The following is a 576,716-nucleotide window of genomic DNA, read 5'->3' on the forward strand; positions in this document are numbered from 1 at the left end:
CTGATTTTTCTATGATAAAAATACCAAAAACAAAGGCCAAAGTGTATAGATATTTAGAATTTATTTTTTAATGATGATAGAAACACTGGTAGACTTCCAACTTGCTTTAAAATTGTAACTATATCAATAAAACAACTGATCTCTATATAGTGACATTTCATTTTAATCACAGAAAAACACAGATTTTGGGTATTTTCATGACAGAATTTGGGTTTTTTTAATAAGAGAATTTGCAATTTTTAAACAGGGAACACCAGGATCTCTGCTGGTGAGGCAAGTGCTGGGACCCAGGCAGAGGAGCCTGCCCAGGGCCAGCATGGGGGGACCCAGCTGGAGGGCAAATGAGGTAGCTGACCTCCTGACCATTTGGGGTCAGGAGGAGATGGTTGACAGTTCAAAGTGGGCCACCACAACAAGCACATCTTTTAGGCAATAGGTGTCCAGATGGTAGAGCAGAGGCATCAGAAGTCAGGACAGCAATGCCACTTGAAGGTCAACTGTGCAGCCATGACCCACTGGCAGCTGGCCCAGAGGTGCAGGTGGCTCTGCTGCAGTGCCTGTACCACAGCCCAGATGGCCATGTGGCCCCTGTCTGGGTCTGACAAGGGTAAAGCCATGGGGCTGCATTTCCAAGGGGGGGGCAGCAGGTCACAGCCAGGAAGCAGCCCTCACTGCCAGACTGCTGCAGTGGTTAGAGGGTGCAGGGACCACCCTAAGTTAGGGCTGCTTCAGCAGCCCAGCTGGCACAAGGGGCTAGTGTCCCCAGAAACAAACTGGTTTGGCCTCAGAAGCTCCTAAGGGCAAGTTGCCCTAACCTGCTCACCAGGACAGCTTTTTATACTGCTGGAAGCAGCACAGGGGGTGGCCCCAGTTTCTAGCTCCCCCTGGCTGCAGATCTGGGAAGAGCTGGGCAGGGTTATTTTGCCCCATGTGACACAACTTGCCCCACATATGGCTAGCCCATTCCTGCTGGGCACGGGCTAGCTGGCTGCTGCTGCCAGCATTCGGGGCTATACGTGGGGGGGGTGACAGGCATGTGGCAGCCCCCACCTCTAACCCTTACTAGAAACTGCACACACACAACCCTCCCACCCACAAACCCCATACAGCCACCCACAAACCCCACCCTCCCAACACAGGTCCTGGCCCCAGCCTTCAGCTGCCCCCGGCTGCAGGTCCAGGAGGAGCTAGGCAGGGTCAGTTTGCCCCAAGTGGCACAACTTGCCCCACACCAAAGTGCATGTGCAGGCACATGTGCTGAGACAGAAATCTGGCAGAAATTTGTGCTGCTGCTATTTGAGCTGCTGCAAGCGCATGTGCTGGCATGTGTGGACATGCCCAGAGAGACTATAGAGATATAATGCTGAGGAACTACTGAGTTAGTCCAGTTAATCTGAACTCAGGGAGAAGGCAGGGAAGGGTAACACCTTAAGCACTAACTAATTTAGAGAACTGTTTTTTGAAGAACTGGTGAGAAAGCAGAATTAGTCCCTCCATGATCCTTTCAACCATAATTTTACAATCTGATAAAATTTATTCAAGGGAAAAATAGAAAAATCCATGTTCTTTAATAACCAAAATTTCAGTGGATTTAATTCTTGGGAATGCTTAAATAGTCTGCAGCACATTACAGCAAAAAAAATCTTAGCTGGAGCAAAGAGACAGATTTCTGTGTCCATTGAGGAATATAGGTATAGAATTCAATTCTATTTTTTCACTTTGACTGCCAGTTTTATGGCACTTCATTTAAACCTGAATCTCCAAAGAATCAATTCAAATTAGTTTTATGATTTTCCCTAAAGAATCGTCTTTAAAATAAATTGAATTAGAACATTCGAATTAGTAAATGAACATAAAATTCATGTTATCTTATCTTAAAAAAGCCCTTTTTTAAAATCAGAAGACAAATAAAGTGCAGGTACAATTATATGTGATATATCTAAAAATAGTTTGTCCCTGCTGGTAATTTATTATTGGACAAACCACACTTTGTGTCGTTATAATGTCTATGGTCTTTATTTCCTGCTACCAGGAATAGTACTTATATAGAAGACTGTGTGCTCTGATGGAGAGTTCTAAGTCCTATTTTATTAAAGTATTGTTGTTGGCATCAAGTCTTACTGATATTGATGTTGATATTGTTGTTCAGGAAGAATATGTTCTGCCTTGTTTTACATACTGTTGCTGTTAGGAATGTTATTTGTATTACTGGAAGTGAGAATAGTTTGTACAATATTGAGTCTTCATTAATCTTTGGTAATCATATTAACATAAAGTGTTTCCTGACTAAGCAGAATAGTAAAGAACTGCATTAGAGAAGACCCAAGCTTGCGAGATTGTTGGTGTAAAGAAACATTCAGTAACTAAGATCATAGGATGCTGCAAGGACAAACAAATATTAATAGCCTTGTATTTAGACCCCCTACATCAGTGTTGGTATGGATGTAAGTACCCTTATATTTTAATATATGACTCAGAATTTTCCAGGGGATTGAACATGGGACTGAGTCACAGCTCTTGAGTTCTATTCCCTGCTCTGGCACTGATGTACTATGGGACCTTGGCAAGTCATTTAAATTCCCCATTGAGCTTTGGATAAAAAGTGCTATGAAGCACAACAATTGTTGTATAAACTATACACATTATCTTTATTATTTTTAGTTTTATTGATTAGATGTGTATGCCACCATTCCCCAAAAGGCTTAGGGCAGCTTGCAATAAAAGGCAAAAATTATAAAAAAAACCAATTCACTACTTAAATATTGTTGCCTATAAAGTAGAAAGTTGAAACTGGAGATTGGGATATTTTTTGTTCCATCATGCCTTGAACTTTCTCAGATACCCCCAGTAAGGTGCTTAAAGGAAAAGACTTTAAGGAAAGGATAGTACTTTTCAAGGGATTCCTAGGGAGTTAGAGTAATATAAACAGCAAGCCTGGGTCCTTGCACTCACCCCTTGTGAACCTAGCTGCAAATCAACTCATATTAACTCACTCCTATTTTCTTCCTGGTGATGAGGACATGTACCTCTGTGACAGAAAGCAGGCAGATTGCAATTTTTAAGTATTTGAATCAAATATACAGTGGAAAATTATTTGAAGCTGTGGCTCTGTATCCTGAACTCACGCTATTAAGTTCAGGCATTTATTATACTTGTTTACATTTTTGTATTTTTTTCATTTGCAGTAAATGAAATCAGTATTTTTGTTAATCCTTATTTACTTGTAAAAGACTTTTGGAACAAAAAAAGGAAAATTATTCTTTTAAATTGTGTTAGAAGTCTATGGATAGAAGATGGAATAGTACCACATTTTTTCTCTACCTTGCCAATAAAAGAATCAATCCTCTGTTGATTGAATCTTTGAGCAGTACTTGCACTCAGGTACACAACCAGCCCACCTGGGATTTATATGACTCTTATTAGGATTAATTGCAAAATCCTGCTCTTAATAGGGGGTCACCTGCTATCCTTTGCATATTTATGACAGAACGCATTCTCAAACATGATACCAGGTCTAGGTATTCTGGATGTGTTGATGATAACATGGCAGCTTCAGCTCTGCAGCTGAGAAAATGTTATGACTAAGAATATTAAACTGTTATTTTTTTCAGAAAGAAAGTGTGACATTCTTTCAGGTAAAATGGAGAAACTGTCGAAATACCCAGTGTCACACAATGTCAGGTAATATATAAAGCATTCTCTAGCTAGCGGGGAATATTAACCTTCTGGACTGTCTTTGTGACATGAAAACTGAAAGAATCGAGGCATCTATATAGTAAGGCATTTTAACATATTCTATCTCATATCAGCATGGAGCATATCACACTTCCAATGCAACTTTCTTTTATGCCTCTTTTAATATAAGAAAACCATGGCTCAAAAATTAATGCTACCATTCTTACATTTTCCACTTCTTACTGTAAGCAAATGCTGTATTAAGGAGTGGAAGGCTCCTCATTTGTATCTGACAACCTTGATTAATGGTATTTCTGGCTTCTACTTGGAAAATTGTCTTGCTAATTACCATACGAGCAATGACACACTCAAGATGCACAACAGAGAACACACTGCAGGAGTGCAAAAAATGCTTTCGATTTTTCTACTGATATTGTCAGAAAAGTCTTCATTCAGGACACCTTGTTATTCACTTAATTATTCATTTTGTTTATTTACAGTAGAGATATTACACATAATATGGTGCAAATCCCTAGAATCCTCAAACACCAGATGCTGGTTTCTATCTGCAATCCCAAAAGGCAAAACTCAGGCATCATCATGAGAATTAACAAAAAAAGCCCAATTAAATTGCTTGCCAGCATGTTAATTTCCCAAAGATAAAACTAGCAAATTAATAATGAGCTTCTAGTCACCTCCCTTATCACTTTGCACACATTCGAAATGACTGTAATCTATATTTAAAAGGGACACTACCAGGTAGATAAATGGAAAAGTAATTAATAAGAAACATCCCCAAATATACACACATACCCTAGAGAATTTTTATGAAACACCAGTTTTCTCATCTCAGACATGGGCCAGAGTGAAGAATGATTAAGGTTAAAGATCAACCTGATCATATCCTCTGGATAAAATGATAGTATATTAGTAAAGATGTTAGAGATAAGAATTTTTCAGTTAAAAACATGCCTGACAAAGTGTCCAGTTACAACTGTATATGAATGTTACCCAATTATTCTTGTCTTTGTATTGGGCTAAAGTAGGAAAAGTCAAATTAAAAGACTTTAGCTGATCTTTGACAGAAAATTTCTACTCCATTGTGGCATGTAGAGCATTTCAGGGAGGTCTGACAGAAATGTAATTGCTCTGTGTTATCCTTTGTAAAGTGTCAGCTCTGTTACAAAAATACATGGCTCTTGGGATTTCTTTCACTGTTATTGCACTAGTCTCATATTTTTGAGGGGTAACATTGATCCCACCCTCATGGGTGTCAATAGGAAGTGGGCTGAACCAGTTTTACAGTTTTGCTACAAGTGGTTTACATTTTACTTTTGCAAATCCATGTTCAAAGAAAAGTTTATCTTTGTTCAAGTTTAAAACAACAGGATAGCTTCCTGAAAACCTAATATGGTTTTTTTTTGTTTTGTTTTTTTCAGTTTTTGCTCAGTCTGGCATGGAGAATGAATTTATTATCAAACATACATTTTTACAAAGGTTTTCAGAATATGTTCATTTTCATATGTTTCTTACAAAAACTAAAGGTAAATGACATTAAGTAAGAATTTGATTGACGTATCTATGATTTTGATAGGGCCAAATAGCTTTTAAAATTATTATTAAGCAAAGCATCTTATATTTCATCTAGACTGCACTTGAGCAAGTAGGTACAAATATGGCATGGTCCAGTGGAGAAGAGATCCTACAAATAACCCTAGAGCAGGGAGGAGAGCCTGCTCATGCTGCAGCATTTCCTGGTCTAACCCTGCTTGGAATCTCCCAGAAACAGAGATGCAGGGCAGATGGAAGTGTCTTGCCGGCCTGTTTCCAGCAGGAGTGTGGAGCAGCTGGACTGGGAAAAGCTGTGGCACAAGTCGGCTTTCTTGTAAGACAACCTGTCCAGGTAGTAGGATAAGGCTCTAGAGTCCTTGCCGAGACCATAATTAACACCATCAGTCTGTGGATGATTTCTTGTTCCACAGTAATATCATGTTCAAGTCAGGTTTTTAAGTTTTATTGCTTAAGAATAGCTACTCTGAGCTCAGTGATTTAATACTGAGGGAGGTTAAAAAGTCCTGCCACTGGCTTTTGTGTCTTTCTGGAATTGATGATAGATCAGTGTCCATTCATTAATGAAACATAAATAATACAGCATGCAAAACCACAAACTTGTAAATGTTAAGATAATTCTGGCAAGGCATAATGTGTAAAAGCTAACATTGTATATAGTTAGCTTTAGTAAGCAGTAACAGTGTGACACTTTAAAGTATGGTGACTGTAAAAATGGCTTTGTGTAGTTTCATGTATGTCAATGAATTTTAATGAACTGTACTTAGTTTCCAAGTATACTGAAACTGGAAAAAATCAAAAGTCCAATTGCCTTGTTAGTCACTGTCATCCCCAAAAGGAAGCATGAGTCTCCCCATCAGAGAATCAAGCTCCAGTCTCACACATGACAGACAGGGATACTGCCTATTATGCTAACAAGGAGTTGCCTAATGTTAAAGGAAAGAGAGAAAGAGAGTTTCCAAGTAAAAGATATTTTTGCAAACTAAAGCTGGGCACTGACACACAAGATATAGTATTTTTTTATGCAGTATACATGTAAGAAATAAAGGTTTTGTAGACAAAAACATTATCCACCTCCGTTCAATCCCATTGTTTTTAGATTATAGAAGGGTCATTCAAAAGTGCATAAAGAGTTTAGTGTAGAGAAACCCAAGCTAGCTTTAAAGCTAGTTCAAAAACTGGAAGATGTGTAGCCACATCTCCTTCATTGCACAGTAAATGAGCCTACACAGAGTTTAGCATTACCATAGTTAGACTGACTCCGATAGCTGAGCTAGCTCTTTAAAAGCTAGCTTGGATAGTTCTACATTACATTGTATTTCACAATGTAGACTTATCCCAAGCAATTTAGCAACATAAAGCTTTGCAAAAGTCCATGGGACTAGTACTGATGAATCATACAGACACTTTTGAAAAATCTCACCTTTCCCCTCATATAAGTCCTAGGTGTCACTGCTTGATTTGCACTAGATAGAACTGATTAAAAATTTGTAAAATCAATTAGCATTACTACTGCCCAGAGACCCCCATCTATGATTATGTTCTCCTCATGCTAGGCACTGTACAAAACATAGTAAGAGACTCCCTGTTCTGAACAGTAGAGAGTTAAAGAGATAAACTAAGAGATGATAGTCTAAGAGAACTATTATCAAGAGAGATACAGGGTTGAAGGGAAAACAGTGAAGACAAGAAGGTGAACGGACTTGTTTGAAGTCACCTAGCAGGTCAATGGCAGATCTAGAAACAGAATTAGATTCTCTTGATATACAGTGCTCTTTCTAATAAATCATGCTTCCTCACACAATAATCAAAAAACAGAAGAGGAAAACAAGCTTATTTTTGTCATTAAAGGAAACAACTATGACTGAATATAGGAAGAAAATGTGATAAACAGGAAGATTCCATTTTATCACAACCCCTTTTGGAAGATAACCACACTTTAATTGGATGATGCATGTCCCACAGTTCCTCAAGCACATCCCTAAAGTTATTTTCCAATTCAATTCCAGTGAAATTCTCTCATCTATAGTTTCCTACTTTATTTCTTATCCTTTTCACGCCTGTTATACAAAGAATAGAATCTTTATTAAGTTTTGATAAGATCCTTTGTTATGTTTTCACCAGTACCATTAACATCTGATAAACTGTTTAAGAGCTTATCTTTAGGACATAACACTATCAGCACAAGTTTCAATTTTGTCTATTTTTTAATTAGTCAAAAGTTAATTTATCTCTATATCAGATTGATTCCTAGTTCAAAACCAGCCAATGACTTCCCTGATGAAAAGTTAAAGTTGTAGGAAAAGGAAACAGGTAAGACTATGAAGACATTCCTCTAACCCTAACTATGAAGACATTCATACAAACCTATGAAGATGTAGTTCATGGCATTGCCTTGTCATTGGGCATGTCTACATGTGCAATTAATTTGAAATACTGTACAGTAAGCCTATTGAGCAGCACATCCACACGTTCTTTCTTGGGAGCAGATTTGCTTTGCACCACCCTGCTCTGCCCCTCTGCAGCACCTGGGGGTGCAGGTGGGGGTCTAGGCTCACCTTGAGTGCTAGCCCAGGAGCTGGCAAGAAGCATGGGGCCAGGAGACAGCTGTCTCTTGGCACCATACATATTGGAAGGGCATCTGATGTGCAGGGGGTAGAAGAGCTGCTGCTGCAGAGCACTCCCATCCCATGCACATGGGGACAAGCTCTGCACCCAGTGGGGCATCCCTGCAGTAGGCCAGGACCTGTCTCCATCTGGGGCAAGTCCCAGCCAGCTCTGGGATGCACCCTTTCCCCACAGCCATTTCCCCAGTTGGGTGATTGGGGTATGGGGCTGAGAAGAGTCCCCTCCCCTGGAGATCCTTCTGAGCCCCCTGTCCTGATTGGGTGATAGGGCAAGGGATGAGAAGAATCCTCTCCACAACAGCTGTGCCCTGATTGGGTGATTGAGACATGGGGTTGGGAAAGTGCTTTGTGGGAAAGGGAGGTCCCAGTCCTCTGCCCTGAGCTGCCTGTGAGGCACCTAGCTGTAAGCCCCCAGCTGGATGGCGAATCCCTGCTCAGCTGGGGTTGCTAGGGAGCTAGCCCATCGGTGGGGCAGCAAGCAGTGAGCAACTTGGGAGTGGACTGCTAACTGCCCCCTGGTGTATCAGGGCAGGGGGTTTGGACAGGTCCCTCCCCCTCAGCTATTTCCAAACCCTATGCCTCACCTGATCAGGACATGGGGCTGGGAAAGAGTTGTGGGGCTGGAACTGGGCTGTGGGGGAAGTCTGCATGTGCAGTCTGGAGTTGGCTGAAGCCTATATGTATAGACAGTGATGCTTACTGCACAGTAAATTGGTCTACTGCTCAGTTAAGGGTCTCGTGTAGATGTGCCCATTGACCTAGCGATCCCATTTCTCAGATCAGAGGAGAGATTACTCTTCAATCTCTTCAAATTGCCAGCATTCTGCTGAGACATCAGAAGTGCCAGTTATGCCAGCTGTGATGCTTGTTCATAAAGCCTTTATTTCTTACATTGACTTCCACTCAGTGCTTAATGTCCAAATAATTTTGGTAAATTGCTTGAACAGGGTAAGTTTTAAATGTATGTCTTGTTTTTGTTTTTGTTTTGTGCTCCTTAGAATACAAGCTTTTTCAGGCAGAGATAATCTCTTTTGTTACACCTCTGCACAGCACCAAGCACAATATAGTCCTGGGCTCCCAGGCATTACTACAAATACAAGTAAGTAATAACTAATAATAGACTGCATGCTTATGGGTTACACACATAAAATACTCTACATCCCCAATCTTCATTTGGATTAAAAACACTGTGTAAACATGAGTTCTATTTTTTTATCCATGTTATTGCCATTTTACACCACTCCAGCAGTGCAAGTATTCCTTTAAAAGAGCATAAATAACAATTAGGTTAATTTTAAAATTCCTTTACAGTGGCAGAGAGAAGTAAAATGAACATAAATAAGAACTGGAGCTCATGTATTCACACAAGAATAATACATGTCTTAGTCAATAAAGAATCCAAGCATGGTATTGTACTTAATGCCAATCAACATGATTTTGTAGAAAATAAGTCTTGTGAAATAAACTTGATACCAGTCTCTCAGGAAATTATAAGTTTAATAGATAAAGGTAACTCTGATATAACATACTTAGACTTCTCTAGTGCATTTGACTTTGTACGACACAATATTCTGATTTAACAGCTATGAGATAAAAATCAATGTAGCATATATTAAAAAGATTAAAAGCTGTCTAAATGACAGATCTCAAAATGTAATTTTTAATGGAGAATCTTCACTGAATGTATGCATTTCTTACAGGGTCTTGTAAAGATCGGTCTATTTAATAATTGTATTAGTTATTGGAGATAAATATGATCAATGCTTAAAAAGTTGTAGATGACACAAAGATTGATGGAACAGTAAATAATGCAGAAAACAGGTCATTTTTACAAAATAATTTGGATTGCTTCATTAAGCTTGGTAGAAGCAAACAACATGCATCATGCCTTTTAAAATAGCGAAATACAAGGTTGCTTGTGTATGAGAAAAAGAATATAGGCCATGGGGAATACAGCATGAAGAATATAGAAATACAGGATGGGGAACATGTCTTGAAAAATAGTGACTCAAGACAGAATTGAAGGCTAGGTACAGGCATTCAAAAAGCCCAAGGTGAAAGGATCTAAGTGATGTGGTTTTCTGTAAGCGGTGCAGTTTAGATCAGTAGCTAACAGAACACACATTTGCATACATATGTGAATTGAAAGAATTCTCTCTCTCTCTTCCTGATCTGTTTGGATATATCACACAGCTGTAGCTTACTCTTTTTTTTTACTTTAATTGCAAACATAATATTATAATCAGGGCAATGATTTAACTACAGTTTCTAACTGGCTTGTGTCAAGGGTACCTAATAAGTTTTGGTATTAAAGCACTGATTTTTTTTTTAACTATGATGACTCACTCCTCTTAAGCCCAGTTTATCTCTAATAAATTTAGGTGATTTGCTAAGTTTAGAAATCTGCAGCTGTTCTCATGGATTGCTGTGAACAGAGACAATCTCTCTGGAGTAATTTGCTTCTGATCATAATGCATCCAAATTATGGCAGTGCATACAGATTCAGATTGCCTTGTTGGATCAAGTATATGAACCTTTGGTCACTTCAGAGTCCTATGAGATAGACAAAATCTATTGAGTGCATGTCTGAGAGTCTTAGAATTCTGCCTTTGGTAGACCTTAACATTTAGGGTCAGATTTAAGTTATTTAGATGCTTATGCTACAGATAGATGCCAAAGAAAATGTAGGAACCTAACTTCCTTTGGAATTAGGTGCCTTGGCATTTTCAGAAATCCCATTCACCTCTCTGAGTAGGCACCTAAATACTTTTAAACATATGCCCTTTAATTGACACATCTGCTCTCTTTTGCATGTTAATAATATCATGCTTTTATGATAGCATTTTTACCACTCTTATTTAGCACTCTCAGATCATGATCACTAATAAGGAACAATTTTTCCTAGTTGTTGTTTCAGTTCCTGAGTTAAGTGCACTTGAACCCCACAGTAGTAACCTCAAAAGTATCTCTCTTAGATCTCACATTTCTTGGAGGGGGAGGAGGAATTGCACAATTCTCTCTTTTCAGGCTGGTCTTTGGTTTGCAGTTCCTTGCAATACACTGTGATTGCTTCTGTAAATCCAACTTCAGTAAACTCTTGCAGTCTTGTTTTCTCAGGAGCAATGAGAGAATTATTCAGTGACTTGTTACTTAGCTAGATGTCTTAAAATAGTTTATGTATGTGTCTTGTTTACTGGGTGGTCACTTAACTTCCTCATAGGGTCCCTGGCATTTCAGGCCCTCCTGCATGGCCAGTTTCTTGTGGTCAGTCTTATACCTGCAGGTTCTGGGATGGTTCTGCTGTTTGTGTGGTAAGACCTATCATTTTCATAGTTTCAAGTTCCTTCTCTTTTTACATCTTTTGAACGAAGTTAGAGCAGTTGCTATGCTGCTTGTCCAGTGGCATGGATGAGTTATTTATTACCTGCATCATTCAATACTGGGGATTTGCATTAGTTATCCCAAAGGCTGTTAGCACCTATAGCAGTGGTTCTCAATCTTTTTAGACTCAAAGCTCCCTTTGGAAAATGCCAGCTCATCATTTTCACTTGTTTTTGAAGTGCAGAAAAATAATCAAGTTAATTTGTTGCATACAGCTGAGACCACAACAGGTTCCAGAATAGTTTTGACACTCTGGATTCCTATTTGAAATATCTGGCTGCATCCAGACACGAGTTAACATTTGGGTCTCTGGAGACAACTAGCGGTGGCACACCTTGTGCCATTGCTAGTTGTCCTTGAGGAATGCCTATGCCACATGTGCTCTGGCATGTGGCAAGTTACCCCAAGTGGGGTTGGCCCCAGCAGCCTTACTGGGATGCTGGGCATCCCCAGGGCTGCAGCAGCAGCGATTCTGCCATGCAGAGCCTGTCTCATGCACTGCCGCTTGCCTGCTGCTGCGTGTGCTGCTCCATTTTTTTTCCCTGCAAGTTTTTTTGACCATATCCAGGGGTCAAATAACCCTCTGAACTTTTCCCTTGTAGCACAGAGAACAGTGGAACATGTGGTATGTGCAGCACCGTATATCACACAGCCGCATTCATCTGGTCATGGCCTCTGGGTTTATTTTGTAGATCACATGCAGGTATTTACACACCTAAGAGGACTAATATTGGATGACATTGCATGGCACCCTTAAAGAGATTTCCTAGACCCTAAAAGCTGTAGGATGCAAGTGGTAGAGGAACAGATGGAAAAAACCCTGATTGTCCCCTGTTCACTCTCTCTTTCAGCACCTACACCCAGTCACTGTGTGACACAGGATACTGAAGAAGATGTACCTACGTTAACTGAGTAAACAGCAGTTTTTATGTTGTTATATTCTCAAGTCTTCAGCTGACCAATAAAAATATCACAAAAAAGCCTTTTCCTCATACAATTCCTGGACCACCATGGCTACAATGCTTCAGTGCTACTATAATAATCATTGAATATTCCATGATTCCCTAGGATGTGTCACATTTGACTCTTCCAAGAAAGATTAGTCACTGAAGAATTATTTTCTTCTTTATTTAATTAAAATAGATGTTGTGTAATTAGTTAATAGTACAGATTTTCTGTAGAGCACCTCAGGTATATCAATACCTGAACTCAGCATAAAAAGCCTACTTTTTAGGTGGTTTCTTTATACAAGTTACTTCACCAGACATTGTCTTTTATGTTCTCAAAACTTCTCTTTTTAGTTAGCAAAATCAATGTTAAAATAAGCAAAATGTTCACCAACATATTAATACTATTTGCATTAGAACAAGTTTGTCAAAATTGTGGACCGGGATAAAGAGCTTAAGTACTACACTATCATGTTAATTGCACCTTTTTCTTAATTTCAATGAGAATTTGAGGGATCCAGTATGGGATTTTTAGAGAAGCCTGAAATTCAAGACCACTTTTTTATAAATACTTACTTCTGTCTCTGATTGACTTTTATATACTAGGCTGATACAGCACCTGAGCAGATATCCTTCATTGTACAGTATATCCACTGAAGAAGCCACAGAAACTACCCAAGACAAAGTCTTTCCTCAGATGAAGAAACAGCTGGACCACATATTAGTCTGGAATCATAACATAAAACAGGGTTTATGGAGTCACAGCATCAGGGCTGTGACAGGCAGTCCAGCCTGGGCTAATTGCTCAGTTGACAACACTTGCCTGGGGCTCTAAGTGGCAGCCCTACCCCACTTAATGATCCAGCTGGCCACTGTTAGGGCTTCCTGATTGGCTGCTGGGAGCCTCCCCAGTTACTTCCACCTGTGGCAGCAGATAGCAAGCCAGCCAACAGTTTTGAAGGTCTGCTCCAGTAAGAGTTTTTGATTCTCTGATTTTTGACTTTGTTTTTTGGGGGGCTTGTTTGCTCGTTTGTTTTTGGATACTCCCCTTGGATCCAGTAACTTGGTCTCTCATTCTTGGTTCAGCCTAATTTCAGCTCTGTCTCCTGGATCACCCTGACTTTGGCACCAGCTTCTGGCTCCTGAACCCTGGCTGGGCTTGTGATTTGGACTGCCCCTGGATTTCCCTTTGGGTCTGATAACTTGGTCACTGATTTCTGATCCTTGACTTAGCCTGTGTTTTGGCTCCTGCCCTTTCCCATTAGGCAAGACTGCTCATGGCCCAGTCCTTACAGCTTGGCTTCAGTTTTCCCCAGAATGTAACTGCTGAAGAGCAGCCTCATTCCCCATGATGGGGTGCCTCAACCACTGGGCCTTTCCCTAGAGGCTGTAATGGCTGCCTGCTGAGTTTGTTTTAGCAAAACACTGAAGTATTAGCAGAGATGAAAACCCCTCAGCAAGGGAGGGAAACCCTGAAGGCCCAGATTGCTGCCCATCATTCCTGCTTAGCACCTGCCTTTCAGACTGCCTGTGAGCCAGAGGCACCTCTGTGTGAACCCTTTGATGGTAGCCCTGGGAAGTTTGTGGGGTTTCTACACCAGTGCTACTGCTTGTTTACTCCATGCCCCTCAGATCTACCTCTCTGTCAAGGTGACAGTGGCTGTGATAATCAGTCTCCTTTCTCCTTTGAATTGGGCTTGACCTTTGCTGGAGAGGTTAAGTTTCCTCCTAGACAACTTGTTTAATTCCCTCTGGACCAGGCCATCGGCAATAACCCTGAAAGTGTTGAGGTGAAGCCTGTAGTCCATTCCAGCCTTGTCCCTGAGGCACCAGAGGCCTGTTCTGACTCTGGCTCCAGCTCCATTCTTGCTGCCTCTGCTTGGTTCAGTTCTGGCTCCAGTTCCTCTTCTGTTCTTGATGCTCACTTAGACTCGGGCTCTAGCTCCAGGGCTTGCTCAGTTCCCATAGCTCCTGACTCTGGCTCCAGTTCTGTCCCTGATGCCTCCAAATTCAGCTCTGGATATATCCTCAATTTGCTTCTAGAGTGTCTGATAACCACTTCAGCTTTAGTATCTGCCCTTTTCCCAGCTCCTGCTTCAGCCCTGGCTCCCTTGCCAGTTTTGGCCTTGATCCTGACTCCCACTCTACATTTTACCAGTTCTATAGCAAATGATAGAAGCCCCAGAGAGCAAAAGAAAAACTCTTCTGCCAAAATAACCATATAACGTTTATATCAGGTAGTTAATGGCAGCATTTGATATATTAAGAATGCTGCTTGACATATAACCAGCCCCGTAAGCCCTCACCCAGAAAAGCTAAAACCATCCAAAATGAGCAGCCATGCTGTCAGGCCAAGGTCCCAAGTTTGAGGCTATGGCCTGCCAGCAGGCTGTTTTCAACCCAGCCCACCCTACTGCTGCTGGAGCTGGAGCTACTACCCAGGTGCCCATGACCTGGCATGACATCTCCATGCCTCTTTCAGTTAACTTTGAGTACTTGGTGTGAGGAATGGGGGGTGTTGTTCCTGGGTGAGCAAGGAAGAAGGATTCTCAGGACACAGGCTTTCCTTGAAAAAAGAAATAAGTTGCTAAAAGGACAACACTAATGTCCCAGGACAGTCCTGGATTTTGGAGGCTGGTCCCAGCCAGCTGGTGAAAATTAAAAAAAGTGTTCTGGGTGTCAGGCATGAGGCAGGGAGACAGTGTAGCACGAGCTGTGAAACAGGAAGCCCTAGTAAACAGCAAAATTGCCCTAAAATAGTTTAACTTGAATAGTGGAATGATCTTGAAAAAGGGGAGATGACTGTTAACACCTGTAAAGTAAAGAACAATGGGTTGGTAATGGGCCATTGACGCCGTTAAGTGCCTGAATAGTAATATCAGAGCAGTACTACACCATCCTATCCCTGCTTGTGCCTGCAACAGCACCACTGACTTGAGGGTAGGAGGGCAGCATGTCCCAGATATCACATTGTCCCATATGGTCACCCTATATTCACTATTTGCAGTGGTAAAAGGGTGTGTTCAGCACTTCAAATATAATGCCTATCCACAGCTGTGGATTACTGAGTAAAGCTCTATGAATCTGGAAATCAAACTTGTGCTACAAACTTCTATGGGAAATTCTACCCCTAATATCCAAGTTCATGTATATTTATGGTGTTTTCTTGAGTTTTGCTAAAAGGATTGTGAATGGGATGTCTGCACAAATAAAGTTCTTTATGACAGTACTTTCTCTTTTTCAGTGCCAAAAGAAATTGAGAACTTTCTTCTCTCTGGAATGCCTGAGCATTTCTTAAAGGGGAAAAATGCATCAAGATCTTGGCCTCTACTATAATCTTGAACAGATATGGTATAACACTTAGGTACTGCAAACACCACCAAATATTTAAATGTATAGTAATATTCAGACTTACAAGAAAGATTGAGCAAAACAGAGCCAACAGTTTCTTAAGTATTAATACTTTTTGCAGAGGAATACTTCCTAAATATCAAACATTGTCCCAAGTTAATAGAAAATTATTAATAATATTATATATACTTTGTGTTCACAAAAGGTATTGGGACTAGCCATCATGAAGAATTATTAGGTGCAGATAGAGGTGACAATTTTCACCTGATCTGGCCACAGAAAGCAGTTTATAGCTGTGACCAAACACAAGTGCACGGCTGCAAGCAGCTTAAAAAATGTCTGATTGGGTGAAAATCTGACCCCTCATTACATGAACTATCAGATAAAGATGTTTCAAAATGTAGTATCTTCTGTAACTTGTGTCTGCAAAGCTCCCAGCCTGTTTGTTTTCAGAATGGGAAGGGGGAAAGGGAGCAGAGGGAGTCCACTCTGGGGGGGTTTCAGCCCCCCAGGGGGTGGGGTGAGCGTACTGGAGCTCCAAAGGGAGAGGGAGGGACTCCAATTCAACCACTCCACCCTCCAGCACAGTTTGGGGAGCCCCGAGAACAAGCTTGCTCCACTGCCTTTTCCCCTTCCCATTCTGAAAACAGGAAGCACTGGCAGACAGCCTGGCTATTGCTATGGGAACCTGGCTGCAGGCTCCCGGCCCCAGCTACATCCCCCCTCCCCTGGAATCAAAAGTGAACTTCTGTTAGGTCTGGGGTAATGTTGTAACTCATTCTGAGGTATAGCTGGGAGCTGCACTTCTGTCTGCACCCAAAATCTATCTCCAAACCAGGTACACACAAACAGTGACACTATAAACATTCATGTGTTGTTGTGTTAATGTGCCAAGGCTTGGAGGGATTGTCTACATGGGAAGATCATAGGAAAGTAGGGCTGGGATTTCATGAGATCATCTAGTCCAACTGCCTGCTTAAGGAGGATCATCCCTGACTAAACCATCCCAGCCAAGTCTAACTGACACAGGATGAATCAACCTTTTGCACCTCTGTAGAGACTGTCAATGTTATTGTTAGTTAGCACCTAAAATATGGTTTATTTACATATGTACTGGAAATGGAATCTCCCATTTCATTTTAATTAGGCTGTTGAATAATGATCTTATGATAACAATGTCTGGTCACTACCTGCCTGGGATGACTTATAAACGGTGAACTAAAACTGAAAGGCTCTATATCTCATTATCTTTCCCATGAGCCAGTCAATCTCTGGAGATATTTTATGAATATTTTCAGGTGAGTTCTTAAAAAATGAAACCTTCTATGTTCTCCAAGCCATCATTTTCTAGATCTTTTTATTTTCCTAAAGCTGCCACAAGAAGTTTCTTCTTGTGCCAGATACTATGTGCAGTTCTGTTCAAGTGGTTTGTCATTGGTAACACTATATAAAAAAACCCCTAAAATAACCTAACAACAGAAAAAACCCATCTGTCTATGTGTTATTCCATCACTTTACAACCACAGTTCAAATAGTAGAGGAAAAGCTAATGTGACCTTCAAATTTAACCCTAGTTCTCTTTCACTGTGAGTGGGTAAACAATGTAATTTGAGTGATGAAACTTCTTTAGTTAATGGATTGCATGAATCACACAAAGACACGTTTGGTTACTGTATATAAAATATCTATTTGCATATACTCAGACAAAGCACTGTCAGAAATGAATGATGTATATAAATTAAGCCAAGCCTAGTCATCTCTGTGCTTCCTGCAGATGTTATAAATGAAAGGAGGTATTTCCTTTAACCTTAAGCTATGAAACATCTGGAGACCTGTCTCCTATCCCAGTGTGGAACTGGCATCTACTCTCATCTTGCAGTTGAATCTTATACTTATTTACAGTAGTACCTCTGGGCACCTCTGTACATGCAGATGCCATGGGAAGGGTTTACTCTAGAGTAATTTAGAATCATTACTCTACACAGGCAGGCACCTATACATGTAGGGGAGCAGGAGCAAATGTGTTGCTCATGGCAGCAGTCTGCTCCCACCCTCACAGGCCCTGGGTGCTATACTAGGGGCTGCCAGGGAGCATGGGGCCAGCTGGCAGCTGTGTCTTGGCACAGCCTGGGACATAGCTCCCTACCTATGGGAGCTGTCTGCTGGGAGATTCTTATTTCCCAGGCTGGGCTCCAAGGTCATGGACCTGAGGCCTGGAGATAAGAATCTCTCAGCCCCTGTTTCGTGGTTGTGGAGCAGGGGCTGGGAGCTCCCTGTTGCTAGGGCAGGGAGACCTTGTCCCCACTTGAGATCTGGTGGTGAAACCAGCCCCAGCAGCAGGCTGCGGGCAGGGAGCAATTTCCTGTCCTCTGCTGCCCAGCTGACCGGGAACACATTTGCTCCCAGTTGGCTGTCTACATGTGCCGTACTGCACAGTAATTACTCCCAAATAAGTTTGCTACTTGCATTTACAGGTAGCGTATTTACTCAGGATTAGAGCAAATTACTGTGCAGTAAGTGTTTGCGTGTGTAGATGGTAAAATTTACAGCGCAGTAACTAGCTCTAATCTCCTTGTAAAGCATCTCGTGTAGATGCACCCACTGTGTTCTAGGTACTTCCCTAACACTCAGGAAGAGAAGTCTGATCTCCAAATAGTTAACTATCTAAAAGCTGACATGTAGGCAGAGATTGGGGCAACAAAATAGACTTCATAACTTAGCTACAACATCCAGAATCAAATTTCCTAATATCTGTAAGGAAGGTAACATGAAAACAGTGGAAGCTAAATTGTCATATAAAGAATAAGATGCAAAGGATTTATGATAGCCCTTGTGTAGCTTGGATGGCCATGTCTGAAGCTAAAAGAACTGGGAATCTCATAAAATGCGCCTCCATCATTATCTACTGGCTAGGAGAATGTGTATGAGCACATGCCTGTGGAAGCCAGGACATACTTTATCTTATGTTTTAGCCCATCATGTTTTAGGAAATGCACCTATCTTGCCAAAGTGTTCACTGAAATCAACTGAAGATTTGGATAAGTAACTTTTTTGGCAAGCCATATTCAGGCCTTATGAACACATTTTAGAAATTTCTTTTAATCTCAAAAAGAATTGATTCAATTTGAAAAATGTTTAAGTGGGTTTTTTTTAATGCTTATTAAATAATACATATTCAATTCCTATTTTTTAAACTGTGATGCTTTGGAATGTAATCATGTTTAACTGACCAATGAACAATCTTGCACAGAAAAAAAATGTGTGATATTATATTAAAAAGGCAATGTGTTTATATGCAAAACATGTAAACTGACCATTTAAAATAGAATTGTCCAATTTCTGAGTGACTAGGAGCTGCACCTCAAGCAGGCTGTGGCCCCTGTTGGGCTGCATGCTGCGTGGGCAGCACAGGCTTCCCCTTGACCTCTGTGTGGGCTCCAGGCTCCCAAATCCCCTGTGGACTTCCCTGTCCTACCCCAGGGGTAGGGGCAGGAAGCAGAAGCTGGAGGAGGGAGGAATAACCCAGAGACCCAGACAGCAGGAGCAGTGGGAAGAGTTGAACCTGGGTTTAAAAAGAACTGGTTTTATCATCTGTAGTTTTTACTTGTTAGTCTTAGGCAAAATCTTTATAAAGGAGTATAAGACATTTGGGTCTGTTAGTGAAATACTGTTGAAAAAGCTAAGAAATCAAATACAAAGTGACTTGAAACAAAAATCTCTGTCTTTTCATCTATAGATCCAAAAAGAAAAGGTACATAATTCAAGTTGCCAAGGAGAATAAGTTGAGGAACAAGTTAGATTCCAAATACTGTAAATATTCCACACATATGCATATATGTAAATTACAGTAATACATCCTACTTGTCAAAAGAAGAGCTTCAAAGGCAGTTCTTCAAAGTTGCCATTTATAGTCAGATTTTTTTAAAATGCTCATGGAACAAATGAAGTTCCACTGATTTTTTTAAACTGTCTTGAGATCTGAAGTTTTTGCTTTGTCTTTTCACCAGAAAATAGACTAGGCAAAGTGCAGAGGTGATACTTCATCTTGTCCATAGTTCATTGCAGATTCAAACTCTTTGAAGCTGACATGACCATCAGAATCTTGATCAACTTCCCTGCAAGAGAAAATATATTCATTATCCAACTCATAAAAGGTATTACATTAAACAGAAATTATATTTTGTATTATAAAAACTTCCCAATAATCTTCTAGAAAAACTCAATAGTCCAAGTGTAATCCCATGAGAAATCCATACCAATCTAATAATAAAACCCAAAAACCTCCAAACAAACCCAAACCCAAAAGCCTTTGCATTCTATAGTACATTTCATACAAGGATCTCAAAAATTATTTTGGATCTTTGAATTTCAAAAAGAACTTTTGAAAAAGACAAGTATAATTATCCTCATTTAACAAAAGAGAAAGCTGAATTACAGAAAGGTGAGATTGCTCAGGATTGGTGAAAAGACCTGGAAACAGAATCCAGTCTCCACCCTTTCAGTCCTGTGGTCTACTCAGTAGTCCCCATTGCCTCATATTATTGTGACATAGTATGCTGCTGATCCACCATTGTCCTTACTGCACTGCAAGTGTCTATCTAATTAAACTTCTCTAATTATCCCTATATATTGAGATCTCTGTCTAGATAGATAGACAGACACATATATATATACAGGCATACCTCATTTTATTGCGCTTTGCTTTATTGTGCTTCGCAGATATTGCGGTTTTTTTACAAATTGAAGGTTTGTGGCAACCCTGCATTGAGCAAGTCTATCGGCGCCATTTTTCCAACAGTATTTGCTCACTTCGTGTCTCTGTGTCACATTTTGGTAATTCTCGCAATGTTTTAAACTTTTTCATTATTATTATATTTGTTATGGTGATCTTTTGAAAGAAGTTCTACTGTGGGTAAAATGCTATCAAACAGCATTGCATGCTACGGAGAAATCTTTCGTGAAAGGAAGAGTCAATCGATGCGGCAAACTTCATTGTTGTCTTATTTTAAGAAATTGCCACAGCCACCCCAACCTTCAGCAACCACCACCCTGATCAGTCAGCAGCCATCAACATCGAGGCAAGACCGTCCACCAGCAAAAAGATTACAACTCGCTGAAGGCTCAGATGATGGTTAGCATTTTTTAGCAATAAAGTATTTTTTAATTAAGGTATGTACATTGTTTTTTTAGACATAATGCTATTGCACTCTTAATAGACTACAGTATAGTGTAAACACAACTTTTATATGCACTGGGAAACCAAAAAATTTGTGTGACTCGCTTTATTGCGATATTCGCTTTATTGCAGTGGTCTGGAACTGAACCCGCAATATCTCCGAGGTATGCCTGTATATCACTGGCAGTTTTTACTAGAAGAGAATGTTAATTAACAAAAGGTCCACTCCTGTTTTTACATAATACTTCAGATAAATCAAAACAGGAGATATGGATGAACATACATTTTAACCACTTAAAAAGAAGAAGGGAAGCTGAGATTTGGCTGAATGTGGTAGCTGTTATAGTTTAACTGGGCAGGTCTACACATGACGCTACTGTGCAGTAGTTACTGTGCATGTATTTAGTACTTATATAATCAAATACTAAATAACTGCAATACCAGAGTTACTGTGCAGTAGCACCAGCAAACGCCTTTTTAGTGATGCTACTGCGCAGTTACCATCTCGTGTAGGTAGACATGTCCACTGTTATGTCTGCATGATCCTATGATGTTACAAGTTAGTTAAACTGTTCTACCTTTGACCCTGAATGAAACAGGTGAACATTGGAGCAGCTTGCTACACTTCTTTCCTTACCAAATTATGAGGAAGTAAAAGATGTACTGTAACAGCTCCTGTACAATTTGGTACCCATACTATGGTTATACTGTATCTGTCTATACCCAGGATCTAGGTGAGCTGAAAGAGAGAGGTTGGTACATACAACAATCTTTCTTAACACTCTTACAGCCAATATTAAACAGTACTAAACTTGTCCTTGGTGGTTAACTGTCATAATCATTTGGTGGTTTCAAAGGCTTTGCAAAATTTGATTTGTAGTTTCACACTATACATTTATAACTTTTCCACATACTTAGAAAGAAAAACTGCCAAATGTAAATTTACAGAACAGTGTCTTAGTCTGATCATATTCCAGTTTGCACTGAAGGGTGCAAACTTATTCCAATTTATCTCAGTGAAGTTAACAAGTAAATTACCACATTCACTAATATAGCACATGTACCTTTCTCCCCAAAATCAGTCCTTCAAAATTGGGTGGTTGTGTCTTAAAAGGGTGGGGAGGACCTGATTTTCTTTGCTGGAAGAGAGGAATGGAGGAGTAGAAGCATGGAGAAGCTGTGTTGCAAAAGGGCTGCTGCTCTTCTCTCAACCATGAAGTAGCAGGGTAAAGTTCAGTTCTACCCTTTCACAGCCATTACTGAATTGCTAGTAGCTTTTGGCTAAGCACCCAAAAACCACTGCCAAATTGTGAAAGGGTTAACACTGGACTCTGCCCCTGCTGCTTGCTGGCTAAGAAGCAGCAGCAGCAACTTTACATCACAATCTCTCTACAAAAGAGCCAGCATTAGGCCATACACTAGAAAAATCTCTCTTCCCCCACAATATTCTGCCTCCTAAAACAAGAGGAGTGAGGTATATGAGAAGATACAGTATTAAATAACAGTAGTGTAAATGAAATCAGTCAACATGGTTTTAGAGAAAATATGTCCTGTCAAACCTGATATCATTTTTTAAAATTGCTTACAAGTTTGGTTAACACAATGACTTGTGTAAAGCAAATGACTTAGTCCTGCATGACATTCCAATTTAAAAAATATTAGCAGTATACAAAAGTCAATCTAGTAGATATTTAATGGAATAAAGATTGGTTAACTGTTAGATCTAGCATCCTGAAGGGGAAATTTTGTGGGTAGTGCATGACTGATTCCAGGTCCAATGTGTTTAATATATTGGGAAGAAAATATAAAATCACTGTTGGTAAAATATTGCAGATAAAACAAATAATTGACAGAATAATAGGGATCATGGCAGATCACTTACACAGGCTGATCTGGATCATTTTGAACCTAATGTGAATACAAAGTCTCGGAATAAGGACTATAGATCACCCTTATAATATGGTAAACATAGCTTATAATATGGAAAATAGATATACATTTTAAAATTTAGTGTTTAATGGATACACATTTTACAATTCAGGATATACATTTTAGAATTAAGTATTGATGAACCTGGGGAGGAAAAACCAGCAGCATACCTACAGGCTGGGGAACTCCCTTCTCATCAGTGCAGAGGCAGAAAAGGATCTTCGAGTCATCAGTGATGCCATGATGAACATGGGCTGGCAGTGTGGGGATGCAGTCAGGGAAGGCCAACCGTACCTTGCTATGCATCCACAGATGCATCTCAGGCAGGTCCAAGGTGGTGATCCTCCCCCTGTATGCGGCACTGGTCAGGCCGCAGCTGGAGTACTGCGTCCAGGTCTGGGCACTGCACTTCAAGAGGGATGTCGACAACTTGGAGAGGGTCCAGAGGAGGGCCACTCGCATGATCGGGGGCAGCAGGGCAGGCCCTATGAGGAGAGGCTACGGGACCGGAACCTGTTCAGCCTCCACAAGAGAAGGCTCAGGGGGGATCTAGTGGCCTGTTACAAACTAGTCAGAGGGGACCTGCAGGCACTGGGAGGGTCCCTGTTCCCCTGAGCACTACCAGGAGTGACTAGAAATAATGGTCACAAGCTGGCAGAGGATAGATACGGACTAGACATCACGAGGCGCTACTTCACTGTCAGGGCAGCTAGGATCTGGAACCAACTTCCAAGAGAAGTGGTGCTGGGTCCTACCCTGGGGGTCTTTAAGAGGAAGACACCTTGCTGGGGTTGTTTGACCCCAGTACTCTTTCCTGCCATGGCAGGGGGGTCAGACTTGATGATCTGCTCAGGTCCCGTCTGACCCTACTAACTATGAAACTACGAAATTTAAAATCCGGTCTGCTGAAATCTGTGAGAGTCTTAACATTGAAATCAGCAGGTCATAGATTTAATTTAAATAGCAACAGCAGTTCTCAGTGCAATCAGGTGGTTAGATGCATACCTTCTATCATTTATGTCTTTTGGTAGCTGTTTTTCAGAAATTTAGTCTAAGCTCTTTATAGTACACAGTCAACATTTTGAAAACTACTGAAAGAGAGTCTGTTGAATCAAGAATTACTTTCCAAAAAAATTTTGGCAGAGATTAGAGATGACAATTAACAAGCAAGTTAGGTAGTTATTAGAAGCAGTAATTTTAAGAAAGATTATCATTTCAGTGGGTTAAATATTCATTTTCATATATTTGAAGCAAAGAAAATACCTTTAAAAAAAAAGGAAAATATTATGGTGTATTGATCTAAAATAACTGCATTATCTTAGAAGACCCTATTCATTTAATTTTATGTAGTAAAATATATGTAGATATGTCATGATAGCCAAGGTAAACTTGCCAATATAGTAATATTCATCACAAATTACCGACTGTGGAATATAAATTACCCTCTCATTAAATTAGGTAAATGAAGACTCCTGAAGCCACCTGAGGATATTTTCTTAAGGAACTGGATTAGATAAATGGTACTTTTCTTTCAAAAGGATTTTTTAAAAACTGTAATCTCAATACGTGTAATTGAATAATCTGCAAGAGTAATGTTTAACCTAAATTAACTCTTAAATTAACTCTTAAAATTTCCTGTTAAGTTCACTGAAATAAAGTTCCTATTAAAAGTTATCCATATGCTGAATAAATATTTTTAGTTTTTTATTCTATAAATATTATTCGGTTGTATTAATGAGACACTATATTTTCTTTCCTTCTGTCACCCTTCTGTCAAAATATTCTATATATATAGCCAAATCCTGAACATCTCGCTCAGGCATCCCACTAACATGTGAGTGCAGAATTTGATCTACAGAACAACACTGTTTTCTCTTTTTGTGTTGCAAAGAAACTATGTGTAATTGTTACCTGAAAAATGAACACTAAGTCTGAAAGCACACTGTTTTTTATTTGGTGATCAAGTCAAAATTATTCATTACACCCATCCAAAAGTGCAAAGGAATTGGTTAAATGTTTTTGATGGTGTTCCTTAACTCATGGGTTTTTTCCACTTAATTCAGTGGCTGAATTAAGTGGTGACTTGGAAAGCTGAGTGATCATTCATATCTAAAACAAAGGGTGTTTCTAAGCTCTATTCACAATCTTTGCAAGCAGTTGAGAAGCAGGACAATTTTGCTCATGATGGACTATGTGCTGCTATGGTTAGACTGGTACTGATAACTTGCACTAGCTAGTTTGAAGTTAGCTTGGATATGTCTATAATGGTAGACATGCTTTGTGATTATTGGGGACCCAGGTTTTCTGTTTCACACAGAAAAATGGAGAAAAACACAGTTTTCCCCATTTCATATAATCATAGAAGTAGGGTCAGAAGGGACCTTGTAGATCTTCAAGTCCGACCCCCTGCCTGGGCAGGAGAAAAAACTGGGCTCAAATGATCCCAGCTAGGTAGGCATCAAGCCTCCTCTTAAAGACCCCCAGGGTAGGAGCCAGCACCACTTCCCTTGGAAGTTGGTTCCAGATCCTAGCCACCCTAACTGTGAAGTAGTTCTTGCGGATGTCTAATCTAAACCTACTCTCCAACAACTTGTGGCCGTTATTCCTTGTTATGCCAGGGGGCGTTAGGGGAAACAAACTCTCTCCCAAACCCTTCTGGTCCCCCCTAGTGAGTTTATAGACGGTCACCAGGTCCCCCCTCAGCCTTCGCTTGTGCAGGCTGAACAGGTTCAGGTCCTGCAGTCTCTCATTGCAGGGTCTGCCCTGTTGTCCTTGGATCATGCGGATGGCCCTCCTCTGGACCCTCTCAATGTTGCCCACATCCCTCCTGAAGTGGGGCACACAAAACTGGACACAGTACTCCAGCTGTGGCTTGACCAGTGTTGGAGAGAGGGGGAGTATCACCTCCCTGGCTCTACTTGAGATGCACCTGGGAATGCACGACAAGGTCCGGTTAGCCCTGCCAACCATGACCTCGCATTGTCGGCCCATGTTCATCTCGGAGTCAATAATGACTCCAAGATCCCTTTCTGCCTCCGTGCTCTCAAGAAGGGAGTTTCCCATCTTATAAGTGTGCTGCAGGTTACTACTACCCAAGTGCAGCACTCTGTACTTGTCAGTATTGAAATGCATCCTGTTTTTATTAGCCCACTCCTGTAACCTATCCAGGTCTTGCTGAAATCTTTCCCTCCCTACTAGCGTGCTCACCTCACCCCAAATTTTGGTATCATCAGCAAATTTAAACAGGTTGCTTTTCACCCCATCGTCCAAATCGCTGATAAAGAAATTGAACGGCACGGGCCCAAGTGAAACATGGATTTCTTATTTTAACAGAGAAACCTGGAAATTTTGCACTTTTCCAAAGACCTCTCTGCAGGCTGGAAGTGTTCCAGTCTGCAAGGGGCTGGGGGTGGGGAGGGTGATCTGGCAGGGGGCACCATGTGCACATATGTTACATGGCTGCTAGGCAGCATGGAGAGCAGCTCCTGCAGGTAAGTCTGGTGGGGGGCAGGGAAATTGAGGCCCCCATTGGGAGCAACTGAGTTTGGGGCTGGGGATACTGCCCAGCCAGAAAGTGAAGGGGACGTGGGGCCTGGGGCTGGAATATGCTGCTGCAGGACCCCTGAGTGGGATGGGGCTGCAGATGGCTCATTGAGGGGGCAAGGGATGGGGCTGGCTCCTTGCCACTAAGTGCACTCCCATGAGGGTGGGAGGACCCATGCCCCCCAGATCTGTGCATGGGGTGGGGGCAGGCTATGGGGCCTTTGCAGGACTGGGTCACACCCATTGGGCTGTGGAAGCCCTGGGGTAAAGCAGCACAGTGGAGATCCTGAGCCTACACCCACCCCCTGCACAGATTTGCGGGGTGTGGGTCCCCCCTGCTCCCTGGGAGTGTGTGCAGCAGCAGGCAGCTGGCCCACCCCACTGCATGAGCCCCCAGCAGGCAGGCAGCAGGGCCGGGGAGCTGAGTTCCACTCCAGTGCAGCAACTGCTGTGGGTGGGGAGTGAGGGGCACCAGCAGGGTTGAGGGGCTGTGGCTTGAGACTGAGAGGCCTGGAACTGCATTCTGTGAGCTAAGGGAACACAGGGAGCTCTGATTTTTCATGATAAAAAACCCCAAATCAAATACCAAAATGTACAGGTATTTAGAATGTATTTTATTATAGTGATCGAGGCACTAGTAGGCTTCCAAACTGATTTCAAATTGCAAACATATCAAGAAAGCATTGTGTTCAACTGATACCTATATATATAGTGGCTTTTCATTTTAATCACAGATTTTGGGGGTTTTATAAGAGAATTTGCAATTTTTTTATCAAAGAATTTGTGATTTTTTTTTTAAATCAGGGAAAACCAGGATCCCTGGTGAGTATTTAATTGAAGGCATGTGTTGTATTCCTTTGAAAAAGGAAATTTTCATTGCATAGACAAATCTCTTATGGGAAAATGGCAGATATACCATATAAATCAAACTTATGAGGAGAAATAAAACATGAGAGAAGCAGTGAATGAAAATCAAAGTTTTATGGTTCCTTCTCAGTGAATTACACATTGATTAGTGTTCACTGTGGTGAATGCTGTGTTAGCAAAATTCGATATTTCTTTAAAACCAACAGAATGTTCATTTGGATTTCTATTTTTCATATTTCTTAATTTTTACATTTTGTTATATGCCATTTTGAAACAGTACAGAGCATGTGCGCCGCCACAAAACTAGGTCAGTTGTGACTGACAAGCCAAGGGTCGCACAGGGGGCACATACTGGGCATGCTGTGGAATCTTCCATAGGCTTTGTCTGCTTGTCTGCACATGATCCAACCCAACTCCTGTGTTACCAGCATACATTCAAAATGTGGTCCGGACGTGCCCCCTTGCTGGTAACACAGGAGTTTGAGATTCGGGTTTAATGTTTGTCTTAAAATTTTGAAAAATGCAACTTATTACAACAACGATTACAAGGATAATACAGGCGTAGTAGAATGTGAAAACCGTATTTTCCAAGTAGTTTAGTTTGGCAGTCAGTTTGGTCAATTGTCCAAACAAAGCAATTATAACAACCGTATACAGAGTCTTTCAATTTCCGGCTGACATCTTCTCAGATTTTAGTGGCGCCGCAAATGATGCTCTCGCCGGTCCTGCTGGTTTATCAGTGGGATTGGCTCGTACGCTTCCCCTTTATCGATGGCTTGCTTCTGGAAAAGAAAAGAAAACTGGACAGAATACGTTCTAAAACACAACTACATATATGACGAATTCTAGGGTCTACTGGATGGAATTCTGCACTTTTGAATTTCGATCATTGCGTAAGGATTTGGATCACACTCAGAGTGAGTGGTTCGTGTCGTTCGCTGTTACAATCACACTTAGTTTCGGGTAGCTTATTTGTTCATTTGTGTTACTGTCTCGGTTCTTTCCGTCATCATTAACTTTAACTCTTTTTACATCTCCTTAGTTAAAATGGTTATGGATTTGTCAGGCATCATTGTTCGTTCGTTTCGGTTTGCTTCGGTTTGGTTTGTGCCATTTTGGCTTGCTTCATTTTGGATCGTTTCGTTTTGATTCAGTTCGCTTTCGCTCATTTCGTCTTGGTTCGGTTCGTTACGGTTCGGTTCGTTCGAGTTCGATACGTTCGAGTTCGGTTTGTTACGGTTCGTTTCATTTCGGTTCGTTCAAGTTCAATACGTTCGAGTTTGGATCGTTATGGTTCAGTTTGTTCGGGTTCGGTTCGTTCGAGTTTGATTCGATGTTAGCATGTGATATACTGTCGGCTGTTGCACCGACGCCAATGGCCGTCACTCGTTGTCTTGGCCTTATGCTATTCTTGTCAAAGCCCAGGGCCTTCGCAAGTGTCCATTGTCTTTCGTCCCCTAACTGCCTCAATCTTGCTTTTGATAAGCCAGATTTTTTCAGCAGAAATCCAAACATCGCCCTCTTCCACAGGTGTTCACTGTGGAGGCGAGTAGTTGGTTCGGAATGACTGATTCCATTTCTTTGTTGGCAGTGAATTTCGGATCGATTGCAATTGGTATTGAATTGGTGGTTCCTGATCTACCCATCGAGAATGGGTGGAAGAATTCTCGATCAGGCGTTGTTTAGGTGCAGGTTCAGGTTCGTTGCTTGTCGTTGGTACGTCTGTATTTTTTCTTATGTTTGTCGACTCATCGGTATTTTTTCTTATGTCTGTACTTGCCAATTCCAGAGGGGATTGTTGCTGTTGTTCAGTCTTATTTTTTCTCGTTGGTACGTTTACTTCGTTTTCCATTGGTACATTCATGCTGGCCCTCGTCACGGTTGCATTGCCTCTCATGGCTGCGTTTGCTTCAGTTTTGTTTTTATGGTTGCTTTTTGTCTGTATGTCCTCCAGGTGGCGCTGGTCCACGTACGGCGGTGACGTGGATTCGGTGGGTGTTGCTGTTGCGGGGGGCGGGCCCCAGGCAGGCAGAACATCAGGTGACACTGCGGCGGGAGGCAGGCTTGGAGTGGGCGGAGCTGGCGGTGACGTCAGAGTGGCCCTCGGCGTGCTGTCCTTTTCGGTGCCACCATCTTGCAATGGCGGCGCGGTCAAATTTTCGGCTGCAGCTCTGGCAGTGGTTTTGAGCTGGACTTCTAAGTCTGAGTTCTCTCTCAGCAGTACAACATATTCGCGAAAAAGGACGTTCAGCATTTTGCCCTTTTTCCATTTGAGCCCCGTCCACTTTGCCTTTCTCCCGTCCCGTTCGAGATTTTCTCGGAGCTGGATTAGCAGCTCGTGCCCCCTTGATCCGGCCGTGAGGCTCAGGCAGTTAAACTGATCTGGAGGGGTATTCTTGCCTCCCTCCCTCATATATTTTATGCACCGGGCAAACTCCTGGGTCAGGCTAGAGTTTGCCGCACTCGAGGGTTTCACGCGGGCCAGAGATACGGACCCGATCTCTTCCCTTGGGCGACAGACGGCCTGGGGGGTCCCACATAATGCAACCGAGGGTTCCAGGACTAAGCTGGATGGCCCATTCCTTCCCGCTTGTCCTGCGGAGGGACAGGTACCCGTTGATCACTTTTCCGGCCAGATTGGTGGCCTGGTGGAAAATAATGCGATCCCATAAGTCGTCCGGATCGTTAGTTGGATGGACTTCGCTGTGCCATGGGCAGCTTTGAAGCAACTCAGACTCCATGCCTCCCATGGATCCCGTTCATGACGCCATGTTGGGGAACAGCGGCCCCAAGGTCACGGTGGGCCGAGGGTTTCGGTATGGAACAGATGGGATTAGCAGCGAGGAGTCTGAGCGATACGCGGACTCGTGTGGTTTCAAAGGATGGATTTTATTTTACTTACGCTTCTGGAGTGTAGGCAGAGAAGCTTGCTTCAGTTACAGTTAGATAACAAATGACAAAGGGGTCTGTTGGCCCACGGGGTTCTCAAGCTGAGCCCTTGCTTCCTAGCCGAAGCTAGGTGCGGCTGCCCAACTTGATAGTCCCAGGGCTGGTCAACAGCTTGTGAATGGGAGAACAAACAATGAAACTGTAACGAGAGTCCAACGTGGACGAAACGGGTGGTCGATGAAATGCCGAGGTCGATGTGGAGCGATGCCGGGGTTGGTGCCGGAGCGAGGTAACGATGTCACGGTCGGTGGTCAATGTAGGGTCGGGTCAATCGGGCTCGTGGTCGTTGGTTGATGAGAGAAATCGGTTCGGTAGCCAGAAGATCAATACGGAATAATCAGATCGAAGACGAAGAGGAATTGATCGTCAAAACCGCAGTTTCTGCTCTCAGCTTGGATCTCTCCCAGCGAGACAGTCCCTGCCAAGGCAGCCTCTGTTCGCCGGTCGAGCGGGTCTCCCCCCTGAGGAGCAGTCCCTGCGATAGCAGCCTCTGCTCTCAGGTTCGGACAGGAGACCAGTGGGCTTAAAGCCCTCTTAAAAAGCAGTCCCTGCAGCCACAGCCTCTGCTTTCAGGACGAATCTTTTTCTGTCAGCACCGCTGTCAGAACCCAAAAACTCTCTCTCACTCTCTCTTTCGCTAAGTCCCCTTGGGAGGGGCCCCCAAGCCTTTTATGACAACCGGGTAGCCAATCAGGTTGTCTTCTCTAAAGAAATTTCTAGTCCAATTACGTCATGCAGTCTGTACACTGAGCATGTGTCTGGTCAGATTACTTCATCTGCTGAGAAGAACTGAGCATGTGTGCTGCCACAAAACTAGATCAGTTGTGACTGACAAGCCAAGGGTCACACAGGGGGCACATGCTGGGCACGCTGTGGAATCTTCCTTAGGCCTTGTCTGTGCATGATCAAACCCAACTCCTGTGTTACCAGCATACATTCAAAATTTGGTCTGGACAGATAGGTAATGCATTATGAAATACAAGACATTAGCCAAGTGGAGAAATCATTTATTTCCATGAGAAAAAAGCTTGCAATCCTTCCTTGGTTTGCATGGATTGTTACTATTTTTCTTCTTTCTTGCATTCTTAAGGACTGTACCACATGCTAACTCTTCCTCCTGAGTTAGCTGGGGCTCAAGATGATAGTTGGCACATTTACACAAGTCGCTTTACTGCACATTAGATTAATCTAATGCATGGTAAAGTGTCACGGTCTACACATGTACAGTAATTACTGTGCAGTAGCTTCATTTAAATTGCCGTTTACTAGTATCCACAGATACAGGTACTAAGAAATGGCGCTTTAAACTAATGCACCGAAGCACATGTGTAGATGATGACCAGGAGCAAATTTCTGGCTGATCTAGCCAAGTTCATTCTAGGCTCTTTCACAGCCTGTAAATTGCTCCCAGCCAGCCAGACAGCAGGGGGGCCACTTCTGCCTGGCTAAGCTTTGAGCTTCAGGGGGTGGGGGGAGCTGTTCCCAGCTCCAGGGGCAGCTCATAGCTGTACTGAGCTCAGGATCGCAGCCCAGCTCAGTGGCACTGCCGTGGGGCAACGCCTCATGCCTGAGCTGCAGCACCGTCCTGATCTCTCCTCTCACTTTGCTTCCAGGTGGTGGAGGAGCCTGGGATGAACTTGCTAGATAAGTCCATCATCAAGAAAGGTAAGGAGTTGTTTGCCCACTTCATGGCTTTGAGCCCTGCTTTGGTCTCTGGGGCCGGCTCTCAGCAAGCACTGTCCTCTGCGTGTCCCCCAACCGGGCCTGGTGCTTCCACCTCCCCCTGGCACCGGGCAGGAGCTGGGGCACAGGCTATGGATCCCAGCTCATTGCTGCCCACCCTTTGGCTGAGTGCCTTGGGAGACAGAGCAACCTGGGGTGCTGAGGAAGGCACTCACTGACAGCTGGTCCTGGAGACTGGAACAAAGTCCAATGCTGCCGAGTGGGCAGATGCCTGCATAATGTTCTTGATGACAGACTGATCCAGCAAGGTCATCCCAGGCTCCTCCACCTCCTACAAGCAAGCAAGGGGAAAGAGGGTGCTGCTGCTGCTGGAGCATGGGACATTGCCCCAAGCCAGCACTGCTGAGCTGGGTTGTGATCCCAAGCTCTGCTCCTGTCAGGCTCAGTTTGCTCCTGATCTGGGCGCACTTATCCAGGAACAGTTTAATGTGCCTGAATTTACTGCACAGTAAATTCAGGTACATTAATTGTACGTGTAGATGTACCCAGCAAGAGCTATATGAAGTGCTCTTACTAGGTTTACAAGAGCTGCATATGTTGCTGTGCCTGTTTCCGCTCTACTGTCCATTCCCACACCGCCTTTGCCCAAACAATTGATCTCGCGTGCCTGGGTCCCAAGTGCAGACCCCAGAGGATACCTCGGTTGTCTTCCAGGAGACCCCCTAACCCTTCTGCCACGACTTTGAATGACTCTTCAGTGGATGGGGTCCCCTTTGGAGGTGCCTCCGGGGTCATCATGTGTCTCAGCATGCAGTCACAGGGCTCCAAACTCCCCTACACCCCGGCCACGTGCCACCCTTGCGAGACGGGCCTCCAGGTCTAGTTTGCGGTCAGCCCCCACAGGTATCTTCTCTGGTCTCCATGTCACCTCACAATGGCAGTCACCCTGGACCCCTGGTTGGACTCAGGTGGGTGGGCCTGGAGACGTACAGCTTTCAAGCCTGTCTTCTCCAGGGCCTTTAGCGCCTGCCCCCAGTGGGTTCCTGTGCTGCCTCTCTTTCTCCTCTCTTCCATGAGGTCCTGATCACTCTCGTCTGGTGCTGAGGACTTCACCCACCTACCCTCACTGAAGGAGATGGAAATGAACGGACCCTAAAAGAGGATCACTACCACTGCCTGGACTCTAAACCCCTCTTCCCTGAAACACCCTGTGTGACACCAAAATGAACAAACCCACCACTGTGGCTACTGGTGAGGTGAAGCCACAAGGAAACAAAGAGGGGAAGGACCCCAAAGAAAACGGGGAGCACTGCGGGCTCCATACCCTCTTAGCTCCCTCACTGCCCTAAGCCTTGGGCACCCTACGGGTCAGGGATCCATGCCTTTGTCCCAGCCGGGGTCCCCTTCTTTCCCTCTATGGTCCCATTGCCTGTAGTTAGGCTTGTCCGCCGGTTCTCCCTGGGGTCATCACGGGCTCCTCCGTCGGCTCCTCTGGGTCTTGATGGGCTTCTCTGGCTTGGGGTTCCCTGCTGCTCCTGTCGCTGCCATTGCAGCTACCACAGCCGGCTTTCCTGCTGGCTTCCTTGCCAGCCTCTTCAGTCCCCGCTGATCCTTGGCTCGGGGATCTCTCGCTGCTTCTGCTGCAGCAGCCACCACTGCTCCTGCCTGGCATCCTCAGCCCCCCGCTGGTCTCCCCCAGGTCAGGGATTCCCTGCCATTTCCATAGCTGCTGCTTTCACAGCTCCCTTTAATCTCTGCTAGGTGACGTCTCCCCATAACGTCACCTGGCCCCAGCTGTATATGGGTGTGGCTTACAAACCGCATGGGCGGTTTCCCGCCCAGAGCTTCCTCATTCCTCCTGGCCCCTGGAACATGTAAGTCATTATTTTCTTTCTTTTCCTTGGTTGGGGTTTTGCCTCTGGGCGAGGCTCCCCCTCTTCCCGATCCTGTGCCCCTGGCACAGTTGCCTTTTCTGCTATTTGGATTCAAGTGGCTTAGGACATATTGGCCACATCTACACAAGATGCTGACTGCGCATGAGCTCATAACCATTGCGTGGGATGAAGCATGACACCACGAGCTACTGCACAGTAGTAATGAGCTACTGAGCAGTCAGCATCACCAAAAAGCCATTTGGGTAGGCTACTGTGTAGTAACACGTGTGCTACTCAGCATCTAGTGTAAATGCAGCCACTGAGAATATTAATGGATTTCCCATCACATTGAATAGATGATAGGAAATGCAACATCTGAAGGCGTTTCTTTCATGAGTCTCCAAACAAATATGACAACTTAATTATGATGAGATGTAGGGATCCACTCAGCAGCTTGTGCCTGTAGCTCCTGTGATACATACATCTACCTCATTATATGTTTCTAAATTGAAAACAACGTATAAAATGTTTATAAACCAGTGGTCAGCAGGTTGTTGCATGTGAATGGATAATTCAGATGCTCTTTTTACAAGAATTCCTGAGGACAAATCTTTTATATTTGAGCTGTTGGCACTGTTAGGATCAAAGAACCTCTGTCTCGCCACGGCTCTTTCTGGCCTGCTGTGATAGTTCAAAGGCCATTCCTTGATCAATGAATTTCTGTTACTATGTTCTTCAAGGAAGCCACCCCCAAGAATCCCATTGGATGCCACCCCTGTCCACCGTGTTTTCCAAGGAAGTCAACCCTCCATAACCCCACTTCCTTCTTTACTCCTAACAGCCCTCTCCATTCATTGCTCTTATTACTTGCTTCTCCAGCAAACCTAGAGTAGTATCTAAGACATACAGTTTGCAGGAGGGCTGTGCGAAACAGCACTGTTTCGTTTTGACTTCTGTTTCACCATTTCAATGGGACAGTGTTTCATTTCAAGTTTCATTTCGAAAGTGCTGTTCCGTTTCATTTTGTCAAAACTGTTTCACTGTTGTTTCGCTGTTTCACCCAATGGGGAAGCATGAAACTGCCTATAACTTTGTCATTTTGGGGCAGATTTGGACGAAAACTGCAGGCGTGGTAGCCCCTGCTGAGGCCATGAAATCTGCCTGCTTTCAAGGAGATAGGTACATGGGTTTCTGGGAAAGTGCACCTCAAGCTGCTGACAAGCAAAACTCATGACATATGACTGTGTGTGTGTGACTGTGTGTGTTTAAAGCATGCCCTCGCTGAGTCTGGGGCTTCTAAATGACATGGTAGTGTGCCCCAATGAGATCTCCTCCTCCCATACAGCATCAGTCTGGTCCACCACTTTAAATAACAACAGGTAAAATAATAACTTAGTGAGGAGCAGCACAGTAGCACCAGCAGCATTTCAGGCAGCCAAACTGTGACAGAGCCTTTCTTTCCTCTCCTGCAGGAGCTTCTTCTCCAGCGTGTGTGTTAAGGCATGCCTTCACTGTGTCCTTCTCCCCTCTTCCCCCTCACTCTCCTTACTTTCTTTTTCCCTGCAGGCAAGCCCAGCTTCAAAACTTAAAATGTTTTGAAATTTTCAAAACAATTCAACTATACTCATTTCATTTCAAGGCTGTTTCAAAGCCCTTCATTTTGTTTCAATTTCATTGTTTTGAGCTTTAAACAAGTTGAAACAGCTTTGAAATGAAACAGTCAGCAAAATTTCACAAGCCCTAGTTTGCAGCCCTATCCACAGAGACTTTTTCCAACCACTTGATCTCCAATAAGCAGCTCTGGCAACTTCTTTTTCCTTCCTTAGGCACAAACTCCAGATTCACTTTCCAAGGGAGCCATGTCTCCCATTAAAATTTCATCCCTGATCATAGTCATCCCGTAGTTGAAATTTTCCAAATTATGCTTCTATATTATGTAAATTTAACTTAACAAATACATTATTTCACCCAAGCCTTCCCTGATCATTATATTTTACTTCTGCATTTTGTCTCTATTTAAATCGTAATCACTTCGGACTACGAACTGTCTTATTCTACGAGGACAACAAAAATGGTGAGGGGGCTGGGAGACATGACTTGTGAGGAGAGGCTGAGGGAACAGGGCTTATATAGTCTAGAGAAGAGAAGACTAAGAGGGGATTTAATAGTAGCCTTCAACTACCTGAAGGGGGGGGAGTTGAAAGAGGATGGAGCTAGGCTGGCAGTGGCAGATGACAGAACAAGAAGCAGTGATCTCAAGTTGCAGCAAGTGGGGTTTAGGTTAGATATTAGGAAGAATTTTCTCACTAGGAGGGTAGTAAAACACTGGAATAACTTACCTAGACAGGTGGTGGAATCTCCATCCTTGGAGGATTTCAAGACAAAGCTTTGGCTAGGATGATCTAGTTGGGGATGGTCCTGCTATGAGCAGGCAGTTGGACTAGATGACCTCCTGAGATCCCTTCCAATCCTAATCTTCTATGATTATATTATTCTATGACCTATCCTTCTAAAAACTACTCCACTGCACATTTAAAAAATATTACGAATAATACAAGATAACTTGTCCATTTATATCTGTTAAAAATATCCATTATACCCTGATCACAAGTCTCATAAATGAATAACTGCTCCAATAGACTATCCTTATGTGATAGGAAAATCACAAGAATTTAAACTGGGTTAAAAAAATCCAACTGCTATTTTCATATGCAAAGTATCTAAATAAAATGCCTCTTTGTGGAATATAGTGTTTTAAAAAATATTTCTTTTTATCATGCCATATATAATTCCAGAGTGAAACTACAATTTATAATTTTAGCATAGCAAAAACCATACTGAAGGTATATATAGGCTCAGGTGTTTACAATTCAAGTTGATAGCTTAAGTCCCATACCAGAAGTGTTTGGACACATTTAAATGACAAACACACTAACTGACAGTTATTATTCAGAAAGAGTATAGCAACAGCAAGGGACTAGGGAATTGACCCTTATGTATATAACCTCACTAGGTACATGAAGAGTAAAATTCTGGATGCCAGCCACAGACTTAAATTTTAAAAGCTTTTTTCATTCTATTTAATTTTTGATCCTATCAGAGGAATAATTCCAAACAGAGTCAAGACTTCCATAGCATTAGAACCAAAGCTGTCATACTGACTGAACAGTAAGAGTAAAAATTACACTCCATGCAAGGAGACCCCACTGGGGATGAAATGACCCACCAATTGAAGATTCAAGAATGACAGCTTCTCCAGTAAGCTGCCTTCTCTTCTGATTAACCAGCAGTTCTTTCTATTTCTAGGGCTTGCTTCTTTGTTGATGGGATTTCCGCAGGGCTCCACAGCAGTTTTGTTAGTAATACATACATTAATTTAACTTCCTTAAGGATATAAGTGTTAACAAAAGGCAGTCTGAAACTAAGTAAACACAGAAGAATCGTAAGGATTATTGTATTTTTGTTAGCTAAAATAGAACTTGTGTTATTGGATTACAAGTAGTTAAAAGTTCTAGTTTGAAAGAGTAAGGTCTCAAGGAGGCATTTAAATTGTTAGATCATTGTGTTATTGACATATAAACATACTTACCCTAAAATAGTGTTGAGTGCTTTCCAGTCTGTTAAATGATTTTTTAAAAGTAGCGATCACTTAAACACTAAATATGAACTTAGGAGAGGATCACGCAAATAGTATATCTTATGCTTAAGGAAATAAGATTTTCATAATTAATCTGAAATACTTCAATACCTTCTTACTATCCACCCCCACATTTTTAGCCAGTTTAGTTTACACTCCTTTCTCTAAGCACGGACAAGCCTTTGCATCTGAGATACAAAAAGTTGCAGTTGTGGCTACTTGTGTGGGAGGATGAAAACTGACAGCCCATGTTCTGATGGGCAATAAATTACTCTCACATGCCTTAGACCAGTGGTTTACAACCTGGGGTTGTAACAGACTATGCATGCTACAGGTTTTTCCTCCCAAGGTGGAGAACCTTGCATTTTTCAGTGTTAAACACCATCAGGTTCTCATCCGCTCATTTCATGAGTCTGTCCAGATCCTTCTGGATCACCCTCCTATCCTCAGGTGTGGATGCTTCACCCCAGAGTTTGGTGTCATCAGTGAACTTGGCCAGTCTGCTTCTGAAACCAATGTCTACATCACTGATGAAGATGTTAAACAGTATAGGCCCTAGGACAGAGCCCTGTGGGACCCCACTGGTCACAGGGCACCAAGACGATTTGCTCCCATTGACCACCACCCTCTGGGTCCTACCGCGGAGCCAGTTCCCCAGCCAGCAGATTGTGGTGATGTCAAGGCCACAGTTAGCCAGTTTAGCCAAGAGGTGATCGTGGGATACCAGATCAAAGTCTTTTTTAAGGTCGAGGTATACAACGTTGATCTCTTCCCCCTTGTCCAGGTGATATGTCACCTGGTCATAAAAAGAAATAAGGTTGGTCAAGCAAGACCTACCCACAGCAAGCCCATGCTGGGTATCCCTCAGACAGCTAGTCTGTTAAGGATGGCCTCCTTGATAATCTTTTCCAAGACCTTCTCCAGGATCGAGGTCAGGCTGATGGGCCTGTAGTTTGCCGGATCTACTTTCCTCTCTTTCTTGAAGATAGGCACGACATTGGCCCTCTTCCAATGATCGGGCACTTCACCAGAGTGCCAAGAGCTCTCGAAGATCCATGCCAGGGGCTGAGCTATGATGCTTGCCAGCTCCCTGAGTACCCTTGGGTGTAACCCATCAGGGCTGGCTGACTTGAAGGTATCCAGTCTGTCAAGGTGTTCCTTCACGAGGTCAGCTTCGATGGAGGGCAAGGAATTTCCCTCACCCGAGCCTCCCATGGAATTGGTGAAAAACTGACGGAAAGTACCCATTTAGCAAATTTGCTTTTTCCTGGGCTTCAGTTGTCAGTTGTCCCATCTGATTCAGCAGGGGTCCAATGTTGCCCTTGCTTTTCCTCCGGCTCCCCACATATTTAAAACAGGACTTTTTATTTTCCTTGATATTTGTAGCTAGCTGGAGTTCTATCATAGCCTTTGCTTTCCTGATTTGCTCTCTGCAAGTACTGAAGGAGTAGTATTGGTGTTTCAACAGTGGTGTACATCTTGCTGGGTCATAAGTGAAATAAATGTTCTAGCGCAGGGGTGCTATGCTCAACCCCCAGCCTGTGGGACAAATCTGACCCATGGAGCCATGCCATCTAGTCTGAGGGGATCCCCATAGATTGGGAAACGTGGCAGTGGGTAGTGGTAGAAGCTCCACATGGCTGGATCTAGCCCTGCCTGGGTCATTGCTGTGCAGCAATATCAGGACTGGACCCACCCCCTGCCCACCTGGACCAGGCTACTTTCGATCCTCATCCTTTCCCCTGCCCCTGGATCAGGCCAGGCTGCCCACGGCCTTCCCATGCATCCAGATCAGGATTAACCCATTTCCCACCATACATCAAGATTAGGATTGGGCTGCTCCCTGCCTATAACCCTCCTCTTCCCTCCCCCACCCCTGCTCAGATCAGGGCTGATCAGTTAATGCGGTTAATGTGCATTAAGTGTCACTTAAAAACTGTGAGCATTTATACACAGAGTTTTCTGTCCCACAATGCACCAGATATCCGCTGCTTCAGAGTAGACTTGATTAATCGAGTCTGCTCCACACGCAAGCTGAGGTGAACTGTGTTGCACCATGTGCAGTTGTATAAGCAGTGAAATGTGCATCAGCACATAGAAAATGGTGGCAGTGCTCTTTTGAACTAAAGCACCTCCAATGTGTTTTAGTTCAAAAGTGTACCACTGCCATTTTCAGTACTGACATGCACTTCACCATTTGTACAACTGTAAGCATTGCAGCACCTAGTGCTGCGGTGCTTACATGTGTAAAAATGTCCCATACTCTTTAGTTAACGCGCATTAAGACAGGCTACTGCACATTTTTCTAGTACCTCACAATGGAGGTACTATATTTAATGCGCATTAACTAAAGTGCATTAATACACATGTAGATGCACCCAGAAAATAATCTAGATTTAGTAGAGAGGGTGGCCAGCATGTGCTGAGTCACTCTGAACTGTGGCCCCACTGGTGGGTGCCAGGGCAACTCATCAGAAGCTGGCAAGTTGGCCGGGTCCCTTTCTTTGTGCCAAGTTGCTCCAGCACCTGTTGCTTGAGCAGCAGCTCAGAGCAGCTCAGCATGTACTGGCCAGAAAACCCACACTGCAGGGATGGTGCCTGTCCAGTGCTTGTTGGGTCAGGTCAAGCTGTGTACAAGGAGCCTAGGAAATTCATCTTGAGTTGCCTCAGCACCCACTGCCTACGAAGCTGCTGAAAGCAACTTGATCATCTGCCTGTTAGGCACCCAGCATGCTCTGGTAGGAGGCTAGCCAGGCACACAGAAGGGAACGACCCCACAGGGGCCAGCCAGCATACAGGGAGGAGGGACCTCAGCCAGAACACAGCAGAGAGGAACTCTGTAACAGCTGGCCAGCACTTAGGAAGAAGGAACCATCAGGGGCCAGCCAGGCACCTTGCATGCTGCAGGGAGGAACCTGACTGTAGTTAAAAGGGACCCAGCATGCAGCAAGGGACCCAACACATGGTGAGGATCCAGGCGGCAGTAGGGAGGCACACAGCATGTGGTGGTGAGGGTACTGGCAGTAGCGACAAGGAACCCAGAACATGCATGTTACATGCTGGAACCCGCATCAAGGGACCCAGAAGCTGTGATGAGGAACCCAGCATGAACATGCCAGTGATGGATCTAGCACACAGCATAGCTCCAGGCAATGGTGGCGAGGGAACCAGTATACAATGAGACACCCAACAGTTGTGAGGCAACTAGTAGCTAGGCACCCAGCAGAGAGGCAAGTGGTGGGGAAGCACTGGGCAAAGTAGTAGAAAAATCAGATTATAGGGCCTGATCACCACTGACTGGCCAAAATTTAAAACCATAGAAACCCTTGGTAACTTCTGCAGGGTCAGCAGTGTCTGGGAAACCCCATGACAGATCATGTAGAAAAAAGAAATAGTGGTACTGGGCCAGACAGGTAATGCCGATGAGACTCCAGTCTATTTTGACATGCCAAAATATGCAAAATTCATAATTATGAGTAATTCAGTAATTAAAAGTTACAAATTACAGTGATGTTAGCAGGATTGGCAGATGGGAGAAAATTGTGTGATCTTGAAAAGCAAAACTCTGCCAAAAGAAAAGCTGCCACCAGGAATAGTGGTTAGGTACCAGGAACAAGGATAGATGTCAGGTAAACTGATGAATGACTGGTCAGATATTGTGTGGAAATGGAGACCTGGGGCACTGCTAAAAAAAAAAAAGAGTAATATTAGTGTTAGATTCATTCAGAGGTCATTTAATACCAGTTGTAAAAGCAAAAATTCAACTCCAAGTACTGCATGTCATAGTGAGTAACTCCTCTAAGAATCATTTGTGGTGTCACTACTAAGACTGGCTCTTGGCAGGGAAACACGCACTTATACCTGGTGGGAAGATTAAGAAGCCAACCATAGCACTGTTTTGCCAATGGATTCTGGCTTCCTAGGGCAAGACATATTCAGAATCCATTATTAAAGGCTTCAAAAAGTGTTGTTACTTAGGTTGTAAATAAACTTTGCATTTGTTTGAAGAGAAAGCCTTTTGTCTTAGGATCCTACATGTATCCCTCTGAAGCATGCCGGATAAAATGTGCATTGCCAGGACATGGCTGTGTGTGCCTCTATAAAGTTACTATGCTTTTTCCAAGAACAAGCCAGCCAGGGTATGTGCTCCTCTCTTGTGGAGGAGCAACATAGCAGCTTGGAAGGGCAATGTGTATAAATGACTGTAACATACCTATTTTGATCCAGGTCACCTCCTGGGACAATTGGACTTTGTCAAATAAGACATCTATTTATAGACTCAATACACTTATGGAGAGCACTCAGGTACTATGATAATAAGGATGGTATTGGAATTTGGGTAGAAGAAAATTCACTTCCTCTTTCAAATGACTGTGTGGAGTATCAGTGAATCTTTTAAGTGAATTGCAAAGTTCCAGTGAAGTGATGCCTGATGCAGTTATCAAAGATACAAATGAAAGCAAAGAGGTTTGGGATGAAAAATACTATGCCATATTAAGGTATAGGGTAACATTTTCCAAAGCACCTAAGTCCAATTGACTTTCAGTGAGATACTCATAAGAACTTACCTAACATTTGCAAGTGTGACCTAAGCACTTTTGATATTTACCTAAAGTTACAATGCCAATATATTATGTATGTTATTTAATATAATAAAGTGCGAACTGACAATCCTGAAATACTTTATTAAGCGAAAAACAGGTATAGCAGCAATTTTTTTCCAACAATTAACCTAGTAATATGAAATAGCCTTGGTCTCTGTAAACAACTATAAAAATAAGTGCCAAAAATGCTAAATATGATTCTGGTTTTATGGTTAGCAACTGTACTGACCCCAACTCATTTTACCTAGACCAATTAACCATTATCAGACAGTAACAAGTTTCAGTAATTGGTGATCTGCTTGGACCTGGAAGTGGTGGACCTTGTAGCACTTTTCACCTGCCTGAATCATCTAGCACTCTCTTGTTATGCCTGTTTGACTACAAATGTACTGAATGAAGGAAAAACTTCGGAGTATTATTAGCATCAGTGTAAATAAAAAGAGCTTGAAATCACACCTGTATCATATCAATTTCTATTAGATAGATTTCTGCTTCAAGTGTAGTTCAAGTCTTTAAGTAAAGGAACAGTTGTAAAGAACCATAAATATATTAACTTTAATGGAAAGAATAAGCCTGTCTGAAACACTGTGGTACCTAAATGAAGATCAAGTAATTTCTATTTCAAATATATAATCACTTCAACTGAGATATCTAGTACCATCTTGAACTTGATTATGAGATAAAAGAAACGGGACAGAGATGGTAATCATTTAATCCCTTAAGAACAGCTATTCTGAAGAGCTTTTCACTTTGCACTCAATAGTCTTCTAGTATGTTATGATCCAGCTAAAAAAGCAGCAAAGTGATGAGAAAAATTATGTTTCCAATGACACAGGCTTTTCACAGTAGCAAGGCCTTCTACAAAAGAGGCAATAAAATGAACCTGGCCACTTTAACAGATGGTGTAATGAACAAGTGCGCAGATGCAGACTATTGAAAGTAACACATTCGTATCCCTTGACTTAAGGTTTAGGAAGAATTTTAACTTTCAGACATAATGTAGCAAAGACTCCACAGATTCCCAAACACATAGGTGCTGTGCATAAGTTTACAAAGGGTTAGGGAGATGGACCAGAAGAATCCACATTAGTGAGAGTTAGTGAGTTTCTCTGGACTTGTCTACATGAGAAGGATAATGCACAATAAACTGTGCTATGAATTTATACAAACTATTCTGTACTAACTCCATATGAGGATGTTTCTAGTAAGTAAAAGAACATTTGCAAAGAATCATACATCCCCCTGGGGATCTCATCTGCTGGAATTAGTGTAAAGTGTAAATCTGTGTAAACCCTTTCAGTGTTTATTAAGTGAGTGTGCATAGGGAGTTGGTGCACTAGTGTGCTTTAAATTCATACTCTAGCTTATGGTGCACTAAGTTGTGGAAGAGCTCTTTGTCTGAATACAATAAGCATTTCACAAATTGAAAATCAAACTACAAGTGTGAAGACATTTAAACTACCTCAGAAATAACAATAACTCATTTATAAGGCACTTTTGAAGTTGACACACACATTGTAAAGATAACTTCATATAATTAAATTATTTCGTACCACTGACACAAACAGTAGCTAAGGCGCAGACAAGCAAAATATACTTATTTACATAAGCAAACTTTGTCTCAGTAGCAGATAGCTTTTACTGAATTCACCTTCAATCATCTATAGTACAGCAGATTTATATTTGTCAGCTGATCCGCACTACAGATCTTACTATCTAAAGTTCACTGCAGCAACTATAACAGGTCACTTTTATTAGAACGTGGAGTAACAGAATTGCAACAGCAAACATCTTAGATGTACTGTAGCTATTGCTATAATACCAGAATTGTGGAATGTATCACTCTCTACAGTGACAGGAAGTCAAGCTTTTATCTCACAATTTGCTGCAACTAGACAAAGAGGGAACAAAATCATATTTCAAGTACTTCAGTAAAAATACTTACTTTGTAAAAATGCTTGTGATTTTTGATAAACTCAAATTTAACAGAAGAAATCAAGAAGGTGCTTGAAATATTTCCAAGAATTGTAGCAGCCTCAAAAAGTCGGACTGAACAATAAGAAGGCAATGCCACTGGAAATGCCACTTTTTATCACAATATCAGAAATGCTTATTCTGTGTCTGGTCTCAGATGAGTAAAATAAAAATCAATTTCTATAAAATACTGTTGAAAGGGAATCCCATAAACTAAACACATGTACAAAAGTTCACTGTAACACAATAACATTTTAAAGCAAGAATATTAGTGATACGACAACACAAAATGGGTCATTCAAAAGAATATAATGATTTGCTACTACAGTAGTGGAAAGGAACAAACTGACCTCCTAAAAAAACAGAAGAGCACGGCTGTAGGAAAGACTGAGATCCTTCATAATTCAGAACAGGAGAGGTAACAGCAAAGACTAGAATAACTAAGGATGTGTACCAAACTGCTCTGTGCACATTTTACAGTGCTGTAATCTGAAGCACTTTTTATATCACTATAAAGTTACAAAGCTCTTAAACATGACAGAAGTGCAGTGTTTGGTTGGGGAGGCAGGGAAGGGAGGTGGCTCTGAGCCTCTCTGCACTTTCCAGGATAGGAGGCAGAGGATGCTCCACAGCCTCCTGGGGCTGCAGGAAACTGTGGACAGTAGCAGACCAGTGGAGAAGGTGGAGCTGGGAGGAGAGGCCCAGGTGCAGCCCTTTTCCTGCTCCTGGAACCCTGGGGATCTTACCTGCTGGGATTCCCTTGGCCAAGGGTGGGAGCAGTGAAAGCCACCAGCAGGGGCACAGAAAGAGAAAGGGAGGTTGGCAGAAGTGACTTAGGAAGGTTGGGGGTGAGGGGAGAGGTGACATTCCTGCCCTGAATCTGCCCAGGCAGTGCCCAGGTCCAAGTGCTGTGCCAGCTATCGTTGCTTTGGGGCTCTGTGGTCTGTGGGTGTTTGACAAGTTCTCCCCTCCCACACATGCTGAGCTTCCATGCTTCTCTGACTCATCCAGGACCACAGAGGCCCTTCCCAATCACACTGTTCTGGAAAGGAGGAGGTCCCCAGTTGGGTAGGATGGCATGCAATCAGCACCAACAATTCCTTCCCACCTGGGCTGCATAGAGCTGAACCAACCCCCTTCCCCCCAGCGCTGCCAGCTCAGAGCCTGCCCCAGCTGCAGACTCTGCTGGGCACACACCAGCCTTCTAGGATGGCAGAAGATCTACAGGACCTGGGGGCTGGCCCCCAGCATAGATCCAGCAGCACCACCCACAAAGTGAGCCATGCTCCCAGGAGCTGGGATGTACCCTTCCCTCTCCCCCCCCCCATCCTAGCCATGCCTGGCCTGATTGCTGCCATCTCAGTCGGCTGGTGGGAATAAGGTGGGTTGCCAGCTTTTGCAGGCTTGGCTAGCACTCCCAGGCTACCCCTGGTGGTGTTGGGGAGCACTAACCAAATTGCCAGAAATTTGACCAGCATACAGAAGTTATTATAGCACTATAGGTTGCTAAAGTGCTGTAAAATACTGTGCTTCAAATTTAATACTTCATTTAACAAGGCTTATTTTAAAGTGCTGTACCCATTGTTAAAGTGCTGTACAGCTGTGAACTTCTATTAAGTCACAGCAATAAAGCGCTTTAAATGGCGAAAAAAGCAACTTCTGTATGCATCCTGGATTATGTTTCATACATGGGGAAGCAAGAAAAAAATGAAGCACTGTCTTAGAGAATTTGAAATGGACCTGTTCTCTGCACGTCCCTGCCATGGGAGTTGATCACAGCTCTGCCCTGGACCCCAGCCCTGCACTTTCACCACTGCAATCCTGGACCCAGGCCCCACCTACCTGTCCTGCTCCCAGACGCCGCTCCCTGCTTGCCTGCAGTCCTGTCCCATCCATCCAGTTGAGCGTGCCCTGCCCTCTCTATGGAAACCCATCCACTCCATCCAATGCCCCCAGCAATGGGTGCAGGGCAGATGGACCTAGGCCAGACAGAATCATTTGCCTTCTTCCTCCTCCCCCTCCCCCTGCCATGCTGGACAGGTCAGTACCCCCCTCCAACCATCCCAGCCTGCAACAGATTTTTGCAAAAAAAATTCTTTCAGGGCAAGCTTTCTTTAATTGCAAAAAAAAAGAATTTTTTTGGGTGCAAAAATCTTAGTATAATGAAAGATATCACCTCTACCATGAGCCCTGATTGCTTTTTCCTCTAGACCAATACAGCTACAGCCTGGATACCTGCTACATGAAGACTGAAAACTCTATCACAAAGCCATAGGAGGTGAGGAGGACTGAATGGTGGTTGATCTCAGCTTTTATATTCTCAGTACAGGGACACGATGGCACTCAGGATGTATGCACATTGAAGCCAACAACCCATACAAACCCACTTATAAAATGACTTAAGTTTCATTTTTCAAAATAGTTTCTTTTTCCCTCCACTACTTCTGTTGAGATACTGTTCCAGGACATTACTTCTAATTTCTAGTGCAAATTTAGTTCTTGTGCCAACTTGTCTTTTAGCTCACATAGTTCTCACTTCCTAGTGTTTATTTCCTGATCTATTTATTAACAGCAGCTCCTCTCAGACTTTCTTTAGTTCCTCTAGGTTCCTCTCATAGACTCTCCATTCACCTGATAATCCTCCTAGTACTCTCTACACCTGTTCTAGTTTGACCCCATCTTTCTCAATTGTAAGCAAGGTACCAGACTTGTACACAAAATTTCATATAAGTTGTCCATGGGTCCACCCGTAAGGGCGCGAATCAAGCACCCGTGGGTCGTCGTGGGGTCCTGCCCCCCCTTACGTACTCTGGAGTGACTCCCGCTCCCAGTCTGCTCCCGCCAAGTCTGCCTGCCATGACTTTGATGGTATTGGTTCAGTGATTTTCCTTGGCGGGTGCACGTCCAAAAACGGGTCTCCTGTCCAGTCCAGTCTGGGGTCTTCGAGGGCTCCTGCCTCCCCTACACCTTCGCCCGAGCCTCCACACGGTGAGTCCCAATGGTGCTCGGTGAGGGTCGGGGTCTTTTTTCTCCCAAAAAGGAAGTCCTTTTAGCGACCCCCGGGTCGCTCGGTAAGTCCCGGCAGGGTCCCCTATGTATAGCCGGGGCCCGCCGTTCCTGCCAGGGGTCCGTCTCCCAACAGTCCTCCCTGGGTCAGCCTGCCGCCGCCGCCTCTGGCCATGGGCCGCTCCGGCCGGGGCTGTGGTGGGGGAGCTTCCCCACTCCCAGCCCCCACCACCTGATCAGTGGCCCCGAGGGCCCTCCGTCAGCTTTCCTGAAGTTGAGGACTTCTGTTTTGCTGACTGACTTGGCAGCTTTACGGTGGATAGTTAAGGTGATCAGCTCGTGGTTGCTGTCACCAAGCTTCCCTTTGATCATTAGGTCACTGATTAAGTCATCCCCCATTACCAGAACCAGGGCGAGCAGTGCTTTACCTCTTGTTGGCCCGTAGACTTCTTCCATCAGACAGAGCTCATCCACACATGGGAGAAACCTTTGTGACCACTCGGATTTGGCTGAGTGCTCTTCCCACAAGAAGTCTGGGTAGTTGTAGTCTCCCATGACAACCACATACCGGGAGTATGCAGCCTCAGCCAATTCCCTGATGAACTCCTGGTCAAGCTCTTGATCCTGGGTAGGAGGTCTGTAGTAGACTCCCACCACTGTGTCCCCTATGCCGTGTTCCCCATGGATTTTAACCCAGAGGGTCTCCAGTCATCTACCTGGGTGCCAATGTCAGCTTTCCGGGCCACGTTAGCTTTCCTTGACATAGAGAGCTACACCCCCACCCTTTTGGGCCACCCGATTTCTCCTGTACAGGGTATACCTGTGGCCCAGTCATGGGTGGAGTCCCACCAGGTCTCCGTTATCCCTATGACATAGTAATTATTTGTGCTAAGCAGGAGGACAGGTTCCTCCTGTTTATTCCCCAAGCTCCTGGAATTTGTGTACAGGCATGCAAGTGTCCCTTTGGGGATCCTTGCCTTGCCTACAGCTTCCTCCAAGGCTGGGGCAGTGGTGGGCTCCCTTAAGTGTCTTGGCCTGCTGGCTTTGCAAGGCTTGCTCAGCTGGCCAGGAGTGGCAGTGGTCCCCCCACCCCCCGGTGGGTTTAGTTTAAAGCCCAGTGGAGCAGGTCAGCCAGTCTGGCTGAGAAGAGCCTTCTTCTCAGCAGAGAGAGGTGGAGGCTGTCCCTTCCCAGCAGCTCACTGCCTCTCTCACCAAAGAGCGCACTGTGGTCATGGAAGCCAAAGCCTTCCCCATGACACCAGCGCTGCAGTCTTTGGTTCACTACCTCAATCCTCCTCTCTCTCCTCAGCCTGTAGCCTAGATATGCCTGTCTAAGAGAAATATCAAGTCATTGTACACTGGGCAGAAGGTTTAAAATGCTCATGTGGCTTCGTTCCACTGTAGAGATGTACAGAGAGTTTAAAAGGAGATCTGACCCAATGGACTCTTCTTTTTTTTTCCTTCTTTTTCTCCCTTTTCTTCTGTCATACAAAATGGAGGAGGCTTCATGGCAAAAACAGTGTCTATGGAACTAGCTACTCAAAAGATTACAAGGTAATGTTCACCCACAATGAGACTCACATTGGCAGATAGTCAAAGATGGTGGTGTATTTTCACAAATCATTTGGGTATCTCTGAAATCTTTTTCAGCATTGATTTTATAATGTAACACCAGAGATTTTACATGCAGACATATACATTAAAATTATGGAATATGAAAATTAATAAAGAAAAGTGTGTTGCTGATATGCATGTGGTGTGTTCTTTTATTAATGAGATTCTAATTTCTAACCTCAACAAAACCAGTACTAAAAGTTGTTAATAAGAAATAATTCAATCCTAAATAATAAGGGAAAAAAATATAAAACAGATTAGAAACCTGTTATTTATAATCTGTATTATTTCAGGAAAAGCAACATTACTGGCATAATAAATAATATTTTTTGAAGAAAAATGTATTTTTAAAGGAAAAGAGCATAACTCCAGAATGAACATAAGGTATAATTGCAGGCAGCTGATCAGCAATGGAACTGTACCTGTGCAGATGGACTCTGAACGGGGGATCCCAGTAACTTGATAAATATTGTTTCCTTATTTGTCAGCATGAGTCTTTTCCTCTATGGTTATAAAACACTGAACTCCAAAAAAACCTGATATATTAAAAGGCCCCATAATTTTAATTTTGAAACTTAATCTGGTAAAATCAGCAGCACTGTGGCAGTATTTAATATTAATCACTTGCTGCAAGAAATGTAATAATGTCTCAAAAAAAATAATGATCATGACTTATTGCATCACACATCAGACTTGTACAATTTTGACTGACACGATGTAGAATACTGAAGGTTTGTGTCAGAACTAGATTTTCAAATATCTGAATAACAATAAAGATTATAACAAATGAGTTAAATATGCCATGGCTGGAAAAAAAACCAACATTATGCATATGAAAGAAATCATATTGTAGGGAATATATTTTAGTCGTAATGGAAATAAAGAGAGTCCTGGTTAAAGTCAGGCATTGGGCCACATGTTTCCATTCTCTTGTGCAACACAGAAACAGTAGGACTGTAGTGCTGCTGAGTAGAGATTGAGAAAGTGAAAGGAAGCTGCAGTCCACTATGTACCTGCCCATAACTCTTCTGAGACCAAAACCATGCGATACATGAGCTACTAAAAATGTGGGTGAGAATGTTCCATGTTCTGAAAATAAGGTTGTGTAGTACTAGTTCTAGTACTAGTAGAACTAGTACTACTCCGCCATGCGGACTTTGTTGATTCAATGCTGAAGGAGACTTCCAGGTCTGTAATGGAAAGACTGCCAGAGGTAGCGCTAGAGGACATGAAGTCCCAGGAAAGTGGAAACTGGAAGCTTCTGACCTCAGGCAGCAACCAGAAATCTTTATCTCAACCTGCAATGATTTGCCTGGAGAACAGATATGGGGTCCTACCAACAGAGGAGGAAGAGCACATACTGTTAGTGGAAGAGGCCAAGCCAGGCCTACCCAAAGTTGGGAGGATTGAGACCACTGTTACCAAGAGGAAGTGACTGGGCCATGGTGGTTGCCATCACTGGGTGGTAGTGGCTGGAGACTCCAGAAGTTTCCAGATCATAGGACCTGGTTTGCATCGTGGATGGACTTCAACCACCCTCACATCTGCTGGGAGGGCAATACAGCAGTGCACAGGTAATCCAAGAAGTTTTTTGGAGGGTGTTGGGGACAATTTCTTGGTGCAAGTGTTGAAGAGGCCAACTAGGGACCACGCTCTTCTTCACAAGCAGGGAAGAACTGGTGGCAAAAGTAAAAGTGAATGGCAAATTGGCTAGCAGTGACCTCATGATGACTGAGTTCAGAATCCTGAGGGAAGGAAGGAAGAAGAGCAGCAGATAAGGACCCTGGACTTCAGAAAAGCAGATGTTAACTTACTCAGAGAACTGATGGGGAGGATCCCCTGGGAGATTAGTCTGAGGGGGAAAGGAGCCCAGGAGAGCTGGCTGTACTTTAAAGAAACTATACTGAAGGCACAGGAATGAACCATCACAGGAAGAAGACCAGCTTGGCTTAGCAGATAACTCTTCCATGAGCTAAATCACAAAAAGGAAATTTATAAGAAGTGGAAACCTGGACAAATACCTAGGGAGTAGTCTAAAAGTATTCCTCAAGCATGCAAGGATGATACCAGGAAGGACAAAGCACAACTGGAGTTGCAACTAGCAAGAGACAGTAACAAGAAAGGTTTCTATAAGTATGTCAGCAACAAGAGGAAGATCAGGTAAAGTGTGGATCCCTTACTGAATGGGGGGAGGCAACCTAGTGAAAAATGATTCAGAAAAGACTGAAATACTCAATGCCTTTTTTTACCTCTTTCTTCACAGGCATGGTCAGCTCCCAGACTACTGCACCTGGCAGCACAGTTTGTGGATGTGGTGAGCAGCCAACAGTGGTGAAAGAACAAGTTAGGGACTGTTTAGAAAAGCTTGACATGTATAAGGCCATGGGACTAGAAGTGATGCAACCAAGAGTGTAGAGGGAGTTGGCCAATGTAACCGCAGAGCCGCTGGTCATAATCCTTGAAAATCTGTGGCAATCAGGGGAGGTCCTAGATGAGTGGAAAAGGGCAAATATAGTGCCTATATTTAAGAATGAGGAGGAGGACCTAGAGGAACTACAGACCTGTCAGCCTCACCACAGTTTCTGAAAAAATCAGGTTCTCAAGGAATCCATTTCTAAGCACTTGAAGGAGAAGAAGGTGATTAGGAAGAGTCAGCATGGGTTCAGAATGGGCAAGTCATGCCTGACCAAACTGATTGCCTTCTATGATGAGATGACTGCTCTGTGGATACAGGAAGAGCAGCGGATGTGATATACCTTGACTTTAGCAAAGCTTTATAAAACTCCCACAACATTTTGCAAGCAAGCGAAGAAAAATGGGTTGGATAAATAGATTGTAAGGTGGGTAGAAAACTGGCTGGTTCATTGGGCTCAAAGGGCAGTATCAATGGCTCAGTGTCTAGATAGCATCAAATGAAGTTCCCCACAGGTTCATCCTGGGACCAATTTTGTTCAATATCTTCAATAACAATCTGGAAGATGGGCTGGAGTGCATCCTTAGCAAGTCTGCAGATTACACCAAGCTGTGGGGAGTAGTAGATACACTGGATGGTAGAGCCAGGATTCAGAGAGGCCTAGACAAATTGGAAGACTGGACTAAAAGAAATATCATGGGGCATGTCCAGATGTGTGTGGATGCTTGGTTTCCCAGGGACAACTAGCAGCAGTGCACCTTGTACTGCAGCTACTTGTACCTGGGGAACACCCGTGCCACATGTGCTTTAGCATGCAGCAAGTTATCCCGGGGGCAGTAGAGGAGGCAGAGGCCATCACTGTGCTGGCCTCAGAAGCCCTACCTGGGATCCTGGGGACTTCCCAGGGCTGCAGCTGTGGTGATCTTGCTGGGTGGAGCCTGGCTGGCAGATGCAGCATGGCTCCGGATGGTTCAGCTCCGTTTTTCAGCAGTGCATGATGCCCAAGCATGCGCTGCTCTGGGGTTTTTTTCCGCAGGTTTTTCCCTGGATATTTTGACCCTCTGCAGAAAAGGACCTAGGGATTGTAATTGAGAATAAGATTAATATAAGCCAACAGTGTGCCCTTGTTGTGAAGAAGGCTAATGGCATAGTGGGCTGCATTAGTAGGAGCACTGCCAGCAGACTGAGGGAAGTGATTATTCCCCTCTATTCAGCTGTAAGGCTGTAAGGCCACAGCTAGTACTGTGCCCAGGGCAACAAAAACTGTTAGGGGGTTGGGGCACATGACTTACGAGGACAGCCTGAGAGAACTGGTCTTATTTAGCCCGGAGAAGAGAAGACTGAGGCAGATTTAATCACAGCCTTCAACTACCAGAAGGGGGGTTAGAAAGAGGATGGGGCTAAACTGTTCTCAGCAATGGTCTCAAGTTGCAGCAAGGGAAGTTTAGGTTGGATATTAGGAAAAAAACATTCTCACTAGGAGGGTAGTAAAATACTGGAACAGGTTACCCAGACAGGTTGTGAAATCTCCATCTGTCTAGACAAAGCCTTGGCTGGGATGATATAGTTGGTGGTCCTGCTTTGAGCAGGGGTTTGGACCTCCAGAGGTCCCTTCAATCCCAGTTTTCTATGATGCAATAATTCTAGTTCTGGGTTAAATTCAGAGAATAGAAGCATGTCTGCAAGTAGTTAAAATGCCATGATCTCTTCTTCCAAGCTTCTGTTCTTTGCATCCCTGAGCTGTTGTTAAAAAGACAAAAACAAAACAAAACAAAAGCAATTAGACAGCTTTGCTGTTTTACACCTATGTTCCATAAGAGCTTAAGGGTTTCAATTTCTCAGGAGAATTTAATTCACAAAGTACTTAAAGTCCTTTCTGCTATGAGCTGTAGTAACTTCCTTTCTGATATTTTATTGAATAATGAAAGAAAAAAGTACTTGGTAAATAGGAAGCTAGCCAAGTGGTGAAAACTAGAATATAGCCGCCCTGAGGTTGGCACTAATTGGCTATAATAGCTCCATAGATTATTACCTCATGTGAACTGGAAGGGGCACTATCTCCATCCTCCAGAGAGGTGTCAGATTGCCATCAAAAATGAAACTTAATGTCAGAGTTAGTGCTCTTTTTCCATTGTGTGTTTTAGAGGAAAGAGAGCACATCATCTACTGCACAACAGCTTTCTCCCATAGCTACCCAGATTACTGAAACAACTTGTACCATCCTACTTATTTCAATGCTTGACTTATTCTTGAGAGGCTGTCAATTATTGTTAGAAAATGGGACAACACTGTGGTGCAACTAGGCAACCTTTAACGATTGGGTAGAAACAAAATTAATTTTGTGTATAACCTACATCAAACCTGAATCCTGGTCTAAAAAAAATAACTGCATAAAATTATTAATCTACCAAGTTCCAATCATATATGCTTTTCAAAGGGTTATATCAGTCATAGAGAGATGATCTCTTTGCAAAACACCAAACCCAGTGTTTGTCACCTAGTCTCTACAAAAACTAGAATTTAATAGCAACACATTAATATGGTTAATATCAATACAGGAGTAATAGACATGATTCAGTTGTGTGAATTCCTGCTCTGGCATTAGCATGACCTTATGGGGTTTTTTTTTAACTGCATGTGGCTTAAGTGCCATTATGTTGGCTGTTGTAGTAACTCTCTTACTAGAATGTGTTCCCTAATCATAAGACAATATTTGTTAAAAGAAATAATGGAAAGACAGAAGCTGGCCATGTAAGGAATATACTTTTGGTGGTTGCTTCTTCAAGTTAGGAGACTTTCTTCAACAATTATTCAACCAACCTTTGAACCAACAATAGGTACAAGAAAATATGGCAGGGGGAGCGGAACTATTTTAGAGGAACTATCATGTGCAAAACCTTCATTATATAGTAGGGCTGCCTGTATATATTGCATTTTATGTATATGCAAACAACTTTTTAGCCATTACAAAAACAAAAAAGCAAACCATTTTCAAGCATTATTATCTGTCCTTGCATCCTTCTGTGATACTGACATATTATACAGCAAATTCAGGATCAGGTTTTGCTTTTTGAAAAAAAACTCATGTCATATGCTTCTGTGGCTTGTAACCTGAAAATTCTAGTAATTTTATAGAAAGTTATATGGCTCATATAGTGTCAAAGAATTTTAATACAAATCTACAGTGAAATAGAGTATCCTTTTTCCGTGATAATAAATAATCCCTTCCTTCTAAAATCTAGATAGAAGCCAACCATCTTTCTCATATGCTCTTATGCATATTTATAAAAACAAAAGTGATTCCATACTGAAGATAAAGAAACTTCTTTAAGGTCAGAAAACTTTTTAAAGGGTATATAGCCTTGGAACATAATGTGCAAAACTAAAGTATAGCCTACGCCATTTGGGAAGAAAAACCAAGATAAATTACTATAGGAATGTGACAGTAAGTTAGCTCTGCTCTGAGCAGAATAAACAATCAGTACATAAATATCTTGAACTCATATTGACAAAATAAACATGCTTCAGTGGATGCATAAGCTTACAAGGGCTATGTACTGTAAGAGGTCCTGCTGCATCATATTCCCCTAAACATATTTTTAGAGGTTTATAGTGGCAGACTTCTGAGGCACAGTGGCAGAGCAGTACAGGCATCTTGCTTTGGCTCCAGAGGCATGAACTGAAGCCTCAGTAGGCTCATTCTGAAGGCTGTGACCACTGGACTCACTTGTAGATGGGTCCCTGGTCATTCGGGCAGGGGAACCAAAGGTGACCAGACATGAGACTACATCATCTCTTGTGTGCCACTTGTTATAGAATCTGGCATGCCTTAGCCTCAATGGGCCAATACACTCAGGTGGACCTTTGACTTATATTTTGCTTCAGATGGTTCCCCTTATTTTCCTGGTGCACTCAGATAGTAATAGAGTCATAGTATTGTCTGCTGGGTATGGATTTTTTCAGTAGATCTTTCCAGCTATATCCACCCATTTTGATGACTAGATTGAAAGATATGTATTCATTCAGGTAGTTCAGTTTTGTATTAATTTTTTGAAGGTAACATTCACTTTTGCTGAAAAACGAAAATATGACCAGTTTGTGCTCAGGAAAAAAATCAGCAGATTTGGTTTTTTTTAAACTTCTTACTTTCATAACAGATTCTATTTTGTGCTTTGATTTTTCAGAAACCTTTATGTATTTAGCTGTTGACAGGATTTCCTTGTAAGGACTTCTGTCAAAAGTGGTCAGCATTTAACCCAACATAGCTTTGTGTGTGTGTCACTTTATCACCATCTTGTGATACTATTAAACTCATTCAGAAAAAAATCTTAACCCTATAGGTACTGGAAACAGAATGACTAGTGAAGTATTTCTAGTTGACGTGAAAAATAATTATTCCTCAGCTAACCCATCAGTACTGAAGCATCAAGGGAAAATTCCTATTTGTAGTATTTGAATTACTACATTCTAATGATATGAGAGGCTAGGATTTCTTAGAGTGGTATCTTTTATTTGTCCTACTGTATAGTTGGGATACAGTTAGACAAGCTTTCGACTGCAAGACATTCATCATGGCTACAACGCTATCTATCTACACCATCACTTACACTATCTAAATGATCACACTGTAGTTTTACCTGGACATGGTATGCTTTATGTTTTTGTCTTCAATTGTTAAGTAGCATTGTTAGATACTGTTTACAGTCATCATATGTTAATCCATAGGTAGCTTCATTTTAGTAGTGAGTGAATTTGCATATCATATTATAAATGCAATTGTTAAGACATTTTGGAAGTCTTTAAGATGAAAGATGTTCCAGAAATGTAAGTCCTCCTAAAGTGCCACTATATTTTGCTCTTTAAATTAATATTTTTGTATCAGTACGTAGTAGGTCAAGGGAAGTGATTATTCCCTTCTATTCAGCACTGATGAGGCCACATCCGGAGTACTGTCTTCAGTTTTGGGCACCCCACTACAGAAAGGATTCACAAACCCTGCCAACTATAGACCAGTCATTCTGACTTTGGTTCTGGGAAAGATCTTTGAAAACATTGTCAAGAAGGCCATCAACCACAAGCTCGCATCTGGTGGGGTACTGAGAAGCAACCAGCATGGCTTTGTAAAGGGGAAGTCATGCCTGGTATCCTTTTATGACAAGGTAACTAATCACCTGGATATGGGACAGGAGGTTGACGTCATCTACCTAGATTTCAGCAAGGCCTTTGATACTGTTTCCCATGAAATCCTCTCAGTTAAGTTGGAGAGTACTGGCCTAGATCAACCTACAGTAAGGTTGGTTGGGAACTGGCTTAGTGGCCCATCCCAATGAGTCATAACTGATGAGATGGCCTCATCTTGGAAGGCTGTCCCCAGTGGTGTATTCCAGGGGTCAGTGCTTGGGCTCATGCTCTTTAACATTTTTATTAATGACCTGGATAAGGGAGTGAAAAGCGCATTGATTAAGCTTGTGGATGATACCAAGCTGCCGGGGAAAGTGGGCACATGAAAGGACAGGTCAAGGATTCAGGAAGACCTTGACAGGTTGGTTCTTTGGTCTGAGCAAAACCGTATGAGGGTCAACAGGGACAAATGCTGGGTCCTTCATCTGGGTAGAAAGAACCCTCACCATATCGATACAATGGGTGGTGGTCCACTGGCTGGCACTGCATCCAAAAGGGACCTAGAGGTGTCAATTGACCCCCCTGGATTTTGAAAACTTCCAAGGATGGAGCTTCCACTACCCCCCCGGGTAACCTGTTCCACTGTTTTACTACCCTCCTAGTGAGAAAATTCTTCCTAATATCTAACCTAAACTTCCCTTGCTGCAACTTGAGACCATTACTCCTTGCTCTGTCATCCGCCACCACTGAGAACAGTCTAGCTCCACCCTCTTTCAAACCCGCCTTCAGGTAGTTGAAGGCTGCTATTAAATCCCCTCCCAGTCTTCTCTTCTCTAGAAAAGAATAAATAACCCCAGTTCCCTCAGTCTTTTCTCATAAGCCATGTCCCCCAGCCCTCTCAACATTTTTGCTGCCCTCTTCTAGACTCTTTCCAATTTTCCACATTCATTTGATACATCCAGAGAGAGACGTATTGAAGAGGTGAACTGAAGACTCTGGTGATGGTGCTAGCGAGGGTTTCAACTTCCTTGACCACTGCATGCACTCCAGAGAAAGAGGTCTTCTAGGAAGGGATGGTATCCACCTCATGCTGAAGGGGAAAGCTCTTTTCTCTGCTGGGAGATGGCTCAAATGTCTGTACGCAAATGCCAGGAGCATGTGGAAAAAACAGCAGGGACTGACCCTCCTGCTTTCCAGCAGGGACTACAATATCATAGGGATAACAGAGACCTGGTGGGACTCTACCCATGATTGGACTGTAGCTATAGAGGGCTATACCCTACATAGGAAGGATTGCATAGGGAAAAAGGATGGATGTGTAGCTGTATATGTAAATGAGCAGTACACCTCCTTGGAAGCCAAATTTGGTACTAAGGAAGGGTGACTTAAGACCCTCTGGGTCAAGATATGGGGGACATGGCAAAATGTACCTATCTGTAGGAATATATTACAGAGCTCCAAATCAAGATGAGGAGCTAGATGCGCAATTTTCTAGACAACTGAAGGAGGCTGCAAGAGCATGGTTATGGTTGTCATGGGCGACTTTAACTACCCAGACATCTAGGAAGAACAGTCGGCCAGATCTGACCAGTCGCATAGGTCTCTGACCTGTATTGACAAGCTCTAACTAGCTCAGGAAGTATATGGGCTGACCAAAGGAAATGAGCTCCTAGATTTAGTTTTGGTCAAGGGGGACGACCTGGTGACTGACCTGACAATAGAGGGTAACCTGTGACCATGACACTGTCACTTTCACCGTCTATTGTAGGGCTGGAAAATTTGTCAGTAAAGTACAAATTCTTGACTTTAAAAAGAGCTGAGTTCAAAAAGCTAAGGACTTTAGTGAGTAACGCCCTATGAGTTCATGGACTGCAGGGAAAGAGTGTGGATGAAGAGGGATCATTCCTCAAGGACACAATCCTCAGTGCACAGAAGTTATCCATACCTGTACACAAAAAAGTATCACAGGGCCAGGAGGCCATCTTGGCACAATAAGGAAGTCATAGATCTTTTGAAAAAGAAAAGGGAGGCTTACCAATGATAGAAGCTAGGAACAGACCCCAAGGAGAACTACATAAAATTGGCCCACACCTGTAGGGGGCAGATTAGCATGCACATGCGGTTTATAGCACTGCAAATCTTTCTGCGACACTGCAAACTGTATGCCCGGCACATTAAAACATGCACCATGCTGCACATTTGCAGTGCAGGGGAAAAGTTTGCTACTGGGAAATCCCAGTGGCAAAAAAATAAATGTCATGAAAAAAAGCAACACACACTACAGGAGCATACCGGCAGACACAGAAGCTCAGTCCTCCAGAGACATGCTCTGTCAGCTGGCCAAAGCATCACCCCTCTTTTAGTTCTGCTCTAGGAACTCTAGCATGCCGGGAGAAGAAGGGGAAGGACAGTTTCCTTGAAGTGGGGCATTTTGCCCTGCACCAAAGTGCACATGCAGGGGCGTAAGCGGTGGCAAAAAGTAGAGACACATATTTGTGCCACTACTATTTTTGCTCCTTAAAGCACACGCTCCTGCATGTGGGGACACACCCCATGGTTTTTCTTTTTGTTTTGGGATAACAGCAACCATGTCTTTCTAGGTAGCAAGTGAGAAGAAACTCAGAATACTCGTTTGGAAAATTCAGACTTAAAATGATGAAAAAAGGACTATTAATAATTACACTGTTTTATATGTAATTATTGCATTATAGAAAAAATAAAATCATCCTAGAAGAGATTTTAAAAGGGTAAGCTTTAGGTCACCTGATTTTCAGTTAGAAGCTTCTGAGATAAATGTCCATAAGATTGATTCTTGTCTTTTTGCTCCTCTTCAGCAACTGGATTCTATTATTTTATAATCTGCTGAAGAATAAATGTCACATAAGGGTAGCAGAGCTGGGTGACACAGATTGCTTCCAAAGCTGCACTGGTAAGAACAGATGGAACCATATAAACTTTTCTTTAACATACAAAATTGTGAGGATATACTTAAAAAAACTCCCAACAACACAGCAGCTTTTAATATTTATTATATAAAAACTATGCCAGTTAGCTAGACTACAAAATTGATAATATAATAGTATATTAATATACACTTCAGTCATCTGCCTAAATTATTATTAAACCTGCACAGATCATTACTTATGATTGAATACAGAACTGCCAAATAGAAGCAGAAGTACAGGTATGTATCCAAAAATACAGGCAGATACATTTTGGCAGTTTAAGAAAGAAATCCTTGTGGGTAGTTATTACTTTATATTCTGATTTATAAAAATCATTGGATTTAAGGGAAACTCTAATTATTAAATATATTATACTTTATATGATCTATTGTTCTAAGAACAGCCAGTTCATGTCTTTTTATTTTTGCTCACTATAAAAAGCTTTGTGTGAAAGCACTGAAAGTAAATATTTTTCTTTTATCAATATAAAATGACAACTTTTTTCAAGATGCATAATGCCAGTATGTGTTGTGCCTCACAAAGGAGACACAGAAATATTTAATGTTCTTATAGAAGAATGCCATTTACTTATGTGGAGACGAAGTCTATGGGTTCTAGACTCCCACTACGGGGAAGTGCATGTTTTTAATTTTGACAGCAGAGGGCCTAGAAATTTGTGCTTGCTTCCTCATGAATGGAAACTTGGACCCATAGCTATCCTATGTCATTTGCACTGTTTAATTCATTAAATAAAAAAATCAGAGACAGAGGGGGAATTTACACTGTGAAAGGCAAAGCACTTACATTTCTCTATTCATTATTATAGTTAAATTTCTTTTCAAGAATTGGTTCTGCGGATCCTCATTATGAGATGTACTGGTAAGAAGTAACAGCAACCACAGGAAAACAGGATGAGGCAAAATCTTGAAGACTGCAAAACTGTTCCATATAATTTCTTGTGGACACTTTCATGTTTCCAGACCTGACACATTCCTTCAGAAACTATGGAAGCTGTTTTAGAACTTATGAACAGCTGTTCTTTAAATAAAACCTACCACCTTTGTAATAGGATTGAAAATACAGCCTAATCTATTTGGATAGCCTCTAAGAGGAATCAATTTTTCCTTTAACATTATCTTTGAAGTAGGGGCCTCCTGAACTTGAGGTGGTGGCCAGCTGATTTCGTGAGGAGATCCCAAGGGGTAGCTGCCATTTTTGTGGGGTGAGCATGGCATCCTCTCCATGTCTCTGATTGGCTGAGGGGCCCTAGTAGTCCCACCCCTCCGTGCAGATTTGATGGCCCTTGCTGCAATTTGAGACCATTGCTCCTTGTACCGTCACTCAGCTGATCAAATCCATCAGCTTGTTGTATGTGTGGTGGATCACAGCCAGCCAGCCTTCAAATCATGTCAGGAGCTCCATGAACTGGCATTTTTAGCCACAAACATCACTAGATCTTGAATGTTGCCTTGTCCTAAGAGATTGCAAAGCTTAAGCATGTACCATGTGCTAGGTGTGATTTCCAGTGCTTGAAAGAAGATACCTGGCTATCCACACTGGGGAACTGAGTGCACCAGATGTCACTTACTAAGGACAGAATGTATGCATTGCAGGTGACATGAACAGCACTAGGCAGCATTCCTTGGAGCACATCAGAGAAAGCACTGCACATGTACATAGTATTGTCAGACAGGAATGCTGAGATCTTGTTAAAGTCTATGCCATAGCTGACAATTACCTTCATGATGGCTTGAAACACAGTAGAAAAACTGACAGATGTGAGGTGGGCTGGCTCAGTTTGAAATACAGGCAGGTCCCTAGCTCCCCGGTACAAATAAAATGTGCTGCACATAAGTCCTGAGGGTTGGTGGCTTCATCAGTCACAATGGAGGAGTCATATTCTGTCAAGGCAGCCTTTGTGGACTATACATGCGAAGCAATCATTGCAGGGAGATACTCTTGGCGAAGCTGTTGGCACATGGAAAACTAGCAGCATCTGGCATGTTTTGGTTCAGGTAGTCCCTTAACTTTGCGTGATAGAGTATCTCCAGCAGGATGTTTGCTGCCACAAAAGCCTCCATGAGGAAAAATGTCACCTTTTGCCTTGCCAAGCTCCTTTCTATGGTCCTTTTAAACAGGGAGGACATGATCGCTTGTTTCTTGCTCTGACCTTCAGCCTCTGCAACAGCCTTCTACCTCATGTGTGCCTTGGACTCTAATTGTCGATCTATGCTAATTTTCCTTGAGACATCCAGTTACATTGCAGGAGGTACAGAAAAGTCTGCCTCCATCTGTGTGCAAGGTCCCTGCTAGATACTATCTTACACAGTCCGGGACTGAAACATATTTGGCTGTCTTAGAGGATTTCTTCTTAGTGGGCAAACTGAAACATCCTTCTTAGGCAGCAGCATGCTGTAGCAGCATCCCTGTGGGCACTTTAAAAGCTGGTGCCAAAACCGTTGCACTTCCCTGGACTGGCTCCTGGACTGAGCTTACATCACCGCTTAGCCTCTGATTTTCTCCCTCTCCTCCCACTCTCCCCCTCCATGCTTCAGGACTCCAGGGGTTCCTGCCTTTTTCTGTTCTTGCAGCTTTTTTTTCCCCTTCAGCAAGCCAGCAAGCCCGCTTAAAGTGCAGAGTCCATGTTTTTTTTGAGAAGCCTGCCCAAAATCATAGTTTCTGTGAAAATCATATGACTGTGATTTTGGTAGGTCCCTACTTACAAGCTTCAAAGAGTGCAGGGAAAGGACAAAAAACCCAAACAGACAGAGGAATTGCCATACCAAATCAAAAAAATGGTCTGTCACACCTAATACCAACTCTGACAGCCTTCTCTTGCAGATGCTTTATAGCAGTGGTTTTCAAACTTCCTACAATTATGGAACCCTTTCTTTCATAATACTTTTTCTGCTGAGGGACTCCTACCCCTATCCTAAAGACTGACACTGAGCTGGCAACCCAGCCCAGGAATGACAGCACAGCACCCCCAGGCCCACTGGACCATTAGTCCCAAACTCTCCGCGGAACTCCTGATGACCTATCACGAAACTCCAGGGTTGAAAACCACTGCTTTATAGAAAGTGGCAAGAAATCCCATAATGGTAAGTTATGGAATAATTTGTCTGTAGAAGTTTTTTTCTAATGCCCATCAGTTTGTGGTTTCCTGACACCCGAAAGCATAATTTGCATTCCCTAAGCTTTAAAAATGTATTTAATGTAATTTTGGATACTCTTACTGTTCACATACATTTTTAATTCTGTCTTGAATCTTACTGGACTTTCAGATTTACTGTTATCTCCAGACAATGAATTTCACAAGTTATGTTTTATGTAAGAGGAGCAATCCTAGTTCTACTTTTCAATTATACTGCATGGCCTCTTTGTTCTTATGTTATGAAAAAGGGAAATACATACTCTTTTTTCTCCCTCTCAATCATATCATTTATTCATCTCCTTTCCAAATTAAATGAATCTTTACAATTTCTTCTACCATGGAAGTCTGTCTTCATCTCTAATCACTTTTGTTCATCACTGGAATTTTTTGACTTCTGGATCTGGCTCTTTTGAGATAGAGTGACTACAGAACACCCCAAAGGGAGGCAATATTATTGGTTTATAGAGGCAATATAAAGATTTCAAAACTGATTTTTCCCTTTTTTACCTGTACATCTCTTCTTCTAATTTACACATAAATTGCATTTTTGGAATTATATTCTTTTTTAGAATTATGTTTTCCTCAATGACAGGAAATACTTTAGCTATGACCATATACAACTTTTTACTTCAGGCTACCGGACTGCAGATAAAACTATGCAATGATAAAAACAAAACAAAGACAGATGAAGGTAGGCAGTTAAGTAACATCTATTGGCGTGTTCCTGGTATAACGAACAAATTCTTTATAATAAAGTATGTAGGTGCTCTGAACACCAGCTGTTAAGATCTTTTTCTCAACAGAAATCATGTACAATTGAAAATGTACTGTATATCACTGAACAGAAATTGTGTCCTTTTACCTAAAAAAACTCAGTTACTCACTTAATAACCAATTCTGCAGTCCTTCTGGAGTCAGGATGGTAAGATGAGAAAGATGGCTAATTATATGCTGGTGTGGTCTAGAACTAGATTGCAATCTCAGGAGACCTATGCTTAATTCTTGGTCCTGCCATTAACTTCATATTTAATCCTGGGCAGGTCACTTAATTTACTCTTGGCATCAGTTTCCCATTCCCGTACTTCTCTACTTGCATAAGTTTTATGAGGGTATGAAGCACTCAGATAGTGGTTGGAGAGACACAAAAATATCTAAATAAACATTTCAATCATGTTCATCAACAAAGTAACCTACATAGGTTCTTAGAACACTCTAACAATATCCTACTGCAGCATTTCCCAAATTTTGGGTCGCAGCCCCAAATGGGGTCACAACATCAGTAGATGGGGTCATGATAAACATGCCCCCTGAGATTTCTGTGCCCACAGAGGAGTCCAGGGCTGCCGCTGGGCTGGATCAGCTCTGGGCAGGAGCTGCTGCTGCAGCCCAGCAGGTAGGACCCATTGTGGGAGGGAGTGCCTCACCACCATGGCTACTAAGGTGAGGCATGGCAGTGGCAGTGGTGCAGAGTTGTGCCCATGCTGCTGCTCAGGGAGCAGGGGCACCTCAGCTTGGCAGCCATGGTGGTGTAGTGTGGCATGGCACTCCATCCCTCCCGTGCTGGGTCCTGCCCACTGGGACATGGAGCCCTCAGGGGGAGGGTAGCAGGTGGGGAGCCCCGAGCCTGTAGTGGGCAGCCAAGGGCTCTGCTCTGGCAGTGCTGTGGGCCTTGGCCCTGGGGCATCAGGGTGGGCAGGGAGTTGCAAAGGGGAGGGAGTGAGGGGCATCAGCAGGGCTAGGGGCCTCTGAGTGGGGAGTGAGGGGTACCTGAGGTTGTGGGGGGCTTCAGGTTGGGAGTGAAGAGTCATGCAGAAGAAATGGGGTCATAAATGGGGTCACACTGAGGACAAGTTTAGGAAGCACTGTCCTACTGTCTCCAAGAAATGAGTAAAATCTTAATTGGCCAGAGGTCCGATTTTCCTCCCTAAATCCACTTATTTATAAGAAGGGGTTAAAGTTTGCAGCTAAGGTTTGTTTCGTACTCCTCTTTGACGTCTTTACTTCTTTACTCTTCTCTTCTTTTCTGCTTTTTTTTTAACTGCAACTGCAGAAAAGCTAAGGTGAAGATGAGAGTTTCACATTTTTTTCTGATGAAACTAAGACTAAGGTCATCCCTGTCTCCTCTGGTTACGATTTCCAAAGCCTTTCCCCTTTTAATGAAGAAGCCCAGTGTCTTCAGTTTCATCAACCTTGAGGCATACAGATGTGGAGGAAAATCATCAGTAAAATCAGAAAAGCATTGTCTTCAATATTCTGGGCCAATTCCATAAAAGATCTTTAAAGTGAACATCGCAACACTGAATTTGATTTTACATATCAGTTAAATCAGTGCTAGATGTAGAATATCAAAGCGATGAGCTCTCAGAAACTGCTGCTCTTGAGAGAGTTTGCTCCACAGTGAACTAAGAAGCATTTGTAAAATATTGGAAAGCTGGTATCTACATATAACAAGTTTCAATATTTTTTTAGGTCAGGAAACCAGGATATGCTGTGGTATAGCCATGTGTAATAACAGAATATTCTTCTATCTATTGGTACATGAAAAAAGTTGTGTGCTTTGTTTTGTTGCCACCAGCTATTTTGGGTAAATATGTTTCACCCAGCAACAGATAGGAGTCCAAGGGAACCCCTAGGTTGTCTAGCAGATAGTCTGAAAGAAGACCTCTTTGAATGGACAGCAAAGTAATACAATGTCAGCGTCAACCAAGCCATGGACAGTAATTTAAGTTACTATATGCAGGCTGGGGTCACACCACGTATCTGTTGCAGTCCAAATCATCAGGCTGAGGGTTGAGGTGGGACTGTGGTCAAGGCAGATGACAGGTCAGAGCCAGGAAATCCAGATAGTGCAGGGGCAGGGCTGGAGTCAAGCAGGGGCAAGATAGAGGTCAAAGAAGTACATACAGTAGTGATAGTAATGGGACACATCCCATAGGAATAGGAGGAGTTTTATAGTCCCCCTGTCAGGGACCTGCGGTTCCCATATGTAATTGACCGTGCTGTTCACCAGTGCATCTGGTTCATACGGGTTTTTCAGGTGTCACCGTTGCTTGAGGAAAAGACAACTTGCTATCAAGTCAGATTCCAGAGGTCCTCAGGGGGTCCTTCCTGCCATGTCTTTGCTGTAATAAATGTATTTAGTAGGGAGGAAGATGTATGTTCTGTCCCTCTAGGTCCCCCTCCTTAAATACTCTTGTCAGTATTCCTGTTTTGGGGCTCCACCTCCCCTACATCCCATCTAACGCCAATCAATGATGTTGGATCCCAGTCTTCTGGGTTTGGTCATGGTATTGGTACATGTGTCTTGGCCTTCTGAATCAGTATAAACATATATGGATGTCAGTTCACTTCACTCTGCTTAGGCCACAGTGGGACTGGCCTAGCCTCTTCCTATCCCCGGGTTACCTTGTCTCCCAGAGCTGGTTCCACTTTCTTTGGCCTGTAGTCACCATGGTGTAGACAGCTGTCTCTCCTTCTCTCCACAGGTCCCTGGTGGGTCCAATCCAGGCGGGAGATGTTAGGAGTCCACAGCTCTGCTTCAGGTGAGTACTATAGCTCTTCTGGGCTTGAATTATCTCCAAAAGCTCCTTCCTGGGGCTGCTACCACTTTCCCTCTGTGAGGCTTGACTCTGCTCTTGGCCGCTTGTTGCCAGCTGGGGAACCTACTTCTGGTTCCCCCTGCCTTTTGTCTGGTAGGGTTTTTATTCCCTTTCCAATGGGCCAGCTGGCAAATCGGTGCTGGCATGCAGCCATAAAACATGTCCATGCTGGCAGAGGAGCTGGTCCCAGCTTCTCCCAGGTCAGCTGTTTTTTTTTGTTTCTGGCATGGTGTTCTTTCTGGCCGCAGCTCCGCACCCACTGCTCCTTCAGTTTGGCGCAGCTTCGCACTGGCTCTGCTTGACTTACCCCCAGGTAAGTTCTCTCCTGGAGTTCTATTTTTGTCACACCATAGGTTCCTGCTGTTCACTTGAATCCTCCTCAGTGTCCTCACGGGAGGAAACAGGCTTGGCTGGGGCTGGTATCTGACCAGCTCCCTGGTGGTGTTGCAGATTTGACTCTGCCTACTGGCCCAGCCACTGTGGCCACATCCAGAGGAGCACAGATGTGCATTATGTGCCACACACCACACATGCAGGCAAAATACCACACATCATGCATGCCCCATACTGCTACCTTTCAGTGGAGGCGGGGCTGACCCCAGGAGATCCCAGGGTAAAAAAAGCAAGGCAGCGCATGGGGCAGCAGCATGTGCCAACCAAAACTAGAGCCTGGCCAGCTGAAGCCATGTTCTGGCTAGGGGCCAGGCTCCCAGCTGTAGGAGTGCTGAGGCTGCAGTTCTCTAAGGCCCCCACAACCCCAGGTAAGGCTTCTGGGGCCAGCAAAGTTGCTGGACACAGCCTCCCCTACCCCACCCAGGGTAAACTGTCATGCACCAGAGCGAAGGGACTTCTCACCTAGGTTTCAAATTAAGTTTTAAAAGAGTTCTTATCTTGTTTTACCTGCAGATGGGCTGTTTAGCAGGAACGGTAGACTGTAGTTCAAGGTCAAAGAGGAAAGGGCGATAGTACACATGATAAAAATTGCCTTTTTGTGATTTAACTACGTTACAGCTTACATGTATGGGGTATTTTGGTGATTTAAATGTCTTCTTTGCAATTCAAAGTAAAACACATCCCATGTATTTTACTTTGGATTGCCACGAATTAAACTGATGCATCCATGGATCTGTCACATGAAAACAGAAATTCACTCGATGTGTAATGAGCCCTTTGTCTACCAGATGCCACTGTAATTTTTGTGTAGTGAGCCCCTTTGTCCGCCAGATGTCACTTCAAATTGCAGATAGGAGAGAAAGTGAATACCTACGATTTTTAGGTACTTAGGTATACAGTATAGTCACAATTTATGCGTATTTAACTTACGTGAATTCAGCTTTACGCGCTTGGCTGCTGGGGCTGGCCGCTGGGTGCCGGCTGGGAAATGGCACATAGTACAGTGCTGCGTGGTGCTGCCTGCACACGCCTGCATGCACCAGCATGGCTGGGGGGCTGGGTGGCTCACGCTCAGTTGGCTTCCTTGTCCAGGCCCGGCAGCAGCTGCTCGGTGCCGAGCCCAGCAATTTCAGCTATACGCGATTTCAACTATATGTGCTGACCTGGGAACATAACCCCTGCATAAGCTGCGATTGTACTGTAATGTTTTTTCAGAGACCTAGTGTTGCACGCCAAGTGTTGCGGCCCACCCAGCCCGACATGAATTAATTTTCTGCTCACCTGCACAGACAGCTGTGTTGTCCCCCTGCTCCTGGTGATGCCCTTGCCAGGGTGACAATGGCACTGCCACTTCATAATCTGTCCCTGGTTCCATACAGAAATGAAGAACCACTTGGGAGCCAAAATGGGGTGCCCTGGATTGCTTTCATTTGCCCTTTAGTCAGACAGAGTAAATGGTGCCTGCTCTCTCGTATCACTGAATGCAGCTCATAGCCTCCACACTTCATAATTTTTTTCCTTGTCCTGGCTGCCATGCCAGACACAACTGCACAAGCTCACCCCACAGTCAAACCCATGGGTCCTCCTGCAATGGCAGCAGGTAGCCCTTACTGACAATGTCACCATCACTAGGGTTGCTGTATTTCTAGTTCTAAAAAAGAGGTGCCCTGGCCTTGCCCATTCCATTGCCCCTCACTGCCACTGCCACAGCCCCCCAAGTCCTGCTGCTACCCCTCACTCCCAACCTGGGGAGCCCTGGCCCTGCCAGTGCCCCTCACTCCCAACCCTCAATACCCAGCCCCCTGTGCTATGCTGGCACCAACTGGGGATTTACTGGTTTTTTCAGTTTTACAAGTTTAACAATCCTCTCTAATGGTGGAAACACCTGCTGATTTGGCAATGATGAGAACAAAGCCAGGAAGCCTGGTTTGATTACCTCCTAATGGCCCACATTGAAAGGAAAGAAAGTAGAAAAGTTTTTTTACATAATTGACTGTTACTGATATATTAAGCATAATTTACATAAATTACCAAACGTCACAGCGTTTACAAGGTAACTGTGATCAACAAGCAATACTTTTCAACTTTTAAAACCTCAAGCAATAATTAACAAGTTTTATTACAACTTTACAATCAATAACCACAGGCACTGAATGTTTAAAATGATGAACAAGCAATAATCAATAATCACATTTCTGAGCTGAACTGTCCTTCTCTCTCTCATTCTTGTGAATGTCTCCTGCGGCATTGCCCAGATGACACTTGGCCACAGATACAATATGTCTGTCTTGCAATCTCCCGCAAGCACACCCTGCAGGTGCTGATGGTGCTGACAATCCTATCTGTCCGGACATCATTAACATGCTTCCTATTTGGACAGTGGTGGCAGCATAACAAACACTGCTGAAAATCAAGGAATGTGGGAAACTGAGCCTTTGTTGAGAGCTCTGTGCTCAGCAAATCAGGTGAGCGGATAAGAAGCAGTGGGAAAAATGACTCAGAAGGGCTTGGCTGCCTGTCTAAGTTGTTGGACTGCAGGCCCTGAGCGAATGCAAACAATTGCCCAGGAGACCCTCCCTGCTGTATGTTGCCCTGCACCTCCCTGAATTGCCTAACTTGCCAAGTCTTTAAAGGAGTGTCTGATGCCAAAGCAATCTCCCTTCACCACACAGCTCAGCCTAATCACAGGTGTCAGTTGAGTTAAAAGTTCCCCAGGGCTTCACATACCAGTTGAGGATGCTGTCCCTGGTCTCTCCTCTTTGGCAACTCTTCAAAGGCCAGTACTAGTGAACTGCCGTTGTCTTCTTCACTTGAGGCAGCAGGACCCATGGCTGGCAAGGTCTCAAAAGAGGAGAACGGCCTGGAGACTTCTGATCGTCTCACTGCTTGGTGTTCAAATACCTCCATTAGTGGTTGGAGATACCAATAATGCAGCATGTTATACACAGGGGTCCTAGTTGAGCTCTTTCATTCATTCATAGATTGTAAGGCTGAAAGGGCCCTTGGAAGATCATAGGGTCCAGCCCCCCGTGCCAAGCAGGAAAGATAACTGGAGGTCAGGTGACCCCAGCAAGGTGACTGTCTAGTCTTCTCTTGAAGATTTCCTCTACCTCTGGAGGGAGCCAATACCAGCCTGGACTCCCTGACTGTGAAGACGTTTTTCCTAATGTTGAGCCTGAATTTATCTTCCAGGAGTTTGTGGTCATTACTCCTGTTTTCCCCTCGGATGCCTTGGTGAACAGTTGTTCACCACACCCTTGATGTATTCCAAGAGTGTAGCAGTAAGCTGCTTCCAGGTCCCCTGTCAGTCTTCTTTTCCTCAGGCTGAAGAGTCCCAGATCCCTCAGCCTTGGTTTTACTTCAATTGAAGCATGCCAGAGTATTATTTGCCCTACTGGCTACAACACTACACTACTGGCTCATATTCATACTGTGGTCTATTATTACCCCCAGGTCCCTTTCATTCATGGTGCTAGTCAGTTTGGTGCTGCCAAGCCTATAGGTGTGATGGGAGTTGCTCGTCCCGAGGTGGAGCACTTTACAGTTCTCAACATTCAACTTCATTAATGATGTAGACAGTGCTATCAGAAATGGACTGGCCAATTTTGCCAATGACACCAAACTTTGGGGTAAAGTGTCCACACCTGAGGACAGGAGGGTGATCCAGGCTGACCTAGATAGGCTCAGAAAAGGGGCAGATGAAAACCTAATGGCGTTCAACACTGAAAAATGCAAGGAACTCCACCTTGGGGGAAAAAAAACCAAAGCATGCTTGTAAGCTCGGCAGTACTACACTTGCTAGCACCATGGCCGAAAGGGACTTGGGGGTCATGATTGACCACAAGATGAATATGAGCCACCATTGCAATGGTGTGGCTGGTAAAGCGAGCAAAACTCTGGCTTGCATGCATAGATGCTTCTCAAGCAAATCTCAGGATTTCATCCTCCCACTGTACTTGGCCTTGGTTAGGCTGCATCTGGAGTACTACACCCAGTTCCGGGCTCCATAATTTAAAAAGGATGTGTAAAAGCTTGAGTCCAGAGGAGAGCCATGCGCATGATCAGAGGGCAGGAGAACAGGCCCTGTGATGAGAGAGGCTGAGAGCCATGAGACTCTTCAGCCTGGAAAAGCACAGGCTCGGAGGGGACCTGGTGGCTGCCTATAAGTATATAAGGGATACCCCATCAGGATCTGGGGGAATGCCTGTTCACCAGAGCTCCCCAAGGTTGACAAAGTCAAACAGTCACAAACTTTTGGCTAAACAGGGAAATCACAGTCCTCTTAAGATAGAAGAAAGAGGCTTATAAACAATGGAAGCTCAGGGCGGGCCGCAAGGAGGACCATTACATGATGGCCTGCATTTGCAGGAAACAGATAAGACAGGCTAAAGCGGCAGCTGAACTTAGATTAGCAACTGGACAGGAATCAAGGACAACAAGAAATCCTTCTTTAGATACATAGGGGACAGGAGGAAAACAAATGGGAGTGTAGGGCCATTGCCCAACAACTCAGGAGAGCTGGTTACTGGCACACAGGAGAAAGCTCAATTTCTGAATGACTACTTCGCCTCAGTTTTTCACCAGACAAAGGGGAAAACCACTCCAGGTAGAGTAGAGGAGGAACACAATAGGAATAATTGCCTTCCTATTACTGCTGTAGAATTGGTGTATGACCAATTAATAAAATTAGATGTATACAAATCAGCAAGACTGGATGATTTTCATTCAAGAGTGATCAATGGGAAGCTGGGTGACAGTGACCACGAGCTGATCACCTTCACCATCCGCCGTAAAGCTGGCAAGTCAGTCAGCAACACAGAAGTCAGAAAAGCCGACTTTGACAAGCTCAAGAGGCTAGTCAGTCAGGCCCTCAGGGACCATGACCCCAGGGAGATGGGAGCTCAAGAAGAGTGGTTGCTTCTCAAGGAAGCGATCCTCAATGCACAAGCTAAATCTATCCCAACATGGAGGAAAGGCAGCAAGAAGGCACAGCAGCCCCCCTGGCTCTCCAGGGACCTAGTGGACCTCCTGTGGCTAAAAAGGAAAGCCTACAAAGGATGGAGGATGGGATTCACCTCCAAGGAGGATTACTCCGTGCTGGTCCAGTCCTGCAGGGAGCAAACCAGGAAAGCCAAGGCTGCAACTGAACTCCAACTAGCTTCAGGCATCAAGGACAACAAAAAGTCCTTTTTCAGATATGTGGGGAGCCGGAGGAAAAGCAAGGGCAACGTTGGACCCCTGCTAAATCAGATGGGGCAACTGACAACTGACGCCCAGGAAAAAGCCAACCTATTAAATAGGTACTTTGCGTCAGTCTTTCATCAGTCCCATGGGATGCCCATGCCTGCTATGGGACAGGGAAATCTGGGTGAGGGGGATCCCCTACCCTCCATAAATGCTGACCTCGTGAAGGAACACCTTGGGAAGCTGGATACCTTCAAGTCAGCCGGCCCTGACAATCTGCACCCCAGGGTACTCAAGGAGCTGGCGAGCGTCATAGCCCAGCCCCTGGCACGGATCTTTGAAAACTCCTGGCACTCTGGTGTGGTGCCCGAAGACTGGAAGAAGGCCAATGTGGTGCCAAGCTTCAAAAAAGGGAGGAGAGTGGATCTGGCTAACTACAGGCCCATTAGCCTGACTTCTATCCTGGGGAAGATCTTAGAAAAGTTTATTAACGAGGCCATCCTTGAGGGACTGGCCCAGGCTAACATTCTAAGGGATAGCCAGCATGGGTTTGTTGCGGGTAGGTCTTGTTTGACCAATCTCATTTCCTTCTATGACCAGGTGACCTATCACCTGGACAAGGGAGAAGAGGTTGATGTCATATATCTTGACTTCAAAAAAGCTTTTGATCTGGTATCCCATGATCACCTCTTGGCCAAACTGCCCAGTTGTGGCCTTGGCTCCACCATGATCCGCTGGCTGGGAAATTGGCTCCGTGGTCAGACCCAGAGGGTTGTGATTGATGGCAGTCACTCATCGTGGTGACCTGTGACCAGTGGGGTCCCTCAAGGCTCTGTCCTGGGACCCATACTGTTCAACATCTTCATTAACGATGTGGACATTGAAGTCAGGAGTGGACTGGCCAAGTTCGCCGATGACACTAAACTTTGGGGCAAAGCATCCACGCCAGAAGATAGGCAGGTGATCCAGGCTGACCTGGACAAGCTCAGCAGATGGTCAGATGAGAACCTGATGGTGTTTAACACCAAAAAATGCAAGGTTCTCCACCTTGGGAGGAAAAACCTGCAGCACCCTTATAGGCTCGGCAGTGCTACGTTGGTTAGCACTACAGAAGAAAGAGACTTGGGGGTCATCATTGACCACAAGATGAACATGAGCCTGCAATGCGATGCTGCGGCTAGTAAAGCGACCAAAACGCTGGCTTGCATCCATAGATGCTTCTCAAGCAAATCCCGGGACGTCATTCTCCCCTTGTACTCGGCCTTGGTGAGGCCGCAGCTGGAGTACAACGTCCAGTTTTGGGCTGCATGGTTCAAAAAGGATGTGGAGAAGCTTGAGAGAGTCCAGAGGAGAGCCACGCGCATGATCAGAGGTCAGGAAAACAGATCTTACGATGACAGGCTGAGAGCCATGGGACTCTTTAGCCTGGAAAAGCGCAGGCTCAGGGGTGGTCTGATGGCCACCTATAAGTTTATCAGGGGTGACCAGCAGGATCTGGGGGAATGTTTGTTCACCAGAGCGCCCCAAGGGATGACTAGGTCGAACGGTCACAAACTCCTGCAAGACCGTTTCAGGCTGGACATAAGGAAGAATTTCTTTACTGTCCGAGCCCCCAAGTTCTGGAACAGTGTGCCAGCAGAGGTGGTTCAAGCACCTACATTGAACACCTTCAAGAGTAAATTGGATGCTTATCTTGCTGGGATCCTATGACCCCAGCTGACTTCCTGCCCTTTGGGCAGGGGGCTGGACTCGATGATCTCCCGAGGTCCGTTCCAGCCCTAATGTCTATGAAATCTATGAAATCTATGAAGGAGCTGACTGAAGTCATTGCAGAACCCCTGGTGAAACTCTTCCACAACTTGTGGTACTGTGGAGAAGTCCCTGAGGCCTCGAGGGCCAGTGTTCTGCCCATCCACAAGGAGGGCAGGAGGGAGGACTTGAGTAACTATAGGCCAGTCAGCCTAACTTCCTAGGGAAAATCCTAGAAAAGTTCATCAAGGAGTCTATCTGCGATAAGCTTGCAAAAGGTAAGATTCTGAATGACAGCCAGCTTCATTGCGGGCAGGTCTTGCCTTACCAACCTCATCTCCTTCTATGACCAGGTAACTCTCCACCTGGACATGAGAGAGCAGGTTGACACTGTATACCTAGATTTCCAAAAGGCCTTTGATCTATGATGTCCTCTCAAGAAAATTTGAAGATTGTGGGCTTAACACCGAGACAGTCAGGTGGGTGAGAAACTGGCTGCAGAATAGAACCCAGAAAGTCATAGTGAATGGATCTGTGTCATCCTGGCGAGAAGTGGGCAATGGTGTCCCGCAGGGGTCGGTACTTAGTCACTACTTTTCAACATGTTTATTAATGATCTGGATGTGGGGGTGAAGAGCTCACTGGCTAAGTCGGCAAATGACACCAAGTTATGTGGAAGCACCCCACTAGTTACAGCACACCACGATGATTTACTTCCGTGTAGTACCACACTCTGGGTCTAACCTTGGAGCCAAATCCCCAGCCATCAGACTGTGATGTAGCCAAGGCCACAGTTGGCTAATTTTTCCATGAGGAGATCATGGGACACCAGATTCAAGGCTTTTTTAAAGTCAAGATATATAATGTCCATTGTCCAGGTGATATGTCACCTGGTCATAGAAGAAGATGAGATTGGTCAGCCAAGACCTACCCGCAACAAACCCATGCTGGCTATCCCTCATAGATTTCATAGACATTAGGGCTGGAAGGGACCTCGGAAGATCATCAAGTCCAGCCCCCTGCCCAAAGGGCAGGAAGTCAGCTGGGGTCATAGGATCCCAGCAAGATAAGCATCCAATTTGCTCCTGAAAGTGTTCAATGTAGGTGCTTGAGCCACCTATGATGGCAGGCTGTTCCAGACCTTGGGGGGCTCGGACAGTAAGGAAATTCTTCCTTATGTCCAGCCTGAAATGGTCTTGTATTAGTTTATGACCATTTGACCTTGTCATCCCTTGGGGCAGTCTGGTGAACAAACATTCTCCCAGATACTGGTGGTCACCTCTGATAAACTTATAGGTGGCCATCAGATCACCGCTGAGCCTGCGCTTTTCCAGGCTAAAGAGCCCCATGGCTCTCAGCCTGTCGTCATAAGGTCTGTTTTCCTGACCTCTGATCATGTGCATGGCTCTTCTCTGGACCCTCTCAAGCTGGAGGGCTGCACCCAGAGAGCGGTAGTGGACGGGTCATTTTCGACCTGGAGGGATGTGGGCAGCGGGGTTCTGCAGGGCTCGGTCCTCAGGCTCGCACTGTTCAACATCTTCATCAGTGACTTGGATGAGGGGGTAAAGAGCACCCTGTTCAAATTTGCTGATGACACTAAGATGTGGGGGGATGTGGGCACGTTAGAAGGGAGTAATAGGCTACAATCCGACCTAGACAGGTTACAAGGGTGGGCCGATGAGAATAGGATGGGATTCAACACTGACAAGTGCAAAGTGATGCACCTGGGGAGGAACAACCGGCACCTACAGGTTGGGGAACTCCATTCTTGTCAGTACAGAGGCAGAAAAGGATCTTGGAGTCATCATTGACTCCAAGATGAACATGGGCCGGCAGTGTGGGGAGGCAGTCAGGAAGGCCAACCGCACCTTGTCATGCATCCACAGATGCATCTCAAGCAGGTCCAAGAAGGTGATCCTCCCCCTCTATGCAGCACTGGTCAGGCCACAGCTGGAGTACTGCGTCCAGTTCTGGGCGCCGCACTTCAAGAGGGATGTGGAGAACATGGAGAGGGTCCAGAGGAGGGCCACTCGCATGATCCCGGCAGCAGGGCAGGCCCTACGAGGAGAGGCTATGGGACCTGAACCTGTTCAGCCTTCACAAGAGAAGACTGAGGGGGGATCTAGTGGCCTGTTACAAACTAGTCAGGGAGGAACAGCAGGCACTGGGGAAGTCCCTGTTCCCCCGGGCACTACCAGGAGTGACCAGGAATAACGGTCACAAGCTGGCAGAGCATAGATTTAGGCTAGATATCAGGAGGCGCTACTTCACGGTCAGGGCGGCTAGAATCTGAAACCAACTTCCAAGAGAAGTGGTGCTGGCTCCTACCCTGGGGGGGTCTTCAAGAGGAGGTTAGATGTACACCTTGCTGGGGTCATTTGACCCCAATACTCTTTCCTGCCATGGCAGGGGGTCAGACTAGATGATCTACTCAGGTCCCTTCTGACCCTAGAAACTATGAAACTATGCTTCTCCACATCCTTTCTGAATTGTGGAGCCCAAAACTGTATGCACTACTCCAGCTGCGGCCTTACCAAGGCCGAGTACAAGGGGAGAATGACGTCCCGGGATTTGCTCGAGAAGCATCTATGGATGCAAGCCAGCAGTTTGGTCGCTTTACTAGCCACAGCATTGCATTGCAGGCTCATGTTCATCTTGTGTTCAATGATGACTCCCAAGTCTCTTTCTTCCATTGTGCTAGCCAGTGTAGCACTGCTGAGCCTATAAAGATGCTGCAGGTTTTTCTTCAGGATGTTGCCATCAGGCATTTTGTCAAGAATTGTCTCTGATAATTTTTTTCCAAGATCTTCCCAGGGATAGAAGTCAGGCCGATAGGCCTATAGTTCCCCAGATCTACTTTCCTTCCTTTTTTGAAGACAGGCACCACATTGGCCTTCTCCAATCTTCAGGCACTTCACCTGAGTGCCACTAGTTCTTGAAGATCCATGCTAGTGGCTGAACTATGATGCCTGTCCGCTCCCAATGACTGACAATATGCATGAATGACATATGGACTGACTGACTGAATGAATGCTGACATAAATAACCCACTATTCATAAAGTAGTTGCACTGAACATTCAAGTGAGCTAGCTCACATACTGGCTGCCACAGATGACAGTGGAACGTCAGAGGTGACAGCAGCCAGCATGTCTGCCAGGTCCATGCTGCATCTCTGTGAAGTCCAGGCACATCACGATTACCAAGGAAACCCCTGGGTCTAGGCCCCCTTACCCATTAATCCCACTCTGGCACAAAATTAATAACCACTTCTCCACTTTGAGTGCTTTCATTTGTCGTTTATACTAGCATGCAGTTTTCCTATTCCACACACAGCTGCAGGCATTGCAACCACTTTGGCCAGTGTTAACCCCCACTCCTTACTTTGACATACGTAAGACTTGAGGCTTCTGTCTGGGCCAATGCCAGGGAAGGGGCATAAGTGGTCCTGGATGCTGGGCGGGGGGGGAGAGGTTGGGCAGGGATCCCTGCTACCAGTATCTGGGTCAATGGGACACAGCATCTGGGTGACTGTGGTTTGCAAAGGTTTATTAAGTCCTTGCAGAAACCAGGAGCCAATTAAAGGGAACCATGGCATGGGGGGTCACTCTGGCCACAGACATGCGGAGGTGTGTGGCATGGCTACAGGTGACATGGTCAGCTCCACTCCTGCCCATGCCCTGCCATTTGCCTTTGGCCTCTGTGACAGCTGAAAATTAGATCTGTGTGATAAAGGTGCATGCTGAAGGCTCTATGAAGATTAGAACAAGTGTTTTTCTGTATTTGTTTAGATATTAAGCTATATGTTGTTGCTAAGAGCCTAATTAAATTTAAGATGGAGTAAGGCCTTGTATAAAGTAAGTAAATTTAGCAAAGCCTTGAAGTAGTAAGGCCCTGTGGTGTAGTTAAAATTAACCTTATCAAAGGAATGCAAGGCTTGTACTGCTCTTGGTCAGTCTAAGGACAGTTGAAGTGAAAAGAACCTGAGTGGCTGTATGTTATCAGTACTGTTCAGAAGCTATAAATTGGCTGGAATATCCAGAAATCATTCTGAAGGAAGACACAACTCTGTGAAAAGGATTAGTTAGCTGTTGGCCTGGATCAGTGGGCCTGTGGATCTCAAAAAGAGCAAGGACTGAATTCCAGGTACCTCTCAGACAGCACTGATTGGGGACACCTGACTTCGCTGAACTTTGGGGAAAGAGAAATTTGCTGTACATCGGGCATCAGAGGGGACTGCCGATAAGTTGCCAACGCGAATTATTCTTGTCTGTCATTGTTTGTCTTGTTACTATGCATAGTTGTGTTTTTGTTCAGTCAATAAACCTTTCTTACCTTTCTACCGCCGACCATACTCTCAATCCCAAACCCTCTGCAGGCGGCTGGGACAGGCTGCCAGCACTGGCCCGACTATTATAGTATGGGACAGCCCATGTGGGCAGCAGGTGTCAGAGCTGGCCCCCTCCCCCACCGTAGTAGTGCACTCCTGGCCTGCTGAAATTGGGGTGCTCCTTGGTCACAGACAATGTGGGTATGGGAACAGGTTCAGCTATCTCACTACCAGTGACCTCTCAGAATGAGGCAAGCCTAATGGAACTTGCAGGAGGTGCAATAGGTGTGCCTGGGCACATGTTAACATGTTATTATTTAGTGGTATCTTGTGCTTGTCTTATAATTGTCTTTCAGAAAACCCATGTACAGTGGACACATGATTCCAGACCCCTCCCCTGGGGACAGTATGCTGTCTAGGTGATAAATAGGTATTGAAATCTCCCACAGGGGATTTTGTACCCTGTAGGAGGAGGCCAGGAAAATGGTTTTGGGAGCATGGGGCAAAACCCATCTTTTCTTTCCCTCTGCAGAACAATAAGACATCAGAGATGATGTGATGGTGCCGTTGTGCACTGCAGTTGTTTTTCTTATTCTGTTAATTTATATTTGTTCTTTTTAATTTATTTGTTTTGTTGTTGTTTTTTAATAAAGGCTGTATTTTATTTTTTTTATTGCATTTTTAAATAAAAGGTTGTAATTTATAAAGTTCCTTCCGGATGTGGTGTGTTTTTTTTATAAGTGGATTACCAAACATGCCAGCAGTTTGTATACACTGGGCCCAGGGAAAACAGCAGCTAGGCCAACCTGGGGGTGTACCACACTGTGGCATATCCATGGATGCCGGTTAGCAAGCGGTGGGGGGGGGGGAGGCGTGACCACACCAGAACCCTGGGAATGGGTGGAGCTGCTCGTGGCAGCAGGGACTGGAGGGGCTATGGGGAATTTTGGGGTGGCTGTTGTCCCCACCAAGCCTCAGTTTCCATGGAGACCAGCTCAGATGCACTAGCAGGATGCAAAACTGCTCTGCAAAAGGTCTGGAATTCTGTGGTGGTGACAGCATGGCCTGGGGCATGGCAGGCTGCAGATTGCAGCTCTACTCCAGTTACGGACTATGTTATCACTGCCAAAAGATGCCAGGCTGCCTGCAATGCAGCTCCACACTATGCTGCATACATTGCAGCAGGGCTGGCACTAAGGGGAGGGGTTTGGGGGTAAAGGCCACCCCAAAATTGCATGTAGCTGCATGTACAGACAGCACATCTGGCCTGGTCTCCAGGGAAACTCCAGGGCTGTACTAGCACAGTGCAGCTGCTGCTGGGGTCTCCATGGAAACCATCCACAGCCACGTGGACATGGATTGCTGGGAAATGTAGTCTGGCTGCAAAGAAAAAAACATGGAGGGACAGACCCCAAACTACACCCACTCCTCCCCCCCATACTTGAAACAGGCTGGCTTTATATGGTGGTGGTTTTTGTCCATCCACTGCCACCTGTGGTGGTGATCCTTCCCCCCATTTGCCCCCCCCCGCCCACACCCCTCACATGTACACATTCCAGCAACCACCAGATACCCAAAAGGTGCAGCAGCAGGTGCAGCACATGGTAAGCTTGCCATTAAGGGGTGTACCTTGACACTTGTTAATATGTTAATATTTCAGGATAACTTGCGTGTTTCTTATATTAGCCCTTCCAGAAAACCCACACACGGTTGAGGCATCCTTACAGACCCCTCCCCCCGGCTAAGCTGCACCCTGGGTGATTTATAGGTATTCACAGATATAAAGCTTGGAGAAACCTCCCATGGGAGATTTTATAGCCTGTAAGAGAAAGGTGAAGGTGGTGGTTTTACGAGTATAGGGCAAAACACGCTTTCTTTCTTCTTCTGCAGGGCTATTAGAAGAGCTGACATTGAACAGAGTCGAAGAAACAAGATCACAGATAATAGAAAAATACAAGGATAATAGAAAATTGTGGGCTTAACTGAAAGACAGTTATGTGGGTAGGAAGCTGGCTACAGGGTAGGACCCAGATAGTTTTACTGAACAGATCTGTGTTGTCTTGGCAAGAAGTGGCCAGTGGTGTTCCTCAGGGGTTGGTGCTTGGTTTTGTGTTTTTTAACATCTTCATCAATGATTTGGATGTCGGGGTGAAGAGCTCACTGGCCATGTTCGTGGATGACACCAAGTTATGGGGAAGCATGATCACACTTGAAGATAGGCTGCAGATACAGGCAGACCTTGAGAGGCTGGCAAATTGGGTGGATCGGAACCAAATGAGGTTTAACACTGAAAAATGTAAAGTGCTCCACCTAGGGATGAACAATCACTTGCACACCTACAGGTTAGGCAATGCTAATCTGACCAGCACTACGAATGAAAGAGACCTGGGGGTAAGAATTGGCCACAGTATGAACATGAGCCAGCAGTGTGACATTGTAGACAGCAGGGCAAATAATACTCTGGTGTGCATTAATCAATGCATCAATAATCAAGGAAGTGATTCTGCCACTCTACTTGGCATTGGTGAGATCACAGATGGAGTACTGCATCCACTACTGGGCACTGCACTTCAACAGGGACGTGGAAAAGGTCAAGACAGTCCAGAGAAGGGCCCCCTGTATGTTCAGAAACTTGCACAGCAAGCCATATGAGGTAAGGCTGAGGGACCTGAGACTTTTCAGCCTGAAGAAAAGGCTGAGTGGGGACTTGATAGCAGCTTATCGCTACATCAAGGACATACATCAAGGGTTTGGTGAACAACTGTTTACCAGGGCACCTGGGGGGAAAACCAGGAGCAATGGTCACAAACTCCTGGAAGACCATTTCAGGCTCAACATTAGGAAAAACCTTTCCCAGCCAGGGTTTCCAGACTGTGGAATAAGCTCCCTCCAGAGGTGGTGCAATTGCCTACCTTGGAGATCTTCAAGAAGAGACTGGACAGTCACCTTGCTGGGGTCACTTGACCCCAGTTGTCTTTTCAGGTTGGTGCAGTGGGGCGGGACTTGATGATTTTCCCAGGTCCCTTCCAGCCTACATTCTATGAGTTCTATGACTCTATGAATAGAAATAGAAATAGAATAGAATAGTAGAGTAATAGAACAGAATAGAATAAAATGTAAAAGATAACAAATAAAATAGAAAAGTACAGGCTAGGTGGTATGAAAGTTTAATGTTATTTATGTATCGTGGCTGTTTATTTATTTACTTACCTACTTATTTGTAGTTATTTTAAAATAAGGCAAAAAGAAAATATTTTATATTTTTATGCTGTGTTTATTTTTGTACTGCTCTTCATATTTTTATACCATGTAAAAATATTTTGAAATGTAAATAAAGGTTTTAATTTATAAAGTTCCTTCTGGATGTGGTGTGTTTTTTTCACAAGGCACAGGGGGCACCCATTCCAGGGCCATGGGCGGGGGGTGACCATGCAGGCAATCATGGCTTGGCATAGGGGTCAGGAATGAGGGAATTACTGGTTTGCTTGCGCCCCCTACTGTAATTGAGTACCAAAGAGATTAGCGGGGTGGACTGTTATGTGGCTCCCACTGCTGTAATTTACCGTGAATTGTGCATAGAGCTTAATTTGAGTTAAAGACTGCCACCTGTAAACAATGACGTATTGAATTAAAACAAATCATTTCAATTTTAATAAACCTATATAATTTAGTAAGGATTAAACCCCGTCATGTGTACAAGTGTCCAAAGATTCCAAGGTGAACCCAGATTTTTATATTCCACTGCCTTGGTCAATATCAAAAAGCTTACTATATAAGATCAATTTTTAAAAAATGTTCCTAATAGGTTCTACTCTAATTAATATTCATAAGTCTACTTCCCCCCCACTCCATTTAAGCTATATCTTGTCCTAAATTAGATCTAACCTGCACAAAACCACGAAGCAACCTTTAGCCTACTTTTTTTTACCTGTCTTGTTTACAGTTTCTAAAATTATTCTCAGCCCTGGCATTCTATCAGTTGCTTGTTTCCTTTGCCTCTTCTTTGCTTACCTAAATTCTGGTCAAGTGAATGCAAGCAAATTTTATAACCTACCATATTGCTTTTAAGCAGCTTTGGGCCTACTACATTCTGAAATTGTAACAAGCTAAAACACTGGGAGGGAGAGAAGCAGTGCATATCACATTCTCTATGGACATTTCTGAAGAATTAGAACTACAGGAAAAGAAGAATTACCATAGTTTATCTGTGTATTACTGTTTCTATTTTGTTTTCACTGTTGCCAGAATGGGAGAGAATGATGGGGTCCTGTCCAACCACAGCCTGTCCATTTCCCAACCTTAAGAATCCCCAGACTATGGAGCCTCTGACTGCCACTTTGCAAGGTAGCTACCCCTCAACTGTCACCTGTGAATTAGAGGAGATTGACAATTAGAACTTCCCAAGCACACCTCAGACCTGGCTACAATAAACAACCCTATCCACTCAGCATTTCTTGAGCTCAAGACTATCAAATATGTTAAAATAAGTGGTATTTTCTGGTGATGGAAACAGTAACATTTAAGGTAATGCCAGGTTATTGCAATTTTAATTGAAGATAAAAGAAAACTAATTTTAATGAAAAACAAAGATTCTGATAATACCACATTCTGGATGCTACATCTTTTATGCTTCATTATATAGTTCCTTATATATGCTACCAAGGGAGATAAAACATAGACAGCTCTTAAGTACATTGAAAAACAGAAAAGAGCATTTGATGTATTCACCTTTTACTAGACCCAGTGAAGAGATTAATTCACCAGTTCAATGAAGAAATTACATTCTAATTCTTATTTTGTGGACATTTGACCCTAGTAATGGGAATTTGGGAGCAAAAAGCTTTGTTGACCATCATTCTCTAAAAAGTAATTCCCTTTACTGCATCTGCCCAACCTTGTCCATTGGTGTTTAGAAATTAGACTTTCAATTGTCACCGTATCAAAGTAAGTCCTGAAGTGCTTAACTGTCTTTGAATCCTGATTGGTAATTATTCAAGACAAATATCAGGCATTTCTATTAAGTGGTATTTACCTTCTATCTATCCATTTTTAGTTTATACAGGAAAGCATTACTTTTAATTTGCAGTTCCTCGTATTTTAAATATGTGACCCAATGAGGCAATAAATTTGTTCATAATGAATGGATTTTTCTATGTAGTTAAATTTTAATGACAGTGACATCACAATGTAGATATAACCTGATTAATGTGAACATGAACACTAAAACCAATTCAAACACTTTTAATGTCCCTGTGAGGGAGAGAAGGAGCCAGCGGGCTCCCCGCCCTGGCGCAATCATGCTAATCGTACGCACACAAGCCCAGAATGCTGGGCGGGAACTCACCTCTGCCAGGTGCACGAGAGAGGGAGGAGCTGAGTCGGCCAGGAACGGCCTAAAAGGGACGCCGGCGTTGGGCCGGCGCACGGCGGAACCAGAAGAGGGCAACAGAGGAGCTGACACCGGCGGGAGCATCCTTGGGCGGATGCGAGCCGTCCTGAGACGCGGCCGGACCTTCTGGGGTAAGGGTAAGCCCCAGCGGGGCTTGTGAGCCCGGGCAGCTGGCACAGGGAGGCTGTGGACTGTTTGACACCACCTGGGAGCGGCTGGGGCCCGGCTGGGCCAGTTACTGTTTAGATTGTAATAGAGGAGCAGGCACCGACTGGGAGACTGTCACTCCGGTAGTGAGGGGTTGAGCAGTCTCGGGGAGCCTGAGAGAGGGCTGAAGCATTCTTTGAGAAGTGGGGAAGGGGTCCCAACCCCGCGGCATACAGGGGAAGAGAGGAGAACAGCTGCTGAGGATTGAAGCAGTCTCCAAGCTCTGTGGAATTCCTGGCCGTACCCTTTTGTGTTGATCTTTGCTTTTCTTTTATGAACAAATGGGAGTAATATCCTGATATGTGGCCTGCCCAGATAGGTGGCCACGTCCCGTTGGAACGGGCAAGGGTGTAGGGGTGGTGGAGCCCTCATCAATGCGGGATCCCCGAGAACTTAAGGAGTCTCACCTTTGGACGGACACGCGCCGGACAAATTAAACTGAACCGGATTATCATCAAAGTTGTGGCAGGCGAGGCAGGCGCGTGCAAGCTACAGGTGAGCGACCCTTTGGCAAACGGGAAGCAGTCCCGACACGGGGAGGCAGTGGTGACCCCGGAGTTGCACCCCGCCCCCTGACAGTCCCCAAAGAAAATAATGCTTTCATATGCATAAAACACTTTTCAACTTGAGAATGACCTTACTTTGATTTGATTAGCCAGTTTCCATAGAATTCATGGATCTCTATAAGGTCAGCAGATGTGCAATCTAAACAAACCAAATCAAAACTATTTCCTGCAATGCATATCAATGCATTAGGACTGGAAAAGTACCAGTAGACTGAAAAAGGGCCAATGTAGTGCTCCTCTTTAAAAAAGCAAAAATATGGACCCAGGAAACTATGGAACTGTTAGCCTTGCCTCCATACTTGGGAAGTTACTGAAGCATATCATAAGCATAGGCAGATTAACAGCTAGGCCCGGGCCCAGGCCCAGGCCCAGGAGGCACTACCAATCAGGGGCCCTGGATCCCCATCAGCAGGGAAGTGAAAGCTGGGGTTATTAACTCGATGCCATTTTTGTCTACCTGTCTCTCAGCCAATCAGTGGCGGGGAGACGAAAATGGCACCAAGTTTAAAACCATGGCTTTAGCTTTTGCTTCCCTGTGAGCTGTAAGTGATGTCCTTCCACCAATGAAGCAGGAGGAGGTGGGGGCAGGACTGGGGCTTGGAGTGCTGCAACGTGCCTCTATGGGCAGGCGGTGGCACTGGGAGGGGTGGCTATGGGAGGCTAAGGTGAATTTGGGGGGGGCATATCTGCATGGCCACATGTGACACAGCCAGGCAGCAGCTCCCTGTGGGTAAGTCTAATAGGGGGCAGGGGCATGGAGGAGGGAATGGACATGGGGGGTGCAGACTGAGGCTACCACAGTGAGGGAGGGAGTGAGGCAGTGGCTAGAGGCCTGGAGTTAGAGGTGGCGGTTGCAGCCTCAGGGGTCTGTCCTGGGCCAGGTGGTGTTCAATATATCTATTAATTATTTGGATACCTGGACAGAGAGATTCTTGAGCAAATGTGCAGGCAACATGGAACTGGGAAGGACTGTGAACATGTTGGAGGACAGAAACGCAGTTCAGAAGGATCTTGCACGTTTAGAAAGCTGAGCTGGAGCAAACAGCATGAAGTTCAGTGCTGATAAGTGCAAGGTGCTATACCTAAGGAATAACATAATAACACAAATAAAAAATGGGTAGCACCTGGCTGGATGGCAGCACTGTGGTGAAGGATCTAGCAGTCTTGGTAAACAGCAGACTTGACATGAGTCTGCAATGTGATATAGCTGTACAAAAGGTGAATGTGGTTTTGGTATACATGAATAGAAGCATTAAGTACAAGATACAAGAGGTGATACTGCTTCTACTTGGCAATGGCTGGGCCTCATCTAGACTACTGTGTGAAGTTTTGGGGTCCACATTTTAAAAGGGACAGTGAGAAATTAGAGTGTGTCCAGAGGTAGGGAATAAAAATGATAAAGGGCTTGGAAGGCAAATCATACAAGGAAAGGAAATCATACAGGGACCCTAATCAGGCAGGTCAGCCTGGGCTAAATACCTAGGCAGCCACACCTGCCTGGGGTTTTGACTGACAGCTCTAATCCAGCTAATTAACTGGCTGGCTTCCTGACTGGCTGCTGAGAGTACAGCTACACATTTAGTCCCACCTGCGAAAACAGACTCTAGGTCAACAGTAATGACCTAGGTCTGCTATGTCCCAGGCCCTTCGAATAGATAAGTTCAGCTTGTGAAAAAGATGCTTAAGAGTAGAGGTGCAGTGATACATCAGTCCATGTCGTATCAGCACTGATAAAAGGAAAATGGACACTATTGGCTTTTTTCAGCTGATTTGGCTGATAACGTTGCCCATAAATGCCACATACATGCACACAGCCACAGCGCGCACGCAGCCAGGAGTGCAGCCCAGCAGCTTGGAGAGCAGCATCCAGTTGGTAAGACTGTGGGGGAGGGAAAGGGTGTGGGGCAGGGGCAGATTTGAAGCCCCTGTGGTGAGGGAGGGAGTGGGTCTGGGAATGCGGCAGGGGCAGGATCTGTACAGCCAGGGCAGGGTGAGGTGTGGGATGGAGCTGTGGGTTGTCTGGGGACTGTGGAGAGTGGCTCCCACTGCTGTGTGCACCCTTGGGGGAAGTATGGGGGGCCATGTATTACCCAAATCTGTGAATGGGCTGAGGGAGGGCTGCCTCTATGGGTTGGAGCCAGAGGCTGCAACAAGCTCTCCCTGGAGGCTGTGCTCAGGCTGGGCAGGGCAGCATGGGACATGCTGGGTGGCAGCAGCACTAGGAGGAGGTTCTATGGGAGGGCTACAGACACACCAAAATTTGCTGTAGCTCCCTCCCAGTGCTGCCACTGCCCGCCCCATGCTGCTTCAGCCGGCCTGGCCTGAGCACAGCTGCCTGCTCCAGCCTACGGAAAGAGCCTGGTGCAACCTCCAACTCCAGCCCACAGTGGCAGCCCGCTTTCGCCTCACACACAGATCCAGGGGGCACATGCTTCCTATGCCTCCCCCAGGGTGCACGCAGCAGTGGGAGCTGCCCTCCCCTCCCCAGATGAGCTGCAGCTCCATCCCATGCCCCGCCCTGTCCTGGCTGTGCAGCGCCCACCCCTGCCCCAGCCCTAGCCTCACTCCTTCCTTCACCACAGGGACCTTGATCGCCCCCCCCCCATGCCCCTTCCTCCCAACAGACTTACCAGCCAGATGCTGCTCTCCAAGCTGCCAGGCTGCATACTGGCAATCGAATTAGTATTGGTCCATATGGCTGGTCAATAATTTGCCATCGGTATTGGACTAAAATCTTTATCGGTGCGCTCCTACTTAAGAGGGCACTTGATAGCAGCTGTCAAATACCAGAAGGACTGCCATAAAGAAGAGGGAAAATGCCTTTTCTTTTACTGCAGGGAGTAGAATGTGGAGTAATGGCTTGAAGTGGCAGCAAAGTAGGTTTAAACAGGATGTTAGGAAAAACTTCTTCACTGTTAGAACAGTGCAGCAGTGGAACCGATTGCCTAGGGATGTTGTTCGATCTCCACCATTAGAGACATTTCAGAAGAGAATGGACAACTGTTGGTCAGGGATGATATAGAAATATCCACATTTATGCTGTACTGTGGTTATTTCCCATGCTTCTAGGATTTGCTGGTTACCATGTGGGGCCAAGAAGGAATTTTTCCCCCCCTTCTACTGTGTCAGAGTGGGGAGGCAGAGGTTTGGCCTTCCTCAGAAGCACTGGGGGTTGACTGGGACTTAAACCCACAGATTCCTGGCTAAAGGGTCTTGCCCTTTTGCTCAGGGTCAGACTGATTGTTGTGTTTGGGCTCAGGAAGGAATTTTACCTTGTTGTCAAATTGGTATGGACTGGGGTTTTTTGCCTTCCTCTGTAGCAGGGAGGATGGAGGAGTTTGTCCCTTTTCCTTGGTTCTCAACCTTATTTTTAACGACACAGGCACATCTACACATGCATCTATACTGGTTTAAATTTGCTGCACAGTAATTTACTGCACAGTAAGTGGGAACAGGCTGGTGTCTACACATGCAGGGATTAAAGCACATTAACGATGTGGACTAAAGTTAGTCCTAAATCACTCTACACACAGTTTTACTGTGCAGTAAGGTATCTACACGTGAATTACTACACAGTAACTAATTGGGTGTAAATTTGATACTTGCATGATACAGGTATCAAATTTACGCCTGAGTCGGTGTAAGTCACCATGTTTGCTGTACAGCATGGGTGTGCATGTGTAGGTGTGCACCCATACTGCGCAGTAATTTTGGTTACTGTGCAGTAAATGTGCACATGTAGACATGCTCCTCCCCCTTGTAGCAGCAGGACATTGGTCACTGTGGTTCCCCTGCTTTACCTGAGGCAGATCAGGGTGCCATGCCTTGTAGCTGTGTCAGGGTTGACTGTAGTTTCATGAATAGGCTCGACAATGGATTTGTATGAGATGGTTTGAATGAGGATGACCTTGCCTTTGGCAGGGGATTAGACTAGATGACCTTTGGAGGTCCCTTCCAATCTTACTTTTCTATAAGTCCATGAATTCTATTTTAGGAATACATTTTCAAGTTTGTTTGTATTTAAAAAGGTCCTAAAAAAGCAAAAAAAAAAATTTCTGGTTGAGAAGAATATTCCAGCATGGTCTGAATACCATGTACTTCCTGGGGGATCCTTGTTTCACTCTTGTTAATATGCTACATAGCTGCTAAGTAACAACCCGAAAGTTGTTACAAATTATAGTGGAGATGATTGGAAGGTGACATCAGAAAGCTCCATTTGCTTGGAAAATTTTGCAATAGCTTCAAGCACACAATATATCTGACTGCTGCAAGCAGCAACACAAAGCACATGGCACTTCTAATAAAGATCTAATTCTTGTAGTCCAAATGGAGTCTGTCTTATTGCACAGGGCTCTGTCCACGAAACTGCTTTATCTGTCAAATCTCCAGCACAGTGTCCTGTTCTGTTATACTCTTTCTGGCATACTTGTTCATTCCTAAATTCCTGACAAAGTATGAGTGTTACTTTATTTACAGAGCTAGTACTGTATAAATATGTCTGATCCATATGAAATGTTTGTCTTCATTATTTCAGTTGACATCACATTGGCCAAATGCTGATGTTACGGTTAGCAACCTATTTGTTAGAAAGCACATTTCCAGACAAACAGTACAACTGAAGCAATTGATGACACTTCAACAAAGATCTAAAATTTGTTTGTAAAATCACTTCAAAACAAGTGAGAAACTTCCAAAGCAGATCACTTAAGGAGATCTGAAATTCTGTTCCAAGTACATTAACACTGAAGCAATGGGAAGTGGACACTTCAGTGTTAGAGAGGCACCTTGGGAAGGGAAGCAGGGCAGAGACAGGAGCAGCGAGCAGCCAGTGTTCCTTGCTGCCCTGCTTTGCTGCCCTGGCGATGCACCCCTTGTGTGTGCCGCTGCTTGCAGTGCAGAGCTTGTAGCTTCTCTGCGCAGCAGTTATTGTATTGTGTGACTGTTGTTTGAGTTTGTCATGGTTGGCGGGGGCAGTAGAGTGAGGTGGTATGTATTCCTATTAATTACATGTAATAATGGATTTGCTTGATGCAAATTTACTTTAGGTGGAGTTTTTTGGAATGCAACCCTCACATAAGAGAGACCCAAATGTAATACGTCTGACTATTTAGATACCTTAGCTTGCTCATTTGTGAAATGTTTCCTCACCTACCTGGTACGCTACCTATGTTAGCAGCCCAATAAAAGGTTTACACTAGTAAGACTATTTTGATGTCGCCCACAGACAGCAGGGAAAATGAGCAAAGAGCTAAATATCTAATATTAAAGACTGTAAAATTCTTCTAATATAAAACTAGAATAAAAAGCAGGATGGTAAATAGCTTTGCAGTCTCTTACAATGGAATACATATTTGTTGGAACTGGATTGCTGTCACTACTATTCAGATTGCCATTCCTTGTCATTTAAGAAATGACATTAAGAGCATTATTCTCAAATATATACAGTAGTTTATAGATTATAAGAAATCTTTCTTAGCATGTGATCTTCTGAACTGCTCTGCAGAGCAGAATGAATTCAGGTTTTTTTTCCAAAGACAAGAAGAGATAATTACTGTTGTGTTGCATATGATCCACCATATGATCATGCTGATATTGCTGTTAAGTTTTGCTACGACAGCAAAAATCTAAAATTGATCTGATTGTACAGAAATATCTCGTAGATTAAGGCTAGGAGGGACCACTGTTGTTGTCTAGCTTTTTCTTCCTGCAAACCAGCCCAAAGAATTTCATTCAATGTTCTCCTGCATTAAAGAAATTTTTTTCATGTTTCGCAAGTGAATGTTGGTCAATATATTAGTCAGCCTAGATTCAGGTGAAACTGCTTTATTTTCAGCTATTTTTGAAAATAATTAGAATTGGACTTTAATTATGGGACAAGGTAGTTACATGTATCTATAGAAATACAGTAATAGTTTAGAAAGCCAGTTTTCTAAAGCACTGGCTCAAGCAATTTATTAATTGGAAAATTTTGTAACTGATTATAAGCATTGTGTTGGTACCGCGGGTGTTACGGTCTCTCCCTGGTGTTTAGTCTTGTGCTTCTTATTTTCCTGCCACACCCAATGGAAAAATAGATACATGAAGAAAGAACCCCGAGCTTGGGAGTGGTCTTCCCAGTAAGTAAGCCTTAGAGACGTGACCGGATTTTCTTCACAGGGCTTCTACCTCCCCATCACCCTGTCTTGCCTGCATCTGAGATATTCCAGGCTTTGGTGTCACTCCAGATATCACTTCATTATTTCTTCTTCTAATGGGTTGCGTGGTCATGAGAGTCCCTTTGTTCTTTTCCTGTCCTGTTTCCCCAGTCCCCAGTGGGATGGCATTCTTCTGCACTCCCTTGGGCTAGAGCTGTTCTCTTCTTAGCCCCCTGTGCAAAATGAGCATGTCAGCTGGCAGAAGACCCTTGCTGGCTGACCCTTTAAATTCTCAGGGTCCCAGCCTTTGTAGACTCCTTGCAGCTCTGGCAGCTGCCTGCTGCAGTGACTCTCTGCCATCTCCTGGGCAGGGTTGTTCTCTTTACAGCCCTCCGTACCAGTTAAGCAAGCGTTAGCTGACAGCTGACCTTTGCTGGCAGACCCTTTAAATCCTCAGGGTCACAGCCCCTGTAACCTTCTCACAACTCCAGAAGCTGCCTGCTGTGGTGTCTCTCTCCCTGGGTTCTCCCAGCAGATGGAGAGGAGGGGGCGTGCCTTCTGCCCAGCTGCTCCTTCCTCTGGCTTCTCCTGCTCTAATGTGCACAGGGGAAGCCCTCCCACAGCTCAGTGTTCCTCTTGCACCTCTCCTCTCTCCATGGCAAGTACCTGTGTCTCCAGAGTTTCTCTGCTTGCCGATCCAAACTTGCTCCTGAATCTGGTTGGCCTTTACTCTGGGGGCAATCTGTCTCCTCTCTCTGTTTCCTTTTTACCTTCTGGGTCCTCCCTCAAGAGCCAATCCGCCTTGGCCCTGCTCACACACACAGCCCTGCCATACTCCAGACAGGACTTCATTGGGAGCACCAGGGCTCCCAGTGCTTGGAGCTGTCCTACTTCTTCCCCCCACTCCAGTCTGGCCACAAGTTTTTTTTCCTTTGTTCCCACTGGTGTATCCCCTTTTCTCCCCATAACAGGCACTGAATCAGGTGCCCTGTTACACCCATATAAATAATCTAAACTCAATATTCTGTTCTTAAGGCACTTCCATACTGCCTTACACTACAAAGTTTGCTTCATAGAAATACTTCCTTGTGAAATGTAGGGCTTGCTTACATCTGAGGTGGTTTTGACAGGTCCTTATTCTGACTTGCAAACCTAAGCCAACAGGTGAAACTCATATGTCAATTGACAAGGGATGCATCAACACTAGACTAACAGAAGGCAAGCTTCTGAAAGCCAGCCAACATGGCTCTGTGGCTGGCAGGTCTTGCCTGACCAACCTCATCTCCTTTTATGACCAGGTGACATGAGCCCTGGACAAGGGAGATAACGTGGATGTCATATACCTGGATTTCAAGAAAGCCTTTGACCTAATTCTCCATGATGTCTTCATGGCTAAGCTGGGGAACTGTGACCTTGATCATCTTATGGTCCAATGGCTAAGTAACTGGCTATGAGGTCAGACCCAAGTTGACAGGAACAATCAACATGGTGCAGGGTGACCAATGGAGTCCCTCAGGACTCAGTACTTGGGCTGGTATTCTTTAACATCTTAATTAACAAACTAGAGTTGGGAGTCAGATGCGAACTGGCAAAGTTCGTGGATGACACCAAATTATGGGGGAGAATGATCACACTGCAGGACAGGCTGGAAATACAGGCCAACTTGAACATGCTCTCAAGGTGGGCTGACCAAAATCGCATAGCCTTCAATTTTGAGAAGTCTAAGGTGCTGCACCTTGGTAAGAAGAACCCTCAACACACTTACAAGCTTGGCAGTACTACGCTTGCTAGCACCATGACCAAAAGAAACTTGGGGGTCCTGACTGACCACAAAATAAATACGAGTCACCAATGCAATGCTGTGGCTGGCAAAGCAAATCAAACTCAGTCGTGCATTTACTGATGCATCACAAGCAAAGCCAGGGATGTCATCCTCCCGCTTTATTCAGCTTTGGTGAGGCTGCAGCTGGAGTACTGCATCCAGTTTTAGGCCCCCCACTTCAGGAGGGATGTGGAAAAGCTTGAGAGAGTCCAGAGTAGAGCTACTCATATGATCCAAGGCCTGGAAGGCAGGCCATACAAAAAGAGGTTGAAGGATTTGGGACTTTTCATTCTGGAAAAGAGAAGGCTCAAGGGGGATTTGGTAACAGCCTACAATTATATAAGAAGTGTACATCAGGACCTGGGAGCAAGAAGCACCGTGCAAAGTGAAGGAAAGAAAGATTAATGTTAAATGTGCAACTGGAGATGAATTTGGAGCGTATTTAAAATATATATAAATTTGCATTTGTAAAGGTAACTAACCAGAAAAGCTCTACTTTTCTGCACCATGTTTCAATGGCAAACAATACAATTACATTCTCCTTAGGGACACTTACTGGCGGACTGCACTGAAAGGGGGAGGCGGGACCGAAGCAGTGCGCCCACAGACCAAAGCGGTGCTCTCCTTAGAGGGAACATTGCCTGGGAGAACAGATGTTCACCAGAGCTCCCCAAGGGATAACAAAGTCTAACAGCCATGAACTCTAGGAAGGCCGATTTAGACTAGACATACATAAGAAAAAAGTTTTTTATGGTGTGAGTGTCCAGGGCCTGGAACAAACTCCCCCAACAGGTGGTGTAAGCACCTACTCTGGACTCTTTCAAAAAACATCTGGATATTTTTCTTGCTGGGATCACTTGATCCCAGCTGACTTCCTGCCTATGGCAGGGGGGTTGGACTCGATCTCACAAGGTCCCTTCAAGCCCCTAATATCTATGAATCTACGTGTATTGGAACAATTCATGGGGCACATGGGGCAGTGTTACTGACTGCAAGGCCACTGGCACTATGGCAGTTGGTACCTGCTCCCGTCCTCTGCAAAACAGGTTGGTGCCTGGAGCTGGAGCTCAGGTTGCATTTCTGTCCAGCTATTGTGAATCATTCAGGAATACTTCAACCTTTATGCATATTGGTTCTGATCCAATTTCTGCCAAAAATAATACATGCTGACTTCAGTTTGAGCTGGACTGGACCATATCTTAAATTTGTCTGACTGTTAGTGGCTGTATGACTTGATCATATGCCTAAGGTTTTCCATCAGCTTGGTCCCATGCACCCAAAAGGCCATAAGCTCATAGGTGAGTCTACTCATAAAAGCAGGGCTTTCTTTTTGCATGGAGTTTTCACATTTTATGCCCTATAGCAGGGGTAGGCAAATTTTTTGCCCAGAACACCAAAAAAACCCACAATGTCTACCTTGGAAGGTGCCGGAGTGCCAGCATGCCAGAAAAAAAATTTGACAGCAGGGGGGTACATGGCAGGACACATCGCATAATCATAAATGTTGCCTTCTGTCCACACAGAAAACAGAATAAATTATAAATGCTAGAAAAATTCTTAAAGCTATCAAAAAGCGATATTCCCAAAGCTATTAAAGATCTGGCACAATCACAGATGACTCTAAGAAAGAAACTACAAGTATACCCGGCTAACATATACAAAGAATATATTCCTAGAATCAGGTGGCAGAAAGTTACTAATCAAGATATTCGCGTAATAAGCATCCATCTGTATGAAACACCATATGGCAAACCAAACTGTAGTTTCACTAGACATACACTCCAACAGAAACACTAGTTGGCTGTATCATCAGATAACTAACAAGAAAAAAATTATGATAAATATCGGAGTTGCACAAGCAACGGATTTTTTTTTTATGTAAACAAGAGCAAAGCCCTGCACCAGCATGTTTTACCATAGAAAAATACACACAACTTGCAACAAAACACACAATAATGAGATCCAGATTTGAGAAAAAGAGGAAACAGTGGGCATTCAAAATGAAGATTACATAAGCAAAAAATAAATTACATTTAAAAATTTTTGTATGGCATTACTTTAAATACAAGTGACCACCTTAACCATTGCAAAAAATTGAATCTATTCTTGGCGTTTAACAATGATTTTCAAAGAACCACAAGAACAAAAATCATCATTTAAATCTATTATGAGGTAACAGAAAGTAATTAAAAAACTAATTAAGCGTTTAAATACAGCAGTCCAGTCTAGACAAATGGAAGAGGATGATGGACAAATTGGACCACCAGTTTAAGGAAATTCCTGCATTACCAAAAAAATGGCAACATTTCTTTTGACTTTTCTGATCACAACATGACTGCATAAACTTTGTTATCAGTTCATCTCTGTAAAATTTAGAGAATTTTGCTCCACCAGAAATAAGAGCTCATTGATTTTTTTTAACAATAGTTAATTCCAGCAGAACCACTTTATTGATAAGAATGTTAGAAACATTGTGAAATAATGTGTTTAGAGAGCTTTAAGCCAACACCTGATTTCAGCCATCACAAAAGTAGCTTTTTTAGGAAGGTTTTAAAATGGATTATCCTATTGTTGAAGTATATAAAAGACATTGCTTAACTTCTTAGAAATTCATGGGGAGGGGAGAAGCAATGGCAAGCAATGAAAGAAATAGATCAAGTGTGTCTTACTGTTGAAGGGCTCTTCTTGTGGAGTGGCCCTCTGCCAAAATGGAGAGAAAGCTGGATGGCTCCAATGATGTGCCTCAGAAGGGAAGAATATGTAAATTTCTCTCTTTAGGCACTGGCTCCTAGCTATTTAGAACCAGTTCAACAGCTAAGCTCCTAGATAATGGTTTTAAAATTGGAAAAACTCATAGTAAAGAAATTAAACAAAAAAACCCACGAAGAGGTGTTCTGAATTGGCAGAGGGTTGCTTCATAAGAAGACCCATTAACAGGGAAAACAGAATTGTTCTCTTCTCAATGACTGAACCTCTAATCTTGAGAGATCTGAGAAGAAAACAGCAAGAACTAGAACAGAAAGGGAAGAGAGGAAGAAACTAGGCCAAATGATTGGAAACTACACAGTAAAACATAATGAATGTTTTTTGTTCATTCAGGCTACACAGAAAGGATCCAACAGGACCCTGCATCAAAAGTGAACATTTGAAAAGACTGCATCCTTATTTTTCAGTGCCTGGTAAATGGGAACTTCTGATACGAGCTTTGCCAATTCGTTTATAAGGTGCTCTACTCTTCTCTTCCTCTACCACTGCTAAGGTCCTACAGGGTGAGCCTGGATTGCAGGAGGAGATTTTTTAAAAATAAATTGACTCTTTGGAGATTGCTGGATTATGACTTTTTTTTATCTAGGTTCTGCAGAAGCCTAGGCCATAACCAAAGAATTAGAGTATGCTTTCTAAATAGAACTGGATGACACAAGAGAACAGAAAATTTGATGAAAGTGTGATGGTTTAGACCAGAAGACTAAAAGAATTAACATGTAATTGGTATGAAATGAAACTAAACTCTTATCATATAAGGAAAGAAATGGAGACAGGGTTCCTTGAAGGAAAGAATACTTTGCCTGCAGACCTTTTATGCAGAAATAATTATCACATCTAATGTCACTGATAACACCAAGTAATTGTATATCTATAGATGAGAGTTTATTTTTTATTAAAATAAACAAACCTGATAATAACAGGGGGGGGGGAATCTTTTCCAAACTTCAGATGGTAGCCTTCATGAATGCAAATGGGCCCAAACTAAGAGCATGTCTATACAATTTACACCTCCAGGCAGTGATGGGTCAAATATACCATGCTGCTCATAACTGATGGTCCAATACATTTGAAGGTGTAGATGAAATGAGAGAAAATGCCCTTTTAGCCAGTCAAATAGAGAGCTTCAAATACAGGTAACTCAGGAACTTATAGCCAGGAAGAACTGTAGTTAGGCCAGAGAAATGCAGCAGCAAACTCTAACAGGCTGGATGCAAGTTATTATGGTTATAGTGACAGAAGATTGAAGGTTTTCAACTGAAATGATAGAAGGCAGGAGGAAATCATTACTGAGAAAACTACCTCAGTTTATTGAAACATAAAGAATTGAATCGATGACTTAGAAAATAAACTCACCCACAGGAGTGTCATGTTGATTTGAATTTCTGTAGATGTAGAGTAAGGGCAGATGAAAATAATATTAACTGATTCTGTGAATATAACACTTGTTTCAGAAACTTGGAAAGATATTGATTTACATCAATAGATGTAAATCAAATGTCAATCGAAATATACAGATTACTAGTTCAAAGGATAAACATATGCTACTTCTGTCACCTGATTTACTGTGTAATTTCTTATTTATTTTTAAATGAATCAACATAAAAGAACTTATATTCTTGTGGCCTTGCAATCAATTAAAAAATACATTACAGAAGTCATTACAGAACTAAAACAGGGCATGCACATATACAAACCCATCCCCTTCCTTCACAAAGCCAGCAGTCATTAAATTATATTAAAAACAAAACTTCCCCCTAACACAAACATACTCTCAAATTCCCCAAAACATGATCCAAAGCTCACTAAAGTTAATGAAAAGACTTCCAGGTATCTATTAAAATCCTTGAAAAATATCAGAATCTGGACTTTTGTCTTTTCTCACTTCCCCTTATATGAGTAAACACTTTTATTCAAACTGTTTACATACATTTTGTAAGGCAATTCAATGGATCCAAGAGAGACTGCTAATGGGACAAAGGCTGGAAATAGATGTCATCTTTGTGCCACCATAACGATATTAATGACGGTACAAAGCAAAAGCAAATAGACATCCATGCCCTTTGTCACATGACAAAAGGCAAATTTATGACCACAACAAAAGGCAATAATTAGTACCACTTTTTTGCTGCAGATGCCAATTTGCTTCATGGTGGGAGTGTGGGCAGCCCAGAGCTGTCTGCACTCTCCAGCCAGGGGTGATGCATAGGGGATGCATGCAGCTGCATGTGCACCTCCTAAGTGTAGCAGTGTACCCCCTACAAAAAGGCACTACAGACACCATCAGCAGTGCCTGTGGGTGATCGCTGCTCGCCACCCCACCACTGACGCTCCTGGCGGCGTCTGCAGGCATCGCTGCTAGTCACCCCACTGCCACTCTGCCGGTGGCCTCTGCAGGCGGTCTGTGATAGCCCCTGGCCACCGCTGCTGCTGGTAGCACCTGTGGGTAGTCGCCGACCCCGGTCGGCGCTTGTCACCTCCCCCCTCACCACTGACACCGCCTACAGCACCTGTGGGAGCTCCATGCTTATTGTTGTCACGCTCGCGCCGCCACTGTGCCCCTCCAGCTGCCAGGGACAAGTGACGTTCATGTCTCCAGCCACTCCAGATGGGTGCTCTAGGTGCTTGAGGGTCCTGGTCCTGTGTGCTCCAGAAATTCCTGCACAGCATTTGGCCCCTAAAGCCCTGGCGGTGCCTGTTTGGCTTTCCCTGCTTACAGAGATGTCACCCTGTGAACCTCTAGGGTACATCTCTGTAAGTAAGCAACCTGTCACCCATTGGACTGCAAGATCAACAGGCAGAACAATGGGAAAATGTGTTTTATCCAATGAAATGGATCAGCTGTGCTGAGGGACATCCTAGCACAGCTGATCTGCTTTATCCAGCAACGTCTATTTACACCCAGAGAGAGACTCCCTCTGATTTACTTACTAAAACCCAGTACAGGCTGGCTATTACTGAAAACTGTTAAAGCCTAATAGCTACATAGTGAAAGAAGTTTAGTGGTCTGGTCCCAGCACACCAATATTTCCATCATAAGAAACCAATATCTACAACTACTAATAGTCTCAGCCTAGAGGCCATGGATTGAATGTTGTTTTTATACAGACATCAACATACGTGGCACTGGGAATGGGCATTAAATTTAATTTTTTCACTCAAAGATGTCCCCTTCCATCTCAAGCTTGAAATACAAGTATTTGGCAGTGTGGGGAAAGACATAATGGTTTTTCTGTGGCTATATAAAGGGCTTCCATTTTCAAGTTATTTCAAAAACATACACTTTATGACACAAAACTTACACTTTAAGCACAAGTCTTTACGTTTGTCTTCATAAACTGCTAAACATTTAAGATAGGTAAAAAAATTTGTTTTGGAAAATCTGAGATTAAAGTTTTGTTCTGGAAGTACTCATTTTTATTCTGCTACTAAGAAACTGACACATATGCGACTGGTAGGGGGTGCATGGGGGTGCACATGCCCCTCTTGATGGGACCAGTGCCCCACCAGTGGCCGACACTGACGCTGTCGGGAAGGCTGGCACCCCCCCCCGACAGGGTTGGCGGCTTCTGCGGGTGCTCCCCCCGATTCAGGAGGCACCACTCACTCATGAACTGACATGTTCTCTTCTGACATGGAATTTCTGGATTGCCTGGGAATGAGACAAAACATAGAGAGACACACACGCATGGTCAAGTTTGGCTTAACCACGCTAATGGAAAACTGGAGTAATGCACTGGTACAAAAGCAAAACATGGTCAATTTGATACAGTCAGCTCTCTTTCTGGCTTAAGACCTTATTTCCTTGATGTGAGAAGGATTGCAAACCCCAGAATCCTCAGCTGAAATGTAAAACATACGTATAACTTCTTTCCTATAAAAACACTATACAGAATCAATGTGTGTATACAATCACACTGTATTGGCTGCAGAATAAACATACAGAATTGTATGTATTCAAAGAGAGGCAATTAGCTAGGTGTGGCACAGTCAGCATGAAGGAGGGGAAAAATGACTTGCTCGCACTCCCTTCTTTACTTGCAGCACGGCTGGGACTCACCCAGATGGCAAGACCCTTTTGGAGCTGGGAGAACTGAGGTGTGGCCACCACCCAGTCCCAGCTGTGCTGAAAAGACTCCCCAGGCTGGGAGCCAACGAAGGAAATGTGCACTGGCATGATCAGGCTTCCTGGCTTGGCCCCGGGCTGAAGCCCCACACTATTTCTGCCACCTAACAGCTGGTCGGTTAATTAGGGCTCAACCATTCCCTCAGCAGGGATCACAAGCCTCAGCTGTGCAGCGGAAGTGGCTCCTGATTGGAGCAGAGAACTAGCGGTGAGCCTCAAGAAGCCTGAGTAATTGAGGTGCAGGGGTGAGCAGATGACAAAATGAGCCGAGCACCAGGCAGGTGAAAGCACTAAGCTGCTCACCTTTTCGTTATACAGGACAAACTCCTGGGTGTTCTGGGAGCCAGACCTGGTGCCTTCAGATATGAGGCTGGTCGCAACTAAGACTTGAAATATTAATATGGAGTAAATAAGGCCATGGGTAGATGAAACGAGACGTGTGTGTGCATGACAATTTGAAGTGCGCTAAATGCTTTTGCACTGCTTTAATGTGTTGGTGTTTGCATGCCTCAGCAGCGTATTGCGCAGTAATTCCAGCCTCAGCATGAAATTTGGCAGCATAATGTGCCCTACATGACTTGGGGCACAACAAACTAATAACTCCTTGAAGGAGTTTTAGTTTGCTGTCCCTACAGCCACGGAGCGAAGCACTGGGCTCTGTGCAGCTCCAAGGCTCTGCAAGAATCAGGCTCCATCCAAGAAAAGCAGCAAGTCTGATCTTTTATTTCCACCCCCCACCGGGAGCCTGCCTAAGTTGCACAGGGGCCTGGTGCTTCCCTCTGTGGCTGCGGTGCCCCCCCGGGACTGCCCAAGCTGGGTGCTGCAGGCAGGTGCTGCCTGTGGGGTCCTGCCCCTGCCACAGAGGGAAGCACCAGCGCCCCCCCCGAAGCCCAGGCACCGCTCTGTCCACTGGCAGCTCGCCCTCCCCTCCCCACCAGAGAGGCAGGTAAGTGCAGGGTGTGTGCACGAAACGAGAGGGGTGTGTGCACTACAATTTAAAGTGGGAAAAATGCTTTTGCACCACTTTAATGGTGTTGGTGTTTGCATGCCTCGGCAGCGTATTGCACAGTAATTCCAGCCACAGTATGAAATTCGGCAGCATAATGCGCCTTAAATGACTTGGGGCACAGGAAAATAAAACTCCTCTGAGGAGTTTTAGTTTGCTGCCCCTACAGCCATGGAGTGAAGCACTGGGCTCCGTTCAGCTCCACAGTTCTTCAGGAAGCCCTGGAGGCAGCTTGACAGCAGCCCAGGAAACCAGGTTCTGCCCAAGAAAACCGGTGGGCCTCATTTCCCTCCCTTACCTGCGCCCGCCCCGGCCAAAGCCTGCCTGAACTGCAAGAGGGCCCAGTGCTTCCCTCCGCATCTGCTGTGTCCCCCAGGACTGTCCAAGCCGGGTGGTTGCAGGCAGATGCCGTCGGGAGGGGGGGCTGCCACTGCTGTGGAGGGAAGCACCAGCCCAGGGACTGTTCCACCTGCTGGCAGCTCACCCTCCCCTCCCAACCGGAGAGGCAGTTAAGTCAGAGGGGTATGTGCATGACACAGGGGCTTAATCAGCTCTAAATTGAAGCAGTGTTTTTTTAAACCCATTGCTTCAATTTAGGGCTCCCATTTCATCTACACACAATGTAAGACTTTAAATATTAATGTGGAGTGATTGCAGACCCCTCTTGAGAGTCTGTGCCATAGCGGATACTACCAGATGTATGAGATGGGAGTGTAGAGGTCAGAGGAGCTCCCATTCAGGCCTCTAAGGCCCGCCAACTGGTCCAGAAGGGCTCAGTGGTATATGGGCCTTGTGGTCTCTGTTGCTTTACATCCAAGGATTATGACAGTTGCTAGGTTGAACACCACTTCCTATAATTTTTTCATCAAAGCCATGGTAGGCAGGGGTGATGTATAGGGGGTGGTCACCGTTCGCCAGCCTGCTGCCGACACTCCCAGCGGTGTCTGCGGGCAGTCCGCAATCCCTGCTGGCTGCTGCTGCCACCTGCTGGTGGTGGCAGTGGTGAGTAGTCACTGACCTTTGGTCAGCGCTTATCACCTGCCCCTCCTGCTGCTGACACAACACCAGCAGTGTCTGTGGGAGCTCCCACTTACCGCTGCCACACTCCCGTCACCAATGCGGCTGCCAGGGCATGAGTCATTCGTGATGGCAGGTGAGACTGAGTGAAAACAGAAACAGCCTCACCTTGAGGGGGGAATGACCTAGGCCACCTAATTAAGACTCAGACTAGTCCAGGTCACCAAGGTGTTCTTAGCTTACTGCAGAAGGCAAATGGCAACTTGGTAACACCATGTTAGTCTGAAGTTTGGCAGAAGGCAAAGTAGGGGGCCACCTTATGGGCTACCTTGTTCAGAGAGGCATAAGCTTTCATAGGCTGCAGCATACTTCATCCGAGGCAGTTACATAGTTTTAAAATATTCAAATATCAAAGTGATGGATGTGTATACTTTAAAAAAATAAAAAGAAAAGATAATTTAAATAAAACTCTTATTTTGTGTTTCTAACTCAATGACTTCAACAAATAGTTATTGTTTTTGCCTGGTTTGTATTATACGTTATTAACATACCATATTTACCCAGAATGAAGATGACTTAAAGTTTAAGACAAAACTCCAATAATTAGATTCTATCCATGAAAAATGATGTTTGTTATAATTTTTCATGTGTAGAATCTGCTAATTGGAGGGTCATCTTATATTTGTCTTCCCCAACTGCTGCAATGGGGAAATCAGCAGTGGGGGGCAGGCAGTCTGCCCTCTGCCCCTTCCCGCCCATGCATCTTGCTCCCACCCTGTGCCTACATTTTTCTGCAACCTGTCCCCACCTCCCAAAAGTGCCTCCCTTGTCTACTTGGAGTCTGCTCCCCCGGTGCCTGCCACTCCCTGGCCACTTGTCCCCTCTTCTATCACTGCTTATCCTATGCAGTAGCTCCAGCTCCAGCTCTGGCCCCAGCCAGGCAGCAGTGGCAGTGGTAGCCCTAGGCCTGGGTCAAGGGCAGAGCCAGAGCCTACTGCTGGGGGTCTCCCTCATGCTCCCAACCTGCACTGCAGTTTCCATTCAGCTCGTCCCTGAAACCCTCCTCCCACCTCTCCCTCAGGCACGATCTCCTGTGCACTATATAATTTTAGTTATATACAATGACTGAAGAAGATATAGTAATTTACTTTTTTAGAATAATGTACACTTAGATTATTGTTAGAGAATGATGTGCTGGCAGGTCGTTCATATTTTAAAACTGGAGCGAGATTTTAAAACTGTCACTGTGTTCTGTTTTCAAATAATCTGTTAGCTCTTCTTTCGTAAGTACCTCCTACAGATTTCTAGCCCAAACAATATTGTCTTTGGAACTGCTGCTTGTTCAGGAGTTATCTTGTTTAGTGAAGCACCATACAAGATGATAATGGGGTGATTTGGTACTAGTAAGTTCATAAAATAGCCTCACCTAGAAGTCTAACTTTAGGTTAGTTCCATGCATGTGAAGAAAATTGTTTCTTATCCCATATTTCTGCTAGAAAGTGTTTAAAAATGTCTATAATTGTTCTAAGATAAGGCACAGGGTAAGATATTATCAAAACAATGCATGGTCACAAACTTTTACAGTTAAATTTACAAAGGAGATAGAAACTTTATTTGAAAAGAAGTCTTTAAGTTATTTTCTTCAGGGATTCTTTCCTTCTTCTTATAAAGTTGCATTTATCTACCATGTTCATTTTAATGAGCTCCACGTAGAGGTTAAAGCTCAGACCTCAAGAGCCAAAGATCAAGTTATCACAGCTTCACATAACGGATTTCTTGAATGTGTTCATATCATGGACATATTAAGCATGCTACTGTTTTAATCAAAACTGTGCAAATACTGCAGTATGAGTCAATCTCACATGTTGCTTAAAGCCTCAGTGTCCATATTTGATTAATCTTTAAATAATTACCTTACCACCTATAACCTGGCCCTATCCACAATTTAAAGAATCTTATAACTCCCTGGAGGAAATTTTGATTTATTGCTAATTGGTGCTGGTTAGGGAAAACATGGGGGGAAAAGGCTAGCTCTTTTTTCTTCCCTCTCAGTCATGATCCCCAGCTCCCTCTGCATTAACAAGTAGAAAGGAGTTGAGTGGGATCTGATCCCTGATCCCCAAATCAGGCATCCCGCCATACCCCATACCATGACACTTTTAAATGAACATGTGTTAGGGGCCTAAGGCATACATCCTACTTGTGTTTCAATTGATTACTGGCCAGTTAACCAACTTGAACAAGCCTAAGGATGGTTCTGACAACCAAAATGGACTTTATTAATAGAGATCTTAAAAAATCAGTGTCTTGACAGAAGAAAAGAAGCATAAGGATGTACGAGCCACAGATCTCTTTCCAAGTTATCTTCTACTTTTTCCCTGGGGTCACAAATCATAGCAGCAAGGCATATGAATCCTGTCTTAAAATCTGTTCCCACTGTTAGTGTTTGTGGATTTAACCTTAGTAGGAAATGCATGGAAAAAAGATTATTAGAAAGTTTGCTGAACCTCTGTAAACTACTCCACATTATTTCCTTAGTGATCCTTAGGGGCATCAGTTAAATACATGTTTATCACTCTGAGTGTGATTTTTTTATGAAAAGAAAAGGGAACCTTCATTTTTCCTTATATCTCATAGGTAAACACACCTGGCTAACAATTGCCTGGAATTTCATAGTCTGAGTGATACCACTGGTCCAATGCAATTAAAGAATCAACACTAGTCAAGGTTTAAGAGTTAATTCAGACTCTGTTTAACAGGAACCTCTGAAAGGCCTGAGCATGACTGTGCAGTGATGTGCAGATATCTGATGTGTAGACTGTGTAGATATAGCAATACATAACATTAAAATCACATAATTCATTAATTATAATATGCTTAAAACTAAAACTACACCATGAACTTCATGGATTATTTTGATTGGCAACACTCATTAGCCAGTCAAACTATAAGTAAGTTTGGCCCTATCCTGTTCAATCTAGGATCTGTATATGACCCAGAAGTCATCTTGTTACTTCTGAGTGGATACTTAATGCAAATAAACCTATGTTAGAGTTATGTGTTTCTACTAGAAAAACTGATGACACTAACACCAAAAAGAGCATGAAAAGTTTTTTTAATGTTAAATTTTTAGTGATGATAGCATCTATAAAACAGGACATTTCCTAAACTCAGTTTATGGCTCTCTTTTAATCTAGGAAAACAGAACGGCGGGGCACCAAAGCCACCATTCCGAGGGCTCATGTGCCACTATACTAATGCTAGGAGCATGAGGAACAAGCAGGAAGAACTCGCACTTCTACTTGCAGGTAATAACTTTGATTTAGTGGGGCTAACGGAAACCTGGTGGGACCCTACCCATGACTGGGTGGTACACATTGAGGGCTCCAGGTTGTATAGAAGGGACAGAGTAGGGAGGAAAGGGGGCAGGGTTGCTCTCTATGTAAAGGAGCGTTGTACATCCACCCTAATCAAAATGGGATCAGAGGAGGAAAAAGTTGAGGCATTGTGGGTTAGGATACATGGAGGTCGAAGGGAAAGGGACTTGGTGGCGGGGGTCTGCTACAGACCACCACACCAGGAGGAAAAGCTAGACCTAGAATTCTTGAAGCAGCTCTCAGAGGCTGTACAGTCTAGGGACGTGGTTGTCATGGGGGAACTAAATTAACCTGACATCTGCTGGGAGGAGCAGTCAGCCAAATCCAATTGTTCATGTAGGTTCTTAACCTGCATGCGGGACCTTCACCTAACACAGGAGGTATATGGTTCCACTCAGGGAAATACCTTACTGGACTTGGTGTTGGCTACAGGGGAGGATCTGGTAGGGGAGCTGCAGATTTGTGGTCACTTTGGGGACAGTGACCACCAATCAATCGAATTCACCATCCAGAGCAGGGTGGGTAAGATAACTAGTAGGGTGGAAGTGCTCGACTTTAGGAAGGCTAACTTCAGTGTGCTCAGGAGCGTAGTCAATGATGCACTGCAGGATAGGTGTATTGGCAAGATAAGAGTCCAGGAAGGGTGGTCATTCCTAAAGGAGGCAATCCTTCAGGCACAGAGGGAGATGATCCCAGTATGAGGGAAAAGGGGGAAAGGAGCCAAAATACTTCCTTGTAATCCAGGGGAGCCTAAGGGCAAAAAAGAAGGCATATAGGCAGTGCAAGCAGGGGGGTAGCTACCAAGGAAGAGTGTACCTACTTGGCCCGTACTTGTAGGGAGGTGGTTAGAAAGGCCAAAGCAACTATGGAGCTGAAGCTGGCAACACAAATTAAAGACAACAAAGAAGTCTTTTTTTTAGGTTTGTAGGAAATAAAAGGAAGGCACAGGGCAGCAAAGGACCCCTACTGAACAAGAAGGAGCAATTAGTGACAGAGGGGGGGGACAAGGCTGAGCTATTTAATGAGTTTTTTGCCTCAGCGTTCTTGAACAGGGGTCCAAATAAGTCTCCTAATGGGCTCTTAGACAGGCAGAGGGACACCAGCCAACTGTCGACATTGACTTGGTGCAGAGTCACTTGGATGGACCGGATGTGTTCAAGTCAGCTGGCCTGGATAAGCTTCATCTGAGAGTCAGGTCCTGGAGCACTGGAAAAGGGCCAGTGTGGTCTCTATTTTCAAGGAGATCTGAGTAATTACAGGCCAGTCAGTCTCACCTCCATCCTTGGAAAGGTCTTTGAAAAGTTTATGAAGGATCATATCTGTGGCAGTCCAGTGGGAAAAATAATGCAGCAGGGAAACCAGCATGGATTTGTAACAGGTAGATCATGCTAACCAGTCTGGTTTTGTTTTATGACAGGGTCACAAAATGCTTAGATGCAGTAGAGGTGGATGTTGTTTTCTTGGATTTTAGCAAGGCTTTCGATACAGTACCTCATCCCATTCTCATAAATAAATTAAGAGGCTGTGGTATAGATGTTTACATGGTCCAATGAGTGACAAGTTGGCTTAGTGGTCGTGCTGAGAGTGGTAGTAGACTGGTCGGTATTGCAGAAGGATGTGGGTAGTGGAATCCTGCAGGGTTCAGTCCTTGGACCTGTACTCTTCAATATCTTCATCAGTGACTTGGATGTGGGTGTGAAGTGTACTCTGTTCAAGTTTACAGATGATACTAAATTGTAGGGTGAAGTGCACACTCTGGAGGGTAAGGAATGACTGCAGGCAGACCTGGACAGGTTAGAAAAGTGTGTGGTAAACAATAGGGTGCAGTACAACAAGGACAAGTGCAGAGTGCTGCACCTAGGGTGCAAAAATATCCAGCATACGTACTGGCTGGGAAGTGACCCTCTCAGCAGCACAAAAGCGGAAAGGGATCTTGGGAGTCATAGTGGATTCCAAGTTGAACATGAGTCGTCATTCTGATGAAATCATCCGCAAAGCTAACCACACTTCATCGTACATCAGCAGATGCATAACAAATAGAACCAAGGAGGTGATACTTCCCCCCTTTATGTGGCATAGGTCAGACTGCAGTTGAAGTATTGCATGCAGTTTTGGGCGCCATACTTCAAGAAGGATGTTGATAGACTCAAGAGGGTCCAGAGGAGAGCCACTCGTATGGTTAGGGGCTTACAGGACAAGCCCTATGAGGAGCGACTAAGGAACCTGGACCTCTTCCCTCCGCAAGAGAAGGCTGAGAGGGTGATCTTGTTCACCAGGGCGCCTCTTGGGGTAACAAGGAAAAATGGTCATAAACTGACAAAGAGAAGATTTAGGCTTGATATCAGGAACAACTTCTTCATGGTAAGGGTGGCCAAAATTTGGAATGGGCTTCCAAGGGAGCTGGTGCTATCCCCTACTTTGGGGGTCTTTAAGAGGCAGCTGGCTGGGGTCATCTGACCCCAGCACTCTTTCCTGCCTAGGCAGGGGGTTGGACTCGATGTTCTGTTGAGGTCCCTTCCAACCCTAGCATCTATGAATCTATGACTCTATGAACAACGGAACAAATTCTAACTTAAAATGTAGACTTGACCAATTTGCTCAAGTTCTTAGAAATAACCATTTACAATACGTTAAAATACTCATATTGTACATCTATCTGGCTATTCCTGGAAAGCTCAGGTCTTCAAATGTATACAAAATCTTCTGGATCTTAAGAACCTATTTGACTGAGAGATTTGGATCACCAAACAGGCTCTGTTTTCAAAATCAATAGCCCCTTAAGCTAAATAACCAGAAAAAACACAGAGTAAATATTTTTTTCATTTTTGTATGTAGGTGGTATGACATGCCCAGACCCTGAAAGCAGCCAGGTATGCCTTTGAGACACAATCCTGCGTATTCTTAACACCCTTAGGTGTGCCTTCAGCCGCAAATCCGTCTGTCATCTACTGTTTGACCACTGAGAACTAGGTGAGATGAGACAAGGGCCAACTCTTTGACATGGGCCACGTCAGCCTTACCTGCCTTATCCAGGGCTTGCCAACTAACTCCTAGAAGAGGATATTTTGCCAGCAGAAAAATCACACAGATAGATCCCTACCCCGTTCTGGAGAAAAAGCCTGCCTCTATAGTCAAATACCCTGAAATCACATTTACCCTGACAATTAGTGAGTTATAAGAAATAACCAAAGACTTATAAGGACAAACATAAGAAATCAATAACATGTATTAGATACAGACAGAGATATAAGAACAAACAAACAAAAGGAAATACCAGAACAATAACCTGGTTTTTGCCCTGCATCTTGAATTCAAGAACGCAGTTTCTAGTCAGCTCATTAGCTAAGGGACCTCAGTTTTCCTATTCTCAGGAACACTAAAGACAAAAGATGTGCTCTGTTGTCAAGGCTTAAGTATGTTTTTTTGTCTGACCATTTACATATATCATCCATTGGCTTATGTGTTTAACTTCCTGTCCCACAAATAGAAGTTTCTTTCCTGATCTGAATATGACCAGGATAATATTTGCATTTTTTTAGCTATATCCCAAAGACACTGTCTCACACTTAATTTCCTCACTCGGAAATTAAGTGTGAGACAGTGTCTCGGAAGAGAGACATCCCTTCCGAGTAGTCTGAATTGCCAGGTGTTCTTAAGGGTCTCTTCTTCTAAAATGTAAATTTGTCATTGTCTGAAAGTAAACATACTCAAGACACTTGCTAATTTTCAGTGTGTGAATAGGCAAGGAATGCTTAAGTTAATCGCTGCTCCACTAAACAGTGTTAGCTAAATTATAAAGATATATCAAAATTACCTTTATATCAAATACCAAAATTCATGCAGACGTAACAACGATATGGGTAAATACAGCTTGATGCTACTTATAGAGACTATGTTTGCTGTATCAGTTAAACGAACTCAAGAAAACAGTTATGAAGTTCCATGAATATTTTAGACTATAGCTGGTTTGTGACAAGTGGGTATAAGCATAAACCTCATGTATGAGCTTCATATTATTTGGATATTTATTTGAGCTGCACATACCCCATGTCTCCTTGTGTTCCAAAGGATGCCATAAGAGCGAGAGGAGTTATGACCCTCTCTCAGTTCCCTTTCAATTCCAAATATTTTGACATAGGATCCTGAAAGGAGGGATGAAAAGTGGGTAAGAGGATCTACAATGACAATAACATCTCAGCTACACTGGCAGGCAAGCACGCTCAGTGAATATCCCACTGTACTTGATTGGCAAGCAGTGTCATCTTAGCATGATAGGCTGCATCATTTATATAAAGACTGGAGTACTGCTCTCCCAAACTTAGCCTCTGATCTAGCAGTGATGTCCAACATGTAATATGTAGGGACCTGTGGAAATCACAAAATCTAGCAATGCCTGCAAAAGTGGACAATGTTCATGAAATCAGTGAAAATAAAGAAGAAATCTTACTGAAAATAAAATGCTGGCTCCCCAGAGGGAGCCAGCAGTCCTCAAGGTATTGCAGCCCAGCCATACAGCCTACTGGGGGGAAAAAGGAGAGGGGGGACTGCTGGTACAAAGGAGGGCTCCAAAAGGCCACCCCCACTCCTCGCCACTGATTGGCTGAGAGGGATGTCTGTCATGTGACTGTGCCATGTGACCACCACTCCAATTGATGGTGAGGGTTGGGGCTATATGATGTGTACCCCTTACAGCCAATCAGCGGTGAGGAGCAGGGCCACTGCGTATGCCTCAGGCAGAGGGGTGACGGTGGCAGTACAACCAACCCACAAAAATGGTGGCTAGCTTTGCAATCTGCCCGTGAAATGGGCCAGCCACCTCCTCGAGTTAGGTAAACCACTAATAATACATGATGAACGTGTGCAAGTTGCATACAGACCCAACCCTGGCCTGCTCTGCGCCTCCTCCATACTGCCTGCCCATGCTCAGCAATGGCAGTGGCTGGGCAGAAGCTGCTGCACAGAGTCAGGGAAAAGCAGCTCCTCCCCCTCACTCCTGCCAGGCTCTTCTTGCTATAGCCACTGGGAGTCCATGCCTGGGCTGCCCTGCAGCTCCCCTCTGCCACCATCATCACTGCCTCAAGGCTACCCAGCGGGGCAGCAGTGGCATTGCAGAGGAGCTGCAGGGCATCCTGGGTGAGCTCTGGGTGGCTGCGGCAAGAAGGGCCTGGCAGAGGTGAAGGGGAGGGGCCACTTTCCCCCCTGCTCTGAGCAGCAGCTTCTGCCTGGCTGCTGCCACTGCTCAGTGTGGGCAGGCGAGTCCAGAGCAGAAATGGGGCATGCGGGTTCTGGCTGGTCTAAAGCTAGTCCCCTCCACTAGGCCAAGTCTAGAGCAGATGCACAGTAGTTCAGGGTTGGGGCTGTGCACATGGGTCCCCACCAGTACCACATGACTAGGGCCATTAGCAGTAGCTGGAAGGAGCCACCACCACCTGGGCTGCCTAGAAAAGCAATCCAGTTGTGAAGCTGCCCCAGCCTCTCTGTATGTGCAAGGGGTGGCAGGATGCACCACGGGCCAGGCGGTGCTTGGGCCAGGCAGGACTGAGACCCACTGCGGACTGGACAATGTCCATTTGTGGGCTGGATCTGGCCTGTGGGCTGTATTTTGCCCACCCCAGCATGTTGGTCTGCTCATATCAACAATCTTGTATACCTGGAGGAGTAAGCCCTTTTCTGTGTCCCCACCATGATCTCAGCTACTTCCTTTCAGCCTGGGTAAATGACAATGTGCAAGTCAAAAGCCAAAAATCAGTTCTGAGCCTGAAGCAATGGAAAAGTGGAGGCAAACAATACTGTAAATCTGTCCAATCCCAGAATTAAGAAACCTAAGCAAAGACTTCTATTATTTCTCTGAAATTAGGAATAATATTTAGAGTAAAAGCTTCTTCTCCTATTTTTCCCAAAACCTTTTCTATGGCTCCTAAATGAAACAATGAGGCCACTTCTTTTTGTAACAGGCGCTTGTGAGAAGGGTGTTTGAAGGGGCAGAAGGAAATAGGAGTAATCATAGATGATGATGTCTAACACCTACTCTTTGCTGTTGCTTCTCACAATGTCTGACAGAATTAAGTGAGCATATTATAAGTACTGATGAGAATGATATTGTGGATACCAACAAAATAAAAAGCAGTGCTGCATTAAGTTTTTCAGAGAACAAATGGTATTTAACAGTACACAATGAAATGATAGAGGAGCACTCAAAATTGTAAATAGTAGGGGTGTGTGAAGTGGGCCCTATTCAATTTGGATTCGGCCTGAATCAGGGACAGTGATTTGATTTGTTGATTTGGATCACTGTCCCCGATTTGATTTGACTGAATCCAAATCTGAAGTTTCAATGCTGATTCAGAGAATCAGTGATTAGGACATAGACACAGCTTTAAATGTTTTTTCAACATACCTTGAGGTACTAGGCGCAGCTTGCAAATGCTGCAATGCTGGGACAGATGGAGCATCCCACAGGAGTGGGGGGAGGGAGGGAAGGCCCTGCATGCTCAGTGATGAACCTGGAAGTATACCAGAAGTACTTCCAACCCATTTCTAGGTCTGACAGGAACCGTGCAGGGCCCCCTCCCCTGGCTTGACAACTGGCCACGGGGGGACCCTGGGTGTCCCCCAGACCCAGGAGCCACCAGTCACTGAGCCAGGGGGTGAGGGGGCCCCCCCCACGTGCTCCCTGGCGGATCTGGAAGTGGAACAGCAGTGCTTTTGATCCACTTCTGGGTCTGCTGCCAAGTGCACTAGGGAGTCCCCTGAGCTTCTGTGAGACACTGCAGGCGCCCCAGCATCACAGCACTCACGAGCTGCCTGCTACCTGGAAAGGTATGTAGAAAAAACATTTAAATCTGTGTCCATGCCCAAACTGCCAAATCTTTCCGAATTTCCCCGAATCAATTCAGAGGGTTCTGATTCAGTTCAGAGAGATTAAAGGGTCCAATGATTCAATTTGGATTTAGAGATATAGCCACTGAATCAGGCTGAATCTTCACTGAATTGAATTAGGGACCAAAGCTTCACACAGCCCTAGTTAATACCTTGCAGCAGTGGTCATCATTTATGTTCGTGCAAGAAATAGTTAAATAAAGTCCCCTACATCGCTCTGGCCTTTATGCACTTCCACAATATAAATATTAAACAACAATTATCAGTATTGGGAAGGCTGTTACATTAAGAAAACATGCACTTAATATTTATTTGGAAAGAAAAAGAATTTTCTACAATACCTATGATGATGTAAGAAAAATGTATTTGTAGGATTTGAGGATATGGAATATGCTTCAAGTTCAATTTGTGTCTATGTCACATACATCATCAATATTTCTCAGGAGTTTTACATTGTCTAAATCAAAATTTCAGATCTTTTGTTGTGCAACTATGGCAGAGTAATCTCAAAGACTTTCTTTAGGTCCCAATTCAGAGCAGCATTTATTAAAAAAAAATCATGAATTCCCTAATTAATTTGTACAAGCCCAGTCCACTGAAGTCAATTAAACCAAATTATGTTTGAATGCTTTGCTAAACAGGTGGCTCGTTTATTTGGAGAGTCATCTTTAAGTCTTTGGTGAATGTAAAATATAAAAAAAGCAGGAGCAAGAAAGATGAAAAGCAGCACTAAATTCAAAGCCCCTTAGTCATCCTGAAATGACAAGATATTCCTGCATAACTTTATCCGTATACCCAATTTGATCAAAAAAATTCTGGTGTTCAACTGACATTTAAACAAACTATTTTTGGCAGACTCCAGTGCAACTTTTTCTAGACGTACTATTTTGAAGCCTTTTCTGAAACATTTTAAAGGGCATGCACATTTGTAGAGCTGGCCTTTTGAAGCTTTTAAAGGCATTTGAAACATTTTAATTGTCTATTCTACCTGTACCCCATGGGTGTAGACACACATAACAACTGAACCGTTCCAAAATGCCATGGACTGGGAACTGGTTCACAACTGTCACAGGTCAACATCCCAGGTACAAAAGCCACTTTTAATGCACTGAAATGCTATGGCTCCAACACCACAGGTGGGAGTGAGTACTGATCCCAGCATGCCTTGGAGTGGGTGAGTGGGCGAGAGGAGCGCACAATTTGGGGGCTCCAGGGGATCAGTGACTTATGGCTGGAGATGTTTTCACTTTTTAGCTTTCCCTTCTCTCCTAAACATGATTTCAACAAAGTTCAGTAGCCTGCCCACCCATCTATGGGTGTGGAGTGCAACTTGTGTCACTTGCAATTAATATTGTTTGGAGCCCTCAGCTGCCTACAAGCTGGAAGGCCCTGACTTTGAACAAAGTTTTCAGACTAATTATTTTAAAATTCATGGACACAATGTTTGGTTGTATACGCATGTTCAAATGATCTGGGAGAATTCTCTCAGGTTTGTTTTCCTGGTAGAAATACTAATTCAGAGATACCTGAAGAGACATTTAAATGCCAAGCCCCTGTGCACACATCTTGGCCTGCTTTGCAGGCTTGCATTCTGCCTGGCAACAGAGGACAGTATTGCACAGGGCAGCCCTGATTGGCTGACCCAGGTTGTTTTGTAGGCTGTGTGTCCCTGCAGCACAATGAGGGGACTGCAAAGGGGCCCCCTGCCTGGCTGGAAGCAACAGAGTCCAGCCCAAGTGACATATTGTATCCCCGGACCTAGGGTGGTGGGGCTGGAAGCAAAGCATGCGGGGACGCTGAAGGATAGTGCCGCAGCTTCTCTCAGAATCTACATGTAAGAAGTTTGCTCTCCCAGGAGAAAATCTCCCAGGAGTCATTTATTTCTCCTTTTTTTCCACCAGGTTATTTTTCTCTTGGAGTGGCCACTGTTGCTCTGGAAGAAGATTCTAAATGTCTATACAATCAGGATTTTTAGTGGGAGAACAACAATTCTCCCAGGAAAAGGCGAATGCCTGTACAAGTCCTGTACAAGTTGGTGTAACACTTATGTATCTCAGAGAGGTTCTTGAACTTCGGATTTTATAACTACAACAATCCAAAGTTCCACATGGCACAGTATCATATTTCTTGCTATTGCAAGAAATAGCTAGACCCAGGCATATCAGACAAACATGGACTCCAAATGGTCAAATGAAAGAGTAGCAAATTCTTTAATTACTTGTTCATAAAGGAATTTTCTTCTTAATCTAACCTCTGTGTAGCTAGTAACTGGTTTATAATCATAAAGTATGACGTTTTACATCCTGTGTAATTTTATTTTTATTCTGTTTAAGGTAACTCCAAATATTCTCATTATTTATATAAATGTCTAAACTTCTAGAGTGCTAAGCTCTTGACCTTTGATTACATCTTGTGAAATGTGCACTACCATTAATTATCCATTGTGTAAAAAAAGAAAAGTATTTCATTTAACCATCTTAAAATTTCCTGGCATTTAAATTTGTTAAGTATTCCTTTGTTCTTGTACAATGAGAAAAAATACACAGAAGTGCCAAATTAACTGCATCTATAACAATCATAATTTTGCATTTATCTATGATGGCCATTCTGATTTGTCTGTTTACTAGTGCACCAAAATTAGCAACCCCTCAGGTTGAATTTTAATAGTTTTGTTCCCATTTCTAAAATCCTATATTTGATTTTGGATATTTTTTATTTTAGAGTAATTGAAAATGAACAGAAATATTCTTGGGGAGAGTATAACATTGTGAAGGGACTGACAGCACCTCTTCACGGGAGCTCAACAGCCCCAGCCACAAGTTACCTGAAAAGAAGATCACCACACTGTGGAGAGAACTCCCAGTGCACCCAAAGACAGCTTTATTAACTTGCCAGGTTTTCAATTAGCTGATTAAGCTGCTAAAAGCTGTGTGGAAGGAGCTGCAAGTGCCAGCAGCCTACAGGCAAGGCAAAAGCTAAGCCTGCTGCTGGAAAGTTTTCTTTCATTTTTTTTTTTTTTTTAGTTTTTTTGAAGCTGAATTCCACTGGGGACACCTGCAGCCAGGGTCAGATCAGGGTGAATATCATCCCTCCCCAAACTTAGTGAAACAACAAAGTCATGGCAGGTGAGACCCAGGAGGAACTCCAGTCTGACCAGGTGGCTAGAGCTTTCTGTCTGGTTTCGAACATCCGGTCACATGCTATGCATCCCCGGATGTTCGGGGTTGTCCGCCCGTCCGTCCCTGTGATCCTGACGAGTTGGCGTCGTTGACCCGAATCGTCTCTCCCCAATCTTTCCTGCCACGACTCTGATCTTATCTCAGTGGTGGGGTTTGACTATCAGCGTTTCTTGTGCAAGGGACCGTGGGATGACAATCTTCTGCGAGGCTCCTCCTCCCCTCTACCTTGCCCTTACATCCCACCTTGATGAATGTTGGCAGTCTTCGGCCACATCCCTCCGATAGCTGGGGCTTGGCGCCCTTTTCTTAGTGGGCTATAGGAACCTGACTACAGGCTCCCTCCTTACAGCTGACTGTCCTTGCCCTATTGCCACCGGCTGCAGCCTCTAAGGTCCTTGCCAAGCCTAGACTCGGTTTGGGTCAGTATGCTGTCCCTCTCCTCCTCCCCTTCGTTCTCTCCCAAGCCTGTGGATGCACTGTATTCTTGGTGGATCCCCTCAACGCGTCTCCCCCTATGACTCCTCCTTGGGGCTGTCTGAGCTCTTTTTGGTTCCACCTGATCCGGCGATGTGGCTCCTGCTGCCTCTCCTGACCCATTGTGGACATCTCCAGGTCTCAATGCTCTCCTGCTCTCTCCTGCTTCCATATCTTGGCTCTGCCTTCTTGCCTCCTGCCTCCATGTGGGCAGCAACCTCCTCCTTCAAGGTCTCACTCTCTTCTTCAGGGCTGCTGGCTGCAAACCCCCATGCTCCTACACTCTGAGAGGACTCTGAGAGAGCTTCCCCCTCCGGCGCATCTGCTGGTCTCTCCCCTTTCTCCTCGCCCACAGCCCTTTTTAACTCCCCCGACCAGCTCTTGCAGCTGCCGCCATCAGCTGGCCACGACTTCATAAAAACGCGGCTAACAAGCCGCTCGGGTCCTGCCGCCACTTCCAGCTTCATCACGGTTCCAGCTAAAGTTGAGAGTCTTTCTGTGTCTCTTTCTTTCTTCCCTTTCTCCACCCCATTCCTGCTCCCCAGGTTTTTCCCCTTGGTTGCTCCCTGGGACAATTACCTTCCACTGTCAAAACTGTAGTTTATCTACTATTATGCCTTCCCCCTTGCCTTCATCAGGTCCTTCTACAACTCCTCAATGTTTTCTTTAGTCTTGACTGAAGTAAATCATTGTGTGTCATTTGTAAGCACTACTACTTTACCGTTCATCTCCTATTCCAGATCAATAATATACACCGAATTTCACTGACCCTAGAATAAACCCTTGGACTATCCTGCTCAAACCTTTGTGATGATAAAAACTGACCTAACTTAACTTACTGTATTATTTACTCTCTATTCCATTGCAGAATTACTTTTCACCTCATGGCTACTTTCCTTAAATTTCCTCATTGGAGGTTATTGTCAAAGGCTTCCAGAAAGCCTTCCATGCTTAAATTGGTTAATATTTGTGGTGCATTTTGAGATGTAACCTTTCTTCAGAAATAGACCTTGGCAAGCCTATATTTTAATTTCACATCATTGCCAACATATTTGACAACAGATATCCTAAAGGATGATTTTTTTTATTTAAAACTAATTCGCAAATACAAAAATAGCAACAACATAAAAATTAAAATAAAATATACATCTCTAAAAAAACCTCAATGTTGTAAAAAAATGCAATCATTTTATGAAAAATGTTTTAAAACAGGAAGTTTGCAGTCATTTACAGTCCAGAACACTTTCATTCAGTCACTCAGTAATCCTGTGGTATTTCTTTTGGGAGAAATTTTGTCACTATGTTTATAATACAACAAAACAATTCAATATGTTTTTGTCTCCCTGCAGGAGTTGATCTGATACACATACTCATATTCCTGTTTATCACACTATAGTAGACATACATGTAAGGACTTAAATACATTTTTACTGTCATTTAGTCACCAGCTTTTAATTTAAGTTTCCCTTTGTAGCTGTTAGCTATGACTAGAGAAGGCTTGTCTCTGCATTCTTCACTTCTTCTCCCCATCCCTTCATTGCACTCTTCCGTGCAGGTAACCTTGAGGATCTAGTTTAGAGGGTACTCAGAGCTAAGAGAGAACAAAGAACACAGCAAACTCTTTTCAGGAAAAGTTTATGAATCAAGAAGTTTATGAATCAAAGTTTATGGCTTTAACTAGAGAAGCAGAGGGGATAATAGGTCATGAAAAATGAGACAAGATGGAAGAAGCAGAGGGAGAGGAACAATTAGTATTGACATTGAGGAGTTTAGTTTTAAATAATAAAATTGTTATTACTAATGTAAGGATGATTTTAAATATGATTATTAAACCAAGACATCCCTGTAACTGTACAGCACCTAAAGAGTGGAATTCAGTTCAGTCTTGCCAAATGTTTAGATTGCTATTTACATAAAATTCAAAGAAAAATGTCTATGGTTCTCTCAACAGCATCCTTAAAGTCAAGCTTTAGTTAAAACAGAGAATTTGCTTCAATGTTAATGACACTGTAACAGGGCACTGTCCCTAGGCCCTGTTACTGACTAGAGTGCTTCTTTGGACCCAGACACAACCAGGGAATGCAAGACTGATTGAATGGCAGAGATGAGCCAATGGCGTCTGGGGCAAACTTAATGGCCCATGTGCCCCGCTTGGGGTAAAGTAGGCATGTGGGATCCCGGAGCTGGCTCCCATTGGCCAAGGGAGGCCCGGCTGGAAGGTAAAGTTGGGTTGGAGCAGGGAAGCACATGAGAGCCAGAGCTCGTGTATGCTGTGCAGAGGTACGGGACTGACAAAAGGAACTGGGATGTTAAGCCAGAGCTGGAGCCGGAGCAGAGTAAGGGGAGACCGAATACCTCTACAAGAAAGGCAGCAAGGGGAACCACAGATGAGGTTAGGGAGCTACTGCCACTAGTGAGTCCAACAATCCACAGGGTCCCCTGAGAATGATGAACCAGGTTAATTGACTGAGAACCCTGGAGGCAAGTAGTCTTACTCTCAATGAGTTAAATGAGCAACAGATTCAAACGGAACTAATCAATCCATAAGACATAAAAGAATTAATTATAATAAAGGCTGAGAAGCTGATCCACAGGCTAGTCAGTCCTGGGATAAAGGTTATAGGAATTTAGAGTCAATGAATGTATCGATCAGGAAACTGGGTGGGTTGAGAAAATATAAGAAGAGTGATTGACAAGACACTGGGAAATTTGTTAGTTGATAAATAGTGTTATGTCTGGTAACTGGATGGACTATAAATATGTATGAATTAGCATGTAATGCTTGCTAATTAATAGACACAGAATAAGGACAGAGTTGAGCATGGATTAATTTATTAATTGATGAATATGGGGAAATAAAATCAATTGAATGCTGATATTTAGCCAAAGGTGAAAAAAGGAAATAAAGGCCTATTATGAAAAGACCCAGTGGTGACAAACTTATTGGGTAATAAAGATTTGGTGGATGTTGTAAACCCATAAGGAATGGGCTATTAGTGGTCGCTCCTTGCAAGCAAGAGACTAGAATAACTGGTCAATAACCAGTCACCGTATCACACTTATTATAAGGACAAGGCTGAAGGAGATCATGGACCCGTGCGTGCATGGGCAGGGAAAGGGCAGGGTGTCGGGGAGGTGAAGCCCTGTGAAAATCCTCACTGCTATCCATAACACTAAGGATAACTGGAAAATCTTGCCTCCCCTTTCCTCTTTTCTTGCATTTTTCAAACATTACGTTGTGGCCGGAGAGCATTGAGGGAGGCAACCCAAAGGGAAGGGCAATAGTGGCTTACCAGTTACCAGCAACTTTGAAACATCCACAGATATAGTGGATTAAGTTTGAGCCAATAAAACAGGGAAAAAAGTAAAAGAAAATAGCTTTGAAATGAACAGTATTCTTAAATTTTAAGCTACGACTAATGAAATCCTTATATTCCAAGACAGTGGTGCTCAACCTTTTTGGCTGGTGGGCCAAATGGGCAGTACCAAGGCCATCCATGGGCCATATCTGGCTGATGGTCCCAATCTGGCACAGGGCAGTTGTAGCAGAACCCCATGTGGCCTCACAGAGGGGGGAAGGGGGCATCCCAGCTCCAATCTGGCTCCATAGGGGGAGGGTGGGAGCATAGCTCATCTCTGCAGGGGAAAAAGGGGGTGTGGCCCAGTGCCATGCCACCCAGGAAGAGGGGTGTAGTCCAACCTCATCAAGCCATGGGGTGAGGGGAGAGGGTGTGACCGGCCTGCAACCTGCTATGTGAGGCTCGGGGTTTGGGAATTTGGCAGTGAGAAAGGGTGGCTGTATTTATTGTCATTGCTCCCCCAGTGTCAAATTTTCCTGATCCATGGGGAGCTCCACAGGTTGGATGCCTTTGGTTCTGTGAGCTGCATTTGGCCAATAGGCTGGAGGTTGAGCACTGTGGCTTTCAGTTGCCTGCAAATTTTGGAAAAATCTAGATGCTGGCTGTACAACAGGGCCAAAGAGGAAGTCCAGCATGCAATACAAGGAAAATATGAAGGCAAAGAAACAATGAATAAGTTACAAGGACTTGATGAACTATTTTGGGAAGGTGTTAAGCAAATAAGTTTCCTTTGCATAAGTTTTATCTTTTGACCATGCTTCTTCTTTCAATGGGCCTATGCAACCTGGGAGTCTTTAATAGATTAGGTCTACAGAATTTGTACATATGTTCATGGAGGCACAGTAATCAGTAAATCTACTGCTGTCAGAGACATGGTTCCATATCTTAACTGTCTACTAGGGAGGCCTTTACTGCTTCTGATCAAATACTGACTGCTAATAAGCAAAGGGACAATTCCTTAGGCCAAAAGAGCCCTTTTTAGATATTTGGCCTGAGACGCGGGGGAAAAGCTTTGAATCCACCCTGTTTTCTTTCTTGTGTGATCAACATAAATCAGCTATGGAACAACTAACTGAACATATTTATATGGCAAATTACTGTTTCCTGCAAAGGCCAGTAGCTGGGTAGCCACATAATGCCGTATTAAAATATGAAAGTGTCATTAGTTTTTGTTATAAAGTCATACTTTAGAGCTCTGTTCAATCTTCACTTAATATGTCCCTTACCTAAGCAAAGCTTTTAGCAACTTCATCTTCATAGTTGTTAGGGGCTGGAAGTGACCTTACAGATCACTGGGTCCAACCACTCTGCACTTGGGCAGGAAAGACTGCTAGAATCAGATGACCCCAGCAAGATGGGTGTCAAGACATTTTTTGAGGATTGCCAAGGTGGATGACTGTACCACCTCTGTGGGGAGCCTGTTTCAAACCCTTGGCACTTGGCTTGTAAAGGCCTTCCTTATGTTTAGCCTGAAGCAATCTTCAATCAGTTTGTGCCCATTATTTCTTGTCCTTCCCTGGGGAGCTTTGGTGAATAGATGCTCCCCCAAACACCAATGTATGCCCCTGAGATACTTATAGGCTGCCACCAAGTCTTCCGAGTCCTCTCTTCTCCAGGCTGAACAATCCCAAGTCCCTCAACCTCTCCTCATATGTCTTGGTCTCCAGGCCTCTAATCATGCATGTGGCCCTCCTTTGGATTCTCTCAAGCTTCTCCACAACCTTCTTGACGTGCAACACCCAGAACTGGACACAGTACTCCAGTTGCAGTCTCACCAAGGCCAAATACAGTGGAAAGACGACATCCTTTGCCTTGCTTGAGATGCCTCAGTGGATGCATGCCAGTGTTTGATTAGCTCTGTCAGCTATGGCATCGCATTGGTGGCTCATGTTCATTTTGCTGTCAATCATGATGACACTCAGGTCTCATTCAGTTGTGATGCTGGCAAGCATAGCACTTCTGAGCCTGTGTGTTGTGGATTTCTTAGTCCTAGATGGAGCATTTTACATTTCTCTGTACTAAACGACATTAGGTTGAGGTCTGCCAACTTCAAGAGCCTGTCCAGGTTAGCCTGCTTTACCCATCTGTCTTTCAGAATGACCATGCTCCCCCATAGTTTGGTGTCATTGACGAACTTTGCCAGATTTCTTGTAATACTTGAATCCAAATTGTTGATGAGCATACTGAAGAGCACTGGTAGGAGAACTGAACCCTGAGGGATGCCACTGGTCACCTTCCGCCATGATGACTCAGTTCCATCAATCAATACCCTTGGGTCCTACCACAGAGCCAGTTACCTTGCCACTGGACTGTAAAGTATTTGAGGCCGCATTTTCCCAACTTAACCAGGAGGACATCATGGGACACCAGGTCAAGGGCCTTTCTGAAGTCCAAGTATATGACATCAACCTCATTTCCCCCATCTAGGTGGCAAGTTACCTGATCACATAAGGAAATTAGGTTGGTTTGGCACAACCTGCCTGTAATGAAGCATGTTGACTATCCTTCAGAATACCGCTTTCAGTTAGCCTGTGTGTGATGTGTGATGGATTCTTTGATAATTTTCTCCAGGAATTTACGAGGGATTAAGGTCAAACTAACTGGGCGTTAGTTAACAGGGCAGTTGGGAAGCAAGAGTGGAGGTAGCAGGGTGCACATATGCCACACGTGTACCCACCTTACCTCAGCAGCGAAGGCAGCAGCTGCAGAGGAGACAGTGGAGGGGGCAGCAACAGCTGATTTCCCCCTAAGGTAAGTGGGGCAGAGGGTACAGCACAGCTGAGACAGATCCAGAGGGGAAGCCCACTGGACCCCTTTTAGCTCACCGACAGGGAGCTGCGCTCCTGAGCTGTGCCCGGGCAGCGTGCACTAACAGTGCGCGCAAACCGGCATGCTCTGTAAGGGCACGCTGGCGTTTGCGCCAGTGTTCGCGTAAGAAGGGCGTGAGGTAGCTGCCTGGAGTGGTACCTCCAGTGAGCCAAAGCAGCAGGTGCAGATCTTTACGCATGGTGCAGACGCGGAGCACAGCTGCCAGAGGCCCCGCCTGGGCATGGCCGCCTGCCATGGGCTCTTCTGAGGCCTTCACTCAGACGGAGCTCATGGTGGGGTTGGTGGCCCCTTGCCCCCCTGTCTGTGGGGGGGCTCTGTGGGGTCCTGGATGGGGGGGCCTGGTGGTCCCCTTGCCTGGCCCTCCTGTGCACGGCTTAGGGTCCTGGAGGAGATGAGGGAGCTCCAGGCTGAGGTGAGCAGGCTGAGGGGGATCAGGGATGCAGAGGATGAAATTGATGACTATTTCTGTTCTCTGCAGGCCCGCTTGCCCACTGTACAGCCCACACAGGAGACGCATCCAACGCAGGAGTGGCAGAAGGTGTCCAAATCCAGAGCTGCTAGGCCTAGAGTGGTGGAAGCTCCCCAGGTTCCCCTGGGGAACAGGTTCGACGCCCTGGCAGCTGTGATGGAGAAAGACAGTGAAATTGCCTCTGGCGGGGACGGTGCCACTCCCCACATGGTAAAGAATGGGCAGAGAGCGAACACCGGCAAGAAGAAACGCCGAGACTCCATCGGAGACTCCATCCTACAAAGACTGGAAGGTCCCATCTGTCAGCCTGATCCCATGACGCAGGAGGTCTGTTTCATGCCTGGGGCACGGGTTAGAGACATCACGGAGAGGATCCCGGCCTACATCAGACCTGCAGACCACTACCCCATGGTTGTCATCCATGTGGGAACGAATGACATGGCCAGGGGCAAGCCTGACTGCATTATGAAAGATTTCAAGGCTCTGGGGGACAAGCTTAAGGAGATGGGCACGCAGGTGGTATTCTCCTCTCTTCTTCCGGTGAGTAGGTGGGGACTGCGACATGAGACCTGCACTGGCGAGGTCAACCGGTGCTCATGCAGTTGGTGGTGCCAGGCAGGCCTTGGGTTCCTTGATAATGACCCATGCTTTTGGGTGGGGGACTTGCTGGGGTGGGATGGGCTTCACCTCTCTCCTAAAGGCAAGCGTATCTTCTCTTCCAGGTTGGCTGATCTCGTATGGCGAGCTTTAAACTAGCATCGCCGAGGGAGGGGGGCCACAGGAAGATGAGGAGACACCACCTGAGCAAGACAGGTGACAAATGCAAGGAGTGCCCAGGTAAGAAACAGAACAAAACAGTCTCCCAAATTGGGGGGTGGCACATGCAGCTAGGCATATAAATGCCTATATACCAATGCTCGTAGTATGGGGAATAAACGGGAGGAACTCACCCTCAGAATAGCCAGTTCAGACCCAGACATAATAGGGCTTACAGAAACTTGGTGGGATTCATCCCACGACTAGGCCGTTAGCATTAGGGGCTATAGGCTTTACAGGTGGGATAGAGAAGGAAGGAAAGGCGGGGGTGTGGTGCTCTATGTCAAGGAGCAATACACATCCTCTGCCAGCAGAATGGGGTCAGAGGGGCAAGCGGAAGTGCTCTGGGTCAAGATACAACAGGGCTGTGGGGAGAGGGATCTAACGGTGGGGGTCTATTACAGACCCCCCAACCAAGGGGAGGAGCTGGACCGGGAATTTTTGGGCCAGCTTGCAGAGGCACTTAAGGCAAGGGATGTAGTTGTCCTGGGAGATTTAAATTATCCAGACATCTGCTGGGAGGAACAGACAGCCAGGTCGGACCGTTCCAGGAGGTTCTTGGCTGAGATATAGATCCTCCACTTAATTCAGGAGGTGCACAGTCCCACCAGAGGAAATGCCCTGTTGGACCTGGTCCTGGCCATAGGAGACAACCTGGTAAGGGGCCTCCAGGTCCTTGACCACCTGGGTGATGGCAATCATCGCTTGCTGGAATTCACCATCCAGCGCAGGGTGTCAATGGCCTGCAGCAAGGCAGCAGCCTTCAACTTCAAGAGGACCAACTTCAACAAGTTGAGATTAGTGGGGGAGGTGCTGGGGTTCTCAAGAGCAGGGGAGCTCAGTGCCCAAGATGAGTGCACGTTCCTTAAGGAGACGATACTCAGGGCCCAAGGGGTGACCATCCCAACAAGAAGCAAGGGGGGCAGGAGTGCCTATAAGCCTCCCTGGTTCACCAAGGGTGTATGGGAATGCCCGATTGCCAAAAGGGGGCATACAACCGGTGGAAAGGGTGTGTTATCTCCAAGGAGGAGTGTCACGGGGTGGGGGCCTAGGAACGGCCGTGATCTCTCCAGACACCCCCTACCGTGCCAAGTCCGAGATAAAGCACCCTTGTTCTCACCCGCCACGTCTTTGATGTTAGGTATTTTATAAGGGAGGCTGCCTGTAGCAGGGCACTAAGGTGCCTGCTACTGACAAGTGGTAATATGGGCTCAGCTGCCAGTCACCAGGGCAGCACAGGTGTGGGTTGCCAAGACAACCAGTCTGGCCAGCTGACCAGAAAGGGGCAAGGCCTGGCCTATATAAACAGCCAGGCTGAGACCAGAGTCAGTTCCCCTCTGGCAGCCGAGGAAGAGGGAGCTCTGCTGGGAGCAGGCATAGCAGAGAAGCCTGATGGCCTGAGCGGCACCTGCATGAGGATACTGGGTGGAGGAAACCCTAGTAGGGATATATATGGAGGTTAGCCAGGTTGGCTTGGAATTTATGTTGGAACACAAGGGTGTGAGTTTTCTGTTTTGGTTGTTGTATAACACCGGAGGACCGGGTGAGGCTGTAGGGGTTGGAGAAGGCGTCATAGGAGCTCCCCAGTAGTGGGGGGGTTCCTGGCGCTGGAGAGGGCACTGCGTTTTGGGGTATCCCGGCCCCAGTGCGGGCAGGGGAATCGCGAGGCAAGGCCCCAGTGCAGGCAGAGGAATCACGAGGCATGGCCCAGTGGGCGGTATTGTGAGAGCAAAAGTCCTGGTGAGGGCGATCATATAAAGGCAAGCCCGGGGGGGCGATCGTGCGAGGGCCATGGCGAGGCAAGCCTAGGGGGGCGATCGTGCGAGGGCCATGGCGAGGCAGGCCCCAGTGTGGGCTGCGGGAATTGCGCGGTGAGGCAGGCCCCGGTGCGGGCGAGAGCCGTGAGGGAAGCTAGGGGCGCCTGTGAGGGCGCAGGCGGGCGACGGAGGTGAGCCTAGGGAGCCATGAGGGCACGGGTGCCTGTAGGGCCCACGCGTAACCCTGAGGCTGGAGTGCACCAAGACAACTAGGCAGAGCGTTAGCCTAAATACATCAGGGCACCGTGCCAAAGAGGAAAGAAGGCAGCCTCCTTTTAACAATCAACATCAAAGACGTGGTGGGTGAGATACAGAGGGTGCATTTGGACCCGATTTGGCACAGTAGTTAGAGGCGCTAGGGGAGTTCATGGCACCCCTAGGTTGTCCTGCCACACTGCCTTTTTGTCCCCTTGGACACGGTGCTCTGGTGTATCCTGGCCCCTGTTCTGTATTGATTGACTTGGTGCACCCCAGCCTTACGGGCTACGCGTGGCTCCTACCACCCTTGTACCACACCCCAAGCCTTGCAGATGTACCGGACGTTGTATGGTCGATCCCTTGCCGTGCCCTTACGGGCGCCCCCCGGCTTGTCTTGCAATTGCCCGTGCCCTCACAGGCTCCTTGGGCTTGTCTCACACTGGCCCAGGCCCTCATAGGCTCTCTGGCCTCTTTCACAATGGCCTGCGCCCTCACGGACACTCTCTGGCTCGCCTTAGGGCCTGCACCCACCAGGCGTTCCCTGGCTTCTCTCACGGTTGCCACACACCCTCACGGATGTTCCCTGGCCTCTATTTTCTAGCAGTTGCACGCGCTCCCCGCGTGTGCTCCTTGGCCTCTCTCGTGTTTGCCTGTGCTCTCACTGTGCCCGCTCTGGGGCCTTCTCTCGTGACCGTGCCCGCTCTGGGACCTTCTCTCGATTGGGGATCAGGTGCCGTAACCATGCCTGGCCCCGAACCCCCCTCCTTGGGTCTCAAAGCAAGTGCCTTCTGGGCTTCTCACCTGCACCCCCTCTTGGACTTCTCACACTTGGCGCTCAGGTGGCCATAGCTGTGCCTGGCCCCCAAATCCCCTCCTCAGGTCTTAAGTTCCTGTGGGGCTCAGGCAGCCTTGACCTCACCTGGCCCCCAATCCTCTGTGTCCCTTCTCAGGGCTAGGGTCAGTGCACCCCTGAATGTTGTGCCCTCTCGGGCACCGGGGTCCCCACACTACCGTGGAGCCCCTGTGAGGCCTCCTCCAACCCCTATTAGTCTCACCTGGTCCTCCGGTCTTATAAAACTACAAACGGAAAACTCAAGCCCCTGGGCTACAACATAAACTCTAAGCCATCTGACTAACCAACATTCAACTCCCTACCAGGGCTTCCTCCACCCGGTATCCTTGAACAGAAGCTGCTCAGACCATCAGGCTTCCCTACTCTGCTTACTCCAGCAGAGCTCCTTCTTCCTTGGCTGCAAGTGGGGAACTGCCTCTCTGGCCTCAGCCTGGATTGTATTTATATAGGTCAGGCCCTGCCCCCTTCCGGTCAGCTGACCAACTGTGGTTGCCCTGACAACCAACACCTGTACCTCTTTGTAGGAGCAGGGCACTGAAGTGTCCTGCGACACACCTCCCCCCTCAAGTTAAAGACTTACTAGGAGCAGGGTACTGAAGTGCCCTCCGACAAGGAGTATACCTCCTCTGCTTGGGCCTGTAGGGGGGCTGTCAGGAAAGCTAAGGTGGACATAGAGCTAGGACTTGCATCCAAAATCAAAGATAACAGAAAGTCCTTTTTCAAATATATAAGGAGGATGAAGAAAACACCAGGAAATGTGGGGCCCCCGCAAGATCCTTTGGGCAATCTGGTAGTTGTGCCAGAGGAGAATGCAGACCTCTAACCAATTCTTCACCTTCATTTTCTTGGGCAGGGACCAGGACTTCCCCACCATGATGCAAGACAGACTTGAGGGGAACACTTCCAGACCTCAGGTTGGGGAGGACCAGGTTAGAGAGCTTCTGGAGGGGCTGGATGTGTTCAAATTAGTGGGTCCAGATGCTCTCCACCTCAGTGTGTTGAGGGAGCTAGCAGGGGTTATTGCAGGGCCCTTGGCATGCCTTTATGAGCACTCATGGTGCTCGGGCCAGGTGCCAGATGATTGGAAGATAGCCAACATGGTCCCCATCTTTAAAAAAGGGAGGAGGGAGGACCAGGGCAACTATAGGCCCATCAGTCTTACCTCAATCCTAGGGAAACTCTTTGAGAAGATCATCATGGATCACATCCGTGATGGGCTGGCCTCAGAGATGATGCTCAAGGGCAACCAGCACGGTTTCATTAGGGGCAGGTCATGTCAGACGAACCTGATTGCCTTTTATGATCAGGTCACAAAAGCATTGGATGCAGGTGTCGCCGTGGATGTAGTCTTTCTGGACTTCAGCAAGGCCTTTCACACCGTCTCCCACCCCATCCTCATTAAAAAATTGGGTGACTGATGGATTGCAGATTGGCTGAAGGGTTGCACTCAGAGGGTGGTGGTGGATGGATCATATTCAACCTTGGGAGAAGTGGGCAGCGGAGTTCCCCAGGGCTCGGTCCACGCTGTTCAATTTCTTTATCAGCGACTGGACGATGGGGTGAAAAGCAATCTGTTTAAATTTGCTGATGATACCAAAATTTGGGGTGAGGTGAGCACACTAGTAGGGAGGGAAAGACTGCAGCAAGACCTGGATAGGTTACAGGGGTGGGCTAGCAAAAACAGGATGCACTTCAATACTGACAAGTGCAGGGTGTTGCACTTGGGCAGTAGTAACCAGCAGCACACTTTTAAGACGGGAAACTCCCTTCTTGAGAGCACGGAGGCAGAAAGGGATCCTAGAGTCATTACTGACTCGAAGATGAACATGGGCAGACAACACGAGGTCACAGTTGGCAGGGCTAACCAGACCTTGTCGTGCATTCACAGGTGCATCTCTAGCAGGGACAAGGAGGTGAACCTCCCCCTCTATGCAACACTGGTCAGGCCACAGCTGGAGCAGTGTGTCCAGTTCTGTGCGCCCCACTTCAGGAGGGATGTGGACAACATTGAGGGGGTCCAGAGGAGGGCCACCCGCATGATCCAGAGACAACAGGGCAGACCCTACAATGAGAGACTGTAGGACCTGAACCTCTTCAGCCTTCACAAGAGAAGGCTGAGAGGGGACCTGGTGACAGTCTATAAACTCACTTGGGGGGGACCAGAAGGGTTTGGGAGAGACTTTGTTTCCCCTAACGCCCCTGGCATAACAAGGAATAACGGCCACAAGTTGTTGGAGAGTAGGTTTAGATTAGACTTCCGCAAGAACTACTTCACAGTTGGGGCAGCTAGGATCTGGAACCAACTTCCAAGGGAAGTGGTGCTGGCTCCTACCCTGGGGGTCTTTAAGAGGAGGCTTGATGTCTACATAGCTGGGATCATTTGAGCCTTTTTTCTCCTGCCCAGGCAGGGGGTTCGACTTGAAGATCTACAAGGTCTCTTCCCACCCTACTTCTATGATTCTATTATACTATGATTCTATGATAACTGGCCTGTTATTTCTTGGGTCTTCCCTTTTCCCTTTCTTAAAGATGGGTATCACATTGGCCTGTTCCCAGTCTTCTGGGACCTCTCCCGAATGCCACAAGTCTTCAAACAACTTTGCCATTGTCCCAGGGGGACAGGCCCAGAAAAGGGGAAAGCCTTGCTCAGAGGCAAACCCCAGGCACAAAGAATAAAAAATAACAACTTAGTTGTTACAGGGACTGGGAAGAGTGGGAAAACGTGAAGCGGGGAACTGCCCATGTGATTTGTCACCTCCGCCTATATCCAGCTGAGGCTGGGTGACGTCACAGGGACATGCCACCTGGCGGAAATAAAAAGCACCCCCAAAGGCGCAGGAGGTGCGTTGAGGAGCAGAGAAGCTGCAGGAGACTGTGGCATGTGGCATGAGGCCGTGGCAGGCAGTGGCCGTGGCAGAAGCGGTGGCAGAAGTGGCCGTGGCAGAAGCAACAGTAGCAGAAGTGGCGGCTGAGGCAACGGCAGCAACTGCAGCAGCGGAAGCAGCGGCCACAGCAACCAGTGCCACAAAGAAAGCCCCGCCCGGAATAGAGGTCCACCAGGGATCAGGGGGCCGGCTGGAAGATTGACGGGGGCTGACACAGTAGGAGCTGCAAGGTGTCCCCGTGGCGGGGAGGACTGACTGGAGACCAACAGGACCACTGAGGAGGGCAGCAGTAGCCGTGCTGATATTCAGTGCAGGAGCCCTCAGTAGAAATGATGGGTGTTGCAGCACCAGGGTGAAGAAGGATGATGGAGAGAAGGGGAGAGACCCCGGTTGGGGGGGAAAGCCGGGATCTGAGCCCGGGGTGTGTAACACTAGGGGCTTTAGGGGTGAGGAGGGCGTGGGACACCTTCCTTTGGGCGTTCCCTGTCTAGTCTTTTTTTTTTTTTTTTTGCCAAGTTCCCTTGGCAGTCACGGTAGCAGCATCTTGGTTTTGGTTTTAGGCCAGGTCACTTTAGGGTGAGGGGTTTGAAGTGAAGGTGTCACTCATATTCCTCTTTAGGATTGTTCCATTGTCCACCCTAGTGAGAGTGGGTTAGCATAGCCCTTAGCACTAGGCCAAGGCAGACGTGTCCTCGTTATTAGATGCAGTCCCAACAGCAAGCGGCTAACGGCCTCAGACGTGGGCAGCACAAGGCGTCAAGGAAGACAGGCCCAAGGGCCAACAGTGACCAACTTTCCAGGTCCAGCCAGGGTCCTCACCAGCAGGAGGGGCAGCAGAGATCCAGGGAAGACATCAGCAGGGGTGGTGGCAAGAAAGGAGTAAGAGGCTCATCTTGAAGGTTGGTGCATGGCCGGGGTATGGGGAAGGTTGGAGCGCTGTGAATGCCCACTGAGATGCAGGACCACACTGGAGGTATCCTCCACTGAAATAACACTCAAAGTTGTGGCAGGCGAGTTTGGGGTCACCCTAAAGACAACCGAGGTACCCTCTGGGGCCTACACAAAGGCTCCTGGTGGGCCAGAGCAGCAGATCAGGCGAAGGCAGCATGAGAACGTACCACTGAAAGGAGGTGGGCACAGCCATCAGTCAAGTGATGACGTTGGTCTGTCCTTTAGCACCCTTGGGTGTAGTTTATCTGGTTCTGCTGACTTGCAGCTATTTAGCCACTGTAGATGTTTTCCTACAAAATCTACACCAACTATGGATCATCCTGTACCCTGTCAAGCAGGCTAACACCCTTGGACTGGTGAAATACCGATGTGAAGTAGCCATTTAGGAGTTTGGATTTGTTCTGAGTGCCAATTAACAGCTGTCCCATTTCATTTATCAGGGACCCTATGTTCCCCTTGCTCTTTTTCCAACTTCCTACATAGCTAAAGAAGGACTTTTTGTTGTCCTTGACTCTGGTTGCCAGTTTGTTTGGCCTGTCCTTTTGCTGTCCTGATCTGCTCCCTACAGGTGTGGACTGCTGCTGAAAGCTGCTCTTTGGTAGTTATTCTTGACTTTGATCCCTTGTAGGCTTTGTACTTTAATTTCAGGAAGTCTATGACTTCCCTGTTTAGCCAAGGGGGTCTCCCAGCTCTTTTGCTGCCTTTCTTGTGAAAGGAAATGGACTTCCTTTGAGCTTTTAGGATTGCTTCCTTGAGGAACGACCACTCTTCCTGAACTCCCTTCCTCACCAGACTGTGGTCCCACAAGGCCTCGCCAACTAATCTCCTGAGTTTGTGGAAATGAGCTTTCCTAAAATCAGGGATTTCTACCCTACTGGCTGACTTGTCTGACTTGTTGTGGATGGAGAAGGTGATCAGCTCATGGTCACTGTTTCCCAGTTTCCCTTCAATCCACAGGTCGCTCACTAGGTCATCTCCTTTGGCCAGAGCTAAGTCTAGGAGTGCCTTGCCCCTGGTTGGCTTGTAGACTTCCTGAGTTAGAGCTCCTCACTGCAAGTGAGGAAGCTTTGTGAGAGATCAGATCTAGCTGAGTGCTCATCCCACGAGATGTCTGGGTAGTTGAAGTCATGCATAATGAACATGCTCCTACAGCATGCAGCCTCTACCAGTTCTCTAGAGAATTCTTGGTTGAGCTGTTTCTCTTGGTTTGCAGGTCTGGAATTGATTGCTACAAATTCCCTTCCCCACGCTCTCCCCATATCTTGACCCAGAGGGTCTCAAGTTGCCTTTCTTTGTTCCCAATCTTTGCTTCAAGGGAGATGTAATATTCCTTTACATAGAGTGACTTCTCTGCCCTTCTTGCCAATATGATCTCTCCTATACAAGGTGATAGGGGGAGTCCTACAAGGTCTCTGTGATCCCTATAAGATCACAGTACTTGTTGGTTAGCATGAGGGCCTCCTGCTCGTTTCCCATGCTTCCCTCTTAAGGAGTGCTGAATCATTAATGTATGTCTAGGAATACTAGGGATTTGTAATGACAAACGATATATGTTAGAACTAAGGTAGTAATGTCAAAAAGGAATTCAAGATTTTAAGGAAGTTTTAAATGACTAACAGGAATGGTGATGCTGACATATATACAATACTAGTATACTAATCCGTACGAGCCAAGAATAGAAGAGCACATTTATAGAAGGAGATGCATAGAGACATCCATTTTCAAAAAAAAAAAAAAAAAATCACTGTCCCTTTCTGATACAAACACTTCCATTGTTGTTCAGTTGTTAATTGTAGCTGTGATCCAAGGACATAGGCAGGAAAGGTTCTCTGGGTAAATGGGGTATCTTTTATTAGACCAACTAAAAAGTTGGAAAGTTCTTTGCAAGCTTTTGGGCACAAACACTTCATTGGGCACAGGGAGTCCCCATAGGTTTCAAAGTTTTCCTATGCCTGATGAAGGATCTTTGTGCCTGAAAGCTTGCAAAGAATTTTTTTCCATCTTTTTACTTGGTCTAATAAAAGATATCGCATCTATCCAAAGAACGATTCTCATTAAAAAACTGGGGGACTGTGATGTTGACACCTACACAGTCAAATAGGTCGCTAACTGGCTGGAGGGCCGCACCCAGAGAGTGGTGGCACATTGGTCATTTTTGACCTGGAGAGACATGGGCAGTGGGGTTCCGCAGGGCTCGGTCCTCCGGCCCGCACTGTTCAATGTCTTCATTGGTGATTTGGATGAGGGGGTAAAAAGCACCCTGTTCAAATTTGCTGATGACACTAAGATGTGGGAGGATGTGGGCATGCCAGAAGGGAGGAATAGGCTGCAATTGGATCTAGACAGGTTACAGGGGTGGGTGGATGAGACTGGATTCAACACTGACAAGTGCACGGTGATGCACCTAGGGAGGAAGAACCAGCAGCATACCTACAGGCTGGGGAACTCCCTTCTTGTCAGCGCAGAGGCAGAAAAGAATCTTGGAGTCATCAGTGATGCCAAGACGAACATTGGCTGGCAGTGTGGGGATGCAGTCAGGAAAGCCAACCATACCTTCTCATGCATCTACAGATGCATCTCAAGCAGGTCCAAGAAGGTGATACTCCCCTCTATGTGGCACTGGTCAGCCCACAGCTAAAGCACTGGTGTCCAGTTCTGGAAGCTGCACTTCAGGAGGGATGTAGACAACATGGAGAGGGTCCAGAGGATGGCCACTTGCATGATCGGGGGCAGCAAGGCAGGCCCTATGAGGAGAGGCTCAGGGACCTGAACCTGCTCAGCCTCCACAAGAGAAGGCTGAGATGGGTGTCCCGGGACGCAAAGGTACTTACCGGCAACTCCCAAGCTGGGGGATGGAGGACGGGAGGCAAAACCCACGCGGCTCGTCAGCCACTTGTTTATTCAGGTGTGGCTGGCTGGTGACGCAGGTGCGGAGTGCCGGCCGGCACAAATAAAAATGGTGGTACACGCCACAGGAGGGGAAGAGAAGCTGCACCCGATGCCCTCGCCTCTTGGGCAGGCAGGAGCACCAAGGCACGAGGGGAGAAACACCCGGGATGGGTGTGAGAAGAGGCAGGGATGCCACTTGAGCAACATTGCTGGCGCGACTGTCAGGAAGATCCGGGATCGCCCCTGTGACACCCCGAAGGATACCCCAGGTGAAGTCGGCCTGAGGAGGAGAGACTACAGGGAAGCCCAGAGAGAGGTGCCTCCAGAGGATACGCTGCTGCTGGACTGTGAGGTGCCAGGGAATAGGCAAAGGCTGACTGCCTAGGCACGAAGCAGTCAGGGCTACAGTGCAACGTGAGGGGCGGCAATTAAAGGGGCAGTACGCCACAGTTTGTGTTGAGGTTTTTTGGCGTTTTATGTTAAGTTCATCTTTTCCCTGAGTTCTAGGGGAGACCGGAGGGCATTAGCCCCGTAGTACGCCTAGCTCCGGTTAAAGGGGGGGAAGCTGGCATTCCATTCGAGTAATAGTCAGAAGAGTGAGACAACAAGCAGCTTGGCACCACTGTAAGGAGGTGTGAGGCCGGGGTGTAGGGGTGGTGGAGCCCCGAGAGTGACCGCTTGGAGAACTCTGAGCCACGAGCACGCACGATGACTGACCCCAAACACTGATACCATCAAGTCATGGCAGGTGGGAATGGGGTCAAGGAGTCGGGCAGAGAACACCCGCTCAGGCGAAGGTGGGAACGCCGGTGAGGTACAACACCAATCACCCGGGGAAGAGCGGCCTGAGAACAGCTAGTCGCGTCCAGGTGGCGACAAGGGGATCTAGTGGCCTGTTACAAACTAGTCAGAAAGGACCGGCAGGCATTAGGGGAGTCCCTGTTCCCCCAAGCACTACCAGGAGTGAGTAGAAATAACGGTCACAAGCTGGCAGAAGTTAAATTCAGATTAGACATCAGAAGGCACTACTTCACTGTCAGGGCAGCTAGGATCTGGAACCAACTTCCAAGCAAGGTGGTGCTGGCTCCTCCCTTGGGGGTCTTTAAGACAGGGCTAGACAAACACCTTGCTGGAGCTGTTTGACCCCAGTGCTCTTTACTGCCATGGCAGGGGGTCGGCCTCAATGATCTGCTCAGGTCCCTTCCGACCCTACAAACTATGAAACCTTGCCTTCTATTGCTGTTAACATTTTACTTGAGATGCACTGCTATTCTGAGGGGGAACAGGCACAATTTAGAATAAACCTGCTACTACTTGAATCTGTTACAGGGGTTTTACAACTCTTACCCAGATGTCCACGACTGGACTTCCTACACCTTATGATAATACAAATAATAAGCAAGCCAACCCAAGAAATGCCATTGTCAAAGGCTGTTGAAAGTATATGATAACGTACTGGTACAGGATGGATGAATAAAGTGAAATTATGAATAATTAAGAAAACAAGGTAGAACTATTGAAAAGCAGTATTAACTACAAAATATGATTTTCCTCAACATCATATTTCTACTTAAATGTTTCTTTGAACAAAAAGATTATGAATAAATCCAAAGGTATTTCCATGCTTTTTATCAAATTTCCTAAAGTTTCTTGCATAGTATTTCACATTGATAGGTTTCAAGATTTTATTAACATAACTTATGAGTCACTATTTAAGTTATAGTGTAAACCTCCCCCCACCAACAAAAAACCAAACATGTCAACAAGTCTATTTATGTTAGTGTCCTCTGCTTAGCAGCTATCCCAGAGTGTTTTAAAACAAAATGTTAATCTATACTACCAAATATAAATATGGTAAAAATAAGATTCATGTAACGTGTCATATATAATAGCAATACTAGGCAATTCCATAGTTCTTTAAAAAGAATCTCAAGTATTTTAAAAGCATTACTGATTAGGATCATATGAAAATAGAGCTGGAAGGGAACTCACAAAGCCATTTAAGTCCAGCAACTTGTGAAACTGGTGAAAAATATCATCTCCATTTTCACAGTGTGGAAATCAAGACACAAAGCATTTTGCACCTTACTAACCACCATATGAAAAACCAGTGGCAATACCAGGAATAGAAACCACATATTCCAATTCCCATTCCTGTAATAAGATAATCCTTCATTCAGATGACTTTATCATACATGGAGTATTCAACAAATACATCATATTTTTCTTTCACAAAAAGACCAGGAAAAAGAATCAAGAATTTATTTTGACATATTTTTACCACAAATTTATCCAAAAATGCATAATCGTATTTGAACATTCAAGTACAGCACTACTTTATAGGGTGGGGATGGCCAATGTGCAGCACATGGGCCACAGGTGGTATGGGAAGCCTCTGTATGTGGCATGTGGCAGAAAAGGGAGGGGCAGGTAGCACAGTGGCAGACAGGACAGAGAGCAGAAAGCAGAGCCAAAGATCAGGCAAGGAACACAGGGCAAGAAAGAGAAACCAGAGCACCAGATCAGGCAGGGGAAAGGGATCATAACTATCCTTGGAGAGGGTGTGGGACATAATTTGTGGCATGCCTGCCAAAGAAGTCGGTCCCCAATGCTGTATGGAATTGTGCCTTTGTGAAAAGCTAGGAAGTGAAGTTTTCAAAGCAGTGGTAAGAACACTTCCTCAGTAAAAAATGAATCACAAGTAAACGCTACAGGTAAATTAGATTCCTATGCAAACACACTGGTATGATTTCAAGCACTCCCTTTCCATGTGAGTGTGATATTTAAAAAGTTATGTATATTAAACTCTATGGTTTTGTTCCACTTTTTTCTTTATGTTTTTCTTTACTATGAATGTAATCTATTTGCTTTTTGGACACTATTGTAAGTTGTTACCTATTTTTCCTACGTAATGTTATGTAAAGAAATCAAATTACAACGATTAAAAATGTTCTAAAGTTTATCTTAATGTTCTTTGAAATCTGTTTTTCCTTCTCCATCTTTTCTTTTCTCATCTTTTTTCCTAATGCTGTTATTATACTGTACCATACATATTCCTCTTTCTTTCCTTTAATTACTTTTTGTACTTACTTGTTCATCCACATTTTTACTGCTTGTTGCTAAGCAACATGCATAAGATTAGGACATACATTCATTTATCTTTGAACACTTTCTACTTCCCATTTGTGTCATTCTCCTCCATTACTATATCCCATTTGACTTCACCCAAGATTTCCACATACTTTTAAGCCCTTCTTTGCCTAGAGTAACTATACTTCTCTTCAATTGTTTCCTTTGGTCATTCTTAAATAGTCTATGGTCTTTAATAGTTGTCTCTGATGCTTTTTCATTTTATCATTTGCTTAATGCCAATGATTTGCTCGATGCAGAAAAACACACAAAACCAAAGACAATCCTTAACTTGAAAAAATACAGACTAATGGATAAAAAGTGCTATAAAATAGATGAAGAAAATGTTTAAACTCCTTTCTTTGTGGCAAAGTACAAGTACAGAATATATGAATAAGAACAGACAGAGAGAATGTTCCATGCATATACTGCTTTAGACAGATGCATGTAAGCAAAATGGGAAAAGAGAACTGATTTATTAATGAAGGCAGAGCAAAGAGCACCATGGAATGGCATCTGAGACACTGAATTCCAAATTGTAGGATGTTAAAAGTGGAGAAAGCTAAATTTGATACTACTGTTAACAGGGAGACAATACTAGGCTTCAAAGGCTAGAGACAGAAATTATACAGAAACCAGTATAAGTGATCAGATACCGGTTCAAATCTGTAACACAACAGAAGTTCAGTGCACATAAACTGCTTTAAAAATGGCCAAAACCAGTTTAAGATGAACCTGGATGAATGTAGTATCAGACTTAACTGATTTAGGTTAAATTAGTTTTATTATACTTCTGTTCCAGATCACCTCCAGACTCAAGTCCCACAGTCCCTCAATATCCCATGATGCTTTGCACCTCTCACACAAACCCCTTCCTGCAGGGTGGGTAGACTAGCCTTGGCCCAAGCTATCTGCTCCAGCAGAGCAGGGAGGCATGCAATAATGCTGCCCTTCCCCGCCTTCTCGCCTGGGGCACTGCAGGCATGTGGCTGCATTTCTGGAATAAAAAAAAATGTCTGTTCACTTCCTTATTGGTTCACTCTATGCGGCTTAGACTAACCAGTGAAGACTGAACTGATTCAGCCTTGGGCTTTTTGACTGTCTGTACTTAGCCAAAGAGTGGCATGGATGGATCAATAACTCAGACTGAAACTCAGACAGACAACTTGAATTATAAAATAGCAAAATTTGGTCCTCTCTGGGACTCTTTCAGGCTCCTGAAAGTTACAAAATGCAGCAAACTGTTTTAAGTTACTAATCACATCTTGCATGATTACACAGGCTTATTAAGTTGCCACAATATGGACATATATTCCCCCTGGAAAACTTCATTAAACATCCTATAACATTCAAATTATACATGTTCCTTTCAACATATCTTACTAATAATTCCAACCCACCAACCCCACCATATAAACAAAAACATAAAAGAAAAATAAGTACAGGCTCAGTTCATCAGTTGTACAGGCTCAGCTCATCAACTAGAGAAATCAACATAGAAAAAATGACATAGGCAGGTATTTTCTTCAAAATTCCCAACATGTTGGGAATTTGTCAAACTTAATACTGTATCAGAGCAAGTAAGGAGTACCTGCCCATGCTGACAGCTGTTGTACTGTTTATTGGCTAGGAATGTCAGTCTTAGAGAAATGACCCTCCAATGGAAGGGAGACCAGGCTCTAAAGGAGTGGTCACTAACCTGTGGATCTCAATCTACCGGTAGATCTTGGAGCCTCTTGGAGTTAGTCTGAGGCTGGAGTGGGGGCTGAGTGCCTGCGTGCATGCATGCATGTGCCCCAGACCAGCAGGTCAGTCCATGGGAGAGGAAAGGCGCAGAGGCTAGACTGAAGCCTCTGCGATGAGGGACAGTGCTGCAGAGTCAGGAGCAGGGGTAAATCGAGTGGGACCCAGCTGGATGGGACTTACCTGCTGGGGAGGCATGCCCCCAAATAATTTTTTCTCCCTCTTTCTTGATCTGTTACCCCCTTCCCTCCCGACAGACCTACCTGCTGGGTGAGGGTGGGTGGCAGCAAATGTTAGATCTTGGGTTGCTTTTCAATGCCAAAGGTGATCTCCTACTTAAAAAGGTTGAAAAGGTTGGAGACCACTGTTCTAAAGTGAGGCTCTGCTGTCAAATGAACCTAAGAACTGACAGAATTTGGGACATATGCTGAGTGGTCTCATCTAAAAGAGAGGTGTGGATTGTTGTTTCTGTTATTTTTCTATTTATTGTACTAATAAATCAAATCTCAGAAAGAGTTGAGCTTTGACACTACACAGCATACTACAATGCATCTGATCACTGGCCTGTATTTAAAAAAGCATGCTTTTTAATAAGATTAGTTTAATGTTTTAACTCTCTTTTCAATTTACAAGGCAACTTATCCAAGAAATTAAAAATGAAATAAAAGCAGAGGCAGAACAACACAGAAGTAAGCGTATAGAAGCAGGAAGCATCTACACTCCCATGTAAGGGGCCATGCCCTGCTCTGCTTCAGTTAACTTTGTCATTTCAGAGCAGATGGGTGCATACATGATCTTTTCAAAAGCACTCTAAATTACCCTGTAGTGAGCCATGAAAGAAAAAACAACTTTATCAACCAGCACTTTATATTTTATGCATTGAATAAAAAGTGTTCTGTTCCCCTTTTGCACACATAGGTCCAGTGGTACTCAGAGCAAGTCATGCTTAGGACAACATTTCTAGATATTCTGTGGCAACAGGCCAAACAAAATAAAAACCTGAATCACACTTTTGACCAAGTGGACAGAGCTAGGGTGGTGGCTTTACCTTCCTCTCTTGCTCCCCACAAATATTAGAAAAATCCAGCTTGTCATGATTTTCTCTAAACAGATTTTCTCCCCCTTTGTACATCTCTTTAAAGTGCCAGTATTAAAAAAACCTCAGAAAGAAAATTTATGACACTCACGCTCAGAATTTCTATATTTTTATTGACATTTGGTACTTAATAGCCTTGAAAGAATGCGCATTTGTTAGTAGAAATGACAACTCAATTTAAATTAGCTGAAGTTGCTGGAACCTTTAAGCAGAGCAGACAAGGGTATTTATAATGCCTTGATGGCACCTCAACCAATCTAAACCTTGCCTGCAAACTGAAACTATGCTGTCACCAATTTCCTTGACATCATTGGTTTTGGGTTTGGATTCATGTTTTTTTCTGCCAAGAAATATCACAGCTGAAGGAGAGAGAGAAAGCTTTTAAGTAAGTTTTAGAAAGCTCTGTGATTGCACATTACTCACTTACAAAGAAAAAAAAAAAGGAAAAGGTCACACCAAACTCCGGGGTAAAGCATCCACACCTGAGGACAGAAGGGTGATCCAGGCAGACCTTGAGAGGCTCAGGTACTGAGTGGATGAGAACCCTATGGTGTTTACTACTGAAAAATGCAGGGTTCTCCACCTTGGGAGGAAAAACCAGCAGCATGCCTATAGGCTCCGCAGTGCTATGCTGGTTAGCACTACGGACGAAAGGGACTTGGGGTGCCGAGGGAGGATAGGTTTAGGTTAGATATTAGGAAGAACTACTTCACTGTAAGGGTGGCCAGAGCCTGGAATAGGCTTCCCAGAGAGGTGGTGCTCTCACCATCCCTGGAAATCTTCAAGAAGAGACTGGATAGGCACCTGGCTGGGGTCTTATGACCCCTGCCATCCCCAGTGCTCCTTCCTGCTCATGGCAGGGGGTCAGACTAGATGATCTGTCTAGGTCCCTTCCAACTCATTGATTCTGTGATTAACTACAAGATGAACATGAGCCTGCAATCTGATGCTGCGGCTAGTAAAGTGAGGCCGCAGCTGGAGTACTGTGTCCAGTTTTGGGCTCTATAATTCAAAAAGGATGTGGAGAAGCTTGAGAGGGTGCAGAGGAGAGCTACATGCATGATCAGAGGCCAGGAAAACAGACCTTATGATGAGAGGCTGAGAGCCATGGGGCTCTTTGGCCTGGAAAAGCACAGGCTCAGGGGTGATTGATCTAGTGGCCACCTATAAGTTTATTGGGGTGCTCACCAGGATCTGGGGGAACGTCTGTTCACCAGAGTGCCCCAAGGGATGACAAGGTCGAACGGTCACAACTGCTCCAGGACCGTTTCAGGCTGGACATAAGGAAGAACTTATTTACTGTCTGAGCCCCCAAGGTTTGGAATAGATTGCCACCAGAGGTGGTTCAAGTGCCTACCTTGAATACCTTCAAGAGACATGTGGATATTTATCTTGCTGGGATCCTATGATCCCTGCTGACTTCCTGCCCCTGGGGCAGGGGGCTGGACTTGATGATCTTCCAAGGTCCCTTCCAGCCCTAGTGTCTATGCATCTATGAAATAGAAAAGATGCAAACTTTTACAGCTTGCTAGTATATAGAGCATTTGACAAAGTAGTACAATCCTTTCCAAGATATGTATACTCTAATTAGTAGTCCTGAAGTAATGATCAGGAAGGCAAATCTGATCCAAGTCCTAAGAAAACTGGGATTATGCATCTAATACCTATAATTCCCACAGTTTATGTCAGGGCTTCAGCATTTTTTTATTAGCATGCATGCTTTTGTTAGTAGGGTTGTTTATTGTTACTCTGCACTAGAAGGAGGATGTGTGTCCACACTGGCAAAAATTAATTTAAAGAAAAGGCTAATCATGGAAGTTTCCAGTCAGGAAATTCTATGTTTTAGTTATCCGGGTATGAAACAGAGAGAAAATGCAAAGCAAAGCAGTTGTGTTATATACACATACACAAACAGTAAATCTAATGCATGTCCACTGAAATAAGAATTTAAAATCAACACCACAAAGTGAGTAAGGACAGGAGAACAAATTAATTAATGATACGCATGTTAATTAAATGCATCAGTGACTCTTCACTTACCTTTGTCACTAGACTGACTTCAGATCAGAGTCCATCTAAGCCTCTGAGGCCTAATTTATCAGTGCTAAAAAGGTAGTTTGAAAGATTTAACAACCTTTCCATATTTGAAGTCAGCAGACAGTTCAGACACTTTGACAGCATTCTTTCAAATGCAATTTTGAAAGGTATTAACATTATATTTAAACTATTAAGAAGTTTACAAAAGTATTAGTTCCATGCAAAAGTTATGCTTACAATTAGTAAACATACAATTAAATAATGTTCATGCTGAAAAATTTCTGTCATGGCATAAATATGTATATTTACATATAAGCAGAACACATTGTAGCATATGTATTTGTATTTGCTAATTTATGTAAAGAAGTAACATTGCATTTTGGCGTTATACAATGTGTTCATATTTATACTACTTGTTGGAACAAACTGGCAGATAAAGATCGTTACAAGGAAGGAAAGAATTTGTTGCCAAGTTTGCAGTTCAGATGTTTAAGAAAAAAACAGCTCAGTATTTATTAACTGAATTGGAAGATATTGTCATTTACAACAGACAAGATGAACCAAAAGCCATCAATCTTGAAAACAAAAGTTGTTGAGCCACTTCATTTTCTGGAGAAAGCAAGTCTAAAATTACAATGTTCCAAAAGAGCAGTGTGTCTCAGTTAGGATGCAAAAGCACCCCAGGTGTGTTGAGATTCTTTCAAGGTTGCTGCAGAGTGCCACAAAATGTGCCAGTGTGAGGTATGCAAACATGATTCACAAGATAAACCCTAAGATTTCTAATAGTAATCCATAGTTTTAAAAATATTCTGACTGGTTGTGGCTTTTACAAGTTCTGTGCAACAGAATTGCTCTACTATTTTTCTGTAGTCAAAATAATTAGTGAAAACTAAGAGCTGGCATTTTCTGAGGGGAGCCTTGAATTTGAGGAGGGCTGCCTTGAGACTACAAAAGTGCAGAAGGCACAGCACCATACCTAGACTCCTGGTGGCCCTGAGCGCACTTTTAGTATTGAGGCCCCCCGTTGCCAGAGATGATGATAATAATGATAATAATAATAATAATAATAATAATAATAATAATAATAATAAAAAAATAATAATAATCAGACAATGGGAAAAAAATTGCAATTTTCGGGCCCCCTTTCTGTCCGGGCCCCAGGCAGCCACCTGGTTTGCCCATGCCTTTGTCTGGTCTCGAGTAGACATTAACACTACCAGAAATTCATAGGGTATGATGACTGACCTGTTACATGTATGGCAGCAGGTATACTAGAAATATACTAAATTTAAAACTTAAAATGACCGCATAACTCAACACTTTTTGTAAAAGGATCAATACATTTGCTTTTACTCCATGTACATAAAAGTGAGAGTTAAGTTGTTTCCCACAGTCAAAAAGAGGGAGGCTGCAACTGGAGCATGACGTTTTAGTTTAGACCCAGGAAAGACAGATAACATACTTGGAAAATACTGGTAACACTCCAAGGAAAGCTAAGGAAAGAATGAACAGCAGCAATACTTTAAAACACTTCACTGTGTCCTAATTATAAAAATTATTGGAACACACAGGGCAGATACAGACATTATACTTTTACCACTTGTCTACGCCTGTAACAGAACAGAACAGCACACGTGGGACTGATTTAAAAATGGCAGAACCCATTCTAAGATTTGCAACCCCCCCGCCCCCCAAAAAGGGTCAATGTATGTTCTGTTTGCTACCAATCCTAATCTAAACTGCACCACTTACTGAAAATGGGCTTAGATTGATTCCACCTCAGGCTTTTTGAATGCCTATACCTAAACCATATACTCTTCAGCAATACAGTACACATACTAATTAAAAATACTCTTAATTAAAACAAAATACTTAGAACCAAATGAAATAAGAACTGTGTGAACTGTAGCTATCTTTTGTACCACTACATGCTGACAATTAATTTAAGTGTTTATTATACCATGTAATGACCTGATCTGTCATGTCAAAAACAAGCTACAGGCCTTTCACCAGGTATTTCTTTTAAACAAGGCATTAATTCAATTAAGTTTTGTTAGAATGAAGCATTACAATATCTTCTTACCAATAATATTGAGAACACTAATATACTAGCCTTAGAAGGTACAATATACAGCAGAGATTCACTTTTAAGACAAAAAGAGAGGCAGAACACAAAGACTGCATATAATAAAACGAAACACTTCTGGAATTAACTTCCCAATTCCATCCAGAAAAAAAAATCATTCTTGCAGAAAAGGCTGTGACTCAGGAAATTTAGTTTCGTTTTGGTCTCTGCCACAAATTTCTTGGACAACATCAGGCAAGTCATGCAATGATTCTGTGCCTCAGTCTTCCATACGGAAAGTGGAAATATCAATAACCTCTTCTCTTTTCCTGTTTTGTCTACTTATACTGTAAATTATCTAAGACAGGGACTCTCTCTTACTATCTGGTTGAACAGTTCCTAGCTCAATGGGGCAATGGGTATTTATTTGAGTTTCTATAAGCTACACCAATTCAAATAAATAGCAACGACTCTAATGCAGTGGTGCTCCACCTTTTGGGTCCACATGCCAGTTGAGGGATGTGGGACTGGTCTGTAGGCCGGATTGGGCCACTGTGTCAACATCAGACCCCACACTACCTCCACCCAGACCATATGCATGGATCAGGCCCCATGGCCCTGAACTGCCCATGCATGCCAGAATCAGGCCCCGAGCTGCCTCTGTCCAGCTCCTGCGCACCTTATCCAGGGTGCTGGGCCACACTATCTGGCCTGTGGGGCTCCCTACAGGTCTGGAAATTTGCAAGCAAGGAAGTGGTGCCATTGCTCCCTTACTGTCAAATTTCCCTTAACTGGGACTCCAAGGAGGTACTGCAGTTCAAACAACAGTTATTTGGAGATGGAAATAAAGACAGCTAGTTGATGCCTTGTGACCAAATTGGGCAGCCAATATAGGGCCTACCATCATTTCAATTAAATCTCTGATGCCATTGCATAACAAATTGGAATAAAACCTTGGAAACTCATTCTGAGAATTACAATAATAAATCCAGTGTAAGGAAGCTATTCTACTTCAGTGTTCTGTCCCCAGAATAAAAAACTCAGGCTGTCTGTACAACTTTCAAAGGCTCTAGGAAAAGGGTATTTTGCATTGTGTTTCTTTTAAGATGGGAAAGATCATGCTTTTGACTCTGGAGGGAAATATTCTGACTTAACAGCACAGTTCTGAAAAATCTGATTAAAATAATCAGGCCCCAAGCCATGGAGACCGGCTAGGACCTGTGCAAGCAGGGTCCAAGCCCTGGGCTAAGTGCACAGACCTGGCCCTGGCCCACCCCATGTGTGGGGGTCATAGTCCCTGCAGCACCTGCTCTGAACCCACCTGCTCCAGCCATGGTAAGCAGCAGTGGCAGCTGGGCAGATGTTGCTGCTGGATGCTGGGCAAAAGTAGCACCTGAAGGCAGGCACGGTCACCTCCCCCTCACTACTGCCAGGCCCTTGTTGCTGTCCCTGGCCAGAGCCCACAATGGGGCTGCCCTGCAGCTTCTTCCCGATGCTGCCACCAGTGCCACCTCCAGGCTGTCCTGGGCCCCTGAACCTGGAAGGGAAGAGCCATAGGGCAGTCCTGGTCCAGACTCTAGGCTGCTGCAGAGACAAATGCCTGGCAGAGTGAGGGGAAGTTGGCCACCCCTGCTGCCATGTCCTACTTTTTCCTGGCACCCAGCAGCAGCTTCTGCCTGGTCACTGCCGCTCATTGTGGCCAGGGCAGGAGGGGATGGGGGTCTGCAGCACTGCAAGGACCTTGAACCCCTGTGTGGGGTAGGCATGCAGTCTAGTGTCAGGCACTGGTGGCAGCAGTGGCAGGGAAGAGCTGTAGGGCAGCCCTGGAGCAGGCTCTGGGCGGCTGCAGCAATAAGTCTCTGGCAGCCTCAAGGGGGATGAGGCAGTGCCTGCTGCTAGGTCTCACTTTTTCCTGGCACCCAGCAGCAGCTTCTGCCTAGCCATACTGCCTCCATGCTCAGGCTGCCAATGCCAAAGATGGGCAGCAGCTCCAGCCCCTCCTTGGGGTAGAAGGGCAACCTGGTGGTGGGACTGGTGGTGGTGGAAGCCCCAGCTGAGATGCACCTGCTGAAGTTGGCTTGGGTCATCTAACCCCAATGCTCTTTCTTGCCCAAGGCAGGGGTTGGACTCGATCTACTGAGGTGCCTTCTGACCCAAACATCTATGAATAAGCTGGTGCTCACATGTGCCCACTCCAGCTGGGGGCAGGGGGTGCTCACCCAGCCCACAACAGCTCCCCTGAACTGCCTATGTGGCCACGCAGGCCCCTAGTGTAAGTCTATCCTAATCATGCAGTTGTTCCAATAAAAGATATCACCCACAGAAATCCTTGCCTCTCTTGTGATCTTTGTAGTTACTTTACTTGAGGGCATGAATTAGAGGTTCCCCCTCTTACATTTCCATTACCCTTCACCAGTTAAGGGTACTCTGGAAGCCTCAGATCTGTCTTTCTCCAGCAAATGTAATTTAAGGATAAGTAGGAGAGCCTAGTGGCTGCATTTTCTTCTCCCTCCCCTCCAAGAGTAGGAAACTTGTCTATGAAGAAGTAGTGAAGGTCTAGGTCTACCTGCAGTCTCTGACAAGTGAAATTAAATGAAGCTGTGGGGCCAGAGAAGCAGAGTATTTTCTTGAATGATACTGGTTTCTCTGGATCCCTACCTGGGAGCTGATGATGTTTAACATGGTATTTCCCATTTATGTCCATTCATGGGGAAAAGCATGTTAATTTTGGGCATGTTACTAGCTTTTGATCAATGAATTGAACAAAATGTGTGTGTGCATGCATCCATGCACACATACAAAATGTATGTGATCCATTAGAGATGGTTTTCAGGAGATAACAATACAGACTATGTATATGATTAATTGCAATAATATGAAAGGCTGTAAGACAGTTGCTTAAGAAACAGGCACAACAAAGGAATAAACTACTGCAGGCAACACCAGAGCTAGAATGACATTGTACTGTGTACTATGTTTCCATAGCAACTATTCATACAAAGATGAATGTTTCATATTCACTGTGCTCTGCAATACATGTCTATAAATCTAACATGCATAAAAGGGTGTAAGATTTCTGAGATGGCGTAGTTTTCAAAACCAGGTTATTTGTCTTTAAACTGGCTAATTATAACAAAGCAACATGAAAACAATTAAGTCATCCTTAGTATAGAAAGAACCAACACCAAAAAGTATTTCCCTACCTCTACCATGTGATCTTATCAACCTAAGAATAAAACAGAAAAAAACACAGATCACAAATGGGATACTCTTTCCATTCCAAACAGTCTGATGCCTGGAGAAGGCATGAGGGGCATGTCCCCCCTCTCCCCACCGGGATTTGTGCACAGGGCAAAGGTGGACTTTCTGCTGTAGGTTTGGGGCCAGGGGCTGCACCAGCCTCTTCCCAGGGGCAGGGCTGGGCCAGGGCTGTGCTCAGGGTGGGAGGATAGGGCTGGCAGTGGCGGTATTAGGAGGGGTTCCATGTGGGGGCTACAGGGAATTTTGGGGTGGCTCTAGCCCACCCTGTAGCCCCCAACTCCCAGTGCCACTGCCACCTACTCTGCCCTACCCACAGCCCCTGCGCTCCCACTGAGAAGAGTCTGGCATAGCCTCTGGCCCCAAGCCCGCAGCAGGCAGCCCACCCTCACCAGACACCTTTCCCACGGTGTGCACAGCAGTGGGGAGCTTCCCCTCTTCTTCCTCCCATGCCCCCATGGACAAGCTGCCCATGGCTCCATCCCTCCCTCACTGTGAGGACCTTGATCTGCCCCTCCCTCCTACGCCTTCCTTCCACCCTGCCCCTTCCCCCATCACAGACTTATTGACTAGACACTGCTTTCTAAGCTGCCAAGTTGCAACCATGCACGAGACATTTATTGGTGACATTATCGGCTATGCTGACCAAAAAAAGCCGATTACTGATAGTGTCAATTTTCCTTTTATCGGTGCTGATCCAATATGGACTGATATACCAGTGCACCTCTACTAGATACTGCTACAACTTCTGTGCCGGGAATGGCTATCAGCATCATGGAATACTCGCTTTTCAACTAGGTGTCCCACGTACGTAATGAAGCATCTAATATGCATTTTGCCTAATGTATCTGAAAGGCTACTATAATATTTGCACACAATCTAAGCTTAATTAACATGATCAAATATAACTCTTGTTTTTGTAAGCCTGATGTGAACTTTACATTATTTGCCTGTAATTCAGACCATTGAAAGAAATAGGATCAGATAAAAATTAACTAAACAAAACTACGCATTATATTTGTAAAACTTTTGAATCTACTGCATCCCTCAGTTATTTTTTCAAACAGAGCATTTAGCACCACCCAATGGTGAAGTTCTACCACAAATTTAAGTAATTTGATCTATTTTTTCATTATTTCACATTCAGAAACATACCTTATGCCCAGTACTAAAATGAAGCATAGGTATCAACTGTCAATTTTCACATACGTAAGTTTGAAAAGTACTCTTTACTTCATAATCCAGTGTTTATATTCATCATACTAAAGTTTTAAAGTGTATTTTAATAGTAATAAAAATAGAAATTGAAATCTAAGCAGTTTATTTAAGGCATCAGGCATATGGAAAGTAGCACAAAATATGTAAGCATCTTTATATTAGCACTTTTGTACATGAAGAATCATGTAACTGTATGTTCAAAACCTGTATTTTTATTATCTTAGTGTGTACATTCTGTTGGTATGGTTACATACGCTTTGGAGGGTTTAAAAGTTACATCTGGATTTGAAAGTATAATTCTTAACATTAAAAATTATGGTAGTCTTTTTTTTTTTTTGGATGATCATTTATTTTTAAGCCAGACAACGTATGTGATCAACGTATGTGTATTTTCTGAAGTTAGCTTTTAATTTATTTTGAAATATCTGACATTATAAACACATGCCTTATATGTCTGGGTTGAAATCTTGAAACTTCTAAATTGAGTGGAAAAATTTTCATGGCTTTCAATGGAGTTAGGATTTCATCCTCACTTCATTACAATTACCTATACACATCTCTCTAAGATTTGTATAGCTTGGGTGACTAATGAACTTTTATTCATTTCTACTAAAAATAATACATTGAGAGAGTTATTCTTCAGCAGGAAAAGTTTGCCCTGCTGTGTCATAACCAGAGAGTCCAAGTAGGCATTAAAAGTCTGGTCCTTAATTTTTTTTTAAACAGCGTGCACGTGCGTGTCTTGGTTCACCATAAACAGTTTCAGTGACTTTTACACCATTTTTACTTCATTTAATTTATAAGAAAAGTCTTAAATCTCCACAATACACCTTTATAAAATTTGCAGTGACCCAACAAAATGTGAAATGGTTTAGAGTAGTGATGCTCAACTTGGGTACAATGACACCTGGAGATGCCTTGAGATCCTTTCAAGGGTGCTATAGGGTGCCATGCAATGTTAGCACTGTTAGGGGTACAAACATGATTCACAAGATAAATTCTGAGTGTGATTATACATGTGCTTTGAGAGTGTGTGGCGGGGGAGGGATTTTAATTAGAGTGGCTCTAAGAGTCACTTGAATTCAAGTGCCTGGCATATGCCGTGTATCAGCATCCCCACACTTAAAAACGGTAACGGTGCTTTATCTAAAGCTTGTCAAATAAGCTTTAGATAAAATGCCCCCTACCACCATTTTTAAGCACAGGGATGCTGATACACAAAACACTGGAGTCTGCTGGAATGTGGTAATTACCCCGCTCCAGCAGACTTGATTAATTGTTGCTCATGTATAGGTGCCCTGAGATTCCATAAAGTATTCCATAGTGTAAAAACATTCTCCTATGTTGTAGTCTTTTTGAGTTCTTTGCAACAGAAGAATTTCCCTATTATTTTTTTGTAGTAAAAGAAAAGTGAAAGCTAAGAGTTGGCACTTTCTGATGCATGCCTCGAATCTAAGAAGGTTGAGAACCACTGGTTTACAGATAGAATCTCTGAACTTGCAGCCATACAAATTAAGAAATCAGTTAAAAGAAAAGTTATTAAGATGATAATTTCATGTAGACTCAAAGGCCAGGTACAGAATAACCAGTATAAGTGATCGGAAACTGGTCTATACCCGTAACAGAACAAGTTTGGCATGCATAGCCTCATTTAAAAATGGCAGAACCTAATCTCAGATTTGCCCCTCCACCAAAGGGTGAATGTGTGTTCTGTTCACTATCGATCTAAATTATGCTGCTTACAGAAAAGTGTAACTTAAGATTGATTCCATCTCAGGTTTTTTGACTGTCTATACCTAGCCAAAGTTCTTCTTTTTTCCAGTCTAAACAAATTTTTCATTGAGTTCCCTCCTCTTAGTCATCAAAACATCAACTGACATACACATTGTACCTAGTCCTGCTTTAACTGATTTTACAAAAAATACAGAGCAATTTACATTTGCTTTTAACATTAAATCTAGTCCAGAGAGTTCAATTCTGATCTTTCATTAAAGAGAGGGGATAAAGAAAAAACACTAATATACATAAAAAGAATGTTTAAAACTATATATGAAAACATATGTTGCTTTGTTTATTTTTCCAGATGAGTGTATATATATATATGGCATCTGGATTTTGTGGTGTAACTGTATTGATTCTTTTGGCAAATATACTCAGTGTTTAGCACATTTATCCATGGCTTTACTCTATCATTTGGTTTACTGTAGCTTTTTAGCCATGATAGTTTAAGATTAAGATAGTCCTTAGAATACAGGTTTACTTTATTGATTTCAGTATTAACAGAATAAATTGCTACTCACATAGTGTGGTAAAATCTGTTCTTATGCAATTGGAATTAGTTGAAAAATAATCTTATGAATTGCAGTCCAAAAGCATAGCCAACTTCAATTTGAGCAAGAAAGAGAAGAGCATTATGCAAATATCATATCATATTAACAAATACACACATTTAATACATGTATTACTTGCCAATGCTGCAGCATGACACATCTTGATCACTATGTTTTGCTATACCTTACAGTCAGGACTACAATTTATGACATTGTCCTTCTTATTGTAAAAAATATACAACAAAGTACTTTTTCCAGCTATTCAGTGTTAAAATATGGGTGTTATATATCAATGAAAAAGCATGATACCCCATCTTTTCCTTCAGCAATGAAATGTCGCACCAGAAATCTTTGTTCTCTCCTCATCCATTCTGTTATATTCTGCCATGTGAGAGACCTAATCTTGATCTTGATTTCATTGGAAGTAGGACTAGGCCCAGAAGACTTAGAAACCAACAACATAAAGCCAAGTATGAATACACAGTGAAACCTGTTGAAGACAGAATTGCACCAGAACAGGAAAAAGTTCCAGTTTAGACAGGTTACTGTCTTATAAGAGGAGCAGAAGTGCTCTCTCCCCCTGGCACCCTAATAGCCTGCCTACCAGTTGGGGAGTGCAGCCCCCTGCCCAGTACTACCAATCACTAGAATGGTAGGACCAGGGAGGACAGAGGGTGGGGGAGCTGGAGAGGAGATTAGGGTGGCATGGATGACACAGCTGTAGTTTGGCTGGCTATACCACTGCACCCAGCTTGTTCTGGCTGCAGGTCAGTTCCCCACCACACCCACACACACTGCTGCCCAGAACAGCCCTACTCCTTGCAGCGCTGGGGCCTCCCTCTAACCAACAGCAGAGGTTAAGGGCGGGGCAGCGGGTCTACATCGCCCAATCAGATCCTGCTGCTATTTGCAGGGAGCTCTGTCACCCTTATCTCCATGCAATCAGCCACGGCAGAGGTAGCTTGCAGGCTGTTCTTTCCCCACTGCTGCAGCTTGAGCAGCAATGGAGATATGGCAGCACCAGCAAGAAGGGGCAGCTTGCAGGTTGGCACATCCCTGCTGCCAAAAAAGCACCACAGGAGTGAAACCAGACAAAGAAGGAAACAGTAAAAGCTAGAAACCTGCCTTTCTTTCCATTTCCCCATCAGACAGTTTATCCTGAATTCCCACTAAGGCACACTAGGACAGAAATCTTCTGGCTTGAGTAGGTTTCTGGCTTTTACAGTTTCTGAGCCACTTTTCACTGTATTTAATACTTCTCAAAATAAAACTAACAACACAACAGTATATCAAGAAGCACAGAATAAAATACTAAAAACAGTAATACTTTACTTTAACCAATATTGATGTTAAAAAAGTCCATATGTGTTTGTTATATAACAAAAGAAGAATTTTAAGCAATTACAGCATGGAAGAAATCAAGCATTACCTACTTCATATACCAAACACAAAACCTTAAATGACACTTCCTCAAGGGCCACTGCCTCAAGCCAGCATTGGCTATATATAATCATTCACTTGTGTGCCATGTCTCCAAAATAACAGCAATGAAGTACACAAAAAGCAGCTTTTTCAAAATTTTTCAAGGCATGATTAACAATATACATCTTTTCTTTTTATAATAATTGGGATTGTTGCATTCTTTCTTACTGTAACATAAGATGTACCATAAAAAGCGTTTGTGGTTTTCAAATAGCTCAGCTTCACATCAGTCTGATAACCTGTTTTATACACATACTTGTAATGAACTCTATTCTATAAAAAAAATGCCTGAAAATATTTGTTTTTAAATAATTGCCCCTACCATGACATGTTAAATATTTAATGCAGCAAGATAAGAGGATTTTTCAACACACTAGTTACTCCGGAGTCATTCCACTCATATTTCCTCCACCCCATTTTAATTATCAGCCGATGTGTTGTGAACAGATCTCGAGAACTGCTCCTTCCCCTCTATTTGGCATTGGTGACACCACAGCTGGAGTACTGTGTCCAGTTCTGGGTACCACACTTGTGGATAAGCTTGAAAGGGTACAGAGAAGGGCCACCCATATAACTGGGGCCTGGAGAACAGGCCCAGTGAGGAGAGACTCTGGGAACTAGGGTTGTTCAGTCTGAGCAAAAGACTAAGAGGTGACTTGATAGCTGCCAACAAGTATGTCAAGGGTGAGCACCAAGATCTAGTGGAGCAACAATTCAGAAAGGCGCCCCTTGGTAGGGTGAGGACCAATTGGCACAAGCTAATTAAATAAAAAGGTTGGACATAAGGAAAAACTTATTTTCTGTAAGGGTATCTAGAATCTGGAACATGCTCCCAGCAGAGGTGGTGCAGTTGCCATCCTTGGAGGTTTCCAAGAGGAAGCTGGACAAACACCTTGTTGAACTTGTTTGAGGCCAATATAACCTCCTGCCCATGGCAGAGGGCTGGATGTGATGATCTTACAGATCCCTTCCTGTCCTTTGATTCTATGATATTCTGAAGATACTACTGATTCCTCCTCTACTGTGATAGTCACCTTTAACTAATTTATGAATAGATTCCAAAAGATATCAAATAGACATACTATATACCTGAAATTAATTAATGCTCAATATAATGCATACTACTATTACTGCAACATTTTCATTAATTTTTGGTGGGGGGAGGAAGTTAGGAATGAACTATATAGAGAACTATATATGTTCAAACAAAAGTCCATTTTCATAACACTAGAATGTAATCTTGGAACTCGGATTGTGTGACAAGTCACAAAGAGCAGCAGACATTTCCAAAATCATTCAAAACATGTGTAGTCAAAGTGAACAGAAGAAACACCTCTCCTAATACATGAATTCCCTAAATACTTTTGAATTACGAGGGCAGATTTAGAATGAAAAGTTCCCAAAATACCCAAGTCACCTTTGTAAATTAAACTTTTGGCTTGTAAGATATTTTTAGGCTTAATTTTTTTTCCTACAGTCCCTTATGATAGCTCTGAAGTCCTTCTCTCAGCTTCCAAGTCAGAATAATGCAAGAGTGAGTATTTCTGGACTTCTGAAGAGACATCGTAGGCTAACAATTGTTTTTCCACATTTCATACTGCTTAAGCAGACTGTACAGTATATATTCAAAAAACAGAAACATCCCTTTTCCTTGAATGTTTTCTTATACACACAAGGATACTCTCGATATTCAAGTGTTGATGCTTGTTGCCTTTCCTTTGAAACAATTTACCATTCTAGAACAATTTTCACTTAGTTCAAATAGATTAATAAGACTGTTATATAAGAATGAGAATTGAGATCTTTGTGTTAGACTTACCTGAAGGCTTCAATTATGATTCTTTTGGGTAATTTTGGAGTAATGGCATCAAAGGCCTTTTTGAAATCTTCCAAAGTCAGAAATCCTCTACCTTTTTCAATGAGAAAAAATAAAGATGTTAAAAAGTTTTATACCGGCTCAAAAACTAAATATTTAATATATTTATATGTCTATATAGTAGATTCAGAGGCTCTAAATGCATTCTTTGAAGTTGTTATTGTAATTGCAAACCAAATATTTTAAGAAAGTTCCAGCATGCATATCGAGGGGTTAGAATAAGGAACAATCCAAAATGATTTTTGTACTGGCAATTTACTGCCTACTACTAAGAACTCTGTTCAAAGAACCAGCAACAGCCATATTTATCTTATTTTATAATGAATTAGTTTTTAAAAACAGATTCATACCAGGGAAGCTTTCAAATAGAGACTTTAAAATATAACAAGTTATTTTCAACGTTTCAGCTTTTCTTGCCATACTTCCTAATTAACAACTGCTCTCCAGTTGTATTTAAATGAATTTTCCCTTCACAACTCATTTGAAGTCTAAATACTGAATATGTAACATTAGTACATCATCTAAGAGAAAAGAATGTCCATTTACAATTATAACTTCCTAAAAAGAAGGCTAACTCAAAGAATTGGCATGTCTGCCCGTGTCTCTATAGAGACATTGTTACTGCGCCATGATTTAACACTTTCTTTTGGAAGTACTAAAGCACAGTAACAGCCCATACTGCACCATATGTGTAGTGCAGTTATTTTTAACAGCTACTTTGCTATAGTGGTGTGCTATACCTAGGGAGCATGTTGCTATGGTGCAGTAGCTGCGGGTAATGTGTAGATGCCTGTGGATGCTACGTCACCATAATGCATTGCTATGGTGACGTAGCGTCACGTGTAGATGCGCCCAGTGAGAAGCAAAGGGGAGATATAATGGGCAAACCCAGATATAATGAGCAAAATTAAGTGCTGTTGCACTTAGTCTCTTGCAGGGGAGATGACTTCTAAAGTTACTACATGCAGTTCAGAGCAAAAGGCTACAGAGGGTACTTGACTGGCTGTTTCCTATACTTCATCATGCTGTTGTTTCAACTGAAGTAGAAAGATAGTGTAGAAAGGGATCGTGGGTATATTATATGCCCACTGCCTTGCTGGTGCACAAGCTCTTTTTTTTGATACAAAGAAGAAAAAAAGGAATCTATCTACCAGAAAAGAAGAACCACCACATCTAGCACTGGAATGAACCAGAGAACATCTTTCTGCTTTAGTTCTCACCCATGGGTCAGCTAGGAGAGGGAAAAAAAGATCCATACCCACCTTTTGGAGAAAAACTTGCAAAGTAAGTGGCATGGGTACATAAGTGGAATAGAAGACCAGTATATGAGGGAGCACCTGTAAGCCAAGCGAGGCTGTAACCTCACCACTGCATAAAGGTAGTTACAATGGGCAGCACATATGAAAAGTTAAAGAATTTTCTTCATCAGCTAGACAGCACCCAGTGAAATACATACACCCCTGTAACCTGTTACTGGCCTCAACCGCCTCCTGTTCCTGCCTCTTTTAATCAGATACCTGTAACGCTATCATTAACTTACTTCACTTGTGCAGTGCCCTAAATATTCCCAAGCACATTTTATTTTGCATTAATGCTGTATTTTGTACATTTGCTCCAAAATCTCTTAAAATATTCCATGGGGAAGAAATACTTACATTGCATGTCAAAAGCTGTGAATATCTGTCTTATTTCACTGTGATACAACTGAGCCGACTTCTTTGTAGTCATAAGCTTTAAAAACTCTTCAAGTAACACACCTACGAAGATGAAAAATGTGAATATACCTGCGTCACAAAAATAATATCAGTTTTATTTCCCCTTGCAAATATACATAAATCTGGCAATATAAAATTTGATTATATTAAGTAATATGAGAAAAAAGTAGAAACAAGAGTTTTCTGCAGGAAAGGTTATTTGGAAATATTCTAATAGAATTGATAATATTCAGGCTAATTTTAAATTCTATTTCCATTTAGCTTTTTTTCTTCTACCATTCTTTAGTATAAATCTGTATATTTTTTTTCATTTATTTCATTCTTGTTAGTTGCCAAATTGTAGTTCTTTGGGCTAGGAGAGCAGATCAAAGACAGTCTTGCCAAAGTCAATAACACCTGCATTCCATGGATAAAGATGTAGAGGATATTACATAAATAATATATCTGGCACCATTCCCAGCACTCTGTGATCTCTCTGAAATGCTCTATAGCCTCAGGTATGGTTTCCTAGGAGTCTCCTAATAAAAGTACATGGCTATACTGTATTGGTTACGCCACTTAAAGAAAATATAAAACTCATTTTTTAAAGTAAATTTACCTGATTTTTCTTTCAATTGGCTAAAAAGGACTTGGAATACAAACCTATTTTCTAAATTCTACCCTAATTAACTATATGGTATTTCTGAAAGGGCAAAGAGTTTTTTACTATGTAAATACCAAATCTTAGGTTTTAAAAGCATAAATCTCCACCAAAATAAATATAATTCCAATTCACAATTCCCACATAAGTCTAATCCTTCTCCTCATAGTACTACATACAGCTGAAATAATTTTTGAAGGACAATGTCACTGTATTTTCCAGGGATTTTCTAAACAAAACATCATAACAAGAGCTCTGTGCTTTGCTTTTCTTACAACTTTTCTGTAACCTAACCTTCTTAAGTGGCTTAGAAATATAGGTCCTTCAGCTCCATCTGCTGTCTTAATTCAAACTTTAAGCTATGAGCATACAAATTCCCAATGCTTCTTTCATTGTTACTTTATGAAAACATCACACATTAACTAACTATTAATTCTCAATTTGTAGCACTACAGAGACATGCTGTTTTCAAATACTGAGCTCTTTATAAGCATTTTTTTAACAGAGGTTGTCAAATCATACTAAACTTGCTTGCATAAGCAATGCAATCAGATAACTATGAAAGTGAAACCTTAAAAAAAGTAAGACAGACTGCCACTCCTTTATGTTTTTCTGTTTCAGAGTAACATATCTGACTAGAAGATTAAAATGCACACTTTTCCTTTTATGGAATTACTCCTGAAGTACAGTGCCACCCATTCGTTGATCTTTTAGTGATGGCAAATTATCTGCTACTATTAAAGCGTACAGTGTTTCTTCTCTACATCAAAAGGCATCCTTCTAGGTAAAATAAATCTCCAACTACTTCCTGGACCTTTAAAAAGCCATGTGAGTGTCACTACAATGTTTTGTTTGTTTGTTGGTCAGCCTAATAGGTGTACATATTTCCACACAAAAATCCAAGTAAAGAACTAATACCCTATTTGCTCCTGGATTAAGACTTAGAGACGATTCTGCTACTCATCTCCCCAACCACCAAATGATGGAGCAGCATTAAACAGACACTGTTAAATAATGATAATCATTTACCTATGCAAATTTTGCTTACTTCCTGAATTTCTATCAGTTGGGAAAATGAAAATAAACCAGTTAGTTTTATTTTTTTCTATAGCCAGCTCCTAGCCAGCAAACTGAGTCAACTCATTTGTCGTTAATTTAGATCAAGTTTTTTAAATGTCTATATAATCTAAGTTTTATATATCAGAAATCATGAATAAGAAGAGTACAAAAAAATTGAAAAAATTATTTGAATGGTACCTGAATTTTTTTGTTGTAAAGAAGCCATTACTGAATCTACTTCCACCTGGAACAGAAAAAATATAGCAGGCAATGCACTTGTACCAGTGATGAATTTGGACCACTATATGTATTTCAGTTTATACTAATTGCACTTCACTTCAGTTCTGGTCTTGTAACTGTAGAACAGATTATCCTGTAAAGTATTCTGTTAAGCAATGTAGATTATTTTTTCAAAAATACAGCCTAAACCTATGTCAGTCCTAAGACCAATACTTCAAAGTGAATAGGCCTACTGACTTTAAAAGAACTATTTGTGTATAAAGTTCAGTATGCATGTATGTGTGTTGTGGGTACTGTGTCCAAATTAGCCAGTTCCTTTAAACAAAGGAAAAAGTTGCTCTTTCAACAGTCAATCTTGAAACAAATTATTTCTAAAAGGATGTTTCCTTGGAATGTATATGCTGAAACAGCAGAATGAGGTACAAATAAGAATGTAGGGTATTTTTTTAAACATGAGGACAAATTGGAGAAAATCTTCTGGGAACTCCCATTTTCTACCTCCACTCTTAAAGTTCCCATGTGAAGACCTAGGGGATCTAAGTACAACTACTGCAATCCAGATCAATTTTATGAATTGGCCATGTCTTACAACAACCTTTTACTGTGTTTTGATTTATATACAGGGGAGTGGCACCTGCCCATCTGAGTCGGACTCGATTCACTAATGTTTGAATAGGTGTGCCTGAGCAACTTAATGGACATAATAAATGAGGTGGCCAAACTGAGAAAACCGATTCTATATGGTTGGGCTGGTAACTAAGAAACGTATCACCTGGTTAGGTCTGATTGCCTATGAAACTGAACAGGACCCGCTGCCAAGCAGTGTTGACAAATGACATAATTCCTATGGAGAAAATTATTTTTTCTGTACAAAAATAGACTGAAAATATGACACACAGCCTCATTGCAAGAGTCTAAAGTTACTCTGCAAAAAAATAGTCAACTGCATCCTAAGGAAACTGTTTGCTCAATGCAAACAGGCTATCACTGGCTTGCCCATCACCTGGCAAGGGCCTACTTACAGGAGTAAGGAGCTGTGCCCTACAAGAGTAAAATCTGTGATAAATGACTGTAATAACTGTTGCTGTTACAATTATTATTATTATTATTATTATAACTCCTAATTTGGTTTGGGAGTTATAAAAGGAAGTACTTCATACTGGCCGTTCTGGCAGAGAGCAGAAGACAAACTTCATATCTTGAAGCAGCAGCTATATGCAGGAAGGGAACTGAGAGAGGGGAGGCAAAAGCTGCCTCAACATGGCTCCAGATCCCTCCCAACGAGCCCCGATACTTACCACAGGGTGGAGACAAGTGGCAGCTGCAAGGAAATGCCGGTGCAGGTTCGGCAGTTCCGGAGCTGCCTGAGCCTGTGAATTGGGGGTGGGGCCTCAGAGGAGCGTGGACTGCTCAAAGAGCAGCTGGAAGAGGAGTCAGCCGGCCGGGAAATGCAGGCAGTGGAGCCAGGCGGCCATGGCCCCCATTGTGGGGAAGGAAGCCCTAGCGTCAGCCAGGGAAGCCTGGCTGACAGAGCATGGAATTGGGCTCTGGGAGCCAAGGGTTGCTGGAGAGCTACAGCGGAGAGAAGCGGTTCTCTATAACCGGTCCGAGCGGAGCCTCACAACAGCAGAGCACTCAGGTGCTGCAACGGGGAGGGACAGCAAGCGATGGCTGAGCCCCGCGGGTAGCCCAGTGAAGAGGGAGGAGCTGGCAGCAGCTGCATCAGAGCCCTACGGGGAAGTGGCAAGTACCACCAGGCAGTAGGAACAGGAGTGATTAGCTCCTAGTCAGAGGGATCCTGGGAGCCAGCATCCTAGGCGCCTGTCAGCAGACGCCTAATACCTTTTGTTTTGTTGAGAGTTATTCTAAGTTACTGTTATACCAGGCCAGGGCAGATTTAGTTTGCTCGAAAGGTAATCTGGAGGCGGGGGATCAACCCGGGAAAAACTGACGGCCAGAAGGACCTAACCCAGGTAGAGGCGGGTAGCATGGATGAGAAGAGATCATTCCAAGGAAGGCTGCAGGGAGCAGCATCTTCCAAGGCCATGGATGTGGTAAGGGTGGGGTAAAGGGGAGGTTTGGAGACCCATGAAGAAAGACCAGGGTCTACCCACCTTTTGGACCACTGACAGGGACTGCCTCCCAATCAATCAACATCAGAGACATGGCAGGTGAGTAGAGGCAGCACCTGTAACCGTCTAGGTGGCCCCAGGGTGCAGTTTCACCCTGACATTGCTAGGGAACAAGGCATCGACCGGAGAAGGACCAAAGCCTTACAACACCTACCAGCGACAGGAACTGTAGAGGATTCTAAACAAATCTCAAAGAACAATTCAGTGTGCTAGAGAAGCTGAGCTAAGAAAAAGTATATAGGAGGTTTGTTCTTTTTAGTTAAATCTAGATATCACAAGAGATAAAGAAAGGAAAACATAATTATGTCAGGAATTACACAAATTATGTGTAATATGCTTTTGAACTATCACACGTCACTAGAAAGGTAAACTGTAAACCACAGACCATCATAAGATATGGTATCTGGAAAAGGGACTGAGCTACTCAAGCATCTGCGGTACATGTGGTGCACAAATAGGTAACAAGCAAACTTTATGTCCAGGAAGTGTGCGACAAAAGCCATAGAGGTAATTAGTCATGTTAGTCTGAAGTCAAGCAAAAGGCAAGGCACAGGTGCACCTTATAAACTAATAAATTCAGAGATGTGTAAGTTTTGTCGCTTAGAAAAGATCTGTGAATCTCTGAATTTGTTAAGTCTATAAGTTACATAGAGGGCAGGGCAGAGTTGCAAGCCAAAGAAAGAGCTAATAATTAGCTGGAGGCTAATAAGTCTTAGGAAGATTAGACTGAATAGGTTCAATATACTCAGACCCCAATAGACAAAAAGGAGAGCTAAGCACAGAATCCAACACCCTGTATGTTAAGAATGGTTCTATCAGCCAATATGCTGGATGAATCTTCCTCTGAGACCCATTTTACTATGCTGTTTGTAGAGGCCAGGAGGATGTGGTTGAGAACAATGACTGGTGGTGTATCATCTATAGATTAATTGTGATGCTTTTGTTACACCATTGCTTATTTAAAGGTGTTTTATCCCCGGTTTGTAACTTAATATGCTGAATTGGCATACTAATGACAGTTTAACTGCAACAGTTTGACTATTAAGAAGACTCTTTCTAGAGCATTTTAATCAGCCCAGATAACTGGGGGTGGGGAGGGAAGGGAAAGAGGTCAGCACATCAGATTTCTAGAAGTGAAAATTATTTTCATCCAAGTTACAGATAGCTGCCTTCAGAAAACTGAGAGAGTCCATTTCATACTTTAGTATTCATCCCACAATACGGTGATTACTGAAACTGACAAAACATTGAGGAAAATGCTCTGCATACAAAATCTTTTTTAATTGCAATTTATTCCACCAAGATAGTGAATCCAAAGCAGCTATTGTGTTGGTATCTATGTGCTGACAAAATATATAGAAATGTTATTCTAGGAAAAATGATTGGTCTTATTTCTTCCAATTTTAACCTATCATGGGAATAAGATCTAATATTTTACTAGGAATTTTATTTTAATGGCAATTAGTTTGCAATTCCTGTTTTAAAATTATTTTTATAAAAATAGTATTTTATTTAAAATGTTTGTCAACATAGGTAGATAAAATGATTCTGAAAAAAACAGACTAAAAAGGATATCCTGATTGTATCAGGATAGCACACCACACTAAGAAATTCATTGCTTACTTTGTATATCACGCAATAAAGTGTGTGATATCTTGTGACACCAGGTATTAGAAAACATAAACCTCCAAAATTTAACTTTTAAAATGCATATGACATTTTTATAATTTAAGAACAATATTGTATTTTAAATCAACATTTTGTATGCAATTTTTTCATGTTATTGCATGTAACTTAATATTTTCTCAGAAAAACATACTGCTCAGGCAAAATCTATTTCATTTTTAAAACTAAAGAATGTTGTAATTTTTCCTTTAACACTGCATAAAATGTTTTTACAGGTGAATTTGCTTTGGGCACTTCTATTTGCAAATCAACATTATTGTGTTGCTTTGTGCTTGATGAGACAATTTTACCTCAGCATGAGACATGCCAATTACCTGCAACCAATTCCTGTTGCCCTGGAAAAGAGCTAAAAGAACTTGCCACCATCTCAGGATACTTTGGACATTTGGGGATCAGGGTTGTTACTGTAGTCCCTGAGTATAGTCACTTGGGCCAGATACAATACAGTAGTTAGCAATCTATCCACACTTACCTGGTCTGGCAGCAAGAAGTTCTGACAACAGAGAGGTACCAACACCAAGCCACTAGAGCATGTGTACATCCATGCACTCTTGGCAACACCATGTGGTTTCACTATAGTATCTACTGCCAGAGCCTGAAATATACTCTGGGAAGACAGCAGCTGCTAAATGTACTTTACAGCCAACTAACAGCACAAGAGTGTGTCCAAACTCCTTTAGCCAGCTCCTGGGCAACAGAAGACAAACTCCACTCAGTTGGAGGTGGAGTAATTCTGTCATGCTGAATAAATTTGTACAAGTCGCTTAACACTTAACTTTTAGGCATCATATTAGTCCCCTTAGACAGTGTATGAGGAGAGTTAGGTATCTCAATCTGATCCAGAAGAGCCAGAAAGCTAAAGAGGGAACTATCTAGCACTAGAGTCAGCAGGGAAACACTAAGAACAGGGGCATGTCAAATCCATTCTTCAGGCATCTTAGTCAAGGTAGCAGCAAAATGCATACATTCCCTCAAGACCGCTTCTGTACTTAACGTTAAACCTTCCTGGAGGAGGGACAAGAACAGCCTATCTTTTAGATCATAGCACTCCCTCCCACATGAGTGTCTTAACCACTGACCAGGAAGTCACATACTCTCTTCTGTTCTCTTTTCTTAGCTTCACAAATCTTGCATTCCTTTCTACATTCAAGAGAATGGGACGTGGGTTCAAGGATTCAGCTGATGCTCTCCTGATGTACAAATTACAGGTTTGAATTCTCTGAGGAGGAAGAAGCTGAACCCAAGCTTCACAGTTCCTTGGCAGCAGTGGTGATTGTCCAAACCACCTCATTTCTCCTCCGGCTCTTCATTAAGCAATAGTTGCCCCTATATGGTATGTTGAACCCAGTGGTGTTGTATGCATTTGGGGAACACCCATCAAAAGAAGCCTGTGAGGGACTGCTGGCTGTGGACAGCCTATCTTTAAGACCAGGAGTGGGCAAAATATGGCTGGGGGCCAGATTTGGCCCACAGGGCCCCTAAAAAATTTAGAAAAATTAATTTTTATTTGCTCCTGGCTGCCTGTCAAAGATGACAAGAGCCAGGGGCAGTAGGACCCAGGGAAAGCCAGCAATAGGACCCAGCAGCAAGGCCCACCCAGCCCTGCCCCACCAACCAAAAGCCCCTGCCTAGCAGAGGCTTCTGACCTGGGACCACGGGGCTGTTCTTGCTTCCCTGCACCAGAGAGGGAAATGTGGCCCTTGACAGCTTGCCAAAACTTGGGAAGTGGCCCTCTGCCCAAAATAATTGCTCGCCCCTGTTTTAGACCATGGATGATCTTAAAAAGTGCTGTAGCAAAGTGTATGTGCAGGGGGGGATGGAATGAGGAGCCAGCAGGTTGACAGCCATGGGTGCTGAAGCGAGGGGGCGACAACAGGTGCTCCCAAGCCAGGGGAAGACACGGGATAGAGCTGCAAGCAGGTCATTTCCAAGTGCGTGGGGATGGCAGCTCCTGCTGCTATGTGCACTTCCAGGCAAGGATGGGGGGGGCATGTGTCCCCCCCCCCCCCCGAGCTGTGTGTGGGGCGAGGGCAGGCTGCTGCTGTGGGCTTTGCCTCAGGCAACATACTTCCTTGCCATGGCACTGATCTTATGACACAGGTGGGCAAAATACAGACCCTGGGCTGGATCTGGCCTGCGGCGGGTCCCTTAGTCCCTCCAGGTCTAGGCACTGCCGATCCATGGCTCCTCCTGCTGCCCCCGGACATGTAGCAGAGCTGGGGCAGCTCTGCAGCTGGACTGCCTTTCTAGAAAGGCAGTCCAGCCATCAAGCCACCCCAGCTCTGCTACATGTCCAGGGGGCAGCAAGAGGAGCCACAGACGGGCAGTACAGAGCAGGCATGGGGCACAGCGGGGTAGGAGCTGTGTGCATGGTTTCTGGCTATTCCACTTCTGCCATGGTGAGAACAGGCATGGGGTGGGGCTGGGGCTATGAACTGTTGGGGGTGGTGGTGAGGGACTGCAGGGCGCTCGGGCTCTGGGCTGTTGGAGGGCAGGGGCAGGCGCTAACTGGCTGAGGGGGGCATGTGCAGGGGGGCACCCATGCACACCTCACCATACTCACAAACCCTCTCCCGCAAACCTGATGACCACACTGTCCCCAACACAAACACACACTCCACAAACACTGCACCCACCCACACCCTCCCCCACACGGATCTGTGCACCTCTGGGGAAGCTTCCACTCACTGCTGGGCACACACACCCTACTACACACATTCACCCACACCCCCCATGCATACCCCACTTTCACCCTCCCACACCTCCAGCCACTCTCTCCACTAAACATCCCACATCCCCCACAAACCCCATACCCACCCATACATCCCCACAAATGCCTGCCTACAAACTGTCCATACCTACCCACCACACATACCCCCACATGCCACATACACACACACCCACAGCCTTCCACAAACCCCATACCACCCACCCCTCCACATCCCCCCTGCAATATACAAGAGTAAGACTTTATTGTGAGTTATGATGCAATCACTTCTATATATACCACACAAACGCATGCATATCAGGAAAAAATATTTTTAAAAATAAAATTAAAATACATTATTGTGGATGTTTGATATTTAGTATATAATTTTTTTCTTCCAGCTCCAAGATGGTAAACCCCTTTCCCAAAAGGAGTACTTCAAGGGGCAAGGGGAGGGACTTTCAGTAGCAAATGTCAGGGCTAGGGGGTGGGACTTCCTGTCCCAAGATGGTGACCCGGTGCGGGGCGCCTTGCAGCCCTTGACAGCTCACCAAAACTCGTTAAGTGGCCCTCCAGCCAAAATGATCACCCACCTCTGTCTCGGGCATAAGCAGAGGGGCAACTCTGAGTGCCTGGGGAACTTTAACATCAAAAAGGCTGTGTGTACACAGTAAGCTTACTGTACCTAGCAGTGGTGTTGCCAGGCACATCTCCTAAACCAGAAGCAGTGTAGTTTAACAGGAATGCTGGCAGACTAATGAGTATGGTGCTTGGCCTGCTAATTATTGCACTAAGTCAGCAGTGCTAATCAGCCCATCCAGTGGTCTGTGTAAATACAGCTATACCATTTCTGTTTTAGAAGTCAGCCCCTGCAAAGCTTCATGGCATGTTTGAAGCTACTGTAGCTGAGCATTGTGAGCTGACTGTGTATACATGGCCTAAGACTCCTCTAGAGTTTGGGAACATTCAGAGTTGGGTGATAGATAAGCAGGGTCATCAGGATCACAGTTCTGGACATGGGCACCTAAATTTTCCCTAGGTCCCATTTTAAGGGCCTAAGTTCATTATTAGATCTGATCCAGACTTATTTAGGGGAAAGAGAGTTACCCTTTGAGCTATACTTTGTTCTGTTTGAGCTGTAGGCAAGTGTTTTTTGTAGCATTTAGTAAAGTTCTAGTCTATTGTTTGTCAGTCATCTAGTTATGGGAATTAACAATTTCTTAGTGGAAAAAAAGATTTTTTTTTAGCACTCAAGAAACTAAAGGGGGAAGGGGGGGGAAGAATTGTCTATGAAATACAGTATTTTCTTTTAGTCAGCTCTTTTGTTATATGGTAAACTCTTGTTAACTTGCTACTCCAGGGAGAATGCAAATAATGACAACTTTTCCAGCAGTGAACAATTATTAGGAGTTCATATTTGGGGAGGGGTAGCAAAAGAAGGACCAAGGAGAATTGGACTAACAGTTAATTATATATATAACTATAGTGGTGAATTACCAGAGTTATCTGTGCATATGTAAACATATGCAAATAATGCATGTCTGAGAAATCCACCTTGTGCTTGAAGCAGAAAGAAGTTAGGTTTGCAAGAACTTATTTTTGTTCAAAGGAAATGACAATTTAATTTGAAAAAGCCTCACTAAAAAAAATAAATGGAGTAGATATGTATTAAAACATTCATTTTTATCTCATATCACATTTTAAAGAGAACAAGGCTCACTACACTCTCCCTGCGCTCCTGGGCCCACCTTACACACCTGTTCAGAACAAGAAATAATTTTGTCAAATTATTGTGAATGTGATGATCTTCCCAGAGAAAACCATAATGATTTGGTCTTTTCAGTTTATGCAGTTAACAGAGCATGAATACAATCATGGTTTTGTTAATAAGAGTAAAAGCCCATCTTTACTGAACCTATTAGATGTGGTATTCCAAGTAGCAATATAACCTTACAAGCTTGACAGTAAAATAAGTTATACCTTTGAGGGTTTGTAACCAAACAGCATTACTACAGCAACCTTGAAGTCCTCTCTGCTTAGATATCCTTTGCTGTCTTCATCACATGCTGCAAATACCTAAAGACAGTAAATCAATTTATGGTAAAAAAAAAAATAGCACACCTTCCCCAAAGCTATTTGTATTTATTAAAACTGTTAGGGGTGCACCGATAGACATTTTGGGGGCCGATACCGATAGCCGATATTTAAGGAGGCATATTGGGCAATACTGATCCGATTTCCAATACACCTGTGTGCAGCTGGTAAGTCTGTTGTGGTGAAAGGGGAGGGAAGAGGCGTGCAGGGTAGGGCAGATCAACACCCCCTGTGGTAAGGGAGAGGGCAGGAGCAGGGGTAGGTGCTGCCCAGCTGGGGTGGGGCAGGGTGGGGCACGGGACAGAGCTGTGCCTTGTCGGGGGGAGGCACTGTGCACACCCTGGGATAGCAGTGGGGAGGGGTAAGAAGGGGGGCATGCCCCTGGATCCACGCAGGGCAGACTGCAGCTGTGGGCAGAAGCTGGGCTGCACTGGGTTCTTCTTAGCAGAGGCTGGGCTTGGGGAGGTGGTGGCAGCACTGGGAGGGGGCTCTGGATGGGGCTGCAACCACCCCGAATTTTGCTGTAGCCCCGCTCCCAGTGCTGTTGCCACCCACCTGGTTCAACCCCTGGCTCAACTCCCAGTTCTCTCCATGTGCTGGGTGGATGGCAGTGGTGCTGGGAGCAGGGCTACAGCAAATTTTGGGGTGGCTGCAGCCCCTTCTGTAGCCCCACTCCGCTGCCGCTGCCTGTCCCAAGCCCAGCTCGTGCTGAGAAGAGCCCGGCACAGCCCCAGCTCCAGCCTGCAGCTCACCCACCCTGCGTGGATTGGGGGGCACAGGGCTCCCCCCATGCCCTCCTGGGCTGTGTGCAGCAGCAGGAGTAGCCTCCCTCCTGTATCACCCCAGCTAAGCAGTGCCTGCCCCATGCTCTCCCCGTGTCCACCACAACAAACTTACCAACTGCACGCTGCTGGGCTCTGATCCTTCCTACCTGCGTGCTGCGCGCATGCAATGGCATTTATCAGCCAAATTATCAGCCACTTCAGGCCAATTTCCAATGCAGCCAATTTTCTTTATATCAGTACCGATCTGATATTGGACTGATGTATCAGTGCACCTCTAAAAACTGTATGCAAGAGAAACAAGATGGGTGTTGATACAGAATAAAATTTTGTATTTAAAAGAGGTAGCTGCAATTTAACCATGTTTCTGTCTGAAAAAATTTTACATGCCAGGAGACTTGGGGTTAAGTCTATTGGCTCATAAAGAAAACAAAATACTTGTGCCACCTAAAACAGATTTATGGAAGCAAACTTCCATAAGGATTAGGTACTGGAAATCTTAATCTTCTCTTGAAAGATATTGAGCACTTTTAATGCCTACTGAAGTGACCGTGCAGATTTAAGCCATGGGATGACCTTTAGCTTTTATCCCAAGAAAAATAGCATCTCAGCAACAAAAAGACCTTTGCCATACTACCACTTAGGTGGGAGGTTAATATGCATAATAAACCTTGAAATCACATTTCTAATGAGTAGTGTAAGGTTGATGTGGTGCTCCAAAAGTTATGTGAGGCAAGGTTTTCTTAGTGGTAACTTTTATTGAACAAACTGCACAGCTGGGAGAGAGTTAGACAAGCTTTCAAAAGCAAGTTCTTCTTCAGGTCTGCTCACGAGGAGCCAGACACTGTGATCAGACCTGAGGAACGAGGTCTTGCATTCAACAGTTTTGTCCAACTTTCTCTCAACTACATAGTTGGCCCAATAAAAGTTAGCACCCTGAGAAATCCCAACTCTAAGGAGTAACATAAAAGTGATGCAGCAGCTTTAATGGTCCAGAAATTACGTGAAGAGGCAAAAGTTTCTTAGGAAATTTTCTGAGGGAATTTCCCTCATAAGAACTTTAGTAAGAATTGCTGATAATCTGTGAAATAATCTCCACGTTTACTTGTCGCAGTATTTAGGGCTGTGTTTAAGAGAGCAACAAAAAAATAAGTAAAACCCGGAAATGCTCCCTGCAACGCTAAGGGCTTTGAAGACAAAAAAAGAGACACAAAATACGTGGATAAGTTGCACCCCCAGGGTCTAGCTGCCTGCCCAGAGTTGTAGTACCACGAAAAACCTGCAGCACGATCACCCGGAGACCCGCCGCGAGTCCTCGGCTCTTGCAGCCCGGCGCACGCCCGGCTCCGCCCAGGGAACCGCCCCCGGCACTCGCATAGCCCAGCCGAGCAGCGCAACCGACTGCAGCGGGGCCGGCGGGCGGAGTCACTCTCACGCCGGAAAAATGAGGCTCCAGCTGGAAAGAGGCAGCGGCCGCCGAGCTGCGGGGTGGAAACGTCTCCCGACTCTACAGCTGGTCTGCGGCCGGGCCAGAGCAGCGCCGCTCCCCGCACAGTGCACGGGCTGGGGCTGGGGCTGGGCCAGGACCGCGCCTCTTGTTGCCGCCGCCCCAGTCCCCCGCTTTCAGCCCACGCCCCGAGCGCGGACTAGCCTCGTTGCCCCGACCCCGGGTCTGGAGGGACCGGGCCGAGCCGTACCCGCGCGTACCGCTCCCTGTCGCCCGCTCGTGCGGAGGCTGCACACATGGCCAAAGCACGCCGCAGTCGGACCCTCGCAACCGGGGCTCCGGCAACTTCTGCGTGGCAACCGCAACGCCACTTCCTATTGGCTGAGAACGGCACAAGGACGCTATTGGCTTAAGAGGAGGCCTCGCCCCCTCGGAGGCCCAGCGCGTCGGGAGGGGGTGGGGCTCTGGAACCGGAAGTGGGGGTCCGGCTCCGCGCAGGTGGGGGCTGCGGTGAGCATCTTGAGGTGGAGGTCGTGGCAGCGGGCCGGGGCGGGACGAGACGTCGGTGTCCTAGCAGAAGCGTGGCCTGCGCAGCCTTCAGCTGCCGCCTGCTTCCCTGGGGGTGCGTCTAGGGCTGAAATGCCGTCTCCCACCCCGCGCCGTGGGGCTGGCTGCGCTGCAGAACCGGGCCCCGCCGCCGCGCAAGCACCCGGGAATGGCTCCAGTTACCGCGTTCGCCGCCCGGGGGGCGAATTGGGCTTCACTGCCCTAGAAACGCGCCGGTTCGGATGGGTGTCGTATCCTGGCTCTCTGGCTTTTTATCCCAAGGCGCCTGCCTGGCGTACAGTTAAGGCATGACAGGATTTCATATACGATCCTTAGGACCCTGCCGCGCCACGGGTGCATGGCAGGAGGCGCGATTGTGGGCTCCAGCATCACATCTTATTGCACCTTATTCTAGTGCAGGGAAGCTGGGGATCATAATCTCCATCTATACTGGCAAGAAACGGGTGCCCGTGAGTGGGAGCCCTGTCCACCCATCTGGACTCCCAGTCGCAGGGGTGCACCATGTGGCTGCTTGCAGCTGATGGGGTACTGAGCTGTGGGGGCACATCTGGCTGTATGTTCAGTGGATGGTGTGATAAGAATCAACCACGAAACTATTACACACTTTCTGTGGAATAACTTTGTAGCTTATTCTTCATTGCATGACACCGTTACTTGTTTTAACATGTGGCCAGGTAACAATTTAGGATATGATTAATTGGATAATCATGTCTTGAGTGTAATCTGTGGCAGGGGCCTCAGTGATGCTTAAGGAGGCTTAGGGACTGTGGTGCTGGAGGCACCCTTCTTGCACACTTGCTTTTCCTTTGTTAATAAGGCAGGTACTAACTTGCCTCTACCTATTCTTTCCTTCCGGATGCATTTAAATGTAGGATTTCTCCCGGGAGAAAGAGTGACTTTGTAGCCATGATGGTTCAGAAATTATGCGGGGGGCAAGCATTTTTTAGGGTGCTGTCTTTTATGGATGACCTGATGAAGAATGTTTTGCATTTGAAAACGTATCTAACTCTCTCACAGCTATACAGTTGGTCCAATAAAAGATATCACCCTAAGAAACCCTTTCATTCAGGGAGAAAGCAGTTGTGCACCATGGCTTAAACCCACAGCCTAAGAATATTTTGCCATCTTGCCACTCTGTACTGATGTAGTTATTGTGCACTGAGTCCCTCTCTCTTCCTATCACAGCATGACATTGGAACTTCTTAACCTGCTATACCCTGGGCTAACATAGGCTGCATGAATAACTATGTCTTAGATTGCATTGGCATACACCAGCTACCTACCTAGGGAGATATCATGTGTAGAGGCTTGCAGCTCTACAGTCATGTAACTAACTATAATTTTTAGTGTTTTCTCCAGGAAGAAAGACTTTACCAGTTTATTATCCCACCTTAAATAGCAGTGAAGTGTGCAATAAAATATGCTAACCTATGGGGCTGTAAATTAATTGTGGCTCTTTCAAGATACTTGCTAGTTATTTCAGAAACAAGCCTGTCAGGCTGTGTGCCCTGCCTAAACACCTACTGGCAGAGAACCAGCAACACCCCTGGGAAAGGCTGCATGTATAAAGGGCTGTGCCCCTCCTCTTTCATCTTGGGTTTTGACTCAGATCAATCAGGACCATCTCAAATGCACTTTCTTAAGTGTGCCAAGTTGGATCAAAATAGATGAAACTGCCTTTCACTTCACGCTGTCAGTTGCCACATATTCCTAAATTTACTAGGTAGTGGATACCTGAGCTGGCAGTGAAAAGCTTCTGCCCTGAGACTCAATGCTTTTCTCTGTTTTAATCTCTATTCCCAGCCTCTCACAGTAATTTCTGCCATTGGGTAGAAGCATATTCTTTTAGGACTCCATCCCATTGCAAGGGTCAGGGGTTTCCTATGACTTTGTTTTGTTGAGATTTTCTTAGTTATAGGAACTATCTGAATGATCCCTTTATTAAGAAGGCCTAAAAGGCAAGATGAACCCTCAGGGAGGTTGGTGAGTGAATAAACACTAAAAAGGAAAATGTGAGAGCAATGCAGTGAACTTAAGTTGCAGGTTTTTTGTTTTTTTCTGCAGGAATATGCTTCAAGAAAGTGAACATGGGAAATGGACGATATCCAGCAGTGACGAAAGCACAGAAGAAAACTCTGACAATGAGAAGCCATCTACATCTGCATTATTATCAAATGGGCATGGCAAAAATAGTGGACCACACTACCCATGTTCAGAAGCCAGAAAAGTTGCTCACAAGAGAAGAGCTTCTCCTGCAAAATTTACTGAGGGAAGTTTTCTTACTGAAGTATCTCCAGCAAAAAAACGGAGAACTTCCCAAGAAGGCTTAGGCTGGTGTCTTTCAAGTAGTGATGAAGAACCTGAAAGTCAGCCAAAGGATGTGAAAAAAGAAATGGTCAAAGAGGAGAAATATGACATGCCTGAAGACCAACTTTCATGCCTACGTAAAGATAATGACTCATGCTCAATGAGTCCCAAGTCAGAAGAGCATCATGAGGCATCAGGTGAAGTCAGGGGCATTTGGGATTTGTTGAATGGAGGAAATCCTTTCAGATTCTTCCTCACTAAAGTTAAAGGCATTAAATCTAAGTACAACTCTGGAGCACTTCATATAAAAGGTAAGTGCAATTTATCTTCATCCTCTTCAAGGCAGAGTTGGGAATCAATATAAAAATGTTTTTGCTAGGGGTGCACCGATAAGGATTTTGGGGACTTATGCTGATAGCCGATTTTTGAGGCATATTGACTGATACTGATCTGATTTCTGATACAGCTACGGCCAGGTGGTAAGTCTGTTGGGGTGGATGGGGAGGGGAGAGGGAAGGGACGTGGGGGGTCAGATCAGTGCCCCATTGCGCTTTTATGATTAGGTCACAAAATCCTAGGATGTAGGTGTTGCAGTGGATGTAGTCTTTCTGGACTTAGGAAGGCCTTTGACACTGTCTCTCACCCCATTCTCCTTAAAGAACTAGGTGACTGTGGCATTGATGCCTACACAGTCAGATGGGTTGCAAACTGGCTAGAGGGCCGCACCCAGAGTGGTGGTGGACAGGTCATTTTTGACCTGGAGGGATGTGGGCAGAGGAATCCCCCAGGGCTCGGTCCTCAGGTCTGTACTGTTCAACATCTTTATCAGCAACTTGGATGAAGAGGTGAAAAGCACCTTATTCAAATTTGCAGATGACACTAAGATGTGGGGAGAGGTGAGCATGCTGGAAGGGAGGGACAGGCTACAACTAGATCTGGATAGGTTACGGGGGGCGTGGATGAGAATAGGATGGGATTCAATACTGACAAGTGCAGGGTACTGCACCTAAGGAGAAAGAACCAGCAGCATACGTATAAGCTGGGGAGCTCCCTTCTCATTAGAACAGAGGCAGAAAGCGATCTTGGAGTCATTATTGATTCCAAGATGAACATGGGCTATCAATGTGAGGACGCAGTCAGTAAGGCTAACTGCACCTTGTCATGCATCCACAGATGCATCATGAGCAGGTCCAAGGATGAAACCTTCCCCTCTATGCAACATTGGTCAGGCCGCAGCTGGAGTACTGTGTCCAGTTCTGGGCACTGCACTTCAGGAGGGATGTGGACAGGATCAAGAGGGTCCAGAGGAGGGCCACTCGCATGGTCAGGGGGCAGCAGGGCAAGTCCTACAAGGAGAGGCTACGGGACCTGAACCTGTTCAGCTTCCACAAGAGAAAGCTGAGAGGGGATCTGGTGGCCGTCTATAAGCTTACCAGGTGGGACCAGCGAGCAATGGGAGAGTCCCTGTTTCCCCGAGCACTACCCGGAGTAACTAGGAGTAATGGCCACAAGTTGACTGCGAGTAGATTTAGGTTAGACATCAGGAGCACTACTTCACAGTCAGGGCGGATAGGATCTGGAACCAACTTCCAAGGGAAGTGGTGCTCACTTCTACCCTGGGAGTCTTCAAAAGGAGGCTAGATAATCACCTAGCTGGGGTCATTTGATCTCCCAGCATTCTTTCCTACCCATGGAAGGGGGTCGGACTTGATGATTGGCTCAGGTCCCTTCCAACCCTATCAACTATGAAACTATGAGGGAGGGAGGGATTGGAGCTGGGGTGGGCGCTGACCTGCTGGGGTGGGGCAAGGCATGGAATGGAGCCATGGATTATCTTGGGGGTGGGGGGACAGGGAGCAGCACCCTCGGCTGCGCACACCCTGGGAGGGCATGGGGGAGGGAGGGCGTGTGGCCCCAGATCTGTGCAGGGTGGGCCGCAACTGTGGGCTGGGACCAGGGGCAGCGCTGGCCTCTTCCTGGTGGGGCTGGGCCGCACTGTGCTTGGGGTGGGTATCAGGGGTGCTGGGAGGGAGGGCTATGGGGGGTGCTACAGCAAAATTTGGGGTGGCTGCAGCCCCCATCCCAGTGTTGCTGCCTGTCCCGAGTGCAGCGTTGCCCAGGCCCCCCCTCCAAGAAGAACCCAGTGCAGCCCTTGGCCCCACCCTGCATCTGCAGCCTGCCCCGCCCTGCACAGATCTGGGGCCACATGCCTCCTCCCCCATGCCCTTCCAGGGTGCGCACAGTGGCAGGAGCTGCTTCTCCTTCCCACACCCCCCTGGACAACCTGCGAGTCCATGCTGTGTCTTGCCCCACCCCACTCCTTCCTTCACCACAGTGGGTGTTGATCTGCCCCATCATTCCCCTTCCCTCCCCCTTTTCTTCCACCACAACATTTTTACCAGCTGGACGCAGCTCTTCTCGCTGCCTGTATGCTGTGCTGCAGATGCATGCATGCATGGGCATTTATCAACCAAATTATCAGCCACAACATGGCCATTTCCTATATACAGGCAGTCCTCAGACTTACGATGCAGTTGGTTCCTGAACACAGCGTTTTGAGTCGAAATGTCGTAACTTGGAACCAATTTTCCCATAGAAACAATGTTATAAATGTGTGATTGGTTCCTTTAGGATGCTCGATATAGCTGTGTCCAGCTGGTAAGTCTGTTGTGGTGGAAGGGGACAGAAGCGGCATGGTTGAGGCATATCAGTGCCCCCACAGTGAAGGTGGGATTGGGGCTGGGACAGAGGCTGGGACAACTGCTGCCCACCAGGGTGGAGGAGCGCAAGACAAAGGTGCAGCTCGTCCAGGGGAGGCAGTGGGGCAGCTCCAGCCACTGCATGCTGCTGGTCTGGGAGCTGCTTGTTCAGCGGCTCCTGCTCTCAGCGTTGATCCCACCACTTCTCAGGGAGGGCATGGGGAATGGGGCAGGGGAGGGCGCGTGCCCCCAGATGGGCGCAGGGTAGGTGAGGCCAAGGCTGCACCATGCTGTGCTCTGGGCGAGCAGTGGGGGGTGCTACGGTGAATTTTCAAGTGGCTATAGCCCCCACTCTGCCATCCACCCTATGATGGGTCGGGGAGGCATGGGATGATGGTGTAGCTCGTATTGGGAGTGTAGCTCGTATTGGGAGTGCAGCTCCTGCCACTTCGCCGCTTATCCAGCAGCAGCGCAATGGCTCTGTCTCACACCCATCCCATCCCAGCTGGGTGACTGGCAGCAGGGAATCTTCCCCTCTCCCAGCGCTGTCGCACCTGCCTGAAGCATGGTGCGGTGCAGCCTTGGCCCCACCTGCCCCATGCAGATCCAGGGGCACAAGCCTCCCCTTGTGCCCTCCCAGATGAGCGGTGGGAGCAGCGATGTGAGCTGTTGGACAAACAGTTCCCGGGCCAGTGGCTTACAGCACTGTGAGCCGCGCCCCTCAGACGAGCTGTGCCTTCATCCCATGCTTTCCTGCCCCAGCTGCGCAGTGATTGCCCCAGCCCCAATTCCTCCTTCACTGCAGGGGCATTGATCTGCACCCTCACACTTCCTCCCTTCCTTCTCCCCTTCCAGACTTACCAGCTGGACACAGCTGTATCGAGCATCATAAAGTTGAAACCTGTATCAGAACCTCAAAATAAGGTGTCATTTATAAGGGTCGTAAGTGTCATTCGTTGTAAATTGAAAAGTTGTAAGTCGAGGACTGCCTGTAGTCAATTTTCTTTATATCAGTGCCGACCTGATAATCGGACCAATGTATTTGTGCACCTCTAGTTTTTGATAACCTGTATTTCAAAATTACAGACTTCATCACATAGTTTGAAGTTCTGAATGTACAGGTAACATCAGTTACAGTTCCTGCATCTGTTACTTTGAATGTGTGACTATATGGTATAAGCTGTTTTCATTCTCAAAGCCCTTTTCCTACTAATACAACAGCTGGGTTAGACTGTAAACATGTGGTATCGAGTTCACATGTTTACTAGGTTTGTACCATAGTTGCACTCATCTACCTACTCCAGAAAAAGAGGAGAAAAAGAAGAGGGAATGGAAATTGCTGACTTTGGGCAACCGAGAGACTAAAGATCTTCATGTGTAGCACAATTGGTATGGGCAGCATCAGGTCAAACTCCAAACTTGTGCCAGTGTTTCCCAAACTTACAGGAGCTGTTCGTACAGGTGACAGTGTGGTTCAGTTTTCATCCTCATTAGTCTTGTCACTGTTGCCAGCAAGTTTAGCGTTCCTGATAGTTGGAGTGACATATCTTTTTTTTTTTTAAACTGCTAACTTGCTGAGACCCAATCATTTCACAGCACTTGTGTAACAGTCCTTATAAAATTGTTACAAGATTTAAAGTGTGTTTTTGAATGTTTCTTACTGTGCCTTACTGTCTTTTAATAGATATTTTGTCACCTCTCTTTGGAACTCTTGTGTCTTCTGCTCAGGTAAGCTTCATGTCTTTGGTATTAGCCAGATTCTGACCTCCCTTACTGTTGTTTATACTGATGTAATACTCTTATCCTTGAGGCCAAATTTTCCCAGTATAATTGATACTGGAATTTGTCTCTTTCTGCTTACATTAGGCAACTTTAAGAGAAATGCTTAAGCTACACACTTAGAATGAATGATTTTTTTTATTTGAGTCAAAGGTCTTGTCTTCTATTTAGAGTGAACTTAATAAACTTTAATCTCCAGTATCTTTTAGGAAAGGACAGACACTGAAAAATGGATAGTTACTCATCTGCTCTCCCATGTGTCTGTGTACACAGTAAAAGAAGGAGTAGTCTACGGAACAAAATGTTATTGTAGGAGTTATATCTGTTATTATTTCTGTGGAATAATGCATAGAAGGCCTGGTCCTCAAATAGGACACACCGTGCTAGATGGGTATTGTGCAAACATAGTGCAGAAAGATGGCTCTGTCCCACAGTACTTCCAGGCAAAAGACAATTGGAGAATGAGGCATGTGTTACATTTTACAACATGATCGATCACTTGCTATAAAATGGAGAATATGATCTCCCTTAAACAGAATTTAAGGAAACATGTTTGAAAGTATGATGATAATTTTTTAAAAGTTAAAATACCTATATTGTTTAAAACATGTCTATTGCTACTACTTCAAAAATTCCAGTTATAATGCTGTGCACAGCGGTACTTATCACACAGAACATTTCTTTTTAGTCGTTACTTGGCTTTCTTTGTTCTTTTAACTAATTTTTCCTCCTCTTCTCATGTCCAAGTTTAACTATTGCATAGATGTGGGATGGCTCATAAGACAGTATCCACAGGAGTTCAGGTATGTTCCTTTGCAAGGATAAAGTTATGCTGTCTTGAAATAACATTTTTGTGCATGCATGTTCCATGCAGTTTTTTTTTAATCCTAACATTTGAATGCTATGCCTTTGTTTGAGCTTGCCTATTAAGAGACTTTCCCATGTTCATGTTTTTTCCTTTTAAACATCAATACAGGTGTGTAGGTTTTTGTTTTCTTCCTCCCTTTGCCATTATCCCGTGTGCATAAGTTGATGACTTTTTCCTTAAAGGCATGAACTAACAATATATGTGCTTGTTGCCACTGTTTACTTTGTTTGTGCCTGCATACTCCCTCCTCCCTCTCCTTCCACTGGACATACATAGGTCTCATATGAGTTTGGTCTACATTTCATGACAAGGTGAAGTGTCCAGTTTGTGTTACGGTGGCTTATTGAGGGGGTACCCTACAAGGTGGAAGACTGACAGCTAGTCTTAAATGTGTAACCCCATGAAGGGTATTGTTGGGAACGGGGTTTAAATCACTGGTGATGATGAGGTATTTTGTTACAGATAAGGGTTTTATGCCCAGCTCCTTGAATGGAGGAACACACTTTTGCACATTCACCTTTTGTTTTTAATATATTAAAGTTTTAATTTAAAAGTCAGTACGTCTCTCCCTCTCTTGTATACTCTTCCTTTTGGTTTGTTTTATTTTAGGCTGTTTGAGGCTGTGACAATATTTGTCAGAATTCATTCTGGGATTCTGGTTTTATTTGCATTATAGCATTAAGGGGCCTTTGTCATGGACCAGGAACCCAGGTGTGCTAGGTGCTACACAGTCTCAGATCAAAAAGGCAGCTTTTATCTCTCAGAGCTTACAATCAAGGAAAGTGCATTAGAAAGTGAGCATGAACTTGCACAGTGCCCATTCCGCCTCTCCCTCAATGGTGATCTTTGGCTAACAATGCTACACTCTTTTCAGGATTTCTATGCAAATCGCTACCTAAGAAACTTTTTCTCTTTACTTGTGGATCCAAGATGTTCTAAGAGGCTTTTATCTGCTGCTTCATTCTTAGCAGGCCATCTTCTTTCATATGTCCTGAATTTTCCTATCTTATTACACCTTTTATCTTATTATTCTCTATCTTTCTATTTTATTGCTCCTTTTCCAACTGAGTTGGAAGCCCTTTTTTAGAAAATTATATCCAGATTTACTGTAAATTGCTTTGGAGTGATTGTTTGGCAGCTGAAATTATAGGTTCCCCTTTCTGCTGGAGCATGGGAAACTAGGATTAGAGATTGTAGCTATGTGGAGAGAGATTGTAGTAATGTGGGTTGTAGTTATGTGGAGAGCCCCTTTGGCTGTCTCTAGGTAGTGTGTTAACCCACCAGATATCGTTTTAATAAAAATATTCTTGTTTGCATTTTGTTCAAGGAAAAAGCCTTTATTAATAATCCATGGTGAGAAGAGAGAATCCAAGGCTGAGCTGATTGCACAGGCACGCCCATATGAAAATGTTAGCCTTTGCCAGGTGATTTTTCTTAACTCCTCTTTGGGTCGACAGGCAAATATGTTAACTTCTGTGAGAGTGCCACAGTATATGGTACCAGACTGGAGCAAGTTGCTATGCTGCAGAGAAATGGTTTTCAACCTTTTTCCATTTGTGGATGCCTACAAAATTTTGAATGCAGGTGCAAACCCCTTTGGAAATTTTGAATGGCAGTGCAGGGCCACTTTGAATTGTAAGTGTGAGGATTCGCATACTTTTGATAGATCATAGTCATCTTTTGCAGACCCCTTAGCTATAGTCTGTGGACCTCAGGTTGAAATCACTGCTATAAAGCAAACAGTCCACAAAGAGAACATCCTGTGTTCCTAGTCTGTTACCTACATGCTTATTATAGAGGAATTGTTTGTAGACAATGTAGTTCTAAACCTGAATCCAAGAATACTAAGATACAACTGTAGGCTTCTCCATTGTAAAATATGCATTATATTGCATTGAACAGCTGCAATTAGTTTATGGAAATTAGATGTGATAACTTTTGTTGCACCTATTAGATGGTGCAACATATGGTGCCCCTACTTTAATAGGTTTAAATATACTATTTCCAAATTAAATGATTTTGAGTGAAATAAGAGTCACTCTTCTTCAGTATAACTTTGAGCAGTTGGAGATTTGCTTCTACAGCTCTTGGAGGGGAGAAAAGTGAATCTTCTTATAGTTTCTGATTTCTCCACTAGAGAGCAGTGAGCTGAAGCAAAATAGAAATTGTAACATTCTCTATATAAATTATACAGGAACAGCATCCTGCTACAAGAAAGCAGGGTTTTTTTCCTAAAATTAACTAATTCTCATTCTTACTATAGGCTAAGCTGGATATTGCCTTTGGAACCCACCACACGTAAGTAACTTTTATGGCTCAGGAAAATTTAGTTTTAAAGATACCTGCATGGCAGTTGCATAAAATGCCTGTGTTTAGTCTAATAAATCAGTTTTGATGTATTAAGGAACCATTTTTAGGGTAAGCAAGATAGATAATGGACTTTTGCACAGATGTGCTTATTAATTGAAGGGATACTGTATATACTGGTTGAGATTTCAAAAGAATTATATTCTATTTTACATCGTATTTGAAAATGTTATGGGTCACAGTGTTTAATTTCACAAAATTTGCTGTCTGGGAAAACTTTATATCTGTAATTTATTCTCTCTCTTCTTAGTTCGTACATTATAGATTTGTATTCTTAAAAATTTCAGGAGAATGAAACAGGTTGGCTATGAAAAAATGAAGCCCAAAGAAAAGTAGACTTATGCATTCAAGGGATAACTCTTTAGTCATGAGCTGCAGGTGGCAGTAGGTGATCAAATTTGCAAGTAGTGCTGAGTCTCTAGTTGGTCTTCGACAGGTTTCAGTAGACTTCTCAGTCTTGCTGAACCCTATTTTCACAATTAAAATTGTCACCTCTGGTGCATCATAAGTATGCATTTTTTAAAAAAAATCTTTTTAAAACCCTACTTATGTTCATTTGCTACAAAAACAAGTTCTGAAGAGAGGTGGAGTAGCAGTGCCACCAATGGGTTTTTTATGACTCTATATAAGGGATTATTGAGTTGTAACCTGAAAGTAATGGGTAGAAAATTTCCATAATTATTCAACACTGTCTGGATTTGAGATGGAGGGAGCCAGTTCATTGTTGTGGAACAGCTCAGTCCTTTGGACCTTATCAAGTCAGTTAGTGACTTTTCTTTAAGACTTTTGTAAAAAGGGCGGATGAAGCTGAGGCTCAAGTTTGAAAGACAGAATGTCATTATAAACTCATCTATAAACTTGCCAGGAGGGACCAGCAGGCAGTGGGAGAGTCCGTGTTCCCCCAAGCACTACCAGGAGTAACAAGGAATAATGGCCATAAGTTGACTGAGAGTAGATTCATCAGGAGGTGCTACTTCACAATCAGGGTGGCTAGGATCTGGAACCAACTTCCAAGGGAAGTGGTGCTCGCTCCTACCCTGGGGGTCTTCAGAAGGAGGTTAGACAATTACCTCACTGGGGTCATTTGACCCCAGCATTCTTTCCTGCCATGGCAGGGAGTCAGACTTGATAATCTGCTCAGGTTTATCAACCCTAGCAACTATGAAACTATTATAAGGGGTGCAGCTGACCTTTACATTACTTTCCTGTAAAGGAAGAAAGAAATGGATGTTTATAGTTTATTTAGTTCTCCCATTGAATGCAGGAAGTTGCCTACTTCTCAGGTTTGAGTACGAGAATAAGAACTTATTTTAAAAATTGCTTTTCTAAAGCTCTCAAATATTTTGCCTATTTATTAATAAATGAAAACAATATTGTACCTAACGTCTTTCATGTATTCTCCGCATTCCCTGTTTTTGTTTTCCTCCCTGACTCTTTATTTTTGGGCCTGTTTAAATGAGGGTGCATCATTTGAATGACTTCCAGAGGTACATTATCCAAAAAAGCCTGTGCATTACAGATAGCACTTTATGATTTCAGCAATAGGGTGCATAGGAAAGCATTTAAATCCCAGGCCTTGAGGGTACACAAAAGCCATCCATTCCAATATAAACTGAGGAGACTGTACAACAGGGTATGAATTTTCCTTATGGATTTCTACTGGCTCTGTTTTCATGATGTAAAACAGCATGCTGCTGAAGTCTCTGGGAAAGGCATCCGGGAACCAACTTAGACCATTAAGTCTCAAGTCAGACACTTAGAATTATAATGTTTTGTGTTAATGTAAAAAGACTGTTAAAATCCCCTATCTAAAGAATGAAATACAGATTTCCTATACTTGTATGCAAAACGCCTAACTGTTTATGCAAAACGCCTGACTGTACTGGATAAACTATATCAGGATAATACACAAAACTATTCATTTTTAATGTAAGGTACTTCAGTCTGAGTTTGTTTTGCTGAACACTAGAACTTCAAAGATTAATAAAAATATCTGAATAAGCTATTTCCTGAGCTTGAATCTAATGTGTTGTGCTAAGGTTTTTTTTTTGTGTTTGGTTGTTTTACACTAATGATTATGGTTTTGCCATGAGTCAGCAGTGAAAATAGGGTACTTTTTTCTTTTTCTCAAACATTTCATTCTAAAGTACCAGTTTCTAAGGTAACCTTGTAGCCAATATAGCATAGCATGACTTCTGTTTAGAGTCATGATGCGACTTCCACATAAAATTATTAGAAATTACGACATGGTTGAGCAATAATATTGGAGTGTTTTATTCTGTGGACGAGTTAGAAAGCAGCCATTATTCTTCACCCTCCTAATAGCTGTTAACTTCTTTTAAAAATGCTTGTGCTGTCAGTGTTAGTGGGCAGTTTTTTCTAAATTAAAATTAATTCACAGGCCTTCTATGTTTAACTCTAGCTACTTTTTTAATGAGAAATGACAAAAGAACAGGCTCTATATTTCAAATGTAACAATATGGAAAATACTTTGAATAATATGTAGTGTTGCTTTTGGAAAAAAGCAACAGCCACGTGAATGCCATGTTCTTGTCCAGGGTTGTGAACCCAAGATTTTTTGTTTGTTTTCAGTGACACTTTTCAAACTTGTTACTGACAAACTGTTTTACTGACGTTTGTCTTGCATAATGCAAATATACCCCTTCTGCCAGACTCTGGACAGCAATAACAAGAACCATCTTCAAATTTAAGGTTTTAATACTGACCACAGTAAAAAAGTTTGGTTGTCAGTAGCGAGTTTTCATATAGTCACTAAAAACAATTCTTGGGTTGGTATCCCTGCTTGACTGCAATAATAGTTTAAAATCATGCTGCCCCTACTCAAAGGGTCCCAAATTCACCCCATGTCTTGACACCCCAACTACACTTTGCAACATGCCCTGCTCACCTGTTGCTCCATCCCAGCACAGACCCCCACTTTCCACCTCTCCCTGCCTTCTGTGCTCCAGCCCCTCAAGTGCAACTCAATCCTGGCCTCACCACCTCCCACCCTGGCCTGGGGCTACTCAGCTTTGCATACCTTTGGGGTGAAAACTCAGCAGTGTTACAGACAGGCCATGACCAGACACAGCAGGGGAGCACTTGGTTAGGTCAGAAGGTAAGAAAGAGCAAGGGAAGGACCCCTTTGCATCAGAAAGCCCTGACAGTTAGTTGCAGGGGATGGAGCAGCGCTCCAACTGAGACACTTAGTGGTGCTGTTCTGTTCCCTGTCCAGCATCAACACTAATGAATCTAGCTTCATTCTGACAATAGATGTTGAAACTCAGGGCCTCTCTTTTTAATGGATGGCTCATTTTTTACTGACTTGAAAGATGTGCTTTTGGCCTGGTTTTTTTTTTTTTGACAGACCATCCATAAATTTGTGGACTATATCTAGACTTTAATTGACTGTATCATGTTGTTATTCAGAATGAGATTGTAGATTTATTGTAACCCAGGGGTCAGCTATGTTCTTGGGCAGAATGCCAAAAACACCCACAGCTTCTAGTTAGATGTTGGCATGCCACGGTAGGACAGTGGGGGAGCTGTGAGGGGCCCAATCCTCCTTGTGGCAGTACAGCCCCAGTCCATCCTCTGCCATCCACCTCAAGGTGCATGAGCACCCACCACCAGCGATGAGCTGGGCCAAGGCTCTGCAGACCCCAGTGTAGCTGCTTACAGCTTCCCAGCTGCTTGCCACAACTGGCCTGGGCTCTGAGCAGGCCCCTGCCACCTACCACAGAGCCCAGGCTGAACTCAGCAAGGAGGCTGCAAGCAGCTGCACTGGAGTTAGCAGAGCCCTACCCCAGCTTGCTGCTGGTGGCAGGTGCACGCATGCTTCAAGGTGGACAGTGGGGAAGGGGACAGGGCTGTACTGTCAGAATAAAAATCGAGCCCCTCGTGGCTCCCCCACCATCCACCTCAAGGTGTGCATGCCAAGCAAAATGCCTATGTGCGCTACACTCAGGCACCTCTTACGGGGTTTGCCTACCCGTATTCTAAAAAGCGCCGTGTAGATTTAGGGAACAGCTTGGACGCAGTAAAGTTTAAGTCTTATTATTTGCTTCGTGTAGAATTGATCATATGACTTGAAAGCTGTGCGTCTTAATAGAGAAATCTCTTGATTTTTCTTAATGTGCTTTTTATTTTCTTCTTACACAAATTCCCATGGTGTATTGTATTATTTTTAAGGAAAATGATGTTGTTGTTATATGAAGAAGGTCTTCGAGTTGTGATACACACATCCAACCTCATTGCTGATGACTGGTACCAGAAAACTCAGGGGTAAGCAGTGATCTCCTTGTTATAGTAAAGGCTATGCCCTATTTGTGGTTTAAATAATGGGCCTGTTTGTCTTGTGCTATATTGTGTATATTAAATGTGACCTGAAAAGTGGAAATGAGGAAGACTGGATCTTTTCTCTCACTTTATGCCCTGGTAATTGGACATGTGTCTTTGTGGTTTTCTCTAGGGGTGCGCTGATAGAGATTTTTTGGGCTGATACCAATGGCCGATTTTTAATGAGCCTTATAGGCCAACACTGATCCAATTCCAATATGCAGCCCCACAGTCTGGAGAGCAGCCTGGTCTGGCTGATAAGTCTGTTGTGGGAGGAAGGGGTGGGGTAAGGGAAGGGGTGGGAGGGGCAGATTGAAGACCCTGTGGTGAGGGAGGGAGTGAGGCAGGGGCAGGCCCTGCCCAACTGGAATGGGGTAGGGCATGGGATGGAGCCGCAGCTTGTCCAGGGGTAGGGGATGGAGGGAGGAGCAGTGGCTTCCACTGCTGGATGCAAGCCAGGAGGGCATGGGGGGCAGGTGGGCTACCTCTGCAGGTGATGGTGGCTCTGGGAGCAGGGGCTATGGTGAATTTTGGGGTGGCTGGAGCCCCCGAAATGACCCCTCCAAGTGCCGCTGCTGCCTACCCACAGCCTGGCTCAGCCCCTGCCAGAAAGACCCTGGTGCAGCCCTGGCTCCAGCCCACAGTGGCAGCCCATGCTGCCCAGTGGGCAGATGCAGGGGCACACTCCCCACCATTCCCTCCCAGGCTGTGCAGAGTGGCGGGAACCACCACACCCCCAAAATGAGCCGCAGCTCCATCCTGTGCCCTGCCTTGCCCCAGCTGGGCAGTGTCTACCCCAGCGCCATCCCCCTTTCTCCCCTGTTGCCCCTTCCATGACAACAGACTTACCAGCTAGACCCTGCCACTGTCCATGCTGCCGGGCTGTTCTCCTGGCTGCCTGCATGCACGGGACATTTATTGGCCACATCAGACAAAAAATGCTGATTACCAATATTCTCAGTTGTCCTCATATCGGTGCTGATCCATATGGGACCAAAGTATCAGTGCACCTCTAGTTTTCTCCTGCTTGTTTTAACTGTGTTGGCTAGGAAGTGCTACGCCAAAACTTACATATATATTTTTGTGACTGCCAAGTATTTATTTTTTCTTGTGACTGCCAACTTTGTTAGCTACATTCGAATCACACAAATGGATCATGTCCTCACTTGCATCTGTACAACTGTATTGAACATACAGGATTCCTGCATTAGTGCACAAGAACATAAAAATCACGGGTTGATTTCATATCTCAGTAGAGTCGACTGATATCCCAGTTGGTCATTTCCAGATCAGATTTGATCTGTTTACAGTGGTCTGCAGATTTTGTCTGCTTACATGTATGCAGTAGGCCAAAATTATAAAATGTGGTTGCCTGAAGCTAAACACCTCCATCCATAGTTAGGTATCTGACTGAATAAAGTATTTTTCACAGGCACAGAACTTGCATGTCTCCCATTTTTGTGAGAAATGCAGTTCAGCACCCTTTTGAAAATTGCGGAAATGATTTTAGTGCCTAGATGTGACACTGGAAAATTCTGGCTTACTGTATGTTCGTATTTGTACACTGTGACCCTAGACCATCATAATATGTTGTTTTAAGGGCTGTTTTTTTACACTAGCATTGCATTTTAACAACTGTGGTTTTTCTCAAATGTTTATTTTAATCAATAAGAGTTCTATTTTCTTAGGATCCCATTCTTCAATTGCTAAAGCTCTGGAATTCCATCTGTTTTTAGAGCCAGTTTTTCAAACCAGTCTAGGAATCTAAAGATGCCAAGAGGCACCACCTGGGTTTTTCTTTTTCAGTAGGTTAGGTGCCTTCTTGATGCCTTTGAAAGTCTCACTGATGTATGTCTTCTGCCAAAAATGCCTGAAAACAAACTTTGATCTTAGTTTCTTCAGGTAAAAGTCCCCATTTGGAACAGATTGGAAATGTCTGGCTTTACATCTTACACCATGATGGTTCTTATGCTTCTGTTCCTAGTACTGTGCAGTGACCTGCCTTAGTGCATTACATTCAGGGAGTTGTTAAGTCTGCTTTCTGTGTGCAGACTAGCAAGTGTGTGATCATATTTTCTAGCTTGAAAGCTAGTGGAGAAAGCCCTAACCTTTGTGGGACAGTAGAAATGCACTTAATAACACAACTGTCAACGCTATAGTGGATATTTCAGAAAATTGGCTGCCTAGGATATTCATCATTGTGGGTTTACTTACTGTCTTTGAACCTTAAATGTAGGAAATTTAGCAAAACAAAGATTCTTGGTTGTAACTGGTTTTGGTTTGATTGGTTTTTTTTAATTAGCACTATTGTGGTATGCGCTCTACAAATTAGGGTAGAAGATGGCTCTTTCCCTAAAGTGCTCAGCTAGAATCATGTAATAATAAATATATATAATAAATCTCCCCCTACTATACACCATGACTGGCCAGTCCATGATATACATGTCTCAAGTGGCATGGTGTCACGGGATGGGGTCTCCAAGGATGGCTGTGATACCCTAGGGTCCTTCGACTGTGCCAGTTTGGCCCGATGGGCACCCTCTTTTCTTGTCCGCCATGTCTTGATGTAAATATAATATAGGGAGGCTGCCTTCACGTCCAGTTGGACAGGGTCCTGATGGACTTCCCTGAACCCCATGGGTCCCCAGATCCCTTGTGGATCCTGTTTCAAAAAAGAGGTTTCGGGGCACCCCAGCCTTATGGGCTATATGCATGGCTCCAAACCACCCCTTTACCCCTAGCCTTGCAGGTGGTATTGCCGTTGTTTCTCCCAGGCCTTGCTACAACTTGGCCCCTTGTCCTCACTGGGCTGTCCCACAGCCCTGTCTCTGCGCCCCTTGGCACTGGGCTCTCTGCAGCCCTGCCTCTGTTTCTGCGCCCTTAGGGCCGTGCCCTCGCTGGTGCCGGGGTTTATGAAAATACCGCGCCCTCTCTGCTGCCGGGGTCTATGCACCCCAAATACCACGCCCTCTCTGGCACCGGGGTCCCCCACACTACAGTGGGCCCCCCCCCCCCCCCTCCAATGAGGCCTTCTCCTTCCCTAATAGCCTCACCCAAACCACCGGTTGGTATGAAACAGGAAACAAGACATAAGCCCCTGGGCTAGAACATAACACACAAGTTCCAAGTGTGCTCCATCCCTTTATAAGAATCAACTTTGCCCCTGGTATTACCAGAAGCTAGACTAGTCCTCAGGCCTCTTCCCATAGCTCCTTCTAGGAGTGCTCCTTCCTGCTTGGCTGCTGGCAGTGAACTGCTTCCTCTAGTTCTAGCCTGGGGTTTATATGGGCTAAATATATGCCCCTTCTGATCAGCTGTCCAAGTACAGCTGCAGACTAATTTGCTCTCTAGCCGGTTGCCCTGGTATCCTGCACCTGGGCTTCTGTCGGTCTCTGTGGGCTCTCCCCAGGCAGTTTCTGCTTTTCTGGGAGCAGGTACCTTAGTGCCCTGTGACACATGGGTAGCTTCTGTGTGTGGCATGTGGCAGATGGAGGAGGGAACAGGGAACACAGTGGCAGATAAGGCAGGGATCAGAAAGCAGAGCAACAGATCAGGCAAGGGAAGGAGATCAGAATGGTACTTGGGGAGCATGTGGGATCTACTTTGTGGCACAAATGCCTGAAAGGCTGGCCCCCACTGTCCTAGGAGATGAATTGAGCATTGATTTTAATAACAGAAATTCTTCCAGGGAGGAAGGATTTAAGAAGGCCCTGTGTATTATTTCTACTTCAGTAACTATGGATCAGTGGTGGTGAACCTGTCTAGATCAGCTGGAGCCAACAAGTAGGCTCAACATCCTCCCTGCGTGCCAATCTGATCTCCCTTTCCCTTCCCCATACCCCATACCCCCATGTCCAATCTGCTGCATTGATTTCTGCTTCCTGCTCTGCACTCCGTCCCCAGTCTGCTGCTTTGAGAATTCATCTGGCCCTATCTTTCTGTGACCTGACACACCTGCATACACAGTTTTTTCAGGGACTCAATGTAGTCACTTTACTTGTATGTTACATTCCTTTCCCCCAGCTTTTTTTCAAGGCTTATGGGATGGGAAAGGGGTAACCATTTTAAGTTATATGGGACAGACAGTCTTTCTAAATGTTCATCTAATATAACAGGGCCCCAAATCCTGATCAGGCACTACTAAAATATAAAGAATACATTAAGTTCTTAAAGAAAGAGGAAATGATAAATGCCTTGTAGCAACTGGGGACCATTCCAGTTTCCTAGTGGCAGTTAAAAGAAAGTCAAAAGTAAAATATTATGTTGTAGAACTGAATGGGCATTGACATTGCAAACACGGGATATGCCTTTCAAATTCAGAAACAATATAATAGCTACATTACACAATAAACAGACAGCATATTACCCATAGTGAAACAGGAGCTAAATTACATTTGAGTGAAGATGGCTTTATTGTGTTTAAAGTCTGCTAGTTACTTCACACACAAAATTGATCCTCTTTTAGCAAGGCTGTCTTCCAAAGTGTAATTTTTTCTTTAGGGAAAGAGATTAGCAGTGTTATTTATAGCTGATTCCCCATCCTACCAATAAACAAAATAGAATGAGGCAACCACTTGTTTCTGTAAGAACAAAACAGGCTTGGGTCTTGTTTTTCCTCAGTGACAAATGGTAAACTAACTTCAGTATTTTATCTCCGTTCTGGATAGACTGACATGAATCATAATGACGTTTCAGTCCGCCATGGAGATAGCCCTTCCAATCTCACATTACTGTAGCTATAGTAACCAGAGCTTGAGAAGTTAAAGATGATTCTAAAAAGATATGTACTGCCTCCAATAACCCAGAATTCTTCAGTCTTTGAATGAGCCATTATATTGGGGATCAGGTATGTTGAGGCAATTAGATATCAAAGTTTTCACATGCTGTGAGAGACGTGAACTTCTGATAACTAAAACATTTTTCTTTAATAATTGACAAGTAAGGTAAATTGTCAGAAACCCCAAAACATCAATTTCATGCCTGCTCAGCTCTCTGTAAAATCCAGCTGGCAGAAAAAGACCAAACAGCCAAGAGCATTAAAAATCAGATATTTAAAAAAAAGAGAGAAATATTTTAAAATAATAAGTTATTAGTTATCTTCCTGCTACCTCAAGTACTAATAGGATTTTCCTTCAGTGAGGTAGAGAGCTAAAACCTTGGTGTGCCTACTGGTAATGAAAACTGAATGTCCAATAAAAAGAGCAGTTTTCTAAACCTATTTTTAAAAATGGTTATGTCTTTACAGAAGATATTAACTATTAGATAACAAGCGCTCTTAATAGCAAGGACAGGGGAAGAGATAAACAGCCTAGAATAGGGAAAGAATAGGGAAAGATCAAGTTAGAGATCACTTAGATCGGTGGTTCTCAACCTTTTTTGTACCATTTGTAAGCATCAATGGCCAGTTTACCTCTTTCTTAGTCTGCTGTGGAGAGCTGACAAAGAGGAACTGAGAGTTAAAAAAAACAAAGCATTCTAATGGCAACTATCCCTTTCCTTTCACTATCTTTCACATATGTGATTAGTTTGTTAGGACTTCTTAAGTCAGGGGCCCCATGTACTGGATTCAGTTCATGGGGCTGGGCCAGGTGCACAATGGCCACTGTGTGCCGCATGCACATGTGCAACAGCTCCAGTCAAGCACATCAAATGCAGCCCGGTATGAGTCAGGTGCTATATGTGGCGCCTATGCCAGACCAGCCCTGCATACTGGATCTGGCACGTAGTTCCAGTCTATGGGCCTGATTTGGACTGGCCCCAGATTTAACACACAAATGTCATGTGTAGAACATGCCCCAGACTGACCCTATGCCACATGCAACCTGTGCCAGACTGGCTCCACATACTACATGTGGCATGTGGGGCTGGGGTCAATGCGTGTTGCATGCACTTGGCAGGACTGTGGATCAGATGATATGGCTCTACAAGCTAGAACTGGCCCACAGGCTGCATCTTTGTCCCCCCTGCCTTAAGCTATTAAAAAAGGGTATAGTGAAGTAGTCTCCTATGACAGGTAGCCAAACTGCAGCACATGCCACAAGTGGCAGACCAGGGAGAGGACAAGCAGCACCAGAACAGATAAGGCCAGTTAAGGCAGGAAGTGGTATTTTACTTTTGACTTTCTTTTAACTTCCACTAGGAAACTGGAATGGTCCCCAGTTGCTACAAGGCATTTATCATTTCCTCTTTCTTCAAGAATTTAATGTATTTTTTATATTTTAGTAGTGCCTGATCAGGATTTGGGGCCCTGTTATATTAGATGAACATTTAGAAAGACTGTCTGTCCCATATAACTTAAAATGGTTACCCCTTTCCCATCCCATAAGCCTTGAAAAAAAGCTGGGGGAAAGGAATGTAACATATAAGTAAAGTGACTACGTTGAGTCGCTGAAAAAACTGTGTATGCAGGTGTGTCAGGTCACAGAAAGATAGGGCTAGATGAGTTCCCAAAGTATTATATAATCCAAGTCAGCATTTTTCAACCTGTGGGTCATGACCCATAGGTGGATAACAAAAATATAAGAAAGGGTTGCAAACCAGCTTGAAAAATGGATCAACAAACTTTAAAAAACAGATTTTCCTTTAAAGGAGAAAGTGGGGGAAACTGGGCTTTCCCTTGCAGGCTGGCAGAATTCCAGCCTGCAAGGGGCTGCTTGGGGCTCCCCCTGTCCCACATGCTGGGGTCTAGAGGTGGGGGGCAGCAGGTCAGAATTGAGGGGCACTGGGGCAGGACTGGCCATTGATGCTTACAAATGGTACAAAAGGGGTTGAGAACCACCGATCTAAGTGATTTCTAACTTGATCTTTCCCTATTCTAGGCTGTTTATCTCTTCCCCTGTCCTTGCTATTAAGAGCGCTTGTTATCTAATAGTTAATATCTTCTGTAAAGACAAAAAAAAGGACAGAGAAAGCCGAAATGTTTACTGCCATTAGGTTCCCCTCCTATTTCAGTAAGGGACCTACACTTCCTTCCTTAAGTGTTCCTCTTACTTCTGACACACAGCAGGCTTCTTTGTTGCCTCTTACGTCCCTTGTCAGCTGTCAGCCAAGCCAGTCTCCTCCTTTGCTTCCTATCCTTTCTTCATATTGGGGTAGCCTGTACTTGTTGCTTAAATAACGTCTCTCTAAGGCACAACCAGCTGCCTTGGACTATATCTTGTTTTAGGCATGTCTCCCATGGGATCCCTCCCCACCAGTTGCCTGATTCTGTTAATCTCAAGTCTAGTGTTTTGTTTGTGTTTTTATTGTGCTGCTCTCCTACCTTCTGTCCTTTCCATAGGATCATGAATGCTGTTGCCCACGTTTCTACCTTCAGTTTCTCAATCAGTTCTTCCCTATTAGTAATAGCAAAGCAAGAAGAGCTCTTCCTCTCCCTCCTAGTTAGTTTCTCCGCCATCTTTACCCAAAACCGTCTCTGTGCACTGCTGTGTTTCCCTTTGTTGAGATCTCATGGTAACTAAAGTTCAGCACAGGAACCATATTCTGTGGTTTGGATGTGTTGGTTGGTTAGTTCAAAAATACCTAGTCATTTTTGTTGTCATTGTCATCTTCCTCTTTTGGTGGTCTGTAGTAGATACCTGCCATAACATCACTCTTGCCATTTTCTCTTTTTGCCATAACCCAGAAACTTGGAACAGGTTTCCTTCCTACATTTGTTTTGAGATACCAAAAGTATTTGTTTTTTAATATACAAGGCAACACCAGTTCCTTCCCCCACAACCTGTCCTTCCTGAACAGTTTTGATCATGAATTCCCTTGCCATCTTGTTTTTCCAATTACATCATAATTCCATATCTGTAGTAGGATTTCAGTTTTGTTGGCATATTACTCATACTACTTGCCTTAATATATACACATCTTAAATGACTAATTTCCATGCTTGTTTCCATCTTATAACCTGGTTAATACTTCCCATATTACTTCCATCATACGTTGCTTTTATCTGTGTCATCTGGCTCTTTACTTAGCTATAGGCCTTTGTCTCTTCCTCTGTGCACCTAGTTTAAAGGTCCTCTTCCTCCTTTTGGCTGCTTTTAGTAACTTGGTAAAATAAAGTCTGGCTGTTAATTGTCATTTTTTTCTGACAGAAGCAGCTGAGTTTGATATAAAATAGTAGATTTGTAGTTGAGCTTGATATGAAGCAGGGCACGAGAGGAAGAGGTAAAGGGAACTAGAGATGAAAGGGAAAGAAGTGGAGGGTGAGAAGTACACTGGAAAAGCATCAGAGTTAAAACTGCTAAAAGATTGCAGCAGTAAGGAAGAGACAGGACTGAAGGGGACTACTAACCATGTCAAGAAGACTTTTTAAAAAGGGAAAATATCCAGAGGTCAAGTTTTAGACTTTACTGATATCAAAATGGTAAAAGAAGAGTGCCATGAGTGGCAGTCCTTGACTTAAGCCTCCCTGCCTTTGGACTTCAAGACATTTCAGTCCTGGTTCATTTCACTGCCTGCCACTTCTCAGACTGGCAGATAGATAATACTTTACTGCATGTTATTTTCTGTTTATAGTGAAAATCCTCATTATAAGAATTGCATTTAAAAACTGGAACTCGGGTCCTGTGTTTTGCTCTAAGTGGACAAATTGCTGCACAGTCCCTGCTCCGAGAGACGGGTAGTATTCCAAGAAGTTTGTAATCAGTAATATTTTTGTTGCGTCATTTTGACCAAGTAACAAACCGTGTTCTTCAGACTCCATAAAAAATATTAGCTTTTACGATTATCTGAAATATGAGTTGAGATGACTGCATGATTGCAAAGTTTATTGTAGCTGTTCATTTTATTATGGATAAATAACCAGAACCATCTCAGACCAAAACTATTTCTGTCCGAGGTTCTGCATGGAGCCCTTGGTCTGCTTTTCTTTCAGTAATTGAATAATAATGGTGACTCAAAAGTATGTTCCATTTCTATTTTTCAGAATATGGTTAAGTCCTCTATATCCAAGGCTACCTTCGGGATCTCCTGGTTCTTCCGGTGAATCTGTAACCAATTTTAAGTCTGACTTAATAAACTACTTGGTATCTTACAATTCTCCATCTCTCAAAGAGTGGGTGGATATAATCCAGGAGCATGATCTTTCAGAGACAAGGTATGTATACCTTTAATGTCTGTACCTTCATGCTTTCTCCAGAAGTTCACCATTTCTGTGCTGTTAGGATTTACTAACCCATGTGGTTTTTTTGTTCATCCTGGCTCCTGGCATTCTTAATCCAAAATGTTTAGACACAAGTGCCTTTAAATTAGGCATATGTATAAATGGCATGCATAACTTGAACAAAAGGGATTATCTCCATCTCCCATTGAAATCGTAACTAGTATTGAAATGTTGGTCTTAATAGGCAGAACAGCCTGTTTCTACCTGAAGCGAATTGCTAATGAGTAAGTAGCACAGGAGCTGATGAGCCATACTATAGTTTCTGATTTGAAGAATGAATTAGCATTTTTCCATTTATTTTGTAATTAAAAATTGTGTAATATATTTTGGTAAAATTTACCTCGTGTGAAATAAAACTTCCAATTTATACATTACAGCACATATATATGTATAGGGCTGAATTCTCTGCTGATGTAAATAAGCACAATTTGTCTGACTGCTGCAGACTTTCACTTTTTTAGTCAAATAGAGTTACTTTAGAAAAAGCTATGGACACTAGGGGTATGCGAAGTGGGCCCTATTTGATTCAGATTCGTCCTGAATCAGGGACAGTGATTTGACTCATTGATTCTTCCAAGTCTGAAGAGTCAATGCTGATTCGGAGACTCAGCAATTCGGACGTAGACACAGCTTTAAAAGTTTTTTTCTACATACCTTGAGGTAGCAGGTGTGGCTCGTGATTGCTGCGATGCTGGGATGGATGGAGCATCCCACAGGCGTGAAGGGAGGTCATCCATGTGCTCGGTGGCAAACTCAGAAGTGGACTGGAAGTACCAGATTAGCCATGGAAGGTCCTGGATGCCTCTCCCCCCCACAACCCAGGAGGTACCAGTCACTGAGCTGGGGCACATGGGAGCGTTCCCAGGAGAACTGGAAGTGCTTCTGGTCCACTTCTGGGTCTGCTGCTGGGCACCCCAGCATCGCAGCACTTGCAAGCTTCCTGCTACCTAAAGGCATACAGAAAAAAGTATTTAAAGCTATCTCTGTCTGAATTGATGAATCTCTCTGAATCGATTTGGAGGGTCCTGATTTGATTCAGACAGATTAAAGGGTCCTCTGATTCGATTTGGAATTGGAGATTCAGCCACCGAATTGGGCTGAATCTCCACTGAATCGAATCAGGGACTGAAACTTTGCACAGCCCTAATGGACACTAACAAAAATTGTTGCATTGGAATTTTGTGCAAAACATAATAATACCAGCTACATATTATATAACTAATAGAGATGAACCGATATATCATTCCATATTGGATTGGCACCAATAAAAGGAAAATTAACATTATTGGAGATCAGCTTTTTTTGGCTGGTATAGCAAGTAATGTCACCAATAAATGTCACATGTATGTGCACAGTTGCAGCATGTACACGGCCAGGAATGCAGCTCAGCAGCTTGGAAATCAGTGCCTGGCCGGTAATTCTGTGGTGGGAAGGGGGGTGGGGTGGGGGTAGATTATGGCCCGCAGGGTGAGGGAAGGAGTGGGGCAGGGGTAGGCACTGCCTAGTCAGGACAGTTAATGCTATCCCTTCAGGTGTGGGACAGAGCTGCAGGCAGTTCATCCAGGGCCCTTGAGGAGGGGAGGGGTGGCTCCCCTCCAGTGTGCATACCCCTAGGGGAGGCATGTGGGCATGTGCCCCCTGGATTTGTGTATGGGGGGAAGGTGGCTGTGGGCTTGGAGCCAGGGGCCGTGCTGATTTCTTTAGCAGGGGGGCTGCACTTGGGGCAGGTGGCGACCATTGAGAGGGGTGGCTACAGCCACCCCAGAAATTCCCTGTAAACCCCATAGCCCCCTCTCCCAGTGCTGATGCTGCCCACCCTGCCCCAAGCGCAGTCCTAGCCCAGCCCCCCACCTCTGGGAAGAGGCCGGTACAGCCCTTGTTCTTGAGCTTGCAGCAGGCAGCCCACCCTTGCCCTGTGCACAAACCTGGGAGGGCATTTATCCCCCATGCCTCCTCCAGGTGTGTGCACAGTGGTAAGGATCCACCCTCCCCCCACCCCTGTCCCCTGGTTGAACCGCTTGTGTCTCTACCCTGCACCCTGCCGCAGGGTCACATTCACCATCCTGGTTGGGCAGTGCCTGCTGCCGCTGCCCCACTCCCTTCCTCACCAGTAGGGGCCTCAATCTGCCTCCCATAATGGCCTCCCCTCCCCCTCCCCCAGCAGACCTACCAGCTGGGAGCTGCTATCCAAGCTGATGGGCTGCATATCAACTATTGGATCAGTGTTGGCCTATATGGCTGGTTAATAATCAGCCATTGGTATCAGCCAAAAACATCTTTATCAGTGCACCCCAATTACTAAGATATTTTAGTTAGAACAGTAGGCTCTTGTTTTCATGTGGGTTATACAAAGCTTTGGATATTTTATTTAAATTATTACTTTTTTTTTTTTGAAGAACTGGAAAATTTAATCTAGGATGCAGGTTAGTATTGCCAAGTAATATACTGTGTATTTTTTTTAAATGGTAATCTCAAGTCATTGGACCCTAAAACTAGTTGTAAAAGTTTACTTGAAACGTAAAATAGACAATAACTAATTTTTACAATTTCATAGAAGCTGGAAGATAATGTAAACTGTCTTAGAGGTAGAGAGAACAGCCTTACAGGAGAGAGAGAAACCTTGTCTGCTTCATTACATGAAATAGAAATATGTAGGAAAGGGATTTGTAGTAGTAGTGGTAACAAGATTGTTTTCTAAAGCAGACAAGGAACAAACCTCTAACTTTGGAAGAAAGAAAAAAGGTAATGATAAAAATAGCCTAATGGCATATTGCAGTCAAACAGCGAATAAGAAATATACAATAGAAATATTGATTTAAGATCAAGACCTTCCTGTTTTATATTGTTAATCATGTTAATATTGTTTGTATTTATGTATACTTTTGGCAGCACGTATCATATCATGTTGATAAAATAACTTTAAATTGAACTCATTGTTGATCTCTACAAGGTAAATTTGCCAACTTCACTGTTGCAGAAATTGTTATGTTCTTGTCTTTACTAATCATCATGATTTTAAGATTCAAATATGAAATGGAAGGTGATATTTTAGCCTAAAAAGTAACATATTTCTACTCTCTGTTCATAATACAATCCTAGTCATTCTCTTTCCTGATATATTGTTTTGTCCCCCTGCCTCACTTTTATCTGCTTATTTGGCCAGTAAAATCCAAATCCTAAACTCTTTTGTTTATTATATGAGAATATTATCTGTTATACAGAGTATATCTGATTGGATCAACCCCAGGAAGATACCAAGGCTCTCAAAAAGAAAAATGGGGCCACTTTAAGCTTAGAAAGGTACTAGAATTTTTATTACCACTTTTTCTCTTATTTTTTTTCCTTTTTTATTATAAGCAGCTTTTGTGGGGGAGGAGGGGAAGGTATTTCTTTCTGCTGCCCTCTGTAACCTTTAATGTTACTATAAACTATTTAATGCCTTTATTCCAATGTACACTTGAGTGTTACATTCAGGAATGGTGTCTTTCTTGGCAAGATTAGTATTTCATTTGAACCAATTCCTCTGCCCTGTATCCTGGATATCAGTAACCTGCTCCCCAGATAAACTTTTCTCTTTCACTAAAATGGCTTCTGATCTGCCGTTCACTTACCTGCATATAAGAGGTCAGATAAAATACAGAGTGCACAGTTCACTGCTTTGGTATTGCCTTTGGGAGCTAAGACTGTTTTTCCAGAGATGACAGATCAGAAGCCATTTTAGTGGAAGATAAATGATGTAAACTGGATTACTGAAAGTAAAATGCAAATTGTTGCAGTAGTTGCTGTTAGACTGGCTTTTGTTTATCTCATTTGTCAAAGACCAGGAGAAAACATTAAAGTTGAGCATATATAATTTGGTTGAGATTTAAGAATGGAGGTTAGCAAATATAATGGGACAGAGTAAGCAAACCTTAGTTAATTTCAAATGTTGACTTGTATTATAACTGATAGAGACTTATCAATTTTTCTAAATCCCTTTGCAAATAATTTATTAAATCATATTTTTAAAACATCATATAAGGTCTTTAAATTATGAATTACTTTAAGCTACTCTAATTATTAAGCTTCCTCCTAAATTTATTCAAAAGTGCAAGAAGGTCTGTTGGTAAATGTACACATGTTCAAAATTAAGAAGGTGCACATGCTATCTCTTTGTATGGCAAGTGGTAATTTTTGCCCACTGCCCAATTTTATTTGTCTTGATACGGAAATTCTAATGCTTTTCCATATGAATTACCTTCCCTTCAGATCTACCATAGGTTGTACCTTTTTTAAGGAAAACTGTGTAATGTGCATATTTTGAGCTTGTCTTGCTTCCCATGAAAAAGAAGCAATAGTTTGCAAAAGCTGAATGTGTTAATCAAAGTGATTAATTCTTCCTTTTCACTGATGGCAAATAGATTGTCTAATACAGAGTATGATACAGGAACTTGGATAGTGAACTTGGTCAAAATTTTAAGTAGTTGGCATATTGGAGTCTTACGAAGTGTTTTAATTTTTCCCAAATAGCTTTTGAGAGATCATGCATCACCAATGCCAGGCCAAGATTCTTGGCCTGTAATAGGACAGTTTTCAAGTATCGGATCCATGGGAGCTGACCAGTCCAAATGGCTGTGTTCGGAATTTCAGGAGAGCCTAGTTCCTTTAGGCAACAGAACGAAGACTCTAGCAAGACATGACATTCCAGTCCATTTGGTATGGTTTTTAGATGGTGATAGAGTATGTTTACCCACTGGCTTTTTGTTTGCTCATTTGTTTATTTTCAGTGTTCAGAGTAGGATGGCAGTCAAGTTTCATTATTGTCATCAGTTTGCCATGACATTAGCTTTATAATTTTGTATGTTTTTTTTAATTAACTCCCCCCCCAAACATTGGAATCGGTTCATTTATGGATCTCGGCTTATGAAATGATTCTCCAGTGGCTTTTATGGCAAACATGAGAAGTTGGCGGCTATCAGAAGATAAGAACAGAAAGTTATTCTTAACTTCTCATAAAGCATGTTACATAATGTTGTTGGAAAAGGACTACAGCATCTCATGCCAGTGGAAACTGTATTTTAGAAATGGGTAATTCTCGAGATACACAGTTTATATGAGGACCTAAGATCTTTTTCCAATTCCAGTTTTCTTTTCTTCTTTTATTAAATAGAGATAATTACTATGCAATTAGCATTTAAACTATCTACATAGTTTTGTTTTCTTAAAACCTATATATATATATAGTTTAAATGCTAATTGCATAGCAATTATCTCTATTTAATATATTTTATATTTTGCTAGGATAGGGAAAGTGTTGTGTGGTATGTAGATATGATAGTTGTAAGCTAATTAAGAGTTATCAGCAGGGGGCAAGCATCAGCCAAGTTAAGTTATAAAACTTGCTTGAGTTGCCAGTAGCAATAACTTTTTTGAAACCAAGTGACCTTGCCAAAAAAGACAGAATTGTGAAATAATTCTAAAAGAGAAAAATAGAGATCCTAACCCAAGTATCTAGTTCTAGTTGGTTAGAAAAAAAGTCATCTCCACTAGCTATCACTACTGCTGAAGAGACTGCTGGGGGACAGCTCCTGAAGAGAGAAAATAACTTTGGCTGCTTGCAGAGGTTTTTTTAAAAAAAAAAAAAAAGTGGCACTTTATTTTGAACTTGGCATGCCCCCGTGCTGAGTCCAGCACCTGGCCAGAAGAGGCAGTGCCTTAGTTGAACCCAGTTCACCCAACATCTGTATAGACCAAGAAGCACTTTAGTGGGGCTTTTTTGGCACTTTTATCTAATAGCTGATTGAATCAGCTTTAGCTAAAAGCACTAAAAAGCCCTGCTGAAGTGCCTGATCTATAGATACTGCAGAGCTGGGTTGAAATAATGCACTTCTGCTTGCGTTGTTTTTTAAATGTCTGCAAGCAGCCTTAATGTCTTCTGCCAGTCCATCTCCTTTATTAGTGAGTAAAATCAGAGATGGGGAAGAAATTCCTAAAATCTTGTCTCTGTGGACAAGTTAATGCAGATTAGCTAGTGCATTGTAAGTTCATGCCTTAGTTTATTGAACACCAATCTCCCCATGTAAATAATCCCTTAGAAACAAACAAATAAAAAGTCATGTAAATTTAGATATTGGGAGGATAGAATTTTTAGTCAGGGAAGCATGTAGTATGAACTGAAACATGTTTGAAATCCCTATGCCTTTGAACCTTCAATTTCAGAGAGTCAGTAGCAGTAAAAGAGAACTAACAGAATAAATGTTCAGTGTATGTTGCTTCATGGCTAATTTTCTGTGTTGTCTTAGTTTGATTTTAATGAAACCTAAATGTTTTTTATTCCGATAAGACACAATATTTAGTACGGCACTAAAGTCTTTTTCTGTAGTTTTCTTGGAAAACTGCATTTATTCCAGATTGAGAATTTCTGAGAATTTTCATTGTCCCTAAGATAGTAGCATCAGATGTTTGAAATTGGCAGCACTTTTTTAACAGAGCTGTAGTATTGCATCTCTAACATTGTTTTAAGTTAATAATTGTTTGTGTTGTATTTTTTAGGTTTATCCTACTGTGGACAATGTGAGGCAAAGTTTGGAAGGATATCCTGGTAAACAAATTAATGGAAAAATAATTCTTTATTTTATAATTTTTGTGATAATGATGCATGTGAACTCATGTGTAAATGGTTCAGTGACTGGTGATGCTGTTGCTGAATGAACCTGAAAGTTACTTGTGTAGGTGTCCTACGTGTTGTTATAGAGTCCTGGTTTGATTTTTTTTTTTTTTTTTTTGAGTGCTGACCCAACAGGGCAATTGCCTGACTCTGAACAGAAAAGTTTTACAGGTGTTGGCCTGAAAATTAAAATAGTCTTAGTCTAGTTTGTAGGTCACTACCCAAAGTGCTGTTCCTGGTCACAGCTCTAACTTAGTGATGCATGAGCTCTGGCTGCAAACCAGAAGATGTTTGTGTTTATGCAGAGTTTTTCTCTTCATTGCATTTTTGCAACAAAGCTGTTAGAAGGCTTACTTTGCATTCAGCCACAATGTAGATGCTGCATGTAATGAAAAATAATATACTTGTCTAGGAAGTGGCAGTGGGAACCCAGGTGATGCTTCAGTATTCCATGATTTACAGTTGGTCAGTTCATTCAGTTGGTCAGTTCATTCTTCTCATATTTCCATTCCTGAAATCAATGTGCATGTGTAAAAGTTTGGCATAGGCCAAGAAAGTCATCTTAAAGTTTTGTATCTGATACACTAAGGCCAATAGTTTAAAAAATGGTTCTCTCAAGCTATTTTTATGAACTCACAGATGATTTCCTCAGTTGTCCCTGTTTCTGTGTGGTATAAGTTGAAGTGTATATGGGCTATTTTGATTATTGGCAAGATTGGCTATACAGGATCAAGGAGTTCTTGATAAGAATTCATTTTCTGGAGGTCCTTCCTTTCTCTGAACTGAGTCGTGGTTGGACAACTGTGAACTAAGTCAGGTATAGATGTAGTTATGATGCTTCTTGTAAATGTTTATTTTAATATATGAACCTAATACTGTATTGGAGAGAGAAAAATCAATTATTGTTTTACTGTGTATTATAAATAAAAATCATGGTAAAACTGATACTTTGTCTCCTAATTTGAAATATGTCATTAGTGTCTGTTACAGTAAGATAAAATCGTGTGAAATTATTCAGATAGCATGATTCTTTATTTAGTGGAGTGTTGGTATATGACCTTATGGCCTTTATTCAGGTGAACAGTCCAATTTGATTCCAGTAGACAGTGGCAGCCCACGTACGAATAAAGGTTTTGGGGAATTCATTAACCTTTAGGTTTGTAATGCCCAAGATGGATTACTGCTTGCTGTACTCTTCTGGATTTCCTTCATTCTGATCAGTTTTTAGAAAAATGGTTATTAAAAACCTCAACCAGAGATCAACTTAGCCATATACAGTTTCATAAAAATACTTGCCTTTTGTAAATATAATAGTTACTGATTTGAAGCTTTCTTTATTTCCTGTATCTTATGTAAGTGAATAATAGATGTCCATCCATGATTATATAACATGGATCTATCTGGCTTACTAAGGAAAAAAGATCACAGTTGTATCTTTAAAGGAAAGATTGAATTGTGAACCATTAAGTCTGATTTTTTTTTTCTACCTCTTTCTGGTGTTAAATGCATTACATAAAATATGGGGATTGGTATTTAAGTATTTTATTCTGACAAGACAAACCACTTAATATCACAGGAGTTTTTCCTTGTTTTCTGGAGGGACATTTTATGCTGCTAATGGAAATAATATATTCTTCTATGCCCTCACAATTTACTTAAAATGTGTTTTTGTGACACTTGCAAAATGTCTTTCAAAAAGACAAAAGCTAGAATTTTATAATGCTGTTTTTCTTTTATTTTTTAGCTGGTGGCTCACTTCCCTACAGTATGCAAACAGCACAGAAACAACTTTGGCTGCATTCCTATTTCCAGTAAGTATTCTCCATTTCTTTGCCATCAATTTACATTTATTTTCAAACTACGTATGATTAAAGTTTCCTACTGTATTCTCTTATAATGTTGAATGCAAATTTAGGCAAGCTGGTCATAAGTATGGGTGGATTTTAAACTCAGTAAATAACTAATCCGCTTTCAAATCTTTTGGGGATTTTTGTATACCACATACAAAATCAGCATTTAACTTGTAAGAAGAACTTGCAGAATTTCATAGAATCCAGTTCAGGACTTCTTTGATCAATTTCAGTATTAAAAATAAGTCACTGCTTACATTTTCTTTCTCTGAGTCAAGAAATACTGTTTCTTTCTCTGGGGCTGTGCTTCTTTTGTTCATCATCTCCATCTTCTTAGCTTCTGAACAGGAGTTTCCTGCTATTGAACCCCACTTGTCCTTGTTGATTCTCATCTCATTACTACTGTGCTGCAGCTAGGTTGCAAGAGTTGTGTCATCAGGAAGTTGGTAATACCATCTATTAAGGTTCACCAAGGTTTCCCATTAACAGCTTCCATTTTCAATTGTCTTACATGTTTGTTAGACTTGTCAGACCTGAACTGGTTGGGAAGGCCAATATTTTGCATGCTGAACATGACTCCTAGGCTAAATAGTTTGGAAATGTTCAAGAAAGTGGCTTATCTGTTTTGGAGAACTAGAGTAGGGGAAAGTGTTTTGCCCAAGTTATAAAAATAAATTCTGTTACCCTTTTGTTTGAAACACTGTAGCACCCCCATCCCTTGGAACAAAGTCTTAAAATCTGCCAGACTGGTAGCCTTTCTTCAAGGATTTGCCTTTTGCCATCCCCAGGGAAACCTAGTTAGGTTTGACCAAGCAGGAGGAAAACTGAAAGATCGCTGTTTGTTTATGCTCATTCCATAAGGATTCTGCCTGTATCAGGCACACTGCAGCAGGGGGGCTGGCAGGATCTCCTCTGCAATTCTTGGTATGGGTCTTTCTTTTAATGGAGAATAAACTTAGTCAAGGAACTTTGGGAGTGGGGAGGAGACTTTTTACAAAGGGGGAGGAATGAATGGCTGGGCAAAGAAACTGGGACTGAAAATCAGGACAATGGGGATGAAAATATGGAGGAGGGGGGATGGATATGGCAGGGAGAAATCTAGGACTTGGTGCTCAAAGAGATTGGGGCAAGATAGTGGGGGATGGGGAGAGCAGAGGATGGGACTCACTATATGAAGAATCCATGGAGAGAGAGTTGAGATGGGAACTGTTGGACTGGGGATTGTAGACATGCATATAAAGGATGTAACTAGACCAGAGGGGAGGAAAAACTGATAAGGATCCAGGAGGAGGAGCCTAGAACTTTGTGGTGGGACAAGATAACTGGAATTAGGATGAGAAACTTCAGGAATAGAGAGGGTAAGGAGAATGTGATAAGCTAGGGGTAGATGAGAAACAGGACATTTAGTATGTGATGAGAGACAGGGTCAAGCTGAGGGGAAGAGGAAGGGCACAAGGATATTTCAGTCCTTTCTAGGCTCTGCAGTAGAATCCAAGATTCCAGTCTGGCTGTTATCCTACTGTAAAATGTACTGGCAACATATCTCACTTCTGTCTACCCTAGGTCTTTATACAGGACTGGAATTTATTGTTGCTTTGGCTTATTCTGTTGGCTCAAGTGGGAGAGGTTTTGATCCTGTCAAGGACTGTGGGGATCAATATCATGCCATATTATGTTCCAACCCCCAGGTCCTTCTCTGCAGTGCTACAGCCTAGTTATTTATTCTCCAGTCTGTATTTGTGCATGCAGTTATTACATCCCAAGTACTGGACTTTGCATTTGTCCTTGTTGCTTCTCATGTAACTGATTGCAGACCATTTCTCCACTCTACCTTGGATCCTAGTCCTGCCCTCAGGGGAGTCTGCAACTCCACCCAATTTGGTGTCATCCACAAATTTGCTAAGCATGTACTTGATCCCATCATGTAAATCATTAATGGAGATGTTGAACAATACTGGACCCAAAACAGACCACAGGGAAACCCCACTTGTTAGCTCCTCCCAGCTAGACATTGAGCCACTGATGACAACTACTAGTTAAACACAGGGATCCACCTTGTGGTACTTTCATCTAGTCTGTTTTTCCTTAGCTTGTTGGTAAGAATGTTATGTGAGAGGGTGTCAGAAGCCTTGCTAAAGTCAAGTTATATCGCATCCACTGTTCTCTCTCCTTTCAAAGAACCTATCACCTTATCATAGAAGGAAATCGGGTTGTTCAGGCATGATTTGCTTTTGGTGAATCTGTGCTGGCTGTTCTGAATCATCATCATCTCCTTCACTTTCACCTTCACAATAGATTCCTTGAAAATTTGGTCCTCGATCTTTCTAGGGGTTCAGGTCATATTGACCAGTCTGTAATTTCTTTCTTTCCTTTCTGATGGACACTATATTTACCCTTTTTCCAAACATCTGGGACTTCACATGACCTTCACCGGGTCTCAGAGAATAGCTATAACTCTGCAATTACATCAGCCAGTTCCGTCAGAACCCTTGGGTGCTTCCCAGCTGGCCCTGCCAGCATGAAGACTTCCCTAAGTAATCCTTAACCTGTTGTACTATTCCAGCCTGTTTGTCTCCTTCTCTGTCCTTGCCAACAGCTGCACTCATCATCTGGTAGCTGCCCCATTTGTGAAGACGGAAGTTAAAAAGGCATTATATGCTTCAGCCTTCCCTACATCATACTTGGGAGCTGAGAACAGAGCATGAAGCCAAACATGCAGAAAATGAAGACCCTACAATATCTAGGGCCTGGGGAGAGTTTGGCTTGTGTAGAGGACTTAGGGTTCTGGGGTCATTCCAAGGTGAGACTAGAGGGGTTAATTACATATATACCCTTGTTAATTCAGCAATAGTGGGAGTTTCACCAGTGACTTCACTGAGACCACAGTTTTACCTGAATTCTTTGAGGAAAGGCTTGAGAAAAAGTTGTGGGGAAACAGAGCTATGTTTCTGATCCAGGTTAGAGCTTTCTTTTTCCTCCTGACATCTTTCGTTCCTTCTCATGAGGAGTATATTATTATAACAGTTCAATTTTAATTAAAAAAATACTTTGATATAGCATTTAAGGGTAGTTGAATTTGGAATACATCTGAGAATGTCACTGTCATTGTGGGATTCCATATTGTGTCCAAGTTAGTTCAGATCAAATGCCAGTTTGTAAGTAAAAGAGAGAAAGGCTTGGCTGGCCCTTCCACCTTGGTTCTGTCAGTGAAGTTGCATCATTCCAGTTCATTGGTATAGTGAGAGTTCTGGAACTGGAATGCTGTTTTAAGTCCGATGCATGAAACAGAATGCTAACTCATTCTCCTGTATCACAAAGCTAGGGGTGAATAAGGAGGAAGCTGTGATCATTTGCTTTGATCATTATAGGAAGGACTTATGACTCAGAATGGAGCAAATTCAAATAAGACAGCATTTTTGCATAGCCATTTTTGATTGCATTTACACAATTCATTTGATTGCAAAACATTTTTCATTTGGCATCATTACTTTAACTCTTACCATATATTTGCAGATTGTGTTTGCTGAAAGTGTGCCCATAATGCAGGGAAAGCAGCAGTTTTTAAATAAGTTTTTGGTGTGTCTACTTTTTAATGCAAGTGTTGTGTAACCTCAGACAGCTTAAAGTAACACCAATTTAAAAATAAAAAGTTGCATCTTGTGTGCACTTCGATGTTGCAAAATTTCTCACTCATGTTAACATTTTATAGCTCCATTGGCAGGAATGCTGTAGAGAACGTTCCTGTAAACAGACTGCTATCTTTTTAAGTACCAGGGTATTTAACTCCTGGTTTTTGTGGAAGGAGATATGGAGGGTTCTTGCTCTTTAGAATATAAAAGAAACAAACCTGACAAAGCTGGCTGAGGTAAAAACTTTTATAAAAAGGACTAGCACAGGCTAATCTTTTTTTACTTTCATTTATACTTCAGCAAAAGTTTTCACCACGGTTGTCTTCTGAGACATGTAAAAGAGCACTATGGATAGGCATTACATTTGTGCTGAGAGAAATGCTTTTCTGCTGGCACAAAAAGAGAGCATATAGCCAATTGAGGAGTGGGGGGTGGTTTTTGTTTTTCTTGGAAGAGAACTGGCTCTTTCATGGAAGAAAGAGTACTTCCAACCAGGAAGAGCTCTCTCCTGTGAGTCAAACTGAGCTGCTGTTTGTTTCTCCTGCATCTTCCACAAACCAGTGACCCTAGTCTGTGGAAGGCTCAGGGACATATCCCTGTGGCTTGACTCATCCTAGGTAGTGGGAAAAATTAGCTGCAACTTGCCTATGAGCCTTCCACTTCTATAGGGAAGACCTTGGTTTGTGCAAGCATTAGAGAGATTTCCCAACCACTTGACTCGACTCAACCCAGGGATATGGAGGATTTGCACTTCCTCCTGCAACCTTCTCCAGTTCAGGGTCACCCCAGTTGGGGGAAGGTTTCAGGTGCACTTCCCTGAAGTCGCCATGGACCCAGTGGCAAGGGCTGAGAACGTTTAGCTGTGGTTTGCCTACAGTGAAGATGTGGCAGTAGCAGGCTGGAATGCCTGTACACTCTAGGCAGGATTTATAGTACTGCAGATTTCCCAGAAAACTCATTCCAAAGAAATTGCTTTTCAATGTGTTGTATTAACAACTTGTATTCAAGATAGAATTTAAATGCTCAAATGTTGGTAGTTAAACTTAGTTTAAAGATGTACCATATACTCCTTATTTGTATTTGCATTTAAACTACTGATGACCTACATGCATTAGTGATTGTCTTGTTACTTAATGTTTGCTTCACCAGAACTTTGAGACAATCATATTCACTTGCCCTGATCCCTAGGATTCTGTGCTGGGTTTTGTGCTAGTTCTGTTTATTCTGGGTCCTCTGTTGAATTTGAAAAGTATTGTGTGATAGGGCTGTGCGAAATTTTGCTCGCTGTTTCGTTTCAACAGTATTTTGACTTGTTTCAAGCTGGAAAGAATGGAATTGAAACGAAACAAAGGGCTTTGAAGCAGCCTCAAAACGAAACGAGGGCAGTTAAAATGTTTTGAAATGTTTTGAGTTTCGAAGCTGAAGCTGGGTTTGCCTGCAGGGAAACAAAGTAAGAGTGGGCGGGGGGGAAAGAAAGACGCAGTGAAGGCATGCCTTAATACACACGCTGCAGAAAAAGCTGCTGCAGGAGAGAAAAGAAAGGCTCTGTCATAGTTTGGTTGTCTGAGATGCTGCTGGTGCTACTGTGCTGCTCATCACTAAATTATTGTTTTACCTATTGGTGTTTAAAATGGTGGACTGGACTGGGGCTGTAGGGGAAGAGGAGACCTCATTGGGGCACACTACTGTGTTGGGTAGAGGCCCCAGTGCCAGTGAGGGCATGCCTTGTTTAACACATACACCACACACGAGTTTTGCTTGTCAGCAGCTTGAGGGGCAGTTTCCCAGAAACCCCTGCACCTATCTACTTGAAACTTGGCAGGCTTCATACCCTCAGAAGGGGCTACCATCCCTGCTGGTTTCATCCAAACCTGCCAAAAAATGACAAATTTGTAGGCAGTGCTTCCCCTTTATAGTCTATGGGTGAAATGTCAAAACAGCAAAACAGTTTTGAGGAAATTAAATGGAACAGTGCTTTGAAATGAAATAAAACTTGAAACGAAACACTTTCCCTTTGAAATCGTGAAACAGACGTTGAAACGAAATGGTGCTGTTTTGCACAGCCCTGTTGTGTAATAATTGGGTAAAGCAGATGCAATCTGTGTTTACTTATTTCAGAGCTCATACCAGTCCACTGTGATGTGTAACCGCTTGAATTTTAAAGAACAGCAGTAATGTGTTATTGCAGGAATCTTGCTGGGCATTTTGCGGTAGGAGTGAAACTAAACAGGGAGGCATGAGTTTTGGAAGGATCTCCCTTTTTATTAAAAATAAGTAGAGCAAGATACTCAAATATGCTAGGAAAGGGTTTGGAGAAAGACCATTAATATCCTAAATACAAGGGAAAGGAGTAACTTGAGGAGCTAGAGAGAAGTCTGTTGATAAAATAAAGGGTATAAAATGCAGATGCTTTTGAGTTTGTTTCTGTGTAAGAAAGCTAGGAATATCCATTACTACTGCTACTGAAAGTTTATGACAGATTGTGGGGGCTCCTGAAACTTTCCTTGCAGTTGAAAACAAACAGGTGGTTAGTGTGAAGTCAGGTAGAAGGCAGGGCAGGATGCAACTGACAAAGGTATGTAGTTGTCTGCATAAACTAGTGCCTCTCTGAACAAGTTAATCTCAAGGATGTCACCATGCCCTATCTTCTGACAGTCAAAAATGGAATTTCTGCCCTGCAGTGAAACTCTGAAATGAAATAGTTGAACTTCCAAATAAAGGATAAAAAGAAGAGAAGATTGCAATCAGTGCAATCTAATATTGGAGCTGTATTTTTTAGACTATATGCAATTGAACACCAGGCACTTTGGTGAAATTGTACAAGTTTGCTTCAAGACTGGTCTTCTTTAGAGACTATACATTATTTTTCTTTTCATAGGATGGTCTTTTTTGTTATAACTTGGTCCTGATAAATATGACCTTTAAGGTCTTTATCAGCTTCCTTTTGTAGTTGTTTTCACCTGGAGTAATTCAAGATATTATGTTAGATCTAGCACTTTGGGATTCTAACCTGCATAATCCTCCTGTTTTACTTGTGGCAAATTACGGTGTTATGTACCAGTTGAGTGTGTAGTTTTGCTAACAGGTTAGACAGTAAGTTTGTGTAGTATGGTTTTGATACAGATGATCCTACCTCAGGTAGGGTGTTGTGCTGAATGACTTCAGGAGGTCCCTGTTAACTCTACTTCTCTATGATCTTATGATCAATCTTTTCATATTTCAGGCTATTAAATTTTACCCAGTTACTCCTATAATTGAACCCAATATGCTTTAATTGAGGTAAATTTATCTTCTTGAAAAATATCCAGCCTTAATTTGGAGATTATGTGCAGGTAGAGCATCTTCCCTTATTCCAATGACTAATTGCCTTAGTTCCCATTTGAATTTGACTAGATTCAATTTTTAGCAGTTTATTCTTGTTATATCTTTGTGTTCCAGATCAAAAACCTTATGGAGTTACTCTATAAGTTGAAATAAAATTTAAGTCTCTCTTTATAGGGTGATTCCCACCCACCCCCAGCCCTTGATTTGTTTTTTTGGGAGTATCTTCTGTACCTTCTTCAGGTTTTCAATATCTTCTGTACCTTCTTCAGGTTTTCAATATCTCTCTTAATATGTGTACAGCAGAACTTCATGCAGTTTCCCACTGTGGACCTCTCTGGTGCCATATACAGAGGTAAAATCACTTCTTTGCTTACTATTTCCTCAGTTTTTATAGATACAGGAATCAAGACCTCTTTTCTACAGCATCCTACTGAGAGCTTGTATGAAGCTCCTGACCCTTGTGGGGTCAGGTTTTTGTCCACTGCTCTAACTACTTTAGAGTTGCTTCTTTCCAGAACTGCATACTTTTTACTACTATGTAACGCTACATTTGGTTATAGTTTTTTGTTTGTTTGTTCATTTGTTTTTTTTAATTATCTTCTTTATTTTCCACTTTACGTGTGTCATCCACACGTTATCAGCAGTGATTTTAATATTTAGTCCAAAATCACTGATGAAAATGCTGAGTAGTGGGTAGAACTCCACTAGAAACACTTAAATTCAATGATCATTTGCTATTAACTTCTACTTTTTGATGGTTCTCAGCCGCTGTTAATGTATTCTATAGTGGTAGTTTTCAATCAGGGTGTAATGTGGCTGGAAATCAAGCACTTCACAAAGTCTGTTACGTATGTGCCATTGCAGTTACCTTCATGAAACTAAATTGTCCAATCAACTTGATTTCTTTCTTTGAGACTGCAGTCTCTGTTTTGACAGGGTGGGAGTGGTACTTACATGCCTTTTCTTTTTGCTCTTATTACTTGTTATTATCATTTATTGCTTGTTCTGTGACCTAAGGCATTGGGAAGAAAGATTGTCTATGTTGATAGCAGACCAAAAGTATTTAAACCTATTAATTCCACAATAGCTCAAGATATTTTTTATGGCAGCATTTTTGTGGAAGAAGCATTTTAGTGCATCTCTGCACTACTTTTTTGTGCCTTATTGGTGTTATTGGGCGTGTGTAGACAAAATGGGGGGCCTAAATTGAAGCAGTGGGTTTTAAAAAACACTGCTTCAATTTAGGGCTAATTAAACCCCCCTGTGTCGCACACATACCCCACTGATTTACCTGCCTCTCTAGTAGGGAGGGGAGGGCAAGCTGCCAACAGGTAGAGTGGTCCCTGGGCTACAGGATGGGGAGAAGGGGGTGGGGCTGGTGCTTCCTTCCGTGACCATGGTGACCCCCCCCCCCAGGTGGCACCCACCTGCAGGCACCCAGCTCGGACAGTCCCAGGGGGCACCATGGCCATGGAGGGAAGCACCAGGTCCCTGCGCAGCTCAGGCAGGCGGGCAGGCTCCAGGGGTGGGAATCAGGTTTGCTGTTCTTCCTGGGCTGATCCTGCTTTCCCAGGCTGCTGCCAGGCTGCCTGCCTGCAGGGCTTCCTGAAGAGCTGTGGAGCTGCACAGAGCCTAGTGCTTCATTCCACAGCTGTAGGAGCAGCAAACTAAAACTCCTTGAAGGAGTTTTAGCTTGCTATGCCCCGAGTCATTTAAGGTGCATTATGCCGCCAAATTTCCTACAGCAGCTGGAATTGATGTGCAATATGCTGCCAAAGCATGCAAACACTGACACCATTAAAGCACTGCAAAAACATTTAGCCCGCTTTAAAGTGTCATACACACATGCCTCTTGTTTTCTCTACATGCGGCCATTGTCATGGATTTCTCTGGCCATGCTTGGCTCTCATATAATCAACCCTCAGACTGCATGATGAAGGAATCTGTGCAAATCAATGGCATATGGATTCTTAACTTAAAATAATGTTGTGCATCAAGAGAAAGCTGCTGTTGTGAAAACATGATTGCTTCTTGGCTAAGCCTGGGCATAGTTTGTGTGGAGAGGTTTGCATAGTATTGTGCAAACTAGATCTCTCCCTCCCTGAACAGAATTATTTGTAAAGAGGCAGTCTTTTGCACCCTTCATTTCATTCATGTGAAAAATCAGAGAGGCTAGATTGGCTCACTTCACCTGCATAAACAACCTAAGCCGTATATTCCATGTATAAAATCTCCTTTGAATTCCCTGTTTGGGCATGGCTTCTTCTGATGATTTTATCATCAGAAACATAAACTCAGAGCAGAACACAGAATATGCTTGCTTATCTAACAAATGTGTGGAAGAACAACAAGTTTCTGAACCCCTGCAAGTAGATAGAAAGTGTAAACATTTCACATGAGTTACTGCCATGAAACTGAGTACATAAGTATGTTCACTTCCTTTTTTGTAGGAAAACCTTATGTTGTTTACATCAACTAGTCTAGCGTGATATTGTGTATCAATTTGTGTATTCTTTAGGAACTTCATAATTTCCTTATTTCTAGTTAGTAGGTGAATTGTCTCATTGGTTTTGCTATTCCTAAAAGTGCAAAAGGAAAAACATATAGCTGAAGATGATCAGATTTTTCCAATGCCTTGTACCTTGTTTTTTGAAAGGCAAAATGTAGAAGAAAAACAGATTTTTCCAGAGTCATGGCCAAGAGAACTGACTGCATGGAGCAGCTCACTTTCTCAGCATGTTAAGTGAGTGTTTCAGGTGTTAACATTTTCAGGTGAAACCTGTGTTTCAGGTGCTTCATAGTGGTAATCTTTTCATACTTGCTGCCAAATGATGGCCACCTATAAGTTTATCAGAGGTGACCACCAAGATCTGGGGGAATGTCTGTTCACCAGAGCGCCCCAAGGGATGACGAGGTCGAACGGTCACAAACTCCTGCAAGACCGTTTCAGGCTGGACATAAGGAAGAATTTCTTTACTGTCCGAGCCCCCAAGGTCTGGAACAGTCTGCCAGCGGAGGTGGTTCAAGCACCTACATTGAACACCTTCAAGAGTAAATTGGTTGCTTATCTTGCTGGGATCTTATGGCCCCAGCTGACTTCCTGCCCTTTGGTCAGGGGGCTGGACTCGATGATCTCCCAAGGTCCCTTCCAGCCCTGATGTCTATGAAATCTATGAAATCAAATTGGAAACAGCTACTCAGCCAAAATTTACTGTTAATTTGGCAGCAGCTGTTAAGGTTAAAACTAGACTTCTTTTCTGCCGCTTGCTGGCCCAGCGCAGCATCTCCATGGTTCTGTTCTAAAGAAGAAAATTATTATCCATGCTTAAGATATGGCCCCCGGTTTTGGACAGCTGATTTGTTGAGGGGTAGGAAAGGTATGTGTGCCATGTGAATAAATATGGCGAGTGCCTGCAAGCTATTGTGGTGCTTAAATTTTAGGTGTGTGGTCCTCCAGGTGGAATCCAAAACCTAAGGTAAGCAGTTGGGCTCCATATACAATGGATTGGAGAGATTTAAGACCTCCAGAAAGGCAACCCAGAAACCAACATGTTGAGTGGTGAGCCTAGAGCTCTACATTCCTGTGATTAGGAAAAAAATATCAACAGGTCTGAAATACCACCCTCTATCCAGGCATTAGATGGCTAAACTAGAATTGCAGGGAGGTGCCTAGATCACTGAGGATCCAGAGCCTTGAATCCTGTAGAGGGTAGATGTTTCTTTGGAAGAACTGTTTGATGCTCCTGTTTCTTTTTAAATGTAATCACACTTTAAAGTAAATAGCAGCATCTTCAAATGAATTTTAGGGAGTGTTCAGTCCTGTTGCGGCACCCTGTATACTCTGACTATTTCTGCCTAACTGGGCATATGCAGAAGACTTGGAAGCTAGGCAGAGCAGCACCTGATTCCCATTAATGGGGCTGGACATCTAGCTGGTCAGGCCAGGGCGCTTTTGGGAATGCATGGAAATAACCCTGTGGATATGCTAGGAACTTTATGGCCCAGCAAGGACATGCTTTATGTATTTTAAGTGTTTCTGAGGTTAGGCAGCTACTGAACAGAGTTAGGGGAGGAGAGGAGGTTTTTTATCTGCGCAGGTCTTCTTTTAGATCTGGGCTTACGTGATCTTGTTTGTTTGAAAATTCCACTTCTAGTGAATGTGGTAATTGGAGATGCTCTTTGGAACATCAACCAAAGTAGAAAAAGGTGGTTGATGCTCAAAAGATTCTTAGAACTATAATGGCCACAATCCCTTTGAAGAAAGGGCATTGAGTAGGAGGAAGAAAGATTTAAAGCAGTTGTGAAAGAAAACAGTTTCTGAGAGTAATGAGATGAAACTGAGCAAAGAGGGGGAAAAAAAACCTAAGTCTGGACGAGGGTGGAGGAGCTTTCCAAGAAAAATCGTGAAAGAACCAATATTCCAGTTATACAAAGTTGTAGTGTGGGAGAAACCGCAGTCTACTTTAAAGAATAATCTTTGAAGAGTGCTCTGGTGGTCTAGATAATAACTGTGGGAAGTAAGTATGACCTCTGCCTTGGGGTTACTTTGCAGAAGTTCCATCATTCATTGAAATGTCTAAGAGTCTAAATATTGGGGTGGGGGGTGGGGCACCTTTTAATTTTGTAGCAGTAATTTGACCACCTGCTGAACTTTCCCTATATGTTAATATTCTGAGGTAACTTGGATTTATTTATGTATTAGATTTATATACTGCCCTTCCCAGAAAGGCTTAGGATGGCTCACAATAAAAGACAAAAACAGAATTAAATATTAAACGTGGTGGAGGCAAATGTCCCTTGAAGTGTAAACGGCTAACTGGTGCATGGAATCAGTGTTTCAGTAGAGGTTAGGGCTGTGTGAACTTTCAGTCCCTGATTCAATTCGGCAAAGATTCAGCCTCATTCGGCAGCTGAATCTCCCAATCCTAACTGAATCAGGACTCTTTAATCTCTCTGAATCCAGTTGGAACCCTCTGAATTGATTTGGAGAGATTTAGAAAGATTCGGCGATTCGGGCATAGACACAGCTTTAAATATTTTTTTCTACATACCTCAAGGTACCAGGTGGCTTGTCAACACTGTGATGGTGAGGCAAATGGAGCGTGGGGGGCTCCCCAGCATGCTCAGGAGCAGACCAAGAAGTGGACCAGAAGCACTTCTAGTCCATTTCCGGGTCTGCTGCAAAGCATGCTGGATGGCCCCCCTGTGCCCCTCGACTCAGCAGCTGGTGTGTTCTGGGTCTGGGGTGGCACCCAGGGTACCCCTGCTGTCAATTGCTGAGCCAGGGGGTGCAAGGTGCAACCACAGCGCGCTCCCCAGCAGACCCAGAAGTGGACTGGGAGTACTTCTGGTCCACTTCCAGGTTCACTACTGAGCACACGGGGGCCTCCTCGCACTCCTTTGGGATGCTCCTTCTGCCTCAGCATTGCAGCATTCACGAGCCATACCTGGTACCTTGAGATATGTAGAAAAACACTTAAAGCTGTGTCTGTGGCTGAATCGCTGGTTCTCCAAATCAGTATCAAATCTTCAGATTCGGATTCAGCCAAATCGAATTGGGGACAGTGACCCAGATCAATGAATTGAATCATTGTCCCTGATTCAGGCCGAATCTGAATCTGAATTGAATGCAACCTGTTTCTCACACCCTAGTAGAGAGAAAGTCAAAACAAATAAATAATCAATGGACTGTAAAAGGCTGTAAAATTTGAAGAGAAACAAAAACCATGCTAAGGCAGTGGGTGGAGGAGGAGGAGGAAGAGAGGTAGGGGAGTGGATTTTGTGTTGGAGATCAGGAATGTCAGTGAAGGGGATAATTAGTAAAAGTGCTTAGCTGTAATGTTGATGACATAATCAATTCAATTAATCTGGATGTCTTTTTGCACAAAGTTCAGGCCTGCCCTGTCACACTTATACTTTCATTTTGTTCACATTTACTGACTGTTGGAGGCAGAAATTACTGTATTTACTCAAATTTAAATGACCCTGAATATGTGATGACCCCCCCCAATAGTTTGATTCTATATATGGAAAATTTACAAATTTGTTATAATTTTCCTGGAGTAGAGTTTAAGTATTGGAGGGTTGTCTTGAGTCTCCCCTGCCACTGTTATAGCAGGGAAAACAGTAGCTGCGGAATGGGGCCAGGTGGTTTCTTTGCCCTCTGCCCTATCTACTTCTTCCCCCTGTAGCCATCTTGCCCCTTTCCCACCTCCCCGCCCCCCACAGTCACCTGCACCCTACCCCTCCTCCACTCTCCCCAGTTTCTGCCTCTTTCCCCCTGCCTTACAGTCAGACTCTGCTGGTGCTGCTTGGGCTCCTCTGTTTCAGAGCACAGTACTTGGAAGTTTCCTGTTGATAAAAATAAGATAGTGCTGGCCCATTTAATGAGACTGTCATGAGATACAGAACACATAACAGCATGTTAATTGACGTGCTCTTAAAACACATTAAAGATAGGCAAAGTTCTCTTGATGGATTTCTGATTCAGTCATTAACTAACTGCAGAGGGAGCACTATTCAGTTCTGCTTGGCTGGAAGCTTGGATTCTGTTTCTGAAGTATTTGTTGGTGAATATCTTGGATGGGGAAGTAGGGAATTATTTAGGATATCCAGGGATGCCTGAGATTCCCATTTATTCCTTTTTTTTTAAAAAAAAAAGAGCCCTAGTGATATTCGTATGCATCTTCATTGGATTGGGTTGCAAGCTTCAAAGTGTGTCTCCTAACTAAAGACATGGCAAGTTACTTGTCTTCAATAACGGTAAGAGGGTGTTTCAACCTGTACTGATGTAGGTGTGTATCTAACAAAAGTATAGAATTACTTCATTGCTTATATGGCATTGTGATTTTATTAGTTACAGAACTCAAGCATATTTGAAGATTGTTTCCTTCTTTTTTCTTCCAGTAAATGGTCAGCAGAGGTCTCAGGCCGAAGCCATGCCATGCCTCACATTAAGACTTATATGAGGGCATCTCCTGACTGCCAGAAGATTGCATGGTTTTTAGTTACCAGGTAACCCACTGCACTGCCAATTCAAAAAGGAAATATTTTAATGTATCCCAATCTTTTTCCTAGAGACCCAGGACAACTCTATTCATAATCTGTGCAATGTGTAAGAAGTAATAGTCTCAAAAGAAGCCTATAGAAACTGTCTGATCTTAATCTATTTAAGGTTTCTTTGGTGTGTTTGCAGAGAGTTTGCAGTCCTCTAAAGAGTCTAATCCTGCTGTTTTGCTATCAGTGGAAACAGGTATGGGCACAGTGGTATTAGATGAAGCTCAGAAGAAATGACATTGCTAGTCATTAAAGAAAATTGCGTATAAGAAAGGAGAATATTTGTGTAAGCTAAAATCAGTAAGCTGGATCTTATGACCACGTATGTGTGTGTTTTGAAGATGCTTGAGTAAAATGTTAAAAATGTAAGTATCACATGGTATAAGCCACTCAAAACACTTGCAGCTATCACAGGCAGCCATTTAAATATGGTAAATAACACGAGCCATTTGCCAGATTCCATTGATTTAAATATTTTAGGCACTGTTTATGCTGAATTAAGTATGCTGGCTAATTTACAAGGGAGTAACAGGTGTTACAGGCTAGCTGGGCACTGTGAGTATATCAATTTAGCCACTTGGCTGTTTGGCTAGGGATCGAGGAGGCAGAGTTGGGAGTAAAAAATGGCATATTTATTATAGCTTACACATACACAACAGTTAACAGAAAGATAAATGCAATAAGCAGATAATATTAAAGAGCTAATAGTAAATAATAACATAATAACAACAGATAAATAGATCAATCTGTCGCAGGCCAGCTAGGCACTGCGAGAATATCAGCCCCTGGGCTGTTTATACAACAAACAGACAGGCATGGGTTGGCAACTTATTGGCAGTCCCTGAATGCCAGGTGCATACCAGGTGATTCTAGCAAAGTCAGGCATCCCTGATCAACACTGTCCGAAGGATTACCGGGGAATGTCCCTTGATCAGGATCCGATCCTCACTCACACCAGGAGTCCGGAGTCTGGGCGTGGAACAGCAATTTCCATCCTGTTGCCTCTTTTTCCCGTTGGTCACCTGACACGAACTTTTTATATCTGGTCTTTGCTGGCCTTAGGGGCATTCACAGTTTTGTTTTATAACTATTACCTTATGGGATTAAAAGATGTTAAAATTATTATAAAAGGTTACTACCCAGACTTGGGTTTAGCCAATAAGCAAATTGCAACACAGCGTCTTCAGGTTTGAAATTAACATTACCCTCCCTAAATCCAGCCCCTTAGAACTCTCTGACTATGCTTTTTTGAGATGTCCTTTCCTGAAATGTGCTGGATAAGCTAGGCAGTTGAATCCAGTTTTTATCATCATCAAGGCTAAATTCTGAGCAAGAAAGAACTATTGGGTCAGCTAATTTCACAGCTGTAGCTTTGTCTTTGAGGCCTAGTCAGTTCCACAAACAGTTACAAGTTACATTTGCGGGTTACAAAACCACAAGCTTTATATTAGACAAAAGTTCCAAATGCCTCTAAGAAGCACATATTTACTGCTTATTAATGTCTTTGGTTATGGCCGTCACAAACAGGTACATAGTTGTTTGCACAACATTAGGTTTAGTTAATGTCTTACTTGGAGGCCTCATGCCTTTGATAGCTTCCTTTTAATGTACAGAACCTGATGGATTTCTCAGCTGCTTGCAATGCAGCACTAGCAGTGATTAAGATAGGCTATAAGGATTAATTAACATGTATCAGGCAAATCTTCTAAATGCCAAAGAAGGATGGGGGAGATGAAAGAGGATACCTGTTTCTTTTTGTTTTAGTTCAGGTGGTAGGTTTTAGATCAAGGGTGGGCAATTATTTGGGCTGGTTGGCCACTTAAGGAGTTTTGGTAAGCTGTTGAGGGCTGGCAGGTGATTACCCAGCCTCAGGCCCCCATAATGGCACCACCACCTGGGGAGGGTGTCAGGGAGGTGCCAATCGATCCTATCCAGCCCCAGGCCTATCTGCCCCATATTCCCTGCCATGGGTGCTGGACAGAGAGGGTAGGAGGAGTCTCCATGGAGAGTGGCCAGGGACCCCTGTGGGCAGGGCATGCTCAGGTAGGTGGTTGGGATGGGGCCATGGGCAGAGAGCAGTGTCCAGGAGTGGGACAGGTAGGTGAGGAGCAGATTGAAGCTCTGCTCTGGGCCTCAGTTCTGGCCCTGGTCCTGGTCCTGACCTTGAGCTGCCACCGCCCCACAGTCCCAGCCCTGCCTGCTTGTCCCACTCTTGGACACCTTTCCCCACCCATCTGCAGTCCCTTCCCATCCACCCACCTGAGCTCGCCCACCCTGTGGGGGTCCTGGGCTGGTCTCCATGGAGACCCTGTATTCCCACTGAGTCTGGCACCCCTGGCAGTGGGTGCAGGGTAGATGGGCCAGGGTACCCAGGCAGTGGGGCCAGGTCTTGCAGCAGCAGTGGACATGCTGGCAGTGACAGCCAGAAGTTTGAGGGCAGGGTGAACCATACCTGCAGGGGCTGGTGGGAAGCTATTTCTAGCTGTCATGCCACCCTTTTTCCACTGCCACACCATTCAGCCCTATGGACTACAGTTTCCAATGCATGCAGGTATAGGGAGGACTGCATTCCATGCCAGGCAGCACCTCTGTGCCTGGGGCCAAAAGGACCAGCCACATGTACCAGGGCCCATACAGTCCCCCACATTGGGGCTGAGGTACCCACTGTGGGCTGGATAGGATCACTTGGTTCACCCTAGGGAATTATGTGCAGAAAAATTCAAAATGACATACTGAGTCCTGGGGCCTGTATGTGGAGACACAGCCAGCCTGGCCTGCTGGTATGCACCTTCCAACCAGACTCGGTTGGCTTTGTGACACTACATGGGACTTGCAGCATTGCATAGGACTTGCAGCAGGAGGGAGCTGCACAAACTCTTGTCTCTATGCCTTCACATTAGACTTATAGCACGTCCATGCCGCACATGTAGGCACGGAGTCGCATGCCATCAGGCTGACTGGCTCCATGCCTGCATGTGTGGCTTTTCACTGGAGTGCTGGAAGCCCCACCTGGAGTTATGGAGCCAGTTGGCTTGGGCCCATGGCAAATGGCTCCTGTCTGCAGTGCCACAAGCCCCATGTGCTGGCATAGAGCCAACCCAGTTTGGTTTGAAGATGTGTGCCAGTGGTGCAGTTGTGCTGGTTCTGTGCCCCTGTGTAGTCCCCGGGACTCGGCCAGAGCCGCTCACTGCTGAGAGATTCTGTCGGCTGTGGCCATGAGTCTCCTGAGGGCCCACCATCTGCTGTTGCTGCTGCTGGTGGCAGGGGTTGTGTACCGTGGGGGGGGGGGGGTGAGAATGCAGGGGTAGCCTATACCCAGCCACCCACAAGCCCTGCACCCCTCCCCACTGCTTAGCTATCCAGTTGTGTGCCACTGTGCTCGGTGCCTCCGCATAGGGCTCCCAGCTGGAGTGTTGGGAGCCCCATGGAGGTGAAGGCACAGAGCCTGCCTGGGTTAAATTATGTAAAATTATACGTAGTCACAAATGTTATGTGCAAAATTGGATGGGTGCATAATGTGTAATTCCCTGGGGTACAACTTGGTGGGCTGGATTCAGCCCGCATGTCATATTTTGCCCATCCTTGTCTTAAGTGATCCTTTTGAGGACCTTCCAACTCTGCCTTTCTATGATTCTACTTTAAAAGATAGGTCTATAATCTCCCAGAGACAGGAGTTCTGGTTTGTGGTAGTGTGTGACCTACTCCAGGATCCTCGATACTGATGCAGAGTTCCTTTTGTTAAAGCTGTAATACTTCTATTGTAGTACTGTATATAGATCACAAATTTTAAACTGAGCTTATTCTTGTGCTTGGCACAGTACAAATATAAAACGGAGTCATGGTCCATGCCCTGAAGAACTTGAAATCTTAAGAGAAACAGGTGAATGTTATGGAGATGAAGGTCTGAGGAATCCAGGGCACAACAAGAGTTTATGATCTGTGTGATAAGCAGCTGAGTTACTTTGCTAGATCATTCTTAAACCTTGCATATTCTGAGAGTCTGGGTTGCTATATGTTTGATTTCTAGAAACAATAATCTGTTCGTGGTAAATGAAAAGTAATTTCCCCAGCTTGATGAGAGAAGAGGCAGAATTTACTTCTGAATTTCTTGGCTGAAATGCTTCTGCATTTAGTTGTACTGTTCATACATATAGGGTTTTGAATATGTGACGTGCCATTGTATAGGATAACTGAATCTCATAATTGCCTGGAAGCATTCTGAAGTCACTATCTGCCTTGTGTTATGGAAAAAAGTGGGGAGATGGAGTCTAGAGCCTGAAAGATATTTGTCTCTTGTATACCTACTTCATCTGATGTATTGCTTGGAATTCTCCAAACTTTCCCTTCCTAGTTTTGCAATTTCATTATCATCTTGGATAGATGACCTTGTAATTGCAAGTAAATTATATATTTTAGCATGAACATGGCTTTGCTGCACAGAACAAATTCCTTACTTATCTAGTAGAGCAAACCATGCTGTATCAGCTTATGCTGAAATTGTCAAAAATCCCAAACCTAATAATAATGATTTGCTTTTCTCAAGTATATTAACACAACTTATAAATATTAATTAAACTTTACAACACCCCAGGAGGGGAATGTTATCTTATTTTTAAAGATGGGGAAACAGAAATGCCAGAGGTGTCATGACTCAGTAGCAGAGCTTTGTGTGTGTGTGATGGGTTTTTTTAAGTTCCAGTGTATGCAGTGACCCCTATTTAGTCTATGTACAGACTGTTTAAAAAAAGGCCTTCCTTAATAACTAGTCACTCTTAGGTTAGGGGAGGTGAAAACCAACCATCTTTGAAAGGTGGAATGGCTGTTATTTACTTCAAGGGAAGTGATACAAGCCCTAATGTTTTGGCCTGCTAAAGCTGTATTGGAAAACTACTACAGAATGGAGTGAGAGTAATAATCTTGGATGCACAATGAGTAGAGGTCTCTCCACTAGAAGCTCTGGTTGGCTGATTTCATGGGCAGATTGTGGGGCTGCCATTTTCATGGGCTTATCATGGCTGGGGCACCCTTGTGCCTGAGTCCAGGGGCCCCCGGTGGCCCTACCCCTACTGCTGATTGGTGGAGAGGACTGATTGGTGGAGAGGGCTGTCCATCATACAGCTTGCCCCTTACCACTTATTGATGCACAGCCCTAACCCCAGCTCACCCCATGCCTGCTCCAGACTTGCCCACCCGTGCTGAGCAGTGGCAGCAGCCTGGCAAAAGCTGTTACTTGGCATGGGGGAAAAGCGGCCCCTCTCTCTCACTGCTGCTGGGCCCTTCTTGCTGCAGCTGCCCAGAGCCTGGGTGTGGGGTGGGTTTGGGCTGGGGCTGGGACTGTGCACTGTTGGTGGTGGCAGGGAGGAGCTACAGGGTGCTCAGGCTCCAGGTTGTTGGGTAGGGGGTGCTGACTGTTGTTTAATTGTGCGACTGAAATAGCGATTAATTGCATCTATTTTTTTAAATCTTGCAATTAATTGTGATTAATTGTTTGTCAGCCCTATATAATTAATCATGCCTTAAGCAGTGACCCCACCACACATTAATTCATTTAATGGCATCATAAAACAGGGAATAGGCCCCAAAGTTGTTACACAAAACATGCATGATCACTTTGTGGTTGATTCCTATTACACCTTAAGTGAAATATGTGGTCAGTGCTCCTAGCCTTGGAAGTACACTAAAGCCCTTCAGGACTGCAGTGAACTTCCAAGGCTGGGAACACAGTTGAGAAGATCAGGGCTGCAAACTACTGGAGTGCAGGCTCAAATGCTTTCTTGTGGCTTGTATCCAGGTTGTAACCATATTGGTTGGGACTGGCTCTGGTGCAAGACATATGTATGTAAGCCCATTGCGCCCCTGAGAACACGAGACCCCGGCAGATCCTGACCCCCAGCAGGGAGCCGAGAGGTAAGTGGAGCCCACAGCTGGTGGGCACTAGCTAGTGATGGCTGAGTGGAACCGAGGAGGGTAATGTCCCCCGGCTCCTACTTATCCCAGCCCCTCAGAGAGTCATGCAAATAGGTGCACTCTGGGTCCAGTGTGTGAGTTAGCATGGGAGTTTGTGCAGAAGGGCGTATGAAAGGTCCTGAGGCTCTGATCAGCAAGTCCCCCCAGCACCACTGAGGCCTCCAACCACACGGAACCTATGACTCCAGGCTGTAGGGGCTGCCTGGCACAGCTGCCAGCATCTGGGAATGGAAGCTAAGGCACCCCTGTTTGTGGGGTATGCTCCCTTGTGAGTTCTCTAGAGTGCCAGGTGAGGGAGCTCCATGCAGAGGTGAAAAGGCTTCACACCATCAGGGCCCATGAGCAGATCAGTGATTACTACCAGGCCCTCCACCTGAAGAACGGAGAGAGAAGAGCACAAAAGCCTATTAGCAGGATGAAGGACAACGATGAGACCGACCTAGAGTCCCATCTTGGAGTTGCCTGGAAGACAGTCATCTCCGGCCTCAAGGCGTGCACCAGGGTTATTCCTCCCCTGGAACTGCAAAACAGTTCTCATGACACCAGCAGAGTTGTCAGCGGAAACACTGACTCTGGAAGAAGGAAGGCAGCCGGCCCCCCCAAAGAAGAGACGGACACAAGGTGGTTGTGGCGGCCAGCTCCCTCCTGAGGGGGACTGAGGGAGCGATTTGCCACCCCAACCCCCTAACCCATGAGGCTTGTTGCCTCCCAGGGGTCTGCATCCGGGATGTGGCCAAAAGGATCCCAGTGCTTGTCCAGCCCTCTGACCGCTACCCCATGCTCCTCATCTACATGGGTGCGAATGACACGGCCAGGAATAACTCTGGCTAGATTGTGAGAGACTACAGGGCTCTGGGGGCTGGGCTTAAGGGGTCAGGCGCTCAGGTAGTTTTCTCGGTCTTCCTGGTTGTGGGTCACAGGTACAGGAGGGATAGGTACATAGAAAAAGTAAGCAGAAGACTCCAGTGATGGGGCTGCTGTGAGGGCTTTGGCAGCTTCTACTATGGCATGCACCTTAGGGACTGTCCTTTTGGGAAGAGTTGGCATCCACCTCATGCCAAAGGGGAATAAGCTTTTCTCAGCTAGAATGGTGGACCTCCTAGATAGGGCTTTAAACTGAGTTCGCCAGGGGATGGGCCATCAACTACTAAGGCAAGCCCAAGAACTGGCAACCTTGAAACCTTCATCCCAGGGTTCAATAGAAAGCTTTCTCTGCCATTAGCCAACGAACGGGTTATTCCACAGCTCACCAGAAAACCTAGGACCTCCACTGGCAAGCTTAGTTGCCTGTACACTAATGCTAGAAGCATGGGAAACAAGCAGGAGGAACTGGCCTTCCTGCTAACCAACAAGCAGTACAATCTTATAGGAATCACAGAGACCTCACGGGACTCCACCTATTACTGGACCACAGGCATAGCAGGATGCACCCTGTATAGGAGGGATCATGTTGGGAAGAAGGGCAGAGGAGTTGCTCCCTATGTGAAGGAGCATTACACTTCCTTTGAGGCAAAGATTGGAGACAAGGAAGGGCAAGTTTAGATCCTCTGGGTCAAGATATGGGGAAGGGGATTTGACCTTAGGAGTCTATTACAGACCTCCGAACCAAGAGGAACAGCTCAACCAAGAATTCTCTAGAGAACTGGCAGAGGCTGCACGCTCTCAGAGCATGGTTGTCATGGATGACTTCAACTACCCAGACATCTTGTGGAATAAGCACTCAGCTATAACTGATCACTCACAGAGCTTCCTCACTTGCATTGAGGAGCTCTGATCTAACTCAGGAAGTCTATGGGCTGACCAGGGCCAGGGTACTCCTAGACTTGGTTCTGGCCAAAGGGTGATGGTCTAGTGAGCAACCTGAGGATTGAAGGGAAACTGGGAAACAGTCACCATGAGATGATCACCTTCTCCATCCACAAGTAAGGAGATTCAGCCAGTAGGGTAGAAATCCCTGTTTTTTGGAAAGCTGATTTCCACAAACTCAGGAGATTGGTTAGCAAGGCCCTGCAGGACCATGGTCCGATGAGGAAGAGGGTACAAGAAGAGTCGTCATTCTTCAAGGAAGCGATCTTAAAAACTCAAAGTCCATTCCCTTTCACAAAAAAGGCAGCAAAATAGCTGGGAGACCCAGCTGACTCAACAGGGAAGTCATGGACCTCCTGAAGTTACAAGAAGAAGCCTAAAAGTCAGGAGGAGTGTTCAGCAGCAGCCTGCACCTGTAGGGAGTAGATCATGACAGCAAAAGTACAAACAGAATGCAAATTGGCAACCCAGAATCAAGGACAACAAAAAATCCTTCTTTAGATCTGTAGAAACTTGAAAAAAAGAACAAGGGAAGCATAGGGCCCCTAATAAGCAAAATGGGATGGCTGATAGCCAACGCTCAGGACAAAACTGAACTCCTGAATGAATACTTCACATCAGTATTCCACCAGTCCAAGGGTGTTAGCCTGCTTGACAGGACACAGGATGATCATGGTGGGGGATGACCACCCTCCCATAGTTGGCATAGATCTTACGGGGGAACACTTACAAAAGCTAAATAGCTACAGTTCAGCAGGACCGCATGAACTACACCTGAGAGTGCTAAAAGAACTGGCTGACATTGTGACATGACCAATGGCAAAGTTATTTAAAGACTCATGGCTCTTGGTAGAGGTCCCAGAAGACTGGAAAAAGACCAATGTGGTACCTATCTTTAAGAAAGGGAGAAGGGAGGACCCAGGAAACTACAGGCCAGTTAGTTAGACCTCAATCTCTGGTAAAATCCTGGAGAAAATTATCAAAGAATCCATCACACACAGGCTAACTGAAGGCAATATTCTGAAGGATAGGCAACATGGCTTCATTATGGGCAGGTCGTGTCATTTCCTTCTACAGTCAGGTAATTCACCACCTAGATAGGGGAAATTAGGTTGATGTCATATACTTAGACTTCAGAAAGGCCTTTGACCTGGTCTCCCACAATGTCCTCCTGGTTAAGTTGGGGAAATGCGGCCTCAACTACTTTACATTTCAGTGGATAGGTAACTGGCTCCATGGTAGGACCTAAAGGATATTGATTGACGGAACTGAGTCGTCATGGTAGAAGGTGACCCATGGTGTCCTTCAGGGTTCAGTACTTAGACCCATGCTCTTCAGCATGTTCATCAATGATTTGGGTTCGAATTCAGATATTATAAGCAAACTGGCAAAATTCGCTAACACCACCAAAACCAAGCTATGTGGGAGCATAGTCATGCTCAAAGACAGGCTGGCAATATAAGATAACCTGGACAGGCATGTAAGGTTGCTGCTTTCCAAGCTGCTGGGCTGGCTGCATACACACAGCATTTATCGGTGACGTTATTGGCCACATTAGCAAAAAAAAGCCAATTACCGATAAATGTCAATTTTCCTTCTATCAGTGCTGTTACGATATGGACCGACATATCGGTGCACCTCTAATTCTTGGCTCTAGCAGCCTACTATGGCTGAGAGCTAGCCAGGACTGTAAAAGTTGTTGGAATTATGGCTGAGCTTGAAGCCTTGGATACCGGGAGCTGAAACTTCCAGGTTAATTTTTGTTTGAAATTCCCTTTTGTTCCAAATGAGAATTTTTCTCAAATTTTTTTTTTGTTCTCTGGGAAAGTTTGAAATGTTATATTTTCATAATGAAACGCAATGAATTTTTTCAGGCTTTTGTATGGAATGGAAGTTCAGACTTCCAAGTGCATCTGGCTCGTCCCCAAACGAAAGGTCAAGTTGATATTTGTTAAAGGTTTCCTTTCTTCAAAAAAATAAGTTTAGTTATATTATACTAGTGTGCAGCAGGACTCCCCTGGGTATTCCATTTAAACTCAGTAAGCCTAGAACATTGTTCAAAAAGATTCTTCCATATGGGTTACTGAAAAGGAACTCAGAAATGAAGTTTCCAGCAATTTTTTCTGTTGAAAAGTAGAAGCAGGCCTTTGATTTCGGATGTATTAAATACAAGCAATAATTTGCATATGTTATTGTGTGTGTTCTTATGCATCCATACCCAGTCTTATTTGTGAGCAGGAGTTCTTTTTAAAGTTGTGGTATTATGCTGCTCACATATTATTTTTCATTTCTTTTCAGGGTTGTAATTTAATAAAAATCATGTAGGCACAAAAAGTGTGCGACTGGGATTTGCACAACTTCCACTTTTTCCGTGCAGATGCTTTTTTACACAAGGTTACGCAAAAGTAATGGGAAAAAGGCAAACATGTGATTGCATTTTTTGTTTTCTGTTCATCAGGTGCCTAGACTGAGTAACATAGTTCAGGTTTAGTCGTATCATACCCGTATACTGATTATAGATTCATAGATGCCAGGGTCGGAAGGGACCTCAACGGATCATCAAGTCTGACCCCCCTGCCACAAGATCACCTCTCAGGCTGAAGGGATTCAGTTCCCTCAGTCTTTCCTCATAGGGCTCGGCCTGCAAACCCTTAACCATACGAGTGTCCCTCCTCTGGATCCTCTCGAGGTTATCCACATCCTTCTTAAAGTACGGTGCCCAAATGACACAGTACTCCAACTGCAGTCTGACCAATGTCGCATAGAGGAGAACGTATCACTTCCTTGGATCTATTCGACATGCATCTGCTAATGCATGGCAAAATGCAGTTACCTTTGCTGATGATTTTGTCACGCTGACTCATGTTCATCTTGGAGTCCACTGTGACTCCGAGATCCCTTTCCATTTCTGTGCTGCTGAGAGGGTCATTCCCCAGCCAGTAAGTGTGCTGGATAGTTTTGCACCATAGGTGCAGCACTCTGCATTTGTCCTTGTTGAACTGCATCCTGTTGTGTTCTGTCCACTTTACCAACTTGTCCAGGTACGTGTGTAATCATTCCCTACCCTCCGATGTGTTCACTTCACCCCACAATTTAGTATCATCCGCAAACTTGGACAGAGTACACTTCATGCCCCCATTCAAATCACTGATGAAGACATTGAAGAGTACAGGTCCAAGGAACAAGCCCTGCAGGACCCCGCTGCCCACATCCTTCCAGGTCAATACCGACACGTCCACCACTACTCTCTGTGTGCGACCCCCAAGCCAATTTGCCACCCACCAGACACTGTAATCATCTAAGTTACAGCCTCCCCATTTATTTATGGGACTGGATGAGATACCATATCAAAGACATTCGTAAAATCCAAGTAAACGACATCCACCTCTACTCCTGCGTCTAAGTGCTTTGTGGTCTGGTCATAAAAAGAAATAAGTTTAGTCGGGCATGATCTACCTGCTATGAATCCATACTGGTTGTCCTGCTGCGTTATTTGTGGGAGTCCGTTAGGAAAAATATGATCCTTAATTTTTTCAAAGGTTTGTGCAAGGATAGAGGTGAGACTAACTGGCCTATAATTACTTGGATCCTCTTTCCTCCCCTTCTTGAAGATAGGACCACATTGGCCCTTTTCCAGTCTTCCTAGACCTGACCTGAGCCCCACAATCACTCAAACAGCCATGCCAGTGGTTGACACTGGCCAATTTGTTCATTACCCTTGGATGAAGCTTATCTGGGCCTGCTGAGTTAAACACATCCAGTCCATCCAAGTGACTCTGCACCAAGTCAGTGTCAACACTTGGTGGACTCTGGTGCTCCTCTGATGCTCATCTAAGGACCTATTCAGAGACTTGTCTTGATCCTTGTTCAGGAACACTGAGGCAAGAAACTCATGGAAGAGTGGAAGAGCTCAGCCTGGTCCCCCCTGTCTGTTACTAACTGCTCCTGCTTGTTTAGTTGGGGTCTTATGCTGCCCTGTCCCTTCCTTTTACTCCCTACATACCTAAAAAAAAAAAAAAAAAAAAAAAGACTTTTTGTTGTCTTTAATTTGTGTTGCCAGCCTCAGCTCCATAGTTGCTTTGGACTTTCTAACTGCCTCCCTGCAAGTGCGGGCCAAGTAGGTATACTCCTCCTTGGTAGCTACCCTGTGCTTCCATTGCCTTTTATGCCTCTCTTTTTTGCCTTTAGGCTTCTCTGGATTTCTCTGCTTAGCCAAGGAGGTTTTTTGGGCCTTTCCCCACTTTCTCACATTAGGATAGCCTCCCTCTTTACCTGAAGGATCACTTCCTTTAGGAACGGCCACCCTTTCTGGACTCCCATCTCGCCAATATTCCTATCCTGCAGTGTGTCGTTGACTAAACTCCTGAGAACACTGAAGTTAACCTTCTTAAAGTCAAGCACTTCCCACCCTACCAGTTATCTTTCCCACCCTGTACCATATGGTGAATTCGATTGTGATTGATGGTCACTGTTCCCTAGGTGACCACAAATCTGCAGTTACCCTACCAAGTCATCCCCCATAGCCAACACCAAGTCCAGTAAATAATTCCCCCTAGTGGGACCATGTGTTAAGTGAAGGTCCTGTATGCCGGTTAAGAACTTATGTGAACGGTTGGATTTGACTGACTGCTCTCCCCAGCAGATGTCAGGGTAGTTTGTCATGACAATGGTGTTCCTGGACCATACAGCCTCTGAGAGCTGCCTCGAGAATTCCAAATTTAGCTTCTCCTCTTGATGTGGTGGTCTGTAGTAGATCCCCACCACCAAATTCCTTTCCCCCTGACCTCTGTATCCTAACTCGCAGTACCTCAAGATTCTGCTACTCCAATCCCATTTTGATTTAGGGAAATGTATAATGCTCCTTAACATTGAGAACAACCCACCCCCCATTCCTTCCTACTCTGTTCCATCTGTACAACCTATAGCCCTCAATGTTTACTGCCCAGTCATGGGTAGGGTCCCACCAGGTTTCCGTTAGCCCCACTAAATCTAAGTTATTGTTTGCAGGCAGGAATGCGAGTTCTTTCTTCTTGCTCCCCATGCTCCTAGCATTAGTACAGAGGCACTTGAGCCCTCCGAATGGTGAATTTGGTGTCCCCCTTTTTTTGATACCCAGTGGACCCCTTAGTACTTGCATGGGATGTTCTGTTGCATATCTCATAAATTGTAGGTTCTAAATTTTCTCCATCTCCTGCATGCCTGTCCCCCATCTAACCTAGTTTAAAGCCCGACATAGGAGATCATCCAATCTGTAAAAGAAAAGACTCTTGCCTTTTGTGGAGAGATGAAGACCATCGTGTACCAGGAAGTCCCTTGCACAGAAATGTGGATTGTGGTCCAGGAAGCCAAAACCCATGCTACAGCACCAACTTCAGAGCTGCTGGCTGACTTCTCTGACAGGTGACATGTCTACTGTGACTGCTGACCAGGAGGATTGACAGGAAAACCACCTGCACCCCAATTTTCCTAAGCCTGGCCCCCAGAGCCCTGTAGTCACTCATGATACGGTCTGGACTACTTCTGGCCACGTCATTTGTGCCCACATGAATGAGAACCGTGGGATAGTAATCAGAGGGCTTAATGAGGTCAGGAATCCTTGTTGTGATGTTCCTGATCCAGGCTCTGGGCAGGTAACAAACCTCTTGTGCCATGGGATCTGGGCGACAGATGGTTCCCTCCATTCTTCTCAGCAGGGAGTCACCCAGTGGTGACTCATAGGGGGTGCATGTGCACCCCCTGAGAGTGCTGGTGCATCTGACCAGCTGCGCTTTCCGCTTAGGCGATGGGCAGGGGGGCAGGTGGGAGCACTGGTACCCTCCCTGCAAGTGCTGGCTGATCGCTGCTGCCACTCCCAGAAGTGGCCACAGCAATCAGCCTTCATGGGATCGGCTGTGGGGGTGCCCCTGGGCAGCAAGATTGGCCATGAGGGGACACCCCCTGGTTGGAAGGACTGGCCGCAGGGGTGGTATGTACCTCCCCTGACTAAAGCGGCACCAGTCGCCCATGGAGTCACCCACCGTGATGACACGGTGTCTCTTCCAGTGACCTGGCTGGCTGTCAGCTTGCTCAGTGATGGTTGAGGGCTTCTCCAGTGCACTTTCCCCCACCGCACACTCCTCCAGTGCAGCCAGGGCCTCATATTTGTTCCCCAGCTGCACCAAGGGAGCCATCTCTGTGGCAAGAGGTCTGGCCCCAAAGGTGATGGTCCTCCATTCACCCGCATCTGCTTCATGGGGTTCCCTTGTTGCTTCTCTGCCAAACCTCTTGTCCTGCAAAGAATGAAAATAGCCATCAATCTCATTCTCTGCGGCCCTGATCCCCACAGCCTGCTCACCTCTGCCTGGAGTTCCCTCACCTGCTCCTCCAGGACCTCAATTTGGATGCACAAAGAGCAGGTGAAGGGACTCCTGGCCCTCCTGCTTCCCCTGGGCCTTGCAGGCAGGGGGCCTGGGTGCTGCTGACCCACCCAAAGGCTCGTCTGGGTGGAGACCTCAGATGAGCCCTAGGTAGGAGCCAGAATCAGGGCAGGGTTTCTGGTTGAGTTCCAAGTCACCACTCGCATTAAGACTCTCTCATGTGCGCTCACCTAAAGACTGTTCGAAGAAGTCAGAACGTAGAGTTCAGTCTCCTCTTGCTCTTCCTCCTGCACGAACTCCTGTGCAAACTCTGGCATGCCCCTGAAGAGCACTCCTGTTTGCCCAGCTCAGGAGCACAGGTCCCGCCCAGCTCGGCTATATGGGGACAGAAGGGTGAAAAAGAAACCCTTCCTGATCCCCTACAGCTGGCCCGGTTCCTAGCTCCTCCCCTTCACTCTCCCCAGCTTATCTGATAGTCGCTCTTCGTCTGCCCATCAGGCTGCTCTGCTTCACTGTGGTCAGGGAAAACCAAGAGCACACGTGTGCCGTGATCATCTTCCTTAGCTGAGGGAAGATGTCCTTTTTTTGCATTCTTTATCTGAATACATAGCATTTACTCTTTGTTGTCAAATTGTTTTGGAGATTCTTTACTTATTTTCTCTCCAGTATTGCTCTTAAAGTGTTTCAGCATTACTTCCAATATTTTTTTTCTTTTTTAAATATTAACTTTAATATTAACTAATATTTTCCCCAGACATTATCTTACGTATTTTCAAGTTGAATTTTATTTTAATTGTATTTCAATTCCTAATTTTATATTATTTATTTCAATTTCATTGATGTTCATAGTTCTTCCCAAGTTCATAAACTATGGGAGTTCCATTAATATAATATTCTTCAGACCTTAGAGTATTAATGACACTATAAAGGATGTGACTAAATGTATTATAACAGCTAACAATTGGTTATAACTTGACTAAACAGATTATAACAGGTTATAACTCTTCTCAGGTTATATCCTAGTTCAACACTCAGGCATTTGTCATATATCTCTGGCTACGGGGGATGACCTAATTGGCGACCTAGTGATCGATGGGAAGCTGGGTGACAGCGACCACGAGCTGATCACCTTCACCATCTGCCGTAAAGTTGGCAAGTCAGTCACCAACACAGAAGTCCTTGACTTCAGAAAAGCTGACTTTGACAAGCTCAAGAGGCTTGTCGGTCAGGCCCTCAGGGACCATGACCCCAGGGAGATGGGAGTTCAAGAAGAGTGGTTGCTTCTCAAGGAAGCGATCCTCAATGCACAAGCTAAATCTATTCCAACACGGAGGAAAGGCAGCAAGAAGGCACAGCAGCCCTCCTGGCTCTCCAGGAACCTAGCGGACCTCCTGTGGCTAAAAAGGAAAGCCTACAAAGGATGGAGGACGGGATTCACCTCCAAGGGGAATTATTCTGCACTGGTCCGGTCCTGCAGGGAGCAAACCAGGAAAGCCAAGGCTGCAACTGAACTCCAACTAGCTTCAAGCATCAAGGACAACAAAAAGTCCTTTTTCAGATATGTGGGGAGCTGGAGGAAAAGCAAGGGCAACGTTGGACCCCTGCTAAACCAGATGGGGCAACTGACGCCCAGGAAAAAGCCAACCTATTAAATAGGTACTTTGCGTCAGTCTTTCATCAGTCACATGGGATGCCCGTGCCTGCTATGGGACAGGGAGATCTGGGTGAGGGGGATCCCCTACCCTCCATAAATGCTGACCTCGTGAAGGAACACCTTGAGAAGCTGGATACCTTCAAGTCAGCTGGCCCTGACAATCTGCACCCCAGGGTACTCAAGGAGCTGGCAAGCGTCATAGCCCAGCCCCTGGCACGGATCTTTGAAAACTCCCGGTGCTCTGGTGTAGTGCCTGAAGACTGGAAGAAGGCCAATGTGGTGCCGATCTTCAAGAAAGGGAGGAGAGTGGATCCGGCTAACTACAGGCCCATTAGCCTGACTTCTATCCTGGGGAAGATCCTAGAAGAGTTTATTAAGGAGGCCATCCTTGATGGACTGGCCCAGGCTAACATCCTAAGGGATAGCCAGCACGGGTTTGTTGCGGGTAGGTCTTGTTTGACCAATCTCATTTCCTTCTGTGACCAGGTGATCTATCATCTGGACAAGGGAGAAGAGATTGATGTCATATATCTTGACTTCAAAAAAGCTTTTGATCTGGTATCCCATGATCACCTCTTGGCCAAACTGGCCAGTTGTGGCCTTGGCTCCACCACGATCCGCTGGCTGGGAAATTGGCTCTGTGGTCAGACCCAGAGGGTTGTGATTGATGGCAGTCACTCATCGTGGTGCCCTGTGACCAGTGGGTCCCTCAAGGCTCTGTCCTGGGACCCATACTGTTCAACATCTTCATTAATGATGTGGACATTGGAGTCAGGAGTGGACTGGCCAAGTTCGCCGATGACACCAAACTTTGGGGCAAAGCATCCACGCCAGAAGATAGGCGGGTGATCCAGGCTGACCTGGACAAGCTCAGCAAATGGGCAGACGAGAACCTCATGGTGTTTAACACCGAAAAATGCAAGGTTCTCCACCTTGGGAGGAAAAACCTGCAGCATCCTTATAGGCTCGGCAGTGCTACGTTGGATAGACCTACAGAAGAAAGAGACTTGGGGGTCATCATTGACCACAAGATGAACATGAGCCTGCAATGCGATGCTGCGGCTAGTAAAGCGACCAAAATGCTGGCGTGGATCCATAGATGCTTCTCGAGCAAATCCCGGGACGTCATTCTCCCCTTGTACTCGGCCTTGGTGAGGCCGCAGCTGGAGTACTGCGTCCAGTTTTGGGCCCCACAATTCAAAAAGGATGTGGAGAAGCTTGAGAGAGTCCAGAGGAGAGCCACGCGCATGATCAGAGGTCAGGAAAACAGATCCTACAATGATAGGCTGAGAGCCATGGGACTCTTTAGCCTGGACAAGCGCAGGCTCAGGGGTGATCTGATGGCCACCTACAAGTTTATCAGGGGTGACCACCAGGATCTGGGGGAACATTTGTTCACCAGAGCACCCCAAGGGATGATTAGGTCGAACGGTCACAAATTCCTGCAAGACCGTTTCAGGCTGGACATAAGGAAGAATTTCTTTACTGTCCGAGCCCCCAAGGTCTGGAACAGTCTGCCATCAGAGGTGGTTCAAGCACCTACACTGAACACCTTCAAGAGTAAATTGGATGCTTATCTTGGTGGGATCCTATGACCCCAGCTGACTTCCTGCCCTTTGGTCAGGGGGCTGGACTCGATGATGTCCTGAGGTCCCTTTCAGCCCTGATGTCTATGAAATCTATGAAATCTTATTAATTACAGTCTTTTTAGCTAGCTTTGCTTCATATTTCCATGTTCACTTTTGCTTATTGTGACTATAGATTTGCTAAAGAGCTCTTTCACTAAAATCTTGATATAATACACTTGTTGCTTTTTCAGTGAGGTTTGTCAGGTCCAATCAATTATTTATAAATCTATGTTCCTTATTAATAGAACGCAGGAACGTTTGTAGAAATCAAAGGACAGTAGAGCTGGAGGGGACCTCAATCGCTATAAGCCCCCTGATCAAGGCAGGATCATCCCTGACTGAAGCATCCCAGCCAATTGTCTGCCTAACCTCCACTTAAATATTTCAAAGCACTGAAATTCTACAACTGCACTAGGTAGTTTATTCCAAAGCATGACCACTCATGGTCAGAAAGTTCCTGCTAACCTCAACCTAAATTTCCTCTGCTGCAGTTTGAAACCATTGTTCCTACTCCTGTCCCCTACAGCCACGGAAAGAGTTACTCTCATTCTTTTTGAAATAACCTTCAGGTATTTGAAGACTGTTCTCAAATCCCACCTTCAGTCATCTTCTTTACCAGACTAAATAACCATAGATCCTTCAGCCTGTCCTCCTAAGTCATGCTACTGAGGCTTCCAGTCATTTTTGTGGCGCTTTGCTGGACCCTTCTTGATGTGTGGAGCCCAGACCCAGACATAGTACTTTAGGTGAGGCCTTACCAATGCTGAATAAAGCAGAAGTATCCCTTCCTTTGAATTGCAAGCGACATTCCTGTTGATTTGAGTATTGTCCAACAGCATCTTGCTGGTATGCTGTTGGCCATTGTACTCAAAAAGAGCACAGTGTTGGCTTGTAAGAAGCTTGTGGTCCACTGTAACCCCCAGGTCCTTCTCTGCAGTACTGCAGTGTAGCCAGTCATTCCCCCTTTATTTTTGCATGTAATTATTTTGTCCCAAATGCAGGACTTTGCATGTGTTCTTCTTGAAACTCATCTGATTGTAGACCATTTCTCTAGTCTATCCAGGACATTCTGGATCTTAGCCCTCCCCACCAGAGTGTCTGCAGCTCCACCCAACTTGGTGTCATCCACAGATTTGCCAAGCGTGCACGCATCATCAAAATGATTAATGAAGATGAACAATGTTGGAACGAGGCTTGATACCTATTCCGAACTAGACATTGAGCTACTTGTAGAGCACAATGATCTACTTTATAATACTTTTGTCTAGTGTGTATTTTCTTAGCTTGACAAAATCAAGGTATGTCCCACATCCACTGGCCTCCCCTCATCCACAGAGCCTGTTGCACCTCATCATAGAAATAAATCAGGTTGGTCAGGCATGACTTACGCTTTGTAAATCCCTGTCAGCTCTTCCTGATCACCTTGTCCTTCTCTAAGTGCTTCACAGTAGGTTCCTTGAAGACCTATTCTGTGATCTTTCAAGGGTTAAACCGACTGGTCTGTAATTCCCTAGATCTTCCTCCTTCCCTTTCTTAAAGGTGGGGACTATATTTGCCCTTTTCCAATTGTTTGGGACCTTACAAGACTTCCATGAGTTCTCAAAGAAAGATAGCTCAGAAATTACCTCAACCAATGGCTTTGTTATCTAGAGTTTATGATATCTGGCTCAGCCTTGGTATTGTTAATTTTCTTTGTATGCCCATGTGATACTCTTAACTCTTCCCTGATAACATTTCCACTTTTTTGGGCTTCCTTTCTGAGTTTCAACTCATTAAAGGGGTTGCTGTCTTGCCAAGCTGGTCTCCTGTGGCACTTCCCATTCTTCCATTACATCAGGATAACTTACTTTTGTTTCCTTAATATAGCCTCCTTGAAGTCTAGCCAACTCTCCTGAACTCCTTTTTCTCCTCACTGCAGGTGCACTGGAGCCAGGGAATTTAATTCCTAGCACCCTGCACCTCCATGTTGGGGTCCAGTGCCAATTCCTCAGTTCCCACACCACCCTGTGCTGACCTGTGTTTCCACATGAAGCATGAGATATTTCTCAGCATAGAAGTGTGGGGTTCCAGGAATTCCCTGGCTCCCACACCTCTCAGGAGCAAGTCTCTTTCAGCAGGGAAAGCCTAGCTTTCTCTGCTTAAGGAGACAAGCCCTGTGCATCTCCCTGGCACATCTACTTAAGTAGGGAACCCCAGGCTTTCCCTGCTTAGAGACATTCTGGGGACTTTCCAGCATCCCATGTCTTCACTGGGACCCATCCCACACCAACTTATGCTTCACATGGAGACATAGGGCATTGCAGAACATTGAAACTGGATGCTCTTTTATTTATTTTTTTGTAAAAATCCAACTAAATGCAAGGTCAGCTGATTGGTTTGTTTGTTTGTTGGTTTGCTTGCTTCTCAGGACATTTCCCCTGTTTACTTTTCAAGGTGAAGAAAGTAGTTCTCCAGGTCATTAATTCTCAGGATCGCTTGTACAAGTAAAAGTGAGGAAATTTTCTTTATACCTCCAGTAATCTGTTATTCTGAACAAGTAGTAATTGTTGCCATGCACAAGTGATCAGTGTATAGCTTGCACAGTAACATGGCTAACTGCCTCTGCTTAGGAAGAAAAGTAATTCTTACACTGCTGTAGATCCATTATTAGATGGAGATGATAATATTGAAAATAAGAATATGGTTAATGATGTTCTGTATTTGGTAAGAATAGTGTTTTAATATGGAATCATCATTTCATATCATAAGAAAATGAATACATTTCCAGTCCGTAACTAAGAAGCATATTAAACCAGCCATGGACATTTTAAAATCAGCAGAACCTGCTTTGAACAGTCAGTTAGTTGTAATAACATGTACAACCCTAAGTGAACTGTGGCAAATGCTCTACTTCAAAGGAAAGCTACAGCACTTTTCTTATAAGCACATGTGTTGGGTTATTTATTATTTCAGGAAAAACCACCTTGATACCTGCAGTAAAAAAAAAAAAATTGATGTCACGTGCATGTCTTCACCAAAAATGTGAAGTTGCCGAGCCGTTTGTGGCTCAGCAGGCATGAACTGAGTATTACCAGATTAAGAGATGATTGGGTGACTAAAGCTGTTAATTTCAGAATATCAGGGAAACTTCTGAAGAGGGGGAAAGCATTAATGTCATGGAGATATTCAAAGCTCAGGCAGGCTGACCCAGGAAATTATAAGATAGTTAACTGTCAGTTCTAGAGCAAAATAGCAGGATAAAAATTATATGAAATTCACCTGATAAAGAATGCAAGGGCGAGACTATAATACAAAGTAACATTTTTATGGAAGATGTATTTTGTCAAGGAAACCATTATGTTGTTACAGTAACTGTGTTACTGTCATGTTTTTAGGTACTGCAGAACAGATGGCTTCAAAAATTAAGTGTCGGTTATCAGTAAAACACATTGCATGAATTAAGAACTGACCAAATTATTGATCTCAAAAAATGACTTACTGGGAGTATTCCTGGTGATGTACCATGGGAGTTAGTAGTAGATCCAATGCTATGCAACATTATCTGAAAATAAATATAACACTTCCAAATGACAGATTGGCACAGTGATAAATAGAAGTGAGGACATAGTAATTGCATAGAGAAAATCTTTTGAAAGTGCAAGTTAAATGCATCTATTTAGCACATCCCAAATAAAGATTGAGGGGACTTTATTACAGCATATAAGGACCTTTCCAGAAAGGAAATGCTGGATTATAAAAGGCTAATATGGCTAAAAAGGGAGAGGCCAAAACTGGAAGCTAAAGCAAGGCACGCTGAAAATAGATGTAGCAAGCAAATTAATATTGAACTGTTAAAACAAATTACCAAGAGAACTGATGAATTCTCTGCCTCTTGTAGTTCCAAAATAAGGCTCAGAGCTTGCTTTGGGAAGATGGAATGAAGAAAAAAAGATTTTTCCAAAATCTGACTTGCTACAGCACAGGCTCATATGACTGAGTCCTGAATGCATGCAGGAAGGGTAGAGACCCATCATCTGTATCTCTCACCCTCTGCCTGCAGCTGCATAGCTAGAAGTTGAACCCCGTCGCAGCCAGTGAGAATTGGCAGCAGCTTTTAGCACAGCCAGTTCAGCAGTGGCTATGACAGGGTTAAACTTCTAATTGTGCAACTGCATTCAGAGGGTGACTGATGCTGAAAACAAGACTCTGCCCTTCCTGTGTGCAGCTGGAAAGAAAGCTGAGCTCTGGCAGCTATTCTAGTGTCCCTATGCCTCCATTTCAGGGCAGAAATTGGCTTCCTTGCCTCAAATTTGGAGGCCTACTTTGAGGGAAAGGTGTGTGTGTGTGTGTGTGTGTGTGTGTGTGTGTGGTATATGAATAAATATGGTATCATTGATTCTATCTGTGATAAGTTTGCGAAAGGTAAGATTCTGAATGACAGCCAGCATGGCTTCATCATGGGCAGGTCTTGCCTTACCAACCTCATCTTGTATGACCAGGTAACTCACCACCTGGCCTTGAAAGAGCAGGTTAATATTGTATACCTAGACTGTCAAAAGGCCTTTGATCTAGTATCCCATGATGTCCTCGCAAGAAAATTGGAGGATTGTAGCCTTAACTCTGAGACAGTTGGGTGGATGAGAAACTGGCTGCAGGATAGGACCCAGAGAGTCATAGTGAATGGGCATCCTGGTGAGAAGTGAGCAGCGGGGTCTTGCAGGGATTGATGCTCTGTCCAGTACTTTTCAACATCTTTATAACTGCCCCCCCTGCAGCCCTGAGCAACTGCAGTATAGTCCTCCTAATAACAATTTAGATGTCCAGGGGGGTGGGGCGGTGGGTGAAGAACTCACTGGCTGATTTTGCAGACCACACCAAGTTATGGGGGAGCATGTTCACACTTGAATATAGACTACAGTTGCTAGCCTGTCAGGGTCTGCCTGTAAGTTGGGCGGATCAGAATCTGATGAAGTTCAACATCGAGAAATGTATAGTGATCTACCTTGGGAGGAGCAACCCCCAACACACCTAGAGGCCTGGTGGCACCAAACTTGCGAACAACACAAATGAAAGGGACCTGGAGGTAATAGTAGACCACAGTATGAATATGAGCTGACAGTGCGATGCAGTAACCAGTAGGGCAAATAATACTCTGGCATGCATCAATCGATGCATCTCCAGCAAAAGGGACTTAACGATGGGGATCTACTACAGTCCACCCAACCAAGGGGAAGAGCTAGATCGGGAATTCTTAAGTCAGCTCACAGAGGTAGTTAGGTCAAAAGACGTGGTCGTCATGGGTGGCCTGAACTTTCCAGACATCTGCTGGGAAGAGCAGTCAGCCAGGTCTGACCGCTCATGTAGGTTCCTAGCTGAAATGCAGGTCCTCCATCTAACCCAGAAGGTGCACAGTCCCACCAGGGGAGACGCCCTGTGGGACCTGGTGCTGGCCATGGGCGACAACCTGGTGAGGGGCTGCAGGTGCTCGACCACCTGAGCGACAGCAATCATAGCCTGCTGGAATTGCCATCCGGCACAAGGTGGCAAAGGCCTGCAGCAAGGCAGCAGCCCTAGACTTCAGGAGGATGGACTTCAATGAGCTAAGGAGAATAGTCAGGGAGGCCCTGAAGTCCCAGAGGGGGTGGGAGTTGGGTGTCCAAGAAAAGTGGTCGCTCCTTACGGAGACGATCCTCCAAGCCCAAAGGGAGATAATCCCAACATGGATCAAAGGGGGCAGGAGGATGTAAAAGCCCCCATGGCTCGCCAAAAGCATCCAGGAATGTCTCCTAGCTAAAAGGAAGGCGTATACCCAATGGAAGGGAGGGATGATCACCAGGGAGGACTATACTGCGTTTGCTCGGGGCTGCAGGGGGGCAGTCAGGAAGGCCAAGGTGGAGATGGAACTGGGACTAGCTACCCAGATCAAGGACAACAAGAAGCCCTTTTTAAAATACATAGGGGGCAAAAAGAAGGTACTGGGTAACGTGGTGCCCCTGCATGACACGCTAGGAAATCTGGTCATCACACCAGACGACAAAGCTAACCTATTTAACAACTTCTTTGCCTTCATTTTCTGAGTAAGGACCGGATCAGCCCCCCCCCCCACCTGGACCCCCTCAGGCCCCAGGGGAGGCGCCCCCACACTAACGGTCAGTGAGGATCTTGTCAGGGAACTTCTGGAGGGACTGGACGTATTTAAATCAGCTGGTCCGGATGATCTCCACCCCAGAGTGCTGAGGGAATTAGCTGAGGTCATTGCGGGACCCCTGGCACAGCTTTATGAGCACTCATGGTGCTCTGGTGTGGTGCCAGAGGACTGGAACAGGACCAGTATGGTTCCCATCTTCAAAAAAGGGAGGAAGGAGGACGCAGGAAACTATAGGCCAGTTAAATGTAGGCCAGTTAGTCTTACCTTGGTCCTAGGTAAGCTTTTTGAGAGAATGATCCTGGCACATGCCCACGAGGGGCCAGCAGGGGAGATTATGCTTAGGGGCAACCAACACAGGTTCATTAGAGGCAGGTCCTGTCAGACCAACCTGGTGGCCTTCTACGACCAGGTCACAAAATCCTTAGATGCAGGAGTAACAGTGGACATAGTCTTTCTGGACTTTCGGAAGGCCTTCCACACTGTCTCTCACCTCATTCTCATTAAAAAACTAGGACTATGGCATCAACACCTACACAGTCAAATGGGTCGCCAACTGGCTGGAGGCCTGCACCCAGAGGGTGGTAGTGGATGGGTCATTTTCAACCTGGAAGGACGTGGGCAGTGGGGTTCCGCAGGGCTCGGTCCTTGGGCCCGCACTGTTCAACATCTTCATCAGTGACTTGGACAAGGGGGTAAAAAGTACCCTATTCAAATTTGCTGATGACACTAAGATGTAGGAGATTTGGGCACCCTAGAAGGGAGGAATAGGCTGCAATCAGACCTAGAGAGGTTACAGGGGTGGGTGGATGAGAATAGGATGGGATTCAACACGGACAAGTGCAAAGTGATGTACCTGGGGAGGAAGAACCAGCACCATACCTACAGGCTGGGGAACTCCCTTCTCATCAGTACAGAGGAAGAAAAGGATCTTGGAGTCATCACTGATGCCAAGATGAACGTGGGCCAGCAGTGTGGGGATGCAGTCAGGAAAGCCAACCGTACCTTGTCATGCATCCACAGATGCATCTCGAGCAGGTCCAAGGAGGTGACACTCCCCCTCTATGCAACACTGGTCAGGCCGCAGCTGGAGTACTGTGTCCAGTTCTGGGCGCCGCACTTCAGGAGGGATGTGGACAACAGGGAGAGGGTCCAGAGGAGGGCCACTCGCATGATCAGGGGGCAGCAGGGCAGGCCCTACGATGAGAAGCTGCGGGACCTGAACCTGTTCAGCGTCCGCAAGAGAAGGCTGAGGGGAGATCTAGTGGCCTGGTACAAACTAGTCAGAGGGGACCAGCAGGCATTGGGGGAGTTCCTGATCCCCCAAGCACTACCAGGAGTGACTAGAAATAACGGTACCTGGCAGAGGGTAGATTCAGACTAGACATCAGGAGGCACTGCTTTGCAGTCAGGGTGGCTAGGTTCTGGAACCAGCTTCCAAGAGAAGTGGTGCTGGCTCTTACCCTGGGGGTCTTTAAGAGGAGGCTAGACGAACACCTTGCTGGGGTCGTTTGACCCCAGCATTCTTTCCTGTCCATGGCAAGGGGTAGGACTTGATGATCTGCTCAGGTCCCTTCCGACCCTACAAACCAAGGAGTGATTCTTCTGATGTTCCCAGCACTGGTGAGACCACAGCTGGAGTACTGTGTCCAGTTCTGGGCACCACACTTTAAAAAAGATTTAGACAAGCTTGAGAGAGTCCATAGAAGAGCCACCTGTATGGTAAGAGTCTTATACGGCAAGCCATATGAGGAAAGGCTGAGGGATCTGGTACTCTTCAGCCTGAGGAAAAGAAGTCTGAAAGGGGACCTAGTAGCAGCTTACCATTATACTAGGGGAGTACAACAAGGGCTTGGTGAGCAACTGTTCACCAGGGCACCTGAGGGGAAAACAGGAGTAATGGCCACAAACTCCTGGAAGATCAGTTCAGGCTCAACATTAGGAAAAACATCTTCACAGTCAGGGTGTCCAGATTGGAATAAACTGCCTCCAGAGGTGGTGTAATCACCTACCGTGGAAATATCTTCAAGAGGAGACTTAGACATTCACCTTGCTGCACTCACCTGACCCCCAGATATCTTTCCTGCTTGGAGCCGGGGGCTGGACCTGATGATCTGAGGTCCCTTCCGGCCATACAATCTATGAATCTGAATAATTCCAAATTCCTACCGTCATGCTGCTTTGTAGTTCATGTAACTTTTTTAAATTGAGATAATCAAAATATGTATTATTCTATTGCTCTTTCAGAGGCAAGAGGGAGTATACCTTCTATGGCAGTCAGTACCCCACAGATGACATTAATTAAAAATTAAGGAAAAAAAGGAAATTTTTAAAATCTTCTAAGTAATGGATTTCTTTTTCTTCCTACCGGCAACTGTCATTGCAGAGGATTTTCCAGGCTTTTATCCAAGTGTAAGCAAATGTTCAGTTCAGTCTTTGGGGCACTAACTCATCAAGATGGACTAAATTCAGTCCTAGCTGAGGCAAGCATAAATATATTAGAGGCAGTAAGTACATTTCACAAGTGTTTTGCATTGTCCTGGTTTTATTCCCATTAATGAAAGTTGTAACTCCCATTGACTGCAACTGGACCAAAGTTAAGTGAACTCTGAGGACTTTTGGGTTATCTGTTATATTCATAAATAGTGGTTGATCTGTTTAGCACATATGGATAACTTTGGAGCTTTAATGAGACTTGTGATTTTTTTTTTTTTTTAAATTGGCTCATTTCAAAATTGCCAAGTGCATTCTATTTATTTAAGTTTTGGCTTTATGTAGACTAACATTGGTTCAGTCTTTAAACCAATAAAACTTTGTCCAATTGTGCATACTTACCTCCGCATGAATCAGTGATAATAGTCTACCTGTGCAAGTTGTACCAGTTTAGGTTTTGTCTGTCTGCTTCCATCCCAGGGTAGCTCTATAATGATGCAAACAAGCAGTTATTACCTGTTCCTCTGCTACCTATTGGCAAAGTGCTGTAATAGTGCCTGATACCCTGTGTGTGTTCCTCGTGCTGGGTATACTATGGTAAGTGAATCCCTATCCACCCTTTATAGTATAATTCTGTATTGTTGATCATACTCGAGATTTATTACATGTCTCTGTATAGATGATGTATTTATTCATGCCCCAAAGGTTAGTATTAACATGATTATAATCTGAGCATTGACACACAAGTTATTTTAGTTATGGACAGATCTGAAAAAACTTGAGGTTGAAGTAACCAGAAGACAAATAAAAGGAACCTACATTCAATTACTGACTTTTTAAAATAAAAATCACTTCAGTTTAATATCATAATTATGGGGGTCTCACTCATTTGTGAATGATGGGTTTGCCGATACTGAATTTTGTAACTTCATAGATTTCATAGACATTAGGGCTGGAAGGGACCTCGCAAGATCATTGGGTCCAACCCCCTGCCCAAGGGGGTCAAATGATCCCAGCAAGATGGGCATCCAAGTGTGTCTTAAAGGTTTCCAGAGCAGGTACTTTCACCACTTTTGTGGGGAGTCTATTCCAGGCTCTGGGGACTCAGATGATAAAGAAGTTTTTTTCTTATGTCCAGCTTAAATTGTTCTTCTTGGAGTTTGTGACCGTTAGACCTTGTCTTCCCTTGGGGTGCCCTGGCGAACAGACATTCTCCCAGTTCGTGGTGCACACCCCTTATACACTTATAGACTGCCACCAAGTTGCCCCTGAGCCTTTGCTTTTCCAGGCTGTAGAGTTCTGTGCCTCTCAGCCTTTCTTCATAAGACCTGTTCTCTTGTCCTGTGATCATGCACATGGCTCTCCTGGACTCTCAAGCTTCTCCACATCTTTCCTAAAGTGCAGAGCCCAGAACTGAATGCAGTATTCCAGCTGTGGCCTCACCAAGGTCAAGTACAGCAGGAGGCTGACTTCCTGGGTCTTATATGAGATGCATCAAGGGGTGCAAGCCAGGGTTTTGTTTCCTTTGCTGGCTGTGGCATCGGATTCGTGTCTCATGTTCATCTTGTGGTCAGTCATGACCCCCAAGTCTCTTTTGGTCATGGTGCTAGAGAATGTAGCACTGCCAGGTCTGTAGGTATGATGTGGATTCTTTTTCCAGATGTGGAGCACTTTGCATTTCTCAGTGTTGAATGCCATCAGATTTTGATCTGCCCACCTTGCGAGCCTGTTCAGTTCAGTCTGAATTGCCAACCTATTCTCTAATGTGACTATGCTTCCCCACAGTTTGGTGTCATCAGTGAATTTAGCCAGTCCACTTCTGATACCTGAATCTAGATAATTTATAAATATGCTTTAAGAGTACTCGTCCAAGTATGGAGCCCTGGGTGATACCACTGGTCACTATGCACCATGTTGGTACGGTTCTGGCTACTGTCACTCTCTGGGCCTGACCACAGAGCTGTTTCCCAAGCCATTGGACCATAAGGTTGTTGAGGCTGCAGTTCCCCAGTTTAACTACGAGGATTTCATGGGAGACCAAGTCAAAGGCTTTTTTGGAGTCCAAATAGATAATATCAACCTCTTCTCCTTTGTCCAGGTGTGATGCGTCATGATTTTTCTGTTCCTCTACTGAACTTCAAAAGAGTCTTTGAGTGGAACAATGACCAAAACCAATCATGTTTTTCAAATGAAAAGGATGAACCTGTTTACTTTTGTATGGTATGTAACAGATTTCCTGGGTAGGCATATGCAAACTCAGAAATGCAGTGAGCTTTCCTTATACCTTTATTCAAGAGGCCATCAAAACCATAGGGAGAAAAATAGAATAGTTGTCATTTAATTTTAACTGATATTTTAACTTTTTGTCAGTGGGAGGGAAAAGTATAGGGAACTTAGTTTTGTAAGTGGAAAAAGTATTAGATGTAGCTTTAAACTTTTTTGTAGAAACTTTCATGTTTTCCTGCACAGGAGGTATAGTCATTCAAGAGAATAGATTAATTAAGATAAAGTAAAAAAAAAAAAAATCTATGAATAAGAGAAAAATAAGGTGAAAGGGTGCATAAGAGTAACAAATATAGATTGTACTGTGTCATTCTTTATCACAATTAAAGTCATGGAGAACATTAATGCACCAAATCAATGAAATCTAGATTTGTTTTATTTGAAGAGTATATCTCTGCAGCACATTTGGGTTGTATACATGCTGAGCTGCTAATAGCTAGGGTTTGTCTAAATGCCATCAGTTATGACCTCATGCTTTGTGTTTAGTTTTAGGTCTTAAGTCTGCATACATTTCTGACATTGGTGGGGATTATTTGTTCAATGTGGCATGATTTAATTAGCATATATTTAAAAGCAGTTTTTTACAGAAGTGACATAGTGGACAGTATTACTCAAAAATCTTTTCTGAGTAAAGTTTTACTGAAGTTCAAATCTTCTAAGGAAAGAAAACTCAATGCATTTCAAAGTATGCTGCTGAACTCTGCTGCTACAGTGCTGCTATTGATTTATATTTGCATTGAAAAATTAGACTATTGCCCTTTTTAAAAAAACAATTGAATGGAATTCTAATTTAAAATATTGGGTGAATTTTTTAATCTTAGTCTGGACTGTTATCGTAGTGTATGATAAGTGTGTAGAGTTGCTACTGCTATTGTACATTGTGCTTCCATGTGATGAACCCCTGAAATCAATAAGATCCTGTCCTTGGCAACAGATCATAAGAAGCAGCACATATAATTCTGTTCACACTCAATGTAAATGTTTGGTCAAAATATCATATTTACTCAAACACAAGATGGGTTTGTTTTCCCCAGTCACCTTAGGGGGCTGGGGGAAGCCCCTTATCTTACATTTGCATACAAGGTAACCTCATTAAATACAAAGCAGCACGTAGTCAGTAATGGAAACCAACTACAAAGTAAATTAAAATCACCAACGCTAAGCATGACTATAAAACACGCAGCCCATAATGGGAAACCATACTGTTGGAAACCTACTACAACACGAGAGTAGTGGAGCCTATCTGAATAAGATATGTGGTAGTGTCTATTGAGTACATTCCCCCCAGCACCAAATCTTTTTTAAGTTGTGAGCCATTATTACATTGTATACATCTTGACTTCCTCTTCGCTTGCACAGCTAAGTTGCACTTTTCTTTCCCATTTCCAATTGTACCTATTTCGTTGCCAGCCTTAAATGTCTGGAGAGCATCACCAAATGGCCCCAGACAGTTCACTCAGAATTCCTTTGTCATCCCCCTCCCTCAGCCTATTGCATATAATCAGTGTTCCCCCTCCCCAGCATGAGGTGGAGCTGGAACAGGTTGCCCTGCGCCTATTCTATAGGTGTTTGAAGGATCCCAGGACTCCTTATAAACACCTGGTTCCAGTCATGAGTGGAGAGCTAATTACCACATAGATCCTGGGGTGGGGAGGGTATCTGGGGTATACACACATACTGAGCAGTGCTGAGTTCTGGGATCATCATGGCTTGAAATGCTGTTGACTGGGCTGGGGCCTAGTCCAATGAACTATATAATAAATCATGAGCCTTTTGGCTTTGGACTAATATCATGCATAGTTTGTACTATATATAAATAGGTGCCAAAGTGCTGCTTAAGTGTTTATGGCATACATGTGCTAAAACTTGCAGCGGTTTCAAAAAAGATTAAATGCATCAATTTTGGATGAACTAAGTCTGCAGGTACTACATGCAAATTACTACAGCTGTGGTTATTTCAAGATCAGTGCTTTCAAATTTGCTTTTCACTTCCATGTGTTCAAGGGGAGAAGGGTCTGATAGGTTCACAGCAGGGGTGCAGGGGGAAGAAGTTGAGGGGAGGCAGAGGGCATGGGGGCTGCCTTATTTATTTCCCCTGCTGTATCAGTGGAAGGAGGGGAATTCAAAGCAAACCTCCGATAATTAGATTCTGTACTTACAGAATTTTATCAAATGTATGCATTTTCCATATATAAAATCTAATTATTGGGGGATTGTCTTATAATTAGGGTTATTTTATATATGACTAAATATGGTAAGTTTGGATAACAATTAAAGTGATTTAATAGATATTGATTCTTTCTCCCTGCCCCCACCCCCCCAAGTTATTTAAAAGGGTTGTTAAGATCTTAGAGCATGATTGTCCTTGTTCATGAGAATTTAGAAGTAATTTTATAATGAGTCAAAATTTGGGGAAGGGTAAAGATGCACTACTAAAGATCATTTGCCAAATGTATTTGTTATAAGTTGAGCTATAATGCCTGCTCTGTATAAAAATATGCTAAGTTACTGAGGAACTATGCAATGTAAAGCTTCATAGATTAAAACATAAACATTAATGTTTCTGGAAAGATTAGCCGGACCTACATGCTGAATAGTCAGTCGCAACCTCTGTATAAAAAGGTAAAAATGTTCCTAAAAGCCATGTAATTTTACTTAAACTTATTTATTGAAAGTTTGTAGTTTTTAGTTGGAAAAGCTTGAAAGTTTGGGATTCCTGGTCTGTCAGTCATTTTTAACATGCCTGTTCACTAAGTTGTTGCATAGTAATATGGATATGGTGTTGATGCAATTGATCCCCTCAGAAGTCTGTTCACTTTGCTGTTGTTAGCACGCTACTGCTATTTACTTCATTGTAAGGTGACGACTGCAATCAAGGTTGATACAGAAACATCTGGGGGGGAAGGGCTGCAAGGGTGGGGAATGGTATCCTGGGGAGTGCAGTGTGTACCTGATCCCTTCTGAACTCTGTATTCCAGGGTGTTAACAACTCTTTCTCCATTATAGTGGTCTTGATGTTCTACTAATCAAGCTATCTTTTCTTCTGTAATTCTGCTGTTAGCTGCTCTCGGTAATGTAACTCCCTATTTCACAGTCCTGCAGACCGTATTTAACTTAGTCCAATAAAATTTTTGTATTCGTTTTTGCTTCAATCTTAAACTGAATAATCTTATAGCACAAGGCCCTAGCCTAGTAGTAAAGCTTCTAGCTTATTTTTAATGTGTTTTATATGAGACTATGCTGTTTACCATCTGGACCCCACTTTTCAAAATTCTAGATTCATCCATGGTCGTATCTGAACTGCATGTTCTAATTTCACACAATTCCTTTATAGGTCTCTTTTGAAACATTTTTACTGAAAATGATATTTTGAGAATTCCCCTTCTCTTCCTCCCCGCCCCCCTTACATTTTGTGTGTTGTAAACTGTTGATTTATGTAGTGTGTAACAATACATAGGAAACAGATTTTAAAACCCTTGACTAACCCAAATTGACACTAGCCCAAAGGTACCTATTCCAACCTGATTGGGCCATTGTGTCTGGATCCATGGCATACTTTCTACCTGATCTGCTTGAAGACTTCAAAATGAGGGAATTGTAAGGTGGGATCAACAAGTACTGGAAAAAAATGAAAAGAAAGGGAAAGCCTGGAGGGCTTTTTTCTTTGAGTAAGCAAGCCATCTGATGGAAGCTTTACATTATTGATACCTAAAGCCCACCAGGAATTGAAGATAAAGGAAAAAGTTCTTCCAGTTTATGACAAGTTCTCTGGCACCCAAAGAGCCCACTGTCTTGAAGTGCTGTGCCACCTCTGCAGTCATCTGGTTCTTGACTGCAGTCACAGCTTTAGTTCCATGTTAGATCAAAGAGTGAAGGATCTAAAGAATGCAAACCATGGTTATCTGTTTTCTAGTCACCAGTGGAGGATTCAGGATTGAGAGTGTGGTCGGGGTAGAAAGATAAGAAAGGTTTATTGACTTAACAAAAATGCGACTGCGTGTAGTAACAAAACGCCAAGGACAGACGATAACAATTTGCATCAGCAACTTATCGACAGTCCCCTCGGATGCCTGATGTGTGACAAATTCCTCTTCTGCAAAGCTCAACGAAGTCAGGCGTCCCCACTCAGTGCTGTCTGAGGGGTACTGGGAAGAACCCTGGTATTCAGTCCTCGGGCTCCTTGAGATCCACTAGCCTGCAAATCCAAGTTAGCAGCTAATTCCAAATCAGTAGTTTCTTTTACAGAGCTGCCTCTTCTTTCTAAATGACTTCCGGATGTGCCAGCCAATTTGTAACTTCTGAGCTATGCTGATAACTTACAGCCATCCAGAGTCTCCCATTATAATTATTCTTAGGACTGATCAATAGCAGTGCAAGCCTTGCATTCTTCTGATAAGGTCAATTTTAACTATGCCACAAAGCCTACCACTACTTCTACAAGGCCTTGCTAAATTTACTAGGCCTTATTGCTCTTTGACTTTCATTAGGCTCTTAACCCCAACATATAGCTTAATATCTGAACAAATGATAGAAAAACACTTGGTCTAATCTTCACAGTGTTCAGCAAGCACCTTAGACACAATTTTCACCTGTCACAATCTGAGTATTTTATTTCTCTTTGTTTAATGTTTTCTCTTTGTTTCTAATTTGATGACACTGCAGCACTTTTTTTGGTGGGAAAGTGCATGTATGAGTAGGAACTCCTGGAAAATTGCATATAGGAAGAGTGACAGACAGATCAATCCCAAGATGTCAAGAATCATAATTCGCCTTATTGTTAAAGAGATACACACGGACTCTCTTGATCTTAATTCTGTGTCAAATCCTAAAGTGCTTAAAACTGATCTGTAAACTAATTGAGGCTTGTCAAAATTCCATTTATCAGTGCATTCTATTAAGGCCTGTATTACCTGTGTTGGGAGGAGGAATGGGTTAGCCAACATACAAGAATCATGCAAAGAGAAATTTAGTTAATGTTGAAGTGGTGGCTTAGGATTCAGGGACGGGCAATTATTTCAGGCAGAGGGCCACTTGCTGAGTTTTGGCAAACCATCGAGGGCTGCATGACAGCAAGTCAGGGCAGATGAATATTAATTTTCTGAATTTTTTAGGGGCCCCGTGGGCCAGATAGAATGGGTTGGTGGGCCTCATTTTGCCCACCCCTGGCTTAGATGTTACACAGTCATTTGATTTCAATAATAAAATTGAGTTCCTATTACCCTGCTTAGAGTAGAGCTTTTTATTTGGGGTTTATCTTGATTAAATATTGGTATTAACTATTTCTTAGCTCTAGTCTAGTAGTGTTAATAGTAGTTTACCTCTGATTATATGATTCTTGGTCTTATTTTTGTTTAATTCTTAATAAAGTGCATTAAAAGATACTGAGTTTTCTCCAGTAAACAGCATATGGCAGATCTTTTGAAAATATGGGTGGCTATCAGCCAGTGTACTTACCAGCTTAATTGGTTGGATCCAAATTAACCTTTGCTTCTCACACAGCTGCTTTCTATTCATTATAGACTTTTACCTCTCTCTCATTTTTGGAGAGTCTAACTGTAATTAAGACTAATGTAAATACTTTGTAGGCAGCATTTGGTAACTTGTTAATTCCCTCTGGAGGCTAGCTGACAGCTAGACTTTGCATTCAAGTAAGTGTAGAGAGACAGGGTCTTTCTCCGAAGTTTTGACTTGAACGGCTTTTGTTGTTTGGCCTTCTGCTCCTACAGTTGCTACAACAAAAGAATCTGCTACTGGATGAAAAATCTTTTGGAGAACGCTTGGTATCTCCTGTCAGTATCCTTACAAGTGACTGGACTAGGTGCTGGCATCAGCATGCGTCTTCTGTAGATACCATCATTCTCTCATTTGCAAGTATAGTGAACCTGCAAGACAAAAGCATAGAACATCCAGTACTTACATGTGTAGGTGCTGCAAGAGACCACACTGTGTCAAGAACCTTTGCCCTACATTTGAGTAAGGCATTCCAACATCTTTATCAACACCTGGATAAGATGTTGAAGGTTTTATGCATCATCAGGAAAGTGTGAGGCACGTTCAAATTGGATTAGTTGTTTACCCCTGTGAACAATTGCCTTCATCATATTGCTCCCTTCACCTAATAAATTCAAGCCCGCATTGATTGACTTGCTTAAGACTGTACACCCTCCTGGAGATCTGACCCTGGTAGTGGAACTAGTAAACATACTGTTTTATGGGAATTAGATCCAATTACATGAGGTGCTTGAATTAAGCATTAGAGAACTAGACAGGTGGATCAAAAGGGTACTAGTAGGTTTGGCCCATTCTTTGATATCAGTAGCTTTCTTTTATAGGGAATCCTGCATGGGGTCCTTACAGATTCCCATTGTGACTCCACAGAGGATGGATGGCAGATGAGTCCCTCCTGTACACAGAGAGGGAAGCAGAAGGGTACTTGTTCTCCAAAGGTAGGACTACTCTTTACATGGACCAGAGTACATATTTGGTAATCCAAATCTCCATTATCTAAATGGAAATTTTTTCCCCCACCAACCTGTAATTTGGTTTTGTGTAACAAACCATTCTCAAGTTTTATGTAATATAGTACTTCATCTCTACTCTTAAGTTTGATACTGTAACTTCTAACTGAACTCCAACTAGCTTCAGGCATCAAGGACAACAAAAAGTCCTTTTTCAGATATGTGGGGAGCCGGAGGAAAAGCAAGGGCAACGTTGGACCCCTGCTAAATCAGATGGGGCAACTGACAACTGACGCCCAGGAAAAAGCCAACCTATTAAATAGGTACTTTGCGTCAGTCTTTCATCAGTCCCATGGGATGCCCATGCCTGCTATGGGACAGGGAAATCTGGGTGAGGGGGATCCCCTACCCTCCATAAATGCTGACCTCGTGAAGGAACACCTTGGGAAGCTGGATACCTTCAAGTCAGCTGGCCCTGACAATCTGCACCCCAGGGTACTCAAGGAGCTGGCGAGCGTCATAGCCCAGCCCCTGGCACGAATCTTTGAAAACTCCTGGCGCTCTGGTGTAGTCCCCGAAGACTGGAAGAAAGCCAATGTGGTGCCGATCTTCAAGAAAGGGAGGAGAGTGGATCCGGCTAACTACAGGCCCATTAGCCTGACTTCTATCCTGGGGAAGATCTTAGAAAAGTTTATTAAGGAGGCCATCCTTGAGGGACTGGCCCAGGCTAACATTCTAAGAGACAGCCAGCACGGGTTTGTTGCGGGTAGGTCTTGTTTGACCAATCTCATTTCCTTCTATGACCAGGTGACCTATCACCTGGACAAGGGAGAAGAGATTGATGTCATATATCTTGACTTCAAAAAAGCTTTTGATCTGGTATCCCATGATCACCTCTTGGCCAAACTGGCCAGTTGTGGCCTTGGCTCCACCACGATCCGCTGGCTGGGAAATTGGCTCCGTGGTCAGTCCCAGAGGGTTGTGATTGATGGCAGTCACTCATCGTGGTGCCCTGTGACCAGTGGGTCCCTCAAGGCTCTGTCCTGGGACCCATCCTGTTCAACATCTTCATTAACGATGTGGACATTGGAGTCAGGAGTGGACTGGCCAAGTTTGCCGATGACACCAAACTTTGGGGCAAAGCATCCACGCCAGAAGATAGGCGGGTGATCCAGGCTGACCTGGACAAGCTCAGCAAATGGGCAGACGAGAACCTCATGGTGTTTAACACCGAAAAATGCAAGGTTCTCCACCTTGGGAGGAAAAACCTGCAGCACCCTTATAGGCTCGGCAGTGCTACGTTGGTTAGCACTACAGAAGAAAAAGACTTGGGGGTCATCATTGACCACAAGATGAACATGAGCCTGCAGTGCGATGCTGCGGCTAGTAAAGCGACCAAAATGCTGGCGTGGATCCATAGATGCTTCTTGAGCAAATCCCGGGACGTCATTCTCCCCTTGTACTCGGCCTTGGTGAGGCCGCAGCTGGAGTACTGCGTCCAGTTTTGGGCTCCACAATTCAAAAAGGATATGGAGAAGCTTGAGAGAGTCCAGAGGAGAGCCACGCGCATGATCAGAGGTCAGGAAAACAGATCTTACGATGACAGGCTGAGAGCCATGGGACTCTTTAGCCTGGAAAAGCGCAGGCTCAGGGGTGATGTGATGGCCACCTATAAGTTTTATCAGGGGTGACCACCAGGATCTGGGGGAACATCTGTTCACCAGAGCGCCCCAAGGGATGACGAGGTCGAACGGTCACAAACTCCTGCAAGACTGTTTCAGGCTGGAAATAAGGAAGAATTTCTTTACTGTCCGAGCCCCCAAGGTCTGGAACAGTCTGCCAGCGGAGGTGGTTCAAGCACCTACATTGAACACCTTCAAGAGTAAATTGGATGCTTATCTTGGTGGGATCCTATGACCCCAGCTGACTTCCTGCCCTTTGGGCAGGGGGCTGGACTTGATAATCTCCCGAGGTCCCTTCCAGCCCTAATGTCTATGAAAAATCTATGAAAATCTATGAAACTGTTTAGCTTTTTTGAATGAATTCAGCTATCCAAATGACTTTTCAGCAGGTGCTTTGCAAAAGGGTTTAGATAACAGAAAGTAATACTATAGCTTGCTTTATTTTCACACTAGTTGACAGGGAATATTCACTGATAACTTGTTTGTTTGCAGTGCGGAGAGATCAACATCTAGTACTCTAACCAGCATAGAGTGATAGTCAATGGACTGGAAGGGGCCTATAAGATCAAGTCTGGTCCTGTGTCATAGGCAAGAGGTTAAAGAGCTCAAACTAGTTCAACAAGGTGTTTATCCAGCCTCCTCTTGAACACCTCCAAGGATGGTGACTGCACTACCTCTCCTGGGAGTGTGTTCCAGGTTCTAGTTACCCTTATGGAGAAGAAGTTCTTCCAGCCTAAATCCTCCCTCTATTAGTTTGCAACTGTTGATCCTCATCTTCCCAAGGGATGCCTTCCTGAAGAGTTGCTCTCCCAGATCCTGGTGTTCCCCCCTTGACATTTGTAAGCAGCTAAAAGTCACCTCACAGCCTTCTCTTACTGAGACGGAACAAGCCTAGCTCCTGGAGTCTCTCCTCATAGGGCCTATCCTCCAGGCCCCTAATCCATGTGAGTGGCCCTTCTCTGCACTTTCTCAAGTTTATCTGCATCCTTCTTGAAGTGCAACGCCCAAAACTGGGCACAGTACTCCAGTTGTGGCCTCACCAATGCTGAGTAGAGAAGGAGAAGCAGGTCTTTCGATCTTTTGGCAACACGTCGGCTGATGCATGCCAGAGTTCTGTTTGCCATGCTGGCAACTTCCTTCTACTCTTGGCTCATTCATCTTCTGGTCAATTGTGACCCCCAGGTCCCATTCATATGCCATGCCAGCCAGTGGGCTACCGCCTGTCATATAGTTGTGGTGAAGGTTCTTCCTACCCAGATGAAGGACCCGGCATTTTTCCGTGTTGAACCTCATCTGATTAGCCCATAGAACTAATCTGTCAAGGTTGTCCTGGATCTTTGCCCTATGCTCTGGTGTGCCCGCGTTTCCCCACAGCTTGGTGTCACTTGCAGACTTAATCCTAGAGCATTCCACCCCCTCATCCAAGTCATTAATAAATATGTTAAAAAGCACGGGTCCAAACACTGATCCCTGTGGGACACTACTGGTGACAGTCCTCCAGGATGAGGCCATCCCATCAATTACAGCCATCTGGGACTGGCCTCTAAGCCAGTTATCCACCCACCTCACTGTAGACTGCTCCAAGCCAGTACCCACCAGTTGGATTGAGAGAATTTTATGGGAGACAGAATCAAAGGCCTTACTGAAATCTAAGTAAATGATGTCTGCCTCATGACCCTTGTCTAGCTGGTTAGTTACCTGTTTGTAAAAGGACACCAGGTTTGTTCAGGCATGATCTACCCTCCATAAAGCCATGCTGGTTGTTTCTTAACACCCTGTCAGTTACAAGTATATGATTGATGGCCTCTTTAACAATTTTTTCAAAAGTTTTTCCAAGAACTGAAGTCAAACCGACCAGTCATCTGCAGTTTGCAGGGTCATCCCCCCTCCCTTTTTTAAAGATGGGCACCACATTGGCCTTCTTCCAGTCATCCAGGACCACGCCCCATGTTCCGCGACTTTTCAGATATCTTCACAAAGAGCCATGCTATGAGTTCAGTCAGTTCTTTCAGGACTCTTGGATGTAGGTCATCTGGCCCAGCAGACTTGAAAGCATCCAGTTGTTCTAAGAGGGCCCTCACCAGTTTGGGACTAATTTCATGTTGTCTATAGGGTTCCTTGTGTTCTCTGGGCTTCTGGACAGATGCACAACTCCTATTAGCTTTCTGGAATACTGGTGTGAAGTATTTATTTAGGAACTCAGCCTTTTGTGGGGAGCCAGAGGAAAAGCAAGGGTGACACTGGACCCCTGCTAAACCAGATGGGGCAACTGACAACTGATGCCCAGGAAAAAGCAAACTTGCTAAATGGGTACTTTGCGTCAGTTTTTCACCAGTCCCATGAGATGGCCCTGTCCACTCTGGGTCAGGGAGGCCCAGGTGAGGGAGATTCCTTGCCCTCCAATCAAAACTGACCTCATGAAGGAACACCTTGACAGGCTGGATACCTTTAAGTCAGTCGGCCCTGATAGGTACACCTAAGGATACTCGGGGAGCTGGTGAGCATCATAGCTCAGCCCCTGGCATGGATCTTCAAGAGCTCTTGGCACTCTGGTGAAGTGCCCAATGATTGGAAGAGGGCCAATGTCATGCCTGTCTTCAAGAAAGGGAGGAAAGTAGATCTGGCAAACTACAGGCCCATCAACCTGACCTCTATCCTGGGGAAGGTCTTGGAAAACATTATCAAAGAGGCCATCCTTAACAGACTGGCTGAAGGCAATATTCTGAGGGATACCCAGCAGGGGTTTGTTGTGAGTAGGTCTTGCTTGACCACTCGCATTTCCTTTTACAACCAGGTGACATCACCTGGACAAGGGGGAAGAAATCAACATTGTATATCTTGACTTTAAAGAAGCCTTCAATCTCATATCCTACGATCACCTCTTGGTTAAACTGGCTAACTGCGGCCTTGACCTCCCCATGATCCGTTGGCTGGGGAATTAGCGCTACGGTAGGACCCAGAGGGTGGTGGTCAATGGGAACCAATCATCTTGGTGCGCTATGACCAGTGGGGTCCCTCAAGGCTTTGTCCTAGGGCATATACTGTTTAACGTCTTCATCAATGATGTGGACATTGGTGTCAGAAGCAGACTGGCCAAGTTTACCAATGACACCAAACTCTGGGGTAAAGCATCCACACCTGAGGATAGGAGGGAGATCCAGGAGGATATGGACAGACTCATAAAATGGGTGGATGAGAACCCGATGGTGTTTAACACTGAAAAAAGCAAGATTCTCCACTTTGGGAGGAAAAACCTGCAGCATGCTTATAGGCTCGGCAGTGCTACACTGGTTAGCACTACGGATGAAAGGGACTTGAGGGTCATGGTTGACCACAAGATGAATGTGAGCCTTCAATGTGATGCTGCAGCTAGTAAAGCAAGCAAAATGCTGACTTGCATCCATAGATGCTTCTCAAGCAAATCCCGGGACATCATTCTCCCACTGTACTTGACCTTGGTGAGGCCACAGCTGGAGTGCTCCATCCAGTTTTGGGCTCCACAATTCAAAAGGGAACTGGAGAAGCTTGAGAGAGTGCAGAGGAGAGCCACGCACATGATCAGAGGTCAGGAAAACAGACATTATGATAAGAGGCTGAGAGCCACGGAGCTCTTTAGCCTGGAAAAGCACAGGCTTGGGTGTGATCTCGTGGCCACCTATAAATTTATCAGGGGTGCTCATCAGGATCTGGGGGAACATCTGTTCACCAGAGCGCCCCAAGGGATGACGAGATCGAACAGTCACAAACTCCACTGTGACTAATTCAGGCTGGACATAAGAAAGAACTTCTTCACTGTCCGAGTCCCCAAGATCTGGAATAGACTGCCACTGGAGGCGGTTCAGGCACCCACTTTGAACGCCTTCAAGATGCATTTGGATGCTTATCTTGCTGGGATCGTATGATCCCTGCTGACTTCCCACCCCTGGGCAGGGGGCTGGACTCTGATCCTCCGGGGTCCCTTCCAGTCCAAATGTCTATCTATGACTATGACTTTTTGTGGGGGGTCAACTGTGGGCTGTCCCTCTGTATTCAGTAGGGGTCCTACAGTAGAGTTTGATTCTGCGCCCCCCCCCCCCCTTGCTCCCCATATACTGGTAGAAGGACTTTTTCTTGTCCTTTATTTTGGATGCCAGCTTGATCTCCATAGCTGCCTTGGCTTTCTGTATCTCATACCTGCAGACCCTGGTTATCTAAGTGAACTCTTCTCAGGTTGCTGAAACTTTTTTTTGTTGATTATATGCATCTTTTTTCTTTTTCAAAAGTTCCCTAATGTCCCTGTTGAGCCAAGTGGATCTCTTGGCTCCTTTCTTGCTCTTTGATCATGTGGGAATAGACTCTTTTTCAGCAGTGAGGATTGCTCCCTTGAAAAGGAACCATTGCTCCTGAGCTCCCAAATTGTCCAATCACTGGTCATAGATGGCCTTTCTAACTAGCCTCCTGAGTTTGTCAAAGTGCCCTTCTGGAATCTAGGACTTCTATTCTACTAATTGGGATCCTAGCCTTCCAGTGGATGGTGAACCTAATCGGACTGTGATCACTGTCACCCAGAATACCTCCAATTTTCAGGTCCCCTACCATGTCCTCCCCTTTGGTAAGCACCAAGTCCAGAGTGGCTTTGCCCCTAGTCGGTCCTTCAATAACCTGTGACAGGAACAGGTCATCAGTAGCTGGCAAGAAATTAACCGACTTGCTGGAGCTGGCTAAATGGTCCTCCCAACAGATGTCAGGGAAATTGAAGTCACCCATGACGATCAGGTCTTTAGTTCTAGCTGCATCAGTCAGTTCCCTAGAGAATGCTTGATTGTTTTTCTCTTCTTGGGAGGCAAGTCTGTAGTAGGCTCCCACCATCGGTTCTTCTTCTCCTGACTCCCCCCCCCCCTTTGTATCTTGGCCCAGAGGGTCTTGAGGGATCTTTCAGTTCTATCAAGCCTGACTTGCAGGGAGGGGTACCGTTGTTTATGTAGAGGGCCACCCCTCCTTCCTTCTGCCCAACTCGATCCTTCCTGTAGAGCCTATAGCCCTCAAAATCCACTGCCCAATCATATGTCACATCCCACCAGGCCTCTGTCAGCCCAATGAGGTCAAAATCCTTGTCTACCAGGAAAAGAGCCAGTTCCTCCTGTTTGATGCCCATGCTTCTGGCATTTCCATAAGGGCACCTGCATTCCCATCTGGTTGCCTCAGTTTTTCTGTCGCTGTGTGGTATGTTAGGGCATAGGTGCTCACCTGGGTATCCACTATGTTGATGCCCTCTCCCAAGTCATTATGGGAAGAGGATTCATGTTCAGCAGTGGATTCATGTATAACAGTGGAACCTCCTCCCTCTCCCCCAGATGTGCCTGCTTAAAAACCCTCCTCAGCAAGTCAGTGATTTTGTAGAAAAGAGCCTCCTCCCTCTGCCTGTGAGGTGAGTGCTGTCTCTTGCATGTAGACCACTGCTGTTGAACTGCATACCAAGCATAACCTTCTGGTTATCCAGCAAGGGTGGTTTCACCCCTTACCAAAAGTAAAATCGTATTGTATGTGCTCTTAAGTACTGATATGAACAGTACCAACAGTTGTATGGTATTGAGATGCTGGGTACCAAAGTTACAGGGGGGAGGGGGCACTCTCTAGTTTTAGTGGTTTGGCTCGAGCAGAAATGAGATTTTTTTTTTTCTCTCAAGGAGTGGGACTGTCAGTATAAAAAACTGGGAAGGGGATTCTGTTTGGATCAGATATTTTTCTCCTCCCTGCCCAAATCTTCAGTTCAGCTCCTGAACAAACAAAATAAATTATTTGCACATATATGTCACTTCTGATGATATTTGTGCTTGTATGCTTGGAGTTCAAAGTGTATTCTTTTGTATTATGGCCTTTTAAATGTCATCTTTGAGAATTATTTGATAGTGTTGACTGTAGAAGTAAGAGTAGAAATGAGTGAGAAGGAGTACCTGTCAGAAAACATAACCCTTGTGCTGTCAGAAAACATGTAATCCTTGTGAACCAGCTGCTGATCAAGCCAACTCAGAAATTCATGGTGGCTCTGATCTATCTTCTATTGATTTCCACCCACACTTCTAACTAGAATACATCTACAATTGTCAGTCACAATTCAGTTATATACTTTGTTTTTTGTTTCTGAAACAATTTTCTCAGTACAAGTGGACACATTCTCTTAAACGTTTAGTTTAATTTGACTGATAATGGACAGGGATCAAGCTCTGTTATGGTGCTCTGTTATAATAAAAATTTGGCTTAAAAATCAATTTGTATACTCTCCAGGGAATATATCAAAGAAAACAATAGCAGCAAAACAATATGCCTTTAAGCTTATGTAAGTGTTCAGTACTATTAGTGAGTGAGCATTTTATCTTTGGGCATGATGATAGATAAGAAACAAGTTGAAAGATAGCTATTCAATCACAATTATTTAATCAGCTTTCTAGGTGATAATTCAAAGGCTGAGGTTTATTACTTGTACAGTATGACCCTGAGAGCATGTTCCATATCAAAATGGTGTTGAATAAATATACAGTGCTAAAATGATGTTCAGTTGCATAATACATTACAGGCAGTCCTCAACTTACAACAGTTTGAGTTATGACTAACCACAATTCCAACATTTGTAAATGGAAACCCGGGGTTCGACATTCCTACCTGGGTTTCAACTTTACAACACTAGATGCTGGAGACAGAGATGGGTCTTTCAGTGGAAGGGGAGAGGGAAGGGAAGGGCCGTTGAGGAGCAGGGCAGGGCTGGGCCTCTGCAGTGAGGGAGGGGCTGGGACAGAGACTGAGGCAAACATGGCTGGGACAGAAGCTGTGGCTGTGCCAGGTTCTACAACCAGGGGTTATGGGCAGTGGGAGAAGCTGCGAATCGTCAAGCTGCTCCACCAGCTGCATTCACCAGGGAGAGGCAGGCAGAGCTGGGTGGCTCTCTGGCTGCTCATCCAGTTGCCTCCGCTGGGGCAAGGCAGGCAGAGCCAAATGAGCCTTGGGAGAAGCCACAGCTGCCCAGCTCTGCCTGCCTTGCCCCAGTGGGGGCAGCTGGGGGAGCAGCCAGGCGACCACGGCTTCTCCCAAGGCTCATCCAGCTGCTCCCCCGGCTGCCCCCACTGGGGAGAAGCAGGCAGAGCTAAGTGGCTGTGGGCTTCTGGTGACTCCTACTGCTTGTCATGAGACCGGGGGCAGGGGGACTTGTGACCCTGGATCAGATCGAGATGCGGCAGGCTGTGGCTGGGGCAGATCTGGGGGCACATAGTGCCCCCCCATACCCTTCCAGACACATGGTTGGAGCAGCAGGGTGCTGCTTCTCGGGGAGCCATTTGTAGGGCAGCTCCTTTAAGAATCTCCTTGGACAGTTTCTTTAAGAAAGCAGACAAGACTCCAGAAAAACCTGCAGCCAAGACTCCTGAGAAGACTCCAGCCAAGAACCCTTCAAGAAGTCCAGCAAAGTCACCTCAAAGAAGTCCTTCCAGATGTTTGCTATTTACAATATAAATACATAAATAAATGCATGTAGACAAGTAATATAGCTACAATTATTTATTTTATATAATTGAGTACTATACAAAATTCTGGGTTATTTTTGGTGAAAATAGGGTATCAGGCCTCAGTTCAGGAACCAATCCTACATTCATAACATTGTTTCCTATGGGAAAATTGTTTTTGAATTACAACCTTTCGACTTAAGGTGCGGTTTTCAGGAACCAATTGTGTTGTAAATCCAAGGACTGTCTATATCCATTTTCATATAAGTATTGCGCACATGTCATTTTTTGTGGCACTCCTACAGCCCCCGCCACACTCTAGAAATAATAATAAAGTATAAAACCATAATTATTCTTTATGTGAAATAACTGTTCTAGTTGAGGAAGTTTTAATGTCTCATACAAGTATTGCTGTTGCAGCTATAATATTTCAGTGCTTTATTTCTGTGAGGATTATGGCTCATCAAACTACTGTTTCTGTCTTTGCAGTGCCAATCTTTCTAAAGCTGCTTGGGGAGCTTTGGAGAAAAATGGCACCCAGCTGATGATCCGTTCCTATGAGCTTGGAGTTCTTTTCCTGCCTTCAGCATTTGTAAGTTCATAAGTTGTCAGGAGAAGTCTACAAAACTGATAGTCTGAAAATACATGCAGAAGGAACTTAACTAAATAATTAATTCCCATTGTATACTTGTTTTATGGGTTTCTCTAATTTGGGGGGAGTTTATAGCAAGTAGAGTTTACAGAAGCTAGTGCTTCTAACAGAACTCTACCCCACCCCCTTCCCCCCCTCAATCAGGCTTAAGTATGGTGCTGAAATGGCTTTCACTGCTTCCTGCAATGTGCAGTGTTGTGCATACTTTCAAAACAGAGTTCAGAATTTTGTGCTTAGCTCCAGATTCTTATGGACAGAGACACTGGGTCCCCTAACAGCAGTGTTCTTACAGTAGTTGCATAGTTTAAATTATATCTCTTGGTAAATTAAATAAAGCAAGCAACTGAAAGATTGCTGTACCTATTGTGAGTGCAGTGTCGTAAGGATTCAGAAAGGGATAAGCATTTTTTGTCACAGTATAAATTGTCATTTGTAACTAAAAATAAGATTTTTAATTACCTTTTAAAGTATCAGTTTTCTGAAATCAACTCATAATAGTCATTGGGCTCTTCCATTTTGCTATCTTGCAGACTTGCTTCTTACAGTAAGATTCCAATTCCTTTTTAAACCTCTGATACCTTTATAACAACCTCTTTGTGAAGGGCCACTTTGGAGAGCAGAATGGTTGCTGCACAATATGGTAGGCAGATCTAGTTTCAGTAAACAGATTTTTATCTGAGAAGACAGTTTGAGTAAAGCAGAATACTGGGAATTGGTAGCTGTAAGTTCCTTTCTTTACTTTGTCTCTGTCTTCTTCCAGAGAAATTAGGCAAAAATTTTAAAGAACATGCACAAAACTTGAGCGGTTCAGGTTTTAGGTGTCTCGTGGTGTTATTTTCAGAGATGTTAAACACCAACAGCTGAAGTCAGTGGGAGCTTTAATCAACATCTCTTAATGTGGGAACCTAGCTATCACTCTTTGGATAACATATTTAGAGGAACTTTTAAAAAATAGCTTTAGCCTCTCTGAACCTCTTTTTCTCCTGTTAGAAAGGGATAATATTCACCTGTGTTTGCATAGCAGCATGAAATCATTGGATGAAAAATATAAACCAAATTTCAAAATATCAGTCTTTTTACTGCTGTTTTTAAAACACAAAGTAGAATATGAAAATAAGCACACTAAAATTTAAATAATTAAAGGCTGGATACGGCTACATTGGAGATTCAAAACAATGGTAGCAACAGCCATTAGTTTATAATCAGAAAGCATTCAGATTCCTGTCTGTGTGAAGGCCTAGGAAACTTGCTTCTGTTTAGGGAGATACATTTTTGGTCTCTCCAAAAAAAAACTGATGGGCTGAAAATTTCACTTTCCTTCTCCCAGATTTTTTTCACTGAGCACATCATTTCCTCACTTCATTTGACAGAATATCAGTAAGACTATTTTTAAACAAAATATAATGTTATTAAAATATTTACATGCAGTAGCTTGTTATTATAATCTCCTTAATTACTACAATAAGATTGATAGTTTCCTGCTGTGGCAACATTTCCCTGATTTAACATTAAATGTACAAAGAAGCAGAAATGAATGAAATAGGCGAAGAAGCAGTGTCAGTGTACTCTGAGGTCCACTGTGACCTGTACAGGGTGCAGATAAGTGCTCTCTTCTTTATGAACAACGGTGTTTATAGAAAATGGTTGGTCCTGAACTAATATAAGTAAACAGTATAATTTACCAATAGGGACCATCCTGAGGGTATTACTGAGCCCTAGGTTCATTTGGGGCTAGAAAAAGCGTGTTTTAGTAACTTCTGAGAATAGAGTCATGCAGAGAATTGGGCAGAAACTACTACTATACTGAGCCAAGATTAATTTGAAGACTTTGTCCATACTTGACCACAGGGGATAGAACAATGTTTTGGAAAAGCTGGTTGTTCCCATCTATGGCTGCTGCCAAGTAAAGTGAGACATTTAATGGACAAATATCTTTTCAGTATTAACACACAGTTCCACAGTTATTTACAACAGGTACAAAGGTCACCATGTGTAGGCAGAAGATTCCTGTTCTGTTTTATACCTTTCTCACATGAAAGTCTTTATACCTGTCCAAGAAAACATCTTTTTAAATGCAGGTGCAGAACATCAAGGATAATGTTACATTTTCCTGTGCATTTCAGGATCAAGTCATCTGGCTGTGTATTTCCCCTTTTGTTTTAAACTGACTCTCAGATTATTTGGCTTAAATCCTAGTATTCAGCCCTGGCTTTTACTTTCTACATCAGATTTCTTAGAAAAGAGAATAAAACCAGAACACTTTCAGAGTCTCATGATCAAATTTAGAACAAAAAAATCTTGACTCATTCCTTTGATTTTTAGAAATTGGAACAGTCCTCTCTGATGCCTATGATCTAATATTCCTGTTTTTTATCCATTACTAATTTGACTCAAATAAAATTTTATAGTTATCTAAAGCACCAGACTTCCACTTGTGGAACAAATAGGAATAAACTTGTTTACTTAGAGATACTTACCAATAGCTTATTTTTAGTGCTCAAAATTGTAATGGATTTTTTTACTTTCTGTGTAAAACCTGGGGCCAGTGGCAGATGTTGGAGTGGGAAATGGGAGGGGAGGGGAGGTACTGGTGAGGATGGAGGAAAAGAGAGAGGAAAGATTCTTACCCTCTTTTTAGGGACTGTTGCTCTCATGACCAACTCTGAAAGGGGGTTGTGACTGTGCCACTGCACCCCTCTGGATCTACCCCTGCCATGTGCTGGGGGGACTGTGTGGCCCCTTACTTGTGCTTCCCAGAGTGCTGCATGTTCTAGGAGTACTCCAAGATCTCCAGCGCTTTTCAGCCCCTGCCTTGAAAGCTACACTGTCCGTTTTACATCCTTGCTATACACCTTGTGCTCTGTGGTACCAGATTCATTTGGGGTGAGGGGAAATTAAGCTATACCACTCCCCCCATCCCTGGCAACTCTTGCACTTTTCCCTCCTGGAAGGCATGATGGTTTGGATGGTCTCTGGCACCCCTTCATGGCATTTCAACAGTGAAATTCCTAAGTAATGGTTCTATTTAGAACCCTTAGCAGTATACATGCAGCCACTTCTGCCCAGGGACAATTGTGAACTGGTTTCCAATAGGTAACATTCTTGGAACAGTTGAACTGTTATGTCTGTCTGCACCCTAAGGGCTTTATATTGCTTTCCTATTTGGTATTTGGTGATGGTTTCAATAACGGTAACAATGCAGTAGTAGTAGTAGAGGTTAATAGTTTCTGCTACCTTTTCCTTTTAGAAGTAATATCTCTTCTTGGAGTAGAAAGTAAAATAATCTGACATCAAGTATAGGTAATTTTTGTTTTATTTCCCTTTAAAGCAAAAGAGAAAATTAAATATACAAGATGTTTAATGTAAAATTATACCTTGCAAAGTCAGAGTCAAGAAATGCAAAAGCTAAGGGCCAGTATTATCCAGCCAAGAAGTCAGACACCCAAGTGAAACTGGGATGATTTTTTTTCTTTTTTTAAGGAAGATATTAACTGTTTAGCTTTATCACTGAATCAAATTTTTCTCTTCTTCTAATTTCCTCTTTTCATGACTAGATGCAATTTTTATCCTCTCTTTTAGCATTGCAGCCTTTTAGTATGTTCCATAGAGTGCACCTACATTGCAGTTCGTGGAGCTCATGTAGACATACCCAATGGAGCTTTAAATTACTTAACATGGGTACAGCTAGTAGTTTACTCACAGCAGCAAAAAGCTAACTGTGAACTGAAAATCCTGCCCAAGAAGCTGAGTTCTGTCCTTGTGTGGTTCTGTTTTACTTAATGCCCAAGCTAATTGTGTGGTTTTATGCTACATCAAATAGGTTTATATGAGTTGCAATCACTGCAGTCATTTCAGTGTGGACATGTCTTTAATTTACATCATGGATTGTAAGACTCCTCATGTTGCTATAAACCAAAATGTTATGCCAAAAAGTATTTTTCAATGTACGTAGCTTTTTTTGGCAGGGGGTGGCATCTATGGAAGGTGGTTCCAAATCTCTACAAAATGCGGAATTAATTTATTATGTAAAATCGGAGGTTTTTTGTTGAGTTGACCCATGTTTAATTTATTGCAGTAAAGTTCTAGGCCAAATCTTGCAATTCTTACTCTGGACCACCTATGTTTGCGTTACAATTCATGTTTATTTGAAATGTCCTCAACTCTTTGAATGGGCATTTCATTTGTGTCCCTTGTCTTTGTCACTGAAATTGGGGAAATTTCATAATTGAATAGTTTCATAGTAGCTGGAGTCGGAAGGGACCTAGGTAGATCATCTAGTCCGACCCCCTGCCTTGGCAGGAAAGAGCACCGGGGTCAGATGACCCCGGCAAGGTGCTCATCTAACTTCCTTTTAAAAATCCCCAGGCTAGGAGCCTGCACCACTTTCCCTGGAAGCCGGTTCCAGGCCCTAGCCGCCCTGACTGTGAAGTAGCGCCTCCTAATATCTAATCTAAACCTACCCTCTGCCAGCTTGTGACCGTTATTCCTGGTCACTCCTGGCAGCACACGGGGGAACAGGGACTCCCCCAATGAGAGAAGGAGTAAGACTTGAGAGGAATGTGGGCTCACTAAATTGCCATAATGGTGTATAAGTCCAAAATTATTAAGTACCCCCTCTACACAAGCTGAGGATGAGCATCAAAGAATGACTCTTGACCTCTCTGTGCACTACTTTTGCTGGTTGTGATTTAAGGAAAGGCTTCTGGACTTTCTCATTCTTTAATGTAGAATATGTGGCAATATTCATATACAGTAGAGCTTTACTTCTGCTGCAGCAAGGGTTGTACTCTGAACAGCAGCTCCCTTTGCCCTATGTATAGGGATTACAGGTGAGGTCCCAAAGGACTGGAGGAGAGTTAACAGTGCCCAGCTTTATGAAGGGGATAACAGTGGACATCACTGGAACTCATCAGTCTGACTTAAATACGTGAGAAGTTACCAGAGCAAACTCATAAAACAGTTCATTTGTAAACACCTAGAAGAGGAAGGAGTGATCACTAGCAGCCAGCAAACCATTACAACATATAACACAGCTTGTTTTAAAGAAAGTTCTAGTAAGGTTCCTGTCTCATCCCCAGGACACTCAAGCTGATTTATCTTTCTACATATGTCCATGATACCATGGGTCCTAAGAAAGTTGAAGCAAGAAGTAGGTTCTGTGATCCAGATAGACCCAGCATATGCCAGGCAATTTTGGGATCCAAATCTGGTGAATTCAGCAGAGCTCTGGGGTAGTCAAGGGATGTTTTGTGAATGGGTGAGGAACTGGTCTGCATGACTGAGAGCAGAAGAGAGGTATCCACATGACCATCCCTGTAAAGATGGTGTGTGTATTCTGAAAGTAAGTGAGGAACTCCTCCTTAGATAGGTCTCACTTCTTTTCTGCCCCTCTGTCCTTGATCTGAGCTTTGTGGAGCTATCTGCCATATTCAAACTTACTTCGGTGAGTAATGTTAATACCGCCCGTGGGATTTTTCATAAAGATTCTTTCACTATAATAGGAAGTGTCTATTAGGCTATCCTCTGAGAACTCATAGAGGTCACGTGAGGTCCCACACGACTGGATAAGGGATATCTATAGTGCCTATCTATAAGAAGGGGAAGAGGGGGAATCCAGGGAACTACAGATCAGTCAATCTGACTTCTATGCCCAGAAAAATCCAGGAGCAGTTCCTCATGGAATCCATTGCAAAACACAGTGATCAGGAACAGTTAGCATGGATTTAAAAGGAGCAAGGCATGCCTGACCAATTTAATTTCCTTTTATGATAAGGTGACAGTCTCTATGGATGAGGGGAGAGCACTTGACTTTTATGAAGGTTTTTTATGCCATCTCCTATGACATTCTCATTAGCAAGCTAAGGAAATGCAGACTAAGTGAAAGCATTGCAAGGTGGATACATAACTACTTGGATCATCAGACTCAATAATTAGCCCTCAATGTCTATTTGGGAGGAGGTATCAAGTGGAGCTCCCCAGGGGTCTGTCCCAGATCCAGTATTGTGCAACATCTTCATTAGTTACTTGGATGATGAGATTGAATGCATATTTGGCAAATTTGCAAATGACACCAAGTTTGGTGGAGTTGCAGACAACCCCATGGGGCAGGGCTAGGATCCAGAATGACCTGGGTATATTGGAAAAATGGCTAGCCATCAATGAGATGAGATTCAGTAACGATAAGTCCTTCACCTGGAGTGGAATAACCGCATACACCTGTAAAGACTAGGGAATTCCTGCCTAGGCTGTAGTACTGCAGAGAAAAACTTGGGGGTTATGGTGGACCGTAAGCTGATGAATATGAGCAAATAGTATGCTGTTGTAAAAAATGCCAGTAACATACTGGTTTGTATTAACAGGAGTGTTACCTGCAAGTCGAGGAAAGTGTTTCTTTTGCTCTATTTAGCATTTCTAACACTTCACTTGGAGTACTTTTTCCAGTTTTGGACATCCTTTGAGATTTTGGAAAGGAAGTAGACAATTTGAAGAGGCAGGGCAGGACAACAAAATCATGAGAGGCCTCGGAGGCAGGATTTATTAGAAAAGGCTGAAAGAACTAGGGCTATTTAGCATAAAGAAAAGCCTAACGGGGATTTCAAATACCTGTAGGGTGATTATAGAAAGTGTAGAGATGGTCTTCTCTCTGTGGCTAAAGGGGATAAGACTAAAGCAATGGCCTCAAGCAGGCAAAATTTAGGCTGAAGATTAGGGGGAACTTTCTAACTATGAGAGTGGTCAGTCATTGGAACAGACTATATAGAGAGCTGCAGAAATCTCCATGAAAACTTTGAAAAGCAGAGGTAGACACTTAGCTGGGATGGTTTAGTATGGGATGATCCTACCTTGAATGATGGCTCGACAAGACCTTATGAGGTCCTTCTAGCCCTACTTTCCTATCTTCCTGTCTTGATGAGGTTTGTTATACGGAAACAACCACTTATTTACAGGGTTTTTGGTTGTAGCAGCATTGGTTTAAGGGCATAGGCAGGCAAGGTTCTTTCCATAGATGCAGTATCTTTTATTAGACCAACTGAGTAGTTGGAAAAAAGTTCTTGGCCAGCTTTCAGTGCAGTCACCCTTCTTCAGGCATAGGGAGTCTCTGCTGTTCTGTGACTCCAAGAAATGAGAGAAGCTAAAAGTGTGGCAGGATGTCATTGAAAATGTAAATAGGTAAAAATTAGAAAGACAAGAGGCAAAGCAGAAGGGAAAGGGGGAAGGGGAAGAGAACAGAGGAAAAGAAAAAAAAAGCTGAAGGGAGGCATTACAGTGATGAAATACAAGGTAGAAAAGAGGCTGTCAGTGAAAAGGAAAATAGGAGATAAGGAAAACAGGACTGAGAGAAGTTCAAAGTGTGTGAGGTTGTAGTGAAACTATAAATAGGTTAAAAGGAGGAACAAAGGTGAAGCAAGGGAGAGAGGGAGAAGAAAGCAAGGGAAAAGAAAGGCCAAAGGGAAATATTACAGAGGAAATAAAACGGTAAGAAAGAGGTTCTCAATGAAAAAGGAGATTATAGGAAATCAGGAAGACAAGGGCAGAAAAGTGGGGGAAAAGAAAAATGTAAGAGGTCAGGTGAGGCAGGTACCTGATGAATCAGATGTCAGGCAGGTTGTAATGTGTGTTTTGTAAGTTTCCTTTGAGGATTGGAAGAGGACCACGTGTGGTGACGAGGCTCCCACACATTACACATTGAGGATTAGAACTGACAGATTGGAAAGGGAGTGATTGTCTTGTGAGAAGTGTGCATCCACAGGTAATTGAGTATTCGTGTATTTGATAGATTTTCGGAGTGCGTTCATTCTGGTGAGCAGTTGTTTGGTTTCTCCAACGTATTTTCAATCAGGGCGTTTGGTGGGGTGGATGAGATGTATAGTATTTCTGGAGGTGCAGCTGTAAGATCCAGGAATGCTGTGGCTCTGTTGTGGGGTGTAGTTATACTGCGGGTGGTAGAGATATGTTGGCATGTTTTGCATTTCTTGTCCTGGCATGGTCTGCATCCATTTGGTGTGGTTTAGGTCATAGGGAGTTTGCTTCTGGTGATGAGGTTATTGAAGTTAGGTTCTTGTTTGCAGGCTAGGATAGGTGGTTCTGGAAAGATCTCTTTAAGAACTGGATCATCTTCTAGTATGGTTTGCAATTGTTTGAGGAGTTTCTGTATCGGTTCCAGGGAAGGGTGATATGTCATAACTAATGGTGTGTGAGTTAGGGGGATTTTCTTTTTGTATTGCAGCAAATCTTCACATTGTATCCAGGTGGCTCTTTCAAAAGTGTAATCTATCTCTCTGGAAGAGTCTCCTTGTTGGATGAAGGCCCTTTTGAGATTTGTGAGGTGGTGGTCACAGGTATTCCCCTTGCTGCAGATTTGGTGGTATCAGAGAGCTTGGCTGTATATTACAGCTTTCTTGGTGTGTTTAGGGTAATTGCTGGTTCTGTGTAGATATGTATGTTGGTCTGTGGGTTTCTTAGATACGGTGGTTTGAATTTTACCATGTTGGGTATTGATCATGGTGTCCAAAAAGAAAATGCTGGTGCTGGTTGTACTCAACCTGGCGAGATGCAAGCAGTGGGGTACCCTAGGGCTCATTCCTCAGGCCCTCACTGTTTAACATCTTCATCAGTATCTTGGGCAAGGGGGTGGAAAGCATGCTGTCCAAGTTTGCTGATGACACTAAGATGTGGGGCGAGGTGGACACACTTGAAGGGAGAGAGAGACTGGAAATAGATTTAGACAGACTACAAAAGCAGGCAGATGAGAATAGGATGGGGTTCAATGTAGACAAAAGCAGGGTGCTGCAGCTTGGGAGAAGGAATCCACAGGATACATACAGGCTGGGGAGTTCCCCTCTTGAAAGCACAGAGGCGGAGTGGGATCTTGGAGTCATTATTGACTCCAAGATGAACATGAGCCACCAATGCCAGACCACAGCCAGCAAGGCCAGCCATACCTTGTCAAGCTGGTCCAGAGAGGTGATACTCCCCCTCTGTGCGACTTTGGTCAGGCCACAGTTGGAGTACTGCGTCCAGTACTGGGTGCCGCACTTCAAAAGGGATGTGGTCAACCTGGAGAGGGTTCAGAGGAGGGTGAGAGGGCTGCAGGACAGGCCCTATGAGGAGAGGCTGAGGGACCTCAACCTGTTCAGCCTCAGCAAGAGGAGGCTGAGGGGGGACCTGGTGGCTGCCTACAAACTCATCAGGGGAGATCAACAGCAAATAGGTAGAGCCCTTTTCTCCCCAGCACCACCTGGGGTGACTAGGAACAATGGTAATAAGTTGATGGAGAATAGGTTCAGGTTAGAGATCAGAAGGCAATTTTTTACAGTTAGGGTGGCCAAAATCTTCCCAGGGAAGTGGTCCTCGCCCCTACCTTGGGCAAATTCAAGAGGAAATTGGTTGATTACCTGTCTGGGGTCTTGTTAACCCAGCATTCATTCCTGCCTATGGCAGGGGGTCAGGCTAGATGATCTGTTCAGGAGGTCCCTCCTGACCCTAGCTACTATGAAACTAGAGCATTCAAGCAATAGTGTGAAGGAGTGATGATAGTTGAATTTTTGGTGGAAATCAATCAGACTGCAGGCTTTCAGTCCAAATGATGAAGATGTACCTGAGATGCATAGATGGCATTAAGGGTTTGGTGGTCCAGTTCTTGAGGAATTCTTCTTCTAGGTGGGCCATAAAAAAGTTGACATATTATGGGCCCATTTTGGTACCCATACCTGTGCCCATAGTCTGGAAGAAGTGTGGGTTGTTGAAACTGAAGTTGTTGTGTGTAAGGATGAAGTATGAGTTCAGTGATACCTTGAGGTCTGTACTCTGAGTTGTAATCTTGTTCTTGTGCATATTTGAGGAAGGCTTGGATGCCATCCTGGTGTAAGATGTTGGTGTATGGGCTAGTGACATCCATAGTGGCTAGGAAAGTATTGCTGAGAAGGTGGTCTATATTTTTTAGTTTTTGCAGAAAGTTAATTGTATCTTGGATGAAAATCGGTCTTTGGGTGACAAGCGGTTTTAAGATAGATTCAATGAAACCTCATCTTTCTACGGTTAGGGTTCCATAATTTGAAAGGATAGGTCTTCTGGGGTTTCCTCGTTTGTGGATTTTAGGGAGAAGGTAAAAATTTCTCTCAGTGCTGTTTTCCTGATCTCCTATTTTCCTTTTCACAGACAGCCTCTTTTCTACCTTGTATTCTATCACTGTAATGCCTCCCTTCAGCCTTTTTTTTCTTTTCCTCTTCTCTCTTCCCCTTCTACCTCCCCACTCTGCTTTACCTCTCTGCCTTACCTTTTGTGTTTCTAATTTCTACCTATTTACATTTTCACTTGCATCCTGCCACACTTTTACCTTCTTTTATTTCTTGGACTTTCAGAGCAGCAGAGACTCCCGATGCCTGAAGAAGGGTGACTGCACCCAAAAACTTGCCAAGAACTCTTTTCCAACTACTCAGTTGGTCTAATAAAAGATATCACATCTATTCAAAGAATCTTGCCCACTTATTTACAGGAAATAATATAAAGAAATACTTACAGTAAAGAACGAAGTACTGCTGCTGCCCTTGCAAAGGTCTGGGGCCTAGCCATGTGTGACACAGCAAGTCCTCTTGGGAATATAGGCTGCTAACAGACGTGGAAAAAAACAAAAAATCATGTTTTACCAGAAGGAACACTGCATTAATTCGACCTGGCTCTGCAGCATCTGTATAGATTGCACACTTCAGCAGGGCTTTCAGGAACTTTTATCGAAAGCTGATTTCAATAGGCTATTAGATAAAAGTGCTGAAAAAGCCCCACTAATGTGCCTGATCTATATTAGCTTTGGGTGAGCCAAGTCAAACAATGTGATGCCTCTTCTGGGTATGTGATGGGCTCAGTGCGAGGGCACGCCAGGTTTAACGTAAAGTACCATTTTGGGGTGGGTGGAGGGGGGTTATGTCTATAAGCAGCCATAGAGTGTCCAGGATGTGTGGCATCCCAGGAGGCAGTCTGGGTGAGGCACTAGGCATTTCCTGGTATGGCAGGAAGTTTTTGCTTGCTGCTGCCTCACCCAGACTACCTTCTGGGATACCGTGTCCTGGGCACACTGTGTTCCCAGGAAGACTTGCTCTGTTTCACACAGCCAGACATGACTCTAGATAAGTCTCTTATTTCTTACATTCTGTTTTAGAACAACAAGGTATATGTTTTATTTGCAGTTGTGTTTTATGTGAAAAAATACAGTATTTTGTTGAATGGCTTTCTATGTGGAATCCCCCATCTGCTGTCAGAGCTGTTTCACATACTAAGACAAGGCACAGTGGAAAGTTAATAACCCTTGAAGGTTCTCATTCCTATGGGGTGGCCAATTTGGCTTTGTACAGACATTCAAAAATGCTGAAGCTGAATTGATTAGTTAGTCTGAGCTGTGTAGATTGAACTGATAAGGAAATGAACAGACGTTCATTTTTGATTCTGAAAATGCAGCTGCGTGCCTGCAGTAGCTCAGCCCAGAAGCTGGGGGGGACGAAGCACGTCTCCCCGCTTGCCTGCAACCGACAGCTTGGGCAAAGGCTACCCCGCCTACCCTGCCCGGGGTGGGGAAGGTTGGGGAAGGTGCAAAGCATCCTGGTATGCTGGGGGACTGAGAGATAACTTGAATATGGAAGGGATCTGAGACAGAAGTTTCATAGTTAGCAGAGTCAGAAGGGACCCGAGCAGATCATCAAGTCTGACCCCCTGCCATGGCAGGAAAGAGTGTTGGGGTCAAATGATCCCAGCAAGGTGATTGTCTAGCCTTGTCTTAAAGACCTCCGAGGTAGGAGCCAGCACCACTTTGCTTGGGAGTTGGTTCCAGATCCTAGCCGTCCTGACAGTGAAGTAGCGCCTCCTGATGTCTAATCCGAATCTACCCTCTGCCAGCTTGTGACCATTATTTCTAGTCACTCCTGGTAGTGCTCGGGGGAACAGGGACTCCCCCAGTGCCTGCTGGTCCCCTCTGACTAGTGTGTAACAGGGCACTAGATCCTGCTCAGCCTTCTCTTGTGGAGGCTGAACAGGTTCAGGTCCCATAACCTCTCCTCATAGGGCCTGCCCTGCTGCCCCCTGATCATGCAAGTGGCCCTCCTCTGGACCCTCTCCATGTTATGCACATCTCTCTTGAAGTGCAGTGCCCAGAACTGGATGCAGTACTCTAGCTGTGACCTGACCAGTGCCACATAGAGGGGGAGTATCACCTCCTTGGACCTGCTTGAGATGTATCTGTGGATGCATGACAAGGTGCGGTTGGCCTTCCTGACTGCATCCCCACACTGCTGGCCCATGTTCATCTTGGCATCAGTGATGACTCCAAGATTCTTTTCTGCCTCTGTACTGATGAGAAGGGAGTTCCCCAGCCTGTAGGTATGGTGCTGGTTCTTCCTCCCCAGGTGCATCACCTTGTACTTGTCAGTATTGAATCCATTCTATTCTCATCTGCCTATCCCTGTAACCTGTCTAGGTCCGATTGTAGCCTATTCCTCCCTTCTAGTGTGCCCACGTCCCCCCACATCTTCGTGTCATCAGCAAATTTGAACAGGGTGCTTTTTACCCCCTTGTCCAAGTCGCAGATGAAGATATTGAACAGTGCGGGCCCAAGGACCGAGCCCTGCAGAACCCCACTGCCCACATCCCTTCAGGTCGAAAATGACCCATCCACTGCCACTCTCTGGGTGTGGCCCTCCAGCCAGTTGGCGACCCATTTGACTGCGTGGGTGTTGACACCACAGTCCTCCAGTTTCTTAATGAGAACAGGGTGAGAGACAGTGTTGAAGGCCTTCCGAAAGTCCAGAAAGACTATGTCCACTGCTAAGTTCAGTAATCAAATTTAACCAACATCAGTTAAGTGTGATACTACATCCATCCAAGTTTACCTTGAACTAGTTTCGGCCAGTTTATGTGCACTGAACTGGTTTCTGATCACTTATACCCAGTAGTGACACATAGTGGGTGCACGTGCACCCCCTGACAGGCAGCGCTCCCCACTTAGGCGATGGATGGGAAGGCAAGCAGGAGCGCTGGTTCCCCTCAGAGAGCACCAGTTGGGGAGTTGGGGGTGCCAGAAGAAGCGCCCCTGGCACTTCCAGGTTGGTGCAGTCAGCTGCCGGGGGGGGAATCCCCTCCCCCGGTCACTGACTGGCTGCTGGGAGGCGCAGGGGGGCAAATGCCCCCCCTTCCAACTCAGAAGGCACCAGTTCTCCATGCTTATACAGGTTTACATGTTAAATTTGTCCTTAGCCTTTAGCATAGTGAGCTTGTCACATCTGACATGAAATCAGTTTGGTTTTTTTCAGGTAAGCTCAGGATGGAAGAGTGATGAAACAGGAGAGCCAAGAAGTCGGGTGTTAGCATTAGATCTTAAAAAAACACACGGCCTGAGCGACTGGGAGGTGTAGGGGTCTCAGAGGAACAGAGACAGAAGGGGGTTGGCCAGGGTGGAGAAATAGGCAGCTTATTCCAAGAAAGAATGCTTGGGAAGCCAAGAGAAGAGGGAGATTAACCAGACCACAGTGTTTGAGCCTCTTAAATTTCTTTAATCTGAGTAGTGTCCAGCGTTAGAGTGATGTACCAGGGTTGTAATGCAACAGAATTAACAGCAAGTGACTCTGAGGCTTTGTTGACATGTGGAATAACCCACTGTTGTGGTTGGAAAATCTATCTTCTTGGAGAGTCTGAAATGAAGAAAGAGAATGATATCCAGTGCTATTCCCATCTGAAGGTAGAAAAGCGTGCTGAGCTGGTAGGAGCTCTGGTATAGGCATGGTATTAGCATCTGTCATATTTGCTAGTGTGTATTGTGTTGCACATGCAAGATTAGATAACACTAGGTCTGAAACACTGAGAGTCATCTGCATCTATGTACAATAAGGCTTCAATGGTAAAGCTGAAATGGATTCAGCAACTACAGGAAGTGCTAAAGAAAATGTCACATTGAAACTAAAGTCCAGATTTCAAATGCTCAGTCTCTAGATATTGAAAAGCTTCAGTTTAGGCACATGGCCAAATGTTGGATCTTCAAGCATGTTTAGCTCTCAGTAGCTAAATGTGAAAGTAATAAAATGATTCCCACTAGCTCAAAGATACCTGCTTCCTATGTTGGTAAGGCAGCTCTTAGAACCATAGAGCCTGATGGACAGTCCTCTAGTATCTGCACTGGCTTCCAATCCCTTTTCATTTCTGGTTTAGGCTTAGTTGTAATTCTCAAATCACAAAAGATTCCAGTCCCATCTGCATTCAAGGCATCACCCCATCTGCAAACAATATGTAATAGTTGTTGCCTGTATTATTGGAGCAGGCAGGAGCCCTAGTTATGGACTTGGGAGTCATTTGTGGTGAGTTCTGCACAAACACGGCAAAAAGAGAGACTTGGATCTTTTACTCAAGGAATGAGACAAGAAAGAGCATGTGTACACAAACAGACAGAAGATAGCAGTGTTACTTTGGAGCAATGGAGACACTTCAGAAAGAAACACCTAAGCTGAGGACAAATGACCACCTCTTAAAGCAGGGGCGGGCAATTATTTCGAGCAAAGGGTCGTTTTCCAAGTTTTGGCAAGCTATCAAGGACTGCAAGGATAGCCGTGCCCCTTGACAGATGCCCTGCCCCCTAGTCACCATCTTGGGACTGGAAGTCCCTCCCCCCAGCCCCTGACCTTTGCCACAAGAAATCCCTCCCCTTGCCCCCCAGAAGTACTTATTTCAGCAAGGGGGGTTGCCATCACTACAACATTCATTAATTTTATTTCAAAAAATATTTTTGTTGTGATTCATATGCATTTGTATAGTGTACATAGAGGTGATGGTATAATAGCTTAAAATGAAGTCTTACTCTTGTATATTGTGGGAGGGTGTGGCTGGGTGGGTATAGGTTTGTGGGGATATGGGTGTGTGTGTGGGGGTTTGTAGGGGTGTGGGGGAGCATGTGGAGGTATGGAGTGTTGGTGGGTATGGGGTTTGTGGAGAGAGGGTGGCTGGGGAGGTTTGTGGCATGCGTGGAGGGGGACGGTTTGCCCACAGTCCCCCTCCCCACCACCAGTGGCAGGCAGATCCCTTGCCAGCACTCCTCCAAGGCCAGGCTCTGCACTTCTGACCCTGGGGCACTGGTGCGGGCCCTGTGTTCCTGCTTACCACCACTTCCCCTGCCCGTCTGCCACTGCTGCCGTTCTCATGATGCTTCCCCATCCGCCACTGCTCACTGTTCCAGCACCACGTCCCAGCTGCATGGCCAAGACTGCAGGACACAGTAGGAACCAGACTGGCCTGGCTAGCACTGCATGGAGCTAGCTGAGAATTGCGGGGGCTGGGCCAGTTCCTGCTGAGTCCTGCAGCCCAGTGTTGCAACCGGGAACCATGTAGTACCAGAGTGGCAGCAGCTGTGGGTAGGAAAGTAGGGAAATGGCTGCAGCAGGCAGCAGGGGAGTGGCACTGAGCAGAACACAGAGTGCAGCAACAGCTGGGCAGGAGCACGGGACCCATGCCAGTGCGCTGAAGCTGGCACCAGCAGGGGCCCAGGCTGAAGCATGGGCCAGCAGGAGCTCTATGGAGCTGGGCACAGCACCAGCAGGGAGAGGTGGGGAGCCAGCCCAGCTCCATAAAGCCCCTGCCAGCCTGGGCCTCATGCTTCTGCTGGCCTGCCCTGGGCCCCTTGCCTGTGTTGGCCCTGGTGCACTGGCAGAGGCCCTACACTCCCACCCAGCTGTTGCTGCACTCCATGTGCCCACTCACTGCCCCTTCCCTCTGCCTTCCACAGCCATTTTCCTGCTGCCCCCGCCCCACACACACACACCTGCTGGCCACTCTGACACCATGTGGTTCCCGGTTGCAGCGCTGGGGCTGCAGAAGCCAGCTCAGCCCAGCCCTGAGGACGGGGGGTGATTGCCTGCAGTCCTCCCCTGCCTCCTTGCCCCCTTCTTTCTCATCTGAATTTTCCTCTGGCACAGGGAGGCAATAACAGCTAGGCAGAGACTTCCTGCGGGGGGTGGGGGTGGGGTAGGGCCATGCCAGCCTTGCTGCTCCAGCTGCTTAGTCCTATTGCTTGCTCCCCCTAGGCCCTACTGCCGTTGACTCCTGTCATCCTTGACAGGCAGTCGGGGGCAGATTAATATTAATTTTCTAAAATTTTTTTGGAGCCCTGCGGGTTGGATAGAATGACCTGGTGGGCCGGATTTTGCCTGCCCTTGTCTTAAAGGAATCTCCTTTTGCAGTGAATTTCTAGAGACTAGATGAATCTCAAGTCTGATTAACTTTAGGAAATCCTCCAAAAAAACTTCCTGTATGACAAAGCTTTCCCATTCATAATCAAAATGACATCCACAACATCAACCACCTTTCTAACTCCCACTACAATTCTACCTTATAGCAATCCCATATTACCATAAGCAGGGGAAATGAGCCATAAATTCCATCTAATCTACTAAGCACTTAGTAGATATGTTGCCAACATCGTAGATGGAAAATACTCATCCTATCTTGACAGGTAATGACATAAATGTGACAACTATTCAGGCCTCATTTTATCCAGTCTACCAGGCCACTCTCATCTTTATGGAAAAATGGCAGTTTGTGTCATGGTCCATCATATTTTTCTCAGTAACAATATCTGAGAGTTTAGTGGGCTTTATCTGATTTGACAAAGTACTCTGTGTTAGATTAGCCTTTTGTGTGACTGGCATTCAAAAACTAGATTAGAAATTATTCATCTGAGGCTAACAGCTAGTTTAGATATATTTGAAGAATAGCCACTTGGAATACATCACTCTTTATGAAAAGTATTGATCCTATTAAACTGGGTGCAATACAAAGGCATTTTCCTACCAGTAGATTCAGAATGCTTTCTCTTCTTTCCATTTTGTTTTATTTTTTCTCTGCTCTGTTTTTTCTCTTTATGCAACAACACTCTTCTGCATACATTGGTGTACTGAAGTTTACTGTGTTGTGTATATGACTTGCATTTACTCTTTACTGTGTGTGTATTTGTGAGAAGATAAGACCAAAGTGAAAATAACTCCAGTAATTCAAATGTTCAGACTGAACCTGCACAGATCTTATTTAATCCATGTTGTTTTTATTTGTCTAATGGCTTAGCATTCTGAATGCAGCTACTTTTCATTCTTCAAGTGATGTCTGAGGAAGAATGTATCAGTTAGAAATAATCAGTGCATCTGTTTAGATAACTGTTCTCATCAGGGACCTGATGTTTATACCAGGTATAATTAAATAATCAGTTACTATATCTGATAATTTTTCAGGAAGTCAACTAACTCACAAAAACTAATATGTATTAATATTTCTGCTGCTTTTACCTGGTGCGTTTTCTAGTCGTAGCTCTAGGATAAATTGTTTAAATCAGAGGTTTCTCAAACTTCCCTAAAACTGACTATTACTTCTTAGAGTAATTCATGAACACCCAGCCCTCCCATGTCTGAATGCACAACATACTATGGTAACTAAATCATTTTTATAGACAAAGCAACGTTAAGTAAAAAGCTACTTTATATTGTTTCACTGGTGTATCTAATCCCAAAGAACAGTTTTGGTTTTATTCTTCCTTTTCATTAACTGCTGTTGGGGGCTGTTCTGGTTGCTCTTGTTTTTTCAGCTGCTTTGCAGGCATCCAGGATCATCATCGTTCTGAAGATTAACACTGGATTTTCTGTAACACTCGTTGCTCTAGATTGAGGCTGTCCAACAGGCAGAAAAGGGTTAATGGCATTGGTGGCTTGGTGGCATTGCTGCTTCAACCACTACAATGGTGCAGCTCTGAAACCCTGAGGTGAATGCTGCCACCGCTTGTCCCCACTTCTCCTTGCCCATCCCTGAACTTAGGGTCTTCTATGTTGGTGAATAAAATCAGCGACAGGAGAAGAGGGGGATGAGCAGCAGAACCCCCTGGGTTCTGGAGTTATGTCAGTGTCGCATGTGCCAACAGCTCGCTGCTGCAGATGGATCATACGGCTTATGAGATGTTCCATGGTTCAGATCCAGCCTGCAGGGCCAAATGGGTTAGATACCCCTGCTATAGATTAGAAGGTAATAGCAAGGGGTTAGGACTAGTTATACTAGATCACTAGCAAATACGTCATGTACTACCAGTCATCCAAGATGACAAGTTGATCATCACAAATCGATATTATTTGGTCATAGATACCACATGAGCTGCCTTCTACAGCACTGATAACCTTTTGGAGCCACAGCTATGGTGTAGGCATATTTTCCAACTGCCTGGCCTCCAGCACGGGTGCTGTCAAAGTCACCTGCTGCCAGAATTCTTTTAAAGCCCCTCTGTCTCTGTGGGCCAGGTCCTTCCCACCAGCCATATATTGCAAGCCCCTATTCCATAGGATTTTGTGCAAATGGTGAATCTTCCACCTCTGGAGCTGACCCATCTTAATGCTACTAACCCTTTCTGTCCCAGTGGAAAAAGCTACTACCTTGGTATCCGTTTGATACTGCCCAGGTCAGAGTGTTTTAAAAGTGAGTAAAAACTTGATGTCTGGATTTTGTGATGTTTGAGTTGTTCTGACTGTTTGATAGAGACTATGATTCAACTGAACAAAGCCATTGAAAAGACATACCAAGCACTAATGATTTTTCAATTACTATTTAAACCTATTCTGAGGGACAGATAATGAAATGTGGCTTTTAATCACACTTGTGAATTGTGTTAGCCACATGTGGGCTTTAAAAATGATGATTAATATAAGATTCATGGGAAAGAAGCTTAAAATATGTCTCTAATGTGTTTATTTCCTGAATTCTGAACATTTGTGTCAGTACCTTCCTATATGCTAAAAAAGGAAAGTTTGAATGTATCCTAAAGGCGATAGCAAATCTCCAAATGATTCTTGCTTATTCTTTACAATATTTTTTATTTATACAGCACTGAAGACAATGTGCAAGCTGAATACCTTTTTAATGGTTATATGATATTCTCAGATTTATCTAGACTCTGTGGCATAAGATTGCACTTATAGAGGTGGTTACCATTAAACAAGCAGTTCACCAATAAATAGTGGTATTCAGTTACTTCCTCTTGAATGCATTATCTAATATAATTGCGTGGCAGATTTATAATTGAATAGGGAATTCAGTTGCCATTCAAGTTGATTCTGTTTTTATACTTCTTTGTGAGAATTGCTTGCCCTCAACCTTTTCTTCTAGTAGGGCCCAGCAAGGTAATTCCTCTGTGAATTTGATTTCAAAGATGTCTGTACTGCAAGTTAGTCTCATGTCTGCCTTAACAATTCATTGTCAAACTCATGAAGTGGTAATGATGGGCTGTCCTACTTCTGCATTGCCCAAGTAGAATTCTTTGTTACTGTTTCTTTCTGCTTTGGTACCTCCCAAGGCTTTCCAGGAATGGAATGAAATATTTCCTTAATTTTGTTCCCATAGAAACCATATCCTATTACCTCATAGTCTCCCACAAAAGTTCTTTCTATGCATGAAAGCTTGCCAAGGAGATATGGGTGCAGACATCTTCATTTTAGCCTGTGTGTTGAGGGTGAGAAAACAGGAGGGAGTATGTGCCTGTCTTAGTTGAATTATCCGCTCCTGCACTGCTTTGGTGCGTGCGCCGGGTGTCAGACGCAATGGTGCTTCGTGCAACCTCTGGGGGGGCCCTTGGTCACTTTGGGGAGAACCCCAAAACTCACATGCCATGACTTTGGATGGATCTTCAGTGGAGGGGTCTCCCATCGAGGGTACCTTCAGAGTTGTAGTGTCCCCCAGTGGATGTACATGGGGCTCCACCTCTCCTACACCCTGTCCATATGCCAGCCCTCAAGAAGAGCCTCAGGATCTTAATGCGACTTGCCCTCTGGTGATGTCAGTCCCAGACCTTCACACCCCTTTCTCTTCTGTTGGTTCTACTTTTGTTTTGTTTGGATACTGGGTCCTCTGGATGTTCCGCTCTCGGCGACATCTCTCTAGTAGCCTGGTGATTCTGGTTGGCTCCGTATCCTACCGTCGTCCCTTGGCACTGCCTGTGTCCCCCTGCCGAAACCTCAAGAACAATAGATGACAAAGTAAGGAAAAAGGAAAGAAAAGAAGGAAAAGAAAGGAACCACTCCAGAAAACTGGAGGTACAGGCATAAGATAATTTTTTTTAAAAAAAGCAAAAGACTGAAGAAGGAGAGGGTTGGCAGGCTAGACGGCCCTTCTTCCCCCTGAACTCTAGCCTGAGCCCTGCGCATCTCCCTGACATGGTTCCACATCCTCGCCCCAGCTGGGGTCTTCTTCGGCTCCTCTCTGAGTTGCCTCTGGTCCTGCGCACCAGTAACATCAGCAGGCAATGCCAGAAGCTCTCACACCCTCTGCTGCCACCAACACCTGCATCCACTTCGGATCTCCTTGATGCTGCTGGTGCTGGGTGCTGCCAGTGTGAGGGATGCTTGCAGTCTCTCCTGCTCCTGGCATCCCCACTCACTTGTTCTCAGAGCCGGCTTGTATTTCCACCATGTGGCGTCTCCTGCTGACATCACCTGGCTCCTGCTGTAGATAAGTGTGGCTAATAAAACACACGGGCATTTCCTCCCGGCATGTTCTTTCTGGGCCTTGGCATCCTAGAACAGGTAAGGTTTTCTCTTTTCCAGGACTTTTCTTTTGGGGTTGGGTTACCCCTGTCCCAGGTTCCCCCACAGGTGGGACTCCTTGCTCCCCCATGCTTGTACCCCCAGGACACAACCCCCCCTTTAAGATGCCTTGGGGCACTTCATTCTTCTGTCTCAGGGTCCTGTCAACTCGGTTGTCTCTTTAGTTTGGTGCTCTGGGTCGCCGGATCTGGTCTTGTTCCCACATCTGGATAAGAAATCCGCTACCACATTACTTTTCCCTGGTCAGTATACTATATGGAATTTAAATAGTTGTAAGGCAAGAGCTCACCTTGTGATCCAAGCATTGTTGATCTTGGCTGTACTAAGCCACTTTAAGGGAGCATGGTTGGTCACAAGCTTAAATTCCATTCCCATTAAATAGTACCTGAAATGTTCTACCACCCAGCGGATCTCCAGGCACTCTCGTTCTGTTGTCGCATACCGTCTCCACTGGTAGCAGTTTGCGGCTGGCATAGGTGACTGGCCTCTCTATCCTGTCCTCTTCCTTGGTTAGGACTGCCCTGATGGCAGTTTCCAAGGCACCTGTCTGCAAGACTAAAGGTTTTCAAAAATCAGGCACATGTATCATGACATCCTTGCATAAGGCCTTTGGTAATTCAAAATTTTGTGTAATTTTTCATGTCCATTTTATGGTCCCTGCTCACCGTCCCCTTAGGGCTTCTGTAAGGGGCACCACTAGTTCGGAAAAACCAGGGACAAATCGTTGGTAATAGTTAGTCATAGGAAGGATCTAAGATGTCTCCTGTTCTAGGGTGTGGTAAAGTTGCAAATTGTCTCCACTTTATCTGCTAATGGTCTGATTGTACCTCTTCCAACCAAAACCCCCAGATATTTAGTTTCTCTCTGGGCCAGGGTGCATTTTGGTAGATTAGCTGTCAACCTTGTTTTCTGTAATTCTGACAGTATGGCCTTAAGGGACCTTTTGTGTTGCACCCAGGTTTGAGAAAACACGATGATGCTGTTGTCTATATAAGCCGTGACATATTTGGCGTGCGGCGCTAATATCTGATCCATTAGGAGCTGGAATGTCCCAGCCGCCCCTTGGAGCCTGAATGGCATTCGAATAAACTCATAGAGTCCCCAAAGGGTCCCAAAAGCTTGGCTGGTCTCCTTTGGCCACAGGAATCTGCTAGTACCCCTTTGCAAGGTCAAGTGTAATATCTTGGACGTTCCCGATGCGTTCCACCAGTTAGGTTACATGAGGCATAGGGAACACATTGAAGACAGCCATCACATTCAAACGCCTATAATTGACGCATAACTGCAGGGATCCATCGGGTTTGTGTAGTTATACATCTATCCAGGAGCTCTGCCATGGGCTCCTGGATAGACATATAACTCCTTGTTCCAGCACCTTCTCTATCTCCTTACGGACTTCTTCTAAGAGGTGGTGGGGTACTGGCTGCCACTTCTTCCACACTTTGGCCCACAGCGATGTTTTTATTGAATGGTAGGTGGTCTAGACCCATCCGGGTTCCTCATGGAATACATCCCAAAACTCCCTCAACAATGCCTGCATTTCGCATCTTTGGGTCATCAACAGTTCTTTGCCTATTTGGATCTGACTTTCTGCCTTAACTACCCCTTCTTCCTTAGTCATCCCTTGTGGCCTGAGGTCTTTGGGATCTGCTTCTGTAAAAGTGGCCTATCCCTCAGGTTCCCGCCACTCCTGCAGGAGATTTACATGGTAAATCTGCCTCTCTTGCAGGTGACCCAGCCGGTGAGCCTCATAGTCCACAGGTCCGACCCTGTGAGTTGCTTTGAACAATCCCTGCCACTGAGTCAGTAGCTTACTTGTGAATGTGGGCAGAAGCACCAACACCCTCTGTCTGGGTTCATATTCTCTCTCCTTGGTGCAACTGTCATATCTTTCCTTTTGGCGAAGTTGTGCTTCTTGTATATTATCTTTGGCCAGGTCCTGGGCCACTTGGACCCTGTGCTGGAACTCTTGCTAGTAAGCTGTCAGCTCTCTCGAGCTTCCCACATCCTGTTCCCAATCTTCCATTAGGGCTTGGAGGAGGCCCTTCAGACAATGTCCTAGTACCATTTTGAAGGGAGAGTATTTTGTGGAATCCTGTGGGGTGTCCCAAATTGTGAATAATACTAGCGGGAGAAGCAAGTCCCATTTTCGTGGATCCCGTCATGCATCGACGTAGCATCCATTTTATAGTTCCTTTGAGGCGCCCTACTAGGCCATTAGTCTGGGGGTGGTATACCGAGGTGCAAAGATGCTTTATCCAAAGTGTATGGCATACCACTCATAGCACCCTGGACATAAAATTCTGCCCTTGATCCATTAGCATTTCTTTTGGTATCCCCATCCTGGCTATCCATTTAATGAGCTGTTCCGCTATCTGTGAGGCAGTCACTGCTCGAAGTGGCACCACTTCAGGATACCATGTGGTGTAGTCCATTAATACTAATATATATTGGTGCCCAGCTCTGCTGCAGGGAAAGGGTCCTACCACATCCATAGCTATCCTTGAAAAGGGAACGTGGATGACAGGCATTGGTTGAAGTGGGGCCCGTGCTGAGTGGTCCTCCCTCATCTTCTGGCACTCAGGGCAGGCTGTGCACTGGTGAGCGATATCTTCCCCCAACCCAGACCAAAAAAAACATTGAGTCACCCTTACGATGGTTTTGTCTCAACCTAGATGCCTCCCTGTGGGAGTGGAATGAGCCAGTTGCCATATAACTTGGTGGAACCAGGTGAGAACCACCAACTGTGTGTCTTCAGATTTGCCCGGCTTACCCTGTTGTACGCAATACAAAAGTTGATTTCTTACCTCAAATCATGGGGTTTGAATCGGCGTCAGTGCCGAGCTGTCCCTGGCATCGTGGGCCTGCATTATGAGCGTTCGAAGTTCGTGATCTTCTTCTTGGGCTTCCCAAAACTCCAGGCAGCTTGCTATATCACAGAGGTCTGACTCATCGGCAAACCCCTTGCTGTCCTCGAGTTTGCCCAGTCATCCTTCACGGTTCTGGATCTTCCTACACTCAACTTCGGCATCACAGACTCTATTCAGGGTATCATAGATTGGTGCCCAGTCTTGCCCTAACGTCATATCGCAGGTCAACTGAGGTACCATGCCTATCAGTAGCTTCCCCTGGTGCTCCATCACCCGAAGTTGTATCCACTGGCAGTCAGTCCATTTTGTTTCTCCATGGAGACATGCCACCTTTACTGGGTTGGCTCTCCGATCCCTTCAGGGCCTCACCAGATCAGCCCTCACTAGGGACTGAGTGTACCCTGAATCCAATGTGGGCTGTACAGGGCGGCCTTCTACCCAGACTTCCGCTATGGGCTGTCCCCAAGTTGCACCATCTCCCTCAGCCACATGGCTGCAATCCATGGGTTCACTTGTCTCCTGCTCTCTCTGCCCCCCAACCTGTGTTTTTGGGATACTATCTGGGTGCCACTGCTCTGTGGAACTGCTAAAGCAATCTCTCAAAGTGCCTGTTTCTCCCGCACTGGAAGCATATTGTTTCCTTTGTTGCCCCTCAACTGGGTGGCCGTCTCTGATCAGGTTCCCTCGGTAATGGAGCTGTAGGTCCCGGATTTTGCTTTTCGCAGGGGTAACCCACTTCTGATGTTGCAAAGGCCTCTTCCAGCTTCAAGGCCTCATCGCACATGCATGGGAATGCTGATGGACCCAATGTTGCGTTCGTTCTCCTAAGTCCTTTTTGGACTTGCTCCAGGAGGATCTGATCTGCTAGAGCATCTCTAACATGCACCGGAGGATTCACCCATTTATTCAAGAGGTCTCATAGCAACTGTAATAATATCCTGGGCCGCCTCTCTTCCAGCCCTTTCTTTGCCCAAAACAGCTTGCGGTTGATTTCCAGTCTATACAAGATAGCTGTTTTCACTTGCTCGTAATTGTGGGCTATGTCCCTCGGGAGAGCCCGGTATGCAGCCTGGGCTTTGCCTGGCACAAGTGCACCTAGTTGACTGGCCCAATATCCTTTATCGAGCCTGGTCGCTATGGCGTGGCGTTAGAAAGCCTCGATGTAGGCCTCCGGGTCATCATCTCAAGTCATCTTCGGCATTTTGAAGGAAGCCAGGCTGTGCCGCAGCCAATCCTGCTGTCAGTCCGTCATTTGCTGTTGGGCATCTAGGATCTGGGTCAGGGCTTGTAGGTTTTGTAGTTTCATAATTGGTAGGGTCGGAATGGACCTGAGCAGATCATCGAGTCCAACCCCCTGCCATGGCAGGAGAAAGTACTGGGGTCAAACGACCCCAGCAAGGTGTTCATCTAGCCTCTTAAAGAAGCCCAGGGTAAGAGCCAGCACCACTTCCCTTGGAAGTTGGTTCCAGATCCTAGCTGCCCTGACAGTGAAATAGTGCCTCGTGATGTCTAGTCTGAATCTACCCTCTGCCAGCTTGTGACAGTTATTTCCAGTCACTCCTGGTAGTGCTCGGAGGAACAGGGACTTCCCCAGTGCCTGCAGGTTTCCTCTGACTAGTGTGTAACAGGCCACTAGATCCCCCCCCTCAGTCTTCTCTTGTGGAGGCTGGACAGGTTCAGGTCCCATAGCCTCTCCTCATAGGGCCAGCCCTGCTGCCCCCTGATCATGCAAGTGGCCCTCCTCTGGACCCTCTCCCTGTTGTCCACATCCCTCCTGAAGTGCGGCACCCAGAACTGGACACAGTACTCCAGCTGCAGCCTGACCAGTGTTGCACAGAGGGGGAGTATCACCTCCTTGGACCTGCTTGAGATGCATCTGTGGATGCATGACAAGGTGCGGTTGGCCTTCCTGACTGCATCCCCACACTGCTGGCCCATGTTCGTCTTGACATCAGTGATGATTCCAAGATCGTTTTCTGCCTCTGCACTGACAAGAAGGGAGTTCCCCAGCCTGTAGGTAGGGTGCTAGTTCTTCCTTCTCAGGTACGTCACCTTGCATTTGTCGGTGTTGAATCCCATCCTGTTCTCATCCACCCACCCCTGTAACTTGTCTAGGTCTGATTGCAGCCTATTCCTCCCTTCTGTCGGGGAAAACCGAAGGATCGGGCCCCAAGGTCACGGTGGGCCGGGGTGGCAATTAGATACGGACAGGTGGAATTAGCGGCGTAGAGTCTGGAGTTAGGGACTCGGAGCGGGTTGAGAAAAACAGGTGAATTTATTTGACTTACGCTTCAGGCGTAGGCAGAAAGGTCTTCAGTTACAGTTGGAACACAAACAAACAATTAACAACAAAGGGGTCTGTTGGCCCACGAGGTTCAGTCCGAAGACCTAGTCCCAGGGCTGGTCAACAGCTCATAAATGGGGACTACAAACAACAAAGTGAACTGTAACACGGTGATGATGAACCGCGTGACGCCAGTCCACAGCAATGGACAAATCGGGTGGTCGAATGAGAAAGCCGAGGTCAGGAGCCAGAAGATGAAGCAGCGGAGACGTCAGTTGGAGGGGTGAGCAGAGTCGTAGTTGGTGAAGAAAGCCGAGGTCGATGGTCCGGAACCGGGTTAAACAAAGTCCATAGGGTGATCCGAAATCGTAAGCCGTTAATCAGTTCGAAAGGTAAGTCAGGGAGCCAGATGATCGTAGTCAAAACCGAAATACAATGAGCACTAAGCCACCGAAGGAGGAGATCAATAGGCCCTGAAGCCTGACTCAGAGAACAGTCCCTGCAGCAGCAGCCTCTGTCTCTGGTCCGCGCGATCTCCCCCCGAGGGAGGGGCTCACAGAACTTTTATATCAATTTAGTAGCCAATCAGCGTGCTCTCCGCAGAGAAATTTCTAGTCCGATTACCTCATGTCAGGTTCTGACTGAGCATGCTCTCAGTCAGGAGCTGACACAATCTGAGCATGCGTCTGTGGGGAAAGTAGGTCAGCAATGATTGACAGCTCCGCAGGTCACCCAGGGGGCAAGGACTGGGTGAGCCTTGGAAATTTCCACTCACAGCTTCAAACCGCGCATGTCAGTTTAACCTCTTCTGTACTGGCAGCACATACTCAAAAATTTCCATGACACCTTCTAGTGTGCCGCATCCCCCCACATCTTCGTGTCGTCAGCAAATTTGAACAGGGTGCTTTTTACCCCCTCATCCAAGTCACTGATGAAGATGTTGAACAGTGTGGGCCCGAGGACCGAGCCCTGTGGAGCCCCACTGCCCACATCCCTTCAGGTCGAAAATGACCCATCCACCACCACTCGCTGGGTGCGGCCCTCCAGCCAGTTAGCAACCCATTTGACTGTGTAGGTGTCGACACCACAGTCCCCTAGTTTTTTAATGAGAATGGGGTGAGAGACAGTATCAAAGGCCTTCCTAACATTCAGAAAGACTATGTCCAGTGCTACCCCTGCATCTAAGGATTTTGTGACCTGGTCATAGAAGGCCACCAGGTTGGTCTGACAGGACCTGCCTCTAATGACCCGTGTTGGTTGCCCCTAAGCAACCAACACGTTGACCTAGGACATCCGGAGAGGTCATGGCCGCGGGTTGCGCGTTGTATTCTTCAATATCTGGGTCTCCTTGCTACTTCTCTGCCAATGCCCCACTTTGTGCCCATCTAAGTTTGATTATCTACTCCCGCACCGCTTTGGCACGTGCGCCTGGTGTTGGATGCGATCGGGCTTCACGCAACCTCTGGGGAGGCCCTCAATCACTTCAGGGAGAACTCCAAAACTCGCATGCCATAACTTTGGATGGATCTTCAGTGGAAGGGTCTCCTGTTGAGGGTACCTTCGGAGTTGTTGCGTCCCCTGGCGGAAGTACATGGGGCTCCACCTCTCCTACACCCTGTCCATACGCTAGCCCTCAAGACGAGCCTCGGGATCTTTATGTGGCTTGCCCTCCAGTGATGTCAGTCCCGGACCTTCACGCCCCTTTCTCTTCTGTTGGTTCTACTTTTGTTTTGTTTGGACACTGGGGCCTGTAGATGTTCTACTCTCAACAACATCTCTCTAGTAGCCTGGTGATTCTGGTTAGCTCTGTCTGCTACTGTCGTCCCTTGGCACTGCCTGTGTTCCCCTGCCGAAACCTCAAGAACAATAGACAATAAAGTAATCAATGAGAACCTACACCAAAGTAAGGAAAAAGGAAAGAGAACAAAGAAAAGAAAGGAACCGCTCCAGAAAACTGGAGACACCAGCAAAAAAATAATTTAAAAAAAGGAAAAGACTGAAGAGGGAGAGGGTTGGCGGGCTAAACAGCCCTTCTTCCCTCTGAACTCTAGCCTGAGCCCAGCGCATCTCCCTGACACTGTTCCATGTCCTCACTCCAGCCAGGGTCTTCTGCTCCTCTCCTAGCCACCTCTGGTCCCGTGCACCGGTGCCACCTGCAGCCGATGCAGGACGCTCTTGCAGCCTCTGCTGTCATCAATGCATGCCTCTGGGTTGGATCTCATTGATTCTGCCAGTGCTGGGTGCTACCAGCATGTGTGATGCTTGCAGCCTCTCCTGCTCCTGGCGTCCCCGCTCGCTCGTTCTCAGAGCTGGCTTTTATTTCTGCTGGGCAGCGTCTCCCCCTGACATCACCCAACTCCAGCTGTAGATAAGCATGGCTAATAAACCACACGGATGTTTCTTCCTGGCGTGTTCTTTCTGGCCCTCAGTGTGCTAGAACAGGTAAGTTGTTTTTTTTCTTTTTTCCAGGGTTTTTCCTTTGGGATTGGGTTACCCCTGTCCTAGTTCCCCTGCAGGCAGGGCTCCTTTCTCCCCCATGCTTGTACCCCCCCCCCGGGACAGAGTAAAGGGGAAACAGAAAGGGAAATATGTCTGTGTGAACTTTTGGAAAAGACAAGAGCATTTTTTTAAAGTTTTTTTTGTTTGTTTGTTTGTTTTGTTTTTAAATCAAGAGAAGTTTGTGATCTGCTGTTGGCACCAGCCTGATTTTGCTCTAAGTAGTAAATGTTGTAAATGAAGACAGCTGCTTCTTTGTTGAGGAGAGCAGCCATCTGACATATTTTTCCTAGTCTGCAGGAGTGCAGTGGGCTAAGACCCAGCCCTCAAAGCATAATATCTTCATAAATTTTGGAAAACAATTTCAATCTGATAGAATTTGGCAGTCGAAGTAGTTCTTGCAAAAAGAACAAATTTGCATCAAGTTGTCAGAAATATACACATTTTTAATATGAAAATAGGAAAAAAGTATAAAAGAGCATGGCAATCTTATCCTTGAGTATGCTAGCCTAGTTTAGTAGTTTTTAACCTGTGGTCTGTGTACCCCTTGGGGTCCACAGACAATGTCTAAGGGGTCATGAAAGATGACTATGATCAGTCAAATGTATGCGACTCCCCACACTTACAATTCAAAGGGGTCTATACCTCCATTCAGAATTTCCAAAGGGGTCTACACCTCCATTCAAAATTTTTTTAAGGGTCCACAAATGAAAAAGAAGTTGAAACCACTGGTCTAGTTCACATACTTTCTTTGCTCTAGGATGCCGTGTAGGAAAAATAGTATTTTTGAGGCTGGAGATTCCTATTGGTTTACTGTTTTACAGAAAAGTACTTTAATGGAACCTTACAGAAAAGGGGAAAGGAGACAGCAAGAAGAGTAACTTTCAAAGCAAAGTAAATGTGCAAGTGTGACTATGAAGGAATACAGGGAAAGACAAGGAAGAGAAGTGCAAAGCATTGTGCTAGAAATGAGGATAAGCCTGGAAAAAAGAGAAGCAAAGATAATACATAATGTAACAGGACAAGACAATACAGAACAGAAAAATGCTTCCCAGCTTATCTTAAAAGGAAATTAATCTTTTTAAAGACAAAAGGAGAGACAGGTAATAGAGGAGGTAGAGAAATAAAGGAATTAAGAGGACTGGTCAGAGGTAAAGAAGACATCAAAAATAAATCCTAGAAGGTTAAATACTGCATGTTTGTTTATTATATGCATTATTGTATTTGCTTGCTTGCTTCAGAAGCACTGTTTTAAGCTCCAATGTGCAACAGAGGTGCTGGCAGAATACTTTTTTTGCTCAGAGTTGATTTGAATTGGTTCAAATTGCTGGGCTGGGTTACTTGAGCAACTCTATTTAAGTATTACATGCCACTTGGACAGTTATTTTTCAAATTTCAAACTGCATTTCTCCTTGTGATCTGAGGTCATATGGATGAAACAATATCATTGCTAGTACTGGTCAGACTTAATCTGTTGAGTTCTGTATCATGATAGTCAGAAACCACTATCTGATGTACCAGAGGGATTTTAAAGACTTCCAAATTCACCTAGCCTGTGGGGTGTCAAAGATGCAGCCTGTAGGCTGGATACCTACCGGCCTTGGAGCCTTATCATGCTGCCTGTGGGTCTGACTCACCCCATATGCTGCATACAGCACATACCAGTTCCAGCCTTATGTTGCATGTAGTACACAAAACTGAAGGCAACATATGCACTGTATGCGGCACAGGGCTAAGCCAGGACACGTAATGCCTATGCCAGACCAGACCTAGACAGTAGACTGGGGGTTGGTCTACACTGGGCCCAGAGCCTGGCTCCACGTGCCAAATCCAGTATGCAGGGCCTATCTAGTGTGGGCACCACATGAAGCACATGTCCAGACTGGCCCTGCTGCCACGTACAATGCATGCCCTGGACCAGCTTGGCATGCCATGCACTGGGTCAAGGCCTGCTGTATGTTGCCCTCGAGGCCAGGATACACACTGCATTCAGTACCAGCACTGGAAGGGCCCTGCATGCTGAATCCAATATGCAAAGCTAGTATGTGGGTCAGTCCAGCCTGCAGACCAGCTCTGTACCCTCATCTGGCCCACATGGCTGAATGTTTGACATCCTTGATCTAGCCAACTATGTAATACTGTACGTGGAGGGTGTGAGAGAATGCTGTAGGCAGTCAGTTTGTGTCCTGAATTATGTGATTTAATTGAACTATCACAGCTTGCAATTAAAAATGTTGTTAATGATTGCAACTTGATCCCACCCAATAAAAAAAAAAAAAGACAGTAGAACTAATACTAATAGATCTGTTGGTGAGAGGGGTTGTATGTAAAAAGTCTGGTTGTAGGCTCTCTGCTTTCTATGCACTAGGAAATCCTAAGGATATTTTAGATGCTACTGTTCTATTCCAGCCCTGATTATGAACTTGAGCTTACTTGCATTGCAGCTTAAATTTTCTCTAGTCCTAACAATAAAAGCCTCTTGGAGGCAAAAACAATCGAGACTTGCTTGCCACAAAATCTTTCATAATGCAATAGTTAGGTATCTGACTTCTTTTTTTTGCTCTGTAATCCAACTGAACATTTTCATATGTGCCCCCTACCAGCTTTCTTACAGTCTTACATATACAGAAGTTGATTGGTATTAACTTGGAAGTTCTTTGTCAGTCAGTCCTTTGCATTTAGGTTAATTTATATTTGGAGCCAAAGTCTAAGTTTGAAGTTATTGTCTAAACTCTTACTAAATTTAAAGGTCCTAGAGTAGGCCCTAAAAATGTAATTTAGTGCCCACAGTTATCCAGCCAGTGCCTTTTTTTTTTCTTTTCTCCCTTATGTGGAAGGCTGTGTTTTCACTCGTTCTTAAGGAAGGCCTGAGCTCCTACCTTCTTGCCTTGTTTGCTTGTACTATTACAGAGTCAATTAATCTAGAATCTAGCAAAACTCAGGGAACAAAGCCATATGCCAAAGACTAACAGACACTTCAGCTCTGATAAAGACATATGACAGAATTTACTTAAGGCTTTTGTAGAGAGCTGTGTGTTCTGCAGAGTTTGGAAATTTATTTTTAGGCATAGAAATACTTTTGGATTAGTATAGTCTTCAGTCCTTTTAAGGCTTCAGTTTTTTCAGTTAATAAACTAAATTATGTTACGCTCACACACATTTAAGGTCCTCAACATTTTGGTTGGGCCTAGTTTTGAATAATTCATCAAAAAATCAAACAGAAAGTTGTTCCCTTGAGAGAGGTTCAGCCTTCTATAGGTTTTTCAGAACATCTCCCCATATTATGATGGGATACACTGCCTATTCTAGTTCCTACAAGTGTATCAGGCAATTTAATTGCAGTTACCTAGATAGAAACAAGGCCCTAAGCCCAATTTTCCATATTGAGTATGGAGTTGTATTGGTAGAGTTGGTAGAGGCTTAAGAGACTAGGAGGATTAATGCCAAGCGATGGTGGAAAAGAGGAGAGAAGCGAGTCTGGACTTCTAAGGTTGGGGGATGTTTCGATGTTTTTCTTCATGCCCAAAATAGAGAAGCAAACTTCTTTTAAAACTATGCTGGTCATTGGTGAGGGAGACTTTTCCTTGAAACAGCATTTTATTTGCACGAAGGTAATACATTTCTCTAATTTCTTTCTGTGTATTTTTCCACAGGGGTTGGATACAGCTTACTTCCATGTGAAGGAGAATTTTTTTTCAGAAAATAAAGAGTCATTGGCATCTTTTCCTGTGCCTTATGATTTGCCTCTGGAACAGTATGGAAGCAAAGGTAAGTCATACCTGTGAAAGAAGGGAAAGGTGTGAGAGAAATTAATTCCTCTAATCTGCCAGTGAACAAATAAATTAGTTGTCTTATTTTTGAAGGCAGTCAAACTTCTTGTATTCCATTATTTCTGTAGACATAAGTGAATCTAGCCCCATCCCCTGCCCGGCCCCAGCCTCCCAGCACTTAAAAAAAAAAAAAAAAAAAAAAGGCGCCCCACACTCACCAGCTGTAGCAGCAACGATTGGGGCTCGTGGCAGAGCCCTCCCACGCAACACGGGGCAGTGGAGGACAGTGAGGAACACCCCCCCGCTTGGCGCCCGTGCAGCAGCTGTTGCATTGCACAGGTGCAGTGTGGCTCTGCAGGGTGCTGTGCACCGTCTGGGAGCTGGGGTGGCTCCACCTGTCAGCCAGAAATTAAACATATCTTGAAGAGCAGGGATGTCAAACTAGCCTGATGCCCCAGACTGGATCTGGACCATGGGACCCCTTGGGAGCCCTGGGGCTCAAGGAGGCAGTGGTGGTAGCACTGGCCAATGCAGCAGCAGTGGACAAACTACTGCAGGCCAGACAGTTGCTTTCTGTGCTGGGCCGCTCCCTCATCTGGCAACACCCCCAGGTTCTAGTAGCTGAGTGGGCTGGATGGATCTGCTCTGCTGGCCAGATTTTTGATGCTCCTGTTCCCCAGTTATCTTCCTCTATAAAAATTCCTAGCTATCATAATTAAAATGCCCTCTTCCCTGCCCTACCCCTTTTCCAACTACAGTTCTGAGAGTTCTGTAGTTGTATATTTAAACAGGCAGTTTCCAAAAAACTTCAGCTCTTAGCTGTCTGTACCCAGTAATTTATATTTCCATGAAGAATTCTGTTTTGACTGTGTGCCTGCTTTGGGGGTATCCATTCCCTAGTGCAAGAAAAATCAGAACCTGCCATTTGAAAGAAGTTTGCTCTTAGAGGTAGGGGCAAGCCATTCTAATTAAACTAACCATGAGGGCCTCGCTGCTACATTTTCCGCGGTTATCTTCCTGAGTATATTTGACCTTGCTTCCTTGGGAAGGGAGCCAATTGCTCCTCTTACTAGAATAGGTGTTCAAAGCATGTGTATTGGATAGGACAGAACCACTTTGAGAATTTCATCACTGGTCTCTCTGCTTATGGGGAATGCAGTTAGGTCGGGAGGGATGCAGCTGACAGAATTCTGTATAAAAGCCGAAAATACAGTGTGAGCAATTATCCTTCATCTAAGGAAACCATATTGACTGATTCCTACTTCTAGTGACAGAAAGACTCGAGGGATTTTGTACAAACCTGTAATCATGAGAGACTAAGGAACTGCACATACTATTTTCATATAACCAAGAAAATCCCCACTAACTGGAGATGAGAATACATCAGAATTCAGGAGAGTGGCTCAGTGGGCTCATTTCTATTACAAGGTCCGTATATAGAAGAAAATGAATTATTTTGCACAGATTCCAGTGCTGGGCCAGACATATGCCAAGTGGTCTGGAATCTGGATTGTACCTCCTTATCATAAAAGTAAAAATGAAAGGATGGATTTATTAGAATATGAGAGAGTTTTTTTCCTGGGTAAAAAGGTGATTCAGGAGAGGAAATAGATCCTCCTAGAGTATCTTCACCTGGCGTATAAGTCGAGCATCGGCAGATCAACAAATAGACCCTAGCTTTCATTGTAAAAACAGTTCTCAATTACACAGGGAAAATGACACTAGAGGGAAGACCGTATCTGCCGTGTGTAGTGAGAATCTCCTCAGGAAATGAGTGCCAAAAGCCCTCTCTAGCTAACTTAAATGGCAGTTCTATCAAGTCAAAGTACTGTTACATGCTATAGCAATGAGTGAATCTGGTCCCCATTTCCTTTTTAACAATTTTTCTCATAAAGCAGTAGTGAGAAAAGTGATTCTGACAAAACAGTCTTTACTCCTAAATTTGAGCACTGCTTGAAAAATGTGCCTGGTCATTTCATTAAGTTCAGACTTCCTGACTCCCAGGGACAACCTAACTGCCTGAGGCTGCTGGGCTCTTGTAGGTAATGGGTTTCAGCATAGATCCTAAATTCAGACAGATCAGGCAATTTCAAGTGCTCTCAGAAGCTGGTCTATCATAGTCATCTCTTTTCTGGCTCCCCCTCCTCCCCACCTTTCTTCCAAGGCTTTTTGAAAAGTACTGCCAGTTTCACATGAGACAGATAACTACTTGGCTTCCTATTATTTGCATTGTTATTCTTCCTCCTACAGAGATGGATTATCCCATCCTCACTAAATAATCATAGCTTGAGATGTTGATTTATTCACTGAAACGTGCTAATGGGCTCAAGATGACACTGGTACCATAATTATAAATGATTATTTTTCTGTATAAATATAACAGATTTAAAGTACTTCTGCTGCTTTCTTCTAGCTTTCAGTCAGCATTTTAGGCTGATGTCTTTTGTGCTGTCTACAGTGTAATAAGGTTTTGCAGAACTGGTGCTGAGGATTGTAAATTGTACCCTGTCTGCCAACTGTTCTGGAGAGGCTTCCCCCACAGGGAAGGTGGCAGGGCGTTATGTTCACCTGTGTGTCACTGCAGTTCGTAATAGTGGAACAGCTTCAAGTTGTGGCTGGAGCTCTGGGAGACTGTTTGGGAATATTTTATGTTCATTTGCATTGGCTGAGAAAATAAGCAAGATAAATTGATTTTTGAATGCTTGAAATTGCCACCAAACAATGGTGTTAGAATTGATTAGCTCACTGAGCAGGCGATTCAAAAAAAGTATACTGGGAAGATGAATGTGAATTGTGTAAGGGATTTGGAAGACTTGGAGAAGGCAATGTTGCCGTTGATAAGAAGGATGCAGTTGCCATATGTGAAACAGGTGTGTGAGGCTAGGATGGTTATATCCTGGGTGACCAAGTTGTTAGCAGATGCGCCAGGAGCACAGCACTATCTCTCCCTCTCCACTTGGAAAGGTAAATATCTCTTCTCTCCAGTGCAGGCCCTTGATCACAATTATCCCCTCTTTTGTTATCCAGAGATTGGACTCCTGCAGTGCATTCTGCCTTGCTCCATTTGGGAGCTCAAGGTAGTGCATAATGCTGCAGTCTGCTTAATTCAGTGGAGCTGCGCAGTGAGAATCCACTAGATCGGTGCCCTGAGATCTGCCCTGGCAGGCAGTAGTTTGACTGGACTGCAAGGTTTTGACTCGGCTTTAAATCCTTAATTAGTTTGGGACCTAGTTACTGAAAAATCTTCTCTCCTCGTAATCTATTGCCACAGTCGATCAGCAGAAGTGTTAGAGCTGGAGTTTCTTCATTGTAAACCAGAAGGAGCTGCTGCTGCATTGCTGGTGAGAAGGCCAGTGTTTTGGAACTAGCTGTCTGATGTAGGCTGCCAGATCTCAGGGGAATTCACCTTCTAAGTATGCTGCAAAATCTGTTCTTTTTGTTCTTCTCCAGGGCTGTTGAAGAAGTGATGGGATGAGGTGGCACAGTAATGAATAATTATTTCTCTTGGGGCCTAGGTCTGGTCTGCATTGCTTAGTTTTGCCAGGAGAACTTCAGTGCTGCAGGCAAATGTGAGGATATATTTGTATTAATAGCCCCCTTTCATTCTGCCTGCAGAGCATTGCCTGCTCTGGGAGGAACAGAAACCTTCTGCTGCCACAGGAAAACTGTCAGAAGGCGTATGCATATTTCCTTATGCTTCCTGCTGCCAGCAGTGTCCCCCTTACCAGTTAGTACCTGCCAAGGCAAGTGCCAGCAGAGCTGCTGTAGTGAGGCTGCATGGCCCTTGTATGAACTCTTGTGCATCTGTCTTCCAGTACAAGTCCTAACCTACAAGGCAGGCACTTAAAATATTTTTATTAATTTCCAGAGAAAGTAATAAAATCTAGAATATTCTGATATTGTAGGAAACCAATTAAAAGGGAGCCATATAATTGACAGAAACAGTGATAAAGTTCAGCAGAATTTGCTGGGTTTTGTGACTAAAGAGTTTGGTCCAGTTCAGTTTCTTTTACCTGTTGCACACATGGCATATGAAGGTCTGAAATTGTCTGGTTGGAAGACTAGGGGTGGAGAATGTCATGGGAAGATTGGACCACACTCATTGAACTGTGCTGAAACCTTTGCATTGGTTGTCTTAGGCTACTTTTGGTCATCTCTGCTAACTTCACCTGTTCCTTTTTCCTCCTGAATTATTCCATTGACTCCATGGGATGTTTCTAAATGCATAATGGCCACACTATTACTTCCACGAATTATTTTTTTAGCAGGGTAAAACTACCTGACTTGCTAGCTAGAAGAGATTTGATCAAAGACTAATAGCAAATGGGATTGAAATTTGATTTAATATAAGCTTAAGTACAGTACTGTGAAAAATGAGCAATAGGCCAGGCAGTTCATTACATATGCAGCCTTTGACAACCGTTAATTCCAAAATAGAATGGAAAACTAGAATTAATTTCACAACAACCATTATATTCTTACCAAAGGGTCCTGTTTGTTGTATTCAGTATTCCGTTGCAGCATCATTACAACAAAGAACAGATCAACCTTTCCCCTGTGAACTGTGATATCTGTTACATAGTTGGTTCTTAGAAACTTGGCCTGAACTATGGCTACTTCTGATTGAATGTCATTCAACAAGAGCCTATTTCCACTCTAAATTTCCCTTGGCTTTTAGCACTTAGTGCAAGTGCCTGGGCAAAACAGAGATTATTTTAGGATGTTTGCTTTTATATACTTGTGTTCTTTTTTTTTTTTTAATCTCTAAGTAGAATCATCTGTTTAAAGGCCTGAGATGGTTTTGGCTTTTTTTCCCCATTAGTACTTGAAAGAAGAGATTAGTAGTCCTCCAATTCCGCTAAAAGAAAATCTCTGTGTTGTTGCTCTAAGTCTTATGTCCACATTTTCTACTATATCAAGGAAAAGAGAGACGAGAAGGAAGGAGGAAAACTATAAGGACAGCATTTGTAGCTCCCTTTTTCTCAAACTGCCATGGCACTGTAAATTATGATAGTTAATGCAGTAAAGAATTAACGAAGGGGAGTGCAATTACAGCATGCCACTTACCTGCCCCTACCATGTCTCTCTCCTGTCATTGGCTGAAGAAAGGTACTTGGCAGAGGTATCTGCTCTGCCAACTTTAAGCTGGTTAAGAATTTCTCTGGTGATAAAGAAGTCTGAGCTTGTAAATTTTGGCCAAATTGTATCTTGCTTTTCAGAGGACTTCACTAATCCAAAAGAATCGGTATTGCCAGGCAGAGAGATGATGTTATAATCCTGATCTTTAATGATTAAATTATATTTTTTTCTGTCCTCTTGTTCCTTTTTCCAGCATGCAGGATCACAGATAAAAGTTGCTAGTCAGAAGCTGGTTATTCCAGTTCATTAAAGGATTTCACACTGAAAGTTTAAATTTAAAAGCTATTATGAATGATGAATTTGCAGTAATTAGCTAATTGTCTCTTCACAATAGCATAGTTAGATTGAAATCTTCTATTAATGAATTGAAATTTAAACAACGAGGAGTAGGAAAGAGTCGCTTCTATCTTGTAATAACCTCCTTTGTAAGTGTTACATGTGGTTTTGCACATTAAGTGCTTCTTGTCTCACTTTGAGCCCATGGGGTAGTGTTGCCGGCACAAGGTGCCTGAGGGAGGCAACAGTTGGGTTCGTTGCCCGGTGTGCGTCGCGCCAATAAACACACTGGGGGGAGAAGTAGACAGAGTTTATTTGAGCTCAAGTAAAAGGCACAGGGAGACTGTATGGTCTCAAATCCTGCGCCCCTAGCCCTGCAACAGTGTATATTTATACTTTGGTTACTTTCTGCAGTAGTTTTCCACTAGCTGTCCCCCCCCCATCTTCCCTTTCCCTCCTCCCTTCTCTCTCTGAGCGGTGTTCTTGCATTCCACAGATAACAGTTTTTAGGGAGTTTCAGCTTGCCTGCTACTCATCCTGTTTTCCAGTATTACAGGAGGTTACAAAAAGTTCAAAGAAAGGGTTACAAAGGTTCGGGGGGGGGGGGCCCTGGCTTGCCTGGGCCTACAGCAGAGGGGCTTCATCGACACTCGTGGTCTTCCATTTCTCTGAGTTACCTAGGGTTATGCCCAGTGACACCAACAACTCCCCCCTTTGAGAATACTCAACAAAGTTTTGGCTGAGTTTTCTCATATTCTGAAGATAAAAGACGATTAAGTGTTTGGGAACTGGGATCTTCAATGCAGGGTTATAATGAAGCGCTTGGGGAGGGGGGTACACAGACTTTGCACAGGAGGTCATTACAGCACGCAAATATGAGGAGGGTAATTAAACACAACACAACACCGGTGACCAGGAGGTGAAGGATGCCTGTCCCTAGGCCTCCAAGTTTGGGCAACTAGCTCCAGAGGGAATTGAAAACAGTGGGTTTACGTTCCTGACTTTTCCACTGCTTAAAAGCCTGTTCGGCCGACAAAATGTGTTTGTTAATATCTTGGGAATTTTCTGGAATATAAGTACAACATTTGTTCCCAATTAGAGCACATACCCCTCTCTGAGATGCTAAAACATAATCTAGAGCCTGACAGTTTTGAAGTGATAATAAACGAAGTTGATAAATCTCGGAGTTAAGGCTCTTTTCAATAGCTAAAGTGTCATTGGCAAATTTTGTAAGAAACGCAGAAAGTTGACGATACAGCTTGGCTAACCAGCCCACTCCATACGACGGGAGAAAGATTATGCCAAATCTGTCTCGTGATGAATCCAGTTCTTGTTTCCGTCGACCTTTGCCGCTGTGTGGGAAACTAGTAGGACAGTGTGAGGTCCTTTTCACTTCTCTTGGAGGGGCTCATCCTTCCAGGTACGAACAAGCACGGAATCCCCCGGCTGTAACGAGTGGACTGGAGCATCCATCGGAAGAGGCTGCAAGTCTTTAGTGTACCTATGGAGAGAAGAAAGAACAGCAGACAGAGAGCACATATACCGTGACAAAATATTACATTTTATTTCTCACTCCCCTGCTAGAACCGGCGTCCCGTTCATAGGCCATGCCTTTCCAAACATAATCTTAAAGGGGCTAAGCCCTAATCTTCCCTTGGGGAGGGGGCACGGATGCAAAGCAGAGCAAGGGGCAAAGTATTGAGCCATTGCAGAGAGGCTTCTTGGCAGATCTTTGATAGGTGATGCTTGAGGGTTTGATTTGTACGAGTACTGGGGATCCGGGAGCTCCCCCACTGATGGAATGAGGGCATGCATATGGGTGTCAGCAGGTCTCGGTGTCCTCAGGGTGGCAGCATTTTTAGCTTCTCTGTCCGCCCGGGCGTTACCCCGGCTACGTCTTGATCCTTTCTGATGAGCCTTACAGTGCATTACTGCCACTGCCGAGGGAAGTTGAACAGCTTCCAGGAGTCAGAGAATTTGGGGTCTATACTTCACTGGGGAGCCTTGGGCTGTCAGCAGTCCCCTTTGTTTTCATAGGTCAGCATGGGCATGCAGTACTTTAAAAGCATACCTAGAGTCGGTATAGATGTTGACCCGTTTCCCTTTTGACAGTTCTAGCGTCCGGGTCAGGGCCACCAGTTCAGCAAGTTGAGCAGATGTTCCGGCGGGCAAACCCTTAGCCTCAACAACATCATAGAGGGTCACAACAGCATAACCTGTCTTCCTTTGCCCTTCTACAACAATGCTACTGCCATCAGTGTACCATTCACAATCAGCATTCAGAAGTGGTCTATCCTGTAGGTCTGCACGGCTGGAGTACTGTGCATCTATGATGTCTAAACAATCATGCTCTTGTTTTTCCGTTTCAGGTAAGAGAGTAGCCGGGTTGAGGGAGGGGCAGGTTTGCAGAGTTACTTTAGGGTTCTCCAACAGCTTAGCCTGGTATCGAGCCACCTGAGCCTGGGTGAGCCAGAGACCCCCCTTCGCGTCTAGCAGAGCCTGGACCATATGAGGGGTATACACCTGCACGACTCCTCCCAGCGTTAACTTTTCAGCTTCCTCAAGTACTAGGGCAGTTGCCGCAGCTGCTTGTAAACACGCTGGCCATCCCTTGGCAACTGGATTAAGCTGTTTGGAGAAATAAGCAACGGGATCCATATTCTGTAAAAACCTGCCATGCCGAGAAACGCCCTGAGCCGCTTACAGTTGCTTGGGGTGGGAACCTGGCATACAGCCTGCTTTCGCTCACTTGAAAGCTGGCGCTCCCCCTGTCTTATGTGAAATCCCAGGTATCGTACTTCGGGGAGGGTAATTTGAGCTTTATTTCAAGCCACCCGATATTTTCGAAGTCCAATAAAGTTCAGGAGACTTACAGTGGCGTTAAGGCAAGAGTTTAAATTTACAGCGGCAATTAATAAATCATCTACGTATTGTAACAAGAGAACTTCATGCTTATTATTTCACTTCTCCAAGTCTTTAGCTAAGGACTGGCCAAAAAGGGTGGGAGAGTTTTTAAATCCCTGGGCTAATACTGTCCAACAAAGTTGTTTTTTAACCCTTTTCTGTCCTCCCATTCAAAGGAGAATATCTCCTGAGACGGGGTGTCGTAAAGAAAGCGTCTTTCAAATCAAGAACTGAGAAATGAGTATACTGCCCCCCTATGGAGGCCAGCAAGGTATACGGGTTTGGGACGAGGGGATGAATAGTTTTAACCGGTTTGTTAACTGCCCTTAGGTCCTGCACCAGTCGATATGTGCCATCAGGCTTTAGTACAGGCAAGATAGGAGTGTTCCAGGCTGACTGACACTCTCGCAGTACGCCGTACTTTAGGAAACGGTCTATAGTCTCCTGCAGTCCCTCTCTGGGTTCCTTTTTGATTGGGTACTGCTTGATTCATACCGGACCTTTTCCCGGCAGTAGTTGGAAATTAATGGGGGTTTGATGTGTAGCCTTTCTGGGGACCCCCCTTGCCCACACCAAAGGGTATACCTGGTCTCCCCACTGGTTCCACTCCGGGGGGGGGCGTTCATAGCCGAGGGTTCAATCACGAGGGTCATTATCCATGCATTTTCAGGGGGCAATGTGAGAGTTATTTCATCCTGGGTAAAATGCAGTGATGCACCTAATTGACAGAGCAGATCTCGTCCTAGCAGGGGTGTTGGGCAATCTGGAAGGTAGACTAATTTGTGAGAGAGAGCCCGGTTTTTCAGAGCACATTCTGCAGGAGCATACACTGGGCACTGAGTCTTTTTTTTCCGTGGCACTTATCACGGTGAGAGAGTCTGCTGCGGGAAGTTGAAGAGGTTGATTTACAGTGGTCCGTGCTGCCCTGGAGTCTACCAAAAAATCAATTTCTGAATTCCCCACCTGCATTTTTACTCGGGGTTCCGGGGGTGGGGTGGTCTGTTTCTCCTGACACCCCTACTCCTGTCCTTCCGCTGCCATTACAGGAGTACAGTCTCTCCCTTTCTCTGGGCATTCATTCTTCCAGTGTCCCTCTTGCCGGCATAAGGCACACTGGTTCTGTCCCAGGCGTCTTTCTTGTGGGCCAGGGGGCCCGCGCCCACGATCCCTTATACTTTTGCCTCTCCCACCATCTTGTGGCCTTTCTCTGACTCCAGCCTGTACTGCTGCTACTAGCATTCTAACTTGTCTCTTTTCTTTTTTTTTCCTTTCTGAGGGTGTACGCTCTGTTTGCAGTTTCCAGGATTTGTGCTACAGACATACCTATTAAGTCTTCCTTTTTTTGTAAGAGGTAAGACGGGTATGATCCACAGGGTTGTTAGGGTCTCATCTAGGGTCTGCTAGGGGAACCACATCTGCCGGACCAGGAACATTGACGGGATTCCTTTCATGCCTCCGCTGTGCTTCCTCCCTTGCTTTGGAAATAACTTGATTTCACTCTACTTCAGATAATAAGGTTCGCATAAGGATATTACAATTGTCCCAATCAGGCTTGTGACTAGCTAAACATCCCTCAAAGACAGAGATAAACTTACTCGGGTTAGTTGAAAATTCTCCAGCCTGTGCCTTAAAAGCCGCCAGGTCCACCGGATTAAAAGGTACATGGGTGTATACTTGCATGGTCTGGGCTGCATGCCCATCTGCCCCAGGGTGGGCTATTACAGTTTCAGTAAGTAAAGGATAAAATCCCACTGAGGGAGGAATCTCTGGAACCGGGGGCATCTGATCTTTATATGGTGGAGGTGTTAAAGCTGAAGGGAACACTGACTCTAGCATTACAGTGGTTGGGGGGGGAATGCTGAGACTCAACACTGACAACTACTGATCCTGTCGGAGTCAAATTACTTCTGCAAAATATCTGTCTTATTTCGTAAAGCTATAAACAATTGCGCATACAAATGTTTATTCCACTTACCCGTCTGCTGACAAAACAGGAGTAATTGGAGGATTGTATTATAGTTAATTGACCCTTCCAGAGGCCACCTTTCCTGATCCTCCAGTTGATAGTGAGGCCATTCCACTGTACAGAACCTTTTAAGATTATTTTTAGTCATTAGATCTGACTTAAATGGTTTCCAATTAGTCAGAATGCATTCTAAGGGTGTACACCGTGCCCTGCCAACCATACTCTGTCCCTGCCCCATACTCCAGGGAGACGCTGGGCGTCCTTAGGTCCTACAGGGAGACACTGGGCATCCCCAGGTCTTAACGGGCAATGCTCAGACTGCTGAGTTTATCCTACCTTGTCCGAGGGACCGGCTCCACACCGTTGCCCACGATCGCTTCTCCACTATTTGAGCGCGTTGCACCGTTGTGCCCTCCGGGGTCGGTCAAACCACGTCTCTCTGCCGAGGCCCCCGATGAAACCACCGGTGCGCGCTGGGCGTCGGTTGTTGCCGCAAGTCGTCGACCCCAGGAGGGATCCGGGCAAGATGAAATATTAGCCTCGAGCCCCACGTTGGGTGCCAAAAACTGTTACCGGCACAAGGTGCCCGAGGGAGGCAACAATTGGGTTCGTTGCCTGGTGTGCGTCACGCCAATAAACACACTGGGGGGAGAAGTAGACAGAGTTTATTTGAGCTCAAGTAAAAGGCACAGGGAGACTGTATGGTCTCAAATCCTGCGCCCCTAGCCCTGCAACAGTGTATATTTATACTTTGGTTACTTTCTGCAGTAGTTTTCCACTAGCTGTCCCCCCCCATCTTCCCTTTCCCTCCTCCCTTCTCTCTCTGAGCGGTGTTCTTGCATTCCACAGATAACAGTTTTTAGGGAGTTTCAGCTTGCCTGCTACTCATCCTGTTTTCCAGTATTACAGGAGGTTACAAAAAGTTCAAAGAAAGAGTTACAAAGGTTCGGGGGGGGCCCTGGCTTGCCTGGGCCTAGAGCAGAGGGGCTTCATCAACACTTGTGGTCTTCCATTCCTCTGAGTTACCTAGGGTTATGCCCAGTGACACCAACAGTAGAAACAGACTTCACCTTTCATTGCCTTTGTACTGCCCTAAAAGTTTTTATGGCCACACAGAGTCCAAGCAAACAGATATCTACTCCCCTTGTGCAATAAGTGCCCCATATTTGTGGCTGATGTAGAGGTGGAATTAATTTGTTACTTTTTAGCAGCAGATATCTGTTTGCTTTGTGGTGGGAGAGCCCAGGTAGCCTGGAGCTGCTTATACTTATCAGTTGTCCCAGACAGCTGCTTTAGGGACTTGAGGGGACCCGATCCTGCATAACCTGGGAATTCTAATGCAGGATTAGACCCCTCCAGCCCTGTGTGCGCTTGCTTTGCTTTTCTGTCTTACAGAGATGTACTTTGGAGAATCTTGCAGCTTGTCTCTTTAAGCTGCAGGTTTCCTGCTTGCGGAAACATGCCGTGAGATTCCCCAGGGTCTGTCTGCAAGTGGGAAAGTCGAGGTTTCCCCTCTTACAGAGACATACTCCGAGATTCCCTGGGGTGTGACTCTAAGAGGGGAGGGGAAAGTCAAACAGACACTCTCAGGATTTGAAGGGTGTGATCCTACATGGGAATTCCTGGGGTGCACAGGAGCAGGCCCCTCAAATCCTCTGAAGAACATGTCACTTGTCCTGCAAGATCAATGGTTGATGTGTCTTTTGCCCAATGAAGCTGATCCACTTCATTTGGTGATGTCTACTTTTAACCATAGAGTTTGATAGGGACATCCAGGTGTCCTAACACCATTAGAGAACTGGTTCATAGCATTTCTTTCATAAGCATTAGGAATATGCTGAGTGGTATACAAAACATTGTAGAGGACACTTTTTCCCTCCCTGAGAAGTTTGTTGCAAAAATTTGCTATGGTTCGTTTCTCAGGAGGCAAAAAACTCTCAGTCACAGACACACTCCATTAGCAATACAAAAGGTATATATTTGCAAATAGGGTCAGAGAGAGAGACAAAAGATCAAACCCTCTGCCCGCGGGGAACACTTCTCAGCAGGCTTTTATCCCCTCTCTCCTGAGCATGTGTACAGAAGCAGGAACTCTTACAACTCATTTCCGGTTCATACAAACATATATGAAATGACGTCACGTCATACATCGCATGTGTATTATAATTAACTACTTAAGTATGCGGGGCGGGTAGGCTTATATGTATTAGCTGATTGCGCTTGCTCAGAAAGTACTTTAGGTTACAAAAAGTTCAGACCCAAGGCCAAGATTGCAATTATTCTTATCTACCCTGAGAAATGTAGGGGGCATGAAAGGAAGTGTGATTTAGTGTAACAAAGAGATAGTAAATTTGCAGAACAAAGAGAGAGTGATACCTTAGTACAAAGAGCCCTTAGTAGCTTTTTTTTTTTTTCTTCAATCTCCAGCCCCCCTTCTTCCACCAAGGAGACAAGGAGAGCTAGCAGCTGTGCTGTTCTAACAACACTATTGATAATGCATTTTTAATAATATTTCTAACAAGTTGACAGTGGGACATAGTACTTGTTTACATTGATGTGAATGAAAAAGCTCCATTCTCTTCAAAGGGAACCAATTCAGGCCATAAATTGTACAATCCAAGTGTGGTATTTGATCTGCAAAACCCTGATTTACTCTGTAAAGTGGGTATATTGATATTTCATCCTGTTTTAGTAGCTAACTTGCAAATTGCATGTGATTATTTATAATTTGTTTTGAGATAAGTAGCTTTGGCGATGAGTAGCTTTCTGTAACCATTAGGATCACTAAAGGTGCTTTGGAGATGAGTAGCTTTTTTAATAGTTAGGATCACTAAAGACCCTTTGCCAATAACAGATTGCACTGATAAATATAAAGCTGGTTGTTGGGCACCTGTGCAAAATACGTTAAATATGGAGTCATAGGTGGAGGGAGAAAATATTATTTGGGGGGGCTGAGAATGCTTGCATGTGCATCCACTCCCTCTCCCCTCCCCCCACAGGTGAGGGAGGGAGGGAGCGGAGCAGAGGCAGGGGCTGGAGTGAATGGGGCCCTGGGGCTGGGGCTGAGGTTGGGGCAGGTTGTGGGATGCTCAGAGCCCAGGCAGCTCATCCAGGAGTGCAGGGGAGGCTCCTGCTGCTGTGCGCACGTGTGTACTATACCCCCTGTATCTGTGCATGGGGTGGAGGCAGAATGCCACTGTGGGCTGGACTCTGTGCCCTGCACATAGCAGGCACATGGTGTCACACTGCTCCGGGGTAGTGGCAGCGGGGAGCAGAGTCCAGCCTGCAGTGGCAGCCCGCCTCCACCCTGCATGCAGATCTGAGGTGCGCATGCCTCCTGGGCTTCCTCCGGGGTGCGCACAATGGTGGGAGCCCCCTCTATGCTCCTGGGTGAGCTGCCCAGGCTCTGAGTGTCCCCTGTCCCTGCCTCTGCCCCACTCCCTCCCTCACCACGGGGACCTCGATCTGCACCCCCCATGCCACTTCTCCACAACAGACTTACCTGCTGTGGTGGGCAGTGCTTTGCATGCTGCCAGACTACTGAAGGCTCTGGCTGTTTCTCCTCCCCAGTGGAGCCACCTGGACCCCACACCCAAGCTGCCCTGTAGCCCTACCTGCTGCCACCGCTGCCCTGCATTTGGGAGGGACTAAGTCCTGTTAGCCCTGACCTTCCAACACCTGTGTGTAGAGTTTACAAACCAAGAACTCACAGTACACATCAGTTAGTGCTTAACAACTTGGAGATGACAAACGAACTATGCAAGTATTAGTTTCTAAAAATAACTCATGTATTTTATTAATGGCCCCAGCATTTTCAAAGTGTCCAAACAACAAAAGAACACTTTTATCGCTAGAGGTGCACGAATATGTTGGTCTGATATCAGGTTGGTACTGATATAAAGAAAATTTACTGTATTGAAAATCAGCTATTTCTGCCTGATGTGGCTGATAATTCGGCTGATAAATGCCCTGTGCATGCGCACAGCTGCAGCATAGCACATCGGTGGGGAAGTGCACAGCCCAGTAGCTTGGAGAGCTGTATCTAGCTGGTAAGTCTGTGGGGAAAGGGGTGGAGGGGAGAGAGAGGACATCAGGGGGGCAGGTTGAGGCCCCCACAGTAAGGGAGGAAGTGGGGCTGTGGCAGATGCTGCTCAGCTGGGGTGGGGTGCAGGATGCAGCTGCGGCTTGTTTGGGGGGCATGGGATGGAAGAGTCAGTTCTCACCACTATGTGCTCCCCAGGAGGGCATGGGAGGCTTGTGCCCCTGGATCTGCATGCGGGGCAGGGCAGGCCACTGCGGGCTGGGGCGGGCAACTGCGCTGGGAGGGGAGTTGGGGGCACTGCCACTACCCACCCCGAGCACAGCCCAGCCCAGCCCAGCCCACCCCTGCCCATGCACAGATCCAGGAGCACATCTCCCTCCATTTACCTTCCTGGGCTGCATGCAATCACAACCCCACTCCCTCCCTCACCATGGGGGCCTCAATATGCCCTCCCCATACCCCTTCCCCCTCCTTTTCCACCACAACAGTCTTACCAGCTTTTCAAGCTGCCAGGCTGTGCATCTGAAATCAGATCAGTATCAGCTGATATGCCTCCTTAAAAATCAACTATTGGTATCTGCCCAAAAAATCTCTATCGGTGCTCTATTTATTGCAGTATATGCTTACTAAATTCTACCTGATAGTACCTTGTAGAGAGTCAAGCATTTAAAACAAATAGAGCTTTAACATGGGCAAAGATTTCACTGGAAGTAAAATTAAAAATGGTCTGTTCCAACTCAATTTAGAACAAGGGTGGGCAATTACTTAGGCTGTATTTTGGCTGGAGGGCTGCTTAATGAGTTTTGGTGAGCTGTTGAGGGCTGCAGAGATAGCTCTGCCCCCTGACAGGTGCCACACACCCTAGTTACTATCTTGGAATCAGAAGTCTTGGCCTTAACCCGTGGCCTTCACCACCAGAAGTCCCTCCCCTTGCCTTGGAAGTACTCCTTTGGGGGGTGGGGAGGGGTTCCATCTTGAAACAAGAAAAGAAACAAATCAAATCTAAAAAAAAAGAGAATAAAACATCTTCTATAACTTTTTTTTAATTTCATTTAAAAATATTTTTGTTCTGATTTATGTGAGTTTGCATAGTGTGTCTAGAGGTGAATAGCTCAAAATACAGTCTTGCTCTTGTATGTTGTGTGTGATGCAGTGTGGGGGGAGGAGGTGGGTATGGAGGGGTGTTTGTGCAGGGTATGTAGTTGGGGTGGGGGTGTATGGGAGGGTGTGTGTGGGTGTATTGTGGTGGAAGTGTGTGTGGGGCCTGTGGGAGGGTGTGGTGTGTTTAGGGGTGGAGTGTGTGGGGGGTTGGGAGGGTGTGTGGGAACTGGGGTTATAGTGTGGGGGGGCTGTGGGAGAGTGTGGATGTGTGTTGGGGTATGGTGGGGGGGTGAGCAAGCCGGGGGGGGGGGTCTGTGGAGTCCCTAGAGTGTGCAAGACCCTGAAGCTGCATGTGGTGGCCCCATAGCATGCAGCTTCCCACCCCACCCCAGTCCCCAGCTGCACATGGTGGCAGCATGCAGGGCCAGCCTCACCCAACCGTATAGCAGATAGTTCCCCACACTCCCACCCCTTTCTCCCTGCAGGAGTGCCTGGCCCCAGCCTGGTGGGGCGATACCTGAATTCCCACTCTCGCAGGCAGGGAGGCTGAGAACAGCCAGGGCATGGTGGCCAGGCACAAGCTCTACCAGGCTCTCCCCTGGTTCAGGGGTGGGGCCAGGTCAGGCCAGGGTGGGGAGGGTTGCTTAGCAACCAGAGCCGCACCTCCTGCATGGAGGCACCAGCTTGCAGAATGAGGGGCCCTGCAGGCTGGATCAAATTGCCTGGGGGCCGGATGCAGCTTGCAAGCCATGTTTTGCCTGCCCCTGATTTAGAAGATGCATAAACAAACAGTAGACTATATATTTAACTGTACATTAAAATATTAATTTTCTATTCTGTTGGTTAGATTCTTGAAGTTTGATTCTCATAAGACTCTTACAAATGAGTAGTAATAGAGCTTTCTTCAATATTGTGCATCACATTTCATGCTTACTCTCTGATAATCTTCCTCTTTCCCAAGTACTGGTTAGTCTCTTTCAAACAATTAAGACACTCTGCTGGATTCAAGAGATTTAAGGCTTAATTTTCTTATACGCTAACTTTATCCAGGATAAGGCCAATGGGCCTACTCCACTTTCAGTAATGCCAGTGAGAGAAGAATCGCAGTCATGTTCTTGCCACAGCCACAAGCTTTGTGTTTTATCCTGGTCATTTCGCTTAATCTTTTTGTGACTACCAGTACAGACTAGGCTATAAAGGATGAAAGTCTGTTATTGATGCTTCTTGTTATGAGCTGTGACCAGTAGCTTCAAACTTGACTAGGAATACAGGTGCTGAAAAGAAAGTAAATTGTTGTTAGTTGATTATGGTATGGAACCTCCTGTGCCTAAGCTGCACACTTCTAACTGTTTACAAGCTGAAAAGCTTTCTTTCCTACTAATGAGTAACCTCTCACCTAAGCGGCAAGTGATGATATATTAATGTGACAATCAATGGAGGAAGCTTCCATTTCCTTTCCTGCTTTCCCTATTCATTATCCGTTTTCATTTTTTCACCTTGCATCTCTTTTTATATAATGCCTCTTTCTCTTTCTTACTTTTTTTTTCTCGTTGCTTTGGTAATATAGCACCTGCAGAACTAGGGTGGAATACATGGTTCTAGTCTGTGCTGGTAAAGTTGCAGAAAGACTGGGAAACATTTTATGTAGGAGCAGCTCAACAAGTATAGTTGGTGCCAGCAGAATTTGTTTAAGACCATATTAATTTACCCAGGTAGGAGTGTCACGTAAAAGCAGACAAAAAATAAAGAAGTACTTTAAAGCAGTGTGAAATGAGAGGACTCCCTGTCACGCTTCCTAAGCAGAAGATGGTAACTTCAGACCAGTCTCTTGCTCAAAGAATGGCTTGTAAGGTATAAATACAAAGCATAAGTTTTGTTTTTAAAAAAAGTATCACTATATTGAATTTACTAGCCAATTGCCCATCATGAATGACAGATTTCAAAGAAGTGTTTACATGGCTGGCCCCGAAGGGTGGCCCTGCCCCTGCCCATTCTGTTGCCCCTCACTGGCAAGCCACAGCCCCCCCCGGTTCTGGAGCTGTTCCTTACTCCCAACCCCCTGACTCCAGCCCTGCCAGTGCACTTCACTCACCAAACTGCAGTGCCCTGCACCCCTGGGCCACGATGGTGCTCCTCACCCCTGACCTGCAGCCCGCCCCCCCATCCCTGCTAGTGCCCCTCACCCCGACCCACAGACAGTGACTCCCATTTCCAACCCACAGTTGCCTGCCTCTACCCTGGTGCCCCTCACTGGCAAGCCACAGGCCCCCCAGCCCTGCTGCTGCCCCTTACTCCTAACCAGCTGACCCCAGCCCTGCCAGTGCCCTTCACTCACCAAACTGCAGTACCCTGCTTACGCTGTTCCCCTGGGCCCTGATGGTGTCCCTCACTCCTGACCCACAGCAACCAACCCCCCCATGCCTGCTGGTGCCTCTCACTTCTGACCCACAGCCCGCAGTCCCAACTCAAAGTCCCCCGCCTTTACCCCAGTGCCCCTCACTCCCAACCTGCAGCCCCCTGCCCCCTCCAGCCCTGCAGGAGGGACCCCAGCTGTCCCTGTCCCGCCTGGGCCAGAGCCTGATGGCTCTGATTCGTACAGGTAGCGGCAGAGTGTGTCTGGCCCCAGCACAGAGGAGGGGAGGCTTTTGGCGCTTCCGCCCTGGGATAGTGCTGCAGTGCCCTGCGGACAGCCTGGCCACGGCCCCCTCTCCCTTCCCTGCTCCTTTCCCCCTTCCTCAGGCAGTGGCTCCCTGCTGCCCTCCAGGCTCCACCCCCCCACACACACACCCTCCCCCCCACTGGAGAGCAGGCAAACTTCCCCTCCCCCCTGCCCTGTTGCAGCTGCAGCCCCTGCTCCCCCCACCCTGCCCAAATGTCTGAGATTTTGTTGTGCTCCAGGGGTGAGAGGGGAAGGTGATTGGAGGCAGCAGGCAGCACCACATGGCTGCAGGCAAGTCTGTGTGCGCTCCCTGCTGCCTCCCACCCCCGGAGCAAAGGGAAATCCTGGACACTAGGGCAGATTTTAAATAAAAACCGCTCGGACCATGATTAGAGGGCTGAAAAAGAGTGGGGACACTGTTAAAAAGAGCCTCTGTGGAGGTGGGGCTGGGGGAGCCACCGCACTGGGGGCTGGAGGAGGAGGTGGGGCCAATGGAGCGACTCCCACCTTTCCTCAGCTGGCTCCGCCGCTTGTAAAGAGTGCTCGTGGCACTTTTTTTTCCCCTTCTGTGGAGGGGAGGGGAGGGGAGCCGCTGCAAGAGGCAGCGGCGCGAGCCCAGAAGCTCCCATTTGAACTTGGCTGGCCCCGCCCCCGGCCACCCGGCCCAAACAGCCAATCAGTGCATGCGCAGTTGGGCAGAAGCATTACAGACAGACAGACAAAGACTTTTATTATATTAGAATACTACAAGTTATAATTATAGGGCTAAGCATATTGTTTGGATTAATAACCAAATGGGAGATACCAGCCAGTGATTCTGCTGACTGGTTCATCATTGTTTCATTATAAAACAAGTGGAACATTTTAAAATGCATTTCACAGTCCAGCTAATGCACTAAACATTACTGTTACATTCTGATAAAATTTACAAGTAGTTGGTCATATCATGAGAATATGAAAATATGTGGCATTGTAAAAAATATTTTTAGTGCTTCCAATAACTGTATTGCAAAGTACTGAGGGAAATGTAATACTTGATTCAGGACACAAGCTCAAAGACTGGAGTTGCTTAATTCCTTCCTAATGGGGAAAAATAGGAAAACAGTTTAAGATTAATAATTGAATCAACAGGAAAATGACAAGCCATTCATAAATTGTGTAAGGTAGTTTAATGAAAATTTAAGCAATATTATTTTAAAGTTGTTGCACATTTCAGCTGGAAGGGTTAGAAACTTTCTCACTGTGTACCTATAATGCCATGTAAATGCAACTTTGATAACAGCAATGCAGTCCACTGTCGCACCATAATATGCTGAAGGTAAACTTTGATCCAGAACATTATGGCACACCAGAAAAGTTCCAGGTGATCTGTATAATTTCAGAAAACAGTAATCCTCTTTCTTCATGTCTTTATTTATTTGCCTTGGCCAAAAACAAAGCATAACGAACTGCAAACTGTTTAGAATTCACTATTTCAACCTTGGAAGGAGAAAAGGTTCAAGAGACCTAAACAGGATTGCAAATTCAAAGACATTGGGTGTTCCAAACATGATGGGTGAAGCCACTCCATTCAGCTTTTGCTTTTCAAAAAGAAACACTCTTCTTGTGAGTTAGGGTGTACAGATGGGTATGAGAGAAATTTCATCAGCTCAGGTTGTTAACAAACAAACTCTTCCTTTTATCAAACATCTTGTGAAGGAGTGTTTGAATGTTCAGTCTCTGATAACATGATTGTAAATTGACAGGAAATAAACACAAATGTTGTTTTTGGCTTGCTCAATATTTGATCACTTGTAGTTTTAAAATACAAGGTGCAAGTAATATGGGAAGAGAATTATGGAGAGAACAGTAATTGTAGCTTGTGCTTTATTCTTCCTGAAGTAAATTCCCACTGTATTGAGTTCTGTTTTGCTTTTTTCTTTCTGGCTGTACATACTATACCCCCATATGCCAAGCTTCATGAGAACATGAGGTTTCTAAAAGTTTTCATTGCAGACTTTTGACATATTATTATACTATGTATCGTATTAGCAAAACAATAAGAACCAAATAATACCATAGTTCACATTATCTCGTGCTGTAACTCAATGTTTCTCAAAGCATGGGGGATACTCGCAGAATGATAAGCAAAGGGCACTTGGACAAATTTCTGTATTGTTCTGTAGAGTCCCAGCTTTCAATTAAAATGAAATGAACAGATAAACATGCTCTTGGGTTGTGAGAAATTTCCAGTTTGAATGCTTAAGTGTAGTTGATACAGTACCCTCTGTCTGACATTGCAGAGGACCTTAAACAAGAGCTATGAGGCAGGAACAGCTCCAGTAAGAACCGTGACACTTGACTTGAATGTCAGTGATAGTTTAAGTATTAATTTCGCTATTTCACTGCTCATCGAGTAGCATCAGCCACACAATCTATATCAGCAATTCCAGTAAAGTGTGTGTGTGACAAACCATGTAGTGAGATATGTATAACCAATTGGCTGGAAAGGTGTTTAAGATGTGTACATTAAGACAAGAGGATGTTTTATGGGAGGGCAAAGTTCCTTCATACTTCTGAAAAGGGGGGGAACTTTCATAAGTCTGGGAATCATTGGCCTAATGCATCAAGGAGCTATTGAGTCTCTTGCTCTTGCCATGGTATTTCACGGCAACAAGTGGATAACCACATTTAATATCACATTTAGATATAATTATTGGTTGTTTACATTAGAATTATTATGCAATTAATAAGTTGACTCTGTGGCAGTCCCTTGCAATCGATGATCATTGTCTTCCATGATTCTTTTATCTGTGGGTCCAAAGATGGCTGACAAAGCCGTTGTGGGACTGACAGACTGCTGCAACTCAGGCAAGTGTTTCTATGTGGGGTGGGGGGCTCTGGATTCTTGATTCAATCTGTGGCAGTGCACCTTTGGGTGCCTTCCCCTTTAAGGGCAAAGGCAGACAGCTAACAGGTGCCTGATGGCAGCAGCCATTTTGAGAACAAGGGATATAAAGGCTGCAGTTTGCTGCTGCCAGCCCAGGTGGAAACATCGCCTGGCTGAGCTGCAGCAGGAACATCAGAAGGTAAGAGCAGGATACTCTTGGTCCTGGGCATTGCCTAAAACTTCATCCTGCCAGGGAAGGATGTCCTGGTGGGGCAGGAGCCCCCAGGAAATGCCAGGCCAGTTACCACCCCAGTGAAATGTGGGTTGGGGTGCCTTAACCCATAGCCCCCACAATTTGGTGGGTATGAGGGTCAGGCACAGCTGTGGCCACCTGAGCCCTAGGGGGTGGAAGACCCCAGGAGAAGTGGGGCCAGGCACAGCTATGGCCACCTGAGTCCTCACGGGAGGAAGACCCTGGAGGGCCTTGGTTGGGGGGGGTAGTTGTGTGGCCCTAGAGAGGGCAGTTGTGAAGACCCTAAGAGGGCAGGGATGTAGGTGGCCCCACACAGAGTAGGATTGAATGGGAGTAGGCCTGAAGGGCTGTGTATGAGGGGGGCTGAGTAGGGCTAAAGTGGGAGTAGGCGTGAAGGGCAGTGCAAGGGCCAGCCCCATGAGTAGCTGAGTATGAGGATGATGAGAAGACCTCAGGGTGGGGTGGGTCATAGAGACCCAAGAATAGGCATAGGGGGAACCCCATGTGTGGGGAAGAGGCCAAAGTATTTTTGTGGCCAGAGGCCGAGTGGGGGTGCTCAGCCAGAGAGTTAGGGACAAGTCCTGACCCCAGTAACTCCTCCACCACAAGGAGGCCAAGTATGGGTCGAAAGAAAGACCTAGAGGTTAAGCACAATGACCTGTTGTTCCAGAGAGGGAGGGAGTGTCCCTGTGAGACCTTGGAGTACCAGTCATGGTGTGTGTTATGAACATCATGTGGATGCTATCTGTGAGGCATGGGCTGCAGTGTAGGGGAGGTTTTGGAGCCACAGGTAACACTCCCTAGCTTTCTTCATTTGTGGCAGTCCTGGGAGAGAGTCTACCATGAGTTGACATCATTGTTGCATTTTTTTCAAGTTGGCCTTGAGGACATCCTTGAAGTGCTTCCTCTGCCCTTGTCTTGAACATACACCTTGACTGAGCTGGGAGAATAAAACTTGCTCTGGGAGTCTGGAGTCAGACATCCAGATGAGGTGGGTGGCCCAGCGAAATTGATGATCATCACCTTGATGCTTGTGTTTGCTTGTGAAAGGACGCTAACATTGGTGCATCTGTCTTCCCACTGGATTCAAACATTCTTCCACAGCCATCATTGATGGTACTTCTCCAACAGTTTGAGGTGTCTCCTGTACATTGTCCACATCTCAGCTCCATACAATAGCTGCTTAATAAACCACGAGCTTGGTTTGGGATCTGATGTCTCAGTCTTCAAACACCTGTTTCCTCTGGTGTTTGAATGCTGCACTTGCACATTAGAGGCAATGTAGGATTTCTTCATCAGTGTCAGCCTTCTTTGAGAGATGTCTTCCGAGAAACAAGTAATACTCAACGTTCTGCAGAATCTCACGATGAATCTGAATGACCAGAGCTAGGGACTGCTCATTAGAGCTTGTTGATGGAGGACCTTAATTTATGTTTTAGGCCCCAATTGTCCCTCCCCCAAAATTTAGTTGAGACTCATTTTTACTATGCACGGTACTATGATAACTATTGAAGTATTATATGAAGAGAGACAGTGTGGTGAAACACATTTGTTACATAGTAAGGCTGATGGAAGGCAGCATATGGAACAGTTATCTTATTTCTGATATCAGATTCAGAAAGTATGCATGACTTTCAGGCAGAACTTTGTTATAGTGGATATGAGCATCCAGGATCGACTAGAAGGGTTCATTGTCTCTCTGTCTCTCTCTCTCTCTTTTTTTTTTTTTTTTTATGGATCACTGGTAATGTCTCTGTTTAGCTTTCAACTGAATGAGGAATTCTCCAGGGAGGTTTCAGCGGTGCACTGGGAGTTTGGTACCCAACTTTCATTGATTTTATTTTTGAAAATTATCCTACCACATACAATTGGCAAAAGCTCCTCAAAAGATAACTGTATCTAGGAATTTAGCAAATGTTCAAATAACCATTTTACTGGAAGGGGCCAGGGCTGGAAATCTCCTTTTCCTGGTCCACTTCCTGCCCTCACATAGTACAGTTCATATGAAAAAAGAAAAAGGCATTTATTCTGTGAAAATGAATAAAGTGCAAACTTTGAGTTTTCTGGTGCTCAGGCTTGTGTGATATGCTCTTTTCTGAGATCTGACTCCAGGGTTCAAATCAAAACTTTCTAGGTCAAGAACAGATTGATTCACATAAAACCGGATGAAAAGATTGCTAGCTACTTCAGCAGGCATTGAGTCTGGCCTATGCTGAGCCACAAGGTTTGGATCCATATGGAAGTATCTTCAGAGTTCAGGTTCAAAGAGCTTTGATCCTCTGGATTTGTGGGGGAAAGGATGGCAGGTAGCTTGGAGGTGGAGATGGAGACTCAGCAAGGAGACTGCTTTGTCTCTGGTTGATTTTAGTACTGATGAAATTAAAGATGCCCTAGAGAATTAAGTTCACACAGTAGATATAGCATAGGCCACAGGGCAACTTTCACTCGTGTGCCTCAGCTGTGGTCTGAAGGGAATGAAAGAGATCTCCTTGCTGTCATCACATCCTTGATATTGCTCATGTAATGACAGGGATGAAACGGGCAAGAAACAATGTTGTCTAGCTTATGCTCTGATCCATCAGTCAGGACAGCTGAGTTCTGCTAGGTTGCTGTGTGGGGTTGGGAAGCCTCTCAGACTGTTTCCCAACACAAGAGACAATTTTGAACTTCCTTTGCAAAGTGCTTTGAAATACATGGATGACAAGTTCTACATAAGAGCTAAGCATGGCTTTGGTAGGTGTTCACTATCTGTCTGGGCAGTATCCAACCATACCTGCCCAGCAACTGCTTCTCTCTCCCTATCTAACTCCAGTGAACTGGATGTGTGTAAATACCTGTGACAAGATATTACTTGAGGCACCCCTCAACAGACTCAAGACACCCCTTGATAGACTTGAGGCACCTCTCAGTGAATGCCAGCTTAGTCTTCATTCATTTTTTTTGTATGATAGAAAACTAATAGAGCAATTCTTCTGTTGCAAAGAACTCAGAAAGATGCCAACAGAGAAGAATATTTTTAATGTGGATTCTTATTTGAAATCTCTAGGTTTATATTGTGAGTCATGGGTGTAAACTTAAGTGTTAACATTGTGTGGTACCCTTGAAGGGATCTCAAGGCACCTCAGGGCGCCATGTCACCCTGGTTGAGAACCACTGGATTACACTGGATAACCTGGCAGCTCTGTACTGAGAGTGGACTTGTTGGGGGTTAATCCTTGGTGGCTCCACTCACAGCATTGAGCCACTGCATTAATTTCAGTGAGACCCTGGAGTCCAGGGAAGAATGCTTTCCCAGGCTCTCTGGTCTTGCCACATGGTGGCTCCATGCTCAGAGCAGAGCTGCCGGGAACTAATCCTCAGTGGCTTTGTTCTCAATATGGAGCCACCGTGTTAATTCTGAGATGTATAGGCGACTGGTAGGGGATGCACAGAGCATGTGCCAACACTGATGCTGTTGGTAGGCCTGGTGCCCCCTGTGACAGGGTTGGCATCTTCTGCAGATGCCCCCCAGATTCAGGAGGCACCAGGCACTTATGACGGGATCCCAGGGAAGACCACTTCCCCAGGTTCCCTGGTCTTGCTGCACAGCAGCTCCATTCTCAACACAGAGCTGCTGCATGGTGAGACAAGGGAGCTGAGGGCAGCATGCCTCCCCTGGCTGCGTGGTAGCTCTGAATTTTTAAGTCCTGTGAGTTCTGCACTGAGCAAAGAGCCACTGGGCAGCAAGACCATGGAGTCAGAACCATGTTTCCCCCAATGGTGTTGCTGTACTTAAGCCACTCAGTGCAGCTACTCTTGGGGATGGGCAGGGAGATGGGTAATGGGGCTGGGAGCTGTGCATCCTGGGATGCTGAAGGACTGCAAATTAAGCATTTTACTCCCTGGAACTAACTAAAAATACCCTGGAATGACCTGGTAAGATGGAACAAAGACAAACATCGTTTTAATTAACTTGTCTTTAAAAAGTTTAGAGGGTACTTAAAATGGGATAACACCCTCCAATGTGTGAATGCTTGTTTTAAATGCCTTTCTGACTATTTGAAAATAACCTCTAACACCACCCTGTGCAATGTGAATAAGAATATATTTACATTTCAGGTTTTTCCCCCAAATCCCCTTCTCTCTTCCCCTGTATATCTTTGCACTGTAAAATATGGGACTATAGTCCTCCTCCAGAGATTCACACTTAACTCAATAGTGGGGGCAACAAAAGCATTTTTAATTGCCTTGGCACCTGTCTCAGAACATAGTGCTCTGTTGTATAACGTATACATTAATTACCCTCCCCTGCTGTTCTTCTCTTATTCTACTATTTTACATTTTACATTTGAAGAGAATCTTAGCTAAATCCCACAAAATTAAAACACATATAGTAATAACTAGACAATCAAGTGACGCAACTCAGTGATTAAAAGCCATCCTACTTGTCTGTCTAGATCATCTTTACCTAGCACAGCATTGCAAGTTACTGCACTGCTTTAAATATACAGCTACCAGAAAAGCCAGCCCTTGTTGTTTTGATATAGAAGTGCTCTGTATCATTATCATATAATACAAATCATATTGCACAGACTAAAAGCTAAACAGTCGCTGCTTTTCCTCTAGGACTGGAGAAATTTTTTCTGCTGCATAGTATTTATACATATATGCAATAGCTAACATGCTTACTTAGTGTTTGGGAAGATGCAAGAACGTTAAGTAATTAATCTGAATGCCTTTCTGTAAAAGGACCTGTAAAGGACACTTCATATCCGAAACTTTGTTCAACATCTCTTCCAACTAGACAGATGGTCCAATCAAAGATATCACAAAAAATCCTTGCCTTCCTGTAAAAAAAAAAAAAAAAAAAAAAGAAAGAAAAAGAAAAAAGAAAAAAAAAGAACTCAGGATCTCATTTTACAATTGAGGAAACTGAGGCAGGCCACTTTACACAGAGGTATCATTTATGAGGCAAGTAACTCTGAGGTTCACCTCAAGGCATTCTTTCCTCATTCCATTAGGAGATGCCTAGAGGACCTGAACCAATAGTTTGATTTCTTAAATCAGCTGGTATCCTGAGATGAACACAGCTCTTTCTTGAGAAGTCTTGAGATGCCCACAAAAATCCATTGCTCTCTGGAGCTGTTGTGGTTCAGCACTTCTCACCTTCTCCTTTCCCACTTTGAAACACACTTACAGAGGCAGGGATGTTTCCATTAAGAGCCATCCCTGAGAACTGGGAGTGGGTGGGGTGGGGTATGGTAAAGAGTTTTAAAGTTCTGGGAAGTCTGCTGTTTCATACCTTGAGAGTAGGTTTGTCTTTATTTGTAATCCATTCTGAGCCTTCCTGGGAACAGCAGTGTATAAACTGAATGCATGAATGAGAACTGTAGGAGGGAATTCACAGAATTCAGTGTTTCTTGAAGCAGTATTAACTCCCGGTCTCATTTCTGGTGACCAGTATCATGCGCATCATTATGGCAACTTCCTGACTTTACCTTTCTCTATCCACACCCCATATTTATACTTTATCCCCAGTCCTTGAGTGTCTGCTGGAGATTTTTTGCAAGGTGGGAAGGAAGGGTGAAACATATCGAACCTACACATTTGCTCCTCTCTCTCTAGGGTGGTGTTCCTGTAACTGAGGGCCTCTCCTCACCTGAAAACACCTTTCCTGTGAAAAAGTCACTACTGCCCATGTAAATAACTAAAGTATCCCTAGGCTGAAATCCTCCTTTATGTTGCTATTGAATCAAAATGTCTGCTGTCTATAATTTTACAACCTATGGACAAAAGTAAGCTCTGCTGCATTCAAATTTTTATAAGCTCTCTCTGACGTACTTTTCATCAGTGTGTGTAAGAACATCAGGTTGTAATATTTGCATTGAAAAGGACAGCCATATGGAAAAAGCAGAGCCTCTTTAAAATACCTGTCTTGGAATCTCACACTTAGCAAGACCTCAGTAAATTTTCTCAAACAACTGAATTTAAGAGTTGGATTGAAATAACAACTACAATCAAATCAGTGGCAGTTTCACCCTTGATTTCAAGTAAGGGGTTAGGATTTCACCCATGTCCATATTTTTTGTTTCTGTTTTGTAGACCACCCATGGATTTGGAATATCCCCTACACCAAAGCACCAGATACTCATGGAAACATGTGGGTTCCATCGTGAAAGCTACAAGCAAACTCTGAGATTACAGCACCTGACACTGAGCCTACTGTCAAGCTGTGAGACTGATTCACTTCTGATTTTAAGATGTGAAATTGTATGTTGTTTAACCAATTTTGTATTTTGCAACACATCAGTAATATTAAAGAGTGTTTTGAGGGAGAATGGGAAGTGGGAATCCTTAGCAAAACTGTAGTCGCATTCCTATTTATGGACTTCCTAGAAAGTAGGTAAGTGTATTTTTAAATGCCATTTTCCATCCTCCTGTTGTTGTGGAGGTTACACTTGGAAAGGTGTTGAAATGACAGTGTTAGATATATTCAGAGTTTCTCACCGATTTTAGTCAGAATATATTCATACCTGTTAGTATTCTTCTAGACTGTTATTGGGCCCTTGGTGATGGGTAAAAGTTTTGTATACATAATTAAGTAAAAGTGAATAAAAGGCATTTTTTTTACACTTGGCATCAAAATGGAACTGGCCTGTTGCTTTCTTCTCTACAATAGTTAGTCCTCTCCATTAAGAGGGTAGGTTGCTCTCATAAATGCTAGTATTTATTGGTTTTATCTTCTCTAAGTATATTGATTCCATTCATTTCCTCCCAATTGTCCAAATTGTAGGCAAAACACTAGTGCAAATAACTAGACTTGGGGTCTGGAAAGTTTTCTGGGGGGTGAGATGTGTGATGTGGTATCAGAGCTGCTCCCCAGCTGCTACTCTAGCCTGCAAATCTCAGTTGTACAGTGCACTCCCTCCAGCTTCCCACTCCCCTCACCTTTCAGTTCAGCTTTGGCTTGGATCCCAGCCAAATCTGCCACATTTGGTTGGAATCCAAACCAAAGCTGATCCAAACCAGCAGCTGATCTAGTGCTGATGTTTGCATTTTGCAATCTCTCAGTACACAAAAGACACACAAATTAATACTGCTTTAAGCAGTGGTGATTTAATGCTCCTTTTCTGGGCTCCAGCCTGTTTGTTAGACCTACCTCTGCTGCAGTACTTTCATCAAATTAGTAAGGCATCAGTATAAGCAAAACAGGGAAAACTTGTAATTTTTCCTGCATCATGCCATGTTACAGCCCCTACTTATCCTGGTAAACTATCTCTTTTGCACTCTTCAGGTCTGTTACCAGATAGTTCTCCTGTTTGGAGTCTATTTGATGGCCCTTTGTCCGTGGTGTTATTGTAATTTAGATTTATATTCCACCCTATCCAGAGAGGATCAGGAAATGGGTGACAGATGGTGATGGAATCACCTTCCATATGCCTTGCCTTTAGTGCAGAAATTGTCTAGTGATTGCTGCAATCACTGGATGTAACTGAACAAGTTTGACTGCATATATGGAAGCTGTTCAAATGGTCACGGGTCTTGTCATATAGTCTGCTGCCCTTTTCTAAGGCCAGAGTGAAGTATAATGTCCAAGTGTACATACAGGACTTTGACATTTTCTGACCTAGAATTTCATAAGTCAGAACTCATTTGATTGTTCTAATAAACTACAGTAGTTACAAATCCATGTTCTTAGAATTCTACAACTAAGCAAGTCTCCACGAGGAGCAGTTGTCATCTTCCCGGAGACAAAATGGAAGACTTAACTATGACTCTGAGTTCCACCTTAATCTGAGGCGGTCGAATCTTGCATCAGACAAAACTGGTGCACCATAATTCTCTGCATAAACTTGAACACCACACTGATGAAGTTATAACAGATTAAATATACCATTTTAAATTTAAAAATTCCTCCTCAAGCTGTGTCCATTTGCCACCCACTAGGAAAAAAAAAAAATCTCTCTAAGCTTATTTTGTCTACATAAAGGGGCTTGGCTCTTCCCTATTGAATATTTTGAAGCTGTAATATGATGTTAGGTAGTTCATGTTTTGCAGGTGGCTAGTAAGATCCAAAAAGGAAATTTAGTGTGACAGATGGTGTGTATTCAGGAAACAACTCAGCTTAATGATTATTTCCATCTTTTCTTCTTAACTAAATAGTGCCATCAAGTTATCAGTAATTACATTTACTATATACCAAAAGGTACAACCTGTCAACATAGAAACAAACTGTAATATTTAAGTGTCTAAACTATTGGCTTATAGATAAAGAAGTTATTAAAATAGTCTTTGAGCAGCGTGTGTGTAAGAACATCAGGTTTTAATGTTTGCAGTCTGGCTTCAATTTTAATTTTGAAAAGTTGGTAACATTAAAATTAAGGTCTTTCCCCTCTAATTTACTGGTTTTGAAAATGGCCTTGAATATGCAGTTGTAGCCAGTGTACTGAGCAATTAGAAAGGCTAGCTGTGCATATGCCAAGTCCATTTTTTTTACTTTATTGAGGTGAATAAATGTGCTTCTTGGTTGACAGAGTTGAAGGCTTTCATGAGGTCAAAGAAGGCCATATGGAGAGGGTTATGTTGTTCCCAGCATTTTTCCTCCAGCTGGCAAACTATGAAGATCATGTTAGTTGTGCCTCTTGGTGCTGTCAACCCACACTTAAGAGTCCAAGAGGTGCTCTTTAGCAAGTGGAAGGAGATGGTTCAGGAGAGTTCTCACAATGATATCTCCTGTGGTCGACAGCAAGGAAATCCCTCTGTAATTTCCATGGTCGGACCTGTTTCCTTTCTTGAAGATTGTCACAATCATGGCCTACCTGAAGTCGTGGGATGCCCTCGTTCCAGATCCTTAAGATGAGGGCATGGAGCTGTGATGTGGGGTCCTCTCCTCTTGGCGTAAAGATTTTTGGCAGGGATTCCATCAGCTGCAGGTGCCTTGTCATTTTTCATCTACTTGGTGGCTTTCTTCACCTCATCAGGGGTTGGAGGGATTCTGAGATCATCCCTGACTGGGTGTTGCAGGATGGAGTTGAGAACACTGGTCAACAAGAGTCTCAACTGAGAAGAACTTCAACATGTTCCTTCAATGGGCATTGATGGTTCCGCTTTCCTTGATCGTGTCTTCTCCATCCTTATGCTCCAACCATAGATGGCTTTGGTGGCACTACAAAAACTGCACATATCATGCATGTCAGCAAGATGTTGAATTTCTTTCCCCTTGTCTTCCCAACACCTGTTCTTCACATTGCAGGTCCTCCTTTGGACTACTGCCTTGGCTTGTTGGTGATTCAGTTTCTTTTGCCTGGAGTCAGTGTCATTCTGCCAAGCACAAAAGGCCTTGCACTTGTGGTCGATCAGCTTTTCTTCCCCCCAGTTATTCTCATGAAGCCAGTCTTGGTGTTTTCTGGTAGAGAATCCAAGTGTCTCTTCACAGACACTGATGACAGTGGACATGAAGGCATTCCAAACACTGCCAACATTCTCCCATTGTTACTGATTGAAGTTCACCAGTTTTTTTATTGAGGCACTGGTAGAAGAGGTCAATGTTGACCTTTTATCAGCATTGCTTCTGCTGTAGCTGTCATTTGGGAGCCAATTTGAGTGATATAACCAAGCAGATGAGTTGGTGATCAGTCCAGCAATCATCAACTCCTAGCATAGTTTGAGTGATGCGGACATCCTTGTGATCCCGGGAATGGGCAGTGACATATTCAGTTAGGTGCCAATACTTAAATCATAGGTGTTGCCATGATGTCTTCTACCTGGCTTTCTGGTGGAACATGATGGTGAATCTGTTTTGCACATTTGGTCAAGAGGAAGATGCCATTAGCACTGACTTTTCCAATTCCCTCCTTGCCGATGGTTCCATTCCAGAGGTTCAAGTCCCTTCTGACTCTGGCATTGAAACTGCTGAGCAGAATAAGCTCGTCTCCCTCCAGAGTGTCAGAAAGGACTTGGTCAAGGTTGGCTTGGAATTCCTCTTTGGATTCAAGAGTTGGGGCATAGACACTGATGACAGTGGCATATTGGCTTCCTGCAAGTTTGAGATGGAGAGTCATGAGGTACTCGTTAATTCCAGTTAGGAATTCTGCCTTGGTTTATGAATTCATTCTTAATGACAAAGCCAACTCTGTGAAGTGAGTCGGTGTTTTCCTTCTTGCTTACTCTTCCAGAAAAAGATATAGATGCCTTCTTGTTCTTTGAGCTGCCAACGTCTTACTCATTGGGTCTTGCTTAGTGCAGCAGTGTCAATGTTATGTCTTCTGATTTCTTGAGCCACAATTGCAGTGTGGCACTCTTAGATGTTCACTATTAGGATTGGTCATGAGGGTCCTGATGTGCGAGGTCCCAAAACTTATTGCGTGTCTTCATTGATTTTGACCATAGTAAAGGTGATCCCACTGGATGTGGTTATCCAGTCAGAAAAACAGTAGGCAGACTATGTTTAGGTCACCAGCAGCTTCTTTTTCTAAAGTCTAAAGCAATGAGTTACCATTCTTAAAATCTAGCTAAGCATTACATTCATATGACCTTGCAAAAGGATCTGAAGGTCTAGCTATTCTCTTGTACAGGCTGCACATGCTTCAGCTCCCAGCATAGAAAGAAAAGTAGGTTCCACCAAGGTATACCTTGCCAACAGATGCAAAGGGCCGGGGGGGGGAGGGGGCAATACAATACATGTGCCACAAGTAGCACAGACAGGCACTGTGTTGTTATGTGACAGACTAGGCAAGTGGCAGGGAGCAGAGAGCAGTGCAGCAGATCAGGCAAGGAGCAGAAAGCAGAGTGGCAGATCAGGCAGAGGAAAGGGACTGGAGGTTTACAAAATATAAAATGGTGCAGAGACTATAAATTGGGGTTTATTATTGACTGTCTCACACAATGAGGGGACATAACAGGAAATGATTAGAGGTGCACCAATAAATCAGTCCAATGTTGCAGCAGTACCAATATAAAGAAAACTGGCTGTATCGGATATCAGCCCAATGGGAAAACTGGCTGCATTGGATATCAGCCCAGCACAGCACAGCACTCAGGGTGGGCTGCAACTGGTGCTGCATGGGGCTCTTTTTAGCAGTGGCTGGGCTTTGGCGCTGGGAGGATGTTGCATCCACTCCAAATTTTGCCACTGCTCCACACCCACTTGGAGTGGGTGCTGCATTTACCCCATATTTTGCTGCCACCTTGCTTCCAGTGCCATTGCCATCAGCCACCCAGCGCAGCCCCAGCTCAATGCCCCACCTCTACCCACACGCTAGGAAGAGCTGGGGCTGCGCTGAGCGGCTGGTGGCAATGGCACTGGGAGCAAGGTGGCAACAAAATATGGGGTAAATGCAGCACCCACTCCAAGTCCAGCCCCCACTGAGAAGCCCTGCACAGATCTGGCTGCAGCCCACCCTGCCCCATCCTGCACAGATTCAGGGGGCACATGCCCCCCTCCCCCAGTGCCCCAGTGCAAGCAGAGGCGAGAGCCACCTGCCCCCAACAAGAGCCATGGCTCTGGACCCTGCTTCGCCCTGCCTGGACAGCATCTGCCCCTGCCCCCTCCCTCACTGCAAGGGGTGTTGACCTGCACACCACACACACCCCTTCCCTCCCCCATCCCCTTCCACCATGCCAGATTTACCAGCTGGAGGCAGCTGTATTGGAAATTGCATCGGTTTTGGCCAGTATGCCTCCTTAAATATCAGCTATTGGTATCAGCCCCCAACATTTCTATTAGTGCACCCCTAGAAACTATTGGGTAGTAGATTTAAAACTAACAAAATTACTCTCTGTGAAAAATAAAGTTATTAACTTGTTAAACTCATTGCCCCAAGAAATTGTGGAGCCTCTGAATCCAATTCTTCATGGAAAGGTCCATCAGTAGACACTGAATATGGTAGACAGGGCTAGAGTTTCAATAACTCTAAATGGTAGAAGCTGCAATGAGAGAGGAGCAGGAAGTAAAAAATTCTGGACTTTCCCTGTTCACCCCATCAGCATCCACTCTGCTACTGTGTATGACAAGGTATTCACCTTTGATGGTCCTATGGTCTGATCCAGTAAATGGTACTTCTTATGTTCTAATTTTGATGATAAGTACTATGGAACATTATCATTTTTATTATGGCCATTTCCTCCTTTCTGTTTGCCACACTGTTTTATAACTATCTGCAAATATCTAATCCGTTTTTATTGAAAGGCAGGACAATTACTATATTCTACACAGTGAGATCTTGACCATATCCATGTCAATGGGAGTTCTACCACCAACTTCACTAGGCTGAAGTCTCACCCATGGTGTTTTTCAACAGGTTGGAATAGATGATGAGTGTACAGTGTTGGTCTTTTTTGTCTGATGGGGCAGTATTTTTTCACTCCAGTCACATTGATACAACAGTATTGTACATGTAAACTGTGGAATTGCCATCCAGCTTTTTGAGAAGTCTGAAAAAATATAAGTCCCTGTGGTGTCCAAGTCCCTGTAATGCACAGCAGCTTAGCTACAAGAGTCCTAAAAGATTTTATGGCTTACTTGTCTCATGGCACTTGGTTTGACATCGGTTTGCCTCTCTTGAAACATCCCTCTTTTTCTGTATGCAAGCACTTTAGGATTTGTTCATATGATTGGCAGGGGAAAGCTTGATGACTTTTCATTATTTCATGAATGCTTATTTATATTGGAACCCTCATTCATTAACTCTCCTTTCCATCCCATTATTCCCAAAATTATCTTCATGTCTTTTGTTTGGTATAAGTTGATGAGCAGTATTTCTCCCCTATATGTTTTACCGGCATGTTGCCTTCAATTGTTCCATCTCCTCTGCTCTATAATAGCAAAAAAGCTTTCAGCTAGTTATTTATATTCTGAGATTTGTTTTTTTCCTGTCTGTGTTCTTTCTCAAAAAAGCAAGGCTGAAGAGCAGTTGCGGTTTTTTTTCTGACCTTATTCCAAAAAACATCAAAACTAGATTTTATTCTTACCTAAAGTGTTGTGTTTCTCAAGCAGTTTTTCCAAGTTCATCACATTGCATATTCAGAACATGCTCCCTACTTGCAAGGCAGCCAGTTCTGTAGTGTTGGTTAAAGCAACAGCTTTGCATAAACAGTAGATGTGAGTTATTCCTCCTCAAGATGGAAAATGAAGCTTAGAAAGAACTTGTCAGAAGGACTCCAAAGCCCTGGAGCAGTGATTCTCAGTCAGGGTGCAGCAGCGCCCTAGATGCTGTGCGATCCTTTTAAGGGTGCCATGGATTATTAGCACTGTTAGGAGTGGAAACACCTATGTATTATTTATAAGATAAATCCAGAGATTTCAAATAGGAAACAATAGTGTCAAAAATATTCTGACCTGTTGTGGTCTTTATGTTCTTTGTACCACAGGAGTCATTCTTTTACTTTTCTACAGTCAAGAAATGAGGGAAAGCTAAGTGCTGGCATTTTCTGAGGGCTGCCTTGAGTCTAGAAAGGTTGAGACTCACTGCCTTAGAGGAAGCAGAGTGGTATACTAAAAACCCTGTAGGGAGACTAAATTCATGGTGTCTGTGTGGAGCTAGTTGGCTATTGGAAACGAAAATAAAAAAGTATTTGACTCAGTAGTCTTCTATGCTGAAATGAGAGCAACAATAAAGAAATAATGGCCACAAGCTAGAGGAGAGCAGATTTAGATTGGATATTAGGAGGAACTTCTTCACAGTTCGAGTGGCCAAGGTCTGGAACAGGCTCCCAAGGGAGGTGGTGCTCTCCCCTACCCTGGGGGTATTCAAGAGAAGGTTGGATGTGTATCTAGCTGGGGTAATGTAGGCCCAGCACTCTTTCCTGCTTATGCAGGGGGTCGGACTCGATGATCTATTGAGGTCCCTTCCGACCCTAGCATCTATGAATCTATGAATCTATGAATAACTAGGTACAGCCACCTGTATAGGTAGGTCATACACACTTATTTCAGCAAGGAATCTACAAGATCTCTCAGTTTCAATGGCACGAATGTATGACTGCATGCTCAAAGCACAAAAAACCCCCAACCAACCCTGATCTGAACATGGACATGAGTTTGGAGATCTCTGATATGCATTGATTGACATCTGTTTTTCTGGTTGTCAGAAAATATGAAACTTAATCAGCAAGCTGGTGATTTGGCCTCCAAAAATGGAAACCCACTCATGAATGCATTGATGTCAGGTTAATAGCAGATGCTGGGGAAAAGTAACTTAGGTGCTCTGGAGCCATGGCTTAGTTTCCTTAACTGTAAAATCTCAGTCACAAAGCATTTTGTGATCTTTGAATAGAAATCTTTATATATTACATATATAATACTTCACATATTAATCAAATATTTATCCTGTTAAACAACTCTCCATGACTGCAGACATTTTATTGATAAATATCAATGGCATTTTTAGCAAATGACAAGGAAAAGTGCAAATCAATATCACCATTGTTTCCCTAACAAATCAACATGACCATTGTTTCCCTAACAAATCAACATGACCATTGTTTCCCTAACAACCTGAGATATGGAAGGTATAAAAAGTATTTACATTTCTCATTTCTGAATCATGTTTATTTACTGTAATCACTCAAACACAAGATAATCCCCCCAGTAATTGGATTCTATATATGGAAAATTAATAATGAATAGGGCACTGGTCTCCTAAATCAGGGATTGCGGGTTCAAGTCCTATCTGGGGTAAACTGGTACTCATGTCCCTCTTTGGTACTTAATATAATTTTCCATGTATAAAATCTAATTTTTGGAGGTTTGCTTTTAATTTGTCCCTCTCCCACTGCTACAGTAGGGAAAACAAACATGGGAGGGTACAGGTAGCTCCCTTGTCTTTCACTTCCCACCCCCCAACACAGAGGAAATTTGAAAACACTGGCCTCGAAATAAACATGCCCATAATAATTTTCATAAAATACCCATAAATGAAATGTGAAAATGCTGCAAATTTTAGCACATGTACTCCATAAACACACTTTTAAGCAGCACTTTTGTATTACATATATATAGTACAAGCAATTTTTTGGTTATGTTTTTTTTTTTAATTTTGTCTGATGCCCAATTGCCAAATCAGTTTGGAATCCTATCAACTGATCAGGGTTCAATTGTTCACGCCTCTGTAGCACTACCACTGGTAAGTATCCTATCTCCCAAACTCTTCAGCCTGTGGCTTAGGCACTGGTGATGCGTAGGAAATGTACACAGGTGCATGTGCAGCCTCTAATATTGGCCATGCACCCCCTGGAAGCGCCAGCAGCGAAACCAGAAGTGCCAGCAGACATGCACTTCCGGTTTTGCCGCTGGCAGTTCTGGACTCAGCAATTGGCCACTGGGGGACAACCCCCTGGTCAGTGATCTGCTGCTCCCCCAGACATGGGAGGCACCAGTCACCCATGGGCTTAGGTCAAACCCAAAAGACTCAAGATTTCCAGTATAGCTCATTGAGCTGGGCCCCAGAAAAGTCAACAGCTTTTCAAGCCATAGTGAGCCCCATAGCTCAGTACTGCTCAGTAGGTGTGTGTATTCCAGATGCATCCTCCCACCTAAAAGGATAAGGATCCATGTGCTAATGAGCCCCGCCAACCGTGACTGGAACTGGACATTCTTGTCACAAGTCCTGGGATCCTCCAAAAATGTATATGCAGATGAGATGCAGGGCAATCTGGTCCAGCTCCACCTTACAGAGGGCAAGACCACACTTATCATATGCAATAACCTAAGAGAGAGGGTGACAGAGGGTTTCTGGGTGAACTATTTGGGGCCACATTTTTGTGAAGTTTGTCAGATATTTAAGACTGGTGAAGAAACAAAAATCTTTGGAAATGGGGAAAAAAGCACAGCTCAGCTGTGGGTGTGAAGAGGAAGTAAAGCGGTGTTAGCAGTGTGGTGGCTCACTATGACTTGAAAAAATCAGCACTGAGGGGAACTGCATTCAATAGGTACTGTCATACATTGTATTCAAATAGGTCGCATTGTCATATTCAACATTGGCTGCATTTAATCAACTTTGTAGTTGGTTTCCATTACTGAGTGTATGCTGCTTTTGGCAGCAGTTGATAATAGTGTTTTACTGAGGTTTCCTCCCATGTAAATGGGAGGCAAAGGGCTTTTTTTCTCATGCTAATTGGGAGTGGGGAAAAACCTTGTTTTATATTTCAGTAAATACAGTTATTTAAAAATACCATATCACTTTTGTATTAATTGGCTTCTACAGTCTTAGAGGTGTGTCTTTTAACACACAAACATACCCGTTCCCTCTGAAATCAAAGTAAATATGCATATAGAAGGTGACTCAATATCCAGGTTGAAGAAGCCAGGTATAAATTATTCAGAATATCCCAAAATCATTTGTTTTAGTTAGTTCACCAAAATCCTGGTTGCTTTTACATCTCAATGGAAGTTTTACTCAGCCTCAAAAGGGATATAAAGCTGACAAATTTGCTTTCCTTGCACATTCATTATGCATATGCCCTGTCTGAGTCAGCTGCAGCTCTTCTGTATCTTCTCCAAAAACAAACTGAGCATTTTTGGTTAAAAGTGCACCATCTTAGCACTTCCAAATGTGATGTTTAATTAAACAGTGTCAGCAGTGCCAGCAATAAGACACAGCTAAACCTCCTCAGTGAGACTGCTCCAAGTTATTTGCAGTGTTGTAATAACGGCTCTGTTCTGGGATGACTATTTTCCTTGGAAAAGTAATCACAGTTGGTACATAAGGATATTGAATTATTGTATTTCTTAATTAAATGAGTTTACCCCCTTGACCATACAAACCAAACTCCCTCATAAATCAATCACTACATGATTTTTAACTACAGATAACTGTACTAAAAAAATTCCATTTAAAAATCAGGACTGAAGCTCTGAATGCATAAGGAGGGTTGGAGTGTTGTAGCCATGATAATCCAGAAAATATGAGGAGCAAGAAATCACAAAATATATCACCAAAAATCTACTGAATACATAAATACAGGGATGTTAACCACTTGGCTAGAAGATATAATGTACATGTGGTTAATCTGTAGCAGTATGATGCTGCACATGACCATTCTATGAAGTTAAACAGCACTGTATTAAGTTGTCTGATCCCTTTGAATGATGTTAACAGTCTCTTTATTTGCCTGACAGACAGAATTTTAATCCTGTTATGGTTTACTCAAAATGACAGGCCGATTATATTCTTGGGTCATCTAAATTAACACTACATTAGACTTTCTGAAACATCATCAAAATTCAGAATGGAATGGTGTTGTGGTAATACAGGATCATGCTGGACCTGTGGTGCTCACCCTCCTGCCCATAGGCTGGATCTGGCCTGCAGATTTTGTCATCCATCCTATAGGGCTCCCCATAGGTCCAGAAATTTGGCAGCAGGGGAGCAGAAGCAGCGTTAACTGCTCCCAGATCCGCAGCAATTAATGCCACCACTGCTCCCCTGCTGCCAAATTTTTGGACTCATGGGAATCCACACAATCAGGATGACATGGCCCCATGTGTCAGCAGCACCACTAGATCTACTGCGCAGGGTCAGGTTGGCATGCAGGATCCCTCCCATGAGCCAACCCTATGTATCGATCCAGCCCACAAACCAACCTCACACCACTCATTTGGCTCATGAGGCCAGATAGATTGAATGCCACTTTGCTAGACTTTGAAAGCAACTGTAGTTACTCTACAAGCAACACCTATATACTCTGTATATCACAATAGGGTTATGTCTCTTAAGAAGTAAACTACTAACGGGTAACATGCTGCCACTGGCAACGTGTAGGAGGTACAAGCAGGTGCATGTGCACCCCCTGAGATTGGTGGTGCACCCCCTGACAGAAGCACTGCCAACACTGCTGATGGCGCCTGTGGGTGGTTGCCACTTGCCAACCCCCCTCGCCACCAACACCACCAGCTCTGTCTGCTGACAGTCGTCAATCGCTGCTAGCTGCCACTGACAGTGCCAGTTCTGCCAGCTGACACTGCCAGTGGTGTCTGTGGGTGGTCTCCGTGGCCGCCTGTGGGAGCTTCCTGCTCGCCACTGCCACGCCTCCACAATCACTGCTGCCTGTGGGTGGTCGCCATGCCCCCCCAGCCTCTGGGGGCACACATCGTTCATGCATGCTGCTTCATTCCAAACAACCCCTGGGAATATGGATTCACATGGATATAGATAGTCAAAAATACTAACCTGAATAACAGTTTGGGCCTCTCTAATGAAGCAACATTTTTAAATATTCCATGTTAGTCTGGTATTATGTTGCTAAATTTTCACTCTTGCCAGGCCACCTGCATCTCTCACCTGGTCTCTTGGGGAATATTTATCCCACATCCTCAGGTTCCTGTCCACCTACATCCACTTTTATGCTTGTAATCCATAAATACACTGGTAAATCCTGGTCTTGGACCAGAGACGGTAATTTTTCTTAAGCACACCTGAAACAAAGGTCTAAAGAGCAGCCATGAGTGGAGGGGCACCCCACAGTGGCTTCATCAATGCATTCCCAAACTTGGAGTATACAAGCAGGGAGGGGTGGGCAGATGTTTTGGAGCATCCTTGCTGGGCACAAATCTGTTGCTCTCACAACTAGGTATATACCTGTATGAATCATCCATGATTACCACAGCAAATCTAACTTGAGTTCAGCATCTGCAGGTATATTCCACATGGGAGCTATGAAAGTAGTGACCAGCCACCAGATAGTCTTTAGAGGAAAGTGTCATTCTTTTAGAGCAGAGGCATTTCACAGAGAAAGATATCCTGAAACAGTGAAGTACATGACACTTGATGTTAGCCAAAAGGCCCATGCTTTTACATCCCCTTGGAGATCCTGGTTGGCCTAAGCTTTTTATAGTCCCACCAAGACTGGTAGAGTCTGGGTGGCATAATTGTTTCCCTTCATTCACAAACCAGTTGCTAAGTCTTATTCAGGGAAAATATGTTTCAAAATCTGCTTGGTCTTTTTAATTATCCTTTTCTCAATGTGCCTGGAGTATACTCCAATGCACTGTAATTACAGTGCATCAGAGCAAACTCAATCGAGTCTGCTGAAGCAGGCTAATTAGTGCACTCCAGCCAACCTCTGCATCTTGTGCATTAGCCCCCCCAGTGCTTCAAAATGGTGGCAGGAAAGCTTTAATAAAACTCTTTTGGGAGGGCAGGAGAGAAGGGGAAGGGTAGATGGTGGGGACGTGGGAAGGTTGCACAAGCAGCTGGACTGCTGTCTTGAGCCAGCTGTGGCAGGCAGCCAGAAGGCTGCAAGCGGCTGCACCAGGGTCCACAGATCCTTGGCACAGCTCATTGCACACATGTATCTGTTGTCAGCAGCGAGCCACGCCAGGGATCTGCAGACCCTGGTGCAGCTGGTGCAGCTCTGCCACAGCCAGTCTAGGACCATAGTCCAGCTTGGGGATGGCCCAAAACCACAGTTGAGTTACCCTGATTAAGCCTGGGAAGCCATTAATCCATACTTAATAATGTATGGATTAATGGTTTCCTCAGGGTTAATCAGGACAATTAAGAGCCATGATTTCGGGCCATCTGGCAATCTGCAGGGAGGGGTGGGACTGCTGGGGCCTCTTGGCCAATGGGAGTTGGGGGCGGGGGGGCTGCTATGCTCAGCCCATGAAAATGGCGGCTGGTCCTGGGATCTGCCTGCGAAACTGGTTGGCTGCCTCCTCAAATTTGATAGCACCCTACTTATGCACTCCAAACCCAGAAATACACTTGTAGATACTGCTCTTGAGGGCAATCCCTAGTGATTGCCCTCTAGCTCACCAGAGACCAGGTCTCAAGAGCAGTCACGGGGGATAGCCCTAAGTCACTTTCAAGCTGTGTCTAGTCCTTGGATCTGTTCATTCTCAGGCCTGGCAAAATAAGACTTGTGTTTGTTGACAATAGATCATAGAATCCTCAAACCTAATAGTTTTTCCCATTATGTTTCAAGTGTACAGTGTTTTAACCTAGCAGCCATTGTGATGGCTTTCTGCTTGCTTTTCCAAGTACCCTCCTAGTAAACTGAACTAACACATTCACACAAGAAAGCCAATATAACTATATAGTAACTTTACTATATTAACCAAGTAGCTTGTTTATAAGTAGATATCAGTATTCATAAATTATTACCATATATATCAGTTTCATGTCTACACATAGATAAATTAGTTGCAACTATCTTGTAAATGAGCTTGGAAATCCTTTTTTAAATTAGCAAGATGGTAACTAGTAAGAGCAGGATCTTAAAGGTTTGAGGTTGATGATGATCAGTAAGATTCAGTATGAGAGAACATCATTTTATAGTCTATGCTTTGAATCCATGTCCTTTCTGGTTGGAGAAGACTAGTCAGGAAATACTGTATTTACTAAAATATAAGATGACATCCCAGTAGTTAGATTCTATATATGGAAATGTTATAAATTTGTTAAACATTTTCCATGTATAGAATCTAATTATTGGAGGTTTGCATTGAATTTGTCTCTGTCCCACTTCTACAGAGGAAAAAATAAATCTGGGGGGTAGGGGTTCCTTTCCATCTGCCCCTACAACTTCTTTTCCCTGTAGCCCCTTTGCCTCTCCTTACTGTCCAACCTTGCTCTCCCTGAGCGTATGGCAGTGAGGAGCAAATCTGAAAACACTGACTTTGAATAAAAATGCCTGTAATAATTTAGCTCATCCAGAATAGATGAATTTCCTTTTTTGGAAACTGCTGTGAATTTTAGCAAAGGTACTCCATAAACTCACTTTTAAACAACACTTGCATATCAACTTATATATAGTACAAACTATGCATAACATCAGTCGAAAGCTAAAAGATTTATCAGACAGTTCATTGGGCTTGGCCCCAGCAGAGTCAACAGCATCTCAAGCCATGTTGACCCTGCAGCACAGCATTGCTCAGTATATGTATAGTTGAGAGAGACCCCACAGAGAAGCCATGTGCTAATTAGCCCTCATCTCCCACCATCCATGATTGGAACTGGGTGTTCTTGTCACAAGTCCTGGGATCTTCTAACAATTTATATGCAAGTGAGGTGTACAGCAACCTAGTCTGCCTTCACAGAAGGTGGGACCACACTAAGCATATGCAATAGTCTGAGAGAGGGGGCAACAAAGGGATTCTGCATGAACTGTTTGGGGCTCTGTTTGATATTTGCCAGACATTTAAGACTGTGGTGACAAAACAGGAATCCTTGGAAATCTGAAAGAAAGGCATGGCTCATATGTGGGAATGAAGAGGAAGTCAAAACACATTCAGTGTAGTCAGTCATCATCAGGGATCCAGGTTTTCTATTTGTCACAGAAAAACATAGACTTTCCACTTCAAAGGAGAAAAATGCAGGAAACTGCAGATTTCCCCTCACAGGCTGGCAGATTTCTAGCCTGCTAGGGACTGAGGGGAGTGGAAGGGGAAGTGAGCACATGCAGGGGGTGCTACGTCCATGTGTGAACATGCACACATGCACATGGCTGGCAATACAACCCCAGGTAGCATGGTGGAGATCAGCTATTGCAGCTGCCTGCAGGTAAGTCTTTGGGAGGGGTAGGGTAAAACTTGTGGGCAGACTGAGGTGGCAACTCATGCTGAGCCCAAATGGTGAGGGAGGAAGTGGAGCAGGGTTGGCAGCTGAGGCTGAGAGCGCTGCCCAGCTGGGTGGTATACACCCAGTGCCTGGGGCCCCAGGGCTGGGGCGGGAATATGCGGCAGCAGGGGAGCAGGATGCAGCCATAGGGGTGGGAGGGAGGGCTCTCCACCGCTGCACAGTCCTGGGCTAGGCACAGCAGTTGCACATAAACTGGTTAAAGTGATCAAAAAGTGGTTTAAACCTGTAACAGATTAGAAGTTCAGTGCACATAAACCAGTTTCAAAATGGCTGAAACTGGTTTACGATAAACCTGGTTAAATGTAGTATCAGATAGGACTATGCAAAGCTTTGGTAGCTGACTCAGTTCAGAGGAGATTCAGCCTGTTTGGCAACTGAATCTCCAGATCTGAATCGAATCGGGAGACCCATTAAAAGGTCTGAATGGAATCAGAAGCCTCCGAATCAATTCAGAGAGATTCTGAAATTCAGAAGGCTTGCAAAACACAGAATCTGAGAAGAGGGAGATGGGGTGATCCTCCATATATGGAAAAGGCTGAGGGGGGGAAAGAGTGCTCTGATATTGACAACTGTAGCTGCCTGTGATCTTTCTCTGGGTTCCCTTCCAACCACAGTGTTCTGCGGGAGGGATGTAGAAACAACATATAAAGCTGTGTCTGAAGTGATCTGTGCCTTTTGTGAGCTGTGTCTTTCTTGGAGCAGCAGCATCTGAAAGGTTCTGGCTTGCTATCTAGTCTCTTCCTAGCTAGTCTGTCTTCGTGTAAGTTGTATCCAATCCTTTCCTACTTACCCTTGTGTACAATCCCCATTGTTATCCCTATCCATTCCTTTCAAATTATTCTTTCCACAAAATCCTCTTATTTGTTCTTGTTAATCTGTCTTGATTCTATTCCCCAAAACACAAAAAGAAATCTGCATTTTTCCTGACATTGTGTCATCGCTGCAGGAAAGCAAAACATATATTACACACAAACATACATTTTGCAGCACACCAAACCTCATGAAGCATGCTGGAAAGGCAGGTGCCACATCTGGCAAGGGAAGGAGAGCGGGCAGAGGGAGAGCTGTGAGTTCCCCACACCCCAAACATAGACACACCCACTTTGCTGGCAGTGTTCTGGGGGAGGGATGGAGAAACAACTGAGTCTTCTGCTGCTAGTGGGAGCAAGGATGTGGTAGCAGTGCCTGCACCTGCACCACCACCACTAACCAGCAGCAGCATAACATTCTGCACCCCAATTTCAGTTCCCAGCGTGAGCTTTCCTGTGCCAGAGGAGGAGCTGGATCTGGAAGCAGAGGAGCTGAGGCCCATAGCAAAGGAAATTCTGGAGAAGGAGGGAGAATCTGAGTTTGTGCTCCCTCAGAGTTCCCCTAGAGGCAGGTCTCCTTCTCTGGAAGGCACTTCAAAGGAGGTTGTGGGGGCAGGTGGCTCAGCTCCTCCTGTTGGTGTGCCTCTGCCTAGTGAGGAGAGAGATAAGGCAGGATCCCCACTCTCAACCCAGAAGCGGGGGAGTAGTGTAGTGTGAGATGATTTTGAGGTGGTAGATGATCCCAAGTATGCTATCTGCCAGCACCGCCGAAGGCAGATCAGCCAGGTCAAGGAGGTGAAACACTTCACCACCATAGCGATGCTGCTGCATCTCAGGAGGCAGTACCCCCTTGCCCTTCTTCCTGCTCAGCCTGGCACCAGTGCAAGTGTTCCCAAAGGAAAGTCCCCTGCTCACTCCAAAGCTCCCGTCCCCCCAAAGCAGAGGCAGGCCACCCTGGAGCAGTGGGGGAAAGCTGCAGGCAGAGTGGGGCACGTTCCCAAGGTGAGCAAGATCATCCAAACCACTGGGGAGATGCTTGCTCTGGATAGCCAGCCCTTCTCCTTAGTTGAGCAGCCAGGGTTCAAGCAGCTCATGGCACTTGTGGCTCCATCATACCAAGTGCCTGCACACACCACCTTCAGCAGGATGGTGGTGTCCTCCATATATGAGCACTTAAGGGAGGAGCTGCAGAAGGCAGGTCCACAGGTAGCCTTGCACCTCACCTCAGATGGACATCTGGAGGAGCCAGGGTGGAGATCATGCTTACCTCTCCCTCACAGGGCGCTGGCATGATCAATCAAGGCGTCGATGGGCTCTCCTTCAAGCGGAGGTGATGGATGGGTCCCACACAGCAAGGAAGATCATGGTGCCAGGAACTGCATGGTGCAGGGGTGGTTTGTTGGGCAGGGCGAGCTCACCTATGGTTCCATGGTCACTGACAATGCGGCCAATATGGTCAAGGTGGTGTGTGATGCCAACTTTGTTGGCATCCGCTGTGTGGCACACAAGTTCCACCTTGTAGTCAGGGATGACTTGGAGGGGGACAGGGCACCTGGTGACAGTACTGTCACTACCAGTCAGCTCATTTCAAAATGCAGGAAGGTGGAGGGCTACTTCCACCAGAGCATCAAGGAGGGCAAGATGCTGTGGGACAAACAGGCAGAGCTAAGCATCCCACAGCATAAAATCATGCAGGATGTGGAGACTTGGTGGAACTCCACATACCTGATGCTGGAAAGGCTGGTCAAGCAACAGTAGGCCATCCATGAGATGACCTTGGTCGGGGCAATTGGGATCAGCAGCCCCCTTAACAAAATGGAGTGGGATACCATCTCCCAGATCTTCATGGTCCTCAAGCCATTCCTCGAGGCCACTGAGAGCCTCAGCACTGGTGATACCCTCCTTATCCAGATGATCGCTGTAGTGAAGAAGCTAGAGAATGAAATAGAGAAGTTCCATGAGATCGATGTTCCTGGCTGGGCCAAGCTGCTTTCACCAGAGGTGCAGGCACTGGTGAAGCAGCTGAAGTAGGGCATCAAAAAATGGCTGGATCCATTGCGGTCCAGTACAGTCCATGTGCTGGCAGGCATGTGCAATCTGAGGGTGAAGGGGAGTGTCTGCACCAGCAAAACCCTTGATCACTGGACAGAAATGCTGATGAACAGTCAGGGAGGCAGAAGGGCAGAGGCGGGGGGATGTGGGAGAGGGGGATCCACTTTCCTGTGCCAGCACTCCAACCATGAGACAATCTTCTCCATCACAGCTGCTGACAATGTGGGCCAAGGGCATGGCTTCAATGTTGGGGTCCAGAGGCACCAAACCCACCATCAGGCAGGTATCACGGAGGCTTTGGTGACTACCTATCTCACTGAGGACATGGAACCACTGCACTGAGACCCCCTTGGCCTATTGGGCAACCCACAGCCAGATGTGACTGGATCTGGCCACAGTTGCCCAGGAACATCTGTCCTGCCCACCGACCAGTGTTCCAAGTGCAAGGGTGTTCATCATTACTGGTGATATTGTGACACCCCACCACACCTCCTTGGATTCTAGTTTGGTGAAGCAGCTGGTACTCCTGAAGGAGAACCTCCCGCTGCTGGCTTTCCCCAAGCTCCATGTGCTGATGGAGTGAGTGCCGCCCTCCTCACTCCGCAGCTATTTGCTTTCTTTATTTGCTTTCAGAACCTTGAGGTGCACTTTCACAGAAAACCCTGCACCACTCTGCCTGAAACCTGGCAAGCCTCATGCCTGCATGATGAGCTACCATCCCTGCTGTATTCATCCCAGTGGTGAACCTCTGAAAGTGTCGGTGCACCCCTGACCGGCTGCACTCGCTGCTTAGGTGACAGGTGGTGGGGCAGGCAGGAGCGCCAGTGCCCCCCTATGAGCACCAGTCAGGGAGTGGGAGCATGGGGGGGGACTCCCCCCATTGGTGGGATTGGCTGCAGGGGATGCCTGCCCCAGTCAACAAGATTGGCCCTCTGGTCACTGACTGGTTGCTGGGGGGCACGTGCCCCCCTGACTGAGGTGGTACTAGTCGCCCATGATTCATCCTGCTCTGCCTTAACACACGCAAGTGATACGAGTTTTGATTTCAACAGTTTGAGGTGCACTTTCACAGAAACCCCTGCACCTATCTCATTGAAACTTCACAGGCTTCTTGCCCTTAGAAGGGGCTACCATCCCTGCTGTTTTCATTCCACTCTGCCGTAACATATACAAGTGATACAAGTTTTGCTTTCAACAGTTTGAGGTGCACTTTCACAGAAACCCCAGCACCTATGTCCTTGAAACCTAGCAGGCTTCATGCCCTCAGAAGGGGCTACCATCCCTGCTGTTTTAATCTGAATCTGCAAAAAATGACAGTTACAGGTATTTTAGTGATTCCCCATTACAGTCTATGGCCAAATCTCCGAATCAGCACAGAATCTCCAAATCCAAATTGGCTGAATGGAATCACTGTCCCTCCAAATAGGCCGAATCCGAAGTGAATACTTACTGCTTCACACAGGCCTAGTATCAGACTTCACTGATTTAAGTCAAACTGGTTTACAAAAACTTCTGTCCCAGACTCCTTTCTGGTTCAAGTTAACTGGGAGTCCCCCAGCATCCAAACGTTTTGCAGCCCTGGGATGGGCCAGGCTGTCTGCTCCAGAGAGCAGGACTGGCCCCGCCCCTCCATTCCGTAGCTGGAGCAGTGCGGGTTGGCTCACTGGCTGGCTTACTGCCCCCCTCCCCCTGGGTAAACCCCTGCTGGGGTCTGAGGCCAGGTAGGGGGCTTAAACTTCCCTTCCCCTGAGTATGGAGCTGCCTTGCCTTGCCTTGCCTTGCCCTGCCCTGCTTAGTGCTGGCTGTGACTGTGAACTACAAATCCCAGGGGCACCTGGAAACAGGAAGAATAAGTGATGAGCAAATCTGCAGAATCCTGCTGCTGTGAGTCTGAACTTCAAATCCCAGAGACCTCAGGGGAAGCAGAAAGAGGAAGCCAACATACAGCCAATGCTGGCTATGTGCAAGAGAGACATGCTCTAGCACCCCCCCAGCTTCTGGCTTGAGACACTGCAGGCATGTAGCTGCATTTCCCAAATCAAAAGTGAATGTCTTTTCATTCACTTATTGGTTCAATCTTTGCAGCTTAGATTAACCTGTAAAGACTGAATCAATTCAGCCTCGGGCTTTTTGACTATCTGTACTTAGCCCTGGGGAGGGGTTGGGCACCAGTGGCAACATGGGGAGGCACATGCCTTCCTTTTCCCACCCCCCCTCGATTTCTGCACCAGCAGTGGGGCATAGGGCTGCAACCTGGCCAGATCAGCACCAGGCAGGAGGGCAAAGCAGGACAGCGGTACTAATTGCTGCTGCCACAGCCACCACACCAGCCCTGCACCAGCTACACTGCCATGGTGAGGCACCCCCTGCCCACCGCCGCAGCGAAGGGGCACAAGCTGTCCCCACTGCAGTAGGGGCAGGGGGGTGCCTCACCTTAGTGGCCAAGGTGGTGCAGCTTGCATGGGACTTGCAGTGATGGTGGTAACAGCAGCAATGAATCTCACCACCCTGCTCCACCCTCCTGTGCTGGGTCCCACCCATTGGTTTGGAGAGGTGGCTTGTGACCACTGCTGGTCTGGCCAGGCTGCAGCCCTCTGCCTCTCTGTGGGCACAGAAATCTAGAAGGGCATGTGCCTTGCCATGGCCCCCTGACACACTGCCTATGGTGCTACCAATGGTAAGGCACACCCCCCCGCCCCGCCCCACAGACATCCACCCACCCCACCCCCACGGGCCTAAGACCTAGGAGCAGCAGGTTGGGAGTGAGGGGCGCCAGCAGGGCTGGGGATAGGGGGCTGTGGTCTAGGAGTGAGGGGCACTGGCAGGGATGGGTGCTGCAGGTCAGGAGTGACAGATACTAGCGGGGCTGAAGGGACCGTGGCTTGGAAGCAAGGGACACCAGCATATCAGGGCTGCTCAGTACCACAAAGCAGAGGGCAGGGGGAGACAGCTGCAGCTGAACCTGCATCCTGGTGAGTGAAGGGGGCAGGGGGAGTTCTGATTTTCCATGATAATAAAAAAAAAAATCAAATGCCAAAATATATAGGTATTTATAATTTATTTTATTATAATGATCAAGGCACTGGTAGGCTTCCAAAGTGCTTTAAAATGGTAATATATCAATGAAGCATTGTGTTCATCTGATACCTATACAGTATTGTTTCATTATAATCTCAGAAAAACATGGATTTGGGGGTTTTTAATCAGATAATTTGGGGGGTTTTAATCAGAGAAAACGGGTAGGGAAGAAGAGTGGAGTAGAAAAGGTGGAGGGAGGGAAAAAGTCAAAGGGAAATTTGGAGGGAGCAATAGGAGAAAAGGGGAAGGGAGAATGGAGGCAAGAAGGGTTAAGGAAAAAGGTAAGGAGTAGGGGAAGAAGGGAGAGAAGGAGGAGGGAGGAGGATGATGATATGGAGTGGGCTGGAGAACATGTGAAGCAGAAACCAGAGTGGCAGGCGTTTGAGAGGAGGCAGAGATGCGGAAGGGCAAAAAAGTAGAAAAGAAAATGGAAGCCTCCCTTTGAGTCCTTACCAGACCCACTCCTAGCCCTGACTCTCAGATTCATTGGGGCTGCAGAGGAAAGCCAAAGCTCCACTGGGACAGAGTTCTTAGAGGAAGTCAGAATACAAAGTTTGTTGCATGTAACGGACATGGTTAAAGGAGAAGACAGGAAAAACACAAGAGGAGAAGGGAGGATCAGTCTCTAGTTTGGAATCAGAAGGGGAGACATGCCCAGGCCTAGACCTTAGTGCATAAGTTGGACTTGGAGGGTGGTAGGTAGAATCTTGGGATAAATATGATCATCATGCTAATATTGGTTAACATAAGGACCCGTTTGCAGCCATGCAAAATGCGTCGTGGTGGGCCAGTATTTTGATCGGGGGAGGCAGACATACACCTGCAGGAATGTTGGATCTCAGGTAAGAGGGAGTATAAAGACCTTATAGGAAGATGGAAGCATGGCCCATCTGCGTGGTCAGGCAGTAATGAAAACAGGTCAGTGGGTATGGTGATACCAATTAAAGATCCACAGCTGTGACTAATAAGCTATCAGGAGATACCTGGGGAAGTGTGTTAGACGTGACTGGGGAAGAGGGTGGGGAAAGGTTTAGAATACCGAATGTCTACACACTAGCAATGCAGGAGACATGCTGTGCCCTTTTAGAGAAACTGACAATACTCCTTCTAGGAGCACTGCCCCTAATACTGGTTGGGGATTTTACTTGTATATTGGAGGAAGGGGATAGGATGGGGAGCAATGCCTCAGGATTAGATAGGTCCTCACAGATACTGGCAAGTATGGTAGTGGAGAATAAACTACTGGATACCCAAAAGGTAGTGCTGGAAATTGAGAGTAGAGTTACTAGAGTGGATGTGGTTGGCTTCTTATGGTCCTGTGGAGACTTCATTTTTGGGTATACAGACTGGAAAATTCAAGTGGTAGAGAGAATACCAGTTTTTGTCTCTGACCACTTGCTACTGAGGATGGTGCTGGAAGTGGAGAGTAAGGAACAACAGAGGGCCGTGGAAGATAAATACAAGACTACTGGAAGAAGAACAAGTGTGCAGATAGTATAGAAGTCATTATATATAATGGGGAGCAATGAAAAGAACACATAAGCAGAGTGAGACGGCAGGAAGTTGTTAAAGAAAGAATGAGATCTTTTTTTCAGAATGTGGATAAAAGAATGGCCTGGAAAAAGTGCAAGAGGTTAACAAGATTGCAGTGGAGACTGCCGCATCTCCTATGACTGGCAGAGAAGGGATTTCTGGTAACCGAGGAAATTAGAGACATGAAGAACCTACAGGAATAGTTTAGGGGAAAAGGACATCTTTGTTGCAAAGGCTGTTTGGGTGGAGAAAGGAAAAAGAACTATTCTTTTACTTTGCCCAGAGAAGGAAAAAAAGTATTACAGCAGCATAGGATGGCAGGGGAGTGCAACTAACAGAGACATAAGAGATACTGAGCACAGTGAAGGAGTTTTACCAGAATTCATACTCCAGCAGAGTGTTGCATTGCCAAGCCCTTGACTCCTTTCTGGTGGGGTTAGAGGGAAGCCTGGAGGAAAGTGAGACATCAGCTGGAGAAGGCATGGACATTGGAAGAACTATGGAAGGAAACCCAAACCTTCAAGACCAGGAAGGTCCTAGGGAATGACATTCTCCCCTTTCCCCCACAGACTTACCAGATGGATACTGCTGGGCTCCTAGTCCTGACCACGTGCACGCTGCAGCTGTGCATTTATTGGCGACATTATTGGCCACATCAGCCAAAAAAGCTGATGGCCAATAATGTCAACTTTCCTTTTATCGGTGCTGATATGATATGAACCAATGTATCAGAGCACCTCTAGTAACTGCAGCACTGCTACTAATAAGAGACGCAATTTGGTACTGTCAAGAATGAGGACTGCATGTGGTACTCCTAAATCTTGATTTAAAAAAAGGATATGACTGGGGAAGCTGGATTTCCTATTTGGCAGTTTGAACAAGATGGGGGTTCCACCAAAGTTTCTAAGGTTGATCAAGACTTTATACAAAGGAGCACAATGTTAGGTAGAAGTGAATGGTTTCCTAACTGAGGAAGTCAAGGTCAAATCAAGTGTGAGACAGGAGTGCCCCGTCACCACTTCTATTCATCTGCACCATCAAGCTACTGGCATAGAGGAACAGGACAGATCACATGATCAAGGGCATGCCAGTACCCAGGGGAAGGGCATGCAACAAAATGCATGTTGTACATGCACAATGTTAATATCTTAGCAAAAGACAGTATGTCCCTAGACAAGCAATGACACATACAAATAAATATGAAAGGCATCATTTTGTAAAGATACAAAGAAGTAAGTGCCTGGTGGTGGGGAAGAGGGAAGGAACAGGAAAAGTGGAGTTACAGGTCACAACGGGAACCCAATCAAGATATTGGGAGTGGAGGTAGATGGGCAACTGACAGGTGCAGCGACCTGTGAGAAGGTGAAAGTAAAGGTGAAACAAAAACTGGGGTGCTGGTATAAATGCAAGCTGTTAATGGAAGGATGGGTAAATATAATTGAGAAGGTTGTCATACTGTATGACAATCATACTGTATGTAGGTGTGGTGTTGTCATGGACCCGCAATATGTAGGATCCAATGGGAACTGATGGTGTTCTTTTGGAAAGCCAAAAGGGAAAGGCTTAGGAGAACAACACTAACAAGGCAAAATTGAATGGAGGATGGGGCTTCCCAGATGTGTTTGTTTGTTTATGCAAAGTTTGTCAGTCTAAGCTGCACAGAAAGGATAAAAGGGGGCACCAAGTAAGCTGGGTTTGTCTGGTACTACACAGAGATGTTATTACATAAATATAATGTATGTAAAAAGTCACTCTTATGACCCTGAGCCCGGATAATGCTGCCAACATATGAAAAGACTGTAAAATGTGTGAATTGGTTAGAGGATGTAGACAATAACCACAACAGAGTTAGTGGACCATAAAAGTCATGGGTCAGGGAAAAGGAGACTGCATCCCCAGCGGGGAGGTTCATACGGGAAGAAGCATGAACAATTTGGAAGAGGTTGTTTGACAAAAAGCTTTCAGAAGTAGTGCAATGACTTTGGTTGGCTGCTAGCACATCACATTGTAGCAGTAGGAGTGCTCCATTACAGTTGGAGACTGTACAGAACAGCTGAATGCCCCAGACAAACACACTGTGGTGAGGAAAACATGGCATGTGATATAGGAGTATCAGTTCACCAGAACGGTTTGGGGAAGGCAGAGAAACTCCTACAGTAACTGGGTGCTAAAAGCCAGCTCACGCTACAAGCCGTTCTGTGTGGAATACGGTCCCGGGGCCCAGAGGAAGGATGCAAAAAAAGTATGAAAAGCTGTAGTGAGCTTTCGCGTGGCATTGTGGAAGGCAAGCTCACTAGTCTTGCAACTGAAACTCTCTGGAAAAGATACCTTGCATTAGGGCTTGAGCAAATGGATGGTATTGCTGGTGGGACAAGAAAACTAGGTAAGGAGAAAGCAGTGGCCTTATGGAAAAGAGAAGCATGGACCTAGTAGATCTAGGACAGGGGTGACCAATAGGGCTGTGTGAAATTTCACCGGCTGTTTTGTTTCAACACTGTTTCGACCCATTTCGAGTTCAAAACAGCAAAATTGGAATGAAGGGCTTTGAAACAGCCTCAGAATGAAACAAGGGCAGTCAAAATGTATCAAGTTTCGAAGCTGAAGCTGGGCCTGCCTGCCTGCAGGGAAACGGAAAGTAAGCAGAGAGAGGGGGAAGAGGGGGGAAGGACACAGCAAAAGTGTACCTGAATACACACGCTGGAGAAGAAGCTCCTGCAGGAGAGGAAAGAAAGGCTCTCTCACGGTTTGGCTGCCTGAGATGCTGCTGGTGCTACTGTGCTGCTCCTCACTAAGTTATTATTTTACCTGTTGCTATGTAAAGTGGTGGGCTGGAAGGCTGGAAGGGAGGAGGAGGCCTCATTGGGGCACACTACCATGTTGTGTAGAGGCCCCAGTGCCAGTCAGGGCATGCCTTAACACACACACACAGTCACACATGACACAAGTTTTGCTTGTTGGCAGCTTGAGGTGCAGTTTCCCAAAACCCCCTACACCTATCTCCTTGAAACTTGGCAGGCTTCATGCCCTCAGAAGAGGCTACCATCCCTGCTGTTTTCATCCAAATTTGCCAAAAAATGACAGTTATAGGCAGTTCCATGCTTCTCCATCATAGCCTATGGGTGAAATGTTGAAACAGTGCCAAAACAGTTTCAATGAAACGAAAGAGAACAGTGCTTTGAAATGACACGAAACTTGAAATGAAATGCTGTCTTGTCGAAACAGTGAAGTGGAAGCCAAAACGAAATGGTGCTGTTTGACACAGCCCTAGTGACCATCCTGCGGCTCTGGAGCCACATGCAGTTCTTCAGATGTTAATATACATCTCCTTGAATCTTTGCACAAGCACACGGTGACCAGCTTCCATTTGTGATGCAATTTTTTTGGAAGCTGGTCACTGTGTGCTTGCCCAAAGATTCAAGGTGACGCATATCAACTTCTGAAGAGTCGCATGTGGCTCTGAAGCCACAGGTTGGCCACCCCAATCTAGGAAAATGAAAAGATGATGAGGGTTGAGATGTGGCAGAACTATAGCTACAGACCAGGGGCCAGCTAGGAAAAAGGCACGCTAGGGGCTAAGACAGGACATATATGGGATAGGGGGCGATAAGCCTTAATAGGTGAGCTCGGAGGATGACAGGGAATAATATGGTATTAAGAAACAAAAGTGTCCAGGCTCCTGGATTAATGGGAATTTGGGAAAGGAGGGCAATGTTCTATTGTTTTGTCTGTCCTTTTTGTTGAAGTTTTAGAAGCTGATGGAAGCATGTTCTCCTTTTGATACTTTGTTTTGTTGGCCTGCAATTGTTGTAGACTTTCATAATAATTTACTTTAAAAAGGTTCCCATCAGCATGTTAGCCCAATTATGAGTCATGTGTTTTATAGTCATGCAGTGATGGCTGCATTTAATGAACTTCATAGTTGGTTTCCATTACTGAGCATGTGCTGCTTCTGGCAGAAGTTTAATGATAGGCAGTATAGTTAATGAGGTGTCCTTGTATGCAAATGTAAGACGAGGAGCTTTCCCCCCATGCCGACTGGGGGAAAAACACTGCTTTTATTTGAGTGAATAAAGATTATTTCCAAGTGGGAATTTTCAGTACATCCTTTTTTAAAGTATTCCTGCATCTGTTCAGGAAGCGCACACGTGCTTTTCTCAGGAAACCATCATTTGGTGCTGATGTTCTGTTACGCTCTTGTGTGGTATCCGATCTTTGGTTATCTAATGCTGGCACTTGGTATCTTGACTGGTATATGACTGGCATCTGATCTGTGGTCAGTTAATGATAACTATACTTTCCATCAAATTGCTTGTTTTCCATACATCCTCTCTTTTTAGTCTAATAAGATAATAAAGAGGGAATAATCTGCACCACAGTCTGTTTTGACTTCTTGATATTCAGAGGTGTTATGAAAGGCAAGAAACTGGGATATCAGTAAATGTAGGTTTTGCTCCAGACTGCCATTTGGTTGCTACGTGACTTTGGGCAAGTTATTTATTCTTTGTCTCAGTTTCCTTAAGTGTAGGAAAAGGAAAGTAGCATTGCAAAACACGTAGATATGCAGCACTTTTTGCCAGAAGAAGTGCAAAAGATACATGGTCAAGGGTTCAACACAATATACCAAACCCAAAGGGGACCCTACGCTTTCACACTGGATCAAAATTTTATAGTTTGAACCTGCTGGTCTTTTTTGATAGACTCCCCAGGACTGGTAGGATCTGGGTGACATAAATTTTCCTTTATTCACAAAGCAGTTGTTGAGTCTCATTCAGTGTGAATGTGTTTTATACACGCATGTCTTTTATAAACAGCATTATAATTTGATGCATTTAGAGGAGATAAAAGTATGTGAAGAAACAGAAGAAAATGTCAACTATTAAAATACGTCCTTGATGAACCCAATGCATTCTGATTTTTTTTTTTAATTAAACAGCCTTACTGACTACATTTATAAGATCACAACAATTTGCCAATGGGCTAAAATCTCTGTGAGATTCTTACCTCAGTAAAACAAAGAATTTTGTCTTTGTAAACCGTCTCCAAAGTTGGTAGCGCACATTAAGTGCCATATAAATGACACATAAGAAAACAGTATAGAATATAAAATGTAAAGTGAAATGTGGCAGTAGTGTTTTATTGAGCTGCTATTTTAAGAAAAGCTATGTCATATCCCTCCACTGGGGGAAAAAAATCTTTCTTTCTTTCTCCTCACCTCAGGTGTCTGACTTCTAACACCTTAGTCACTTTAAACTACAATTCAGCTTGGTAATAAGTGCACCGTATTCCTGGCTTTAGTTGTTTCCATCTCTTCCTTCCCCTGCTCTTTCCAGACAGGATGCCCAAAGAAGACTTCTCACTCCAGCCGGCGCCCAAACACGGCCACTGCCCTCCTTGGGCCCCGGGAGCTCGTCCCTGGGGAGCTTCGCAGGTGTCCTGCTGATGCGCAGGTGAGGCCGGCGACCAGGGGCTGCCCCGTGCCCTGCTCCCTGCCCCAAGCCTCTTCCTCCAGGAACGCTGACGCGCCCGGGTGTCCGCGCATCCCCTGCCGAGACCAGGACCGGCGGGCGGGCGGCAGAGGCGGCGCATCCGCAGCGCCCCCATGTCCCGCTAGCAGCGGGCGGCGCCCGGCTCCGCGCCTCCCCTCTGGGGGCTCCGCGCCGCAGCCGGGCGGGGCGGGGCGAGGCTGGAAGGGGCGGGAAGCAGCAGGTGGCGGCCGGGGCCGAAGGAGGAGGGCGGCGCCCGCGGGGGGCCCGAGCCCGCCCAGCCCCGCTCCGGCTGCCCTGCGGCGTGGTGCGGTGCGGAGACGGGAGCCCGGGCGCCGCCGCCGCCGCGCCATGCCCCGCGCTGGGGGCGGCGGGCGGGCGCGGGCCGAGCCCCGCCGGCGCTAGCGGAGCATGGCGTGCCGCTGCGCGGGCCCGGGCGGGCCGGGCGAGGACAACGCGCGCTTCGCGCTGCTGGCGGCGCTGATCGCGCTCTACCTGCTGTGCGGCGCCGCCGTGTTCTCGGCCCTCGAGCTGCCCGCCGAGCGCCGCGCCAAGGCGCGCTGGGACCAGCGCCTCGACGACTTCAGCCGGCGCCACAACCTGAGCCGCGCCGAGCTGCGCGACCTGCTCCGCGACTACGAGGCGGCCAGCCTGGCCGGCATCCGCGCCGACGCCGTGCGCCCGCGCTGGGACTTCACCGGCGCCTTCTACTTCGTGGGCACCGTCGTCTCCACCATAGGTGAGCGAAGCAGGGAGCGGCCGGGGGGGCACCGGCCCGGGCGAGGACAGCCCGGCACGTGGCGCGCGGGGCGGGGCTGAGGCGAGGCGAGGCGAGGCGAGGCAGCGTCCCCGCCGCCGGGCGGCGCCACAGCAGCTCCCGGCCCCGCCGCCCTGCGCGTCCCTCTGCCTTGTCCCGAGCAGCCGCTTCCCGCCCCCCGGTGTCGCTTGCTGGGGGCGCACACCCCGCAGAGGAAGGTTTTGGAACCAGACCCCAAGCGTAGCCTTTCGTGGTTTTTTTTTCCAGCTGCTTGGTTCCCAGGTTTGGCCAAACCCTGTTAGAGGAAACTCAAGCTTGGGGTGAGCTGGATTCCTGAATTTTAAGGGCCAAGGTGTGGGCCTGTGGCAGGGCCCCTCCTGGTGTGCTGGTATAGCTGTACCCCTTGCGTCTCCAAACCCCTCGTGTCCTTTGCTTTTCTGAGATGGGATCAGCAAGTTGGGGGGTAATGTGGCTTGTTTTGTGCCTGGATTAGTCGGGAGTAGAGGAGGAGACTGCTGAATAGAGGTCGCAGAAGGGCTGGTGGCAGCACTACGCTGGAAGGACTGCGCTGACATGGAAGCCGCAGGGAAGGGTGTCTGGGCACCAGCCAGAAGACTTGAGTGGGCTGCTGCGCACAGCCAAGAGCAGTAGAGAAACAGAGCTTTCTGTAGTTAGATGTGAAACACGAGAAGCAACAAGTGACCTCACCCCACATTCATTTAGAGCAACAAGTGAGACACTGCATCTTTCTAATGGTGTCTCCAGATGAAATTGGTTTTACTTTTTCTAGCATGATGTGTTTATTGAGGAATGATTATTTAATTACAGCAGCTCTTCAGGGAACAGCCATTGACAGCTTTCCCATAGACAGCGGCTTTGTGTCTTCCCCTGGTACGCTGAATGCTTGAAACCATCAGAGGATTGTGCTACACCTATTTCTAAGGTTAACTGACTCTCTTAACTCTCAGATGAACTTTGTTGTGCTAGATGTGCATCAGATTTATTTAATGCTTCTGTTTTACGTCATAGAATGTAGACTTCAGTGTTCCCTCTTCTTCAGATCTGAGTTAGAGACGTCAGCTCATGTCTGAGTTCAGGCATCTTCTTAACTGCCTTTCTGAAATAGGACTGCGAAGTATAACCCAGTCCCGCAATACCTGTTCAGAAGGGATGCTATGGTTACTATTTCTCTGTTTCACTATGTTCTTTCATATAGGGTTCTTGTATGATAGAAGCCCAGTAACTTTGTCAAGCCCATTTTTTCCCTGCAGTCCATTGATCTTGCTTGCAAATGGCTTGTTTCTGTTATACAGCTACCTTGTTCACTCCTCTTCCCCAGTACTGTGATTGCTATTTGAATTCACACAGATGGATAAAGTTTGAGCTGTTCACTAGAAATATGAACCAGGTCATCCTGTCTGTATCTTTTTGTTTTTTAGGGCTGGTCTTCACTAAGGCATATTACTTCTGTATCTTACTCAGTATCTTATACTAGCATCAAAAGCTATTGATTTTATCAAAGAAATAGGCCTAATTAAATTTAAACTTATTTGTCATATACATTTTTAATTTGTTATGTTATCACTCTTTCCCTGTCGCCAAACTTTCTGTGCTATTGTACTGGAGCAGTGGTTTTCAACCCGTGGTCTGTGGACCCCTGGGGGTCTGCAGACTATGTTGAAGGGGTGCGTGAAAGATGACTACAATCGATCAAAAGTACGTGAATATCCACACTTACAATTCAAAGGGGCGCACACCATTCAAAATTTCCAGAGGGGTCTGCATCTCCAATGAAAAAAGGTTGAAGACCACTGTACTGGAGCAACAGCGTTACCAGATTTGCCCGCTACCTTGGGGTGTGCTCATTTATTAGGGCTAGGGTCTTGGTAATTCTGTCAATGTGCTGCTTGTGTTACTTGTGTTTCTATACAGAGCTGTATCTCTCCTTTCTGCAAGCCCTCACCCCCAGTTGAGCTATCTTGCAGGACTCAGTTCAGAGGGGCTGGGTTCCTCCAGTCCCCAAATCAGTCATACACACAAACACACACAGATTAACGTGACACGCCTGACCCGGCTGGGCTGATCAGCATGGAGGGGCTGACACCCTCATATGCCAAGAATCAGTTCATCAGAGCAACAATAACTACAGTCAGACAGAAGCACACAGTTGAACAGAATACCTCTGAATCTGGCTGGGTGTCCAGATGACTCCCTCATGGGCCAGCATTAGGGCATGGCTGAGCCAAACTGGGTCAATCAGCCTGTACAAGCTGATCCCCTTATGTGTTTCAAACTCAGCACGTCCCAATCTTTTAGCCTCTTGATGAGCAGACCCCACAGTATTTTTGGGCTTCACAGGGATCTTTAGCTTAGGTAAAAGGAGCGTTGCTGCAGAGCAAGTGGGGAAAGACGATTAAAAAAGGAAAAATATACCCAGTTACCACCGGTTTGACTATAAAAGTTATTTATTGCTAAGCAGATGAAATACATAATGACACTAGTAGTAATAGACATGCAAAGGAAAAACAAACACAAACAGTTACAGTATTACCCTGGTTTCACTAAGTATTTGGGGAAACTTAGCCCAAGCTTAATTAATACAGTTCAGGTTCAGAAATCTATGTTTAGCGAGAGAGAGAGAGAGAGCTGGGATTTCACCAGGCCAAGGCACTCGGGTGGCAAAACCAACAGGTCAAAGTTCTCAGCACGATCCTTGAAGGGAGATGATCCGCCTCCTTCAGCTTCTGCAGAAGAAAGAGAGTGGTGTCAGCAGACACACTGCTGCTTCTTTTACAGATTTTTATACCCCCAGTTCAGCTTCTTTCAAGCATTCTCAGTGGTGTAAATCAAATTGTCTTTTCTATTGACAAGGGGTTATATCTGGTTGGAACATCTCAGGAAACTGACTGATACTCAGGAAACACACACTTAGGAGCCAGCTTGACATTCCTATGGATAGCAGATATACTTGGTGGGACATCGCCTGGTGTCTTCAGAAACAATAGATAGCTTGCAGCATCCGGGTTTTGGATTTTTACTTGCTGTGAACAAGCCTCAGCTTGGCATGACTTTTCCAGATCTTACTATAGTCTGTTAAAAGACTTAAGGCAATTATTGGAGTGTTCATAACCTGTTGTGGAGAGGACTTCCACCAGTTGTCCCGGGAAAAGTGTGACAACACTTGTGGACAGAGTTCCAACGAGCTGGACACTGTGATGAACCCTGTACCATTGTTCAAATGTTGTCCATACCCCACTGACTCCGTTTATTGCCTCAGCATTCCCTAACCCGGCAACCAAGTTTTAACCAATTCAGTTTACATAGGCGTCCCATAGTGGGACTGGGGAATGTACGGCCTGAGATGCCTATTAAACTTACTTCTGCTTAGAGTGGGGGGAGGGGAGGAAAAGTCCTTTGTAAATCCAGATTAGAACTGGTCTGATAAATGCTGAGCTGAGTGTGAGGGCTGACTAGCATTTGGAGCACAGATTCCCCATCATGCAGTGCTCCCTTGCTTCGCTGATCCCAGAATTCACTGCAGTCTCTGCTTCAGCCTTTCTGTTCTCCATCTCTCATGTAAATGAATGGTCATCTGGTCCCATCTCAGATGCAAATGAGACTTAGGGCAGTTGTTTCACTTTTGTCACCCTTATCTGGAGGACTTCAGGTGTGTCTCTCACTGCATTTTAATCAGTTTCTGTTTAGGTGGGGGAGGAATTCTTTGTGAGTCAGACAGTCTGCGTCCTGTGTCAGGGTTCCCCAAGAACATGGAGCTGAGAGGTAACAAGAGTGAATCAATTTCTTTCTTTCTGTCAATAAATCAGTTGAGTGTGTCATTTAGACATCACTGAAAAAGTGCTGTAGAGTCAACAGCCTAAATGTACTGCATGTAAAAAGGGATACAATCTAGTCTTTTTGGTATTAGCAAGGAGGAGGAGAGTTTCACAATTGCTAACAGAAAAGTATTAATAGGGAAAAACGAAGAAAATATTTTAAAGAAACCATTTACCTATGGCATTCCCAACCTAAACACCACAGTTTTATATGGGTGCAGAGAGAGAAACTCATAGATGTAGGGTCAGAGGGGACCTGAGCAGATCATCAAGTCCAACCCCCTGCCCTGGACAGGAATGAATACAGGACTTATATGACCCCTACTAAGTTTAAACTCGTATGACTCCATCTAGGTAGTTATCAAGCCTCCTTTTAAAGACCCCTAAGGTAGGAGCCTGCACTACCTTCCTTGGAAGCTGGTTCCAGATCCTGGCTGCCCTGACTGTGAAATAGTGCTTCCTGATGTCTATCCTGAACCTACTCTCAATCAACTTGTGGCTGTTATTCCTTGTTACTCCAGGAGGCGTTCAGGGAACACGGTCTCACCCATTCCCCTCTGGTCCCCCCTGCTAAGTTTATAGTTGGCCACTAGATCCCCTCTCAGCCTTCTCTTGTGAAGGCTGAACAAGTCCAGTTCCTTAGCCTCTTCTCATAAGGCCTGCCTTGCTGTCCCCTGATCATGCAAGCAGCCTTCCTCTGGACCCTCTCCATGCTGGCCTCATCCTTCCTGAAGTGCGGCACCCAGAACTGGACACAGTACTCCAACTGTGGTCTGACCAGTGTTGCATAGAGAGGGAGAATCACCTCCTTGGACCTGCTCATGATGCATCTGTGGATGCATGACAAGGTGCGGTTAGCCTTCCTGACTGTGTCCTCTCATTGGTGGCCTGTGTTCATTTTGGAATCGATAATGACTCCAAGATCTCTTTCTTCCGCTGTGCTTTTTGAGAAGGGAGTTCTCCAGCCTATAGGTATGCTGCTGGTTCTTACTGCCTAAGTGCAGTACTCTGGACTTGTCAGTATTGAATCCCATCCTATTCATATTTGCCCACTCCTGTAACCTGTCCAGGTCCAGCTATATCCTGTCCCTCCCTTGTAGTGTGCCTACCTCACCCCAAATCTTGGTGTCATCAGTGAATTTGAACAGGGTGCTTTTCATCCCTTTGTCCAAGTCACTGATAAAGAACTTGAACAGTATGGGCCTGAGAACCAAGCCCTGGGGGACTCCACTGGCCACCTCCCTCCAGGCTGAATATGACCCATCCACCACTACTCTCTGGGTGCGGCCCACTAGCCAATTTGTGACCCATCTGTCTATGTAGGCATCAGTGCCACAGTCACCTAGCTTTTTAATGAGAATGGGGTGGGAGAATGTCAAAGGCCTTCCTGAAGTCCAGAAAGACTACATCCACTGCAACACCTGCATCCAGTGATTTTTGTGACCTGATCATAGAAGGCAATCAGGTTGGTCTGACAGGACCTGCCCTTAATGAACCCATGCTGGTTGCCCTTGATCATCCTCCCCACTGCTCGTCCCTCACAGATGTGCTCCTGGATAATTTTTTCAAAGAGCTTCCCCAGGACCGAAGTAAGATTAACGGGCCTATTGACTAACTGAAACTATCCAGCCTTCCTTCCTTTCCCAAATGCAAAAGGAAACAGCACAATTGCTGAAAAATAATTAATTTGTCTTTTTTCATTTTAATCATTTAACATTCAGGCATCACAGCTCTTAGAATTACAGCTCCTAATTTTTCTGGCACCTTGTCTCCTCCTGAATGAAGTACTGCAGCTTCCTACATAATTCCTGTGGAGAACAAGGCACCTGAGATATGGTACCCACAAAACTGGGTACCAGTATGGAACGCTGAGAAGAGGGCTGCAGCCTAAGTCCCATGCCTTTTGGGAAGATAACTACCTAACTCCAAGCTCCATTGCTGCTTGGTATTTTCTACCATGAACCCTCCTCCTGCATTTCCCGTAAAAGGAGGTTGGCAGCAGCAGGTGGTGCCCTCTTTCATTCAATAATCTAGTTCTTAAAAACTTGCCTGTTGTGCAGGAGACTTCTTCATTTTTCTGAGGAGATCTGAACTCACATTGCCCATCTCTCAGCAGAGCACCCTAATCATCATCATGTGGGACATGCTTAAGCTTGGGGTATTCCTAGTTTCTTCTTCTGAAGCTGTTCCAGTTTGCATGGGATAACTAAGTAATTCCAGCTGCTCAGCATGTTCAAGACTTAGGTGGTTGTATGCAAACCCATCAGCAGACATTTTAGGTGCCTTGGGAACTTTGCTAGGGAGATCCGGAACCCCTAGAGACATCAGGCATCTCCAGGATTAGATCAGTTAGCAGGGCTTTAAAGATCTAAATATTCGATTCATGTGCCTGAATCCTTTTGTGGGTCTCGCACTTCAAGCTAGGTCATGCAAATTGCTGTACACTCTCTCTTCCCACTGAAATAAATGAACACAAGATTGAAACTATTGTGATATTTTTTGTACTTAGGCTCTCCCCTACTGCCTTTTGGAGCTACGAGAAAGACTTCTGTTAACTTCATGACACGTTGAATCAAGCTTTGATTTTTAACTGTATTTTTTATCCTGACAGTCTCCTGATTTTGTGTATGACATAGTCTCCCTCTGAATACTATTGTCTAATGGAGCAAAAGGGACATGTTTTCTTTATTTCTCTTTTAAAATATGGCAGTTGGAGCCACTATCATGATCCTGATTAAGAAATGTTCATTTTAGCTGAAAATTAAATGAAAAAAGTATCTCAGCATATTGTGGCCTGAAGGAAGTAATTCATCAAACTGGCAGAAGTAGTGGCACATGTAGTGAGCTTCCCTTTTCTGTGCATGCTCTTTACACAGGAGAGAATGAGGTGATTTTTATTCATAAAACCCTTTCTGGAGAAATTATTGACATTCTGTGTCATTCCTCTGTAAGCAGCTGCAGCACACTTTTGTGGAGGATGTGAAACCCAAATAGAGGAACTGGAAAGAGATTAGGCAACCAGATTCATGACCCAAGGCTCCTGTGAGTAACATTTCCTTTTGGGGAGAGTATGCTGCTAAGCAGAATGAGAGTACCCCTGAGCATTAGATCAGCATATGGCACAAAAAGAAGAGGAAGAGCACCTTCAGTCTGGGGAGAGCAACCAATAAGGAAATATCCCTGTTCACTTAGACAGAAACCCATGTAAAGTGAAACCCAGATTGGAAACAGCCATGTGGAACCATGTTACAACATGTGCAGTTGTAGATGGTGAGGGGGGGCAGTGCCTAGAAGTTCTAGAAGAAAACCTTGGCAGACAAGGGTCTTCAGGTAAATGAAGGGTTTGTGCCTGAAAGCTTGCAAAGAACAATTTTTCCAACTGTTTAGTTGGTCTAATAAAAGATATCACATTTACCCAAAGACGCTTGTCTGCCTGTGTCCTTAGGCCAATCACCACCCCAGAAGACAACCACTTTTCCTCATACCTATGTAAGGTATGTTAGGATGAATGGTGATCACACCAATTTAAAACCAATAAGTAAGGGGAGATTCATGCCCAGGTAGACAACTGTTGCGTTTCTGATATTTACTGGACCACTACAATTACAGATTACTGGATTATTTCCTTGATTCACTATGTGGCCACTGAACAGAAGCTGGTCACTGTAATGGATGCCAGTGGAAAGCTCAGATTCATAATTGGTCCTGAGAATATCAGAGATGTCCATGTAAAACCACAGACAATGGATTGATCACATTGGGGCTGATGGCTGGTAATTGTTTTCATCATTCAGTTGCTAGATTTTTCTGCTTCTAGGGCCTGGAGTCCTCTGTCTCTTCTCTGTTACCCTTTCAAAAAACTGCACTTCTACAGGCAGTTTGGTGCCCTGGTTAGAGTCAGCAGCCCTAGCAACTGTTCCAGCTTTGCCACTCACTCTATGCTTAAGTTTAGAGAAAATACTTATTCATCTCTGTGTCTCAGTTTATGCACCTCTGCAGTGAAGACAAAACTCCCTCCCTCGCAGGGGTGTTAAAGATGCTTGGTAGCTGTAAAGTGCTTTGAGGTCCTTGGCTGCTATAAAGTCTGTATTGTTATTTTTAAAGTGCAAACCTAGCTCTTGTCCAGCCCCCAGCAACAAGAGGTAGATTCAGTAAAACTTAGGAGCCTAAAAGTCAGCCCCCAGAGCAGGATCCAGAATCCCAAGTGCAGCACCTAGCTCTCCGACATGGCGTGTCAGAAGTTAGATACCTCAGAAGAAATGTCTAATTTCCAGAAAGATCTGGGACCATCAGGGGTTATTCTGCTCTTTAAAAAGAGCGGAAATAGTGGTGCTGGTGGTACCTGCCTTTTCTATAACAGCCAGTCAGGAAATGGATATGTCTTTACTTCTGCTTAGGTTCAACTATGAAGATGACACTCAACTAGCCTGAACCACCCCTCTCTATCTATATCTTACTTTGTGAGGCTGTCACAAAACACAGAAGGGAAGATAAGTCGTGGGCTGATTGATTCCACTTGAACAGAACAGAAACCTTTCTGTTCCCAGAGTAATCAGGGAGCAGGTAGGACAGCATGATCCCCCCCCCCCACCCCAAGACCACATCCACACATGCATGGACATTTGTTTTCCTGTGAACAACTAGCAGTAGCATACCTTGTGCTGCCAGTAGTTGTCCCCAGGAAACGCCTGTGCCATGTGCCCTCTGGCTTGCGGTAAGTTACCCCAGGTGGGGTAGGGGAGGCTGGGGCCAGCACTTGGCTGGCCCCAGCAGCTTTACCTGAGGTCCTGGGCCTCCCAAGGCTGTACCAGTGACGATCCTGCCACGCGGAACCTGGCTGGGAGCCACAGTGCGTCTCCAGCTGGCCAGGTGCCACTGCACTTTTTTTTCTGTAGGTTTTTTTTTGACCCCTAGATATCCAGGGGCCAACCTCCCTCCCCTGTGCTGCTCCTTTGCAGCATAGAGAACACCTGAATGTGCGGTATGTGGTTCTGCATATGTGTCTGTGGCTCCACATACCGCATGGCTATGCTCATCTGGACGCAGCCTAAGAGTCTATCCTGGTCAGAGGCATGACCTTAGCAGCCTACTTAATGGCATGCTATCTGAAGAGAAACCAGAATCTCCCTCCTTTCAGATGAGTGCCCTAACAAGATATCTGTGTTCTCAAAAAATAGAGGCGAGTTTTGCTCATTTCTTTTAGAGAAAGGATACAGGCGTCTATTGTCAGGAAAGGTCTTCAGGCTGTGAATCCCAAATGAAGAAGCAATTCTCCACAGCCCTGAGTGAGGTGATTTAACCTGAAAGGGAAAAGTTCAGACTATCTGTGCACAGCATTTCCTGTTAGCTGGTTAGCTCTAATCCACTCTCTGCTCAGTGTGCCAGCTGTTTTAGATCTCCTTATGAGGTACCAAAATCTCCCTAAGCCCTGGACAAGGAGCCTACATGTCTCATTCAGGGTGAGGTACTCTGGGAGGAGGTGCACTGATATATTGGTCCATATTGGATTGGCACTGATAAAAAGAAAATTGACATTATTGGCGTGTCAGCTGTTATATCTGTGGCTCTTTGAAGGCAATGGATTTCTCACAGATTACCTGATGTCTCACAAGTTGACTTGAATGGAGGAGAGCCAGGGTTGCTCCCTGCTCACAGAGCCTCTTTCTGTTTGCATGTGCCACTACCAGTTGGGTTGCTGGGGCAGCTACTATTCCTTTTGCTTTGTATCTTCCCTACTGTTGCTTATCAAACACAGTTTACCTATCCCCAGCACACTTTTCAAATAATGTATTTTCTCTTTATAACAAATTGTGCACGCATTCAGACATTTCTTACTTTATCTAGAAAAACTAGAGGGATTCTACCAAATAGAAATAGCAGAATAGAGAAGGTTTCACTGGAAACTTAGCTGTAGTAATTAATAGCATCAGTCACTGCCTTAGATGGAAAAAAACAAGGCAACATGAACAGGCAGAAAGTATCGTTCTTGAGTATGTGAATAATATTGATGAAGAATCTATAATTTACAATGGAACATTTGCTGGAGAAATCTTGCATAGATGCATAAGAAACAAGAAAGCCAAGAATTATTCAACTGATCTTTTTACTCACTGGTTCTTTAGAAACTGCTTTTACTGATGGACATAGTCACACTGGCCTTAATGGTATACAAAGAGCAGTATAGCACCTTCAAATAATGCAGAAATTTCATTTATAGCCCCATAAAGATTATGGTAATTAAGATAAAAATATTTTACTCAGCAGATGTTTTAAAACCCCAGCTACAAAGGAATTAATAATGGCCAGTCCTATTCAGTGCCAGTGGGGAAAAAAAAAGATAACCAGAGAGGTGGCGACAAATGAGAAGGATGGCTTGACATGCAAACAGTTGGCAGAGGGGAAAGGGAAGAAAATGTCGTTTTTCTCGTCTCTTCTGACACTTTACAAGAAAAAGCCCAAAGTGGTACGTAAGGACATCACAGGCCCTTGGCCAATAATTGTATTTAATTTTTAAAAGTGAATTCAGTGCTGGTGAAATGGTATCCCTGAAGGCTTAAATGTCTGGTGTTTACAGAGCATGGACAGAGAAATGCTTTTGTACCACTAAGTCTTAGTAGTGGCCTTCCCCAAGAAAAGCTAAGGCAGAGGTAGTTTAGTTTACTTTTCACATCCATCCTTGGTGTCTCTACTGAGACTACTGACAAGGATACTGTGGCAGGACATGACCTAGGGGTGCTGTGAACTCCCCTAGCGCCCCCTACCTACCGTGCCAAATCGGGTCCAAATGCACCCTCTATCTCACCCACCACATCTTTGATGGTAACTATCGTTAAAGGGAGGCTGCCTTCTTACCCTCCTTGGCACGGTGCTCTGCTACGTCGCAGTCTGTGCCTTGCCTTTGATAACCCTGCAACCAAAGCTTCAGGGGCCACACGTGGGTCCTAAAATCACCCTTGCCCTCACGGGTCCTCTGTCTTGTCTCCGTTACCCGTGCCCTCACAGATGCTCTCTGGCTCGTCTCCCTATCAGCGCCCCCTTAGCTTCCCTCGCAGCTCTCGCCCGCACTGGGGCCTGTTCCCTGTCTGAGCTCTCGTAGCCCCCACTGGGGCTCCACGCCCTCGTAGCCCACACTGGGGCCTGTCTCTGTGCTCACGCCCGCACTGGGGCCTTGCCTCGCGATTCCCACGGTCAAGGATCAGGTGGCCATAGCAGTGCCTGGCCGCCAGACCCCCTTTCCAGGTCTTACGCCCCACTGGGGCTTCTCACCTGCGCCCACACTGGGCTCCTCCCGATACTACCCACACTGGGGCCAGGGTCGAGACACCCCAAAACACAGCACCCTCTCCAGTGCCAGGAACCCCCACACTACTGGGGAGCTCCCATGAGGCCTCCTCCAACCCCTACAGCCTCACCCATTCCTCCGGTGTAACACAACAACAAAACAGAAAAGTACCACTCCTGGGCTACAACAGAAATTCCAAGCCAAACTGGCTATCCTTCATGCATATCCCTATCAGGGTTTCCTCCACCCAGCATCATTAAGCAGATGCTGCTCCAGCCATCAGGCTTCTCTGCTATGCCCACTCCCAGCAGGGCTGCCTCAGCCTGGCTGTTTATATAGGCCAGGCCCTGCCCCCTTCTGGTCAGCTGACCAAACTGGTTGTCTCGGCAACCCACACCTGTGCTGCCCTGGTGACTGGCAGCTGAGCCCATACTACTGTTTGTCAGTAGCAGGCACCTTAGTGCCCTGCTACAGATACCAGCAGGCCTGGTGCTTTGAGAGACATGGATACTTGTCTGGCACTGAATTAATGCGGTCAGCTTGTTTTACAGAAACTGCCAAATAGCCATCTATATAATTAACTTTCAATCACTGCCAGACTAGGACAGCTTTGACTGATGACAAAGCAGTGATTCTACAGCTGAAGCTTGTGTACCCCTGAGGCTACAGTAAACTTTTGGAGGTTATATGATAGAGAGAGGAATGGGAAAAGAGAGGGGAAATGGAAAATATTAATAAAGAAGAATGAAGAACAGCTCTATAATATCTCTGAGGTTATAATATCTGGAGAGGTTATAATGTGGTTGTAGTGACATAAAGGTATTTATATTTTATTATCCATAACACAGAATCAAAGGATTACACAGCAGCATAACAAATTTAAATGCGAGTATCTGACCCAAAGAAGTTTGAGAGCAGCTTGTCTAAAGGAAAAAAGGCATATAAACAATCATGACTCCAGCAAGTAGCTGCATATACCACTTTTCTTGTCCTTCCGGACATTGCTAGCAAAGGGTCAAAAAGCCTTGGAAGTGCAACTCTCTGCGTAGGAAAATCCTCCACTTTTGTCATATCTACTCATATTACTCCGGCACTGACATGAATCCATCCCACTTGTGACTTGCCTTCCTGGTGCTTGTCTGCTGCAAAAGCAAACTACATGCCAACTCCCATTTGACTGGGACATCTCAATTCTTATGCTCTGCAGGTTCCTGTTTGCTTTCTAGTTTGGTAGCTTAGGTTTACACATAACTTGAAGCTGTAAGAGCTGAGTCTGAGGCAGAGAACTCCCAATCTTTGAAGGGCTTGTTTGTATGAGTTACTTGGCAGACTTTACTTCATTTCTTGCAGAAATGCTGCTTTTATGGGGCATACTTGCATAAAAGCGAGCGCAAGATACAATATGACAGTCCTAGCAAGGAACAAAACATCTGTTTTAAAACTGCAATGCGTGCTGGGCTCTGTTAGAAGTACAACAAAGCGGGGATGTTCAAGTGAAAAAGCATGTGTAACATAAAGCAGATACCTTCAGTCTGATCTAACTTGGTCTTTTCTAGTGTCATTCATGCCAAGATTCCAAGAATTATAGGGACTACAATGCATAGTTTTTCCTGTTACTCACTGGTTTAAACCCACGCCACATTGGCAGCAGCATGGATTCACTACCCTGGGATATTCAGCATCATCAGTGAGATCAGGCAACAGATGTCTTCATTTGTAAAAATAAATGTAGTTTTCTCTGTGTAAGTTTTATTACTGCTCTGATGGTCAGTCTTAAAGTGCCCCAGGAGTGAGCAGTCAGGTAAGTAGTCTCTCTTTCCTTCTTTCTTTTCCCCTACCTTCTGTCCTATTGACTGCTCTTGATAGAAAGTACACGAGCAGGTGAATATTTTATTTTATGCTATAAATGTCCTGCAACTCAAAAAATGAGACAGATATGTGACAATTTAAAGAGGCTTTGATGAAGGCATTGCTGCCTCTTGTTTCTGGCAAACCTCCAGGTTATTCACTCCAGTAAAACCTTCTCCTTTGGGAATTTGGCTTCTGCATGAAAGCCCCCGACAAAGATCATTGAGCAGGAAAGTCAAAATGATGCAGATTCCAAGAAGGAAGGAACAGAGAAAGGTAAACTAAGATAGTTGTTGTGCTCCCTGTGGGTATATGGCCTCATTCCAATCTCAGGTCTCCTAAAATGTTGGTTTCCCTGAACTTGTTCAAGTTCAGTAAGCTTTGAACTTATTTAGTTACTGTTATTTAAAGAAATTAAAGAAAGTATTTAAATAAGTTATCTATATCATCAGGAAACTATACCATGCATTAAAAATATAACATTTCACAGAACTACCTACCAGAGTTGCATGATGGCTCAGTACTTTGGGTATTTTGTTATGGCTCCAGAGGCATGAGTCTGAACCCTCCTCTGGACTTGTGCAAAAGGCTTTTTGTAGTTGAGCCAGCTGTAAATGGGAAAGGGGTTGTCAGACTACAGAGTCAAAGGTGTTCTCAGGCAGATCTTTTGACTTGAATTGTTTGTATGATGGTTATTGCATCTTTTTCAGTCAAAAGCATAGATCGGGATGGGTGATTATTTGGGCTGGAGGGGCAATTATTTGGGCTGGAGGGCCACTTAAGGAGTTTTGGTGAGTTGCTGAGGGTGGGGGAGGGGGCAAGGAGATGCCATTTGATCCTATTTGGCCTGCCAGCTGCTGCCAACAGCCTGAAGGCAGGCAGGCGGGTGGGACATCTACTTGGCATTGTGTCGTGTCCTGTGTGGGACCCTAACTGCTGGCAGCTGTAGTGCCAGGACTGTGCAGCTGCAGTGTCAACAGGAAGCTGAGCAGAAGTGGGGGAAAAAGATGCAGGTGGGGTGGGGTGGAGGTGTCTGCATGCAGCACCAGCCAGCCCAGGCCCGGCTGCAGCAAAACAGATTGATGTGGAGCACAACCCTTCCTCGTCAGGCTCCCAACAGTGGCTGGTGAACTGAATAGGATCAATTGGTGGGCCAGACAGCCCACAGGCCATATTCTGCCCACCCATGGTACAGATTCTGTCAGACTCTCTTGAGTTCAGGAACCAGAAACATATTCTAGGATCTAAACACCAGGCCTGTACGACTAGAGAACTATTCGATTCGGATTCAGATTCAGCTGATTCAGAGGCCAGTAATGCGATTTGGAGATTTGGATCACTTTTCTGAATCGATTCTTTGCCTCCATTTTTCTGAGTAGAGACCTGGTTATCCCCCTCCTCCTCCTCCCCCCCTTCACTGGGAGGCACACCCAGGCCTAGGGATTTGGCCATAGAATATAATGGGGAATCAATTAAATATCTATAACTTTGTCCTTTTTTGGCTGATTCAGATGAGACTTGCAGGAGTAGTAGCCCCTGCTGAGGCCATGAAGCCTGCCAGGTCTAAGGAGATAGGTGCAGGGGTTTCTGGGATAAATGCACCTCAAGCTGCTGACAAGCAAAACTCGTGACATAGGTGACTGTGTGTATTAAGGCACAAGGGGGTGAAAACTGCAGTCCTGCCTAGGCCCTGCTGCAGCCACAAAGCTTGCCAGCTGTCAAGGAGATAGGTGCAGAGGGAGTCTGGGTTCTGGGGCCCTGCACCTCTAGCTGCTGACAGGCAAAACTTGCTATATCCTATCTAATCCTTTCTAAGAACAAAAAGGAGTAGGTGACTGAATAGGAAGCCAAGCCAGTCCAGTACCTTTCTGATGCGGTTGCTCAGAACCAGCTCACAAAAGGCACAGAGAGCCTGCAGATAGAGGCTTTTATGCTGTTTCTATGTCCCTCCCCCAGGCACTGTGCTTGGAAGGGGACTCAGGGAGAAATTACACTCGCTGGCCAGCTAGAGATGTCAGTCCTTTCCCTCCCCCACCCTGCACTTCCTTCCCCTCGTGCCTCCAAATCGTGCTGAATCTTTTCCAGATTGAATTGCAAACAGAAGCTTTGCACAGCCCTTCTGTCCACCTATGTCAACGAAGAAAAAATGCTAAGGTAGATAGAGCAATGCACTAGGCATCAGGAAATCTGAGTTATCTTACTACCTCCTGATTCCTTGTGTGACCTGAGGCAAGTAAACTAGGCCACAGTTTTCAAAAGACTAGTCACCTTCATTTGTAGGTACCCAAATTCAGGTGCCTTTAGTTCAGTTTTCCAGAGATGCCCAAGTTCACAGATCTGATTGACTTCATTTGGAGATATAGATGCTCTGTCCTTGAAAAATAGGCAGAAGATACATGAAGATGGTGATATGCCACCCAGAAATCAACACAGTCAACTTTTAGAGGCCTCTTCTGGATATTTTAATCTTACCTCTTTGTGCCTCAGCTTTTCCACCTTTAAAATTAGGTTCTTTGCTTAAAGCATTCTGATATCTGGAGTTATAACAGTATTGTTTGTTTATTGTCTTCTATCAGTAGGGGATGAACTTTGGACATACAAACAGCATTTTGTTCCATCATTTGTTTGGCCATTTTTATTATTGATTTTTAATATGGAAACTGAGGCTTGAATACAAATTACCCTGGGAACTCCATGGCTGTTTGCTTTTGTTCACTGTGTTACAGGGACATTATACTGTCATGATGAAACAGACTTTGACACATGAAATGATGTTATCCTGTTAGGCATACACCTCAAATTAAATTTCTCTTTTAAAAAGCCTAAAAATAGAAGTGATCACGCACTGAGACGCATTTAATTAGGACCATGAAATCAGGTATAACAATGCTACTGAAGAGAGAAAACTGGGTTAAAAAATTGAGGAACATAATGAACCTGCTGTACATAATGAAAGGACCTTTTACCTTGAAAAACCTGGTTCTGCCAGGAGCTGAGTACTTTTCTTAGCACCTCATTATTTTGATCACTCTTGTTTAGTTTTAAATCTTTCTGATAATATATTTTATAATAGTTGAGGTTTTGTAGCATGTATTGTAAGCGATAAAACTGTAAGAAATACTAGACCTCACCACTGTGTCTTTTGTTATTAAATATGTGTTGAAAGGGTGTAGCAGCAACTCATGTTGGCACTCAGATACCATAGTCATGCAGATCACTACAACTATTAATTCGTATTACAGCTATGCCAAGAGGTCTCAAAAAAGACCAGACTTCTTTTGTGCTAGAGGATTTGCACACATGGTCAGGCAGGGTGCAAATTTACAGATAGGCAACAGAGGCATAGAGTATAGGACCCAGACTTTTTAAATTAATTAAGCATTGTCCCAGTCAACATAGCCATCTGAATCAGACCTTCTTGCTGTCTCATTTTCAAGAATGACTTGGTATTTATATAGGGAGAGTTTTCAAAGCCTTCTTATGCACTTTATTCCCAAACCAGAATGCATTTGAAAATCCCACTAGAAATATATAAATCCTTTTTGAAAATGAAGGTTAGTTATCTAAGACACTTAGATTTTGAGGTACTGATCAGAGTATTGTTAAATACCTTAAAAAACCTGGGCTAAAATTGCACAGAAATAATTTGTGACAGAGCTAGGAATTCCAAAGTCTCTTGAATCCTAGTTCAGTGCTTTAACTCCAAATCTGTTTTGCCTGTCGCTGCATACCAGGTGCAGTTTAACAACTTAAATGGAACAAGACAGCAAATATCTGGTGAGAATTATAAAATTTCTGGCTTAGCAGAGTTCTTCTGTGATGTGCTAAGGGTTCTTCAGGCTTTAGGTCTATTTACTTGTTAAGGGGACATGTGTAACAGTGGTTGAATAAAAATCTATTAGCATAGTTATTGTGAGAACATGTTTGATTATTGAAGAGCTGTGTTAAAATCCCAGATTAATTATTTAAATGGATTACACTCCACATAGTGTTTGCAAAAATGTAGTTTGAGAGTGGATAGGACAACAGACAAAGGCAATTTACTAATGAGTCACGTTGCAATGATTTTGCCAACAGTACCAATATGCTGCAGTACAAACAGGCCTCTAGAGTAAGGGGCATTATCAATGGTAATAATAATTCCTTTGGTGGAACTGGATGAAGAAAATTTCCCAGATTCAAAATAATGTATTGTGTTTGTTTAAATCTTCCACTCCATCACTGAATCTACCATGTTCTCCAGTTATTGCACAGAGACTACCAAAGTACCAAGTTATTTGCTTTCCCTGTTGGTTTAGGATAGGGGTATTAAAGATGCAAACTGCAGATCTGGCCTGTGGAGGACTGCTGTCCAGCCTGCGGATCTCATACTGACCCCATGTGCTGCATGAGGCACACACTGGCTCCAAACCCAGGCCCATGTACTGCATGTGGTGGAAGGAGCTGGCCTGGCACTCGCTGAATGTGTTGCACAGAGCTGGACCCAGTGACATAGATACTGTATGTAGCACAGGAGGACAGCTTGGGGCACATGTTGCATGAGGTACCCACAGGGGATCAACCCTGCATACCAGCCCTGGGGCCAATCTAGATAGGGGCCCACAGGCTATCCCTGCATACCAAAGTCAGTGTGCAAGGCCAGTCCAGTGTGGGTACCACATGTAGCACACACATCCTTTGCAAGCCCTGCTCACTGTGCTCAGCATGGCCCCCAGACTGGGACCGTATGCAGTTTATGGGACTGGACTAGGTATGTACACTGTACAGCACAAGTGGCCTATCCAGGGCACATACTGTATGTGGTACCCCACTGGACTGGCCCTACATACTGGCTCCATGGCCAGTCCAGATTGGGTTCACAGGCTGGCCCCATGGCACCAGGGCCAGTGTACAGGGCTGGTCCAGTGTGGGCACCTCATGCAGCCATGCTTGTTCCATGCATGAGGAGGGTGTGTTGTAGAGGAATATTTACACAAAACACTCCCCTACAACATTGTCTCCCTAAAAACCAAAGTCCTCATCAGGTTGGTGAAGGGTCCTTTGTAATACCTAGAAAGAGTGGCCAGTCACTTTGGCTGAAAACATCTGGCTTTTAAAATAGTTTTAAAGGTTAAACAAAAATGTCTTGGAGCACTCAGTAAAAGCTAAACTATATTCTTTGCAAGCCATGTGAGAGTTGTCATAACTCTGAGACGAGACCTGCTCTTGATCTTACATGAATGTCTAATGATAACTAACTTCCCCAGGGCTTTGAACATTTATAACTTGTTCTGGAACATGTTCAAATGTTTTGGTAGCAACCTTGTCTCTGTAAAGAGCCTATTAAAGTTTACCTAAAGCTAACTCTCGAGTGTCCACAAAATATTACTGTGGAACATAAAACCATCTCTTTGGAAGGTTAAAGTCCAATTTGCAAATATGAAAGTCTACAACCCAGACAGGAGACAGCATAGTGTAGGCAGGACCATGGCACCAGGTCCCCATGGTGAAGCTTGTTACATGAACTCACTGCTATAGATTGGAGGGCATTTTGGCTAAGTACAGAAAGTCAAAAAGCCTGAGGCTGAATTGATTCAATCTTTGCAGGTTACTTTTAAGGTGCAAAGATTAAACTGAAACAGAAGTGAACAAACATTTACCTTTGATTCAGGAAAAGCAGCCACATACCTGCAATGGCTCAGGCCAGAAGCTGGGGGGCATAGCTTTCTGGCTATACATTCACTTCCTCTTCCTGTTGCCCCTGAGGTTTCTGGGGTTTGGAGTCCAGACTTACAGCAGCAGGACTCTGCAGTGTTACTCATCACTTCCTCTTCCTGCTTTCAGGTGTCTCTGGGATTTGTAGTCTACAGTCACAGCCAGCAGTAAGTTTTGAGCAGGGGAAGGTGTATTTAACCCCCTGGCCCCAGACCCCAGCTGGGGTTTGTCTGGAGGGGGAAGCCTCTCCCTTCTCCCCCTCACCCCCTCCATAAACCAGGTTGCATCCCTAGCTGGGCTTGTGCTCCCCACTTGCCAGTTGCCCTCACTGTTCCAGCTAGGAAGCAGAGATGTGGGGCCAGCCCTACTCTCTGGAGCAGACAACACAGCCCAGCCCAGGGCTGGAAAGCATGTTGGGTTGCTGGGGGACTCTGATTTAACTTAAAACAGGAAGGGGTCTGGGACAGAAGTTCCATAAAGCAGTTTGATCCAAATCAGTTTATCTTAAATCTATTTCAGCCATTTTGAAACTGGTTTATGTGCACTGAGCTTCTGTTCTGTTACAGGTTTCAACCAGTTTCTGATCACTTGAACCAGTTTGTGTAATTTCTGTCCCTAGCCTTTGAGGCCAAGGAGGTTTATGGTGTGTGTTGGCTTATTCCAAATATACCCTAACCTCTTGGCTCAGAGCTGCCTCCCCAGCACGGTTCCATCAGTCTTCCTCTGGATGCCTGTCTTCCCAGGTCCCCCTGCATCCTTGGCATGAGGAGACACACTAGTGCTCTGATAGCACAGGCCTGGATGGGCTTGCTAATAAGACTAAGGGATGAGTATTGGTCACTTCAGTAGGGGTAAATCTGGGTGCTTCCTTCAGAGACATGTTGCCCTGGCACGTTCACAGAGTAACAATGATTCATATCTGAACTTTTTGCTCAGTGTATTGTGACCTTGAACCTAGACACCTCTTGTATTCTAAGACAGTATTGTACAACTGGCAGTCTGCAAGAGTTTAAATTGCAGCCCCTAGGCTCCTGCTTTGCCACCACTCTGCCCATTGCTCCAGTTGCAACAGCAGCTGGAGTCTGCAGGCCTCCCCTCCCTCCTTTGACTTGTACTGCCCATCTGTAGCCCAAGGAGTGGAGCGTAAGCCTGGTGCAGTGTACGTGGGGCGAGGAGTATGCATGCGATGCAGCAGCAGGGCTGGGCACAGGAGTGCAGTGGGGTACAGGGGGAGGTCTACAACACGGGTGAGCACTGTGGCAATGGGAGGTGGGGGCATGGGTGTATCCTGCAATGGACAGGGGGGGGCAGAGGGGGTCCTGCTTGGTGCAGGAGGGGTTTGGGATAGCATGCACCTTGAGGGGGCCTGTGGTTGTGCAGCCCCCACTGGTGCAACTGGTGGGGCATTTGGCCCCCACCAGTTTAGAAGCTGGACAGCCCTGTTATCAGGCATCAGTCATGTGCAAGATACCTGGCTTGCAGAGTAGCATGTGCCAGTCTGAGCTGCAGATTAATGCCACAGGATGGAATATATGATAAGACACTTGTCTGACTGGAGTTTATACAGTACCAGACTTTCCTATTTCCTGGAGGGCAAATTGCTTTTCTAATTGAAAGCAAAAGCCTAATTAGTGCTGACACCATTAGGACATTCTATGAAGTGCGAAGAGTTGGACAGAAAAAGAAACACAATAATTTGATTAAGTTACCTTCTGGTTATGGAAGTCTTAATTTGTCCAGTGGATCAGGCTAGTGTCTTAAAGGATCCTAGTTTATTGAATAGTAGCTTTTTTCTGGAAAGATATTGTAAAAGTGAAGCTATACTGGCAAATTATAAAATGTAATCAATTGATGTTTTATAAATGGGGGTGCAGAATGGACCTGGAAGCTCCAAGATCATTTGTACTAGCTTCCAGTAAAATACCATATGATCAAAAATCCATATGCATTGGAATTACTTAGTATGGTGGGTTTTCTGTTGCATAAAAGGAATGAGTTATGATTGCAGAGTATAGCATTAATAGCCAGCTGAGATGGCTCTACTGTCATGTTGCACAGGTGGAATGATTTAAATTGTGTCTTGTATTACTTGATTAAAAATCATGTATATCAATTAGGTACAAGCTTTGTAAAAATCATTTTTAAAATTTACACTATTTCAAGTTGTTATCATAAATTATAATCAATTGATTTATAAATGGTGGCAGTTTTGGAATGCCACTACTGGTCCCTTATCTAAACTGAGTTTTACAAAAACTGCTATAAAAACAAGAAAAATACTGAAAATAAAGGCTATAATTCTTAAACAGACGCATAATTTTACTCACATGAATAGGCAAGCGACTGAATTGCTGACTTGCTTAAATTGAAGCATGTATAAAAGTAATTGCAACATCAATAGCTAATAGTGTATTTTTTATTCATTTTTGTTCTCTTAGAGGCATAGACCCTTTTTTCCATCAAAACCATACTGCTTAATGTTAATAGCAAAAAGTTAGCTTGACTTTCAGTACGTTAACAAAGTTGCATGAAATTTTTCATAAATACAGCCCAACATTTTACAAAATTGAAGGCTACAGTAAAGCTCCCAAGACCATATTTAGACCTCTAAAAAAAGGATATTCAATAGCACATAAGTGACTTAGGACCCACGTTGATTTCCAGCAGCAAACTCTGACAGTAGAGTAAAGCCTTCGGCAAATATTTCAGCTGTCTTGGCTTGTGGAAATCCAATATATCAGAAGATAGTGTTGGTTGCAAATGCAGCTAGACCAATTTTTTTTTTTTTTTAATCAATTTTGTTTGTGTGGCCATCTCTCAAGGTCGGGATATTAAAGAGGCACTGAGCTAAACCGTGATAAGCATCTTAAGTGTGAAACCTTTTAATAAGGAATCTCAATGAAAAATCTGAAGTTTTATAATTAATAAATAGGGAGCGCTAGAAGTCTGAAGAATCCATTTTTGCACATTAAAACAATAAGTGAGAAGATGGCAAAAAACCCACGGCAGCAAGTTAAAATAGGTTTAATTTTTTTGAAAACTATTTACATTAAACTATTTATGATTAAAATAATGGTTAATAATTTACTCTAAGTCATGTTTTTTATTCCCCCTGTCCTTTTCTGTCTGTCAGAGCCACTCAGATCTTCTCAGCAACTGGTGTTTGTAAGTTAGACCCTTCTGCTAAAAAAGAACAGGCTTCTGGACCTAGGAATCTTCATTTTCTATAGAAGAATGTGGCCAGTGCCATACTGGGTGCATCTACACAAGATGCTTAACTGCGCAGTAGTGTAGTTTACTGCACAGTAAGCATATGCATCTTCATGTGCACAGTTACTATGCAGTAAACCTTGTTAATCATGAGTAAATATGCTACCTGCAAATGCAAGTAGCAAATTTAGTTTCAACTAGCTGAAACCTGCAAAACATTTATGATTAAATTTTTATTGTAAAAGTATCCTTTGACCAAATACTTTTAACAGAATCAAAACTTTTCACCCTTGAAAAAGCTACATAAAGTTGTCCGTGTATAAACACAGGCTTAGGAATATAAATACATATTTTGTCAAAAGTCTGACCTTGTGACTTGTTTATAGTCATAGAATAAGAGGGCCCTTTTGTACACATGAGAAAATTGCCTCTTTTAGTGGTTTAATTGCCCTTTGTAACTATGTAATTGTGTAATAATGTACATATTTGGCAGTGTATTTTGATTTAAATTACTTTTTTAAATAGCACAGTAAGATGCATCCTGTGTATTTTAGTTTGCTATGTAACAAATTGTAGCAATATTCCTCGTGTACAAGGGCCCTATCCAGGGAGGGCAGTGGGGCAGTGCACAGGGCGCTGGAAGCCTGGGTGTATTTCAGGGAAGCGCAGGCTTGGTGGGTGCCCACTGCCCCATACAGCACCCCTGGCACCTTCTCCGGCTGCCAGCACATCCAGTTGCCTTCTTGCCACCTTCCCAAGGTAGCCAGCCCATTCCTGGGCAGTCCCAACCAGCACGGATGGTGCATGGGGCACTGGAAGCCTGCCAAGCCTGAGCTTCCCTGAGCACATCTGGGCTTCCAGTGCCCTGTGTGCCATCGGATCCAGTGGGTGCTGCCTGTGAGCTGGGACTGCACCCGCACAGCTACCACCCTGCCCAGGCGGCCCTGGGGCGCACTGCTGCTGGGGAGGGAAATACTGGGATTCCCCAGCTCAGGGGCTGCGCAAACCAACCGCAGCTCATGTGGACAGGCTCCATTGATGAAAAAACCCAAAAAAGCAGTGAGGGGCCTGATCTTTTTTTTTTTTTTTTTTTTTTTTTGTTCCCTGGAGCCTGCCTGTATCTCCCACAGTTGGGGAGCAAGCTGCCAGTTGGTCTCACTTCCTCTGAGTGGTGGGGACCCTGGTGCTTACCTCCGCAGTGGTGATGGCCCTCAGGCAGCACCCACCTGGCACCACAGAGGGATACACCGGGGCCCCCTGCAGCTCAGGGCCTGCCAGCAGCTCACCCCCTGACCGTGGGAGAGGCAGGCAGGCTCTGGGGCGGGGGGGGTGGGAAAGCAGGCCTCTCTTCTCCCCTGCCCCCTCCCCCCCCCACACAGTTTTTTTTTCCTTCAGTGGAGCCTGCCCACTCTACAGAATCAGAGCGCTCTGGATAAAACAGAATAAGCCTATTATTATTATAGATTAGTAACAGTGCAGTAGCACTCATGTAGATGCCTGACTGGGAGGCTCCCGGTCAGCCGTCTACCAGCAGATAGGAGATTGTGCCCTGCCCCTGGGAGCTGCCTGCTGCTGGGGTGGTCTTTGCAGCTGGTAGGGATTACATCCCCCTGCCCTGGCAGCAGGGAGCTCCAAGTCCCTTGCTTGGAGATTATGATCAGGGAGTGGACACTGGGAAATCCCTCTCTCTCAGCCCCTGCTCTGCTGTTGCAATTGGGGAATGGGGAGCTGGGAGACCCTTCTTTCTCAGTACCAGCTCCAGGGTCTTGGGGCTGGTGCTGGGAGACCCTTATCTCCCAACACCAGCTCCGCAATAAGGATCTCGCAGTGCCGGCCCCATGACTGCAGACCTGGCACTGAGAAATAAGGGTCTTCCAACACTGGCCCCCTAATCACAGAGCTGAAACTGTGAACCCCATGACTGAGGAGCTGGTGCTGGGCCAGAAGAGTCTCCCAACGGCAGCTCCGGAGTCATGGAACTGGCACTGGGAGATAGAGACAGATAAAGCCTGTTCCCCACCCAGCTCCCTGAGTATGGAGCTGGCTGGGGAGCCTGTTCCCTGCTCAGCTCCACATTTGCAGAGCTGAGTGAGAAATAAGCTCCCCAGCCTGTTTCCCCACCCAGCTCCGTGCTTGCAGAGTTTAGAAGGGAATAAGTGCTCCAGCTTGTTCTCTACCCAGCTCCACACTCGCCTAGTGCTCTCAGTACACCTAGGGGCATTAGCAACACGTAGGGGGTACATGCAGGTGCACACGCACACCTTGAGCATGGTGGTGCACCCCCTATGAAAAGGAGCCGTTGCCACTCGGCACACCCCCCACAGCTGGCAACACTCAGCACCCCCCAGCTGGCGACATCTGTAGGCCACTGCTGAGACTGCTGGTGGCATCTGTGGGTAGTGCCCCAGGTCAGCACTCGCCACACCCCGCCCCCCCAACTACCCACAGCGCCAGTGGCATCTGTGGGAGCTCCCCACTTACTGCTGCCATGCTCCTGCTGTGCTTCCAGCACTGCTGTGCCCCCCTGCTGCCAGAGGCATGTATCGTTCATGCCTAGGGGGAACCTAAAGCTCCCCCTGGTGGTGGCAGGGGCCCATTGCAGGGCCCCAGGAAGTGGGTGCAATTTGCTGCCATTAGCAGCAAATCTGCTCCTGCTTCTCTGTACATGTTGATGCCTGCTAGGGAGTATTTATCCTGGATCAAATGTATATTTATGTGTCCACTGTTCCTCAGTTCTGATTCCATCCAGTAGAGGTGGGTAGTGGCACACATACAGTAGCTAAAGCAGGGCTGACCAACCAACATAGCATGGGTAACCTGTGTGCATGGCACATGGTAAATCAGGGAGGGAATTGCAGCACAGTGGCAGATGGGACAGGAAGCAGAGCAGAAGGGGAAGGAGATGAGACTAGCACTTAGTAGGGCTAATTTGTGGCATGCTTACCAAAAAAGCTGCCCCCCAGTGAGCTAGAATATCCAATATGTGTGGATCCTGATAGCCATCAAGAGAACCCTTTCTAAACTCTTTTTAAATCCAGTGACACCTTAACTGCCTTTTGTGAATTGCTCTGAACACCAGGAAATTGTAACTGTTTGTTAGAAACAAAAATTGACAATTTGTCCGACTGTCTCCCAACAAGAGCTATAAATAGGATAGTCTATATAGGAACAAGAAATCCAGGAAGAATATTTGTTACATGCAGGTCATCTTTTATGTTCTAAATGTAACTTCATTTCTTTGGCTCCTTTCTTCTTTTTGTCCTCTCTTGGCCTCCCCCCTAGAGATGTTATTTTTACAGGTTTTACACCTACTGCAGCAATGCTGCTGGTACCCATGAATAGCCATCTATCATATAGCTCCTTCTGGAGCCAGTTTCCCCCTTTTGAGCAATTTGTTTTAGGAATAAAAACTAGATCTGTTTTCTCGTCCTGCTGCTTTCCTGAATAACACCCTGGTGGGATTTTCAGTCTCTTGATAAGCTAGTATATAGTTGCATCATACCACCTACAACTAAAATCTATCTAACCTCATAAAATAAACAGGCCAGACCTGATTAGTAGCTGGATGAGGGACTTCCAGCATGCAGTGAGTAGCACTGACAGTTCAATCCGAGGATCTTCGCCTTCTGCAATGTTGTTTAACCAATGGTTTGGGTGATCTTTACGCTGAACAAGGTGAGTTTATTTTACATAAGTAAACCAAAAATCATTTCAGCTCAGAAAGGCCAAATTTCAGTCCCATTGAATCGGATTTCAGCGTTCTTAAGATGCATTTTTTATTCTTGAATTCTTTGGAATGCTATAAATAAGAACACAGTTATAAGAGACACTAAATATTGGTCTTCCTTCTAAGTAGATATTGAATATTTTGTAGTTGATCCAGAAGGAGCTGGATAATTGCTCTGTAAATCATTGCTTCATAAACAGAAATGGTCACCTTTGCTGAGTTTTCCCTACCACTTTCCTAGAGATGAAGTGTTATATCCTGTTTAGTGAACTGATTTGACAGGTGTTTCAGGTCACAAATTAACAGGTTTACTGCAGAAACTTTGAAATGGAATTTTGGATGTTCTTAAAGTTAAACATGTTTATAAGAGTATTTTCTAATATGCTTTCAGTACTTTATATTAATTGTAAAGCATTCAGATGCAGTAGTGAACAAACAAGACTAAAATAATATTTTCTTCATTAAAGCTCATATTTACTTTAGAAGAGCACGTTGTCTTTTGGAAAGTCAGTTAAACTCAAGGGCAAGTAGATAGACCCACATTTAATTTTTAATCTTAACAGGACTACTTAGAGCAAGATTCTGTATACTGCACATAGCTCACACTCAAAGGTGCTCAACTCAGAGGCGTAGCTATCTATTTCTCCCTACAGCGACATAGCATCCATGGGTATCTACGTGTCACCAGCAGCTACCTCACCATAGCAACGTGCTCCTCCAGTACAGCACACCACTGCAGTGAAGTGGCTGCCAAAAATAACTGTGCACTGCACATACGGTACAGTACGGGCTGTTACTCCAACTGCAGCCTGACCAATGCCTCATAGAGGGGAAGGATCACCTCCCTGGAACTGCTTGTGATGCATCTGTAGATGCATGACAAGGTGCAGTTAGTCTTACTGACTGCTTCCTCGCATTGGTTGCTCATGTTCATCATGGAGTCAACAATGATTCCAAGATCCCTTTCAGCCACCGTGTTGACAAGAAGGGTGTTCCCCAGCCTATAGGCGTGTTGCTGGTTCCTCTCCCTAGATACAGCACCTTGCACTCATCTGTGTTGAATTCAGTCCTATTCTCATCTGCCCACCTCTGTAATTTGTCTAGATCTAGCTGGATTCTGTCCCTCCCCTCAGCGTGCCTACCTCACCCCACAACTTGGTGTCGTTAGTGAATTTGAAGAGTGTGCATTCCACACTCACATCCAGATCGCGGGTTTGGATGATGCGATTGACTGCACACATGGCAAATTTGCAGATGACATTAAGTTAAGTGGAGTTGCATATACTGAAGGGCAGAGCTAGGAGCCAGAATGACCCAGACCGGAGAAATCAATCAGATGAGATTCAACAAGAACAAGTACAAAGGCCTGCACTTGAGACAAATCAGTTGCATGCGCTCATACAGATTGGGAAATGACTGGCTAGGCTGCAGAAGGATCTGGGGATTACAGATACCATAAGATGAATATGAGCCAACAGTGTGTTTTTGTTGCAAAAACAGCCAACAGAGTACTGGGTTGTATGAATAGGAGTGTCACTTGCAAATCATGGGAAGTGATTCTTTTGCTCTATTCAGCACTGGCGAGGCTTCACCTGGAGTACTGTGTCCAGTTTTGGGCTCCACACTTGAAAAAGAAGTTGAACAGATACTTGAATGGTGATTATAGTGAGCATTAAAATGGGCTTTTCTCTGGCTATAGGGGACAGGACTAGGAACAATGGCTTCAAGCAGGATCAAGGGAAATTTAGGTTGGAGTTTAGGAAGAACTTTCTGCCTACAAGGCTGGTCAAGCATTGGAACAGGCTACCAATGTTGGAACTTTTCAAGAGCGGGATAGATCCTTGGCTGGGATGGTGTAGTCAGGTACAATCCTGCCTTGAGCAGTGGGCTGGACTAAATAATCTTGTGAGGTCCCTTCCAGCCCTATTTTCCTATGATCAACCCTGAGGGACTCATGGTGGCAGCAATGCTGACAATTTCTAAAGCCCTTTCTGAATTATCTGAGCTCTGTTTTGAGCCATCTAATATAACCATGCAAGAGAGTAAAGGGGCAGACAATTCCTGCACAATCTGTCTATGCAGCCCCTCCCATGAATGGAAGGGAGAGTGGGTCACTACTGACCTGCTATTACCTATCCCTAAGAAAGTGACTGGGGAGGGGCAGGCAGGGATGAAAAGAGAGTTGCCAGCAGGCATGGAGGGACAAGCTGTGCCAGGAAAGTTCCTTCTTCCCCATCCCCAGGTACAAGGGAGGAAGGAGGAAGGAAATTAGGATTGTGGATCAGTTTGGTTCCTCCTCAATTCCAGGGCAGCACAGACAACTCCAGCCCTTTCCTCTGAGTATACTGCTAAATAATAATTCAATCCTCTCAGTTCAGTGCCACTGAATAGGTTTCATGCTAAATACTGTTTCTGTGCCCCTCATTCAGAGAGTTTCCAGTCTCCAGATGCTGCATAAGCAGGAGTCTAACTAAAGAGCACATACAGCTTGTTTATACTCATCACAACCCTGTCCAGGAGTAGCTGTGCTCTGTAATCTCTACTTTGCATGTTTATATCTCCTGTCATCAAATGCTTGCTGTAAGGAGTCTTAAGAGGAAGTTCACTCCAATTACTGCACCAAAAGAATGGTGCTTTGTACAGCATTGCCTTTCTTCATTAGAAACTTACAGCTAGAGGCTTCCTTGATAAGTGACAAACCTATATATCCTGGAGAGAGAAAAGCTCTAATGTAATTAAAGTATTTTTTCAGTGTGGCTGAACATCCATTTATTTCATACACAGTGAGTGCATCTACACATGCAATTAAACTGGAGCAATAAACTCCAGCAGAGTTTGTACCAGACAAAACTGCTCCCTGGTACAGTGTTTGCACATGCATGCAGGACCACAGCATGTTAAGGGCTCTGCCCTGACTCAGTGTGCTGCAGAGGGGTTGACTGGGGCATGAGGGCTGGCAGACAGGGTTGGGCTTTGGCCAGACCCGATGCACTAAGTTCAACCTGGCACATGGACCTGGACCTGGCAAGTTGAGTCCAGGAACATCATCCCCTGACCTTTGGGTTGTGGGCCAGGTTGCATCTGGCATGTAGCTCTGGAGTCAGTTCTAGTACAGCCAGGTTAGACCAGCATCAGCTGAATTGGATCTGCTGCATGGCTCTGGCCCCAGCACTGGCACAGCCAGGAAGGGCATACCCTCCAGCCCTGGTGCATGGCTCTCAACCTCCAAGCCCCCAGTCCTGGCACAGCCCCCAAGCCACATGTGTGGCTTCTCAGCCCCAGATACTTATCCGTACTCTAAGAGCTTGTTTCTTGAGGCCTTCCCAAAATTTGGAGTTGTGTTATATGGGATAAAATATGGGTATGTTTCTTTCTCTCCTCTTCTCCCTCTCCTACCTCCCCATTCTTCTCCTTCCACCCCACTGTCCACCTGACCTTTCTAGGCTTCTGTAGACCACAGTCTCTGATCTCTGCCAATAGGCAACACTTCATGAATCAGCATGCACTGTCATGTGACATTTCTAATGAATCACAGGAGTCACCTCTTTCTAACAAGGAGCTTTATTAGAGTACAGAAAACAAACTTTACCCCTAAAGCTACTCTCTTTGGGCCTTGTTAAATGTTAATTTTGAGTAGTTCCTGAACCTCTTAACCTCTGGATTATCTGCATATGAACACCTAAAATTGGTTTTAAGCACTTATGTGGCTCAATGTTACACCACTCCAGGACAAGATTCTCTGATCTGTGCTACCCAGCTTGTATTGCACTAAGGTGTAGCCACCTCATCTGCCACCCTCTCCTCTATTGGACCACATTGAGCCAACTCCCTGCCCTCCTCAGCACCCCAGATCCCCCACTCACTGCCCCCTCCCCCCTACAAGCTTGGTTTAGCAGAGAACTCCTTGGTGATCTTAAACACAAAAAGGAAGGTTAAAAGAAGTGGAAGCTTAGACAGATGACTAGGGAAGATTGCAAGAATGCAGGCATGCAAGGAGGAAGTCAGGAAGGCCAAAATATAATTGCAGTTGCAGCAGCAAGGGAAGTGAAGGATAACAAGAAGGGTTTCTACAAGTATGCTGGCAACAAAAGGAAGGTCAGGCAAAGTGGGTCCCTTACTGAATGCAGGGAAGCAACCTAGTAATAGATGAGGAAAAGGACGAAATACTCAATGCTTTCTTTACCTTCATCTTCACAGGCAAGATTAACTCCCAGACTACCGCACTGGATGGCAAAGTTTTGAGAGAAGTTAAGTAGCCCTCCATGGTGAAAGAACAGGTTAGGGACTATTTAGAAAAGCCAGATGGATACATGTAACAGGGGGCCTGCTCAGGGCCAATCTACCAATGCCCCGCCTACCTGTTTCTGGGCCAACTGCCTGCCTTCTCACCACCATGCCTTGATGTTAACTAATTAATTGTTAATTAAGTGGGAGGCTGCCCATTTCCTTGCCCCGATGCCGGGGGGTGTGATCTGCAGCTCCGTACCTCCCCTACACTGCAGCCCATGCCTCACAGATGGCATCCAGCTGTTATCCACATTACCGGCCCCATACTGGGCCCCAGAATCCTCCTATCAGGACCCCTCCACAATCCCTCCATTCAGGCGGCCTACCCCACCCTCATTCAGGCTACCTCGCTCCCTGAAACCCTTTCCCTTCTCGGGGGTGGTCCCCTCCTGGGACGTTTGGCCGTACAGGCCCTGGCCTCGCCTCCAAGGCCAGTCGGGAACACCGGGCCCTCCTAGCTCTGGGTGTCCCTCACAGTGGGCCCCAGCCCTTTTGACCGGTCTGGTCCTGGCCCCACCATTGACCAGTTGAGGGTATTCTATTATCAGGTCTCTGAGCCTCTAGCCCCACTCTCTCAGGTCTGCCCTCTGGACCCTACTAGCAGGTGACCCACTCGGTTGTGGGAGCTGGGGTTAAGGCGCCCCAACTCACCTTTCACCGGGGTGGTAATTGATCTGGTATTTCCTGGGGGCTCCTGCGCCACTGAGAGCTCCACTAGGCCACCCACTCCTGGCAGGGTACAGTTTTAGGTCATGCTTAGGACCAGGAGCCTCCAGATCATCCCCTATAGCTTCTCCCTTACCTCCAGGTTGTTCCAGCAGCCAGGTGATGTTGCTGTCTGTCCTGCCAGCAGGGAAATGCTCTGCTTATATAGGCAGCCCTGAATCTAAAGTGGCTGTCTCAGTCAGGCACCTGCTGGCTGCTTGGCTCCAGGTCTTAAAGTGGCAGCCACCAACAGTGCCCTGCTACAGTATAAGTCCATACAATGCACCTGAGTGCTGAGGGAGTTGGTTGATGTGACTGCAGAGCTGCTGGCCATTATTTTTGAAAACTCGTAGTGAGTGGAAGAGGTCCCAGATGACTGGAAAAGGGCAAATATAAGTGCCCATCTTTAAGAAAGGGAAGAAGGAGGATCCACAGAACTATAGACCAGTCTGCCTCACTTGAGTCCCTGGAAAAATCATGGAGCAGGTCATCAAGGAATCCATTTCTAAGCACCTGGAGGAGAAGAAAGTGACCCAGGTCCAGCTTGCCTGACTCTAAACATGTTCACGGAGGACACCAATCTAGGGGGTATAATAGATAAACTGGAGGGTAGGGCTAGGGTTCAGAGTGACCTAGACACATTGGTTGATTGGGCCAAAAGAAATCTCACGAGGTTCAACAAGGACAAGTGCAAATCCCTGCACTTAGGATGGAAGGATCTCATGCACTGCTACAGGCTGGGGACCAACTGGCTAAGCAGCAGCTCTGTAGACAAGGATTTGGGGGTTACAGTGGGCAATAAGCTGAGTATGAGTCAACAATGTGCCCTTGTTGGGGAGAAAGCTAACTGCATACTGGGCTGCATTAGTAGGAGTGTTGCCAGCAGATAGAGGGAAGTGATTCTTCCCCTTTATTTAGCACTGATGAGGCTACGTCTGGAGTACTGTGTCTGGTTTTGGGCCCCCCACTGTATGTAGAAAGGATGTGAATAAATTGGAGGGAGTCCAGCGGAGAGCAGTGGAAATGGTTAGAGGGCTGGAGCACATGACTTGTGAAAGAGAGTGAGGGAACAGGTTATTGAGTCTGCAGAAGAAAAGACTGAGGGTGGATTTAATAGCAGCTTTTAGCTACCTGAAGGGTGGTTCCAAAGAGGATGGAGCTAAACTGTTCTCAGTGGTGACAGATGACAGAACAAAGAACAATGGTCTCAAGTTGCAGCAAGGGAGGTTTAGGTTGGATATTAAGAAAAACTCTCTCTAGGAGGGTGGTAAAGCACTGGAATCAGTTAACTAGAGCAGTGGTATCCTTGGAGGTTTTTAAGGCCTGCCTCCACAAAGCCCTGGCTGGAATGATCTAGTTGGGGATGGTCCTGCTTTGAGTAGACGGTTGGACTAGATGACCTCCTGAGGTCCCTCCTGACCCTAATTTTCTATGAATCTATACTTGTGGCTGCCCACGCTGTCTGTCCCAGGAGAGTGGTCAGGGAAGGGTTAACCTGCCTGCTCAGCCAGGCACCAACCTCTGCTGCTGCTCTCCTGACCAGTACAGCAGCAGGCCTAGAGCAACTGGGCAAGCAGATTAACCCTGCCCTGCCTGCTCTCCTAGGAGACAGTGCCAGCAGATGCAAGTAATGTCCTGGGGGTCTAAAATTGCGGGGGAAGGGAGGGCATTTCTTACCTTAAAGAGTCCTCCAGGCCTTTGCTGGCCTGAAGTGTGACTGCTTCAAATTGGAACTAGCATTAACACCAGTCAATGTGTGGCTCACAGTGTAAGGTGTAACAAGCCCCTTTGTTGCTGCCTAGAACCTTTTCCAGCCCTGCTCTTGCCAAGGCTTTCTGCTGCAGATTTGAAGAAACAAATACATATTTCCTCTAGATCCAGAAGCCAACTTATCCCCAAATTTGGATTGTTTGGTTCTGTGTTTTGGAGTTCTGGGAGTATGTCTAATAGAAACTAATGAGGTCCACTAGGCTATCCCTACATCAAGGAACTGGATTGGGGATCACTGCTGACAGAAGGTTTTCTTGCAGGATTTTACTGGACTGGAGCAATAGAAGACTGGGAAAAGGTACCCTCATTTGGTAGGATCCCAGGGTATGATACTGCTGCCAGTGCTCTAAAGGAGGACAGTTTCCTCTGCAGTGAAATAGCCCCTGTGGATGCCTGGGGTGTTGGTGGCCCCAACACGGTTTCCATTGGAGTGAAGTAAGCCCTCCCTGCCTTATTTGCTGTTTCTGGCTAGAATAAATGTCCTCAAAATGTTTTCCCATCTTTATATCTTCCTTGCAGCAGTGCACTCAGTCAGCATCACCTTAAATTGACAACAGATATTTTTTTCCATGACAGAGAAAATGTTGCACAAGATAGAAATAATAGGCAATAGCCCAGATCCAGCATGAAAATGAAGAACTCAGAAGTGGGCAAAGACTTCAGCTCAGCTTCTGATGTGTTTATTTGCTGCTAAAGCTGTAAAATGCAGCAGGCTCTTTGGCAGAATTACTTACCCTGCAGATGGAGTTTTAGCAAAGGCTAGCAACCACAAGGTAGAAATCTTGGCAAATCTTGCAGTAATAAGAAAGAGGCTAGAGTAATAAACACATTTAAGTAGTGGAAATAGGCAGTATAGAGCTGTTTTGGAGTTACAAGCACCTGACCAGCACTACTGAATGCAAGAGAACCAGAGCAAGAAGATCTGGACCTCCTCAAAATGTGTGATTTAGTGTCTTGATACTGATATATGCCAATGATCAGAAATGAACTTATTGGAATCTAAGACTTTGCATTGTAAAGCACTTATTGGGATGGTGAAACTCTACTTCTTGCTGGCATTGGGAAGACCAGTTAACCAGCAACTGCTAAGAATAGCTGTGGGATGAAGAAATATTAATGAGTTAACATTGACTAGTGGAAGAATCAAAACTAAGACACAACTTTTACAGTGAGGCAGGGAAGAATTGTTTGGTTGTGATGAAATATTAAAGTGAGATCAGCCCAAGATGGAGGTAAGCATATGCTCATTTCTCTTTTGTCTGAAATGCCATCTTATCTCCAAGCACAGTCCCCACATTGCTTCTGTTGTTGTGTGTACAGTGTCCAAATTATATAGCATGGAAAATTGAAAGCTCACACATTAAGAAACATGAGGCTGAAGTGAAAGGGTGCAGTGTAAAATCCTTCAGCTCTTTTACAGTCATTGACTATTACAGGTTGTCCTACAAATAGAAAGGTAGGATTTATCTTTGTCTTACTGGGTAAGTCTTGGTTTACTGGCTTACTATCAAATCTGCTATCCCATCTCCAGCTGTAACTAATGCCTGTTACAATAGCAGAAAACAAATCCTCCAGTCAGAGCTGTCCGGGGAGGGGGGGCAACCATGACCTTGCATTGTCGGCCCATGTTGTCTTGGAGTCAGTAATGACTCCAAGATCCCTTTCTGCCTCCGTGCTCTCAGGAAGGGAGTTTCCCATCTTATAAGTGTGCTGCTGGTTACTACTGCCCAAGTGCAGCACCCTGCACTTGTCAGTATTGAAGCGCATCCTGTTTTTGCTAGCCCACCCCTGTAACCTATCCGGGTCTTGCTGCAGTTTTTCCTTCCCTACTAGCATGCTCACCTCACCCCAAATTTTGTTATCATCAGCGAATTTAAACAGGTTGCTTTTCATCCCATCGTCCAAATCGCTGATAAAGAAATTGAACAGCGCAGGTCCAAGGTCCAAGGACCAAGCCCTGGGGGACTCGGCTGCCCACTTCTCCCCGGGCCGAATATGACCCGTCCACCACCACCCTCTGAGTATGACCCTTGAGCCAATCTGCAATCCATCTGACTGTGTAGGCATCAGTGCCACAGTTGCCCAATTTTTTAATGAGGATGGGGTGGGAGACGGTGTGAAAGGCCTTGCTGAAGTCCAGAAAGACTACATCCATGGCAACACCTGCATCCAATGCTTTTGTGACCTGATCATAAAAGGCAATCGGGTTCGTCTGACATGACCTGCCCCTAATGAAACTGTGCTGGTTGCCCTTGAGCATTCCTGAGGCCAGCCTATCGCAAATGTGCTCCATGATGATCTTCTCAAAGAGTTTCCCTAGGATTGAGACTGACGGGCCTACAGTTCCCCAGGTCCTCCTTCCTTCCCTTTTTAAAGATGGGGACCACGTTGGCTATCTTCCAATCATCTGGCACCTGGTCTGAGCACCACGAGTGCTCATAAAGGCATGCCAAGGGCCGTGCAATAACCTCTGCTAGCTCCCTCAACACCGTGGGGTGGAGAGCATCTGGACCCGCTGATTTGAACACGTCCAGCCCCTCTAGAAGTTCTCAAACCTGGTCCTCCCCAACCTGAGGTCTGGAAGTGTTCCCCTCGAATCCATCTTGCATCATGGTGGGGAAGTCCTGGTCCCTGCACAAGAAAATGGAGGTGAAGAATTGGTTAAAGAGGTTTACTTTCTCCTCTGGTGCAACCACCAGATTGCCCAGAGGATCTTGCAGGGACCCCACATTTCCCAGTGCTTTCTTCATCCTCCCTATATGTTTGAAAAAGGACTTTTTATTATCTTTGATCTGGATGCTAGTCCTAGCTCTATGTCCACCTTAGCTTTCCTGACAGCCCCCCTACAGGCCTGAGCAGAGGAGGTATACTCCTCTTTGGAGATAGCACCCCCCTTCCACTGGTTGTACACCACCTTTTTGGCAATTGGGCATTCCCGTACACCCTTGGTAAGCCAGGGGGGCTTTTGGGCGCTTCTGCCCCCTTTGCTTTTTGTTGGGATGGTGACCCCTTGGGCCCTGAGTATCGTCTCCTTAAGGAACGACCACTCATCTTGGGCACTGAGTTCCCCTGCCCTTGAGAATCCCAGTGCCTCTCCCACTAATCTCAACTCATTGAAGTTGGCCCTCTTGAAGTCTAGGGCTACCACCTTGCTGCAGGCCCTTGACACCCTGTGCTGGAGGGTAAACTCCAGCAAGCAATGATCGCTATCACCCAGGTGGTCAAGGACCTGGGGGCCCCTTACCAACTCGTCGCCTGTGGCCAGGACCAGGTCCAACAGGGCACTTCCTCTGGTGGGACTGTGCACCTCCTGAATTAAGTGAAGGTCCTGTATCTCGGCTGGGAACCTCCTGGAACAGTCCAACCTGGCTGACTGTTCCTCCCAGCAGATGTCCGGGTAATTGAAGTCACCCATGACAACTACATCCCTTGCCTTAAGTGCCTCTGCAAGGTGGCCCAAAAATTCCCAGTCCAGCTCCTCCCCTTGGTTGGGGATGTAGTAGACCCCCCACTGTTAGATCCCTCTCCCCATGGCCCCCTTGTATTTTGACCTAGAGCACTTAAGCTTGCCCCTCTGACCCCATTTTGCTGTCAGAGGATGTGTATTGCTCCTTGCAATAGAGCACCACACCCCCACCTTTCCTTCCTTCTCTATCCCACCTGTAAAGCCTATAGCCCCTAATGCTAACTGCCCAGTCGTGGGGTGAATCCCACCAAGTTTCTGTAAGCCTTATTATGTCTGGGTCTGAACTGGCTATTCTGAGGGCGAGTTCCTCCTGTTTATTCCCCATACTACAAGCATTGCTATATAGGCATTTAAGGCCTTGCCTACCTGTGTGTGCTACCCCCCAATTTGGGAGCCTATTTGGACCTCTGTTTCTTACCTGGGCACTCCTTGCATTTGTCACCTGTCTTGCTCGGGTGGTATCTCATCTTCCTGCGGCCCCCACCCCCAGCGATGCTAGTTTAAAGCTCGCCATACAAAATCAGCGAACCTGGAAGAGAAGACACACTTGCCTTTAGGAGAGAGGTAAAGGAGCACCTTGAGAGGCTGGATACCTTCAAGTCAGCTGACCCTGACAATTTACACCCCAGGTGAGCATCATAGCCCAGCCTCTGGCATGGATCTTTGAGAACTCCTGGTGCTTTGGTGTAGTGCCGGAAGACTGGAAGAAGGCCAATGTGGTACTGATCTTCAAGAAAGGGAAGAAAGTGGATCTGGCTAACTATAGGCCCATCAGCCTGACCTCTATCCCAGGGAAGGTCTTAGAAAAGTTTATTAAAGAGGCCAACCTTAATGGACTGGCTGACGCCAACATCCTAAGGGATAGCCAGCACAGGTTTGTTGTGTGTAGGTCTTGCTTCACCAATCTCATTTCCTTCTACAACCAGGTGACCTATCACCTGAACAAGGGAGAAAAGATTAATGTCATATATCATGACTTCAAAAAAGCCTTCGATTTGGTATCCCATGATCACCTCTTGACGAAACTGGCCAATTCTGGCCTTGGGTCCACAACGATCTGCTGGCTGAGAAATTGGCTCCATGGTCAGACCCAGAGGGTAGTAATTGATGGAAGTCAATCATCATGGTGTCCTGTGACCAGCGGGGTCCCCCCAGGGCTCTGTCCTTGGACCCATTTTGTTCAACATCTTCATTAATGATGTGGATATTGGAGTCAGAAGCGGACTGGCCAAGTTTGCCAATGACACCAAACTTTGGGGCAAAGCATCCACACCTGAAGATAGGAGGGTGATTCAAGCTGACCTGGACAGGCTCAGCAAATGGGCGGACAAGAACCTGATGGTGGTTAACACTGAAAAATGCAAGGTTCTCCACCTTGGGAGGAAAAACCTGCAGCACCCTTATAGGCTCGGCAGTGCTACACTAGCTAGCACTACGGAAGAGAGAGACATGGGGGTCATCATTGACCACAAGATGAACGTGAGCTTGCAATGCAATGCTGTGGCTAGTAAAGTGACTAAAACATTGGCTTGCATCCAGAGATGCTTCTCAAGCAAATCCCAGGATGTCATTCTCCCCTTGTACTCGGCCTTGGTGAGGCCGCAGCTGGAGTACTCCACAATTCAAAAAGGATGTGGAGAAGTTTGAGAGAGTCCAGGGAAGAGCCACGTACATGATCAGAGGTCAGGAAAACAGACGTTATGACAACAGGCTGAGAGCCATGGGGCTCTTCAGCCTGGAAAAGTGCAGGCTTGGGGTGATCTGATGGCCACCTATAAGTTTATCAGGGGTGACCACCAGGATCTGGGGGAACATCTGTTCACCAGAGCGCCCCAAGGGATGATGAGGTCGAATGGTCACAAACTCCTGCAAGACCATTTCAGGCTGGAAATAAGGAAGAATTTCTTTACTGTCCGAGCCCCCAAGGTCTGGAACAGTCTGCCCCGGAGGTGGTTCAAGCACCTACATTGAACACCTTCAAGAGTAAATTGGATGCTTATCTTGGTGGGATCCTATGACCCCAGCTGACTTCCTGCCCTTTGGCCAGGGGGCTGGACTCAATCTTCCAAGGTCCCTTCCAATCCTAATGTCTATGAAATCTATGATTTGCCCCAGGGCTCGCACCCTGCTATGGTCGTCTCTGCCTCCAGGCATCAATTTTCCTGTCACTGTTTGTCATTATGTTGTTTTGTTCTCATGCACTCCTCCAGCCTATTTCTCTCTCCTGTCCAGGTTGATTTCTAGACTGTCATGGGATTTGTAGCCTGAAACTTTCTATATGTAATAGGGTGTGCAAAATTTCACCAGCTGTTTCATTTTGATGCTGTTTCGACTCATTTCGAGCTTGAAACAGTAACATCAAAATGAAATGAAGGGCTTCAAAACAGCCTTGAAACAAAACAAGGGCAGTCAGAACATTTCGCGTTTCAAAGCTGAAGCTGGGCTTGCCTGCAGGGAAACAGAAAGTAAGGAGAGTGGGGGGGAAGATGTGGGAAGGACACAGTGAAGGCATGCCTTAACACACATGCTGGAGAAGAAGTTCCTGCAGGAAAGGAAAGAAAGGCTTTGTCCCAGTTTGGCTGCCTGAGATGCTGCTGGTGCTACTGTACTGCTCCTCACTAAGTTATTATTTTACGTGTTGTTATTTTAAGTGGTGGACTGGCCTGAGGCTGTAGGGGAGAAGGAGACCTCATTGGGGCACACTTCCATGTCATGTAGAGGCCCCAGCACCAGTGGTGCACCTTAACACCCCCCCAACAAGTTTTGCTTGTCAGTAGCTTGAGGTGCAGTTTCCTAGAAACCCCTGCACCTATCTCCTTGAAAGCTGGAAGGCTTCATGCCCTCAGCAGGGCCTAGCACACCTGAAGCTTTCATCCTGCTGTGCCTTAACACACACACGTGACACGAGTTTTGCTTTCAAGACTTTGAGGTACAGTTTCCCATAAACCCCTATACCTATCTCCTTGAAATTTGGCAGGCTTTATATGTCCTCAGAAGGAGCTACCATTCCTACCTTTTTCATCCAAATCTGCCAAAAAATGACAAAGTTATAGGCAGTTTTGTGCTTCCCTGTTGTAACCTATGGGTGAAACATCAAAACAGCATTGAAACAGTGAAACAGTTTCAATGAAACAAAATGAAACTTGAAATGAAACACTGCTGTCGAAATGGCAAAGTGGAAGCCGAAACAAAACGGTGCTGTTTTGCACAGCCCCACTTTGTAATGGGGTATATCAAGGGGGAATTCTCATCTGACTCTTGTGGAAGATGAACTTCTGAGGAGAAGAATGAGGCATGATCATCCTTATCTTTGTTCCTATAATCTTCGTCCTGCAGTTGCAAAGCTTTTTGGCTACAATTTCCTTCATGTCACAGTGGTGGCTCAGGCCTGGAGGTATATGCGACTGCACAGGGCTGTGCTCCAAGTTCCATTGTGTAATTCTGTAGCACACATGATGATGTGATGAGGATGCTTTACCTGACCGACCTGTTTGTAAAAAAGATGTTCTACTCTAGCTTGAATGAAACTAGAGACAGGCACAATCTCAAACTGATTATCTGAACCCCAAAGAGGTTCCAGATCAGAGCTTTGCAGCTCAGTCACATTTCTGGTATAAAATACACATTGCAAATGGAAAATCAATCAGGCTGTTTAGAGACTTGAGGAGGGCTTGAGGAAACTGTGCTGCTTGGCAGACAGGTGGAAATATGGAAACTGGGAAATACCAACACTTTAAAAAAGCTTTTGTGCTGATGTGGTATCTGGCTGCCCTGGCATTGGAGGACCCCCCACACTGCAACCCCTCTCTAGGGCTCTGCAGGCTGCACTCCCAGTCCTGTAGAATGGGAGGGGTTGTCAAGAGCCTGGGGACACTCAGCTAGTCTGGCAGAATCTACCGAGTCTGTTGCTGGAGAGCAGGGAGCCTAGGAAACCTGGGAGTCCTTGCTCAAAACTGGAGCTCTCAGCTCTGTGACAGAGAGCCTGGAAGCCAGGTGTCCCTGGTCCTTGGATAGTGCACCTGAAAGGTCTGCCTTGGGGCTGTGAACCCTGGGAGGCTGGGCCTGGTAGCAGCCTACAAAGCAAGCTGGCAGGAAACAAGATCCCAAGTCATTAGAACCCTGTCTGTTTTCGTGAAAGTCAACAGTAATATATTTCCATGCAGCGTTTAGGTGCTGACAAACTGATATTTCCCAGTGAAATAATGTTTTGTCAGAAAATTCCCTAATGACTCTACTGCTTATATCAGGCATTTGGTCTGTTGTTTTCATTTGTTCTTTTTTTCTTAAGATCTTCTGACTTTTAAATACACATTGAGTCAAACTTCTGGCAATAAAGGATACAAAAGAAAGAGAAAAAATCAAGTTTTCTCATGTCAAGCAATAATCATGGGACTCAGGACATAAAATATGGTTTGTTCTGCCCAGCACAAATTAAAGTAGGGTAGCCAGTGTGTTTCACAGAAATCCACAGAAAACAAGTCTTTATTGACAGAGAACTAGCCTCTACCCTGGTCACTGGACCAAACTCAAGCTTGGCATAAGAGGCTACAATGCTGATGAGTGTCCCTTGCATAGAAAATGAGTTGAATTTGGCTTTCCTAAACCATTCTTGAGGATTGAGGTTTTGCAGCAGTGAACAAACAAATTGAGTTTAAGACAAAACATTTAGATCCCTAATTTTAAGTAACCAGGTCTAGATATTTTGGTTTATGAGAACTATCTGTGGGAGAGCTGGGAAGTCTCCTTTAGCTTACAGTCATGTGCTTAGCACCAAAATTCTCAAAATTATGGGTGTTTATTTTTCATTTACTTACCTGACTGGTAAAAAAAAAAAAGAAAAAAAAAAAAGAAACAGCACATCCGGTTTCTCTGACTCTTTTGTAGGTAACCATATTGCTGTTCTGTTTCTGTTCTGTTCTACATTGGTTCTTACACCATGCTTATCCTCATAGTATCTGAGACCAGTCTGAGCAACAGTCCAGTTGCTGCAGAATGTGTGCGAGTTTCCCATGACAAATGTGCCACACATTACAGGAATTAGTCCCCGAGTAAAAATGGTTGATCTGCCATATAAATGGTAGATCCATGAAAAAGAATTTGCTCTTTCAAACAGCAACTTCTTCGTTGTGCCAGGACAAATTAACATGTGGCCCAGTCTTAGACCCTCCACTAGCTACAGTACTCTATTTTCACTCCCCTACTCCAAGGGAGAGAAGCTTGGCTTCTTAAAAGCCCATCTAAGGAACAAGGTGTCAGGGAGGCTTGCAGACTGCTTAGTCTGTGCTGCTGCCTGGTGTCAACAGGGACAGGGAAGCTGCAGCAGTGGCAGGGGTTGACTATGGGGCATTTGTCATGCTCCACCCAGGGGGGGGCTTTAACATGTGGCTGCCTGTACCTGTTGATGTTTTTGTAGTGCTATAATTTTGAGGGCCACTGTCATACATGAAGTCACGATGTCAGTGCCAAGACACTGGCAGCCAGAACTAGGGGCCAAGCAGGGATCAAGGTTACCAGATGGGCAAAAGCTGGAGTTGAAGAGGGCAAGCAGAACCCAGGGGCAAGCTGGGTCAGCAAACCAGGAAGTCAAGAGGCAAGCAGGTTAGCAGAGTGCAATCTAGAATCAGAAAGAACCTTATTGCCCAGATGCTTCCTTTTCCCTGACTTCATGCGTAAATTGGACGTCTGTGGGCTTAACCGGGAGACAGTTAGGTGGGTAGGGAGCTAGTCGTGGGGTAGGACCCAGAGAGTTCTAATGAACGGATCGGTGTTGTCTTAGCCAAAAGTGGCCAGTGGCGTCCCTCAGGGCTCAGTCCAGTGCTTTTCAACATACTTACCAGTGATTTAGATGCAGGGGTGAAGAGCTCACTGGTCAAGTTCACAGACAACACCAAGTTACGGGGAAGTGTGATCATGCTTGAAGATAGCCTGCAGATACAGGCGGACGTAGACAGGCTGGCAAGTTGGCTGGATTGGAATCAAATGAAGTTCAGCGTCGAGGAATGTAAAGTGCTCCATCTGGGGACAAAAAAACTCCTACACACCTACAGGCTTGGCAATGCCAAACTGACCAGCACAATGACCGAAAGGGACCTGGGGGTAAGAACAGACCGCAGTATGAATATAAGCCAGCAGCGTGACACTGCAGCCAGCAGGGCAAATAATACCCTGGAATGCATCAATCGATGCATCTCCAGCAAAACTAGGGAAAGTGATTCTTCCACGCTACTCGGCATTGGTGAGACCGCAACTGGAGTATTGCATCTAGTACTGGGCGCCACACTTCAGCAAACATATAGTAAAGCTTGACAGAGTCCAGAGAAGGGCCATCTATATGATCAGAGACTTGTACGGCAAGCCATATGAGGAAAGGCTGAGGGGACTCTTCAGCCTGAAAAAGAGAAAGCTGAGAGGGGACTTGATAGCAACTTACTGCTACATCAACAGCATACATCAAGGGCTCAGTGAACAACTGTTCATCAGGGTGTTGTTAAGGAAAATCAGAAGTAATGGTCATAAACTCCTAGAAGACTATTTTAAGCTCAACATTAGGAAAAACTTCTTCACAGCTATGGTGTCCAGATTGTGGAATAGGCTCCCTCCAGAGGTGGTGCAATCGCCTACCCTGGACATTTTCAAGAGGAGACTGGGCAGTCACCTTGCTGGGGTCACCTAACTCCAGTTGCCTTTCCTGCCTGGTGCAGGGGGCTGGACTCGATGATCTTCTGAGGTCCCTTCCAGCCTCGCAATCTATGAATGAAACCTTGTCTTAAACAGTGGAAGTGAAGCCACTCAGTTATCTGGGAGTGGGTGGAGTCTCTGGGGTCTGCTGGGGTCTTTAGGCAAGCCCCATCTATGTTCTGGGAGCAGCATCAGGGTGGCAGGGTTGGGTACACAGGTGTACTGGTTAGGCTGAGACCCTCAGTTTAAGACTGCAGACCTGACATCCACTGCTATATGTTGTTCTGTCCCATGTCAGGCAAAGAAGTGCATTCAGTAGAATCTTTTGGTAGGAATGTTTGGCATACATATACACGTGTGCATGTGTTTCTGTTAGAGAAGGCGAGGTAAAAGACATATATCATATACTTACTGTAAAAAGTGGTGAGGTTGATGGTCTTTAGATCATGGGAACCTTTATTCTACGGTTTCAGACTAGCCCCCGAGACAGCTCACTTAGCTGTACAGCATGTACAGCACTCCATTCTGCCATAGAGATGAAGCTATCAATCTACAGTCATTGTTTCATTTCTGTAGGCAGCCTTTTAGATATTTTGGGCCCATGCCGTGGAATATCCTGAGACTTGCTTTAGTATTTTAAGGGAAGTTAGTGTTGAGAGTGGAGAACAGGTGTGATATGATCACAATAGCCCATTGTTGCTGAGGATGTGCCCTGTCCTTGTTGGAATGTAGTCCAGTGGAGGAGCGACTAACGCATGAATAATGCATGAATAACATAGGTCAGGTCATCATTTATGAGGATGTAGCAGAGGCCCTTAACCGGCCAGAGATGCTTGAAAACATTATGCATAGATGATGCTATGCGAGAGCTTGGGTCACTGAGGAGCCCAAGAGTGCTCCTACATTACAAATTGAATTAAACACTTAATGGTTTGTACCTTTAACCAAAGGAAACTGCACTATGGCTGCAAATTATTTAAAAAACTGTCCCCAGTATCAGCTTTGTCTTGCTTTTGTTCAGTTTTTAATAGGCATTCTTCATCTATAAACCAGTCTAATCAAAGCAAAGGGCTATTCTGGTGCTAGTGCTATGGTTGAAGGTGAGGAAGAATGAGTACAGCTTTGTGTCTTCTGCATATTGCATGCTTGTCCAGTTTCCTCCACCAATTTTTTTTTTTTTGTGATACTAGCAATAGCCATAGAAAATGTTTTGGCTGTATAACAGGGGGCTTCCTCAGGGCCAGTCTACTAATGGCCCTCCCACCTGTTTCTGGGCCAACTGTCCGCCTTCTCATCTGGCACTCCTTGATATATAATTATTATATTAATTAGGCAGGAGGCTGCCCATTTCTTGCCCCTATGCCAGGGGGCACTATCTGCAGCTCCATTCCTCCCCTGCACTGCAGCCCAAGCCTCACAGATGGCATCCACTGTTCTTATCATCACTGGCCCCACACTGGGTCCCAGAATCCTCCAATCTGGACCCCAACCAGATCCCTCTGATCAGGCAACCTGCTTCACCTTCATTCGGGGCTGCCTAGCTCTCTGAACTCTTTCCTCTCTTGGGTGTGGTCCCCCTGGGACCTTTTGCCACATAGGCCCTGGCAAAAACCAAGGCCAGTCAGAAACCCCAGACCCTCAGCTCTGCGCATCCCTCATGGTGGGCCCCTGGCCCTTTTGACCATTCTGGTCCTGGCTCCAGCATTGACCAGTTGAGGGTATTCCAAGTCAGGCTTCTGAGTCTATAGTCCACTCTCTAACCTGGGTCCACCTTCTTGGCTCTAGTATGGGGTAACCCACCCAGTTGTGGGAGCTGGGGTTATTAAGGTGCTCCAACCCACTTTTCACCAGGGTGGTTTCATAGTTGGTAGGATCAGAAGGGACCTAAGCAGATCATCAAGTCCGACCCCCTGCCACGGGCAGGAAAGGATGCTGGGTAAAACAACCCTGGCTAGGTGATTGTCTAGCCTCCTTTTGAAGACCCCCAGGGTTGGGGTGAGCACCACTTCCCTTTGAAGTAGGTTCTAGCTCCTAGCTGCCCTGACTGTGAAGTAGTCCCTCCTGATGTCTAACCTGAAACTACTCTCAGTCAACTTATTGCCGCTATTCCTCGTTACTCCCAGTAGTGGTTGGGGGAACAGGGACCCTCCCATTGCTTGCTGGTCCCCCTTGGCAAGTTTATAGGCAGCCACCAGGTCCCCTCTCAGCCTTTTATGGAGGCTGAACAGGTTCAGGTCCCATAGCCTCTCCTCATAGGGCCTACGCTGCTGCCCCCTGATCATGTGGGTGTTCCTCCTCTGGACCCTCTCGATGTTGTCCACGTCCCTCCTGAAGTGTGGCACCCAGAACTGGACACAGTACTCCAACTGTGGTCTGACCAGTGTTGCACAGAGGGGGAGGATCACCTCCCTGGACCTGCTCGTGATGCATCTATGGATGCATGACAAAGTGCGGTTAGCCTTCCTGACCGCGTCCCCACATTTGTGGCCCATCTTCATCTTGGAATCAATAGCGACTCCAAGATCCTTTTCTGCCTCTGTGCTGACAAGAAGGGAGTTCCCCAGCCTGTAGGTATGCTGCTGGTTCTTCCGCCCCAGTTGCACTACCTTGTACCTGTACATGTTGAAACGCATCCTAGTCTCATCTGCCCACCCCTGTAACCTGTCCAGATCTAGTTGCAGCCTGTCCCTCTTTTCTAGTGTGCTCATTCTCCCCACATCTTAGTGTCATCTGAGAACTTGAACAAGGTGCTTTTCACCCCCTCGTCCAAGTTCCCTATGAAGATGTTGAACAGCGTGGGCCCGAGGATCGAGCCCTGGGGAACCCCACTGCCCACATCCCTCCAGGTTGAAAATGATCCATTCACCACCACTCTCTGGGTGCGTCCCTCCAGCCAATTTGCAACCCATCTGATTGGGTAGGCATCAACACCACTGTCACCTAATTTTTTTAATGAAGATGGGGTGAGAGACAGTGTTGAAGGCCTTCCTAAAGTCCAGAAAGACTATGTCCACTGTGACACCTGCATCCAAGGATTTTGTGACCTGGTCATAGAAGGCAACCAGGTTGGTCTGACAGGACCTGCCTGTAATGAACCCATGTTGATTGCCCCTAAGCATAATCTCCCCTGCTGGCCCCTTGCAGATAAGCTCCTGGATAATTTTGTCAAAGAGCTTCCCCAGGACTGAGGTAAGACTAACATGCCTATATGTTCCTGGGTTCTCCTTCCTCCCTTTTTTGAAAATGGGGACCACACTGGCCCTCTTCCAGTCCTCTGGCACCTTGCCAGAGCACCATAAGTGCTTGTAAAGCTGTGCCAAGGGTCCCTCAATGACCTCTGCTAATTCCCTCAGCACTCCATGGTGGAGAGTATCTGGACCTGCTGATTTGAACACATCAAGTCCCTCCAGAATTTCCCTGACTAGGTCCTCTCTGACCCTGGACCTGGCGGCGCATCCCCTGGGTCTGTCCAGAATCCCAGTGGGGGGTGGAAATGTCCCTGTCCCTGCTCAGGGAAATGGAAGCAAAGAATCTGTTAAAGAGATTAGTTTTGTCATCTGGTGCTACCACCAGATTATCAAGCATGTCCTGCAGAAGCCCCACATTACTTGGTACCTTCTTTTTACCCCCAATGTATTTAAAAAAGGATATCTTGTTATCTTGATCCAGGTCGCTAGTCCCAGTTCCATCTCTGCCTTAGCCTGCCTAACAGCCCTCCTACAATCTCAAGCAATGGAGGTATAATCCTCCTTGGTGATGGTCCCTCCCTTCCATTGGGCGTATGCCTCCTTTTTGGCTTCAAGTCATTCCTGGATGCTTTTGATGTGGGCTTTTGGTAACTGGCTTGCTATTTCCTGGGGACTCCTATGCCACTGGTAGTCCCACCGGGCCACTCACTGCCATCAGGGTGCAGTTTTAGGTCGTGCCCAGGACCAGGAGCCTCCAAATCATCCCCTACAGCTCCTGCCCTTACCTCCAGGATGTTGCATTCAGCCTTGCAGGCAGGCCATATTACTACCTGGCCTGCCAGCAGCAAACTGGTCTGTTTATATAGGTGGCCAGAGATCTAAAATGGCTGCCACAATCAAGCACCTGTTGGCTACTTGGCTCAGCCCTTAAAGTTTCTTTTCCAGAAGTTTTGACACCATTGTTCCTTGTCCTGTCCCATATGGCCTTAGAGAAATCTTGATTCTTTTTATTATTCCCCAACAGGTATGTGAAGATTGTTATCAAATACCCCCAGAGTCAATATTCACTAACAACACTCACTTCTTGAAAAGGAATAACCGAAGGATTAATGCACCAAGTAGAGGCTGGGAAAGTAGAAAATATTCCAGATGCCAACTTTGTGGTAATACTCAAGAGAATCAACTGAAGTGAATATGACATGCTTTAACAATATGCCTTGTGCTATATGTAAACATCGGTTGTCATCAGTTCACTAATTAGGAGATGATCAAAGGGCCTATAGCTTGTTAAAGCCCCAATTATATCAAATGTAACTTTTTAGATGCAAGATTAACAGCTGTTTCAAAAGATTGGAAAGAAACTTTGAAATTTCAAAAGAAGCCATTGATTCTTCAACGGTAGTTTGATTTTTAGCACTTGGCCTTTCAGAGTGGGACAATTTTGTAGTCTCATTAAAGGCAAAGAAAATGACTAACTCTCTATGGGATCATACAAAACTTGTCAGAGTAAAAGAGGGTGATATACCCATCAGAGGCAGGTATAAGTGTTGCAAAGTTAACTCTGTAGGACAGATTGTATGGGCTTGTTTTTGTTTCCTAAAATCGTTAATTTGATTTCAGCCAGAAACAGAGATAACAGAAATGATAAGAAACCCTGAAGTTTCTTCCTAGTACAGACACATAGTGTACAAAGAAATGGTCTACTTAGGGACTCTAGATGATTCGTAGGATCTGAGTGGTGTGCCAGAATTTCTTTCAATGTTCAGTGAAGTATGTGATGTCTAATAGAGATAGGACAATCCCTGGTCATTGCTAAATACCCAGGGATCATACATCTTTTATTTATTTAGAGAATTGTTCTCAGTGATTTCTAGCTATCCATGAGGATGTAATTCTTTGTTTGTGACCATTCAGATTTGTGTTTTATGACAGTGTATGTCTGACTGAAGCTTTGTTGCTGCCCATCAACCAAGAGTTGTCTCAGCTGAAGATTGCTGCTACGGACCAGGAAGAATAAAATTGTAATCATAACTTCTCTAGACTCTGGAGGGAATCAAATGAAACATAGTGTCTTCATATGAGTCCTCCCTTGGCAGAGCTAAGGGGCTGATGGGATGAGGTTTTGCCATGTGCAGCTTCCTTTGAAAAATCCTGTTTTCCTAAGGCAAAGGTGGGAAGTTGATATAGGACCAGGCTCTTCCACAGAATATTTGGGCTATGATACTACTCCACATTGTTGTAAGTAGGCTGCTTTGTTCAGTGGGGTTCAGTTGAATGAGAGAAAAAAAAAACGTCATGAGAAGAGAAATAGCAATTATATTCCAGGATTGACCTGGAACATTTATCTTCTACATGTGATGGGATCAAGGTTCCCTCTAAGCTGCACACGTGCACAGCCGTGCACAATAAAAAATGTTGCCACACAGTAACTTTTTAACGCCGCGCACCGGGGCTGGCACAGGGGCTGCTCTGCTCCACTTTGCATCTCACCGGCATTCCCGCAGGGAGGGAGGGTGCAGCCCTGACTGAAGCAGCCCATGAGGGTCTGGGCCACTGATCAGTGGGCAGTCATCGCCTCCACTCCTTCCTCCTCCATGCCTGCAGCGTGGAGCAGGCAGCAGCTCCTCCCCAAGGCGGGGACCAAGCTGGGCACCGCATGGGCTCCACTGGCTCCAGGGAACTGCTCCAGTCCCCAGCCCCTTCAGGCAAGCTTCGCCCCATGCCCTGCCAGCTTCACCCTAATCTTAGCTTTCATCCCTGTGCTGCAAGCCCCACAGCTCCCACACCAAAGCCCGGCAGTCCCACAGGTCTTCTGCGCTCTGCTCCCCACCTCTGCACATCGCCGCAGCCTTTGAAAGCGATGCCATGTGCCTCACTGCCTGATCTGCCCAGCGGAGGAGTGCACATGGCACCACGCCACTTTCAAAGGCTGCAGTGAGGTGCAGAGGCGGGGAGCAGGCAGAGCGCAGCCTGTATGTGGGTCCAAGAGACATGACAGAGAGGTACACACACTTCATGTAACAAAGGTACTAGAGACAAAGTCAGCTCTTTAGTAACTGAAGACAGAGAACTCAAATGCTTGCCCATATTTAAGTATTAATTAAATCTTAATCCTGGCCACATCGACATGATTACAAGGTAGCATGTGGGTATTACAGCTAGTTTCTTCTATAATTTACAACAATGCAAATTAAAAGCAGGATTGGGCCTTTAAAGAAAAACATCTAAAAAGGTAATAGACTGCGACAAATATGAAAGAATGCATCTGGTACACAGTGTAATATTAAAGGGGGAAGCAGGACCAATTCAGGAATGGACTGAAGCAGCGCACTCATGGACCAAAGCGGTGCACTCAGGGACTGAAGCGAGGTGCTCATGGATCGCTACACCTTAGAGGGAACATTGAATGGGATGGGTGAATTTCTCATTGTAACTAGCAGACATGAAGTCAGGAGTCTGCCCTGGAATCTTATCGAGGTATGTCATGGAAATGGTCACTTGAAGTTCTGGCTACCTTCAGTTCAGTAATCAGCCACACAGGGCAGCATAAATTATGTCCAGGAAAAGTTTGTGGCCTAACTGGCAGCATAGCAACCAATTTCTGCAGCTGGTAACATCATACCATCCAGCAGTGGGGAGGTACAAGGATAAATCAGGTGACAGAGATATAGTTTTACTTTGTTGTTTTTGGGATTTTGGCTTGAGGGAACCATAATTTTCTCTTTAGACTCACCTTTGTTTTGTATGTACCGCTTTCCTGGCTGTGATAGTCGGCAGTTATTAACTGGTTTGTCACAACTACTGTTTTTCTGTGCTCCAGTAACCAGAGTTGCAAAGAATGGTTTAAAAAACCCCACAACTATCACATCTCTACAGAGCTGTCCTGCCAAGGCCTTTGTCGACATTCCTGTTTGAGAGGGCTATCAGTGTAGGCCACAACCCTGCAAAACATACTCGGGTGCTTAACTTTGTCTGCTGAGTAGGCTCTTTCAAATTGTAGGACTTAATAGGCTACATACAGGGTGTGTCTACATGAGACTATGTCACTGTAGCAACAAGTTACAGCGACATAGCTCATTGCTATGGCAATGTAGCGTCAGTGGGCACAAACCATGATGCCACTGCTACTGTGCACTAGGATGGGAAAAGACCCGTGTGGCGCTGAGGCTGCACAGTACTGGTGGTTACTGCACAGTCAGGCACACATGTAAACATACCTACAGTGAATAAGTCTTCATAAGATCAGAGCTTTAAATATTTCTTTTGTCTGCAAGTATTTGAATTACAAGTAAAACCTAAAATGATGATCTGTCCCCAGATAAGATGCATACTTTGTTTCTGGTTAGGCAGAATGAGAGGGGGGAAAAAAGATTTTCTAGAGTTAGGGCTGAAGAGAGCAGGGACAGAGCCTGTCAACTACTTACCCTCCCTTTCCTGCCCAGCCCAAATCTGAAACTGTAACTAGTGCTGAAGACTGGAGTCTATGGGTGGATGTAGGATTTTGGAAAAAAGCTAAAAGCAGTTTTCTGGGCTGTGAGATGGGAGAAGAGTAACCAGGAACAGACAGCAAAAAATGCCAAAAAAAGAATAGCTTGATTAATGGAACATCAAGACCATTAAAAAGAGAGGGTCAGTAACTCCTGTGAGGTGAACAGGAATCTGGTAGATTATAATGAGCTACCAAGTCAGTTGACCTCATCCACATTCCCCGGCTTATATTGCCTCCCCTCAGCTTCTAGAAAGAGCCATGTCCTCAGGAAACAGTCCCTTCCAAGCAACATCCAGAGGGCAGAGTGCCATAAGCCAGCCCACACCCAGCCTCGCTACAGTTCAACCATTAAACTTTTCTCTGCCAGAACAAGAAACTATCCAAAGAAAACATTTTAAACATGGAACATCAAAACAAACAGTACAACCACATAATCATCACAAGTGGTTAATTGCTGTCAGTTATTATTAAACTGTTTCTTATTTCCTGTTTGAGTTTGTCTGACTTCAGGCTTCAGCCCATGAGTACACTTTAGTTTGGACTGAACTTGAATGAAGTTGGCAGGGCCTGATGGAATTCATTATGGGCTGTTAGTGTAACTGGCTGAAGGCTTCTCAGAACCACTGACAATACTATTTGCAAAATCACAGACGACGGGCAATGTCCCAGAGGACTAGAGGCAAGCTAACGTTAGTGTTCATCTTTAAAAATGGGAAAAGAAGGACCTGAGGTATTCCAGACCAGCCACCTGACTCTAATACTTTGGAAATTACTTGAACAAATTATCTTTTGAATCATACTGAATCATTTCTACCCAGAAGAACTTTTACAATCTTTTCTCCAGTGCCTGCTGAAGGGTGTTTGTGCCCGAAAGCTTGCAATTAAAGATTTTTTTTTTGCAAAAATCTTGTTAGTCTAATAAAAGATATCATCTCTACTATGTGTCCTGATTGCCTTTTGAACAAATTATAAAAATTTCATTAAAACTTTCAACATCTAGCGAAGGAAAGAGTGATCAATAACAGTCAGTATGTATTTGCTAAGAACAAATGCCAAACCAACTTTATTTCCTTATTTGAAGAGATAAGCCAAGTAGTGCATGAGAGGAATACAATAGATTGGGCTTTAGTAAGGTGCATGACACAATCCTACATAACATGCTTGTAAGTAAACTAGAGAAATGTGGGCTACATAGTTAGATGGATATGTAGTTCATTAAGTAATAAACAGCAAGCAAAGAGTAATTATAAATGGTTTGATGTCAAAATGCAGGTGGGGTTCTGTAGGTGTCTGTTGTGGGTCAGCTTCTTGTATTCAAGACATGACTACAGGTAGAAACGTGCTTGATCAAGTTTACATGTGCCATAATAGCGGGAGGGTTTACAACACTTTGGAGGAGGGGATTAGAATTCAAAAGGATTTTAATCAATTGGGGAGCTGGTCTACAGACAGTAAAATAGTATTCAACAGAAATATAAGGTGTTAATTATTAAGCAGGTTATTACATGTAAGATGAAAAAATATAAAAGCTTAACATCGTTCAAAATAAAAAGGAACTGAGCCAGTGACTGAAAAGGAAGAAGAGAAAAGAACACAGGACTCCTCTGTAAACGCTGATGTGAATTAAGAGAGCTATGTTGTTGGAAAATAAATACTTGCTTTTACATGTATTTTAGGGGATTGGATGTATTTTTAAATGTTACATTTGTTACTTTGTAAGTTGGAGTCATTAATATATGACTTTTTTATAAAAAAAGAAAAGAAAGAAATGTAAGGTGCTATAGCAAGGGAAGAAAAACTAAATGCACACATACAGAATGGGAGATAATTGGCTAGACATCAGCTCTGATGAGAAGAATCAGATCACTTGAGGTCCTGTAATTCTATGACCCTTATTAAAATAGGAATCATGTAGGCTGAGACTGCCCCAGTCTCAATACATTACAAGCTATTTGGATTGGTGTATAAAACTGCTCCTTTCTCAGATTTTTCTTTATTCTTAACTTTAAGAAAAGCGAACAAAATTGAGCCTGAACTTTTACAGGATCTGTGGCACACAGATCCTTTCATTATATGATATTGTATCTAATTTGACCTGCCACCTCTAGGTTCCAACACGAGTCAGCCGAGTAGCTCTGTAGCACCACACAGGGTCCTAGAATCAGACATCCCATTCCAGAGAGCTGTCAAACGCACTCTAGATTTTAGGCCTAGGATTTATTTCTATAGACAATGTCCCATTCTTTACCATCAGAGGTTTTGTCCTCAGAAATTATTTCTGTTAGTTTCAGCTTCTTCATTAGACTGAGAAATTTCAATCTATTTTTAAAAGGGCTTCTAACAACATTTTTTTTTCAAAAATATAAACTCCCGTATGAACTTTAACTCATGTGGTGGTATGATGATATTTAAACAGTACTCTATTGTTCTCATCCCCCCTTCTAACTTAACTGTGTAGACAAAATAGCAAAGAATGATTATTTTCTGTAAGAACTCTGTTACGTAAAAGGTGTTTTTTAACATTTTTAATAATATCCTTGCCTTGCTCTGAAATTCTTGCTGTTTAATAAAAACAGAGCCTCTGGTAAAAGTGGCACAGTATCATTAAAACACTTAGTCTGATGAGTCCAGTATCAAGGACCTAAAGGAAAGTTGGTTTGCAGTTAGTCTGATGAGTCTGGAATCAAAGACATAGAAGAAAGTTGGTTTGTAGCCTTGTGGAGTCAAATTAGAATGAAATCAGATTAGGGATCTTCTTATTAGGCTAGAAATAGATATTACCAAATGACATGGAACAGCTGTTCCAGGATTCATGCCAGCACAGCTGATCTGCTACATTGGACAAAACACATTAGCTGTTGTCCTGCCCATTGATCTTGCAGGACAATGAGCAACGTGTTCCCTGCTTCCAGAGATGCACACCCAGAAATCCCAGGGGTGTGTTTCTGGACATGGGAAAAGCTGGGACACTCAAGTGCAATCCTGGAGCGGGGGCTGCCGATCAGTTGCTTGACAGTCTCACCTCTGGTACTGCACCAGAGGAAATCCCACACTCCAGTGCAGTCCTGAGGCTGGGCCACCAATCAACTGATTGGTCGTCTCAGCCCTGAGACCATGCCAGAGCCAGTTTGGCACCTGAGTGTCCCATCTTCTCCCACTTGCAGAATGTGCCCCCAGGATCTCCAGGGTATGTCTCTGGAAGCGGGAGAACTTGGGGTTCCCCACTTCCAGAGTCATGCCCCCAGCAATCTCTGGGATGAGTCTGTGGAAGTGGGGAACCCAAATTGCCAGAGGCAAATTTCTGGAAGCAGATAAAGTTAGGCAGGCATTCCCAAGGCTTGCGGGGCCTGGTCCTTTGCAGAAGTTCCCAGGATGTGCAGGACTGGGTCCCACAAGCCCCTGTCTGGGGCAGTTAGAGAGCTTGGGCAGCTATTGTTGACTACACACTCCTGCGATGAAATAAAGAGACATCCACCACAATAGAGCAGCACAATTTATTGCTACCTTTTGTTGTGCTGTGACAAGAGGTATGGGTGTGTATTTGTTGTCACTTTGTGCCACCATAAACATTTTTAAGGCAGAACAAAGGTGATGAAAGGCAAAATCTGTTTCCACCCTTAGAGAAAGCACCGTGTGCAAATGAGAACACAGATGATTCTGGATGAATGCAAATACAACAAAACTTGATTTGTTTTAGGTGTTCATGTTTCAGATTAAATCTCTGCACACCTCTAATGCTAAGCTGTCCACAGAGGAGTGGTTAAGGTTATGACTGATATTGCAACATAAAAGTCATCAATGCATAGCGTACAAATTAATCTTGATTTGACTATATTGAAACCTTATTAGTGGATTGAGATGGCAGAACAATTAAGATGTCTCCCTGTGGTTCCAGAGGTACTCAAGCCTTGCTCTGGATCTATACCAAAGGTGGCAGACCTGAATACCTGGGAAGTAAGTAGGTACCTGGTTATCTGGGCTGGATGTGATGCTAGCTATGTGATTTCATTGAGTGCTTCTGGCTGCATAAATCATCTTGCTGTAACTGTACTACCCCAACTTGCTGCTTGGTTTGAGCAGACCTTTGACTTTTTTCCCCCTGAAACTTTATTGTGATTGTATTAGTTAAATCAGTGGTGCTCAATCTCCAACTTGTGAGGCCATGTCATCTGACCCATGAGTCTCCCCACGGGTCTGGAAATTTGGCAGCTGGGGCATAATGACAGTAGTATTTGCTACCCTCCACTGCCAGATTTCTGGAAGAAAAATGTTTAGCGCAACATATTTGCTTGTGTGTGTGCATGAGTATGTGTGTGTGTATTACTTATACACACAAATATAAAATAATGTACATTGAAGTAATGCACATTGAACAGGAGAATTAAACCTGCCGAAAAGGCACTGAACCATTATTAGAATGCTGTATCTTTGGTGCTGGGCTTCACTGGGTGATCTCGAGTGACAATGGAAGCTCCATTTTGAAATATCAGTACACATCTCCGGGATTTTGCTTCTGTCCCTGATGCAGTAGCTATAGCAGTGAAATCACTATTAGCCTGGTGCATCAGGAAAGACCATGGTAATAGTTATACACATATTTCACAGTGCTTATAGACTTAGCTGTCACACTAGGATCTGAGAATTCATTGCAGCTTTGACTCCAATTCACAGAGGTTGCTTGTTCTAATGCTGAACAATTTCAAGCTCCACATGCCATTAGTTAAAGGTGGATGTCTTAACCTGACAGGAAGTCATCTGTATCTATACTTCAGAAATTTGTCAGATACTATCTATTATCCCTCAAAAGAAGCATGTTGACATGGGCAAGAATTTCCGTGGGAAACAGAACAATGTGATATCTCAGTTTCTTGTCTATGCTGCTTCAGCCACACGCCACTTTTCCTGGCTGGTGCTGACCCAGCTGGGTCCGTCCCATCTGGATGGCTGAAGCTGGGTTCCCACGAGCTGCTGGGGATGGGAGGAGGCTGGCCGGGTCTGCAACGGCCTGCAGAAGCAGCAGCAGAGCCGTGTGCCACTTGGGATGGGACAAGCCCGGCCGGAGCAGTAGAGGCTGAGCTGCATTTTCCCCCTGCCTGCGCCCGTCAGTCCCGAGCAGCACACGGCTCCACTGCAGCTTCTGCTGGCCAGTGCCGACCTGGCCAGGCTCCTCCCATCCCCAGCAGCACGTGGGAATCCGGCTTCAGCTGCGTGCTGCTCCGGATGGGACAGACCCGCCCGGGTCAGCACCAGGCAGCAGAGGCGGCGGCAGAGCCGTGTGCGGCTCAGGACTGACCGGCGCAGGCAGGGGGGAAGTGCAGTTGAGCCCCTGCCGCTCCGGCTGGGCTCATTCCGTCCCCAGCAGCACATGGCGACTCGTCTTCCCACACGCACCGCATCGGCAACCTTGTCCCTTCCCCAGCCCTTCAGCAGCCATCAGGAAGCTGCTGGGGGAGGGACAGGATGGGAACCGTTTCCCATCACAGCACCGCAGGCCACAGAAAACATCTTGGTGGGCCTCATGGCAGCCCGCAGGCCGCATGTTGGACAAGCCTGTTTTAAATGTTCCCTTCCTTGCGTGTGGGGGGAGGAAAAAGAATTTCCTCACAGGATGGATTTTATAAGGCTTTTATCCTGCCAGATGCTTCATTTCAGGTTGTATCAGTCACAGTGGTCCATATTTAATCTTCCAACATGATAGGACATGACCAACGTAACGGAACACAAAATGTTCCAGACAAACAATTGTGCACTTGTCAGATGGTGCTTGCAGGCATGACTTGATTAAGATCCTTTGTAGCACTGGAAATATATTTTCTTTCTAAGAAGCCTCCTTGCCAAGAGTGTGAAAGTATAGATTTAGAATAAAATTTGTCTTCTGAATACTTCCATGTTACAGGGGAGTAAGTTGTAGCTGTGTCGGTCTAAAGACATAGGCACACAAAGTTCTTTGGGTAAATCTGATATCCTTTATTAAACCAACTCAAAAATTGGAAAAATTCTTCGTAGCAATCTTTTGGGTTTAAGTACCCTTCATCAGGCTGAGGAAGCATCTGCAGTTAGTGTGTCAGGCATCATCAGGCTGATGAAAGCATTCAATCCAGGAAGAGCACACACCAACTGCAGATGCTTCCTCAGCCTGATGAAGGGTACTTAAACCCAAAAGATTGCTACGAAGAATTTTTCCAATTTTTGAGTTGGTTTAATAAAGGATATCAGATTTACCCAAAGAACCTTATCTGTCTTCCGAACACTAGCACTTTCAAAATTGGCTACCTCAGTGCAGTCAGTTAGATCTCTGTGTTTGTTTCTATGTGAGTATTTGTAGCAGCCATTGCATGCCTGCCAATACCTGGTCTCAGACATTAGAAATAATGAAGGGGTTAGTAAGATCTGGATTTCAGGTAAGCCAAAGTGAAGCAGTTAGGTACATGCAGAAGGTTGATTTTGTCCGTTCTAAAGATAGGACCCATTTACAAAATGTGGATCCAGTTTTAATGGGTACACTTATATGTGCAATTAATGCGCCTGAATTTTCTGCGCTGAGAATTCAAGTGCATTAAACTGCATCCCTGCACACATCTGAGCGTATGTCAGGAGCAGTTCAGTCTAAGGCTATTTCTGCCCTCCTCTGCCCCACTCTGCAGCAGCCAGGGGGAGCTCCAGGCTTCCCCAAGTGCCACCCCTAGGCTGGCAGGAGACATGGGGGATGGTCCTGATCTCCATGGGGTGAGAAGAGCTGTCCCAGTTGCCAGACAGCTGTCTCCCAGCCATGTGGAGATCAGAACCCATCCTGAGCTCCACAGGACTGGTAGGCATCATCCCACTGAGCCCAGACAGCTCTCCCTGCCCCCTGTGGCCTCCTGCTGCCTAGCCTGACCAGGAGTAATTTGCATCCCTTCAAGTATTTGTACACCAATATCAAGTCCCCTCTCAGTTTTCTCTGAAGTAAACAATCCCGTTTCTCCCAACCTTTTGCTCATATGTCATGCTTCAGGACCTCTAAGTATTTTTGTTGCTATTTTGCCAATTGTTTTTACTTCTTTTTTAGGCCTCTGGCACACTTTTCTTTTTTAACATATATATTTTTTAAATACAGACACAATGGGTTCTGATCCTAACACTCATGCCTCTTGCCATGCCATCCATTCATGGCAGATGTGATTTTGGGATTGAAGATCAGATCCCAGTTGTATTCTTTCTGTTTGCCAGTGCAAGGAGAGCCAGGGGTCACAATCCCAGACTTCTCCTGCACCAGCAAGTTCAGTCAGGTGCCCACAGGTCCAGGGCTGGCAATCAGCTGCTTGTCAGCTTCAGCCCTGAGACTCCACCAGAGCCTCCAACCAGCATCAGTGCAGGCTGGAGCTAGGCCAAGCATTTACAATCAGCTGATTGTAGAAGTGCACCAATATATCAGTCCATATTGTATTGGCACTGGTAAAAGGAAAATTGACATTATCGGCTTTTTTGGCTGATGTAGCCAGTTATGTCACTGATAAATGTAATGTGCGTGCATGCAGCTGTAGCATACACATGACCAGGAATGCAGCCTGGCAGCTTGGAGAGCAGCATCTGGCCAGTAAGCCTGTTGTGGGGGTGTGACAGGTGCACCTCTTCGGGGTCCGTCTACTGGTGACCCTGCCCACCTGTTATGGGCCAACTGCCCGCCTTCTTTCCAGCCACGCCTTGTTCTTAATTGATTAATTAGAATATGTTAATTAAGTGGGAGGCTGTCCAGTTTCTGCCCCGATGCCAGGGGGTGCTATCTGGGGCTCCTTTCTCACTCCGCACCCTCACTGGCGCTTGGGTTTTCCATAGCCCCGTCTCACTCTGTGCCTCACTGGGTGCTTGTCAGTGCTGCCCCCCCTCTCTGGAGCTTCTCGCTGCCCCTCCTCTCTGGGGCTGGGGATCTCCATGCTGCCGTGGGCCCCCATGAGGCCTCCTCCAACCCCTGATAGCCTCATCCAAACCTCCGGTTCTAAACAGCAAACACAAAACACAAGGCCCTGGGCTATACCATAAAAATCTAAGTTGCTTGGCTATAACATCATTCAATCCCTACTGGGGAATTCTCCACCCCATAACAGCAATCAGGAGTTGTTCATGCAGTCAGGCTTCTCCCCTTTGCTTACCCAGGCAGAGCTGCCTCTCCTTTGGCTGGGGTTTAAGTGTAAGCCAGGCCCTGCCCCTTCCGGTCAGCTGACCATTGGCAGGTGTGAGTCACCAGTTAACTCTGGTTGCCCTAGCAACCAGCAGCTGGGCTCCTTTCTCCCTGCTAGGGCCCTAGCAGTTTCTCCTCTTTAAAAGGAGCAGGGCACCTAAGTGCTCTGTGACAGGGGGAAAAGGCATGGGGTGGCAGGCTGAGGCCCTCACAGGGAGCTGGCTGGCTGGCTGGGCCAGATGCTGCCCAGCTGGGGTGGGGTTGGGTGTGGGTTGGAGCCGCAGGCAGGCTCATCTGTGGGGGAAGGGTGGGTAGATCCTGCTGCTGTACACACCCCTGAGGGAGGCATGGGGAGCATGTGGCTCCTGGATTTGTACTCGGGGCAAGGGCAGGCTGCACCAGCCTCTTCCTGGTGTGGAGGCTGGGCCAGGGCTGTGCTCAGGGTGGGTAGGGGCGGCACTGGGAGAGGTGGCTATGGGGTGGCCTGCAGCCACCCCAGAATTCACTATAGGTGCCTTCCCAGCACTGCTACCACTCATCCCAAGTGCAGCCCTGGCCCAGCCCCCCTCTGAGAAGAGGCCGGTGCAGGTCATGGCCCCAAGCCTGCAGTGGGCAGCCCGCCTTCACCCCATGCACAAGTCCAGGGGGTACATGTCCTCCATGCCTCCCCTGGGGAGGTATGCAGCACCGGGAATCGCCCCACCCCGCCTGTGTTCCCTGGACAAGCCACCTCTACACTGCCCCACCCCGGCTGGGCAGCACCTGCCCCACCCCAGTTCTAGCCCCACTCCCTCCTTCACTGTGGGGGCCTCAATCTGCCCCCCGCCCCCATGCCTCTTCCCTACCACAGACTTACCGGCTGGATGCTGCTCTCCATGCTGCCATGCTTCATGTTGGCAATTGGATCGGTATCAGCCAATATAGCTGTTTAATAATCAGCCATCGGTATTGTCCAAAAAATCTTTTTTGGTGCATCCCTAACTGATTGTCATCTGTGGCCCCAGTGCAATTCCAGGGCTGGGGCCAACAATAAGCTCACTGTCAGCCCTGGCCCCCAGACCTAGTGTAAGAGCCCCGTGCCCTGGAGATGGAAGCAGCAGTCAGCTGATTATCAGCCCTTGCCCCAGGGTTGCTACATGTTCAATTTAAGTCACCACACAAATCAGCCATAAACATGTTCTACATTTATAGAATGCTCTTATGGCTAATTTGCCACTTTGTGGTTGGTTTACCATTTTAAATTGAGTGCATGTGTCATTTATGCTGCAATCATTTTAATCATGGTAATGTGCAGAGGGGGTCTTAAAGTGTGCTGTCCAAAGCATTTCAGGGGTGTAGTTGGTAGCTGTGTTGATCTGAGACAAAAAAATGCAAAACTCTAGAACTCTTGGTTCAGAGATGATACCTTTTATTAGACCGACCAAGAAATTGCAAAAAAAAATCATTCTCTGCAAGCTTTCAGGCATTCAGGCTCAGGGAAAATTAAAGATAGTAAAAAGTCCCCATAGGTAGAAAATAAACTTCATTCTTGCACAGAGGAAGCTGAAGGTGGAAGTCTGTTCCCCTGGGTCCATGTGACTGTCTTTGTGAGTTTCTTTTTGATGTGCAGATAAGGCAGGATTCTTTCCCTGGTGGTGTCAGATGGCAGACAGGCAGGGGCCTGTAGGAATCTTTCTTGTTGTTCAGCAATGAAGTTTAAATCCAAAACAGCTAAAATTCAGCATCTTCTATGTTTCAGGCATGTATTTGGTAGCCATGTTGGGCTGAGACAAAAATAAATGAAAAACTCCAGGACGCTTGGTTCAGATGATACCTTTTATTAGACCAACTAAGAAATCTGAACATCTATGAAATCTAAGAAATTAACTGGCCAAAAATATATCTTTTTCTGCAAGCTTTCAGGCAAAGTGTCCAAAGTGTGCTGTCCACATGGAACTCTAGATGAGGCCTCACCAGTACTGTAAAAGAATCATTTTCTGTGATTGTATGTAACACTTCTGTCAATACATGCCCAGTATGTGATTAACCTTTTTCTCAACAATATTAAATTGTTAACTCATACGCAGTTTGTGATCTGTTGCCATTCCCAAATGCTTTTCTGCAGTATTGCAGTCCAGCCAATCATTTCCAATTTTATATTTGTACATTTGATTGTTCCTTTTAAAATGCATTTGTCCATATTGTGTCAAAGAATAATTTCTTGAGAGGAGTTGTGTTGAACTGCTGTTTTATTCCAAGTTGTTGAGCACCCTTTATAGCCAGAAGCTGATTTGTGGGTGGAAGTTGTTCTACCCACTGTCAGACAGTATATTTTATGAATCATCCTGATGAAAGACACAAAACAAATATGAAAGAAAATATTGTATTTTATGGGATTTTAAAGCCCACTTGGCTGATGAGAACATAATGAAACAAAAGCTAGTCAGGAGACTGAATGCAGTGCTGATATACGCTAGAGTCCTTCATATTTGTTTTGCATTTTAATAGGCCAGAGGTCACGTTCAAAACTGTGAATGCAATGTTGTTTTTCTACTGAAATATGAATAAAAAGCTCATGTTGTTATCTCCCTCCTGTCCTCTGAAGAGTTCTCCAACAAAAACAGGGAAATCAAATCCTGCTATTTCTCAAAGTGAAAAATAAGCAAAAAAATAACTCTTTAAATTTATGAGGCTATCTTTACACAAATCCAGAGTCACACACAGAGGAAGCTCTTGCTTTGCAGTTCACCTTTAAGCAATGATTAGAAGAATTATATAGAACACAAATTAACTGATAAAGAAGAAGAACGGGAACTTTATCACCTAGGTTGTAACTGATCATGAACGATAGATAGCTTTCATCTTTATGAATAATAATGTATTAGCTTAAATGTACCACGATTGACAGGTAAAACAGGAGGCTGTTCACTAGTCATGATAATATTGAACTGTAGAAAGGAACCTGGAAACTGCAAGGAAATTATTTTGCTAATAATTTTGCTATTTTGCCAGAAGAAGAGGATGAGAATTTGCCAAACAAATTTATCCACTAGTTTTGGGGGAAGAGCTGGATAGGAACTGTGTAAATTACAAAGGATGTTGGACACCGTTAAGAGGCATAGAACCAAGTCATAATGAAAACCAGGTAGGAGATATACAAAAAAAATGGATAGAAATAACTAAAAATAAAATTGTCAATGGTTTTTAGGTGTTGATTTATTGGCTTACATGGTACATGAAAATATATCTGTTTATCATTTGTTAATCTGTGGTAGTTTTTTAAATTTTGATTAATATTTCACTGATGGATAGAGACCAAAGCCATGACTTGTGTGGGGAAACAGGTGGCTTGGGGGAAGCATAAGAAGGAGGGGGCAACAGAGGAGGCCTTCTCATTCATCCTGATAATTGACTAGTTACCTCCAGCATCTACACACAAATGCATGGACCCTGGGAAACAAGCAGGAAGACTTGGAAGTCCACACTTATGGCATTATGACATGACTAGAATAACAGAGACTTGGTGGGATACCTCACATGACCAGAGCATTGTCATGGATGGTATAAACTATTCAGGAAGAACAGGCAGAGGAGAAGAGGAGGAGCGCTATATGTAAAAGCCATATGATTGCTCAGAGCTCCAGTCTGAAACTGGAAATAGGCCTGTTGAAACTAGACATAGGCCTGTTGACCATAACCCAGAGACTTTCAAAAGGCAAAGCAACACAGGTGATGTCGTGGTGGTTGTCTGCTATAGACCACCAGACCAGGAGGATGAGGTGAATGAGGCTTTCTTCAAACAGCTAACACAAGTTTCCCAATCACAAGCCATGGTCCTCATGGAGGACTTGAATCACCATGACATCTGCTGGGAGGGCAATACAGCAGTGCACAGGCAAACCAGGAAGTTTTTGGAGAGTGTTGGGGACAACTTCCTGGTTCAAGTGTTGGAGAGGTTAACTAGAGGCCATACTCTGCTTGACCTGCTACTCACGAGCAGGGAAGAATTGGTGGGGAATGTAGAAGAGCAGCCTTCAACTACCTGAAGGGGGTATGAAAGAGGATGGAGGCCAGACTGTGCTTAGAGGTGGCAGATGACAAAACAAGGAGCAATAGTCTCAAGTTGCAGCAAGGGCAGTTTAGGTTAGATAGTAGGAAGATTTTTTTCACTAGGAGTGTAATAGTAAAGCACTGGAACAGGTTACCCAGAGAGGTGGTGGAAGCTCCATCCTTGGAGGTTTTCAAAACCTGGCTAGACAGAGCTTTGGCTGGAATGAGATAGTTGGGGATGGTCGTGCTTTGAGCAGGGGGTTGGACTAGACAACCTCCTGCAGTCCCTTCCGACTCTCACCTGTATGATTCCAAGTGGATGGCAGCCTGGGCAGCAGTGATCACGAGGTGATCAAAGTTTATGATCCTGAGGAAATGAAGGAAGGAAGGAAGGAGAGCAGCAGAGTAAGGACCCTGGACTTCAGAAAAGCAGACGTTGACTCTCTCAGGGAACTGATGAGCAGGATCCACTGGGAGGCCAGTCTGAGAGTGAGAGGAGTCCAGGAAAGCTGGCTGTACATTAAAGAAACCTTACTGAGAGCACAGGAATGAACCATCCAGATGTGCAGGAACTAGTAAGTATGGTAGGAGACCAGGTTGACTTAGCAGGGAACTTTTCAATAAGCTAAAACACAAAAAGGAAACTTGCAAGTGGAAACTTGGACAAATGGCTAGGGGGAGTATAAGAATATTCTTTAGACATGCAGGGATGAAATCAAGGCCAAAGTGCAATTGGAGTTACAGCTAGCAAGGAACATGAAGGGTAACAAGGAGGGTTTCTACAAGTATGTCAGCAACAAGAGGAAGATCAGAGAAAGTATGGTTAGCTTACTGAATGGGGAGGTTGAAGTACTCAATGCCTTTTTTCACAGATGAGGTCAGCTCCCAGACTCCTGCACCTGGCGGCACAGTTTGGGGAGGTGTGCAGCTAACAGTAGCAAAAGAACAGGTTAGGGACTATTTACAAAAATGGGACAGGTGCAAGTCCAGGGGCCAGACATGATGCACCTGAGGGTGCTGAGGGAGTGAGTTGACCTGATTGTAGAGCTACTAGCCATTATCTTTGAAAACTCATGAAGATTGGGAGAGGTCCAGAGTGATTGGAAAAGGGCAAATATAGAGCCCATCTTTAAGAAAGGGAAAAAGGAGTATCTATGGAACTACAGATGGTCTCACTTCACTCCATGGAAAAATCATGGTGCAGGTCCTCAAGTAATTGATTTTCAAGCCCTTGGAGGAAAAGGTGATTAGGACCAGTCAGCATAGATTCACCAAGTGCAAGTCATGCCTGACCAACCTAATTTCCTTCTATGGTGAGATAACTGGCTCTGTGGATGTGGGGAGAGCAGTGGACATGATATACCTTGACTTTAACAAAGCTTTTGATCAGGTCTGTCACAGCATTCTTGCAAGCAAGCTAAGGAAATATGGGTTGGATGAAGGGACTGTAAGGTGAATAGGAAACTGGCTGGATCATTGGGGTCAAAGGATCAATGGCTTGACTTCTAATAGGCAGTTAGTATCAACTGGATTGCCCCAGGGGTTGGTCCTGGGGCCAATTTTTTTCAATATCTTTATCAACAACCTAGAAGATGGGATTGATTGCACCCTCAGCAAGTTTGCAGATGACACCAAGCTGAGTGTGGAGTAGTAGATATGCTGAAGAGTAAGACTAGGATTCAGAGAGCCCTAAACAAATTGAGGGTTGCACCAAAACTAATCTCATGAGGCTCAATAAGGGCAAATGTAAAATCATGCACTTAGGGTGAAACAATCGCATGCACCAAAAGGGGTGGAGACTGACTGACTAAGCTGCAGCTCTGCCCAAAAGGACCTGTGGGATAGAATGGGCAATAAGCTGAATATGAGACAACATTGTGCTCTCATTGCAAAGAAGGCTAACAGCATACTGGGCTGCATTAGTAGGAGTGTTGCCAGCAGATTGAGGGAAATTATTCTTTCCCTCTATTTGGCACTGGTGAGGCCACATCGGGAGTACTGTGTCCAGTTGTGGGGCACCCAGTACAGAAAGTATGTGGACAAATTGAAAAGAGTCCAGTGAAGGACAACAAAACTAGTTAGGAGGCTGGGGCACATGACTTACTAGGAGAGGCTGAGGAAACTGGGCTTATTTAGTCTGGAGAAGAGAAGATTGAGGGGAGATTTAATAGCAACCTTCTACTACTTGAAGGGTGGTTCCAAAGAGGATGGAGCTAGACTGTTCTCAGTGATGGCAGATGACAGAATAAGGAGCAATAGTCTCGAGTTGCAGCAAGGGAAGTTTAGGTTAGATATTAGGAAAAACTTTCTTGCTAGGAGGGTAGTAAAGCACTGCAACGGGCTGCCCAGGAATGTTATGGAATCTCCATCCTTGAATGTTTTTAAGACCTGGCTAGATAAGACCTTGGCTGAGAAAAAGTAGTTGAGGATCATCCTGCTTTGAGCAGGGAGTTGGACTAGATGACTTCCAGAAGTCCCTTCCAACCCTTATTTTCTATAATTCTATGACTCTATATCCCTTGGTCTTTTATTATACAAAAGAATAATCAGAGGTACTTCAGTTATTTTCACAACATTATTTAGTGTTTTGTATCCCTCTGCTATAATCTATCTTTTCTTTACACAGTCCAAGCCTTCCAACCCTCTCTTCATTCAGAAGACTTTCCATGATTTTTTTTATTTGCTCAGCACTGTCTGCTTTATCTAAGGTCACCCAAGATTGAATATAGTATACCAGATGAGAGAGTGAGTGCTTGGTTTAGGGAGAGATCCTGCAAGGTGCCAGATGCTCTGACCCCCAGCGTGATGTAGCGCTGAAGCCTAGGTTTGCTTTCTGCTGTATGCTGTATTTTCAGCGTCATTTCCAGATATTTTCTATTGTATTCTTTATATCTCCTGAAATGTGGTTGACTTTCTAGATTGTCACTTAACTTGGAACAGAGGTTTCATTGTTCTCGGTGACACTGGTAGTTTAACGTAGTTATTTTTGGTCTCAAATTTTTTTCATTGGCAATAAAACATGTTCTGTAGGGTTGAATGAGCTCATTTCCCTGTGTATTATGATTCATATTCTGTGTGTGTATACATTCCTGTGACCCCTCCACTAGCTGGTAGTAAGTTATACTTGCTCATTAAAACATGCAGTCCTTTGATTTTACTTTGTCTCCATTTTGTATTTTGTTTATTTCTTTCTATAGCCTGATGACATTTTCTGTTTCTACTGTGGATTCCCTTCTGAACACATCGCTGCTCCTTAGGCAGAGTCAGTTGGCCTGATTCAGATCTGAATTACTCTGGTATAAATTAGGAAGAGCACTGGAATTACACCAACACATAATCATATAGAGGAGAATCAGACTGAGGCTCTTTATAGGAACTGTCATGAAAGCATCAAATTGCAGCTGGTCCACAAGAACATGGGCTGTCAGCATATCTTCTACCATGAAAGCTAAAGCTGGATGGGGAACTGATCTGTATTTTTAAAAAGGGACTTGAGCATCTCCAGAATGTCTTGTTTTACACTTCACTGTGTGGACTGTATCACAGTTAAAACACTGCATGAATTCAGTCTTTAAAAAGCAAATGCTATTCAAACTTGTCAAATGATAGCACCATATATACTTGAATCATGTATATGTAAATTCTTAATTTAACATGGCAGGTAAAAAGCCTCTCATCTTGGATCTGAGTATAAGGCAGCATGGGGACATGTGGCTTCAGGTTAGGGCCAGAGCCACAGATACTGCCTGCCCCCCACCATCACTGCCCTCTCTCTGCCCATCCCTGCCACCACCACCCACAGCCTCAGCCCCCCCGCTACATCTCTCCCTGCCTCCTACAGCCTCTATTTCCCCACCTGCCTTCCACCTCCTTCTCCCTACTGCTTATCCCCTCTGCAGCTCCAGCCCCAATCCCATGAGTTTGTTCTGGCCCAAGACCAACCCAGCAACAGTTAATGTGGTGGTGGTAGCCCTGGCTAAGCTCTTGAGCCTGGCTGGGCTAGAGCTGCCACTGAGACTACCAGGCTGGACTGGGGCCAGAGCAAGCACATGCTCCATGCCCCAGGCTGGAGTGGGAGTGTGGTGGAGTCCATACCAAGAATGGAGTTTAGATGACTGGAAATGAAGAACATTTCATACAAGTACAATAGATAATACTGCTGTAGAATTTATAAGTTTTTGCCAGAGAATTAGAGGATTATAGCCACAGAACTTGTATTATACTGCAGACTACACAGGGCCATATATATGTACCTTTTTCTTTCCAGTTCTGTAAATTAGTGGTGCCAAATTTGCCCTGTCCCCTGAGGCTGAACTGGGCTTGATGCTGGAGTGCCTTCAGCTGGAGTGGGGTGAGAGGGTAATTGGTGTGGGAGGAAAATAATGGGAGGGTAAACAAGGGGGTAGAAGCACCAGGGAAATGGCAGGTTTCAGGCATAGGGTGCAGGCATAGGGAGGGGCAAGTAGTGGGAGGGGATAGGCAATGGGGTAGGGTGTGGGGGGACAAGCTGCTTAACCTCCCACCCCTCCTACTCTCTGAGGTTAACAACTGAAAATGTGTGCCTATGCAACATTTATACTTGCATAGGCAGTTTTACCCAGCCAAGTGTGCAGTGGTTTATTATAAGGAGATGACCTGAAACCTAAATTCAGATCCAGATGTGAAATTTGCATCCTGGGTCCATTTGAGTTGTTATGGAGTAATTATCTACCATGAATTTGGCAGGGTGCTAGCTGTAGATTTTTTCCTCGGTGCTTTTTAGAGTTGTTCTAAGAGTTTGTTAAAAGTTGATTGTTCAGTGCCTGACTGTTGCAGAATCCCGGAGTCAGCTTGAGGCAGTGTTAATGAGGGCCAATAATAATATGCAGATAAGAGCATTAGCCAGAAAATATTGAGAATCACAGAATAATGGGAAAGTAGGGCTAGAAAGGACCTTTGAGGTCATCTAATCCAGCCCCGTGCTCAAGGCAGGATCATCCCTATCTAATTTATCCCATACAAGTGCTTGTGTAACTTATTCCTAAAATAACACAATCAACGTTGGCACACAACCACAAGGCATATTGCCCTAAAACACCATGAGCACCCTAATCTGCCTCAGGTAAAGCAGGGGGATGACGACTCTCAGTGTGCTGTGGATGCAAGTGTTGTTAAAGTGTACCTGAGAGATCCAAGGATGAGGACCAAGTCCCCTGCTACAGAGGAAGGCTAAAACCCCTGCAGTCTATACCAATCTGACCATGGAGTAAAATTCCTTCTTGATCCCAAATGTGGCAATCAGCCTGACCCTGAGTCAAGGGAAAGGCCCTCTAGCCAGGAACCTCTGGCTTCTAATTCCAGCAGGAGAACTGGCACACCCCAGTCAAAATTCCAGCCAGCTGCAGTCAGCACCCAGTGCCCCACAGGCAATCTCTTATATCAGTCAATACTCGATAACACACATAACATAGCACATAGAGGGGGAGACACACAGTCTCTCCAGTCCCTGAGAAGGTGCTTTTGGCTTTGTGCTGCTCCCTCAGTGCTGCAATGCAGTCTTCTCCCTTGGGTGAGTTCCCTGTCATAGCCTCATGATGGTGCTGCTGCCTCCAGCCTTGCAGGCCTGGGTCTCTTACCAAACCCTGAGAGAGTCCTTGGCTCAGTTCTGTTATTTCTAGCCAAGTGCCAGCACCCACACCCTTTCTTAGTCTCCACCCCCTGTCTCCTCCCCCTTTAACAGGAGCCTTTAACTTCCTGTGGCCAATTAATTATCCTCTGCAGCTGGTCTAGTTCTCCTAGGCAGCCTGCAGTCTGTCCTGACTGCCTGCATCTGGCTGTAGTTTCCCACAAGCCTGCATACATCTCCAGCCTGTAGTGTGCAGTCTACTGCAAGCCTTTGCCAACCAGCCTTCTATAGCACCTTTAAAAAAATAACAGTTTTTTTGTAACAACATCCCCTTTCCTGTGAGCATTTTCTTTACAAAAAAAAATCCCAATCTTGGCCACTACACAGATAGCAAGATATCTTTATAGCAAATGACTTATTGACTGTGTTATACCATGCTGGACTAAGCTAAGAAAGAACACATACCCCTTCCATTCACTCCTGCTCTGCCCACACTAGGTGCTGAAAGAATGTTTTGTAGCTGCCATTTAAGCTATGCTAAGTACGCCCAAGACCAAGAGCCAAAGCATGACACCAGGTATGTCATGAGCATGTGCCAAAAAACAACAACACTTCTTGGCATTTAGCACACATGCAGCGAGTGGGTTGCCTGTATTTTTACAGCTCTACTCCCTAGTGTAACACAGAAGATGTGCTCAGTGATAGATATCAAGGAAAGTGTGCTGTTGTTTGCAAGGCATGTTGGGTCCTTGAATTGTACCTCTTGTAACCTGAAATGTCAGCAGTCATATAACTAACTCATTGGGTCAGAGTACTGTAGAGGTCTGTGAGAGTGAGGAGGCTTCCTGATCTTTGGGAACCAGAGGAATTATAGGGAAGACACTTCTCCTTTCTCATCTTCAAAAATCTATGTAAGGTGGCCCACCATGCAGCTGTGATAGTTCCTCCTTTGGCTGGGCAGCTTGGGAGCCTGGCTACAGTTGGCCTTGTTCCCTTCAATTAATTACACTTTTAAAGAAATCTATTATTTAATGCTGCTGGAAGTAGCAACCATTATAAAATCCTCTGTGGTATCTGCCAGCTTGTAGAGAATGACTATGGAATACAGTGGTGTAAGGGGGTGAAGAAGGTGCTGGGCGCGGGCGAGGGCGACGCCGGCGGCAGCGGGGACCGGCCCGACTTCCAGGTCCCGGCGGAAGGCCAAGCACCCAGGTTTCCCCCTTCCAGGAACCCGGAAGCACCCGGGTCAAAGCCTACCCGGACGGATAAAGGGAGAGCGGCGGGTCTGGAGAGGAGGCCGGCAGATTCGGAGGCAGGAGCGGTGGGTCCGGAGACGAGAGCGGCAGATCCGGAGGAGAGCTGGGGAAGAGCTGGCGTCGGGAGAAACACCCTGGAGCGGGTGCGAGCTGCCTGGAGATGCGGCAGGACCTACTGGGGCAGGGGCAAGCCCCGGTGCGGCGAGGAGGCCCGGCCAACTGGCAGCGAAGAGATGAGCGGCTTAACGCCGCAGGAAGCGACAGCACCTGGCAGGAGCCGGGTACCATAAGTACTGTAATACAGGGGCGATCACAGGCGGGGAAACCACCGAGCCTGTGATTCTCGGGAGGACTAAGGGGCGGAAGAAGGCCCCTGGGAGAGGGCGGAAGATCCCAGCCCGGATCCAGGAAGGGGGTCAGCCCTGCAGCTGATAGAGAATATGGGGGAGGACAGCCAAGGGGCCAAACAAACCCCAGCTCCCGTGAATCCCTGCCAGGAACTTTGTGTTGAACTTTGTATTTTTTTCCTTTACGAACATTTTTGGGACTAGCATCCTGACGAGTGGCCCGCCCCGAGAGGCGGCCACTTTCCCGGAGGATCAGGCGAGGGTGTAGGGGAGGAGGAGCCCTCAGGACCCCTGGACCCAGCAGAGACGAAGTGCCGTTTCCAAACTGCACACGCCACAATATTGTGAACCCCTAAGTTACTATCAAAGTCGTGGCAGGCGAGACTGGCGTGAGTGCCGTGAGGACGACACATTCCCCTCCTACCAGGGGTCCCCAGTGAGACAGTCGGTCGGCGAACTGACCCCCCTCACAAGTGGATACATCCATAGATTTCATAGATTTCATAGACATCAGGGCTGGAAGGGACCTCGGGAGATCATCGAGTCCAGCCCCGCTGGGGTCATAGGATCCCAGCAAGATAAGCATCCAATTTACTCTTGAAGGTGTTCAGTGTAGGTGCTTGAACCACCTCCGCTGGCAGACTGTTCCAGACCTTGGGGGCTCAGACAGTAAAGAAATTCTTCCTTATGTCCAGCCTGAAACGGTCTTGCAGGAGTTTGTGACCGTTCGACCTCGTCATCCCTTGGGGTGCTCTGGTGAACAGATGTTCCCCCAGATCCTGCTGGTCACCCCTGATAAACTTATAGGTGGCCATCAGATCACCCCTGAGCCTGTGCTTTTCCAGGCTAAAGAGTCCCATGTCTCTCAGCCTATCATCGTAAGATCTGTTTTCCTGGCCTCTGATCATGCGTGTGGCTCTCCTCTGGACTCTCTCAAGCTTCTCCACATCCTTTTTGAACTGTGGGGCCCAAAATTGGACGCAGTACTCCAGCTGCGGCCTCACCAAGGCCGAGTACAAGGAGAGAATGACGTCCCGGGATTTGCTCGAGAAGCATCTACGGATGCAAGCCAGCGTTTTGGTAGCTTTATTAGCCGCAGCATCGCACTGCAGGCTCATGTTCATCTTGTGGTCAATGATGACCCCCAAGTTTCATAGTTTCATAGTTTCATAGTAGCTAGAGTCGGAAGGGACCTAGGTAGATCATCTAGTCCGACCCCCTGCCTTAGCAGGAAAGAGCACCGGGGTCAGATGACCCCGGCAAGGTGCTCATCTAACTTCCTTTTAAAAATCCCCAGGCTAGGAGCCTGCACCACTTCCCCTGGAAGCTGGTTCCAGGCCCTAGCCACCCTGACTGTGAAGTAGCGCCTCCTAATATCTAATCTAAACTTACCCTCCGCCAGTTTGTGACCGTTATTCCTGGTCACTCCTGGCAGCGCACGGGGGAACAGGGACTCCCCCAATACCTGCTGATCCCCCCTGACCAGTTTGTAGCAGGCCACAAGGTCCCCCCTTAGCCTTCTCTTGTGGAGGCTAAACAGGTTCAGGTCCCGTAGCCTATCCTCATAAGGCCTGCCCTGCTGACCCCTGATCATACGAGTGGCCCTCCTCTGAACTCTTTCCATATTGTCCACGTCCCTCTTGAAGTGTGGCGCCCAGAACTGGACGCAGTACTCCAGCTGCGGCCTGACCAGTGCCGCATAGAGGGGGAGGATCACCTCCCTGGACCTGCTCGAGATGCATCTGTGGATGCATGACAGGGTACGATTGGCCTTCTTGACTGCCTCCCCACACTGCCGGCCCATGTTCATCGTGGAGTCAATGACGACTCCAAGATCCTTTTCCGTCTCCGTGCTGGCAAGAGGGGAGTTCCCCAACCTGTAAGTGTGGTGCCGGTTCTTCCTCCCCATGTGCAACACCTTGCACTTATCAGTGTTAAACCCCATCCTATTCTCATCCGCCCACCGTTGCAACCCGTCAAGGTCAGCTTGTAGCCTATTGCACCCTTCTAGTGCACCCACACCCCCCCACATCTTAGTGTCATCAGCAAACTTGAACAGGGTGCTTTCTACCCCCTCATCCAAGTCACTGATGAAGATGTTGAACAGTGCGGGCCCGAGGACCGAGCCCTGCGGAACCCCACTGCCCACGTCCTTCCAGGTCGAGAAGAACCCATCCACTACCACCCTCTGGGTGCGGCCCTCCAACCAGTTGGCGACCCATTTGACCGTGAAGTCTCTTTCTTCTGTAGTGCTATCCAACGTAGCACGCAAGACGCTTAGTGCACTGTACGCTGATTGACTGCACATTACTGCATCATGACAAAAGCCATGCTAATGCACACTAGTATTAGTTTACTGTGCTTTAACTGTTACGAAAAAAGTGTGTGATTGCTCTAATGCTCAGTAAGGCAGCCTACTGTGCATTTATTAAGTATTTCCTTTTGCAAGTACTAAATTTGATGTGCAGTAGGCACTGTGCATTCCTGAACATGTAGAGGCACCCAGTCAGTCCCTGCTATACTGCTACCTGTCCCATAAACCCTAAATACAGTCCCATAAAAGGTAGACAGTTCCATGGAATTGTCACTTGCCCATACTTAGAGTGCATGGGGAGGTGGTTGTGTGAAGGGTCTTCTCACCTGACAGAAGTAGAAGAGACATTCTGGGCTTAGGTATATCCAGATATAATCTTAGCTGGTACTGTCAGGGTCTCTGATCAAGCACGCCTGGCTGGACCAAGCACCTGAGCTGCCACATCTGCCCTGATCCCTAGCAAATGCAACTGTTACAGCTCTCTGCAACGAGATTGCCTGCCAAAAGTGCCACTCCCCCCTATAAGCACACCTGCAACCTTGTGCTACATGCACGCCTTCACACAGCCTCAGTCTGTTCTGGCAAGCCTCACATTCACTGCTTTCTGGTTCTCCTGGCTCCTGACTTTGTTTTTTTTCTGACCCTGATCTGGCATCTCCCCTGAAACTTGGCACTGGTTCTGCTCTCTCTGGTTTCCCTGGCATCCTGACTTGGCTTGACTTCCTTGACCCTGACCTCAGATCTTCCTTGGAACTTAGTACTGGTTCTCTGACTTGTGACCTTGCCTTATGTCTTGGACTACATCTCTTGGATCCCACCTTTTGGCTCTAGTAACCTGTGCCCCCACCTTCATAGTTTCATAGTTTCTAGGGTCGGGAGGGACCTGAGCAGATCATCTAGTCCAACCCCCTGCCATGGCAGGAAAGAATACTGGGGTCAAACGACCCCAGCAAGATGTGCATCTAACCTCCTCTGAAACACCCCCAGGGTAGAAGCCTGCACCACTTCTCTTGGAAGTTGGTTCCAGACCCTAGCTGCCCTGACCGTGAAGTAGCGCCTCCTGATATCTAACCTAAACCTACCCTCTGCCAGCTAGTGACCGTTACTCCTGGTCACTCCTGGCAGTGCTCGGGGGAACAATGACTCCCCCAATGCCTGCTGATCCCCCCTGACTAGTTTATAACAGGCCACAAGATCCCCCCTCAGCCTTCTCTTGTGGAGGCTGAACAGGTTCAGGTCCTGTAGCCTCTCCTCATAGGGCCTGCCCTGTTGTCCCCTGATCATATGAGTGGCCCTCCTCTGGACCCTCTCCATGCTGTCGACATCCCTCTTGAAGTGCGGCGCCCAGAACTGGATGCAGTACTCCAGCTGCGGCCTGACCAGTGCCGCATAGAGGGGGAGGATCACCTCTTTGGACCTGCTCGGGATGCATATGCATGCCAAGGTGCGGTTGGCCTTCCTTACTGCCTCTTCACACTGCCGGCCCATGTTCATCTTGGAGTCAATGATGACCCACAGATCCTTTTCCGCCTCCGTGGTGACAAGAGGGGAGTTCCCTAACCTGTAGGTATGGTGCCGGTTGTTCCTCCGGAGGTGCATCACCTTGCACTTGTCTGTGTTGAAACCCATCCTATTCTCATCCGCCCACCCTTGTAACCTGTTGAGGTCTGATTGTAGCCTGTTGCATCCTTCCAGTGTGCCCACGTCCGCCCACATCTCAGTGTCATCAGCAAATTTGAACAGGGTGCTTTTTACCCCGTCGTCCAAATCACTGATGAAGATGTTGAACAGTGCGGGCCCGAGGACCGAGCCCTGCGGAACCCCACTGCCCACGTCCTTCCAGGTTGAGAAGGACCCATCCACGACCACCCTCTGGGTGCCGCCCTCCTGCCAGTTGGCAACCCGTTTGACTGTGTGGGTGACTACGCCACAGCCCCCCAGTTTCTTAATGAGAACAGGGTGAGAGACAGTGTCGAAAGCCTTCCGGAAGTCCAGGAAGACTATATACACTGCTACCCCTGCATCTAATGATCTGGTGATCTGATCGTAAAAGGCCACCAGGTTGGTCTGACAGGACCTGCCACTGATGAACCCGTGTTGGTTGCCCCTAAGCATGCAGTCCCCTGCTGGCCCCTCCTGGATGTATGCCAGCATAATTTTCTCAAACAGCTTGCCTAGGATCGAGGTAAGACTAACTGGCCTATAGTTTCCTGGGTCCTCCTTCCTGTCTTTTTTGAAGATGGGGACCACGTTGGCCCTCTTCCAGTCCTCTGGTACCTCACCAGAGCACCCCAAGTGCTCGGAAAGTTGTGCCAGGGGACTTGCAATGACCTCGGCCAGTTCCTTTAGAACTCTAGGGTGGAGATCATCTGGACCGGCTGACTTGAATACGCCCAACCCCTTCAGAAGCTCCCTAACTAAATCCTCGCTAACCCATGGCCCAGGTGTGCCTTGATGACCCCCAGGTCACCCCTAGTGGCCTACTGCAGGTCTGGCCACCTATGTCCCAGTCCACAGCAAGGTATGCCTCCATTACCCACAGCCAAGTCAGATTTTCGGGGGTGAGCCACTGTCTGCTTTGGAGGAGTTTCATGCCCAGATTGTGGCCCTGCAAAAGCAATGCATCCTGCTTCCAGGTCCGTCAGGGCAGCTAGGCCTACCCCAAACCTTGTATTCTACTACCTGACAAATTTGATGGGGGTCCCTTCTATTCCCAAGGGTTCATTAATCATTGTTGCCTCACTTTTTGTCTCTACCCTGAAACTAACCCTTCAGATATGGCCAAGATGGGACTGGCAACCAGCCTTTTGAGTGGTGATGCCCTGGCCTGGGCTTCCCCACTTCTGAAATTAGCAGACCCTCTCTTTGACAAAGTCAAAGATTTATCCAGGTCATGGCTAAGATCTTCAGAGGCCTGTATCAGGTCCATGCTATGGAGCAAGCCAATCAGACCCTCAGGCTGAGGCACCGTCCAGTATCGAGTTATGCTGCCAAGTTTAAGTGGTTGGTCACTGACACTGAGTGGAATGTGGTTGCCCAAATTTCTACTTCCATCAGGGACTGCAGGGTCTCATTAAAGATGAGCTGGACTGGGTGAAGCTTCCAACTACCTTGGACAGATTTATTGACCTTAGTATCTGTATCAATGTTCTGCTGTCTGAGCAGCAACAGGAGTACGAAGCTGTACTTCAGCTGCCAAGGCCAGCTAGGGTTGCAGAAGAGCTGACACAACATCAGGTGGAGGCCATGCAGATTGATGCAATGAGAAAGAGACTTCCCCTGGAGGAAGGCAAGGCAATCTGACTGCAGAGAACTGAGGCACATGCATTTGCCAAGGATCAGGGCAGGTGTGGTAGCTCAGGTGCTTGGCCCAGCCAGGCATGCTTGATCAGAGGCCCTGACAGACCCACCTCTCCCTAACAGGACATCTCCTAGGTGGCCTGGGCCCTGGCTTTTATGGGTACTTCTGGTGGAAGTCCTGTACTAGTTCAGGTCCATGAATGTGGTCAGCCAGTTCCCAAGATCGTTCTTCAGGCCCATAGCCCTCCTAGTTTATCTGGTAGTAGAGCTTGCCTCAGACATGCTTAGAATCTAAAACCTGCTTGAGAATATACTTTTGTGACCTTCCAGTATCACAGGTGGCAGGGGGCAGGTTCAGTCAGTCAGGAGAGGGGTTTTTGATTAAAGGTTTAAGTAGAGTGACTTAGCTTGGCTTTCTTGATCCTGACCTCCTTGGACCTCAGCACTGGTTCTCTGCCTCCTGGCACCTGACTTTGGTTTATGTCTCAGACTGTCTTTTGGATTCCCCCTCTTGGTTCCGGTAACCTGTGTTTCCTAATGGCCTACCCCAGCCATCATCGTCCTGGCCTAAGCCTCACAGGTACAGACTGGTACAGTTCATCTGTCCCTTTATGTTCATGTTAGCCTAATTCTAGTCCACCTCTTAGACATGTAAGTGGTCTTAGGTATTGTGGCAGGACACTGTTGGTGCCTGCCACTTTAAGGACTCAGCCAAGCAGCCAGCAGGTGCTTGATTGTGGCAGCCATTTTAGACCCCTGGCTGCCTATATAAACATAGCAGTTTGCTGCTGGCAGGGCAGGCAGTAGCATTGCCTGGATGCAAGCCTGCATGGAACATCCTGGAGGTAAGGGATGAGCTGTAGGGGATGGCTAGGAGGCTCCTGGTCATTGGCATGACCTAAAATTGCACCCTGCCAGGAGTGGGTGGCTTGGTGGGACTCCCAGTGGTGCAGGAGCCCCCAGGAAATGCCAGGCCAGTTATCACTGGCAGGTTGAGGTACCTTAATAACCCCAACTCCCACAACTGGGTGGGTCACCCACTAGTAGGGTCAAGAGGGCAAACCCAAGAGACAGAGTGGGACTAGAGGCTCAGAGGCCTGATGTAGAGTACCCTCAACTGATCAATGATGGCGCCAGGACCAGAACAGCCAGGGGCCCACTGTGAGGGATGCCCAGAGCTGAGGGCCTGGGGTTCCTGACTGGTCTTGGAGGTGAGGCCAGGGCCTGTGTGGCCAAAGGTCCCAGGGGGACCATGCCAGAGAGGGGAAATAGTTTCAGGGAGCTAGGCAGCCTGAATGAAGGCAGCATAGGCTGCCTGAATGGAGGGATCTTAGAGGGATCCTGATAGGAGGATTCTGGGGGCCAGTGTGGGGCTGGTGACACTAACATATGTAGATGCCATCTGTGACACTTGGGTTGTGGTGTAGGGGAGGAACAGAGCCATAGATAGTGCCCCCTGGCATCGGGGCAAGAAATGGGCAGCCTCCTGCCTAATTAAGATCATTAATTAGATAACAACAAAGCATGGCAGGGAAGAAGGCAGGCGGTTGGCCCAGAAACAGGTGGGCAGGCCAAAGGCAAGTCAGCCCTGAGAAGGCCCCCTGTTACAGGTATGTTAGTGTGATTCTGTTCTCACCTGCTTGAGTCCCTAACAAACTGTTAATACAACAGGTGGGTGGATCCTTCTCCTCCTTGCTACTTGCCTTTTACTCTTCAGTAAAAAAAAAAAAAAGGGGGGCGGGGTCTGATTATGGCATGTTATACAAGTAGATTTACTATGGATTTTCAGGGATTCCAGGAAGGTGGAATAGAATCTCACTTGGGCACCTACATCTGCTTAGATGACCAATGGGTCAAACAGAATCTAGTCCAGGGATGTCAAACATGTCCTGTGACTGGATACAGCCCATGGAACCATGTGATCCAGCCACAGGTCATTGGATTGACTCCACCTGCTTGCTCCAGCCTTCTGTGCTGCATGTGGCCCAGGCACTGGTCCCAGGGGCCACATGCACACTGAGCGCCAAAGCTGGCACATGCTGCACACAGCACTGGGGGCTGTCACAAAGCATGTGCTGCATGCAGCACCCGACCAGACCTGGACCCAGAGCACAGGGCCAGTCATTAGGGCACCCCATGGAGCACGCATCCCATGCCAGCCCGTCACCATGTGTAGTAAAAGACAGCTGCAATGCTAGCTATGCACATGGTGCCAGGCTTGGCACAGGGCACATGCTGCCTGCAGCATGTGGACCAGACCCAGCGCTGCATGCAGCACATGAGTCCAGGGCATAGGTTACATGCTACTCCCAGGACTAACCCCCTGTGCAGTTTGCAGTGCAGTGCTGAGTCCAGCTTGTGTGCTGTGGGCAGTGCATGCCCTGTGCCATCCCTGTGGGCTGGTAGGTGCTGTGTGTGGCAATCGAGCTGGATCTGGTGCCATGGCTGCTCCACAGGGGTTAGTCATGGTCCAGCCTGCTGACTGGCTCAGAGATGCTTATGTGGCCTGTGGGACTGGATGAGTTTGATATCTGTGATCTAACCCATTATGTTCAGTTTGGGGCAAATTGAAGGTATTTTGAAAAAGCAGCAGCCAAACGATCAAGGGGTTGAGGGACTGACTTATGACGAAAAAGGAAAAGAGATAAACTTTAATTGCTTGGTTTAAGAGGGCTAAGTAACAGCCTGCAAGTATTCAATGCCACCAGATAAGCTGGTAACAATCTAGCAATATTTGAAGGATGTAAAAATGAAGAGGGAGATGATCAGTAGGGTCTGAGTAGAAAGGAAAACTTCCCTTCCCATAATAATTATGAGGGGAAAAATTTGTGGAACTATTAACCCAGTTTCTGTTAAACTGTTAATTATCCCATGAGGGTCTCTTCCTGAGAAGTGGTATGAGCCCCTTGTTTTGGTGCAAGCAAACTAGAGATGCAATAAAGAAAAACCCTGCAATTCCAGGGTTTTGGACTCTGTCAGCTAGATCCATCAGATTCTGTGATACTGTGAATCTTCTATTTTAAGGCAAGAGATGCTCAAAATTTGCTTTAGAATACAGAATGTTTTCAGATTATCTATGTAAAGCCAGAGCGCATGTAGCTGAAGTATTGTGGAACTAATCACTCTTTGAACAAACAATTAAAAAGAAGTAATTTCAGATTTTTCCGCTCAATATTATTCATCTCTACCAGATAATATTTGTTTTGTTTGTTAGGGTCTGAGTCACTTGTGCAAAGCTTTACATCTGTTGTTTACCACACAATTATGTGTCACTGAATTTGCTTTCTTTGGGCCTGACTCATCACTGTGCTACCCTCATATAAATGTATTCTTTGGAATGGAGTAACAGGACAGTGAACCAGGCCTTCTGACTGGTATAACATCCTCCCATGAGGGTTTTTTACATAGTTAATCAGAACAGTGGCGATTTAGATAGAGGAAGAAGTGGGGGTTTTTTAATTAAAATACAAAAATCATCTTGCTTTGGGGCATGAGCTGATCTCTTTCTGACATAGGAAAAAATATTTTTAGAGACGGGGTGCTCTATAACAGACTTTTTTCTCTGATGCTTCCAATACTATGATCTAGTCTTGTAGACATACCCAGGGGTTGATGTGACATGGCTATGCCCATGTTCATGTAGCATGGGGTGGTGGAGCAGATGTAATGATTGAAAATCATCTCCTGCTTTTGTGGAATAACACTGACATGTTATCAGCAGTGACACAGAGCAGGTTCTTGAAAGAGCCATGCTGCCTTATACTGCATAGCTGACAATTTGTTTGGAATATCATAGATACCAAGTAGGGGTAACCTATAAAAATGGGAAACTCACATTTCCACTCTGGAAAACAGTTTTATTTAAGCAATAGTAAAACTGGGAACAACATATTAGGTGGGTTGGGTTTTTGGCGGGGAGGGGGTTGTTTGTTTGGTTGGTTGGGTTTTTTTGCCCTAATTTGAGCAAAACACACGCTATCTTAACTGGATAGCAGTGCCTAGATCAGTGGCTCCCAACCTCAGGGTGTGACCCAAATCAGGGTTGCAGGGGATCAGCCCCTCCTGCCTGCAGGACTCTCCCGGTGCACAGTCTGCGTGGCTCTTGCCACTGCTGCCCCCCACGATCCCAGCCCAGCCTGGGCTCTGCTGGTGCTGCCGTGCATGTGTGAGTTGGCAGTGGGGTCAGGGGTTGTGATTTAGGGCCACAGCAAAAAAGGTTGGGAGCCACTGGCCTATATACTATCTCAAAGAGCAAATGAGAAGTTCAAATAGATTACACAGATTTGAAATTGTGTGTCAAGGGCTCACTGCTGGTGGTGGGTGCACCTATGCCTTGGGGCAGATGACAGGAAAGGAGCTGTGGCTGCACTGCCACAAGGATTAGGCCCCTCACGGTTTCCCCGGCTGTCCACCCTGGCATGCCAGCATCTTACAAGTTGAAGTTGCAGGTATGTTTTCAGGATTCTACCCAAAAATGTTGCTGACCCTTGGTGTATGTGATTGGTTACCATTCTTGGCTCTGGTACAGTTCAACCTGATCTGACTTGCAGCATTGTTTTGCTGCACATTTACAATTGGGTCATCTGGCCTGCTGTCTTTTTCAGGTGCTTTGCACTACATCTGCACCATGGCTTCTGCCTGTGCTCTTACAGTACTGCTATAGCTGTTGTGTTGGCATAGGCAGCACCCAATAGGTTAACACAGAAGCAACTGCAGGCCCTTTTACACCCCACCCTCTTACCATCCTAGAGTCCTTTTCTTTCTGCTGAATTTTCTGTTTCCAGTTACCACGAGTGACTTGGTAATGGGAGCAAGTGGCAGTGGGGGTGATATGGGCGTCACTGACCTTCCTAAGATGGATGCAGTATCTGCACATCACTCCACCAGGCATTTTCAGGTTATATTTTGAAATTTTCTCCTGACAAAACAAGAGGGGTTACTTCTGGAACAAGTCTGCTGAGGACATGCTTAGACAACCCTTAAGTGATGCACAATGTGGATTTAAGTTACATGGCCAAAAAGGAAAGTCCTATCCCTTAGGCAAGTTGCAACAAACTTTTACGAAGGAAAATCCTTGCAATTGGTGACAAGTTTCAAGTATCTAGGCTATGAAATAGCCAGTGCTATGGGCCTTCAGTGTCAAGACACCCTGGGCTCTGTGCCATAACTGCATGCACAAAATTTGGCAAAACAAAGATGTTGTGACCAGAAGACAGTTGTTCAGCACCTCCAACCAGGCTATCTTATTGCAGGTGAAGAAGCTGGCTGCGATCAATATTTTGTTCCCAAGTCTTCATAAGAATATAAGAACTGCCATGAACTGCGTCACACTGTAAGTCCATCTTGCTCAGTATCCTGTGTCACACTGGGCGTGTCTACATGAGACACTACATTTCCATAGCAATGAGCTACAGCGACGTAGTGTCAGTGGGCACAAACCACGCTGCTGCTACTATGCAGTAGCAACAAGCTACTGCTCAGTAGTTCATTGCTACTGTGCAGTAGGGTCAGAAACAACCCGCGCGGTGCCTGGACTGAACAGTACCAGCGGTTTCTGCGCAGTCATTTAGTACTTGCTAAGCTCTCTAAAAGAAAGTAAATAGGGATTTATTATTCATTCTCTCTCCCAGTACAAGAACTAGGGGTCATAAAATGAAACTAATAGGTAGTAAGTTTAAAGGGAAGTTTTTTCACGCAGCCTGTAATTAAAGGATATCGCAGCATAAACATCCTTATCAAAAGATGTTGTGGAAGCTGACAATTTAGTTCTTGCTAAGCAAGTACTAAATGACTGCGCAGTAATAATAAGCTACTGTGTAGTAGCAGCAGCATTATGTCTGCTGATGCTACATCGCCATTAAAGCAAGTACTAAATGACTGAGCAGTAACAACTCCGCAGTTGGGTGCACATGTACATGCGCCCACTGTGGCATGGAGTGCATGCTGAAAGGGAGAGTGAACAAAATGTGACCCTGTTTCTCTCCCACTTGCGTCCAGCATTTAAGGCCCAGGAAGTTCTGATTCAGAGGCTGTGCTCAATAACTACTGATGTCTCTCTCCTCCAAAAACTTGTCTACTCCCTTTTTTGAATCTGGAGAAATTGTCAGCTTCCACAACATCTTTTGACAAGGATGTCATGCCATAACATCCTTTAATTACAGGCTGTGTGAAAAACTTCCTTTTAAACTTACTACCTACTAGTTTCACATTATGACCCCTAGTTCTTGTATTGTGTGACACAGTGAATGAATCCCTATTTACTTTCTCTCCATCTAGTATTTTGTAAATTCTTTATTATGTCCCCCCAAGTATCTCTTTTCTTCACCTGCAATAAGAACAGATGAGCTGGTAAGACCACCAGTTTCAGCAACAAGATCTTGCTGTGTGTGCTCCAGGAGCTGGGAAAAGTAAAAAACGGACAGCCTGGAGGTCAGTTCTGTCAATATCTGGCCACCCTCTTAAATCCAGACTGACCTCTCCTTCTGGCAGAAATTATCCATCTTACAGAAAATTGTGACCATTGGTAAAGGGATCATTGCTCAGACACAAGCATCTGTCTCCTAAGCAGATAATGATGATAATGATGATGGATAACCTGAAAAAAAACAAAATAGCCTCTGATAAACTTAGCAGATGACACAAACATCTGGACAAAGGAACAAATTACAGCAAGTTAAAAGGTGATGGAGACTCCCCCTACTTCAGGTGCCCCATGCTAAGTACCAGCGTACATGATCATAGCCCTTGCACCCGCCATTGTTATGCTACTGCCAGTTAGAGCCCTTACTTCATTGAGTGTCACCAGAGCACAAATATAGCTGAGCCCCAGTGAAAAAGCAAGTTAATGTAAATGAGCAGTTATATGTAATTTGTTTGCATATCCACATTCAAAGACTGTGGGGATGGTCAATACTGAAGTGGGCAGGCCATTGATAACGAGTAAGGGGGGGTCCCTAGGTGCAATAGGCACAAACAAACTGTAGGCTTTTCAATCAAGCCAAATTTAAGTTTATATATTTAGGAATAAATAATGAGGGCCATAATGATGGGGACATGTTGGCCAGCAGTTATGGAGTGTTGGGGAGCAGTGGCTACAAAAAAGACTTTGGGGTCATCATGGATAATCAGCTGAATGTGAATTCCTGGTGTGCTGCAGTGACTAATAGAGCTAATATGATGAGTTTTGACTGTATAAAATTGAAAAGGAGTAGGGAGGTGATATCATCTATGCGTTAGGCACTTGTTCAAGTATAAGTGAACTACTGGGTCAGCTCACACGTCAGGAAGGATGTGGAAGAATTGGAAAAGTCAAAGAGCCATAAAGACAATTGAAGGATCGAAAAATATGCCTGATACTGAAAGACCCAGGGAGCTAAAATGATTTAGCTTATTAAAGAAACAGGATGAATGTGTGACTGCAGTCAAAAAGTCACTACACAGGCAACAGGATTTCTGTATTAGAGGGCTCATCAATCTAGTAGAAAAAGATAAAAAAGATTGAATGGCTGAAAGCTAAATGTAGATACATGTAGACCAGTAGTGTCCAATTTTTTTCCCCCTTGGGTTGAATGGATGGTACTTAGATTTATGTGGGTCTGGTCTGGCAGGGAGGAGGGGGTGGCACAGAGAAGGGGTATGGTTTGGCCTGGCCCAAACCAGCCACATGGGGGGGAAGGAGGTATGATCTAGCCCTGATCTGGCCCCATGGGGACAGAAAGGGGTGTCACTGAGCCCAGAGCCTGCCAGGCCGAGGGGAGGGGGCAGGAAAGCGGCTTGGCCCAGCTGAGCAGGGCTTTGGAATTCGGCAGCAGGGGAGGGTGGCAGTATCGATTGCCACCACTCCCACGCCACCAAATTTCCCAATCTCTGGGGAGCCCCGCAGGCTGAATGCCACAGCTCCTTGAGCTGCATCTGGCCCATGGGCCAAAGGTTAAGTACCCCTGATTTTTAGACTGCAACTAAGGGTTTTAACAGGGAGGGTAATTAACCCCTGATGCATCTTACTAAGGTTGTAGTGGATTCTTCGCCACTGGAAACTGTTAATCAAGATGGCATGCTTTTCTAAAAGATGTGCTCTAGTTCAAATGCAGCATTTGGACTTGGGGCAGGAATTCCTTCAGGGAAGCTCTGTGTCTGACTTTTGCAGGTGGTCAGAGTAGATGATCATGTTGGTCCTTTCTGGACCTAAAGTGTATGGGTGCTGTAAGTACAGCACATCAGAACAGGCTTGATTAATTGAGTCTGAAGAAATGTGGTAATGACTGTGCTCCAGATAGTCCCCATATCTCATGCATTAGTGTCCCTGCACTTCAAAATGGCAGCGGGGGTTCATTCAACAACGTTTAGATAAAGTGCCCCTGCCGCCATTTTGAAGCACAGGGACACTGATACACAAGATGCTCCAAGTGCTTTAATTAAAGTGACTCTCAGAACCATTCTAATTAAAGCGCCCTACCCCCACCCCCCAGAGCTCATGTAAAAATGCCCTTGGAGTCTGTGCACCCTGGGCAGTGGCAGCACACAATGCAGGAGCAGGAGTGGAGGTTGGCTGGTACAAGGGTAGATGTCACCTCCTTTTTGCTGCTGGCACCTGTCTGGACCAGTTACAGGGGGAGGAGGTTCCCTTTAAACACCCATTTTCAGCAAGACTTCTAATAGAAGCTCTTTGAAAACTTTCTCCTTCGCCACCTTTATGCAGTTAATCAGCATGCAACTGCTTTACAAAGTACCCAGTGGGTCTGAAAGAGGCTATGGACATAACCAATGCTTGTGACTAATGATAAGTTATGTGATTAAGTGAATTAAGCATGTGTCCAATATACGTAAGTGGAGCACACAGTAGTTATTGTGGCTTGAGAGCTCAAAAGGCCTGCACCAAGCCAGAGAAATTGTGCTTTGGCTAGCTGGACTCATGTTTCTTTTGTGCTGTTGGAATGGGAGCCAGAATTTGGCCACCAGCATATATAATTGAATATGCTTTCATTTCGAGTTTGTTTTTTAACAAACTAGCTCTTCTGGAAGGTTTAAGTGAACCACCTGTATAGGTTACAGTGCTGTTCTTTGGAACGATAGAGGTATTAACTCTGTTTACTAGCTATGTCCAAGGAAGTACAAAGAGATAGTCAAGGGAAGCAACTATGAATATCTTTCTTCTTGCTTTAGACAAGGTCTCCTACCCTGAGTAATGTCTTCTTTTTACAACACATGGGATCACATTTAAAGAGAAAACAGCTTTTTCCTCCAGTGGTTTGTTTACCATATCTTAGTGCATTACACAGATGCATTTGATGTAATGGAGAGAAGAGTTACTCTTCCTTACATTTCTCTGACTTTAAATATGAGTGTGTGGGAGAACGTGCTCTAGAGAAGGTATTCCTCTCAAAGGACAGCATAAATTCCCAAATGAAGCCAAGATAATGCTTCCCTCAGGGTCCTTTGAGTCAAGTTCCACATGCTGATGAATACATTATTATGGAGGTAATGGTGATCATAAAAGCAGTTGTTTAAACAAATGAACATTTCTCTGCAATGTTTGCCATCAAAATATTGTAGCATCATATTGATACCTGAGAACAAGTCTATAAATAAAAGTCAAACCAATGCCTGTTTGTGCTGCCACTTCAAGAATCAAAAGCCACTTTGTGCATTTGTTGATGCACCTGGTGGTACAGGAAAAACATTCTGCTTCAACACGATTCTTTCAGCAATGCGCGGGGAAGGGAAGGTTGCATTGGCTGTGGCATCCAGTGGAATTGCTCCTGCCATGCTTATGGGAGGCGGGACTGTGCACTCAAGGTTCAAGATACCTCTGAATGTGTTTGAAACCCAGCACCTGCAGCATATTAGTAGTCTGACCTTGCTAAACTGATCTGAGAAGCAGCTATCATCATCTGGGATGAAGCACCCATAGCTAACTGGTACATGCTGGAGGCTGTAGAACGGATGCTGCGAGATTTATTGCAGAGCAATTTACCTTTTGGTGGCAAGGTGATAGTTCTTGGGAGTGATTTTTGGCAAATCCTGCCCATTGTGAAAAATGCCTCACGGCCACAAATGCTGGAGGTATGCTTGAAGTGGTTCCACAACTCAGATCACTTCCAGATTTTCCAACTTTGTGAGAACATGTGAATACGTAAGGAAGGTTTTGAGCCACAAAGTGCAAAATACGCTCAACGGCTTTTGGATCTGGGAAATGGCCAAGTTCCAAATATTGACGAAATCATTACCCTGCCTCCTTAGTTCTGCATGCCTCTGGCTCTCTCAGCAATGATAGAATGGACATTTCCAAATCTATTGGGTAATTATCAAAATCCAGGATGGAAATCTGAAAGAGCTGTTTTGGCTCCAAATTACTCCAGTGTACAGGTCAACAACACTATTGTGGCAAAATTTCCAGGCCAAGCACATTTGTATATATGGCTATGCCAACTGAGTACCTGAATTCCATGGAGGTGTCAGACTTGCCTCCACATCAGCTCGACTTTAAGCCTGCGATGCTTATCATGCTTCTGCGAAACCTTGCTCCTAAGGATGGTCTGTGCAGTGGAACGTGGCTATTGATGACAGATTGCACCAACAGCAGGTTACTTGAGGCAAAAATTGCTGGATCAGAAAGAACAGTATTAATTCCTTGGATAGCACTGAAGCAGTCTGACGACACACTTCCATTCACATGGACACGTTGACAGTTCCCTGGGCTGGTATTCAGCATGACCATCAATAAAGCCTAGGGGCAAACATTAAAAAGAGTAGGAGTGTTCTTTGGGATCCTGTCTTCACCCATGGACAACTGTATGTAGCTGCTTCCAGAATCTCCCACCCAGAAAACATCTGATTTGCAGTGACTGCTGGCTTAAATAACAAACCCAGAAATGTTGTGTATACGGATGTATTGTAAAGCGCTTACAGTAAGAAAGTGTCTTATGTCTCAGGATTTTATGTATGTAGAAGTGTTGTGGAGCTGTTGAAGTGCAATAAAGTGTGATCTCAAGCAAAAATTGGCTCATTGGATTTTCATGGAAGCAACACTGCATGGGGCATCTAGTGTGTATATGACATTAGTGGAATTGTACTCTCTGTTTTTAAAAAAAACTGTAAAATTGCTTTACCATGACAAGAAAAAGATCTTTTGTGTGATTAGCAATAGTGAATAGCTGTTTACCACTGAGGACCCACATGGCATGTGTAACTGTGATATGACCTGAAGTCAGTAGAACTATTCATTGGAATAAAATTATGTAAATGGGTAATTCTTTGCAGGATCAGGATCCACTTATGTTATACTTGTTTTGGTGTCTTAATGTGAAGGACTCATACCGCTAAGCAACCTAAAAGTAGTGCTACAATCAATTATTGTAGTGGGAGCTACCAAGTGACTGGAATAGTGAAAGTTTCATTTCTCTACCCCTGTTTTCAATGAAAGCCATTCACCTTTCAGGCTTGCACTCAAGGGGAGGTTGTGCCTGTGAATCTGAGGAACCACTTGATTTACCTAGAGCGCATATCTCGCAGTCTGAATGCACAATCAACAACTGTTTTCTCTTCCTTTTTTTAAGTTGGTCTTCCTGTTTTTCCATGCATTGTTATTACATGGAAATCGCGGCCTGTATTCCACAGTGTGCATGTGCCTCTCATAGAAAAGTCTAAAATTTTACCCGCCCTACTGAAAACATGTCTTTTACAGTATTAGTCAATAGGATTCACCCTCCACATGAGCAAAATCAAAATTGTTTCCATCTTAATTATTTTTCCCAGAGATTGCATTATATCAGGTATACCACAGTCAAATGTAACTCTTTTAAGAATATGTAACACAGGAAAAATTAATCTATAGGTTTGTTGTGTTTTAATAGTGTATTATGATGCCATGCAACAGCACTCCCATGTTGTTACGCATATAAATACTATTATTATTCTTGTTATTACTAGAGGTGCACCAATACATCAGTCCAATATTGGCTCAGTACCAATATAAAGAAAATTGACTGTATTGGATATCGGCCCAATGAGACTGATAATTTGGCCGATAGATGCCCGTGCTGCATGCAGCACTCAGGCAGTGAGGAGCACAGCCGGCAGCATGGAGAGCTGCCTTCAGCTGGTAAGTCCAGTGTGGTGGAAGGGGAGGAGGGAGGGAAGAGGCGTGGGGGCACAGATCAACACCCACCATGGTGAGGGAGGAGGCAGGCACTGCCCAGGTGGGTGTGGGGGCCAGAGACACAGCTTGTGAGGGTGGGGGGCGGAAGCAACTCCCACCACTGCTTGCAACCCAGGAGGGCACGGAGGGGTTGTGCCCCCTGGATCTTTGTGGGGTGGAGTGGGGTGGGCTGCAGCTGGGTCTGCGCTGGGCTCAAAGCAAGCACCAGCAGCACTGGGAGGATGCTGTAGCCACCCCAAATTCTGCTGCCGCTGTGCTTCCAGCACCACCGCCTCCAGCTGGCTAGCACAGCCCAGGCTCTTCCCAGCACATGGGTGGAGACAGGGCATTGAGCTGGAGTAGCATCAGGTGGTGGTAGTGCTGGGAGCAGAGTGGCGTTGAAATTTGGGGTTGATACAGCATCCTCCCAACACCACTGGCACCTGCTTAGAGCCTAGCCCCTGCTAAGAAGAGCCCCAGCTGCAGCCTGCCCTGTGCAGATTCCCAGACACCACCCCCCAATACCCTCCTGGGGTGCAAGCAGTGGCGGGAGCTGCCTCCCACCCACAGTTCTGCCCCCCCCCCACCTGGGCTGTACCTACCCCTGCCCTCTCCTTCCCCATGGGGGGTGTTGATCTGCACCCCCATGCCCCTTCCCTTCCCTCCCCTCTTCCCTTCCACCACACTGGACTTACCAGCTGGAGGCAGCTGTATCGGAAATTGGATCAGTATCAGCTGATATGCCCCCTTACATATCGGCCCCAAAAATCTCTATCGGTGCACACCTAATTATTATTGTTTCCTTAGGTGTTTCAAGTGCTTCTTAATTCCCATGTAAAGGCATGCTTTTCTGCGTGCAACATCAGAGTTAGTCGCCATGTACATGAATGTGATGCCATGATGTGATATAACACTAACAAATTCTGGTGAGGGATAAACATGAGGAACAGAAGAACCCTTAAGAAACACAGAGCCTGTTTTCAAACAAATATGCTTATATTTGAAGCCAGTGGAGAGAGAAATAAAGAAACTGAATATTGTCTCTAGGCAGAATCACACTTAACTGGAACTTTTCTCAGAGTTTTTCACAAGGCATCAGCAAACTTTTAATGTCCCCACTTAATAATACAAGAGAATAAGAGGAGGCTAGAAGATGTGGAAATTGTTGGTGTGATTGACTTGAATTCATGGAAGTTGAACATAGATAAAATCATCCTTCATTGAATTTATGCCTCAATTTGAGGCATAAATTGGGGAAGAATACTTGTCTACAATTTCTGAGAGAGAGCTTGTCTATCTGCCCTGGGAAAGGGAAGAAAGAAATAGTGGGTGGGAATTAAAAAGCTGCTTGGAAATCATCTGATAAATTCTTGCATTTTTTGCGGTCAATTTCTTGCCCTCTAGGGGCAAGTATTATAAAACCTGAATCCCAAAGCTATGAATGCAGAGACTGTCTAAATGAGGTCCCTGTAGATTTCAGCCTGAAGTGAATGAATGTTTAAAAAATTGCTGAAAGTCTAATTCAAGAAAATTGTTGCAGTATACGTGAGAGAAAGGTGGAGTCCCATGTATGTGCTTCTATGCTCTAAAGCAGGGGTTCCCAAAGTTTTTATGCTGTGGCCCAGAAGTTGCCATGGCCTGGCAAACGGTGACCCAGCAGTCATACCGCGGCCTGAATTTCCATCTGGAAGACACGTGAGGATACCCGCGCCCCCTGGCTGGGGGGACCCAAAACCTGCACTGCCCTGGGCCCTGCAAAAAGAGCCATAGCCTCTCTGCCCAGCATGGGGGTGGGGTGCGGTTCACCAGTCTGCAGCCACTTCCAGTCTGGCAGCCAACCATGGTGCGAACCGGCAGCTGACCTGCCGTGGCGCCCACCGGGCCGCAGCCCGGGGGTTGAAAACCCCTGCTCTAGAGCAGAACTGTCCAACTGGCAGCCTGTGAGCTACACATGGCCCACAAGGGTTTAATGTCTAGTCCATGGGCTCCTACTAGAGCCAGCCCTAGAGGTGGGTGGTGTGGGTGACTGCTCGGGGCACTATGGTCAGAGGTTGCCCTTCTGTGCCCCGCTGCTTGTGCCAGGTGAGAGCCATCGGGGGCTGGACAGCAGAACCTGTCCCTCCTGGCTGCACTTAGAGCTGATTGGCGCTGGCCAGCCAGGGCAGCAGGATTAAAAGCCCCCGAGTGGCAGTGGTGGTCACTGCCAGGCAGCATGACAGGCGAGGGGGAAGGTGCTGAGGGCTGGGCCAAGGGCAGGGTGGCAGTGGCCAGTGAGAAGGCTGCACAGCTGGGCAAGCTGGTTTGCAGGCCAAAGGCTTCACCATCACCAACCTGCTGGGATTGGAGGCTGAGCTGGAGCCTCAGCCAGACACTGCCGAGGGCGAGGGTGCAGGTGGCTGGGTAGCACCTGGCGGTGGTACCTTGCTGCTAGGTTTCCTGTTTGGGCAGCCATGCTTGCTGCCTGCCCAGCTGTCCTTCTGGCCACCCTGCACTGATCCCCTGCCGCAGGCCAGCCTCTTGGGTGAGCAGATACGCACCGCCCCATGATGTCCCACAGGGTCCCCTGCCACCCGCAGTCACTGAGGCACATGTGCACCTCACGCACACGCACAGCCCTCCCATACAAACACACCCCTACCCTCCCACATGCACACCCCATACAAACACCCCCACACAACACCAGTGACTGGGGGGGATGGGACTGTTAGGGCGGGCACCAAAATACAAGTTCACCCAGGGCACCATTTTCCTTAAATGCCAGCACTAGCTCCTACCCAGTCACCACTCCCCTTATTGTTCTAGCTGCTGCTGCAGCTGGGGTCCCTAGGCTCCCCCTCTCTCCCTTACCTTTCACTTCCTGCTCCCACCCCAGGGCCTGAGGCTGCTCAGCCAAGGGGGCCTGGGGGCCTGTGGCTTTCAATCGCCTGGCCTCTGGGGTGCACAGCCACTGCTGATTGTGCCTGTGACACCCAACCCCTGGCCATGTAGAAGATGGGCAGCCCAACTCTCGAGCAAGGGTTGGCAACTTAACACCCACAGGCTGGATCCAGCCCACAAAATGATTTTATCCAGCCTGTCAAGCATACCAAAAAATTATATTATGGTGGTGTATCTATCTGGCCATTAGTAAGTGTTACATATGAATGTATCATTTAGTGACAGGATGTCTAACAACTACCACCTCCAGCTTGCCTTAAAATTGAGCTGTGTTAATTCAGTCCACTGTCAGTGAAAGGACCCACTGTATAGTGAACCATTTATTTCTGATTGTGGAGGACTGGGAGATGTGAATCAGACTTGAGCAACACATCAACCCATCCATGACTGTAAGGATATTTGTTCCACCCACCTGGCAATTGGCTTTTTGAACTCTATGCAAGAGGAAGGCCACCTGAGCTGAGAAATACCTGTAAATGCAGCTAGACAGTGTGTGGGAAGGAGGAAGGTTGAGCAATGTTTTCACAGCAGTGCTTCATGCAGCCTTCACTTCCACATGACTCCTCACTGAAATCAGTTGTGAGGTGGTGTGGGTGTAGTCTGCAAAATGTGTTGAGCTTACTCCTGCCCTATATAGTTGACAGATCATCTGAGGAGAAATAGAATAGACAAACAAAGTAATATTTTCCTGGTCAGAGGAGTAGCAAGATAGCAGGCTCAGCTCTCTCAGGTGTGCAAAATGATCAAAATGGACATGTCTGTTTGGCCGTTTGGGATTCTGTCAGGCTTATGCACCAAGTCAGACATAGCTTTCCCCACCTCCCTGCAGCGTTCCAGCCTCCCCTGGGTGAGGTGGGTGGAACAAAGATGTTAGCGACGTGCAAGTGGAAAGGACATGAGAAAGAAAAGCAGATTCTTTACATTGTCTCTGACAGCCCACAGAAAGCGAAAGGCATCTTAGTGACATAATGAATTCATTGCTGTTTTGGGGCCAGAGGCTCACAGTGTAACTCTTAGCATGGAGAGAGAGATGTATTGAGTTGTCACCTGTTTGTTTCTCAGGCCCCTAGATACAAAAGTGAAATGACCAAAGGTGAGAGACAGGGCCACACACAGGTGAGGTTAGCTCAGTTTGATAGTGTCTCAGTGGTGATATAGAGAAAGAAAGATATTCTTCCCTGTACTTCTAGCCTTTCTCCTGGCAGATGAAATGCTAACATTAATCTGCCTTGTGTCACCATCTGTATACCCTTTGGATGCTCTGCAATTGCCTTTGGAGAAATAGAAACTGAATCTCCCTGATGGCACAAAATGAAACATTTAACTGTGTGCAGTTAGCGAGCGAGGAAATAGTCATTTCATCACCATGGACAGCCCTGCCTCCGCAGAACGTGGCTCAGCTGGCTTCCGCAGCAGGGAAGAAGGCAGAGTGGAAACATGCTGAGCCAGCTGATTTGTTCACTTGCTCCGTGCACCTTCCATTGCAACAGGTCATCTGCTCTCCAGCCTCAGAGATCTAGCTGGCTTCATTCCCTCAGACAAGCAAGAAGTGCTTGTGCCCCAAAGTGCTGCCAGAGTTGACCTCAAGACCATGATGTGCCAGCTGTAATTCACTTGAACAGCTGCTAATCTGAAATGACACTAGATCAGCTAGTGATTATACCAGTCTTGAGAGAGCTGCTCCTGCTGGGCTGTCTTTTTCACTTTATCTCTCTGGCTTTTTCTGCCTGCATAGTGTTGCCCATAGCAACACCCAGTCAAGGGAGCTTCTAGTGATACAACAGCTCTGCAGTGGAGCTTGGCCAGTGCCAGCAGTGACTGCAGAGTGAACTCAGCTGTCTGCACCTTCCCTGGTGCTCAGGGACTTACGGGAAATGTATCATCAGAACACAACTGTGTTAAACCCAGAGAGCACAATGTGTTTGAAAAGCAAAACCACTGAGAAGAGGCACTAAGACACCAAGGGCCTGTCTATACTATGGTCTCTGCCATTATAGTTCTGCCAGTCTAGGTATCCCGACAGAGGGCATGTCTACATGTGCTTTTATGTGCGCCTAAACTCAATATGCATTAGGCAAATGCATGTTAAGGCGATTTAGACACGTATCTACAGATGCATGCATTAAGGTGCATTAACGCGGTATGTGGACTGAGTTGGTACTAAAGTTAGTCCTAGGTCAGTTGACGTGCACAATGTTAATGTGCCTTAGCATGTCTACACGTGCATCAAGGCACCTTAGCTATTTGCACCTAAATTTGATACCTGCAAATTTGATACTTGCAGAGCCAGAGCCAGGGCCAGGGTTGGGGGTGAGTTATGATCCACTGCCTGCAAACCCGTGTGACGGGCACAAGTTTTGCAGGCAGGGGCATGGGGGAAGTGGATCACAACTCTTGCCCACGCCGACCCTGTGCTGTCACTGCCCTGCAATCCCAGGCTTTCCATGGAGATTGGCTGGAACCTGCAGAGGCAGAGTGTGCCTGTGGGCGGACAGGATGGGGCCGCAGGCAGGTTGTCTTTTTCAAAATGTGGAGCCCAGAACTGCTAACAGTACTCCAGAGGAGGTCTAACCAGTACTGATTAGGGGAGCACTATTACCTCCTGTGTCTTGCACCTAAAACTTCTGTATGATGCAGCCGAAAACCTCATTGGCCTTTTGTGTAGTTGCATCACACTGCAGACTTATACTGAGCCTGTGGTCTATCAAGACTCCCAAGTCCTTTTCCATAGAGTTACCAGCCAGCCAGGTGCCCACTATTTTGTATTTTTGTTTGTTATTATTCCTCTCAAAATGCAGCACCTTGCATTTGTCTGCACTGAACTTCATCCTGGTAGCTCTAGCCCAACTTTCCAATCTATTGAGATCCTTCTGAATTGTGCTCACATCCTCCAAAGTGTTCATCATCCTTTCCAGTTTTATGTCATCTGCAAATTTGTTCAAGCTTTCTATGCCAGAATCCAAATGGTTAATAAGCAACCTTGAGCAGCACGGAGCTCAAGACAGACCCCTGTGGCACCCCTCAAAACCTCCTGTCAGTCTGATATGGACCCATTAATAATTACCCTTTGCTTATGGCTATCAAGCCAGTTATCTGTCCACCTAGTAGTAGTTTTATCCAGCACACATTTCTCCAATTTGTTTATGAGAAGCTCATGTAGGACCTTGTCAGAAGCTTTGCTGAAGTCCACAGCATTCCTTTCATCCACCTAAGTAGTTACTTTGTCAAAGAAGGAAATCAGGTTTCTTTGACATGATTTGTTTTTCATAAATGCATGCTGGCTACTTGCAGTCAATGCTTGCAAATGATCTTCTTTAGGATATGCTCCAGTAACTTCCCAGGTAACCTGTCTGTAGTTCCCTGGGTCTTCCTTGCCTTTTTGAAGAGGGGCACTAAACTGGCCATTTTCCAGTCTTCTGGTATGTGGCCCATCTTCCACCACTTCATGAAGTTAATTGGCCAAGGGCTCTGAGAGCTCCTCTGCCAGTTCCTTCAGGACCCTGGGAAGGGGTTCATCTGGCCCTGCTGACTTAAATGCATTCAGACCCAACAAAAGCTCTCTGATGTCTCTTTTGTTATCTTCTCTCTTAGTTTGCCCCCTTCCTTATCCAGATAATCCCTATTAGATGTCTGACAGCTTAAGTTTTTTGTGAAGACTAAGGAAAAGTAGCTGTTGAGTAGCTCTGCCTTCTTTGTATCGTCAGTTAAGAGTTTCCCCTGGCTTGTTAACAGAGGACCCACAGCTTTCTTATTCCCCCTGGCTAACGTATTTAGAGAGAGAACTCTGTCCCAGCCTCCTCTCTTAGGTCTTTTATCCCTTCCCTTTTTCTTTGTCCTTTCACATGTCTGTCAACCTGGTTGTCCTGGGTTACTGCATATGTGACCTGGCTCAGGTAAGAGGGGGTGGATCTGACCTCTCCGTTGTTCTGCATTCTGACCTCATGACATGGGGGCTAGGCTTAAGCCAATGTCCCTCTAATAGGTAATGCTGATGCTTTTGATTGGTCAGCATCAAATCCCGACTCTACCTTGGGGGGAAAAAAGCTCTGCATCACACTTATAGGCTTGGCAGCGCTACGCTTGCTAGCACCATGGCCAAAAGGGACTTAGGGGTCATGATTGACCACAAGATGAACATGAGCCATTGATGTGATGTTGCAGCTGATAAAGCCAGAAAAACTCTGGCTTGCATCCATAGATGCTTCTCAAGTAAATCTCAGGATGTCATTCTCCTGCTGTACTATGCCTTGGTGAGGCCACAGTTAGAACACTACATCCAATTCTGGGCTCCACAATTTAAAAAGAATGGAAAAGCTTGGGAGTCCAGAGGAGAGCCATGTGTATGATCAGAGGGCAGAAGAACAGGCCTTATGATGAGGGGCTGAGAGCCATGCAACTCTTCAGTTTGGAAGAGTGCAGGCTCAGAGGTGACTTACTGGCTCCCTATAAGTATATAAGGGGTGTGCATCAGGATCTGGGGGAACACCTATTCACCAGAGCGTTCCAAGGTATGACAAGATCCAATGGTCATGAACTCCTCCAAGACTGTTTTAGGCTGGACATAAGAAAAAACTTCTTTACTGTCTGAGCCCCCAAGGCCTGGAATAGACTGCCTCAAGAGGTGGTGCAAGCACCTACTCTGGACTCTTTTAAGAAACATTTGGACACCTATCTTGCTGGAACCCTTTAATCCTAGCTGATTTCCTGCCCCTGGGGCAGGGGGCTGGATTCGATTATCTTCCAAGGTCCCTTCTGTCATGCCCCATAATGCCGGTGCACCCTTGACCTGCGAGCCTGGGTCGGCAATGACCGGCTTGGCGCAAGGAGGGGGATTTATGACCGGGCAGGTGGGTGATAACGGTGAACAGGAGTCAGGATGATTTAAACACAGCGTGATGTTTTCACAAAAGATTTATTTTACTTACGCTTCTGATGGCTAGAGCGCAGGCAGTGGGGTTGATTTATTCATTCAGTTACAGCATGCAGATATCACGTTACCCAGCATTTACAGGGTGGGTAAGACAGTTGCTTCTGAGCGATTCATATAAGTCGTTGCAGTCTGCAGATTAACGGGAGCTCTTGATAAGAAAGATAACGTCGGAGATAGAGAGATAAACGGGGGTACGCCAAAAAGATAACGTAGGCGGAGAGAAATATTCGTGCACGATCTGTTCTTCTTAAGTGTATACACAGTTCTCTGTTCTCTGTTCTCTGCTTTGGGCTGAAGTTCTTCCAAAGTTTTATCTGACACAGGTGACCAATACGCCACCATACGCCAATTATAAATAATTAATGAGTTGGCACTTGTGCTTGCTTTGTTTGCTCAGGTTTCATAAAAAAGGGGGGTTATTTTTACTTGGGTGGTACTCGTTCTGTTTGGTCACAGGATGGTGTGCGTAGCATATTTAATTAATTTTACAACTTCACTAAAGTTAGCTAATTTCGTTACTATAGATACTTTATCTTTTGTGCTGGGCCGTCAAGGTCAGATTCTTTCTCTCTCTCGTATGGAAAACTCAAGTAATTTGAAATGAGGCACAGACAGGGGTGTGTATATGCAACACTGTCAATACAGAGGGATAAATTACAACCACAGAGTTTGCTGTGTTAGCCTCTGACCCTTTTGTCATCTGACCTTTTGCCATTGGCATCTGAAATCAAAGACTTTAATCTTTGACACCTTCCGGCCCTAATGTCTATGAAATCTATGAAATAACACCTGTCCCTGACTGAGTCCAGGTTGTGAGGTCAGGAGGGCTATTTAAAAGGGTCCCTCCAGGAAGAAGACAGGCAGACATTTTAAAACACACAGAAGCTTGGACCTCCACAATACTCTCTTATTCTCTGGATGTAGAAGTGAGTAACTTACCAGAAACTTAGCTAGGAACTTAGTTGACTGTAATTTAATCACGTATCAAAAAGCTGACAAGCCAAACAGATTTGCTCAAGGTTGGTTTTCTTTCTGTATTTTGCTATTGGTATTCCTTCCCCTCCCTATCCCTCCTTGATCAATAAATCTATCTGTTTTAGCACACCTCACTGTGTGTGCTTAAGAGGGAAGGGACCTGCTAAGGTGCTCTTGGCTATTTTACTTTCTTCCTGCACAGCAGGCTACTGGTGAATGCTTCAGGCTAATAGAAACCCCAAAATCCCTAGGTCTACAGGGCCTGTGTATTCCAGGGCCCAGACAAAGACCTGAGTCCGGGTGGTGACAGTATTACGCCAGGCTTGTGGGTGTGCTTCAGGAAGGGTTGTCGGCCAGATGTAGGTGCCCTAGAGGAGGCACTCAAGTCTTGGTTTTTGGCCAGGCACAAGTGAGACAGGTGGCTCAGCACAAGAGTGCCCCCTACTAGTCTGCCACATCCTTAACCTCCTTTGCCAGGTGCAGCTTATTCTTTGTCTTTGCCTTCCTGATTTTGATCCTGTAATTTTTGCCAGAAGAGTTGCATTTCCTCCCAGAAAGACATGCTATGCCAAAAAAGCACTCTTCTGTCAGTGTACATGAGTCTATACCGGGGGGGGGGGTTTGCCAACACGGCTGTGTCAGCAAGAAATGTCTGAGCAGCACTCTCGAGGGCATTATAGAAGCCATATAGACAAACCCATATGGACCTGCTTTAGGAATCTAGGCTCTAATGCAGGCCATGTGTGCATGGGACCTGGTTGTCATGGGTGACTTCAACTACCCAGACATCTCCTGGGAGGAGTGCTCAGCCAGCTTGGATTGATCACGGTCCTTCCTGACCAGCACTGAAGAGCTTTTTTTGACTCAGAAGTTGTACAGGCCAACTAGAGGCAATGCAGTTCTTGACCTGGTCCTGGCCAAAGGGGATGACCTGGTGACCATCTTAAACATAGAGGGCAGCCTAGGTGATAGTAACCATAAAATCATTATGTTCACAGTCCATCACAAGGCTGACAAAACAGATATCAAGCTCGAAGTCTTAGACTTCAAAAACACAAATTTTAATAAGCTTGGGTCACTAGTAGAGAATGCCCTGAGAGACCAAGGACCACAGGTATAGAGAGCATGAGAAGAATGGTCATTCCTTAAGGATACAATCCTTAAGGCTCAGAGAAAATCCATTCCCTTATGGAGAAAAAGTAGCAGAAGGGTCAAAAAAACCTCTTGGCTAAACAGGGAAGTTGCAGCCCTCCTACAGAAAAAGAGGCGTACAAATAATGGAAGCTTGGGACAGCCTCTAAGAAGGACTACATGATAATGGCCCACACTTGTAGAAAACAGATTAGGCAAACTAAGGCAAAAACTGAACTAAAACTAGCTACAAGAGTCAAGGACAACAAGAAGTCCTTCTTTAGCTACATAGGAAGTAAAAGGAAAACTAATGGGAGTGTGGGGCCACTGCTCAACGCCTCAAGATAGCTGGTCACTACCACTCAGGAAAAAATGGAACTCCTAAATGACTACCATGCCTCAGTCTTTCACAAAACCAAGGGGAACAACAGAACGAGCAGGGGGGGATTGACACCGTTCCCACCATTGCCATAGAACTGGTGTACAATCAATTAAAGAAATGAGGCATATATAAATCAGCAGGACCAGATGAACTCCACCCAAGAGTGCTGCAAGAGTTGGCCGAAGTAATCACAGAGCCCCTGGCAAAGGTCTTTCAAAAATCATGGGCCTCTGGAGAAATCCCAGAGAACTGGAAGTGAGCCAGTGTTGTGCCCATCTGCAAGAAGGGGAAGCGTGAAGACCTGGGAAACTACAGGCCAATTAGCTTAACTTCTGTTCCGGGGAAAATCCTAGAAACTTTCATCAAAGAGGCTATATGTGATAAACTTGCAGAAGGCAAGATACTAAATGACAGCCAGCGTGGCTTCATCGTGGGCAGGTCTTGTCTGACCAAACTCATTTCTTTCTATGATCAGGTGACTCATCACCTGGACAAGAGAAAAGCAGTTGACATCATATACCTTGACTTCCAGCAAGCCTTTGACCTGGTATTCCACAAGGTACTGATCAGAAAACTGGAAGATATTGGGCTCAACTGGAGGACTGCCAAGTGGGTGTGAAACTGGTTGTGGGGTAGGCCAAAGAGAGTCCAAATGAATGGATCGATGTTGTCCTGGCTAGATGTGGGCAGCGGCATACCCCAGGGGTTGGTACTTGGCCCAGTGCAAGGTTCCCTCTAAGCTCTACACAAGCACTGCCATGCACGAGTAAAAAAATTTTTAAGGCCACACATCTACTTGGAGAGGAGCTGGAGGTGGAGTGCGGCAGAGGCACCGGGGCTGGCATGGGACACTTACCAAAGGTAAACTCCTCATTCCTCATGCAGGGCAGGCAGCGGCTCCTCCCTGAGATGAGGGGAGGAGAGGTGGGAATGGAGGCTGGGGCTGGGGGCTGGCATGGGCTCCGCCAGCTCCAGAGAACTGCTCCACAGGCTCCGCTGGCTTTGGGGAACTGCTGCACACCCCTGCATCACCTTGGGGAGTGAGGAGGCACATGGCGTCAGGGCTGGGGAGAAGTGCAGTTCCCCAGAGCTGGCAGAGCCCTCGCCAGCCCCCAGCCCCAGCCCCCAGCCCTGTCTTACTTCACCTTGAAGAGGAGCTGCTGCCTGCCCCGCATGAGGAGTGAGGAGCTTACCAGAGCTTACCTTCGGTAAATGTCATATGCTGGCCCCGGTGCCTCCCTTTCAGTTCTATCAATTGATTGTGTCCAGCCCATGGCTAGACCACATCAATTTTACCTTACTGTGGGACACTTACTGGCGGACTGTGCCGAAAGGAGGAGGCGGTACTGAAGCAGTGCTTTCATGGACCAAAGTGGCACACTCACAGACCGCTACTTGTTAGAGGGAACATTGGCCCAGTGCTGTTCAATATCTTCATCAACGACCTGGATGAGGGGGTGAAAACCCCATTGGCCAAGTTCGTGGATGACACCGAAATATGGGGTTGTATGGACACACCCACAGATAGGCTGCAGATAAAGCAGATCTAGACAGGCTGGCATGTTGGGCAGAGTGGAGCCAGATGAGGTTCAACGTAGAGAAATGCAAAGTGCTGCATCTGGGAAGGAAGAACCCCCAGGAAACCTACAGGCTGGGCACCGCTAACCTGACCAGCACTTCAAATGAAGGGGGTCTGGGGGATAACAATAGACCCATGCATGAATATGAGCCGGCAGTGTGATGCAGTAGCCACTAGGGCTAATAAAACTCTGGCATGCATCTCCAGTAAATCAATGCATCTCCAGTAAACCCAAAGAAGTGATTCTCCTGCTTTACTCAACATTGGTGTGGCCACAGCTGGAGCATTGCATCCAGTTCTGGGCACTGCACTTCAACAAGGACATGCTAAAGCTCAAGAAGGTCCAAAGAAGGGCCATCTGCATGATCAGGGATTTGCATGGCAAGCCATGTGAGGAGAGGCTGAGGGATGTCGGACTCTTCAGCCTAAAGAAAAGAAGGCTGAGAGGGGACCTGATTGTTGCTTACCGCTGGCGTACACCAGGGGCTCGGTGAACAACTGTTCACCAGGGCACCCTGGGGGAAAACTAGAAACAACATCCACAAACTCCCGGAAGATAGTTTCAGCCTGAACATTAGGAAAATCTTCTTTACACTTAGGGTGTCCCAACTATTGAACAAGCTCCCCCCAGAAGTGGTACAATCATCTACCCTAGAGGTCTTCAAGAGAAGACTGGACGGTCATCTGGCTAGGGTCGTCTGACCCCAGATGTCTTTTCTGCTCATGCAGGGGACATATTTCATATATTTCAAAGGAGGTTGGAGTCCATCAGCTTTCAACTTACAATCTCATGGTCAAAACAGAAATACATTGTGGTATTGCTCACAAACTGGCCAGTGTGGTCACTCTTCCAAGGCTGCATCCTACAAATGCTCAAGGATGTAGTCAGGAGAGGACATTATTCAGATAAACCCAAGGTTAGGTCCTTTGCCAGTGACCTAAAGCTATAAACTAGTATTCTCACCTTCTTGTCTGGTGTACTCTTTAACCGTGGCCAGAGAATTTCACTCAGTCCTAACTCAGGCAAAATCTTGAGCTAAACGGACAGAAAATTTGCCTGTGCACAGCCAGAACAAATTACTTCAGGAGTGAGGTCTTTTACAGTTATATTAATTTTATACACTCCATTATACCCAAAAAGCTAATACTGTGTAGTGTTACATTTCAAAACCTATTCACTCTGATCATCCTGCTCTGTGACGTTCTAGCAAGTATGGCAATTAGCAGGAAAGCTTGGGGAGGAGATAATGCCAAGTGCCTTTGGAAGAATATTTGTGGGATGTGTTGTGAGTTCATAATCACAAGTACAGTGCACAGAAAACTGTATTCTAGAAGTTACACATACCAGTCAGGAAAGATAAATCCTACTGTGCGATACATGTTTCCAGTCAAGATCAAGTATCACTATTTGAATTTTGAATATCAAGTACCAGCACTGGGTTGTTCAGGAAGTATATATAGATCAAAGTTTGTTTACAGTAACAAACCTAAATATGAAGAAGGACTATTGGTCCTGAGACTATTCGCAGATACAGTGGGTGAGTTTACATGTACAATTAGCACATAGCAATAAACTCCTGTGCAGTTTGCACAGGAGTATACTGCTCCCAGGTGCAGCATATACACACACGCCCAGGACCACAGCATGTTGAGCCAGGGCACAGTAGCCCCAGCTGGCAGTGGGTTCTGGGGGTCAGCCTGCCAGCCCAGAGTTGTTCTGCTCTGGCTCGCTGTGCTGCAGAGGGGCTGGCTTGGGCACGAGAGTGCTACAGTGCAGGGCTAGGCAGCAGGCAGACCCTGCGCTGAAGCAGCCTTGCGTCCTAGCCAGCCCCATCACCTTCTAAATGTGCATTTTCCCACACACACGTACTATTCTGCAGTGACATAGTTGTGTCAATTAGTACTATCCTACAGTGGAGTTAATTGGTTTACTGCAGCCTAATAGTACTGCATGTGTAGATAGTGACACTTTACTGCAGAGCTAATTAGTCAGCTCTGTAGTAAAGTGTCTTTTACACACAGTCCTTGGACTTACGACACAACTGGTTCCTGAAAACCGTGTCTTAAGTTGAAATGTTGTAACTTGGAACCAATTTTCTCATAAGAAACAATTTTATAAATGGGGGATTGGTTCCTGAACCAAGGCCTGATACCCTGTTTTCACCAAAAATACCACAGAATTTTGTACTTGATCAATTATAGATGAGTAATGTAGCTACATTAGTGTATTTATATCGTAAATAGTAATCATATTGATTTGGAAGGACTTCTTTGAGGTGACTTTGCTGGACTTTTTGAAGGGCTCTCGTTTGGACTTTTTGAAGGGCTTTTGGCTGGAGTCTTCTCAGGAGTCTTGGCTGCAGGTTTTTCTGGAGTCTTGTCTGCTTTCTTAAAGAAAGTGTCCAAGGAAGTTTGGACAGATGTTCTCCAGGGAGATGGGTGATGCAGCAAACTTGTTCGCTGGCGTGGCGTTGCATCAGATCAAGCATTGTAAGTCGAAACTGACATCATAAAGTTGAAACAGGGCGCCAATTTATAAACGTTGTAACTCAAAATGATGTAAGTTGAGCATTGCCTGTATAGATGTGCTCAGTAGTAGGCAGATTTAATTGTAGGCTTTTTTCTGCACCTGAAGTATTATATTGTAAGCTGTGATGACTGAGGAAGGGTTTTGGGAAGGGACCTGGCTTCAGAGGCCAAACATTCTAAGTTTTTTTATGTTCCCAGCACTGGGAAGGATTTTGCTACACTTTACAGAATATAGATTACAATATAGGCACTTTACAGAATATAGGTTATTCCAACCCCTCATGCCAGCTCATCTCCTGTGGCCCCTCCCTGCCTCTGTCTCTCCCCTTCCTGCCTTTTTATTTGGGGGCAATACCAAGTGGATCATTCCTGCTTCTTATTCCCCAACCCTGGGGATGCATCCTGACGAGTACACACATACATTTCTCTGGTGACAAATAGCAGTGGCACATAGTTGTGTTGCTGCTACCTGTCCCTGGAGAATGCCCCTTCATGCACGCTCTAGTATATGGCAAATTGCTCTGGGTGGGGTAGGGGAGGCTAGCCATAGCAGCCTTACCTGGGGGCCTCACGGGGCTCCAGCAGCAGCAATCCAGGTACGTGTACGTGTAAATAGAGCCTGGCCAGCAGCCAGAGTGCGACTCTGGCTTGCCAGGCTCCAGTTTTTGGTGGCACATGCCACATACACCACCCCACTATTTTCTGGCATGGGTTTTTTGACACCAGCTTTTCTGGTGTCAGAAAAACCCACCACACTGCTAGTTAGCAGCATGGTGAATGCCTGCATGTGTGGCGAATGTGGTTTGCAACACTACAGACTCATCTGCGGTCCTGCAAACCACACATGCATGCTCATGGGGACTCGCCCTGCATGCCCTACTTCTGCTATCCAGTTGGATAGGGAAGATTTTGCTGTCTTCTGTGGGCATCTGCATTGAGCATACCATTGATAATGAATTACTCATTCAGGTCTAACAGTGTCTCCCAACAAAATATGTGGTAGATTCACCCTTGTGAGGCAGATGATATAATTAACCCCCTCTGTAGCCTCCATTAGAGGACAGTATTACATAGCCCACAGGGCAAGTAAGAAATTATTACTGATTGACACTCAAATCCTGTTTTATCCATCTCCTGCCTTCACTAGGAATTTTCCCTGGCTAAGGGCTTACCAATGGTTTCAGAATTTGCTCCACAATGGCTGCATCTACACAAGACACTACTGCGCAGTCGTTACTGCACATTTACTTAGTACTTGTATAAACAGTAACCTCAGTTACCGCACAGCAGTGCTGGGGAACACCTTTTTGGCGATGCTGTAGTGCAGTAGCCTAATACTACTGTACAGTAGTGTCACATCGTGGTTTCTGCCATGCGATGCTGGCAGTGTACTGTGTAGTGGTATCAGGCTACTGTGCAGTCAGCATCTCATGTAGATGTGCCTAGTGAATACCTGTTCCCATGTCTCATATGAATATTTCTTTGAAATGTAGCCTGTTTCCACGTGTTCTCCACAGTGCAGCAGTTGGTCCCTCAGGAAGTGATTTCTTGTCCCCTGTAAATGAAAGTATACTATTTCAGGGTGGTGCAGGTAGTTCTCAAGTTGTGTGGCTTTCTCATTCCTTCAGCAATGAAAGGTGCCAGACTGCCTAACATTCTGTCACAGCCCTGAATGAGCACCCACTTCTGTACACTGCTGTGATTGGACCTTAGCATGCTGGCTCTGTGTTTTTTAAGCTTTCTGAGTCTGAGTGGGTTCCAGGTACTGTCTCCAGTACAAATAATCAATCTCACAATGGCACCTAGGGTCAGAAAAATGATAACACCTACGCCTTTTCATACATAGATTTCAAAACACATACTGATATAACAGGTCAGTATTATTATACTCATCAAGAGCTGGGCAATGAGAGATGCAGGGAAGAGAAATAACTGGTCCCAGGTCACCCAGGAAGCCAGTGGCAGAGGTGGGAGTAAGAATGCAAATTTCATGGGTCCCAGGCCACCATTTTAGTCAACAAGCCATGCAGCCTTCCACTGAAGCCACATTGTGTTGGAAGCTGTCCAAAGGATAATCATGACACAGTCCTAGCTTTAAAGACAAGAGCTTTCTCTCAGTGAGCCCCAGAGGAGGCTAATTCTGATCTTGCCAACATCAGTGCAAAACCAATCTGACCTTAACAGAGTTGCTTTTAATTTGCTTTGCTAAAATATTCATATCTGGTCTAGAATCTTTCTGCTCAATGATTTTGTCTGATCGGTGATCATGGAAAACTGGTAGGAAAATCTGATTGCACTGAAAACAGCACTGTGTAATCACTTCTGGAACAACTAGGCTCTTCTGCATTAATATATGTGTATATGTGCTGTAAACACTGGAAATGAGCATAATTAGTTACGAAATTCAAGCACTTAACGTAATTTTAGGAATAATATCACGAACCTTGCCTAAGTAGCTGAACTGATTACAGTAGTCTCAGTTTCCTCCATCATGCTGAAAGAGGAATGCACATGTATAAATGGCCACTATGCTGTGAAACCGGGGAGAAGGTATCATTCTCTTTTAGCACCAGGTACTAAGGATTTTTTGGTTAATATCTAACTATTCCAGTAATTAAATGATTATATATTGAAAAGGAACAATTTGTAAGGATTCAGGATTCTCTTTCTTGTCCTGGTTAGATAGAATGGCATAAAGATTTGCTGTTGAATTTCTACAGACTTCTGGTTAGTCTGAAAAATTAACAGGATGTGGTCTTCTGCTTCATCCCAATGAGTTTGTAAGGATGGAAGTTTGCACATGAATATCATTGTATTGGACATACTGCATGTTTCTGCTCAGTTCTCAGGGCATTATGTATGTTTCTGTTAAAACCACATCTGAGAAACCTGTACCCATCATATATCTTTCTCAGGGCGTTTCTTTCTCTTAAAATGGTATCTAAGAGATATGTGCCTATCACATCCTTTCTTTTCTCTAGAACATAACTATTATTCAGCAGCAGCTTGACTGGGGCTGCGTTCAGAAGAATCCTACAGTACTAAATGGCAAAAACTCATGGAGGTCACTGTTGGTAGTTGTCCCTCAGCTCCAGATCTTCCTGCCCCTTGACACCTGCCAGAGTCCAAGCTGAGATATCTTCCATAAGTGCTGTAAGACCTTCCTATTTTGGCAGGCATTTAGCAAACAAGGCTAACCTGGGATATCATTTAGGAAGTTTGTATTTCACCTTTTATTTTAATCTCTAATTTGCTTTTATGTGTTATTCTATCTCTTTAAGCTGCCCTGAATCTTTACAAAGAAGGGCAGCATAAAAATCTAATAAATAAACAACATATCTTGTCTCTTGGCTATCCATGTTGCAAGCTTCAATAGGAGTGCTGGAAAAAGACCTTGATAATGCCCGCACCATAGTGTGGTGGTTAATACATTATGGTGGGAAATCAGAGGGAGGCTGGTGAAAACTTTTTGGGGTCAGAGGGGGGCATAGAACTAAGATCTCCTGCTTCCTGATTGTGTAGTCTGGCCACTCAGCTTTCAGGGCTAAAACATGGGAAGGCCTGTTTTTACCATCTAACACCTGGTAGTTGTGGATTTCCATCCAGCTATGTTTTCGTGACTTACATGTACTTAGGCATCCACAATAGGCATATGTAGGTAGCCATGTACCAGTTCAGCCTAACTCAGGGTTCTTGTTCCACTAGCCTTCTAAGAGTTGGATGCTGCAATACTCAGCATTGTGACATTTAAATTCCTCCAGTCAATACAGCTGTGACATGCCTGTTGCCACAGGGGCGGCCATGACACCCCCTAGTGGCCTTACTGATCCTGCCTGTCTCAAACGCTAATGCCACTCTCCCTAGATTACTTGCCTAAGGCTGCCATGCCTTGTTTGTAAATATTATATGTTGATTCGAGGAGGCTGCCAGCAGGCCATAAGGGAGCCCTAAGACTAGTAAGTTTCCACTGGGACTCTCCTGAGCCTCAGTCCAGCCCTCAGGTTTGGTAAGTCCTTCTCAGCCTGACTAGGCCCATGTAGAGCACCAAGAGCCTTAAGGGCAAATTCCATAGCTCCTTCACCTCCCCTATACTGTGCCCCATGGCTCCTGGGTCTTGTCTCTCATTAATGTAACTGTGTATACACTCAGCCTCCTTGGGTCTTTGGACCTCCTGGTCCTTTCCCCAGTCTCCCCTTGCACTCTTGGACCCCTAGCTCCCATACACAGCCCTTTCTCCAGGAACTTGGACCCTCTAATCCAGCTTGGCTCGCTCTGGAGTCATGGACCTTCTGGCCCAACTCAACCCTTTGCTGGGCTCTTGGACCCTCTGGTTTCAGTCTCAGCCTTTTTATAGGCTCTGGGACCCATGGCTGGGCCTACCTGGGTTGCCAGTTTTCTAATTAGACCTTGGACCTGCCCCAGCAGGGCTCAAGGCTAAACTACCAGCATAACTTAAAAACAAGAAACATCACTGCCCTCTGGCAGACACTTCAGTCCCTCCAGAGGTTTAACACAAACAAAGACCACATGCCTGTAAACCCCATCTTTCTCAGTCCAAGACACTTGCCTCTGTTTCCAGGCTTTCAGAGTTGTTCAGCCCAAACTCACCTCTTGGTTGCTAGGGAAAGGCTACCTGACCAGTGCCAGCTCTAGGCTTATCTAGTTCCAGCCTGAGCCGTCTTCCAGTCAGGTGAGTCCTTCATTAGCTCTTCCTTCTCACCTTAAAAGAGCAGGCACATCCCAGTGCCCTGCTACAGCAGCCCTACATTCAGCAGCAAGTACCTGTGGGCATGTCTACACATGACGTTTACTGTGCAGTTGACTTATTAGCTCTGCAGTAAAATGTCACTGTCTCCACATGTGGTGCTATTAGGACATTGTAAAATAATTAACTCTGCCATAGGATAGTACTGCCAGACACAAGTTCTATCCTACAGCAAAGTGATTTACTCTGCCACAATGCATGTGTAGATACTAACAGGATGGCTGCAGCATGAGGGTGTTTCAGTGCAGGGACTGTCTGCCAGCTAGCCCCACACTGAAGCACCCTTGTGCCCCAGTCAGCCCCTCTACAGCATGATAAGCTGGGTCTAAGCAGCCCTGGGCTGGCAGGCTTACCTCTGGGGCCTCCTGCTAGGCAGGGCTGCTCTGCCCCAGCTCATCATGCTGCAGTCCCAGCTGCAGCCACATGCAAATACGGCACCTGGGAACAATAAACTCCAGTGCAAACTGCACCAGTTTATTCAGGTGCATGAATTGCATGTTTAGACATATCATGCCAGAATAGGTGCTTAGCTTTAATTGTTCAGGTTACTCAGAACATGTTATGTAGCCAGAAGTAGCCCAAATCTTGCCTGCTTTGCATATTCAGAAATTCCACTGGGGCCATTAAGCAGTGGCTCAAGTGCAAAATGGCTGTTATTGTTAATTTGTAGTGTTGTAGTAGCCAAAATCCTGATGTGAATCAGGACTCTATTAGGACCAGCCATTGTATTAGCATATTGTAAGAGTATTTTTACCAAAACACATTGTTGTCAAAAAATGACTTCTCCTTACCATAACTATCCAGATCTATTCTTGTAGTTCCTAGTCATGTGACCTCAGTAGGATTACTTGTTTGATTCAGGATGATTTGCATAAGTATGAACTTGTGTGATTAGATTGTAAACCCTTTGGGACTAGGACTACCCAGCTGCATCTACACAAGACACTTACTGCGCAGTAGCTCATTACTACTGCAAGTAGCATCACACGGCATGAACCACAATGTGATGCTACTGCATAGTAGTAATGAGCTACTGCACAGTCAGCATCACCAGGAAACTGTATGGGGATGCTACTGTGCGGTAATGCTGGTTACTACACAGTCAGCATCTCATGCAGCGGCCCATCTTAATCATTTTTTAAAGCACTATCTGTAGCAATATATTTCCGGCTGGTCTCAGATCCCACCTTCTAGTTCACCTTCCAAAGGTACAGGTGCTTAGATCTGCACACACACATTCAATTTGTGTGTAAATAATGAGTGCAGAATTAATGGCCCTCAGACAGATGTTGCATTTTACTAATTTCTCTACAATTTATTGTTTCTTTTCTCAGAGACAAAAGCAAATGGTACCACTGTTAGTACAGTAGATGGAATACATCCATTTGTAAAGTAAATTCTAGCCTTAGAAACTTTATTTTCAATAGAGAAGCATGAGCCAGAAAGAAGTCAGCTTCACTGTCAGATCCCAGACTGATTTTTGCAGTTAGGAAAAGAGATCTCTTGATCTGAATATAGAAGCCAGAGTGATAGAATAAGTATGAGATTTCACAGTTTCATTATGCAAATAAGGCTGTTGTTCTCATCTCTCTTGCAACCTGCGTGATAGGTGTAAATGAAAGCAGAATGAAGTTGACAGTTCTTATCCTATCATTTTAAATTGACATTCAAAATTATCCATGATTAGAAGAAAGGAGATGGGGTGATTAAAAATTTGACCCTTGATTCTTGCAAGTGATAATGTTACTGTAGCATAAACTCTTGATTTTGTTGTAATAATAAGAGAGCTAATCATAAGAATGTAGCTAATCATAGTAAAATATTGAAATATTATGGAAATCATTTAGCTATTTCCCAGTATATTTAATTTACATAAAGTATATTTTAGAACACTTAGCATGCTTGTGGGAACTAGGTATTATCATATTTACCTGGGGGGGTCTCTTAAGTTAAGAGACCCCCCCAGTAATTAGATTCTGTACATGGAAAATGTATACATTTGTTATACTTTTCCATGTTTAGAATCTAATTATTGTAGGATTATCTTAAATTCATTTCCCTCACTACTGCAAGCAGTTGTAGGACAGACAGTGAGGGAGCAGTAATGGGACGGGTGGTGGAGGGACTGGCAGTGGGGGAAACAGTGACAGAGCACATGGTAGGGGCAGGTGGAGGGAGCAGTGGCAGGCAGCTGGTAGAGGGCAGACAGTGTGGAGATGATGGGGGAAGCAAGCAGCTTGCCATCTGCTTCCCCCACACTTAAATCTCATTGTGCCTGCCCCTCCCTCCTCAGCCTCAGGTCGTCCCCACCTCTCTCCTCTCTGTGCCACTTCTGCCCTCATCCCTCACCAGCTTCAGGTCTCTGCCCCTCTTTCCCACATCTCTCCTCCCCACAACCATACAGCTCCTGCCTGCTCCTCCCTTTCCTCCTTACCTTTGCTCTGGCACCATCAGGGTCACAGGAGCATGGCCCTAGTCTGGCCCTGTAGCAGTGGTGTGGAGATGGCCATGCTGTGGCTGTGCTCTGTGGTCCAGGCTGCTGCAGGGACAGAGCTGGCTGTTGCCAAGGTGGGGTGCGGCAGGAGGGCAGAAGTGGCATGGGGAGAGGTGCCAGAGGGTGGCAAGGGCTTGAGGCTGCATGGGAGGAGTGGTAGGGGATGCAGAGGTGGCAGGAGGTAGGTAGCAGCTGCAGCTACATCCCGACCTATGGTTGGAGCTGGAGCCAGAGGTACAGCAGCTGCCTGGCCCCTGTCACCCCTTACTTGAGTCCAAGATGAGGGGCTTTTTCCCCCCATCTTAAATGGGGGCAGGGGCTCATCTTGGAATCAAGTAAATTTGATAGAGTTGCTTAAGAACTGAATAGATCTGTTAAAAACATAAAACCAACTTTGCTTCAGGGTGACCTGTTCCAAGCAACTATGTGACAATGACAGAGACTCAAGTGTTGATTTCTTGTTCCACATTTTTAGACTAAGAGCTTATCTAAACAGGGCAGTAGACTTGAGTGAAAGCTCTATAGTTATCTCAGTATAACTCTCTGTCTGAATACTCTTAGTCTAAAACAAGGGTCAGTAACATTTTTTTGGCCAGAGTGCCAAAAACGGCCCAACCTCAACCCATGCTTTGATTTGGCATGCCGGGGCAGATGGGTTGTGGTCCAATCTGTGAGGTGTCCAATCTTCATTGCTGGTGGCAAGTGCATGAACGCGTCCAGGTGGACAGTGGGAAAGGGGAAGTTGTGCTGCTCTGGGCCCTTCCCCGCCACGCGCCCTGAGTTGTGCATGCAGCCATCACCATCCATGGAGCCTGGGCTACTTGCAGCAGGTGGTGGACAGGCTGCAAACAGTTATACCAGTGTCCAGAGCCCTGGTCTAGCTCCATGGCCAGTGGCGGCTGCACACGCGTCTCAATGCAAATGGCACCAGGGCAGTGCTACCCCAGTCCGTTCCCTGCCAGCAGGAGCTCTGCAGACCCCAGTGCAGTGGCTTGCAGCCTCCCAGCCACCTGCCACAGCTCGCCCAAGCTCTTGGCAAGCCCCTGCTGCCCTCCATGTTACTTGGGCGGTTCTCAGCAGCTGGCAGGGAGGCTGAAACAGTTGCACCAAGGCCTGTGGAGCACTGACCTGACTCATTGCTGGCAGCAGCTGCACACGCGCCTCTGGGTGAACCATGGGGGAGGGGCCAGGGTTGCACTGCCTCAGCCCCTTCCCTGCCTTGCACCTTCAGGCATGTGTGCAGCTGCTGCTGGTGCCAGAGCTCCAGAGCCTGGTGCAGCTGTTTGCAACTTCTCAGCTGCTGCCACATCCAGCCAGAGGTCTGGGCAGTTGCTGCTTGCCATGGAGTCCAGACTGCTTGCTGCAGGGCTTTCACCCTGCTGTGAGTAGCCCTGGACTTGGTGCCCAACAGCAGCTGCCCAGAGCCTGGGCCAGCTGTGGCATGCCAAGCAAGATGCCTTTGTGTGCCATGCTCTGGCACATGTGCCAGGGGTTTCCAACCCCTGGTTTAGAATCAGAGTACCCTATTACAGTTTAGGTTACAAGGTTTTGGTAATGGTTTAAGTGGGGTGTATACGAAATATGACTTTAAGCAAATATAGAGTTTAGCAGAGTTTAAGCAAATATAAAACATTTCCAGGCTGTAAGACAAAGGTGACCTCCAGGGATGAATACAGGGGGTGCATACTCATATCAGCAAATAATGATCCAGCTACTAGTTGTGTCTACAAAGGAGGATCTGTTAAAATAAAATGCATTACCCTGTTATGGAAGTGGAGAAATTTACAGGGATGGACACTTCTGAAGCAGAGTAAGAACATAGTTGAGGTTTGAATAGAAGACAGGTATCAACCTTAGGCCAGGAGACTTAAACCTTATAAAAGCTGGCACAGATTTGCGTTAAAGGAAACATGACAGATATTTAAAAAGTAGATGTGGAACCGCAGGTGGATTTAGTAGATACTCAGCAGGTCTCCAAATACGACTGGCATTTGAAATGCCTCTTAACAGCAATAGACATTTTTTTATGGCCTGGCCATAAGTCTGCACAACAGTCGGTGTCAAATGTTCTATAGAATCATAAAAAGCTAGGATTGGAAGGGACCACAGGAGGTCACCTAGTCCAACTCCCTGCTCAGAGCAGGATCATCCCCAATTAGATCACCCCAGCCAAAGCTTTGTCTAGCCAGGTTTTGAAAACCTCCAAGAATGGAGCTTCCACAACCTCTCTGGGTAACCTGTTCCAGTGTTTTACTACCCACCTGATGCTTCAAGGTTGTTAACCTTATTGGCAACAAGTGGCACACTTCTACCTATTATCGAATAATTGAATCATAGAAAATTTGGGTTGGAAGAGACCATAGGAGTTCATCTACTCCAACGCCCTGCTCAAAGCAGGGGTATCTCCAACTGTCTCATCCCAGCCAAGGCTTTGTCTACCCAGGTCTTAAAAACATCAGGGATGGAGATTCCACACCCTTTCTGGGTAACCCGTTCCACCCTCCCCATGAGAGAGTTTTTCCTAATATCTAACCAAAATTTCCCTTGCTGCAATTTGAAACCATTGCTCCTTGTTTTTTTATCTGCCACCACTGAGAACAGCCCAGCTTCATCCTCTTTGGAACTACCCTTCATGTAGTTGAAGGCTGCTATAAATCCCCCTCAGTCTTCTCTTCTCCAGATTAAATAAGCTCACTTGCCTCAGCCTCTCCTTATAAGTCATGTGCCTCAGTCCTCTATCCATTTTTGTTGCCTTCCACTGGACTCCAATTTGTCCACATCCTTTCTGTAGTGGTGGGCACAAAACGGGGCACAGTAGTCCAGATATGGCCTCACCAGTCCCAAATACAAGGGAAGAATCACTTCCCTCAATCTCCTGGCAATGCTCCTACTAATGCAGCCCAGTATGCCATTAGCCTTCTTGGCAACAAGAGCACGTTTTTCACTCATATTCAGCCTACTGTCTACCTTAATCCCCAGGTCCTTTCTGCAGAGCTGCTGTCCCCAGTCTGTACAAGTGCATGGGATTGTTCTGTCCTAAGTGCAGGACTTCACACTTGTCCTTATTGAATTGCATGAGATTTCTTTTGGTCCAATTCTCCAATATGTCTAGGTCCTTCTGAACCTTAGCCCTACTTATGAAAGTTCTCACAAACTATCTCTAGCACTTTTGATATTACCCTAGCAAACTGCTGTGTGGAAAATGGTTTGTGGGGACAGTTTTAAAATAAAGCAATCCATGGTACATTTTAGAAAGGAAAGACATATGGGACAATCAGAAACAAAAGGAGCATTTGGCAAAGGTTACAAACAGATGTTTACTATGAAATATTCATAATGGAACCAAGGAGCAAAGACCTGTATACCGATGTAGGTGTATAGGTCTGAGTCTATTGTTGGTTCTTTTTAACCTGAAGAATTACACAAAGTTAACTCTTAGCAGGGCATGGTATATATCACTAAAACAAGTTGTAGCAGAGAAAAGAAATGAAATTTGAAGAGGTGATTTCTAATGCAATGGTTGGAGTGTGCTAATAAATTCAGTAGTTGAGTGGAAGTCTCTCAACTCTGCATCATTTAAATATAAAAGAAAATCATTATCTTTTTTGGCAGGAAAACTGAGCGATAGGGATTTTATATCACTTTACCCAGAAAGCCCGGCACTGGGGTTTTCACGGAACTTTACAACGGTGTTTGTTAAAATCTTGGATTTTCAAAGTATCTAGAACATAGGATTAATGGAAGTTCAGTGCCCACATATTTGGAGTGGCATCAACAAGGACATCCCTTTCAAAATGTTCTTTGTAGGTAAGAAATGTAGCTATGTCCACATAAAGTTATAGTGAGTCAACCTGAACCATGGAAAGTGATCACAAGCTACAGTTCCATGGGTAGAAAGTTTGTCTTAAATCTCTATTAGCTCTCCCACCTTTTCTAATGGTGAGGAATTAGCCAATGTTTTGTGGTTGTTCTCTGATCACAGTATTGAAGAATCTCTTCCTTTAAATGCCATCTGTATACAGACACCAAAACAAACAGTATGTGGGGGCTCTTGTGTTCGTGTTACATTGTGTCTTTATTTGCCAAAGGAACAAGAAGATGATCATGATCACATATGATAAGCTGTATTATGTCCCTCTGAATAAATATCACATGGATACTGTCACTACCGAAACAGAGACGGAATGGAACAGACATACTTCATTTTAATTTGGCAACACAGTCACCAACCTGCATCTGTGTTCCCAGAATGCACTGGAATTCCAAAAATCAAAGCAGAGTGAAAACCCCTCAAATTGCAGTGAATGGGCTGTTTTAGAAATTAATACAAAGAGCAGGTTGGACGTGCCTTCCTCAGATATCCTGGAACATCTATGAAATTTAACACTAGCGCATGAAAGGACTATTCTGTTGCCCCTTTCAGGAAAGCTGTATCTCTTTTGGGAAGAGGGCTAGATATTACTCAATTCCATGTAAAAACAGAAATCCAAAATGTAGCCAAAAACATGGAAGACCTAACCCTAACGGTAAACCCCTCTCTCTTGAGATAATCAGTCTTGTGCAATGCCTGATAATTCAGAAACCCAAAGGTGGTCCCCATCAACAGGTTCTTGTCTTTCTCATTGTAGCAAGTGACACAACTGTGGAAAAAGCATCCGTTAAATTCAAACGCCTTAGGTTTGTCATCAATGTTGGCATAGCCGTCTAAACAATAGGGGCCTACCTGAAATTCCCTACCCTGTAAAGCATGTTGAATTTGAATATTTTCTTTCTCCAAAATGTACATTAGCCGCTGAATAGATGGGGTTGAAAACTTCTTTTTCTGTCTCTGATAGTTGTCCCAGGGGGAGAAGCACTATGATCTGCGGTTCCAAAAACATAAACCTGTACATGGCTATGCAGACGTAGGCCATCGTGATGTACTGGAAATGATCTATGCAGCGTCCTACATTTTGGAGTTCACCATCTACTTTCACTTGGTCTACCCGCCATGTCATTTTCATAATCTCATCCCTGTAGAGGCAGCAGGCCTCTTTCAAAATTTTTATGTGCTTCTGGCAATAATAGACCAGCTCCTTTTGCAGGTCAAAGGTCTTATCATGGTTATTCTGATACCATTCTAAAAACTGTCCTTTCTCACCGGACATTATATTTTCAATGCAATAATACTCCCTCTTTGGGAGAGGCCCCACGTAATTTTGGTTTTCTGCTGTGTTAAAAAAATGTGGGAAATAACCTTTTCATCCTTCAAACCCCATCACTTGTGGAAGCTTGCTAAGTTTCATTGGCAAAAAGTTTAAAGAATCTATGAAACAGATCACTTGGTCTGGTCACTTCTATGCACATGAGTTTACCACCCTGAGTGATTAGTTTCACACCCATTTTTTCCTTCAATAACTGGCTGACAACGAAGTAACCATCATAGCCTTTGGCGTTGTGAGCTATGAAGGTATAGTCCTTGAACTTTTTATCCATAGAGACCTTAATAAACTCAGACTGACACTCTTCGCCCTTAAACTCCCAAGTTTGATCAGAGGTCAGGAAAACAGATCTTACGATGATAGGCTGAGAGCCATGGGACTCTTTAGCCTGGAAAAGCGCAGGCTCAGGGGTGATCTGATGGCCACCTATAAGTTTATCAGGCGTGACCACCAGGATCTGGGGGAACGTCTGTTCACCAGAGCACCCCAAGGGATGACTAGGTTGAACGGTCACAAACTCCTGCAAGACCGTTTCAGGCTGGACATAAGGAAGAATTTCTTTACTGTCCGAGCCCCCAAGGTCTGGAACAGTCTGCCATCGGAGGTGGTTCAAGCACCTACACTGAACACCTTCAAGAGTAAATTGGATGCTTATCTTGCTGGGATCCTATGACCCCAGCTGACTTCCTGCCCTTTGGGCAGGGGGCTGGACTCGATGATCTCCCGAGGTCCCTTCCAGCCCTAATGTCTATGAAATCTATGAAAGTGCTTTCTGGCTTTTTGGGCTTAGCTTTACAAGACTCTAGGGGGGGGTTGCCGGCGGCGTTCTGAGGTTTTTTTCCCCCTATCTTTAGCTCTATTGCAAAAATGTAGTTGGGCACATGCATCGGCATCTCCTGCACAAAATCATAAAAAATGCACCCCTCGCCTTCTTCAGGCTCTTTAATCTGATGCATAAAGCACCAATGTTTGTTTACAGCTGTGATTTTCCTATAACACTGTTTGCACTGCCGCCCTTTGCACTCGTGCTTTTTGTCCACGTAAGATTTACACTCATCGCACAGTTTTAGTCCGACTTTCAATCTGTTTTTCAGAGGCCAGGGCCACGTGCCTTTGTAAGCGCTCTTTGGAACGACAGAACAGCTTACAATTAGGGCACCTCTGTGTCCTGCCCACGTTTTCAGAGGAGTTTGTGCTCAGGCAAAGACGACATCAGAACCTGCACGTGTGGCTATGGCTGTACAATGTCTGACAAAGATTGCAATAATTTCTCGTGCCAAACACCTTTTTCACATCCAAAATACCATAATAATGTTTACCATGTAGCAGAAGAAAACAGGTGTCGGGGTATCTGGGTGTGTCCTGTGTTTTAAATAAACTCCACACAATTTTTTCCTTATGCATCACTGTGTGAATGTTAACCTGTTCAAGGTCTTCAAACAAAGGTACTTGATGGAGCATAGCCTATTGATACATAGACATGCCTAATTCCCTATGCAGTTCTTTGGCACCATCTAGCTGCTTGACATCTCTGGCCCCTCAATGTTTTGTAACAACCAATAGACTGCCTGCAAAGCACAGGATAGATCATAGGTATTCAAGTCAATTAAATACTTCCTCTTTTTAGTAATGATCTGGGAATAGGGGATAGAGCTTATAACTCTATGGCTTCCACCTCCCCAGCCTCTCACAATGACACAACCAGGCAAAATGTGCAATATTTCTCTTTGGCTTTGGAACAGGTTACTGAACCACTCTAAAAACAGCTCGGGGTCATCTTGTTTAAATTAATAGCTAGAGAGTATAAACAGTTTGCCATGTTATCTGCCTGAATACGTAACTGTGCGTAGTCATTGCCTGTGAATCTCTGTCGGAGCTCTGCTACAATTTTGTCCACCCCTCGGGTTATGGCTTCGTATGCCACGTGTAACGGCACATGCTCCAGATTCACAAAACAGAACTCCTCAGTGTACCTCATGCATCCAAACCTGGTACAGACCACTCTTGCCTTCTCACGCACACCATATGTACATCCGGTAAAGCATCCTGTGATGACTCAGGAGACCAGGGGGCACTTGAGGGGTCCTCTAAACTGTCTTCTATACCAGATTCATTATCCCAACCCTCTGACCCTCCAGGTCTTGGTGGTGGGGAAGGCCTAGGTAGTCTGGGAACATTTGAAGGACCCTCTAATGGTCTTCCTAAATCATAGTCACCATCTCCCCTCCCTGGCTCTGTGGGTCCTGGTAAAAGGTCAGGTCTGGGAGGCTGGGGTACATTTGAGGGACCCTGTAATGGGCTTCCTAAACCATATTCTCCACCCTCTATCTCTGGCTCTGGGGGTCCTGGTGAAGGGTCAGGGCTGGAAGGAGGAGAAGTGTTTGAGGGATCCCTAGGGGATCTCTTTTTTTTTCTTTCCTCAATCAGTGTTTAACCTTCCCCATGCTCCTCTTTAACCAGGCCCTTGATTTTCGCCCCGTGAGCTACTTGCTGGTTTTCCACCCATTCTTACCCCCACTTTTACCATGACTCCCCCTCTTATGATACAGATCATGCCTGCTGTCCGAGTTACACAGACTACCTCCTCTCGGAGTAAAATTTACCCTTTTGCTCTGGTGGTAATCATGATCTTTCAAGGCGCTCTGCACACTCGTTCTGAGATGTATACGTCTGCCAGTATCACCCCAAATCCCCCCTTTGTTTGACAGTAATCATGATCTTTTCAGACAAGTTGTTTATACCCACCCTGAAAATCCACTCTCTATTTTTCACAATAATCATGATCTTTCCAAAAAGGAGAAAGACTCTCCTCTTTCTCTAAATTGTGTGAGCAATCAGTCCTGGGTTTCTTATTCAAAGGGTCCAGATCACCTGTTTTGGGGGTATGAATTACATATGGCTCTCTCAGAGGTATGTGGCTTGTTTTCCTCCGAGGAATCATACCCTTCTGTTCTGTCCTGGTGGTCTTCTGATCCTTGGGTGGTATGATCTGCAGGCTGAGCATTTCTGGGGTTTTTTGCTTGTGCTTTTAGAGTTATCTGCCCATGCCCCCACTCTTTTTCGGGAGTGGTGTGTGTGATCACTTAGAAAATATAAAATTTACATCTCAGCATTGAGAATTCACTTTCCTCACACACTACAAATTTAAAATTTGCTTAACCCCTTTGTAACAGGTCTAGCGCACTGAAGCCTTTCTGTTGGTGACTCCGCCTTCCCGTCTTGGGCTAACCGCCTGCTTACTTGCCCGCCATGCCTTGATCTTAATTGATTGAGTGATGTAATTAGCAGGAGGCTGCCCACTTTATATGCCCGGTGTCAGGGGGCGCTACCTGCAGCTCCTTTTCCTCCCCTACACCACAGCCCAAGCCTCGCAGATGGTACTTGACATGGTTTGCCCTATGCCTTGGCCCTCTTCTTTACTTCTGGGGCTCCCTGCTGCCTCCTCTGGCTCCGGGGCTCCCTGCTGCCACCTCTCGCTCTGGCTCCTCCCACTCTGGGGCTCCCTGCTGCCCCCCCTCGCTCTGGAACTCCCTGCTGCCTCCTCTCGCTCTGGGGCTTCTCGCTGCCCACTCTTGCTCTGGGGCTTCAGGGCCGGGGCCAATGCGCCCCCAAACAATGCTGCACCCTCTCCGGCGCCAGGAGACCCCACGCTACCGTGGCATCCCTATGAGGCCTCCTCCACCCCTAATAGCCTCACCCGGTCCTCCGGTTAAATAGTAAACACAAAACATAAAGTCCCTGGGCTACAACATAAACTAAAACACCCGGTCAAAAATCCATGTTCTGTCCCTACCGGAAAAATACTTCCACTCAGCCGCAACCAGGGGATGCTCCTGTAGTCTATTTTCCCCTTTCCCTGCGTACTGGCCAAGCTCCCCACTCCTTACCCGCCGGAGGGGAACTCCTCTCCTGGCCTTATGCTTGGGCTTAAGAAGGGGCCAAGCCCTGCCCCTTCCTGTCAGCTGACCCCCTTGGTTTCCCTGGCAACCAGCACCTGTGCTGTCCTGGTGACTGGCAGTTGAGCCTCCCCCTTCTCACCACTAGGGGTCTTTCCTGCCATTTATGCTTTTAGGCATAGGGCACCCGCGTGCACTGCAACACCCCTACACACCACTTCTCCTCCCACAAGAAACACAAAGTTTCAGAAGCTGATTTCAGAAAAATTACCCTTTACTACTGGATAAAAATGTGACTGTATGTGCTTGTTCTGCTTTTCTGTTTTAGAAGAACAGGTTCTGTTGGAAAACAAAGAGTTACAAACAGTTGTTATAACTTAGTGTGATTATAGTAACACAGCCACAAATAACACACCATTTTAAAATAATTTTTACCTTGCTGTGGTAAAATTGCATGGGGCTTCCCCACCTGATAAGCTCTCTGTAATATAAATGAAATGATACAATAAGTAAGTCCTCTGTATTAAAAAATTAAATAAGAGATTAAGGAAAATAGCGTAAGTATAAAGTAAAATATAACCATATTAAAATAGTTACCACTAAAAGACAACATCTCTTTAGTCTTAAAATATGTGGAGTTCTGGACACACTGGTCAGCTTTTATTTATTTATTTTGATCTGGTGTATCTTTATGACACACACCCGCCGTTCCATACCATACACAATCTATGAGAATATATGTTTTTAAAATTCAGTCATTATTTCCATCAAAAACATTTATAATATTTACTGATTTCTTTTGTTAAACCTTCTTGTAAGAAGTGTTTTTTATCATTTCCTGTGACCATTAAGCCTTGTCAGCCTTATCTTTACAGCTGGTCTTTTGGTAAAAGATAACTCCTTTAGTTCTTAAAACAAGAAGAGCTCTGAACGCAATAGTCTTTTTTTGTGGTCTGGTTTATCTTTATAACACCCACCCTCACCACACCCCTCCCATACAAAAGCTGTGAGAATATATATTTTTAAATTCAGTCTTTATTTCCATCAAAACTTTTACAATATTTACTAGTTTATTTTGTTACGCCTCCTCCTTAGAAGGGTTTTTTTTAATCATTTCTAGTGACCATTAAGTCTCATTGGTTTTAGCTTTACAAAAAATCCTATCTGTATGTGATTAGAGATCCAAGACACTAAAGCAAATGCTAATGTACATTAGCTGTAGAAAACTGTTGATGTGCTTTACAACCTCACATCCCCCACCCTCCCACCAAGATCAGCAAAAGATATAACCCCACCCCACCCCATTTTAAGCAGTTTTTGCTAAGCCCTTCTCTTAAGCAGGGTTTTATAATCTCTAGTACCAATTAAGCATTCGATATGGGGTATGAGTGTTTTATGTTCCTCAGTGATCAAATCATGAAGGGCAGCATTAGGATCTTCTGCAGAATACACAGTGTTTAGAAGCTCTCTAACCTGAATTAAATGTTTCTCAGTAATTCTGAGAATGTTCCTGGCAAACCCAATGGTTATAACGGCATTGAAAATGCTATCAACACATTTCTTGGCAAAGTTCCCGAATTATTTGGTTTATGTCTTCATCTAACCAAGTAATACATTCGTGGGCTTCTTGACCCCCTAGGTCAAATGTGTACCCTCAGCATAGGTCAAAAAGTCTCTTCCTCAAGCAGTATTTCATAGAATCATAGAATCAATGAGTCAGAAGGGACCTAGACAGATCATTGAGTCCGACCCCCTGCCATAGGCAGGAAGCAGCACTGGGGGTGGCAGGGGTCATAAGACCCCAGCCAGGTGCCTATCCAATCTCCTCTAGAAGATTTCCAGGGAAGGTGAGAGCACCACCTTGCTGGGAAGCCTATTCCAGGCTCTGGCCACCCTTACAGTGAAGTAGTTCTTCCTAATATCTACCTAAACCTTTCCTCCCTCAGCTTGTGGCCATTGTTCCTGGTGACTCCAGGGGGGTCCCTGGTGAACAGACTTTCCCCAAGTCCCTGCTGCTGGCCTCTGATAAGGTTGTAGGCAGCCACAAGATCCCCCCTCAGTCTCCTCTTGCGGAGACTGAAGAGATTTAGGTCCCTCAGCCTCTCCTCATAGGACCGGCCATGGAGGCCCTCAACCATATGAGTGGCCCTTCTCTGGACCCTCTCCAGGTTCTCCACATCCCTCTTGAAGTGCAGCGCCCAGAACTGGACACAGTACTCCAGCCGTGGCCTGACCAGCACCACATGGAGGGGGAGCAAGACCTATCTGGACCTGTTAGCGATGCCCCTGTTGATGTATGAAAGGGTGCGGTTGGCTCTGCCTATTGCTTCATCGCATTGGCAACTTCTGTTCATCCTGGAGTCAATCCTGACTCCAAGATCCCTCTCTGCCTGTGTGCTGCTGAGAGGGCCAGCCCCTAACCTATAACCATAATGCTGGTTCCCTCTCCCCAGGTGCAGCACTCTGCACTTGTCCTTGTTGAACAAGGACAAGTTTCATTATGCCATAAAAGAAAACGCGAACAAGAGACTTCATAAAAACTTTACGTTCGTGTGATGTAATAGCTTATGTTGATTCAATTCCTAGCTGTCTTCTAAACTCTTCAGGCTCATCTGGTCTTTGTTCTCTGCAAAAGCATACACCTCCTTCTTGTGTACTGGTGATTAGGTTTTCTGGAGTCATTAAACAGGCTTCATCTAACTGCAAAGGAGTTCAAATAAACAACTTAGTTAGTTAGCTGCTGTTTAATCAGTCCTTCCAAACACACGTGCCATGGAGTGAACCCATACCAATATCCTGAAAACCCAAGTGCCCCCACAAACATGCTCCAAGGCTCTTACCGGTCTCTCACCGGTCTCTCCTCTGCGATGACCTCTACTTCACATACAGGCTCTGGCACAAAGGTACCCTCTTCCAAATTCTCAATGTCTGCTTCAAGGGTCTGGGCCTCCTCCGTTTGACTGTTCATTGGATCTTCCCGAACAGGGTCAGTCATGTCAAAGAGTCTCTGGGCAAGGGGCCATGTCTTCTCCTCAAAACTAATTCTACGGTAACGCTTTCTATAAAGCCATCTTGGGGTTGTAGTGAGTGGGCCTACAGGCATTGTGAAAGACTCCATATCTGCCCCTGCTTGCCTTAGCACAGTCTCAGATAAACAGAGGGGTCGTTTGGGAAAGCAGATAGACATGGTGGGGTTGCCACCCAAATCCTACCCCCTCTACTCATTCCAATTGGTTCAGCATCGTTCTTGGGAGGTCTGAGGCCTCTGAAACCTCTGCCACTTGGTTGGGAGTGGTGAGGCAGGTTGTGAGAGGAGTCATACCACCACCCTGCCACCCCATAGACCACACCTGTGCTCTGGCGGGCGAACTAGATTAGTGTGGGACCTGATAGGCCATAACTGCACCACGTGATCTAGGGTGGTTCTTGCAGCATGAGTGGTTGGGCTTTGGGGGTCTGCATGGGCTGTCCTTCTGATGTCATGGACCATTTGGTGCTGGTGTCACACACCATGTGACTGGGGGTCAGGGGCAGGGCTGGTGGTGCCACACACCATACAGGGGGAAAGGGGGTGGGACTAAGGGGTGGGCCTTCCGGTCCAGCCCACCTGTCATATTTGCAGTGAAGGGCGGTGAACCTATATACTACTGACAGAAGATGGCACCTTCATAAAAATGTCCCAGCCTTTAGGTGCAAGTTTGTGAAGAATGGAAGTGGAATGAGTGCACGTTAGGCCCCCTCTATACATTATATCTATTGGAAAATTAACTTGTTAATTGCGCAATAAGTTTAGACCAGCTACATGTGGAGATTAACTATTGCACCTTTAAAAGGTTCAACCAGCTATAAAGTTATCGCCTGAAAATGTGTTATAACTTTATTGGTGGTTTCTATCCAGCTTTAATTTACATGTTTAGGCAGTCCCCTGGAGCCAGGAGACTATTGCTGGTGTGATCTCCTGGTGCTGGGAGACACAATGCACCCTCCACACTCATGGACACCCACCCCTAGTGACTGATATGGTAGAAACAGACTTTTCTTTTATCTGCCTGGCCCTGCCTCACACACACAAAGTATTTTTAAACAGCATGAAGCTTAGCTTTTCTATGTTTAGTTAAATCTGTCTTTTGGAAAATGTCCTTGTTTTCAGCATCCAGAAGGAAAGTTGCTGTAGGACACTGGGTATGCTTTTTCTACATCACTCCTTAACATTATGAAAAACACTGTTTTGACAGAAATAACAAAATTTACTAGCCAGGTAACTACCCCACCCTCATAGGGAGTGTGTTTCTCATACTATCTGACAACGTAGCTCTTGCCAATGAAAGCTCTCTGAACCAGGTACGGTAGTTTCCAAGATGCCACCCTGCCTTGCCTTCTGCCAGATCTGTTTATGTGATGGCCACTGCTAAATATTCAGAGGCTGGACACAGTGTAGCTTTCCTCTGCTGTTAGGGAGGTGGTGAGATTTGATAAATAGCTTTAATATTGTCCAGTTTCAGTCCATGCAATTAGACATACTTTTGGCCAGTTAAAGCAAGGGCGGAGCTACTCATTAATCATCCTTTCTTACATACATGAGCTGTTATTTCTTCCAAAAGATAAACCATTAGCTAGCCTGGAGAGACAAGCCCAGTTCTTTATTTGCAAGCCTCTTGTTTGAAGCATTTAAACTACTGGGGATTTGCTTTAGGCAGCTTCTGGAAAGAATTGAACCTCGCCACCTTAGATTTGCCACACAAGGGTTGTATCTGCTAACTTACCTCTGGGCATTTAAAAAAAAGCCATATAGTAAGTATTTAGGTAACTATAAACCTTTCTTCTTTTCCTAGCTCAGTGCATTCTGAACACATGATGTTTGGGTTTCTATTGTGAGCATACCTGGCAAAATCTACCTCGGTTTTGCAAACTTACATTAATCATATTTAAGTTGTTAATCATAAATAACTGGTCAGTATTAAGAGCATCAGGCAAACCCCGCACAAATACAGGGAAAAGCTATAAAGTATTTTTTACTGAAAAGACTGAAAAATTCTGTGACCCCGCCCATTGTTCTCTGGCATAACAGACAACATGTGATTATCATTTCCCAATAGTTTGCTTTATAGAGAAACTCTGCTCACCATTACTTCCCCACCCTCCAAAAATAAGTGATAAAGAGTGTTTTCAGCAGGTATCCATTTTTTAAACCTGCAGGGTATTATTTTAAGATCTTCATATCTTGTGTGGTGTGTATGGTTCCTGTTGCAAGTGACTTCTGTGCTTTTTAAAGTGGTTATTTTCGGTATCACTCACCTGTTTTTGTTCATGAAGATAGATGCTTGTTACAAACCGGCTCTTTAGGGGTCTTGTAGGATCCCCCATTGACACTCACAGACTAGATCAATGGTGACCAACATTTTCACCCCATGGGCAGGATGACTGGTGCTGGGTTGGTCCGTGGACTGGATCCAGTCTGTGGGCCCAATCCAGCATGCCCAATCTGACATCCACCATTTTGTGCCCATGGCCCTAGCCCTGTGCATAACAGATCAGGCCCCAACCCTAAACATGGCTGTGCTTCTCAAGCTTACAAAGCTGATCTTTGAACTGCTCTCCCTTGTTCAGTGCAGGCCCTTTAATTTCCATGCAGGCCTTTCTCCCTGACAGTTTATACCTGTAGGGTTTTGCTCTTGGTGACACAAACTCCGTGACAGGCTGACCTGGCTGTCTGACTCTGTCAAGAAAGGGCTCTGGTCTCTTGTGACTTACAAATATTACATGACTTATGTTGTGGTACAGACAGTCACTTGTCTAGTAGATCATAAAGCTCTAGTGGGATGTATGCTTGGGTAAAAGCAGCTATGAGAGAATTAGCATTTGCAGAGGCTGCATAGTGCTCTTTTACACTTTTACACATTCCCAATACACACAAACTATTTCGTTGTTGATACAGTCACAGGAGGTAACCTCATAAGAGGGAAAAAAATTATACTTAGAAAGTTTGTTAGGATCTCTCAGAAGCTTCGCGATTTTGTTTTGTGTTTGAATTTTCCCCAAAAGAAGCTTAGAGACAATTTAGAAACATGCCTTTTAGCAGAGTTTACCCCAATTTGATTTTGCCATAAACACGTAATTTCTTATAGAAATCGCTAATGTATTGATTTTGTTTTTCTACATTCAGAAAAAAACAGGTTGGAAATGCTTGACACCATTTATTTCTGTCAAAGTACTCGGCAAAAAAAACTGCTTTTAGCTCTCAGGAAAATGCCTGACTTGGAATTTGGGACATTTTTTTTCTTTTCTCTTTTCTTTTAGTCCTATTCTACCTTGCACCAGGTGAGGGGCCTTGTCTGGATAAAGCAGCTACAAGTCACACTCCTTATATGCCACGCTTAATACTTCTGGCCTTTGTCCACAAAGAGGTTCTAGGAAAGAGGAACAATGAGTTGCCATAATCTTCATAGGGAGCAAGGTAAAAAAGTCCTTGCAGTGGGTATTTTTAACACTGGCAATTACAAAGTACTTCGGGAGCAAGTCAAATTTGCCATAAAGAACGTTGTGGTATCTCAGAAGCTACCTTGGTCTTGCTTACACACAGCTCCTGACTACTGCTCACCGTAGCAGAGCCACCCACTGCTCTTGAGTTTCTAATATAGACTTAGGCTGCCATCAAAGAGCGTCTCTGGGCATGAGAGGTTGAGCCAATTGTCTTTTGGTCAGGGAATCAGCCAGGTTCCCAGCTGATTGTGCTGTGCCTTCCACCCATTGTCCCAAAAGGTTCTGACCACAAGCCTCTGTCTTTGGAAAATATTGGCCCTAAACTTCACCTGGTCATAGAAAATGTAAGGCTGTATATAACCATGCAGAGGAACATCAGGGTGAGGTACTAGAAAGGAGCCATACTAGTTCTTTCCTTCTCCCAATGGAAGATTAATCTTCTGTCAGAGTCATTTCTTTGATTTCTTTTCTGTGGAGGATGCAAGCTTTTCTCAAAATGTGTACTTCCTGCTGGCAATGTAGTGCCAGCTGTTTCTGTTGTTCAACTGTGTTGTTTTGATTAACTGTTTTGATTACCTGTGTGGAAACTTCACTCTCTCCAGTTATCATACGGTCAATGCTGCAGTCAATTCACCCTGGGCATTTTGTTTTATTGGTGTTAGAACTATGTGGGGGGGAAAGCCCAAACAGAACCCATGGCCTGTGGTCTCTTACTGAGTTTCAGGGGTAAGACATTTAAAAAGTCAATAAAATGATGTTTAAGGCCTTCCATTTACCTCCCTAAGCTATCAGTGCTACATGGCTTTTCCATCACCTATTTTCTAAAGATAAAATATGTGTCATCATAGCCTTTGGTGTTGTGAGCTACAACATTATATATAAAGCCTAAACCATCTAGTGGTCTTGACAACATCCTGAACACAGTTTCTTCCTTAAATTCCCATGAGGTCTCCCCGGTGCACAAATACACTGCACAGAGGTACTTAGCCGTAGCATCATAAGGTTATCTAAGCCAAACCTCTGCACAAATTCAAGATGCACCATTTCTACATTAGCCCAGAAAAAAAGGCTTCCCAGCCTCTTTTTGAAACCTCCATTCTTTGTGGTAAGGGTGGCCAAAATTTGGAATGGGCTTGCAAGGGAGGTGGTGCTCTCCCCAACCTTGGGGGTCTTTAAGAGAAGCCTGGATAGGCATCTGGCTGGGGTCTTCTGACCCCAGCACTCTTTCCTGCCTCGGCTGGGAGTCGGACTCGATGATCTGTTGAGGTCCCTTCCAACCCTAGCATCTGTGAACCTATAAGATTTCACAACTTTCCTTGACAGGCTGTTCCATTGCCCTTCTGTTCGGATAGTAAGGAAGCCTTTTCTGAAATTTAATCTAAATCTCTTTGCTGCAGTTGAAGCCCATGTCTTCATGTCTTACACTTTGTGGCAAGGGAGGACAGTTGATCTCCCTCTCCTGTATGTCTCAAGCCTTTCAGGTATTTGAAAACTGCTGTCACGTCACTCCTTAATCTCCTTTTTGCCTTGTTCGCTCAACCTTTTCATATGTGGCTTGTGTTCCAACCCCTTTACTATCTCTGTTGCTCACCTCTGGACCCTCTCCAGTTTCTTTGTACCCTGCTTAAAATGGAGAGCCCAGAACCAAACACAATAGTCTAGCTGAGGCATAACCACTGAGCAAGTGTATCAGTTCCCAGGTCTCACATACAATACTTAGTTATGCAGATCAAAAGTTCATTGTCTTTTTTTCAAATGTGTTACATGGCTGACTCATGCTGAGTCTGTGATCTACCAAAACCCCTGGATCCTTCTTAGCAGTGCTACTGCCCAGCTAGTTATCTCCCAAGCTGTATTTGTGCATATTTCTTTCAGAGGTGGAACTCTTAACGTTTCTCTTTCTTGAATTTCTTTTTTTTCCTTTTTATCTGTAGCCCAGTTGACATCCTTCTGAATTAATACTGTCTCCGCTTACCCTACCACCAGATTCCCACCCTGGGAGCAGCCCCACAGGCCAGATGGCCTGGATCCATTCTCTGGATCTGGCCTGTGGGTTGGATCCACATTACTCGTCAAACCTACAGGGACATACTGTGCTACTCATCCAGCCTGCAAGACCAGTTGAGATTAACACTCCTGATCTAGTCTCTTGGGAGGGGGACAGTAAGGGAGTGAAGGAGATCCCCTGGGTGTGAGCCAGGATAGTGGAGGTCACTAGGGATGGGAGGCAATATGGGTAGAGGGATGTGTTGGTTTCCTTTCATGGATGTAGTGAATATGGGTTAGGAAGTAAAGTTGGGTTGGGCGAGTGGCACACTCTCCTTGGTCAGAGGCAGGGGAGTGAAAGAGGGTGGGATGGATTGCTTTGAATTTTGGAGTTTGGGGGGTGGTTTTGTTGAACCTTCTTATGTTAATGTTTTTCTGTTTCTATATTGTTTGTCTTTTCCTGTTAGCTGCCCTGAGGCTTGTTGGAAAGGGGTTGTGTATAAATCAAATAAATAACTAATGTTGCCACCCCCACTCTGGCCCTGGGATCCTTCGGCTCAGGCGGTGTATCACCAGACTCTGGTACATCAGTTGTTTGTGAGTTACCACTTTCTGAAACCTCTTATTTTCCTCAAAAACTGGGGGAGGTTGTTTTTTTCTCATTCTTACTGTGAACCAGATCATTAATGTTTTACCCAGAAGCCAACATACTCTCCAACCTCCAGTCTTAACCCTGAGTTATCCAATCCATCCAGCATCCAAACCATATCTGCATCTGTTTGGGCCCCTTTGCCCCCTGCTCTCTGTACAGGTTTGATTTTGACCTCTTATTGCTTTTTCTGGGAGCTGTAGGTGTCTTTAAAAAGACAATGATTTTTCCTAAAACAGCTTGCATATCCTTTCTATCTGGTTATGTGCCTCAGTCCTTTTCAGAGCATCTTTACTTGGGCACCTGTGTTTCTTAAGCTATGTTAAACTATCAGCTTTGTCTTCTACTTTTCATAATCTTACTGTGACTATGTGCCTTATTATCCTTCATGGCAGAAATAAGTTTAAGCCACATCAAATGGTTTTTGTATAGTGGGTTACATTTTAGATCTTGGTTTTTATTTGCAATCCCTAAAGCTGAAGAAATGTGGACATTTAGCCCTTGGAAGGGTCCCCAAACATCCATTTATTTTAATGTCAACATGGGCCTTGTGACAGAGACAGGTAGACCCACCAGCCAGTTACTGCTCTATAGCTATTATCATTTCAACCCTCTAAATATTTTACATCTACATTTTTGCTGCCTTCTGTGAACTTTCTAGATGTGTTAGCCTTGGAGATTTTAACCCGAAGTTTTATACAGTGCTCCTGAATAATTCCCTTTTCATGATGGTGCATTTTCTGTGTATTACGGGATCTGACCAGGATTTAATCTGAAAAATAAATTCTTTTAAATGAGTTGTGACATATTTAATCATCAGAGACATTTTGACCAATGGTGCTCTACATATGCATGAGGAATTTTACTCAATTTAATATGAAAAGGGTACTCGGGTCTTGTATGTAGATACGATACCTTGATTGCTCAAGTCTGAACTTTCATCAAATGCATTTATCGCCAGTTCTGCAGATTTCTGTGTAATATCTTGAACTCTAATGGTAAAGGTGCTTGACCCCCATTTCACAAGCTGGACCAATACTTGTAGGCTTGTTGAAAGACAATAGCATATTCCAGTTCAGCTCAATTGGGCTGGTGAAGCCAGAGTGTCCCCAGTTGATTCAAAGGGAGCTCAGTCAGTACTTTTGTTGCCAGAAAAAGACCATCTATGTATTTATTTTTAAAACTCAGAAGGCCCCTGTCCCCCAGGCTTTATGTCGTTTTATAAAGCATGATACCCTGGCTTTATAAAGCCATACTCCAACAGTTTGCTTTATTTTAAACATACAACTCTTTTATTTTCACCATTTTTATTCTTCTACAAATATGTAAGCTTTGTTTGATGTAAAATAGACTATTTCTTCTTCCAAGCATGTTTCCCACTAGGTGGGGTCCATTTTTTGAGTTTTCATTTTCCACAAGCTACTGTCAATTGTCACCTCTTCTGAAACACCACATGCTCTTATGTCTTGTATATACAGGTACAAGATCTCTTTTGGTCTTCCCTTTCTCTTTCTTCCCCTTTCTCTTGCCTCTGTCTCAGCTTACTTTCCCATATACTCTTCAACCCTTCAGGCTGCAAGCCCAAACCCTGTTAGTTTGCGGTCTCTCAGCTTTTTCTTGTCTGATGTCAACCTTTGCCTCTTGCTGCACCTCTGTTGCTTGCACAATCTTTTTTACTGAGTCCATAGATCCATCCCAGCATCCTCATTTCTGTCACAGTCTTGGCAAACTGTTATTTCTTCATTACCCCACTCTCTTAATTCATATTACAACACTGGCCTCTTGTAGCGTGATCTCCTCAGGTGACTTTGCTGTGCTGGCTTTTCCTGGTCGGACCTGATAAAGAATGTTTTGCATTGGAAAGCTTGCCTAACTTTATCCCACCTGGGCAGTTGGTCCAATAATGGATATCACACCAAGAAATCCTTGCCTTTCAAATGAACCAGCATTTTCCCATCACAAACCTCTCCTTTCACCTCCCTCCATTTCACCCATGCCTTATTTAAAATAAAAATGATTTTAATAGTGAAACAATTGTTTTCTGAAAAAAGTTTCACACTAATTATTTTATTTAAAAGATATACAATCCTTGAAAGTACAAAGTCTTTCCCCAGAACATTTCATTTTCATACACTTTTAACAGAAATACAGACCAGCTCACAAATGTACTGTCCATTTACAGCTACCATGGCTTTATTATATTTTACATTGTATGTTGTCCCCACACAACACCCCAACTTAAGAGTTCCAGATATCTTACAAACAAATCTTTTAAGCAGGCTTGTAACTCCTTGTGAACAGTGTTTTGTCTATATGAGCTATTCATCCATTGGTTATCACGCTTCGCAGCATTTTGCGTTGTTTTGTGCCAGGTTCAGCTCGGGGCTATATTCCAAGCTAAGTTTTCTTGAGAGTGGTAGAAGCTTCGTTTTAAAAGCTATCTAAGGATCCCATGAACAAAAACACATGGGAGTCCACCAGACTCTCTTACCTTACAACCTAACACTGTCTCAACTAAATGCTTAACAATTTCCTTAAAACCTTACACTCTTTCTCAGATGAACAAATTGTACTGAATTAACAGTAGGGGAGCAGAAGTACCTGCATCAGCTGATCCATGGCAATTGCTTTGTGTGCCTGCTCTATCCCAGGGCAAATGGAAACTAAAACATGAAATTTAGCATTTCATTTAGAGGTAAACTGCCCTGCTTCAGCTTCAGTGATTTGCCACACTAGGTCAGCAGCAAAGCTGAGCCCAGGATTCCTGACTTCTTGTTCCCATACAAACAGCCCTCACCATGGAAACACGAGCACTAAAGTAGCGATTTCTACCATTTGAGCAAAAAAAAAAGGAACTCCATTACCTGCTAGCAGTTGTGTACTGTTTGAATCTACTAGACCAGACACTATATGGAGCATATCACACACTTTGCTATCATGTTACATCCATTATATCTGTCTCTCATTTGGGTTTTGTGTTATGCAGTGTTTGGACTGTGCAGTTCTATATTTCCCTTCTTTACTTTTTGAAATCCGGAAGCCATAGAAATTAGTGGAAAAACTCCCAATGATTTAATAGGACCAAAATATCACCTTTTACCTAAGGAGAACCAATGCTTCAACAGAAGTACATAGGTGAGAGCAGAAGAATAGATTCCACTCCAAGTCACTCAGTCTTCTGGCCACATTGACAGAACGGGGGAGCCCCTTTTGTTTTGCACTTTCGAGTGCCCCATTTCTATAGAATGCTGCCCAGTCTGTGTATCGTTACAGAACACCAAATTTGAAGAATTAAGCTATATGGCTATATGTTGTGAAAAATGAGGAAGGCTAGGGCAGAGAGAAAAGATAACTGAATGGTGAAGGCACCAGCCTAAAATTTGAAACTTTTGTTCAAATCCTTGCTCTGTCATAGACTCCCTGTGTCAGTTAGCTTTCAGTGCCTAATGTCCTTCTTCTTTAATTGGCGATAACAGTATGTCTTAGAATTTAGAGCATGTATCACTGGGGATCCTGTTTCAATACTAGATCCTGAAGTGCACAAGCTCCAAGACTTTTCTGAATGCAGTGTTTATTGAACCCACACAGGCCCCATGTGTCTCCTCCCTTTCTACAAAGGCATGAAGGGAGGAGCAACCACAAACCTGGTAGCAAGACAGAACCCAGCAAATGACTCATTGTGCATTGTCCTTGAGCTTCAGACTCTCAGATGAGGCTGAGAGAAATGCTGCTCATCTCTGCCAAATTTGGAAAAGCAGTGCCCCAAACTCTATTCAACGGTTATATCGGGGTCTCTGGCGGTTATACTGGGGTCTGTCGCGCGCCAGCTGGAGGAGCTCCAGGCCACAGTCCAGAGACTGCGTGCCATCAGGGACTGCGAGCAGGAGATAGACTCCTACTGCCAGGCCCTTCTCCCCCGGGAGCCGCAGGGGAGAGCTCCGTCTCCCTCCGTGACTAAGGAGGACTCTGGGACCTCCCACTCTGCCCAGTCAGGGGCATGGACCAAGGTGATCAAGGGCCCCAAGGCCCGCCGCACCAAGGGCCCTCCCTCGCCGGAGCTTAGCAACAGGTTCACACCTCTTGCAGCCCCAGCAGAGCCTGCTCAGTTGCCGGCTCCCGCAGGCAACCCAGGCTCAACCGCAGCTACTGCCCCCGCTCTCCCCAAGACAAAACGAAAGGTGTTTGTTGTGGGAGACTCCATCCTGCGGGGCACCGAGGGGGCAATCTGCCGCCCCGACCCCTTAGCCTGGGAAGTCTGCTGCTTCCCGGGGGCCCGCATCCGAGACATTGCGGAGAGGATCCCGCAGCTCCTCCGGCCCACAGACCACTACCCCATGCTCCTGATTCATGTGGGCACCAATGACATGGCTCGGAGCACCCCCAGCCAGGTCATGAGGCGCTACAGGGATTTGGGAGCAGGGCTTAGGGGTCTGGGAGCTCAGGTGGTGTTTTCGTCGATCCTCCCAGTCTCGGGCTATGGGCTGAGGATGGAGAGGAGGATTCACACAGTGAACCAAAGACTGCAGCGCTGGTGTCATCGGGAAGGCTTTGGCTTCCATGACCATAGCCTGCTCTTTGGCGAGAGAGGCAGCGAGCTGCTGGGAAGAGATGGCCTCCACCTCTCCCCCCTGGGGAGGAGGCTCTTCTCAGCCAGGCTGGCTGACCTGCTCCACCGGGATTTAAACTAAGCCCGCTGGGGGATGGGGGACTACTGCCACTGCTGGCCTGCTGAGCAACCCTTGCAAAGCCAGCAGACCAAGGCACTTAAGGGAGCCCACCCCTGCCCCAGCCCTGGCACAATCTGTGGGCAAGGCAAGAGCCCCCAAGGGGACACTTGCCTGCCTGTACACTAATGCCAGGAGCCTGGGCAACAAGCAGGACGAGCTCGTCCTCCTGCTCAGTGCAAAGAACTATGATGTCATTGGGATAACGGAGACCTGGTGGGACTCCACCCAGGACTGGACCATGGGTATAGAGGGCTATACCCTGTACAGGAGGGATCATGTTGACAAAAGGGGCGGGGGTGTAGCTCTCTATGTGAAAGAAAGCTACATGTCCCTGCAAGCTGATGTTGGCGACCAGCATGGATAGCTAGAGACCCTCTGGGTAAAAATTCGTGGGGAATACAGCACAGGGGACACAACGGTGGGAGTCTACTACAGACCTCCCACTCAAAGTCCTGAGCTTGACCAGGAGTTCGCCCGGGAACTGACTGAGGCCGCTTGCTCCAGGACCTTGGTTGTCATGGGTGACTTCAATTACCCGGACATCTTGTGGGAGGATCACTCAGCAAAATCCGAACGGTCGCAAAGCTTTCTCTCGTGCGTGGATGACCTCTACCTGACTCAAGAAGTCTATGGGCCAATGAGAGGCAAAGCGCTGCTCAACCTGGTACTGGCTACGGGGGATGACCTAATCGGCGACCTAGTGATCGATGGGAAGCTGGGTGACAGCGACCATGAGCTGATCACCTTCACCATCCGCCGTAAAGCTGGCAAGTCAGTCAGCAACACAGAAGTCCTTGACTTCAGAAAAGCTGACTTTGACAAGCTCAAGAGGCTTGTCGGTCAGGCCTTTAGGGACCATGACCCCAGGGAGATGGGAGTTCAAGAAGAGTGGTTGCTTCTCAAGGAAGCGATCCTCAATGCACAAGCTAAATCTATTCCAACACGGAGGAAAGGCAGCAAGAAGGCACAGCAGCCCTCCTGGCTCTCCAGGAACCTAGCGGACCTCCTGTGGCTAAAAAGGAAAGCCTACAAAGGATGGAGGACGGGATTCACCTCCAAGGGGAATTATTCTGCACTGGTCTGGTCCTGCAGGGAGCAAACCAGGAAAGCCAAGGCTGCAACTGAACTCCAACTGGCTTCAAGCATCAAGGACAACAAAAAGTCCTTTTTCAGATATGTGGGGAGCCGGAGGAAAAGCAAGGGCAACGTTGGACCCCTGCTAAACCAGATGGGGCAACTGACGCCCAGGAAAAAGCCAACCTATTAGTCAGTCTTTCATCAGTCCCATGGGACGCCCATGCCTGCTATGGAACACGGAGATCCGGGTGATGGGGATCCCCTACCCTCCATAAATGCTGACCTCATGAAGAAACACCTTGAGAAGCTGGATACCTTCAAGTCAGCCGGCCCTGACAATCTGCACCCCAGGGTACTCAAGGAGCTGGCGAGCGTCATAGCCCAGCCCCTGGCACGGATCTTTGAAAACTCCTGGCGCTCTGGTGTAGTGCCCGAAGACTGGAAGAAGGCCAATGTGGTGCTGATCTTCAAGAAAGGGAGGAGAGTGGATCCGGCCCATTAGCCTGACTTCTATCCTGGGGAAGATCTTAGAAAAGTTTATTAAGGAGGCCATCCTTGATGGACTGGCCCAGGCTAACATCCTAAGGGATAGCCAGCACGGGTTTGTTGTGGGTAGGTCTTGTTTGACCAATCTCATTTCCTTCTATGACCAGGTGACCTATCATCTGGACGAGGGAGAAGAGATTGATGTCATATATCTTGACTTCAAAAAAGCTTTTGATCTGGTATCCCATGATCACCTCTTGGCCAAACTGGCCAGTTGTGGCCTTGGCTCCACCACGATCTGCTGGCTGGGAAATTGGCTCCGTGGTCGGACCCAGAGGGTTGTAATTGATGGCAGTCACTCATCGTGGTGCCCTGTGACCAGTGGGGTCCCTCAAGGCTCTGTCCTGGGACCCATACTGTTCAACATCTTCATTAGTGATGTGGACACTGGAGTCAGGAGTGGACTGGCCAAGTTCGCCGATAACACCAAACTTTGGGGCAAAGCATCCACGCCAGAAAAGAGGCGGGTGATCCAGGCTGACCTGGACAAGCTCAGCAAATGGTCAGATGAGAACCTCATGGTGTTTAACACCGAAAAATGCAAGATTCTCCACCGTGGGAGGAAAAACGTGCAGCATCCTTATAGGCTCGGCAGTGCTACGTTGGATAGCACTACAGAAGAAAGAGACTTGGGGGTCATCATTGATCACAAGCTGAACATGAGCCTGCAGTGTGATGCTGCAGCTAATAAAGCGACCAAAACGCTGACTTGCATCCATAGATGCTTCTCGAGCAAATCCCGGGATGTCATTCTCCCCTTATACTCGGCCTTGGTGAGGCCGCAGCTGGAGTACTGTGTCCAGTTTTGGGCTCCACAATTCAAAAAGGATGTGGAGAAGCTTGAGAGAGTCCAGAGGAGAGCCACACGCATGATCAGAGGTCAGGAAAACAGATCTTACGATGACAGGCTGAGAGCCATGGGACTCTTTAGCCTGGAAAAGCGTAGGCTCAGGGGTGATCTGATGGCCACCTATAAGTTTATCAGGGGTGACCAGCAGGATCTGGGGGAATGTTTGTTCACCAGAGCGCCCCAAGGGATCACGAGGTCGAATGGTCACAAACTCCTGCAAGACCGTTTCAGGCTGGACATAAGGAAGAATTTCTTTACTGTCCGAGCCCCCAAGGTCTGGAACAGTCTGCCAGCGGAGGTGGTTCAAGCACCTACATTGAACACCTTCAAGAGTAAATTGGATGCTTATCTTGCTGGGATCCTATGATCCCAGCTGACTTCCTGCCCTTTGGGCAGGGGGCTGGACTCGATGATCTCCCGAGGTCCCTTCCAGCCCTAATGTCTATGAAATCTATGAAATCTCACCGTCCTGTGAGTATACTTGAAGAAGAACAGTAACTTCAGCCAGAGTACCTCTAGTTCTTTGAAGTGGTGCAGCTGGAGAGGTACAGTGATCCACTCTCCATCCCACATTTTTTAATCCTCATGTGATGGGCTTCCATGTATGAGGAAACCAAGGGAGGGCCATGGCTGTTCTGCCCCTTGTGCCCTTGTAGAGCAGCACATTGAGACATGGACATGGGCCTGGCCTTGATGGTTGCTGCTGCTTGGGAGAGAGTCCAGTCTTTGCACATGGAGCACTGAAAGTAAGATTTACACAGACTACAACAACTTGTAAAACCACTATTGCTGATAGAAGTAACTGGTCCCCACCCTCCCACTTCCAGAGATACTATGTGAACAAATACATTAAAAACTGAGGTCCTCAGATAATACAGTAATCAGAGCCATATAAGGACTGTAAATAGAAGATATCAGTATTGTACTTCTCTCTGGTAGTAATTTTCCATTATTGTTTGCAACTGAAGATTTATGTGAAAATACTGTGCAAATAAGGTAGGAAACATTTAATTGTGAGAATGAGACAGACCTTTGCACTAATTAAACATTTGGTTACAAATAATTAAGAGGAAAATTGCTATGCAATTGTTTTGGTTCCTGCCTCCTTTAAGAATAATACAACATTATTAGAGGCAGTGGAAGGGTGCTGTCTGCCACTGATGTGATCGCTCCCCAGGAAGTATATGTTTGAGATGCAAATCAGGGGGAAGCCTCTGTGCGTCCAAGAAAATGTGGGGGTGGATCCAGAGGGCTGGGGTTTTATTGTTTTAACAGAATGTCTTGCAATATTAGCTTCAAATTCAATATTGCCTTCTACAAATAGATTTGACTTTATGGGAATTTTAAGGAAGGTTAAAATCATAAGTAAGAAGTTACAAATGTAGTATGTACAGAACAAAATGGCCACAGATCTCTGTCCAGCTCAGGATCACTGCCCACCCAACAGCCAGGTTGCTCAGTACAGGTACATATTTATGGCTGAAACACAAGTACAGAATCTGCAAAGGATTTCTCACTGTCTGCCAATCTACAGAGCACTACAGGGTCTCCTCCAAATCCCAGGGAGCGAAATTCCGAATCTACACAACAAAGCAGATGTACAGATGGATCAAAGTAAAGACATAGATGTACAGCTCTGAATGCCACCTCCTTTTGACAGCAGTCTGAACAACCTGGTTCTCTGCAGCATTTGGTAACGAAAGCAGTATGCATGAGAAGGTTGGGGGGACTGTCAATGAAGTAAATGCCAGTGCACATCAGGCTGTGCTCTTCTATTTAAAAATGTGTTTTGTCAAAGGTATGGTACAGTAAATGAGAGCTTCAGCAGCCAGCAAGTGAAAAGATGCTGGGCCAATTGGTTCTGAGAGGAGCTGTGAACGGGAAGAGTTTGCCCCAAACCACCACTGAGTTCAGCACTTAGGTCATTATCTATTTGAAATTGTGAATGTGTGGAGCCGGCAAAATTGCAAATGGTAACTTCTTCTGGTCAGAAATGGTGCAGATTCCATTCTACTCTTTTCAGGTGTTTGGGACAATGAACTGCAGTTGTTCCCAGGGACATCTCATCCTCAGCACTCTTCTTTCATCAAAAGACTTGTCCCTTCCTTCTGTTTTCAGGTAGGACTTTCTGAAACTAGAAACCCTCTTCCCTACTACACTACCCATGTTTATGCTACAAACTTTAGCTGACATGGCTCAATGCTAAGGGCTGCAATGATATGTGTAAAATGCAACTTTGCCCATATGGCTGATTCCTCACTAGGAACACTTTGCTAGTATGATATACAGAATAGCTACACCAGCCAAATCTGTCATATATAGAATGGAACTGAGTCTTCCTGCTCTTCCCCAGTGAGGACACAGCTGTTCTTTACTGATAGGTATGTCTGCAAGGATTGTACAGTTTTCTGCAATAAGGCTAGGGAGGGGGAAACAGGGTAAAAGTCAGTTCAGAAACTCAAAACCATAGATGCAACCACTGGGAGAGAAGGCGGCATCATGCTTCTCACAGCCATGTATTTTACTGATGACCCCTCCATGCAGTTGCAGGTTTTCAGTGTGTTTGTTCCTGGTTCTTCCCTTCTGCATTCCCCAACTCTTTTCATGTGCTTTTACTGGGGAAGGTGCAGATTTCCTAGTTATGACCTGTCTGCTGTCTAGTGGCTGATCTGGGGAAAAAAATCATTTTTTCCCCCAGTCCTGGTGGACCCAGCAATACCTGTATTATAGATGACACAGTTATACCAGTAAAGGCTCCATTGATGATCTCGCGTACACTTGCTTGAGCAATACAAGCAAAATAGCTCTTTATACCAACTGTAATCACGATAAACCAAGCCCATGCTGGCCAAGAAAGAGTTAGCTGCTGTAGGCTCAGTCAGCCCTACCTTGCTTCGCTCATAATAGGAACAATAAAGGGGAAGTTCTTTGTTGGGTTGGAGAGAGAGAGACTGTGTATGTGTGCAAGTAGGCTCTGTGAGAGAAAGCTTTGCTAAGGAGATGGGACCAGGCGAGGAGTTGATAAGGGGGAGCTGCCTGCCAGATGTTCCCTGAAAAGAGGTGGGCCTGACATAGGGATACAGTTCTGTTTTGTCTTGACTTATGTGTTAGGAAAGTGAAGATAGCCAAATAAAAACCTTTCTTCCTTTGCACTTGACTGGGAATTCACACTGAATATATGAAATGTTTATGCCAAAGTAATTGGTCTTTACAGTGATACCAAAAAGGACCAGAAACATGACTGGACACTTTTATTACTTACTTGGAACTGGTATAGAATTAGCCCAGAAAAAAGGGGTAACACCAAATGGTTCCAAATTAAAGTGGTATAGGTATGGTGTCTGCAGCTTACTGTTGGTTCAAGGCAAATAGGATGTTTGCTGCCACCTAGTGATGAGGTACTGCAGTAGCTGTTTAGTGGCTAGGGACAGACATTCAAAATCTGGAGCCTGAACTGATTCAATCTTTGCAGTTAATCTAACCTGCCTGGACTGAACCAATGCACAAGTGAATAGACATTCCCTCTTGACTCGGAAAATGCAGGCACTTGCCTGCAGTGGCTCAGGCCAGAAGCCGGGGGGCGCTAGAGCAAGCCCTTAGCTGCAGGGAAGCTGTGCTGGGTGGGGAGGGAGACATGGCCAGCTACAGTAGTGGCCTCAAATGACCTAGCCAGGGAGAGGGTTTAATTCCCTCCCTGTCCCACCAGCACGGACCTGAGCCAGCGTCTGCCTGACACTCCCCCTTGCTGCTGCAGTGGCAGGGACAGGGGCATGGCCAGGCGTCAGCCAGCATGGCACCCTAAGGCAGAGGGGGCAGCAAGGGGATTTATTCCCCACTCCACCCCCTTTGCCTCCAGGGGACCACAGCCAGAGTCTGCCAGCCCTAAACGCTGCCTCTGCCAATCACTCCCTGCCCAGGGCTAGTGATGGAATAAGTTCCCTCCCTGCCGCCTCATCTAAGGAAGCCAGGCCAGCCAGCCTCTGGCTGTGCCCCTACATCTGCTGCTGGAGTGGTGAGGGGAGAGCAACCTTGATAGGGGCAGTACCCCATCATGATTTCCCAGGAGCACAAGCCCCTTCCCACTGGAGGGGCTGCGCTGCAGGCAGGGGCAGGAGTGGGGTAGGAAGACCTGCCACAGACTACATGGAACAAGCAGTGGCAGTGCAGTAGATGGGACTTGGAGAGCTATGGCCGCCCCTCCGAGCCCCAGTGCCTCTGCTTGCTCTGCACAGTCTGTGGCAGCTCTGCCCACCCTGGTCCTGCCCACAGCACAGCCCCTCCACCGGGATGAGGCTTGCGCTCCCAGAAAGCCATGATAGGGTGTGCTGCCCCATCAGGGTCCCTTCCCCCTTGCCACTCCAGCAGCAGGGGCAGGAGCATGACCAGAGGCCAGCCAGCATGGCCTCCTTAGGTGATGGGGCATAGAGGGGAGTTATTTTCCCCTTCCCTCCAGCGTCTGGTGAAGGGGGCAGGGAAGGAGCTTATTCCACCACTCGCCCCAGACAGGGATCAATTGACAGAGGCAGCAGTCAGGGCTGGGAGACCCTGGCTTCGGTACCCCAGGGGCAGAGCAGGTAGAGGGGGGAATAAACTGCCTTCCTGCCCCCTTTGCCTCGGGGGGCCATGCTGGCCAGCATCTGGCCAAACCCCCAGCCCTGCTGCTGCACAAGTGAGGGAGAAGCACTGGGTAGACCCCGGCTCCTGTCTGTGTTCGTGGGATGGGGGGGCCTGGCCAGTTCATGTGAAGCTACTGCTGGGGCTGGCTACGCCCCCGCCACTGGAGCAGCGAGCAGAGAAATGCCTGGCAGGTCCGTGCTGGTGGGACAGGGGAGGGAGAGGGGAATAAATGTCATCCCTGCCCATTTCATTTTAGGTGGGCCAGCATCTGGCCATGCTTCCACCCATGCTCCGACTAAGGAGCAGACAGGTGGGGTCAGCCCTGCTCCATTGGAGCAGACAGCACAGCCCCTCCCAGGGCTGCAGAGCATGCTGGGATGCTGGGGGATTTTGGCTAAACTTAAACTAGGAACTGTGTGCAGTTGCCCTGGGATAATTCGTTATCCATTCTGGATCTAGACGTAATTTATCTTAGCATGTAAAATCTATACATATTATAGCAGAATAAGCATGTTGTGTGTCTAGGTGCTCAATAGTAGCTTATCACAAGACCAGGAGCAATCTGGTGACATTGCTAAACTGCATCTCCACTAAGTTAGTTTGATGCAATAGCTACTACCATGGTGTATCTTTTTTTTTTTCCAAAGGTAGACAGAGCTTTAGATGCTATACTGCTTCACAAGAGTAATGTAAAACAAAGCCATTTTTCACAGCTACAGAGAGACTGCAGAAGTGTGAACTGACTCATTCATCTCAATGGGATGTCCATGAATAAATAAGAACATTTCAGGGAGATGACCACAGCCTAACAAAATAGGTCTGAGACATGAACTCTTCTTTTCATCTCCGTAGTTGTTTTCTCCTGCTCCTTTCTTACAAAATTTACCCAAATCCCTGTTGTAGAATACCAGTTTTCAAGACAATCCCATTATGGTAGTGAGCTTTAGATCAATCTGAATATTGAAATCCATGCCTTATTAGCTGTGTCTAAGGGAACCCTGAACCTTATGACCCTAGATTTGCCATCTTTGCTCAAGGTCTTGTTGTAGCCTACTGGTTTACAAGACAATCTCCCTATACATGTGTCTAGTAGAGCACTTTGATTATTAGAATCAGCTTCTTGTAGCTAGGGAACTGTATCTGATGAACGCTCTGAACAAATTACTATAATTTGCACTACTAATTCTTTCCCAGCCATAATGCAGCACAGCAATATTATGATGGCATGATAGCACCATGATTATGATTTTATGAGGGTTTTAGAAAGGTCTATAAATATCCTGGGTTTTGTGTTACCATACCAGTTTTGAGTGCTTATTATAGTATGTATGCTGTATGCTTTTGTTATTTTATAGTGGTTGGAAAGGGATGTCATTTGAGCTCTGTAATAAGAGAGAGTTTCCTAGTGTCTAACATTTGTTTTCACAACAACAAAAAAACCCTGAGAGGAATTGATAGGCATGAAGGTTTGAGTTTTCAGATTTGATGAATAATGGTTGAAAATTGAAATTTTATTTTCTTTATTTTTCCTAAGTTTTTTTATAAACATAAGTTATTGTTTTGCCCAAGAACAGTATTTGGCTACCACTGGGCTCAGTGTTGCTAGTCCTTAGGAAAGGGTGTGTCTCAAGAGACGTATCAACCCTTTTGATGAAACTAAGGTTGATGACATGTACAGCTACCTGTTTTTCTTTTATCATAGTTTGATTTCCAGGAAAATGGTGAGGAATATGTGACATAATTACATTATACCAGTGGTTCCCAAACTTTTGGTACCTGGGGCACATTTTTTCCTGGATTAAAACTGACAACAGATTTCACTCTTATACCCAAAAGGGGGTGTGCTTATTTTTCAAAACATGTAACATATTCCATTCCCCTGCCAAAGGAAATCATACCAATGCTGAGATGTACTGTTAAAAAATAACTCCATATCTTTTCTAAATTTCACAGCATCCCAGTTTAAAATCACAGAGCTAGATCTAAATTCAGAAAAGCTCTGGAGGGGCACCTTGTGGCTTAAACAGCTGAACATCACTAATCTATCTGGGACCACTTAAGAGTGGTGAGGGCAGGACCTCACCCTGCTGTGCCCTGCTCTTTTCACTGTTTGTACCCTCCATATCCCTGGTCTCTACCTCTGGGCAAGGGCAGCCCCTGCAGGATTTCACATGCTAGCCCCTGCAGCCTCTCCTGGGAGCGTGGGAGCAGTGGAGGGGATGAGCCAGGCTGCAAAGTGTGGCTCTGTCTGTGCACCCACTTGCCTACCCACTTGCAGCAGATTGTGCTTCTGGGAGCATGGTGGGGGCTGGCACAGAGGCTGCCTGGAGACAGAACACGGTAGGGAAAGCATTATCCTGATGCCATGATTTACTAGACTATTTTGTCATCCCTCTCCATTGGTGGCGCTCAAATCTTTTGGCCCTCTTGGTCAGATAAGTGACAGGGCTGGTCTGTGGGCTGGATTGGGATCTCTGCTGCCCTGCTTGGCTCCCTGATGCTCACACTGCCCAGCTCAGGTCCCTGCCACCCCGCCCCACCTTAAACAGCTTCCCTGCTACCCTGTACCATCCTGCTTGGCTTTCTGCCACCCAGCTCTGCGCTCTGCTGCTTGCCTCAGCTCCTTGCCAGCCCACACCACCCATCTCTGTTCTCTGCCACTCCGTGCTGCCACGTTTAGCTTCACCTCACCTCAGCTGGCCCTATGCACTCAAACTTTCCAGGTCTGGAAAGTTGATGACAAGGGAGCGATAGTTAGCTGCCACCACTCCCTTGTGTCCAAATTTTCAGGCTCGTGGGCTGGATAACTTACCTTGCAAGCTGGATTTGGCCCCACAGGCCAGGAGTTTAGCACCCCTGCTCTATATAGTTAATGTTGTTTCTCTTGACAGTGCATCTGCAGGAGGCTCTGTCTGGCCATGGAATATATATGCCTACAGATTTTACACCATTTTGAAATACTAGCTCTTGAACTCTAATCTTTGCTGTCAGGGCAAAACTCCTGCAAAATGGGCTTTTGGAAGAGTGTGTGGTGGTCTAGAAAAATTCCTATTGACTTTCCTATGAGCTAAAACTTCTTACAACACCTTGAAAATTTAGCTCAACTGGAAAAAAAATCTTGATGTCAAATGTATGTTCAACAGCCCAAATTCAACTGTATGTCTACACATTACAACGGAAACAAAAAAACAAATTTGAATAAAGGAAAATATGCTATTAAGGACCAATTCTTCATAGCCCAATTGGCTGATATGAAGTGTAAAAAATATCATTACATGTTCAGTCAGTTGACTATGTGTATGATACAAAGCCCATCAAAGTGAGATGGGATCTTTCCATTGATTTCAGTGGATTTTGCAGTAGGTCTTGGACTTGATTGTATACAATGGGGTGTTTTTTTATTATTTGCCTTTCATGACCAGTTTTTACTTTCAGAAAAGTTTACATTTTTCTCTCAAAGTCAGTGGCAATGGCAAAGCTTCATGACAGAAGGATCTCTACATGCAGTTGCAGAAAGGATCCATACTACCAAGCTAACTACCAAGGCAGACAGATGACAGGATACTTTGTACGCATTTAGTTCATACCCAGCACAGAAATATTATATATAAATTAGGGCTGTATGAAGCTTCCGTAGCTGATTCAATTCAGATGAGATTTGGCACAATTCAGGTAACAAATCTCCGAATCCAAATTGAATTGGGAGACCAAGTAAAATCTCCAAATTGATTCAAAGCATCTGAATCAATTTGGAAAAGCTTCAGTAAAGATTTGGCTGATTTGGAGATGGACTGAACAGGAAGCTGACAGCTGTCTCCAGCTGGTAAGTCTGTTGGTGTTGGGGGAGGTCGGAGGTAAGGGGCATGGAGGAGGGAGGGATTGGGGCTGGGAGAAGCTGCCAAGCCGGGGCGGGGGGGCACATTACTTGGGGGGCGCGGGATGCAGGTGCAGCAGCACTGGGAGCGGGGACTCTGCCCTGCTGCTGCTTGCCCAGCCTTAGCCCCCATGCCCAGCACTGCCACATCTGAATCTTGCACTCCTCCATGCCAGCTGGCAAGTGGTGGCAGGGCACAGCCCCCACTCCCAGCACTGACACGGGTGTGGCACCGCTGGGCATTGGGGGGTTATGCCCTACTGCCACCTGGTGCAAGCCATGCCTAAATCGCACCACCCACTCTCCCCTGCACTGGCTGGGCAAGTGGCAGCAGGGTATAGTCCCTATGGCTCCCCCTGCTAGGGCAGAGGCAAGCACAGCCAGAGCAGCCACGGGAGAACCCTCCATGGTTGCTCTGCCTGACCCTAGACCCAGCACTTATAAAAACAAACAAACCCTGCACTCATCAGCTCTGGCAGTGGTGACTGGGGGCTCTAGGCACTCGTGGCAGCAGGAATCGCACCCCCCCCGCCTGGCTTCACCTGTCAGCTGGAACCCAGCACTGTTCAGCCCCAGTGACCCCAGCTCCTAAACAGGCTGGGGACGGGGGGGGAGAATGGGGCCGGGCAGGGCAGCCATGGGGGCTTGTCCCGCAGCTCCTCCCAAGCAGGGAGGGGCAGGCACAGCCAAAGGAGCCTCGGGAGAACCTGCAGCCACCCAGCTGTGCCTGCCTGTCCCCAGCCGATCCAAATCTCTCTGAATCAGTGCTGAATCTTCCAAACCTGATTCATCCAAATCGATTCAGGACAGTGATCTGAATCTCCGAATCCAATCATTATCCTCTAGATTGGCCTAATATGAATCGAATACTTCCTTAATTGCGCAGCCCTAATATATATTGGAAATAACTTTCTCCTGTCAGGAGGCTTAACTGATAACCTGTTTTATCCACATAGAAAGAAGAAATAACTGATCAATATACATAATTTGCTGTTAAATCTATGGAGGAAAAAATAGATCTGACCTAGTGCTGATTTTCTTTTCCTTTAGCTTTCAAACCCAGAACCAAAATCTCTTCTGTAGATTCATGATTCTGATACTTTATAATAATATTTATAATTACTTTCCAGTCATTCAAGCTGGCATTTAGTTTAATGGTCTTAACATTTAACCGGCTCCCACAGTCTTTGGTTGCTACTAATAAAGGTACCAATTCTTCAAGTGGTTTATATCTAGAATCAATAGGAGAGTTGTGTATTGATTTGCAAAATAAACTCTATCAATACCACCAGATGGCCTGAAGAACCACCAAAGGGACTAGAAACTTAATTTGTATCAAATTAAATTTCTGCGTCTAAAGTACAGAGCACGCTCTCCAGAAAGACAGCAGGCCTGTAGAAGACAGGTTTTCTCTGTTTGCAGAATGTTATTTCCCTACGACTATGGCCAATATTACTTTTTTTAGTTACCTGAAGTCTGGTCAGATAACAGATGCTTAATCTTTGTGAATGCTCAGCTTCCAATTACCATAGCATTTCTAAACCTTGTTCTTTCAAAAACAGAAATCGAAATAATATAAGGAAACTAGCTTTCTTCCTGCTCAGTGGAAACCTTTGTGTTCATACCATACAGAATTTGTCATGCATTCCTAGTAATATCAGTGGTACCTAACCATATCCAAGCGTATAGCTATCTAATGGGTTGAGGCAGGGGCGGGCAATTATTTTGAGCAGAGGGCCACTTACTGAGTTTTGGCAAACCATCAAGGGCCGCATGACAGACAGGCAGATAAATATACATTTTTAAATATTTTTTAGGGGCCCCGTGGGCCTGGCAGGCCGCATTTTGCCCACCTCTGTATCAGTGAAGAAATACCCTTCAGTAGCTTAAAAACATCATTTTTCTTCCAAAAAAAGTCTTGATTTCCACTTGATTAAACACAAGCCTGACTTCTGTAGCTTTTCTGTGTATTTTTGCCCATCCGTAACTGTTTCATGGTCTCTGTCACAAAACAACTTTAAAAGTAAAATGTGTTATTCACTGGGATTTCAGCAGCCTCCACTCATTGTATAAAAATCCTCACGCTTTAGACATAGCGCTGCTTTATTCTGTAGTAGTCTTCTGCCTTTAGGTCTTCTTCACATACCTAATCACTTGTCAGGTGTCACCCATTGGTTTTGTTTTTCCTTCATATAATTTCATTCTCTTCGTCTCTCCAGTGTGCAGCTGAGCTCCTTGCTCTTTCACTAATGGTCCATATTGACCTGCCTCCTCTTCTAATTACTCACCTAGTTTTTCCCAAGCTATATTTTGACCAGGCTCGGTAAAAATCAACAATAACCTTTCCCCCCCAAAATGGATTTTTTATTTAAATCAGTTTTTTTATTTAATCATATGTTTTGATTTTTTTAAGGTGATTTTTTTAAATAAACCTACATAAAGATAGTTTTAATTTAAGATATGCTAAAGATCAAAAATATCATCATGGAATTGGGCTTTTAACTTCTAATTATATACTATTTGAGATAATATATTCTTTAACCTTTTTAGAAAATGTTATAGATAGGTCATAACAGACCATGGACTATATTAGGGGCCCAACCTTATGGGGTTCCCAGAAGCTTCTCTGTGGATTAGTAAAGATTAAAGAAAAGCATTCTACCCAGTAGGGTTCAGTGCTCAGTCTGGAAGATCCCATTAAGCATCTCTGTGATGCTTAGTTTCAGTTCTCAAACTGTGGATTTGTGTCTTCAGTGATAACATCCTTGTTAATAGCAGTATGTGGAGATGAGAGATAACAGACCTGATTACCCACCCATCACCCTACTGTCTATCTGCAAGTTCGTGTACACCAAGTCAAGCCCTTACCTTTGTCTAAAAGTGCAAATTTCAAGAAGTTAAATGAATAAAGGATATCAAACAACAATAATGCACTTTTTGTAGAAAAAATTATTAGATTGAGGCTTCCTGATTAATGTTTTAAATTGATTTGATTTTAAACAAATCCACTCTGTATTTGACTCTTTAGTTTCCTTCTTTCCAAGTGAATAAGATCCTAGTTCTGGTTACTCTTGCCTCAGCTGGCATTCTCAGTCACAGTGCAGCTAAAAGCTGTAACATTCATTTCTGTTTCCCGGCTTAAAATTAATTCAGGATGGGTGGAGAACAGGACAGTAGTAATTGTTTTTACTCATGTTACTTGTTGAAGTATTTTTTTGCTATGGGCAAAATGAAGCTAAAGTCTGTGTCCCCACAAGCAGGGGTGTGCAGTTGCCATGAGGAAAAAAAGCAGCACAAATTTGTGCTACTGCTTTTAGCCCTAGTGCACACCCCTGCACATGGGCTTAGCCCAGGGAAAAATGTTCCAGGTGGGGTCAGGGGGGCTGGGGCCAGTACCTGGGCTGGCTCTAGCAGCCTTACCTGGGGACCTTCTGGGGCTCCAGCAGCAGCAGTCCAGGTGTGGGGAGCTCTGGTCTGCCAGTCTCCTATTCTGTGTGGTACATGCTGCTGGCATGTGCACCACCTCGCTATTTTTCTGAGAGCTTTTTTCTGATACCAGGATTTCCTTCTGGTTGAACAAAAATACACCATGGAAAACCAAATCATGTGCACGGGGTGCATTTTGCAAATGCATGTGCACACTTGTGTGGACATGGCCAAAAGTCTATTCACAAAATAGGAGTACATATCTTTGCATCACACTTGACCCAAAACCACACTGAGAGAGACTTTTTCTGACATACATCCACTGGCCAAAAGGCTCATAGGTCAAATCTGTGAACGTAATGGCCATTATGTTTACAATGGATTAGTACTTGCAGTTTGAAATCTCTTGTGCACCCCAACACATTAGCAAAAGTGAATGGGCAGGCCTGTGTGTGTGACCATCAGTTTAAAGGTAGAAATGTACATTAAATTGAGTAATCAGCCTGTACTTGTATCAGATGAAGAGATTGGCATGTTGAAGAAAAGCCTTCAGACTACCAAAAAGAGATACTGCTGTCTTATTTTGATCATTTTAAAAAATGTCCTGTGTATTAAAGCAGGGCCACATGTGTCCCATAAGGGGCCAGCACATGCCTGGCAAACCCCTGAAACATCCTCTCCCATTGCCACGTGGGGCAGGAATGCCCATGCGGGGGCTGTGTGCTGCTGACACTGCCTGCATGGCAGGAGATAGGAAATTGCAAGAGCCTGCATTACAGCATATGGTAGTGCAGCATGTGGGCTTCAGTCCCACTGAAGCTGGATGACCGTGTTTTGAAGCATAGGCTCTCAAGTGCACATTTAGCGATCCATGCAGCTCCTTACCAATGTTCCCATGACTGATTGCAAGCATAGGGCTGGGAGGAATGTAGTATTAAAGCTGTTCAAAACATTATCATCAGATGTTTTTAAATAAAATACTCGTTTCTTTTTTAGAAGAATTTTTTTTTGCAAAAACAGTCTGCTTTCCACAGTTATTCCATTGTGCGCAGAAAACTGAACCAATGAAAACTGAAAACAATTACTTCAAAGCTGAAATACTTGGTCCACACACCGAAACATGTTGTTTTCAATATGATTCATAGGAGATGTAGATCAGATGTCTGACATCCTTCTTCTCATCTCTGATGTTCCCCAGCTAGACCACATCTGACATGATACACTTGGGACAGCCTCTGTCAGCAGTTGTCAAATCCAGGTATCATGGAAAATCCTTTTCCGATGCAGAATAATTCAGCAGTCTGGGTAAAAAATAAAAAGCCAGCATTTCAGTTTTAAAATACTGCCTTGGTGCCTTACACTTGCATTCTCCTCTGTAGGCTGGACTCCTTGCTTGGACTCCATCTCTTACCAGGCACAACAGTCTTCCTTACTGGTCAAGGAGGGCAATGGATTGAAGGGCTACTGTTCAACCAGGCTGAGTTCACTCTGCACAGGAGGAGGGTGAGAGAATGAGGCACCACAGCTGCATTACTGATTTAAAATACTATCAGGTTGGATATTTTGCCAAAAGTAGACATTTTCTGTGGAATTCAACCTGCATTTTTGGCCAGTTCTACCCAGGATATATGAAGCTGAAAGGTGATAATGGAGGATCTTTGCCAGTGTCTCAGTTAGCTTCCTTTAATGAAATTTTAGGCATTAGGCAGTCTGATTCCTTTCAAAGACCCTTTGAAGTTCCTGGAAAATTGTTATGAAAGCTCAATGCAGATGTCAATACCATCTTTTTTTCTACTCAAAAATGGAGTTTGGGGATTTTGAGCTGTTTTAGCTTAGCAGTTTCATTTCTGTCACAGGATTGCTCATTGGTGGTGCATAGGGGGTGCATGTGCACCACCTGAGATTGGCAGTGCATCTCCTGAGAGAAGTGCTGCTGGCAGCGCCTGCGGGTGGTCGTTGCTTGCCACCTCCCAGTGTCTATGGGCAGCCACATCTCTCAATGGGCTACCATCGATGAAGAAGTCCAGCACTGGGTCAACTGCACCAGTGCTGCCTTCTTGAAGCTGCGTCAACATATCTTTGAAAATAGAGATCTTTGGAAGTCTGTGAGAGTCCTGGTTTACAAAACTGTCATGCTGACCACCCTCCTATACTGCAGGGAAACCTGGACCATCTACCAATGCCACATTAAGACCCTTGAGCGCTTTCATCAGTAGTGCTTGCATCGAATCCTGGAGATCAAATGGAAAGCCTTCTGGACCAGTGCAAGCGTCCTCCATAAATCTGCGTCCACCAGTATAAAAGCCTTGCTCTTGAGAAATCAACTCTGATGGATGGACCACTGCGTCTGGATGTCCAAAAACCACCTCCCTCACCAGATTCTCTTTTCCCAGCTCTCTGTTGACCAACGCTCAAAGGGAAGCCAAAGGAAATGGTACAAAGACACACCCAAGGTCACCCTCAAGCACGGAGGCATCAACACCAATGGCTGGAAGGAGCAAGCTACTGATCGTTCGGTGTGGCACCACCTGGTTCACCAAGACGCACACACTTCAAGGCCCAACGACTTGATAATGAAGTGGAACAGCAGCAGTGGAGGAAGGAGAAGGAGACTAACCCAGGGCTGTGAATCCCACTCCCCCGTGCAACAACATGCCCCCATTGCCAAAGAATGTATGTATCCAGAATTGTGCTCCTCAGTCACCTGAGGACCCACCCAGCCTGGTGGATGTCATCCTTGACTCCGAGGGACTGCCAGCGATGATCCACATGATCCCTTATGCCCCAAAAAACCACAGAAAAGAAGAAAAAGAAACAGTTGACCACCAGATAGTGATTGCAGTAACTAGCTGTTCTGTCTGTATCATGGGCACTTTAAGATGGTCATTATCCTTGAACAGAACTGGGGAAATAATAGATTTTTTTATTTTGGTGGCCAAACTGAAAAAATCAGTTGAGGTTGATTGAAACGGGGGGAGGGGGAGTTTTTTAGTGAAACAAAAAACATATCCCCAAAAGTGTGTTTTCATTTAATATAAAAATGGTCATTTAACCTGGTATGAAATCTTCATCTTTGGTTTATTATTTTTGCCATTTTTTTCCTTTTAATTCAGGTACATTTTTATATGAAAAATGTTATTTTTAAATTGGAAGTCAAGATTTTGGAAACAAAATGTTGCAACATTTCCAAAATGAAGTGGATCATACTGATGTAAAATAGTTTGACTTTTTAAAAAAATACTCCCAGGATTTTTTTGCTCAAAACCAAAAAACCTGAATTTGTGATAAATGTAGCCCTCCTAAAAACTAAAATTTTAGCAAATTTATTATATATATCAAAATGAATTTAGATCTCTCTGTAATATAGCAAACCATATTGATTCCTAATGTAATTCTGAAAAGGTCAGTTATAGAAGTGGTCAGTTTGGCCCAAAGTATTGCTTCATGTATGAAACTACAGTGCATTTCCTGAACTGGTTTTTTGCTGTAACAAACAGTCTATAGTTTGTTTTTAAACAGAGACCCAAAAAGGAAAAATATGGTATGGCTGAATTCAAATTAATATCTTTACTGTGTGGGTTTTAAAGTTTTCCCTTCTAGTATACTACATGAAATTGTTTTAGTGTCAGTTGATACATTTTTTTAAAGTTTCAAAAGAAAATAAAATATGAGACCGTTTTTGCCAAAAGATAAGAATTGAGCTTCAGCTCAGGATGAAAAAGATGACATGAAACAGCTTCAGCAAAATATCTTTCTGGTTCAGTGGTCTGTGTTTTCCACTATTTACAATTCATAATGGATTTCCTGTCATACCTGTTTGAGTATCATTGTAGAGTCTTTGCTTCTAGGCATCCACCTCTCAAAATATGAGCTCAAATGGTAATTTTAATTGAGAAGAGATATTAAGCTGATGCACTCAGGCTCCAGCTATTAAATCTAAGGCAAAATTCAGTGAACACAGAGTGGAATCTTGAGAAGATATCACACCATGTTGCTACTGTTGCAAATGTAGTTTAGAGAAAAATATCGTAATTACCTATGGGCCATAAGTTTCACTCTGCTCAGTGAAAAATATGTGGAGGTCTCCATATCTTCTCCACCTGCTTGCCTTCTTCCACCTTTGTATGTCCCTACCTCCTTGCGGCCAACCTCCCCCATTTGTGAGGTTCCAGATCCTTGAGTACTGTCACCTTTTCTTATTCTCCTCAATATACAATCCAGGAAGTTACCTTATGCAGTCTGCATTCTGTCTACCCCACTGTTCTGCAGACCATCTGGGTACTGCTTCTCACTAGCTGTCAGCCCTTACATGCCCATAGTATGGAGATCCAGACTTGTACCTAAGGTGAAAGTTATACAGAGAACAAGTATCAAAACTAAGCTTTAGGGTATTTGACCAATCAAAGTTTGGTCAACTGACTGGTCAAATATCAGTCAAAAACTGTGAAAAAGTCCCAATAGGTCCAAATAATACACAGAAAAAATGCACATTTACCATTAAGAAATGTATCAAAAAGAAATAAAAAGTCATATTTCTGTCAAGAAAACGACATAAAAAATGTAGTTCCTTTGTAAAATTGCTATAATCTTTGAACAGTCAAAAATATACTGTTAATTAACCAGTCAGTTGACAATATTTGACCAGTCAATTGACCAGCTTACTGACCCTACTAAGATTAGAACACAAAAGATTCACATTTCCAAGCTTGCATATAAATTAGTTCTTAAAGATTTTAGGGAGTTACTGTGTGAAAGCAAATGTGTCCATGCTGGGAGTGGCAGTAGCAGAAAGTTAAAGGCTAAGTACATACAGTCAAAGCCCAAGGAAGAATTGATTCAATCTGCATAGGTTCCTCTAAACTACATAGATTGAACCAGTAACAAACAGAACAGATGTTTATTTCTGAGATGGAAAAAGGCAGGCGGAGGCCTGCACTGGCCCAGGCCAAAAGGAAGAGGGCACTAAAGCAGCCTCCCAGGCTGCTGGCCATCACCGGGCGATCCCTGATTGGCTGGCTGGTGCATGCCCCCAACGCCTTGTTGTCCTCCTGCAGGGGGGAATAGTCCCCCCGTTCCTAGCTGTTCCCAAGCTGGGTATCTGCACACATGTGGGAGCTCCAGGTTCCTCGGGGTTTCCCTCAGCAGGCCTGGTATTCCCCAAGCCCTGCTCTGCCCAGCTGTGGGGGTGGATGAAGGTAATTCCCTTTCCTCCTGTGCAGCCAGGCCAGGTCAGTAGAAGTCACTGACGCACTGGGTGAGGAGAGGGAAAGGAGTTCCCCTCCCAGGGCCAGCCCCTGAGTCCTTCTGGACTGGGATATGATTCCCACTTGGTATGGCTGAGCCAGTGAGCCACTGAGGCCCAGTGGGGAAGGAAACTCCCCACCCCAATCTCAGGCCTTAGAGCTGGGGGGAGGGGGTCCTATGTCCCTGCCCAGTGGGGCTGGCTCCATAGAAAGAAGTATTGGCCCTGCCACCCAGCACAAGTCCCTGAGGCTGCTCACTGCATTCTTCTGGCTATTGCTGGTGCTGGGCTCTGAAGGAGGCTTTTGCCAGGCAGCAGAGCCCTAATCGGAGCTCCCTGTATGGGATATGCCTGTCCCTGCTGCTGCCTGGCTTAAGCTCCCCAGGCTTAACCTGATTCATTCTGCTGGAGCCTGGCAGCAGCAGCAGCCAGTGAGATGCACTGGGAAGCTCAAAGGCTCGTGCCAGGTGGCAGGGACAGTTGTGCTCCTTAGAAGCCAGGGAGGAAGCCCCTCACCATGCAAACTCCCCATGCTGGCTTGGAGCCAGAGCCATGTGGCAACGGGACTCTGTTCCTGCCTCCCCTCAGCAGGTCAGAGGCAGAGACTTGCAGGGGGCAGAGCTGTGCAGGAGGCCCAGCCTGGAGGGTGAAGGGTAAGGACTCTTGTGGCATGACTCCTTCCCACCTCCACAGGCAGACCCCAGCTGGAGGGGAAGGGGAGCCCAGGTCAGGTAGAGGCCTCCTTTGACCTGCCTGCCCCTGCTTTGTGACAGCTCAGGGCACGGCCAGCCCAGCTGGCCAGAGCACAGAAGCACTGGCAGAGGATAGCCTGCCTGCCCACAAAGGTTCCTGGGATGCTGGGGGACTGTGACCTAACTCGAGTCAGGAGGGAATCTGGGACAGAAGTTACATAAACTGGTTTAACCTAAATCAGTTAAACCTGATACTGCATCTTAAACTGGGTTCAACCATTTTGAAACTGGCTTATGTGCACTGAAATTCTGTTCTGTTAGAGATTTAAACCATTTTCCAGTCACTTGAAGTGGTTTATATGTAATTTCTGTCCCTAGCCAAGATGAACATCTTGGCTAAGTACAGACAGTCATAAAGCCCAAGGCTGAATAGATGCAATCTTTGCAGGTTAGTCTAAGCTGTGTAGATTGAACCAATAATTAAGTGGACAGACATTCGCTTTTGATTCTGGAAATGCAGCCACATGCCTGCAGTGGCTGAGGCCAAAAGATGAGGGGTTCTAGAGCATGCCTCCCTGCTCAGCTTGGGCCAAGGCTAGCTTACCCACCCTATGACGGGGGGTTGGCATAGGAGGTGAAAAGCATCCTGGGCTGCTGAGAGACTGAGAGTTAAGTTGAATCTGGAGGGGATCTGGGACAGAAGTTCAATAACTCAATTTAACCTAAATCAGTTAAGTCTGATACTACATCCACCCATCTTAAACTGGGCTTAGACATTTTGAAACCAGTTTATATGCACTGAACTTCTGTTGTGTTACAAATTTGAACTCATTTCCAATCTCTTACACCGGTTTGTGTGCACCCTTGCTGTTGTAAGAGTGGTTCTCTTGGCCAAAGCTAGCTAGTTAGTTGATTTCTCTGAGCTTGAACTGCATTCACTGCAAACCCTCCAGGGCACTCAGTGATGCTCAAGAACACACCTGTCAGCTTCATTATTCTGACCTGCACAAAAAGGAGGAAGGTGGGGAATCATTATGCCAACCTGAGTTAGACTGTCAGCAAAGCCTGCATCAAGGAGCTGTGAAGCAATAAGAGGTGTTTGGGGGATATAAGGACTGACATTGGGAGGAAGATTTTTTTAATGAAGGGAAAAGGACTATAGCCCAGCACTGATGACGACATGGATATAAAATGTCTGGTGTTTTTTGCTCCTCGTATTGCATTTGTCTTCTCCAACATAGGGCATTGCCTTTGAGACTTTTAATGAATAAGTTTTCCTCATTTCCCATATCCCAGGCTCTTTATGCATTTAATATCCTGCACTTACTGAGAGGGGACAAATTAGATGCGCATCTTACTCAAAGTGCTATTTTTTGTTTCCTCAATATGTCTACTTCAGCTTCGTTGAACTGCAAATTAGTCACTTACTACACTTTTCTAGAGCCTATTCAAACTGCAGCAAACACATTCAAGGGACTTATTTCCTCTATTTAGGACTTGCTTATTCAGTGTTAATTCTTTATAAACAGCCTATTACAGCAACTTTGCCTTATCAATGTTGTCCTGTTAATCTAAATGAAATGGGATTTGCAGACTGGAAAGAAAAAGAGAACAAGGGTATATTTGTAAAGATACAACAGGGCAGGAGACAGGACTGCATGGTAACTTCTTTACTGCTCCAACATAGAACCAAGCTGTTGAGCAGAATGTGGAGAGATGAGAGGGAAAGAAAGAAAACTTAAGCAGTGCACCAGCATGTGCCTTAATCTGTTCCTCACTGAAGTTGGTGGGAGTCTTTCTATTGCCTTCATTGAGTTTTGGATCAGACCTACAAGGCAAAACAGAGAGGGTAAGTGAAATGAGTGTAGTGACTCTGAATATCAGACCTCATCCAAGGCACACAGAGAGGTAAAAAACGAGTAAGAGGAGACTGAAGCTTAGCTTCTCAAATAAACACCACTTCTCTTCACATTTCACCTCTCATTTCAGTTTTCCTCTAGTCAAAGACATGTTGATACTTCGCATTTGTAACCTCTTGATCCCTTTTAGCACTGGAGCAGTAGGGATTGTGAAAATCAAAAAGAAATCCCAGGTACTGTCTTGGAGCTGAGCTGCACCACAAGGATTCTGTGATAGTTCTGCCTTGCAGGTGACAAAACTCTGAGGCTGTAACTAATAGCTTATGTTACTTAACTGCTCTGTTTTGTTTCCTAGGGTTTGGCATGACCACCCCAGCCACCGTTGGAGGCAAAATTTTTCTGATATTTTATGGCCTTATAGGATGTGCAGGGACCATTTTGTTCTTTAACCTGTTCCTGGAACGCTTGATCACGGTCATAGCCTACGTCATGAAATCTTGCCATGAGAGACAGCTAAGGAGAAAAGGGGTCCTTCCTCACGATGGCCGACGAGGTTCAGGGAACTCTGAGGTGGACAGCTTGGCAGGCTGGAAACCTTCTGTGTACTATGTCATGCTCATTTTATGCATAGCGTCACTTATTATTTCCTGTTGTGCCTCTGCAATGTACACACCAATTGAAGGATGGAGTTATTTTGACTCACTCTACTTTTGCTTTGTGGCCTTCAGCACAATCGGTTTTGGTGACTTAGTCAGCAGCCAGAATGCACAGTATGAAAGTCAAGACCTCTACCGGTTTGGCAACTTTATCTTCATACTCATGGGGGTTTGCTGTATCTACTCTTTATTTAATGTGATCTCTATTGTCATCAAACAGTCTATAAATTGGATATTGAAAAAGATGGATTGCCGGTGCTGCCACAGATGCCAAAGAAAATTTTTTAGGTCACGGAGGAACGTGGTGATGCCAGGGAACGTTCGGAACCGGCGAAACATCTCCATTGAGACCGACGGCATCAATGAGAGCGACACAGATGGTCGTCGGCTGTCTGGCGAGATGATCTCTATGAAAGATTTTTTAGCTTCCAACAAAGTTTCACTGGCCATCATGCAAAAACAGCTGTCAGAAACTGCCAATGGGTATCCCAGGCAAATGAGCTCGAATTCTAGACAAAATGGATTCTCTGGTGGGATAGGAGCCCTGGCAATTATGAATAACAGGCTGGCAGAGACAAGTGTGGATAGGTAAAATGAAAAGCAATGAGAAATACTTTGAGATGTGTGGAAATCAGTAGGAAGTGAATGTCATCAGAGAGGCAGAGCAAACTGAGTAGGACACGTTCGGTCAGAGGATCTCTCATTCTTTTTAAAGTTTTTTTGGTGGAGGAGGGATTTCCATTGGTATTCTTTGCACTGCTCAGATTGCTACTCTCTGTTCTCCCATTCTTTCTGTTCCACAAACAGGGCACAGAAGACAATATGACCAATAAAACATAATGGAGCCCCAAAGAAATCTTCTGCAGCTGATTTCCTGCATTTATGCTAAATTAAGATTAAGGGATAAGGAATTTATGGCCTTGGGAGAAATTACCTTTCACTTCTCCAGAATTAAATTCTTTAATTCACAAATTGTAATTAATTCTATAATTCATTTTATTTTTTGTCCCATTTGCTTTGGACCTGACTTCTGAATGTACCACGTCTGGGACAGAAACAGGAACCGTTGTAAGCCTTATTCTGTGATGTCTATGCTATTGCACTCCTATTTTAAGTTAGTGAAAAACAAACACATCTCACTTCTCTAAATGGATTCCTGTTGTGAAACACTATAATTGTAAAGTCAACTTCTGCCATGAAATGTATTAGTGTAAATCAGAAATAGTTCCATCAAAGTCAATAGAGCTCCTCTGGAATTACACTGGTCTAATTGAGAACAGAATTTGACCCCAGAATGTCATTCAGTGTTCCCGTTAAAAGGACTCGTCAAAGGTAGTAAAATCAAGATTTGATCTACTTTTCCTTGCTGATGTCTGTTTCCAAAGGACGTGACCAACCTTTTCTAAGTTATTTTTTCTTCTATAATTGAATGAATATAGTTTCCTTTAAAGCAAGTAAATTAAATTGAAACTAGCCATATAGACAAGTCTCACAGGTAACCCTACAATAACAAAATAAGGACTTTTCAAACTCTGTTTGTACTGTGTCCAATCATTGAAAAACTGAGCATAACAAACAAGCAATAGTAATGCTTATATAGTGAATAGGTTGCATTATGAAAGTAAATTACAAAGGAAATAGATTACAATAGATTATTATAAGCAACTATGCGTACAGAAAAAGTAAAAAATGCTGAAAAACAGTTTGACAAAGTCCATTTTTAACATTCATGTAACTATCATTCTCTACGTATTTTCTGGCCCTTGGTGATGATAATGACAGGGTCTTGATTAGAGAAATGGAAAATGTATAACTCCTCATTTTGCTAAATAAAATGATCTGAGTGCTCATCATGAACAGGCAGAGGACGTCAATGAGAACTGCATTAATAGTGAGAAAAACATGGAAACAGAAAATTAGACAAGTTAATGGCTGTCATATGACATTTTGTATCATAAGCAGTCAAAATAAGGGATTTAATTAAATTACAGAGATATTAGAAGGTAAGAAATCTAGATCAAATTCTTGCTAGCTTTACCCCAGTCAATGCCATTAAAGTCAGTGAGGTTTCAAGGGAGTAAATGAGCAGATCAAATGGAGCCTGGCTCAGTGCCACTGAAGCTAATGGCAGTTGGATCACAGGACTCTCAAGTTAACAAATTATCATTGCTAATACCCGGAACCCCTTTTAGAACATTTCAGTGTTAAACATTTTAAATATCTGATTTACTTTTCACAATATCTGCCGTTCCTTTTCCCTTGCACTTCTGTGGAACAATACAGGTAAATGGATCAATTTAATTTGCAGTAGGAATCTATTTCATTCTCTGATTTTTATGTCTGTTTCAATGCTTTTGTGTTTAGGTTATTAAAACTGAAAGGTGATAGTAAAATACATTTTTAAAGTCCTTTTTATATTTGAAAATAAAAAATAACCGGAGAATTTCACTTGAGGTTTTATAATTAAACATTTTAAAAACAAAACCTACTGGCTGGACTAAACTGCGGCATATCTGAGCCACTTAACATGTCTATAGAAAAGAAGAAAAAGCTCTTCCTAAGATTCAGTGGCAAAGCAGTTTTGGTACAACGTACCCATACAGGTAGCATCATTTGAAAATATTGGCCTGATTTTGCTTTCACTCAGTTTTGCAGCAGCTGGAAATCTCTGTTGAGCACAGTGGGATCATTCCTCATCTCCATCAGCGTAAATGAGATCAGAATCATGTCCCATGTCCCTCGTTGTATGATTAAGGCACCGAGGATTTAACCTGTAGCTTCTTAAATGGCTGCAACATGTTGTCATTGGCACACTTCAGAAGATAATATAGTTACCAAGCTGCACTGAATCATCATATGCCATTTTAAGGGTTTCCTTTTCTTGTCTAAATGCAAATTAAATTAATACAAAAAAAAAAAAACAGTTGTGCTATAGAAGCTCCTTTTTCCTAGATTAATTCAGTGATGCATCCATTCAGTACCTATTATGCAGAATTGACCATCATGGAAGTAATTCTGAGGTTGCAATCAGACATCACTTATGGTTAGGCTGAACCTCTTGGGGCAACTCTCAGAACCGAGAATCTAGTAAACCCCTTGAAAGGCAGAGCATGCTTCTCTACTTGTGCCTGGCAATTTACTCTTACCAGCAACTGGAGTTGGGGAAGGAGCCCCTCAACACACATTGCTTAGGTGGGATCCTCTGGAGATCATGGGTTCACACACAAGCCAGCCCAAAGATCCATGTTTTTCTACCTAAACTGAGCAGAAGATGAGGAAGGAAGAACTTACTCTACTCTACTCTCCTTCTCATCTGAGTAAGAGGGAAACCATCTAGCTGTAAATAGATAGGCTAAGAACTGACTGTTTAGTGTGGTCATTAGTATATTTATCAATCAATCCTTTATAACCATGGAGAAAAGCAAGGTCCATGCCGCAAGAAGCTAAAGCCCAGTTCCTCCCATTGGGAGTTTGGTGCCAAACTACTTTTGAGGTCTAATGGTTTAAATGCAACAAGAAGAAACTAGTTTAGAGTAAATGAGTATAAAGTATACCTAGATTTAAAAAGAAGTATATAGACAGTTCTGGTAGAGAATAGTGTGGGAAAGTCAAGAAAAAGAGAGCAAAAGGCTTATACAGTGGAAGAAAATGATAAAGTGACATATTACATTTTGTAAGTTGGCTAAGAGTGTGGTGGTGAATATTTAGTTAGACAATATGAGGCACCTAAGTAGCAGATCACTAAGATAGCCACAGGGCTATTTCCAGTGTTCTCAAGACTGTGTGACAATTGCTGTTTTTCTTTAGCCAAGGAAACTTATTATTTGTGCTATCAATATCCAGTTATTCACTGTCAAAGACAAATATGTAATCTGTTAAAACCTTTTTTAAAAGATTGGAAAATATGATGGCTGTGAAAGCAGGGTGTTAACAGTGTAGCGTAATCTTGACCCAAGAATAGTGTAGATCAGTGTTGCATAAGCTTTTCCATACGTTATTGTTCTGCCATTGCATACAAATCCTGAAATATACTTCTGTCTGCTGTTATAAACATGGGATTCTAATGGGCAGAGACTAGTATTTGCAATGAAGTGTATAGTGTTGTTGTGATCCAGTCAGTTCTCTTCTAAGGGCTAAGATCGGACAATTACATTAATTTTATCTAATCATTTCTGTCCAGAGCTTATCTTGGCCTAGTACATTATTTGACTGTGTCAATTTGTACAGGGTATCACACAGCCCCCAAATACTCTACTGAGTCTGCACTATTTGTGCTGTGTTTAGAAACCATCCTGAACTATGAAGGTGGTATTGACTCCAAGAAGAGAAGGATTGTTAGAGAAATCACTTGTGGACAGTTGAAATTCTGGGATTTGCAAGGTAAAAACTGAATTCCCATTTCAGTGATACTGCGCCAGCTGTTATACTAATGACACTAACCAGAAAAACCCTCATTGCCAATAAAGCATATTCATAGCTTACCATGGTACTGGGAATGCCTTGGAATGGCTCGGGAACCTCCATCCATGTGCCAACATCTAGAACCTAGCACAGAGGTGCCAAATACCCATCCTGTGAACCAAATAATTTCTAGAGTTGTTTTGTTTGTTTGTTTGTTTGTTTGCAAATGTCAGATTATAATAGTCATGAGGAACTGAAGGGACATTCTCAATTTAAAACCATGATTTTCAACCCCTCTCCCCACCCTGATATGTGACTACCTAATATCTATTAGTTCTAATGGAAAATGGGCTTCTAAATCTTAAAGATGGCTTTTCAAATTGCAGGTAATAAAATAAAATTTTGTTTTTGGTAACATTGGGGCATTTCCATGCCTGCAATGGATTTGCATTGGGTATAAGAGGAGATGGATCATACATTGTTTAAATGGGTCATTAAAATAAACTTAAATGACTGAGACCCTGATCCTGCCAGCCATGGTCCTTGGGCCTGCTGGAGTACCACTAGAGTCAATGGATTGCACAAGTGGCTGCAGGATGGGAGCCTAAAACTAAGTTATAAAGCTCTAAGCTCAGTTATTAATACTGCTAGCTTATTTTTGTAGTTTGCTCATCTTGGAGAGTTCAAACAACACTAGCTAGCATGTAGCTACTTTCAACTGCTTTGCTCCCAAACTTTAGCACAAAGTACAGTGTTCAGGTTTCATGTGCTGCAGATTGCTGGGGAATATTTAATGCAAACTAAAGCCTTTATCAGTAAAATTAACAAAAAACACAGATCTTGAAATTCTTCAGATGGTCTCAGGGTGTGTGGAACTTTGTTGCCTGGATGCTCTGCTGGCAAAAGAGGTGTCAATAGAGTTACGCTGATTTCCACCAGCCAGGGATTTGGCCCTGCATTTACCAAAGGTGAGACTTGACTTTAGAAAGGCATCCAACTCCCAGTGAAAGTCAATTTGGTGCCCACCTCATCCTGACCTTCAGTGGGAGTTGAGTTTGCTTAGGAACCTTCAAAAATCCCAGCCAGAAATGTAAACATTATTAAGTCTAAATTGATGTGACCGGCTCCATGAAGTATTTAAACATGAGCATCAACATTTCAAGTGTTGCAATGCAACAGCTGGACTCATTTATTTAAAAGCTTTTTGTAGTGAAGGTTTCATATCAAACAAAATAGCACCAGCAATATTTACAGTTTCATTCATTTAATTTTGTTCTCCTTAAATTGTAATTACATTTGAGACATCTAGAAATTGAATAACAAGCAGGAATTTGGGCTGCCCAGGAAAAACAGGGCAGTTTCATTTCTCAGACTGAATTCAATGAGAGAAACAGATTATACTAAAGGGCAAGAATTTTTTTATTAGATTCCAGTTGAAGGTTCATTTCAAGGTAGAAGATGCTGGGTTGTTTGGATTTACTCACCTTCAGCATCTGTGCAAAGGGAATAAGCACTATCTGTAAATATCCCCATCTTTGTTGAGATAGCAGTATAGCAGCCCTTTGCTGAGACAGCAACTGGAGCTTAGCTCAATATGGTCTGTCTCTCTTGCTCATAGGAGATGCATAAAGGGGCACAGGGGGCACATGCCCCCCCCCGAGAGCACTGATCCCCCTTCCCCCCCACGAGTGAGTGTTTCGGCTTGTAGGGGGGTTAGTGCCCCCCATGAAATTGGCTCCGCCAGCAGCACGTTGGTGGCAGAATTGCTGGCATTTCCACCACTGCCATGCCATGCTGCTGGCACACTCCCCCCCACCTCCCGGTTGCTGGCTGGCCACTGGTGGACCCCACTGGTTATGCCCCACTGGCACCAGACTTGGGAGGCACCAATTGCCTGTGCTCTTGTTAATGCATCTACAGCTACTAAACCTGTGTTCAAACTGTGAATTCCCAGGCATGATTATTTTGTCCTGTTACATTTGAAGCTGAGGAGAATTGCTATGTAAAACTTTGCAGCTGGGCAGAAAATACAGTTGTGTCCCTGTGTGTGTACTCTCCGAGGGTCTCCACTATCATGGTTTGCCCAGTCCACAGAAGACCAAACTTTCCTCAGTCCCTTTCCAAGTGTTTCTGAGCTGCACTCTTTTCCTCGTCTGCTTCATGATTACTTCCAGAAAGCTCATGCTCCAGTTTCAAATCAAAGCTCCTTCCCCTGCAAAGGCATCACTATCCTAGGTAGACTGCTAGCTTCCGTCTCCCCTTGAACCTAATGAAAAAATCCCCACTGGCTTCAATGGAACAGGATCTGATTCAAGTAAGAGTTTGTAGGATAAAGTCTACAGATGTCTTATTTCCAGATAATCAGAAACTTTGTACTACAACAAAACAGGGAGTAATACTTATCAGACTATTTTACACTGCATAAATCAGAAAGAAGCCCCATAACTTCCAACATTTCAAATCAATCAAGAAAAAGCATTAGAAAATCTATCGTAAAGAAAAATTGTCTGGAATAGATAAGTCATTTTTAATTTGGTTTTCTATTATTCTATAATGCTTTCTACAAAGTGCTGGTGATCTCCACGGGAGTTAAAAGGGGTTTGAGTCATTATTTTCCAGTTCATGTAGTCTGTAGTTGCTGGACATGCTGTTATTAAGAACCACCAGTTCCTGCCTGCTGCACCACAGCCTACCCTGCATACACCTGTGCAGGATACTGCCCTACGGCTGGGAAGAAGTACTGTGTCAGGGTTAGGTCTCTTCTTTCTCTCCCAACCTAGCTATTCTACCAGATTACAGAGGAGATAAAAAATTTTCTTTAGCCTTTGTCTAGAACAGTTCTAAGTTCATAGGTATCAAAACATAAATGGAATCCAGATAGAGGGTGCTCTCAGTTTACCTTCTAGTCAACACCCATGTTGGCACATCAGTAGAGGATGAAAAGCATGGGCACATCTAGGATTTTGAAAAGGGGTGTGTAGGATGTGTGGTGTATCATCACATATAACAAAACACATATTTTTCTGCAGTTAGATTAACATGGTAGGGTCCCTGAACTATATTATTTAGTTTAAGATCAAGGAAAAAACAAATATAACTTTCTTGGAATGTGCGCTATATATTAAGTTTAAAAATCACAACAAACGGGGCAAAATAGTCCAAAATGTACTGTTTTGTTAGTCCAGTAGTCATTGTAGTTAAATGTATATCTCTTACTTAGATTTGTAAAACAAAATCTAGCCTTCTTGAGCAACCTGTCAGTGCATCAAGCACTTTACTGTCAATCATTTCTACACCTGAATTAATGTTTACCTGAGCTTATTTTTAGCTACTACTGAAAATAGTCTGCAGGGATATAAAGCAACAATGATATATTACCAGGAATAGCTAACAGATAGCAAAATTGCAAAAGAAAGAATAACTTGATTAATGGAACATCAAGGCCATTAAAAAGGAGAAAGGGTCATTAACACCTATGGAGTGAAGAGAGATTAGCAGAAATCAGGTACATTATAATAAGCTATCCATGAAGTCAACAGACTCCCTCAGCACTGTCTGAATAGAAATGCTGCTGTATCTCCCAGGCAATTGGCTTAGAAGTTTGGTGGAGCAGAACTCAAAGGGGGAGTGCAACTGCACCACTCAATGCACTCCCTGGATCCACCCCTGAGGAAAAGGATCAGTAAGGGAAACTGCCCACTCAACCCTAAAAATGCTTTCTCTAGAATGGGCCTCCATGGGCAGTCAGCAGCACCTCATGCTGAGCCAATCCATGGCTAACTGCATTTTGGTGGCAGTCCAAGCTGGGGGACTGATTCTGCTGCACTGACACCAACTGGCTTTTTGCCACTGAGCACCTTATCCAGCCCCTTTCACAAGAGGTAAATTAATGTTAAAGCATAATCTAGAGAAGCATGGAAGTATGCTAGCCCTTTTGGTTTACCATCACTGCCAGCTGTTCCAATGCTTTAGCTGATCCACTTCCAATTAACCTACCCTCTAGAAAACATGGCACTACCATGATGTTTGTTCCTACTGTATGGTTCACACTCAGTGTTCTACCCCCTCTCCCCAATGTGTCTCCTTCTTGTCTGTTTCTAAGCAGGGGCTCTCTGTTTCTTGGTGTATCCAGTGCTGAATACAAGGGGGGCCCATTCTTGGTTGCCCCTCAGGCATTGCCAAAATACACATGGGAAGTGTAGGTTAGATACTAGAAAAAACTTTATCTCTAGGAGGGTAGTTTCATAGTTTCTAGGGTCAGAAGGGACCTAACTATATCATCAAGTCTGACCCCCTGCCATGGCAGGAAAGAATGCTGAGGTCAAACAACCCTGGCGAGGTGATTATTTAGCCTCTTTTTGAAGACCCCCAAGGTAGGAGCGAGCACCACCTCCCTTGGAAGTTGGTTCCAGCTCCTAGCCACCCTAACTGTGAAGTAGTGCCTCTTGATGTCTAGCCTAAATCTACTCTCAGTTAACTTCTGGCCATTATTCCTTGTTATTCCGGGTAGGGCTTACAGGAACAGGGACTCTCACATAGCCTGCTGGTCCCCCTTGGCCAGTTTGTAGACAGCCACCAGATCCCCTCTCAGCCTTCTCTTGTGGAGGCTGAACAGGTTCAGGTCCCGTAGTCTCTCTACGTACGGCCTGCCTTGCTGCACCCTGATTATGGAAGTGGCCCTCCTATGGGGAGCATCTGCTTCGATGCTGTCCACATCCCTCCTGAAGTGCGGTGCCCAGAACTGGATGCAGTACTCCAACTGTGGTCTGACAAGTGTCACATAGAGGGGGAGGATCACCTCCTTGGACCTGCTCGTGATGAAGTAAAGCACTGGAACAGGTTACCCAGACAGGATGTGGAATCTCCATACTTCAAGGTTTTTAAGACCCAGTTAGACCTTGGCTGGGATGAAATAGTTAGGGATGGTCCTGCTTTGAAGAGGGGGTTGGACTAGATGACTAAGGTCCCTTCCCACCCTAATTTTCTATGATTAATACTAACAATAATATAAAATCTTATTGTAGGAAGAAATGAACTACATTTAGATAATACATGTATTGTTAAGAGAAGCAGAAAGCCCAGCTTTCCTTAGAATACTTGTTCAATTTGTATCATCAACGTGCAGTTGTAGTCAAAAGAGATTCATGTAAACTAGCACATTTTACTTAACTGCTCTGCTCCCAGATGGAGTCTGTCATCTACTATCTGTTCATATTCATGGCAAAAATAAGCTTTTACTGTTCTTTTATTCCTGGTAGCTCTGAAGAGGATAATAGTTATTAGTATGAAGGAGGTTTGGTTAAAGACAGTTTTTTAATTGACTGGGGCCTAGGCCCAATCATAAAACTAGGGACTACTAGATTTATCCTTGTTCTCCTGGCAGAAGCCAGGATCCACAGGCTCATACCACTGCTCTTACATCTCTCAAATGCAAATAGATTGTAAGAAGCTACACCTTTCTCCTCCTCCCTCCAGCACAGCTGTGCATGGCTGGTGCTGCTGTAATCATCTGGGGAGAAGGGAGAGCACCAGGGTGGTCTATTTCCACTCTGTACAGCCCTTGGGAAAACAGATTATGACCAGAGTGTATAATGATTCCCCAGCAACCCAGGAGCTAGTTTTTTATAGATAGGAGCAGTTTATAGTCATCTCCACTATCACTTCTTCAGCTGCCCTGAGCTCAGTGCCAGTGCAGATGAGGAACTGGTTCAATAGCAGCAAACAAATAACAAAATCTGGCAAATGAATTAAAGCAGGTTATTTAGAAAGTACAGCTAAAATATGAAGGGATCCCTGAAGGGGCAGATGAAAGGAGTGTCCTGACACTTCTGCTTGCATTTCTAACTGCATGGCCTCAGAACAACTTCTGCAGTGGCTCTTCCTGGTTGCCCCTTGCACTGAATCTGCCACCGGGAGCATATTTTCTACCTCTGCTGTTTTTCTGTGTCTGTGACTAGTTAGCTGGGTTTCTGTCAGCATTGGAATAGTCTGTAATAATCTGGAGCACCTCAAGGGAAACAGAAAGAATAGCCAGCACCCTTGATTTGGTCTCTGATCCTTCAAAATGACTAATTTCAAGGTGGGTTATGATGACTTTAGCATATGGTATCTCATGTTTTTCAACCAGGCCTCGTTTGAAATTTAAAAGTTCCTTCCATGTGGCATTCTTATCAGACTGAGAAAAGAGAGGCAGGGACCGGGGATTGTTTCAGTCCCCTGAGGTATAGTTGGCTTGGTTTTGTGGGGGTTTTTTGGTAGGGGAGAGGGGGAAAGGGGTTGTAATCTTTTGTTCAAGAACTTGTTACATATTGGCACTAAAGTTTCCATCCCTCTGCCTATTAAGTCACCCACTGGAGATCCTTGTAATGTAGTGGAAGTAGCATTGCAATAATATAACATTGCTAAATTCAGATCCTTTTAATCTGCCAGCATTTTCTTATTTTAATCAACTTCTTAGCTATTTGTACTGACTTCTCTGGTATCTTATTTGGCTGCGCAGACTTGGAGTTGTGTGCATGAACTGGTATGTGAAACAAAATTGCTGAAATCAGTCATCCTATCAAAAAAAGATGTGGTTTGATTCTGACACCATGAATTAAAGATGCATTGTGGTTGAATTCAGCATTAGCTGACCAGTGGCTATTGTTACATGAGTGAATGGATTCTCTTCTAGCTTGTACATCAATAGAAATGTTAATGACAGCGAGATCCAACTGCAAAATCTTTATTAGTGGCACCAGCTGGGCTTTCAGATCCTTGAGTAAATTTTAGGGCTGATCATAAGGGGAAAACTAGGTTTATTTATGAATTCATGACATCTGATTTAGATTCACTGAGGTACATACATGGAACCCCCACAATGTCATGTTTTAGAGAAAACAGCTACCCTCCAGGGCAGTGAGCCTATTGGAAAGATCAGTTTTTAATTTGACTGTTGACTGTAGCTTCAGGTATGATTATAGCTCTGATCGGTTTATCCTGATAGGCTAAAAGTATCAAAGTACAGAGTAACTAAGTGCTTTTGTGACTAAAAGCTTATTCAATTCAAGAAACTCCTTCTCTTTAAATGGCCTTGATGCCTCAGATTGTTAATTATCTATTTTTTTTTAATACTAGTGATGGGGAAGAGGGAGTAGGGTACAGACATAGGACTAAAGGATGATAGAAACATCCTTGCATCACTCCTGGATAAACCTTGTGGATTCCTCCTGGTAAATGTGGGAGAGTTCATTATTTGTTCTCCTTGGACACCTCGACCCCAGGTCTGACAGTAATTTCAGGGCTGATGGGGGAAATATAGAAATAAAAAACTCAAGGCTTCTCTGCTAAATACACAGTCCAAGGAAAAAGTCACGGATTAGTCACAATACCCTAGAGAGTTAAATATTTATGAAATGCATTAAGGACATCTTCAAGACAGTATTTTCCTGTGCTGGACCTTGTAACAGGGCACTGTTGGTGCCTGCCACTTTAAGAGCTGAGCCAGGCAGCCAGCAGGTGCTTGATTGCAGTGGCCATTTTAGATCTCTGGCCGTCTATACAAACAGAGCAGTTCCCCACTGCCAGGCCAGGCAGAAACATCACCTGGCTGCAAGGCTGAATGCAACATCCTGGATATGAGGGTAGGAGCTATAGGGGATGGTTTAGAGGCTCCTGGTCCTAGGCATGACCTAAAACTGCACCCTGCTGGACGTGGGTGGCCTAGTGGGGCTCTTAATGGTGCAGGAATGCCCAGGAAATGGCAGGCCAGTTACCCTGGTGAAAGGTGGGTAGGGGTTCTTTAACCACAGCCCTCACCTTTGGGTGGGTCATTTATCATTGGAGGTAGTCAGGGCCAGGCACAGCTGTGGCCACCTGCACCCTATGGGGTACAAGACCTGAAGATATGAGGAGCCCCAGTGAGGGGGCAGAGGTAGAGTCCCAGTGAAAGGGGGGAAACCCAGAGGGCTGGGAGTCCATTATGTGTGTAGGTGAGGGTATAGAACTGCTCCGGAAGGAGCCATGGCAAGCTTAGACCTGGTCAGGTAATTGGCTGGCCACTACCCTGGGGGTCATGGGAGAGGCCCAAAAGACAGTATGTCTGCCACCCAAGGTATGAGCTAGCTAAAGCCTATGGCCTAAGGGGCTCGCTCCAAGGTGTGAAAGAGACCCTGTGAGAGGGGGTGGAGCGTGAGAGGCCCTAGTGAGAGGAGGGGCAGGAGTATGAATGTGTGTGCATCTGAGGCCTGACAACAAGGGCTAAGCTTGGTCCGGCTGTAGACTGGGAGCATTGTCATCTGGATGCCATCTGCAAGTCTTGGGCTGCAGTGTAGGGGAGGAACAGAGCCTCAGCTAGCACCCCCTGGGACCGGGGCAAAAATGGACAGCCTCCCACCTACTTAACATGCTAACTGGATATCAACAAGGCATGACAGGTGGACAGCGTGCCCAGAGGCAGGTGGAGAAACCAGCACTGCGGCTGGTCAGGGAGTTTCCACTTCGCCACAGACCTGGTGCTCCTTTGATCTCCATAAAAGTGAATGAGGCTCATAAGAGTTGTCATTTTACTGCCACGTAGCAGGACAATGTAAATAGGCATTAGGGTAAATAGCATTAGTGTAGCTGATGCAGTAAAAAAATAATAATACTAGAGAGCATGGATCATGGGACACAGTAAATGCATCTTAGTTCTCACTTATGTTTATGGCTTTCCACTAAATACTACCTTCACCCCCAGTTACTGTCAGTGAGGTTGAATAGGGTATAAATTAGGGCATGATGTAGCCCAGAGGACTTTAAGTCTCCCTTTTAAATGCATGGTAGAAAGGGCAATGTTTAATTACCTTTCTCAAGTGTGCCAGCAAATGTCTCCCTTGCATACACATCTGATAGTTCTGTTATGATGATGAATTATATACACAGGGAGCAGCTGTATCAAAAGAGCATCTAAATGTTATTATAGAAGCCTAGTGCCAAAGGACATCCCTATCTCAGACTGAGTTCCAATTGGTGCAAAGTTTGCAGAAGCAGCTTAATTACATGGGAACCTCTGAAAGTGAATGGCCGTCATGTTCTGAAGTGCCCAAATCACTTTAGAAAGCAAGGTCCTATTTTCAAAAGCACTTAAAGACATTCAAAACTGTTATCCATGAACTGCAAAACATGTTCCCTTCATAGCTCTTTCCCACAGAAAGACAGGAAAGTAGCTACTCACCCAGTTACACCTTTGTCTGTCTTAACTTTGTCACCGCTTTTTGACCTCCCCAGAGCAGTCAGTCTTTTCTGTTGAACTTTCTGAATATACACTTTTAATAGGAAAAAGGAACAAGCAGTTCCACACACACAATAGCCATTTTGTACCTACCAGCTACAAGCTGCCTTTTCTACCTTTCTGCTTGGTAAGTGTTGTCAGACCTGTCCCTAACATGTTTCAGATTTCTCTTGTTCCTCACCCACATCTCTTGTAGACACCAGCTCCCAGGCAGGGCAGGAGACTCTGTGGGTGTGTTTGCAGGGAAAGTTTGAGAATCTTGCCATGAAAGTGGCTGGGGGACAAGTTCCATGATTTTAAAAACTTTTCTGCTAGAACAGCTGCCAAACCCAACCAAAAAAAAAAAATGTGATGGCAGTTCTGGAAGTCTGATTCTCCCCTGTATTTTGAAGAGAACTGCTATCCTGTCAGAAGTTCAAGATGGCAGGCTCTCAGGCTCTTCCATATCGCTACTTAATGTGAATTTTACTTGTAAGTGAAAAACAAGAGACGAGAACTGCAAAGGTATTTAACTACTTACTGATGCACCTAGTGGGATTTTAAGAATTCTTAAACAGGTTAGGTGCTAACTCACATTGAAATAATTGATTTCAAAGTGATTTGCAAGTCCCACTAGGTACCTCTATGCATCTTGGGCACCTAAATGATTCTGAAAATACCAAGAAGGTCCCAATCCATCACCGTACTTTAGAAAAATGTAAAACTTTAAAAAAAAAAATCTGTTCTCTCTGAAACCAATGGATATTTTAATGTTGACTTCAGTAGATGAAGGAATGAGTCTCTGGAATTTTATTACTCACGGTGATGACTGAAATTACTTCGCACTTTTCCTTTAATGCATAACCATCTGTTATTTCAAACCATACAGTATAAAAATATACCAGCTATGCTGTTTCCTATAAATACTCTTCAAAGAAGAAAAGCTCATTTCTAGAGTCTTCAAAACCCTTCTGCTGGGTGGAGCACTCTCAGCTTGTCTTTTTTTCAGTAGAAGCGGTTCTCTCCCAGATTCTCCAGTAACTGGAAGCTCTTATCACTGTCCCCAGTTCTAGCCTACCCCAAGTGCACACTCTGGTATGCTAACCTACAGTCATTGTCACCTGTTGCATATTTGATGGTTTATCTGACAGAGGTGGTATCGGTTGAGTGTCCAGTTAAGATGTTCATATGAGAGAGGCATCACTGTCACTCTGGCAGTAGAGAGAATAATTATTGTCTAATATTAAAGGTTTGGACACAAGGTCCAAATTTAGCAAATGAGTTTAAATTATTCTCTCAACAATAAATGTTATCCATCTAAAACAGGGTGGGGTATGTGAGAGAGTGCACTGGTGCCTCAGTTGTGCATTAACATACAAATCTTCTTTCTAGGTGGTCATCTAGCACCTTCTTACAAGTATTAAGCTTGATAATTTGTTTTTATGTATTCAGTGCTCTCAAAAATGATCTCATTGCAAGGTCAATACAGCTGAACTATTCCAGGTGTGTGTGGACAAGCATGCTGCCTGGAGATACTTTCCTTTTGCTTGGGAGCCTGCCTGTGTTTACAGCATGTACAGGACACAAATTAGCCATCCCGAGGGTAGTAGAGTGAGTTCCTCAAAACACAAGTGGTGCAACTATGGCTGGGCTAGGTTGGACTTGGCAGAACAGGGAGCTCATTTTGTCCTCTATATCCTTGTGCATCCCTACCATGATGTGACTGTCAGATTTCACACTGTTTCATCTGGTCTCACTTTGATTAGAATGTGCTTGAGTAAGGAGTCAATAAAAGGTAAGGAAGGACTTCTAGATTTGGCCCATTACCTTTGTAAGAGCTGCTGTGCTGGAGGATGTGAAAATGGTTTAGAAATGTTTCAGAATCCCATGGTTTTGAAATGTTACTGTCATTGGATTTTAATCTCATGAGCTTTGCATTGGTTTCAGGAAAATTCATTCACAAAGGAAGCATCTAGACTGCAAATAATTTTGGATGAGAGAGGCACAGAGCCACATTCCCATTTTTGTTTTCTCTTGAGATTCAAAGCAACTTTACTAACCTTAGTGAAATTACACCAGGGTTACATCGGCATCACTGACATCAGGATTTAGCCCAGAATTTCTCAGTCTGAACACTGGAAATTTACCATGTGCCTAACAATTAAGGGCAAGGTTAGTACTAAGAGCCAACACTAGGCTCTTTATTGACAACCTGAGAGTGGAACTGGACTATGAGGTGAAAAAAAATAAGAAAGCAGGTTCATATCCACACAGGACTAAGGAGAATTTTGAGAAACCACACAAGCACTGGCTATTAGGTAAAAAAAAGTAGGGGATTTAATGTACCACCACCAAAAGTGACATATTGTACAGCAGAGGGAAAACATTAAAATACCCATGACAGGTTCTTAATTACATGTAAACCATCAAGAAAAAGACTTAAAGTCAATGTCATTGTAGTCAGGGGAATGAAAACATCTGCTTAAATTTCAGCCTAGATATGTAGGCAAATGCACACCTGCAGTAGTTTCAAAAGGGGAGAGGGAGCTGCTACTTAAAAGCGTGCAGCAGCTACTAAGTGTGCATGAATCTGTATTGACACAAGTGAGCGAAATCACCCCAACGCTGACCCTGGGTGAAGCAGCTGTAAAGTTGAAGTAGCTGTGCTACACCTGTATCACTAAAGGCTCATGCTCACATAAATTACAGCTTAATAGCCCCTGCCTTTTCCACAGCTCTCCCTCCCCTTTCAAAGCCTACAAAAATATGTTTGTTTATCTCTTAAGTCAGAAAGGAGTGACTAAGCAGTGTTAAGAAAGTGATACTTGAAAATACCAAAAGTACTGATTGCACTTCATAGATCAGAGATATTTTCTCATCTTGTTTGCTATTATATTTTGGTCACTTTCTAAAAGAATGTTCCAGAAATCATAAAGGTAACCTAAGAACCAACAATCTAAGAAAGACAATAGAAATCAGTGGATACAAGAAGATATTAAAAAGACAAAAACTATTTACAGATACTGTTTGATGCCTAGAAAATGGCATTTAGAGGTTTGCTTTTGGGAATTGGCTTGTAGGTAAAGTAGATATGCATTAGAACAGCGATCCAGAGCAATGGCAAGGGTTAATCAGTTTCTAAAAGCTTGTTTGTGACAAAGTTTCCTTCAAGGCCCACTGTGTCTGAAGCCATCAGGCACCCAGGCTGGGAAATTGAAGATATGTACTGCCCTGTTCCATAATGTGAGATAAGGTGGCATTAGGTCACAGTGCCCAACTACAGAGCCCTTGGGATTTCTGGTTTTGGCGGATAGACCAAATTAAGACACTGGTAAATAACCAAATTAACATGTGTGTTATGTGATGGGTTTGGGAAACAAGGGAATATGCTGACAGGACAGAACAAGGACAGTACATGACCACAAGGAAACCAATGAATGGTACCTGGGAATGAAGAGTCATCAGAGGGCAGAAAATACAGAAGGAGGGGTTTCAGAGCAGCAAAGGGTTCCTGAAGGGGGAATCCAAGACCACCACGGTAGGGGCACGTCACCAGTCCATCTCACCCACCCCACGGGGGGAGAGTGGACCTTGGCCCTTGACCTCCAGGCCACTGACATCTGACATTTAAGACAGAACCACAGGGTGACGTTCACATAGTGGCCAGATGTACCTTCCCCCTGTGACAGCCCTAGGATTGGTAGATATTGAATTGTGGGGAGGGATTATTGTGCTTGCCTTGCCTGCATTATTTTTATCTGCTATCACTGTATATCAATACAATTCACCTATTATCAAATGAAGCAGTCATGGTCAGTCTGAGGGTTTGAGTCCACCCAAAATAAGGTATCCGTGTCATAAATCCAGTGCCAATACCAGTCACTAAATAAATGTGAGGCTTGCTTATTTAAGGATAGAAGACTCAGGACCATAGATTAGACAGGAGAAGGAAATAAGAAGGCTATAAACTAATAGAGAAAATATTATACAAGACCCAATAGGGTAAAATAAGCACTCTCAATGCCTAATGAAATCAATGGAACTGAAAGGGACTTAAAGCCCCATAGCAAGCACTGAACACCTGGTAGAATTAGGTTCTTGAATGGAGAGTTCCTATTTACTTACTTCTGTAAGAGAAGAATAAAGGCACACTCACTGAAAATAATTAACAAAAACTGGAAACCAACAGAAGGACCAATATACTTCTTATGTGTTTTACTAATTTAACTGGACAACTGCCAACCATACATTATCCAGGTAAATATCTTGATAAGATTTATGGTAGTGTCAGAGTGTTGTAGTCATGATGGTTAGACAAGCTTTCAAATGTAACACATTCTTCTTCAGGTCAGATTGGTAAAATGAAAAAGAATTAAGATTATTACATAAATAATCATTGCAACAGCCAGGACAAATATTTCAGGGATTTGAATGTTCATTCTTCAGGGCAAGTAAGATCTTTTACTCCCATGAACATGTTACTGGACAAAGTTTTTTTTTATAAGGTTTTGTTACATTTTTTGGAAGCATTAAAAACTGGACACCAGATTAGATGCACCTCTGCTGTCCTCCTGTATAGTGCTCCCATGTTCCTAAAGTGTTCAACAAAAGACCTTTTGATGAAACAAATCCAAATAATCCAAAAAAGCAAATATAGTTGATATCAGAATAAAATCTTTATGAAAGCATCAAAGATAATATAGTTGTAGGTCCTGCAGGTATATTGGCCACTGTTTCTAACGTGCTGTAAGATGTGTCACAATAATGTAGACTTACTATGACTCTACACAAAATACTGAAAGTTTCCTTTTAGCTGAGGTAAACGTTAGGCAGTGTTTGAAGTGATGTGATTGTGTATCGGATCCATAGGCGGTAGAAGGCTGCGGCTAATAAGGCTTAGTCCCCCCACAAATATGGGGCAGGAGTGGCAGCTCAGAGGGCCACAGGGCAACCTGGACACAGACTCCATGTGGCTGCAGCAGGGGATTCACACAGACAGACATGCAGCCACAGCCTGCACACAGCCAGGATCACAGTCTGGTGGCTGTGGAGCACTGCCCTCAGCAACAGGCAAATCTATGAAGGGGAAGGGGCATGGAGAGGAGGCTGGATCAAGGCCCACACAGTGTGGGAAGGAATAGGGCAGAGGCAGATACAGGGGCTGGGGTGAATGGGGTCCTGGGATGGGTGGTGGGACAGCCAGAGCCCAGGCAGCTCGTACAGGGGAGGGGGGGCTCATGCACACACCCCAGGGGATGAATGGGGGCATGTGCCCCCCAGATTTGTGTGTGGGGTGGAGGCAGGCTGCTGCTGCCAGCTGGGGCTCTGCGCCCTGCTGCTGCTGCCTCAGGAGCCACACAATGCCATGTGTCTGCTGCTGCCAAGTGGGCAGGGGATGCAGCGCAGCCTGACAGCAGCAGGCACTTAACATCGCATGGCTCCTGAGGTGGCAGCAGTAGCATTTTGCAGAGTCCCAGCCTTCAACAGCAGTCCGCCTCCACCCCGCACATAAATCCAGGTGGCATGTACCCCCCCCCCGTGCCTCCCCTGGGCTCCATGCAGCAGTGGGAGCCCCCCTGTGCCTCTGGACGAGTCACCCAGCTCTGACTGTTCCACCACCTGCTCTGAGGCCCCATTCACCGCAGCCCCACTCCCTCTCTCATTGTTGGGGTCTTAATCTCCACCCCCCATGCCCCTTCCCTTCCACAGACTTACCTGCTGGGCAGGGTGTGTGTGCTGGGCAGTGTGTTTGTCTGGATGTATGTGTGTGGGTACTTAGCCCCCCCAAATAATATTTTCTCCCTCCGCCTATGCCCAGATCCACAGCTTGTATAAACTGGGTAATTCCCTGTATAAAGATTTACACCAGCCAAGTGCTGGTACATTAGACTGTGCACTGTTTAGATCTTTATATTTATTTTCTTTAAGAATTCTGAAGTTCCCATATTTCTGATTCTCACAGCAATTAAATATTAGAATAACAACAATAGAGGGACATTGCACACTCATTCAATCTAGGGGTCAGCCATGAGGAAATATTAGTGTACTGATATTTGCAGTATGAATCATTTTAAATGGGTTAACAGAAAATATGCTGTCATCATCAAATCCTATTTATTACAGATATTTCCTTTTTTGCAACAGTTAAGAACTGGCTCAGAAGCTTAGTAGAGAACACTGTGCTTAAAGATCATTGTGTATGGTAAGGCTCACATCATCAATTCAATCCCTTTAAAATGATTTTCTACCATTCCATGGAACATCTGTTCATTCAGTGACATTGTTGTCAGTGACAGTTGTTGAATTATGGACCCGGCACTAGAAAGATTTGTTTAATATATTGGAAAGCAATAAGATAATATGAAGCCTGTTGCTCTGGAAGACCCTTGATCACAGAGTTTCAGAATCTGTCTTCTGAACGTTGGAAACTGTTGAGATAATTTGATAGTGTTCATCCATTTATTTTCATGACTAAATATGGTTTGAAAATTATTTAAAAAGTTAAGAAACTGATGCTATTTTTTCTATTCAATAAAAGACAAGAGTTATCATACAGAGTTGATCTTTTTCTTTTATTGCACAATGCTGATCACAATACTGATCAAGCTGTTTGCTTTGTCTTCTTAATGAAAAGACATCGTAAAAGACATTCCTTTCCAAACACCATTTTTGAGGGTATAACAGAGCAGTCTGCCCCATCCAAGGTAATGAGGACCTTTGTTGCCCTAAGAACCAGGGGGTAACTGGTTCTCCTCCCAAACAGAGAGCAAACAGCAGGGTGGATATTGTCTTAAATTATGCTTCAGTTTTCTTCAAAAGAGAACCTATTTATTTCTTCAAACAAGAACCCAGTTAATTCTTTAATGAATCATTTTTATTGAGCGTTATAAAGTATTAACTTCAAACATGCATATAGATATAATTTTAGCAAGCAAGTAATTGCATATTACCAGTCCTAATAACACAAATCTTAAGAGCTGGCCAGGCATTTTACAGCAGGTTGGTTCCTTGAAGGGGGATGGATGTCTTCAGTTCTCAGGCATGGTTAAGGGGAGGGGAAGGGGAGGGAAAGAAAGGGAAGAATCTTTGTTTAGGTGGTAATATTTATAGGACTTTAATATTTTTAGTGCCAATTAAGCCAGTTTTCTATTTCATCAACAACCCTGAATTATGTCTTCACTTTTATCACTGTTTTTCGTCTTCTTGGTACCAGAAACCCTCTGCCCCAGATATGGGTGGACTGCACCATAACAAATCCTTTTATCCATAACAAGCCTTTATCATCAGACTGTTGAAAAAAACAAGCTACATCAGACACTTTTCTCGGTAGAAAGCAGGTTATGCAATCACATAACTCTGAGCATGCACTCTTAGCCTACTTATGTCAAGGCTACTCTAGGCCTTGTGGACCTAAGGGAACATTTCAGTCCTGCCAAGCATCATGAAGCTGAACTGTCGCCACACTTTGAACCAAATAACACTGTTCGCTGGCTTCTTTAAAACAAGGTGCTTGGGACCAGTATTTTGGAAAGAAGATCACCAGACCGACCTGGACATTGGAGCCAGATGAGTAGTATATAGGTTCATCGCCCTTCAATGCAAATGTGACAGGTGGGTGGGACCGGAAGTCCCACCCCCCCCTTAGCCCTGCACCTTTTCCCCCTTGTATGGTGTGTGATGTCACCAGCCCCACCTCCGACCCCAGTCATATGGTGCATGATGTCACCAGCCCCACCCCCTGACCCCAGTCACATGGTGCATGACATTAGCAACTCTGCCGCCTGATGCCAGCCACATTGTGCGTGACATCAGCAACTCCGCCCCACACCCCCAGTCACATGATGTGTGACACCAACAGTACATGGTCCATGACATCAGAAGGACAGCCCATGCAGACCCCTAAAGCCCAACCCCTCATGCTGCAAGAACCGCCCTAGATCACATGGTGCAGTTATGGCCTATCAGGTCCAAGACTGATCTAGCCCCTGCCAGAGTACAGGCATAGCCTATGGGGTGGCAGGGTGTTGGTGTGACCCCTCTAACAACCTGCCCCACCACCCTCAACCAATTGGCAGGGGTTTCAGAGACCTCAAACCTCCCAAGAACAATGCTGAACCAATTGGAATGAGTAGAGGGGGTGGGATTTAGGCGGGAAACCCCACCATGTCTATCTGCTTTCCCAGACGACCCCTCTGTTTATCTGAGACGGTGCTAAGGCAAGCAGGGGTGGATACGGATTCTTTCACAACACCTGTAGGCCCGCTCACTACAACCCCAGGACAGCCTTATTGAAAGTGTTACCGTAGAAATAGTTTTGAGGAGGAGACCCGGCTCCTTGCACAAAGACTCTTTAAGTCACCTGACCCTGTTTGGGATGACCCAATGAACAGGCAAATGGAGGAGGCCCAGGCCCTCAAAGCAGATGTAGAGAATTTGGAAGATGGTATCTTTGTGCCAGAGCCTGCATGCAAAGTAGAGCTCATCGCAGAGGAGAGACTGGTAAGAGACTTGGAGCATGTTTGTGGTGGCACTTAGGTGTTGAGGGTAGTGGTGTGGGTTCACTTCATTGCACGTGTGTGTTTGGAAGTAGCTAGGGACTGATTAAACAGCAGCTAACTAACTAAGTCCTTTATTTGAACTCCTTTGCAGTTAGATGAAGCCTTTTTAATGACTCCAGAAAACCTACTCACCAGTACGCAAGAAGTGTACTGCTTCTGCAGAGAACAAAGACCGGATGAGGCTGAAGAGTTCAGAAGACAGCTAGGCATTGAATCAACAGATCTAGTTACAACTCGTGAACGTAAAGTCTTCATGAAGTCTCGTGTTCACATTTCCCTTTATGGCATAATGAAATACTGCTTGACGAAGAGACTTTTTGACCTATGCTGGGGTCAAGGACATTTCACCTAGGGGGTCAAGAAGCCCACGAATGTATTACTTGCTTAGATGAAGACATAAATAATTCAGGAACTTGCCTGGAAATATGTGTTGATAGCATTTTCAATGCTGTTATAACCATTGGGTTTGCCAGGAACATTCTCAGAATTACTGAGAAACATTTACTTCAAGTTAGAGAGTTTCTAAATACTGTGTATTCTGCAGAAGATACTAATGCTGTCCTTCATGATTTGATTACTGCGGAAGATAAAACACTCATACCCCATATTGAACTCTTAATTGGTACTAGAGATTATAAAACCCTGCTTAAGAGAAGGCCTTCCTAATCATGGTGGGAGGGTGGGGGATGTGAGGTTGTAAAGCACATCAACAGTTTTCTACATCTAATGTAGATTAGCATTTGCTTTAGTGTCTTGGATCTCTAATCACATACATATAGGGTTTTTTTAAAGCTAAAACGAATGAGACTTAATGGTCACTAGAAATGATAAAAAAAAACCCTTCTTAGGAGGAGGGGTAACAAAATAAACTACTAAATATTGTAAAAGTTGATGGAAATAAAGACTGAATTAAAAAATATATATTCTCACAGCTTTTGTACGGTAGAGGGGTGGGGAGGTGTTATAACGATAAACCAGACCACAAAAAAAAAAAAAAAAAGATGACCATTGTGTTCAGAGCTCTTCTTGTGTTAAGAACTAAAGGAGTTATCTTTCACTAAAAGGCTTGCTGTAAAGATAAGGCCTACAAGGCTTAATGGTCACAGGAAATGATAAAAAACACTTCTTAGAAGAAGGTTTAACAAAAGAAATCAGTAAATATTCTAAAAGTTTTGATGGAAATAAAGACTGGATTTAAAAATACATATTCTCATAGATTGTGTATGGTATGGGGTGGTGGGTGTGTATCATAAAGATAAACCAGATCAAAAAAAAAAAAAAGCTGACCAGTGTGTCCAGATCTCCACATATTTTAAGACTAAAGGGGTGGAGTTGTCTTTTAGTGGTGATTATTTTAATACAGTTATATTTTACTTTATACATACATTATTTTCCTTAATCTATTATTTAATTTTTTACTACAGAGGACTTACTTATTGTATCATTTCATTTATATTACAGAGAGCTTATCAGGTGGGGAAGCCCCATGCAATTTTACCACAGCAAGGTAAAAATTATTTTAAAATGGTGTGTTATTTGTGGCTGTGTTACTATAATCACACTAAGCTATAACAACTGTTTGTAGCGGTTTGTTTTCAAACAGAACCTCTTCTAAAACAGAAAAGCAGAACAAGCACATACAGTCATGTTTTTATCCAGTAGTAAAAGATATTTTTTTCTGAAATCAGCTTCTGAAACTTTGTGTTTCTTGTGGGAGGAGAAGCAGTGTGTAGGGGGTTAAGCAAATTTTAAATTTCTAGTGTGTGAGGAAAGTGAATTCTCAGTGCTAAGATGTAAATGTTATATTTCCTAAGTGATCACACGCACCACTCCCGAAGAATAGCGAGGGTCTGGGCAGATACCTCTAAAAGCACAAGCAAAAAACCCCAGAAATGCTCAGCCTGCGGATCATAACACCCAAGGATCAGAAGACCACCAGGACAGAACAGAAGGATATGATTCCTCGGAGGAAAACAAGCCACATACCTCTGAGAGAGCCATATGTAAAAAGACAAGGATTCACACCCCCAAAACAGGTGATCTGGACCCCTGGAATAAGAAACCCAGGACTGATTGCTCACACAATTTAGAGAAAGAGGAGAGTCTTTCTCCTTTTTTGAAAGATCATGATCATTGTGAAAAAAAGAGGGTGGGTTTTTGGGGTGGGTATAAACAACTTGTCTGGAAAGATCATGATTATTGTCAAACAAAGCGGGGATTTGGGGTGATACTGGCAGGCGCATACATCTCAGAAAGCGTGTGCAGAGTGCTTTGAAAGATCATGATTACCACCAGAGAGGAGGTAGTCTGTGTAACTTGGACAGCAGGCATGGTCTGTATCATAAGTGGGGGAGTCATGGTAAACGTGGGAGTAAGAATGGGTGGCAAACCAGCAAGTGGCTTGTGGGGTGAAAAGTAAGGGCCTGGTTAAAGAGGAGCATGGGGAAGGCTTAGCACTAGTTGAGAAAAAAAAAGATCCCCTAGGGATCCCTCAAACACTTTTCCTCCTTCCAGCCCTGACCCTTCACCAGGATTCCCCAGAGCCAGAGATAGAGGGTGGAGAATATGGTTTAGGAAGCCCATTACAGGGTCCCTCAAATGTACCCCAGCCTCCCAGACCTGAGCTTTCACCAGGACCCACAGAGCCAGGGAGGGGAGATGGTGACTATGATTTAGGAAGACCATTAGAGGGTCCTTCAAATGTTCCCAGACTACCTAGGCCTTCCCCACCACCAAGACCTGGAGGGTCAGAGGGTTGGGATAATGAATCTGGTATAGAAGACAGTTTAGAGGACCCCTCAAGTGCCCCCTGGTCTCCTGAGTCATCACAGGATGCTTTACCGGACGTACATATGGTGTGCGTGAGAAGGCAAGAGTGGTCTGTACCAGGTTTGGAGGCATGAGGTACACTGAGGAGTTCTGTTTTGTGAATCTGAAGCATGTGCCATTACACGTGGCATACGAAGCCATAACCCGAGGGGTGGACAAAATTGTAGCAGAGCTCCGACAGAGATTCACAGGCAATGACTACGCACAGTTACGTATTCAGGCAGATAACATGGCAAACTGTTTATACTCTCTAGCTATTAATTTAAACAAGATGACCCCGAGCTGTTTTTAGAGTGGTTCAGTAACCTGTTCCAAAGCTAAAGAGAAATATTGCACATTTTGCCTGGTTGTGTCATTGTGAGAGGCTGGGGAGGTGGAAGCCATAGAGTTATAAGCTCTATCCCCTATTCCCAGATCATTACTAAAAAGAGGAAGTATTTAATTGACTTGAATACCTATGATCTATCCTGTGCTTTGCAGGCAGTCTATTGGTTGTTACAAAACATTGAGGGGCCAGAGATGTCAAGCTGCTAGATGGTGCCAAAGAACTGCATAGGGAATTAGGCATGTCTATGTATCAATAGGTTATGCTCCTCAAGTACCTTTGTTTGAAGACCTTGAACAGGTTAACAGTCACATAGTGATGCATAAGGAAAAAATTGAGTGGAGTTTATTTAAAACACAGGACACACCCAGATACCCCGACACCTGTTTTCTTCTGCTACATGGTGAACATTATTATGGTATTTTGGATGTGAAAAAGGTGTTTGCCACGAGAAATTATTGCGATCTTTGTCAGACATTGTACAGCCATAGCCACACGTGCAGGTTCTGATGTCGTCTTTGTCTGAGCCCAAACTCCTCTGAAAACGTGGGCAGGACACAGAGGTGTTGTAAGCTGTTCTGTCGTTCCAAAGAGTACTTAGAAAGGCACGTGGCCCTGGCCTCTGAAAAGTGGATTGAATGTCTGACTAAAACTCTGTGCGATGAGTGTAAATCTTACGCGGATAAAAAAGCACGAGTGCAAAGGGCGGCAGTGCAAAAAGTGTTATGGGAAAATCACGGATGTAAACAAACACTGGTGCTTTATGCATCAGATTAAAGAGCCTGAAGAAGGTGAGGGGTACATTTTTTATGATTTTGAATTTGTGCAGGAGATGGGGATGTATGTGCCCAACTACATTTTTGCAATGGAGTTAAGATAGGGGGGAAAGAACGCTCAGAACGCCGCCGACAAAAACCCCAAAAAGGCTTGGGGTAAAGCTAAGCCCAAAAAGCCAGAAAGCACTTGGAAGTTTAACGGCAAAGAGTGTCTGTCTGATTTTATTAAGGTCTTTATGGATAAAAAGTTCAAAGACTTTACCTTCATAGCTCACAATGCCAAAGGCTACAATGGTTACTTCATTGTCAGCCAATTAGTGAAGGAAGAAATGTATGTGAAACTAATCACTCAGGGTGGTAAACTCATGTGCATAGAAGTGACCAGGCTAGGCATCCGTTTCATAGATTTTTTAAACTTTTTGCCAATGAAACTTAGCAGGCTTCCACAGGTGATGGGGTTTGAAGGATGCAAAGGTTATTTCCCACATTTTTTTAAGACAGCAGAAAACCAAAATTATTTGGGGCCTCTCCCAAAGAGGGAGTATTATGGCATTGAAAATATGATGTCCGGTGAGAGAGGACAGTTTTTAGAATGGTATCAGAATAACCATGATAAGACTTTTAACCTGCAAAAGGAGTTGGTCTGTTATTGCCAGCAGGATGTAAAAATTTTGAAAGAGGCCTGCTGCCTCTACAGGGATGAGATTATGAAAATGACATGGTGGGTAGACAGAGTGGAAGTAGATGGTGAACTCCAAAATGTAGCACGCTGCATAGATCCTTTCCAATACATCACGATGGCCTACGTCTGGATGGCCATGTACAGGTTTATGTTTTTGGAACAGCAGACCATAGCGCTTCTCCCCCCCGACAACTATCACAGACAGAAAAAGAGTTTTTCAGCCCTATCTATTCAGTGGCTAATGTACATTTCGGAGAAAGAAAATATTCAAATTCGACATGCCTTACAAGATGGGGAATTTCAGGTAGGCCCCTATTTTTTAGATAGCTATGCCAGCATTGATGGGGAACCTACAGCATTTGAATTTAATGGATGCTTTTTCCACAGTTGTGTCAGTTGCTATAATGACAAAGATCAGAATCCATTGACGGGGACAACCTTCGGGTTTCTGAATTATCAGGCATTGCACAAAACCGATTATCTCGAGAGTGGGGTTTACCATTAGGACCATCTCTGTTAGAAACAGATGGGGAGCTGGCAGATTTTTTAAACAGAACCCCGCTGCCTTCTCCACTGGTGCCTAGGGACGCTCTTTTTCAGGGTAGAATTAATGCTATCTATCTATATTACCAAACTGAACCCAGCGAAGAAATACACTATTACGATTTTACTAGTCTTTATCCCTTTATAAACAAAACAAAGGAATACCCAACCAGACACCCTGAAATCATTCATGACAATTTCCAACCCCTGTCGAGCTATTTTGGAATAGTCAGGGTGAAACTGTACCCACCATGAAACCTTTTTTTCCTGTGCTACCCACCAGGGTGAATGGGAAACTTATGTTCACACTGTGCCCCCTCTGCGCAGAAACAGGACAGCAAAAGTGCAACCACACTGATGAAGAGAGGGCCCTCCTGGGTACGTGGTGTACACCAGAATTGAATAAAGCTATCACCAAGGGGTACAGAGTGCTTCATAGATTTGAGAGTAGCTCAAATCTATGAAGTCTGGCATTTTGCCGAAAAGTCTGGCATTTTGCTGAAAAGTCTGGCACCCTTTTTCACGGTATATAAAAAATGTACCCCTCACCTTCTTCCAGCTCTTTAATCTGGCGCATAAAGCATCAGCTGTGTGTTTTATTTAGCCAAAGCATTCGTGAAAGTCATAGCAAGAAATACGTGTCTGGGCAGACTGAAACATGTTTTGAGCAGGCCCGGCCACATGGAAATTTTTATATTTACTTTTTACAAAATGCGTCACCACCCTATTATTTTGTGCTAAATCATTGGAATAACACAATTTTAAAATCTGTTCAAACAATTGCCCCTTGCTAAGGTGGTGTAGGAAAAACACGCGATGGTATCCGCAGGCGATAGACTGGGTGTCTTGTAACTGTTTGTCTGAAAAACAGTTTCAGTGGTGTTCTTGTTTAAAAACAACATAATGCTTTGAGGAAAGAGAGTGCTATTTGGGGGGTGACCATACGAGTCAAAAAATTCTCCGCAGTTCTGATCCTCCAGGTAAACAGCCAAACAGTGTTCTCCGGGTTGACTATGCAAGTGCATGTTGACCACCAAGCTCAGGGTCCTTTTAGACAGTTGAGTCTTAGGAAGCCAGTCACAGGGGAAAATGTCTGAGAAAGTTTCTTTGTCATAAGGGGCTAAGGATAAAACCCTGATGATCTGTTCGGTGTCCATCTTCACATATAGTCAAACAGGACATTTCTCTTCTGATTTATTTCTATGACGATCATGTTAACCATGGTGGGCAAAGCCGCAGCAAAGCATATTTCTGCTCTCAGGTTCCCAGTTTTAATCAGCAAATAATGATCAGCACACTCCTGGTCAGGAGACAGGTCAAAGGCAAACAAGGTGTACCCCAGGGCAAACTCCTCACAGTTGATTATCAGGGCCTGGTCTTTTGTATGTTTACTAGCTGTCTGTACCAGCTGCATGTATTCTCTCATGCAGTTACTGTTCTCAAAATCTGGTTGTAGGGCTGTGTGGGGGTTTGTTCTCCATCGACGTAGAGGGCCACAAAATTAATATTGTAATGTTCACAGCTAAAGGATTCTTAGCATAATTCCTGCTAAAGACATTCTTATCCACAAACCTGATGACAGTGAGTTTGGGCAGCTGCCCCAGAAACAGATTCTCCTGGTTGCTGGCTCGGCTGCCGGCAGGAATGCTAAACACTTTCATACCCACGCGGTCTATGGGATATTTAGCGTTGGCCATAAGCAAGGCCTCCATGTGGCCCAGTTGGATGCCTGGGGCTACTTTCACTTTTTTCACAAAAAGTGAGGCAGTTGTGATTTTTAGTTTACATGGGCCAGCCGCTGTGGTGCCCATCAAGCAAAAGGCATCTTTGCTGTGTGTCAACTTAATTTTCACATCCATGCCATTCAGCAACAGTTTTTCTTGAAAAAACAAATTGCTATGGAGATGACCAAGCAGCTCTATCTTTTTGTTCCAATCTGTCAAGTTTGCCCATCTCTGAAACCCCTGATAATCGCCATCCCGTGCAACTATTTTATGATGCCCAGGGGTATTTTTGTAAAACAGGCTGGCAGAAAATTGGGTGGTGAGGGTGTCATTGTTGTAGTTGAGAACTGATTTGATGAAGGCTTGATAAAGGTAACAGTTGTTGCTCTGGCTTGCAAGATGGTTTTCCGGAGTGGCATCCAGCTGACTGAAGACAGAGACCAGTGGGTAATTCGCCAGACCCACCGCTGCTCCGGCATCAAGATCAGTTCCATCGCCTTTTACAATCTTGCAGCAAAGGTACAGCAGCATATTATTCAAACCCATGTAATCTTCACCATTCCCAGCTATGAAAAAGTCAAGGGGGCTGGACTCGGTAATAGCCAAGAGTGGGGGGATCTCAACATACAGGCTTTTCTCAATGCAGGTCTGTGTAAGGGCTATTTGAAACGCATCTAGTTCGGATTTGGTGCATTCTTCAGACCCGCAGGGAACAAAGGCCATGGCGATTAAAATATATTTCTGTTTCCTCCAGGAGAGTGCCCCTTCTTTCTCCCAGGCTGCTTCTTGGTTTTTCATGTCTGGATGCCCCATTGACTTACCCTCTTCTTTTTAAGGGGTTGAGGAGGTCCTACACGTCCGGAGTCTGGTGTGTCTCTCTTTCTTTTAAGGCTCTTTCTTTGAATATACATGAGACTGGACCCCTCCTGCTTTGTCGGCTTGACCACCTTATCTAGGACAGCTTGGGAGACATAACCGACCACATCTTTGACTATGTTTTGTGCTGCATTTTTAGCGTGGAGCTTAATAATCTCCAGACCCTTCTCAAAAGCGGAACGGCTTTTCTAAAGAGGCTGAGGAATATGCCTCCCATGCCAGCCCCATACATCATGGGCACCCAATGATATCCAGGAAGACCATACCCAGCCTGAGCTTTATAATAATTTCTGTACAAATTAGGGTCCTCATCGTTTTTTTACCATCACCGTTGTACTTCTACTTATTTTAAAATCTCAAAGTCTTCCGGGGGCGTAGGTGAAGCTTAACAATCACCTTACCAAAGCAAAATGAGATGTGTTTGCTCTGATCCATCTTTATTTCAATGCTGATTGTGTCGATGTGGTGCTGACTGATGAGGACATAATGCGGGTTGTCATATGTGATGGTGACAAACCCGTTGTTGCTCCCACAGACAGGGAGGCAGCATAGCAAAGGTACCAAAAACTCCCTGACAGGGTGATATTCCACAATGTCCATGTAGACATACAGTGAATTGAACCCACCAGTAATATCAGCTGGGAAGGGTGATTTTTTAACAGAGACTCCAGGTAGCATTCCCAAAATATAAGCTAGCTCACAATGCATATAAAAACCATAAGAGTTATCTCTGGATTTAAGTCTCACTTTCCCGAACGCTTGGTCGTAGTGCATAACTAATTAGGGCAAAGTAGGATTGGTGGTAATTGTATTATTCATAAAATCCAGTAAGTCTGTGATGGTTGTATAATACCCCTGAGGCAGGCTGTGCCCCCATTTTTTAGTCCCAGGAATAATTTTGAAAGGAGTGTCTTCATTGATGTTGTTCCAGCTGTGCAGGTATTGTATTTCTGCTAACCCTATCTCCCAGTTCCCCAGCAGATCCAGCAGTTTAACCAGATGTATGGTAAAGCTCAAGCTGGTGTTCTGCAGAAAAATGCTGGTGCAAGCATTGCTGGGCAAAGTGATGTAAAAGTCGCCATCACACATCTCAGCCTTCTGACTGAGGTATCCCTATATATTACAAACTTGGGAGGCTTCCACCCAGCTGTTAAATTTAGATGGCCACCTCAGCCATTTCAGCAACAACTGCTTCTTTCTTCCCTTTCCTTTTGTTGCTAGAACTTTTTCAACCCTGTAAACTCTGTCCTGTTTGGGGTTCACTTTTTGTAGTTCTTCAGGGTAGAAAGAACCCTCCATAGGTTCATCTTCATAATCTTTTAGGCAGTATACAGGCATCTGCATGTGTCTAAGGACTTCATCCACTATGAAAATCTCATCGGTGAATATTTTTTTATCAACTTTTTCAAATCTCCCTTTGGTCCTAGACACCCTCACATGGTCTCCTTTTCTAAACATGGGTGCTGCTGATTTTATTTTGAAATAGTCCCCGTACACAGCTTTCAACACCTGTTGAGAGTTTGAGAAGTTCACATCAACAGGCCTGGTGAGGATAGTTCTGTGAAAACTGTGGTTGTAGCTCTTTATAAACTCTGGTAACACATCAATGTAGTGAAAGGTGTTACGGGCTGTAAAATACCAGGAGCTCACGCGCCAAAATGTCCACCATCCCCCCTCTCGGCAGCAGGGAACACAACTCGCATTTGACCCTTGGGCACAGTACGGTTCTGCCCCAGAGGTTTCTCTCACCGCCCTCCTGGAACTAAAGATGGGCATTTAGGGTCCTGAAAAACATGTCCCTGAAAATCTCCATGAACTATTCCTGGAAGTTTTGTGGATGTGGCACCCAGCCCCAACACCGGGGCGAACCACCAAAAGTGTCTGCCCTCCTGGATCGAAGGGTCAGGCAAAGCAGTCAAAAATGACCTATATGGACTTCTGGGCCCCTGCTGCCGGAGTCGCTGGGCTCTGACCCCAGGGCCCCGCACACCTGCCAGGGCTCTCCGAGCCACCCCCAGCCCGCCCAACCTCCAAGGAGGTCACCGGGGCGAAGCCGGAATCATGCCCGAGCTCCTGGAACTCCCACCTGGCCTGGACCCTGGATTGGGCCCCCTCTGGAGCACCAGGTTGACATTCACTCACGGAGGGCTGCCTGGCCCAGCCGCCCCTTGCCAGGGTCACTGGGCTCTGACCCCGGGGCCCCGCACGCCTCCCGGGGCCCTCCCAGCCACCCCCGGCCTGTCCGACTTCCGAGCAGGTTACCGGGGCGAAGCCAGAAACGTGGCCAGGCTCATGGAGTGTTCAGGTGAAGCAGCTACCTCCCCAACCCACATGACCCTCTCCGTTGGAGACGAGGCTCTTCCCCCTGCCGCGTGGGGGAGGAGGCTTGGCCGAATCCGTGCCGTGTGAGCCCGAGCCCAAACCAGTTATGATTCCTTTGGTTGCTCCAACCGTTACTTGGATAACTGTGGTAATTCTAGAGCTAACACATGCCGACGAGCGCTGACCTCTGGGGATGTGTGTGTTTATCAGACCAAAACCAACCTGGGCTCACCCAGCCGCTTTGGTGACTCTAGATAACCTCGAGCCGATTGCACACCCCCGTGGCGGCAATGACGCATTCGAATGTCTGCCCTATCAACTTTCAATGGTACTTTCTGTGCCTACCATGGTGACCACGGGTAACGGTTGGAGCGACCAAAGGAACTATAACTGATTTAATGAGCCATTCACAGTTTCACTGTACTGGCCGTGTGTACCTAGACATGCATGGCTTAATCTTTGAGACGGCCGGAAGGGCAGTTCTGAATGCAAGGGGGCCCAACTGGAACCTCATGACCCAGTGGACAGGTTTACCCTTTCCCCACCCTCATAAATGAGCCATGTCTAACTGTGAGTAATTGCATTGTGTGCTGTTATTCCAGTGGAATCTTGTCTTTGGACATTAGCCATAGCATCTCTGTGCTGCTAGCAAATCTCACATCCTGACTGGACACCCTGAATAAGCCATTACTGTATGAAATACCTGTGTGAATTGAGTTTAGAGATATGGGGAGTGGAAAGTCTAAAGACATACCAGCTCCACCAAAAGGGACTCCAGCATTGTACATGTATACACACTATAGCCATAAAAGTTGTAAGTTTCTAGACAAATGGAATTGGTATACCAGAGATGATTTTAGCTTGCAGTTTCCCCTGGAGGGAACATTTGATTTAAGTAAAATTGTTCATCTCCGTGAGACCTTGAGTTAAGAGGTAGTAATATACCACAGACTCAGTGGGACACATTTTTTGATTGGTATGAAGAAGCTTTCAAAAGACGTCAAGAATCTCAAGTTGGGAGTCTTAAGGACTCCCAAGAGAAACTGAAATCTCAGCTAAAGGAATTAAAACAGAAAAGTGCACCAAAAGGGGGCCCCCCATCAATAGTACCATCAGCACCAAAACAACTTTATCCACAAATAACTAAGAATGAATCTGCAGAAGATATCATTGATTTTATTAATGTGCCACCCCCATATCAGTCCCAGGCACAATCTGAACCTAAAAAAGTCGAAAGTAACCAAATAGACTTTTCCGGCAGGATTAGCCCACTATCACTCAACAACCATCACCTGCCTCCAGGGCATGCCCACATCCACTGGAGGCATGGCATCTGTCTCCTGAAATCTCAACCCCCTCCTCTTGTTTAAGGTGTGGTACCCAGTATGGTCCAGCCCCTTCTTTAAAATCTAAAAAGACTCATCTTATGCCTTTATGCCAACTTCCAGGGCAAGGTCCAAATGGGGAAATTACAATCACAGTCCCTGTCCCCTGGACCCCAGGAGATCTCCTAAACCTTGTTAAGGATTTCCCAATTTCCCAAAATCAGAGAGGCACCCCAAAAATTTAGAGATGAATTAGACACTGTAATCCATTGTTATAATCCAACATGGACAGATTTGAACCAATTAATGAGAAGTGTTCTGCCCTCTGAGGTCTGCAACTGCCTCATCACACAGGCTACTTGGCCTACTCAAGACCCCAGAATTGGAGATCACTTAGTAGATCCCCGAAGATGCCTCCTTGAGGCTGTGCTTAAAATTTGCCCCAGGAAAACTGACTGGGCCAAAATACATAACTGTAAACAAAATAAAGGAGAATCCCCAGCAGACTACATGGACCGCTTGAAACTAGTATTTGAAAGACATTCTGATATTGAAAATGCAGCTGAAACTGCCCCAGAAGCAGTTGCTTCCACTTTTGTCCACAGACTCCTTTCTAAAGTCCAGGAACAGTCGTGCACAATTGCTGTACATTGGCAGACTAAACCACTTGCAGAACTAGTCACCATTGCAAATCTTTGTACAACCTGCCAGAGAAAAAAAAGGAATCCACAGAAACTAAGCTAATGTCATTACAATTCCAGACTTTAGGCAGGGGCAGAAACCGAGGTTTCCATCAAGGACAGTTCAGAGGCAGGGGACATGGTCATGGGATGAGATGAGGAGGATTTCAGTCCCAAAATAATGACAGTTGTCATTATTGTGGCCAAACCAGGACATTGGAAAGCTCAATGTCCTCACCAGCCTGGCCAGCCAGGGATGACATTTAACCCACCACCACCTTCTCTCACTCAATTCTCTGTCCCGAATCAGGGAGCCTTCTGTTAGGCCAGCCTGAGGAATAGTAACATCATCACAGCCCTGCTTCTCCCACTTAATCAAGATGATCCCTTTGTTTCCTGCATGATAAATGGCATCTCTACAAAATGTTTAGTAAACACCAGTGCAAGCCTCTCTACTCTTTGAACTGAAAAATTTTCCACAACTCCCCTCTCCTCTGTAAACAGTGTAGGAATTTCAAATCAAATAGTTCCTCGTCCTGTTTCCCAACCATTACATGTTTCTCTTGGTCCTGTTTCTAATCAACATGTCTTTCTCCTTAGTCCTTGTTCTCCTGTTAATTTGTTAGACAAAGATTTGCTTTGTAAATTCAGCTGTACTATCTATTGCTCTCCTAATGGTATTCATTTAGATGTCCCCTGTGATAATGAAATAGCAGTACTTGCCGCTTTATCTAGCTCACCTCCTGAGCCTGAGTTCCCTAATCTTTCTGTGTTGCAAGAAGAAATCATAAAAGCTGTCCCTCTGTTTCTCTGGTCCCAGCATGCTAATAAAGTAAAACAAATACATACTGCCCAGCCTGTAAAAATTAGATTAAACCCAGCTAAGCCTTTACCCAAAGTTGCTCAATACCCTTTATGTCCAGAAGCCGAAGAACGGATACGCCTTGTTATAACTGCCCTTTTAAAGCAAGGTATCACTGTCCCAACCAAAAGCCCTTGTAATACACCTATTCTTCCTGTAAAAAAAAACCTAAAAAGAATACCTATCGCTTCGTGTGGTAAATTCTGCAGTTTTATCTACTTTTCCTGTTGTACCAAATCCAGCTACTATCTTGTCCTGTATTCCTCCTAAAGCTTGTTATTTTACTGTTGTTGATTTGTGTTCTGCATTTTTCTCTATTCCTATACACCCTGATAACCAGTTTCTCTTTGCATTTACCTATCAAGGACTTCAGTATACCTGGACGTGATTGCCCCAGGGCTATACTAAATCCCCTTCTCTTTTTTCTCAAATTCTGAAGAAAGATCTAGGTGACATAATATTTAAAGAAAATTCTGTGCTTGTGCAATATGTTGATGATTTGCTCTTGGCATCTACCTCCCTTGAAGCCTGTAAAACTTATTCTTTAACTCTCCTCACCTCTCTTGCCCTAAAAGGCCATAAGACATCTAAAGAAAAGCTACAACTTTGTCTTCCTTGTGTCCACTATTTAAGTCATGATATTTCTGCTGGAGAACAATTGCTTTCCTCTTCCAGAATAGAAGATATTCTTAAAATCCCTAGACCAACTACTGTGTCCCAAATGTGTACCTTCCTAGGCATGGCTGGCTACTGCCGTCAGTGGATACTCGGCTATGCCTCTATAGTTAAGCCGTTGCAAAATCTGACTCTTGTTAATACCCCCGAGCCTTTACCCTAGACTTCAGAAATCAAAGCCACTTTTGCCTTTATTAAACAAGCTCTGTTGCAAGCTCCTGCCTTAGGCCTTCCCAATTATACTAAACCTTTTATTCTTTTTTGTCATGAAAAAGACGGATTTACATTTGCAGTACTTACTCAGACACATGGAGACAAGCACCGTCCCACTGCTTATTACAGCTCTGCTCTTGACCCTGTTGCAGCTGGATTTCCTCTATGTCTACATGCTGTAGCTGCAGCTGCCGTCATTGTTGAACTTTCCTCCACCCTTGTATTAAGTTCTCCCCTTACTGTTGCTGTCCCATGTGCTGTAGTAGCCCTTTTACTAAAAAAAACCCCCAACACTTTTCAAATGCTAAATTAACTAAGTATAAAATCTTGCTTCTCTCTGCTAGAAATGTCACCCTAACTAGGTGCCCTGTTTTAAACTCTGCTTCTCTCTTACCTACCCCTTCAGATGGTGAACCCCATGATTGCATTTTTGTTACTGCTCACCTAACAATGCCCTGCACTCATCTAAAGGACAACCCCTTGCAAAACCCAGATCTAATATTCTATGTTGATGGATCGTGTCAAAGAAACTCAAAAAGTTCCCTTGTTGCAAGATATGCAGTATGTTCCCAATATGATGTTATAGAAAACCATCACTTACCTAATGTGTATTCAGCTCAAGTTGCCGAGCTTGTGGCCCTCACCAGGGCTTGCACCCTAGCCTCTGGTGCCTCTGTTAATATTTATACTGATTTTCACTATGCTTTTGGTATTGTACATGATTATAGTCAACTTTAGAAACAAAGAGGCTTCCTCACTTCAGGAGGTGCCAAGATTAGTAATGGTCCATACGTAAATGCCTTGTTAAATGCTTTACAATTACCTTCTGCTGTTGATATTATTAAATGCCAAGCTCACCAGAAACCTTATAATGATGTTACACGTGGGAATGCTCTGGCAGATTCCACTGCCAAAGCTGCGGCTATTTACACTCCTCGGGCTACTCCTGTGTTTTTTTCTATTCCAACTGACCAGGATCCATTGGCAAGTCTTCACAACGTTGCCCTCCTCCAAGATCAGGCTCCAGAACCAAAGAAACATACATGGAGACTGGCTGGGTGTTTGTTACACCCTGACCTTTTGTGGTGCTCCCTGGACAGCAGCCTAGTTGCCCCAGTAGTGTTTCTTCCTCATCTTGCTCACATATACCATGGCACGGCACATGTGAACAAAGGAGGGATGATAGAAGCTGCTAAGCTTGATTGGTTTGCTCCAACTTTTCCATCTGTGGCTCAACGGTAATGCCACACCTGTCCTATTTGTCAAGCCCATAATGTGGGGAAGCCTGTAAAAACAAAAAAGGCAGCACATCCCCCACCTTGGGGACCGTTTGTAAATTTACAATTAGATTTTATTCAGATACAGAAATGTTGTTCTTATGAATATGTTCTTGTTATTGTATGTATGTTTTCTGGGTGGGTAGAAGCCTACCCATGTGCAAAAGCTGACACCATCACTGTAAGCAAAAAGTTGCTCAGAGACTTTATTCCAGTGTTTGGTATTCCTTTATCCCTAAACTCTGATAGAGGAACTCATTTTACTGGACAGCTAGTGAAAGAAATCTGCAAAGTCCTGCAGATCCAACAGAACTTTCATTGCCCATACCATCCATAGGCCTCGGGCAAAGTGGAATGCCAAAATGGCATTCTGAAAAATAAACTGGCCAAAATTTGTACTGAGCCTCACCGAAAATGGCCAAATGCACTTCCCATAGCCCTTATGAGTATGAGATCTACTGCCAACTGAAAGACTGGGCTTAGCCCACATGAAATTCTAATGGGAAGACCCATGAAGCTCCCTGCCTCGCCACCTGTTGCCTCCCACTTTTGTAATATACATTCACTTGATGAAGGGGAAGTGGGGCGGCCTGAGCCCCCCCCAAATGCCTTTGTCCCCTTAAGGTCCTCCACGAGCAGGACGAGCTCCCCGAAGCAAGTGGTCCGGGGCATCGTGTCTGACCTTAGGGGGATGAAGGCATTTGGGGGGGGCTCAGGCCGCCCCGCTTCCCCTCCCTGAGAGGGCAAGCGGCAGTGGGCCCAAGGGACCCCAGGTCGCCTGCAAGGCACCCCAGCCACACCAGGCGCCAGCGGCGGGGACCGGACGGCCAGTGCCACCGCCCCCACATGCACTGTGCGGGCAATTGATCATCAAGCAACGCTCAGACAGGCGTAGCCCCGGGAGGAACCCGGGGCCGCAAGTGCATTCGAAGTGTCGATGATCAATGTGTCCTGAAATTCATATTAATTCTCGCAGATTAAGGCTTTTCATTCACAGGTACAGGCAGCTCTCCCCAAAGAACCGGATGAGTCATGCCATTCTATCCTGCCTGGAGATTGGGTCCATATAAAAGTCCATCAACAAAAGTCATCACTGGAACCTTGCTGGAAAGGCCCATTCCAGGTACTCCTGACCACCAACACTGCAATAAAGTGTCAAGGACTCCAGACATGGATCCACACTTCATACAGTAAGAAAACATCAGCCCCATTAGACCCAGAGTCTCTTCCATATCAATCTTGTAATCAGCCTCCACAGACTGGTAGTGAGCCTAGCGCCTGCCAGCGAGAGAGCTCAAGACCAGTAGTGAGCCCAGTGCCTACTGGCGAAGAAGATTTGCCACTACAGAGTGAAAAAGATGTGCCCCAACGACACCATTATGCCCTTCAGGACAGGAAAAACGCTTCTACCTAGTTCCTGGTTCCTGAGGTGGAGTTGGTTAGTTGTGATTTGGGTAGTTCTCAGTATTTCTTTTTGGGCCATCTTATATGAACTTGACTCATCAATTATAAGAAATTCTGTAAACCAAACTACACTTCCGCACCGACAAAGAAGATCGTTTCATGAAAATATGTTCTTGTCTTTAGTTAATCAAATTGGGATAGATTTAAATGTCTCTTATTGTTGGATATGTAGTCATGTCCCTATCTATTCTACCAGAGGAATACCTATGATACCGGTACCCGTGAATGCAACTCAGATGTTAGCCCCTTACTATTCAGATTTTCATGGAAATGAAACTTGGCAGAATGTAAGTTGCAACCAGTCTGACTATGTACAATTAGCATACGCCACCCCAGGAAAGTTCTGTTGGACCTGTAATGGATCTCGTGCTGTAGTAGGAGTCAGTAAGGTAGAATTTAAGATAAATGGTGCTTGGTTTTCTAATGGTTCCTGGATATCTAACTACTCCCCTGCAGGTCAATTTTCAGGCTATTATTCACAATGGATGATGTCCCCACACTGTAATATAGGTGAATATACTGCACTAGCTGGTCACTATTTTGTGTGTGAAGATAAGGCCTATAAAAATCTTCCCTGCCATTGGAGAGGAACGTGCTATATCTCCGCAGCATATCCTGCCTTTACTATTAGATCTCACTTACCTAAAGGAAGAATTTGCAATATTCACAAAATTACAGAAAATCAAAGGTTTTGGGGTATAATGTTCCCCAGCCATGGCGCAGGCTTAGCTATGTCTGAGATAAAGAAAGCTGCAGCATCTCTAGATAAGATTGTTAATGCTACTGCTGATAGTTTTGATAAAATAAATACAGAAATGAAGGAAATAAGGCAAATGACATTGCAAAACCAACTTGCGTTACATTATAGACTAGCCAGCAAAGGAGGAGTCTGTGCTTTAATAGGTAAAGAATGTTGTACTTATATCCCCAATAATTCAGAAGAAATCCAGGATTTAAGTAAACATATTCGAAAAGAAGAAGCTAAATTGCATGAGTCAGATAGTTGGAATTTGAGTTCTTGGTTTACCTCTATTTTCAGTTCCTTAGGCTCTTCCGTCATTCATAGTTTGTTGATATTGTTTGTTGTTTTTATTGGAGCAAGCCTGGTGTTTATGATAGTACAATGTAGCTTAAGTTGTGCTGCCAAACAAATGTGGAATAGCCCATCAACCAGAAACGAAGTATATAATTTGTATGTTGAAATAGCAGAAAGTAAAGAGAAAGAAAACTAGAAGTTGAAAGGCTAATGGCTATAAATATCTAACTAGTTAGAAAAAAAAAGAAAAGAAAAGAAAACAAAAACCAGAGAATGTAGTAATAAATTTAGTCGGGCTTCTGGCCTACTTGACTAGAAAAACAGACAAAGACCAGAAGAGCTGATACTGCTTATTTCAGTTACATGTTTTAAGATAAGGAATCCTGCATGTCTTATTACTCTGTGCACTGATGTCCAATTAAGTAAACTTGTTTTAGTTTCTCCAAGGTGGTATTTTTTTTTCTCTTTATCTGTCTTAAGTATAAAAATGCTTGAAAACTTAGAGAGGAGGAGGATTCCTTTGAAACAGACAAGTGGGTGATTCCCCTTGCTGCATGAAATCCTCCCTGCGATCACAGTATAGTCCTAAATAAAGAAAAGCTGGCTCTGTCAGTTCTGATTCAGCCACAATGCGAAGTTTGATTTCTTCCACAAGGGTCAAATCTAGAAGCAGAAAGCATGTGAAAAAAGTTGCTTTGTAAGAGAGTCCTAAGAAGGAGTTGTTCTCTGACAGTAGATCCACTCACTTTGAGGAAAGATACGGGTTTAAAGCAGAGATGCACTGATACATTAGCCCATATCATATTGGTGCTGCTAAAAGTAAAAATGACATTATCAGCAATTGGCTTTTTTTGGCTGATGTGGCCGATAATGTCACTAATAAATGCTGCATGCATGTGTGCAGTCGCAGCATGCATGTGACTAGGAGTGCAGCCTGGCAGCATGGCGAGCAGTATCCAGCCAGCAAGTCTGTTGGGGGAAAGGATTGTGGGGGAAGGAAGAGATGTGGAGGAGTGTGCCTCAGTCTCACTCTCTCCCTCATTGGGGGGGCCTCAATCTGTTCTCCCACCTCTCCCCATAACCCTTCCCCCCACAGACTTACCAGCCAGATGTTGCTCTTTCAGCTGCCGGGCTGTATATTGACAATCAGATCGGCATCAGCCAGTAGGACTGGTTAATAATTGGCCATTGGTATCAGCCAAAAAGTCTTTATCAGTGGACCCCTAGTTTAAAGATGATATTTGTTTTTGATCTGGAGGAAAAACAAACTCAACTTGAGGAAAAACGATTGGAAGACTGAAAATTGGCCTGCCTACTTAGACAGTGACTCATGTTTCTTTCTAGTGAATTTGTCACTGTCCACAAATGTTTTGAACATGTGCTTTTACTTCCTAGACACTCTACCCTGTATTGCTATTTTCCTCCTAAATGACACTTACACAGCCAAATCTTTGTTTCATTCAAGCTGAGAGGAATCCACTCACCGATGCTATTATAATTGCCTAATTTCTACAGGTCAAATCTTAATCTTAGCAAATCCCCAAATAATAGCATCTCTATGGCCACCTTTTTCTTAATGTGTAAGGTGCATTTTCCTAACAGCTCTTTCAAACTAATAAGAATTTTTCATGTTCAAGTTGCAGCAAGGGAAGTTTAAGTTGGATATTAGGGAAAGCATTCACACTCGGAGGGTGGTAAACACCAGAACAGAGCAGGCTACTCAGTGAGGTTGTGAAATCTTCATTCGTGGAGGTTTTTAATACCCAGCTAGATAAAGTCTTGGCTGGGATAATCTAGTTGGGGATGGTCCTGGTTTGAGCAAGGGGTTGAACTAGATGACCTCCTGAGGTCTCGCCCAACCCTAATTTTCTATGATTGTGCAAGGACTTCCAGTTCTTCCTGCTTGTTTCCCAGCCTCTGTATAGACATCTAAGGTAACTAGTTAATGCTTGTGATTTCTCTGGGCAATAAGCATTGTAGTTGTGCAACAGGGTTTATTGTAGTTTTAAAAATAGGTTAAACAAGCATTTGTATGATATGGTTAAGATAGGAATGGTCCTACCCTGAGCAGTGGGTTGGACTACATGACCTCCAGAGGGCCCTTCCAACCCTACTTTTCTATGATTCTATAATCTTGTTTTTATTGTAAGCTGGCCTGAGCCTTTGTTGGGAAGGGTAGCATATAAATCAAATAAATAAAAGAAAGCACATAAAAGGCCCTTTCTTTTTCTTCTTTTTTCTTTTTTTTTTTTTTGAGGGCATAGGTGTGTTTTGGTTATTTGTTTTTCATTGGCCAATACAATAAAATAGGGTTCAGTTAAAGTCACCCTGATGTTTCCTTTGAGTAGCAGGGAGATATGAAGCATGGGGAAGAGGCCATTCATCTTGAACTGAACTTCTGTGACCAACCTTGTACCTCTTGATGCTGAAGTAGACAGAGCTACCCAAAAATGATAAACAGGAGCTATGCTCACACACTTGGGTGATAATGAATTGCAATAATTACTGGTCTGTCCTAGGAAAGCAGCAATAAAATTGTAAAGCCAATGTGCAGAGGGTGCCAGAGGATATTTCTCTGGACCTGCTGCTTGTGCTGCATTTTATAATGTACACCTATAACAGTTTTCTGCTTGTGCGCAGTTTCTCCTGAGCTTCTCTCAATGAGCAGGACCAGTCAAGGTTCACTTCTAAAATGAAAAAGTATCAATTAAACCTGCTCTAATTTAATTTGCCTGTCAGTGACTCAGGTTGTCATTAGGATGAGAAATAAGCTTTTGTTTGCTGTCGTGTGTCTATCTCAGTCTATTAGTCTGTTAACACAGCATGTCAAAATGCTCTTATGGTTTAAATGAAGTGTCAAGCAATGACAGCAAACAGCTAAATTAGACACTTGGCCCTTCTAATGAAATGCATCAAATCCAGACATGTGGCTCTTGTGCACCCCATTCACAGCAAGGTGGCTCTTCCTGATACTACAGTTACAGAAGGGGAATTTAAATTATTCTTATCTTTTCACTTTTATTCTTGGGGGATTATTTTTGCAGCTGCTTCATTCCTAAGTAATGTAGCACCAATATGGGAGAGCTTCTTCCCCCACCCTCCTCTTTTTAAAAATAAATTAGCTATAGTGTTTGCACAGAACAAGCAAAGTTTTCTAGCTTTCAGCCTTTGGAGAGTTGATGCTGAAGATGACTTCGCTTGGTGTAACCTGTACTGCAGCATTAGTCTGGCTTGTTGCCCCCACCATGCTAAATGAAATATAGTTAGAAAACAAGATCTAGAGCTGGAAGGGGCCTCCTCTGCTATTGAGTCTATTTCCCTTCATAGATTTCATAGACATTAGGACTGTAAGGGACCTGAGAAGAAAATTGAGTCCTGCCCCAGGGGCAGGAAGTCAGCTGGAGTCATAGGATCCCAGCAAGATGAACATCCAAATTTCTCTTTAAGGTGTTCAAAGTAGGTGCTTGAATCACCTCCGATGGCAGGCTATTCCAGACTTTGGGGGCTTGGACAGTAAAAAAATTCTTCTTTATGTCCAGCCTGAAATGGTCTTGCAGTAGTTTATAACCATTCAACCTTGTCATCCCTTGAGGCGCTCTGGTGAACAAGTGTTCCCCCAGGTACTGGTGGTCACCCCTTATAAGCTTATAGGTGGCCATCAGATCACCCCTGAGCCTGCACTTTTCCAGGCTAAAGAGTACCATAGCTCTAAGCCTGTCATACGTTCATAGATGTAGAGTCAGAAGGGACCTTGTAGATCTTTTGGTCCAACCCCCTGCCCTGGGCAGGAGAGAAAACTGGGGTCAAATGACCCCAGCTAGGTAAACATCAAGCCTCCTCTTAAAGACCCCCAGGGTAGGAGCCAGCGCCACTTCCCATGGAAATTGGTTCCAGATCCTAGCCGCCCTGACTGTGAAGTACTGTCTTCTAATGTCTAATCTAAACCTACTCTCTAACAACTTATGGCTGTTATTCCTTGTTACTCTGGGAGGCACTCGGGGGAACAAGGTCTCTCCCAATCCCCGCTGGTCCTCCCAGTAATTTTATAGATGGCCACCAAGTCCCCCCCTCAGCCTTCTATTGCAAAGGCTAACAGGTTAAGGTCCCGTAGCCTCTCCTCATAGGGTCTGCCCTGCTGTTGTCATAAGGTCTGTTTTCCTGACCTCTGATCATGCGCGTGGCTCTTCTCTCAAGCTTCTCCACATCCTTTCTGAATGGTGGAGCCCAAAACTGGACTCAGTACTCCAGATGCAGCCTCACCAAGGCCGAGTACAACAGGAGAATGACCTCCTGGTATTTGCCTGAGAAACATCTATGGATGCAAGCCAGTGTTTTATTCGCTTTACTAGTCACAGCATCACATTGCAGGCTTATGTTCATCTTGTGGTCAATCATGACACCCGAGTCCCTTTCATCCATAGCCAGCATAGCACTGCCGAGCCTGTAAGGATGCTGCAGGTTTTTCTTCCTAAGGTGGAGAACCTTGCATTTTTCAGTGTTAAACACCATCAGGGTCTTGTCTGCCCATTTCCTGAGCCTGTCAAGGTCAGCCTGGATTGCCCTCCTGTCCTCAGGTGTGGATGCTTTACCCCAAAGTTTGGTATCATTGGTGAACTTGGCCAGTGCACTTCTGACTCCAATGTCCACAGCATTAATGAAGATGTTAAACAATATGGGTCCAAGGACAGAGCCTTGGGGGACCCCACTGGTCACAGGACACCATGATGATTGACTTCCATCAATTACTACCCTCTGGGTCTGACCATGGAGCCAATTCCCCAGCCAGAGGATCATGGTGGACCCGAGGTCACAGTTGGCTAGTTTTGCCAAGAGATGATCATGGGAAACCAGATTGAAGGCTTTTTTGAAGTCAAGATATACAACGTCAATCTCCTTTCCCTTGTCCAGGTGATAGCTCACATGGTCATAAAAGGAAATAAGATTGGTCAAGCAAGACCCGTGCTGGCTATCCCTCAGGTTGTTGCCATTGGCCAGTCCATTAAGAATGGCCTCTTTAATAATCTTTACTAAGACCTTCCCCGGGTTAGAGGTCAGGCTGATGGGCCTGCAGTTTGCCGGATCCACTTTCTTCCCTTTCTTGGAGATAGGCACCACTTTGGCCTTCTTCCAATCTTCAGGCACTACACCAGAGCGCCAGGAGTTCTCAAAGATCTGTGTCAGGAGCTGGGCTATGATGCTCGCCAGCTCCTTGAATGCCCTGGGGTATAGATTGTCAGGGCCGGCTGACTTGAAGGTGTCCAGTCTCTCAAGGTGTTCCTTCATGAGGTCAGCATTGATGGAAGGCAGGGGATCTCCCTCACCCGGACCTCCCTGTCCCATAATGGGCAGGAGTGTCCCATGGGACTGAAGAAAGACTGATGCAAAGTACCCATTTAGTGGTTGGCTTTTTCCTTCATTTGTGGACTATCACAAACCCTCACACACAAAGCGTAACCCCAGAAACATGACAAATCTACAGCACATTTTGGGTAAAAGCAAGAGAAATGAGGACATGACCACTGTCCCACTTCAATAACAAGGAAGTGGTTGCATACCACTTCCTTGGTGGATCTAGGAAGAGGAACATGTGCCACAAGCAACAAACATGCTCACAATTTGTGTTTAAATCTCAAGAATTTGGATCCTGAAGTATAAGTGGCCAAATGTTTTGCCAAAAAAAATGTTCTTAGTGATTATTTAATGCAAGGTTTGGCCAGTCCTTCTCTTGATCATGTCAGTGTATGCCCACCGAGGGGACAGTGGCTTTTGTTCTATTGTATGGCTCACATTCTTTTTGTTGCAGTTGTTCAGGTTCCCTGGATCAAGCATTAAGTGTTAGCCTGGGAGAATGGTTTAACTTTTTAACATGCTTTTGTGTCTGTACCAAAGGCAGTTGGGGACCCTTACCATTTCCACCCCCAGGCCCCATCAGCCCCTCTGCTAAACCTGTCTTTTAATATAATTCCTTCCTGATTGTGGCTTTCACTACATGCCAGGGCCATTGTGACAATTCCAATCTACTTATTGTAGATGTGAATAAGTGCTTGTGGCTTCATTTGCTTCTTAGAGCCCTCATTTTTTGTTCATTATATAAGAAATCTTATTTAGGCAGTGAGGCATGTATATGTACATTAATGGATATTTGTGAATGCTCATGGAAATTTGCCACTTAGCACATTGAAGGTTTCTTTTGTATGGCACCCCTGCTCTTTCCCCAGTATGCAGCAGATGTAACCCTTACAAGTTAATTATCTGATGTGCAGCAACAAAATGAGTTTTCATTCCTTCCTGTTTCACAATCTCTTGTTCAAGATTAAAATGTCTGATTGAAATTGAGACGATTGCAGGTTCCATTTGGGTTTTTTTTGATTGTGGTACACCAGGGTTCTCATAGCCTATTTAAATGAAATTGGGAATGTGACAAAACTTGCAAAAAGATGCATTGTTCTTTATCTCCTTTTCTCTTGAATTGAACCCTGCTTGTGTTGTCACAAAAAGCAATGCAACCAGTGGCAAATTATATTTAATAACAGATCTTCCTCCTTGTCCTGTCTCTTAGTTAGAGAAAAGTAAATATCTTATTTGCAGATTTCTTCAGGTGAGGCTGTATAAGCACTGTCTGCTAAGCACCTATGGTAAATGTTACATTTCCTGACTCAATGACTTTAGCTGTTGCCTACCCTTCTCTAAGTCTAAGGCCAGACAGTGAAAAAGCCTGAGGTAGAATCGATTCAATCTAGACATCTTCCTCTAAGGTGTAGAGGTTGAACTGATAACCAGCTGAACTGATGTTGAGTTTTCAATTGGGAAAGGAAATGGGAGGCCTGCACTGACTCAGGCCAGTAGGTGTGGGGGGCACTAGAGCACATCTCCCAACCTGCTGGCCATTGTGAGCCCAGCCAGTTGGGGCCATCCTGGATCGGTTCCCCAGTACATGCTCCCAGCCTTCTACTGTCCCCCGACAGGGATTGAGGAACCCCCTGTCCAGGTGCTGGTCCACCTTGGGGGAGTCTCCCCCTCAGGGAGGCCTGGGGTCCTCAGCCCAGACATCCCTGGGAAGCTAAGGGGAAATTCCTCCCCCATTCCTCTTCCAACAGTTTATTTGCTTTAGCTGCTGGCACAGGAAGCAGGGAGAAGGAGTTCTCCAGGCTGGATGCCTGCCCATGCTGTCCAGCATGGGGGCACTGGGAAGCACCTGGCCTGCAGGGCTTCCCCCTGCCCTAGCCCAGGGTCCCTCAGCCCAGGGCAGCCCAAGGGAGCTGAGAGGAATTCTTGCCCTCCAGAATTTCCTTCATCTCCCTGAGCCTGCCCTGGGCTATTCCTGAGACTTGCAGGGCCTAAGGCAAGCAGCTGTGGGGTTCAGGAGGGGAAGAATTCTCCTCAGCTCCCTGTGACCACCCTGGGCTGGGAGACCCTGGGTTGGGGTGGGGGAAAGACCCCTGAGGCAGGGCTCCCCGGTCCCCAAACCCCAAGGGCCTTGGGAACTCCTTCCCCCTCCCTCCTATGGCAGTGGCTAAGGCAAGCAGTTGTGCAGGGGAGGGGGAGGTGGAAATTCCCTCAGTTTCCTGCACTTCCCCTGGCAGTTGGAGAGCTGCAGAAGGTCTAAAAGCCCCCATCACAAGGGCTGTCTCTCCCCCCACACATGGTGTAGACCTAGGCTAGGAGGGTCTGGGGCCCCCCATCCCCTCCCCTCTCCCCCCCATCCCTATGAGCTGATAGACTCAGGCAGGAAGCAACATGGGCAACTGGTGCCACTTTAGTCAGAGGGGGCACGTGCCCCCCCAGCGACCATTCAGCAACCGGGGTGGGGGGGGAGTCCCTCCATGGCCAATCTCACCAACGGTTTGGGGGACATCCCCCCACAGCAAAACTTACCAACTGGTGAGCAACTGCAGCACTCCTGGAAGTGGCTGTGGCACTTCTGCAAGTGATTGTGGCCTACATCCAGCGCTACCACTCCCCAGCCAGCACTCGCAGGGTGGGGTACTGGTGCTTCCCCCTGCCCTCCCTGCCCATCACCTAAGCAGGGGGTGCAGCTGATCAGGGTTACACTAGCACTTTCAGGGGGTGCACGTGCACACCTGTGCACTTCCTATGCATTGCCACTGGGAAGTATGCTAGGAAGCAGAGGGGTGAGATAGTTCCTGCTCCACTGGAGCTGACAGGATAGGTTGGGCCTGCAAAGCATCCTGGGATGCTGGGGAACTGTGAGTTAACTTGAACCAGGAAGGGAACTGGGATGGAAGTTACATAAGCTGGTTTGTGCTGATCAGTTAAGTCTGATACTACAGCCATCCAGATTTATCTTAAACTGATTCTGGCCATTTTGAAAGCTGTTTATGTGCTCTGAACTTCCGTGCTGTTATAGGTTTAAACTGATTTCCAATCACTTAATCCCATTTATGTGTAGCTTCTGTCCCTAGCCTAAAGGACCTTTTCTAAAGGTATTATATTTAGGCCCAAAAAGATCCTGTTGTGTATTGTCTGTGGAGAGAATTTGTCCATGAGGTGGTTATGAATAGCAGACTTGATACCTTGGCAGAGAGTGGAGAGTCACAGCCTGACCCAGACAAGCAGCTGGAGAAAGCATAGCCACTATGAAAATGCTAAACAATATCTGTGTCTCCACAGCCAGCTACAGCTTGAGCTCTGTATCACTCAAAAGTTTGAGATATGGGTATAAAAAATGATACCAAAGGAAGCTCATCTCCAAATGAGAGCAGAGATGTTGGTGCCCTTGCAAATGTTTTGGAATATCTGTTTTGTAATTACAGACTTTGAGAGTTTAATTTAGACTGGTTTTGTTTATAGCAAATACTTCAAGTAAGAGAAGATTGGCTAAAATTCACCATAGTATAATGACACTGAGGGGGTAGGGTGGTGCATGGGGTGTGGGGGGGGGTAGGTGGGGGTGTATGCATGAAGGGCACATATGCCCCAGAAGCTGCAGGTGGCAGGGGACCCCATGGACTGTCGCAAGATGGTGTGTGTCCACTCACCCAAGATGCTAGTCTGGTGCCAGGTAGTGGAGCTAGGGGTAGTGGGGACTTGGCACAGGGCAGCAGGAAGAGCAGGTGAGCAAGCAGCAGTCCAGGATACCAACACATGAAGCCCAAGCCCAGTGGCAGGGTGCTGTCCAGCTGCCCCCATGCTTACCCTCAGCAGTGGTAGTGGCAGCCCAGGAGGTAGGGGGCTTCAGCTCAGCCTGCAGCCCCAGCAGGTTAGTGATGGTGAAGCCTTTGGCACACAAGCTGGGGCCACTCAGCTGTACCACCTTCTCACTGGACACTGCTGCCTTGCCCTTGGGTTATCCCTTAGTGCCCTTCTCCCAGCCCATCATGCTGCCTGGGGGCAACCACTGCTGTCGCTGCTCGGTGGCTTTTTATCCCACTGCCCCAGCCAACTGGCTTGAATCAGCTATGGGTGCATCCAGGTGGGGGGTGGAGGATAGCCCCACTGTCAAGCTTCTGGGACTAGCTGCCCCTGAAATGTCCTGATGGCTCCTGCTCAGCATAACTGGCAGGGCAGGGCAAGGCAAGGCATTTGTGTCCATGTGGTGCCCCCTTGACCATAGAGCCCTGGGTAGTTGCCCATGCTACCCACCCCCAACACCAGCTCTAAGTAAATAATATGATTATGTGCAAGATATTTTTGTCCCCTATCTGACTCTGTCAGCTTACATATCTGCTTAGAAAAATAATCTGGAGAAACTATTCAATTTGCAGATAAAAGAATCTGTGTAACACTGACAGGACCAAGGACAGCCAGGGCATGTCCACAGAGCAAAAGAATGGTGTGATTATAACACATGCCAGTATAGACTAGCTAATTCAAAGCTAGCTGTGGAGGTTTCTCAGGGCAAGCAAAGATGAACTTTGCCTACTTTGTTTTGAGGAAGATAGTAAAGCAGTAGAACAGGCTACCCAGAGAAGTTGTGGAATCTCCACCCTTGGAGGTTTTTAAGACCCAGCTAGACAAGGCCTAGGATGATCTAGTTGGGGATGGTCCTGTTTTGAGCAGGGGATTGGACTAAATGACCACCTGAGGTCACTTCCAACCGTAAGTTTCTATGATTCCATGACTTCAGTATGATCTCTGTCTACTGCTGCATATTAGCTTTGAGCAAAACTTAACATGCCATTTCTGTGTACCCCTTTTCAAATATCACCATTTCACTACTGCATAGTTCTTTATAACTTCAGGAATGTTTGCCTTAATGATTCTGTAATGGACCAGTTTTACAGTAAAAAATATTTCAGAAATACTACTCCTATTTTGTACTTTGCACTTTCTTGATGTAGCCCAGCTTATGTTATATAGATCCAGCTATGGTATGGTCTACTATGATAACTGTATTCCTTCTTTGTATATCCTCATTAGTATACAAATTTGGAGGTTTGGGGGCTAATCATGACTGATTTACTGTTAGTCAGTCTAGATCTTATTTTTTGAGGGTCACTTTTGGTTGGCATAGGTGGTAGAACCTATGAATGGGAACCCTGGGTGAGTCTCCCTTTCCAGCAGACTGAGTGGTTTACTAATGACTCAGATTTTTGACTGTTTGGTTTTTACTTAATGTTTCTAGATGTCTTTCAATTACATATAAATATCAATATATCTGAAAATTAAATGGATCCCTCAGATCTGCTGTGGACTGGATTCGTCAGCAAATCAAACTACAGTAACTTTGTGCTTATCATAGACTAGCAAATTGCCTGTCAAGAATTACTGGGGTGGAGGGCAGGGACAGAGCACAGCCACCACCCCATGCTGCTGCCACTGCTGCTGTCTACCAGGAGCTGCAGGGGAGGGGGAGAAGCTTACCCACCACCCCATTCATCCCCCTCCACCAGCACCCCGCGCTGTCGCTGCCTCCAGCAACTTTAGCCTCACCCCTCCGACCCTGCTCCTCAGAGGCAACAGAGCACCACCATGATGGCTGGGATGGAATGGTGCCAGCCTTGCCCCCCACCTTCATCCCCTCCATCCCCACCATCATGGTGGCACTCTGCTGCCTCTGGGGAGCAGGCCTCGCCCCCTGCTCCATCCCCTCCATCACTGCCATCATGGTGGTGCTCTGCACTCTGATTGGTTGTTTCACTAACCAATCAGAGTGCTCCAAGAGTGTTACAGGCAGATGGACTGACTAAGCCCTTTATTATATAAGAATTATCAAGATAACCTGTAATTTAGGTTCACAAAGTAGAACAGCTGCACCTTTCCATTGACAAGCTTTGGAAATAAGTTATAAGTGACTCCACTGAATGTTTTCTCTTCAGAAATTACTGGAGTCCAGAGAAAGGAAAAATACTATGGTGCTTTGAGCAGCCTGCCTCTGGCAATAACAAAACAGGAGAGAGTTGTTTTACTACTGTTATTTATTTTTTTTATCAAGAAATAATTCAGAAGGAAACGGTTAGCTTCAAGATAAATAATACATCATATTGTTTTCTTTTTCCTATTGACTGGATGCCTAGTTAAACACAGTATCACCACATATTTGAAGAGCCTTATTAGCTGAATTTAGTGACTCACTGTCTACACCCAGAGCTCTGGGTAGGGGGTTCTGTTTTATTGAGCAATAGCCTCGCTCTCTACGGTGTCATTTGGCTGTGCCCTCTAACTGCTGGTATAGCTGTAATTGTGTCTACTTCAATTAGATCTTGCTTCAGTGAAAAGCTGTGACACCGAAACTCTCATCTTTTGCAATTGCCTAGCTCATCCAGCCACTGTGGTGGTATTTCATAACAGATGTAGAAAGAACTTTTGTAGTAGCTGGACTTAATGAGGCCTATTTCAAATGATGATTATAATGGGGCAAAGTTTTCTCTTGCAGATGTGTGTGGCAAAAAGCATCATTAATAAACTTTTATACTGTTGTTATGACCATGTCAAACCATCTTTCCAACATATTGTCTCCCATTTTTCCAAATTTAAGATGCTCATCCTCCTCTGTAAGGCAATAAGCTTGCAGAAGGTAAGATTCTGAATGACAGCCAGTCATCGCAGGCAGGTCTTGCCTTACCAACCTCATCTCCTTCTATGACCAGGTAACTCACCACTTGGACATGAGAGAGCAGGTTGACATTGTAAACCTAGACTTCCAAAAGGCCTTTAAACTAGTATCTCATGATATTCTCACAAAAAAATTGGAGGATTGTAGGCTTAACGCCAAAACAGGTGGGTGAGAAACAGTTTGCAGGATGGGACCCAGAGAGTTGTAGTGAATGGATCTGTGTCATCCTAGTGAGAAGTGGGCAGCAGTCCCCCACAGGGGTCGGTACTCGGTCCAGTACTTTTCAATATCTTTATTAATGATTCGGATGTGGGCCAACTCACTGGCCAAGTTTGTGGACAACACCAAGTTATGGGGGAGCATGATCACACTTGAAGATAGGCTACAGATACAGGCGGACCTAGACAGGCTAGCAAGTTGGGCAGATCAGAACCTGATGAAGTTCAATGTCAAGAAATGTAAAGTGCTGCACCTGGGGACGAGCAACCCCCAACACACCTGCAGGCTTGGCAGCACAAAACTGACTAGCACCATGAATGAAAGGGACCTAGGGGTAATAATAGACCACAGTATAAATATGAGTCAACAGTGCGATGCGGTAGCTAGTAGGGCAAATAACTGCCTTTAACTGCCAATAGGGCAACTAATTATTTAACTCTGGCATGTGTCAATCAATTCATCTCTACCAAAAGCAAGGAGATTCTTCTGCTCTGCTCAGCACTGGTGAGACTGCAGTTGGAGTACTGCGACCCATTCTGGGCACCGCACTTCAACAAGGATATGGGCAAGTTTGAAGGAGTCCAAAGAAGAACCACCCGTATGATCAGAGTCTTAAAAGGCAAGTCATACAAGAAAAGGCTGAGGGATCTTGGACTCTTCAGCCTGAGGAAAAGAAGGCTGAGAGGGGACCTAGTAGCAGCGTACCACTGCACTAGGGGAGTACATCAATGGCTTGATGAACAACTGTTTACTAGGGCACCCAAGGAGAAAACCAGGAGTAATGACCACAAACTCCTGGAAGCTCAATTCAGGCTCAACATTAGGAAAAACATCTTTGCAGTCAGGGTGTCCAGACTAGAATAAGCTGCCTCCAGAAGTGCTGCAATCACCTACCCTGGAAATCTTCAAGAGGACACTAGACAGTCACCTTGCTAGGGTCACTTGACCCCCAGTTATCTTTCCTGCTTGGTGCAGAGGGCTGGACTCAATAATCTTCTGAGGTCCCTCCCAGCCTTGCAATCTATGAATCTATGACTATCACTCTCTTCCTAATTATCTGTTCCTGTCTCCAGTCACATATGCTGCCCTCCGCCCCAATCTGCCAGTGATGCTAGTTTCAAGTATTCATTTTTCCACTTCTCCTGCTGATACAGTCACACTTCTTCCCAAGTCATTCCTCATGGATGGGATGCTTTCCTTGAATTATGATAAAGCTCCCCATCCACCTTCAAATGCAACTCTTAGCATGATGGTGATGGTGAGCTGCCAATTGAGAAATGGGTAGCAGCAATTACTGAAAGCAAATAGAGCCAAGTGAAATACTAAATTTGCCACAACAAAAAGGTAAAGTTCTAATTTCCTTAAAAGTATTCATTAATTCAAGTCAAAGCTATGAAACACCTTGAATTAGAAGAAGAAAAATTTATCAGGACTAGATCTGTGGTGATTTTGTCATTCCCTGAGTAGCCAGTAGGTCAGGGTTATAACACTCACCCAAGATGGAAAGACCCAGTTTCAATTTTCATCTCTTCCTGAGAGAGCCCAAGTGCATATCTCCCACTTCCCAGAAGAAAGCCTAACAGCTGTGCTCTAGGTTGATTTCACATGGGGGCTCTCAGTTTTTCTTGTTGATGTTTGTCTTTGTATAAATAAGCATTCACTGGAACAGAGACTACAACCTAAATGAATCCCTCCTAGATGAATGCCCTCATCTCCAAGCTAGAGTTCATCTCTCCCTCTGATTAATTAGGTATTTTATATCAAAGTGGGATAGCTGGACTGAGAGACTTTAGAATACCCTAGAATCTGGCAATTGAGTCACTCCTCTGTGGGATGGGAGTTCAAAGATTATATCCATTATATACTTGTTAAAGAGTAGGAGTTTGAGCTAGAGTTTCTCATCTCCAAGGCAAGTGTTCCAAACTCCAGGTGGGTCTTCCTCAGTGCTTGTTGTTGAAAATTAAATGAATGTTTGTGTTTTTTTTCATTTCAGTGAGAAAACTTGAACAAAAAATTGTTTCAGATCAAACCAAATTCAAAATTTCCCATGTGTTCTGGTTCAGTCAATAAACTACAGGATAATCATTCATAACAATGATACTTTTTCTTTACATCTTAACACTATGCTAGAAGTTTAATGACTCTAAACCAGGGCTGTTCAAGTGGAGTCTGTGGGCTGCATGCAGCCTGTGAGATGTTCACTTGCAGCCCGCCAGGCACCCACCAGGCCACTACTGACTTTATCACTCTGGCTGCTGCCACAGCTCAGTTCTCTGGGCTCCCCCTTCCCTCTCCTGGTTTTTGCTTTCTGCTTCTGGGCCCGAGAGGAGCCAGCAGCACAGAATCCAGCTAGATCTAGACAGGTTACACGGGTGGGCAGGTGAGAATAAAATGGAATTCAACGCAGACAAGTGCAAGGTGCTGCATCTAGGGAGAAGGAATCAGCAACACACCTACAGGCTGGGGAACGCCCTTTTTGTCAACAAAGGCATAAAGGGATCTTAGAATCATTGTTGACTCCGGGATGAACATGAGCCACCAATGCAAGGAAGCAGTCAGCCTTAGCTAACTGCACCTTGTCATGCATCTACAGATGCATCACAAGCAGGTCCAGGGAGGTGACCCTTCCCATCCATGCAGTGTTGGTCAGGCCGCAGTTGGAGTACTGTGTCCAGTTCCAGGTGCTGCGCTTCAAGAGGGATATGGCTAGCATTGAGAGGGTTCAGAGGAGGGCCACTCACATGGTCAGGGGGCAGCAGGCCAGGCCCTATGAAGATGGACTAAAGTACCTGAATCTAGTCAGCCTCCACAAGAGAAGACTGAGAGGGGATCTGGTGGCTGTCTATAAACTCACCAAGGGGAACCAGCAGAAAATAGGTGAGGCTCTGTTGTGACAAACAGAACCAGAGGGATTAATAAGCAATAAATATGTGCTTCTTAGATTTGAGGTCTGTAAACCTCAAATGTAACTTGTCTGTCATAATTTTAACCAAAATGATAAAATTAACTTTTCGTGGAACTGACTGGGCCCCATAGGCAAAGCTGTAGATGTGAGATTAGCTGACCTAAAGGTTTCTGCTCAGGGTTCAGCTTTGACAATAAAAAACTGGATCCAACTGCCTGGCACACCCAACACGTTCCAGGAAAGCACATCCCAAGAAAGCATATTCAAATGAAACCTAAAGGGGGTTGGGGCTTAGGCAGAGCAATGTCAATTTCAAACCTAAAGGTCCTGCATTATAATTTGCTTATTGGATAAACCCGTGTCTGATTATTTTTAACACCTTTCCATCCCATAGGGTAACAGCTATAGAGCAAGATTGTGAGTGGCTCTGAAGCCAACAGATTAGTATAAGACTAGGTATAAAAAGCACGTGCATCAGGTAACCAACAGGAAAGAGGGAACAGAACTAATGATGTGGGTACTAATGATGTGGCCAGGAGAAGCCCTGATCACCTGATGATGGACTACCACGCTCTGGGGGGTGTGCTGAGGGAGATAGGGGCACAGGTGGTATTCTCTTCTGTCCTACCAGTGAGTGGACGTGGAAGACAACACAAGACCTGCATCACAGAGACCAAATGACAGCTTCAGGAATGGTGTCTCGAGGCAGGCTTTGGCTTCCTAGACAACAACCCACACATCACAACGAGAGACATGCTTGGGTAGGATGGGCTTCACCTTTCCGCCAAAGGTAAGCGTGTGTTCTCTTCTAGGTTGGTTGATCTCCTCCGGCGGGCTTTAAACTAGGCTTGTCAGGGGAAGGGGAAGATGACGGCAGAGGAAGCCTTGGACCACTAAACCAAGCAGCACCCACAAGTACAGCCCAGCCTAGACCAACAACAAGCAGAACAAATACCCAGGTAAGCAACAGGGGACAGGGCAGTACTGAGATTAGGGGGCCAGTATACATTTCAGGAGGCCTCAAATGCCTCTGCACAAATGCTCCTAGTATGGGGAACAAACAGGAGGACCTTACCCTCCTGCTAACTGACACCAACCCAGACATAGTGGGGCTCACAGAAACATGGTGGGACCAAACCCACTACTGGGTGGTGAATATCAAGGGCTAAAGGCTGTACAGGAGGGACAAGACAGGGAGGAAAGGTATGGCGTTCTACATTAAGGAGGATTACACATCCTCATCAAGTAGCACAAGTTCAGAGGAGGGGCACACTGAAGTGCTCTGGGTTAGAATACAAGGCAGTCGGGAAAGGGACTTAACAGTGGTGGTCTACTACAGACCACCCAACCAAGGGGAAGAGCTAGACTGGGAATTCTTAAGTCAGTTCACGGAGGTAGGTCAAGAGACATGGTCATCTTGGGTGACCTGAACTTTCCAGACATCTGCTGGGAAGAGCAGTCAGCCAGGTCTGACCGCTCACGTAGGTTTCTAGCCAAAATACAGGACCTCCATCTAACCCAGGAGGTGTGCAGCCTCACCAGGGGAGACACCTTGTTGGACCTGGTGCTGGCCACAGATGACGACCTGCTGAGGGGGCTGCGGGTGCTCAACCACCTGGGCGACAGCAATCATCGCCTGCTGGAATTCACCATCCAGTGCAAGGTGGCAAAGACATGCAGCAAGGCAGCAGCCCTAGATTTCAGAAGTGTGGACTTCAATGAGCTAGGAAGAATAGTTGGGAAGGCACTGAGGTCCCGGAGGGGAAGGGAGTTGGGTGGCCAAGAAGAGTGGTCGCTCCTTAAGGAGACGATCCTCCAAGCCCAAAGGGAGGTAACCCCAACACGGATCAAAGGGGGCAGGAGGGCGCAAAAGCCCCCATGGCTCACCAAAAGCATCCAGGAACATCTCCAAGCTAAAAGGGAGGCATACACCCAAAGGACGGGAGGGGCCATCACCATGGAGGACTATACTGAGGTTGCTCGGGGGTGCAGGGGGGTGGTCAGGAAGGCCAAAGAGGAGACGGAACTGGGACTAGCTACCTGGATCAAGGACAACAAGAAGTTCTTTTTTAAATACAATAAGGGCAAAAAGAAGGTATCGGGCAATGTGGGGCCCCTGCAAAACATGCTAGGAAATCTGGTCGTAACACCAGATAGCAAAGCTAACCTATTTAACAAATACTTTGCCTCCATTTTCCTGAGCAGGGACCAGATAATCCCCCCCACTGGGACCCCCTCTGGCCCCAGGGGAGGCGTACTCAGGCCAAGGGCCAGTGAGGATCTAGTCAGGGAACTTCTGGAGGGACTGGGCATACTTAAATTAGCTGGTCCTGGCAATCTGCACTCCAGAGTGCTGAGAGGATTAGCAGAGTTCATTGTGGGACCCCTGTCATGGCTTTACAAGCATTCATGGTGCTCTGGTATGGTGCCAGAGGACTGAAAGAGGGCCAACATGGTTCCCATTTTCAAAAGAGGAAGGAAGGAGGACCCAGGAAACTATAGGCCAGTTAGTTTTACCTCGGTCCTAGGTTATCTTTTTGAGAGAATTATCCTGGCACATGTCCATGAGGGGCCTGCGGGGGAGGTTATGCTTAGGGGCAACCAACATGGGTTCATTAGAGGCAGATCCTGTCAGACCAACCTGGTGGCCTTCTATGACCAGGTCACAAAACCCTTAGATGCAGGGGTAGCAGTGGACATAGTCTTTCTGGACTTTAGGAAGGCCTTTAACACTGTCTCTCACCCCATTCTCATTAAAAAACTAGGAGACTGTGGCGTCGACACCTACACAGTAAAATGGGTCGCCAACTGGCTGGAGGGCTGCACCCAGAGAGTGGTAGTGGACGAGTCATTTTTGACCTGGAAGGACGTGGGCAGTGGGGTTCTGCAGGGCTCGGTCCTCGGGCCTGCACTGTTCAACATCTTCATCAGTGATTTGGACGAGGGGGTAAAAAGCACCCTGTTCAAATTTGCTGATGACACGAAGATGTGGGGGGATGTGGGCATGCTAGAAGGGAGAAATAGACTGCAATCAGACCTAGACAGGTTACAGGGCTGGACGGATGAGAACAGGATGGGTTTCAACACTGCCAAGTTCAAGGTCCTGCACCTGGGGAGGAAGAACCAGCACCATACCTACAGGCTGGGGAACTCCCTTCTTGTCAGAGCAGAGGTAGAAAAGGATCTTGGAGTCATCATTGATGCCAAGATGAATATGGGCTGGCAGTGTGGGGATGCAGTCAGGAAGGCCAATCATACATTGTCATGCATCCACAGATGCATCTCGAGCAGATCCAAAGAGGTGATCCTCCCCCTGTATGCGGCACTGGTCAGGCTGCAGCTGGAGCACTGCGTCCAGTTCTGGGCGCTGCACTTTAAGAGAGATGTGGACAACTTGGAGAGGGTCCAGAGGAGGCCACTCGTATGATCAGGGGGCAGCAGGGCAGGCCCTACAAGAAGAGGCTCAGGGACCTGAACCTGTTCAGCCTCCACAAGAGAAGGCTGAGGGGGGATCTGGTGGCCTGTTACACACTGGTCAGAGGGGACCAGAAGGCACTGGGGGAGTCCCTGTTCCCCCGAGCACTGCCAGGAGTGACTAGAAATAATGGTCACAAGCTGGCAGAGGGTAGGTTTAGGTTAGATATCAGGAGGCGCTACTGCACTGTCAGGGCGGCTAGGATCTGGAACCAGCTTCCAAGAGAAGTGGTGCTGGCTCCTACCCTGGGGGTGTTTAAGACAAGGCTAGACGAACATCTTGCTGGAGTTGTTTGACCCCAGTACTTTTTTCTGCCATGGCGGGGGGTCGGACTTGATGATCTGCTCAGGTCCCTTCCAACTATGAAACTATAACAACGGTCATTTCTGTTCCACGCCCGGACCCCAGACTCCTGGTATGAGTGAGGATCGGATCCTGATCAAGGGACCTTCCCAGGTAATCCCTCCTACCTTCCTTGGTATTTCTTTTCTGTCTAACATATTTACAGAGCCTCTTGTTGCTTTAACCTCCCTCCCCAGGTGAAGCTCATCCTTTCCCCTCCTGATTTTGTCCCTGCAGGTTCTTGCAATTTCCTGGTATGCTTCTCTGAGCTGCCCATCCTTCCATTGCCTGTATGCTTTCCTTTTGCATTGAGGCCTCTAGAAGCACCTTGTGCAATCACATTATTCTCTTATCATTTTTTTTTTCGTGTTTCTATCATGTTGAAACAGTTTCTTGTTTGATTTCCAATATCTTAGAAGCTTCCAGCACTCCTGGGTGTCTTTCTCCTTCAGTCTGACTTTCCATGGCACCACAACTATTAACTCCTTGAGCTGGTTGAAATTTGCCTTTTTGAAATCTAATGTCCTAGTTCTGCCAATCTCATACTTTCACCGTTTCAGGATCTGGAATTCTATTAGGTCATGATCACTTTCTCCCAAGTTGCCCATCACGTTTATATCCTCTACCAATTTGTCCTTATTGATCAGGAAAGATCCCAGATACATGATCCTCTAGTTGTATCTCAACCTTCTGGAACAGAAAATTGTCCTCCCCACAGTTTAGGAACTGAATTGGCATTTTATGTTTGGCAGTATTGTTCTTCCAGCAGATGTCTGGAAAACTGAATTCTCCAAGGCATACCATCTCACAGCTTTTGGATAATTTTGTCACTTCCTTGAAAAGTGCCTCTTCCATCTCTTCTTCCTGACTTGGCGGTCTATAATAAATCCCCACCTTTATAATAGTGCTGTATCTTTCACCTTTTATCTTCACCAAATTGTATTGCTCGCTATCTTCTTCCTCCTGATCCAGGAAACAGGTATAGCTGTTTTTGACATGCAAGGCAATACCACCACCTTTTCTATCAACCCTGTCCTGAAACAGAGTAGAGCCCTAAATGTTGATGTTGTCCCACCAGGTCTCTGTGATACCAGTCAGATCATAGTTCTTTTTACAGGCTGCAACTTCCAACTCTTCTTCTCCCCTTTGTATACATACATTGGAAGTATTTTGCATTTTGACCTGCTCACTTCCTTTTTGCTTCAATTGTTACTGTTCAGTGGATCCCTGGCCCTTTCTCAGGGTTGAGCTTCTTTTTCCAGTCCTTTCCCTTCTGAATCATTTGCTCTGTTGCTGGAGGGTTTTGTTCACCATCCCCAATGCGACCTAGTTTAAAGCCCTCCTTACTAGCTTGGCCAGGTGACACTCAAAAATACTCTTTCCTATTCTAGTCAGATGGAGTCTATTGTTTGATAGCAGTCCTCCTCCCCAGAACATCTGCCTCTTATCACAGAATCCCAAGCCTTCATGCTGATACTTACCATCTCAGCTACACATTTATTTCCATGATACAATAGTCGTTGTCTGGGCCACTGCCTGATGAGAAACCACTTGTGTTCTAAGATACTTAACCCTCCTGCCAGTCACCTCTGATCTTCTCAGTGTCTTTCCTGGCAGTATCATCGGTGCCTACATGGACAAGCAGGAAAGTGAAGTGGTCTGAAGGATGGATGAGCTTTGGCAGCCTTTCTGTGACATCCTGAATTCAGGCTCCAGGCAGATAATGCACCTCCCAGGACCCCAAATCTAGACACTAAATTGGTGCCTCTGTCCCCTGCAAGTGGGAGTTACCAACTACTACCACTCTTCTCTTCCTTTTGGTGCAGTGGTTTTAGAGACCCCAGCCCTGCACTTCCTGATCTCTAGACTTCTGCGTCCTCTGCCTCAGGCCTGCTAAAGTCCTCTCCTCTGCCTTTTCCTCGGCTGTTCCACTGCAGGGTGCTTGACAGAGGTTCCTCACTTCTCCCTGCTCCCCTTGAATTCTGGGGGCTCTCTGTTCTAGAAGTGACATGCTGCCACTTCTCTTTTCCCTTTGCCTTCTCCAGTACCAGCTTCTCATAACTCCTGTCCAAATAATCTTTCTTTTCCTTGGTAAAATGCAATGTGGATACCTGCGCTTCCAACCTCTGAAGGGCCGACACCAGCTTACACTTGGTGCAGATGAAATGGTCTTGACTCTCTGGGAGAAATATGAACATGGCACATCCCATGCAGGTCATAATTGCTGACCCAGCCTCTGTTTGTGCCTCCTTTGCTTCCTGGGAGATACCTAGACTGTAAACAGAACACACATGACAAAAAAACCCACACAAAACTAACACCAAACACCTGCACATGAGCCCTCATGCACACTTATGCCCACAGGGTCTCTTGCTCGTGGACTCCCTCCTACAGCAAAGTCCCATGGCCAGTGATTCTCAGCCAGGGTGCCACAGCATCCTGGCATGCTGTGAGATCCTTTGAAGGGTGTCATGAGGTGTCAAGAGATAAGCAAGTTGTGAGGAATTGAGCAGATAAGCACAGGCTCAGGCTTGTCCCTGTCTGGCTGACACCCCATCCAGTGCTGTAATATATAAATTAGTTTTTGACGTTGCATGCCACTCAATTCACAAAAGTTTATGGACAGGTGCCTTGAATGCAATGAGGGGTGTTTGAATCTAGAAACATTGAGAACCACTGCCCTAGGCAGAGTCCCTCTGGTTGCTGTCCCATGTTCACTGCTCTCTGTGCACAAAGGGCTGCCTTTATAAGCTCCACTGCTAAATTAACTACCATATTTACTTAATTATAAGACAAAGTTTTCACCCCATTCAACACGGGGAAAATCAAGCCTCACCTTATGATTACATGCAAGTAACCTGAAAGCAGAAAGCGCACAGGGGACAGCAAGGTTAGTGAGGAGACAGCACTAGCACAAGGCCAACCAGCAGAGGGCACCTGGGCTTCCCACAGTGTGCAGAGGTCTGGCATACAGCAGTTCAGAGCAACTTGGCCAGTTCAGCATGCAACTTTGCATGCTGGCCAGAAACGCCATGCTACGGGGATGATGCCAGTCCACTGCTTGTCACGTCCTCTCGAGTGGTGTGCAAGGAGCCTAGCCAGGACATGCTGAGTTGCTTCATACCCACCTGCCAGGCAGCAGCTAGGAGCGACTTAATCACCTGCCTGCTAGGCTCCCAACACGCTGTGGGGAGAGGCCAGCCAGGCACACAGCAGGCCAGCATGCAAAGAAGAGGGACCCTAGGCAGCACACAGCAAGAAGGGACCCCTGCAAGGGCTGGCCAGCACTTGGGCGGGGGGGAAGGGTTGGATCCCCAGGGGCCAGCTACGCACCAGGCATGCTGCAGGGAAGGACCTGACTGCAGTGACAAAGGACCCCCAGTACGCAGCAGGGGACCCAAAGCATGGTAATACTCCAGGCAGGAGTAGGGAGGGATGTAGCATGCAGTGAGACTCGTAGCAATGGCAGCCAGAGGCAAAGGGAAAAAATATTTTCATAGATTTCATAGACATTCAGGGCTGGAAGGGACCTCGGGAGATCATCGAGTCCAGCCCCCTGCCCAAAGGGAAGTCAGCTGGGGTCATAGGATCCCAGCAAGATAAGCATCCAATTTACTCTTGAAGGTATTCAATGTAGGTGCTTGAACCACCTCCACTGGCAGACTGTTCCAGACCTTGGGGGCTCGGACAGTAAAGAAATTCTTCCTTATGTCCAGCCTGAAACGGTCTTGCAGGAGTTTGTGACCGTTCGACCTAGTCATCCCTTGGGGCGCTCTGGTGAACAAATGTTCCCCCAGATCCTGGTGGTCACCCCGATAAACTTATAGGTGGCCATCAGATCACCCCTGAGCCTGCGCTTTTCCAGGCTAAAGAGTCCCATGGCTCTCAGCCTATCATCGTAAGATCTGTTTTCCTGACCTCTGATCATGCACGTGGCTCTCCTCTGGACTCTCTCAAGCTTCTCCACATCCTTTTTGAACTGTGGAGTCCAAAACTGGACGCAGTACTCCAGCTGCGGCCTCACCAAGGCTGAGTACAAGGGGAGAATGACGTCCCGGGATTTCTCGAGAAGCATCTATGGATGCAAGCCAGCGTTTTGGTTGCTTTATTAGCCGCAGCATCGCATTGCAGGCTCATGTTCATCTTGTGGTCAATGATGACCCCCAAGTCTCTTTCTTCTGTAGTGCTAACCAACTTAGCACTGCTGAGCCTATAAGGGTGCTGCAGGTTTTTCCTCCCAAGGTGGAGAACCTTGCATTTTTCGGTGTTAAACACCATGAGGTTCTTGTCTGCCCATTTGCTGAGCTTGTCCAGGTCAGCCTGGATCACCCACCTATCTTCTGGCGTGGATGCTTTGCCCCAAAGTTTGGTGTCATCGGGCGAACTTGGCCAGTCCACTCCTAACTCCAATCTCCACATCATTAATGAAGATGTTGAACAGTATGGGTCCCAGGACAGAGCCTTGAGGGACCCCACTGGTCACAGGGCACCATGATGAGTGACTGCCATCAATTACAACCCTCTGGGTCTGACCATGGAGCCAATTTCCCAGCCAGCGGATCGTGGTGGAGCCAAGGCCACAACTGGCCAGTTTGGCCAAGAGGTGATCATGGGATAACAGATCAAAAGCTTTTTTGAAGTCAAGATATATGACATCAATCTTTTCTCCCTCGTCCAGGTGATAGGTCACCTGGTCGTAGAAGGAAATGAGATTGGTCAAACAAGACCTACCCGCAACAAACCCGTGCTGGCTATCCCTTAGGATGTTAGCCTGGGCCAGTCCCTCAAGGATGGCCTCCTTAATAAACTTTTCTAAGATCTTCCCCAGGATAGAAGTCAGGCTAATGGGCCTGTAGTTAGCTGGATCCACTCTCCTCCCTTTCTTGAAGATTGGCACCACACTGGCCTTCTTCCAGTCTTCGGGCACTACACCAGAACGCCAGGAGTTTTCAAATATCCGTGCCAGGGGCTGGGCTATGACGCTCGCCAGCTCCTTGAGTACCCTGGGGTGCAGATTGTCAGGGTCGGCTGACTTGAAGGTATCCAGCTTCTCAAGATATTCCTCCACGAGGTCAGCATTTATGGAGGGTAGGGGAACCCCATCACCCGGATCTCCCTGTCCCACAGCAGGCATGGGCGTCCCGTGGGACTGATGAAAGACTGATGCAAAGTACCTATTTAATAGGTTGGCTTTTTCCTGGGTGTCAGTTGTCAGTTGCCCCATCTGGTTTAGCAGGGGTCCAACATTGCCCTTGCTTTTCCCCCGGCTCCCCACATATCTGAAAAAGGACTTTTTGTTGTCCTTGACGCTTGAAGCTAGTTGGAGTTCAGTTGCAGCCTTGGCTTTTCTGGTTTGCTCCCTGCAGGACCGGACCAGCGCAGAATAATTCTCCTTGGAGGTGAATCCCGTCCTCCATCCTTTGTAGGCTTTCCTTTTTAGCCGCAGGAGGTCCGCTAGGTCCCTGGAGAGCCAGGGGGGCTGCTGTGCCTTCTTGCTGCCTTTCCTCCGTGTTGGAATAGATTTAGCTTGTGCACTGAGGATCGCTTCCTTGAGAAGCAACCACTCTTCTTGAACTCCCATCTCCCTGGGGTCATGGTCCCTGAGGGCCTGACCGACAAGCCTCTTGAGCTTGTCAAAGTCAGCTTTTCTGAAGTCAAGGACTTCTGTGTTGCTGACTGACTTGCCAGCTTTACAGCGGATGGTGAAGGTGATCAGCTCGTGGTTGCTGTCACCCAGCTTCCCATCGATCACTAGGTCGCCGATTAGGTCGTCCCCCATAGCCAGTACCAGGTCGAGCAGCGCTTTGCCTCTCATTGGCCCATAGACTTCTAGAGGTCATCCACGCACGAGAGAAAGCTTTGTGACCGCTCAGATTTTGCTGAGTGATCTTCCCATGAGATGTCTGGGTAATTGAAGTCACCCATGACAACCAAGGTCCTGGAGCAAGCGGCCTCAGTCAGTTCCCGGGCGAACTCCTGGTCAAGCTCAGGACTTTGAGTGGGAGGTCTGTAGTAGACTCCCACCGTTGTGTCCCCTGTGCTGTATTCCCCACGAATTTTTACCCAGAGGGTCTCTAGCTGTACATGCTGGTCGCCAACATCAGCTTGCAGGGACATGTAGCTTTCCTTCACATAGAGAGCTACACCCCCGCCCCTTTTGTCAACACGATCCCTCCTGTATAGGGTATAGCCCTCTATACCCATGGTCCAGTCCTGGGTGGAGTCCCACCAGGTCTCCGTTATCCCAATGACGTCATAATTCTTTGCACTGAGCAGGAGGACGAGCTCGTCCTGCTTGTTGCCCAGGCTCCTGGCATTAGTGTACAGGCAGGCAAGTGTCCCCTTGGGGGCTCTTGCCTTGCCCACAGATTGTGCCAGGGCTGGGGCAGGGGTGGGCTCCCTTAAGTGCCTTGGTCTGCTGGCTGTGCAAGGGTTGCTCCACGGGCCAGCAGTGGCAGTAGTCTCCTCATCCCCCAGCGGGCTTAGTTTAAATCCCGGTGGAGCAGGTCAGCCAGCCTGGCTGAGAAGAGCCTCCTCCCCAGGGGGGAGAGGTGGAGGCCATCTCTTCCCAGCAGCTCGCTGCCTCTCTCGCCAAAGAGCGGGCTGTGGTCATGGAAGCCAAAGCCTTCCCTATGACACCAGCGCTGCAGTCTTTGGTTGACTACGTGGATCCTCCTCTCCCTCCTTAGCCCATAGCCCGAGACTGGGAGGATCGACGAAAACACCACCTGAGCTCCCAGACCCCTAAGCCCCGCTCCCAACTCCCTGTAGCGCCTCATGACCTGGCTGGGGGTGCTCTGAGCCATGTCATTGGTGCCCACATGAATACGGAGCATGGGGTAGTGGTCTGTGGGCCGGAGGAGCTGTGGGATCCTCTCCGCAATGTCTCGGATGCAGGCCCCCGGGAAGCAGCAGACTTCCCGGGCTAAGGGGTCGGGGCGGCAGATTGCCCCCTCAGTGCCCCGCAGGATGGAGTCTCCCACAACAAACACCTTTCGTTTTGTCTTGGGGAGAGCGGGGCCAGTAGCTGTGGTTGAGCCTGGGTTGCCTGCGGGAGCTGGCAACTGAGCAGGCTCTGCTGGGGCTGCAAGAGGTGTGAACCTGTTGCTAAGCTCCTGCAAGGGAGGGCCCTTGGTGCAGCGGGCCTTGGGGCCCTTGACCACCTTGGTCCATGCCCCTGACTGGGCAGAGCGGGAGGTCCCAGAGTCCTCCTTAGTCCTGGAGGGAGACAGTGCTCTCCCCTGCGGCTCCCGGGGGAGAAGGGCCTGGCAGTAGGAGTCTATCTCCTGCTCGCAGTCCCTGATGGCACGCAGTCTCTGGACTGTGGCCTAGAGCTCCTCCAGCTGGTGTGCCAGAGACCCCAGTAGGGAGCAGACCCTGCAAGGGGAGGTGGCCATGCTCCCGGGCTCCAGAGCCTGAAAAAGGGACAGGCAGCCCCCGCAGCCAAGAGCCAGGAGCTCCGTCTACATGGAGCCCTCATTATTTGAGGGGACTGAGTGTGTGTATACATACACACACACACGTGTACAGACACACACACACGCGTAAGTCTGTGGAAGGGGAGGGGGGAAAGGGACAAGATGGGGGGCAGATTGAGGCCCCCATAGTGAAGGAGGGAGTGGGGCAGGGGCTGGGGTGTATGGGACCCCAGGGTGGGTTGTGGGACATTCGGAGCCCATGCACGTTGTCCAAAGATGGGGGGGGGGGGGGCTTCCACTACTTTATGCACCCTGGAGGAGTCATGGGGGGCATGTGCCCCCCAGATCTGTACAGGGGATAGAGGCAGGCTGCCGGTGTGGGCCGAGGCTCTGCTCCCTGCTACAGTTGCTTTGAAAGCCATGTGCTATGCCATGTGCCTGCCATCGCTGGGCGGGCAGGGGACACAGCACACCCCAGTGGTGGCAGGTACATGGCATCATGCGACTCTCAGGGGAACAGCAGCAGGGTGCAGACCCCAGCCTGCAGCAACAGCCTGCCTCTGCCCAGCACAGAAATCCGGGGGCACATGCCCCCCATGCCTCCCTGCACTCCTGGACAAGTCACCTGGGCTCCAACCATCCCATAACCTGGGGCCTCATTCACTCCAGCCCCTCCCTCTGCCCCACTCTTCTGGCCGCACCACCCCTACAAACACAGGCACCAGCACCTTTGCAGCTGGCCCAGCCATGGCCCTTAAAAGGCCCCCTGCTACCTTTTCCCACTGGAGGGGGCAGGCAACCTCCCCAGCCCCCTTGTCCTGCCCCAGCCCCCCAACCCAGGCTTACCTGTATGTTACATGTTATTCATATAGCAGCTCCCTGGCTACAATCGCCCCTCCCTCTGCTCCCACCAACAGAGCAGAGCAAAGCAAAAATCCAGATAGATTTGAAAAACCCACCTGAATGAAGATAGGAGGACTCCATAAAGAGGACATGTCCAGGAAAACCCAGATGAATGGTAACTGTAGCCAGGCTGCAATCCTGGCTGCGAGTGTGCAGATTGCAGCTGGGTGGCTGTATCTCTGTGCATCCCCTGCTGCAGCCATCCAAAGCCCATGCCCAGGCTGCCCTGTGGCCCTCTGCATTGCCACTGCTGACCCGCATTTGGGGAGGCTTATCCCTGTTACCCCAGCCTGTGGTGGCAGCAAGGGACCCAGCAGTGGCAGTAAGGGACCAATATGAGGCAAGGCACCCAGCATGTAGTGATGAGGGACCTGGCAGTAGTGGCTGATGTGGCATCCAGCATGTGACAAGGGACCCAGAAGCAGTGATGAGGAGCCCAGCATAAGCATGCCACTGAGAGATCTAGCAAATAGCACAGCTCCAAGCAGGAGTGGTGAGGGAACCAGCATACAGTGAAGTACCCGATAGTGAGGCAAGTGGCAGCTAGGCACCCAGCAGAGGGGCAGGTAGCAGAGGAGCACCTGGTGAAGTGGCAGAAAAAGCAGCAGATTACAGGGCCTAATTATTGTACAACAGGTCCTAATGACTGGCAAAAATGTAAAACTGTAGAAACCCATGGTAAATTCTGTGGGGTAAGTGGTAGCAGGGAAACCCCATGACAGAGCATGTAGACAAAAAAGAGGAAGTAGCAGTACAAATGTGAAGATACCAAAAGGAATGAGGTGCAGCTATAATACAAACTTTATGAACATTATAAATTATGCTGAAAAACAAATAATTGTGAGATGAGAAGGAAATATGATGTTACTGAAGCGAAAGTGCATTGATGGAGACAAAAGGAAAACTCAAGAATGCTAAATCCACGTGGAAAACATTCATGTCTATTTTGACATGCTGAGCAAGGTTACCATCCTTGAGAGGCACAAAATCCATAATTATGAGAAATACAGGAAATGAAAAGTCACAAATTACAGTGATATTAGCAGTATTGGCAGATGGGACAAAATTGCTACCCTATGAGTGCATGTACATGAGATATTTAATAGTGAATTAGCATAGTTTACTGTGAAGTAAGTACATGGGTCTACACGTGCACATGCTTACTTCACAGTACATCTCCTTAATCCTGAGTAAGTGCAAATGCAAGTAGAACATTTACTTGGCATTAGCAACAGCGCCATAGCACTCGTGTAGATACCTGGCCAGGTCCCGGTCTGCTTCCCATTAGCCGTCCACCAGGGGGTGGAATATAGCTCCCTGCCCCCAGGAGCTGCCTGCTGCCCAGTCAGGTTCCACCACAAGAGCCTGATTGGGGACTATATTCCACTGCCCCAGCAGCAGATTCAAGCCCTCTGCTCCCTGATCACAATGGTGGGGCAGGGGCTGGGGGATGTTTATCTTTCAGCTCCCACGCCTCCATCATGATCAGGGAACAGGGTGCTGGGAGATGCTTACCTCCTAGCCTGAGCCCAGGGGTCATGGGGCTTCAGCTGAGAGACCCTTAGTATTCCCCCCATCCCCTGGCTGAAACTGGTTTATCTTAAACCAGTTTCAGCCATTTTGAAACTGGTTTATGTGCACTGAATTTATATTCTGTTACAGATTTAAACCAGTTTCTGATTTTAAACCAGAAGTTTATGTGTAACTTCTGTCCCTAGCCTTTAAGTGATAGCTTTCTGTGCCTCATTTTGTTACACCTGCAATGACTACAGTTCCATTGTCTTGGTAAGGGTCAAACCATGTGATTCTTTCCCATTACCTTACTCCTTCTATAATTCCACTGACTTCACTTGTGGAGTAGAATGTACTTCACTGTAGGTATGTCTACGTGTGCCTGTATGACAACATTGCTAGTATGCTAGTATGCCATGCTTTAGTACTTCCAGCACAGGGCAGTAGAAGCCCGTACTGTTCTGTACACTGGGCACACGGTTATATTTAACCGCTACTTCACTGTAGCTGTGCACTATAGCAAGGGAATGCACTGCTACAGCAAAGTAGCTGCTGGTCACGTGAAGAGACACATGGTCACTTTGGTGATGTAGTGTCACATGTAGATGCGCCCTGTATTTACTTCAAGGGCCAGGTTTATCAAGGCATTGATATGCTTACAGCTGCAGATAAATAACCAGCATGACTTTTTTTTTTAAAGCAACAAGCACTTTTGAAAAGTTCCACTAGGCACCTATTTGCATTGTCGAGGCCTAAGTACCTTTAAAAATTTAGCCCTGAGTGAGCCTGTATGCATCCACAAGGCAGGTACTCTCATAGAGAGCAAGATTCAGAGACTATGATATGTATTACAACTCTTAAAAATCCTCTTTATAGTGGATTAGGCTTGGTACTAACTGCAAGTAAATTATATTACATATATCAGGAGACTAGAGGAAACATCTTGCATTTGAAAACTCATCTAACTTTATCCCAACTACATATTGGTCCAATAAAAGAATTTCATCCTAAGATACCCTTGCTTCTTGCATTACATACATCAGACACTCCTTTTTCCTATTCCCTCTCCATACCCTTGGGAGTCAAATCCTTCCACAATATTATGATGGTACCAGATTAACTTCTTCTGCCATTCTTCATGATGGATGGAGTTCACATTTTACTATAAGTGAAATATGGTCGGGAACATGCTTAGAAAATTCAAACTTTGGGTTTAAACCCCCTTCCCCCCAATCTAAATACCCATCTGAAAATGTCTTCTGCCTCTGTAGGTCTGGACAAAGGCCACTTTTTTTTTAGAAAGGTACCAAAAATATGTGAATATTAGAAGTATCCAGTACTATAAACTCAATCACAGAACTAAACTGATCACTGAATTTGGAGCTAGGTAGAAGTTGTCTCTCATATCACATTAACCACTTTGTGTATCTCCATCTTACTTTGAAATCCTAAATGAGAATGATCTCACTAGGGGAAACGCCATATTGGATCTGGTGTTAGCCTCTGGGGATGACCTGGTGGGGGAGGTGCTAGTACAAGGGAGGCTAGGGGACAGTGATCATGAATGATCCAGTTTGCTATTCAGAGAAAGGTGGGGAGGGTAATTAGCACAGTGCAAATGCTTGACTTTAGGAAAGCCAACTTTGATGTGCTCAGGTCAGTAGACAGGGAAGCACTCAGAGCCCGGGGGTAGCTAGTATGGGGGTCCAGGAAAGGTGGTCCTTCCTCAAGGAGGCTATCCTTGGGGCAGCAGGATGCAATTCCTCTGCGCAGGAAGGTGGGAAAAGGGTCCAAGAAACCTTCATGGCTGAGCATGGATATCCAGGCTGGCCTGAGGGCAAAGAAAAAAGCGTACTGGGGTGGAAGCAGGGGGCAGGGACAAAGGAGGAGTACACCTCCCTGACCCGAGCTTGTAGGGATTTGGTGAGGAAGGCTAAAGCAGCACTGGAGCTTAGATTAGCTTCTGGGATTAAGGATCACAAAAAGTACTTCTTCAAGTATATAGGTAGCAAGAAGTCTCGGGGTAACATTGGACCCCTACGAGGCAGGGCAGGGCAGATGGTGACGGACATGCAAAAGAAGGCAGAACTCTTCAACAAGTTATTTGCCACCGTGTTCCTGTCTGCTGACAATGGGGTGCTCTCGGGTGACAGCATAGAGAGGCCTGGGAAGGATGCGAGTCCCCCGACTGTTAGTTTAGACCTAGTTAAGGACTACCTGGAGGGCTTAGATATGTCCAAGTTGGCAGGCCCAGATGACCTGCATCCGCGGGTGCTGAGGGAATTGGCTGGTGTCATTGCGGAGCCATTGGCACGGCTGTTCGAGGACTCCTGGGCTGTTCGAGGTGCCTGAGCCAAGTCCCTAAGGACTGGAAAAGGGCCAATGTGGTCCCTATTTTCAAGAAGGGGAGGAAGGAATAGCCTGGCAACTACAGGCCAGTCAGCCTTACTTCTATCGTGGGGAAGGTCTTTGAAAAAATTATCAAGGGCCACATTTGTGAGAGCCCTGCAGGGGAAGTGATATTGAGGGGTAACGAGCATGGGTTCATGCAAGGCCAATCCTGCCTGACTAACCTGGTCTCTTTCTATGACCAGGTAACAAAGAGCTTAGATGTGAAGGAGGAAGTCGATGTCATCTTCTTGGACTTCCAGAAGGCCTTCGACACAGTATCCTACCCAATTCTGGTGGGCAAGCTGAGGGACTGCGGCATTGATGAACACACGGTCACATGGGTGGCAAACTGGCTCCAGGGGCACACCCAGAGGGTGGTGGTGGACAGGTCGATGTCAACCCGGGAGGGTGTGGGCAGCGGAGTCCCCCAGGGCTTGGTCCTTGGCCCGGTGCTGTTCAACATCTTCATTAGTGATCTGGACAAGGGTGTGGAGAGCACCCTGTTCAAGTTCGCTGATGACACCGAGCTGTGGGGTAAAGTGAATACACCGGCAGGCAGGGACCGCATCCAGGCAGACCTGGATAGGTTAGAGAAGTGGGCGGATCTGAACAGGATGCGGTTCAACAAAGACAAGTGCAGAGTGCTGCACCTGGGGAGAGGGAACCAGCATTATGGTTGTAGGTTAGGGGCTGACTCTCTCGGCAGCACAGAGGCAGAGAGGGATCTTGGAGTTAGGATTGACTCCAGGATGAATATGAGTCACCAATGCGACGAAGCAATAGGCAGAGAGCCAACCCCACCCTGTCATACATCAACAGGGACATCACTAAAAGGTCCAGAGGGGTCTTGCTCCCCCTCTATGCGGCGCTGGTCAGGCCGCAGCTGGAGTACTGTGTCCAGTTCTGGGCGCTGCACTTCAAGGAGAACCTGGAGAGGGTCCAGAGGAGGCCACTTATACGGTTGAGGGCCTCTGTGGCCAGCCCTATGAGGAGAGGCTGAGGGACCTGAATCTCTTCAGTCTCCACAAGAGGAGACTGAGGGGGGATCTTGTGGCTGCCTACAACCTGATCAGGGGCCAGCAGCAAGGACTCAGGGAAAGTCTGAGTCCCCCTTGGAGTCACCAGGAACAGTGGCCACAAGCTGAGGGAGGATAGGTTTAGGTTAGATATTAGGAAGAACTACTTCACGGTAAGTGCCAGAGCCTGGAATAGGCTTCCCAGAGAGGTGGTGCTCTCACCTTCCCTGGAGATCTTCAAGAGGAGATTGGATGGGCACCTGGCTGGGGTCTTATGACCCCTGCCACCCCCAGTGCTCCTTCCTGCCCATGGCAGGGGGCCGGACCAGATGATCTGTCTAGGTCCGTTCCCATTCATTGTTTCTGTGATTCTATGATTTTCCCCACAGGCTGAGGCAAGCACATCTCACATAATCAGCTTCCAGCCATTTCAGGGGCAGTGGGCATTCTGGACCTCGTTCATACAACTGTAACTTTTCCTGTTTAAAGGTTTACAGCAGTGGTACTCAACCTTTTGGCCCCATGGGCTGGATGAGTGTAGCAGAGCCAGTTCACAGGCCAGATCCACAGACACAGTGGGCTCATCTACACATGCCCCTAAAGTGCCATTGTTACTGCGCTATCATTCAGTATTTCCTTTTGGAAGTACTAAATGACAGCGCAGTAACCGCCCATACTGCACTGTGCAGTGCATGGTTATTTTTAACTGCTATATTGTCAAAGCAATGCACTATCCTGAGGTAGTGGTGGTGTCACGGTTTTTGCCCATGGATGCTACATCACCGTAGCATGTTGCTACAGCAATGTAGCATCACAAGTAGATGTGCCCAGTGACTGCACTGGGCCCCATGAACCCAAATCAGGATCTGTGTACCTGGATCACACCTTGCAACCACCTGGATTAGGCGTGTGCCCAGAACAAGCCCCACACTCTTGGATCAGGTCCTTCACTTTCCTGGCCTGTATGCCTGACCTAGCTCACACGGCCAGCCCACAGAGCTCCATACAGGTTAGACATTTGGCAGCATAGAAGGTATTTCAGCATTAATTGCTGCTCCCCTGCTGCCAATGTCATGCATCTGGCCAGAGGGCCAGGAGTTGGGCATTCCTGGTTTACAACAAGCCTTTCTTGCACCTAGTGTACAGGTGAGAAGAGGCTGAGGCACTAGCCAGAGACCCAGGTTCTTTCTTTCCACTTACAGCTTTCCTGACTCAGGCAGGTCATTCACTCTCTGTGCCTCTACTTCCCATCTGTAAAATGGGGATAGTAGCCTAAATGTGAATATAATGGCATGAATCACAAGTTGGAATTTTTGAAAACAAGGGCTTTTTTTCTGTGGAAAATTCTGACTTTAGCAAAATACTTCCATGAAAACTGAAATGCTTCATGGGATATATAGATTAAGTGCCTTATGTTCCTATGGAACTGTCTGCTAAGACTACATCTCAAAGCTCCATTTCTCTTGGAGAAAGAAGGATGCATTACAGGAGCCACTGGTTGTACTGCACACGTGATTATAATCCAGGTGGAGAGCCCTGCTGACAGAAGAGAATTAAAATATAAGGCATGCAAATAACTCCTGCGAGGCAACACAGTGCTTCTCTGAATCAAATTATTTTGATTTCTGCCTGTTCAACAAAAGTATCCGACTTTTCTGTGGAGTGCAGGCACTTTTTGCTAAGAATTTAATTTTGCTGAAAAAGCAATTTCCCATTAAAAATAGTTGTGATGGAAAACTTCCAATCAGTCCTAATTCTGAGATGCTCAGGTATTAGGGTAATAGGGGGCACAGTAGATAGCCAGTAAAATAATGCAGCCTGTGTATATATCGTCTCTCATTTTATGTTGTTTACAACACTGAGTCGATAGAATAACTGAGAAAGATGTAAGAGATTGTCAAAATGACCCAGAAAAGAGTTAGGGAGCTTGAGTCTCATCCCCTGCAAGTCTTGCTCATCTAATTTAATCTTCTGCAGCATTACTCATCAAATTGGATTTCCATTGTCATGTACATATGTACAATGCTGACCTACTTCCCAAAGCCACCCCGACCTCCTCCCTAAGGGCTAACAGCTTAGAAGAGCTGTCATCTGTGCTTGAAACCTCCATCCTGCATACCTGTCTGTATCTGATCATAAATTATCTAGAAGGTGGAAACCTGCAGACTTTCCGCTCATGAGTGATGTCTTCTCCTAAGCTCTCTACTGCAAAACTACAGGAAGTGATTTAACAGACTATATTATTGCTCTACAATTATATGAATATCGGAAGATTTTTTAAGGACATTTTTAATGTTTTCTTGTGTAAACTTTTCAGACCAAACACCTCCTTTCTGTCTCTGGTCCAGATCAGAGACAGATCTATTGTCCAAACCTTAGGCACACTCATATCAGAAAAAATAAAAATATAATTAAAAACAGCTACACAAAAGTTTAAACTGGACAAAGAACACAGCATGCAGTCTAGGAGTAATATTGGACTGGCCTACATGAACAAAGTAGTGTCTTCCAGCTGTCATTTCTGTACCACAAATGATGACATCTGCTATTTTAGTCTGTAATGTACTGAAATGTGAGAAAATAAGTGTTACTTACCCTCAGCCAGTAAGGTGCTACCTCAGGTATGAAGGAATACAAGGTCAATTACAAAAGTTTCTTTTAAGTTAGGGGAGAAAAACCCTGTTATACCTTATAAAGCCTCATAAGCCTTGCACTTAGTGATGGATGGATGGACAGTTTGTCCAACAATGTGCCCAGCTTTTATTTTTGTGTTTTTGTGGTATTTGTATTGAGTTGCATTTGGCTCGAAACGTGCACTAACTTACTTATTTGTTCTCTAGAAGGGAGAAATCCTTCAGAGATCAAGTTTTGAGATGTGACACAAGGTAGCCACACATCTCTGAGGCAGGCCCGAAATGGAAGTCCAGCAATGTACATCCCTACTACCGCACAGTTGTTCCTGGGCCAAACTCAGATCCAGAAAGAACATTATAATGGGCTTGACTTGGATATGAGCAACCTGGAACTTCATAGTGTCTGCAAGTCAAAGCCAAGTTTTTCTTTCTAACTTAACAAAAAAGAACTGTAAAATTTGATTTCATGGTTCCAAAGTGATTAAATAGAGGAGAATGACACTTAAAATATCACTTTAATGCTTGTCCGATTGTTATAAGATGACTCAGACAACATCTCTCTATCACCTCTCACATAATTGTCCCTAAATGCTATCCACAGAATAAAGTATTTGATTACATGATGATATAATAATGATTATGTAAAGAAAGACACAATCGGTCAGCTTTGAAGAGCTGATTAGAGAGCAGATACACCAGGAGGATCTCACTTAGAGCATCAAATATTTGTGTTGGCAGCAACTAATCAGTGATAGTGGTTCATTACATAAAACATTATGAATGCTTTAAAGTGAGGTGGAGGAAAGGTGGCTGAAAAATGTATTTTATTTGATAAGAAGTTTAGCAAGATCAATAAACAACTACCACCCACCCGACCTATTCAGCCTTTCATGCAGATATTATAATCATTCTTAAAAATTTTGTTGTCTGTAGAAAGAAATACAACCTAGCAGTCCTACAGCTTCATTCACCACACAACTCTCATACATTAAGTCCATGGTTCTCAACCTTTTTAGATTCAAGCCTCCCCCTCCACAACTTTTTTGAATTTGGCAGCACCCTGCTTGAGAACCATTGTTGTGCTGCTGTTGCATCTTATTGTGTTTTCCTTGCACTGTCCCTTGAAGGCCAAAGCCCTCATGTTCAGCACTGCAGGATTCAGTTTCCTTGTGGCAGTTTTGCAGCACTGGGACTCCATTGTCTCTGCCGTGAGGAGCCAGAGGAATTCTTGGTTCCTGTCTCTTCACAGGACTGAACTGAGTCAAGTCAGAGGCAGAACAAATATAAATTCTGCATACATATATTGAGGGCAACTGTGAAGATCCACCCTGGATATGCTTCCACAGAAATATAATAATAAATCACTGTTAGTTCAACACAGTGTCCAGAGTGTTGTTGCTGAACTCACAACATATTTGGTGATGAAGATGGGCTTTGCTGAAAAGACCCCCTAGATTGCGGGATGACATGCTGAGACCGGGCTGTGTTTTGTGATCAGATGGAAGAATTTTTTTCTTTTTCTTCTTCTTCTTTTCTCTCTAGTATGGCTGATGTTAGTTAAAATGGCTACACTGGACCATATAGAAGAATTCAAGGTGAGCCAGCCGGCTTCTTGGGACTCTTATGCAGAAAGGTTATCC

At 45.1% G+C, this 576,716-nt stretch overlaps 4 protein-coding genes across 20 annotated transcripts; 3 read left to right on the plus strand and 1 right to left on the minus strand.

The window, feature by feature from the left end:
- Positions 1-4,031: 4,031 nt before the first annotated feature.
- On the minus strand, positions 4,032-166,456 carry EFCAB11 (EF-hand calcium binding domain 11). Of its 13 annotated transcripts, none has more exons than XM_090033888.1 (7): positions 166,284-166,456; positions 163,691-163,786; positions 155,144-155,189; positions 153,187-153,288; positions 151,475-151,565; positions 95,530-95,558; positions 4,032-19,665 (listed from the first exon to the last, which is right to left on the minus strand). In XM_090033888.1, the coding sequence occupies exons 1-7, from the start codon at positions 166,329-166,331 to the stop codon at positions 19,607-19,609; spliced, it is 471 nt and encodes a 156-aa protein (XP_089890014.1). In that variant the 5' UTR covers positions 166,332-166,456; the 3' UTR covers positions 4,032-19,606. The 13 variants fall into 13 exon arrangements, 11 of the variants coding, with proteins under 11 accessions (XP_089890014.1, XP_089890012.1, XP_089890008.1 ...); XR_016440358.1 differs by lacking the exons at positions 4,032-19,665; positions 95,530-95,558 and adding exons at positions 29,542-52,559; positions 58,704-58,799; XR_016440357.1 differs by lacking the exons at positions 4,032-19,665; positions 95,530-95,558 and adding exons at positions 29,542-52,559; positions 58,704-58,802.
- Positions 120,811-121,644, plus strand: LOC149872121 (uncharacterized). Its single transcript, XM_090034471.1, has one exon. It carries the CDS (start codon positions 120,811-120,813, stop codon positions 121,642-121,644), a length of 834 nt encoding a protein of 277 aa, XP_089890597.1.
- Positions 166,457-166,470: 14 nt separating the features above from the next.
- On the plus strand, positions 166,471-316,976 carry TDP1 (tyrosyl-DNA phosphodiesterase 1). Of its 5 annotated transcripts, XM_090033879.1 has the most exons (16): positions 166,524-166,655; positions 168,665-169,218; positions 173,291-173,334; positions 174,133-174,188; positions 175,581-175,677; positions 176,517-176,551; positions 180,812-180,904; positions 189,879-190,049; positions 193,337-193,415; positions 194,625-194,810; positions 196,647-196,695; positions 198,506-198,572; positions 212,471-212,578; positions 256,973-257,075; positions 289,033-289,147; positions 316,440-316,647. In XM_090033879.1, the coding sequence occupies exons 2-16, from the start codon at positions 168,669-168,671 to the stop codon at positions 316,511-316,513; spliced, it is 1,827 nt and encodes a 608-aa protein (XP_089890005.1). In that variant the 5' UTR covers positions 166,524-166,655; positions 168,665-168,668; the 3' UTR covers positions 316,514-316,647. The 5 variants fall into 5 exon arrangements, with proteins under 5 accessions (XP_089890004.1, XP_089890003.1, XP_089890005.1 ...); XM_090033878.1 differs by lacking the exon at positions 289,033-289,147 and having other exon boundaries at positions 166,471-166,531; positions 316,440-316,976; XM_090033877.1 differs by lacking the exon at positions 289,033-289,147 and having other exon boundaries at positions 166,499-166,543; positions 316,440-316,976.
- A 28,088-nt stretch (positions 316,977-345,064) lies between these two features.
- On the plus strand, positions 345,065-502,884 carry KCNK13 (potassium two pore domain channel subfamily K member 13). Its single transcript, XM_090034992.1, has 2 exons — positions 345,065-345,609; positions 500,149-502,884. Exons 1-2 carry the CDS (start codon positions 345,282-345,284, stop codon positions 501,039-501,041), a joined length of 1,221 nt encoding a protein of 406 aa, XP_089891118.1. The 5' UTR covers positions 345,065-345,281; the 3' UTR covers positions 501,042-502,884.
- Positions 502,885-576,716: the final 73,832 nt, after the last annotated feature.

This window comes from Crocodylus siamensis, chromosome 2, assembly GCF_052110815.1.
Source record: "Crocodylus siamensis isolate JL-2025a chromosome 2, ASM5211081v1, whole genome shotgun sequence".
NCBI lineage: Eukaryota > Metazoa > Chordata > Crocodylia > Crocodylidae > Crocodylus > Crocodylus siamensis.

Bases quoted from the DNA above. Each gene is read 5' to 3' on its own strand.
- EFCAB11 (XM_090033882.1), bottom strand. From the start codon at position 29,478: ATGAGGGAGGGAGGCAAGAATACCCCTCCAGATCAGTTTAACTGCCTG.
- LOC149872121 (XM_090034471.1), top strand. From the start codon at position 120,811: ATGAGGGAGCTCCAGGCTGAGGTGAGCAGGCTGAGGGGGATCAGGGAT.
- TDP1 (XM_090033878.1), top strand. From the start codon at position 168,669: ATGCTTCAAGAAAGTGAACATGGGAAATGGACGATATCCAGCAGTGAC. The intron at 175,678-176,516 runs GTGATTTTTCTT...TTCTTACTATAG, and splicing joins AAAATGTTAGCCTTTGCCAG to GCTAAGCTGGATATTGCCTT. The intron at 176,552-180,811 runs GTAAGTAACTTT...ATTATTTTTAAG, and splicing joins GCCTTTGGAACCCACCACAC to GAAAATGATGTTGTTGTTAT.
- KCNK13 (XM_090034992.1), top strand. From the start codon at position 345,282: ATGGCGTGCCGCTGCGCGGGCCCGGGCGGGCCGGGCGAGGACAACGCG. The intron at 345,610-500,148 runs GTGAGCGAAGCA...TTTGTTTCCTAG, and splicing joins CACCGTCGTCTCCACCATAG to GGTTTGGCATGACCACCCCA.